At 38.3% G+C, this 576,716-nt stretch overlaps 12 protein-coding genes across 26 annotated transcripts; 7 read left to right on the top strand and 5 right to left on the bottom strand.

Moving 5' to 3' along the window:
- Nucleotides 1-49,958: 49,958 nt before the first annotated feature.
- On the bottom strand, nucleotides 49,959-122,694 carry MYOF (myoferlin). Of its 4 annotated transcripts, XM_049810363.1 has the most exons (54): nucleotides 122,505-122,689; nucleotides 116,407-116,462; nucleotides 115,429-115,520; nucleotides 104,422-104,530; nucleotides 103,112-103,196; nucleotides 100,762-100,922; nucleotides 100,116-100,244; nucleotides 98,587-98,649; nucleotides 98,424-98,474; nucleotides 96,810-96,840; nucleotides 96,232-96,347; nucleotides 94,873-94,999; nucleotides 93,480-93,583; nucleotides 92,493-92,561; nucleotides 92,328-92,371; nucleotides 91,792-91,874; nucleotides 89,557-89,595; nucleotides 86,915-87,039; nucleotides 86,315-86,431; nucleotides 85,739-85,916; nucleotides 84,779-84,903; nucleotides 84,189-84,295; nucleotides 81,747-81,939; nucleotides 80,549-80,704; nucleotides 79,449-79,580; nucleotides 77,897-78,060; nucleotides 75,996-76,110; nucleotides 75,772-75,877; nucleotides 73,607-73,749; nucleotides 73,132-73,305; nucleotides 71,931-72,042; nucleotides 70,417-70,494; nucleotides 68,452-68,633; nucleotides 68,200-68,358; nucleotides 67,940-68,038; nucleotides 67,481-67,642; nucleotides 66,756-66,921; nucleotides 66,104-66,180; nucleotides 62,346-62,357; nucleotides 60,893-60,991; nucleotides 60,108-60,233; nucleotides 59,193-59,348; nucleotides 58,988-59,079; nucleotides 57,459-57,629; nucleotides 56,773-56,921; nucleotides 56,407-56,546; nucleotides 55,367-55,455; nucleotides 55,186-55,281; nucleotides 54,421-54,562; nucleotides 54,005-54,104; nucleotides 52,947-53,140; nucleotides 51,809-51,918; nucleotides 51,318-51,465; nucleotides 49,959-50,847 (listed from the first exon to the last, which is right to left on the bottom strand). In XM_049810363.1, the coding sequence occupies exons 1-54, from the start codon at nucleotides 122,590-122,592 to the stop codon at nucleotides 50,812-50,814; spliced, it is 6,177 nt and encodes a 2,058-aa protein (XP_049666320.1). In that variant the 5' UTR covers nucleotides 122,593-122,689; the 3' UTR covers nucleotides 49,959-50,811. The 4 variants fall into 4 exon arrangements, 3 of the variants coding, with proteins under 3 accessions (XP_049666320.1, XP_049666322.1, XP_049666323.1); XM_049810365.1 differs by lacking the exon at nucleotides 62,346-62,357; XM_049810366.1 differs by lacking the exons at nucleotides 49,959-50,847; nucleotides 51,318-51,465; nucleotides 51,809-51,918; ... (1 more) ...; nucleotides 54,005-54,104; nucleotides 55,367-55,455 and having other exon boundaries at nucleotides 54,425-54,562; nucleotides 122,505-122,693.
- A 1,872-nt stretch (nucleotides 122,695-124,566) lies between these two features.
- CEP55 (centrosomal protein 55) lies at nucleotides 124,567-137,494 on the top strand. The gene is made up of 8 exons (XM_049810370.1): nucleotides 124,567-124,966; nucleotides 126,663-126,947; nucleotides 129,173-129,238; nucleotides 129,868-130,009; nucleotides 132,103-132,419; nucleotides 134,370-134,441; nucleotides 135,265-135,390; nucleotides 137,017-137,494. The coding sequence occupies exons 1-8, from the start codon at nucleotides 124,784-124,786 to the stop codon at nucleotides 137,221-137,223; spliced, it is 1,398 nt and encodes a 465-aa protein (XP_049666327.1). The 5' UTR covers nucleotides 124,567-124,783; the 3' UTR covers nucleotides 137,224-137,494.
- An 11,913-nt stretch (nucleotides 137,495-149,407) lies between these two features.
- FFAR4 (free fatty acid receptor 4) lies at nucleotides 149,408-155,925 on the top strand. Its single transcript, XM_049810811.1, has 3 exons — nucleotides 149,408-149,947; nucleotides 150,815-150,943; nucleotides 154,773-155,925. The coding sequence occupies exons 1-3, from the start codon at nucleotides 149,408-149,410 to the stop codon at nucleotides 155,178-155,180; spliced, it is 1,077 nt and encodes a 358-aa protein (XP_049666768.1). The 3' UTR covers nucleotides 155,181-155,925.
- Nucleotides 155,926-156,229: 304 nt separating this feature from the next.
- Nucleotides 156,230-163,509, bottom strand: RBP4 (retinol binding protein 4). The gene is made up of 6 exons (XM_049810809.1): nucleotides 163,449-163,509; nucleotides 163,147-163,279; nucleotides 162,364-162,500; nucleotides 162,102-162,208; nucleotides 160,225-160,437; nucleotides 156,230-156,432 (listed from the first exon to the last, which is right to left on the bottom strand). The coding sequence occupies exons 2-6, from the start codon at nucleotides 163,270-163,272 to the stop codon at nucleotides 156,419-156,421; spliced, it is 597 nt and encodes a 198-aa protein (XP_049666766.1). The 5' UTR covers nucleotides 163,273-163,279; nucleotides 163,449-163,509; the 3' UTR covers nucleotides 156,230-156,418.
- A 9,340-nt stretch (nucleotides 163,510-172,849) lies between these two features.
- On the top strand, nucleotides 172,850-202,816 carry PDE6C (phosphodiesterase 6C). Of its 2 annotated transcripts, XM_049809591.1 has the most exons (23): nucleotides 172,850-173,519; nucleotides 184,438-184,590; nucleotides 184,706-184,795; nucleotides 185,027-185,167; nucleotides 185,725-185,799; nucleotides 185,888-185,952; nucleotides 186,064-186,130; nucleotides 186,882-186,929; nucleotides 187,122-187,271; nucleotides 187,959-188,102; nucleotides 188,185-188,253; nucleotides 191,311-191,457; nucleotides 191,842-191,949; nucleotides 192,041-192,150; nucleotides 193,720-193,807; nucleotides 195,440-195,540; nucleotides 196,675-196,782; nucleotides 197,034-197,097; nucleotides 198,138-198,212; nucleotides 198,357-198,440; nucleotides 199,479-199,632; nucleotides 201,740-201,791; nucleotides 202,425-202,522. In XM_049809591.1, the coding sequence occupies exons 1-22, from the start codon at nucleotides 173,040-173,042 to the stop codon at nucleotides 201,757-201,759; spliced, it is 2,541 nt and encodes an 846-aa protein (XP_049665548.1). In that variant the 5' UTR covers nucleotides 172,850-173,039; the 3' UTR covers nucleotides 201,760-201,791; nucleotides 202,425-202,522. The 2 variants fall into 2 exon arrangements, with proteins under 2 accessions (XP_049665548.1, XP_049665547.1); XM_049809590.1 differs by lacking the exon at nucleotides 201,740-201,791 and having other exon boundaries at nucleotides 202,425-202,816.
- Nucleotides 202,817-202,931: 115 nt separating this feature from the next.
- On the bottom strand, nucleotides 202,932-232,789 carry LOC126042482 (protein FRA10AC1). The gene is made up of 14 exons (XM_049809619.1): nucleotides 232,653-232,789; nucleotides 226,982-227,058; nucleotides 224,867-224,959; nucleotides 224,738-224,783; nucleotides 222,728-222,804; nucleotides 221,957-222,040; nucleotides 221,383-221,467; nucleotides 215,453-215,498; nucleotides 210,833-210,946; nucleotides 209,796-209,838; nucleotides 208,175-208,299; nucleotides 207,568-207,606; nucleotides 206,107-206,191; nucleotides 202,932-205,655 (listed from the first exon to the last, which is right to left on the bottom strand). The coding sequence occupies exons 1-14, from the start codon at nucleotides 232,683-232,685 to the stop codon at nucleotides 205,613-205,615; spliced, it is 990 nt and encodes a 329-aa protein (XP_049665576.1). The 5' UTR covers nucleotides 232,686-232,789; the 3' UTR covers nucleotides 202,932-205,612.
- Nucleotides 232,790-232,884: 95 nt separating this feature from the next.
- Nucleotides 232,885-264,613, top strand: LGI1 (leucine rich glioma inactivated 1). Of its 4 annotated transcripts, none has more exons than XM_049809606.1 (9): nucleotides 232,892-233,074; nucleotides 252,179-252,628; nucleotides 253,012-253,083; nucleotides 256,858-256,929; nucleotides 257,033-257,104; nucleotides 261,324-261,395; nucleotides 262,645-262,814; nucleotides 263,241-263,405; nucleotides 263,490-264,613. In XM_049809606.1, exons 2-9 carry the CDS (start codon nucleotides 252,438-252,440, stop codon nucleotides 264,305-264,307), a joined length of 1,632 nt encoding a protein of 543 aa, XP_049665563.1. In that variant the 5' UTR covers nucleotides 232,892-233,074; nucleotides 252,179-252,437; the 3' UTR covers nucleotides 264,308-264,613. The 4 variants fall into 4 exon arrangements, with proteins under 4 accessions (XP_049665565.1, XP_049665563.1, XP_049665564.1 ...); XM_049809607.1 differs by lacking the exon at nucleotides 232,892-233,074 and adding an exon at nucleotides 233,279-233,496; XM_049809608.1 differs by lacking the exon at nucleotides 261,324-261,395 and having other exon boundaries at nucleotides 232,885-233,074.
- A 16,032-nt stretch (nucleotides 264,614-280,645) lies between these two features.
- On the top strand, nucleotides 280,646-289,480 carry SLC35G1 (solute carrier family 35 member G1). The gene is made up of 3 exons (XM_049809618.1): nucleotides 280,646-280,887; nucleotides 285,024-285,204; nucleotides 285,726-289,480. Exons 1-3 carry the CDS (start codon nucleotides 280,686-280,688, stop codon nucleotides 286,483-286,485), a joined length of 1,143 nt encoding a protein of 380 aa, XP_049665575.1. The 5' UTR covers nucleotides 280,646-280,685; the 3' UTR covers nucleotides 286,486-289,480.
- Nucleotides 289,481-308,775: 19,295 nt separating this feature from the next.
- PLCE1 (phospholipase C epsilon 1) lies at nucleotides 308,776-473,940 on the top strand. Of its 4 annotated transcripts, XM_049809583.1 has the most exons (35): nucleotides 308,776-308,908; nucleotides 334,288-335,871; nucleotides 378,526-378,814; nucleotides 412,209-412,525; nucleotides 427,695-427,840; nucleotides 429,675-429,933; nucleotides 430,629-430,837; nucleotides 433,386-433,427; nucleotides 435,117-435,783; nucleotides 436,281-436,463; nucleotides 437,345-437,462; nucleotides 437,840-437,999; nucleotides 443,302-443,424; nucleotides 443,510-443,646; nucleotides 444,631-444,869; nucleotides 445,880-445,941; nucleotides 446,064-446,229; nucleotides 448,068-448,175; nucleotides 448,604-448,720; nucleotides 448,804-448,962; nucleotides 449,983-450,106; nucleotides 452,677-452,718; nucleotides 453,474-453,598; nucleotides 454,316-454,433; nucleotides 458,668-458,799; nucleotides 459,970-460,260; nucleotides 461,059-461,222; nucleotides 462,149-462,410; nucleotides 463,306-463,424; nucleotides 464,565-464,693; nucleotides 465,411-465,620; nucleotides 467,442-467,603; nucleotides 467,735-467,953; nucleotides 468,687-468,896; nucleotides 469,932-473,940. In XM_049809583.1, exons 2-34 carry the CDS (start codon nucleotides 334,684-334,686, stop codon nucleotides 468,861-468,863), a joined length of 6,963 nt encoding a protein of 2,320 aa, XP_049665540.1. In that variant the 5' UTR covers nucleotides 308,776-308,908; nucleotides 334,288-334,683; the 3' UTR covers nucleotides 468,864-468,896; nucleotides 469,932-473,940. The 4 variants fall into 4 exon arrangements, with proteins under 4 accessions (XP_049665540.1, XP_049665542.1, XP_049665541.1 ...); XM_049809585.1 differs by lacking the exon at nucleotides 433,386-433,427; XM_049809584.1 differs by lacking the exon at nucleotides 452,677-452,718.
- Nucleotides 472,066-492,921, bottom strand: NOC3L (NOC3 like DNA replication regulator). Of its 3 annotated transcripts, none has more exons than XR_007507167.1 (22): nucleotides 492,842-492,921; nucleotides 491,309-491,516; nucleotides 490,767-490,893; nucleotides 487,738-487,895; nucleotides 487,570-487,626; nucleotides 486,385-486,515; nucleotides 485,594-485,755; nucleotides 484,736-484,829; nucleotides 484,351-484,526; nucleotides 484,005-484,133; nucleotides 483,410-483,541; nucleotides 483,003-483,083; nucleotides 482,320-482,420; nucleotides 481,788-481,860; nucleotides 481,647-481,710; nucleotides 481,488-481,559; nucleotides 480,342-480,523; nucleotides 479,984-480,112; nucleotides 479,243-479,340; nucleotides 477,316-477,400; nucleotides 475,350-475,574; nucleotides 472,066-472,086 (listed from the first exon to the last, which is right to left on the bottom strand). XR_007507167.1 is itself a non-coding variant. In XM_049809602.1 (21 exons), exons 1-21 carry the CDS (start codon nucleotides 492,848-492,850, stop codon nucleotides 475,443-475,445), a joined length of 2,400 nt encoding a protein of 799 aa, XP_049665559.1. In that variant the 5' UTR covers nucleotides 492,851-492,921; the 3' UTR covers nucleotides 475,339-475,442. The 3 variants fall into 3 exon arrangements, 1 of the variants encoding a protein (XP_049665559.1); XR_007507166.1 differs by lacking the exon at nucleotides 472,066-472,086 and adding an exon at nucleotides 474,039-474,935; XM_049809602.1 differs by lacking the exon at nucleotides 472,066-472,086 and having other exon boundaries at nucleotides 475,339-475,574.
- Nucleotides 492,922-493,355: 434 nt separating this feature from the next.
- Nucleotides 493,356-541,743, bottom strand: TBC1D12 (TBC1 domain family member 12). 3 transcript variants are annotated; one of them, XM_049809603.1, is made up of 14 exons: nucleotides 540,749-541,743; nucleotides 522,638-522,761; nucleotides 515,829-515,885; nucleotides 509,027-509,142; nucleotides 506,951-507,033; nucleotides 505,205-505,322; nucleotides 504,759-504,865; nucleotides 504,020-504,100; nucleotides 500,629-500,723; nucleotides 499,837-499,908; nucleotides 497,801-497,929; nucleotides 497,378-497,487; nucleotides 495,313-495,571; nucleotides 493,356-495,086 (listed from the first exon to the last, which is right to left on the bottom strand). In XM_049809603.1, exons 1-14 carry the CDS (start codon nucleotides 541,588-541,590, stop codon nucleotides 495,018-495,020), a joined length of 2,262 nt encoding a protein of 753 aa, XP_049665560.1. In that variant the 5' UTR covers nucleotides 541,591-541,743; the 3' UTR covers nucleotides 493,356-495,017. The 3 variants fall into 3 exon arrangements, with proteins under 3 accessions (XP_049665560.1, XP_049665562.1, XP_049665561.1); XM_049809605.1 differs by lacking the exon at nucleotides 540,749-541,743 and adding an exon at nucleotides 537,935-537,958; XM_049809604.1 differs by lacking the exon at nucleotides 515,829-515,885.
- Nucleotides 541,744-556,969: 15,226 nt separating this feature from the next.
- Nucleotides 556,970-558,750, top strand: LOC126042477 (D(1)-like dopamine receptor). Its single transcript, XM_049809611.1, has one exon. The coding sequence runs from the start codon at nucleotides 556,970-556,972 to the stop codon at nucleotides 558,344-558,346; it is 1,377 nt and encodes a 458-aa protein (XP_049665568.1). The 3' UTR covers nucleotides 558,347-558,750.
- Nucleotides 558,751-576,716: the final 17,966 nt, after the last annotated feature.

The raw sequence follows: 576,716 nt of genomic DNA, 5'->3' as shown, positions 1-576,716 counted from the left end.
ACATGCTGAAGCTTTCCACTGAATTTTACATTTGACAGTTGCCTGAAGCAATTGTGTCTGTGAAACACCTTCACCTCTTCCTTTGTTTACTTTTTGGGTAGACTAAAAATGTTAAAATACTAAACAGAAAATTTTAAAATTAAGCAGAAAATCCAGCAGCGAAATATATAGTCAATGATGGACGTTCATTGAAAAAATGTTACAATAGTCAGTCTTCTGTGAAGTCTACATACAGATCTGTTGAAAACATTCATTTGAGAATGAATTCTGCTTATGTTACTCAAGTGAGTAATCCCACTTACTTCACTGGAAGTTCGTAAGAGTGAAAGTAGTAGTCCCCAGATAATGCCATAGTGCACTCCTGTTATCTTTAAGCAACACTGCATAGGTTGTAAGGCAAGATGTTCATCCTACTGCGTAAAGTAATCTGTATGACAGGCACAAATTTCACAACGGAGTCCTGCTTCAGTTGTGCCAAGACAGTTTAGAGCCCATGGATCAAAGTGCATTCTGTTACACGAAAAGCAATGATACATATGCATGCTATAGCTTTCATAGGTCTCAGTTCACAGAAGGATTTGGAGACTTTTCTGTTTTGTTTTGCCTTTTTGTGAGATGTAGGATAAAGTTTGATTTTGTGACTCTAAGATCAACAGAGGTCTTTTGAAATAGACCTCTTTTGAAATAGAACTTATTTTTCCTCTGTGTAGAAAAAATGTTGAAAACTCTTTGTCATCAACTATTCTGCAAGGTACAATCTAACTTGATGCGGTTCAATACTAAAAGGTCCAATCCAGAGTTCAGTTACATTAGAAAGGGTCTTTTAATCAACTGAAGTAGGGTTTGGATGACACCTAATAGTAAAGCCAGGTGGATGATTATGCTAAACAGTAGCCCCTAAACTAATTTGACCCGAGGAGGTGTTGCTTTAGAAGAGACAAGGAAGTGCAAGGTTTGGTAGACTACAAACTGCACATTGAGCCAAGAGCGAAGAGAACTGGGAAAGGGTGCAAGTAGTGGAGCACCAATCATCCCATTAAAAGCAAAACTGCCAGCACACGGTAATCTGTGTTCAAAAGGTGAAGAAAACCCTTCTGCAAAAAACGTGCATCCCAAGAGAGAAACACAGAGGTCCCTAGAAGAGAATGAGCTGAGGTCACAGATGTGATGTTTATTGGGGCAATAGATCCAGAGGCAGGACAGCAAGCCTCATTGCAAAAGGAGGCAACAGTTAACAGTGATTGGTACTAGCTGGTTTTAATGGCACACAACTTCTAAAGACTGCACACAGATTTGAAAACAAACATGATCAGATGGAGAGATGTGAAACAGATAAAATGTATAAGGCAAAGGCCTTAAAGGAAAAGGTACTGTCACAAACAAGTTAGGGGAGGCAGTTGCACTAGTACAGATAAAAGTTGTAAGATCATCTTGTGGGAAATCTTTGCTGAATGATCAGGCAGAGGAACTATTGACACTACCTCATATACTCTTAAGAGTTTTATCTGGGAGCATGTCAGGGTAGTATGGTCACAGCAAGGGCAGCGCTGACACCACCTACAAATGGAGGGTTTGAAGGGACTGCAATGTTACCTTTTCCATTGAAAACTCATTTGGAGGGCAGATCTTGGTCAGCAGACTATGTCCTTAAGTGAGTAACCATACTCCTGAGAGAATCAAGAGAGCGGCAAACAGAACAAAATCAACAGAGACCACAAATTGGCTAAAGTCAATGGGCATCTCGCCAAAAACTTAGTGGCCTATGTAGATCCCTGATTTTTTGTTAAGACTGTAATACAAGAGCAGTATTAGGTACTGACAGAGGAAGGACAGTTGGTGACAAAACAAGCATGAACATTAAATAAAAAGGATGTTCTGCAAAAATCACGGTCTTACTATAGATGACAGAATGACCAAGAAAACATTTTGTAATACTTTAGCAACATCACCACATTAATTTCCAGAAACTTCAGAACAATGGATGGACAGAGACCCACATGTAATCTGACAGTACAGTGACCAGAGGCAGGATTTAAGAGTACCAAACGGTAAGAGCGTGTCTGTGGAAAGTGTTTTAGAGACGATGCCTCTATTGAGGATGAGGTCAGTGGAGAAAGCTGTCAATTATTTGAGCTGGAAATCTACATTGCTGGGAGCTGTATTAACAATACAGCTGGTACTGATTACATAAAAGCAGTACAGGAAATACCAAAAAGAGAAGATAAAAAATGTCCTTTGGTTTAAATGTATGAAAAATACAGCTTTGTAGTTATAATGATAACTGTGGAAGGTCTTAGTGCATTTCTTTTGTACATCTCTCTTAATGGACTTGGAGCACAATTCAGTTACATTGAACCTAACTAACTAAGAGGTATAATTGGTGATTAGAGAAGTGCAATGAGATCAATGGGAGAAACAAAATAATTAGTTTCCATATGATGTTTTTCAGACAATTCTGAGTACAGACCTAACATACATTCTTTCAAATCCTAGCTATAAAAAACATTGTTATGGTTATGAAACGTAATAGTCTTTGCCCTGGAGTTTATAGCCTAGAACTCTTTGAGTGCCAAGTCTATATTTCTACCTGTGTTAACACTTTAACCTCTAATATGGTTTGACATGGTTCAAAACCAGTAGAGAAAAAGCAAATTCCCAGAGCAACATCCAATCTGAAGAAGAAATCATTGCAATTAGCTGCCAAAGAGGAGATGGTCATAGCTAGAGTCAGTTTCAAGGAACTGGTCCACAAACCACGTGCACCAGCTGAGTCCTATGTATTAAAACCCCCACCCATTTGTCTGCATGACACCACATACTTGAGTTGGTATCAGTGTTGACCATGGTACTATATTTATCTTACAGATTTTCCTGATCCGTGACCTCCAGATACCTACACAGCTAAAACCTTTTTATGAAACTCTCACCCACTCATCTCTCAGTTTCTAACACATCTTTTTGCCTGGTTTTCATAAATTCAGTTCTTCTCCATTCATTTCTGTTCCAAAAGATGGCTAAAAAATTATTTTCCTAGACTGTTATTTCACTCACATCTCTCTCACAATCATTCTCTCCATAGTCTAAGTCAGCATAAGTGATTTGTCTTTTCTTTTGAGGAGTTTCATAGCTTATATGAGCTTCTCAGTCAGCATCTAAAGGTCAACTCCTATTTTTAATCTGTTAATGATGCCAGTGTCTATTTTCCACTTGTTACATTTTCAAAAGAGCACCAGACTGCTTTCATCCATATATTTGGCAGAAGCTCCATTAAGAACCTCTAAAGAAGTGCAACCTATTTATCTTCATTGCCCTTAGATACAATGCCTACAAAAAAATTGCCACCAACAGACTGCTGGGGTCCTGAGATGCCTGCTCCTCAAGCTGACAAGTATTGTTCTGGTGTTCTGTTGTAAAGCTCTGTTGTAATTTTGTCTCTTTTATCTAATAGTAGAGCTGTTTGGGGCACGGACTTAAGGACTTTTTCCTGCTTTGCATTTATGCAACATTGCTAGGACCTGCACTGATGCCAACATAAGAACAATTAATAACTCTGTGTACAAAATTATGTCTGCCAGAGGCCACAGTTATTTGCTGTTACCCTGTAGCTTATGAAATAGCTACACACAACAGCCCATAAATAGAAGACTTAAATTTTGCATGATCTACTGGCTGTCTTGAATTGCCTTGTAGACCTGACCTTCCTTCAGCACCAAGCTGGGAGATTCTGTGTGATTAAAGATGTCATATCAAAACACAGACTTTTAAAAAGCTTGTGGCATTTGCTGCATAGTTCCAAACACCGTACTCTGCATGTTCATGTGTATTTACTACTTTGCATCTGCTTACTGCAGAATTAATAAAACTGGCCTCACACAATTTCAGTGGCACTGCTTGCTTCTAAACTTTCTCCCTCCAAATCTCTTAAAAATGCATGCATCAATGCAGCAGTCTAACAAGCCATTTTAGGAGCTCATTTGATTGATGCTTCTGTAATAGGTTGCCAGTACAGGTCCTACAACAAATTAGAAAGAAATGGGAGAGCAGGGGCACACACAGGGTCTACAGAGCAAGGGTCAACTTCCTAAGCCTCACAGAGGATTCAGTGTTTCAGCTGGGGAATGGGCTTGATACACTGTTCTGAACTTCCCAGAAGAAAGACAAGGGGATCTGAAGGATTAAACATATTGGTCATCCACACCTGTCATTGTGAAGGTAACAGCAGCCTCAGGGGGGCTGGCAACAAAATCCTTCCTATCCATTACCATTCCAGATGCCAGAGGTCACCTTCTCCCTGGATCACGAAATGGGTGCCAACAGCCACTCCTTCTCCAATTCAGATGAATCCATGCCCACAGCCTTTTCACAGAGCAGCAAAATCACTCTCAGGTATTGGAAGTGAAAAGAAATTCTCTTCCTTGTGTTGCAGAAGTGTAGCAGGTTGACCCTGGCTGGAAGCCAGGTGCCCACCAAAGCCATTCTATCACTCCCCCTTCCGCAGCTGGACAAGGGAGAGAAAATATAACAAAGGGCTCATGGGTCGAGATAAGGACAGGAGAGATCACTCACCAATTACTGTCATGGGCAAAACAGACTCAACTTGGGGAAAATTAACTCAATTTATTACCAATCAACCAGAGTAGGGTAAGGAGAAATAAACCCAACTCTCAGAACCCCTTTCCTCCACCCCTCCCTTCTCCCTGGGCACAACTTCACTCCCGGATTCTCTATCTATCCTACTCCAGTGGCGCAGGGGGATGGGGAGTGGGGTTTACGGTCAGTTCATCACATGTTATTTCTGTCGCTTCCTCCTCCTCAGGGGCAGGACTCCTCACACTCTTCCCCTGCTTCAGCATGGAGTCCCTCCCACGGGAGACAGTCCTTCACGAACTTCTCCAACGTGGGTCTTTCCCATGGGCTGCAGTTCTTCACGAACTGCTCCAGCATGGGTCCATTCCACGGTGTGCAGTCCTTCAGGAGCACACTGCTCCAGCGTGGGTCCCCCACGGCATCACAAGTCCTGCCAGAAAACCTGCCCCATGGGCTCCTCTCTCCACAGATCCGCAGGTCCTGCCAGGAGCCTGCTCCAGCACGGGCTTCCCACGGGGTCACAGCCTCCTTCGGGAACCCATCTGGTCCGGCGTGAGGTCCTCCCCGGGCTGCAGGTGGAGATCTGCTCCACCGTGGACCTCCCTGGACTGCAGGGGGACAGCCTGCCTCACCAGGGTCTTCCCCACGGGCTGCAGGGGAATCTCTGCTCCGGTGCCTGGAGCATCTCCATCCCCTCCTTCTTCACTGACCTGAGGGTCTGCAGGGTTGTTTCTCTCACACGTTCTCACTCCTCTCTCCGGCTGCAGTTTCTGTGTCCCAGCAACTTTTTTTCCTTCTTAAATATGTTATCCCAGAGGTGTTACCACTATCACTGATGGGCTTAGCCTTGGCCGGCAGCGGGTCCGTCTTGGAGCCGGGTGGCATTGCCTCTGTTGGACACAGGGGAAGCTTCCAGCAGCTTCTTACAGAAGCCACCCCTGTAGCCCCCCACCCCGCTACCAAAACCTTGCCACACAAAGCCAATACAAGAAGGTTTGACTGGAAAGCAATGCCCAGCAAGGCTTACTTAGTACAGCAGCCGGTGGCTGCTCAGAAACCGCAGGGTAAATTTGTGATGGCACAGCTGCAGGGTGCATATTGCACTTTGGGTGCAGGCTTGGTTGGGTTGGTGGTTCTTGACAGGGAACGTCTCGGGGGTGTTCGACAACTGGGGAGGGGAATGGAGAAACTCAACTTCATTCCTTGAAGAGTTTGGAAGGTTGATTCATAGAGCATCCAGGGTGCGAATTTAGATACTTGATGGAGAGTATGTACAGCTAATCAAGCAATGATTGAGATTTTTCAGATCTCTGATAACAATACAGGTGTTGGAGTGTGCAAAATGTTACTGCTTTAGATCAGGTCCCTACCTGGGATTTCAGTAGGCTGTCGCCCTCCAAAAGGCGAGCCGGGGACTCACTGACAGCTACTTCACGTACTTCAGGACACTGCAGAGCACAGGTGGGGCCTGAAACAGAAAATAAGCACATTCCGAAAAAATCCTCACCCGTCACTGACGGGCCTCCCTCGTTGAATGCCAGGGCTGGATTCAAGCCGTGGCGGCCGGCTGCCCGCCTCACGGCCGGCCGTTGCCGAGAAGCCCCCGCATGGGGCTGCGGGCAGGGAGGCCGTTGGGCTGGGTGGGGGTGCGCAGGTGCGTGCAGGCCGCACACGTTCACGGAGCTCCCGGAGCCTCGGCCTGGGTGGCAGCCGGTCCCGGGGCCCCGGCTGGCACCATCCTGTCCTGACCTCTCCCCGCCGACGGGCTCGTTTCCGCCCTGCCGCCCCGTGAAAAACCTCTCCGGGCTCTGGCCGCCTCGGCAGCAGGCGTGTGGCTGTGTCCACCTGGGGTGGCTGTGTCCGTCCCCCCCGCCGGCAGAAGCCTCGCGGGCTCAGCGCGTTTTGCAAGTGATACGAGAAGATACCGGGACTGTTAATTGCAGGTACAAGGCGTCCCTTCGTCTAGCTGCTTGAAACTACGCGGGCATGCAGTTGGCTTTGGGTGCCAGCTAAAGTTCTTCCTTACGGCTGTTTGCATCTGCATAACCCGTTAACTGCATGATGAGGAGCGGAGTATGAGTCCGAGGGCGTGGCCCCGGAGGGCAAAGTTTACTTAATTTACTGTGAAGAAGGCTCTGGTCGGTCACGTGCTGAGGTCTGGTTTGCGCGCATCCGAGCGGCGGAGAGCGCCTCGCAACCTGCGGCCTCAACCAGCCGTGGAGCGAGCGGCTCCGAGGCCCACTGCCGCAGGGACGCCCTGGTGCAGCATCAGCCCCCTGCCGCCATCCCGGCTGGCTCCCGCCGCTGGGGCAGCCTGCAGCGGAGGGCTGCTCCGCTCCCGGGAGGGGCAGTCCCTGGGGGCACCAGCTCTTCCCGCTCCGGGTTTGGTGTGGGGGGTTTTTTTGATGCAGCAAGATAGACGTTTCCTCTTCTTGTCGCTTCGGAATGCTGTCCTCTTGGGTGAACAGAAGAAAAGAGCGGATGTCTTGGAAGTAAAACTTGCCAGCAAACAAAGTGGGAGGGCTAGAAACAGAGCTACATCAGTAGGCTTTGGCGTTAAATGGCAAATGGGGAAGGTTTAGTTGGGGAAGAAAGTTAGTAATATCAACCGTCTTTAAATTGCTTTAGGAATTTTCTAATTCTTGAATTTGTCTTCCTGTCCTACTTCAGCTCGATAAAAACGTGTATAACTTTATTAGTAAGCTGCATCTGAGGGGCAACATTAACTATAATGTTGTTGGTGATTGTTACAGCTGCCCTCTTTAGTCTCTGGGTTGCTTTTCTTCACTCTTTTGGATGGAAGGAAGTAATGACTTCAGCCCTAGAGGCTGGTGAAATACAGGCTCTTGTCCGGTATGGTTATTTTCACAGGGAATTTACAGGGGACTGAACGGTTGTAGGGTTTTGTCACTCATCTGTTGATACTGTAAGGCTCATTTGAACCCGATGTAGTATGCAGTCAGCACTTGTAATGTGCTTAGAAATCTGTCATTCATAGGCGCTAGTGAGTTATGAAACTGTGAACTTGAAGTACAGGACATCTTGCAGTGTCTTAAAAGTAATTTTAAAAGCTTCAAAATATTTTCCAAGTTTTGTTGGTTGATAGGTCTGAAATTGATAAAGCATGTATTGAGACTGCTGTAGAATTTTTAGTAACGTTAAGAAGGGATCATAGTAGTCATGTGCAAGCAGGCCGACATATAGGGTCTGTAAGAAACATCAGCATAAGAATATTAAATGCACTGTGTTTTCCCATTTTTTTTATGGACTTTTTCTGGTATATGTCAGGAATGCAGGTGACAAACTTTTTCCTTTTGGAAAAAAAGATTTAAACTTCTCCATAATAAAGAGAATCCAGCCTGAACATAAAAATGAAATAGCAGTGCAGGGAGCCAAGTGAATTCATGTGTGCAGAGTATTTTTTTTTTTTTTAACCTAACTTTATCTGTGAACTCCCAGCCCTGGAGCCTATTTGAAATAAGATAGGAAGCTTCAGTCTTGTCACAAATGCAGCTACAACTTGTCCTGGGGAAGCCTTCGTAATGGGGTCAGGTAAAGTTCAATGAACTACCAAACCAGCACTATTTCAGAAATGCTAAGGTGCTCTTTCCACTGATCTCTCCACTCTCTCTGCCTGTTATTAAACTGGTAGTTTTTACAACATCAATAAAGAACTTTCCTACCCAATTGCCCCAGACAAAGGCCTGAAAGCTAGGTTTAAACTATGAAAACTTTGTGTTAGGTTCATTTAGATTGTTTTGCTGTGTCAAATACTCACTTGAGTTCAAAAGTTCAGATGAACCATGAACTTTGTCATTTCACAGCAGGCAGTTCTACAAATATAATCCAAAAGTGAAAAAACATGCGATATTTAAGGTGCATTTGTTGCTCTGCATGGAATATACTTGGAGTTCCACATTTGCAAAGTTCCGCTTGACTTAAAGACACTTTTAACTATTTAAAAGACGGAAAAAACCTAAACACAATTAAGCCAAATAATTCCTTGATCCCTGACCTTTTAGGCTTTCAAACCAACACATATTCAGTGACTAATCATTACTGCACAAACTAAACCCAGCTAATCTTCTTAATAAATTGTGAAGTCTTGTATGTCTCATGGTTTCAGTGATGGCTTTTCTCCCCGTCTGGAACATCGCAGAATATCAAAACAAATGGGTCATGGCTTTATGTATTTGTTTAAAGTTTGAATCTATGTCATCTCATGATATAGTCTTGAGTTGAGGAGGTTTTACAAGCGTATGTGAAGTATAAGACTGTTAGGAATGAAAAATTAGTCAATGCAATTTTTACCTACTTATTAGATAATGAAAAAGTGTGGGCAAAAACATTTTTACCTACTTATTAGATAATAAAAAAGTGTGGGCAAAAACATTTTGTGCAAAACTATTTTTTAAATGTGGAAACTTACTAGAAACTGAAGAACCTGTAATAAATTCAGCTTCTTTTCCATGAAAAGGAATACCTTATACCTACTCTGTCCTTCCTCCTACTAGGTCTGGAGACTCGATCTATCAGGAAGAAGCAGCATTTCTTTTTCAGGCTTAAATTTGGAATCAGAAACAACAACTGATTTAAGGCTGTTGTCCCTGACTGTTCATAAATTGTAATTCAGGGCTTCCCAGGATTGCTACATCTGTTCTAAAAAAACCAAAACAACAACAAACCCAACATGGCATTATCTGAAATGTATTTTTTAGTATCACATATATTTTCTGATTTTTACATTAGAAGAAGTTTGAATATTTGAACTTTTCTTTATGCTGTGGAAGAGCTGGGACCTTGTTTTGGGGGCCTATCATATAACACCACCACTCTTGGAACTCTTCTTTTAAGGAAAACATATTTATAGATTTTTGTTAAAATTGCTGTATTTGGTCTCTGTGTGAGGCACGTGCACTTTGCAGAAGGAGTCATTTAATTGTTTGAAATAATTCGTTGCTATTCTTGCATTACTCGGCAAAGAACAGATGTAAGCATAGGGAAGAAATTAGCAATCATATTCTTTGTGAACAACAAAGAGAGGAGAATGAGGAAATGTCAAATTTGGTGGACATCTGCAACAGTCCAAAATCTGTGCTGCTAAGCCCATGGTTGTATTTGAGATTGTGATCAAGCTTGTGATTTGAGTTGTGATTGTTATTAGGATCACTACCCTCTCTCCTCCCTCTTTCTGAAGCCTTGCAGCTGCTAAATGGAAAAAATACACATTATAAGAAAGACTGCATTGCATGTCTTTTCTGATAGTGAGATGGGTTGACCCTGGCTGAACACCAGGTGCCCACCAAAGCCGTTCTATCACTCCCCCATCCTCAGCTGGACAGGGGAGAGAAAAATATAACAAAAAGCTTGCGGGTCGAGATAAGGACAGGAGAGATCATTCACTAATTATCATCACGGGCAAAACAGACTCAGTTAGGGAAAATTAACTCAATTTATTACCAATCAACCAGAGCAAGGTAATGAGAAATAAAACGAAATCTCAGAACACCTTCCCACCACCCCTCCCTTCTTCCCGGGCACAACTTCACTCCCGGATTTCACCACCAAGCCCCCTAAGCGGCACAGGGGGACAGGGATGGGGTTTATGGTCATCACACGTTATTTTCTGCCGCTTCACCTCCTCAGGGCGAGGGCTCATCACACTCTTCCCCTGCTCCAACGTGGGGTCCCACCCATGGGAGACAGTCCTCCATGAACTCCTCCAACGTGGGCCATTCCCACGGGCTGCAGCTCTTCACTAACTGCTCCAGCATGGGTCCATTCCACGGTGTGCAGTCCTTCAGGAGCACACTGCTCCAGCGTGGGTCCCCCACGGCATCACAAGTCCTGCCAGAAAACCTGCTCCGTGGGCTCCTCTCTCCACAGATCCGCAGGTCCTGCCAGGAGCCTGCTCCAGCACAGGCTTCCCACGGGGTCACAGCCTCCTTTGGGAACCCATCTGGTCCGGCGTGAGGTCCTCCCCGGGCTGCAGGTGGAGATCTGCTCCACCGTGGACCTCCCTGGGCTGCAGGGACACAGCCTGCCTCACCAGGGTCTTCCCCACGGGCTGCAGGGGAATCTCTGCTCTGGTGCCTGGAGCATCTCCTCCCCTCCTTCTTCACTGACCTTGGTGTCCACAGGCTTGTTTCTCTTAAATGTTCTCACTCCTCTCTCTGGCGGCTGTTTCTCCCAGTCCCAACGTTTTTTTTCCTTCTTAAAAATGTTATCCCAGAGGCGTTACCACTATCGCCGATTGGCTCGGCCTTGGCTGGCGGCGGGTCCGTCTTAGAGCCGGCTGGTTTGGGCTTTCTCTCGAACACAGGGGAAGCTTCCAGCAGCTTCTTACAGAAGCCACCCCTGTAGCCCCCTCCCTGCCCCCGCTACTAAAACCTTGCCACACAAAACCAATACAATTGCAAATGTTCATTATCTTGGGCAGTTCTGCTGCAGTATCTTAACCAAGTTCACCTATTCCAGGAGTTGGTCATAGTTAACTCATGGGGCTAGCTCTGCTGCAGCAAGCATGAGCTTTCTTCCTGCTTTCAGGCTGTTGTGGGAAGAAGCCAAGGAAGCCAAAGCAGAATTTCCAGAATACAAGCAGTATATTTCAGTGGCAGTAGCTTCCTACTAGTGCTGGCAGGAAGCTTTATATACCACAACAGTGATCTGCAGTGGGAGCTGCAGACCTTCTCTGAAGGTTTGGTTATAACCTAGTTTATACTGATGCATGTAAGTCTTTCCTTAGTCCCTTTATGCTCGGTAAAAGTCACAGAGCAGTACAGCAAGTTTTCAGAATTCTAGGTCTAGCTGAGGAAGGCTGTCTTCTGAGACCGCTCCTGCCCTCTCTTCCAGCACTTCTGGAGATGGGTTGGTGGTAGGAGAGTCAGTGGAGATGAAATCCATAGGCTGCATCATCACTTGAACTCTGGGCAGCCTTCCATAATGTTGTCAGCAAGTGACCTTAGAGACACTGTGATGCAGCCTAGCATCAGAGGAAGCACAGAGATGGCATTAAGGCCAATTAAGCATTCTGTCCCTCCTCCGAGAGCTCTGTGTGCATCCGTGTAGAGGTACAACATACGTACAATCTTCCTAAAGTGCTGTATAACCTGTGAGCTGAAGAGAATTTCAGGGGTGGTGGTTTTTGTTGTTTGGTTTGTTTGTTTGTTTTTGGAAGGTACAGTTTAGACCGGTGTAAATTTCTAACTGAAGATAGAGTTAACTAATGCTGAGGTGGCCCTTCATTGCTTCCAGTTGTTGAGGCTGGTATAGCAGATGAAGAGCTAGCAAGGGTAGGTTATTTTTCTCCTACTCTGAACATGGCCAGTGATTTTAAACATAATTTTCTTCTTCCATTTGGGAACATGAATTTACTAAAGAATATTCTACTGAAACCAGGCTACAGCAACTAATAATGTTCATGCAATACAGTACTTTTCATTTTGTTGTCTGTTTTAATCAACTTTAGTGAAACAATAAAAGAGCAGTGTTTTGCTTCTTACAGATATCTCTTGCATATATAGATATTCAGGGTCTAATTCATTGTGGCATGTCCTAACAGGTGAAAACTCCTAAATAGGTCTCCTGGTTTTATCATCAGTTCCCCTAAATGTATGGCAATTGCTATACAGTGCATTTAATGTATTTTAGAGTTATAATGAGAAAATCAAAATATTAATAAAAAACCAAGTGCGACTCACTTTTTTGTTAGATGCTTTCTTCCTATAGGTCATCTCAGTTCTGTGTAGGTACAAATAGCAAAAAATTATAGGCACTGAGATTCATTACTGAAGCTATGCAAAAAAGGACAAACTCATCTAGTACCAATTCATAAATTAGACTGTATTCATCTCTCATATTGTTTTGACTGAAATAGAATAATATTGGTGATAAATACAATCCATATTTCCAGTCAGACTGCTGTTAATTGGAGGGATCAGATTATTTAGTGAATGGAAATAACTCTAGGGTGGGAGAAAAACAGGCATAAGTATTGTATTGCTTGTGAAAGCTGGAATTACTAGGCTTTTCTAATTATTTATTATAATCTGTTGTTTGTTATATCAAATTAACAAATATGAAAAATTTGCTACATTTGTTATGTATTATAATTGTATAAATAATTTTATTTGTTACTTATGTTGATGTACTGACAGTGTGTCAACATAGAAAGCAAGCACATTGCCTGGTTCAACAATGCAGAAGTTCTAATTTTTGTTGATTTAAGCACCTAAAATGGTGTCAATTTTTTCCCAAGCTTCTTGAAACTTCAAATGTTGACTGAAAAACTTGAAACAAAAGTTTTTTTTCTGGTATTAACCTCTTACTGGTCCATTTGCACATATTTGGGGAAAAGAATTTTCGGTGGTATTTCGGCCTTTTGGCTCTGCTTGCAAGTTAAGTAAGATTGAAAAATCATTAAGGTGATTTCAGAAACATTCTATTTAGACTTGACAGAAAAACATTTAAAATATTTTTGGATGACAATGGTGGAAGATTTGTACATTTTTTCCAAAGTGGTTGAACCATTACTAATTCAGTGTTTCCTGATCTTATCCATACAAGGCAGTAGAGGCTTTGAAATCCTTTTCAAACAGTGTCCTTTAAGAGTGAATATTACAGTGTTACATTTTTACTTCATAAATATGTCATTACTTTGGTTAATTACTAGATTCACCAGTCTTCTGGGGACTGTCATGGAGTTTAAACCGAAGTCACTTAAAATAAGGACTGAACAACAGAAAAGCTGGGACTGGCACTAAGACCACAGAGAAAAGGCTTCTGCACTAGTGCATGCATTTATTGTGTTAACAGAAAGCACACCAAAAGGTGTAAGAACCTGATCCTCTGACTGCTCAGAAGTCTGAAGATAATTTAGTAGTATTGATATATTGCCAGAAGGGAACAGGGAAGTGGTAAATTGCAGACCCAACTCTTAAGTCAGTGTGATCAAGCTTTGCACTAGTTTGGGCAAAAAGACAGTAGCTGCAATAGTTCCAGTTTTGCCATTGGTCCACCGGAGCAGTGAGATGTTTCTTCTAGTGACTTGCCTAAGTGTTTGAGTCTTTAACTGCCATAGCAGGAGTGTTTAAATACATAGCAGCTTACTTGTGAATGGCAAAGAAACAGATGATGAAAACAATAGAAAGAGAAAAAATGAGAATGTTCAGCTGTAATAATTTCAACAAGAAGTTTATCTTTGTTTTTTGTCTGCATTGGGATTCTCAAGTGTTTTCTTTGACCTGTCAAGAGAGAGCTTTGCTTTGAGCTTACAGAACAATTCCCATTTTCCTGTCAAGGGACAGTGACTGATAGCAGGCTAACCATAAGTTAACATCATTTCATGTTTCATATCCTCCTCATCAGATCAGGTACCTGGCCAACTTGTGGTTAGCAGGTCTAATTTTTTGTATTGTTTGCTGACTGCAAGACTGTAGGTTACCTAGGCCTTCAGCGTTGCCTCCTTTAGCCTTCAGCCACTTGCTCAGCTGATGCCTTCTCTTTCCCTATTTAAATTGCTTTTACTATAACTGTTAAAAGTAGTTTTTTACTTCAATTTTCTCCTGGCTAGATGAAAGAGAGGAACTGTCAGTACTGGCTTCACAGCCCATAAAAGTCTCTGTGCTATTGATAGTTTTCACCGCAGTATTTTGGAAGTTGTGCTATTGTAGGAAGCTGCCAGGGTGCATTTCTGTACCCTGTGGACCTGCCTGAGGCCACACAATAAAGTCGCACTCCTCGCTGGTTTGTATGTCTCCACCTTGGTATGCCATAACTGCTGCTGGCTTGTCCTGTACTCTGGGAGGTTATCCCACCCCAGTAAAAACTCTAGAGGATTAGCTAATTCACTGTAATGACAATGCTGGTGCATTGTCAGGGCATCCACTGCTGCAGGTTTCTGATACGGCCAGTTCTTTAAACTCAAGTTCTGCATGTGTTTGCTTTTTAATATTTTGAACAAACTTTACCAATCTCCACAGGAGCTGCTTCTTTGGTCAGTTACAATAGTGGACTTCCTGATGGCATATTTCCAACTTGAACTGGATAGTGCTGTTCATACAACAGTTTCATAATTTGTTTTGGCTCTGTAAAGTCAGTCCAAGGAAATAAATTTCTTTCTTCAAACTGTACACTGTTCAGTCTGTAGATGGCTGCCTCTTAGATTCCAGCTCTTTCACTTGGTTCACAATTCCCTACTGTCACTGACTGTTCAGCCTATGTTTTACTTCAAGGACATCTGACCTTTTTATAGTTTTTGTTTTCTCTAAAATCATGAGGTCTCAGCTGGTGAATCTGAAGGTTTGTGGACATGCTGCAGATCAGTATCTATTCCAAGTTCAAATGATGCTGTACATGTTTCTTTTGCGGTTTGGCTTCTGTGTGCTTCTAGAAGGTATTAATTCTTTAAAACTCATCTGTTTTACTAGGAGTCTCATGTATTCACCATTGTATAAGCCTCATGTAAATACCAATAAGGAATGGCACTGCTACTTCAGCTGTTCTGTTAGTATAGGAAATACACTTTTTCTCAAAACCACTGTATTTTAATGGAATGGCTTTCTGTCCCAAAAATGTGCAGAAAGCACAGCTCAGGAGAGGCAGAACAGAGGAAATGTCACCTTTATTCTACCTTTACTTTGGGAGTTGGTTAGCTTCTCATACAGACGTGCTTGGATCAATCTTGCTTGAATGCTGGTGGGCTACTGTGTGGTCCAGAATAGGTGAAGTACCTGGGTTCCAGACTCAACTTCTATATGGAAAGAAAGCATAGAGCTCTCTATCTCAGGCTTCCATAATGATGCCTTTATGGCAGCAGAGTGGCAGGAGATCCATGGTCTTTTTTGGGTGAACAGCATTTGGATCTGCTGGAAAATGTGCAAGTCCAAGACCTGCCTGCACTGTTTCCTAGGGATATATCATCTCCTTGTACTGGTGCTTCTGTGATGTGAGGGTTTTAGCAGAGTCATAATAGAAGGTCACAATTCTTCAGATGGTCCAATATTTAGAGCAGTGCAGTATTACTGAAGTTAGGATTGGCCTATTGAAATTTAGTGAAAAGACTGGATTCCTGGGCAGGATGGAAACTCAGGGAAACAGGGATGACTGCTTAGAGAAGTGCAAGAAAAGAGAAGGAAGAGGTAAAATCAAGAGCTGATGAGAAATTGTTTGGCCTGAGAGGATGGATTCATCATATCTGTCAATGGCACTTTCAAATAACAGTCCACCTTTTAGATGTTCTTGCATCTGTGATCTCTGCTCTGAAAAATCTCCACTTGCATTCTTTCATCTTACAGCTGGAATATTGAATAAGTGGCCTTTTCTGACTCAGACACATTGTTGTCTCTGACCTCCTCAAATCACGGTTTCACCTTTGTTGCTGCCAGATGCCTGACTACCTTCCGTCTCTCATGTCTCTGCACCTCAAAAACTGTCTTTCATTCTTAGCTGAGTCTCCTGTTGGTCTGTCACAGGGCTGCTTTTCTCACCACTTGCCTCTCAGATCATTATAACTGACAGGCATTTACATTTTATTCCACTTTAGGAAAGAAGCTTCCATATGGAAAACACATTTTATTTGATGTTTGATTTATCCAGGAGCTGATCTTAGTCATAATAACTGTTTCTCATTCAGGGTTGCTGCTTTTCTTTCTGTATTTTCCAGCTGGACTGTTTGAGGCATAGGAGGTCAAGTGACTTGTCCCAGACTATGAGTCAGTGCTGTGAATTTGGACTAGGACCCAGTATCCTAAAGGCTCCCAGTCTTCTCCTCTGACCATCACTAGACCATGCAGCATCTCTGAAAGGCTTGGCTCTGTGGAAAAATACAAATGAAGAACACTGAGTTTGAATCTTTAATTCCCAGAATGTAGTTATTGAGCCTTGTTCAGATTACAATGAAAACATGTTTTTTTAAGTAAATAAACCATGTAACAGCTTTTTGGGTTTTGGCTTTGTCTCTTTCTCTGCCCAGCTAAGTAGTGGCAAAAAGTTTTTTATCAGCAACTAATACAGGAAGCAAAACATGAAAGGGAAGAAATCTAGAAATGTTTGGCCTAACTGCGGCCATGATATAACACTATTTTGGACAGACTGACTCCTTTTGTAGCTGCATGAAATTGCAGTTGGGTGCCTCTTCCATTTAATTTGAGCATAGTGCTGTTTATAATTTGAGGTTCAAAGCCTCTTTATCTGTGATATATACTGAGTTTTCTCAAGGGTGCCTTCTGGAACACTTAGGCTTCAGACATCTTAGTTAAAACATTTTGTTTTCAGAGCAGCTCCACAGCATGATGGGGGCACTCCCTAATTTTATAAAGTATGATAAAAGTTGGTGCAAGAGTTTCAGATTAATTGGTTGGAGAGCTGCAAAACTATAGGCAGTTGAAAAGAGACTTTTATAACACAAAATATTGGATAAGCTTAGCTTTTGCTGAATCAGCTATGAATAGAATGAAGCTGACAACGGCACGTTGGTTTGGCTAGAGCCACTGTTACATTATCAATACAGCCATCAGGCTGAGTTCTGAAGAAAATAAAACTTGACTCATAGACTGCACTAATTTTGCTAGGTACCTGTGTTCCAACTTTGTATTTCCTATTTTCTTTTGAATAACTTACAGGCCCCTAGCTGATGCTGCCTTCTTTCACACCTTGTATGTGATTAGGGCTAAATTCACTTTTAATCCTAGACTACTGATAAATCTCTCATCAGTGCTTTGACTTGCATATCTGTATTACTATAAACCAATAATAACAGCACTCCTGGCGATACATTATGTAGTCCTTTGCTGGATATTTAAAATAGAGAAGCCATATAATTTTGAAAGTACTCAAGTGTGATGATGTCACACTGCTTTTGGTCAGCTAAGCAGATTACGGGAGATGATTGGTTCCTATGTCAAATATTTTTGATGATCTTCAGAATTTATAACACAGTACTGATGTTCATTTCCCTTTAGATTCTCTCTCTCCTAGGTAAACATAGCTGTAGCAGACCTGAGACCTTTCCACCACAGTAGTAAATTAACCAGCTTGCTAGGTTTTAATTTAAATTTGAATTTAAAATTTGAATAGTTTTGTAAGCCTCTATAAAGGGGTTAATACAGGTGGCACTCTCACTGGTACTTCCCTAAAAATATTGAGTAAAGAGGTTTAGGCCCATTGTAATTTAAGGTTGCATTGAAAAAATGGGCACAGATGAAATGGCATCCACATGCCGTAAGATTCCAAGGGAAATATTTCAAGGTTAGCAATTCTTATAAGATGTCTGCTCTTTGAAATTCAGTCCTTATGGAAATTCATATTCTCATGAAAATTTCAACCAACTCCTAACGGATTAGAACTGGAGCAAATCTGTCTGGTTTTGATTTTAACTGGAGTCAAAGCTGTTGGTTCAGTATTGGACAAATTCAAGTTGACTGACTTGCATAGCTGAAGTTGATTTTTTTGCTGAAATGTTAGGTGAATCAGGGCATTGCAGTTGAGGTTCTGATTATAACTCCTCTCTGACAGACTTCACATAATCATTTGCACACATAACTTTTTAAACTTATTTTGGTTATCAGTTTATAGGGATATACACAGAGTGAGGAAGTGTCGCATGCTGTGGAGGTTGCAGGGTGGGGGTGAGGGTGTTGGTTCAGTTTTGTTTTGTTTTGTTTAAGCTTGAATTTGAACTCTGGAGGTAGGATTTTCCAAAGGATATCTGTCTTAGGTATTTTTGAGACATAGACACTTGTGAAATGGAGAACATCTGGTTCAACATTGTTAATCTCCATTTGGAGAATGCCAGTTAGTTAGTCTTTATGGTGAAAAGAAAGTATTTTGTTTTCCAACATTGACTGTTGTTTTTCTGCTTTTGAAACTTTTCTGATATAGCGGAACAGAAACAGTATGCATTTTGTAAATATAATGAATCTGTTATGTAAGCAATGGATTTTTTTTTTTTTTTTTTTTTTTTTTTAAGCTCTGCAACTGCAAAATGGTTAGTTTTAGTGCTAGTTCAGTCTGGAAAGATGAGCTACTCTAAATAGCAAATTACAGTTCTGCTTACTTCATTGTGGGGCTACAGTATGCAAACTTGCAGTGTAAACTGTTGCATTCAAATGAAAGAAAATGAGGGCTAGGGAGGCTTGCCTGGTTTTTCACCTGCTGCAGTGAACTTCTGACTTCACAGAATTTGTATAAAGTCTAGAAAAGCATTAAAGTTTAACAGCTACCGGTCTTTCACCAAATCATTTGTAACAACCAGTGCTTGGAATACCAGTTGCTCCCTTGGGTTTCATATGTGCAACACAAGAATGTAATTTTACTTTCACTCTTGCCCATTTTGCTTTCACTCCTATTTAATAAAAATTACCAAACACTTTGTAAGGTCTACTTTGCAATGTACTTTGCCAGCCTCCCATAACTGTAGCCAGTAAGGAGAACAGAAATGTTTACTTTTTTCGTTCATTTATTTTCCTGCTTGGAACAGCCCTTTATATTGCCAATAACACTTGACATTGACATTTCTTCTTTCTTCCACAGTACTCTACAAACTGGGAAAATGATCATTTTGCTCATGACACAGAAATTAAGGTAATGTAAAGTACATTTCAGCAAAAATCTCCATTAAATGCTGCTCTTACCTTTTGAATTTACTGTCCTATCTTGTTCAAGAAACTTTACTCTTGATGTTAGTTGCTGAACATAGGAACAGGTAGTTTGCATCAAAGGCTCTGTCTCATTATTGCAAGAGGTTAGTAGTGTGAAAAAGAAAGGAAAAGCCCTAACTCTCACTTCTTTATTATAGGTTTATTTTTTACTGCAGTCATCACTGAGCTTTTTTCTGTAAGGAAAATCCTCTGGAGGATTTAAGTAAAAGCAAACAGCTTCCACAAATTTTGCTACTTACAATAACTGGAAAGTTAAATTCAGCAAGTTCTGGTGGTGTTTTGCTTGGGGGAGGGGGAAGGTACCTATGTGTACGAGATCTCCTCTGAAGTGGGGGAAAAGTCTGTGGGAAATCTGTTTTATCTTTATTGAATTTTCTTTTTAATCAGTTATGACATGGTGCACCAAGAATGGCTATTTCCCTCTTTACCCAACCCCCCCAATGAATTCTTCAACAAGTAGCAAATTATTTAAGATAAATGCCTACTGCTGTAGACAGCTGCCAGAATAGAAGTGAAAATAAACTGGTGAAAGGAAACTGCCCAGTTCATGGAAAGGGCAGCAACGATATAGTGCAGCAAGTCCATGACACTTCTGGATACACATGCTGAAAGACTTACCCTGGCTGGCCTGCTACAAATCTCCCAGTAATTCATTAAGGGGAAACGCTCCTTGCAACATTTCACTCCTATTTTAACACCCTTTGTCTTTACCTTCCATACTCAGTGGGTTCATTCCTATGTCAAGTGAGGCTCCGTGAAACCAGTTTTTCATTCCTGATAGAGCATACTGTTTTGCTCGAGTAGAAAGATTAGATGGATTCTTTTACTGTAAGTATTTTAACAGTCTGTGGTATTTTTTCAAGGTTTGGGGTCAAAAGAAGGATATGATCATTGTGATCGAGTAAATAATGTAGAATAAAGTAGCGTGACTAGTGACTGAAACAGAGGTGACTGTTGTCATGTTTTGCTGTAACTTTGAGAAAGCGCCTTGAAGAAACAGTCGTCCTCTAAATATAATGCAATCACCCATATATTAAGATGGAAATATAAAAACGTATCCTGGTTGTTCTAATCTGCTTCAAGTCTTTGACATTACAGAATTAATTTATTTTCATTATCACAGGGGCCAATTTGCTATAATTGTCTAGGGAGGAATCCCATTAACTTCACTCTGAATTTTTCTGAATGCTGACCATGGGATTTGACCTGTTTAAACAAAGCAGCTTGCCATTTATTTCAGCTAGTATTTAGTTACATCAAGTGTCTCTATTCCTCCTCATGTAACTTGACAACCCTAAAGAAAGTTGTAGCTGAGTCCTGGTTTAGTAATTTTGTATTTCTAAAACAGATCAGAGGGGCAGGACAATACTTGAATTTACACAATAGTTACAGAAATATGTTGGCAGAAAGCTGGGTCTGGATAACCTGAGTGTATCCACAGAAGTAAAACTGTCATCTTTTGCTCATAGCTTACAGTTTTATGAGATTAGGCAGGTTGGGAGGGCAAGGTATGCTAGTACCAGTACTTCTGGCATACTTTTTTGTGGAGAATGGTTCTATCAAGAGAATGTTTCAGGACAGTTCTATCAGCTGTGCAATTCAAGAAGCGGTCTGTTTTACATTAGTGTGTTTCTGGCTACAGATTCCTTTTTTTTTTTTTTCTCCAAGTCTTGTTGTTATTTCCCAGTCTATAAAATGGCTCATCATTGATGGCATTCTGTGGGGCCTCTGGATTTCATTCATAAACCTTTACAGTCTGATGGGATTTCCATGATCAAGACACATTCCATTGTGCATATGCACACATACATACGTGTGCATGCTGCAGTCTTATCTGTGTAAAGGAAACTCCTCTTTGGTGGAGGCATGTAAGTGAAACATCACCTGGCTGAAAAATGTTTATACTGGGCCAAGAGTGGGCTGCATGTTCACATTGGACCAGCAAGGAAGCTAGCCTCTATAATATTTGGAAGTTTTGTTGCTTGTGTCGTATTTGTTTGTGTGTTTGTTTTTAAATTGGTTTTTAATAGTACTAATCTGTGACTGAATGTACCAGAATCTAGGCTGTTGTAACTCCTGTTAACTCTCCCGTGGATTTCAACTTGGGAAGTTCAGTGAGCTGCTGCTTCCTTGGTTTAACACAAATGGTAGGTGGATTTGCTTGTCGTAACCAGGATGGAAACATCCAATGTTACAAAGCAAAGAAGGCAAACCCTGTGCACAATAGTTATTTTTTTCAGTCATAGCATTAAGTTTGAGACTTTAGCACCTATTTCTTTAAGTCTCTGCCTTTGTAAGTGATTAGAACATTTTCATGTTTCTATGTGGGTGTATGTTTGCTGTTAATTTCTTAAAAATCCTGAGGAATCTGTATTTGGCATGATACAGAAATGCCATGCTTGACACTTCCTTATTGTGCACACAGAAAAACATTGCTAAAGTTTCCTTTTCACCCTTACATTTTAACATTGCTGGTTTTCCTTCGTGATTGTATTTGGTTTTTAAATATTGTTTGAAGTGCTACGGTTAGTTTAAAAAACTATGCCTGCTCTGTGAGATACGTGCATCTCCTGCTTGGTGTCTTACCGTGTGCTTTGTGCTTTGAGAGCAGAATACAGCAAAGCTGTCTGAATTCCAGCATCAGAGTTCACAGTATAGTGTCCCTTTGCACCATTTTGGAACATGAAATTTCTCTTGTGCATTTTATTCTAGTTACTTGTAATAGCCTTCTGTCACTTTATACTACTAAGCCACCAACAGTATTCCCCTTTTTTGGTCAGATTGCATTCTGTTTTCTTCAGGCTTACTTGCTTTGTCCCTTGCCTTATTCCTTATCCCCGATTGTAAGTTGCATCCTCAAAATAACAGATATCTACCTTGGCACTATCTTAGCAAAAACAAACCTTCAGAGGAATGCTGAACCAAAGTACTATTAATATGAAAAGCAAATGGTAATGAAAGTAGAACTAAAGACAGTTGTAAGCTTAGTAGCTAAAAGAGAAAAGAAGAATGAGTGATGAGTCTTAATACTGTTTTGGGTTAATGTGATGGATAGGGTTTTAGCTAATGACTTGCTATTACAAACATCTCAGTGAAACAAAGTGATGCCACCTGGTAAAGTGGTAGATTCACTGGTTTTTATAACTCTAAAAATTAATTCTGTTAAGTAGTGAACCATGATTAGTAATTACTTGCAGAGGTGTTTTTCTTTGTCAGATAAGCTTTATTAGCAGGAATCATTACAAGCACAGGAAGATTTAACCTAACTCAAAAATGCAGACCAAGTCAAGGTGGAAATAAAAACAAGGCACTACACTGTGCTTTGGATCACAAGGAGATTTTTTTTGCCTACTTGTAGTATGCTGTTTATAATTGACTTTGAGAAATAAACAGTCCTTTTATTAATTGAAACGTTACATGTACTTAATAGGTAGATCTCATCTAAGGTGTGTTTTCTGTATTTCTCCTTTTCAGAATATTATTAGAAGTTGACTGCTATATATGAACTGAACATCTTCGAGGGCATGGTTTTGCTGCCTAAAAACTATGATCTACTGAAGTACAGGGTAGCATGCTTATAAGGAAGCAGCAAAACATAAAATGTGATTAAGTTCTTTTCAGAATTCCTAGAGGGTCAGGACCTGTGACACCCAGTAGCTTCACCTTTTATCTTGAATTTATTTCTTGAGGGGAACACAGAGGTAGAAAGGTTTGTGTTACTGCAGGCGATGTGAGAGAGTGGTTTGTCAACCAAGTTGTGAGGGAGGCTTTCAAAGGCTTAAGAAGTACATGTGCCTAAATCTTAACAAGTCTTTCAAGGAGTCTGGCACCTAGTGTGCCTTTGCCAGAGGTGCGGTTTTCTCTTCTTTAATTTAGAAACCTTAAAGATGGAGGCTACTCTGTTTCACACTACAAGTAGGCCTGTTCCAATAACTTTAGTCAGTGCTTACTTTCCCCTTGTTTTGTTTATAATTGTTCATGAATGACTTCTGTAGGGGTTGACCAGCTTTGTAGAGCTTGCTAATGCAGAGTGGTTAATAACATCCATTAAATAAATACATGTTTGGCTGTCAGCAGCTTACTGCCTCTTTAGGTGTCTATTTCTTATCTGCTGTCTTTTTTTAGGTGTAAGCTTTTTGTTCCATACCTTGGCTGGTGCAATGCACTTCATTAGTGCTACCATATTTTTTTCCTTCACATTTTAAACTTAATTCATGTTCTGTTACTGCTTGTTGATTGTAAGTCTAACTTCCTAAAGAGAATTTAACCAGGGTTGATTGTTGTAGTTCTGCTGATCTGATAATTTGTGTGTAATGGTCTTCAGCTAACAGAAGCTGGAAAACATGGCATATGTGTTTGTATCCAGTTTGCTGTATAATCAAGGAAAAGCTTACTTTGGGAACCTCCTGTATAGGCTGCAAACTTTTAAATGCTTCATTCTAAATAATGACTCTATTCATTAAAACCCAGGAGTTAATTTGAAGCTTGGAGTAGATGGATGCACTTAGAGAGGCTCCCAAAACTTAAATCAGCAAAACGTTTCTGAGTTTGGTAATTTCCTGTTAATTTCTTACTGTTGGTTTTGTTTGAGACAAAAAGAAACAGTGTGAAACCAGAGTTGTGCTCAAGGAACTCTACTTGGCCAGAATCAGAAAGGACCAGCAGGCTCAGAGCAGTCTTCCTCTCCTCCACCTCTTTCTCTGTCTCCCTCACAAGGTTCTAGTCTGGAATTGTAGGCAAGTTATACATCAGTCTGTCTTCATGGAAAAAAAGGAACTCATTTTATGTATATGCTTAACTATAAGCTGGCATTTGGTTCTTATCCATGTTGTGTTACTAGAGAAGGAAGACAGACATCTAGGAAAAAAATTCAAGAGCTCTTTTAATCAAATCTGGGGAGCTCTGCATAGTATGGGACAAAATTTTATGGGGGATATTTCAGAAAAACACCATCGCCTGTAGCACAGCCTATATACTGATCTCAAGTGTACACAATTCTTATACAATTTTAAAGTTTCGTTTAAAATTATATTATCAGTTTTAATAGATTAATATCCATTTGGAAGATCTCTGTGTACAAATAAGATGATGTATTAAAATTAGCAGCATTAATACATTTCTATAATCCATAAGATTCCATTTTTATATAAATAGTCTCTTCATTGCTGTATGTGAGGTGTGAATGGGAATTATATATTCCACAGGCTTTAAGAAAAGGAGATGATTTGCTCTTAAAGGTATGGGGTTTTTTGTTTGGTTTTTTTTTTGCCAAAGCATTCCTTTTTTTTGAAACAATTAGTAACTTCAAATAACTAGAAAGCATTCTGAGAATGTTTCAGCTTTAGAAAAAGAATCTGTACCTTATTGAGACAATACTAAATACTTCTGTGTGTTCAAGACTGACAAAGTAAAATATCTCTAATTCTTAATCTCTTTTGATAGGTAAAGTAAAAGATTAAAAACTTATGTTACATAAGTCATTATTTGCACTTAAAGATTATTCGTTTACCTTGTAGTTTGAGCAGGGCAAATGAATGCAAGCCAATATTTCTCAAGTTCAAAACAAGAATCCCAAAGCTAAATTTTAAATAAAAGGACACATACAGACATGTGGGGTGGAGTGTATGCCTTACCAAGATATTTTAGTTTCGTATCGCAAGAAAGGAAAGAAAATTTGTAATGAATAGTACAATCATTAAGGGGCATTATAAACAGCATTGCTTTGCTGGTCATGCTTCTGCTTCAGGCAGAAATCCTTACTTTAGGAAGCATCAAAAACAGAAAAATGAGAGGTTAGGAAGAAGAAAAATGGAAACAAACCTAACTGGGCATGAAAAGAAGCAACGGTGCAAGTTAGAAATGTCAAGATTCCATAAGGCTTTTTCTCCATGAAAAATGAAGGAATAAAAAAGGTTTCAAATATGGAACTTGCATTAATCCAGCGGCCACAAGTGTGTGCTCTAAGATTTGGCAAAAATTGTTGCTAGGAGGCCCGGAGAGATTGCTTTCATCATGCTATTTATTCTTTGTAGTGTGTTGTGCCATTGAATATGGTAGGAAGTGTGTCCTGCCATTCTTCTGTGACATTTTAAAAATGGCCAATCCAACACGGAATCTGAGGTTAGTGTACCCTGACCAATCAGTTACTTTTTTATCTGGTAAAGAGGTGAATTACAGCAAGTGTTAGGGAGGAAGGAGGACATGTGGAGAGCAGCAGGTTTCAGAAATGTAAGTTTCCAAGTGTTCCAAAGCCTTAGAGATACATAGACATGAAGAAAATAACTTTGCAGAACAGTGTATGCTGTAGTGGAATAGCTGCATATTTTCTGAATTAGGTCACATAAAATGCTGAATTAGCTCATCCCTACCTCAGCCACTTCAGAAAGGTGCCAAGAGCCTGTTTGAGTTATCAGACAAGTAACAGCTCAACCATGGGAGAGAACTACAGCCCTAGCCTGATAGTCATGTACCCTTTTGTATGTTAAATGTTCTCATTCCTTTCCTCCTGGGATTCTCTCTCCATCAGCTAGTTCTCCTGTGAACAGCTGAGTATTTCCCAAGAGGTAAAGAAACCATTTACCTCTAGATTCAGGACATTGGCCCATTTAGAATTGGGTTTAGGTTTTAGAGTTCCTTGTGACAGTCTTCCTTCAGGTGAGTTGGAAGTTGCCATAGCTTTGTCTCCTAGGTAAAATAAAACTCTCAGACACTTGGATTTGGATTGGCCTTACTATGACCACACTAAATTACATTACAAAGAAACCAACCCCAACACCACTAAATTTTAGTGGACCTTTAGTAATCTGTGAAATCACTGCTAGCAGCATTTGTCCTTGATGATGGCTACTTGCTAAAGAAAGAAGTAAGCAGAAATTCAAGTGCATTGCAAAGCAATTGGATACATTTAAATGAATGCCTGTAGTGGGAGAGCCTGGTGTGAGTGGGTGTGCTGGTATTGACAAGTAAAATCTTGTTTGAAAGGACTGGTGGAAATCAAGACACTTGGCGTATCAGTAAAATAACACTGGGAGAATGTATGCATACGGCTGAGTAATGAAATGAATCAGGTAAAGTAAAAGCACCAGGTTCTCGTCACCTGTTCAGTTGCTATAAATAAGGAGCAGGTCCACTGAACAGAGTTGCACAGGTGTGGAATAGCTTGGAGAAGCCCAAGCTGAATTGAAGTCACAGTGCAGGAGCAGAGAGGGTAAAGTCTTCTGTAAAGGTTAGAAAGGAGAACTGGTAAAGTTGTCTTCAGGACAACTGTGAGTGGAGGCAGCAGCTTAATCCTGTGTCTGGCCGGCGATGTGTTTTCTGTGTTGCTATAGGGATGTCTCTGGTGTGCTTAAATATTACACAGTAATACTCAACATCTCAAATGCATTCCCAGTTCTGGACTTGTGAAGCATCAAGTGGTACTGGCTGACGGCCAGCAGCCTCATCCTGGTCATCAGTGACCTCTGGAGTGGATCTGAATGCCAGATACACTTCTGTTGTCAGTTATGTTTCTATTCCTTGCCCCTTGTTAATTGCCTTCCTATAATTAGTGTTTCCTATAATCAGTGCTGCACTTCCCTTTGGGACTTCATCCTAACAACACAAACACTACTGGGATGCAGAGGATCCCTGTGCATGATTTGGAGTGAGTAGACTGAAGGCAAGAAGTCAGTATTGACGGTACGTTATGAGAGTGGGGTTGACTTAGGCACTGTCAGAGCCCAGGGAACAGAAAAATCCTGCTTTAAAGTGAGAAGAAAACAGGCAGGTGTTGAGAGTCTCACAGCAATGACAGTGGGTATGTTTCCATGCCCAGTCTGTGTTGACCCTGAAGCAGTTTCAGCACAGCTCAGATTGCTTTGATCCAGTGAGTGGCACTGATTTGAGGTGAGATCTCTAAGTTTATGAGGGAATCTGATTACAAAATTCTCTTTGCTTTTGTGATACTTCTGGATTCATGTTTATTCCTGAATTGCATTATGCTCATGATCAAAGGTACTTTTTTTTTTTTTTTTTTTTTTCCTTTCTTGCAAACAGCTGGGTATTTGAAAGTATCAAAGAAGGAAAAAACAGATAAAGGCAGAGTTCAGAAATCTGTCTAAATTTTAGGCTTAAGATTTGAATTACTACTGTATTCCAGTTAATGAATCTCTGGAATACCATCTTGCTACCTTCAAGGAAGGATGTGCAGTGAGAAACAGAGATATTCCTTTATTCCTGGGGAAGAAAAGTGAAAACCTCCAGCCTCATGCTTAGCCCATGATCATGAGCAACAAATCGGTTTGTCTCCTGCTCAAGGGAGAAACCCTAATACATGCACCAAAGTGCATAAGATATTTATGGGAACATAAAGTGAAAAAATGGCAGTCTTATCTTAAAGGACTTTCTGAGATGGATATCTTCTCCATGTACAGATAGTGAAACTGAGCTCACAGAAGTTCTGGGACTGACTGCAGAGCCCTTAATATAGGACAGTCAGTGCTAAAATGTGAAAATATTTGAGAATGAGCTTCAATGAGCTGCCGTGGGGATTACTTGGATGATTAAGAATCACTGTGAGTAAATCTGGCCCACAGAGATTTACCTAGGATCATATGACAAGTTAATGGCTATGCCAGGTATACAGCATAGGTCTCTTGGCTTCCAGTCCAGTGACTTATGCACTGCCAAAGGCAAACAGGGTGATTAACGAAAGAGCATCAACATGGATTTTGGCAAAAATAGGAAGCCATAGTGTGTTTGAGATAACAAATGCCAGAAAGCTGTTAAATTCACCTCTTAAACCCATTCAATGTACAAGTACTTTCACAAGTCTTAGCTGGACAAATGAGCAAAAGAGAACAAATGTAAAGTTCCTTGTTAATCTTTTATTTATTTAGTTCTGTAATTCATAGAAATTACTCCAGCTCATCCAGAAGAACATTTGCAAATCAGATGGGGGAACCCAACCCCTTTTATTTCTGTTGAGGTCTTGGTTAATTGTAAGAAATTTTATGTCCTACTGACTTTAGTAATGTCTTGGTTTTTTGGATGTTTTCCCTCTTTGGTTTGTTGTCATTTCCATTTTGGTCCTGTTTTCAGAGAGCATACCTGATTTACTGTGTCCCTTCTAACTTGAGTTACAAAGTTTTAGAAGTTCAAGAATAGTTTTTCTTGCTATGAAAAATGAAGTTCTCAATGAAAAAGGCTTTTATATGATGATTGATAGGTCTACTGTATTTCTGGTTTTAAAATTCACTTTGTTCATTTTTTTTGTAAAGAAGAATAGTGTCAATATTACATTCTATTCAGACAAGTCCACTATAGGCACTCAGATGTCAAAATGTTTCAAAAACATATAAAAAAATAAAGAAATGAATAGAAGCTTCCTTGTTCCTTAAATTATTACTGTGTTACCCTGAACTGTAAGTGAACCCTTTTTGCTTATAAAAGAAGCAGCTGTTCATGCGATTGAAACCATGGTTCATTACAAGCTGACCTCAAATTCAGGAGTAAAACTTCCTCTATTTTACTACAACTATTCAGACGTGGACTAGAGATAAACAATAATCAAAATCAGGATGAAACTTGACTGGGAAACCCTCTATACTCTTTGGCAGAATTATAGCAGCTCTTGGATCACCAAGAGTGATATAATGTTAAATGACCCTAAAACATTCCCTTCTCAAATGCAGCAGGTCTGTGCTGCCAACTCTGTAGCAAACAAAGGCTGATTGTAATGACTCCTTAAGCATAAGAGTATAGAAACGTTAATTATCACATTTTTCACATTAAACATTTACAGAGAGTCAAGATGAAAATGGACCTGTTTATGTTGATTTTACACTTCTTTTTGGGTAAATCATGTGATTAAAACATATTTTCCTTGTGTATGTCCTATTTGAGTTGCATGTCTTTCCTAAATGGTTTTGCTTTTTAGCTAATTTTGGAATTATATTGGGTGTAAAACTGGCAAAAGTAAGCTAATGTGGCACTACTCTGTTTTGACTGAAGATGTATGTCTAGAATAATGTCATACCATTAAAAAACGTAAACTAAATTAATGCTCATTACTAGCCAACTCTTTTATAAATGAAGTAGGGCAGTGACATAGTGCCTTGGATGTATGTTTCTCTCTTTTGGTCCATTGTGTTTGTTATCCCTCTTCTGTAGCTCCCTTGTTTGTTGTCCAATTTTGAGACACAGCAATCCTTTCTAATATTATTCATGACCCATATAACGAGACTTAGAGATAAGATCTTTTACTATTTACTGAAGTGCTATACAGAGTCCCTGAGATTTCATGATCAAGTACAATTAGGATATTCTTTATGAATGTGTGTGTGTGTTTGCCATGATACATTTAATTACAAAGATTTGGGGCAAAAAACTTTGAGTCAGAGTGAAATACAATATGCATCAAGTAATATCAATATTAATGATACTTGTTCAGTAAACTGGAATTCTTCCTCATATTATAACTGTGTTCAGACAACTTTTTTCCCTTCTGACCTAACTTTCTTGTGGGGATGTTAAAAACTCGGTAATGGGCATGTATCTCTGGGCTTATTAAATGCATTATGGAAGTGTCTTAAGAAATTACTGAGGGAAAAACAAAAAAGAAAAAGCTGTTCTCCTGTGCTTAGAAATCTGCTGGCTGGAGATGTATAATACTGTTTTGAGATAAGCTGATACTATCTTCCATTGGTAGATAGTTTTCCTTATGCCTTATTCACCCATTGAAGCAGTTGTGGTGTTTGACTCTCATTATTAATCTGCATAAAATTTGTTGATTTCCTTTACCCACAGATTTTGAGAGGTGTTTTTACCAAAGATGAGGTTTGTTTAAGCTGTCTAATCTTTGAATGTTAGGAAAGCAAAAAGAACTTCTGTTGAAGTGTCATTTTGAGGGAAGGTAATTGAAAAGCTAAAACTTTAGATTTCTCAGAAATATTTTCTTGAATTTGTTGTATTTTCTTCACTCATAATGTGTGCACTGCATGCAGTGTCTTCTTCCTACTCAGTAGAATTCAGTGTCATCTTTGTCCAGGTTTATCCCCTGCCCTTCCGGTAAAGAAGGCAGGAGGAGACCACCTACCTTTCACATCACAGTTTTACTAATTCCATTGTTTGGTTTGATCCCATCACCCTGAGACCATTAGATTACTCATGCCTGCTTGCCAGAGGATCAAGGAGCCTTACCTGAAGTCACACATGGAAGACGTCAGAATGCTACTAAACTAGACATTTTTTTTAAAAAACTCTTTTTTTTCTTAAGCTGTTGCCCTACTGGTGCAAACTTAGCCACAGTCTAAGCAGAGAAGAAAGAGGAAAGGAGGGAGGGAGACTAGGCAGCTGCTTAGCTGTGACTGTACTGTATGACATAGAGTCATGCTTAACACAGACCACAGCTGTCTATTGCAAAACATGACTGCTCTTCTCTCTGTCTGGACTCTTAGGGATGAATCTCTTTCACACATTGCATGTATCCTGGTTTTAGTTCCTCTTTACTTGGCCTGTTTTCATTTAGCTGCTGGACTCTCACTCCTTACAGTTGTGTCCTCTCTTCTTTCTTGTGTTACAGGTCTTTATTCTTACAGGCCTTTCTTCTCTGCTTTTGAACTTCTGACTTCTCTGCTTTCAAGACAGACTTTCTGGTTTTGTTTCCTGTCTGGTCACAGTGCTGCTGATTATTCATTGCATATTTGTGTAAGAGTGATAATATTTTAGATTTCATCTTTTTAATTATTAGTAAGTGGTGTTATGGTCATTAGCTAAGTAGGTCTTACCCTGAGTGTAATACAGGATCCTATATATCATGTCTGATATATGGACCCAACAGTGTTCTTTTTGAAGTGATAGTCTCCAAGTACATTTACACTGCAAGTGTGCAGTGCTGTTGCTTTTGAGACTGACCAGTTTTTTGCTTTCACATGGAAAGTGTGTGTTCATGCTGTGCTGTCTCTCACATTCAGTGCAGGTGGAGTATGTCTAGCACAATTTCGCTTCCTCTCAGCTGCCTGGGGGAGAAAACATTCTGCTGAAAAACTCTCTCTCTTGTAGAAAAATGATGAAGATTTTGGTCCTACTATTGTTTGCTGGTGTTTTATCATCAGTCTTCAGTCCATGTAAATGCCTGTGGGGAAAAAAAAAACAAACCACAAAACCTGGGCCAAATTCTGTTAATAGCTTTGGTTGTCAGTCTTCTCTTGCATCAGTAATCTGTTCAAGTTGTCTTAGTTCATTTTTGGTGAAGGTAAGTCCAAATGCTCTGCTTTCAGGGTAGATGTGTTTCTGGTCTAGAATGGCACTTAGCTGCTTCTCAGGTATGCTGAGTTCTGTGGGTCCCGGCAGCAGCATTTAATGATTCTTCAGCCTGCTAGAGGGGACAGACACTGTTCAGTGCTGACCATACCTAGCAATGATCAAGCTCCTCTGGCCACCAGTGTAAAAAGAGCTATGGATACTCTCAATTTTAGCCCCATGCCTCCTTGTTCATCCCCACAGAAATGCATCCATTGGATCCACTGAAGCTGCTTAATGTCATCCATGTGTCTGTAATCTTCTTGACTCCTGGGTGAGGAACTCCTACAGAAGAAAAAGAGCAAAGGCAGATGAAGGCTTAGTGATTTGTCTTCCACTTAAGGAGAAAGCCGAGCTCACCCATAACCTTTTGGATATTTCTTCATGGTCCATTAACTGTTAGGGCAGCACTTCCACTTAATGAAGCTTTTACGGTTCAAGGCAATCTCTTGTGGTTTATTACATCCTCTTGTCACCTGACTATGAAATGAGTCAGCAAAGTGTATCAGCTTTCCATTTGGGTGACTGGTTTCTTTTTTTGGATATCTGCTCAGCTAGAAGTGTCTAAGTAATCTTACTGTTAAGATAGGGACCCAGATTGCTTAGATGCTTCTGATAAGTGAGCATCTCCCTTGATACTGGTGTGATCGGATAATTACCAGACCTTTTTGATATTCATTGAGCACAAGCTCATTGGTCGTCACTGCTTTCCAAATCTCTAGTTCACTGAATCCAAGGGCGACTTCGTGGTGTTTCAGAGAGCTCTAGCTAATTTCAGAATCTCTCTTAGGCTGTTCTAGACAGAGCAGGTCTTAGGTCTGCCAATCTTCTTGTATTTTCTATTTATTGTTTTTGCTTCTCTAAGAACAGCTGAATTTAGCAGTTTTTGGAGGTGCCTTGCAACAACATTGAAATACATCAGACTGAGAAATTACTGAAGAGATGGATTAGGACAATGTTTTTCACTTGGAAGAGATTTATAAATTCATTTGAAATCACTTCATCTGCTCCTAAAACGGAGCCATGCTATTTCCAAGAAAAGAAATGAAGGATGTGCGTTCTGTGGAGCTATAAGGAGAGTAGAAGAACAAATAGAATTGTCCAGTGGAATTTATATATTTACTGCTATAAATGCCCTGAAATGTTTAATGATTGAAGTGATCAGGAATATGGTTGTGCTTGTTGTAGCTGAGTGTAGGGTTCAGAATGCTCCAAAGCCAAAGGGATCACCTGCTGGGAGTAGTTCCACCTGCTGGACCCCTGTTTCCATTGCTTACAGCATCCTGGATTGTCCTGTGTGTTCTCCTGTCTGTTCAGGTTGACGGTAAACTATTTAGGTGACTATGTGATGGCACAACTTGCAGACAGTCTGCCACCTTCTGTCTCACTCTTCAGTCTCTCAGATGAATTTCATAGATGAATCTTTGTCATTTTAACCTTTTTTTCAGTGGTTAGAGTTAAAGATGAAGTGTCAGATGTAACTTTTAATTTTCTGCCTATTTTATTTTAGGCCGGGTCTTTTGGCATTATTTAATCAGCATGATATTATAATGCAGCTGTTGATTTGTGACTCTAGCTCTGGTATGTTTTAGAAACACACAAAATGTCTGCAGTTAAAAAGCAAATTATGCAAAACTGAAAAGTACAAGGAACAAACTAGACTTATTTTTCCCTTTATTCTTAAAAAGCAACCCAAACTGGTTATCTTAATGTAGCCTAGAATGGACTTCTAAAGGAATGACAAAGATCATCTGTGTTTGGAAGGTGCTATTTAGATATGGCTCATGCAGACAAGAAACTGGTTTAAAATGTGAGGGACAGTATTCTTCATATTTTGAGACTTTAAAAACTGGTAAATGCAAAAAGTTATCTGCAGCCATTTGTTAGTAGCAAAAAAGAAGAAAAAAAAAATCTGTACCAAAACCTAATATCAGGATAAAGCCTATACAGAATTTAAATACCTGCTTTCAAAGCTAACAGTGAAGTATACTGTTTGATGTCATTGATGGCCTTTCTTTTAGGGAACTTAGATTTCCCTGTGGTCATATTGGATTGACTCAGGAAAACATAGAGGGGTCTAAACATCTCAGAGGGAGGTCTTCTCTTGCCTGATGCAGATGCAGAGGCTGATCATGTAGTAATGTAGATTATATTCTTTTTCAAAGTCAGAACAAAATCACACCTCCATGACCAAAACCAAAATATAAGATACCTTAAACATATTAGCCTTTCAGTGCCTTCTTTGTTCTGATACTGCACCATCTGCTACGCTGTGATTCTCCTGAAGTATTTATTTATTTCTGTAGTGTCTGAAAGTTTGTGCTATAGGTGTTAGAAACACATAAGAAGGTAGCACTGTGCCTAAGGATCTTACAAGTTAAACATATGGGATACAAAGGGAGGAAGGACATTTTTATTTATTTCTGCTTGCCCTTTTTTTAATTTTGTTTTGCCCATTCTGCTGCTTTACGTAGCTACTCTATTTTCTAGCTGCTTTCTGTAGCTACTGGGTGTTTTCTTTAATTGCACACAGGTGCCTGGTTGTCTCTTGTGTAACCCCTTCTTAATCTATCATGCAACTTTTATGAGTTTTTCCATTTCCTTTCTTCTGTTTTCATACTTGTGTACAAACATTTCTTTCAGCTGTAAAACATAATTAGTTTGTATTCTGCTTCAAACTGGTTGTCCCAGGCCTTTGGGGGAATCGCTCTCCAGCACTTAGGTTCCTGTTAAAAATGCTGGTTAGTCTGCTAGTGATATTGCTATGCCAGAGCCACTGTGTATCTCTCTCGTGGTCATGAAAAATATGTCTAAAGCAAGAATGAAAACTGCTGTCCTTACTCCTGGTCCACTCCATGCTTGCTAGCCCCAGGATATTGCTAGCATCTTTCACTTGGTTGCAAGAACAGTAACAGTGTGACCTGCACATGTGTATTCCCAAACACAAATGTAGCCAGTTACTCCCAATATCAGGATGCTTTTGTCCCTAAGAATGAAAGTGCAGTGGACTTCTGTCTCCTCTGTGGTTACAGAGAAGCTAAAGAAGAACACAGATGCTAGTTTTTGCAATTCAAATAACAGGGCAGATTATTTGCAGAGGAGGAGAACATAAAATAAGTCACACTGTTCTTGTTATTTTAGCTGCCATTTGTCTCTATAGCTAATCTAATTTAAAAAAAATAATGCAGTACATCAAGAAATACTGATAGCTGGACTCAAAGCTAACAGCCACCGCAGTATTCTCCTCAAGGTTTATTTCACAATCTCACTGAATGGATTGTCAAAAAAAGAAACTTTTTTTTTTCATTGTCCCCACTTCATAAAAATCGCACTATTCTGTAAATTATCAAACTGTTAATGAAGTTAACATTAATACTTTCAGAACAATTACTAAATGAACCAAAGAGCTAGGCTGGGAAAGTTGTATCTCAGCTCTAAGTTCAAGATCTGTGAACTGGCTTAAATCCAAAAGCTTTGGCATAGTTTTCTGCTATTGCACTCATGCTGCCTTTTGATTTTATTTGGTTTGGTTTTTTTAAATTTTCATTTTAATCACTCATTTTCTGTATGAAAAAACAAGACTATGCAGTGGAGGGAGCAGTGTGAGTGGAAATTGCATGCAAAAGGGTTTGGAACTCAGAAGTCCTTAAAAAAAACCTTCTTAAGAAGATTTTAAATCAAAGAGATTTATCAGCTATTCTACTTTACCAGCAGTAGGACAAATTTGGTATGAATCAAGACTTCTGGCCCAAAGCTTGGAACTGCGGGTTTTCAACTACCTAAAGATGCAAGTTTTGCCTTGTTGTTGGTCCTTGACAGAAGTCATAGTGTAAGCCCCAGTCACTTTCCTGAGACATCAAGTGATGATGCTGGCTCTCCTCTAGCTAAGGCAATATCCCAGGGAAAGATAGAATAGCTAAGTCAGTCAGCTGTCTAAAAATGACTGTTAGGAAGGAAGAAAGAGTGAGAATAGAGAATGTCTTCTCACATAAAAATAAAATTTGTTATTTTACTACAGGTTTTTTTATAGGTTTATTCTGACTTCCCCCTAAAAATTGCCTCAACAGTTTTTCCATTGGATCCCAAGCTTATTGTGCCCTCCAACTGGAGGAGGTTTGTTTGAAGAAAACCTGGCTTTAAAAAAAAAAAAAAAAAAAAAAAATTAAAGTCCTCTTGTTAAACCCCCCCCCCCCAAAAGACCAAAAAACCCAACCCAACACAAAACAAAACCACCCATGCTAAAAATTAAGCCAAAAGATGTAATCAATGAGCATCATCAAAATTTTATTCAATCTGAAACACATCTCCTCCAAAGCTGAAATGGGAGAAAATGCCAACAGTTAGTTCACAAATTCCTTATTCAGAGACAATTGAAATTCAACATCATTTAGCAGCATCATCAGTAAGTCCAGGTTTCTTTAGTGCACTTCTGGAATTAAGAATACAATTGCATTATATCTTGCTGTAATGAAGGACCTCCAGAGAAATTGTATTCAGCTGCAGTTCTCTCAGCTTTGCTAAGGTTAATGAATTTTAGTGCTCAAAAGGCCAAGTCTATGTTCACCACAAGGAGGAAACCCACAGGTGGGTGCCTTTGGCGGACAGGGTGAGAGAGTCTGGTGAAAATATCTTTGATATGTGTGGTGACTGGGACAGATGTAGTATGTTATAGTAAAACTTGATTGGATAAGTGAGAACTGTAATGTGTGTGTATATATGGTTTGTTTTCCAGACACTCAGACATCTCTCGTTTATACAGAGGTGCACTACTGTAGTCGCACATGGACTACTCTCCCCCTCTCCCCACATCGTGTTAGGTTTTTTTGGGTCATGTGAGGCTGAATATGTGAAAAGACTTAGATGCTGCCTTGGTGGTGTTTGAGACCAATTTCTTTTTTTTTTTTAATATTTATTTTATTTTATTTTGTTTGGTTGTTTTTTGGCATTTCTCTTTGGATTTTTAATCCTGAAGTGACTTGAAAAAGGTCTAACCTCTGAAACATTTTGTTTCTCCTGGCAGATCCTAAAAATCATCAGCCTTTGGAAAAAAAAAATTCCAACCAGAACTGAAAGTTCCCCCATGAGCTGATGACAGAATCTGGAAATCTGTTGTTTGCATACCGTACGATAACAGTAGTGGTGAACAACTAATACTCTTGCAAATATAGTGCAGGCTTTAAATATAAAACAAAATACTTTGAAAAAAACACAAAAGAGAGCACCGCCTTTACACAGGATAATAATTGGATAAAATGAACAACAGTCCTTGAGGGCTAAAATTCCATGTCGAGTGGGCTAAGCATCAGTCTCGATGTCGTTCTCTACCCACAGGGGAGGCTTCAGGTCTATGAAGAAAGCTAAGCCCTGTAGAGGGTGAATTTCAGACACACCTGCCCTGAGTGCTTCTCTGTTGGTCCGGTGTAGGCTGCTCCATGTGCTGACTACTTTGGCTTTGATTTTGTGTCATTTACTTCGCTCTATATACTTCATAGGTAATAGAGGCACCTAATAATAACATCTGCCTGCTGTCCAACATGAAAGTGCTTACAACTTCTGTTGGATCCATCCTGGATTTTCTTATATGCTGCTGGTCATCTAGAAGCCTTGTGTGTGTGAGGTGGAGCCTGGCCAGCAGCTTCAACCCTTATTAGGAAAGACCTGATGAGAGGGGGATAGATGAACAATACAGTTTCTTAGGAAACCAAGCTAAAACCCAGAATTGGGCCAGTGTTTTAAGATCTGCTCAAACCTGTACCTTCGAAGGGATTTGAAAACATTATTACTTTCTGGGTTTGTTTTTTCTTGCTATATTTGTCTGGTTTTTATGCTGCCACATATTGGCTAGTACAGAAGTACTCAGATTTCGTGAGTTAAAGATATCTTGCAAGCCAGTCAACTCATCTTTTCAACCAGTGAGTGCAGAAAAATTAGAAAAGTCATGTCTAAGCATCAGAATCTTCAGTGCTTATGTCAGGTCCTTCTGGATTCTGTGAGTGCTTTTGTCCCGCTTAACCCTAATTCCAAGCTCACTCAGTGGGACAGAAGAAACAGTCCATGGGATGAGCCATCAACTTAAAAACGGCAGGAGCGCGTTACCTCTCCCTGCCTTTCCCATTGCTGGCTGAATGCTCCCTCTTCTACTCCCAGTTTATGTTTTAGTAGAGATTCCCACTCCTATTGCACTAAGGACGTCTGCCTTGTTTAGCATCAGCCAATGTTAGTATCACTGAAGTTGGTGCATCTGCATAGTTCAGCATAATTTAGCACAAAGATAAGGCTCTGGTCCCAAAAGCAGGGTGCTAGTGATACTCGTGTGGGACTGCGCTCTTTCTCAACAGAGTTTATTTGTTTGGGTACAGCACTGATTTGGCTGTAGCGGTAAGGAGTTTTTGCTTTTTAAAATGCTCTTTTCACACACTGGCTGTGTAATTTTTACATTGAAATCTCAGAGAATGTTTTTTCTAATAGATTAAACCTTGGACCAGAATTCAATAAATCTGGCTCCTCTGGCTCCTGACCTGTTTGATGATAGTGAGCAAATAATTTTATCACCCTGTGCTTGATGTTTACCTATTAAGCCTGTTCTTATGCACTGAAGCTAGATATTTTTACACACCAGAGCCAAGAGTAAGAGTGTTTCACTAGAATACGAGATGGCTTAGTCTGATGTGACATTTATCTTCACTCATCAGAAGTGCAATCAGTAGGGAGTTACCCAGATCTTTGTTCATGAAGATAAATGTCAAATGTTATCTATCTACATTCTCATATGGTGTCTATCACCATGGTATCTGAATGCCTTCCAAAGCAATAATGTACACAAATTAGACCTAAACCAGTCAGCAAATGATCATCATAAAGATGTCACTGATGATTTTCTGGCAGTGGCTCTTTGGATCAAATCTTCCCTGTTTCCTTCCATTCTGTAACAGACAGTGAGAGATAAGCTTGTTTAATTATTGAGAGGGGAGGGGGATTAAAAAAGATAGGCTTGGACAGTATGATGGAATACTGAATTAATAATAAATTCTTTCTTTCACCTTCCTTCTAGTTTCCCGTTCTGCCCAGGAGGCTAAAGACATGTTTTCTCTTCTAAAGTCAGCCTTGGAGTAAGCACTGCCAACAAGGCCAGGTGTAATTTAAAAATATTTATGCATCGTCAGTTCTGGAATTAATCTTTCTTAATTGAATTGACACGAATTCATGTCTGCAGGTAATGTAAACTGTCAAACACTCTGCCAGTGACAGCATGTTGGTCAGGGTGGTGAAGTTAATGAGAGATCTAAATTATGATGGAATATCTCAGTGTTGGCTTTGGAGCCTGGTGTTTATAAATGCATTAGTAAAATCACATTAACTACAGGCTACAGACTCTGGAGTTCAGCAGGGCTAATTATTTGTTTGCAGTTTCTGAAAGAACTGGGGATGATATATTTGTACCTCAGAAACAGTTTAGTAGTATATTTGCTGCAGCAAAATTTCTTTCCCTTCAAATGCATATAATGAATTTTTTAAGCATAATATATTTCATTTGATAAACAGTGCTTTTATAGTCCGGAGGTACGGTTCTAAAATACACCTATCAAAGCATTTATCGACACTGTCTAGGAGGGTCTTACCCATTTCCACTGACAGCTAGATCAAGCCTGCAGTTACCTGTTAGCAGAGCACTTAGCACAGTCTAATAATGATGCTTTCCTTTCCTTCCCCTTATGGCAAAATGGAATTACTGTTAAGTTTCTAAAATCCAGAGAGTGCAGGGAAGATACTGTGTGTGTAACAGAAATCACGGATAACGTTTTGTGTTGAAGGAACGAAATTAGCAGATGACCCTTTGCTTGCCATAGGTAACTGTTCATAAGGATTTCCCAGGATCTTCCAAGCTTAGTGAAGCATCATGGGCTCTGCATGACATGCTCAAGGGTGAGGCTTCAGCCAAGTTTTACTGAAGGGAGGTAGGAGCTGACGAATCCACAGTCTGAATAATCTGTCTTCTGAGAGGAGTACTTGCTTACATGCCATAATAAGTACTAGTATCAGGCTGCTTTCTGTGCTAATTAGAGTTCCGACCCCCATTACTGCATGCAGGCTGAGCTCAGTGGAGATATACTGTGCATAATGCAAACAGGATGCTGATTAGATTTTAAACAGCAAGGCTTTTATCTTGAGGTAGCTGGACCATAAGAGAAGACCTGACTGATAATAATGGGTAAAATGATCCAGTCTTCCAGACCTAAGCAGCTATGGTCCTAGGTGGAGCCCTGGGGACAAAAACCTAAAATGTTTGAATATCAGTTTGATATTGGGACAGTCTCCCTGTGGGTTTGAGTGCCGGACAAAAACCAAAGGATCACAAGAGTCCCTTCTGGTCTTTTCACAGGCAGAATTCTGAATTGATAAAAAGTCCCTTTCCAAACTCAACAGATGTCCACCGAGGAGAGCTGATGAACATAGTTTACCCCTTTTAGTTCTTTTGTTGCAAACTTCATTCAAGAGGTAAGATAATCTGTAGTAAAAGTAGGTCTCCTAAAATTTCACTGGCTTTGGTTTGGAGTAAATTATTTTCTGAATAATTTGAGATAAATTCACAATTCAGGTGTTTATAACTTTAGAGAGGTATTACACAAGAATGTTGGCTTAACATATGCTGTCTTTATTATGAAGGGGACCCTTCCAGCCATCATGTCAGAGTGCAGAGAAGTGAACAAAGAATTACTGTAGGTAAGTGAACTAGAACAGCTACACTTTGAAGTTACCTTGCTTGTTGTAACATGGGAAAAATGGAGGTAGTGTAGTAAAGGTAATATCTACTAATAACTTTGAAATACATTTTAAGAAATTCCTCACCTGCTGTGGCACTTCTTTCTGTAGACGGTTTACACAATGAAAGAATAGGATTGTTTGATGCATTTGGAGGAAATGCTGATTAAGTTTAGCCACGCAGCTTTTCCTATTCAGCAAGTATAGATCATGCTATCACCATTATTCTTTGCATTTTACGCACCAAAATTTTTGTTCAAAGACTGTGTTGACAAGTGGAGGCTCTGCAGATTGTCAGAGTAGTGTGTGGCTGAAGAGTTGCATGGGAGCTGAGGCTGCTGAGGTCATGAGGAAACCTCGTCAGGAGCCGTTCTTCCCCTGTCCTTTTTCAACACTGAGGTATGGGATCTTGTATTCTCCTGACTGTGCACTCTCTTAGCATCCTTAGGAATAATGATGTCCTTCTTAGACCTTTTTTGCCCTAGTTTTATGTATTGTTAGAAATTTTGTTTGGTGAAATAAACAGAAAAAAAAATTTGGAAATTAATAGTGCCTTTTATAAATGCTAACTTAAGTTTATTTTCTCAGGTATCATAAGGGCACCATTGTTTGTGAATGTTCTTCTGTAATATCACATGCTGATGCTTGTTGTTATGTAAACTCATCCTCTCCCTCAAATCCTCCCCAAACCCTACACCCTTCCTTGAGCTGCTTAGTGATTCTATGTCCTATGCCAAATAATTGATTTTAATGGGGTAATTCTGAGTTACGAGTTAAGACAAATGAGTTCAGAATTGAGTTTTCTTTGAGACATACCATTTTGCTCTGAAATTGGTTAAAAATACTCATCTTTGTCAGACATAAATCTTCAGAGGGATGTACTTAACCTGAATGAACTAAGAAACATAAGCAAAATTTTAGGTTTGGGGTGGTCAGGTATCGTTAATAGCAGATTATCCAATACCACAATGAAAGCGGTAGCTAAGAAGGTACATTGACACCTGTGCCAGCAGATCTGCTATGCAAGGAGGAATACATTGTACATGAAGAGGAGATAGGGTCCTTCTTGGTGTAACTCTGTCAAAGTAGTGTTACATTTATGAGAAACTTGGTGTGCTGTGATCTTTCTTGTTTAACAGTCGTGGATGAGTAATGTAGATTTTTGGAAAAAAAGATTTTTGAGAAAGAGTCTTTTGATGGATCTGTTGGAGCAGGTTCAGAGGAGGGCCAGAAAATGATCAGAGGGATGGAACCTCTCTCCTATGAGGAGAGGCTGAGAGAGTTGGGGTTGTTCAGCCCAGAGAAGAGAAGGCTCCAGGGAGACCTTATAAGAGAGACGGGGACAAACTTTTTAGTAGGGCCTGTAGCAATAGGACAAGGGGTAATGTTTTTAAACTGAAAGAGGGTAGATTTAGACTAGATATAAGGGAGAAATTTTTTTATGGTGAGGGTGGTGACACACTGGAACAGGTTGCCCAGTGCGGTGGTAGATGCCCCATCCCTGGAAACGTTCAAGGTGAGGCTGGACGGGGCTCTGAGCAGCCTGATGTAGCTGAATATGTCTCTGCTCATTGTAGAGGGGTTGGACTAGATGACTTTTAAAGGTCCCTTCCAGCCCAAACTATTCTATGATTCTATGATAGCAGTCCACAGAAGCAGTCATGTTCACTGAATAATGTTATTCTCACCAGATCACTGCTTTCCAGTGGTTGGTTTGTGGTGGTTTTTTTTCTCCAGGAACATAAATCATTGGTGTTTTTCCTAATGTATCTTCTTACTGGCATCACAAAGCATGAAAATTCTGTAAAGCCACATTATTACAAGGCAGTGGCTCATATGGTATAATTCAATATACTGCTAATTTTTGCCTCCTTTTGGTTCCTTACCTGTTACTCATTCTCTTGCAAGACGAAAGACATTTACAAATAGCTCATGAAAAATGCTGACTTGTTAAGACTACAGTTCACCAAGGTCTCTGGAGTTTGTGTCTTCATGTTAGCTCTTGGCTTTCACATCAGAGTTCATTCTATGGTGTTGCGTCTGCCAGCTATTTCCATATGGTTTTTCACTATTGTCTTATGACTGGAGTAGTACAGGATGTGTTAGAGTAGACCAGTTTGTGATATTCTTATTAGTGTTTCATCTCATTCTCATAAGGTCTAGGTGATTTTGTGGTTAAAATTACAGTAACTTGTTTCATCCTTGTAAGTGTTAATGTGAATCAGATCTTTTATATACATACCATTGATAATTGTAGTCCTGCTTTAATCCTGGGACATACTCATGAACAGTGAAAAAAATTTAATAATAAAAGAAAGGACTAGGACTTAAATTAGTAGCTAATTCACCTGGCCTTGCCTCTGTGAATAAATAGGAACAGTTTCTACCTTGTGCAAGTTTCGAGTAGCATATTTGGTTAGAGCCACCAGTAGAGAGACCACTTCTGATTCAGATAAGCAGGGTTAAATGTAAGTACTTCATTATGCCTAAGAAGAAAACATCAGCTCATTGAGCTTGAAACTTCAGTTGAGGTGTTGTGGGTTTGTTCATCTTATTCAGATACAGGGACAAGGGTCTATTACAGCCTGGCCTGTATTCCTGAGAGCTTGTAACAGCTCCAGCATTGCATTGGGCTTGTAGGTTCCTCTGCCCAGTTTAGATGTAGCTACTGCTACCACAGGCAATTCTGGTAGCTTTCTGCAGCTTTTCATTGAAACTGCTCTTCATGGTAAAACCAACAACCATGCTGTTTTCACAGATGGGCAATGGATTTTTTTCTTTACCCCTTTTTAATTGCTTTCACACCAAATTTTCACAGCAATTTTTTTTTTTCATTGCATTCAGATTAAAAAAAAAAAAAAATGGAGGTGAAATTTGGTATTTCCAGTTTCCAAACTGGAAACTCAGCTTTTGAACCAGTAGTGACATGCAGCAGTGGATGTGTATAATATAGGTGAAGTTTTATGGAGCAGGTGGCCACATGCTGAACAACTGCTGTGGGAAGGTGTTTCAGAGGTGCATCAGCATCTGTACTGCATGAGCTTTGCCAGGGTAAGACTGATCTGGAGGCTGGCTGATTTGAAGACGGTTCCCCATGTGCTCCAATGGGACAAAGGGACGGAGAGCAGATCAGCCGTTAGAACTGATGCTAACAGCAGAACTCTCCCATGATTTGGCAGGCTTGCCAGGCTTTTGCTGTGCAAGATGGATTTGTGGTTCCAGCCAATTTTCTTCCCTCTTTACTGCCCTGAGTGCACAAGTTTGTTTTCAGGGTCTTTTGCTAGTTTGGGAGCAGGGGAGGTACAGTTCTCTTTCATTGCTTTGGGGGATTTCCATTCACTTTTCTTTTAATTTGCTCCTCCCTGTTAATCGCATAAGAGAAGCTTAGAGTGTTAAGGGAACAGATAATTCTTGGTCCATATATATGAGCAAGAAGAATTCAGATTTGCATGAAAATAGCTATCCTCAGGTTAGACCTTTACATTTGGAAATAAGCTCTTTTCAGGTCTATTTTCCCTCCATTGTTATGTGTTTTATTTAATGTGAATGGTGGATGTTTGGGGAGGGATAGAGGTTTGTTTGACTATTCAGATTCATTGGCAGGGTTTAAGTTGGCACAGCATGGATCAGAGCAAGATGAGGGGAGACATCTGATTTCTAATTAAAAACACACGCACATACACTTGTGCAATTGAAGTAAAAGTAAATCCTTTCTCAGAGCTGATTGCTTCTACCTGTCTACTTTTTTAGTATGTTTAAACTCACAGTGGGACCATCCCATTTTGTTTCGGGAATTTTTAAAGCAAGAAACAGAGCCAAAAACTGGAATAGTTCCCCAATAACAGAGCCCCTCTATGGCAACACCAGATGAAGATCTCGCTAGGTGTTCGGTTCCTTTCTTTCTTGCATAAATAGTTGTCTCAGTCTTTTTTTTTCTTCTTTCTTAATATTCTCTCAGTAGCAGTTATATATAGTGCATATACAGTGCAGGCTTTTGCATGAGGGCAGAGGGGATTATGTGGTAGAATGTGTGTATTTTGGGCTAGACTGATCTGATGCGGGCAGCATCAGTTTTAAAAGTTTAACTGGCTGCCTCTGACTCCAAAATGGGAACTCTCTAGCTTTGAAAAAAGCCCACTGAAGCCGATCTGCTTTGCCAGGCCAGGGAGTGCCAGAGGTCCAGAGCAGGAGCTCGCCGCTGCAGTCCTGAAGGTGCCGAGGCCACAAGTAGCCCTTGGAGGCCAGTGTGTGTTTCTTGCACTGGATAAGTAAGGGCATAAGGCTGAAGTGAAGGTGTTAATTAACTGTGCTATCAGTTCTCAGCCAGATAGAGAACCGAACAAAACATTTGTTAACTATGTTAATTAAAACAAAGGCTTCATGTATCCGGGAGTAAAACCAGGGCAGATTAATATACAAAATACTTCTGTGAAGTTTCTCCCCTTGAAATCAGGGAAAGGAGTGTTAGGAAATCTGGAATTTTGCTGCAGAAGCCTGATGCTTTTCTCCAAGATAGTGATGTCTAACGTTTTACTACCAGCTGGAGCTTTCATTGTTTTGGCATGTGCTAATTTATGTCTCTTACATTTAGAGTAAGTGTTGGGCTTCTTAAAGAATCCTTTATCTCGACTGATAAGTTGTCATGTTTGCAATGTCCATCCTCATTTTTGGTACATATGCAGACTGGTGGCTGAGTACTTTTTTGTTACCTTTTTTTTTTTTAATTTAATTTTTTTTTATTTTCCCTATTATATTTGTCCTCCTGTGAGCAAATAAATTCTTCTGAAGGTCATTCCTGTGGAGTTGATGTGTTCTTGTCTCCCTGAGTCTGCCTGCAGTCCTGAAACAGTCTTCGGGGAAAGGAACTTGCTGACGACTCAGTTTGAGAATATTTTGTTTGATGACTATATCAACTTAAGATACTCTTCTTAAGGCCATAACCCATGATTTCTTTCAATACACCATAGTACTATGATTTGAAGCAAATAAGAGAATAGTCCCGTACTAAAAAAATTCAGAAAGGGTGTAGAAAGAATATGTTACAGTGTTGTATGGTGGTGGTTCCTTCTGTTCAAAGTCTGATGTTGTTTGTCGAGGGCATGGTAGTGAATAGGAATAAGTATCTGAAGTTAGTAATGCCACCAATGCCAATGTGTTACAAAGTCATGGCCCCATTGGAATGGCGACTCTGAAGCTGGTCTGTGATCTTTGGAGATCACTGCTTCCTGGTATTTTAGCTGATACTCTAAAGTAGGAAGGAGTATGCACTCCAGGCTGGAAGACTTTGGAATTCTGCAAGGAAGGGCATCTCTCACAGCTGTGAGTGTATAATCCTGCTCCCAGTTGCACAGTGCCGTCCGTGAGTGGAATACCATTCTGGGGATTCCTGCCAGTGAGCATGGGATGAGGTGAAGTATAACAACTAGTGTATTTTGTAATGGTGTCCTAATATGTAAATGCAGGGAGGTATTACAGCTTTTCTTTGTTCTTATTAAACCAAATAATATGGTCTGCCAGTGTGTTCCAACAGTTACCTAAAATCTGCACTAAAATGTCTTCTTTAGCCTTTTGTAAATTTTTTGCCTTTTAGTTTGAAGTTTTTGAGGGGGAAGAAGGAGACTTCATGTGCACGTGCATGGGTTTAATATAGTCCCTGAAGAAAGTTGTCCAATTATATGTTCTGTACCTCTCTAGCTTACTTTAGATATCTGTTATTTTCTTGTTACTCTGTCACTTTCCAGGCTAGTGCTGACCTCTTAAGCTTTTGTTGTACAGGGGGCCTTATCCTACCTGCTTGCTCTTGATTACTTTGATTATGAGTCCGCATTTGAACTCTTATTCATTTATAATGTGCCTTTTTTTGAGACCTGTAGCAAAATCAAATATGAAGTTTGAACATTACGAGGATTATGACCGATACAACACTGTACCATATTCTGGTTTATTCATTGTTCCCTCTTTGATGATGCCTCTAACTTTATTAGTTTTCCTAATTGCTATTTCATATTGCGCTGCTCTCAATGGCAGACCCAACAGAGGACAGAACTGTGTAAAGAGGTACTGATGGAGTTCAGGTGCTCAGGTGCAAATCTGTAACTGTTCCATTACTGCCTAACAGCAGTTGCACTTAAGGCTTATATAAAACTCTCCAGTCACTCCTAGTTCTGCATCTATTCCTTCCTGGAAGTATGGGTGTCTTCTTACAGCTGAGGAGCTTAGCACCTAACTTTCATTGTGACCAAAAGTTTCAATATCTCCAAAGGCCTGGGCTGGAGGCGGTGGGCAATCTGAGAGCGCAACTGGCTGCAGTACTGAACGCCCGCACTTTCTCTTAGAAGACAGTGGTCATCGTGTCTTCTGTTGTTTTACCATAATGCCTTAACAGTGATAGGAATTACACAGGAGGCTGGAAGTGCAGGTGCAGTTCACTTCTCTGCCTGAAAGGTTTAAACCAAAACCTGCTGCCTGGCTGAGCGTGCTGTTATAGGTGCAGTCAGCATTGGTGGGGATGCTCCAGCACTGCTGTTGTGGTAGCAGCACTGTTGCAGAAGGGAATGGAGGGGAGGTCTGCAGATCCCACGTGGATGCTGGCAACCTGCTGCAGCCCCGAGCAATGAGGTGTAAGGCATGCACTTAGGCTTTGGTAAGACAAGCTGTAGGCTCATTATCCCTCACTGACCATCTCTGGGTAGCTCCCCTAAAGGAATTCAGCGAGCGCCTCTCCCCTCTGTGCTGGCGCTCGTGGATCCCTTTGAGGTGGTTGGCTGTCCCAACTGCTCCATTCAGGGCGTCTGCGTACCTCTTGCTGCGTTCTGACTGCCCCAGTGCTTTTTGCTGCTGGTCCTGATGTCTGGGAGAGGAACAGAACTGCCCTGGAGTCTTTCATAAGCAGTTATAATGCATTCAGAGTTTTTTGGTGGCTTCAGGGAAGTATGTTTTTTCTCTGCTGTGTTCCTCATCTTGCATTTGTCAATGGATTTCAGCTCTTAGCCACAGCAAAGGTTACAAAGGAGACAAACTTTTTCACAGAGTAGGTTTGTGGTCAGAGCACGGTCAGACTCAACAGACATACTGTGTGTTCCCATTTCTTTTCTGCGTATGAACTTTTAAAGAGCTTTCTAGTTTTCCTTCTTTAGAGAATTGTTTTTCTAATTCAGGTTCCTGTCTGTATACATGACACACACAACTGAGCAGTGGACAGTACTGTGTAAAAAGCTGAGTGCTATTTACTAGCTGAGTTAGCATTGACACAAGATTCACCACCGAATGCTGCCATCTCACTCTTTGGCACCGCTTTCAAGTTGCTAAATAGATACTTCGGCATCTAGTGGCATGAAGTGGAAATCCTACGCAACAGCATTGAAGTCAGCGGGGACCGGGCTTGGAGTCACTTTCTATTTGAATGTAATAAGCAGGTGCCAAAGGCACTTACAGCTGTGCTTTCCAAATGCACTTAGAAGCAATGGACTTTGATGGGACTGTGTTAACTATTGAATATATCTTGTTGTTCATCTCCATATGCGAGATGTATTTAGGGTAGAAATAAAACAGAAGTATTGGAAGGACTTTGTGAACACATGAGACTTGGGATGTCATCTTGTGGCTGTTCAGAGAAATGCAAGAGCAGCTTGTAGGTCTTGATGAGTTTACTGCGTCTATTTTACAGTGAGCTGGTTTAGGTGCAAATATTTCTTCTTGAGCTGCACGATGAATCTTTCTTGTACGATCTGTCTAGTTGTAAACTATATGACAGTAGCTGTTAACCTCCTTACAGCCCATTCCAGGAGTCAGGGTTTGGGGTGACTACAGCAAGCAACCAATAGGAAGTCACATGCTGCTTGGATACCCAAGTGTCTCAAAGAGTGCAGCTGCTGTTGTTTGAAATTACATGATGTCAGAGGCAGAAGGACTCAGCCATACTGCTGGCAAGTCACACACTGCTGGTATTTAGCCATTTTTTGTTAAAAGCACTTTCTGTTTAGCTTTAGCCTTTCCCTGGCTGTTTCAGCCGGCTAGCATCTCATGTTTGAATGACGTGCCGGTGCGGAGGAGGTAGCTTCATCAAACATACTCTTTTCCCACAACAGAGAATTCATGTTAGACCCAGATAATCTTTTCTGTGAAGCCCAGAGTCTGTGTCCTGGGGACTTAGTGACAGGCATGCAGCTGAACTGGCCCCATCAGTGTGAGCCAAAATATTTGTCAGCTTATTAGTTTAGGCAAAGCAAACTCATAGGAGGAGGAATTCCTTGGGTTAAGTTATCACTCTTCGCTGTATCGGGCACATCTATATTCTGCCCTTTTTTCTCTGGCCTCAAAGGATGTTTACCTCAGTTGCTGGCAACTGGAGCAGTGCAGAGCTGTCCTGGCTGAAGTGAACTTCCCAGCAGTCGGTGCAGAACAAGAGCAGCATAAAGTTGTTCCCTCCACAGGGCTAACTGTTTGAACTAGGCAAAAAAAAAGCTATTGTGTGTTGGAGTCAGGCACAGCAGCTACACCAGGGATTGCAGATTTGACCAGTATTGTATGTAAATATTAACGATCACATTTGCTTTCTTGTGAACATGTATTTTCTTTTGTTTGTTGCTGAAGCAGGCTGGGAGGCAGAAGGGCTTCTCAGACTTTTCACTTCTGTTTTTATTAGCATTGCCTACTTGTAGTGAAACTATCAAACCTATGCATGCTTGGACAAAAAGGCATCTGGAAGAGGGTGAACTCGATGCAGAAAGGCAGTACCTGCCCCTCTTCAAATGCTAGGTGAACAGGCTTGCTCAGATCTCTACTCCATTTCATAACTGTTTTCTGGGGTATGTTCTTTCAAGTTAAATGCTTTCTAATTACAACCAACACACTTTCTTGTCTTACAATGAAAATAAGGCTGCTGTGATTTTTACCGTCTGTCAAATTTATGGCATTGATTGAGGCAGATTTTAATAGTGGATGATCAAACATTAGCTCACGCAAATTGACAGTTATTTCTGGAGTGCTATTTCATCATTAGTGAAGGGACAATCTATCTGGCTGGTGATTAGTTCCAGCTCTGAGCTCTTGTTCATAGGTCAAGATGCTTGAGAGTTTCTTAACAACCAAAAAATAGGTATTTTTATCTTTTTGATGGGATGACTGCTGTTTGCTCCACTCTAGCCAATGGGACTTCATATTCTGGAAATTATTTCATGTAGTACTTTTACCCTAGCTTGTTCAACAGAATTAAGTCAGTATAATTTACTTATTTTGCCTGACAAGTGCATGCTTATTTTACAGTGCTGTGTTATAAGAAAGCATTAAGTATGCTAGTAAATACAATGACAGAGATTTTTCAAGACTAATTCATTCTTGCAGTTCTTTTTGTCATCTTTTTAAAGACGGCTGAAGCCTTTATCCAGTCAAGAGTATGACAATCATAAAATGCTTATTTCAGGTTCTGCTGCAGATTTCCTACGTTTCAAGCACCACAGAATGTTCAGAGAGATGCTTCTGCTTTGGCCCTCTGTAAAAGTGCGGTGGAATCCCAGACTATAACCTGATTTTTAGTGCAGATTATATTTTACTGTGCCTAGGGACAGGAGACTGAGCATGTGCAGATCAGATTTCAAACAAGGGTTGAATCTGGGTTGTGTATCATCTTATGTTTTCATTCAAGATAATCTCTAAATGTAAGGAGTATAATGAAACTATTAGACAAATTTCATTTCTTTATTAATTTCCTGATTAACAAAGAAATTCATTACAACTTTATGCAGAAGTATTTCCTTATTCTTTACTGTAAAGATAACAGTAAAATACCTTAAAGTCCAGATTTGTGGCATTACCTCCAACAGACACTATACAATACCCTAATGCATTGTAGTTTTGCAATAGATGAAGAAAACTGGAAACTTGCATCTTACTTGTGGATAAGTTTATTTAAACATTTGTAAATTATACTAAGTAAACAGTATATTATTTATTTCTACGTGCATGCAGTTGTTGTCAAGATACATATATAGCATTATCAAGTCTACGGTGCAGTAACTAAGAATTTTAAGCAGCATGATGCTGACAACTTTTCTAGAACCAATGTCTGACCCTTCTTTGATTGCACTGTGAGGTTTCTTTCGTATACATAATCGTAAGTAGTGCTTGTTTTTCATTAAGTTAAAATGCAAAGTTTCAAAGTGTGCCCAATAGAAAGGAATTCTTAAAAGGAAGTATCCATTAAAAAACAGAGACAGCAATAGCAGGCAGCCTCCTGAGTGATTTTTATGAAAAATCTAGTTTAAAAGCAAGCAAGTCAGAACTTTACCATGTGTAGATACTACTGAAGTAAAAAAAGTACATGAAACATGAGGGAGTTCATCCTTTGTTTTTTTGAAAACACCTGTCATGACCTCTTGAACCTTGGCTAACCTTGGTTAACTTCTTATTTATCTATTTTACAGTTTCAAATACTAGCAGATAAAGAGGATGGAGAGCCTTGCTGAATTTGGTCCACAGTCTGAGGCGAAATCTCATTACTATTTGAAAAGATGAGGTAAAAAACTCTTCTTTAAATTGGTTTCACAATCTTCATTGACAAATAGTTCTGTTGGGGCAGGAAGGAAGAAACAATAGAGGTAAAAAGATGTACACAAAATACTTCAGTGTAGTTTTGTAAAAGACATTAAAGGTATTAAAATGGATCAGAATGTATTCAGGGTATGGTAATTTCAGTTAAAATACAGTAAAAATGAGTAAGATATTTCAGATTAAAGTAGACTGAAATCCAGACTCTAGACCATCTATTAACTATTTTTGTGTGCATTATTAACACTAAGGCACTCATTTGCTCCATTGTTACTTAATAGGTTAGTTTTAACATACATTTTAATTGTTTCTCAATAAAAATCAGTTGAAATTGTTTATGGCTATAAGGATATAATCCCTATCTCCCTGCTAAAACTGAGTTGATAGAATCTCTTTTCAGAGTAAGGAGTGATACACTCATCTTGATGACTTACATACAAGCTAGCTTCATACCACAGCTGAAGAACAGTAACAATTAAAAATTCTTACCGGCAATGAATAGAGGAGTACTGCTACAAATAAGAGTAAAATCAGCAAGATGATAAGGCCTATAAAGAGCCATTTAAACCTGCGCCACACAATAAATTTCATTGTCTTGCAGGGATTTGTAAACCAAAGGAAGGAAGTGTCTGGTCGGCTGCATTTTGAAAGAAACAAATATTACTCATACTATAAAAACAGGGAATACTTAAGCATGAGAGTATAACACATTAAAACACTCTGGTTTGGAGGTTGAAGAAAACACAGATAGTTTCGTAATATAAGATAGCAGTTTCAGTAAATGTGTGCCATTAATACTGAAACCACCTTGCCTTTTATCCTAATGCTTGCAGATGGAAACAAGACGGGCTTTTATGAATGAAGTTTTGCAAAGGATAATTGATGTCTAATAGATCCTTTAGCGCATGCGGATTTTGTCAATAACATCACAGTAGCAGATACTATATATTTCTGAAGCTAGTGAGAGAAAAATAACTTACTTTGGTAGATCTAGTTTGGGGTTCATGTTGGGTTCATCTCTTCCTTTACCAGCTGGCCTTTCCTCAGCTTCTTTTTCATTGACAACTTCCAACGTCATTTCAACTTTACCCTTCAGAAAACATGTGGCATGAGACAAGCATCTTATTGAAACAGCACTAATTGTACTTGCTTGGTACTTACACAGCAGAGTTTGGGATCAGCTCATTTTATGCATCTGTCTGTTTTCCATTTCCTTTTCAAAATACACTTATTTCTACACTATGACAGTGTCACAACACAGTATCAGAGAATGACAAATAGAAAAAAAAAATCATAGTACATAAAATGGTTCTGCTAATTAATTTGTAGTTCTAGGTTTAATCTATACATTGGTTTTTTTCTGATTTAGCAAAACAAAACCAGTTCTTCTTTCAGGAGCAAAATAAAAACAATTCTTTTCTTTCAAGAACAACCCAAGGACTGCATCTTTTCCAAATGACTAAGCATCTAATTTTTTATACTGCTGTGGCTGATGGATGTTTCTGAATATTTTTCTTCATTTATTAAATTCCAGTAATAAAGTTTAAAGGGAAAAATATTAGCAAGAAGACACAGACACACTTGAACGGCTTAATATTCTAGCAAATGATAAATATGCATTTATATTCTTCATAGTACAGGTTAAAATGCTTTAGGTCTTCTGATTGCCCTCATAATCACAAAACTAGTCTGGGTTCTCAGTATATAAATTATATTTGCTGTATACAAAAATGCTTTGGATTTAATGCTTTGTTTAGTCTTTAATGCATTTAGGATGTCTCGTATTTCTCCTCAGCAATAACGTGATAAATGTATTCACACTATAACTCTGTTGGCTGCTTTGGTGAGATAACATGACTCAACCTGGCACCAGAGTCCTTCAAGTTAAACAGAGTTAAAAACAAAATAAACAAATATAAGTATTAAACTCATATTTAAAACAAAAAAATTGTTGATGGAGCAAAATTCCTGAACTTGTGCATGGAATGTTCTATTTATTCCTCCTCTGTCTATCCACTGAAAGCTAAGTGGAGGACTCTTTATTTACAGTCTTTCTTTATAATGTGAAAAGCAAGATGAGCATGTTTTAAATACTTTTTAATGAGGTAATAATCATACCGCTAAAATACGGGAGCCATCCTTTTCAACATAACATGGCCACCATCCTTTCATGGACTTCTGTTCAAAGAGAGAGGCGGTCCTGGGAGCCTTCTGAGAACTGTCTGCCTTGTATTCTGGAATCATGTCTATATTGCACTTCTCTGGAACTTTTGCTGGAATGATTGTTTTATGTAAATCAAGTTCCACAAAGCCTAGGAGATGGGTAAAAAAAACCCACTGCATGACACAACCAACCATACAGCATAGTGGTTCAACATCAATCTTTCCTATCTCTAAACATGTTATACAGGAAAAAAAATCAACATACACATTACATTCTTGTTTGTCTAAGGATGTTGTGAGGCAGGGAAGTAGGACACATCAGGCTGTGTTTAAGCCCATCTTGCTGGTGTTCATAAACTGGACTTAGCAAGCTCTACTCCCCTTTTTTTAATGCAAGATCACTTGATTTTTAATAGAGGTTTTTTTCCCCACACACCTAAACAAAAGATAATCAAATACAGCAATGTAATACGAATGTAATTTCTGATAGTTAAATGCATGATTTAGCTAACTTTAATGATGGTTATAAATTATTTGCTAAAGACTTTGGAGCCGTCTTAATACAGAGCAGAGAATCTTCTGAAGAGCAATATCTCTACAAAAAGTAGGGATTAATAATGGTGTGAAGTGCAATTAATAATGGTGCTTAACCTAAATTAGAGCCTTGTGTAAATACTCTTACTTAAAATTGAAGTACTCTTGTTTTAAGTAATTTTACTTAAAGAAAGAAGCAAAGTAAGTTTTTTTCATGCACATTATCATTTCATGCACTTTGTGATAGGGCTTACCTGAATGAAAAGTATCTTGGTTTACCTGCAAGTAGGCCTTTACTGAGTGAATACTCACTCATTCACTCATGAGCACAAGTAACTCTGTACTGTGTGGGAAAGCAGGAGTGTATTTGCATGCTCAGTGGCTCACTTTGTAAACACAATTCTTATGCGATAATTTAAAATTGTTTATTTTTATCTCTTACTTTGAGATAACAATAATTCTTTTCTTAGAAGTCTTACCGAGATAGTCATCCAAGGAGAACTTGTCATTATCCCATATTTGAATGATGAGTTTGGGTGGTATTCTGAATTCTGTCTTGTCAAGACTCCAAAAATGTTCCTAAAATTTTAAAAAGCAAAACCCAAGCACCTTTTTAAAACTACTTATGAAAATTCAAAGCTCTGGTCTGTTAGTACTTGTGAATTCTGGGGTTGGTGGAAGTACTAAGGATCTAATCTTGCTCTTGCTAAGAGGAGATCCTGTAGGTGCCAGTCTGTTGTTCCTGGCTCAAAGGCAAAATTGAATCTGTCCACAGTAGCAGTTTGAGAAAAGTATGCAGAATGGAGCCACACTGTCTCCTTCAATATGTAGGTACAAAATGATCAGACTAATTAAAATATGTATTCTAGGTACTGAAATCTTTAGAAATACTTACCTTTTTGGAAACTGCACAGAGTTGCTCTGCTGGGAGATAGTCAAAAGGAAAAACAAATCTCCAATTAAAGTTCCCTTCACCATCCAATGATCGGTAGTGAACATCAGTTTTCTGCTTATTTTCTTCATTACCAGGCATCCATCTGAAAATAGAGAGAGATGTGTCTGGTGTTTTTAGTGGGACTACACTGGTGCTTGTTTGTACTGTAACCATGTCATTAAGTGGTTGCACACAAGCTGTAAGAGTTGCTCACAGAGGGCTGGAGAGTCTTTCACACCCTTTCTCAGTTTGGTTCCAATTTGGCACTGTAAATAGCAACATCTGAACCGAATTTCTGATTTGCTATGACCAGTACTGTATCAATCAGTGGTGAGTTGCTGGCAGGGCTTTTTTATTTCTTTTTTAGAAGAAATTGGATCAATAGCCTAGTAGTATATTTCTCTGATTTCTACTGAATTTTTTACATTAAGACTAGGAAATGTAAAAAGTAAGAATCCAGGTTACGCAGCACCAAAGCTAACTCACTGTCTTTTCAGTTGCTTCCCATCTCAAGAGATGAAGTTCTAGGATCTTTCACTGCACATTAACTGGTCATGCTTTGTCTCATAATACTTCTGTACTTCTCTGAGGTTAGCACTATTTCAGAGGCTGTAGCCTGCATTGACTTGGCTGAACCAAATCATCTTTGGAACCCATAATCTAGGCCTTCCCAGGACATTCTGAACATCATTCATTTTTAAGAGTTACATGACAAGATGCTCCTACCCCTTCACGTAAATGTCACTCATTTCTTCCCCTGTGATGCTCTTTTCATCCAGAAGGACATCTTTGGTGTTCCAGACAATCACACGCAAGATATACCTAAGAGAGAAGATGTTTGGGGAAAGAGAATTGAATTGCCTTTGTCAGGGTTGCCAGATAATGCATAGTATATATGGATACTCACTTCTTGGCTTTTCGGGGAGTGATGTTGAAGGGAGGGCCTGGTGGTCCTAGACTTTTGGGGAAAACATCAACCCACATCTGGAGCTTTCCCTGTAGCAGTGGAGATGGATGAGGGTTGTTTTTTGCATTACAGATTTGTCATGGTAATTCCATGGAACTGCTTATTGACATGCTTAGTACTAATTTTAGCCACAGAGCACAGCTCACGTTATCAATGTCAGAACTTCTACAGACTTCAGATAGGAGCAAGCCCAATTCCTATAAGCTTCAAATTAACAATGCCAAGAATTCAGAAGATGGTAGGGATGTTAATTCCTACTGAATTCAGTGCAAGTTAGGTGCCTAAATAGTTCTCATTCTGCAAGTCCAAGTTTCTGTACTCTCAGAGGTGGTATTAAGTACAGTGTCATACATGTGGCTGATAGTTTGCATCTGATGGCCTACCCAGTGCAGATGATCAGTCCCCTTAAGTAGACTCTGAAGTAAGGCAACCACTGCAGATTTTATATTCTATTTCAAATGCAAGCCCCTTTATTTTGCAGGTAAGTTTTCTGGTTGCTGCAGAAACTTTCTTTAAAAAACAATCACTGGTGAGTTAGTAAATGCTAGAGAACAAATGTTAGCCATTGTTCCTCTCTTAACAGAGAGGTCCAATGTAAGACTTTGTGTTTAAACTAGCACCTCTGGATCTTGTAGAGAAAAGACAAGTTTGGTCTCATTTATTGAATTTAGGCAGGAACCCCTTGAGCCAGGCTGTCTCCTTTATTGTTGGTGAGGTATTAAAAACATATTCCAGTTTATTTCAGTAACAAAGTAATAAATAATCTTTCCTGATTTCCACTGTCAGTGTTTAAGGTGTCATTTGGGGGCCTTAATGGCAAAACGTAACTGCATTTTGTTACTTTTCTAGACTAACCTGCTTTAGTTTCTCAGCCAAGTTTGTAGCCCTCTTGCCCCTGAGTGATACCACTCTGTCGATATAAATGCAGGAATGCTCCATTTCTGCATTCAAGAAACCAGAAGTAAACCAGTTCATAGTACCTGGGAGATGTTGGGCTGGAAGGTGCTGTATAAGGTCCTCGTCTCCACATGTTCGGGTACTAAACCCTGGGTTCTGAGGATATGAAGGGCTAGCCGTTCTTCACCTGGACCAAGATGCTGATGCAAAATTTTGTTAGCTTCTGAAATAAAAGAAATGGAAAAAAGTACAGGGGCTCATGAACTAGAATTTGCATTTGAACTTTAAAAAAATTTTTAAAACCAGGTATTTAAAATTTAGCGGAAAAGTGTGCTCAACATTAAAAAAATAAAAGATTTTTTCCTAATTTTCCATAAATAACTGAGAAGTTTTATACTTGTATCAGTATGAATTTAAGACAGAAATATAAAATGAATTAACAAGCTCACCAGCTTCCTCCAAAGTATAGTCTCGTCCCCCGTAGTTAATCTTTCTGCCATTCTCAGAGAGGACAGGAGGAGCATAGCCTTTAAACCTGGCTACATTTTGCAATAACTGAGTTGGTTTTAGTTGATCACGCCAGGTATTCACACCTGAACTTTTAGGAAAGCAACAGAAACACATCCTAAAATTATTCAGCATTCAGGGCATTTACATGTCATGTAACATATATTTATTAAACTAATTCAGAAAGGGCAGTGCTGTAACTGCCTAGATTGAGGCCACTTCAGTTTGATACAGTGACATAATTTTGTAGCAGCTGAATTACCTTCCAAGACAGAGTACTTTTTTCTTTACGTATCAAAATAATTTACGCTAACAGATGTTTTCATATTTATTTCCACGAGTAGGTCAGAAAATTCTATTAAGTGTGTGTTCTCTGAACAGAAATAACACACATTACCATATAAAGAGAATATTAAAATGTTTGACATCATGTTTTTCAGTCAAAGCTCTTTCGAGGACTTTGCAGCTTAACTTGGAATTCAGATGATAGAGTGAGCACAACAAACACCCATGAGAAGCCATAGCATTGTTGTTTAACCATATAATTAAGATGCAGGAAGCCCAGATTTTTTAGAGACTGGGTACTAGATCTTACAGATAAAATTTTTCAGTAGACAAAATGACTTACATGCAATACTGCTGTGGGATGCCACAGTGAGATCCATAACGAGAAAGGAATCTGTTCTCGAGATCAATTATAGTTTCACCCACTTTTTCATCACGAGTCAATGTGTCATAGTCATAGACTGAAATTTTCAGATCCTTTTCTTGAGGCAAGAAGCAGCTGAGTTCATACATTCTAAACATAAAAATGTCCAGTTAACACTATTGCTCTTTTGAGCAATACTTTTTATTTTTGAACTTAAAAAACCCCACTTTTTACTTTATTTTTGATCAATAACCTTTACAAGATACTAAAGGGATGCTTTCAATGCTGATAAATCTAGCAGTAGTTACTACTCATGCTCCAATTTCTATTTGTGCTTACTAATAATTCCGTTCGTACTCCTATGGATAGTATATCCTTCCTTTCTGCGCAGTGTATTACTTAGATGTGTTCTGTGCAGCAGCTTGAATTGGGACTGAGAAAGAAATCAGTGTGGCTCTGCGAGCCACTCTGTAAAAAGGATGGTTGTTCAATCCATAGTTTCTGTATGATTAGAAATTTTTGATTTTTTTTTACCACAATACAAACACAGTTGGAGCCTTAAAAGATATGGTCCAAATGTTTAGCTTCTGTGACTAGAAGGGATTATTCTGTCATCTAGTTGTCCTACACAAAATAGACTGTAGAGTTTTCTCAAATTAATTTTCTGAATTTACTTTCCAGATAAGCAGCCTCATGGTTTCTACGCTGCTGAATCCATTACCCTTGAGGTAAAATATTCCATGGTTAATTATTCTCTGCATCTTTTTTTTTGTTTTGTTTTATTTCTAGTCTAACTTTTAAACTTTCACTTCCAGAATCATTCTGGAAAAACTTGGTATTTTGAAGGTACTTTTACCTGTAATCAAGTCTCTTTGCTGTCTATTTCTTTGCATAATCTGAACAATTGAAATCCTGTAGCACATCACTGCAAAGAATGCTTTCCAAACTCTTTATGATCCTTCTAGTCCTCCTCTCCTAACTTTCTAATTTATCAAAATCCTTTTCTAACACTGGACACCAAACCAGACCCAGAATTTCATTAGTAATTATAAAGATGATGCAACCTCTCCATTCCTAATTAGTATTTTTCTATTCATATATTTCAAAGATATCCTTAGCCTTTGAAGGAAAGACCAGTGTACTGGGAATATATGTTAAGCTGATTACTCATTGTGTCATCCAAGTAGTTTTCAGAGTTAAAACTTTTTCGATATTCTATAAGCACATTGTTATTCTTGTATGCATAAGACAGGGCGGTTTTAAGGTACATGCATTGTTTGACTTTGTACAATTTACCCATGTGATACAGAAAATCTATAGACTAGCCGAACACCTGTGTTGCCCAATGATTTCAAAGGGAAATGCCTTATGTATGCAACTTTACTCACAGTTAACTGTCAGTATATAACAATGAATAGAGCGCTGAATATTTCAAATAATGGTTTATCTTATAAAACAGGAAAACATTCTAAAATATAATAAATAGAAAACACAAAAAAGTTTGTTACCTGCCAAAAATTGGGTTGAGAGTATTAGGCACATAATTATCTCTGTCTTCAATTACTTTTTTACTTAAGGATATTTTTATATAAGGATCACACTATTTAAAATAAGAAAAAAATATTGTTAAGAAATAGTTATCAAGACTAACTTTATGTAAAATATACTACGGCAGAGTTAGCTCACAGATATTCCAAAAGCAAAAAGTCTCACCAGCCCATTATTATCCTGGGGTTGAAGCTGCAAAGCTCGAACAATATAAATTCGCACAATACACTCCTGAGGCCCACTGTCTGGTAGCTCACGGAACTGGCGAGGAGGAGCTGGAATAGTAGGATCATCAGGTAATGCATAGATTTTAAAGGAACCCTAAAAAATAATATAAAGACTCAGTCGAGATAAATGTAGAAAAGTCACTCTGCTAGGTTTGTTTTTTCTTATTTATCCTACACATACACACTGTTTTATATAGGAATAGCAAAATTATAGCCTGATCCACAGTCACTTAGAAGTCTTTTGTTTAGTGGGTTTTGGATAAGACTTACTACAAAGGCAAGGTTATATCCTTAGCTGATTTAAATCAATACAGCTCTTTTGATTTCAACACAATTACTCAGTTTGTTCCAGCTGAGAATATGTAACACATACTTCATATTTGTTTCCCTCTCCAAAAGCATAATTTAATGTTTGGGTTTGTTTTTTTTTTAAATGTTAACATTATTTTAATTTTTAAAAGTCATAGAGTCACGGAAATAGTACAAAATACCTTTTCCAAATTCATTCTAAAAATGTACTTCACTCAAAACATCTGCAGGTGAAAGTTCAGCCCTATTCAAGAGGTTATCAGGGAAGGTTCTGTTCCACAGGTACCAGGGAAGATCCCATTAGCAGGGATGATATTTCTTTTAAATTAACATGCATCACATTTAGTGCGAGCAATGTGTAGCTGTACCTTCCTTGAAAAAGAAGGGCCTGTACCTAAGTAGTTATGACCATCTGTTGCCCCTATTAACGCATGCATCCATATTTAAGCTGAAAAGTTTGCCTGTAGACTTACTTAAATGATAGCCACTTACATAAAAAAGACTGCATCTAGCATTTGGTTGTTGCCCATTATTTGAAATTTACCTTGAATTCCCCAACCACTGATGGATCATCACTGTCCTCAGATTTGCCTCTGTATAGTTTAAATGTATCACAGAAGTCTGTTAAGCTATTAAATTCAGGTACTTTTTCCAATTCACAGTCGTACACCTTAAAACAAGGAAATAACAATGGAAAATGAAAAAAAAGTGCAGTTTAGAAATTATCATAACATATCAGCTCCACCATTGTGGCACTGCAAAGAGTATTGTATGTTTGATGAAATATCTTATGGAATCGAAGCATTTGGAACTATTTTTATTTTTACATCAAAGTGGAAGCAAATGCAATGTTTGCAGAACATGCTATCAAGCTTCATTTAAGCCTTGTTAAAACCAGCATAAATAGCATTTCACAAGCTTATCTTTACTTTGTTTGTTATGTGTATTAGATGAGAAATGAAAGTGGTCTGGCTTCAACTTCTAACCAACAGACAGTAAAAGTACTGATCCTCTGTTCATACTTTCTCAATGTGTATGTTTATTTAGGATCTGCCTGGTACCCAAAGAAGTCAAGGGTAAAATTCCATTTGACTGAAGATTAGATTAAACTCTTAATACATCTCTTAATAAATGTAGTTAAGTAGAAAAGAAGCAAAGATACCTTCTTAAAACCTTCATTTCACCACGTGAATTAGTAATGGCCCTTTACAGGCAAGCACGCACAGTTAAATTTTGAAGAGCATTTAAAAAAATAAAGGGCACAGCTCTGACCAGGTTTTGGGCCTATAAACGTTAAGCTATGTTAATTTATTTTATCCTGAGCATTACCTTTAAAGTGTCATATCCTTTTTTAATATACTGTCCACATTTTTCATGTTCTCCTACTGAAGCGTAAAATTTACTCCACCAATCAACAATTTCTTCCTCCTTAAAGAAAAGCAAATAAAAAAGTCTTTTATTGGGAGAGAATGCCTCTTTCGTATTGAGCAGAAACAATGAACAATTAAGCATACTAAAAGATAGTATACTCTAAAACTTATTATCAGTTTAATAATACTAAATGTTTATCTGAAGGAGAATTAGAATGTAAATATTAAGGCTAAAAAGATAGAATTTCTCTTACCCAGGTTTAGGTATCTAGTCTATAATCCAGCTGCATTGATAGTTAACAGCCAGCCATCTCTAAGCAAGCAATTAATTACTAGTATCTAGATACCTATGTCAAAGGACTGACTTCTGGAGGTGTGTATATTTCTCTCCTCCATCTTCTGGCAGTGCAGCACAGCCTAGCTGCCTAAGTTCTAGATTATTTAAGTCAGAGGAACTGAATGTACACTTAGCTGGTGCAGTCATTATTCCAGCTGTTAAGGAAAACCACCATCATACATGGTATTTTCATTACAGGAATTGCATGACTGTAAAAACCACAGCAAGCATGTAGAAAACTTTTTTCTGAGGGATAAATAGTTTGCTTTCACCATTCCCATTTATTTCAAAACTGCTGCCATATAACACTGGAACAGACCTATAAATGCTCTAACCATACATCATTCCATTAAAACCAGGGGAGATTGTCTGTCTCATGACAGAATCTTGCAGTTGGGAGTTCTACCTTAATGTTTACCAAATGCAGTTGAAAAGAAACAGCAGTGAGTCTTGCCCTCTTAAAAATAATACTTCAGTGAGCCTCATGAAACCCTAGATGCTAGCAATCTATACGTTCCACTAAGACAGTATTTCTGTGGGGTTTTTAATATTTTTATTTATTTAAGTCTGATAATCACTTTATTCAACAAAGTGCTATTTTCTGTATTTATCCATAGGGATTGCATAATATAATTATTTGCCCCTGAAAACACACTTCAGTTGGTAATGAATAGTAGTCATTCAGTGTGAATGAAAAGAATGAATAGTATTCATTCACTGTGTAAATTTGGAAAAATCTTTAAGATTGTTTGGATTTAAAGAGAGTCTTAAAATATTATACAGATCATTAAATGTCAGGCTGGGTTTTTTTGTTGGTTTTTGTTTTGTTTTGTTTTTTGTTTTGTTTTTGTTTTTTAATATCTAGGGGTTATTGTTTCAGTCTTGCATATTTTTCCTAAATTTACCATTTTACAAGTTGATTGTAGGTTTTATGTCAAACATTTTTAGAGATTACTGGTCTCATCCACGTGCTTAAAATGCTAATTTAGGAGGCATTATTGATATACTGATTTTCAATTGGAGAGCTCATTTACAAGAAAGCAATGTGTAGATTTTAAAAAGTAGTGTACATTACCTTTTCCGTAAGCTGCTCATGAGGATCAATTCATAAAAAAAGAGCAAAATAAAAATAATTATAAGGGTATGATTTGTAGAATTTTATACAGTTCAACAGGCTTCAAAAGTTTTGGGGTTTGTATATAGTATGTATGTAAAGTAAGTTACTAACACCAATAATTTATAAATACTTTTCAAGAATATTCAGATACCATGTGTGTAACTTTTTTTTCTTTTTGCTGCTGTTATCAGTATGTCCTAGATATTAAACTGGAGCATACATATAAAAGTTTTGAAAAGCAAGCTTTCAGGCCTGTAAGACATTATCACCCTGTGCTTTGTTCTTCACATAACAAAGCAAAACTGAGAGAAACTTGGGTTTTCTTATTGCAGTGTTACACTCTGGATTCTATTTATTGATTTCCACAGTAGCATCATTCCCTGCTTTCATCTCTGGTTGCAGAGAGGACTGGATCTGATTCATTTCAGAAGAAAGAGGTTTTTAAGAGCACTTACAAAACTGAATCTATTCTAGAGATTCTTTTCCAAACAAATTTCACATACAGAAAATTCAAGTGATTTTTTTCCCTTTTCAAATATTTACTCCTTTATAAAACAATTTGCTAATGCTCAACAGCCTTTTCCCTTTTCCTTCTACGATCATTTTTCAATTGTTTACAGGCTGTGGATTTTCAGGAGTCTGGAAAAAAATGTGAAGAATTATAAAGTTCAGTAGCAACCAGTATATGTGTCTATAGATTTATCTGTATAAGTGTAATAACAATCTGCACAATCCAAAATGCTTCACCTGTTAAATCACAAATACGTTAATTATGACCCAATAGTCCATTAGAGATAGTCCATCATGCATCCCATATGGAAGCCATGATTAGCATGTCTGATTTTTGCTAGTGTTTATAGATCATATCTTGTGTTCTAATTTAAAGGCATATTCCATAAATTTTTGTGCAAAGCGGAAGAAATATGCAGAACATTTTATGAATACGAGCCAAATGCATCAATAGGTCAGGACATCACTCTGGTATATCATACTCATTTACTCCCATTTCTATGCTGTAAGTAATTATCTTGCTTGGATGTTCAGGTCTACTGTATTTTAGTAGTCTTGTCTAACTTCAAATCAGAAATACAGCATAATTTTTTCAGATTTGCATGGGACTGTCAGATTTTCTAAAGGCAATTGGAGTGATTTATTCTCAGAAACCGTTATCATTAGTGATTTGCAAAACTTACAGGCAGAATTCATGAGGTAATTTTGAATACTTTGCCATACTTAAATTTGACTGTTTAAACAGTGGTTTGTAATGTTGACAACATGAAGAGGTAGCTTGCATAATTATGCAATAATAATTTTAACTCCCAATTTAAAGCTTTTTCACAAACTATACTGTGTAGAACTCTGAACCTTTCATCAAAGCATAATGTTGGAAGAGTTTAAATTGGGGTTTGTGAGTTTGGGGTTTTTTTTCCCCTTGATATACCTTCAAATGTCTCTTCAAATAATGCACTTGGTAGCTTTGGGAGGAAGAGTTTAAGGAAAAAAAAATAATCAAAACCTTAAGGCCTTCTTTAAAATTCCCAAACCAAATAATGTGTCTTCAATAATTGGATATTATTATTGCTAAAACTGGTAAGCGCCATATGATAAATTTGAGATTTTGGAGTGAAATATTCACATGGTAAACATCATGTAACAGTTATGGTCCTTTTTTAATGTACCCAGTGACTTCACTGTAGATTGTTATACATGAAGTTTTCAAGACACTAACACTGAACTATTAGCTTTTTTAACTTCTTGAAATCATGGAGAAAAACCCAAGAGATACAGTGGATCCCTAGAGTTAAGAGTTAGAATTTTATTTACTGTAGATTTATTATATTCTTCAGAAAGTAGACTTTTAAACAAAGTTTAAATATTAATAGTGTGGTTAAATAATTCCTGTTGATTTTGGTGCTTTTAATATATAGATTCCAAGTAAGCTGGTGCACAAAAAAAAGTTTTTAATAGTTCATACATATTTGTGCACACACAGTGAGACTTTGAAGAAGGATACCTTAATATTTGTAACTAATCATACTAGACTCATGAGTATCATCTCCTCCAAAATCTCTGTATGGAATAATTGCCAAGACAAGTACAGCCTCATGACCACATCACATTAACATTTTTCCCCATCCGACCCTGTTCTGGTCATCTCCATGCATTAGCTTGGTACATACATACATGCACTGTTGTTGGAGAAGCCATTTTGCTGAGTGCTGTTGACATACTGCTTAAACACTGGAAATTGGAACGTAATTGATGAAATTTTGGCATTTTGCGTCCTCAGGGTTTTGTCTGCATATCACTTACATTTTCCACAGTGGTACTTATCTCAATTTGAATTGTTTTGAATATTCTTTCCTGTCTCCTATAGATGCTATCACTGTATCTAGTGTTATATTTGGCTTGGGTGATGTCAAACTCTTAAAGAAATTGTGTTTCACCTTACGTAGCATGTAAAATTTTCCCTCTTATAGTTGAAACCAACTACACAAATTCAATCATTTTTGCCAGTGAGTTCAAAGTGCTAAGATTTATTTTTTAATTTCTTTTCTTAAAATTTTTAAAGGAAATAAAATTCTCTGTACCAGCTATAAAGCATTTATATTAGAATGGAAGGCCTAATTCAGAGAAAAGTTAGAGACAGTTCTAAATTAAAGACAATTTAGATGTATGATAAAAGTAAATACAAGAACATTGCCTATGAGATACTTAAATTAGAGTCTGAATATCATAACATTAAGATACAGAAGAAGAAGTGAAGGAGGAACAATACAATCAATAATATACTCAAATAGCAGTGAGAGTTTGAAAGTTTAAATTCAGTAGTATTTACTTTGGGACCTCTGTAACAAAGTAAAAAATTCTGCATTTTTGAAAAATCAAAGTTTTGGGTTAAGAGCCTGCAAAATTACTACATTAAAGGGCATAACTTTTGTGCTTCCTTTAAAATAACATGTCATCAGAAATTTATGAAAACACCTTCTAGGTAAGGGGAACATTTTACAGTCATAAAATAATTGCAAATTTTTCCTTGAAAATATACTGTTTGGAATCTGTCTTCATTCATGTTTCAACTCAAGAGTAAAATTCTGCAAGCTGAATTATTTTTTACCTGGAAAGTAAAATTGTATTGTAGCGGTCCTGAAAGAATCAGAGCAGTAGAGAGATTCACAAAGCACAACAGAAAAGGAGAGAAAAGAAGTGTTAGTGCAGAAAAAATTGTTTCAGTGTTATCAGTTTTGGATGACTTCACGGTAAGAGAGGCAAAGCCACAACTGTGATAAAACAAATGGCTGAAGGTCTGTGTTACCATGGCTTTGATTCTGTACCCACCAAAGCATGCACCTACTTCTAGCTCCTTTATTTAGAACCACTCAGTTTGTGCAAGATCAGGCTGCTGTAACGATCACCAGTGGACAACTGGGTAATGTTCTATCATATGCTTTCAGTAGCTATTGAACATATGAATTCATTCTTAAGCTGCTGGGTGAACTTTACGATGCACAAGAAGTCATAGTTTGATGTTTACTATAGGCAAACAGAGGTTAAAACAATTAATATAATTCCTTTGCTTTCCTGTCACAAAGTAACTTTATTCCATCTGGCATTCCAGAAGGTTGCATATGTTTCTGACAATTTTGCTGTCTTGATAGTTTCTCAGAAATCACAGATCTGAAGAAGAAAGTCAAGCATCAAATTTCAAAGATTACCTGAGCTGCTAGCAGTGGCTGTGTGTCTTCCATTTCAATTACCGTATCCTGGCGAGGCGCAGCAGATAGTAGACTAACTGTAAGCCAAAGATTTTATTAAGGCAGTATGATGTAGGAGAAATATCTTACTGAACATTTTAATCAGATTTGAAATCCAAACAGTTACAGAAGATGTAAAATAATTCATTGGCTGTATGTTTGATCATCTAAAGAAAGCAATTAGTTGCCATTTTTGCTAAAAATACACAACATTTTTGTGCAGGATACACAAACATTTCTGAAATATATAGAATTTAAAAAAAAGAGTAAAACTTGGAAAAAATACAGAGGAAAATGTCAGCATTGTATTCAGAGCATTCTTGCTGGAATACTGGATCATTACTTTAGTACTTAGTGCAGGGGTAATCTGCAGGTAGTTAAATTCCAAGCTGATACTAAAAAGGAACTTCAGGGAACCAGCTTACTAAGTCTGAGAGTGGACTTGCCTTTGCACTAATTAATACTGTGATTAGATTTTTCTTTCAGATCATGTTATCTCCAAATAAGTCCACAACACAAGATGACTATTCATCAGTACAGTATGTAAACACTGAAGATAGGTTATTCTAGCATCTCCTAAGAAAGTAGAACTTTTCACTTTCCAGCTGTCTACCTTTCAGTTGTGGTGCAATGTCTTCTTTAGTAGTGTAGGGGTCACAGCGAAAGCTTTCCAGTAAATCAATAGTACACTGTCCCACGATGGGCTTCCGTCCAAATGGTCTGTGGTCTATTACTTTAATAACAAGAGATGGACTGTATAACTCCTCTTTTGGCAAAAGCTAAAAATGAAAGGTTAGAGTTTGTTTATAATACAAACAGAAGGAAAATGAAGACTAAAGATTCCCCCCGCCCCCCCCCCCCCCCCGCTAAATTACAGCTGTTAATTTATTTAATATTGAACTACTATGTTCTATGGCTGTATGGTGAATGAAAATTTCTAACCTTTTATTATGATTCAATACAAGGCAGTAAGAATAATTTTAATTGCCTTGAATCTTGAATTTTCTTGACTCTTGCACAACTCCCATCCTGGCAGTAGGAAAGTAGTCACACATCTACATGTAAACTGATGCCTTTTCAAATAAATAAATAAATAAATATGTATATATATACTGCACTGGATTGTGCATATAAAATTGTATAATTTATCAATGACTGTACAAACATGTTTACATGATCTCTATTAGAATTTTCAGGCTCAGTAAATTCCTTATGTTAAGTCAAAAAAGGATGTGCAAGTTTTTCTGTTCATTCTTGCATAACAAATCCTTGACCTTTAAAAGTATGAGATACCAGCGATCTATAGCAAAATCAGTTATATAGTTTTTTGCAACGTACAACTTTCATGAAGAGGACAGAAGATGGAAAATTTGGTGTCTTTTTGAGGTTTCTGATCACCACAGATTCCACCATTTCACCCCCACATTCCACAATGAGACTTGGAGACATAACAGGTGCCAGCTGGTAGTTTTTCATATTCCGCAACCCCCAAGCCAGAATCTGAGAAATAAAATCCAGTATAAGAAAAAGTGGGAGAGGTATCAATATGGTTAATATGATACTCAAGAAGTAGGAAAGAAGAAATTAAGTCTTTTCAATAATAAAATGTGACTGGCAAAATATTTCAAGGTGGTTGTTCTAGAAAAGTTAATCGAAAAAATGAAACTCAAAACCACTTTAAAAATCCCCCGTATTTCTCACTATGAAATATTTTTTCTTGAAGCAAATACACAAACATACTATTTAGAGGATGAGATGACTCTACTTGTATTCAGTTAGCTTAAGAATAAGCCATACCTCAACAGCAGTGAGTTGAACTACTGGTCTGATCCCTTGAGGTACCATGTAAAGCTTTGGTGCTCTTTGTGATGGAAGAATTGGAAGGTTGGCACCACCCTATTAAGACACAAACATGAGTGTTAGTTTCTCTCATCTTCCTTAAATGAAATACCTTGCAAGTATTAAGACAATTCTTCACATTATGACTCACTGTTAAAAGGATATATAATAAGTTATATTATATATAAAACCAAAAATTATATAGAAAAAATATATACCTTGTCCCTCAGAATAAGTTCTGCAGCAAAAAGAATGTCTCCACTAGCTTTACCATTATTTGTTACAGGATACCAGAGCAGTTTTGGTGTGATGTCCTCTTCTGGGATTAACTTGACCATAGGGGAACAAACACTTCTTCCAAGAAATTCATCTTTACCCTGCAACCAAAAATAGCAATCATAGCCATTAATGTTATTCTCAATTAATACAAATAAATAATAAAACAATCAGGGTAAAAAGCATTCACCTACCACTTGGTCACTGTCAAAAAGTTCAATAACAACATTAGGTGGGTTTTGGGCTACTGTTTGTGGGTCCCCATAGATCTCAATTTCATTAAATATGAGAGTTTGGTCCCATGTAGGATTTAGAGTTGAATGAATGACCTCAGTTGTTTTGCTTTGATGGAGGAAAGAAACATGAGCATACGGATCTGAAATACCATACAAAGATTAAAAGCATAGAGTTACAGACAAACAACCCCATCAAGCCATAAGGCACACAAGCACAATGTTTATCAAATGTTATTTTTCTTCTCTCATTACCAGTTCTATAAGCCATTCTATGTAAAACAAAAGCCCACACATACACATATAAGGCAAATTCCATTTAATTACTAAATAGCTTCCTTTATACAAGTCTTGATTAACAGAGTAATAAATTAAAATGATAAAACATCTTGCAAATCAGAAAGAGAACCTGAAAACTAATGAAACACTGACTATGCTAATCTCCTTTTAAATATTGTCCTTAGAAACTTTTTTTGTTGTCTCCATTGATATACAACTGTACAGCCTCATAAATAATATAAAGAAATAATTCTAGTTCTGGCTAGTTGCTGAACAACAAATTCTCCCAGGCTGTATTGCCCAGACCAAGCTTTGGTTTCAAACATGCTTATTTATAGCAACCTCTTCTTGTGAAATAGCTGAATGATTAGAGTGGTCTAAGCCCAGTATTTGGCAGGTCTTTAAATCATCAAAAGCTCTGTAGAAGGTATCTGATGATGGTCATTAACATTTCCTGTACAAATTGCAATTACTAAGGACTAGAGGCTATTTTAAAGGTCATCTTTAGGTCAGTTTCAACAGCTTCTGGCTAGGTACATGATCAGAATTTTACAAAATTTGGATAACTCTTCAAACTAGTTTTAGAGGAAAATAAGATGTAGATGTGCTAGTTTATGTGTGACTGCATCTGAGGTACCTATCTTGAATTCTACATAGGCAAATTAGAGGCATTTACTCTTGTTTCTTTGTATTGTTTTTAAGTAAGTGCTGTGTATTGAAGTAAGACCAAATACACACAGGCAGCTGTACATTTCAGAAAACAGCACTAAAATATCCCTAGCTTTGTATCTTCTGTAACAAATTAACAAATGTATTGCACTTACTCATCAATTAAAACCGGGAGAAAAAGAAGGATGCAAATGGAGGTTGATGGGGAAGGAAAATTCTGAAGTGTCCGTTTCACCTTTGTCTTTGGCTGAACTTATTTAAAGGAAGTGTAAAGTCATATTCTTACAGAATCTAATTTCAATTTGCTCTCTGACTTCCCAGTGGAGTTTTAATTCTAATTAGTGAAAATTAAATACTTGATAACATGAGTATTGAATTAGCCTTACTACAAAGATGCCAAATGGATACAACACTGTGTGTAGGAATATCTAAGAGCTGGAAATAAAAGGGCAACAGGTACACTTGTGTAAACAAACAAAAGCCATGCTTATTAGTAAGACACAGTGTAGTTTTCTACAAGCTCATCTCAGTAATGAATTAACATAAAATACTGAACACTGAGAGGCAGCTGGTGACCATCCAGCTTTCTTCATCCTTGCTTTTGTGCAAGCTTCTTGCAGGACAGCTTAGGAACTGCATGTAGGCTTTGGTCAGAAGGAAAAGCTAAGGCACAGGGAAGGGATTGATCATGGGAAATTCAGACCTTATTTGAATTCCCATTCCCTCACTGAGACTTCATTGGCAGCAGCAGGTGCTGCACATTCAGGGCACTTCTGTTTTGGCAGCTTCTGGGACAGTACTAACCAAATCTGGATCACATGTAATGAAACTGAGAATTCCTTTATGGCGCGGTTTCAGTAGCTGGGACCTACGCACAGAGCTTAAGGATTTAAGACATTCTATAGCTAAATCAAGTTAGTAGTTCATTGCAGAAGTGGGTTGTGGGTTTTCTGCACCGTTAGCAGGATTTTTCCATACCTGAAAAACTGTCTTTGTCTAAAGCCATGAGATTTCTTGCCTGATAGACGTAACAGCGAAGGTGGTAAGTATATACTCCTGTATCAAAGAAACACAGAGTTCAACTGCATTGTATAGGCTTCTTTTCTGTAATGAAGATACTTTGAGTTTATAAAAATGCCTTACACATTTTAACTCAAGCACAAGCACTGTAGTAACATTTCTACTTTTCTTTTCTAGTGACAAGTGTACTAATACCAACAAGTTGGCACCTGAGAACATTTGTTCCAACACAACTTAAAGCAGAAATGAAAAAAACCCTAATGTTATTTGGGCTTTTTTCACCGTATGATCATCTAAAAATCCTCGTATTCAAAAATTCCTGTTTGAAACAGTGCGATAATGTATCTCATCCGAAGAGAATAAAGAAGTGGGCATTCCTGTGTGCTTAAGTATTAACTACAGTGGTGGGAGGGACCTGGGAGTTTCACATTTTTGGCTGTTAGCTCTAGAAAATTGTTCCAATTACAACTCTGCCTCTTTGGCTAAAAGATTTAAAAAAAAAAAAAAAAAATCACAGCAGGCAAAGTGGAATAGTTTAAAAGGAAGATGTGAGTGCATCCCAAACCCAGGACAGCATGTGACCAAGTTACTACAGCTTTTCTTTAGAAGATGTCAGCTCTAACCCTTTCAGTCCTTGGAAAAATCTGAGCCGCTCATAGCCTTAATGAGCTGAAATCTCTGAACTCTGGCAGGAAAAGGTGCCATTTTCCTCCTATTGTGGTCATTATTTAAAAGAAACCACAATAATCTTTTTCAGAAGGTGAGGGACAAGATTGAAGATTTAGGCACCTATTCCCAGCAGGGAGATCAAGTTCTGCAGAGTCCATATAAAGCCAAGTATTCTGGTCAGAGATCCTCAATAAGGATTTTAAGTCTTAGGAGTGGATGGGATTGGTCTCTATTCATATTAACTAACACTGGTGGCTCCTATCTCAGTGTCCCTGCTTTTGTGAATCCCATTACAGTGATTCCAAGGCATATAAAGCCAATCCAGGTTGGCAAAGTCAGTTTTGTTCACTTTGCCAACTCAACTACACGGTCTTACTGCTTCCTCTGAGTCAGGCATTTGTCTACCTTTGCATTGAGCTGCTTTAAGTGAGCTAAACCAGCAAAAAATTAACTGTACATACATCTTCTCTGCTGGCTTAGCTCCCTGCATTGTTATGGAGGGACCCTAATGCTAAAAATGCATCATTTAAGACAGCCTGACATTCAGGTGCTGCAATAGCTAGCTTTAGAATTCCTGTCCCATACAGGTTTTAAAAATGTCTGTGTGACAGTGGACTGAAATATCAAAATGACTAACTGTAATTTTTTTTTTAGTAGCCTAAATAGAGCCCGATCAAGGATCAGATAGTAATTATAACAGAAGGTATATAAACCTAGATGTAAACCACAAAGAATTACAATTCTGTTTGAGACCAGGGAGAAACAGACATGATTTATAAGAAAGGAATTGTTAAAGAACCTACTGTCAAAGTAGCAGGAAACAAGTGGTGTATTGGCACCGAACACCTTTGTAGCTGATTCCTTGGTTTTGTCTGAACTCTTCCCTTCTCCATCATCGACACTAGTGTCTGCTCCCTAAAGTTATATGTAGGAAAAAAAGTTACTATGTATTTACAGACATAGAAGGACTCCGTGTGTGAATATATGGGTTTTGGTCTCTTCTCCAGGACAAGGAGAAATTTACTTTCCTGAGTAAATGTACTTTAAAAAGATGTTTGCACATGTCTGAAGGTCATTTCTTATTGCCATTGAACCTGTGCAGAAATCGGATCCAGTCATTTCATCTTTCTTTCCAGAACATCATACTCCTGGAGATATACTAGCTACCTATCAGCTCTTACTGAAGTAGAGGTTGCAGGTCTTCTGCACTGCGCTATTGCAGAGAACTGCTCTAAGGCTTTATCCTAGCCATAGCCCAGGAAGTATAGTCAGAAGAGAAACTGAAACAGAAATTTTTAAACTCTATGGAACCAAATTAAGTTGAGAAAGAAAATGCTATCAATGAATCATAGGTCAACATTTGGTGCACAAAAAGAGAAACAAACCAAGAAAAAAGCACAAACTTTCATTAATGTTATGCAATCAGACTCGGAATCATTATTTTAGAAAAACAAAGTAGCCTTCTTGCAGTATTTGCTCCAATTTGTATTCTGGTAAATCGAGCTTATCTATGAAGCTGTGTTAACCTGAAAACTCGAGGAATAATTACATTCTGGTGATCTATTTGTGGCTGGCTTCTCCAACACTTTGCTATCCTTTCTTGTGTTTGGTTGTTTATACATGCAAATATTAATCAGGGGCAGCTATTTCAGTGCCTGTTGTTTCTTGTGCTGATGTTAATACTTCTAAATTACGTGCATGAAAAGCTTGAGCTATCTTTTCACTTTACTTACTGAAGGCTCATCTAGTAATTTGGCCTTTTGCTCTAAATCTCACATAATGTAATAATGATTTGAAAAATAAAGTAATAATAAGCACATTATGCAAAAGTCTCTAATCAACTTTAATGGTCCCTTTCAGACTTTAAACAATATAAACTGTATTAGTTCCTCAGTTATATGTCAATCTAACAATTCAGGGACTAAAATAGCTGATATAAGTGTTTATTTAGTGTAAATTAGCATATTGAACATTTAAAGATTTTTTTGATACTCTGTCCCTTACCAAAGCACCTTCAAGTTTAAAGATAGCTGCTGCACCATGTGTCTCTGAGGGAGCCATTTTTCGCCTCCATCGTCTTCGACGGAAAGTATCAGAACTGCGTTGTTTCCAGTGAAATTTCCAGCCAATCAAGGAAGCATATTCCCATCCTTCTTGATCCTCATATGATGATATTCCCTGGAAGACATACATCCTTGTTATCCACAGAGTTGTATAAATGTAATGAAAAAACTGGCACTTGCTCTGGCAGGCATCATAATCCCCTCATAAACCAAAGCTGGAAACATCTATTTACAAAAAGACAAAGAAAAGTAATATAATGAAAACACACAAGGTTGTTCTAGATTTTTCTCGGTTTGTATTAAATTTTTTCTTTATTCAGGGAATGAGTAAATTCATGCGGATTATTTTTTTTTTTTAAAAGAAACTCAAACTGTTACAATGTGCAAGTCTCTGACTGCATCTCTCTTCTGCTTACCCTTCCTGCTGTTACTGCTTGAGCTGGATCCCTCTTCCGTTTCCGCACCAGTCTTCGTCGTCGATGTGTATGGTACATTTTCTCTGCAGGAACCCATGACTTTGGTTTAGTGTCTGGAGGAATAGTAATTCCATATTCCCACCCTAAAACAGAATTGATTACTCGGTATATTTCCAGAAACACAAGCAAGATACAAAGAAGAAAAGCATGGGAAATAAGAGTTGTTGTACCTACACAGGATGAAGCTTTAGTCATACAAGACTATTTGATATTGCAAACCCTAAATGCCCAATAGCTAGGGGGCAACTGATGACATTTTATCATGATGCTATGTTATAAAATATATGACAATAAAAAAATCTCTACATTAAAACACATACAATACATTTTAAGTTGTTTTCTTTGCATTCTTCTTTTTTCAAATGTTAGGTGTATTGATACCACATTTTTATACTTTACCACAGGGAAAAATCATCCTTAAGTAAGAGTGGAATGTCCTGTGTACTCTTGCAACTCCAGCAGGTTGGCTTTTAAAGGAACACCACTATTTGAACTCTGATCAAAAAACTTTAAGAATTGGTAAACCTGTTACTGTATTTTGGCTCTACATAGTAAACGTCAGTTGTCAGGTATCTAGGACTCAGACTTTTATTTAGATTGATCTCTTATTAAAAAGTTACTGCAGACTCCTACAAGAGGTTCCAGTTCCAGACAGATATCAGTAGTCTTTTAAGATAAAATATTTTTTCTACTCAAATAGCTATTTATTTAATATAATAATATTTATTTTATAGTATAATATTTACATTATTTAAAAGCATTAAGTATTTGAGAGTTTTCAGCTGGTTTAGAACAAATTAAAATTAATGATAGTTTTGCAAAATTCTGGGCTTTCCAGGATCTTCTACAACCTTCCCTTTTGCTTTTATTATTAATTTTGTTTTCGAACCATTAACGTCCTGTAAATACTTTGCTATGAGAGATTTACTGCTTTTTTCTATTGCTGGAGAATCTGAATTATGGTCTTATGAGATTGTTTATATCACAAATTTCTAAGCTTGTAACAGTTTTAATTTACTCTAAATAACAAGCATATGAAAGTCAAAGCAACTCCAGGAAAAATGGTGGCTCTATGCACTTAGGATTTTCTAACCTGATCAGGTTAGTAGTACATCTAATCTGAAAAACTCTTGTCTAGCAGAGTCAGATTCTTCACAGAAAGGCTTTGAAGTCTTTTTCATTTCAGAATTGCATACTGTTAAGATTTCATCCTGATCAGTCTTGCATGGCTCCCTTCCCACACAAATTCAGTGCAGTTATTCTGCTCTCAACGATATAGGAATCCTTCAGACACTTGTGTGCTGTGCGACCAACACAAACTGGTTCCTAATGTCCTTTGGTCCCCAGACCTCCTGGTTCACCTCTTAACATTGCTTGGTGACTTGTTCCCTGGCTAAAGGCTCCCAGTTAAATTACCAGGTAGAACCAAACCTGGCTTTGCCACATATTCTTGGTGCAATAACAGAGGCTTCACATCTCAAGTTAAGCTTCTGACTTCTCTAAAAAAACCCAATTACTGCTACTAATTCACGTCTTACAGGCCCAATCCTAACCATTGGACTGCATTAACAGTGGACTTGGGGGAAAAAAGTTTTGGAAACTTATTTCAAACAAGGATGGGTTCTATTTCCAAGCACACTGTTCCAACTGGAACCTTTCATGTTAATAGACTGTTGTTTGCATTGGCCTTAATTTTTTTTAATTTGTCAAAGTTTTTGGCTCAAAATTGTCATCTGCTGCTGATGTTAAGACCAATGTACAGCTTCTTAGATTATGTGATTCTCTCTCTAGTAGGCACTTTTAAATGCATTTATTACATATACTGTTGAAAATACTGGTCCCTTTTGACCCAAGAAAAGCCTCAATGAGAACAGTGAGTTTGATGGAGTAGTGATTAAAATGGAAATAGAAACAGATGCAAACAGTGAATACTTTCTCAATGTCATTTTATCTGATTCCTTAAGCAACTGTTATCCAAATATTTGCTTGACATTTTTCCACACGGCAACCACCGTCATGCTCAGGACATTGCTACAGTCTTGACATCCATCCTCCTTCAGTATAGACTATGACACATTTATCAGCAGATAAACAGTAAATCTTACCATGCTCATCCACTGCTCGATTTAAATCAGCTTTCCAAGCCTCATCTTCCCACATCCATCCAAGAGGACACGTGAATTCACGTGGCGGTGGAGCTTTTTCTCCATTCTTTTATGTAGGGAAAACATAACAGTTCCGTGCATTAATAGATGAAATACACTGTGTAGCAGATCTTAGAACTCCTTCTCTTAAACCTTTACTTATCCAGTGAAAATGTAAGTCTCACCACATCTGTGTAACTATCTTCAGCTGCTTTCCATTCACCTCCAGGATAGCGACTCTCATTTTCATATACTTCATCAGTAAACTCAGTATGACCAGCATCAGCTTCAGTCAACAAACTGCAGGTCCAAAGCAAATATAATAAGAAACCAAACGTATTTTAGTTAGCTATGGAGAATATATAGAAACTATGTACAGAATGTACTGGAATTCTGGATTGTCCACTTTTGTGAAGTTCTGTTTATTAATAGAGTACAGCATAGCCCTCATCTATATGAAGGGCTACTTGTTTCCTTAGAATGTCTTCCTAAAGCCGAAGCAACTCCAGTAGTAGTAAGCAATAGGAGGAACATTACTCATGACTAGCAGGAGTGTTGTAACTGCTGTTTTTCGGGATCTGCTTTCAGCACTTCCTCTTGGAAAGTGTAGGAAAACCCAGACTGCACATAACAGTTACATTCATCTTTCATTTTTGTATATCTAGCTATGCACTAAAATTTGGCAATGATGTACTTTAATTTTGTTCCCCTTTATGCTGTTGACAAGGTAAGCAATCAGTTGGCTAATAGTTTTCTAAGTTTCAAGTAAAAGAAATGAGAACATTAAATGTAACAAAATAGCCTTGATTTCCACATTTCCACTTGTGATTAACTGTGATTCAGGAATCACTGAAGTATGTTCTAAAATGCCATCTGCTGGTCAAATAAAGCCATGCAGATTATGTTCCAATAAAAGCAGATGCAAGGCATAAACACTGTTATGGATTTTGACAGTAGGGGTCTTTTTCATTATGTGAGAAAGTATCTCCATGTCTGTTATTGCTTTTCTTCATGTCAGATTATTCACTGAAATAAAAACTATTCATTGAATATGAAAGTAAAACCATCCATTCATACCTATAAACTGATACAATTTTAAAATGGATCAAATAATAGCACATATTCTTCCCGGAGAGTTTTTCTGTAGCAACAGTCCTGTACTTTTTTGGCCATCAGAACACAAGAATTTAAAATGGGCTGCACCTTTTCTTTTAAGAAAAAAAGAAAAGAATCTCTTTCTCATGCTAGCTTTTGTTTATGAAACAAATAATTTACCCAGTCTGGTTTAAAGTGTGGCAACACAAACAGCTGAACTGGCACAACTCAGGAGTTGAAAACCTCTGACAGAGCAAGACTGAACCTACTAGAGCTGGGGGAGGATTGACACCTCATGAATTAGGTCCACCAGGGGAGGGATTGTCATACAGCACCACAACCTTAGGCTCTGAAAACAACCCCTGCCCTGAGTCAGTTTGAGATATAACCTGTGACAGTTGTTTAACAAGGGAAATGGAACATCTCAACATTTAGTGAAATAAACACAACACAAAAAAACATCCACTGTATGCGAACAACCATGCAAATGCTGTAATGGTGTTGATACAACATGAACTGCAGCTTCATACTGGATGTCAGGGTTAAGTTTACAGCTATAGAAGACCTAGCTATCTAAGGGTCTTGTCCAAAACGATCACAGCAGAATCTGAGAACCTTACACAGAAACAGGTGATCCTCACAGTAGATTTCTAGGAAAGGAAAACTATATTATTCCTTTTTTAAAGATGAGGCACCGAGACACAGAAAATATAAGCAATATGCCTGTCATCACATGGGGACTTCTAAACTGTAAGCTGGTTCCTAGGAAATGGATGCATTCTTTCTGTTGCATGCTTTATTTTACTTTTTAAAAACAGTAATGTTAATTTTAGTGGCATTAACTAGCTTTGACTATTGGCTGGCTTTTGCTGTCCTAGAAATTTCAGCTTAAAATCTCTTTCTTAGCCAAGAAAACAGGGAGGAGCTTTTACGCTACACTCTGAGATTAAACTCTTTTATTCCTGCCTGCATAAAATTAAAAAAATCTGACCTTCTTTCAGGATCAACCATCCATTCTCCTTCCCACTCCCAGCCCTTTGGGGGCAGAAAGTACTCTTTTTTCAGTTTGATTTTTCCTGTGACGTCAGAAAACTTGTGGCGACCAACAAGTCCTGAGGTACCCCATTTTCCAAAAAGAAGAGCTTGATTTTCATACTGTTTGAGAAGAAAGAAAAAATGAGTGCTTTAGGAATAAAAAAAAGTTTTAGGAGGAAAAAAAAAAAAAGATATTTATGTAACTGTTACAACTGAAACATTCTACTATACGATTCCTTTCTCTGAAGTTAAGTACTCCCTTCCCACATTACTCTGCAATGTCATCATTAATTTATTTCTTTTGTTTTCTTCTGTGCTGCCTGGTAAACAATGATTTTACTGCTAACCTAAACTATCTATCTTCTCAATTTAATGCCTCTCTACAAATACAGTCAAACTTCCTCAAAATTAAAGCTTTGTTAAATAAAATTCCATTACATTATTCAAACAAGTTTGTTCTGTTCCCTAGACGCATGATCCTTGCATTCTTTTCCATCTCAAATCTCCTCCTATTTATAATCTCTTATTTTGTATCATGTAAAACTGAGTTATAGTCTTATCATGGAAGCTACTAGGGCATGATTCCAATGTCAGTCCAGTTTATATAGTATATTTCCCTCTATGCTAATGGGATCGTTCGTAGTTTATGATGGTCTTGAGTTTTCTGCTCTTATTCCTGTAACATTGTTGTATTGTTGTATGAAGAACAAAAAATAAGATATTCAATAGCCTCTTAAACTCTATACTTAAAATAATGGCTTTGAACATCTATTGACTATTTTAAGTGACTTACTACAGCACTATTAAACATTTAAGTATAGGTGCAATGGTGACACAAGTCTCTGTAAAAGTGTCTGGTTTCATTAGCTATTATAGTGATATTGGATTATGTGCACCATTAGGTGATGGGGCATGTATAAGACACCTGCTGCTCACCATTATCATTCAAAATTTCTATTATATGCTGTGGGACTATTTCAAGCATTTTTATTCCAAATTTGTTAACTCTTACCATTGAAATGTTATCATATTATAGCCTTTTGGCAGAAAAATCTACTGGTTTTGACCAGTTCTTTCTGTAACAGTAAATTTTCTACTGCTACAAAAGAACCATTATTAAGCAAAACCACTTGTATCCAAGTATCATTTGTAGAAGTGAAGAAGCAATTAAAATAAAAGGGTTATTCACATGCCAAAACATAATGGTCTAGATCTCAATCTTAATTACACTGATAAAAATCTAAAATAAATGTCTTTGAAATCACTGGAGTTAACCAGATTTTTACTTGATTAACCAGTTTAGAATCTGGTCTGCTGAAGTTCATCTGGTAGGCACAATGGACTTGATCATTAATTGCCTTGAATGGGATCTACTTGTTTCAGTATAATAAATACTATTCTCCCTTTCTACCTGGCATGCAAAAAGTAAAATTCAAAAGAGCTCCACTTTCATTGAATTCCTAACACTCACGTGCAAGTTTAAAGTAGGAAAGCAATGATGGACATACCAGTTCTGCAAAAACACTGAACGTTCCCTCTGCAAAGCTATTAAACTTCTTTTCAACTGCACTGAGCCCAAGCCAAATGTTAATTCGCAACTCCACAGGCATTTTGACATCTTTCGTCTTGTCCTGTGGGTACTGGCACATGAACAAAAAAGTTATTCTTTCTTATGTTATGTAGGTATTGTGGCTTTCAGTAAAATATATACAATAGCATAGAGATATGAGTAATAATACATGATTTATTGACCTATTCCTGTACTGCATTTCCTCAAAAGCCAGTAATAAATAGTTCAGAAAGGAAACATTCTTTAGATGGTACCTGCCTAGGGCATGTAAAAAACAAACAGTAACAGAAGTATCATCCCTGTTCCTGTATGTTTTCTCCCAAGTTGCATCCAGCAATGGGGTTTTAATTATGAAAATAACTTAAAACTTCAATGTTGATGTTAGTGTTTCTTGTTAGGAGACTCTGGAAATGTAGAGGTTAGTCAAAATGGTTCACTAAATGTAGAAGCAATGCATCATAACATGCATAATAAGGGGGCTTGCATAAAAACATGAAGATATAGGCTCGTCTGCATTGAAGCATTAATCAACATAACTACTAGTACATTGACAAACTCTGTAAATGCTATTGTTATACAGTCAGATTGCCTTTTCTCTGGTTAAGTTTATTCCAATTAAAGACAATATAAACTTCAATGGAGGAAGACTCAATGCAGACAGACATACTAGGGAACTTCCAAAACTTTGAATAGGTATTTGAAACTTCCCTGACTTACACTAATTATTCCCTCTGAAAGTCTCCATTCTCATCCAACCCCAAAACACCAAACCCAGTAATACTTTAAAAGTCCTGTCACAATTTTGAGCGCTTTCAGAAAAGCCTCAGTTAGGTGTTGATGCTGGTTCTACCTGGCTTGTGATGAACTTTACTTTACAATTTCTGTGATATTTTGAAGAAACTATAGGCAGTTGGCTTTTAATCTGTCATGAGTTTTGACACCTCATTGTTCATAGTTTGTTTGCATGTTTCATGCTAATGTCAGAAGGCATCACAGTTTAGGGAGTTAATTATTTTTTAAGGGGAAAAAAATAAGTACCTTTAAGAAGATTGTTTGGGTCTTTCCACAATATTTACCAGATGATTTGGGGCTTGTTGTGGAATACAACACTTGGTGTGCAGGAACACGAGCATAAGCCAGTCTTTTCTCCCCTCGGATCATCCATATAATTACATCAGGCATGCTGTTTTGTGGCTGTGGATTATTTGTGGAGAAAAGATAGTTAAGAATGGTAACTAATATAATGTTAAACTAATTTAATGCTTAGATAACAGAAACATAAATTAGGGTTTATGTCAAATGATTTATTACTTAGAATGAATAATTAACATGAATTTATGATAAATAGAGGAAATTGTCTTACTTTGCAACTAATGCAATATATAGTTCTGAAACGATTAAAAATACCATTGAGACTACTGGAAAGCAAGTAAGTTTTATTTAAAAAAACAGTTCCTATATCTTTTGCAAGTTTTTCTAGAGACATTTTGTATCTCAATTCCTTTATGGCGACTATAGTGACTGATCCCAAATGCTAATGCTTTGGATTGACCTGCTACATATTTAAGTGTTTGTAATGCTTCCACGCTAAGGGTAGATCATCATAAGACTTTTAGCAGAAGACAGAAACAGCCTACTATCTTTTTGCAGCTTTGTGCACACCTTTGTATGCTAGCTGCAAGTCTGCCAAATTAACCACTCCTTTTTTTTTTAAAATCAGTAACTTTTCAAAGCAGAAGTGACAAAGAAAAAAATAAAACATTTCTACAATGTTGTGAAAACCAATTACGAGATAACCGAGATGAAAACTGAAGAAGCTGCTGAAAATTTAAAAAATACAGAAACAAACAGATTTAACTCTGTTAGAAGTTGATTACTATGGCTAACAAGCTGTGGAAATACAACATATATCCTGCAGTCCCTGAACCAGCAATGTGACTTGCGATTCTGGAAGAAAGGGAAGGACAAAATACTGTCACTTTAAACAGAATACAGTCTATTCTACAACTCACAGAGTGGTTATTTCCCAACAAATATTCTCAGTGAAGACAGCTAACACACTACAACATTATCTTTAAGTAAATCCTAATTACAGAGGGGAACATGATTACTTTCACAGCATCTAAAATTACTATTCTAAGGAGAGTGGATATTGCTTGATTAGCAGTGAACAGTACAACAGTTTGTGTTAGCTATTTCTAAACTAACTGAACCACTGGTATTGTGTAGTACTAACCTCTTCACTCAGTTGCAGTAATTTATCCAACCAATCCTCAATTTCTGTCAGAGTGGCTTTCACATCAGTAGCTTCATTTCTCATCCTTGCTGCTGCTTCTCCAATCTGTTTGAGAGACTTGAGGCGCAGTTTTTCTATTTGAGTGTCAAGGACTGTAATATTAGATTTGCCTTCTATAAGGGGAAATGGTTTACTGAAAAGAGAATATTTATTGTGGTTAATAATCTAAGTAGATTTTGTCTAGCCACACACTAAATGTGGACATGCATATGGTGGCAATAGATTGACTGCTATTATTTCCTGTGATTGAAAACCACCAGAATAGTGCTGTAGCATCTATTTCTGCAGAGATTTCCACCTGACAAAGTGTTTACAGTAAGCAAGGGAAATGCTGTCCTTACATAACAAGCACCAACATAGAATAGCTCGAGGTGTATGCTGTAATATAATTGCTGCTAACCAAACCAAGCAAAATCAATTTCCCTATATATTCAGATTAGAAAATTATTTTCTCAAAATGTACATCTCAAAGATGAAATCAGTGCCTTCAGACCAAGATTGGGTTCCTTTCCTTCACTGGAAACTGTAAATTCTCAGAAACATATACAAATATGCCTTGTGTCTATGACTAGAGTTACCTAACCTGGCATGAAAACATTGAAGAACTCTAAAAGAAATCCATGACGCAGAACTTCAGTCACCAGAGGGCAGCGTAACTATTCAATGGAACCAAGAAATCCTATAGCATCACAGTAGAGCCCAGGAAAAATGAGCTTTTTTAAGTTAGAGGAGGTTTGAGGAAAAGGCAGCTTTTCAAAGACCAATGATTATACACCTTCAACAGAGTTCATTAACAGGTCTTTAATATGATACTTAAAAAAAAATAAAAATTTCCAAAGACACTGCCAAGTTTGAAAAGACTGACTCGTCTCTGACCTATTTTTAATGACAAACCATGCACTTTTAGGGGCTTTGATTCTGCAAAACCTTGATAGTGACTATTGTGCCTTCCACTACAGTTAGTTCTACTAATCTGAATGCAAGTGCTGCCTGCCCTGGGTGCAAGTACTTACACACATGAATCAAATGTACCAGATCAGAACTTCCAGAAAGTCACCTCATTTTAGGTTTAAATAGTGCACTGAAAACTCTCTCAAACCCCTAACTCATTTAAACTTCAGCATGGCAAAAAAAATTGTTCCATGAATTCAACACAGGGAATTGTGTCTTTCACGCAGGTTTCATGAGTCTGCTGAAAAAAAAAAAGCCATAAAGAGCACTGTATCCTATGAACAACAGGAAGCTCATTTGGTTGATACATCTAGCTGCTATTGCTCCATAACTGCTGAGTGATAAGATACTTTACAAAATAATGGACTGAATTAGTAACAGTGCAGATGTGTGTCAGGAAGATGGGTTGACATAACTGATATAAAACCTGAAGTTCCTATATTCACTAGATGGCTCCATGTGGCAATAGTTCTCTCTTCATGTTTTGCTTTCCTGAAGTATGTCAGTTCTTTCTCTCTGCTTTTTTGCAGGTCATAGCAGGTACTCTATGAGGTTACTTGTTTATATTTTGACATAAGCTTTCTACCATATAATTCTTTGCTAGTATATACTGATCTCCACTGTTTGCTTTTTCCTCTGTTCACTTTTACATTGGCTCTAAAGCTTCATGAATTTGTTCTCTAGTTTCATGTTCTCTGTTATTTCCTCTAATGGATAATAACTGTTCTTTCATTTTCCCTTTCCTTTTCCTGTGCTGTTTCATCACCCACTTGTTCAATGTTTTTCAAGTGTCTCTCCCCACCTCAATATCTCCCTCTGTTAATGTCTATTTCTCATACAATTCCTTCCTCTCTGTTTAGAATTTATCCTCCTTCAAACCTCTAAGTGCTGACTCTTACTGCCTTCTCTGAACACTCCCATACATACAGACATGTTGACTAAAGGCTTATTCAAAAAAATAATCTTTATGGCCCTTAAGCTCTAAATAGCTTTTTAAATTTTTATTCTAGGCTCACCAGTAAATCACAGAATTTCCTCCCTCTTCAGTTTCAGAAATAACATTGAAACATGGGTAAAAAAAGGCACATGAGGAATTCTAAAGAAGGCAAGATGGTATAAAGGCAGCAGAGATCCACAATTTCACATTTTCAGAACACCCCTGCCTTAAATTTTTTTTCAAGAGATGCTGTTTTATTACTGTCAGCGATTAAGATAAAGAAGAATTGCAAAACTAGATGGATGACTTCAATGGCAACATTCATGCTGTTTACTACTTTCAAAGACTTTTGGAATTCCAGTTCTCAGGTCATTTCATAGGGGTAATCAGTTTTATAGTCCTTAGAATTTGTTTTGTGACTTAGTAAAGGCAATAGCAAAGATTCTGGGCAGGCCTAGAATGATAACAATAAGAGATAAAAAAGGTACTTTTACCTTATATCTTCTGTAAGTTCATCAATCAGCTTCAACCACATCTCAGCTAATAGGTTTTCAGAAATTTTAGCCTGCATTCCTGATTTTAAGGTGGCTAAGTTGGATTGCTGAGGAATTTAAAAGAAAAGGATTTGCATTTATAAACTTCCATTGTGGCTTATGGTCAATGAATTTCAAGACTTTAATCTTATTTATTTGTATGTATAAAGCCCAAATCAAAAAAGACTCAGATGTTCAAACTTGATTCATATTTAACTCCTATGTTCTTTCTCACTGTATTTAACAATACATGATATTGCACCTAATGTCCAAAACAAGTAACAGTTCTAGAGACTTAACATGCCCCTAACCAACACCGAGGACTCTTCCTTCCTGGAGTTCGTTGGGCCTTGCGAGAATACAGACCTATGATTAGCAGTGCCATTTGTTATACTGAGCTATGTTTAATTTTGAATAGGAAAAAAGGAGGGAAAAGTGTCAGAAAACTGTTCCATAATCTGCTCAAAATGTCACTTTTTGATTACATCTCTAAATGAAAAAAAGTAAAAATGAAAAGCACATCAGCAAAAGAAAGATCTTAAGTCTCTTACCAGTCTTTCAGCCATGTTTAGGATTACATTCACAGAGTCTAATCTATGGCTTATGTCCTCCCAAAAGGAAGTCAGCGTTACAACTGGCTTGGTGTTTGCCCATGGCAAGTAGTAATAATAATTACCTGATGTGAAACATTTGTATGTTAAAGTTAGAATTCATGGCAGGAATACATACTGTACACTGCACAAGCTGCTATACTTATTTCATTTATGTACTACAATTCATAAGAACATACAAGCTAGTCCAAACTTATCAAAGGATTTGTATTTTTCAGCCACTGTAGTATCTGTTGGATGGTAAACTTTTACTTCAAATTGTTTCAAAATCCAGTGGATTTTTTTCAATAAATTATCTGTTAACATGTTCATTATTATTTCCCATAACTTACTGATGTAGATAGCACATTAATATAACTCTGAAATAAAATATTCAAATAATTATTTTCCAGAGTAAACCTGATTATTTAATTTAATACACAGAAATAAAGAACTCCTACTGTTTGCAGTTAATGAAAAAAGTCATAGCCAAAATATATCTTCCTGTGATCTAGCTAGGTTGTTTTCTTCTAGGCTGCCAGACACCTGGTTTAAAAACAAGTTTTTATTTTATTCTAAATCAGAATGTTCAAGGGGTATTTTCCCTATTTAATCCCTCATTTTTACATACCTGTAAAATAATGTGATATTTTTCTTGCCAATTTTCCTCTGCACATCTAGTACCCAGTCAAAAGATTTCACTGAATTCTGTGAAAATTTCTTTAATAACCTCAGTAGGCTTTGCAGCATGTATTACGTAAACATAATTCAATCTTAAAAGCTGTGAAGAGCCACATGTTCCTTTCCGTCACATTTCAATAAGTTTTTAGTGCAGTTAGAGCTGTCATTCTAAAGCTATAAAATAGCACCTCAAAAAGAGCATTTTACATTATTTTATCTGCATACCAGCAGCATCCTTACCATCAAAAACAGCACGACTGTACTGAGTTGTTGATGCCAAAGGCTTACAGGTGGTATCAAACTTGTTGCCATAGTTACCAATGCTAACTTCAAACTGGATAGGCTCACCAGTGTCTTGCAGCATGGTAGCAGAATGAAAAACAGCAGCCAAGCAGAACTTGCGTCTGCGCTGGTATTTCTACAACAAGAACATTTTTAGTTGTATTTCAATATTTGTAAAACAGGATCCACAATTACAGAAAACAATAGCCATTTCTTAATAGAAATAATAATTTAAATACTTTTACTACTTTCTGAGAAGCAACCAAAAGATATAATAATAATAATAATAATAATAATAATACAACATATAATGTGTATAATAAATTACTGTATTTGAGATTATAAAAATGTTTCAAATTAACATTTCATGCTACAAGGGTATGACATTTTTGTAGCCACACCATCAATAACCACCTGTCAATTCTGAGATTCAACTCAATTGTTTCAGTTTTAGTAAGCTAGATCATTCTCCAAAAAAATAACCAGCCAAGGCATATCTCCATTACCAACACTGACAATAAAACAAGTATTTACCTCAACAACCAGTAAGTCATCATTAGGAATCGTCTCTAACTTTTTATTAACAGGTTTGCTTTCAAGTATTGTAGATAGTTCAACCAGAATTCTCCCTCTATAAGCAACTCCTTCTCCCTGTAACATAATCACACATTGAATCCAATTTTATATATTTCTCCTAAAGTAGCGTACTCTTTCTTTAGCTGTACATGCTTGTGGCTTTACTAAAGTGTTCTTAAAACTTCTGCAGAGGCATGGATGTACATGTTTGAACAAGTGAAATAAAGCAGTTTGCCTCAATTAATGCTAGAAGTAAAAAATATATATTTATGAAAACAAGGAAATAGGAAATACAAATGCATGCAGAGGTGTAGATAGTGAAAATCATCAAAACCACTGCTGCTCCTTCAAAAACACCTTTAAAACGAAAACAGATAAGAATGGAAAATACTATCATACTTCCTTATCAATCATAAATACAAAACATTATTCAAAAAGAAACACCAAAAGGAGTGTAATGTGAAATAAACAAAAAAAACCATTAAAATTAATTCATTCCTTGATTAAAAACAATTGGGGTTAATCCTTTTATTAAAAACAATGAATAAAGAAACTGACCTTTCCAAAGTTTAATTCATCATATGGGTCTGGAAATCCAGTGTATTCTCTTGGACTTCCGTAAAAGTTTAGATAACAAGGCCCAAATGTTGGTAAAAAGCCAACTTCAGTTTCTCCGGTGTTTACTAACAGAAAATATTACCATTATATCTTTGTTAATTATCATTCAGAGCCACAAAAACGATTAACATTACTATCAAACCCAGTAGAACAAATGTTAGATATTAGTTTGGTATTAGTTATTAGTAAAGTAAGAACACTTTATTCTCTGGTTATACTATATGAATTTAAAGTAATTATACCAGTGACTGTACTTGTACCTAACCTCCTTCTTCATTGTACAATACTTACTAGATACTACTTCATGCAGAAAAAAACCCCACAGAATAAACAGAACTTCTGTCCCACCCCAAATACCAGGTTTTCGTTTATGTGGAAGAATAATACACTCTTATGTTCACAGAAAACATTATTTTCTAGAAATAAATTAAACTGAGTAAAATAACATTTGCAATCATTTAAATGCGTAGGCCATTGTTCTGGCTAAACAGCTACAAAAATGTTGCACACTATAGCAGAAAAAAACCTACTGTTTACCATAGTTAATCCTACTGTTCTAATTTTTAGTATAATTTTTCTGTGATTATGCTTCAGGGTGAAACACAGACTACTGCAGACTCTAATCATAACTGTTACAGTGCATTGTTTCTCACAAACTCCCTTTTCAGTAACCTAAAATTCATACAAGTCTGAAAGTCTGCAAACTTCATTAATTCCAATGACAATAAACTCTAATTTGTATACTAGTCTTATTCCATGACTAACAAACTAAAATTTCCCAATGTCTTAATTTAGCTAAAAAAAAAATAAAAAAATTAATAAGGATTTAGATGCTTTTGTCGGTTTTAATAGCTAAGCTAGGAAACTGTACACCAAAGCTATTGTTTATTTTCAGATATTTGAGATATCTAAGAACTTGAAAAGGTATTTCCATTGCTAACGCTTACTGTCATAACTTTGTATTTTGAACAGTGTTCTGGTTTTTAGCAAAAAATATATGGAGAGAAGACTTAGTTGTATTACTACTGTTATCTTTTGGGTTTGCATTCATGCCTTGCAAATTAGATGAATGAGATTCTAAAAAGCTCTTTTTAGAGCCAAATAAAATCTATACTTAAGGGAGTTAATTGTTCTTTCAGTAGCAAACGCATGCTAAGGCTATTGACTGATAAATTTGATGAGTAGTGCAAAGAGAATTAGAACAAGATAAGCCACACACACACAGAAAAATACTGCATAGTTTTGAGTGAACAGGAAGATTGTATATTCTTTTTCTTCTTGTACCCTAGATTTTGTCTTTGAACAAATGATCCTGGTATAAAAAAGAGGAGAATCCAGTTCTAAACCTTGCAACAGATATCACTTAGAGTGATCTGCAGCACAAAGAAGGATGCATTTATCACAGGAAAGGATGGCTGAGATAAGAAAGTGCAAATAAAGGGTTATGCCTTGTATGACTTTGCCAGTGTGACTACTGAGTGACACAAATGAATAATAAAAATGAATGTTATGTCTTGATGTGATTTCCTGTCAACACAAAGTCACGTAAAATCTGCAAAATACAAAATAAAGATTTGAGGTTCTCTATTTTGCATTTGGATACTTTCACATCCTTACATCTGAATCAGAAACAGATCAAAATTTGAATGAAGAAGAATTCAGACTCTTGTTGGAATACCGTCCAATTTTTTAAAAATTTTAACACTGAACTGTTTACATCAGATCTCAATATGACTAAATTTAAGGTACAGATCTGTGTTGAATTAATACATTCACTACTTACTGATGCTAATAAATTAAACAGAATATAAATTTTACAACAACCAAACCAAACAAACACACACACACCCTCCCTCGCCTGGAATAAAAAGAATATTTTGTATTTGTTTACATTTAAAATACAATTGTTTACATTTAGAAGGCTGATATCATGTATTACAGAAAGTGATTCCAAAAAATTATTTCAGCCTTTGACTTAATATTACTTTATTAAGAAAGAAAGATAGTAAATGAAGTATTTGTGTGGATGAATGTTTGTTACCTTTCAACTGCACTTCAGTTGTATTTATTTCTCACTATATATTTACCACAAAATCTTTCAAAACTAGATGTCAACCTAGGCAGTTATGTTAAAAGCCACCTCTCCAGGTTTTAACAGAATCAGATTTCATTTTTCAGACTTTATTTATATAACTAGCTAAGCATAAGCAAAACAGCCACTAATTATTTTAGGCAGTTATTTACTTCTGCAGGGCTCTCCAGCCACAAATGTAGTTGTGATCTCATAACTACATTAAAAATTGCAAGCCACTGTTAGACTAAGCACTTTATAATTGAAGCAACTGCATGCTCAACTCTAAAACACAGCTTGAAGCACCAGCCAAACAGAAATAGTCAAACAAGTTCCAGTGCCAAAACTGGTTTATACAGTTAGTTATGTTTGATACTCTTTAATCATAATGGTGAAGTCTTTCAGACAAGTAATAATTAAAAAATATTTTTTAAGATGATGAATTTTCTTAGGCAATACTTCTCAGTTTGGGCAATGGAAAGCAAAATCGGTAACAGATGAAGATATAAACCTTCATATGATGAAGCCCCTGTTGCCGAAGATGAAAATTCTATATTATGAAAAGAGAAGAAGTTACATGACAAGAGACAACAGCATTTTAAAAACAAATACATCACAAAGTAATCTTCTATTAAAATAAAGTTGAAAGCTTGAGAAAAAACAAAGTTCATGTGGGCTAGAATTTTGCTTCCTGATTAAAATATGAAGGTATTACTCTTCCTGTATAAATTCCAAAGGAAAAAAAAAAGCATGACAAAATATATTGTTTTGATGCTTCTCTTTCAGCTTTGTATAGCTCTCCTCCCCACAAAATAAAATTTTATTTTTAATATTACTTACAAATCTTAAGAACATTTAAGAAAACCACTACATTTCAGGGCCCATTAAGATATCTTCATTTACTGAAGAGGGTAGACTAGTTCAGTTTCCCAATCCTTTAGAAACCAGAACAGGCTTCAGGCATGGCATTGACCTCAAGGGAAGATAATCTGTGATTTTACATGGAAATGGCCGTTCCAATGTCTACCTCAGTAGACAGAGAATACAAATAAGATTTTCTCAGTTACTAACTGCCTGGGTTTGAAGCATAAATGAGCTGTGAGTCAGCAGCAGTTCAAGTTAAACACTTAAGTGGATTGTACAAGTTGATCTCTCCAGAACCAAATTTTCCCCAACAGCCCAACCCTTCTGTCTTTGATTTCCCATTGCCTTTTTCTGTAACCCTTTCTTTTGCCTCTGGTTTTGTGTAGAATATATGAAAAGAATGTTTGCACAAAGTCTTACTTCAACAGCAGTACTTCTAAGAGGACTGGGTTATAAGCTTGAAGTTACTGGCTGAAAATACAGTTCCATCCAATAAGATAAATACTTGACTCAAGCACTACAGGATTGGAGCCACTGATTTTGTTTTTAAACTCCTGACATAGCTACCAACTTAAGGACAAACTGGTCTGTCTCTGACAAGTACATATCATATAGATTTCATAAACACAACAGAAAAAATAGTAATTTGGATTCTTATTGTAGCAAAAATGGTAGAAATGGTTTTGAGCCAGGTCCTTCAACTTAGTGTAGATAGTCAGATAAATAAACGTTAAGCCTGTTTAGCCAAGAACTTTACAATTCTGTATGGACAACTAATATACCACAGTATGTTTATTATATTAAAAGGATAAAACTTTTTTTCTGGCAAATTAACATAGAATCCCTGTCATGGAGCTGGCTCAAATGTATGAAAGATCTTGTTATAAAAAGGAGATTATAGATATAGATCACAAAGAAAAAACCAATAATCATAATATTATATTAGAACATAAATGTAACAGGTTTTTTTCTTAATATTTCCCAAAATCTTGGCACAAAAAATGTTTCTTATAATGTTGTAAAGAAGAGTTTTATTACAAAGGTATTGTCCAATGGGGACAACATGTTAGGAACTTCATATCCTGCCTAACTAGATTTGTTTTCTTGCAGTTAATCAGTTTTGGTTTCAGTTTTTATGAAATTACATATCCAGTCACCTATACTGATCGAAGCACGTAAGTTAATTGTCTGTGATCATAGCACTGCAGTTAAAATTTTCATTCACTGAAGCTACTAAAATACAGGTTACTAAGTAGTAATCTGGAGCACTCATGCAATGAGATGCAGTGCCCATTTCTAGTAAGCTACTGATCAGAGCAGAGACTGATCCAAGTTCCCCCAGCATCTGAAAGCAGCCTAGTACTGTACAGGAAATGAGCAAGTGGTTCTAGACAGCTCCTGTGGGCTAACTGCTCAGGAACATTCCCCAGCTTTTAGGTTCTCTTTCCAGAGAAAGAACAGACATGCTTATAAGGTGGCAAAAGAAGTCTTGTCTAGTAGTGCCCAGTGAAGTAGTGATTCTCAAACAGTGACTCTGGATTGTCTTCTCAATTAGTTCTCACATAGTTTTCTCAATTTGGGAAAGCACTCACAAATTTAATTAATTCAGTAACTTTATATATATAACAGAACACTGAATTTTGAATTAGTTATTGCTATTTCCATGATCATGTGGTTTAAACATTAAAATTTTAAAACTTCACTTTGAAAAGTCCCACAGTGTGTTTTCTAGGACCGTTGTTTTGAAAAACTCCAGGAACAGATAATCTTGTTGCCACAGAATTGAGGAACTATAGGAAAATGTGCTTTCTTAGAACACGTACTTTGCTATTCCTCACAATACAAGAGAAGATAGTAAGTTACATACTGCTCAATCAATTACCTTCAACTTCTCCTCCAGAAGAAGCAATTTTTGAGAGACTTAAATATGTTGTTCCTACTACATCATTTTTTGTAAGACGATCCCTACAAAAAGAAAAAAAGAAAGATTTTATTTAAATATAATGCTGGTCATCCTACACAGAAGCAAGCTACCAGTGACTAAATGCACTCCAAGATGGTGTACACACATTTTATATCACCTGGAATGCTTTAACATTACTAACACAGATGGTAATGGCTACTTACAAAAGTGGGCTGTATCATGAAGAAGTCACCTGACTTTTACAGTATCACCTAAATAGCAATAGTGCTCACTGCACAAAAATAACAATACTCCCATGTTACACTAATCGGGTCTCTTGTAAAGAAACCATAAAGGAAGATACTTAAACACTTGCCTAAATACTTTCATAAACTGTAAAAATACCTGATATCTATAGAACCTGACTTTTCTTCACTTAATATAATTTACCTTTTTACCTTTCTTCCCTTAATATAATTTACCTTGTCTAGTACTTTGATTAAGTCGTAACTCACCAGTCAACAACTGCAAGTTTTATTTTCTCACACATCGAGGGAAACTGAAAAAAAACCCACAATTAAAATAAAATAACCCATTACTTATTTCACCTTTGTAACATTAACGCCCTGAGTTCCAAAAAGAGGACTGTTTTCTACAGAAACAAGAAAAAAACAACTGACCTTGATTTGAAGATAAATAATTTGATTCCACTCTGGATTAGCATTTTTCTCAATTATATGTGTGCAAGCCTGCAAAAAATGAAATCAACTATACAGCACATCAAAAATACAACAAACAAAAAAGCATATACTAGCTATGATTTAGGATAAATCACATTTTGTTTGGTAAGACGAGGGGTAGTAGTTAATGATGAATCCCAAGTGCTTTATGCTGTGATGAGCCATTAGTTTTCAACTGGTAAATATTGCTAAACCAATCTGCATGTGCAACATTAATGACTATTGGAGGGAAAATAAAATTTTGAAACGGTGTTTAAACCTGAGACTGGATTTACTCTACAAGAAAGAAGCTTGTTATTTCCACTAGCTACAATTTAATGTGCTTTCACACTAGTACTGATGTCTTTTATCACAGCAGAGAAATGAGACTAAGGAATGACTCAATTCCAGCTTGCTTTATGCAGATTTTAGAGTAGATAAAGGGAGAGCCTATATGATTTGCTAGTCATGTCTACTGGAGAACCTGTACATTACTGGGTGTGGCAACCTGACTATATAACATAATAAATGACTGACGTTTTTCTTCTTAAAGAAAAAAAAAAAGATTGGCTAGCAATGAATATAGGTTGTACAATTGTACTTCAACTCAAATTTGGTATTCTAAGGAACACATTAGTAAAAAAATGTACAAATGCTGTTAACCTGTCCAGAAAAATCTGCACCATCAGTTACAAAAAGCAATCAGGAACAACCAGTAGTCAAGGAATCTGGCATCCATCAGTTCCTAGCAGTCATGCATTCCTTTTATTAGTCATCAGCATTACACCCACTCTACTCTACCTTGTAGTTTGTCTTCCTTTTATGAAGTGAACTTTAGGGCTTTTTTATTTCCATAATTTCAGTAAACATAAAAATTTATATTGGCATACAAAATCTGTTCTCAGGACTACGATCAGAATGCAAAGATTCAGATATTTACTAAATTACCTTTTTCCCAGCAAAAGAAACTTCTACAAATGGATCTACCAGGTTTTTCTTGTCTGCTTCTCCTCCAAATATTTCCTTGACAGTCTGTGCAAAAGCATCATCCACTGGAGAGGTGTCAAAGAAGAAATTAAGGTTTATGCTTTTTTATTATTGTTTTATTTCTTTTTTGAGCCTAAATAATAAATTATCCATAGCAATGCCACCAAAATCAACCAGCTTACAGATCTAGGTAGGGTGAAGTTTAATCTGATAAACAAAATTCTGAACAGTGTTGCTGGTAAAAATGGAGAATTTAGTCTTAGGAGCAATTTCAAGAATATAAATTCGTGAAATATCATAAGGAGTGTTGATGTGCTCCTGAATTTAGAGGCATAGTGGTATTTGAAAAACATTATGCATGTACCCATAGACACTGTCATTTGTTGTCACAATTATAGGTGAGAAATTATGCTAAGAAGGGATAAAAGCCACCTATGTTCTATCAGAAAACACGTATGGCATATAATGAGAGAAATAGCCTTTGTCTCAGCAATATAGGGTTGACACAAGTAAAATCTCACTAAAGAAATTAAGGTCAAACTGGTTACAAGCTCCCCTGCCCTCCAAGGCTGCTTATTTAAGCTTATGGTGTGCAATTTACAGCCCACAAACTACATGCAGCTTTCTGGGATACAGCCACTTCCTAGTTACTTATTTCCTAGGGCCACTCAGGAGCAGGCTGCTAGCAATACAGACTGCCTCGGCCATCACAGCAGCGGCTGACTGATTTCAAGCAGTCCTGTGGCCTTTCCCCCATTGCAAAATACCTGCAGCTATGAGCACCTATGAAGAAGAATTAACAGACTGCTGGAAAGAGGGAGGTGCAGCGGGCCATCAGCAGTATTACTTATCTTCTAGGATCTAAATGGCCTTGGAAAAGAGGGCTGCAGGGAACCAGCTTTCTGATAACCTCTTGAAAGTGGTCAGGGATTGGGATCCAACAGGAAGTTGACACACGCACTGTATACTTGAGCTAGACATGCACAGAACATCCAGTTTACCTGCAGATCAACTGTACTTGAATGTTATGTACTTGCATGTATACTGCAGAATGGCTAATGAAGATGACCCTTTCCCACTACCAGAAGCTGTGTGGCCCACTCAGCAACAGATGAGCATTACTAATCTAATGGGTAACGCATTAAATTATGCATTACAAGAATTAAGTAGACTTACTGAGCATTACCAAAGGACTTGAAATGGGCTACTTAAGCCATCACAGAATTATTGGCTCAAGTAACAATGTAGAACATTCAAGATGTTTTATGTTCAAGGAATGTTTCTGAACAGCTAACACAAATATTTCTGATAGTAATCAAATAGACTGATGGACAAGTAGTAAGAAGATATGTACTTTGAGGAATGTCCTCAGCTCTGTAGATTTTGAGAAGGAAAGTGACCCATCGAAGTGCAATTCCAGCAGGTAATAACAGATTGCTCTCCACATCATCGCTTTCATTATCTCTTTCCCTTTTTTCAACCTGTTGGGAGATACAGTGGTACATAGTATCTGGTACATAAGAAAGACAGAGTAATGAACAGAATTAAGGTGATTAGTTAAACTGGTGCCCACAATACTCTTCAGATAGAAGACTGTTGTCAGTTTAATTATAAAGAATGAGATTTTATCAAATTATCAAGCCACAAAAATTAATTCTACCTAAACTATTTTATTTACATTTTTATCTCTAAAGTACTCAATAGCAGGAGCCCATTATAATCACAGTTTTAACATCATCATCAGATGATGATTATGATTTTGGCACTTGTACAATGCCAACTTCATGCAATTTTCATACTCCTCTCAAGATTAATATTATTGTAAGGTATCTTGCTGCAATTAGAAAATGCATACAACTCTTGATATAATTTACCAGAACTTACCACTTCCTCCTTTAAAAACAAATACAAAATAACAAATTTCACCATAACTAGACATATCCTTGTGATTTCAAGAATCATGAGGATAGCAGAAAGGAAGAGTTAACATGGAAAAACAAGATCTTCCATGGTTCTGGGGACCATATTATGTTTAACTAAGGAGTAGCAGTATGCAAAAAATCTCAGGCAGGCAGAACAGCAGAACTTAATGGTCACAACACTTGACCAACAATGGTCAAAATGCCACACAGAAGAGAGAGCCTGTTTTTACCTTGACAGAACAGCAGACAGTTAAGGATTGGATTGTTAAAACTACCTACTGCTTTCATATGCATCAAATTACATATGCTTAACTTGTAATTATTGATAGGTCTGATTTTCACCTGCCAAATATTTGGAGCTTTCTGGTACTCAGGTTTCTCTATGGGCTTGTCTACATTACATAGTAGTGAAGACATTCCTGACTTAGTCCTGGAACTGGTATCAATATGTTGCTCAGCCTGATTAGCTATGCTAAGGAGAATTAGATATTAGCTTGCATGCAGCACCAGGCTAATACTTCTCCACTTTTTCTAGGATGTGAAGAAGTATCTACAAATGGTAGATCAAAACACCCAGAGCTGGTCCAGAGGTTGCTTAATTGAACAGGATAACAAAATAAGCTTTGAGTTACCCACCTACTACTGGATACCTTGAAACAACTTGTAAATCTTGTCTGACTTTTAAATACTGCTCACAGAGTGAATTATACAGTATTAAAAAAATTTGGGGGGGACATGAATAAATATCCATGGGGTGGAGAGGGGAAGAAAAACATTTAAATGAAACTTACTGGTGGCTCATCTCCAGTTCCCAGGACAAACATGCTGACTTTCATATAGCCTTTAGTTCCTGAATTTGTATCTTCAGGATCACTCAGCAAAAGCCATTTTCTCATGACTGCATGGCCTAAAATAAAACAAACACCACCACGCACCCCCAGTAATAACCATTACAAAATGGCAGAAATCATAAAATCAAAGTCAACTGTTCCAAAAGCATACTTTATCCTAAAGCTTATTATTTTAAAAATTTATTCTGTCCTAGACAGGTCTCAATAGTGCCATTCAAAACAAGAAATCTAGTGGTGTTCAAATGTTGTGGCATACTAATTCAGGGACATACTTATCAAATATTTTTGCATTATTTTTTACATTTTAGGTCTCTGATACCAAAACCAATATCCAAATTTTAGGTGCTTGTACTTCATCTTGAAACCACTAAAAAGAATTATATATTGTTGGATTTTTTTAAAGTTAAAGCAGAAATCTCAAATAACTTTCCATTAACTTTCTTCTTTTACTTTAGAAATTTAATGAAATGTTTCAAGTTTCAAGCTAGGAAAGAAGCTCGGAAGTAACTGTTACTTACCAGGCTCATCATAAACATAGCCAATGTCAATCTGAAATAAAGATCAAAGGCATTACCTCTGAAGAAATACCAAAACAGAAAAATGCTAGGGCAACTCCCCTCAATCTTCCATGAGTACTACTACATTGTTCTCTTTTCACAAACAAAAGAAAGTTTACATAGCATATTCTTGGGAGGATGAAGAGAAAATGCCTTACATTGAAAAATGAGGGATTTTGAATGGATACAGCAGCCAAAAAGAAAATGCAAGAAAAGATGTATTAGAACTAACAGCTGTAGTTACTTTCTTCTTTCCTCAGATTCCCAGATTTTTCATTTATCAGAGACAGAAGAGGAGGCTAGCTTAGTGCTTCTTGAATTCCTTAGGTTTCCCCATTATTTTATGTTCAGACAGGCTTTTCAGAACTCTTTTGTTTCTATTTCCTGCTCAACATCTCATCCTCCAGTTCCAGAAATGAAGTTTGTTTTTTCATTAATAATTTCCTTTTTCTTTTATTAAGATCACAGGCACTTTTTGCCCCCACTGTGTCAAATCTGGACAAGACTGCACATATACCATGATTGTATTCATTGTATCAGATTTCAGACATGTTCAGGAAGGTAAGTATGTTTGCTCATCGCAGTTGGGGCTGGTATTCCTTGCAGATAAAGTCTGAAAGGGTGATTTTCTAGAGAGAATTACCCTTGGGGTTTTCTGCTGGAATGTGTGCCTGCAGCAACATAAAGTACCTGAAAGACATGCTGTCACCTGCTTAGTGAATGATCAATCCTCCACAGAGCAATACACTGCTGTCTGAATCACTAGGAATTACACAGGTAATAAGCAGTGAGAAGCAAAAGCAACCAGCTTTGTGGCAGAAACTGCTTCATTTAGAAAAGAGCACTCTTCCACACTTGCATATTTTTTTGTGAAAAGCTGGTCTAGAGACCTAACGAATTTATGCAGTACAAAATAAGCAAACAGAAAATACAGTGAACACTGATACTGGAAATGTTATAATATGGGATCCCAGTAGCCATTACAATTGTCATGTGAATTCTTTGTATTGCTTTAGGAATACCTTCAACAGGCAGATGAATATTGACTATAACAAATACAAATAAAGACAATCTCACTAATATCATCAGAACCACAGAAATTACTTTAACTAAGAGACTTTTCCACAATCTCTGTTACTTAACAAACTTCTGATCAAAGGAATATCTTTGCACATCACTTGAGAATGTGTATCTTTATGCTGCCACACATATCACTATTCTGCCTATTATCTATCTAATCAAATTATCTCTTCAAACCCTACCTCATACCAAATAATCACCCTGATACGTTTTGAGGAAAAAACTTACCTTTTGGTAAATATTTTTTTCTCTTGGATGCAAGTTAGAGAACTTGGTATAAAACATACAATTTTCTGTAACAATAATATTCTACTCAAATAAGAAAAATGTTTACTAGTGCTTTGAGCAAATGGTCTCTAGCATGAGAAGACATCATCAGGTAATTCTTTGGCCCCATGCTGAAGTAGTATACATTTCAACATTTAAAACAAGTACTTAAAAATATTCTCATTTTAATTTAATTTAGTCAAGATATGGAAGTTGTTTCATACCCACCTTAAATTCTCCCATTAGAGAGTCTGCTCGTAGAGAATAAGAATCGTACACCTAAAAAGACAGACAAGCGTGAAACAGCAATGTTCCTAAACATCACAGTGAAATGGTCAGACAATACTATATGCATCCAGCAGCCTTTTGAACATGCATCATTTTTCCTTACCCGAATGCTAATTGTTTCATCAAGCAACTCTAAAGGAGTCATGTGGACATTGTAGAAAAATATCTGTTAAGGTAGAAACAAACAAAAAACCTGTCTCAGAATGACAAACACATAATTCTCTGAACAGAAAATGCAGAAACATTAATTTAAGAGGCTTGTGAAGCATGACTGCTACAGGACTTTTACTCTGCCTCTTTGCTGGACACATGATAATTTATGCAGAATAAAAACCTAAATTTAGTAAATAAACAGTACAAAATAGACAAAAGACAGTCACAACTTCAATTTGAATGAATGCAGTAGGCATAGCTGTGCTGCAGACTTTCAGCACTGCCCTTGCTCCTTGCTCTGCACTTCACATTTTCCTTAGGGGAACAACTTTGGGAATTACAAAGGTTGTTCATTTTCCAGGACATTCAATCCTGGTCTAGCAGTCTCTGTTGTAGCTGTCAAAAAAGCCTTTGCTTAGGGCTAGTGGTGATAGTGATTGTAATGATTTGCATCTTTGAAATTCAAGGCCACAGGAATAAATCTGATAGTTTGACAGTATGAAGGTACTTGTTTTATTAATAATACATGCCTCACTAAGTTTGGTTGTTGAGCCCAGCTATACTCCAGTCAGTACTTTATCCAACAAAAGGGAAAGGTACATAAACATGGTTCTTCCTATCGCATTTTTAGCCTAGTCTGGATACTGAGACTGCCTAGGAATTGATTCAATACAAGACGCAACTGGCTTTTTCCTTTCCCTGTTTTTTACCGCTGCTTTATAAATCTTGCCTGCTACTTACAGCTTAGTTCAAGTCTCTAAGTTTTATACCTTCCTTGGTTTTGTCTGTACGTGTTAAACATGCTTGCCACCCAGTTCCAAAATCTTCTGAATTTTCCACACACATCCAGGTAATGAGAGTTATCTGTCAGCATTCTCTCTATTAAGCTTAAGCTTTGCAACATTAGTCTTCCAGACATGGGATCATTCTTGTATCCCTTATATGGCTTTGAATTCTCTGCTGTATTTCAGTGTGTTTGTTGTACAGATCCCTTCTGGACAAAGAAATCTAGTTGTGCTTTTACAAATCATGGGTAGCAAGGCAATGACATTTCCAGATTCAGTGTGGCAGTCTTGCTGACCCAAAGCATTACATTGAAAGCTCATCTGCAGACACCATAGAGGTCTATAATGATTCCTAATTAATTTTTCTGTGATTTTATAACCTGCACACAACTATTCAAAGTCATTGTTATGTCACATGGCCAACTGTATCAAAGAACATGTTCTCCAAACATCTCAGCTGAAGTTTGACTTCCTTCTAGATAGCTTTATCTACTAAGACTGCCAGCAATAGAGATGTGCTTATTGATGTGAATACATAAAGAAAGGGACTGGGAACTCCAAAATGCGTATTAGCCATAATTACCCTTAAATATTAGCATATTCTTATTCACTGATGATAATGAAAGCTGTAATAACTATTTTTCTACATGTGATAGCATCCACATTTCAGCTACAGTGTTCTTATGCCACTTACTTCATCAAAATATGGGTTGTTCCCTCTTTTGATTCTTGTTCGGTGTGTCTGACCACAAACATGAACTTTGACTACTGGTTTTATGTTATTTCCAGGCAACTGCCGACCTTCAATGACTCTAACACGAATCTGAAAAAAAAATATAATTCAAATATTTGTATTAATACATTCCCTATATTATCTATCAACCTGGTGACAACAATTTCTTGCACCAAAAAGGTTAGCCAGTGCCTAAAGTTGCTGGCAGCTATGGACCGACAGACATTTCAAACTTAATTATGATAGCAACTATAATTTTACTTGAATTTTACAAGACAAGTTGGGGATAATTATTTCAGTACAAAATTTTTTACTTGCTTTTACTACTTATTTTTAAAGCTGCTATTGTAGTTTGAAATCTATACAACTATACAATAAATAAGGTTCATCTAAATTTCAGTCAGAACTTTGCAAAATTGGACATCACTGTAACAGGCAAATTTGAAGAATACTTTTGAAATACAGGCTTTCAAATGAAGACGGTAATTGTCTCTACAGTGCATTAGATTTGCACAATCTGACATTAAATTATGCTCAGGCTATGTGAAAAGAAAAATGTGATGCCAGGCAGAAAAAGAGAACATGCAACATTTAATAAATCTATTACCTGGAAATCTTGTGGTTTGTTAGAAAGGATTCTCCGTGTTTTTTTTCCTTTGGTGATGCGTTTAGCTAGCTGGGCTTCCTTTGTGCCACTTGGAACTGTTGGTGTGACACCACCAACTGGACCATCCAAGCCATCCTCATAACCTCCATCATCTTCTCCATCTCATACAGTAAAAAACCAGTGCAATTAATAAACAAATAGTACAGCTTGATGTTAAAGTTATAGGAGTAAGAGTCTGATATCCAAGAGTTCCACTGAAATTGTATTATTATCTCATTTCAACAATTTTTTTTTGCTAACCACATGCTTACAACTGCTTTTGAAAGCTAGTCATTTTAGCCTGCTTAAGAACAAATTTATATCCTAACCAAACTAAGTGTAGATCTGTCCCTTTTCAGGATGGAGAGTATCTAATACAATTCCCATACACTTTCTTGAACCAACTGATTGAAGTTTTAGCAAAAAACAGTTCAGCTGTAATTGTCACCAGACTAGTTCACAATACACCAGCAGTGATTAATTTTATTCCAGTTGAAGCTGTTTCCCAGCAGCAAGACTAGGCTATAGCATATCATTGGTTTTTACTTCAGAATCTTGAAAACTTGAAGACATTTAGGGTCTGCCATCCAAACTAAAACTCTGAATCCTGCTCCACAGCATTTAACTGTGGAATAAGTTAAAGTTTCTTAGTAAACCTCTTTGACAGTTCTGAAATCACAATACCTCTGTGGAAGACTGTTCTACAACCACATGACACTACAATACTGGATCATACAGTGAGATTCCAGTATTGCAAAACAGGATCCATAAATATCTGGTGTGTCACTCCCTTGTGTTTCCAGCTTCTTAACTAAAGGACAATGACTATGGTAAAATCTACAGGAAGAACAAGCCTTGTCTCTGATGGTTAGCATTAACAGAATGTTTGTTAACTTAATGAATTAGTTTGCCAACACAGGGTGATGATCACTTTGCATAATGAAGTCCTCAGTCCTCTCCTTCTAAGAGATGTATAAAACACAGAGATTGACATACCATGTTATTTTGTAACTGGAAGATCCCACCTCCCTAACATCTCTCAAAATCCATCTGCCTGGATGGATCCATGCAACTGATTGATTATACACTTAGAACTTAATTTTTAATTTCTGAAACTGAGCTGTAGCAATCTCAGCTGGGGAGGTGATTTCATTTCATGGGAAACAATAATTAACTAAGCTGTGTTTGATCACTTGCACTGAAATAATTTTCATGCAGTTGCTGGATACTAGCAAAAAAACCTGTCATGTTTTATTTTACCTGTATTACCTTATAGTCAAGTACATTTTAAAAAAGCTATCAAAATAATCTCATAGAAGTCAATTTGCATTTTTAGCCTTCAAGTCCACATTTCTATAAAATTATTTTGAAGTGTAGAAATTTAACACATGGCTTTTGTGTTTGCATTACCTATCCTTTCACTCCCTAAGAACACCTCTCAGTAAAGTCAGTGGAATCAAAATTTCCTCCCAGAAGACTCCTCATTTCAATTTTTTCCTTCTTATGTTATTATCTATCAGCAGATAATGGTCAAACCGATTTATTTCTCCTCAAACATATAACATTTGTAACATTTACTTCTTTCTGCACAAACACAGCCTGGATATTAGGGTAATTATTTGCCTGTCAACTGCAAAAACCTGTTGTTACTTCACAGTTCCTTTAAGAGTCTGGAAAAACAGAGGATCTCAAAAACACTCTCGGCAAAAGTCTGGTTAATATGATATATAGAGACCAAAGAATATTCCCTGCTGATCACAGTATTTCATAGGCTAGTCAAATATCAAGCCTAATATAAGATACAAGTGTCTTTCAAAACTTACTTATTCTACAGGAAAAAAAAAAGTTTAACAATTTAAGAAATCCTTCAACCGTGACTATGCTTTTCATAAAGCTCCCTGACATTCAAAGTAGTAGAATATATTTTTCTAAAAATATGGCTTCCCTGTTTTTTGGTTAGCCCTAGCATTACAGCAGGTAATTGCTGTTTCTTTGAGCACTCAAAAACCTTTCTTTCCTGAACAAAAGCCATTTTGAAAAGCTTTTAAGCAACATCATTCTTTTGTAACCTGATTCCACTGGAGAGAATGATGTTAAAAACCATTTTATGTCAGGAAATGCCCATTTTCTTCCTAGCTGTAGTTCTGAATCATCCTTAATTTCTTTAAAATCACTATCTGGCAGTCTTGACATGCTTGCTTCTGGTTACGTTTTTTTCTGATGAATAATGCTTGTTGAATCACTTTCTTGCCTTACCTTAAATATCTCCATGATCTTTTAACAATAATGTTCTGAGAAAAGACTGAAATACCTTCTTGTGTACTGGTCCCTCCTGGATCATTTGGATTTGCAGGTCCAGCTGGTGGCTCATATCCTACTACCAAATCAATTGTTGCCTGTAGAGAAATACACGTTTTTTTTATGTAGCATACAGTATTCACAACAATTGATTTAGAGCAGTAAGTTGTTCTAACACTGTACATGAACAGTGTTAGAACATGAACAATAAAGATGACACAATTTGCAGCTAATGGAATAGGCTCTAAACCAATATCTAACAAATAGAATCACTGTGTTTCTATTTAGAAAAATCTGTCACAATACAAGTATATAAGGTGTTCTACAAATGTTCTACAAATGTTAACTTATTTAGTTCCACAATATTCATGACAGACCGGGTGACACCCTAAATTTGCAGACAGAAAAACAAAGGCAGTGAGAAATAACACTATCTGATGAACAACGTAAGGAGTCTGAATCATAAGTAAAATTTCCTATCTGGCTCTTCTAATTGCTTGTTCATAGCTCCATCCTAGAAGAAACACTATGACATTTTTCATTCTAATTATAGAATTGCCTTTTTTGTGCTTCACTGTGGTTTTGGATTATTGAACAAGCCATTATTATTCCTAGTTGCCACAGTAACATGAGGAGTCAGCAAAAAAAGACCAACCCTGTGACCGACTAACCATGATATTAAACTAGAGATGATGAGATACTGAAATTACCCTTAAAGTCTCTTATTATTAAGTGTACTAGAATGCACTATGAAGTGCCTTAACAGCTAGACTGCACAAACTCAGTAAGGTCCCACTTCTAGAAACCACTTAATTAATAACTAATAAACTGTTAAATTTAAACACGTGCTAAACCAAGTTAAGCAAGTTCTTGTGTAACTTTCTGAACTGAGCTGGCAGTGAACACGTACATGCGCTTTCTAGAATGAGTGCTATGACCCATGTGGATATTAGAAAGAAGACAGTAAAAAAGTACATATGGGAACCCCATCTGGTACTTACGAAAAAGCTCTTTTTCAACATCAGGCTGATTTCCATGCATACTCTGTGGCCCATAATATTTATAACATATATAGAGAGAGACATAATACATACACAGAAAACAATTTATCTAACTTAAAGGATATTAAACAAACTCAAGATGGTATAGACATAATCATATCTTGTTATAAATTTCCTCTGTCTGGAGTTTTTGCTACAAAATTCCAAGCATTTAATTTATAAAGTAAAAATAACTTGAAAATATTTTTGTTTCACTATTAGCCCTGTTGCTGGAGCATTTTGATCAAGAATGCAGTAAAATAAGGAAATGTAAGCCACTCACTCCAGTTTCTTGTCCCCTTTCATTTAGCAGAGGTATGAGTTTGAAGGGAAAAGATCTGCTTTGGTTACCTACAAGATCCTTAAGTGCTACAGATGCACTGCCAATTAATCTGAAATGAAGTAAAAATCATTATTAGAATGCAAGTATACATCAAACAGAAGTTTCCTTTTCTTTTGCTAGTGTCTGTTAGTTGACCAAATAACTCCAGCCATGACTTGAAAACCCAAGACACAACAAAAGATCATTGCAAATGTTATCTGATGATTGTGTACTGCTAATTTGTATTTTCTGTTTCACTGCACTTAAATGTGCTGGTGTTCTTTACAGAAGACATAGCTTTAAGCTAAAAGAGGTTAAAAACCTAAATTCAAATAAATTTTATGTGTATTTTTGAAAATAATCTTCTGTATAACTTTCAACAACCATGTCACTTGTTTCAGCAACTGAATTCTCATTGCTAAACTAAAGGATGTAACACTTTTTTCCCCCTATATAGCTTTGCAAACTCTCAGATAAGAAGTAATGTATAAAAGCTAGATATGACACAGAGACAAAAAAAGACATACACAGATCTCTGTAATGAATACAATGAAACAGAACAAACGTAATCAATGTGCTTACTAGAGCCTTCAGAAAATTAATCTTCTTGCCTATACTCCACATTTTGGAACAGGTTCATATCCTTGCCTCTAAATTCTCAGAATGTTTTGATATGGCTCTAGAGAGGCCTACCAAAGGATACCCAGGGGATCTGACATGATGCAGTAGACTCTCCTGAGCTCCTTCTGCCTACTTTGGGACTGCATCTGTCATGCCCATCCTCTTCAAAAAAGTGAAAACTGCATGCACTTTTAACCTGAGAAACTTCTCCTAGGCAGAGTTTCTAACAGTGTGGCTGGCATTAGTCTCATGATATCTGGCACTGTATTTCCTTCCCATAGTATGTAGTAGCAGTTCACTCCCATACTGAAGTAGATTACTGGAATAACTGAGATTTTTGCTGGTGAAAAAACCCTAAAATAATTTCACCCTGTAAATATTACAAAGAACATGTCTTACAAACAAAATACCAGCTTTGCTGCCAAAGCAGAAAAAAGATCTGTACGCAGAGGACTTAACTGAGGTCCCTTTGAATACATTATATTGCTTTTTCATGGAGAAGCTAAGGATGCAAGGGCACTTTTTGACATGGAGCTACTCTCAGGTACTATGTCATGAGAACATAATTTACTTTTTGCAAACTACTTTAGGAAAGGTAAGTATAAAACATTAATTTCCTGCATATATAAATTCCAGGTATTACACATTACAACTTTTGTTTAGCTGTGCACAAAAAATAACTACACTTTCTGTTTGAATGACCTGTTAGAATTACTTTGGTGCTGTCACCTCCTCAGACAACTCTGCTTTCCCAGTTCATCTCACTCCTCCAATTCCAGTTGTCTTTTTGATAGTTTTGACTCACTACTCAAACCTTTCACTTCTGCCCCCCAAATTGCCAGAGGACAGTAATATTCCAGCTATGCCTCACATATTCATCACACAGAGGGAATGCGCTAGATGTGAAAAGCAGTTTAAGATCAGGCCATGCTGCAGAGGAAATGCATGAAGCTGTTCTAAACTTTAAGAGGACCATAACTGAAACTCTGATGCCATTTCTAACACCTGCCTCTCCTCCCTTTACTGAATGGACACCTGTATTCAGTATTGTAGTCTTGATCCAGTGTCCTTTAAAAAACTACTGAAATACATCTAGTTATTTCAGTGAGCATTAGATTAACCATAGGTACATTTTCACTTTTTACAAATTGTTGCAGAGCTGGGCGTTAGCTGAAACACTGACTCTACATATTTCTCAACTTTAGGGAGCTTAAGAAGCAATTTCTCCTGTTATGCAATCAAAATTGCATTCAACCCACATGACAAACCTAGATTTGGAACATTAGGTATACATGCAGTGGTCTTATTTATCCCTCTAACTGTAGTATTATTTGACATTGCTTATGATGTGATGTAGCAAAACTAGACACTAAAGAGTAAAGTCTACCTAGCTCAGGAAACAACAGCAGATGGTCTCTCTTAAACAGAAAGAGGGTTTATTTTTTCCCCTGTGGCTTCAACATTCCAAAAATTGGGGTTATATAGAAGTCAGGCAAGTCTGACATTACACACCAAAGAGAACATCTCCCTCTATATTTGACCAAACTTTTCTATGTAAAGAGCAGGTGCCATGCAGACAGACACTGATACTGTTCAACAGTCAAAGAAAAGCAGAAAAGGTTCATTCCATAACGACTGCAAATCCCAAAGCCATTAAGAGAGAAAAATATTGGGTAGCTTAATGCATTTTTCTCTTTATTACATAGCCTTCTAACATGGTAATAGCTTTGAAAGCAAGTATAATATAAGCAAATGGCAAACTATTCCTAAAACCTCATTTACACAACTGCATACTGAGAGAAACCAACTTCTCTTCACTTTTTCCTTCAATGCAAAATGAATCAATAAAAACTTTCAATTCCAAATATTCTTATTTTCCCCAAATCCTTCAACCGTGACTATGCTTTCCTTAACATCTGAGAATAACAGAGAGAAACATACATAGTTTCAGGTATCATAGAAGGGAAAAACCCAACAAGACTACCCAAAACCAGCTAGGCCAAATCTGATTCTGGAGAAAGGCAAAGAAAATCTTCTCCTCTGCACATTTGTAGAAAAATTTTGTAGACTTGTTCTTTTGATTTGATATGAGCTGGAGTGACTTACATTAACTGCAAAAAGAACTTCAGTTCAGAAGTCACGCAGTCTCAAATCCTCTGGATGACTTTTTCAGCAACCACACCCACCTATCCGGTGATATTAACTCAAGAACAGCTGTTCAACAGTAGTGCTTTTGAAATTTTCCAGCGTAAATTTCCATTTTTACATCTTCATCTGTCCTGTGCAAATGATAACTGTGTACACATTTGAATACATAGTATTCATTTTTAAAATTCTGACAACCTTCAGAAGACTGAAGAGGGAGTCGGTTACATAGACTACTTGTTTGTTACTAGTTGCCCCTTAAGTCCTTTGTTTCCCCCTCCTTTAACAGGCTGGGCAACAATAGTCTCCAGTATTTTTCCACTCTAGCAAGAGTAAGAAATCTAATATTCACCCTATACACTACCTTAGCCTACTTCTAAGCTTTAGGAATTTAGTCTTTTGCCTTCCCCAGAGTGGTCCTGTTTACTGGATTTGGGATGTTTCACCCCTCCCTTAGCAGAACCACAGAACTGATGAGTTTGGAAGGGACCACTCAAGATCATCTAGTCCATCCCCTCTGCTCAGTCAGAGTCAGCTAGAACAGGTTGCCCAGGACGATGTCCAGTTGGGTTTTGATCATACAGCTACTCAACAGCTGAAGTAATATTTTCAAATGTAACAAGGAATGCCTCAAGGTCATCACTAAGTCTCATCTTTGTCACTTATACAGGTCTTGGAGAAAGCCTTTCTCCTGAGATGCTTCTCTCATGTCTCTAATCTTTGGGCTAAGTCAGGTAAACCAAGTCAGCCAAGTCAGCAGCAGCTGTTGTGACAACACGTCCATTAACGGTTCATGGCTGTTTAATGCTTGGCTGCAAGGTCTGCTGCTATACTTGCTTCTGATATGTAACTAGACCCCCAGTTCTCTGCACGACTACTGTGAAGTTGCTGCATTCCTCTGAACTCTGAAGACTTTCTACCTTCAGGCAGGATTGCATGCAATCCCCCTCTGAAGTCATGACCTTCAAGGTGACAAGAAGTCCTTTCCTTCCAGCACAGCTGAAAAGACTTTGTCACCTATTCATCCTCAAAGGACACTGCTCTTTGCTGGAGCTCTTTCAGCTTTCTTCCTCTTCCCTAGGCAGACAACACTCGCCTGTTTAATTCCAGATCACACTGGTCTCTTGCCACCATCAAGTGGGATAGTTTCTGCTTTTGGAATACCTCAATACATCCTCTGACATTCATCAGCTCTTTTGGCAGTAGATAGCAAATGAGTATTGGCTTCTTAACTCTGCTTAAGTACCTTTTTTGCCATCCCCAAGACTTGTATGTGTATAGTGCCCAGTCAGCCAGCTCTCTTAAACTTTTCCAACTTTGCAGAAGTAAAGCAAAAAAACTGTCCTGCCACAAGCAGTTTAAACATTCTGGTCTACCACTGAATAAGATACCAAAGATAAATGCAAAGACCGTGGATTTTAAACCACTTCAAATCAGTACTAGGCCTATGATACTTTCCACCCCTGTAATCAAAGGGAAATACTTAGTTTATCAGCATTAAATCAATGAACTACTGATGACCAATTATTAAACACAGTGCTGCATTTGTGCCAAAGCTAATTAATCCGTTAGAGCTGTGGTTAGCACTTCCTGTTAGCTGCCCAAATAACCAAGAGAAGTGAAACTTCACACCCTTCTCTGGATCAGGAAATGCTAACTCACAGTACCAACCATTTTATTACTCCTCCTGTTTGAAGTTAGCAATTTATACTAAATTCTTTAGCATATCATGTCCTCCAGCTGCTTACATGCTACTTCTACTGGAAGCCCAGTGATTTTAATCTCCTGAGAGTCAAGTATTTAAATCCTTTTGACTTATTTTTAAGGGTTTATTTTGGCAGGGGTTTGTTTTCGCAGATGTTTATCTTGATTATTCTCATCAGCAAACTTGATCCCACACTGCAGTTACAATTGCTACACTCAACCTTTCTTTCTCAGTGTATATGTTCCATTACAGATTCTATGCTACAAGACCCAACACCCACCTTCTGTTATTTGTGCTGTGTTTTGAATTTTTATTAAGAGCAAACCAACTATTTTCATCTTCTTTAGTTATTTGATAATACTCTTTGCAAGAAAACACTCTAAAAAAGAAACAAAGCACGAGTACTATTTTGTGCGAGGCAGAAAACCCCAAAACTGAATCATAACCAGGCTGGACCTTGCAAACAACATATGCATGGAAAATATGCAACTATGCACAGCCACACTGATGCAGAAAAGAATCCACACAAAACGGTACAGCTGTAGGAGGATTCAAACAATCTAGAAGTTATTTAACTATGGAAAATACTTAAACATGATTAAATAATTTGCTGCACTGTTCATTTGTGGCTGCATTTTTCTGCTTGAGAAAAGGGTGCGCCCAATCTGGTTTTCCTCTGTGTCGCTAGGTTACTAACTATGCAAAGAACATGGGGAAACACATAATCTGAACTCTCTTTCAAAGAGAATGAAAATCACTTCATTCAGACACCACTAACTTCCTGTTAACATTTTTTTTCTTAACTTCACAGGGACAACTGAACTGGGGTTTTTTCTTTGTTTGTTTATTTTTTAACTGCATAAAGATTTGTGTTCTGAGAGTTTGAAGTCTTTCTACTAACAGTATTAGACATAATAGAAAACAGATGTGTTCTCTTTTCAAACATCTTCATGCTGGAAAATCTAGCTAAGCATGGATCATATGAGTCCTCTCCAGTTTATTCCTATGATGGTCTGTCTGCGTACATGTCAGTGTGGTTTGCTTTATTTATCTTTTCCACTGACTGTGTCTTTTTACCATGAAGAGCACTCATTTAATCTATCTACAAAAGTTTAGTGATCCTGTAAATGAAGCAGTAAATTCTATCTCCAGTAAAAAAGAAACAGAAAAATATTCAAATGTTCTTTCAGGGTTGGTTTGTAAATGCCAAAGCAATGAGTTAAGTGTTTTGGCACAGTGTAAAACCAGAGTAACATCCACTGTGCTCTTCCTCCTGCAGCAGTATAAGAATGGGCTAGATCAACAGCTATGTAAGTTTCTAGTTGTAAAAAATCATGGGTTATATTGCAATCTTCTGCTCTGTTGTTCTAGAGGGGAGTATGGGTTCTGTAGTTACCTCTTAGGTGCAGCAACAGACCAGGTGCCCAGAAGTAGTTAGGAGTAGCACTGCATGGAGCAGCAGAGTGTGTATTGGCTAGGAGCTTTGTGAGTGAGCAGCCAGAGAGAGAGCTGGGTTGAGAACACATTGTTCTGCTTCTAGCCTACACTGCAGCAAAGAACTGTGGCAGAATGTTTGAGCAAAAGTTGTATCTACCTTGAAGATAACAACAGCAATCCCCATTGCTTATTTTCCTCCAGAAGAGAGAAAATAAAGTCAAAGCCACAGTGTAGTTTCTTCTCAGTGCTCTTTCTCAGGCAACACAGTCCCATAGATGTACCCTTTACACTCAAAAACTAAATCCCAATTCAGTCTAGACTTTAAAGTAAAATATATAAAAACATGAACCTCTAAAGGAAAGATTATTGATTAATACTCAGATCCCACTTAGCTTAAACACCAGATACACCTCCCAGGTTAATGGGTCTACTCATGAATGATGTCAAAAGCACATGGCAAACCCTGGGTTTCTGAAATAATGGGCCTTTACCTCTGAAAGACTTCAGTTCAGTTAACCACATAAAATTTACAAGTAAAAATTATTACAATATTGTCCAGCCCTCTCTCCGTTCCCCCCCCTCCCCCCGCCTTTTTTTAAAAAAACTGTCATTATAATAGCTCTCAGTAGTAAGGACCTTAGGTAGGCCTTGTACTCCATCTTTGAGTGTCATTTGCACACTCTTCCACCAAGCATCTTTTTGGAATGCTGCAGCACTGCAGGCATGTATCTAATTATAGACTTCTTCTTAAGTATTAAAGAGGATACTGTGAAAGAATTGCAAAACTGGGATATGGCAGTCCTAAATCTCTCTCAAACTCAGTATTAGTCAATAGAATCAGTAACTCTATAGAAACACAGGTTATGCATACATGCATGTTAATATGTGAGAAACTTACTCCATGCTCTCTCTTTCATATGCTCCTTTGTCTAAATGTGAATGTTCGTTAATACCAAATCTCTTCTGCTGTTACAGTGCTTTGTGTCTTTAAACGAAATCCAAGATGACATTTCCTATTATCTTGTTACAGTCAGGAAGCCTACTCATGTGTCCCACTTCTCAGCCCCTTATCCTATTTCCCTGCCAACAGCCCTTCCAAACACATCACATGCTGCAAATATGTGGCAGTTATTGAGGATTTATTTTCAAAGAGCATTACTTGGAAGGTTTTGCTCTATCTTTGGTATGGACTACACATATTTTTGCACAGCTCCATACATGGAAGTTACTTTCCCAAAGAATTTTACTGGTTCATTTTTTTAAATTGTACGCAGAATAAGTAAGTGGTGCTGCATAAACCAGTGCATAAACCCAAGCAAAACAAACAGGCATTTGCACAAGCTGGGGGTTAAGCACTACATATATGAGTCCAGATGATATTTACAAATACAGTTTGAAAAAAACCCAACACATGCCTTCTTAGCTTTGAGCCCATGTACAGAGTGAAACATTTTAGGGGCTTCAGATAAGCACTTTCCTTTATTTTCTGATATGTTATAAAATCCATCACAACATTCTGATTACTGGCAAGCTTTCCTATATCAAGTTCTGGGATTTCTGGGATTTCCCTAAAGCCAGAGGCATGCAACATATTCCTGCTTTACTGACCTACAGAAATCTCAGGAATGAGAGATCTGAGGGCATCGGCTTGACTAACAGTGATTTTATGACAGAGCTGTTGGAGTATTGTAAAAACCTGAATTCACATATTGGGAGGAGGCAGAAAGTAGTAAAGAAAAGCTAACAATGGAAGTGGACTACTATCAATAAATATGAATGTATGCCTAGCTCAGTGTCACAAAACATCCAAACTTGCCACACAAAAAAAAAAAAGGGGGGGGGGGGGAAGAAGATGATATCATACTCCCTTTCAAAATAGCAACAGCCAACACTACTTGGCATTGACAGAAAAGAGGGAGCATGGGAGTGCAGCAAACAGAGAAATAGATCCTTGTTTAAAAGCTAGGACTTTATACAAAGAAGTAGGGAAATGGCATCTAATTTTTCATAAGCTGTTGTTTTTTCTGCACAGATTAAAAAAAATAATATCTGAATAATGCTTGTCCAAATGTATATATTTACCTTTTTAGACAAAAATCCTATGATTTAAGCAGGGATAGGCAGAAGATCTTAACCACTGTGGGACAGCTAAAGACTAAACACATTGATGAAGCTTTATCTTGTGTGTGTTAAGAAAGAACTGCTAGACTTTGCCAGAGCTTTTAGTACAAGCATGTTTCAACACAAAACAATACACTCTATCCCTGCTGCAGATTATCTAAAAGAAAAGCTTTCCAATTAGCTTGCCACCACCCAAGACCTTACCCTTTTCCTGCAGGTGATTTCAGGGACCAGGTTTATTTCTGTGTGATGAGTCATAAACAAATGGCATGCAGAACACAAAAGGTTGCTAACAATTTCAACCGGTAATTTATGTCTTCTTCGTTGAAATGATCTGCATGCATTGCTTTAAAGTATCCTGTACACCTCCAATTCTGATATTAAATTGAAGCTTAAATCGTACAAAATTCTAGATACTTTTTTTTTTAAAATCTCTATCATCTTATGTTCAGAACCACATAAAATTTGTTAGAGTCTGTGTTATGTATTTGTTTCATCACAAATACAGCAGGAACTTCAAAGTCCAGGTCAAAATGACAAAAAGCACCCTCCAGCTTTACTAAAGTTTATATAGTATACTTTTTAATAGAATGTGAATTAATTGAATTCTAGTGCTCCCACATATACCATTTTAATTTTTCATGGCAACAATTTTTAAATTTTTTTCAATGGCCACAGTCAAAAGATCCTATCAACTCAATTCACAGGAACAAATCTATTCTTATTAAAAAAAAAAAGTTTGAAAAATACAAAGATTACTCTTAAAAGTTAGTTGAACAAGACACCTTAATTACTTTTATGTTTGCTTATTACATGTTCCTGTTCTGTAGGAGTATAAACCTACAAAAAATGTTTAAATGCCAACATGGGACACCTGACAGCATTTCACTATTCTATAACTTTTTATAATGTCACCTCCTTTTATATAAGATAGAAGCCTCAATTCAAGGTGGCTCCTTTCTCAGTGTCTTCAACAGGACGACTAAACTAAAAAAAAAATTAAAAAAAAAATCATTTACAGAAAATCATACACTCTCTGCATCTTTTCTGCTGTAATTACTTCATGTGTAGAAAAATTAGACATGTTTGTCATTTTTTAGTTGAAGGAAATCTATTTGTTTTGTGTGATATCCTTCCAGGCACACATAGATATAGCTACTGTTTGTTATCTTCAGTTCTCTAAAATTAATACTAAAACCTGATTTTGTCAAAACTAAATCTAAGCATCTTACTACTACATGAAGAAATTTTTGGCTGAGCACTGAGGAATCAACAAAAAACTGTACAAATGAAACTGTCCTTTAACCTCTCACAAATGAAAAAAAAAGACCATACACAAAAAGATCTGCAGCCTTAGATCCCATGATACTTGATTTTTAGATATCTGAAAAATGAAGAACCCAATTTTAGGTATCTAGGTGCTGTACATACTGCAGTGGTAGAGTTTAGACTTTTACAGTAAGATTCAAGCCTATCCACATGCACTAACAGTACTAACCAACCAGAAATGGTGCAGGAGGGAAAGAGGCTTAAATTCCTGCATGTTAGGGACATCATGAAAATGGGTGTTTCAATCTACTGCAGACCTAAACTGTAAATCCTTTACTGATAGTAGGAGCCTCTGCCTTTCCTTTCCAAGAAATGAATGTCAGAAAAGGCAATTCTCAGTGGCCTCCCACCTCATTTTTATAAGTCTCAAGTCCTCTAAGGAATGGGAAACTAGATATCCATTTTCTTCTGCTGCTGAGGTTATTCAATTTACTTTCCACAGAAGACTCTCTTAATACCAAACTACATATTTTCTTTAAACAAACCCAACAAACCAAAACAAAACCACCAAACAAAGAAAAAACCCTCAATCCATTTTTAAACAATGTTTTTAAAATATAACCAGAAGAGGAGGTAGCAACAGCATTGGTAATCTTCCATATACGTAACAAGCCTGAGGTTTGTAACACCCAGCCAACAACTGCAGACAGATTCATTTCCCTACTCACTGTGAGAGAATTTACTCTCACACCTGACATTGAAAAAGAGTTCTGCAAGCTGATCTTGGGGAAGTTACTTTTGTTTTCAGGTTCAAGCTTTTTAATGACCATGCAGAGAACTCATGATTCATTGGGCCAGGAATAGTACAGTAGGAACATGACATTTCATAGACCCCCCTAGCAAGGACACTCAAGACAACAGAAACCCAGATTCCATTCCCAAGACAGTTTTTGTATTTTATTCAACATACTTATCCTGATGACTAAGTCAGTCTTCCAGGAGATGAGTCTAGGACTTCAATCCCTCCAGACAAGATAGAAAATTGAACTTAGGCTTCCCCTCTTCCTAGGCAAGCCTTAAAGAAGTGATGTAAAACATAGCCTCTCAGGGAGATTTTTAAAGATGGTTAAGGGCTTTAACTGCATTTTGTAATTTTTGATGGTTTGCGTTAGCTGTGCTCTGAGAATGCCAATTACGAGTTCTTCAGAACTACTTTCTGGACACTTATTATGTATAGTAGTCTTGGGTACTGCCCTGCACCATTCTGCAAGATGACAACCTGCACCATGTATCTGTAATGGCATAAATCTAGTTACACAAGGACCTTTATTACAAGTGAAATATGGCAGCTGTGGTTTTCAAATTACAGTAATAGGTGAAGGGATGTGTATTTTACCCAAATTCTGCTTTAAATGCCTAAAATATTCCTTGAATTTAGCTTCAGCACATCTAAAATTAAGCATAAAAAGAAAGCTGGCACTGTGCTTCAAAGTAACAATCCAACGGGTGAGGGATGGAAAGCCCACTGGCTTATAGGCTACAAGTAGGTATTACATCAGAAACCATCTAATTGCATTCATCGTTTCTCTACAGCAACTATCAGTTCCATTTTTTCCCTGCACTTCTGTATTGAAAGTTGTGCTTAATACTGGAAAAAAAAGACAACATACTTGTTTTGCCCAATTGTTTCAAAATCCTTCACAATAATTGTCAGGGAAGATGAATTATCCAAAGCAATTCCTTTCAAGTCAAATTCAAGAATCTGAACAAAAAAACAGAGTAAACCCAAATTATAATTACAAGTCATGTGTAAATTAACAGCAGAGTAGCATATACAACAAAATTGTTTAGAAATAAATTTTGCTTTTAGTGAGAGACAGACCAGACCAGCTTCCATTTGCAAAAGCAAAGTTAAAAATCTGGGAACATGCTCATAGCACATTCTTGATTTGCTAGTTACTAGTTAACAACAACAGAAAAAGAACTATATTGTTTAATACTGAGCCATAACCTCTTCTGGAGTTCTACATTCTCACACTAACGTAAGTATTTTCTTATCATTTATAAGATCTGATACTATTCCCCTGCAATACTGGTTAAAGTCAGCTGCTGTTGAATTTAGACAAATATTTGTAGGTTCCCTTTCTTTATACTCCTAATTACAAAATGTAAGAATAATCTTTTAACTTTCATTTCTGGTTGTGAAAAAACATTACCAAGAAAACATTTTCCCAAAGGAAAACATTACTGAAGATGCAAAATAGGACCAGTCCTACAAATAAACCATGAGGAAGTTCAGTACATGATTCATTCTAATTCTGTAGGGTTTTCTCCTAGTATGTAATAAAGGATCCAGTTATGTTCCCATACATGTGGCTAAGCAATGGCTGAATATCATTTGGTCCAAAGTAAGAGGGAACAAAACTAGGCCACAAACTCACCAGATATCCATCTACTTTTACCTAAAAACATTACTTAATGAATTGAAACATGGCGCAAGATGAATCCATTCACCTGCATTTACTAACACCTTGAAAGAACACCTATCACTAGTTCCTAACTGATATTCACTGATGTAGAAATTGACTTACCAATTTTACAAGCATTTTGTCTTAAAAAAGACCAAGAACTGATTTTAAAATAATTACCTCATTCCAAACAGGATTAAGTTCACTGTCAATTTTCTTTGTTTTCTTTTTTTCATCTGCAAATACAAACAAAGTGTGATTATCTGTTTTTGCTAAAGCACTACACAAATATCATAATTTTTCCTTTCACTTTTCAAAAGAACGTGTGAGCTTTAAACCAAATGTTCCAATTCTTTTTGCCTCTTCCAGTAGCTGCACATTTTACAATCCAAATATCTCCCAGGCAATTTTAGTAGTTGAGGCTTTCTATTCTGTTTTGTTTAAGCATAGCTAGATGTATTCCCAAAAAGCAAAATTAGTTCAGGTTTCTCAACCTTTTATAACCCTTGACTACAACTTCAGTAATGATGCAAGAAGACAGACTAAAAGACTTGAATACATCAAACCAAACAGTAACCTCAAAGTGATGAACTTCAGTAGTAAAGAAAATGTGTTACACATTTACCATATCTGAGTTACAAAATACTTGTGTTTAGCTCTGAAGTAAAATCACTTGAGGAAAAAAAAATCTTAAGAAGGTATGCTTACAGTGTCAGCACTTTCTGCTTTAAATGAGCAAATATGAGCAGAAATACATATGCAGGTAAGTGAAATTGCAGTCCTTCCTGAAAAAAAATGGTTTCCAGAGGTTATGCAGATCATTTCACTGACATTTACTGTAGCCTAAAAATTACAATTTTTCCATACTTCATGGTAAAATTTGCATTTGGTTAACCTACAAATCATGGGAGTGTGGGGTGTGGTGTAAATTATATCTAGTGTGGCATTTGAATTCAAGTTCCTTCTCCTGAGAGGAATAATACAACTCAAGTGTTGAAGAGGCCCTTTGCAGGCCCCCCTCACCTACTAAAAAAGGAAACAAAATTCTGTTCTTAAAACAGGTTCAAAGAAAGTAACATGCCACAGCTTTATTTTTACTTTTTAGTTGCACTATATGTATACAGCTCTGATGGAGAACAAGTCTTGACATGACACTCAGTAGCACAAAAGAACACTGGCAAACACGCAGCTGTCTAAAGAGAAATTATATAGTGATAACAAATGAGTATATTTAAGTACAGGCAGTAAACTAACTGCTGATCTCAACCATAAGAAAGCTAAGTTTCAGATGCTCTCCTTGTATTTAAGGACTACAGCACAGGTAATAGCATTTTTATTATTTGCAAGTCATGGCTATACTTTGCCAGGAAAACACTGCAAAGGCGTGGGAAGCAAGAGTAAAGATAGGCCACATGGGCTAGTTCATATATACACTATTCAAGCAGTAGACTGTGGTGGCTCTTTTTATTGTATGAGAGGGGGATGTACTGAAAGAAAAAAAAGTCAGCCCATACGGCAAATTGCGAGAACTGACTCACATTTATGTAACAGGAATTGTCTACAATTTATACAGGATATTGACTCACATCGTACCACAAAGGAAAGGGCATTCATAACATACCATGCTGTGGACTTGCATATTGCAGAACAAAGAACTAATTAACATGGTAGTAAGAGAAATTCAACTTCACGTTATCTAACAGGAGACAAAGCATTTTCAAAACTGAATATCCCAGAACATCTGGGGTTTGGCACTGGGACTCCAGGTCCCCCTACAAATAGGAGCTGAGAGTCAGGGAAAAATGTTCTCAGTGCTGGTGAAAAAAGGAACAGTTGCAGCTGTTTGTAAAGGAGATAATGAATCACAGACCTGATCCTGATGGAACTAATGGATAAAAGTCCTATGATCCCTGCCTAAGCTCAAATGTAACTCTGTAAGGTAAGGAAAGCCCTGGCTTGAACAACAGTCAAAACAGTTCTTGACAAGGAGTAAAATTTTCCACTCTGGACTATCTGTTTTCATAAAAACAAGAGCAAGATCTATGATTCCACTAACAATATCCATATTCTAGATTACACTAAGAAAAAATCTTCATGTGTTACGCATTTGTCTGAAAGTTGGATGAAAAACACTGGGAAACATTGGGTTTTAGTTGTAATTTTAATCAGTCTGAGTGTAGCATTCAAATTCCTCAAGCATTTATTTTGCATATATTTTCTTCAGTTCACTGACTTTCATTTTATTACAGCTTTTATCATTCTTTTAATGCACTGGGGTTTTTTTGTTTGTTTTTTAAACTGTTGGCAAAGAGCTTTCTTCTTCCCACCAAAAAAATCTTTACCAAGCAGGGTAAGATGGACTGTCCAGTTTATTCCAGGAGCTCACATAAGTTTCAGGTCTTCAGGCTGCTGTCCTCTACTGGTAATGAATCCAGCTACAGTAGCCAAGACTGTAAACCACATGAGGATAAACTGTAAGATAGGGCCAGCCATCATTTTTAGTTTGGCCCTACCAAGAAATAGGAGTAAGAAATGATAATGGATACTGGTAGGACACCCTATAGACTTGTTTCTTTAAAAACTAACTACAATAACCTTGGTACTGTAGAATAAATCATTATTTGCTTTATCTTGATAGAGGCATTATACTACAACATGTTGTTTAATAAACTCAACTGGAAATGAATGTAATAAGAACTTGGTGATAGTCAATGACATTACACTGTTCAAAAAAATGCATTCAAGATGAGCTTTTAAATAATAACTGTTCTATCATCAGAAAGACAATTATAGTGCTGCAAACCAACCAATTTTTACATCTTAATTTTTTTCTATTATAACTAGCATTTTGATCAGTTCCAGCAGGTGAGGAATAGCAGAAGCAAACATTATCTTTTAGAACAGTCTTAAGTCTAAGATTAAAGAGATAGTCACATTTCAGTTAAGTTTTCCATTAAACTTTTGTGAATGAAGAATTAAGATTGCACAGTGGCAGCAACTGCAGGATCAAACAGGCAGGCCTTCAAAAAACCAGGAAATTAAACTTAGGGTAATTTAATTCTCTGCAAAACAGAAAATATAAATTTAGTGAATAATTACCCTTTAATACTCTTTTCTTTCACACACTGAAATATAAACTAACATAGCTATGAACTACTGCAGGCCTGCTGGAAAGCTCTTAGATTAAGCACAAATAGAAAAAGAAATTTTATTCAAGTTGGCCCAATCTAACTGAATGCCATTTCACATCAGTTTTTAGTGTATAAAGATGAATGAGGCAGTCAAAAGGAATGATCAAAGCACTAAATGTCCTAGTATTGACTGCACATATAAGCAATTTTGTCAACTTTTACACCCAAAGACAAGAATCTGACACATTCCTCTCCAGTTTGGTATATCTGACAAAGCAAAAGAATTATACTGGTTTAATCATTACCACTTAGCACCGCTTCAGCAAATGGCAAAACTTTTTCATATTAATTTGACTAATAATCTGTCTCACGTAGAGTGACGATGAACTCAGAATTCTGCAGTAACAGCACCCTGTTCCAGACAGCAATACTCGTTTACTCTCAGGGTGTAGTTCTCTTTGAACAGTGAGCTGTTCCTAAAGTAAATAAAAGTTCTGTCCCACTGGACTGAACATAAATGTGCAAAAAAAGTCAAATGCCTGCACAAACCCCCTCTATTCTAAGTAAGATATCACAACAGAAACAGCTGCGTATTTCCTCTTATTATGTACCTAATACATGTCACTATTAATTGTACTGACTGTATAATCTATAACTAGCTTAGTTATACAAATTTGATGAAGTCTATTCTGTACATATATGAAACTATACTAACATATATGTGTTAACATATAGTGTTTGCAAAGTCACTTACATACTAACAGTTGTAGGATCATGGCCTTTTTCTTCACAGCATAGCTGTAAGGGTCTAATCCTGAGAGATACTGTGTGTTTTTACTTAAGTCTTAAATCTACTGAACCTGACATCAGCAAAGGCTATGTAAATTACAGTTTGAAAAAGCTAACGAACTGTTTAATGAAATGTCAACTTCCACAGCAATTTTCTGTCAAATGAGTGCTGTTCTCTAGGACTTCTCCAAGAATACTCCAGAGTCAAACAAGAACATGAAAATATACTGCAGGGCTATGGCCAAAGTCCTGGAAATGCCTGAGTTTTTCCCAGTCTGGAAAATAAACTCCCAATTGTGTTTTTTATGTCCCCCAGGAGCTACAGTGGGTATGGACTACTGTTAAAGACTGCTGCCCTTTGACATACACCTTCCCCAAAATAAGACTGATTTCCCACCTCTACACACTGTAACAGGGTGAGGAGAAACAGGCTGTATATAAAAAACATCTATAAACAGCCAGAAGTTCAACATATTTCAGGTATGATCCCTACGCCCTTGCCCCTGGCAACCAGGTACTCCACTTACAAATTAAATCAGAGCTGCTCAATATCTGGCAAAAGCCTGATATTTTCTGCCCCCCCCCCCCCCCCCCCGAATGACTGGACAGAAAGCAAAAAAATCAGACCGTGGGTATGTAGTAAAACCACATAAAAAGTAGTGGCAGGTATAATGAGAAATATCCAACTAAAAAACTGTCACAATTATGAAGTTGTCTTTAAGACAATGGTTAAGAATGTTTGTGAACGTTAAAAATCCCAGTTGTAGCACATAAAGGACAAAAATAATCTAATTCCTTTAGTGTCTGTTGCCCAATCCGTGTTTGGATAACTGAAGGACTGAGAAACAAATCCAGCAATGCAGAAGAAAAAATAAAAATCTGTAACTTATATTCATCAGGTAAAACTGAATTGCATTAGAGTACACAGAACAAAAGATTGCAATGAGGAATTAAACAGACACTTAAGGCATAAAGAAGTGAAGGCATAAACCAACCCTGGAGCATGAAAACTGCAGGAACAGAGGTAACACAGAAAGGCAAAACTGTGACAGGAAAGCAAAGGGAAAGACAGGGAACTGAAAAGAGAATATGAATGCTTAAGAAGCAGCAGAAACAAATGGAACAAACCAGAGAAATTATAGTACAACAGTTACAGCACTTTTTGCAGGCAAATAAAATAATTTTTTAAGGATTAGCAAATTCTGAAAGCTACTGAGACAGGCTCAGCCACTTGCCCTAACACACAGAGGGGTAAAAAAAACAAACTTGAAAAAGAGGAGGAAAAGAAAGGAAATGGAATGATATCACATCTTTCTGATGCTGAAATAAAATATCAGAAAACTTTATGAAGTTAAGATACTGGACGTGCACTACCTTGTCCTTTTCCAGCCTCCAGCAAAATATCATGATTTCATATTCGGTTTCTAAAAGTGACAAACTCCTGCAATGATTTTTCATATTTTAGGAAATAACCATTTCCATTTCAGTGCACGGTTAGGAAACCAGGTCACCAGGAATTAAGATGACTGTTTGTCACAGTTTGGTTTAACGTATTACATGATCCAAAATTGCTTGGAGGTTTCTGCACCTTAAAGATAAACCAATACTTGAAATCAAGTTCCTTTAGTCTAGCCAAATGAGGAAATGATGGCAACAGGTAAAATATGCTGTAAAATATAATTAGCTTTACATATAAATGTTAATTTTATCACACTGTTTTCTCCTTCTCCCATATGTATCTGATGAGCAATGAAAGTGTAAAATGGGGTTTCCTTCCTAAATCTTTATTTTAAATTAAATACACTCAACAGGCAAAATTTTAAAGTGCAATTCAGTTTGTAAAAAAAACCAACAAACCAACAACAAAAACCCAACAAAAAACCCACAAAACAAACCCAAACACCTTCAGTAATGTACTGATTTTCAAGATACTGGTAATAACAATAAACCAGTCACAATAAAAATTGACGTAACAGTGAGCAGCTCCTGTTGCAAAGTAATCAAGACAGAGGAATGATTTTTTCAGATGAAAACCAAGGTAATCTACAATACCAGAATTAAAAGTGGATTTATCTATGCAGTTAGATTTGGGTTTTTAAAGCAAAGGTCTAAATCTTTGCAAAAGCTTGTAAAACGCAGATCCTGAAACAGAAGCACCGCTGGCCAGAAAAGACAGATGCACTCCACTCAGTTCAAACTTCATTCAGGTAACTCCTGGCTAATTAAAAAGTCTTCCCTAAAGTTACATCAGACGTAACTTCAGCAAAACATGTTTTCACAGATTTTCAAATACTTAACATAGAGCACTATCCTTCAGAAAACCTCCTCCCTGAGTACATTTATGATAGTTTTCCTTACCTTTAAAAATAACAGAAACAATAGGATCTGGTTTCCCAAACTTGGTTTTAGGGATATTGGTAGCAGATTCCACAATCACCCGAAGCATTGTTTCCCGTCTTGACTAAACGTCGATTGTTACGAAAGAAATTCAAGGAAGTCTTAAATTTCAAACTCCTCAACTTCTGGACTGAAATGCTAGCAGGAAGAGGAGGCAGGGAATAGCTGGTTTACAGTAAAGAAGGTCTATGGGTGGATCTATGACAAGACTCACTACTGAAGGCTACGAAAAAAAAAAGAAGTACCTGTAAATTGACACCAAGTTCTGCGTTGCTGCACAAAAGAGCTCTCGTTAGTGAAATCCAGTTACAGAAAGGGCACAGTGTAAAAACGAGTGCAGGTTTGGGGTTTTTTTTTTATGCTTTTATTCTTAAGCTGTGTGATAAGCCTCTCGTAAATAACCGAGGCAAAAAATAAGCATAAGCAACATGAACATTAAACACAAGTCCAGTCCTCAAGATACATCACATCTGCCTCTTGGTATACCAAGGTATTACATTTCACGATAGTTTATATTTTTTTTCCTCTTAATTTTTAGAACTTCACTGTTTTTAGCTCGCCTCCGTGTCAGTGTATAATCACAAACATACGGTCTTCAAAAATGGTTTAAGTGCTCCCTCTTCAGTTTGTGCTCTGGAACAACTACGTTTTACAGAATACTACAGGGTCCGCATTTAACACTTAGTAGATCTCTTGAGAAATTATTAACATCTACACGCATAAAGAAAGAATAATTAAGGAAATACGTGCAAAACATGTGAGAAGATACTCTGTATTGTTTGGAAGCCTATAAATATTTTGTCTTAACATAAATACATGCAGTAGAATGCACTAAAACAAAACTAATTAAAACTTACATATTTAAGTAAAAAGAAGCCTTTGCTCTAAGCTACCCAGTGTTCAGCTTTACAGCGGTTTTTCTCAGCTGCAGACCAGATGTAAAAAACACAAGTGGTGCACAGTACCACTGCAAAATATGTTTTTAAGTAGAGATGAGGGGAAGCCAGGAAGGTGGAGCAAAATGAGTCACATGTGGACAAAGTTCAGCCTAGTCTTTTACATGCTCACAGAACTATCCTAGCTTATTACTTCTGAAACAAAGATGGACCTTGCTTCCTTTCTAAAATTATGAGATTTGGTGTAGCTGAAGAAGAGGATTTCTGAGGAAAGAAAAGGTAATCCACAGCCAACATGTTCAGGAGGGAACGAAGATAAAGACACGCAAGACGCAGCACTGAGAGGACCCAGAAGACTTGGCTGAAGCATCATGGCGGGTTGTTCCCTTCCCCCCCCAGTCCCGCACAAGTCCCCCAGCTGGCCCACGGCCAGAGGCACAGGACAGGCTTGCTGCCCCAGGCAGCTGGTAGCCACTGCCCCCCCCCCCCCCGAGCCTGAACAGCACGTCGACTAAAGCCTCGTGCAGGGTGGGCGAGACACCCGCCGGGAAGAAAGATGGGGTGCCCACTTGCCACGGCCCCTCCTTCTACAGCCGCCCTTCCACAACGCAGCGGAAATCCCCTCGGGGGGGAATTAATTACGGCCTCGCGAAGGGGAAACAACCGCCGCCCCAGCCCGCTCCGAAGGGCCCGGCCGCCCCAGGCCAGCCCTCGCCTCACGGCCACCGCTCGCGAGCACGTGCTCTGGGGCAGGGAAACGAGGCGGGGAGAAGAAAGGCCCCGTGGCATTGGCCAGACGAGTCACGCGGCCGCCCAACGCCAGCCAATGGGGAGCTTCCTCTCAGGCGTTCCGCGGAGAACTCGGCAGCGCCCCGCCGGCCGTTAGCGGCCACGCCCCGCCGGCCCAGCTCGTGCCCCTCCAGCCCCGCCCACGCCTGCTCGCGCAGCCCCCTCTAGCCAGTGTCTCCGCGGAAGAGTTCTTTAACCCCTCCCCCCCGCCTTCTCTGACCCCTCGGCGACGCCGTAGCCCTCGCTTCGACTGTGAGGCGGCCCGGGCGGAAGTGACGATGCTGGAGCCGCGGGATTCAAACTCCCGGAAGCGGGGCTGGGCCGGGGCCGGCCGGAGCAGCTGTCGCCGGCGGGCAGAGGGTCCCTACGGCGCCGTGTCCCAGGGCGCGCACGGGCCCGTTTGCTCCCCGCGGCCCGGTCCGAGAGCCGGCAGCGGGAGCCGGGAAGCCCTGCGCTGCCCGGGCTTGACTGAAGCCGCGTAAGAAGTCACGTCCGGCCCGGCAGCAGGGATTGCTCTTCCGTAACGCTACCTTTACTGTTTATAGGCGCTTAAAGATGAATTCCAAGACCGCCAAAGATATAATCATTAGCAAGTGGGGCTTAAAGTCGGGTAGCTCCAGACGCGAGAGTGATCTCGAGAAGTATAAGCAGGAGAACGCCGCCCTGAGAAAATCAATGGAGGAAGTCGTTAAAGGGAAAGGCAAAATGACCGACGCGGAAAGGAACGGGCTCCTAGAGGTGAGGTGGATGTGGGTACTCGGGCTGATGTTTGTGATGTCCTAATTGTGCACGGTTATCGTGAGTCTGAGTGTGTCCGGCTTTGGGAGCAGGATGCCGATCTCCTCTTAAAATTAGTTTACTTTGATGTCACTGTTGTTTTAGTTTGACATTTTTGTTCTCAAATATTTTTCAACGATGACTGAACTAATAAAATTACAGTCATCTGACAAGGCTGTTAAATACAAAGACTTGAGGCCAGAGTGCCAATTGCTCTATGAAGACCTGTCCTCACATGTCCAACTGTTTGGAACAGTCGGTCCCAGAGATTTATTTTGAATACTTCCTGCAAAGAACATGTTTGCAAACAGCTGCCTAAGAACACACTAAAAAGTGCTAAGTATTTGCTTGAACTACATTCTCAAGCTCCCACTCAGCTATAGGTAAGTAAAACTGTAATCAGTTCACCACATTATTCTTCAGTTACAACTAAGAGCAGAAACTAAGACACTGCAATTTGTGTGCCTTGTAGTCCATTCAAGGTAAACCTGTGGTTGTAGAGAAAGAAGTTCAAGTCACATACTGTCAGGCTTCCCAGGAAGACTAGGAAACTATAAATGGACTCTTTCAAAGGATACAACTAATGGAGGCTACGCACTCTAACATTTCTGGGCTACTTCTTTAACCATAAGGCTTTTCATATGTCTGTGCTACAATGTCAGTTGAGAAGTGCTAACCCAAGTACCAGCTATGGCTAGACAGCTCATGTACCGTTGTGGCTGAATTTGTGTATTTGCTGTGCCTGGTGGAGTTTCCTGCCTGCTCTGTGTTGGTTACTTAATATTGGGTTCCTGGTTTACAGGTGGAAGATCACAGGCATGCTTAGATATACTAGGCACTACTTGGTGTCAATATTTTAATTCTAGTGAGTGCTGTGTGGTTGTCAACCACACCCTAAATAAGGCTCTCTAAAATTCAATTTCTTTCAGTTTCTCTGTCATCTGCTCTTGACTTGATTTCAACATGTAGGATTTCAATGTCAATCTTTCTCAAGGAAAATTAAATGCTTTCATAACAGAAGTCTACATAGACCCCCAAGGTATCTCAAATGCAGTACTAATGCTATGTAATAATTCCCTGTGCTGGAGGCCTGCTGAAAAGAGAGTGCCTGTTGAAAATATCTAATAAAGCACACTTTTAAAGTAAAAGGCCAGACAATTTGGCAAACAGGATCCTTCTCCTGAATGCTTTATTCTAACTCTTTTGTAACTTCACTTACAGTCACTTAGTTTGCAAGAAGGCTCTGCTGCTTCTCCAAAGCTACTAAATATGCTAACCAACACTAAGAATTGTATCGCCAACTTCTTCACCGAAGTGGTTTAGAGTTCTTGTACTGTTTGGGTTTTAAGGGTCATATACTGTAGCGATCTGTATTCATATACAAAACTGAGTACCCACCAAGTCTGTGAAATTAGGTTCCCTGCATTCTTCCCTTGTTTTATCTACTTCAGGCTGTTTTGACTCTCACTTGAAATATTTCAGATGATCGCTGTAGTATTGTCTGCTCTGAGTAAAAAGTAATATTCTCAGTTAAATAAAGACTAAGGGGGAACCTTTCAAAGTGAGTATCTTCTCAAACAGTTGTAAACTTGCTACTGCATTTGTTGCATAGACTGACACTTATTCATTTGTGTCACTCTAATTCTGTTTCATTTAGAAAATACTTTCCCTTGAAAAAGAAAAAGAAAATCACAACCGCCTGCTTGGAGAAAAGGACAAAGAAATCCAAAATCTGAAAGATAAGCTTAGGTCAAAAAACAAGAATAGCGAAGTCTCCTTATTACAAAGTCAACTAGAGGAAAAAACAAAGGAAGCAGAAAGGAGAGAACAGTTACTTTGTTCTCTATCTGAAGAAATGAACCGGTTAAAATGTAATTTATCCAGCATTACTGCAAAATGTTCTGAGCTTGAAAACAGAGCCAGTACTTCTAACACATCCCAGGTAAGCACTGAGAAGTTTACATTTGCAAATTCGAAGTCTAACCTGTTTACAGGTTAAACTTGGAATCTGTGCCAACTAAGAACCAGTATGTGTTATAAAATAGGATGGATTTTTTAATCTTCCTACAAGTTGCATTGCATGCTGAAATATTCTTGTATGAAGAGAGATGGTATCCAGCTAGAATGCTAAATGAAGAACAGTCAGGGAACACAACTTCAGGCAATGCAGCTGGGGAGGGAATTCTCTAATGCTGTACAGTAAGGTTCCTTTCTCATGTTCACATGCAGGTGGTATGACTAGTGGCACTACATGTAATGATCCACTGGTGCTTAAGCAGGTATGCCCTTCTTGGGTTTGTATGCTCACTGATTAAACAGACTGACAAGGCAGCAGTAATAGACATGGCACATTTATAAAGCCAAACTAAGTTCCTCACCTAACTTGGCTTCAGTCATGAGAATATCTTTCCCCTCTCTGCTCTTATGAATCCTCATTTGCTCCTCAGTTGTTAAAACTAGTTGCCTGTACTTTACATGGCATCACACATGATAAATAATTTAACAGAAGACAGGACAAGAATAATGAGTTGCTTCTCTCATTTAAAGTGGTTAATAGGTATGGTGCCAGGTACTTGGCAGCTTTTACAAGTGCATTTAGTTTTCTACAGTTGTTTTTCCACGCCTGCCTGTTCTAATGTTCCATAGAAAATGCAGTAGTATCTCAATAAGGGGCACAGGGAAGTTGGTGTCTAGTAGGTGCTTGTAGGTCTTTTCCACCTTTTGACCTGCAGATGGTGCTGGTTCCCCATGCTCTACCTGGAAGTTGAGTGATTTCTAGAAATTCAGCTTTAGCCAAATACATAGCAAAATATCTAAATTTACTAATTTTCAATGATAATACATATATGTATCACTTCTAATAATGCAGTATCCTGGGAAATACCACTTTAAATGTAACGTGTTTATTTTCAGTTTCAAGAGACTTTGAACTTAATGTATGTTAATTCAGCAGATTTCCATGATATTTTTGTCAATGAACTACAAAAATATCTTTTAGTTTAAAACCAGCATTTTCTTTTAAATTTTTCACTGATTTATCAATAGAGGAAAACAAAATGTGACTGATGTTTTTGACTGGATGTCTTGGAAAACCTGAAAACAAGTCTAGCAATGCTGCTTGAAACTGCTAGGTGGCACATGAGCAGCAGGAACAACAGTTTTATGACACATTTTTGAGAAAATTTTCACTGAGGCAGAGTTCCAATGTTCACAGAAATAGGAATCTGAGCAACTGTAGTGTCTCTAAATCCTATTTTTATTAGGCAGTGCTGAAGTTTAATAATTGTATTCATGTTCTCCTGTATTTCTTCAGTTAAAAAGCTTGTTCTAAATCATGTTCCAAAAATCACAGGAAAACTTTGGAAAAATGTAGCTTGGATTTGGGTAGTAATCTACATTTTTTATCTCCTTAAAGTTCCCTCTTGTATCTATACAATTTCAAAAAAGCTTTCTATCATGCAGTGAATAAACGTATTGGATCATGAAAGAAGTATAACTGTTTAACTGCTCTCTAGTTCTAGATGGGTGTAAAAAACTCTGACTCATACTTTAAGCACTCTACTGTGGATCAGGTCTCAGAAAATTAGTCAGTATGTCCTTATCATTCCAGACAGGCTTGCATGGTTTCCCATATGTTTATAAATCCTCCTGTTATCCCAATGAAGTTGTCAAGGTCTCTAGCTTTCCCCAACAACTCCTATAGGTCTGGCTTATTGTCAAACTGGTATGAGGATATGAAAATAGAACAGTTACCTTTTTTGTTCATGTAAATAATACACTGAATATCTTCATTTTTCAGAAGCTCTCCTGTACTCTTCAGGTCTTCCAAGATAGCAGTTCAGCAGAATACACAAGATAGTAATCTTAGGAAATGTTTTAATATAACTATGAGTTGCAGAGTTATGGAAGAAATTAAATGTAAATCTTTGTCCTGTATCCTGCAGTAGACTGTTTTAAATCTATGAAATGGTTTTCTACATAACTTAGATCCTTTAAAAAAACCCAAACAAACAACTATAAAGATCTTTAAACACAAAAGGCATATGTATGCATCTTTTTTAAAATATTCTTGTGCTGATTATGTGAGATTAATAGTTATACAGGACTAGCTTTACTGTTTCAGCCATCTATTTTAAAGAACACTAACAGGTTTTTCTTTGCCTGCAGGAACTCATAACAAACAGCACTGGATCATCAACTAATCTTTATGAAGTTGAAAAACAACTGAAAGATGTAAGTTTCCTGTACAAAATTGCAAGTGCAAATCATCTGAATCAAGAATGTAAATTACCTTGCTTGGAACATCAGAACAAAGTGGTTGCTGACAAAATGGGAGCCCCAAGGAACCTGGGCTGACCTTGGAGCTGACACTGCCTGGGATAGCATGAGGTTGGATTAGAAACCTCCTGAGGTCCCTTCCAACTTGAATAATTCTATGATCCAATCAGATATAAAGTACATGTCCTTGTTCTTACAAACTTTAAGTTGCAATAATACAGTTTTAGTTTATTCTATTTTCAAGATCTGTTATATTTTATTTTATATTTGAGATTGAAAGGTTAATTCTTCATAATCTGGGCATGACTCGTGAAAGCCTTTGTTTCAAAGTCATTTTCCCATTCCAAGAAGTAAGCCAATCAGTATTTAATATTGCTGCAATTTTAACATGTTCAACAACCTGACTTATCTTTCCAAATGAAGATGGGTTTTATTTATTGTACAGAGAAGATTACTACAATTTCCAGCTTATCTTTAAACTGTATAATATATAACTCTTAACATTTTTAAGAAATAAGACTAATACTTTTAAAGTCTCGTAAATTACAAAGGCTTTTTTATTGTTCTTCTGTTCCTTTTCAAAGGCTCTTGAGAAAAACCAACAGTGGCTACTGTATGACCAGCAACGTGAAGCATATGTCAGGGGCCTGCTTGGAAGGATCTTTGAACTTGAACAGAAGTCAGAAACAGTTAGCCAACAAGAATCTAAAGAATTCTATTCAGAAGGTATTGACTTTATTGTTTCTCCACAAGTGATCCAAACCATAATTATCTATAGAATTAAGTTTTCTGAAAACAAATTATAGCACAATTAAACAAAATCAAGAATTTCTTCTCAACATTTTGGTTTCTTAATGGTAAAACTTGGGTAAGTAAAATTTCTTTGCTTCCTGTTATCTAGCTATGTTACTTGATCAACAGTATGTCACGTTCTTATCTACTTCAAGGATGGTTTTTAACAGCCTTGACACTCTATTAGCAACATCTCTGTTTGTGGAAAGTGTTGAGGCAAATATATATATATATCCCATCCTTCAAAGTAAACTTTCTACCTACATAATGGAAGCATTAAGGATTTATGAGCTAGGTGTGGATCAGGGTTTTTTAAATTTACTTTTTTCAAAATAAATATTATAAAAATGACTCAAGACTGCCATGTTCTTTACTTACCTGAACAGTTACAGGGCACGAAAACTGGTGATAGGTTTTGGCACCTATCCAAAACAGTGTTTTGCAACATGGATCTGGCCACCTCTAGCTCACTTCTGTGCTATACAGTTCCTCAATAATGAGCACCCCCTCGGCACCAAGCATTCAGACTGAGTGCTGCTTGACCAATGTGTGGAATAAAATTAAAATCACATTGAACAGAAGAACCCGAAGGAGTTGGCTTGCTTTTCTTATTATCAAATTATTAATTTCATATATGCTGCAACTGACCTGCAAGGTAAATTCACTAAATAGAACGAGCATTATCTGGAGTAAGAGTATGCCCACAGATAATTGCCACTTAGTAATTCATGTACAGTGGCTTGGTTTCTGTATTACTGCTTGAATCTTTGTGGAAAACAGTAAAACATCATCATAATCTTGTTTTGGTGGTGTTTAGAAATCTATAAGCAGTATTTTAGAGGGAGACAGACTGAAGTAGCTCACCAGGAAATGTAACTCTGAGTTACTGCTGTCAAAGCTTTGTCATCAGAGCAGCCGGGAGACTAGGAGTAAGGGTATAAGAAAGTTCCTCTCTTCAAGCAGCTAGACAGTAGCAGAAATCAAAGGTTCTAAAAACCTAGCTATACAAGCTGAAAGTAGATAGGACAACTTTTTCCAAGGAAAAAGTTGGTGTATGTCTGAGGATCTCACCATCCTATAAAGGTGTATTGCTAACGAGAAGGTAAGGCTTAGTTCATAGTTGAGGGGAGGGAGAACAGTCAAGCAAGAAACTCCCCCTAGTAAGTTACAGTTTGAAGAATGAGGGGAAGCCTTCAATAGGAAAAGTATCAAAGTTAAGAAACTTAAGAGTGCCAAAAATCAGCAAAGCCTGTGAAATTCTGCATTTTGTTCTGCTTCTAGGTATATTTTTTGTATTACTACTGAATTTCTACAAACTGCCTCTTTTTTCCCTACTTACTAAACTCTCCTTGGGTCAACAAGCAGAAATTTTTCAAACTCTGGTTTAAGGAACAGTCAGTAGCCAAGAAGCAGGCATTTTTTATCAAAAAACCTCTATCCTAGTCCCTTCTATTTGCAGTTTAGAAGTAAATGATGGCATACGATTTGAGGAAGATAGTCTGCAAAAGACAATGGAAGGTCTGGCTTTGGTCAACAATGGTGAAATAGAGCCCATCAGATCCCCAGGGTATCCATATACTCCCAAGGGGAGGGAGAAATGCCAGCACCTTGGCTAAGGGGCCTAAATCTGGAAGTGAGAATCTAGCACCACTGGGCCTTGCTTCCCATGTGTCAGTATAATGCCTGAGGCCACATAAGAACTATCTATGGGTCATGGAGCTTGTGTAGTCAGGGCAAAGGATATAATATTGCTATAAGGGTTAGTGAAAGAAGTAGTAGCACACAATACCACACACAAGCCAAGTTGCAGTTTTCTGGTAACTATATTAGAAAGGAGACTTCACTGCATTAGGAGTACTGAAAGCTGTTTTAACTAAAGTTTGGTGCCAGTCTCGCTGTGAAGAGCCTAGAATGTCGATTTCTATCAATATACCCTAAAATCCTGTCAAGGATTTGGTGTTCTGATTTTTAAGTGTGTTGGTCCCTCCCCCCCCCATTACTATCTCAGTTATTTCTCACTCATTAAGGTCATCTACATGAGGAAAAGCACAAATATTATGACCAGCTGTTACTAACTGCTAAGAGTGATCTTGAGACTGAAAGACGCACTATAACCCAGCTGAGATCTGAACTTAACGAATTCAAAAAGAAGTATGAAGAAACACGACAAGAAATAACAACTTTAAATGCCTTACTGCAGTCACAACAGGTTGCTGAAATGAAGATGCTAGAAAATGAAAATAAAATTAAAGGAGAGAAAGTACAGAGACTAAAACAAGAAAATGAAACTATTAAAGGACAGCTCAGAGAAGAAAAGAAAAAGTCTGAAGATCTTTTATGTCAGGTAAGCGCATGCATCTAGAGGTTTAACATCATTGCAAAGAATCAAGAGAGCTGAAAAGTCATACTTAATCAGAATGGACCATCAGTCACTTGCTCTGGTAGCTGTTCTTTATGTATATCTAGACTTATGTCCTTGAGGTTAAAACTGAATACTTTCTTTCATGTATTGGTTTGAATCAAAACCCAAACTTTTGTTAAGTTTCCTTGTTTAAATAAGGAACTTATTTGTTCACTTATTTCCTTGGTCTTATGGGACACAAGAGGGAGAAGTAAGAGAATACTTAATTGATTCTAATCTAGTTAATCCTCAAGGTTAATAGTAAATTAGAACAGGAAAGGTAAAAATTCAAGTCCATACAGGCTATTTTATCATGTGATCCTAACTATGGAATATCACTGGTATTGTCACCTGGCTGCTATAAAATACATGTGGGCTTGTAGTTTCATACTTAGTGGATAAGCAGCTGTGTCCCTGGATAATAACCCCAGCCAACTATTGTGGCCATGCAGTTGGGTTTTTTGTTTGGTTTTTTTTTTCCATTCAGATGAGTTCCTGCATTTGGTTCTCTCTATGATGCCATGGGTAAGAACTATGCAGGTATGCCCGAGTACTAGAAAGTGATCGTCAGGTAAGCAAGGGAAGGGACGGACCTTAAGTTGTCACTGTCTTGAAGATGGCTGTGGTAGAAACCACTGAGAAGAGTTCTGTAATTACCTATAAAGGCCTAAGATGTGCCTGTCAGGCAGGCTGTTCAATAGGCATGGTTTACACTGTTGCCAGATCTATTCTGTTGCTTTTGCATCAGATTCTAATTGTTTGCAGGGCTTGCCCATCTCCCAGAGAGTACTTTGATGACTTCAGTGAAATAATTCTGTTCATATGTGAAGTTCTTAATTCTTCCTTCCTTCTTGTTTTTTTTGAGCCCAATGACTTTAACCACTCTGGCTGATCAGAAGCAGGGGAAGACATTGTATGTGCTATATGTTTGTATTTAAAAATATTTAGTGCTTACCTCCTTTTGTTTGGAGTACTCATGAGGACTATGCTACTTCCCCTACATGGAGAGTTACAGTGGTGTCTCAGAATATTCCTAGCATGGTGATGCTAACAAAAAAAATAAATAAAAATAATAATAATAAAAAAAAAAATCTGTTGTTTCTTCTTCTGGACATGAAATCATGACCATGTATCTGCTGAAGAGAAACTGGAAAGTCCTCCTTAAAAGGACTGTCCTCAGGGCATCCAAATGAGATAGACTTGCTACTTGGAGAAGTTTAGGGTTGATAACAAAGCAATGTAGAACTGAAATTTGAGGTACAAGAATAATACTTACTAGGCACCAAAGCAGGCTAAAACCAGAACAACAGTTTACCTCCCTAAATACTGTCTGATTCTCCCTGGTTAATAACGATTAAAAGGTGCTGTTGGTTTCGGTTTTTTGTTTGTTCTGGTTTTTTCAGCTGAACAATAGCATTCACTACAAGAATTGATACATGCTGATAACATGATATTTTTATGTATGCATTTACTTAATCCATTATAGTATAGTACTTTCTGAGTTTTAAACTTGTTCTATTAAAAAAAAATATTGCATTGCTTGTTTTTTAACATTGTGGCATGTAAGTACAAACATAGGTTTTGTGTGTATATTTTTGTCTGCATCCTGGCAATCACCTAGGAAAGTTCAGTTTGATTTTTTTTGTTGTTTAAAACTATAACATCATTCTGCATTTCCCCTGCTCAATGCAATAACAATGCTTCCCTGAGGTTTTCTTCAGGGAACCAGAGATATTTTAATTTGTTTTGGCTGTTGCATAACAGGCATACATTTTCTGTTTGGTGTTGGAATATAAAAGTTTACTTCTATCCCTTTTTAGATTCATTATTTGTTAAACTTATTAACTGTTGTATATGGACGTTGTTTATTACAGATGTTTTTCTGTCTTGTAGGTGCAACTTCTCCGCAAATCATTGCTCAAACAGCAGGAGGAACACACTAGGATAGCTTTGTTGGAACAACAGGTAGCCACTTACATGCTAAGATGCTGATACTTAATCTGTATTATGCACACAGGTTCTAGACTAACTTCAAATTTAAGAATGAGTAGTATATAGACATGAATATTCAACTGCAAATAATCTCCTGATGCTTCTAAAAATTTTGACATGTCTGTCAAGGATAATCTGTAATCTTTTACAGATAAGAGGGTGTGATCAAACTTAATGCTATTTTCTCCACAATCACTTGTTCAACTGTACACCCTCTGGTTAGGCATGGGAAACATCTGAAAACCAATCAGCTCATTGAAGTTTTGTAATATACTCCTGATAAAGTTATACAAATAATTACATTGCCATCTTTTCCATCTTCTTTATTTTTTCCAATTATATTCTTACAGATCTAACTGATGTTATTGGGGGGAAAAAAAGTTACACTTATTTGTTAGGCTTGGGTGTACAGTGTTACCCATAGGTTCTGTCCAAATTATCTGGCTACAAGAAAGATCCTGGAGTAGAAACTGGCATTTTTAATGAGTACTTGCACTATATGCTTTTCTATAAAATGTTAAGATTGCAAGACAGCTTGAAATAGTCTCCAACCAAAATAGCTTCAAATTCCATCTCTACTAAGGGAGAAGATTTTCATAACTAGGCATGTATGAATTTCACTGTAGTGAAAGCAACAAGTGACTTTTTTTTAAAAATCCTATTTTAGGATATGATTGCAGAGTAAAATTTACTTTAAATATATAAAGGGAAAACATTTCTCTTTCTCTTCTCTACACCCCAATTCTTAATAATTCTGACTTGAATTCTTTAATTTTTCACTTTGGGGGGTTGCCAGATCCAGATATGCACCACAGATTTTGAAAATGAAAAGCTTGATCGCCAGAACTTGCAGCATCAGTTAAACAAAGTCCTTAAGGAATTGCGCAAGGCCAGGGAGCAAATAACCCGTCTGGAACCTCTGGTATGTAATGAATAACTTGCAGGTAAATTTAGTCAGGGATTTTGCATAAATGTACATCTTTTCATTTTGGGATTTTATTTCAACTGTAGTGAGTCTTTGGTTAATGTTATCAGATATTCATTGTAGGTCCTTACATCCTTTAGGTATGTGGCCCCAAGATGCAGAACCCTATGTCAGCTAGCTAGGCATTGTTTTTCTCTACAGCATGCATGGAGAACTAGTACTGCAGAAGGAGATCCAGAATAGTCAGGTTCCTGAGCAGGGAACATAACTGTATTTTGTATCACAGTGTGTTACCTAGTTTGGACTATTGCACAATGACAAAGTTGCAGTATGCTTCTACTCAGACTTGCTGCTAGTGAACAGGACACAATCCTTAAATATAGAATTCCTCCCCCACCTCCATCTGATACAGGATGGGTGGGTCATTAAAACCTGGTGTTTTCATTTCCAAAAAGACAAGCTCCTTACTACAATGAAAAAGGACGTTTGTTGTATTATGAGGACTGTGGTCTGTTTGCTGGTTATTATACAAGCCCAAAGAAAGCCACCTAGATTTAAGCCCTAGACTTAATGGAGAAATTTGTAAGGAAAGATTAAGTATTAAGCAAGCCATTGATCTGTTTTGCTCTGTTGTATCCAGGATTGCCCTGGTCTTGAGCAGAAATGCATTTTGACTGTTGGTGCTTCTGGAACTCTACTATAAGGTATCTTGTAAGATGAGGTGATAGCTGAATAGGATTGTCAAAACTGCAGTTCTGGACTTAAATGAGGTTCAAAATGGAAATCAGACATGTGTGTCCTTCATTAGATCAGGTCTGGGGCCACTGTGATTTTTAAGATGAGATAAATGCAAAAGCTCCTAACATGTTGCAGATAAGAATTCTTCTGTGACTCTGCCAGACTACTCTTCCAAGCTGCATACAACTAAGAGGGAGTATTTTCTCAAATGAGGAAGGGAATGGAATGAATCCTGAGATACTGATGTTCTTCATTCATGCGTTGCCCCTTGGGAGAGCCTCACTTGCTAGGATTGCAGTTGCTGCTGCCAGGGGAAGCCCCTGGAAAACCTTCTGTCTGCTAGAGTAGAGCAGAAGTTTGGGCAGAGCAGGGAAGCTATAGCTTTGAGTTTCTCTGTGCTAAGAAGCTGGAGAAGTAGCTGTCAAATGGACAACCAGGTGCGTTTTTCAGTTAGGGTCAGCCTTCATGCACAGAAACTTCATGCATGCGATCAGGAGAAGAGAAAATTACAGCAGAGTTTTTGGGAAGATAGCTAGGCAGCATCCTATGTAGAAGGGGCTGAGGCATTTTATTAAGGAAAGATAGTGTGTGAGTAGCTAGGAAGATAGTTGGGGAAGGATTCCCAGTCAGACATTGTGGGAAACCTGTCTTAAACAGTCTGCAGAAAAGCCACCTGCAATCTAATTTAAATGTGGTTCTAGAATTAGACAACAGGCCCTTTGTAATTAACACAAGCCGCACAACTGCCTTTAGCCATCTTTAAAATTCTACCGTTGGTGCTGTAACACACACAAGGCTTGTGTGCCATCAAACCATAATATTTTTTCCTACAGTATTTGATCAGCGCATGCATGCCCCAATCTTACACTAAAGCTGCTTTTCCAGAAACTCCAGGAATCTGGACGTATGGAACCACAAGAAGATTTGCAAGCTGTGTTTGAAGAGAAGCTGACCATGTACGACAGAAGTCCTTCCCTGAAACATTCAAACCTTCTTGATGAAAGTTTTCTCGAGTGTCCCAGATGTAAAGCACAGTATCCAACAAGCCAGCATAGAGAATTACTAGCACATATTGACTTCTGTACAGCTTGAGCTCCAAACGGACTTCCTGTATTTGCTTTATACGCACTGCCAACGTGCTTTTCTACAAAGGCAAAAGATCTTTTTAAAGCTTTTTTCTTAAGGTTATATAAGGGACTACTAGTTTTATATTCAGTTCCACAAAAACATAGTTATTTGGCCTCAAATATTTTACCCGATGTTTTTGCAAAAAGCAGCTACTGCATTTTTGGTTGCAAATGGAAATATTTTTAGAATTGGGAATATCTTCAAATAGTAAACTACTGATTTTTTTTTTTTGCACTATTAAAAATGAGAACAGTAAAAGCACACCTATTGTGTCAGACTTTATTTTCATGTTTGGCATATCCAGTTCTTGGTTGGTGAATCCTGATGATTGTGCTTGTAGCTTAACTGACAGCTGCAAAAGATTTTTGGCCCTCGTAGGTGTACTATATATATTTATATATACGTGGTATGTCTGTATATGTATAGTATGTACAGTGTATATATACATGTATTATATATATGTATCGTATACATAAGTAATGTATCACCATCTTGATACATTAAGACTCAGGAGACTCAAGTTAGATCTTTGCTGCTTAAGATTCATGTTGAAAACATTAATCATAAGTAGCTTATTTTCCTGAACCACAGTCAGGTGTGACTTAGCTCATACAAAAATGCTGACCAAGGTTTAAGCTCTTCACAAAAAAATTGTCATTGGGAAAACAAACTTCCTAGCAAATACAAACTTCCTTGGTACTGAAAAAAGCTTGTATTTCTGACAATGTCAGAGACCATTTTTGAAGTTTGGATATAGAATTATGCTGAAGTAAACTTGTTTGCACTTCTGTATTTTAGAGGCTAAAGTTAGGCAATGCCACTTATTCAATCTGTTACATTTGACAAATGCCCCAGTTTAAAAGTGCAGTTTTTAATAAATTGCTCTAGTGGATTTGAAGCGTCACTGTATTTTGGTATTAATACAGAAAACAAGTTAGCAATAAATTCTTGCAACAAATTAGAAACTGGCAAAAAATTCCCTTAGGGATTTGCAATCACAGTGTTATTTTCCTCTAGCACCTACTGTAAACCTGGATCTGTTGCTAGCATTTTGTTCCTTGCATCTGTAGTTAAGTCCAACAGGCAGTTCTTTCCACAAAAATTATTAAAGTGAGGAAATTTTACAAAAATACATAAGTAAAGATAAATTTGCTTCTTGTACAAGTTTATAGTTGCTGAGGACAGTGAAATACCCAAGGTCTATCTTTCTCTGGTATACTGATTCTCATTGCTAGCTAGTGTCAGCTCTTTCCATCATGCTTTGCTGCAAAACTGTATGCATTTACCCTATAATGTTCACCCTAATCTCTGACGGTTAAACCTTATTCTAAAATATGAGGGTGTTTTCCAAGTTGTTTTCAATAACTATTATAATATCAAGTGATGTTATTGATTAAATCTAGTGTTTGTGAGACAAAGAAAATGTTAAAAGCTATTTTCTTTATATCTGAAATATCTTTGCCACACCTATTTTATTAGCCACTATCTATCCACTTTTCAATTTCTCTGACTATGTCTCAGGCTAATCTTTGTGTTTGACAATTTGTTCAATTGTAGCAACAGGTTTTCTGACCAAAGATATGATGAACTACTGAGTAAAACAGAAATTATGCTTCAGAATCTCATGGTTTTGCCATGAGACAAATTGTCGTAATTTTATGTCTGTCTGTCTTTCTAAATATCTTTTAAATTCAGGATAATATCTATCTCTATTATCTAATAATGTCTAATTAAACTACTTTTGGAAGTTTAAGTTAGTTGTCTTTTAACAACACATTAATCAGCTAGTATTCTATTCCCAGTTGTATACTTGGCATAGTTTCTGCAAAAGGAAATTCTGATCTTTTATGTATTATAGATGAAATAAGATTGCCTGCTACAGGTCAGCACTCTTCAGTAGTTCTAAGGCTTTCTTACATTAGCATAAAACACTTCCTCATTAGAAGCTGGTACTGTAAAGGGAGGCTTATAAAGTTGATAAAGTGATAACCTTTAAAAAGTGTTGTTCATTCCAGCACCTCTTCTGAACTTTAAAAATGCATTTAGTCCTACTGCTAAATATTAGGCCCAAGTAAAAAAACCCCTTACTGATTAAATTTATATACATCATCAGTGTGGTACATGTTGAAAAATACCAAAATAACATTCTAGTGCATCAAAAGACCTATTCTGAAGGCAGAACCACAAATATTGTCATCATTTATATATGACTAACTATAAAACTCCAACTCCATGAAGCATGTGGATTGTATCATTGCTTTTTTTCACCCTTCAGAAGCTACAAAGGAGTCTAAGACTGAAAATTATTTTTTATCCTAAAATTAAATGAATAAGAAAAAGGTCTGCTGCTCCTCTCGTTATACGCAGGAAAGAGAGGTTTGTGCCTAATGAGCTCATCTTAATGCTGAGATTTAGCTGTAAGTTTACTGTTTTGTAAGGCAGGAAGTAATTAAAAACTTGCTGTTATTTCAAGCACTGTGCATTTACAATTTCAGTAGTTTTTGTTTGGTTTTTTTTGTAAGTTATGTCCATTTCAAGTAATTGAATTTCAACCTAGCAGTAATTCTATAAAGTCTGCATCATTTGAAGATGTTGGTCTAGGGAAGCTTCTGGATTAATACAAGGGTTCACTACTACTAGTATATTTATAAATCCTGGCTTACACATACAATGTTCTTTATAAACAGCAAGGGGATTAAGTGGGTTTGATGCATGTGGTGTGGTTGGAAAGACAACTAAACTCTGCATAACAACTGACTACTTTTACACAAGGACAGCTGCTTGTGCAATAATAACTAAAAGATGGCTCTGTTTTTCTTATGTCAAATAGATCAACTTCTAATCACTTGCTTGTGCAGCTTTCTCTCTTACTCCTGGTTTTGATAACCATTTTTCACAGTTATTTGCCATGTGCCAATAATTGTACTACAGGTGTTTAGGCAAACTATACAATAAAGCACTTAATGTTTAATTATGCAGATAAAAAGTGGCAGGGAGGTGTAGTGCTGCTTATGCTGTAAAAGAACCATGCTGAACAGCACAAATACTTAGAGACAACAGGATATCACTGTTTATCTAGCAAAGAACACTAATGTAAATGGTGCAGTGTCTTCAAGAAAACTAGGGGGAATGTTGTTCTTGTGGTATCTCTGTAACACAGCAGAGATACGTGGGAGTTTACAAGTGATGAAAATGTAGCAGTAGAGGAGCTCTAGGCATTTCCATTTTAATCTGGTAATCAACCTGTCTATTAGTTTCCGTATCCTGTAATCTGATTGAACTGTTAAGATTACAGTAACAGTTGTGCCTATGGTTTTACCTTAAAAATGATAAGCAATTATCTCTATCATACAAGAAAGATACAGTATAAATAGTAATACAAGCTACATTATGTACAGTGGGACTACACAACTCGGAATACTCCTTGCAGCATTTCTAAATCCCTTCCTTTCTCTAATTTGGAAAACGTGACAGAATTAGGTAGCAAAGTGGTACTTCCTGCAGTAAGGGATGGTCCTGCTGAAATTCTCTGGGTGTTAAAAGTATGGCCATATTGTCAGTATGGGGGTCTGTTTGGGTTATTTTCAAGACGGCCATCTGGAGTAAGGCAGCTGCTTATCTTCCCAGGGAAGGGCAGTGCAGGACCTCTCTGAAGTCACCTGCACAGCGAGCAATTGTGTTGGAGAATTCTGCAGTGTAGGTGGGATTTTAAAAGGTGGGGAAGGAAATAAAAGTGTGATACCTAACAAGGAAGAAGGGAAGCCAAAGAATTTTAGACCAAATCAACCTAACTTCAATTCCTGGAAAAAATCCACTGGCATAGAACCAGCAGTGGGAATCATGTCACATGTCCCCACATTTCTTAACTGAGCAAGCCCTGTGTACAGGGAAAAAGGAAAATATGTGCTAATATGGACCTTTTGTTTCAAATGCCAGTTTCATAACAATGTAGGGAAATACAATTATTTCCTCTAGTCTATACAATGGGTGGCACAACTGGCTGAAAAGCTGCATTACATAATTAAGTATCAATAATTTATAGCCCTAAGAACATAAGTGCAGTGAAAAATGTATCTTTGTTCTGACCCACATGGCCAGAACGTATAGTGTCTCTGACAAGCAGCCTAAAGTGGATGCTTAGGATATAGCCTAAGGATAGGTGATGCATATGTGGGACCTTCTAATAATCTCAAGCTTTAAGACCCAGGTATGGTTCCCATGTGTTAGTACCTCTCTAGAGGTACCAGAATGGTTAGAATGGATTTCTCTTCTAGCCTCCCCTTAAGCCCATTTTAAAACATGAAATGATTAACTAACAATAATGTATTAGACAATTCCATGGCAGTCTGTCTGATTCCAAAACTATTTCTATTTTCATAAGTGATGCAGATGCTACTAGAGTACACATAAAATCTGAGACACTCCAAGGTAGGAACTGAGAGGTCTTTAGAGGACAGCAGGAATTTTCAATTTATCAACACCAATGATCTGAAATAAATAGGATGAAGTACTACATGTAGGAATAATCAACTACCAAACTCCCAAATAAATAGTATGACAGTGTATCAGCTCTTCCAAAAAGCTTCTTGGGATTACAATAAACAGAAACTTGAACATGACTCGATATCCCACCTGCATGATTTTGCAACAGTTTTACAACATGATGAATAAACAGACTCTTACATGTTTTACATGTAAGCTTTCATTTCTAGTCAATACAGGTGAGACTTTTAGCTGGAATACTACATCCAATTTTGAGTATTGTACTTCAGGAACAATTTAGACTAATGTGAATGTAGGAGAAGTCTTTCAGATTTCTGATCAAATTCATGAAAGAATCAGGGTTATGCAGTCTAGAAAAGACCATGAAGAAAAATGACAAAATTTCAGAAAGAGGAAAGAAATAGTGTCTTCCTATGCTCAGTGAGTAGTGTAATAAGCTCAAAATCACAACAGGAGAAATTTTGACAAAAGGGAAATCTTTCTGGTGGTTGGAATAAATGTGCAGTGAAACACATCGCTTATGGAGGCTGCAAAATCTCTACCACTGGAGATTTACAGGGACACTTATGTAACTATATAAACCATTCTTGACAGGTGAGTCTGCCACGGGTCAGGGACATCAGCCAGATGATTGCTCACAGTCCCCCGAAGCCCTATTTTTAATGACATGTATAGACCTGCAAACAACACACTGTAAGATAATAATAATAATAATAATAATAAAAAAAAGGCAGGTAAAACAATGGTTGTTCTGCACTGACTCTTCATGTTATTTCACTCCATGCAAAATCAGTAGCTACTGCACCAGAAGTCCAACTTCACCTTGTTTCTCAACTGGAAAATTACTGGCATTCCTATGTCTGTATAAGCTTCTAGTCTGAGCAGACAAAGCCATTTAAAATCAGTATTTGCACTCATGCATCGCAACCCCACTGTAAAACAAGATAAACGACCCAAGTGCAACTTGATGTCACTTAATTCCCTAGTGTTGGGAACTGCCTTGTTCCCACATTGTTTTAACGAAGAGTGCTGTGGTGTCCAGTTCTTTGGCATTTGGGGAGTTTTGGCTCCCCGCCACAGGGTGACCAGGAACAGGATTCAGGAAGCCAGCATATTGAGTGGGAGCTACACAAGCCAGCCAGTGAGAAACATGACTCCTCAAGAAAGACTAGGTGCACAGAAAGGTGCTGTTGAGGATTCACAGATGTAAGTTCTCTTCTAGCATTAGCCGCTTATGACAAATGAGTCTCTTCTTGCAAAAAAAAGCAGACTTCAAACAGGACACATATCCATGAAGAGAGACCTCCCCTTACACCCAGTCCCCATTCAGACCTGGAACAGAGCTCCCCACCAGTAGTCAGGAGCATACATTCATTTTGCTGTCTGTCTGACCAACCAGAAGTTTAAGTATTTCATTCTAAATTAATAGTTTCAAAAAGAGAGAGCAAGGTAAGGTGCCCCAGAATATCCTGTAAGAAACAAGCCTAGGAGCTTTTCATAGTGATATCAAGCTGGCTTCTTGATGACAGAAGTGCAACCAGGTTTAATTTCCCTGATCAACTCAAAACTGGTGAATGAGCACATTGCGTCACACAGTGTATCACACTTGGTTTGCTTGGGCTCAGCACAGTTGTGCTAAAGGCATCTTCAACATTGCTCTGATCGTAGCTCACTGCATGGCTCATGGGAAGGTTTAGGTCCAACCTGCAATGTGTGTGGTCCAAAAGGGACCAGGAGAAATGCTGGTATTATGGCTCTTTATGTGTCAAGAAGCACTGTACAGGGCAAATCTCTGGCAATATCACCACAGAGCTGTCACATTAATTTTATCAATTTATCAAGTGTGATCTAGTCAATACTATCTCACTCAACTAGACAGAAAACTATACAGCCTAATTCAGGCATCCATGCTTTCTGGACATGGTTTATGAGAAGCTCTAAGTCACATCTCTTTAATAATCTCATATTAAATTACAATGCAACCAGACCCCAAACAGCCACTGATAATGAAAAACATGAACAGTGTGGGAAATAACATGATTTAGCATTACACTTGGGAAGTCAGAAGGGTTTACAGCAGAATTTAAAGCGTTATCTGTACTTTCTCCCATTGGTGTTGCAAGAATGATTTTTCTATTTCACCAGCCCTAGGTTAATGCTAGCTAAGCACAAGCCTTGTCTTCCAATATGGACAAATTTTCTTTGCAGCAGACAGGCACTCTGGAGACCTTATTTCAGAAATGCCTGACTTTTAAAAAAGTAAAGCTTTTATCCTGATTCTGACCTGAAGAACACTTGTTGCTCCCAACAAGCCTACTTTTCTGAGATGAGACATAAGGGAAAGCAAGCAAGCCAGTTCTCCTAAAGCCTCATGAACAAGAGCATTCTCTAATCGCTGGGTTCTTGAATACGAGGGAAAGCGATGGCATCTGTGATCTCTGCACTGTGTGCAACCCAGTCGACCAATATGTTCAGGGAAATGTCTGAGTACACCTCATGAGTAAGAAAGGTTGGTGACAAGTTTTGTTTGTAAATCCTTCAGAGGCACATCATAGTATTTGCTTTGATGGCTCTGCATCAAAGCTCATCAGCAAGAATGTAACTTTATGCACACCTGAAAGTTAGGAAAGATCCAGTGGCACTTAAATATCAGACTATAACTCTCCACGTGAATCTCACTCAGAGGCTCAGTTCTTTGGTGGGAGTGTTCCACCAGATCCTGCAATGCCCAGATGAACCATTCTGATACCCTATATTCACTGATAAACTCCTTAAATCCATGGGGTAGATGTGTCTAAGTGTAACACAGTATCTAAAACTAAGAAACAACCTCATTTAGTTAGAACAGTCTAGCTGGATCTGAGTCACCCTGCTGAAGCTTGGTTAGCAGGAGAGATCACGACCTTCCAGGGGAATTCTCTGTTACATGGATTATATACTTAAATTTGCACTTGGTTCAGAGAGAAATCCCTCCCTTACTGCAAGTCATAAGGAAATTGTTCAATATTGCTGTTGGCAAAACTTCTGGCGGTCTTGATGACAAAAAACTGATCCAGCTCTTATTAGAAATACATCTACTGAGAGTATTACCAGCAGCTCCGCTTTTGACTGAGGCTTTGGTCAGTAATGCTGCTGCTACAGTGTGAAACTACAGAGACACTGGCACATATCCCAGGAAGCATGCCAGCTTCTGTCAGATACTGACCACAGGAAAATGAGACTCCCCAGAAGAAACAGTGTCTTGCTCACTCCCCAGAAGAAACAGGGACTAGTTATTGACATGATCACACAGATCCACAGAAGCATCTGGTACTTTCAGTTGACACTTGAGTGGGTCAGCTTGCTACTATATGAAGACAAACAGATGCATTTATATTTGCACTACAAGTTTAAAATTGTCCCTTGGACACTGGTATAAATGCTTCAGCTCACTGATACAAAAGTATACAGTGGGTGAGCAGTCAGAAAACTTCCTAAAAAGCAAAATAAATCAAAACATTTGTATTTGAAACAAACCTTACAATGGCATAACTTCTAAGTACATGTCCTGGTTTTGGTTGGGATAGAGTTAATTTTCTTCCTGGTAGCTGGTATAATGTTATGTCTTGGATTCAGTATGAGAAGAATGTTGATAACACACTGATGTTTTCAGTTGTTGCTAAGTTGTGTTTAGACTAAGTCAAGGATTGTTCAGCTTCTCATGCCCAGCCAGCAAGAAGGCTGGAGGGGCACAAGAAGCTGGGAGGGGACACAGCTAGGACAGCTGACCCAAACTGGCCAAAGGGATATTCCATACCATGTGACGTCATGCCCAGTATATAAACTGGGGGGAGTTAGTCTGGGGGGGGATCTCTGCTCAGGAACTAACTGGGCATCAGTCGGCAAGTGGTGAGAAATTGCATTGTGCATCACTTGTTTTGTATATTCCAATCCTTTTATTATTATTGTAATTTTTTTATTGTTATAATTATTATTTTCTTCCTTTCTGTTCTATTAAACTGTTCTTAACTCAACCCATGAGTTTCACCTTTTTCCTTCCAATTCTCTCCCCCATCCCACTGAGGGGGGGGGGGGGGGGAGGGAGGGAGTGGCTGTGTGGTGCTTAGTTGCTGGCTGAGGTTAAACCACAACAGCACAGAATTAATAGTGCCTAGAAGCAGAACAGCTGCAGTATGGTATGTAAAGCAAAAATGAAAATAGAAAGCTAACCTTTGTTGCAACTTATGCTAAAACCCTTATTATATAGACACAGCTTGTGTCACCTACAAGCTTGGAACCTCTTTTGTGAAGACAAAGTCAATGTTTCTAATGCAACCAATTTAAATCACTTAGCAAACATTAAATATACAATACATCTGTTATAGAAGTCAGTACTATTTACACATTGTGATACAGGTGCATGAAAATAGACCCAAAGACTTAAACACCAATCTACATGCAAGAGGATGCATAAATGAGGCAAAAAACCTTTACTAGGTCATGTCCAAAAGGAACAAGAATCCCCATCTCCAAGAATCACCTAGCCCAAGAGGTCCCTCTCTCTGGGAATATTTCTTATGCTCAAGAAATAAATAAGCTGAACTATCCCCATCTGTTGTGACAGTTCATGGTTGTCAGGGGAACAATCTGAAAAGCAGAGCTTCACTTAAGGTATCAGTTAACACAGACCTTATCTGCCATAGAGAAGGCAAAGACTCAGGCTTTCATTCAGAATGAAAAAAAGAAAAACCACAAAAAAGGAAAGATTTTTCCCCACTAGGCTAGCTAACCAGCTCCACAGAGGTCCCTGCAACTTTCATTTAACCTAGAACAATGAAATCTGAGTTGATTTCATGTTTCACCACTTCTGAGCATAAAAGAGCACACAGGTTGAAAAAATGATAGGTTAAGCAATCGTAACAGGTTACCAAGCATTCTGTTAATCACTTCCTTGTCATAAGCATATGTGGAGCATATACTGCACACAGCATCCACCTATTACAGTAATGCCAGAGTAGCTCTGTTGAGGTTATGATTCCTCCCTTTCTCAGATTTCACGTTGTGATGGTTGCTATGATTGTAGCTACCCAACAGCAAACACAGCTTTTGTACTTCATGGGAGGGAAAATAAAACTATTTTTTTAGATAATGGATCCATTAGACCCATGATTAATCAGACTGGTTTTGTTCCTGCAAGGAGCTCCCATTCATTTGGTAAAACCCCATGGAAATGTGCATGTTTCTTCACACCTCTGCTGTCCCCAGGCAAGGATTTTGTACACAGGTCAGTGCGACGCTCACTCACTAATAGCATACTAAAAGCAGCATTTTGCTTTGGTTCTTCTGAGCAAACAACAGGCTTATGCCAAGTAAGTAAGGTTCTCATTCACACCTAAGGACCAAAGCTAAAGGTGATCCTTTCTAAAGAAGATCAAGGGTCTATCCAGATACTTCCACGCATCATCTCATTTTCAAACCTTCTGCTCCTCTATGGCATTCCTTTCCTCCCCGACTGAAAATATCTTCATTTCTTCAGTAATGCCACTTTGGGTGTTCTCTCCCTACTGTCCTTCCCCCATTCTACTTCAAACATGTTTCCATTACCCTGAATTGATAGGATCAGTTTCTAATTTCATTTTCCACTAATGCCAAAGGGGCTAAAGATTTCACACATAACACAATTTGTATTTATCTGTGCTACCACTTCCAGTTGCCCCCCACCCATCCTGTTAATGCCTTCCACACTTTCACATTTCACACAAGTACAACCAGACTTCTAACAATGGCTCTTTCCCAATCCAAGCTTCTATTCAGAGCTGACCATGTCACTGCTACCGCCAGCTGCCCAGAACTTCGGGGCTAGTTTGTCAGTTTGTATAAAGTCCCAGAACCTGTGAAGTTGTGGCAACTGGAAGGTATTTGCTGTATTTCAAGATTTGCTAATCATTTTATAGAATCAGTCCATAGCAGAGCCAACATAAATCGTGGCTAGATATTGTCAAGCTTTGATCATAAATATGAATAATCATCCTCAGTAGTAGGATCTTTTTACCTCAGTATTAAATTTGCTGAAACTTTTGCAATATGGGCGCAGTTTTTTCTCCCAGCAAATGATATAGAATAAAATATGTTTCAAGACACTTGCTAGTCAATTGTGTTGCTGGCTGCCAAAAAAATAATCTTTGCAAGTTTTCTTACTGCCTTCACTGGAGTTCATAGCAGCTACCCACTTAACAGGGAGTCTGCCCACATTTCACATGGTCAAAGAAATCAGCAGGAATTAGTAGGAGCATCTCATCCACCTGTTTAAGCTGCCCTGCAAACTCCCTATTTGATGAGACAGCATAGATAGTTAGAACCACTTACAGCTCAAGAGAAAACATGCTAATTAAAATCAAGGTAAAATTCTGCACTGGCAAAGATGTGGGAAGCAGTCCAGGAAAGATCTCACTGTTGTCATTCCTCATTAGGAGATCGTCCCTTAGAAGGACCGAGTTTCTGGAATCCCCACTAATCTGGAATCCCCACTAATGCCATTGTGTAAGCAGTTGATGGCAGGGTCACACCCAGGGTACCACAGAAGCACCGCCCCGGTCACCTGGTCCCATTGGCACATCGGTTTGGAGTAACTCTCACCTAATCAAAAGGTGTAGCTCCATACAGCCAAGCCTGTAACTGCACCCTTAAGTACCTACACTGTCACTGAGTCAAACAAATTCATCCAGAGCCATCCAAAGTCATACAGCTGTTTACATACTTTATGAAAACATTTTATCTTCTTTTATGAGGCATTATCTGCTCATCTGTGATGATTTATGCACTTCACTCCCAGTCCATTTCCAAATAATCTGTAATGAAGTGTGTGAGCGGAAAGCCCTACTTTCATTTACAATTTGAGCAACTGCTTTCAGGAATTGAAGTCCAGAGAACAGATGGTATTTTCTAGGTATGCCTTAATTCCAGGCTTCTTCAGCAAGAACTCATAACACAGGCAGGTAAGACTCTGGATCAACTTAGTAAACAGATCCCAGAAATCAAGACAGTGACACTTCCCCTCAAGACACGAGGCGATAGGTAAATTCCTCTTTTTTACCTTAGAGCAGCGCTGGTTATCCCGGGCTCCAGAGAAGAGCTCTCGGAGCGGTCTGATGGCCATCCCTCTGTTTTAAGCCAGGCACACACCCCCGGCGGAGGGCCGCAGCCTGTGCGGCCTCCCCAGGTCACCGGCGCCCCGAGGGCCTGCCTGTAGAGCAGAGCAGACCAGGCCCGGCGCTGAAGGAGGTGGCCAGGCCTGGGTCCCCCAGCATGGAGGTGCCAGTGCGCTGACCCACACCCTCCCCGGGGAGGCGTCAGGCAGCCCCGCTTGCCCCCGGCCCCTCGTTGCCGCCCCACACACAGCGGCCTCGCCTTTGTGCGAGCCGCACCGTGTTTACCCTCCCACTTCCTTGTTCCACTCCAGCGCGAGGGCCATAAACCACCCGGCTGGCACGGCCGAGCCCTTGGCGGCAGGGGCAGGAGGAAGAGGAGGGAGGGGGATGGCGGCCAGCCCCCTGCTCCGTGCCGGGAGGGCACCCCGGGTGCCGCCGTGGTGGTTGGGAGCCCAGCCCTTCCCCTAGGGCTGGCGCCGCTGCCCGCGGTGGCTCTCTCATGCCCACTGGCCACCCCCATGCCGGGGTCCGGGGGCGCACCGGGGGGGAACAGGACCTACTTCCCCTTCTTCTCAGACTTCAGGGGCCGCAACGTGACGGCCCTGCGCGTCGGGGAGTCGTCCGCCCTGGCCTCCATCTTCCTGCTGGCCTTGGCGGGAAACATCTGGGGCATCTGCCTGCTGGGGCGGCGGCGGCGCCGGCTGTGCGCAGCCAACTGCCTCGTCCTCAACCTCTTCTGCGCCGACCTGCTCTTCATCACCGCCATCCCCTTCATCGCCGCCGTGCGCTGGACCGAGTCCTGGGTGTTGGGCGACGTCGTCTGCCACATGCTCTTCTACGTGGTGAGCCTCAGCGGCACCGTCGTCATCCTCTCCCTCTCGGCCGTCAGCCTGGAGCGCGTCGTCAGCATCGCCCGGCTGCGCCACGCCGCCTTCCGCCGCCGCAAGGCGCTGGCTGCCGCCCTCCTCCTCATCTGGGGCTTCGCCGCCCTCGCCACCCTCCCGCTCTGCTGCTTCTTCACCGTGGTGCGGCTGCCCGCCGCCGCCGGCGCCGGCGAGGTGAGGGCGAGCGCCGGGGGAGGGCCGGCCCGCAGGGCGGCCGCTCCCGCAGGCGCAGGGGCGCTGGGCGGCCGCGGCCGGGCCGGGGCGGTGGGCGCCGGGGGAGAGCGGGCGCCGGGAGGCGGCAGGAGGCGGGCGCGGGGCCGGCCGGCGGGGAAGGCTCGTCCGCCTCCGTCCGCGAGGGGAGACTGCTGCTGGGGAGCGGACAGCGCTCCCTGCTGCGGGCAGGTGCCGAGGTTGTGGCCCGAGGAGCGGCCGGAGCTCCCCCCGGCAGGGCAGCCCGGGAGACCCGCGCTCGCTGCCGCCGTCGGCAGCGCCGCCCGTCCCCTCCCGTCCCGCTCCGCCAGCGGGCCCTCCCTTTAGGGATGAAATGGGCGTCCGCTGGGATTCTTTTGCGTTCCCCAGTGCGGGTCGGAAATCCCCTCTTCAGCACACTTCCACCTTACCGAGGGATCAGCGTCCTGGGACAGCTGCCCAGCGCACGCGGCAGCCTCTGCACGGAATGGCCGTGCACGGATTCTTCTGCCTAGTATTTTGAAATGAGTACAAAAGTACACCCAACATGGCACTCAAATGCATGATTAAGTTTAAGGTCTGTAAGTTTCAATTTTAAAGTTGTCGTTTAGCATTTGATGTGAAATTTATGGCAATATTTAGGTTGTGGGCAACACATCGATTTGTAATTGTATGGGCTTTTAAAACCATGCCGTAATACATTAATTGAACATCTGCTCTGTTTGGGTAGAAAGTTTTCACTGGCTCGGTTTAGTCTGCAGCCATATTCTCCGTAGGCATAGAGGGACATAAGGACAACTTTGTAGTAAAAATAACAGTACAATGTTAATTTTTTTCTTTATTTGTAAACAGGAGATTCAGATTTGCACCTTGGTTTGGCCCAGCATTGCAGGAGAAATAGTTTGGGATGTGACCTTTGCCACTGTTTTCTTTCTAATACCAGGATTAGTCATCGTCATCAGTTATTCCAAAATCTTACAGGTATGTTTTTCCTTTAAATTTTGTTGTAGAACAAAAAATAAAGTAAACAGTAACTCACTAGGCATCAACATATTGTCGCTGAATACAAATACATCTAAAGGGAATAGACATAATTTGCTCAGTAAATGGTAAGTATGGGATATAAAATGAGGCTCTTCAACCTGTACGTAACAGCCTATATGTTTCAACTAAGAACATGCTTGAACAGCACATTACCAGAAGTCCAACACAGTGTGTCTTCATTTACATGTAGTATTTAATACAATTCTCCATTTACATGCTGTTCATATTTAAAGACTGTCAATCTCCTAAAGGCTATAAGAGTCAAGCATTTGAAGTAACTAAAAACTAGATGTTGCTTTCCTTGAGCCTAAACTCCAGTTACAAGGGATTTGTAAGAAAGTAAAGACAGGCAGGACTAGAAAAAATCCATCCCCTTTTAGATCTACTGGTTTTCTGCATGCATTTTTAGTATACAGATCTCGTTAGATTACACTTACTCCTCCACAATTTCAAACTTTGGAAACAAAAACTGTAAATTAAACACTCTGCTCCCACTTTTTTTCTGAGTGGATGTTGTTTAACTGCTGAAATATAGGCCAGGAGACCAGCCACCACAGAGTTTTAGTCTATATTCTAGCAAGCATGATATTAGTTACCTAAATTCCTCTTAAAACATCTGATTTCTCACCCCTTTCTCTTTCAAAAACAGTGAGAAAGTGCTAGAAATCTTCAAACTAGGTAGGTACTGCAAGGCCCAGTTTTTAGCAACTGCACCCAAAAGATTCTTGATTCCTGTTTTAGGTAATTAAATTTCTCATACTATATGTAAGGAAGATGACAGGTTTTGTAAAGGAACCTCAAAATACACAGATTATTGAGCATGGAATTAACTGATGAAATGCTGAGCACCCACGTGCTGTGGGTACATGTACCAGAGCTGCACATAGATGTTTCAGTGAACCTAGGACCTAGAATCTGGGCTCTACATATACTTACCTATTGATCAGGCTTAATATCATAGTCAAAATTGTCAGCTCTTAGTTTCTGTACACTCTATAAGCTCATTATAACCTTGGGGTAAATGCATTAGGTAAAATTCTAGTGAAGTAAGGCACTTGCCATTTGCAACCTCATATTTGCTGTAGCCAAAGAACGTACAGTAACTCAGTGGGGAGTCTGAGCCCTTGGAAGGAACTGCAAAAAACTGCAGGCCAAGGAATGCCACAGTCCTTGGTCAGAGACCAGGACAGGAATGGCATTCCTCTTGTCCTTGCAGACTCCAGATTACAACAGGTGAATTTAGAAAACAAAATGGCACATAGGGAGCTAGAAGCCCAAAAAAATGTTTGGAATCCTGGATTATAAAACAGCCCCATGCTGCCATGCTCATGTTTCTTTTCCAACTTGATAACATGGATTCTAAGATGCATTACCATTTCTCCTGAACTGAAAAAGGAATGAGGCCCATGGCAGGATCCTGACTGTTATAATCGAATCTTCTCTCTCACACAGCTCTCCAGGAAGCAACCAGAACTCAGCTGGAGAATGTCTTAATCCCTGAGCCATTCCCAAGAGCAGATTCACTCTCACTTCGTGAGAGTGCTCCATGATGCCAGTGCATACAGAGTACAATGCTCAGTGTTGCTGGAAGCAGTTCAAAGGATTCATGTATTCAAATAACATAGCATCTATGATGATGATGATGATGATGATGATGATGATTCACTACAGATATAGAACCTCAAATTTTTTAAAAAACTATACTCTACAAATGTACACTTCACAATTTAATCTGAAACTCAGTATTATTTTTATGTAACACTTCCCAGAAGCCTGGCAAAAATGACAGATTAGAAGCCATGATTTGTAATTAAGTTACTTGGTTTTGCACTGTTCCCCCTCTCAGGCAAGACTTAGGTAAGACGCTGGAACTAGTAAAGACGTTCATGTTCTGAAAGTTACCTACTCATGTATGCACAACTTCTAAGTTCCTGGTTCTCAGCGTGTGGTCCAGATGCCCACGATAGGTATCTAGATTCCTTGTACTAGGCAGACCAAAATGGGATCCAAAATGTATCACTGCCACCCCATTTCAGTTGAGCACTTCCTTAAGATGCAGTTGCGTCTTATTTACCACAGTTCTGGTTATTCTTGCATTCTTAGTTCTAAGCTGTGCAGCTCCAGCAGGAAAAATGGAGGGTACTTCTATGGGACAGGTATGATGAGGACATTCTGTAGCTGTTTTAAACAGCGGAGGCTGAGGAGGGTACAGAACTTGGTTTTCCTACTTTTACATTAGTATTGGATATTAGTCCTTTTTCATTTTCTGAAACCTTCATTCTTACTAAGGCAGGTTAGGTGTTCTCTAAGGACAACTCTTGGATTGGATTGTTTGGAGAGTTAGCCTAGTTTCTGGATTCCAGTTGGGTACAGCAGAAGATCATCAGGCTGAAATAGTTTTACATGCCCAAAACATCAGAATTCTCTGTCCTTTTTAAATCAGGGAAGCAGCTACTGAGACTGTCCCCTTCTCAGGCTCAGCAGCTGCTGAGAAGCCCATGTTTGGATCATGAGTTTTGATTTATACACCTACATTCTGTTGAAATCTTTTGTAGATGTCTAAGTTCTTAATGAATATTTATTCTAGGCCATCTATCTCTGTGACAAATCCAGAAAACTGCAGAAAGAATGACAAATTACTCAGCATATACACAACCATTTTCATCCTAAGCTGACCCAGGAAGCTATTAAGTATTACTAGTATTAGTGTTATCCTTCCTTTGGTTATTGCTGAAGGGAAATGTCACACATAAAAGTGGCAGGAAGAGTCTTACACCTTTTGTCTTTCCTACTTAGACAGCAAATTGATCCAAACTTTTGAAAATACCTGTTCTTTACCCATGCAGGAGGTAAAATGGCATCTCAATTATTTAGCATAAATGTTTGTTTTCTAAATCTTTCAATTTTATTTTATTTGCATCAGATATGTGAAAGTAACAGACTTATTTGTGCTATGCCAACTTCAATGAAGACAGGGATGTAGAGCATGAGATTTAGAGTTTTCTGCAAGCCATTGGGATTCAATATTCTACCTAATGACAGATGATTCACACCCATGAATACTAGATTCCCAAACTACCCATAGTCTGGTTTATTACATCAGACAGTACTTTTACAAGACACAGATTTTCATAGTGACAAAAGGATCTGTAAGATTTCAGGTTAGTCCATAGAAAGCAATTCTGACTACTGACTGAAAAACTAGAAGTTTACACAAAACTTTACGTAAAATCCCATTCACTTTTAAAACATAACATGATTTAGTTACTGTAATAAATTTATGCTCCTTCTAATACCTACCTTGTAGTATCAGCATGGCTGTAAGAGAATTGGATTGTATTCCTTCTTGCACATCAACAGGATTGTTAACTATGTTCCAGTTTGCATTTGTGAAAAAAATCAATGGGTTTATTTAGATAGAACAAATGGGGTCATAATTTGAAGTTAATGGGATTTCATGAGTAATTAAGGCTCTGTTTTATGCTGAAAAGTATTTATGGCTGGTAGAGAGCCATGAGGAGAACAACCAGCTTGAATAATATTGAGGTGAGCTCACTGCTGAGAGGAAAAAAAATCGTTAGTAAAGTGAGAACGTTTGAAATGGAACCATTGACAAAAAGTAAAAATGGAATTCTTCAATGCCTTTCTTGTAGTCACTTTTCAAAACAGAAACATCATGTGCCAAGATTTACTTTTACACTTGTAAAAATGCATTAATAATTCTTCTAGTTTTCAGTGAAAGTTACTTTCTTCTCTTTTACTGCAGATTACAAAAGCATCAAGAAGGAGTTTAAATGCTGGTTTAGCCTACTCAGAAAATCATCAGATTCGTGTTTCCCAGCAAGACTACAAACTATTCCGAGCCCTCTTTGTGTTGATGATCTCTTTCTTCATCATGTGGAGCCCAATTATAATAATTATTCTTTTAATTTTAGTCCAGAACTACAAACAAGATTTAAATATTTTGCCATCAGTTTTCTTCTGGATAGTATTATTCACTTTCGCCAACTCTGCTGTCAATCCAATTTTGTATAATGTTGCCCATTTCAGACGTAAATGTCAGGATATTCTTCTCTGTTGTACAGGGAACCCTGTAAGGCATGGGGCTGGTACAGAAACCACTGCAAGAAGAAGTAACCATGAACAACCAAATTTGTCTTTCATTACCAGATAATTATTTAAAGTCTGAGCGGTGCCACACTTTGGATGTTAATGTCTACAGTATCCCAGGTTGAACAGGTCACTATGTTATAGTATTATATGCCAGAGAAGGAAAAAACCCGCTAAATCTGTATTTTTAATTCCTGCAGGTAAAATTCTCTTGACTTCACTGCTTTGCCTCAGTAAGATTTGGACAATTTAATCCAATGGATTGAATTTTCCACTTACACTGAAATAAATAGTAATATGGCAGTGAACTTGGTGAATGTAAAATAGTTGAAATAAGTACATACCAGATGAATTAATTTCTATGAGGGTACATTTTCAGTTGGCATAAATGTCATTAAATTTAATGAAGTTACAGTGAATCTATATCAAGAGGGCACCTGATCAATTTTTAGTCTTTATTTTCTACTGACTAAGAGATCAACTTTCTAGTGAAAGTGTACATCCTCAGAAAGTATCTGCTCTTTTTTTTAAATCCCATTTAAATAAGGCATTTGATTATACACTTAGATAACTGACTGCCTGAACATAGGTTTGAGGAGACTAACCAATTTTGTGCAGGGAACAAGATGATAAACATGTATTATCACCAAGTGAATGACCAGTTTGGTTCCATCTCAGATTAAAAATATGGACATGATGCCTGTTAATTTATAAATAAATAAGAAATAAATAAATGTTTACTTGTCCTGTGTAAAACAGTTCTTTTAAAAAGATGTGTATTTTTTATGTCTTAAGTAGTCATGTAATAAAGTTAAATCAATGATACATAGGATCACTGAAGTTCCTTCCTCCTTTCTAAAATGCTATTGGGAACAATTTCCAGTATTTCCTAGAAAAAAGATGATGTTGTGTTTGAAAGGAAATTAAAATACATATATGCTTTTTTTTTTAATTAAAACTCTTTTAGTCAGAAATTGAAACACTAAAAAAAAGAAAGATTAAATTCTAAGTTATTGCCATCTGTCACCAACTCAAAACAGTGCAATTAAGATAATGGTTTACTAATAAAACCAATGTCTACATATGTACAGATTTGCATACAAACAATTTGCATCCCCTGTAATCCAAGTTTATTGAATTGTTTCATTGGTTTATTAACAAGGTGAGCTACACAGCTCAGATAAATATATTCAAAATCTAAATGAAGCCATTTAAAAGGTTTTCAAGAGAACACCCAATCAATGTGTTAACTTTACATCCATGGTGCTGTTACATGGTTTCTTTCCATAGTTTTGGATCTCCTTAAGAGCAAAATCCTGAAACACACACACACACAAAAATTATTTTTCAACCACACTAGACAAAATTAAAATATACAAACTTTCACCAAATTTTAAATGCATACATCTCTAATTTCTTTAAAATGCTCTTGAGCCCAGCAGTCTGTTACTTGTAATGACCATACCAATACCTTGCTCTGCAGTTTATAATTCCAAAGAATTTTCAACTTGGAATAAAACAGGAATTCATCTACCTGTCCTGAGCATTTTAATACTTTAGCAAACAAGGTACTGGATAGATCAATGATAAAAGAGTTATTTATTTAACAAGCTTCAAATTACTTGCCTTTTAAAGATTATTAATTTAAGAGTGTCTTTCAACAAAATAAGAATCTCCTGACCTCCAAAACTTCTAATGGCAATAGTAAATTAGCTGAAGGAACATACCACTCTTTAATTCACAATTTTTGCCTCTAGCAAATACTAGCAGCAGATTCAGCTCTCAGCTCTACTAACATGACATCATATTGTATTTACAAGTAGTCCCACTGTGATATCCACACTCACATTGCATAACTTAAAGCAAAAGACTAAGTGTATCATAGCTTCATCCATATTTGGAAAGGAGCTACCCTCAGAAATGCAATGTAAGTTACAACCAAAAACCTCGTAATTTCCTAGGCTTCTCTTTTGCCTTAAAGAACCAGATATTTTAGATATTTTTTTTTCCATCAAGGTAAGTTTTGTACATCTATTAGTGTTTAGAGGGAACTTAACTTGAGTACAGTATTAATTTTAAAAGTTAATGAAAAATCTTTGGGAAAAAAAATTAGCTTCAAGGCATAGGCAGAGTATGCACAATTAGAAACAGATACAAGCCTGTTCTTGCAGCATCTATTGACGTCAGTCAGAATTTTACCACAATAACAATGGAATGCAGGTCAGTACAGATAACCGAAGTTGGCTTTTTTTGCTACTAATTCTGTAGCTCTTAATAGCAGAATTAAAACTAAAGTAGCAAGGCTTCCAATCCCCACATAAGGAATTAAGTGAATTTTGTAAGAGTTTCTGATATAAAGCTTTCAATAGATGGGTTTTTTTCAGTTTAGCTCACAATCATTCTCTCATTCCCAAATGTACTTGCTTTGCAGGAACTTTGGCTTAGTGATATTGGAGAATTCAGAATCAACTAACACTATGGTAATTACAGGTCCTGGTCACAGTAAGTGGAAAATGCAAATTGCTGGCTTTAAGTTTCATTTATGCTTTGGTGCTGGGCTCATAAAGATAAACTCTGGCATAATCCTCAATAAAAAACTGACAGTCTTAAGGACTCGGGCTACTATTTTTCATTTACAAACAGTATGGAACTCACACAGTCTTATCAGACACTGCACTCAGTGCCTAACATCTGAATATAAATTAGGATAGCAGACAAAGAATACAGCACTTGGTGCAACTTGGTAGATTTAATATGTCTGTAACAGACTAGAGGCAGCATGATCAACTTTTAAATTAAGGTTAGGAAGTCAAAGAATATTTAACTTTCAAAAGACATTCTGAGCTATTATTTTAAAATTACATTATTGGTTCTATACTCTGTGGAAAAACACAAGCATTCTATTATATAGAAGTTCTGAGATATTTGAAAAAGTTATATAACAAACTACGAATAAATTAATATATTCAATTTTTCTTTTTGGTTTATACTTTCTTGCAAAGATTGACAATACATTTATTGCCTTGCAAGCCTCATATAGTGTAGAAATAATAGAAACACAGATTCCACCATGCTGAATCAGACCAGTACTTGGACTAGCCCAATATCCTGATTTTACAGTGGGATAGTACTTTCTCTGGGTTTGACAGAAATGCAAGGAACCACCATAGCACACACCTCTCAAAGTCACAGCACAACAGCCGTATATCTACACTTTATCTTAGATTTAATACAAAAACATCCCTAATAATCTCTTTTTTTCCTTATCTTCAGAAATTTTTATTCTTGCTGTATTTCATTTGAAGAGCAGTGAATGCAGCATTCAAAACAAAGTATCATCAATTTATATAATGACAGCTTCTTTTCTATCCTACCCTTTATGCAATCATACACATCATTCACAAAAGCCAATTTCGTTTGCATTTATGATGTTTTTTAGTCTTGACTGCCTTAAATCTCAACTGTCTTTTATGTTGTCTCCAAATTCTCCTTCAAGACAAAATTTCTATTTTCATTGTTGTCAGGCACTTTTTCCAGGTCACTAATCAGTATTCTAAACACCACCTACCTTAGCAGATCTTTCAGGCACCCTGTTATCAGCATACCTACTTTACAACATGGCAATATATTACTCTCTGTTTATAGATCAGATGAATAAGTAATAGAGCCACAAGAGCTGACTGTGCTCATCTGTTCTGACTTTCTTTATAATACACAAAAGTTCCTTCAGTCAATCCCAGTTTATTCTAACATGTCATTTAGAAAAGCCTTTAATCTTGATTTACAGATTTCAGTGATGAAGAACATAGAACAGCTCTTGGTAAACTGTTCCAAAGGTTAATGACCTTTGGAGTTAAACAAATGGCTATTTATTTCTGCTCTGAATGTGTCCAGTTTAAAGTTCCATCCATTTTAATTTATTATTCTTATGTTTGCAAGTCCCTTATTATCCAATTCCAATTGCTTGTGTGGGCAAGCACAGACTTTGCTCAGGTCAGCCTTTAACCTCTTTCTGATGAGAAAAGACCAAGGTCTTTGAAGCACTCACCAGAGGACACATTTTACAAACTTTCAATTTTTTTCTCTGCTCTTCTTTGAAACTTCTAATTCATCTTTGGTACCCCTTCCAGTTATGATTATCATCAAATGTGACATAGCAAGCAGACCTATGCCAAGCACAACAGTCTCATATGAGTCTGTAAATTAATCTTTTGCATCCTTGGTTTATGCATCCAAGAATCACATTAACTCTTTTGGTCACAGCATTACATTCACCAGTCATGTCTTCTGTAGATACCATGTTTTCCAGAATGCAAGGTTGGGGATAGGGACAGGTACATCACTATTTTATTTGTCCTAAATATTCTAATCTGTTTTCTTCATTCTTTACTATTCCCAACTCTGGGTGTAATCTTTATTAGTAAGTATATTACATTTTCTTCTAGATCATTGATTAAAGTAGCATAAATTACCATTTGGTTTTTTCTAATATATTTGAGCACAAGTGAGCTAATTTTTATCCTTCCCTGTGTTGCAAGCTCAGCCTGACTATATGACTCAATATAGGGTCATACTTCCAGTGTGAGGGGTATGTCCCACAACCCTTTGTGAAACAGTTGGCATGAGGACCTGTGAGAAAGGGTCTGCTACAAGGTATCCTTCTAAGACTTCTGATATTCCTTAAAAGCCTTTTATGAAGAATTATTCAAAGACGTTTTTGAAAATACATTATATTCCCTTCAACAACTATTTTGTTGAGAAAGGCAAAGAGTTCTGGTTAAAGAGACACAATTTCTTTTTACAGCAACTATGAAGTTTCTTCTTACTATGTTTAGTCATACTACATTGATTTAATTGTTTTACAACTTCCTCTAATTATTGTTTCAGCTGATGTGATATGCTGCATAAAAAGCTATACACCTTAGGTCTCCTCCAGATAAGGGAAATAAAAGTTGGAAATAACTTACTACAAGCTCCAGTTTTCAAAAGACAGTATTACAGCCACTAAGTAAAAGACTTCCTGCATTTGCTATTTAATGAGCAAAAGACTCCTAGTGCTTTAGTCATTAAATCCTAGAATAAAATTCTTCAGAAAAAAATGTTCTTACCATTATGAACAATAACTCTGTATTTTCTGTCCAAGCAGAGGTCTATCTGCCTTTGTCTAACAATTTTCTGTGCCTCTGGAGGCAATCCCTTGGGGTCCCGGGAGAACACAAAGGAATAGCTATCAGCACAAGTGCCGTCTTCATTTAGTTGGCGGCAGGAGTAATGAAGAGCATACGTATCATAATCTGTGTCCACTACCCAGTGATCATCATCTGGAAGAAAGCATAGCAAAGAAGCAAAGCTGTTAGAGGCACAAGTAAAATCTAGTAAATCTAAAGAGATTGCTGCCATAACTCTGTGAAGAAAATAATACAATGAAGATTGGTATAAATGATAACAGATTAGCTCTTAGTTTATTCCTGTGTGTAGTATATAATTCCATGTTTTGGGGGGAGTTTGTTTGTGGGTTTTTTTTTAAAAATAAGCATATTTATCCAGGACAGTGATGGAGAGAAGAGGAAATGGTTGGCACTACTGCTTCTCCTCTAACACGGGCACAGAACAAGAGCAACATAAAGAAGTGCTAATAAATGCCTTGTAAATCCATGCCTGAACATCATTATAAAATGTGGCAACAAACACAAAAAAGAACCATGTATTACAGTAGCTACCATGAAGTACAAAGGAACTTTTCTTATTTTCACCAAAAAAAGGGGAACAGTCAGACAGAAAATAGTTACAAAAACAGAGAAGCCAAATGTGCTCTTGGTCGTTCTAGTCATGCTCCAGATTACTCAAGACCATAACTATTTTCCTACCAGGGATGTTACTTAAACTGTATTTTTAAGGAAAAAGATTATCATGAAGTTTCCACATGTGTTAGAAGTGTATTTGCTACAAACTCTAGCATAAACCCTCTTCTCAAAATGCAGTTAAAATTTCAGAGAATTCTTAACTATCTAGCTAGGTAATCTGATAAATACCTGGTCACACTGACACCCTGTGCTAACAGAAGTGAACCTAGGTGTTTGCAGGAAAAAGCGTCATCTCTGCAGCTTCCTCTTCTAGAGCAAAAGATCCTTCCTTGCACTATGTGTGCGCTGGTGAAGGCAACACTGTATGTTCTCTTCCCCATCTCTCCTGTGGGTGGGGACTAGTTTTTAGAAAGGTAGAATCTGGGGTCAGCCAGCAATCTGAAGTATCCCTGAAAACATGATTCAACAGCATGCTGTGAGGAGATTTGGCAACAATTAAAGAGCAATTGGCATCCAAAGCATTCTTTGTAACTGTATCTTTGGAGAGAGTGGAGCTCCAATCACTTCCAAATTCCACCTGCTTCTCTTGGAAACAATCCATGGAAATGTCTTGAGCTACAAGTGTCTGAATCTCTACTTGGCTCAATAAACTAATTTTGTGTAGGGTGTGACAGATGACAGAAAAATATGTATATATATATATATACTGGATCATATTTGTTTCTTAAAACAGATAAATCTCTACATTTTCAGACATAAGACCAAGCAAACTAACAGTTGCAAAATCCTCTTTCCTGCTCGGCCAAGTCTGATGTTAGGCTTTTCAGAGAGAACGGGAGCATCTGGTAACTGAGTTCTGAACTAAAACAAGACTTAAAATACTTCATCTGCCTTTCATTTCTTTCCAAACAGTGACCTTCAATTATACCGTTGGGTAACAAACAAAAGAAATACAAAGATATACAAAGGCCTGGTCTTCACTTGTTTCAAGAAAGCCAACCAGTTGTCCCATATAAAAAATTGTGATCACCTTGTTCACATTAAGGCTTTGCTGTATGATAGTTATTACGTATTTTAAGTGTGTTTCAGAAATCCAACACTACTTTTTCCTTCCCCAGCATGGTCACACAACTTAACTAGGCTCCCAAGTACTTCCGCATCTTCTGTAGGTAAGTACTCACTTCCTTTCTGCAGAAAAGAGGCAACACCCCAGTACTTCATCTTGAACTTGGCAGGATCCTCTGTGTCAGTGAAAGAGCCAATCATGTCAGCACAGACATCCCAGTTACTGTAGCCAGAGGGAAAAAAACCATCACATTCAAACCTAACAGCACAGATTCCGTGTGACTGACTAGTGCACAGATAGCAGGTAGGATTAGAGCACCAGTAAGTGCAGCAGAAACTTAGTGAAATGGAACAAGAGGAAGACTGCAAACAGCTTACTTGAAGAGTCTGACTCTGCCCTTTGCAGTGGCACTCATTTGTCCATTCTCATCTACGGTGAACTGGGCTACCACGTTGTCCTGCAGAAACAGCCCCTCAGGATCTTTTTTTGCCATGGCATACCAGGTGCCACTGTACTGCAAGGAAATAACAAAGGCTGCAGTTAGACCTAGAAGTATGGAAAACATTACAAAGAGACATTACAAATTAGGGGAGGTGACAGAGGGGAGGACATGCAGATCTTTGACACCATGCCTCAAAGTTGTACCTAAGAAACAAATCTAGCTGTTCCAACAGCATAAACCCACCAATATGTCATAGTGCAGCAAGGGTTTGTGAAAGAATTGACATTTTTTGGTATCTTATTTGTATCTGCAGTTGTCCAGTATTTAGAATACAAAATTTGGTGGGAAGAGGATAACAACTGGCAGATCTTGACAGACCTATGTATAAATGTTCTTTCCTTGCAATGATATGTGAAAACACCAGAGTATTAACTTTCACAGAAACAACCAAATCACTACACTCCTTTTGTTTAGACCATACAGTTTGAGACCAGTCTGCTAAACCTCAGTTTCTGCAGTATTCCTTCGTCAGATGCATCAGGAACCAGCATCTGTGGAGGTGTGGGCAACATCACACACTTCTGCTGTTTCTCAGTATTGCAGTCTGTGACTTCGAGTGAAAATGTGAACACACTGGCGTTACTGAATGCCAGATTTTGTAGCCTGGGAAGAGGAGCTAGGCAAGACACCACAGATCCAGGAGAGAAAGAAGATTTACCCTGGTCTTGTCGAAGTTCTCCATGACTTTGAAGCTGCTTACTCGGCAGTCCCGCTCCGCTGTGCTGCTGCCCAGCAAGGCCAGCGCCAGCAGCAGCCAGGGCAGAGCTCTCTCCGTGTGGGCCATCCCGTCCCTGCAGCAACAACAAACAGAGAATAGCATCAGAAACAGGATCTGTCACACAAGCCAGGAAGGGAGGAAGGCTGCCCTGACAGGTCCCCAGGGCATCCTGCAGCTTTCCCTGATGCATGCACAGGCAAGGCACCCGGTCATGCCCAGCCCACCACAGGACGGTCCCTTACAGGCAGTGCTGGTCCCTGTGGCCTCTTGAGAGCCCAAATGTTGATGGCAGTGGCAGGGTGCCCAGACAGGGAATGCTTTATGTAGTCCTGGGGCTTTCGCAACCCCCTGAGGTACAAAGCCAGCATTGGAGGGGGAGCAGGGAGGCGGGTTGATGCAAGCTGCAGGCTGGGGCCCCTTCATAACAGCCTCTTGCATAACACCCATGGGCTCACGTGGTCTTTGACCCTGACCTGCAGCCAAGCAGGCGCTAGGATGAATTGCCTCTTTTTGGTTTTCCTAACCCAAAGGCAGAGCTTACACCTGGGGGAAGGGGTGTGCACATGTGTGCGGAGAACAAAGGAAAAGAGAGGTACCCCATCTTTGCACGGGGGAGAATGAGCTGCCTTCACCTCCTCTGTGATTTTACACACTGCAGTCCAAAGTCCTTATTACCCAGTGTGCTCAACCCAGTTACAAGATGCAGACTTGTTTCCTCCACCTCCCCCCCAAATCCCTTTCCTCTCTTCCCCTGATAAACAGTGGCAAACATCATACTTGCAAGTTTCTGCTCAAGTTTCTGAAAGCCTGGTACTGCCAGAACCTCTTCAGGTCCTCATGACTGGTTCCCTCTTGCTTCCCAAAGGCTGGCTCGGGTGCTAAACCATCTCATGAGTGGCTCCCAGAGAGAGGAACTGGGGCCCTGCAAATCTTCAGGAAGGCAAAAGAGCACTTTTGTGTGGTACTGCAAACGTAGCAGGATCTATGTGTGGCCTCCAAATACCTGAGTGCATGTACATACCACATCTGGCTCTTTTGACATCAATTTTAACTCAGACCTTCCAGAATTTCCCTTCTGTTTTTGGCAAACCATTTTCAGTTATATAAAGCATTATTGTTTTCTGTCCAGGCAAGTTTTGCTGCCTCTCAGTCAATATTTGTTCTATAGTTTCAACATCTTTAGGAAGCATTAGAGAAAACCTGTTAATTATTTTCTAGACATGTAACCAGAGCAGGATAGGAATGATTGTTACCAAGAGAACTAACTCACCTACTTTTTTCACCTCACAATTTTGAAAGAATAAAGGCAGAAGCCTGTTTGTTGAAAGGTCTGTGTTTGTTACTTTAAGAATTAAGCAAAAATGTAATTTAAATATGGAGATACCAAGGTAGTATAAAAAAATGCTTCAGTAGTAGCTGATGCACAGAATTAAAACAATTTATTCAGCATGGCCTTTCCCAGAAATTTACTTTAGTGTTCTATTCCTTTCATATATTCATAAAAATATTAAACTTTTTACTGTTGCTGCCATTTAAAATCTTTTTATTCTGTAATGCAAACAGTGGCATAGTCTGTTTGATTTATCTTCCTTTTCTGCTTTGTGTTGGATTCTTTTTTGCATAGAGATTATATTTTTGTTCACTTTCTCAAACATCAAATGCTCAGCGCTGTTCCAAGTCTCTGCTGAAGCCTTTGATTCCCTGGGTTACTTCAGACACTAAAAATTCCATTATGTTTAATATTAAGCTTCTATTTGGAGTAAAGAACATATTTAACACAGGTAACCAGAAAGTTTGATGCATATTAATTGTCCTGGAACTTTCAACAGTAGTCTTTCAATAAGCCAACGTTTCCATTTTTAAACTGAGATTTTCAAGTTTGCTAATTCCCACAGAGACTGAAGAGAAACAGCAATCTATATCCCTCTGGTGGTTTTTAGAACCTTGTGCCAACCTCTGTCAATGGTGATACCAGGTATATATATGCATTTTTGCAAAACTTTTACAAAAAACTCACTAGTCTTAATATATGAATTCATCATATTTACAAGATCAAAATCAACATGGATTTTCTTTGTTCAGTGTCTCACATGACTGATAGTAAGAAGAGGGATTATAACTTAATTTATAAGCTTTAAATCTATTACTTTCTTTAATACCAAAGAAAAAAATATTTCTTTATTCTCTTCCAATTTGTGAAACACTATTATTTCTCCTAAGTTTGTCTTCTTCAAAAATCTGTATACTGTTTCATATTCCCAGAGAGGTTCTTCGAGGTTCAAAACTATTCCTAAAAAATTTTGTCGATAACATAATTATCCATAAAAATTCTATGGCAGAAGTTTTCAAAGGAGTCTACAGTCACTCATCCAAATGAATCAAAACCTGATGAGTTTTGACCACCTCTGAAAATCTAGTCAATAGTCCCATCATACTTACTGCATGTTGTCCTCAGTAGTTTACGGACAGGAGACCAATCCAGGCTTCACTGAAACAAAAATTTACTTCTGTTAATAATTTTTAATATGATCAGTTCTAAATATGTGCAAGAGCCATTACAATCTCTTAAATTAATCTGAGGTCATCAAGAAAAATAAATCAGAAACATATAATTTTGTATTAGCCACAGCACAACATTCCTTTGTGTGTCTCCACTGATTTCTGCAATGTTTGGCAACTTGTACCAGTGGAGGTGCCTGGCAGAGACTTAGTAATTCTGACTTGTAAATCATTCCGCTCCTCAAGTCTGGGATCTCTACAAACTCTATGCAATGCCTGAGAAAACTCTTATTTTTGAACTGTTATCATTGTGGATTTGTGGGAGCACATCTACAGTGAAGTCACACCAGTATTTCCCAGTCAGATTTCAACAACTGCAGAAGAGGACCTGGGCAAGTCAGTACAATTTGAAGGTGACATAAAGCTTGGCTATATGCCTCTTCTGGTTTAGCTATACATCCAACTCTGCCTACCTTAGACACAGTTTACATTAATGAAGTCCTTTCACAGTTACAGCTAAAGCACTTCTTTGGTTCAATGAGACAAGTTTTTTAGGCAAAAAGGCTCCTCTGTTGTCAGTTACATCTAGATTGGGAGTGTATTGGAGGAGAGATGGAAGGTTGCTGGCAGACTAGCATTGTTATGGCAATTCAAGGGTGAATTTTTTCTCAGTCCTAACAGATGTAGCTATGCCAGCACAACTATGTAAACTCATAAACAGTATAAACTTTGCCTCAGTTAATCATAATTTGGATTGACTTGGGCTATGGGTTTGGTTGAGAAATGATGCCAGCAAGTGATCCTCATTCAGATCCTTGGAACTTGGATATACCCCTTGCAGATTTGTACTTCTCAAGAAAAGAGAAAGGAACAGAATTTGGGCCAGGATTTCAATTGATTCTGAGAGCACTGTGCATAGATCAAGTCAATGGCATCAAATGATTGCTGGGTCCTGGGAAGGCTCAGACAATTAAACTTAAAAGAATTACTAAAATATTGATAACACATAAACATGCAAATAACCTGTAATGTAAAGCATACAGTTACAAAACTTGTGCTAAGTTCAACACCAAGCTTGATAAATTTCATATATGACTTTCCATTCCAATGTTTGAAGCTGGAAGCATATTTTGAGTATTATAGAAAGTTTTTTAAAAGTCAGTATGTATCTTTTGGAAGCATGTTTAATTTAAGTGGGAAAAAAGTCTTCTACATTTGAATTTTGCCAAGAGGCCAAAAAAGGGGCTAACTTCTGGCAGTGATTCTGTGATTGAAATATTGTTTACATTAATAGCCTGTAAAATTTTGCAATATTTTCCATTAGGAATAGCAACAGAAAATACACAGAAAAGGTCAATTTTCAAAGGAAATGGCAGAAAAAAGCTTTCATTGTAGGAGCTATTTTAGTTTCATTTATGTCTTTATAATAAAAAGGAAGAAACAACAGTCAAATTACTATTTACAATTTTTTTAACACTGCAACATTGAAGGTTTAAGTATTAAAAGAACCAGAATTTTATTTGTGGTCACAAGAATAAGCCTAGCTCTTAGCAGAAAGCTGGCTCAAAGAACTGGTAATAGGAAATGGAGCATCCATTTCCAGCCAGACTGCACATAGATTGAAAGGCTTTTTGCTGTCTTATGGTTATTTATTTATAGAGTGCCATTCACAAACATGGGTATCCATCAAACTCTTAGAGGCAGATTTTGCAGGGGAATGAATGACTGCTGTGTGCGCAGAGCAGTAGATCCAAGCATAGCCACTGCCCTGTGAAACCAGACTCCTGTTAACAAGCGACAAGAAGTGGCATGAGCGGAGCCAAGGAGCTCCATGTACTTTGTAAGGGACAACTGTGTACACTGTCACCACCACAACTGTTCCCCTTGGTGGCAGTCTGAGTACAGAGGTCAAGGACAGAATGGAGTTGAAAAGATTGGCCTTTGCACCATGCCAGCCTGTGCGCTACCTGTTTTTGTAATTTATTGACGTGACATTCTGCTTAAGGAGTAAAATTATATTGAACTCTTTTATAAACAATATTTAAACAAATCTAGTTTAAAATGGTACCCTTATTCTCTTTAGCAAACCTTTCTGAGGACTGATTTTGAATATAACTGAAATGGAAACAACTTGAAACAAAGAAGTAAAATTTGCCAACAGGCTAGACAGCCCAGTGAGGAAGGCTTTAAACTATGAATGATGAAAGACATGCACATACTGGAGTGAGTCCAGCAAAAAGCCATGCAGTAAGAGAATCTGACAAAAGGAGAGGCTGAGAGAGCTGGGCCTGTTCAGCCTGAAAAGGAGGCTCAGGGGGATCTTATCAAGTATATAAATATCTGGCAGGAGGGTATGAAGAAGACTGTCAGACCTCTCTCAGTGGTGCTGAGTAATATTCTCAGTAATTAAAAATGGTCAGGTAACCTAAGATCACATTGGAGTAAATGTGAGAGTGCATGAGATTAAAAGGCTGCTATCCTTTGCTCAGTCTGTATGCTAAAATTCATACCAAACTACCAAGAAACCCATGCTCATGGTCAAAGCTACAGAGCATCTGGCAACCCAGGTTAACCCCTTTATGCTAGACTGGCCATTTACTTCAGGAAATCTCCCCTAGAATCTAAAATCTCTGTTGACTACTTATTTCATTAACCCCCAGAGCTAATCATTGGCAGTTTTAAGGGACCATTAAAATTTGCAGCCATATGGAAAAAGTAGCTAATTTACTATCATCTTCAGTGTTTACATTTTTAAGATTACTTTTGTAAGACAAGGGACAGAAAATTATTTTGAAAGAAACATAAAAGTTGAAGTTGTTTATAAAGGTCCCCAAAACATACCAGATCAGTGACACTAAAACATTTCAGTGCCAAAACCTGGCTGTGTTAGGGGCACACAGTACCTGTTGTAGATACCTACAGAATCCATCTCACAACCTAACCATTTAGGAAAAAAAAAATAATATTTCTCAATATTAATTTCTTGCATTATACATATGAATCTACAATATCTAGACAGTGGCCATAAAATTATCCACCTCAAAAGCCATGCAATTGAAATAAACACATTTAATCTGTGCTTCTTCAGAAAATCTTAACTGAATGAACCACATTAACTGCTATCTAAATGGACAGAGGTGCTCAGATACAAACACTGAGCTGAACTGGGAAACCTTATAAATACCTTTGACATTTACGTGCTGCTTGAATCTATTTAAATAACCACGTCTGTCAGTTATCCTTCTTAGGAGTTTCCATGTATCACAAGGGCTCAGCAATGGTCTACTACTAAGAAGTACTCCATAAATAGTTTGATTTCTGGTAGTAACTATGAACGTCAAAGGCAAATGACATCATATGTATTAAATCAGAAAGCACACATATTTCTGATGTTCTCTGAAATTAAAAACAATTTGAAAAATATAGCACCCTGCTCAACTGGTTTTTTAAATCAAACAACCTCAGAATGGAAAAGAATCAAAGCCAAACGCATATTATTTTTGCCTTTATAAGTGCAGTGAAAATGACTGTGCGAGGTTAGTTTCCAGTGTTAAACCTCCATATATGTAATGGATCCTACATTAAAATGTATTTTCTTAACAGGTGATCTTATTAAAAAATTGCTAGGAAAGATGATAGCAAAATCATGTTTGAAAGTGCCAGAAATGTGAAATAAATTTTTGGTATAGTTTCTTATAATAAACTTACATACAAATGTGAATTAGGATTACTAAAGATAAAATATTCAATAGTGTGGAAAATAAGGAGAGTAAAGGAGATAGAACAGAAAATAAATGTCTTATTCCAGCGCAGAAACAAGATTCATTACAACACTAGTGCTCCAAAATGTTTAAATCGTCTAATTTAAAAAATTCATTAAAATACTAATATGAGAGAAACAAAAATGCATAAATACAAATACACGGTATTTACCTAACTCTAAAATGCAGACTTCCATAAATGTAAGACACATTTATGTACCAAACTACATTTAAATTTCTATCAAATCACTTCAACTTCTTGGCTTGTCTTCATTATTCATGATTAATCAATGTGTACATAGACTTCATGATGAAACGTGACATGACAATATACAGCAGTTGTTGAAAAAAAGCCAACTTAACTGTCTTCCAAACATAAACTTCATAGAATCATAGAACCATTCAATGGTTTGGGTTGGAAGGGACCTTAAAGATCATCTAGTTCCAACCCCCCTGCCATGGGCAGGGACACCTCCCACTAGACCAGGTTGCTCAAAGCCCCATCCAGCCTGGCCTTGAACACTTCCAGGAAGGGGCCATCCACAGAGCCTCTCTGGGCAACCTGTTCCAGTGCCTCACCACCCTCACAGTGAAGAATTCCTTCCTAATATCTAACCTACATCTACCCTCTTTCAGTTTAAAGCCACTACCCCTTGTCCTATCACTACACTCCCTGATAAAGAGTCCCTCCCCATCTTTCCTGTAGGACCCTTTAAGTACTGGAAGGCAGCTACAAGGTCTCCCCGCAGCCTTCCCTTCTCCAGGCTAAACAACCTCAACTCTCTCTGCCAGTCCTCATAAGCTGGATAGGCTCATAAAGAACCTTTTACCCTCATAAAGAGCTTCTGTTGGTTTCTGATACTTCTTTCCATGTCATTTCACAAACACTTTACAAAGCAAGAATGCAATTGTAAAAGTGAATCTAAATTAAGAAGAAAAAAAAAGGAATTATTTGATGATTTAAGAATCATTATAGGACAACCCACCTACATCTGAAATATTTTTTTACAAAGAAAGATTTATCACCTTACAGTAGTGCCTAATTAAAATATGATCTTTATTTGTTACCTCAAAGTACAAATAGTGTAATTTATAATTGTAAAAACAGCTGGGCATGAGGGATATTTGGTGGAACCATAATAAGCATTTTAGGTGATCTTGCATATTGAAAAAAAGGGGCATTCATGATAATAAAATTGCTAGCTTACAAAAACGTTAACCCACCAACTCCCCTGCCGCCAAAGAAAACAGTGTAACTTGGTCAGGTTGCCTATCTTTACTTACTCTCCCTCCAGAGAGTGACAGGCTGCTCTATTTCATTGAATTAATGCAATCACAATATAAAGAACAACTAATGTTTGTAAAGCTGGTTTCTCACATGTGATAAAGTTGAATGTGTAAATCTTATATAGAAGATAATTTTCTACAGTGTTTTAGTTGGGCATGAGACAGATCCTCTGTAGACCCTTCCTACTTTGGAGAAACTACTATATAGAACATTTCAAAGGCAGTATGACTGAAAAAATAATGCAAAAAAATGATACTATTCCTTCACACAATTTCATTGGAGCTCTTCAACATCCTCTTTTTTAAAGAGCAGTATGAAAAGTTTTGAGCTAGAAATTAGAAAGATGACAGATAAAGAGAAATAATTTAACTCTCTGTGTAAATACATATAAAATTATTTTCAAGTCTCTATTGCTTTTAAATGTAGTGATCAGATCATGAAACTATTCAAAGACTAAGATATATGTGCATTTCTTCTGCTGTTTTCTTGTGAACTGTACATGCGTACAATGGTAAGGACATCTTGCTGTGCTGCAGTTGCACAGTCCTGCCACAAAGTTAGTTCATACCTGTAAAGAAGGTGCTGCAACCTCATAGGCCCACCAGTGAGGGTCCGATGCTGTCCCCCAGGTTGCTAGGGGTAAGTGACCCTGCCAGAGAAAAGGAACCAGCCCAGAATTTGTCCATACTGTGCTGATTTTCGTATGCATTTTTAAATCTTTATGGCAACTGCAGTCTGGCAAAAATTAGTGTCTTATAGAGCATTTCTTATCACAGTCAGAGGAAAAACTAATGTAGCTGCCATTACACACCAATCACTGACCTGTTCTTCGTGCATGAGAGGATCAGTGTCAGTTGCCCATGTTGATTCTTTTAGATCTGTTGATAAAAATGAATGTTGACACACTGTGGCCTCTGCCAGACAAAGTTGTACTCTGACAATTACTCTTTTCAAATTAAGAATTGTCAAAGGGTATATGGTCTATTTTTCTTATAGCAAGAATCTCTTTCTGCTTCTTATCAATGTGGGTGCCACAAATAGAAATAAGATTAATTGTGTTGCAGCCTTCCTACTGTGCTGAAATTCAGATCTGTTTCAATGAACACAGATCGTTTGCTGTCATACTTGGCACTCAACTTAAACTCAGCCTTCTCACTCACGTAGCCCTGGGGTGTTTTCTCCTAAAATTCAACACAGTTTTCAGAATTCTTTTTCTATTCATGTGAGTAATGCTGAACTTCCGATGGTGGGAAACTTCAAACATGTTAAAAAGCTACAACCAGACTCAAGATTCCCTCTGTGCCTGCTATCTGTCAGTTATTACCATTTTTCTGCTATTTAAGAGAGCAGAGATCTCTCACTGTTTCTGAAGAAGGCATAGAAGAAACTGCATTACTTGCAGGAACCTGTCTGTTTATTTATGCTTATAGAGTAAAAATTTTACTGTCTCCTGAACTCAATTTAAATTCAAGCCATTTTCTAATTTTACTTTTTCCTTCAGGCTATCTATTTTTGGGAGAAAAAATCATATCTGGCTGTGCTGATTCAAATTCTAATTCTTTTACTTCATCTTCACCTGGGTAAATCACATGAGCAAGCTCAGACTTGTACAAGGTCTTTAGGATTTCACCTATTTTATGCATGTATAGCTTCATAATTATTTACTTTTAGTAATCCAATTTCAATCATCTCATGACTATTTTGAGAAAAAGTAATTTTTGCAATTTAAAAATTTTCTCTGGAACATTCTGTTTTCCTCTGCTTAAGTACCTCTTATAAATACACGTGTGTACATCTGTGCACGTATATAATGTGGGCTAAGTATCTAAGTGGAATTCCTCATATTAAGTTTCAATGGAAACTTTTGTCTGTATAGTAAAGTACATATACTGTGAATGAAGGAGAGAACATACAGGTATAGATGTCTATACAACAGACAATTTTATAAGGTCTAAGAATTAATTGGTTAGTTGAAAATGCTAAAATGATTCCATTAGGATTTATGAGCTAAGAATGCTCAGGGGTTTAGTGTCCTGACATCTCTTTAATTAGCAGTCTCCAAGATCTCACACTAAGAAGATGCTAAGCCAGTGCCTTCTGTCATATCTCAAGAGTTTCAGAAGGCTTGGATGCCACAGAAGAAGGTGAATGTACTATGCCTGTGAGCTATACAATATGTATAAAGTACTGGTTTTTTACTAGTATCAAGTTAGGACTTCTTGCTACCACTCCTGCTTTGATGGTGATGCAGTTCTAAAAGAAATCCTAAGAACAATCCAGCAAAAATGGGTGAGGTGAATAAAGATGCCGTTGAAAAATACTTGGAGAACAACCCCCAGTTTGCCAAGGAGTATTTTGACCGAAAAATGAGGGCAGAAGTGCTGGGAAGTATCTTTAAAGTGAGCCCTGGAGATGTGAAGGAAGGAGTCAGCTTCAAAGACATGTCCCGTCTGGAGGAGTGTAACATACTTTTTGAGCTGCTAACAGAAATCCAGGATGAAGGAGGCACTATGGAAAAGATAGTGCACAAGGCCCTGCAGAGGCTGGCACAGCTGCTGGCGGCTGATCGGTGTAGTATGTTTATTTGTCGTTCCCGAAATGGTATTCCAGAGGTAGCCACCAGGCTTCTCAATGTCACTCCAACTTCCAGCTTTGAGGAAAATTTGGTGAAGCCAGACAATGAGACTGTTTTTCCTCTGGACATCGGGATAGCGGGATGGGTTGCTCATACCAAGAAGTTTTTTAATATACCTGATGTGAAAAAGGTAAGTGACTTCTATTGGGGAATGGGTTTCTGTGCATTTGCTTACTCAGTTTCCTGCACAGGGCTTGTGGCACAGAGTCATTCTTCAAAAACACCCCAGAGAAAGAAATCCAGGCCAAAAGCATGAGAAAAGCAGCAGCAGAGTTTGCTTAAAATCCAGTAGAACCACACCATGTAGCCTAGTGGGGTACTTCCAGTATCATTGCACAATAGTTGTAATGTAATTTACTATAATAAGGGAGGATAATATTCGATTAATAGAGACCAATAACTACTTGTGTTTCTGTTGAACAACGCAGGCTCCTATTCTGTTCTCCAGTATGGGCTTGCAAGTGCTGTCCCTTATCATTCCATGCTGCCATACATGCACCTCTGAATACAATTAATTTGCAGCTTTTTTAATGAGGATGCTTCTTTATAGGTAGGTGAATGAATCCAGATGAAGATGATGTGAACCTATATGTTCAGCTTCAAGTCTGTATTTGAATTTAAGATGGCTCCAAATTTTGATAATGTCTAGATCCAGGGCTTTTGTTCAGAACCATCTATAGAAGAAGATTAATGAGTCAGAGCTGCTCTAACATTTTCAAAGTTCCTGTTGAATTTCCACAGAATCACCTTCTTTAGTTATGGTGCTGATAAGGGTTATTACAAATGTTGATTAAAATTATGAGTGACCTAACAAATTAAACATGCATGAGTGGGAACTGCTTTAGAAACTGCTCTGAGATACATAGGGAAACATAAATGTTCTTTGGTTGTTGTAGATTTCTTTAGAAATAGCTAACCTTGTATTATCAAATGGTGACATCTTCATCTTTTTTTAGCCTTATGTGGAAAAGCTCAGCATAATCAAATGGAGCTAAGATAATTATACAAGATGACAGTATGGCTTCTCAGTATTATCTATACAGTCAATTTAAAATTCCAGGCCATTTTAGAGATGGAAACCACCTCAGTGTCCTAAGCTTAATGTAAATAATAAAAATCTTTATACACTGCAATTATCTATGTTTTCCAGGAGGTAAACAAAAAGTAATGTATTTTATCATGTTAAAAGTTGGGAGGCATAAAGGAATAAAGCATTACTTTTAAAGCTCAGAAACAAATGAAAATGCATATATATATGTAAAAAGAACATTCCAATATATAGTAAACTACCTCAGATGTAAGTAGGAATCATGGGAGAAAACAGAAGAAGGACTGATTTGAGAAAACAAATCAGTTGATTTTTAACTGACCACTAAGATGCTTTCTTCAATGGCTGCTGTTCTGACAAGAAGCATCTGACTCACTGCCTCTTACCACCACATGGGGAGATTGGAGGATAATCCTTCTAAATTCATAAGGCTGATTACATGAGAAAAGATCAGGAGGATCAAGAAAGATGTGCCTTCTATCAGACACTGCACTGCTCCTTAATATCATTATGTGAGAGGTGTCCAGAGCAGGGCTGCCCAAATAGTTCTGCAATGGGATTTGTTCAAAATTTTGTGACAAAGGTAATTTGAATATGTTTAAATAAGAGAACCTTTCTGTCCATCTAATCCTCCTAGGTATAGCTTTTGCACTCATAAATTAGTTAATGTCAGCTGAATATCTGTCCAGCTATTATTCAATCATTCTAAGGTAATCTTTACTTAGGCATCCATTTACTCTCTTAGGATTACTGAGGTCTATGCCATTAGGCCCACACTTAAAATTCAGTTAAACCACAGTGCCATTAATCCACATTTGGTAACTATATGTCATCAAAACATTGACATTTTATAAGTTAATTGCAATGCTCCCAGAGACTTCTCTGGGATCAACATTTGTTATTTAAAGGTCTCAAAATTGTCATTATTTCCATTCTATTTGTACAAAAAGTGAAGTGTCCAAATCCACACTCCTCACACAGGCAAAGCTCCCACTAATGTCACCAGAATCTTTATCTCTTAAGGAACCCAGAACTGCAGCTTTAGTCAGTAACACTTAAGGAATATAGTTAGTCCATGGCAGCAGAAATAGGCAGCCACTGAAGCCTTTATCATGTTTTTGAAAGGATAATTATTTTTCAGGTCACTTTGTATGCACTTCAAACTAGGTTGTCTGCTACCCAAATCCTAAGCAAAAAATGACAAGCAGAGTTAAGCCAGAGAGGAATTTTGCCCCTACTGCCTTGTCAGAATACAAAATGCACAGTCAATAATTCTCAATGGGTATAGTACCTTAAAGATGTCATGTCTAACCACTTTCTATTGTTGACACAATCCATATCCAAACAGCATAGTGTTTAAGTCTTAAGTACATGACAACATTGACCAACCCAGTGAGACATTTTCATGCTTCAGTCACCACCCTTTTAAAACAAGAGTGAATGTAATGAAAGATCACAACAGCAATAAATCACTGAAAAACCCATAATACTCCACTTTCAGTGCCTGGTAGACAGTTCTTTAGGGATTATCTCCTTCTTCAACCTGGAAAGGTACCAATAAACCTGAGGAAGCTCCTCATCCTGACTAATGCTGCAGAAAAGAAAAGCAGAGGAAAAGATACAGACCTTCCATAATTAACTTAGTAGCCAGAACAGTCTCCACACAAGATTATGGACCTGTTGACTGTGAGAGCTAATAGTGTTTAATCCAGGATTTAATAGTAGTGAGAAACAGGAGGCCAGGCAGGACCACTACCCTAATAATTTGCCTCACATTATTCCCAGGGTCTGGCAGAGTATGTGACTCAAATATTGCAAACTAAAATATAGACTGCATAAAATTTGATATGTTCATTAGTATGCTTTAAATATTAACTGATAACACAGACAACATAATAAAGAAGAGCACAATTACCTTACAGCTTCTGCTAAGGCATTATTCCAAATAAAACTAAGAACTAAGAAATAGTTAAACAAGGAGCATGTCTTCTGGGGAATCTAAGTCTCACGTTCTCAGCCTGTTAGAACCAATAATGAAGACTATATATATTTGCTTTAATCCATCATGTATTTAAATTATTGCATTATTCCTTTTAATTCAGAGATATTTGAAGACAAAGATTTAACTGAGGATTGGAAACTCAAGAAATAATATTCCTGGTTATACTAGAGTATAAAATTATATAAATGGTGAAAAAATGCTTCAAAAGAAGTGAAGCCTTTTGGATTAGATCCATAAAGGGACTGAACAGTTCTGACACTGAAATAACAAGCCCTCATTTTTAGAGGTCCTGCACTGGAATCCACAACCCACAGTGAAGTGAACTGAAGAAACAACAGACTGTGGAGAGATTCTGGTGCTTCTAACTCAGATTAAGGAGCCAGAGCAGTGATTGTTGTGGCATTTAATTTAACCACTGGAAACCTATGATAGAAAACAACTTAAATACATCTGCAAGTTGCAAACACTTGTATCATCCCTTTGTAAACTGATCCAGCTTCAGTTTGCATGAGTCTTTTTTTTGTGGGAGCTCTACTTCTCTTTAATGCAAGGATGGAAGGGACTTTAATTCCAGGCTTATCTGAAGTGACAGGAGTTTCAGATTCATGGGAATGTGCCAGAAGAAGAAACACTCCATCCCTTTTCTTGAATCTACACCAAGTTGTAAAATAAAATAAATATTATTTGAAGAAGGAAGAGAAGAGAGACATGGGAAAGCATAGTTTCGCAGCTCAGTGGTTCAAACTCTCATGTGGCAGCGATGAGACCTGGACACCGAACTGTTGTCCAGCTGCTGTGTGTAAACAGTTGCTCTGGTAACACACAGCAGTGGTCCTGGGACCAGGAGGTAGTCTTAGACTCCCTCCTAGGGCAAGAAGACATTGCTGGAATCAGATGCATCCATGTCAAAAACACGAAGCAGTGGGAAAGCACAGGAGAGAGCAAGATGGTCAATGACACAACTGGTTGCCCTGAAAATGGAAAGAATGGAGTCACTTTGTGGTGGAGCGGGTAGCAGGACAGCCACTCACTAATAAGATGTCTCAGTACTTAACTCATGTTCTGCTAGTCCCCTCACAATGTGATCTTGGAGAAGAACCCCGAATATCCAACATATTGACAAGGCAGAGTATGTTAAAAAAAAGCTTCAAAGGCCAGGGGAAGATTGTTAAAATAATTTTAGAGGGAAGTTCTTGAGAAACAAACTCAGAGGTGTTAAGATGAGAAGAAATGAGAGCAAGGATACACAACGCTACAGAAGTACTGCCTTCCTGAATGTCTGGAAAGTAATGAGAATTGAAAGAAACAATCCCAAGATAAACTAAAAATACGGAAAAAATGGAGAGGTAGCCTTTTACCTGGGAAGAACTTGTGTTGTAAATGTTAATGTCTGCTCCTCCATTTTATCTTATCATCCTGATAATAAAAACAGATTGTCATAAACTCACACTCAATATAGTAAATATTAACTGAAAAAATGGAAATGCATTACAATCTGTTATAAAGACAAAGATTCAGTCAACTCACAAGAAATTTTAACAGAGGAACAAATTTCTATTAGTTGTGCCTTCCAGAAGAAAAACCCAAACCTTTAATTCTTTCCTTCAATTAATTTGTGTTAAAAGAATAAAGCTCCAAAAATTGAGGAAAAAATGAACATTAAAAATTAAAATGAAAAGCTCCCTTTTAGCCTAATTTTGGTTTATGTGAAAAAAATACTTAAAGCAATATAATACAGATTCAATTTCAAAAGGTTGCAAAATAGCCACTACATACAGCAAATAACAAACACACATTTCAGTGACATGACTGAAAAGTTCAACCCCCCAATGCTGTTAAATATATATTAATATTTACTTGATTCAGTTTCAGAACTCTAGTGATCTTGAAGACACCAAAGTCAATTTGTTCCGTAATGCTAGTAAGTTACATGTCAAAATGCAGGTTTTTTACATCCCTGACAATACATGATTTTTGTGTATGGCCTAATGAATAGCCAATTCATTTAGCTAATTGGTTTTGGTTTTGAATCAGACTGATGACATTTTCATAGCTGATGGTATGTGCTTTTTGTTTTCCATTCACACTCAATCATATCATTATGAAACAAAAACATTTGTCAGTTGAAATTAGGATAAGCACAAATAAGAAATGAAGCAATACAGCATGCCAATACTACCTACTCAGTGGTAAAAACTTTATTTGAGAAATCTGAGCCAAGACAAGACAGTCAGTGGGAGAACAAAATAGGAAAAGGAGAAAATACTGCAGGGCTACCAGGAAGAAAAACAGAAACATGTAAAGATCATGCAAAGAAATGTGTGATAATGATGAAAGTATGACACCAGCTCCTGATGTCAGAGGTTCCTGTGGTTCCTGTTCCAATAGTGCTCCAGACCCACTCCTGGTCATCACACATCCAAAGGATGATGTATTTTGACCACTCTGAGCTCATCTATCCAACCCAGAACCTCCAGCCCAACAGGAGCAAAGTAGTCAATACTGCAAGGGGTCCCAAAAAGCCATTCTTCCTCTATGCTTTATAAGGGGAAAGAGGTGGAGGAAAATAGGCATCTGCTCTCTTGCCACTACCACCTCAGCTGCAGGATTAAGTCTTATCACACTTCTCCTTAACTGTGATATTTGAGGCACTTTGCCAAACTCAAAATGGAGAGGTAAGCTGCACAGCAGGTACTGACAGGTCACTTGGAGTCGATGCAACAAGGAAGGAACAGGAAGAGTTTTTTGAATGGGAGTAATGATGATGGTGATATGAAAACCAAGGTGTAAATGTCATCTGTGGGACGTGAACAAAACAACATCATGCTGCTTGCTAGTAAGGCCCCCAGTCAAGGAAGCAAAGGTTTATGGGGAGGTCTCATTTCCTAACATTTCAAACCACATGTGTAATGAAAATGCTGATGGTGTGCCAAATTAAAAGCAATTGGGAATAAGCAAGTATACTGGAGATGTGAGAAGCCTCGGTACTAACAACTTTGAGCTGCTGTTCCTATTACCTCAAATCAACCAGAGGAGTGAATCGTCACCCTGACTAGCTGAACAGGGAAGAAGGATCCTTGTTCCCTTATACTTTCATTTTGAGTTGCTTTTCACACTTCTCCGTTTCTCTGTCTTTCCTGCATTTGTACAAATTACATACTTTTACATGTGCAATGGAACCCAAATTAACAAGGGTTACACTGTCTCATTACTGACAGTAGTTTTTGCATTTTCTGATCAAATTTACACTCAAGAAATAATTTACACCGCAGACTTTGACCTGGAGTTTCCAATAGTGTCAAACTCACTTGCCTCAGGCTGCATTTTGCTGTTAATCCCATCAGAAATGCTCAAGGTTTAGCTTGGTGTTCTGGACGACAGTGTAGCAAATCCCAAGATAACATTATGAATTGGAAGATGTACTTCCTTTATTAAATACTGTAGGATGGTTCAATGAACATTAAAATGTTGGTCTTCATTGTTTTTTAAGCTTGGCATAGAATAAAGCCTGTGAAAAGTTAGAAATTTTTACAGAGCTCTTTTTCATAGTTTCCTTAAAGAATTGTGGGATATCTAAAACTAGCCAATGAAGGAGAATTCATCATGAAGGAAACAAGGTCTTTAAAAACTGGTAGAAGGAGACATAGAAGAACATATTACTCCCAAGGAAGGAACAGAGATCTGCAGGGAGAGCCATGAAATAAGAGAGACACAAGATGGTTCCTTCTTATGGGCAGTCCATCAACAAGAAACTTTTCAGAAACTATAAAGTAACATTGATATTTTTAAAAAACAAATTACATAATCATAAAGTATTATCTGCTTAAGTAGTCTTTTAAAATTAACTTTCTTCTTGAAATGCCTGTGGTTCCCAGGGGACCGAGTTTCTCCTTTATATTCATTTTACCTTACTACGGACGTGAACTTACAGTTATGTAGCTACAATTCAGAATCAAATATGGTATAGTCTCAGTAAGCAAGTTTATCTGTAGCTGCTGTATGAGGAAAATAAAAATTATTTTTAGAAAGAATGGCCTTATTTTTCCCTTTCACAGTGGTGTAACCACACTGTTTTCACAACAGTGACTTCTAATTTAGTAAATTCCACTGGTAGTTATGAGGTGGAAATTAGGCTTATAAAACTTAAAGGAATTGAAAACTTGAGGCCAAATAATCTAAACATAGAACATTATATTAATATTACATTAGTAAGAGATTTATAATAATAATGTGTAGTAGTGTTGGTAAGTTACAGTGAGATAAAACTGGTGTCATGGTTTAGAGAATCAAGAAACATGAATTAGCTACTAATTTCAAGTGTGTAGGCTAGATCCATAGTAGCCTGCCAAACCCTCTCCAGTTATCTTCTATCACCTGTCTCAGAAAGATGAACACAAAGAGGCATCCTGATTTTCCACTTCTGTATGCTGGTGCTAGCTTAGTGCAAATCCAGGACAAGTTGCACATCTTAGGATATATCTACAGCACCCATCATTGTACAATAAATAGCTAAGTATCTTAGCTTTAAATGGAGCTAGCAGAAAAATGCTTCCAAATGTACTACAGTTAGGGAGTTATCAACAGATTGCCTTTCGCTCATTATTTTTTTTAAAAAGCCTATTATATGATTTAACTGAGAGCTGAAAGTTCACAACGTTGCTCTAAAAGATAGTTGGATTCATAAGATCAGGTTCAAATAGACTAAGTGTCCACACATATATTTATGGGAGCACCAAGATGCTCTTTTGGCTCTGGTACTGCAGAGCACATTTCTGGCTTATATGTCTATGAATGTGATTTTCCAGACATTGTGAAAAGTGATTTTCTTTGAAAACAAAAGGAGCTTATGTTCTGAAGAGAAAATATTTTAAAACCTTGATTGGAAATAAAAGCTTCAAAACTGCTACCCATTATGTGCAAAATATTCAATAATGAAAAGCCTAAATTTAAGCATAAATTCTTGATTGTATATGCAAATCATGTGTGATAGGAGTCTTCGTATATGCTGTGGGAATGCTGTCAATGATGTGTTATGAGGTATTTATATCTTTCTGCATTGCACTATCTAGGCAGAACTCAGGATAGCTTGTGGTTACTGAACTTTTTGTATATTAACACAAACTTGCATTACAATTTTCCTATCCTTGGCAAAAATTGTATCACCAAAGTGCTTCTTCTGAACACTTCTGAACACCACTGCTTGTACCTTCAGTCTGGAGTTATTAAATTAAGACTCAGTAGCTGTGTCCTGCTGGTTCAGCTCACTTGGTGTGTACAGGTCCCTTTTACATATTCAGAAATCCAGGAGTGTCTCAAATCTTTATTTATTCTCTCATAGCAGCATACAGTGCTCTAAAACCAGGAACTTGGGCCTCACCATCATGCTAGGTGCTCTTGGTGAGGCTACAAAATGGGATCAAAGTATCTGATTTACTTTATTTTTATGGCTAAAACAGTCAGAGATTCAGAAATTGCTACTGAAGCCCCAAACCACACCCAAAACCAGAATGGTTGTGTCAATAGGTGATACATCTCAGAGAAAATGAAATATTTCCATGTAATAACATACTTTTTTAGCAGACTGCAGGACAGTATTTGATTCTTAGAACAGACAGAATGACTGGCATTTCCCCTGGATGTCTGTTAAATGAGATACCCCTATACCTTTCTCTGAGAAAAACAGAAAAGAGCTACTCAGGGAAAGTTTGACAAAAACAGAGGAAGCATCCCCTCTTCACCTGGATGATATGTTTGGAACTGGCTACACTTTCCAGGGACCCAAATACAGCCTGATACATTGAACTACAGAGAAAACATACTGGTTACTTTTATTCTTCTCAATGTGACTTATGGGGGTGACACAGACTGTCCTTAAGAAAATCAATTCTCCATAAGACAGCCCAGTCTGTAAATATAGAAAAGACATTTCAGAGTTACTTCCACACGTTTAATTCCTTGCACAGAAATGCAGTCCTAGAAGGAAATCTAAAATGCAAATGTAAAAGATGGGCTGTCTAAAAGCTATGAAGAACTGAAGGAACCCCCCCCCCCCCAACCTAATATTTTGAAGACATAATAAAATCCAGTCTACCTTCTCAGGATTGTATAGGCATAAATTCAACATATAGCAAAAACAATTGCTAGAGGGAAGAGGGGAAAAAAGAAATTAAGAGGAAAGATCCAAATAGTAGACAAACAATTTCAGTTCTGGCATTTCCTAGCCTTTTCATGCTTGATTTTAACAACCTATAAAATGTTTGGGTTTTTTTTTGTTTAAGTAGCTTTGTGTATAATTTATGAAAGCAGAAATTCCATTATGTGCCATCCTGCAATGTTTTTTTTTTTGTTTAAGTAGCTTTGTGTATAATTTATGAAAGCAGAAATTCCATTATGTGCCATCCTGCAACATGCTCCAGCCCATCAGCAAGGAAGACACCTTGAGATCCACGATGCAGATTTTGGCTGCCTAAGCTAACGCAGTAATTAACAGCAGTAATATGTATCAGCTCTGTGGGTAGACATGCAGTAACAGGTCAGTCACTTTATGAGTGGGTTTACAAACATTTGCTAACAGCAGGGGATTGCTAAGGTTTGGGAATCTTGGTTCTGAGTGGATGTCCTTAAAACAGGACTCCTTTGGTGTCCCTCTGGCCGGTTGCCATTCCTATCCATGGTGTTCCAATGTAGTCCGACCTTCCTTGGTTACCAGGACACTCGCCACTTCTTGATATTCTCATTTAGCACCAGCCACTCATCACCTTGAGAAAGTAGAAGCAGACCTGTTAAAGGAAATTCAGGGAGAATCTGCCATTGACTGTAGACCAGGACTTGAGCGCCCATCTCCGAAGAACTTTGAGCACTGACTTGTTAGCAGAGGCAGATGCGAAGGGATGGAAAAGCCTCAGTGAAGACAGAGTTTGGCTCTTTTAGCTGCTTAGTAGAACCATGTCACTTCTCAGTATGCACATATTGACAGATTTCAATCCCCCAAGTCATAACTCAGTTCATTTAGATGTAATGTCATAAGAACAACACAAAACACAACCACCTTTGACAAACAGACTTCCCTGACAAATTTCAAATCCCTTTTTTTAAATTAAAGAGAACACTGAAGCATTTCAAAGAAACCACCAAGAATTTCTTTGACATGAGGAAACGAAACAGTTTTAATGAAACATGAACTAGCTTCCCAGTATTTTTTACGTCAAAGAATTGAAAGAATAGCTTTTACTAAACCTTCCTCAGCATTTGGTTTCAAGGATGAAATTGCTGGGGTAGTTAATTGTGGCTTATTCAACAATCACATGGTCTCCTTCCCACAGGATCACACACCCAACAAAAGCAGCTCTGCGTCCTGGTCCCCCTGGTCCTACACCCTCCCATTCACCAGAAGACCATGTTGGGCTGGGAGCAGCAGGAATGGGAGTCTGTCAGACAGGAAGGAGTAAGGAACAGCTCAGCCAGATGCATACCTGCTGGGGATGCCTCTCTGCCTGAAGCATTTTTAGCCATATACGTTCAGGACAGACGGTAGTTTTAAACATTGTGTGATGGGGCAGTATCATGAATTTTATCTCCAGATATAATTAAATAATAACAATAAATATTAACATAGCTATGAAGTAATTCTCTTACATGGAAGCCATATGTATTAGAATCTCAGGTAGCCACAAAGTCATATTACTCTCTCCTTTATTCTAGATTTTCTCATATTTTTAATTCCTCAAATTCCTCATCATTCTAATAAAAACTGCACAGAACTTGGTTTCAGAAGCTATATTCATAAGCAATGCCTAAGTTAAGCTTGTACATATAACTCTGCAAGATTGAGTTAAATAATGATAATGGTTTTTGTGAGTATAAACCTACCACACTGTGAAACTGTGCTAATAGCATTGTAAACATAAATTATCAAATGAAATTATAATTTCCTCTTGGCGTGTAACTAATTGTTATGTGTTTCATTTGTGGTTTGGTGTTTTTTTTCTTTTCTTTCAGAACAACCATTTTTCTGACTTTATGGACAAAAAAACTGGTTATACAACAATCAGTATGTTGGCAACCCCAATTATGCAGGGTAAAGAGGTGCTTGCTGTTGTGATGGCACTCAACAAATTAAATGCCACTGAGTTCTCAAAAGAGGATGAAGAGGTAATAACCTCAAATGTCACACAACAGTACAGCTGTTAGTTCAACAAGTAGTTTGAGTGAATCTACCTCTTGATTTGATACCTTTGTCTTATTTTTGCTCTTTGTCATTTTTTAGGTATTTAAAAAATACCTCAATTTTATATCTTTGGTCCTAAGAAATCATCATACGACATATCTCTACAATATTGAATCCCGAAGAAGTCAGGTATAGAAGAATTTGTTAATGATAATACTTTGTTTTTGTGTGAAACCATTACTATTCCACTATTTTATATTCTTGCAAGCTTATTGAACTAAGAATAGCATCTATTTAATTTTTTTTTATTTGAAAATGGTAATGCACCTCATAATTTTATTCTGGAATGCCTAGGATTCCTATGTTTATGTTTTCTTACTGTTGTGAACATTTACCATCTTTCTCTTTTGTTGTAAATAGATGCTTTTGTGGTCTGCCAACAAAGTATTTGAAGAGCTAACAGATATAGAACGGCAGTTTCACAAAGCACTGTATACTATTCGAATGTATTTGAATTGTGAAAGATACTCTGTTGGTCTGCTCGACATGACTAAAGAGAAGGTAACAATCATTTTGCCTACTTGCTAGAAATTTGCTAGTCCTAACTTTAAGTTATAAAATCCATCCTTCTGATTCACTTGTTCTGCATATTTCTAGTGCATGTCTATCCAAGACACAAAGTACTATGCTTTCTAAGCCTCTGGGATAATTTATATAAAATCTAACCAAATTACAAAATATAAGCATGGCAAAGGATACAACCATGATAAACATAAAGGCTAATTCTGTAATTTTTCATATTAATAATTCCATGTAAGAAAGGGTAGAAGACAGAAGTGCAGGTCTGATTATTGTTTTATTCATACCTGCCTTCTAAAACAACAATGAAGCTGTACAACCATCCACCGGTAAGCTTCAGATTAACCTGCAATTTACTGGCAAACCTTTCTTGCCTGCAATATATTTAACAATGTTTTCTTAATATTGTCTGAAGTGTGACCATAGTACAGCTATGGAGAAGGAAAAACGCAGCTGCTATCCACAGATGTCATGTTATCTCTGAACACAGAACTGATTTTTTTTTTCCTTTTGCTAAACCTTGTGTATCTTTTTCTCAGGAGTTCTATGATGAGTGGCCAATCCGGCTGGGGGAGGCAGAGCCTTACAAAGGCCCCAAGACACCTGATGGACGAGTGAGGATATTAATTTTTCTTTTTATGAATCTTAATTTTGACATTGAGGTTGTACATGTCACCAACATGTTTTTCTCTTTTTATTTAGGAAGTCAACTTTTATAAGATTATTGACTATATTTTACATGGAAAAGAAGAAATCAAAGTAATTCCGTGAGTATTCATTGGCAGCCTGTGAATGTGTGGTAATTAGATATATTGCTGGGATAGAATAATAACATGTCTGTATTGTAGAAATAATTTAATCTCATTTGCTTTCTAAAGGTCACCTCCAGCAGATCACTGGTGTCTTGTCAGTGGATTGCCAACATATGTTGCTGAAAATGGATTTGTAAGTTTATAGGAAATGTAAAACCAAAAAGTTTTAGTTCATGCAGTTCTTCTGATTGAACAAAAAAATCCCAAACCTCCCCACAACCAAAAACCTCTACAAAAATACTGTGCTGCTTCCAGCGTCATTGGTTCCCAGTGAAATCATGTGAATCAGTAGTCTGGATGGAGACAAGCCCTCAGCAGAAACAGCCAAAATATCAGGAAAATTGTCCTCTGATTGTGGTGACATTGGAGGAATAATGTGTGCATCTGATGTCACTTTCCAGGTGTGCTGACTAAGCCTCACAACAAAATGTCAAAGTCAAAAACCATCATAGACGCAGTTTTAAAATTTTCTTTTTTCTTATCTCTTCTTGCATAGACAATATACTTAATTCAAAGTTGTGATGTATGACAGTTATTAGTAATCCTATGGCATTTTTAATAGCAGTAAGGACAGAGCCCTTAGTACTCAGTTATTTCTTTCTATAAACCCCCATGCCATTTTAAACTGCAAGTGATTTTCTTAACCATTATGCTTATGTACTGTGAGAGATCATACATGAGGGACTTTGCTACAAGCACTCCAGAATGATGTCTGTTAGAATAACCACATTTAATTTAATAGGAACAGTTTTAATTTCTGTAGCTAACTAGGGTGCTCACTGTTGTCAGCTTAGAAAATAAATATGCCTTTTTAAAGTATTAGGCCAAGTCTTGGTGCACATTATACTCCATTTAAACAATCTCTCCTTTTCTTTATGCTGCAGATTTGTAACATGATGAATGCACCAGCCGATGAATATTTTACATTTCAGGTAATTCCAGTAATGTTAATAGATATTGCAGAAAAATATGCTTTCCACCAATTAGTTATACAGTTGATTACATAAATAAATTCTCTTTTGTTTGTGATGCACGGGTCTTAGTGTTACATTGCCTGTATCAATATCTGTATTACTACTTTCAAAGAAATACACAACATTTCCTGTTCTTTGACTTTACTACAGAAAGGACCAGTGGATGAGACCGGATGGGTTATCAAAAATGTCCTGTCATTGCCTATTGTCAACAAAAAAGAAGAAATTGTGGGAGTTGCAACATTTTACAATAGGAAAGATGGAAAACCGTTTGATGAGTATGATGAACAGATCATTGAAGTAAGCTTAACAGGATTAGAGGCTTTAAGGACCCATATGATGTTAATAAAAATATTATCCTAAAAAGTAATTTTAAAATGTTTAAAAATTTTCAAATAGGCTATATTAACATCTGGCCAAATGTCTATCTTCTTTACAGTTTCTTAAGAATCAGAAATTTTATTTCCTGCCATAAACCTGAAAATTTATGAGAGATCATTTACATTCCAATAATAAACAAAAGTCAAATAAAATTTTATTTTTAATCATTTGACTTTTTAGTGATAGTCAGCATCTCCTAATTAGCAGTGGGTAAGCAAGTATGGCATGCTGCTTGCCAATGGATATCATGCCTGTGATCATGGGAGTTCCCAGAGCATTCATGGTCACAAGTACTTAGGCAAGATAAGATGCTACACAGTGTACCCAAGTCCACTCAGCTATCTTAAGCTTCATAAGCTTCGTGGTTCTGTATACAAAGTGGGAATATGGGCCCCTAATTACTAGGTTGAGACAAACAATGTCATTAAAAGCTGTGAGGTGCTAACAGAACCTGTTGATGGAAGGTAAAAGCCTCTAACAAGTAGGGTTACACATTGCTTTTCAAAGGGCACTACCAGAAACTGGAGTTTAAGAAAAGTAAGTTCAAATTGTCAGTTTAATTTTATTGTCATGGTGTCATCTCTGCTTTGCTTGTCTTTGTTCCAGACTCTTACACAGTTCCTGGGGTGGTCTGTTTTAAATACTGATACTTATGACAAAATGAACAAGCTTGAAAACAGAAAAGACATTGCTCAGGAAATGCTTATGTACCAGACAAAGGCCACCCCTTCTGAAGTTGAATCTATACTGGTAAGTTTTGCCCATAGTCATAAAATTAAAGTAGGAAATGTGCTACACAAAAACTGAATTTCTTACTCATTTTTTGTTTTAGAAATACAAGGAGAAATTAAATGTCAATAGTATAGAAGAATGTGATCAAAAGGATCTTATCAGGATTTTGGTAAGTCATTAAACTGAAAATTCTGGTGGCATGTTTATATCAGATTGTAATGTGTTCTCATTATAGAAAAAGTTGTGTATAACCAAATCCTGATTAATACATATCAGTTCCACAAGGTAGGTGGAGTTGATCTAATCATACATCTTCAACTTCTTCAGTTCTTCTATGTACAGAGCCCACTGTCACCTAGAAGGAAATATTCTGTCCCAAATATGTGTCAACAGACTTGGATAGTCAGAGTTATATAGAAAAGTTTATATGAATTAACATTTAAAGTGTTTAACTTCTTTAAATATCCATGGCGACAGTGCTATGTATATAATTGAATTTATTTAATTTTGAAAATAAAAGAAGGGACATTGATGTAAGTTCACTTTCATTCTGAGTAAGAGAACACACGTAGGAGTGTGCAGTGGAACTAAACTACTTTCAGATTAATTTTCTTGCATTTCCTTAGACAGAGACGTCCAAAGACAGTGATCAGTGACTTCACAGTGATGAAACAGATTTGACCTAATCAGAGTTTTAAACTCTGCTACTACTGAACCAAAAATGAGTCACTTTCTTTTCCAGACTGTGCAGTCCTCTGGCTGCCTTAGTATTTCAATCTAGAAAGGGAGTGCCTTTTTTGGAGGAAAACTCCTGTTTGTGCCCACTTAGTGCACTTCATTTTTTCTTGTGGAGCAGTCCTGGAGCACATGCACTGGCTTACTTGATCTGAAACAAAACTCAAAGACGCGCTCCAGGAAAACACTAAATGAACTGCCACTGTTAATGGATCAAAACAGAGCTAGGCTGAAGAAAAAAAGGTCAAATACACACAAATTGGTTGACTTCCAGTGCCAACCACTTCACATATTTCCTCCCATTACACCACATTTCCTAATGTAGACATAGTCACAGGGAAAAGATCTCATTGAACTATTTTTAGTTATGTGCATGTACATGCTGGAATGAAATGGTGTTAAGGTTTTACTGGCTCCCACAAAACAGATGCTCACACAGCTTACAAGTGCTGAAACCACAGAACATTAACAGACCTTGTGTAGCTTCACATACCTTTTAAAGTAAATTTAATTTAGCTGCATGAAGAATTGCAAAAATTAATAGATAAACATTATAAAATCTCTCTACTAGTAGAGCAACAAGTGATTATTATGGAACAGGCTCCAAACGTAACAACATAATACTGGTATGAATTTTTAAATCTCCAAAAAGCAATTTAAGTGAGTTCTCTCAACATTGTGGAGTGACAAATTCAAAGGTTTAATACATTTTGCACTTCCAAGGCTACATGCAAATGCTTTATCCTATTATAAGACCTGGAATCCCAGATAGCTAATGGGATAAAGCAGGTGTTTCTAGATCTGATGATTCACAAAGTAATGGGTCTTAAAACACCACTGCTTCAGGTTTCCTTGTCCTTGACCTCAGATCAGAGTAGATATAAAGGAAAATGCCAGGCAGAAGGAAATACCTTCGCATGGAAGTTCAGCCTTATTTGTTCAAATAGATGCATACATTCAGTCATTTTTTTTCCTTATCCGTAAAATGGAGATCATTTATAGGCTACTATGGAGGAAGGGAGTCATTGTCATAATATAATCTATTTTTTATGTTGCATCAGACGTCCCTGAATTAATTCTTATTTGGAATGAGGCTAATTGCTTAAAATACAATACTGCTCTCCCTAGGCTTTGGGATATACAGATGAAAAGTGTTACAGAACAGTTCACTCATATCGCTATTACCAGTTAGGCTATTCAATGTGAATCCATATAATGTATACAAAATAGGCAATTTAAAATTAATGCAGGCTTCTTAACTTTTGTATCCTCTGCATTTTAGAAATTAGTATACGCTCTGTACCTGCCCTTCAGAGAGAGAAAAATCCCTGAGTGGCATCCTGACAGCTTCTCATGAAATTTAGTATGTGAGGAAAAGATTATGCACTTATACAGCTCACTGCTTCTGGAATGATCCCTCATTTTAATCAGTAGTCAGGATAGTTCAGAAATTACTGTTCTAAACTATAGAAAGGCAATTACTAGGACAAAATCACCACCAACTACAGCACTAAAAAGTAAACAGCTCTAAGGGATTTTAAATAAGCCATAATAACCGTGAATACTAAATGCTTTGTACATTTAAGCATTGTAACAATTTTTACTTTATGCATATACTGAGATCATTCAAAAGCCAAGTCAGGATCTACTGCAAGCAGACAAAAAAGAACACAAGTAAGATTTGTGAATTTTTATATCTGACCTTGTAGGATTTTCCAGTCCATTCTCTGTGTGCCATATCAACCTTACAGGTTTGTCTATTAAGTGTATATAGACTATCACAGACAGACTGTCACAGGAGACAAGGTAGGACAGACTAATTTTAAGAGTTGGTTGTAGAGCAGAAACAAACCAGCAGCACTCCAGAGGTTAAAAAATGTACAGGAATCTTTGCTTGCCTATAGTCTCTCCAAGAGAAGTCAAAGCTACGGGTAGGTAGGGAGGCATGCAAGCAAGACTTCTGTTATTAAAAAAAATGTTGTTGTTATACTTTACTGTAAAAAATGTTTTGTTCTAGACAGGTTGGTTTTGGTCATTATATTCATCACTGTTCATAAGATCCAAAACAGAAGAACAACACTTAACAAGAATAATTTTGTTTGTGAAAAAGATGAACTGCAGCCTTGAGACCAGGCTAAAAGTGGGAGAATCATAGGATTTTATGCCAAGAAGGAGAAATTCCAAGGCCTGAGATTTCTGAACTAAGGGACTGAGATGGTCACAACAGATTGTGTTGGAATTCAGAGTAGGAAGAAACACTGCCTGGCTAAGACTTTTACCTATCCTCTTTGAGAAGAAAGCCAGCAGCATCATGGTTTTGTTTCATAACTTAATACACATTAGTTTGCACTGAAACCTGAGGCCTTTGAAGATATAGCAAGCATACTGTCCATAGGCAACGTTTCTACTGAAGTCAGAAAAGAAAATAAAAAAGTTTTTCCAACTTCGTTCTTGCCAGAAAAACCCTTGTGTTTTTTACTTTTCCTAACAGAAGGAAGAATTACCTGATCCCAAAGATTTAGAACTGTATGAATTCCGCTTCAGTGACTTTCCCGTTACAGAGCACGGCCTGATAACATGTGGAATACGACTGTTCTTTGAGATAAATGTTGTTGAAAAATTCAAAGTCCCAGCTGAGGTCTGATTTATTTTGTCTTGTTTATATTTATTTTAAGATAGAAGAAAATTAGCTGACTGTAGGTACTTTAATATAGAAGTAGGCAACACTAAAATATTAGTGGTACGGATAACAATCTTCCATTCTTAATTAAACATTTGCATATTTGTCATAAAGGCTTAAAACTAATTCTGAAATTGTGTGAGCTATGGAAGGAATTAAATCAACATGCATTTACATAAGAACAATTTTCTGGTTCCATGTTTAATTCAACAAAAAGCAATTATTTTCATAGAACTTGCACATTATTACAGGAATTTCATAGTATATTCCAGTAATTTTATAGGAATTCTATCATTTAGTTTCAATTAACAGCACAGCCTTAATCACTCTTGTGAATAATAGGTCCTTACAAGATGGATGTACACAGTCAGAAAGGGATATCGAGATATCACTTACCATAACTGGCGACATGGATTCAATGTGGGACAAACAATGTTTACTCTGCTGATGGTAATGTTACTAATATTAACCTTATGTTCATTATTTAGTTTTCCTTTCAATTCCAACTGGAAAATTCAGAATTGTCTGTTTTCTTTTACAGACAGGCAAAATAAAGAAATACTATACTGATCTAGAAGCCTTTGCCATGGTTGCTGCTGCTTTCTGCCATGACATTGATCACAGAGGGACCAATAACTTGTATCAGATGAAGTAAGTACAAATGCTCAAATATATGGAAATATAGTATTTTTAGTGGCAAATGAAAAAAACATACCAAAACTTGCAAAAATGTAAGGTATATATTCCATATTCCTCTGGCATGAATAAACATTTATCCTACAGAAAACTTCTGCCTCAGAGCATTTGTCGTGACAGCTGAAACACAAAGACAAAATGCAAAAGCAGAATCTTAGAAGAATCTTTTAAGAGAGACTAAGCTCTACCAATGCTTGGATTGTAGCAGAGCCTCATGCACATGAGGCCACAAAGAAATGAGAAAAGTAAATTAAAATCCCTAACTGGATTACTTTTTTCAAGACAGGGCATAAGCACTTTTCTGGAGAGGGATTCAGGTTTCTCAGAATGTCACGTGTACGCGAAGATTATAACCATAATTTTCTGAGTACAATTTCTCACCAACTGTATCTCCAGAATGATTCATCCTCCTACTCTGACCCTGGATACACTCCTCCCAGGAGAGGCGTTTCAGCCTGTATCCTAGAGCAGTGACACAAGGGGATTTTCTGATTATTCTCAGGGATTCTCCAGGTGACGTAGGAGAGAGAATGACAGGCACTGATTCTTATTCAGCGGACTGTCTCTCATCCAAATAAGTTTAAGGGGGGGTTTAAATCTTCCTACTGTGGTCTTCCCTAGCTGAAAGCCCTCTACGTGAGGTCATACGCAGTAAAGCTATTTATAAAAGTTATCAGGCTTTACCACGACAGTCCTAATCACAAGTCAGAAAATACAGGTAGCATGTAGCAATCCGCCTTGGGTTATCTCAGGAACGTAGTTATTAGCCAGGGGAAGAAAAGAGGAAAATACATTTCCAAACATGCAGAACCACCTGGAGCCTATGTAGATAGGACGCTTCTCCCTTCCTCCCACTACCATAGTCTGATGCAGAATTTCCTCTGCTTGAAGCTTTGCCCAATGTCAGGGCAAATGCTTTGAGCTCTGTGATAAGACTGAACACACCTGGGCTGTCAGGACTTACATAGTCCATAAAATGGTGATTTCGGGGGAGGGAAGGAGCCCGAGGGCATTAGAGGAATTAAACTGCATTATACTGTTACTTTAGATTTAACTTACAGTAAGTTAGAATCACAGGGGACATGGCCTACAGTCATTACAGACAGACATGAGTTCAAAAGTTGTGCCACAGAATAAATATTAAATGATGAATAAAGGCTACTTTTAAGGTACACAGAAGATGCATAGATTAAACAAACAGCAAAACTGAATGTGAAAGACAAAATAGAGGCAAGTTTTACAAAACACAGGTTTTTGAGTTTTGAGGCATCTAACCACGCCTTTGACTTTAGTGGACACTGAACACACAGTGCTCTCCAATTTCCATCATTATGCAGTCACAAGAGTGAAGGCAAGCAAGTTTTTTGGGTGGTTTTTTTTTTCTCTGCATCATACCAATGGTTAAGATACATAGATTAAACTATTGAACATGCAGATCAGAAGCATTTTAATCCTAAAAATCTGAACCCTGAATCAAAACTATTGCCTCCAAAATAGTATAAAGAATTGCTTCTTCTTTAACAGGTCAGCTGCTCCGCTGGCAAAACTTCATGGCTCTTCCATTTTAGAAAGGCATCACCTAGAGTACAGTAAAACTCTACTGCAAGATGAGGTATGTGTGCTCACACTAATGACACAAAAGATCCAAATAAGTTACGATGTTCCAGATTTCACAGCATTTCATTCATTCCTCTAGGTCCAGATTAAGAAATTATGCTAAAATCTCAAAGTTTAAGCCAAATTCTTATGCATTGTCCACTTTTAGAGAAACATCAGTCATTTCACCATAAATAGGCTCACTTAAGATAGAAAAGCTTTTCCTCTGGGCCTCACTCACACTGCTCAGGTCTTTTCTACTTTCAAAAAACAGCTGATCTTGTTCTAGTTAAACTGCTGCCCATGGTTTGTGAGGTCTGAGTTCAGCTGCTGGCTCTAGCAGCTGAGGAGCAAAGGAATGGGCATGTTCATGGCCTCACACCCAGGCCAGACCCCACAGACACCTTACCTTGCTAAGACAGAGAAGGCAGTATCACGAGTCTCTGCTGCAGCTCCGGTTACTGATCTTCCTTGAATTAGGCAGACACCCTCAGCTGCCCTTCCCCAGCAGGTGCGGAGGTGAGGTTCCCCACCACAGTGTCCTCAGGCTCAACAAAATGGCAGCAGTGTGGCCCGCGGGGCCCTGCTCCTCCAGTGGGGGTCAGCCCTCCTTCCCTCAGCAGCGCCTTGCTCTGTCCTGGCTACAAGGGAAGGGACTATTTACAACTATCTACTACATATTTTGCAGGGAAATAAGAAATTTAACAGGCAAGGCTTGGACACATGTGCCCCTTCCATCCCACTTGTTCACAGCAACATGGCAGGCACTCATTTTCACCCTCATTTTTCATTTTCTAATCCCTGTGGTGGTGCTGTTTCCTCTCCTCATGAGGCCACAGAATAAATCCTTACACTAACCAGTAGCACAATGATCATAAAATACCCAGATTTATGATTTAAAAAAAAAACAAACCAAACACCTTTACCTTTATTGATGGCAATATACTTTTTCAAATGTGAGATGCTGGGGATTAACCCCTGCTCTTTGCTGGAGCAGTTGTCAGGACCTCTGGAGGTTTTTCAACAGCAGCATTGCTGTGCCCTGTGCTCTCACAGGTATTGTCCCCTCAGTTAAAGAAGGAAGGAAAACCAGGACACTTAGAAAAATGCTGAGTGTGATGCTCTCATTCCCTTTGCCTGAGGAAAAGGACATTGCATTTACTATGGTACGTCCCGAATAGCACTGCAGGCAATTGTGCCAACCCAGGTTAACAGGAGGAAAAGGTCTCTACTGTGAAGCTTTAAAAAGTCTAGGAAAATTAGCTTTATGGAATATGAACAGTAAAGACATTATGAAGACCTGCCATTTCTTTACTAATTATATGGCATTCAGGTGGTTTTCTTTAATTTATATATGGCAATAGCAGGATTTACAACTGTTTTGAGTCCCTGTAGATTTAGTTATTTGTGCAGCCTCTGGGGGCAGCATCTTAGATCCACCTACCGTTCACACAGTTATTTAGCCATTTATTAGCCATGTATGAGGGCCATCTTTACCAATCAAATAATTTTTCATTTGTAGCATTATTTTAATTTAGGGGCTGTAGTTGGCCAATTTTGTTATGCTATTCTGTGAGACAACCTGTATAGTACAAAACAAAGACAATGTTATAAAAGGAATTGAATTCATAAACTTTCCATCTTGCAGAGTTTAAACATCTTCCAGAACCTAAATAAGCGCCAGTTTGAAACTGTTCTACACTTATTTGAAGTTGCAATAATAGCAACTGACTTGGCCTTGTATTTCAAGTAAGTACTAAATTCTGCATAACTTCCTACTGAAAAAAAATGTCAATCCTATATAATTTATAACCGTAGTTTTTGGTTGTTTACATGCAGAGTACAGAGCTGTATTTAAACCTGTTATTAAGTCTAATTCTTGTAAAAAACCCAAGACATTCTTAGATCCATTATAAGCTTTCAAATTAGAGAGCACAGAAACATACATAATACTTCATATACATTTAGTAGGTCATTCAAATATGCTTTTAGTTACAGCAAACATTGTATTTCAGAAGTGTGGATTCTGTAGCCTAATCCTAAGGTTGCATGCATGTGTTATTTAGTGTACCATACTACAAATACTCATGCTAAACAGGAGTATGCTTATGACATGGAAATTAAGATGCTGGTTTAAAAACAAAACTACGGACATCAACTGATCCCAGTGCTAAACATGCCAAAGGCTCTGAATATCAAATCATCCATCCTGTTCCTAAGTTACTGACTTCATGTGCTTTTATAATGGGTATTTTCCTTAAAGATATATGGAGCCTTTTGTTTTGGTACAGATGTCTTATGACTAGGACAATTTAAAGTCAGGAGACAGGAAACAATTCAGTAAGTTGTTCAACAGCGGTTATTACATTTTAGTGAACAATAATTCCATTATTTCATTCACTCTAAATGCAAATTAGAAGATTTATTAAGCAATAGCAAGACACGGTTATGTTTCTGAAAGTTCTTCTCAGTCAGGTCTTAGTGCTTCTCTGGATTTTTGATGGGAGGGAGTAGAAGAACATTTATTAGTATTTGCTTCAATTTTCCCAATTCATTATGTTACAGGAAGTAACAAACATTTAACACTAAAGAAATAAGAACATCACCCTAAACAGTTTGATATGAAGAGTCAGGAAACTGCTTATTTGTTTCTTTGGCAGGAATTCTGACATAATACTTTATATGTCAGTGGTATATGGCAAAATCTCAATGTGCTAGATTACCTGAAAAGTTTGAGTTCAATGGGAAGAAGGTGTCACTTTGATACTACAAGTAGGATGCTAGTTTGGAAAAGCATAAATATCAGAAATATGGCTTTCTATTTAATTTTTAATGCAGGAATTTTTGTTCACTAATATATGGTTTATTGGTATGTTTTAACAGGAAAAGAACTATGTTTCAAAAGATTGTGGATGCAATTGAAAAAATGGAAACAGAAGAGGAGGCAATTAAATATATATCTATTGACCCAACCAAAAAAGAAGTCATCATGTAGGTGGTTAATATTTTATTATTTATTCAATCCATTATCTAGGACCAGATTTTAAAATAATTTGGGCACCTAAATGTGTAAATTAAGACTTGGTGTTATTGTCCAATGATGAGCACAACCATGATTTTAAATATGCAAAATGTGCATCCATCTGCATCTTAGGTACCTAAATCCTTAAAAAAATCCAGACCTTTTTTTTTTTCCTATCATCATCCTAACTATATTCCTGTTTTGTTTTGTGTTTTCAAAGGGCTATGATGATGACTGGATGTGACCTGTCTGCAATAACCAAGCCTTGGGAAGTACAAAGTAAGGTAGGTACTTTTCAAATAGATAATACTGCATTTGCTATTAGTTTTACTGTCTATTTGGTGCATGATCATTTTAAAAAAAATATTACTTATTATCAGTTGATAGATACTTAAGTACCTACACCCAACTGTGTTTCCAGTAAATAACCTCTGTTTTTCTGTCGCTGCGAGTGTAAGCGTTCCAGGACGCCTCTTCCCCATGCACTCTACAGTTGTTCTACCTTTCTCTACTTGTCCTTCAGCTAAAACTGGCATCCCCGATTCTGTCAGCTGTTCTAGGTACCCTTAAATATCCCTCAGTTATTTTTGTGCTCACCAACTTTTGCTATTTTTCAGCTATTTTTAAGGTACTGATTTAACAACAGTATGATTTGAATTGTATCTATTCTGTAGATCTTGGTGCCATTGCAAAGTAGCTTAAACATACTAAAAATAAATTTTGTAATATAGTGTGACACTGCTTTGTACATAAGTACTTCAAATACTCCAGTACTTACTGACCATCACACTGAAGCTCTTAGCCTTACAGGAATAGGCTTTAACAATGCATAATCAAAATACAACTGCAAGATGCTTGTGGAGCCTTCTAAGTAATACACATTACAGGTACTAGAAGATTGTTATGTTGCTAATACTGTCTTGTTCCTGTTGACAATAACTTATCATTTACTCAGCATGCACCAGAATGTTGGTAGAGATAATTTGCTGGAAAAAGCCTGAAGTACACCAGAGAGTGTCTGTAATTTTTGAAAGAAGCACCTGACTATCTCTACAGGGATTAAAAAGTGGAATTGTATTGTGTTTGACCAAAACTCCCTATTTCTGGAGAACGTTTTAAACTACTCAGAGATAACTCATCTAGCAAGAAATAAGTCCTCTCTTTGTGGAAGGGAAGTTAGTAATAATAGTTAAGTAGTAAACAGTAATATGCCAGTTCTTGGTTAATCAACATTTTCACATTTTCTGGAAAGCCTTGTTCTTTTATTTATTTATTTAAATTTGCTGCTTTCTGCTGACACTTCCACTGAATTGTGATTATTCAGGTTGCCCTCATGGTTGCAAATGAATTCTGGGAGCAAGGTGACCTGGAAAGAACTGTGCTACAGCAACAACCAATTGTAAGTCCTAAATAATTTAACTTTGTTAAGCAATATTAACTGTTATTAAAACATTGACTAGATAATGGTCCATGGTGCTTACTAGATCATTATACCAAAAAGCACAATATCTACACAATCTAAATTACTGCTATTCTGTTCTAGCCTATGATGGACAGAAACAAAGGAGATGAACTACCTAAGCTCCAAGTTGGTTTCATAGATTTTGTGTGTACATTTGTGTACAAGGTAAGAATTTTTTTGTTTTGTTTTTCCGCTGCAGCAGTTCTGATGGCACAGTTAGTGACACTGTTGCAGTTAAAATTTCTAGACAGCAGCAGGACTCTCAGTCACAGGGTAAATCACTATCACAACCACCACAATTTTTCAGTCTTCTGTTACATAGAAGAATTGCTCCCACAAACCAAATTCAAGAGCAAATTCATAAAAAAGTGAAGATCCCAGTGAAACTTGAGGGTGCTGAGGTTTTGTTACTAGCTTGAAAGACTGAGTTAGAAAGCCTAGTCTGATTATTCACAGTCCCATTTAATCTAAGTATGCAACACATAGATGGTTACAGAAGGCAGTTAATGGCACAGCAAAGGGAATAGGAAACTTGCAATATTCTGGAAATACAGATATTCTGTATCTTCTGTAAGGCACTGAAATGTGCCTAATCCCTGTCTAACTTTTACTATTACCCCAAAATGTCATGCAGAAAAGTGACATGTAATATTTTAACATCTTCAGATACATCCTCATCTGCTTGGAATATACTATAGGATACTAGACTTTTTTGTTATATCCTCATATTGATAATCATATTATAAAATATCATGTATCACAATTATAATTGTATTCTATGAATCAGACTATCAAATGTGGGATTAAGGAAGATGCTAAAATGTGCAGTATATAATTCAGTTCTTTTCTAACAGACTGTGTGCACAATAGGGGATTATTAACCCAACATGGTATTTCCAATAATATGCCACCACTGCATAGCCAAGAACATGCTTTCAAATGTGCACCAGTAGGTACTCACACTATTTCTTTTAAAATTTTTTCTCTTCTACAAAAAACCCACTACCAGAGATGGAACAAGTAGTTGAAAAAAAATGTGAAATCAAATAAAATTAATTAATCTAGCATATATACTGAATTAGATTTAAAAGAAAAATGAAAGCTAATGTTTTCTGCAAAGCAGCATTATTACCACAAATTCAAACTTTACAAATCATAAATGCTTACAAATTTCTAATTTGCCAATTTAAATTGTTTCTATAGGAATTCTCAAGGTTTCACAAGGAAATTACACCTATGTTTGATGGCCTTCAAAACAACAGAGTTGAATGGAAAACACGAGCTGATGAGTATGAAGAAAAGATGAAAGTTATTGAGGAACAAAAGAAACAGGAAGAAGAAGCAGCTGCCAAAAAAGGTTAAGTAACTTCTAAGGCTTTCATTTATATATATTTGTAAGGCAGTCAACATATTCTCTCTCTCTTAAATTCACACGTGCAGTGCAATATTCTATTAAACTTTATACTAATGGTATGCGAGTTCTGAATTAGCCAAATTAGCTTTATTTCCACTTGGAAGAGGAGTAACCTTTAAAGATTACACAAATTCAGTACACCAACCTCATTTTCTAAACTGCAGAATTGTAGAAAATATGACCATCACAAAAGTGAAGGGAGTGTAAAATTTCTTTTATCTTAAGACTTAAAACTGAATGTAATTAAACATTTATCTGTGAATGCTGCTATCACCTGAAATACTAGAGATGTATCAAAATTCTGTGTGGCATCAGCCCCAAATGTGTTCAGGTGCTTTGTTTAAGTTGAAAATGAAAAGCATAAGGAAAAGATAGGGGAATGGATAGTGTGCTTCTGGAACATAAAAAAGCAGTACAAAACCCTACTTCTCTTCCAAGTTTAAGATAAACTTTTGGTTCTAGTTCCTTACCATCAGTTTCTTGGCTGAAATACACTCATATTACAAATTTAACACTAATCTTCCTAAGACAGCCCAAGTCCTAGATAACCTAGAAGAGAACCTGATTTTATAGAAACTGAGAACCTATCACTCAAGTGTAAGAGTGAAGTGAGTCAGTTATTTTTATTCTGTATTGCATGTGGAACAACAGGTCAACAGACCTGCCATTCAGCTGAGATGACTGAAAAGGTTCATAGATTAAAACAAAACCATGTGTGACTACTACAGAATGATTGATTATCAGCTAGTTTGAAGAAGTTAGTTACTCCAAGTGTGTGTTTCACATCTTTAGAACATAAAACAGCACTGCATAATTTATTTGTTAATCAGTCTCTGTGGGAAATAGGTGAGTATCTTCACATTTCACACAAAAGAGGCTACTCAAGGCCACTCATCAAGTTACTGTCAGAGGGTGAAGTGGAACTAGAGAGTTATTGGCTCCTAAAATAAATGATACTAGGCTAAAAAAAAAAAAAAAAAAAAGTTGTTGCAAAGTGGTTAAAAAAGTACTGTAAGTTACATGATTTAATCAAAGCATATTTCTGAAACAGAAGTTTAATAAAATGAGTCAAATATTATTATTGTAATAAAATCACAAGAAATATTTTGGCCTGCTCACCCTGTGATACCACTTACACACACTTTCACAGAAATTATGCTCACCCCATTGTCTCCCAAATTTGTTTTTAAAGACACTTTTTTGCAATTAATCATATAATCTTATTTATTTAATACTAATTTGTTGCTGAGAACTAGCTGGTTGTGAGCATGAACAAAGTACTCTTTCCTTACATTGGAATGTAAGCATCTGAACTTCACAGAAATACCAGCAAAACAAACCAAAACAACCTGGGACCTACACACAAACCTCCACAAACAATTTGCTTTCTTGGCAAAAAGTACAGTTACTAAAGTCTGATCCTATACCCTTAAGGATAAGATTCTTAAACAAAAATTAAATTATACGTTTAGGAAGATTCAGGTATTTCTACTCCCACTTGAAGTTAGGACATCTTACATAATTGGTATTTTGGAATCACTTAGTCACTGACTTAAGGAAAGAAGTATTTTCCCACAAGGAACCTTACACAGGCAAGCATGGACAGACTGATTTGCAGGAGCTAAGGATCTGACCTTTGCATATCATAACTGGTATCACAAAATGTAAGTGAATTATTTTGCATCTTTTTAAATGTGCACTGGAATGAGGCCATGCACATTTGTGAAGAAAAAAATCTGACACTGTAAAATCAAGGCCATGTAAATATGTGGGTTTGTTAAGTCAGTTCATACAAACAATAATTTGATACATGCTGAACCATGGTGGTTTCTCTAGATCACACTGACCTGGCTATTCTTAGCCATTCAGTAGACAGAAAACAAAATAAACATATTTGCTGAACCACTACAGTGGAAAGTTCAGAACAGAAACTAAAACAGAACACAGAATTAAACTAAGAAAATAAAATACATAGTTAGTAACATAGTGTTGATTATATCCACAAATTACAGAGGGTAGGACACTGATTATGTGACATGTTTCAATGCAGGTGGAAAGGGTCGAAAATGACCTAGTAACATGGTGATCCACAGCTTTCAAATGTAAGTTTTAATTCTAATATTGGTATCTTACCTTAAATGAACCTGGAAACGCAATTTATTACATTGAAAGAATCTTAATTAGGACCAATGAACATCTGTGGAATCATTTGAGAGAGACAGTAACAGAATCAGTAGCTATAGATAACAAACATAAAAAGTGTGTCTCTCTCTTAATTGGTAATTACAAAGGGATTCATGCAGGGTTGGATAAAGGCTTATACAATTAGGTCAAATTAAAGTTTTTGTATCATCTGCTTCAACAATAGATCCACAGTTTATATTGATCTAAGAGTTTATTTCTTTTGCATGGCTTGCATACCTCAGTTTTGTATGTGTGGGGCAGAGTTATATATTTAACTACTGAAACTTTCCAGTAAGAGTGGTTCAGTGTGTGTTTGGTCCTTTGAGAAACGTTGGTATCAACTGCTGCACTATATAGAAATACGTATTTATAGCATATGTTACTGTTTCTTATTCCATTTTCCCAGACAAGTAGTGAAAGCACGTTCAATTTTCAGAAGGTCAAACACACATAATACGCATATCACAAAAGTGACATCTTTTTAACAAGAAATTAGAGCAGCTAAAAGTAACAGAAAATACTCATTTTACTTTCCTTCTCTGTTTTTTTAGCTGAAAATGCAGCTGGAGGTGGTGGCGGAAGTGGAGAGGATGGAAAATCCAAAACATGTATAATTTTGTAATTCTTTGTCTCAGACACTGTTTCTGCTACAGAAAAGACACCTAGAAAGAACTTTAATGAGTCCCAGTGGATTTCTGCTTCGCATAGAATAGTATAGATCGATCTCTTAATAATTCTCTTAAACATTTGCCATTTGTTGGAAACAATTTTTAATGGAGTAAACAGTTACAATTAAAAACTGGAAAATTAAAAGAAAAAATAATGGTGCAAAATGAGTTAACTGTGCGCTCTAGATATTTTTTCATGTCACTCAATTTATACACAGTATTTTTATTAAAATATGTAACTTCTGCACACTGTCCAGAAAAAATATAAATAATTTTGACAGGTCTTATATGAAATTACTGAATGAAATCTAACATGTACAATTCAAACAAAAAATTGCAATTTTTGTAACTTGTATATTTAGATTTTTATATTATGTGTATTTCCTTAATCTGGAATTGTCCTTCTTCATTCTCATTACTATATAAAGTTCTAGAGTAAACATCTCTGTCACTTTAGGAATGCCCAACACAATTCCCTGGCTCATATCTATTAAAAGCAGGTCCATGGTACACAGTATTTTTTCAAAACTATGAAGGATAAATCTGTAAATTGTAGCCACAGCTCAGAGAAACCACTCTTTTGCCCATGTGCAAATGGCTCTGCCCACAGTTCCTGAACTGTCCGCCTTTTATTGTAAAAATCTAAAAAAGCAGACTGTAAACATCATACTTGGCATACAAGAGTTCAGTAAGATACCTATATCACTATATCTACAGCAGGATCTACATTCAAAGGCATTTTAAAAGGCTCATGTAGTCCCAATGCACTTTTTTTTAAAATGCGGTAACTTTAAGTATTTGAAAACCAATGACTGGCACTGATTTAATCTTGGGAGGTAGAGGACAGCAGAAGTAGAGCACATCAGAATTCACATTATCTCCCTTTCTACAACCAAGACGACAGACTGCACACAAATTAGCTCTTCATAAACAACAATCTCCCTACCAAACCTTTCTGTCCATGAAGAATGACAGAGTCCACTCCATACCTTCTACTCAGGTCTCACAAAGCCAGCTCCTCCTGCAGATGAAGGAAGGAAAATGGCTAGTATATTATGCACGGATTTGAGTATTTACTGGAACTAGTTCCAAATCTAAGAGGAGATGGATGTCAAATGCAATTCCTGCAACAAACAAGTCTGACATGCAGACTCAATCCTGCCATCCTGCCACTTCTCCCTTTAAAGAAAGCAGACCCATACTTTTTTTTTTTCACTGAAGGGCCCTCAGCAACCACAGAGAAGGGAAAATGACTGAACGATTTGGCATATTATATACCTTTCTATATGAATATAGATACTGAGTACAACTATCACCCAAAATTAAAGGAATCCACAAAAAAATTCCCACTTACTACATCCTTATCTATAAATGGGCCAAATATTTTATGCAAACTTAGTTATGACATAAAACTGGGTATCATATTATTTTCTGTATTAAATGCAGATGGTAAAGCAAGCTATTTCAAGGGTGTTTGATCATATCATTTTATTCAAACTGTGTGAAATGATGTATTTAATATGTACACTGTACCTTTTTATAACTGTATTGTAAAGACCCAAAGAGTAGTTAGTTACCCAGAACACATACTTAATATACAATACCTGAAGGAACAAATATAGCAACACGTTTGACAAAAGCCCCTTTGGGCAAGTTGCATACATGTAAGCAGATTGCTGCAGATTGGATTTGACTCTCAACCAAGCTTGCAAGATGACAGAGAATTAACCTTTAAATCCACCTTCTTACCTAAAGAAGCCTTCATGCAAGGCTACATTTATTTCTTACTCAAGGACACCCTAAATATGCCCTTGTACTGTCATCTATTATGTAAGTACAAACTGTTTAAAATGTAATTATGTTAAGCAATACTTGTAAATAGAGTTCTCAACTTATTCATATGAGTGCATGTAAAATGTTCATAAATACACTGCAACCATCTCTGCTGTTACATTTTCCACATCAAATACTTATTATAAATACTGTCTATGAATATATCTACTTATCAAAAATATATTTTATACAACATTAACTTTCCATAGATTACCATGAACTTTTAATGCAAAAAAAGTTTGTCCTTTATATCCAAAGTAATTTTTCATCCAACAAAGAAAATAGCCACCATAACTATTCATGTGCAGACTGTTTCTTTGGAAACATAAACTAAAGAATGTTTAAAGTTGTGTTGCAACTTGAAGAGGAAGATGAATCTAGTAAGTTTCTCAAGCAATATACATTCTTTACTTGTATATTTAGGATTACATTTTAAAGAAGGATTAACATTCAATCAATGTTAAGGAGATCAGAAACCATAGATAACAGAAAAGTCACATGTACATCTCCAGTAGAAAGCCACACACACTTTATTTTTTACAACAAAAATTTCACCAACCAACTAGATTTTTGTAAGTGGAATTATCAGTCACATCATATTATAACTAAAATTTTAAAAAAGTTACAACAAACTAAACTTTTTGATAGAGTAGGGAAGACATTTCAGATATAATTTGCCTAATTCAAGCAAAATACATATTTGATAAAAATTGAACTTCTCCAATAGCATTTGAAAATACTTGCAGAGACCAATACCTGAATATTAAAGTCTACATGAATAATAAGTTTAAGGCTATTCAACTCTTGTTTAATAAATTAGAAAAATTAATATATTAAAGTATATGGCTTTAAATTAGTAACAGAATCTTCCAAAATGCACCTTTACAAAAATCTGGCAATAACTGAAGTTTGGGATAACTTCTGTGATGTAATGTCAATAAACTATATTCTTGTTTGTTTACATCTTTCCTGCTTTTAAGTTTGGGTGCCATATACCTTTTGCACTGAACTGAAAAAATTATTTCTCTTATTTCATGAGTAAACAGGCTACCACAAGAAAAAGAAAGTTTTTAGACCTGAGGCCTTCTACAAAGATAATCTACCCGAATGGTCCATATGAGTGACCGTAGAAAAGGTATGCTGGCAGAAGAAGGTCTCTGGTCCCTAATTATGAGTGGATTTCCAGACTTTCATCTTGACAATTCATGACGAAAATCAGCCTACATGAATTTCAAGTTTCAGAGAAACAAGTCTTGAAAATACTCATCAAACTCCTCCTCCCTGTGAAGAAAAAAAAAAAAAAGTCAAAGAAAGTTCTGCTTTGGATCTGTACCTAGAAGATAACGTTTGTATGAGAAAGATTTAGCAGACTTTTGATTAGAATTTGTAGCCGGTATAGATAATTTCGACTTACTCACTACAATATCCTTCACATTTCCTATCTGTGCAACAGCAGTGAGTTGACTGTTAGGATTTATTTCTAAGACAATTAACGGCATAATAGGGGGTAAAACAGCAGTAGTATGGTAGTGGTTTGACAAAGGTTCTCCTACAGTGTTGTGTATGTCTCCTCTTTAAAAACACATTCTTAGATTCACTACATGGAAGGAGATTTGACATAATTTTAAATGTCAGAATATTCATTGAAACACATAGGAAAAATTTCTGCCTTTGCAGTTCTGAATGGACACTGTATGTTTTACTAACTACAAGTTCACTAGATCAAACTAACCGTGATTTTTCATCTGCTTCTTGTAGAGGACCCTTCCAAAAGTCAGCATCTGAAGGACCATCTTGTGCATCGCTGTTATCTGAATCTATTAAAAAATTTAAAGTGCTTATGAAATAAATTTTAAAAGAATTTATCATTTTTTTTATTTAGATGGTATATTGCCAGGACCAACGTTTAATTGAAACCATGAGAATAAAAAGAACACTTTACTTTGCATAAAGTGAAAATGAAAACATTTTCCAATGTTATTGAACACAGCATCAAAAAGGCTCTTAGATATCATGAACTAATACTTTGGCCAAACATAACAACAATCATATCAAAACACTAGTCTTGACACAACAGCAGCATAGCACTTTGTTCCTAAAATTAAGGGCTTATAATCACAAACCCAGAATTACAATACAGCTTCAACTCATGATATTAAATGAATCAATTACTTTACTTCTACTTGGATGACAACTTTTATCAATTGTGACTTATCAGTGAAAGTGTCAGAAAACATGGATTACTGCATAACTGTTTCATGTAAGTATACAGAAGGAGTGAAAACAAACAAAAAAATCTCACTATCAGAAATATGCCCTGACCTAAAAAACTCCCAGCCTTCCAATAGAGCTTTCCTGACAAAACAGAGACTCTGGGCATGGTCGAGTCATAAGTAAACCACTTCAGGTCTTCCTGTACCTAGCTGGGAAAATGTAGGTGCTGAGGACATTCCTAGAAACGTATAGCACAGCAGAGCAATCAGCAGAAACACTCAATCCCTTCTAGACAGTCTGCAGCAAGAATTGGCATGACCAGGAGATGGGGCTTGTTGCACCAAAAAAGAAACTGGGGACTGGAATTACTGAGATACAGAGACAACTACTGCCTAAAGAGTCACTGGGACTCTAAGTGCATCCACCCCGCAACAAGTAGGTCTCTAAGGTAGTACAGGTGGTAGCTGGAAAAGACTTTAATTAAAGCCTAGGATTTATTTAAAATCTATTAATTTTTTGAGTAGTGTACATATTAGTATCATTCCCCGAAGGGAAATGTAGTAGTTATTCTATCAGAAAAGTACTTTCTTTACACAGCACACATTACACAGCATATATTTGCATACCTGGACCCATGCAATTATTCACAATGTACCCATTTTTGCACCATTTACTCTTTTTCTGGAACAACCTGACCTCTCATTTCCTGATTATTTCCATTCTGTTATCTGTCCACATTTTTATTCCTTACTTAAACTTAAAAGATTTCCTTCTTAAAATTCCTTACAGTTTTTCTCTAAGAATTTGTAAGTAATTATTTTAACCTTCCATATCTCTGCTTGTTTTCACACAGCATTCTTATAATCTTATAAAATATTAAAACTACCAGCAAATAAAACTAAGACCAATGACAAATTACCATGAAATAATATGACTTATTACAAAAACATACAATGCAGAAGATATGCAAATACTTTACCTTTATCAGAATTTTCTGAATCTTCTGAAGAAACCTGATCTGGAAAGAAACATTGTTTAAAAAATAGTAAGCTTATCTTGGTTTTATCCATTATCTTAAATTGTTTACAAGGGTATTTCTATCACAGTATATTACCCATAAACATGTGCACATGCACGCACACACCATATATTCAAAGAAAGCAAGCAAACACCGAAGAAAAAGGATTTCTTTTGCATGAGTGCAAAGGTCATCAGCTTGAGCTCAAATACGTTATCCTGAGATCTGTGGTGTAAAAAGGTTATCTAACATTTCCAAAAGGCTTTCATCCCCATAGCCTCAAGGAATTAAATACTTCACAACCCTTTCTGGTATGCAATGTCCAATTCTTGGACAAATTTTCCTTGCAATGTATATTTTTCAAAAGGCTCTCCCTCTCTGTAAAATATAAGAAATTTCTCTTTTTTTTTTTCCCCTCCAAATTTATCTTTTTTGTGCACCTAGGAAATTTTACCAAAGAAATTTATCTTTTTTATCTATATGTATACATATGTAGCTATAGCAAAACTAAGATTCAACTAACATATTTCAATATTTTAAAAACTGAAGATCTAAAATTTAAATTTACCTTTATGGGTCTTCTTTTTTGACTTCTTTTTTGCTGAACAAGATAATTTTGTCTTCTTAATTTTTGGCTCTTTAGAGTTCGGTACAGCTGTGCCTCTTTTCTTGTGTGCTTTGACTTCTTTCCTCCTTTAAAAAAAATGAATGTACACCTTCTCTATTATATGTATTCCTCAAGCAACAGTAAATCTTAAGTATTTAATTCAATCAAACAGTTGTCATTTTTTCTGAAACCTATCACTAGTTAAACTGAAAAAAATTAGTTTAGTTAAAATGAAAAGTGCTATAGAAACACTAGAGCTCTATAGCTAAAGACAAATGACAGGAAAAGCTAAAGCTGCTAAAATAACACTGATGCGGGGAACAAAACCAGTGAATTGACAATCAAAGATTAAATACAGAAAATAATTTTGTAACATGTCAAATTCTTATTTATATTGAAATCTCGTTTTTTCTTTTAGCAAACAATTCTGTATACATGTATTGAGAAAAACACAGTTAATACAGGTTTTCAAATATATTTTCGTATTTGATAGCAGCAAAACCTGAGGTAGAAGAATCTCAAGCCTAAGAACCTGCTGCAGACCAACAACCCATGTATTTTATTTTGAGTGTTACTTATACAGGCTTATTGTAAGAACATAGGCTGACTTTTTCCTGCTTCTTTGCGCAAAGAAGTCACTAAAATTGTTTCAAAGGAAGTATTACTCTGCAGGTGACAAAGAGAAAATGTTTGACCATACTTATTCCAAGTTCAAGTGGTTTTACAATTTTAGTTCCACAAAGAAGCAAGACAAATCAAACTAATCTCAGTTAGTTAATTCTCCTTCTTAATATGTGCTTACATAGTGCTTTAATGAAACTGAATATGAATTAACTTTTAAAATTAATTATTTATCTTGGATATGTCCATCTAGACACACCTTTGATTGGTGTTACTTTAAAAAAGAAAACATCATTTCCTAGCTCAAAGGTTTCCCTTTCATATGCTTTTCAGATAATTGTCCAGCTTAATTATTGCTTTGTGCAACTAAGTTCATGCCATATCGAGATTCAGCAAATTATAAAAACTCAGTGTGAGTAGTTGTGGAATTCACTAAGATTATAGATAATAATAAAAAAACATATCAAATCTTAATGCATACATTTTATAGGTTCAAAATTCAATATTTTTCTCTCATATTAATAAGTGATTCTCAAAGAACAAATACTCATTCAAAATTTCAAAGCACAGTCACTTGATTAACACATAAACCCACTATTTTTAAGAAAAGGAAAAGCATTCCAGCTCTTGCTCAAACACAGCAAGATGGAAAATAAAAAAGACAGTGTTTTGCATAAACTTTCAGAAAAGAAAAATAATCACTGGGCTGAAATAAAGCAAAGGAAGCTTTTGTGGGGGTGGGACTTTTCCAGTTTGAGGGTTTTTGTACTTTCATTAGCACCACAATACCCAACTCTCAACAGTGTCAAGCCACTGACTTTACAAGAATTCCAGAACAGAATCTATTTCAGCATAAATGAAGTTCCTAATCATCTAGATGAAGTTCTCCCTCTATTTGTTGTTCATCGTAACTGTAATCTATCAACAATTCAGTCCCCGTATTTTAAAAATATTTCATTACCGGTGATGAAAGTTTAGTTTGTAGGAACATTCTGGACATAGTCCTGAAAAAGAGAGAATAGTAACATTATACCCATGTATTTAATAATCATAATTACAAAACTCATTAATACATATATAAAACTAGGTAGAACACTATCTTCCAATTTCAGCAGCTTTTCCTTTAAACAGAAGTGCCAGTGTAATTGCAGCCAGGGTTGAGAAAAATGCCATGATAAAAGTCTTCAGTACAAACCCAAATTTTACTAAACCTAGAGAAAAATCAGAGGTTTAGCACTGGCGACTCTTCATAAAGAAGTATCAGTGCTTATCACATACAGACATCTCATTTTATGGATCTTTGTGGACAGATCAAATTGTTCTACAATTATACTGAAGACCCTCTTAGAGCTTTGCCAGAGACCATGTGCTGCCACAGGTAGTGTCTTGTGCACAAAAGAAAAAAAACACCATTAGCTTGTTTTACACAAAGTAACTGTGTAAACTGTGGTAAGTTTAATTATCTGATGAACATATTGAATAAGAAAATCCCACTTAAGAGACAAGACTGGAAAACGAAGTGATTTAATTAAAGTTAGAATTTTTGGAAGAAAACCTAAGCATTAAAAGTAAATCTAGTAGAGCTGAAGGTGTGCAAGAAGTTGTCTGGTCCAAAGCCCTAAGTACTCCTAAGCCACATAATTGATTAAGCAACAACAATGATGAAACCTTCCTTGCAATGCAGTGTTGTCCATTAAAACCTGACATGCTTGCATACCAAACAGATTATAATGAGTTATTATAATTTTATGACACCACCAATTATAGAGCATGAAGTGCTCAACCTGTAACAACTTCGTCACATGTAATGGTAATAGCCGTTTCTCTAAATCAAGACCGTCATACTACCTGTAATTAATTTAACAAAATTATCTCCTATTCAGCATTTTCCATTTTGTATGAACTAATATCATTATCACTGGGTCTCACTCGATAGCTTTTAAAGCACAAGATATTTGTCTTCTTTTAAGTTTACATATCCTTGAATGGCTGACTTACTCAATTTCACAAGCGCATTCCTCTTTTCACCATGTTCAACGTAACCAAAATTCACCTCCCAGCTCTTCAGGCCTTCTTTCTCATCACAGTGCTTATTTCCACAGGAAAACTGACCTTTAAAGAGGTCAAAAACAGCAAACCATGGTTCAATGATTATCAAGCATAGGTTTGGGGTTGTTATGTCCAGTTTTGCTCAGTTTTTGCTTTTTGTTTTCCATTTCTTTCAAATAAAAAAGCCCAAATCTGTAAGTAACATCTAGATTAAGGAAACAATAACAGATAATGACACAGCAATCAATCATAATTGCCTAATATTGCATATATGCAAAGAAAGACTATAATGTGAACTGTGCTTTACAATATATAAATGAAGGCATATGTTAAGAAAAAATAAGCCTAATACTGAACTCTAAAGAAATGAATGTCACTAGGATACATTCTGTATCTTAAATGATTACTTAGCAGAGGCTGATGGATCAGGAGGTGCGATTCAGACATTAATCTTTAATGACATCAAACTATTCAAAGTATCATGTATGTACAAAATTAAGATGTCCATGTTCTTACTACCTTACTAGTTCACCTGATATACTGGACATACAATTTGTACTCTTATGACTTCCCATAAACACTTTTCTTTAAAAAAAAGGAAATCCATTTCTATGATAAACTATATGATATGGCAGCTTTAAAAGCTTTCTTAGGTTAATGATGTTAAATACAACACTGATTTTAAAACAATTTGACATAGTCAATGTTGTTTACACCACTGGCTTCCCAATATTGCAGTAATAAAGATACATATATTCTCTTTGCAGAAGACTGATTTGTATGCAGAGCTGGCAGTAAGGATGTGTATTAATAGGCTCACAAGCAGGACTGTTGGTGAACGATTAACCTTAGAGCATTCTGCTTAAGCTGCTAACTAATGGATTGGCAGTGTCCTCAGATACTTCAGTTCTGCAATGTAAAACTACTTGCAATGCTAACACTTGAACAAAAAAAAACCCCAGGACTCCCATTAAAAATAAGTTTCAAATTAATATACATTAAATATGTTCAACCCTATGCAAGGAAGGTATGGCTATCAGTACCCTTTGTCATCAAGAATAATTTATATCCATTATAAAGAAATAAAAATCTACAAAGAAAAATTTATACTATATAAAACTTTGTGGAACTTAAGCAGACTCTGTTTATTTCACATCTTCTGAAAAAAATCCCAAAACAAACCAGAAGAACAGGCAGAGAGAAAAGACAGATAATCAGTTTTATTTATGATTAGCTGCTCTTTACAGTATGTAAAATCCATTTTGGATATGAAACTGGATATATTCACAAGAACATAGTTGGAACAATATCTTCAGATTGCTAAGGCAAGCAATGAATTCTTATGTAAATCAGAACTTGACTGTGTACAACACCATAATTCTGTGCCCTTACACATTTACTTGCATTTATGATCATCTAAATATTTGAAAACATGGTGGTTTGGGTTTTTTTAGTAGAACCCTGCTCCATGCCATACATGTGTATAAACAGCCAGGCATCTCTTACCCTCCTTTCATGCTACAATCCCTACAACATGTATTCAAACCTTGACTTGAATACAGAATCCACTCTTTCTGAAGGCTTTTTCAGTAGTATTTATCACTCTGGTATATCTGAATGTCATAAAAGCATTAAACAACATATTTTTGCAAAGTAAGAGATCATTAGAATCTCCATTGTATATATGGAGAACCCAAATCAAAGGGAACTATGGACCACATTATTCAGTACTTGAAACATGACTTTTCCTACAGTTAGATGTCCAAGAAAGGAAGACAAAGAAACCAGCATGCTGAGTGGACATATATCTAATTTAATCAGCAAGAAAAATGTATGTGCAAAATTCCACTGCCATCTGAAGTACTGTCACCTTGCTATGAACTGCAGGGAAGTTACTGCCTTCATGTTCAGAATTATAACTCCTATAATCTGGCTGTTAAATATGTGCTTTCAAAAACTATTAGCATCTTCTGCTTCTTGCAGAAGAACAGAAGAGGTGAAAAATAAAAGTACTACGAATTAAATGAATTACTGAAAATCAAATACACTAAGGAAATCTAAAGAGCCAAAAGACTGATTTTAATGCATTTTGATCAGAACTCAGAGCTACTAGATTGGTACATGGATACACGGTGCACTATCCAGGTATTGATACTCTGCCTATTTTCCATGGAGGAAATTACTGAGAAAAAATAAAGGGAAACAGGTTTGGAAGAATATTTGTTTAAATAAGGTAAAGCATATTATATGTATATTTATACATATATAAAGGCTAAGAAAGACACTAGTATGCTAAAAGTTAAATGTTAGTTCAATGAAATAGTGAAAAAATGGAGAGTAGGTCAATTTGCAGGTATTAAACCCTATTTTGCCAAATAACATGTCTGGTTTGAGTATTTTACTACTTAATCTACAAATACAAGTAAGTAGAAAACAGCATAGACCCACATGTTCAGCTTTGGTCTTTCTGCATATTGCTGAAAAACTCCTATTTCACCTCTACCCAATAAACTTGTTACCTATATTCCTACAGAAAACTTTTGCCACTATTGCCTTTTGCCTAAAATAACTTTAATTTTAAAATTTTATGCCATACCTTACAATTCATGCTTTGAAAGTAGAGCAAAAAGTACTTGGGAAGGCATGTCAAGTATGATTTTAAAATAACTTAAAAGCTTTTAATTTTAAGGATTTATTTTCAGACCAACTAACTCATATGTCTACTATTCACTGATTTATAAAATTTAAAGTAGGGTTTCTACCTTAACTTAAGATTTTAATTAAGAAAATGCCCATTTTGTGGAACCATTTATTGAAACTGGCAACTGGTAACTGGCCATTAAGGTAACATTTTAAATTTAACAAGACACAACAGCAAAACACAAAACACTTACAGCAAAAGATTGGAGTGGGAAAGAAAAGAGAAAGAAGTAATCTGGCATTTACAATTAGTCATACAAGTGACACCTCTCCTTTCACTCATCCTAACCCTTCTTCTTCCCCATAAGCTTACAAAGACAGACATCAAAAAGCAACCAAATATAACCCATTCCTATGTTCCCTTCTTAAAATACCCCAAACCACAGTACTGTCCACCAGCAGTGGTTCTCATCACCACTATTGTTGTCAGAGCAAAAATAAGAACATGCTCTCCCTTTTTTAACGTGAATTATCAGACAGGTAGGTATTAATGCTTTATTACATTTAATAAAGCAATTTGGACTACTGATTTATACTTAAAAATAGAAAAAAAAAGGCATTAAAGATTCATGCCTTTTTTTAAGTGATCATTTGAAACTGCACTTGAAAAGAGCTCCTAATACACAGGGTTGAATTCTTGCGCCCCTTAGTGGTGAAAGATACTATTTCTCAATTCGTATGTTCCAATTGTATGCTTTCAATTAGGATTTCATTAAAAAGTTTAAAACATGTAATTCTGCAGTTTCTCCCACATTTTTAAATATGGAGATATTAAAAGTACAATGCAGCTTTAAATTCTTTTTCCTCACTCATGAAGACATAATTGTTCATAAATTACTCATTTCTCATTTAATTATCTTTTTAAAGCATTCAATAAAGCATATAACTATATCAAATGTAACTATCTATTAATATAATCTGTAGTGATGAATGCAACATAGGACTACAACTACCTTTAGGAGCTTTAATCTTTATAGCTTAAAAAATCCCAGCATTAACGTTCATACTTCCTCCTCTGAAGTACGATATAAATTCTTTTAAAAACAAGTGTATTTCTAACTTCTTGTAATATATTATAATAAATAGAGTTGTTTACAGAATTGTTCTGATCAACAGTATCACTCCATGCAATTTTCTTGCGTGTGCATGCATGACTTCTGAAAACTGTACATGTGTATAAAGATCTACCCACAGGAACAGCAATACATTCACTTCATTTTCTTACTTGTTCAGCTACCTGAAGAAGTCCATGCAGCTAGGCCACGGGGACCACCGTGCAAAGTCCCAATAACACATTGGTAAGAACTCACACACAGAAGCAGCCAGAATAAAATAGTGATTTAGAAACAGGACTAGGAGACATGACAACCATTCCCACTGATTCCCACTGAAGCTTTCAAAACCAATTTAGCCTAAAACAGACATCACACATGGAACTTTAATTAAAAAGTTAACATTTTGCAAAACAGCATTGGAGAAACTGTTAAGAAAATTATTTCCTGAGGAAAAGTATTGAGAGACTTCAATTAAAGGTATCAAAGACTAATGAGGTAACAGAACTACTGGAGAAAAGCAGTTAAAAAACATATCCATGAAATTCAACATTATCAAATGCATTATGTTGGTGTTCATTACAAATCTGACCTTGTGAAAATAAACCATATATTCTCTTAATTTTAATATATGCAGATCAGTGTGCACTCTAGAGCTATGTGGCATAAAACAGCCAAGTTAGAAGTTAGGTCAATTTATTGTCAATTATCTGATAAACTTACCAGTATTGGCAAATACTGTCTAACAAAGTTATGCCAAAACACAGCAAGAAAAGCATCAAGGAGAAATGTAATATAAAATGAAAGGCAGCATTACCTTTTCCTGAAATTACTTCTTTCTCATGTCGCCATCTAAATCCAAACTGTTAAGATAAGAACCAAAATTAAGTTGTGAATAGTCAACGTATTCAGTAATGTAAAGACTAATTTCAGTTGACTGATGTCCTGCGTGTGGTTCATCCATTCAATTCTGGTTAGTAAAATTTAATTTCTTTCTCTTTTAATTAAAAATATCTCTCTGCCTCTGCTCGCCAGAAGGATTCCAATTTACACATGCAATTTTAATTCCAGTAGATGCTGTTCAGTACTGAACAGCAACTTTCTAAAAGGCTTCATAGCAGGCAGAAGAACAAATAGGAAATTAGGATAGACTGACTTTACTAGATACTTCATTGCAATTTTGTCCATACAAAAAACTGAGCAGACAAATGGAATACTGAAAAGTCATATTAGCACGTGTCAATGGATCACCTCTTACACCCTAAAGACTAAGACAAAAAAACCCCACCAATAACTAAGTGGTATTTCTCTTCACATTGCCTAGAAACTTCATATGTAGATAACCCATCTACTATTTTTGTTTTCCAGTAAAATCTGCTTCATCCTCTCAAAATGGCAAGTAGCCTAGTGAAAAGATTGAAGACTGAAGGGAGTGAGAACAGCCTGGGAAAACCAATTTTCACTAACAAGTAGAAAGAGGGGATAAAACTCAGAGCCATACAACTTCTCCAAAAAGGGCTATCTTGTATTTTCTTTAAAATTCATGAACACGGGATGACAGCAAGATAAAATTGCTGCTCTGTAAGCAAAGCACAGAAGACATTGAACTTCCATGTTAAAAGATGGGGAGGGAAGAAGGGGAAGAAGGGTTACAAAATCAGAGATGTAAAAAAACGGCTGCAACGCCTATCTTTGGCACCTGAGTTCCAAAGCATCCTTTGGAATACGGACCTTCTCTTGGTGCACTCATAGACTGAACCCACACAAATGTGCATTTTGCAGATGCAGTGGCATAAATTCTGTAATATACTGGATTGATTTTTTTATGTCTTTAATTTTAAACACTGTACAGAAGTACAGGTATCTATTGCTGTGTGTGGTCTTTAATGTTGTTGATTTTTTTAATAAACCACAATAATTGTTTATCTGAAGGGCAACAGCATGGAGTTCTCATACATGAAATGGTATGTGGTTCAAAGAACATCAGAAAAAACAGGGAAGCAAAAGTTTTGGCTTTTTAAGAACGTGCCATACTCTCATATAAATGCTCTGTACCTTAATAACAAAGCTGAAAAAACTGAGCAGAAAGACATCAGTAGCTAAAGGTTTTATCGCCACTGATTTTCCTCAATTCAATATATTACATAGAAGATGTCTAAGAAAATTAAAAATTTGTACACCAAAAAAATATTTGCCTCTTTAAATCAGTCCACTAATTTTCAAATTGGTATTATAACATAAACAATGTCTTCACACCTACTGTTTTCACTGGTAAAGAAATCACAGGAGAAGATCAGGTTCTGCTCTCATACTATGCATGATGACAGTTTGCTAAGGCTGGATCAGGTTGTGCTTGGCCTACTCTACAAATCTGCAGTGTGGTCTAAAGTACCATTATACCACTCACGCTTCAGTCAAACAAAAATTAATCAATTGTAAAAACCAAGAACTGTCCTGAACAGTTCAGTGAAAACAGAATGTAAAATACATCCCTAAATGCAGAAATCATGATGGAAACCAGGTGATCCAAAGAGTGATGGTAATTGGTTTTGCTCTTTTAAAGGATATTTACTGTTTTACAGGGTATTCTAATTCTGAAAAGCTTGTGATGAAATTGAAAAATACTGCAAGTTTACAATTAAACATCAACAGTATTTTGGCACCAATTTTGTACGTGCGTTGCTGGCAATAAAAAGTGAAAAACAATTTGACGTTATCTGCATGTTTGCTTTTTCATAGTCTTTCTGCTACTTCACCAACCACCAAGTTATCCACGTTCATTTTTGCTAATGCAGTAGACTTTTATACCAATTTTCCCTCACAGTCCAAACATGACTCAATAAGATATAAATCAGATTATATGCTTACAGAGTATTTCTGTAATGATATCAAGAAAAATAAGCAAAATAAAAGAAAGGAGGGAGCCAGAGCCACCTGTAGTACATCTAGGACAAAAGCTGTCCTCATCTGCATTCATTTTTGCCAATCGTTCTTCCACCAACTAGTGGAAAATCACAGAGTGACCAAGGCTAAGAAGAAACAATAAAATAAAAAGTGAATACAATTTAAGTCCTCTAACTAAGCTAAAATATCAGGAACAGATTAAACTACACAGGAAAAGTTAAAAATGAGGGCAGGTTCTTGAACAGTCAGCCTGCAATATTAAGGAATGCAAAAGGATCATCAGCAGACAGCATTTATTCTGCCTTCTTTGTTAAATTAATTCAACAAGATTCTAAATGAGCTATTTCTACAAGGTAGACCAAGACCAAGTAGAACTCCAAAACAGATGCTTTACAAGAGTATCAAATGGCTAACTTAATAAGAAATGATAGTTTTAAAAATGTGAAAGACTATTTAATATCCACAAACAATAAAATTCCCAAATTAAATATGGATTGCTTGTATAATATGCATTGGCTGCAGCAACAACTAACATGTCCACAGTTACCTCTTTCAGAAAAAAAGTAATGTATGAATTTAGACAACACTGTGGAAAAATACCATAGATATTTTAAATATTTTTATTTTCACAGGAAAGCCTCCATGCTGAAAAACAATGACAAAAGCGAACATCTTAACATTACCAAGTGGAAGACAAGTTGGCCTAGAAATCTGAAAACAATCTGGAAATAAAAACAAAAGAATAAAATGTATTCTGTTTAATGACCAGGTGTCAGACAGATTTCATTTCTTAGCAAATAGGAGACGTTTCCAATCTGTTAAGCTACAAAACAAAGCACAGAGACAGCAAATAAGAACCCTTCTAGGAAAATGAGACAACGAAGAGAAGAGAATGTTTCTAGTCCAATGCGTATCAAAGTAAAACTTACATGCAGAGCACTCTCCCCTAGTGCATTGCAAAACTGACAATAGAACTGAACCATCTGACAATACAGACCGTCATTTATCAGCCTCAAAGCTTGCAGACAAGATGCACTGAAGGTTCAAAGACAACCTTAACCTAAAAAACTCTGATCTAAGGAAAACGTAAGGAGTAACAGACCCATCACAAGCAAGAGCTGTCAGTGCACACTCTTCCAGTGTCTCCAAGAAGCCTCACACTACAGGGTCACCTTGGCATTTCTCATTAAAAGAGAAGGAAGAGATTGTTATGTCCTAACTACACAATGAAAAGTGGGATTGCAGGTCACAGGGTTCTATTTGCCTGCAGTGCCAGCAACTGAGGTGAGTGCAGGTGTGCCAAGTGACTGTGTGAGCACCAGTGAAGACCAAGCCAGACTAGCCATCAGCTAGATGAAGTGACCTGGGAGCAAGGAGGGTGAGTGGGTGTCCACCGGCCAGCTCTGGGTGTGAGAGCACCTGTGTATCTCTAGGGACAAGAGCACAGGGGGGGTCTGCTACGGGACCAGGGACTAGGGGAGTGCCAGCCATCTCTGTGTGCATATGTGTATATGCATGCGTGTATGCGAGTGAAACACTCTGAACCAGCAACTGGAGTGCAGCTGTGGCCTTGGAGGTTCATACATCTTGGGGCTTCTTACCGTTTTCTTTTGAGCTTCAGTCTTTGACAAGGTACTCTGTTTTTCAGACCTCAAGAGAGCCCCTCCCATGAAACTGGTCCTTATTATTATCCAGTACTTAGGAAAACAGTGTTTTTTCTCAGAAGAATTCTAAATGAGATCTGAGCTACAACCTCTATGCAGAGGTCTCTAGAAGAATTAACTGGCTAAAAGATTTTGGCTAGTAGCAAAACAATTACAGCTGTGAAAAGACAGATGAGTATGTATGTGCAAGTCTCAATCTATGCAATATATTTATATATTAAAAACAACACAGAAAACTCATCTCCAGCATTACTTTGACACCACCTAGCAGGATACAGAATCATGGAATCACAGAACAACACAGGTTGGAAGGGACCTCGAAAGATCATCTCATCCAACCTTTCACGGGAAAGGGAGCCTAGATGAGATTATCTAGCACCGTGTGTAATCGCATCTTGAAAACCTCCAGTGATGGGGACTCTACCATGACACTGGGTAGGTTGTTCCAGTGAATGAAATGTTCTCACTGTAAAAAATTTCTTTCTTATATCAAGATGAAGCATCATCATGTAAAGCATCAACAACTATCACACCAAAGGTTGGCCAGCTGAGAAACTTGTTACCCACCATGCACCTCTCAGCACCAGTACTGCAAAACAGAAGGTAAGAGGGCCTAAAGAGATCCAACTTCGTTTCCGGAAATGCAGAAAAAGAATCAAGGCAGGAAAAATCTGAAAGCACAGACTGCATTCCATTGGTGTGAATGGATCAGCAGCCTATTTCTGAATTCCATGAAAAAAACCTGCTCTGACATCCTTCCGTACCAAATATGGGCATGGATAAATCAATAACTGAGAAAAATCTCATTTTTAATATTTTTCTAAGAATTTCTAAGAAAGGCCTCTCACATGGTCAGAACGTATTTGAGAACAGAAAGCATAACCTAATATAAGAGAACAAATTACATGATACAGCAGAGTTATGCTGACATGGCAATTCCAAAAATATAGGTAATGACTTATGAGCATAAATAGGAATTCAGCGTGACCTCAAAGTTAGGACAGCCACATTTGAAGTCTGACAGGGAAACACTGTTCATACAACACACGCGCACACACACACACACAAAAAAAAAAAAAAAAAAAAGAAAACTGGGGCAGAACAGTTTCCCACAAAAGATAGCAAACATATGGAAACTTGGCACAGGAGTGAAAGAAACAAAATCTGTAAGCATGCTCAAGGGAAAATCAGTTGGGGGGTAGGACAGAGACTGAGGGATATGACACAGCTACAGGAAAATAAAATCAAATTTACTCCAAAAAAAAAAGGAGGGAAGACATCTTCAGCATTTTACTTTTTGTTAAGTTTCATTTAATTTTTGCATTTTTCTGTTCCAGTTTTCTTTAGAAGGCTATCATCTTTTCTGCCTAATATTAGAGTTTAGGCCCAGTCCTTGCAAACATTCACCAGTGAATGTAATTTTCAATACTACAAATAGTCTCAAAGAACTTTATATAGACCCTGTTTGCAGGGCTGTGTTGTTACTATGTGCTAACAACACTAAGACGCATCTCAGCTCACCAACACTCTTTGCAAAATCACAATAGAAAATTCACATATTCTTTCTGACCAAGAGATCAGTCAGTTAAAAACTTGGAAACAACAAAGGCTGTTCTGGTTAAGAAGAAAAACTGGTGCTGGAATTGGGCTGGCTCTCTTAAGAAATTCTATTTACTTACAAGGAACATACAAATCCTGCTTCCATAAACAGAAAAGAACAACCAGCAAAAGACACTGCTTTAGAACAGACCTTTCCAAAATTGTTGCTGCCAGCACTCAAGTACAAAACTCTCTCTTTTTAGACTCTTTGTTTTTTTGTAACAGTAACATTCCCAGGGTTTTTTTAGGCTTCATCTAGTGCTTCTCCCCAGGCAAACCTCTCTAGCCTTCTCTGCTTAACCTCTCCGCTTTTTCTGCCTTTCTTACACACAATGTACCTCTTCATAAAACACCATCTGACAGAAATACTCCTGTTCCCACAGAAGCACATTTTTGGGGCAGTGACAATGCTTGGATTCAAACTGCTGCTGCTTATTAAACAACTTGACAAATCCTCACAACTCTCTTTCTAGGGAAGGGGTACTAACATTCTGGTTTCACAACATATCCACGATCATAAGGCAATTTTTAAAAAAGGACATACTTTAAAACCAAGATGATTTACAATAATGAAGCGTACCTTATTCTCTTTGTATCTACTGAGATCTGCTATACAGTATTCTTTGAACAATTTATCATAATACTTCTTTGCAAGCCTCTTCTCCCTGTAATAAAAGGTATTACTTTTTATTAAATATAGAACATGATACAATTCATTTTACTTTGTAATGACATTAGCAAGACAAAGACATGTTGTTTCATCCAAAGAACACAAGTAGCAGAGCTAGAAGCGTTAACAGAAATACTCAGTGAGCTAAGGGGTAATTTCCATAAAACTGGAAAAATACATCTAAAATATATCTACAGCACAAATTAAACTACATTTTTTCAAACTAGGCTTCCTTCAGAGTTTTCAGAACAGTCGTTTGGATCCCAGAGAATGCACAAATATTTCTTAGTTCTTTCTGTCATCAATTCATTTTGCCACTGAGCGATATTACAATATGAAAGACCTCCTAAAGGTCTTTCATTTTTAAATGCATTGAATATCAAAGAATGATCACCAAGTATGCACAGTAATTCTTAATTAGTAGGGGACACCACAAATTTAGTACAAGTGATCTAAAAACATTTTCTATAATAGTTCCAGGTACCAATTCATGTCTGCTTCATCATCTTCGTTCCAGAGGAATCTATGGTTTTCTCTAATAACATCAAGATCCGTCTTGTCATTTGCTCTATAAAAGGACACATTTTTTTTAGTAAAATGTAACATTAAAATGAAAAGTCAGTCAAATAATAATATGGTAAACATCAGTATTTCACAGTTGTGATCTCTACCTCACCACATAAAGGAATATATTGGTGTGGAATGAAACTATTAAAAAATGTATGCCCTGGCATACCTTTTCCCAAATGAAAAATTCACAGTGGAAAACAGCCACTGAAACTGTGATGACTTGATCCTGTCTGAAAATACTTTTTATACTTTTTATTGAAGACAGTAATGTTAGAAGGCAGTTATAGACAGCTCTAAAGAAGGTTATCATTATTCTGGACAATGGATAGTAATTCTGCACATTTCAAAAGTATTTCAGATTGTTATTTTGAAGGTACTGCCAGATATTTCTCAATGTACCCTCAATTAATGCTCACCTGTCATCCTTCCTTTTACATAACAAAACAAGAATAATTCAGCTCATGGTAAGTTTTTATATAAAAATAATGGTGCAAAATGAAACAAGGCAATTCTGTGGTTTGGATATTTACAACAACTGTAGTTACTATCTGTGACGAAAAGAATTAGTAATTTGATACATAGCCACATCCCCTTCTCCCCCCAAAGCTATAATATATATTTTAACAGCTCTCTATAACAGTGGAGCTTTGGGGGCATGAGGGGAAAGATTGCTAATGATTCTTACCCAGAACGTTGGAAATCCTCTATTTTGCCACCGTAGTATAAAATGTAGTCATTCACAAACTTTTTATGTCTTTCATACTGAATAAATCAATTAAGAATTGTTTCAGGACTTATCTTCTTTTATTTTACCAGAGTTTAAAGCTAAAAAAATAATAAAACTTTTTTATACACTTAACAGAAAGAAGTGGCTTTTTTCTCAAAAACATTCCAGTAATTTCCAGAAAGAAAGAAATTAATTAGCAATTTTTACTTAATAACCTCTCATGAAAGTTATTTTCCAAATACAGGAATTCAAGGCAATTTCATCTTTAAAACCTCATTCAGTTGCCAGACCTTTATAAAATTGTCTTCGTTTATCAAAGATGCTCTGTACGCATATACATAGAAACTGGGTTCATTATTTAAGCTGTAATTTAGACAACAGCTTCTTAGTACTGCAGTTTTGGTTTAAAACAGGCTTGTATTTCTGTATCATAAAAATAGTCTGGCTGCTAAAATGGAACAATTTATTACAGTTTACCACCAACATACAAATAAAAGTTACCTGTTTTAGTTTGGAGATGAAAATCATGGGAAAATATGTAATGTGTTTTTTTGAACACCTCAGCCTCAGAGACATCATTTGAAACACCTTTTGTACCATAATTTGAGCAAAAATATGTAATTACTTATTCAGAAAATAAGCATCTTCACAAATAAAAACATTTTATATGGCTACTTAAAAATATTTTCAATTAACTAGTATGGTGTTTCTGAAGCAGGATCTCCTGCTACATATCCTGGCAACTACTGTATCAGTGTGAATAATTTGTATGAACCTACTATTTTGACATGCATTAGAATTTCACTGAGAAAACATTTTATTTTCCAAAGGCCTCCAAAAACTTAATTTAACCTCAGTTTGAGTCTTTTTTTTTTTTTTTTCCTTTCTACCACAAACAGAAGGAAGAGGGAAGCAAGTCCAGAAGGTTTAACTGGTACAATTAAACACATTTAACACAACATACTATTTTGTGCTGCCATTTCAGTTACTACGTGTTAAAATTGTGTAACAGTAAATGTTTTAAATCAGAATCGCTCAAAAACATTAGCAGAAACTCATAAAAGTCTCTACACAATGAATTTTGTAGTCATTCCAGAATACACAAGATTTTCTGTGGCTAATGACAGTCTACAATGTCAGTGGGACTGATTAAGATACACCTCCTTTACAGGCATACGATGGTTTATGTAGTGCCTGGCCAAATTCTAAGCAGGTTAGGAGAAGTTACTTTCTGTTTACTGGCGTCTCCAGATTTAAGTAAGCCTTTCCATATTTAATTAGTCTTTACTTTCCTATTTATTAACTGTTACTGCTGAAGAATAGCTATTTAAACAAACAGGGAACTGATGATACTTCAGATATGCTCAGCCAAAATATATAAGGACTGCCCTAGGTGAAAACTAAATAAAAGGAGAAAGGTTGTAATCTAAATAAGGTGGTAGTTATAAAAATAGTTACAAATTATGCATGAAATATGATTAAGAGATTAAAAAAAATAAAATAAACCTGCACATGATATTAAACAGGCTTACATTAGAGCATCTGTAGAAGATATTTTTGGAGATAAGGCTGTTTTGAATAGACTTTTGAATTAACTAATGCATTCTTAATTTCCAGAAGAAATGTATTTGTCCACAGATAATAGCAGCCTTATACAGAATTATGTTCTGTATAAACTCAACTGAAAGAGCAAAGTGTCTTCATGCAAGTCTAAATGAAATTCACTTCGTAATAATTTCATCCCAAACAGGACAAATGAGAATATAGGAAAAATCTGGAAATGCCTTGACTGAGTAGAGACATTCTCAGAGACATCTCATCAGCTAGAAGGAGCTAATCTGAAGAACGACTCAGTATCTGGTGCTGCACTGTCAACTGCTGTGACAACTGAGAAATCCCAGTATTTCACCATAATGGATAACCTGTGCACTATCTTCAAACTTGAAGAAAAATTAAATAGAAGGATACGGCATCCATCGCTATCAAGTGAAATCTTCTTTTTCTTGCTTCTTCCCTGTTAATAACAAATATGTTTGAGTGAAAGCTATCCTTACATTATGGGAAAAATGCCTCACAAAAGCAATACATAAAAGATACCTATCCCATTCTTCAGCTGCGAATTGTCTGTGAACCACACTGCCTTGTTTTGCTTTTTGGAATGGCTTTATCAGAAGGACATCTTCCTTTTTACTAAAGGTAGAGGGGAAAAAGGAAGAAAAGTTAGTTGAGAACTTTACATAAACAACAAAATTTCCATATGCCAAATTTTGCACTAGCTTGAATAAAAAAACCTGTTATATTGCTAGTTTCTACATGAATAAAACCAAACTTCACAACGAACACCAGCTTAGACATTATACTTCATTTGCAGAATGAAGCTGGAAAGGCATTTGCTTACAGTCAGCATTTAAAGAAAATTGCTTAAAACAGTAATCTGTAATATTTATTTTTATCAATATTATCACCATAGAACGACAATGAAAAAACCCTGAAGATTCCCCAGTTTCAGTCTAGATTTAAAGCCCTCTATAAATCTCAGCTACACAGCCAAGTAGGAACAGGAAGGACAGTATGTCCACTGAATACGAGTGACTGCTAGTAACCTTGTCTCATCCTTTCATGCTAATGTCTCAACACCTCATTAAACGGCTCTGCCTCTCGTAGCATAATCACAAGAATCACTAATTTAAAACTTAAGTACTGTGTTGTGAACCATACATATCAGTGGGCAGCTAAAAAAACTTTCAGAATTCAATAAAGTAATAGAAAATTAAATATAAAGACACACTTTAGCTAGTAAAAGGTATATTTAGTTAGTTTCATTCCTCAATAGAGGTGAAAAAAAGACTTTTCCATAATTATCAGCTGGCAGAAAGAATGGGAGTCAGAAACCTGTAGAAAGCAAGCCAGGGAATTTATATTTCAAGCTGTGGAACACAAGACTCCAGAAACTAAGGGTATCATTTGCTCAAAAGGATCTGTAGGCACCAAATTCCCATAAGGAGACTCCATAAAACAGCAATATGGAGAAAACTTAAGACTACTGCTTTCCTTAGAGTGAAAATAAATATCATCACAGAGCAAGAGAAGGAACTAACTATACATATACAGTAAACCCATATAAAAGCCCTACTGGGAATCAGCAGTAGTGTGCCAGAACAAGGGTAATGATGATATTTTTGAAAGGGTCCTGACGGTTAGTTAATATACCACCTAGAAAGTGGAATGGTATAACGTGTAATGGCCTTTTAAAGAAAATGAAAACTGAACAAAACCAGTCACTGTTTTAATGGAAAACAGCTATATTTATAAAATAAATGGAACAGCACAATGCCTGCTATTATTCCAATGATTAAAACACGAAATTTTTTCCCCAGAATGCAGTCAGACACTACAAAACCCATTCTTTCAATTTTATTACAAAGGAAAATATGCAAGTCCTGGGAATGTTTCCAGAAAGCCTTCTTAAATAAAGTCCAATAACAGAGCAAGGGAGAGACAGGAAAATGTAAGAAAAATATATGCATTATGTAGGTAAAATGTTCAGTACAGTGCAAAAAGTGTCAAAGGACTATGGTGCCAAAGCAAAATAAATATATAAATAAATAAAAATCTTAGTAATATAATGAGATCAGACTACAAAATTCAAGGTCACTAATTGTGCGAACCACTGAAAGAACTGGCAAAGGTGATCTCAAATAAAAGATGTGTAGTCACATTTCAAGGATTCAGTACAACACAATTCACCAATTCCCAGGTCACTTCACAAATTAAATAATAAACAACTAGCATCAGTTCTTCACTTCCTCCAAGCAGGTGTTTTATATCTACAAAGCCTATAGCCACCTGGCCTTTTTCCCCTTGCTCTCTTAGCAGTTCCATGTGTCCTGATGCATCACAGTGAAGTGAACAGCACAGCCAAACCCCAGCAGTTGATACTAATGCCTGGAAAAATGAAACACTCTGCTCCAAGAACTGAGGGGCATATAGACACCAGATGGACATGGCAGAATGGATCTTAATCAGTTGCCCCTGGGAGACAACATGCTTTGGCAAGCTTGACATGAGGAGATGCAGGAACCAAAGAGACTGATTTTTCAAAAAAACATTTCAACACCACACTTTACATACCATAGCATAATCTTCTACACACAGCAATAGGCCATTTGCACTAAATACATAATGCAAAGTGTTAATTCTGTACTACGTTACCTTTTAGTCTTTTGCACAGAATTCTCTCCACTCTCCTCATCACTAAAATCAGAATCATAGCCTCCATGGCCACGTGCCTGAAAATAATAGACAACACAGTCAATATAGCCGCTAATGTAATATGGACACAGCATAACTAGAAATCAGTACTGTCCATCATGTCTAAATAAAAGAGAGAAAGACAGAGAGCAAGCCAGCAAGTACAAATTCTCACATATGTCTAAACCAAACCAAACTGAACAGACAATGTAGAGTATATTCCAAGTAACACCAGGCAAAGACAGACATTGTCAGTCTGTCAAAAGACCACTTTATAAATAATTTAGATGCAGGTGTCCCTATATTTAATCTTCGTATAGATGCAGATAACCAAAAGTATGACTACATCTTTGGTCTTAACTTTCAAACAAACTTCCTTATATAAGAAAAAGGTGAGTATCTTCCCCAGGAGCTACTCTTTCAGTGGGCTGGAGGACAGCAACTGATGTGCCCACATTATAAACAAAGATGAGAACAAAAGTTTCTTTGGACGTGATACAGCATTTTAGATCATTAGATCTTACATTGGTAGCTGGAAAGCTGATTGAAATGATAACTAAAATACAAAATAACAATATGCCTGCAAAAATGTACCGTCTAATCAGCACAACATTCCTACCATGAAATAAAATCTCTTTTTCTACACACTTTGGGACTACAATGTCAAATTAATGCATATAAGAAAACCAAAATATCCCCTATCTTAATACCATCAAACAATCAAGCACTGACTGATGCCCAGATCTATCACCTCCATTTTTCAAGGCACAGTTTACATGTCCAATTCTTTCAGCAGACTAATGGCTTAAGTAGATCCCATCTCCTCTCCCTCACTCCTACTCTGGGACCTTCCTTCCAGTTGCTCAGTTACAGTTGTGAAACTACACATGAACCACCAGATCATACAACTCACCCAAGTTCCAAAGGATCCTATCCAAAAAAGATAATTTTAACTCAGATAAGCTTCCTGACAGTTCATGCAGAGCCCCCCAAAGAGCTACACCAGCCAGCTGGAAGGGTAGCACAGGAAGAAAACAGCCAGAGCTGGGAACTGCATAAACTGGCACTGACACCAAAAAAAGCATTTACACAACTGGAACATTTATACAACCAAGCTAAAAACAAAAGAGGTGGTTATTACACATCTGCACAGGGTAAGGTTCAAGACACACTTCCTAAGTATCTTGATAATTCAGACAGTGGATGAGAAAGGAAACTGGGTTAGAAAACCAGTGTATTTGATTCAGCGTTGCTGATTCCTACATTACCTACAATCATATTCCTCCTCAGACAAAAACCTGAGAAAAACAAAATCTGCAAAAAAGATGCATCTCTTCAGGATGATTTTGATGAGATGCCTTCTCTTTATACAAATGCCTCCCAGAAATTCCATGCTGCAGAGTCAACTGTATCCTCTACTGACATCAACAACTGGTCTGTGTCATGCAGAGTATGTAAAACACAGTTCTCACACTGATGGTGAAGGACTGATTTTTAGGGGTTTTTTTTAATTATTTTTATTAATAATAATAAACTGTACCTTTTTTCCTTGCTTAATACTGTAATGTTCCTTCCACTCTTGAACTCTTCTGAAGAAGACATAGCTCTCATATATGTATATATTTGAACAAAACCAAATCAGAACTTTCTGATTTGCTTTTAAGTTTTCTATTTCCCAGGAGACACAAAAATTATCAGTTATCAAAAAAAAGCACAGCAGATATCTGCAGTGTCTGGTGTGAGTGGGCCTCATGCACTGGCAAAAGAGCAGCAATGGTGCAAAGTCCTCCCAGCACCGTCCCATGATAATCCACAGCTCAGATGCAGGTCTCCTAGCTGAGGTGGTTCTAATAGCAAGCCTGTCACTACTTTTATTAATAAAGCCTATGTGGTCTTTAAAGAAGGTTGAGTACATGATGAGTGTGCAGCAAATATATTTATACTTGGCCTCTAAATTTTAAAAATATCATGGTAATCCAGGAGCGTTTTAAATCGCAAAATTAATGCTTCCCAGATGAATACTGAGAGCTTCCTTCACACTCGAAAGGTTAGAAAGTCCAAGCCAACACAATGTGTATGAAGTCAACATGAGACAGATGAAGTATAAAAACAGGCAAGAAAAGCTTGAATAAAAGGAGATTTTCCCAGAGTGGTAGCCTTTGGATGATGGGCCCCAGGAAAAAAGTAGACATACTCAGTAATCAGCTCCCAAATGATTCTGGGAATGACTCAGTTGAAAAAAAAAAAAGATGCAAGAAAAGCTGCTCCAACAGAGTCATACAGTTGGACTCTCAGAAGCTGATGACTGCCTTTTGGAAAGCTGTGACTATGAATATAACGGCAGGCATGGCTAAGGCCTAGGTCCTGAGAGGCTGCTCTTCTGACTCTGACAGGAGGACTCTTCACAGCTTCAGTCATTCCTGTGAATCACTACAATCACTCAAAGACAAATTCAGAGTGAAAAAGAGCACAACCCATGACTGATGCCCTGACATTTTTAGGTCACTCCTTCTTTGAAAGCAACAGCAGGACAGGCAGGTACTGTACCAAAGTTGGGTTTGTGTATCGGGTTTGCGTGGCAAGGTTTTGGTAGTGGGGGGCTACAGGGGTGGCTTCTGTGAGAAGCTGCTAGAAGCTTCCCCCATGTTGGACAGAGCCAATGCCAGCCGGTTCCAAGACGGACTCACCGCTGGCCAAGGCTGAGCTCATCAGCAAAGGTGGTAGTGCCTCTGGGATAACATATTTAAGATGGGAAAAAAGTTGCTGGGTCACAGAAACTGCAGCTGGAGAGAGGAGTGACAACATGTAAGAGAAACAACCCTGCGGACACCAAGGTCAGTGAAGAAGGAGGGGGAGGAGGTGCTCCAGGCACTGGAGCAGAGATTCCCCTGCAGCCTGTAGGAAAGACCATGGTGAGGCAGGCTGTCCCCCGGCAGCCCATGGAGGCCCACAGTGGAGCAGATCTCCACCTGCAGCCCATGGAGGACCCATGCCAGAGCAGGTGGATGCCCAAAGGAAACTGTGACCCTGTGGCAAGCCCACACTGGAGCAGGCTCCTGGCAGGACCTGCAGATCCATGCAGAGGATCCCACACTGGAGCAGGTTTGCTGGCAGGACTTGTGTCCCTGCAGGGGACCCGCGCTGGAGCAGCGTGCTCCTGAAGGACTGCACACCGTGGAAAGGACCCATGCTGGAGCAGTTTGTGAAGAACTGCAGCCCGTGGGAGGACCCACGTTGGAGAAGTTTGTGAAGGACTGTCTCCCGTGGGAGGGACTCCATGCTGGAGCAGGGAAAGAGTATGAGGAGTCCTGCTCCTGAGGAGGATGAAGCAACAGAGACAACATGTGATGAATTGACTGTAACCCCCATTCCCTGTCCCCCTGCTCTGCTCGGGGCAGGTAGGTAGAGAGTTTGGGAGTGAGGCTGTGCCTGGGAAGTAGGAAGGGGTGGGGGGAAGGTGTTTTAAGATTTGGTTTTATTTCTCATTACCCTATTCTGGTTCGATTGGCAATAAATTAAGTTAATTTCCCCTAAGTCGAGTCTATTTTGCCCGTCACAGTAATTGGTTAAGTGATCTCTCCCTGCCCTTATCTTGACCCACGAGCCCTTTGTTACATTTTCTCTCCCCTGTCCAGCTGAGGAGGGGAGTGACAGAGCAGCTTTGGTGGGCACCTGGCCTCCAGCCAGGGTCAACCCACCACAGTTTGACATGAGCAGCTCCAGCAGTGCTGGACAGCTCTATTGGAGACTGGGACTGAAAATTACTGACCTCATGCCTTAGGAGGATACCAAAATCACCTGACTTTTAGGTAAAACATAAAAATGAACTCTATCAAAGAATCTCATCCATAAATGAATCTTTATGTTTTAGAAGGACAGTGTAAACAGACAGTGGCTTAATGTTGTGAAATTTCAAGGCTAATTTCTCCCCTTCTCCACGAAAACAGCCAAACAACGATCCCAGATAAGGAAAATGTATTTCATATCTAACTGTAGTAAAAGAGGGGCAGATACCAAAGCTTTATGCCCAAGCTAGTAGATTTTAAGAGGCATATGTAGACATTGACATGCAAAATTGTCAAGAAAATTTAAAATAACTAGTTTCACTATTTGATAAGCCCATCAATATAATCTTCACTTTGATGGAATTTGTCAAAAACTCAGAATACTCTTAGTAAATTAGTAACATAAATACCAAATATTTTATCAAAACATGAACCTGAAAGCTACATAACTTAAATGGTAGTGTGTTTTGTCTGTTAGACCAACTTTGAACTTTTTTTTCCCAAACAACAAAACAAACTGAAAGCACAAAACTAAAACAAGTACCAATATGCTTTGGGATACATTTAAATCACATTTAAGTAATCCCAACATCTTGGATTAATGAATAGCAAAGCAACTGGAGACAGAACCAAGCCCGCTAACTCAGGGCTCCTAAAAACAGGCAACTTAAACACAGTGAATGTACGAACACTGTATGCAACTGACAGCAAATAGAGGAGACATCAACTGTTGATGTCAATAAGGCCACTGCGGGCTCCCCAGCACTGCATTTACAGGAGGTATCCGCATCCAGAAAAGGCACCTCCTTTAACTCTCTCAACAGGGGTAAATGGACACTAGGGACATGGACACATCATAGTTCATGTTGACTCCTGATCACAACATGCAGCTGAACAGAAAAAGACAGTTAAAAAAAAAAAAAAGGGCAAAACAGTCCTACACACAAAATCCCAACTCGTAGCTCCTGACCTCAGCCCTAATCTTGCTACTCCCCTCCCAAGCATCACCCCTGTCCTTCCCTTTATCTGCCCAGCACACAGGCCTGCGCTCATTTCTGCTTGCAGCCTGGATGTGGTCCAAACAGACCCGAGTGCTCATTTTGGTACAAACGAACTACTCTGGGAGGGTCTGAAGGGACCACGGGATCTAGAATGGGGCTTGAGAAGCCGTCCTGGCTGGGTAAAGGGTGCCATGCAGCGGGTCAGCATGCTTCACTGCAAAAGGCTCTTCCCATCTTGATGTTGCCTTTGAGGCTTTGCAACCCCCACTTGGAGGAAAAAACCTGAGACTAAGTGCAATTATCTTCAAACCTACTCTTCCTTGTAGAACCAATTACGAGGAGTATTTGCTTATACTGTATGGTGAACACCCCTTGCAAAGAGAAAAGACACCCACGAGATACTGCTCCTTTATTAAAGCTCTAAAACTATGAAAGGGGAAGCCGGAGTAAAAGGTAACAGCAGACTAAGTGAGAATTAGAGCTTTGTGGGGCTCCACGGAGAAAAATTACACCGAAAACCGGCCCGTGCGGGTCCGACACGGCTTCCAAAGCCGCCCAGCCCTGCCCCGGCGTGCCGCGCGACCCGCCAGACCCGTCCCGCCGCCGTCGCCGTCGCCGCCACCACCACCACCACCGGAGCGGCCCTCGGGCGGCCGCGGGGCACAGGCCGCGGCCCCTCGGCTGCCCGCCCGCCGCACGGGGAGGGCGGCTCGGCCCTCTCCCCGCACGGCCACGGCCGGGCCCCTCCGCCGGCCCCACCCCCGCCGCGACGGAGGCCGCGGCCTCCGCCGAGGCCTGGCCGCCGCCCGCCCCCGACGGGCTCCCTCCCTCCCGGGCCCCACTCACGGCCGCGGAGAGGCGCAGCTGGTTGGGCACCATGGCGGCGGCGCGGGCCGGCCGGCCGGCCGGCGGGGCAGACTGGCTGGGGACGCCGGCGAGAGCCGCCTCCGCCACCCGGCCCTGCTCGCCGGCTGCGGCGCTGCTCCGCGGGCTGCTCCCGCGGGCCCCTCCCGGAAGCCGGGGGCAGAGGCGGAGCAGGGCCGCGCGGGGGCTGCCTCCCTCCGCCGCTGGCGGGCGGCGCGGCGCAGGGCAGCGAGGCGAGGGGAGCCGGCGGAGCGCGGCGGGGCGGCGGCGGGCGGGGGAGGGCGAGCCGCGCCGGCAGGGGAGGGGAGGGGAAAGCCGCTCATCATGTTGAGGGGCGAGGGGAGTCTCCCTGCCCGGGAACCCGGTGCGCGGCCCCGGCTGCGGCGGTCTCCGCCTCTGGGAAGGTAGGACTCGGCCGTAGCGGCTCCCAGCGAGGCCTTAGCGAACCCCTCTCCTCCCCGTCCCGCTTCGCCCCCGCACCACCCCCGGCGCTTTCTGGCAGGGGAGTCCCCGTTGGAGGAGAGGAGAGAAGGAGAGGAGCTGAGCCGGGCAGGGGCGGGGGGGGGGGGGGGGGTGCGTAACGGCTCAGACCCGGCTGCGGGTACCGGGGGTGGCGGCACCCGGCGGAAAGGGTCCCTCGGGGAGGCGGGGGTCGCTCTGGAGGAGGCCGCTGAGGGAGGAAGGGCCCCGGGAGGGTGCTCCTCGGCGGGCAGCAGCTGCCAGACGTCCCCGGGGCCGGGGCTTCATGCAGTAGGTATGTGCGCTGCCCTCACCGCGGCACAGACCTCGTTCACGGCCGTATTAACGCCCTGGCAGCCTCGGCAAGGTAACATGTAACATTGATTTCCACATGTTTTAGCGGTTTCTCTTCTTTTCAATTGCATCTTGCAGTTAGAAGAAGGAAGAGCAATATATGACCCACTTTCTCTGTGAGGACCAACAGCAACCGGGTGATAGAGTTTGGGAGCCTGTGGGTTGCATCAGAGAAAGGAGCCCTTTTAAACTGAAACTGTTTTCTCATAAGCTAGCAGGGAAATACAAGTCTTCAGCGTGATAGTCATCAGGTACAGCAAGTAGCTGCCAAGGACTTGATATCATTTCCCATCAAACATTAGGACGCACAATACCTGAACCAGCATTTTGACTGCCGAAGTCTGAAATGCTTTAATCCATCACGGGTATTTTCGTCTGGACTGCCGTGTTATTGATTTCTGGGGTCTTAAACCATAGACAATACAGGGAAATTTTCAAAATTGAAATACAGCTACTGTCATTGTAATATCTAAGTTGTAAAATATAAGTTGTAGCTAGTCGCTATTACACAGTAAGGCAATCATACGCCATACTTGACAGTGTACCTCCTTACCTTGGCTGCTGAATCTCAGTTTTAAAAGCAAAAGTATTTTTTCTCCTGACCTACTATTTGTGTCACTTGTTAAGTTATTATCACTCTGAAGGTGTCCCATGGAAAGGAACTGAGTGGCAATAGGCTTATTGGAGTGTATGCAGTATTCTGCTGAAGTCCTACTGAATGTGGCCCGTTTCCCCTAAAGGGCAGAGACTCTGTTGCAAAAATGGAATTATCCTAATTAATAATTTAAATATCTTAAAATAAATAATGTATACCTACGAAGCTGTAACAGCAGGCATCTTTTTGTTGTTCTTCTCTTACGGAAATGACAGACTGCTTTAGTGTGAATGAATCCCGACATGATTCTGGAAACTGGGCCAACATATCATTGATTATGCACTTTGAAGAAAAGTGGGAAAGGTAGAGGAAAGATTTACAATTCTTGAATCTCTTGGCATTGTGCTGTGGCCACAAAAGCTTGCATACAGAAAAAATAAAGTTTCTGGGACAGAGAAAAATTTTGCAGTGAGCAGCTGTTGTAGATGCTGAAGTTATTTTATAAGCAGTTTTTCTGAGAATAGCAGCTAGGTAATTTCATCTTACTGTGTTATGCTTTTCTGATATCTGACTGTGTTGCTTTCAAACGTCACCTGACTGCATTTTATATGTGGGCTACAGTAAGCTACAGCTGGGGAAGTGGATCGGAAATGGCCTCGTAAATAAATTGGAAGTTGAAACTGGACCTGTCCTTAGCCCTTGGTAGATGTATTATAGTTTGATCCTGTGGGATTATCTCCGTAGTTTAAATCTAGCATCAATATGCTTTGACACCATAAAGGACAATTCTCTCCTACGAGTCCCACAGGACTGAAAGATATGGGGAAAAATAAGGGAAGAGATGGGCATAACTCTTTGCAGAGTGAGAGGTGCTACAGTTTTAAGTTGGATTTCAATGATTGTACAACCAAACCTTAGGATCACAGCTTTCCATTACAGGTAAATCAATCTATGGGTTAGCTGCTGCTGAAGAGAGCATTCCTCCTCTTGAGCTGGCACTAGTGCTTATCTGACCACTTCTGCTGAACTGCAATATTTAATTTTCTGCCAGTCTAGCTCCTCTGACTATCCTGCTGTGGTGTCTGATGAGTAACAGTGGTGGTGCAAAAAAAAGGTTAGGGATGGGACAGGAGAGAGGGAGGAGGTGAGAAACAAGGGTGGCCCTTTCAGCAGCAGCTCTCTATTAGATCAGTTTAGCAGTAATGTGAAACTGTACTCTTAAATTACAGTAGCCCTGAACTTCATGGCCCACAAAGGAGACATCACTGTAGTTCTTAATTTACTCCTGCCCTAAATCTAGAAATGGGCCAAGTATGAGACCTAGTGTATCCAGAAAGCTTAAGTCTGACATGATTTTAAAACCTTCAAGAAATAAATGTTTTCTCTCCCAAGTTTTCAAATCATTGACATATTCTTACTCAACTTCAATCACTCAGTTTTCTGATGACTCAGTGTAACAATTCCATAGAAAGTTTTGGGAAGAAGAAATGGAAATTTCTTCCCCCCCAAAAGTCTTCCCAGGGATATTCTTAACAATACAAGGTAATGTCCATGATTCTGAAATAATCCTAGGAGTTCATCAGCTTCTCTGTATTTGCATTCATATTGTCTTTCTTCCAGTCACCTATGTAATCTTGGATCGTATTATGTACACCATGGAGATAGCCTCAGTATGCAAAAAAAAAACTAGACAAAAATTATTTCACTTAATTTGCCACTTTTCAGTCATCCAAATTCATTAAATGGGTGGTAAAACTGTTGCTGACATCAAGAGATTTATGAATACATATTGACTCATGTCATTTGTACTGGAGAGTAAAAGGTGCATTTTAACATCTGTAATATGTGTTCAGGACAGACCTCTGACCTTCTTGTCGTTTGGTGGTAGCATTATGTTTACTTAAGTAACCTGTTCATTTATTTTTTTAATTCCCCCATATTTGTATGGGAGGTACTTTTATCAATACGTATGTACCAGAAGAAGGTATTGAATCATGGAGATGCAGAATTCAAGGAATTCTACTTACTGAGCTGTTCCTAAAAGCTTCCAGTATAAGAGATTTCACAGCATAAATAGCTTAATCTGTTAACCCCTTAGGTATACAGTTTTTTCCTAATATCTAAGATAAATCTCCTTTGTTGCTACTTGAGATAATTTATTAATGCCTTGCGCTAGTTGGTACAGAAAGCGAGAATTGATCATCATTTGAATAACAAATCTTTAAATACTGGAAGACATATATGACCACAGTCTTCCCTTTTTGAAGCTAAAGAAATGAAAAGTACTTCAACCTTTCCATATAGTTTTTGGGAACTCTTATATGTTTTATTGCTCTTTTTCAGACTTGAATTTCTCTCTTTCTAAGAAACACTAAGCATAACTGTTTAGTCCTTATCAGTAGTTAGCTAGGAAGAAATACCTCAACCTTCCTGCAGGAGATTGTTGCCTCCTAAGATCTTCTGGTAAAGTTGCTTAAACTCAACAGCCTCTGATTTGTTTGATCAAAATTAGTTTGGTTAGCCAATTAAGAAATTAGTCCAATTTTTAATGAAGCAAATCAGGCAGCTTTGCCAGCAGGCCCGAAGAGGCAGCTACCACTGGTACGGAGGGCGTGGGCAAGGTGGTCACTGACAGCCATATCCATTATAAGAGCTGTTTGCAGAGGACATGTATGACTACATTTGAGTTTGATTATGAGAAAGTAATGTGGAACCATCAAGAATGCTAGTAAAATTGAGATTTATCCTGTCTAATCTTTCCTCTTTCTCCGTTAAGCCAGTTATTTTGTTGAAAAATGGGTAAATTAGACTTTCTAACATTATTTGATATTGGCACCTTCCTATATTCTACATGTCTATGAAGTAAGTTGCCAAATAATTTATTTTTATGTCTTCATAGCATGAACAGTCTCATGGCATCTGTCATGTTCCTGATTTTCATCTCCCTCTATCTGAAGCCCCCTACTAATTTGTACAAAAGCAAGTAGAACTAAAAATGGACATTTACGTATGCCCGTAATACCACGTTCAGTAAGTGTAGTTGTGCTTCCCTTAGGTGTACCTGTGCACAACTTTGGGGATGCACTGTGCCTCCCAACAAGCCCCAAGCAAGGTAGATACTTGAGTCAGGCAGCTGACTCCCAAGCCTAAGACTTTCTGACAATCAGGGAAAACCAGTGGGGCTGTGCTGAGGGGCAATGGCTCACGCTCACCAGTTCCCATCACTGGGACTGGTCACTCCAGACTAGTCATTAAAGACTACCATCATTCTGTAATCACCTAGAGGTTATGTAAAGAGAGCAGGCTGTTGCAATGCATAGTTATTTTGTCAAATTCAGTAAATGGTATGTTCCGTGGTTTTGGTCATACAAAGGATATCAAACATGGAGTGTAATTAGCCACTAGATGTCGATGTTGCTGTGCTAAAAGGCAAATGCAGTTTTATTTGTTTGGCTGATAAAGTAATTCATTCAATAAAAGCACTTCCGGATTTAAAATTTTTTCCAGTATAGAGTCACTTACAAAAGATATCATAGACAAGCCCGTGCTATATCCATTATTTCGAGAGCAGCTGTGCTGTTTTATGCTATTTTGAAGTTGCAATTACCATTTCAGTGTGTAATCATTGTTAGAAAAGTGCCTTTGAAAAAATAGCATCTGATTGTTCATCAGTTTCCTCCCTTGTTCCAAAATCCCAGACCTTTGTATAAGTAACCGCAATCATTGTATTGCATTGTATTTGTTAATAAGATAAAATAGAGATAATAATATGATATCTAATCCTATTATAAGAGTATAGAATTTCCTAAATTCCAATTATCAGTGGAAATTTTCCTCTTAATTATTCCCGTTTAACACCATTGGAGATCAATGTCAGATACATCGTGTGGGGGCAGAATTTCTAGAACACTAAGGCTTCCAATATGATAAACAATTTGGAAAAAAACTTGGTTCCTTTGAAAATCTGTCCCCAGTTCTGTATAACTAAAGGCAGAGCCAACAGATGGTGGAATTTTAGAATGCCGTATAAAGTAGCATTTGACCCATGGACCTTTCTTATTCCAGGCTCCTGTACTTCAAGAGTGAACAAATCACTGCAAACCTCCACAACTACTTATTGCCTAATGCACTGTCAGACTTCACCTGAAGGTGGTGGTTCTGTTGGCCGTCTACATAGTACTTACTTTGAGACCGAAGTTTGGGAATAAGTTTTATAAACACTAATGCAAAGCTGAAGAAGAGGACAGTGTACATCTTAAATTCCAGATTACGTTTGTTCTGCTGATAGGATTAAAAAAAAAAAATAAAAATCAAAGGCTTTTATTAAAAATGGAGTTGAAACTTTCAGTTGATGTGAAAATCTCCTAAGCAGCAAAATATGAGGAAGTTGCACCCTTATTCTTAGTTGATCAATTTGGTAAATAGAATCCTAGTTCAGGCCACAATGTTAGAAAATACAGCCTAACCTGATTTATTCCATTAGCTCTACCTCCTCTGGTGCAGATAAGGCCTCTCAACTTTAAGCACAATTCACAAAATTTTTTTGTTGCTGTTGGCAGAGGAGCAGCCTCTTCATTATCATGGACTGAAGTAGTTTAAGTCATGCTCAACACTTTATTTGATGGTAGCATCACTTATACTCTTAACACACTAATGAATCACAGATACATGAAGAACTGTAACTGTTTTAATTGCTAACATCTATTTTAGTTCTCTTGACTGTGACTACAGAATCTTACCATAATATCTTGAAAACCAGGTTGTTCATTCATTCTGTTGCAATTAAGGGAACACTCATAGCAACAACCTTGGTCCTAAAATTTCTGTGAACTTCAAAAAATATCATTAAAATAAACTACATCACAAGCCCTTGTTAAGATGGGTGTTGTAAATAATGCCAGTATGACCCTATGAAGACTAACTGATCCAGTTATGGAAATAATAAAGCAGACTTTCATCAAAAAATAATTATTGGAAGAAACCTCCCATATTATCTCTAAAGTTTGGAGGGTTTTTTTTGCAAAAAGTAAATAATCTTACTTAACAAATCCCCTGGAGATATAGACTCCTGTCTAGTGTCCTTTAATTGTCACGGCTAGTGCTACATTTGTTGTGTGCAGGTAATTTCAGTCTCCAGAGCTTACAGTCTGGCAGCTCTGCTGAGAACAAAGCTCACTAAAAGGTTACCCATGCATGTAGGCATGCATAAACAAGTATAGTGACTTCAGCCTATCAAGAATTTAATTAAAAAGTAATTACCAATATGCACAAAATACTACTTTTAGTTTTATCAGCCTGCATTGAAATAAGTGGAATACAGAAACTAACTCCTCGAACGTGTTCCAGTTTTCATTTGAGGAGATTTTAGAAGTGCATGATGCTTAAATTCCCCAAAGTATGAACATTCTCCTAAGAGAGCAAAGAATGCTTAATCCTACTTTTATGTCTAGATCTGCTATGGTGGAAAGCGACTGATGGCATTCAAATACATAAATCCAAGAAAAAGGGAGATCTGTTTTTTCTAGTTTGATATCAGAATTATATAAGATGAAAAAATGAAAGAAATTAATAAGCAAGAGAAGGAAAATATAGTAAACTGGAAATAAAAAACCCCAACCAACTGACAAACAAGCAATGTACTTGTTTTCTTTAAATTATATTGTTTCCCACTGGAATTATTTTGTGAAAATAAAAAGAATATGTGAGCAACATTACAGTCCATTGCACTTTGAAACCATAGTGAAAAAGATACATATTCCCTTTTTTCCTGATATGCATTTTTGTGCATAATGTCTACCACGTATCTATATTCATAATATTCACTTAGGATGAGAATTGAGGGAAGGTACAAATCATTTACAGTTGAATGTATGGAATCAAAAGTCTTCTATATAAAAACATGAGTGACGAGTCACTATCTTCTGAGTCATAGAAGCAGTTAAGCACTGTTTCTGTACCTAGTATTCTAGAAAACCTGGAAAAGAAAGGTGCCTCAGAGTCTGAGTCTAAGATATAATGTAGTAGAGAAATAAGTTCTCATTCCTACATACGTATTCCAGCAACCACCTGTTTTTTTAGAGATGTGTTGCATCTTAACCAAAAGCTGAGATCTTAATCCAGGAATCAAGGTCAGTCCTGCAAACTGCACTATGCAGCTGGTCAGGGATGTTCATCACAGTGTTTTCCACTGGTTGTCCTAAAGCTAAGGAAATATTTCATAGCAGAGGTTATTTGCAGTATACAGTGGCTTAGTCAACTGTTTGGAATCTCACAAATAGATTTTAAAAAATAAGGTATAAGAGGCATAATGATGACAGAATCAACCCTCATTTCGCCTTGTGATTTCAGTGGGATTAGTTATGTAGTAAAGTAGTACAGTAACTGCATGTAGAGGCTGATAGTATCTGGGCTGAGGTGATCAATAGCTGATCATTCAGTGGAAACTGGAGGATACAGATATATAAAGAGGCTGCTCTGAGCAGTGACGTAGGATGAATCTGTAAAAATTCCTCAGTTTTTTTTTATGAACATGCTCATAGAGTACTACTGAGAGACCTCATTTTTCTGCTAGAACTGACCTTTCATTAGTAAAAGTATACTACTGATTGCCAGATTTTGGAAATAATAGGGGTTATATTTCAAATTAAATACAATTTTGTGTTATTTAATCACCAATATCATTCAGACATAAAGTACTGAAATACTATCTACCTTTCTATTGAAAGTATTGCCAGGATACTATTCAATCCATGGCACTTAAGTGGAACGGGAAAGATAACTGTCCTAAATGGGAACAATTAGTCTAACTTAGTTTCAAATATCAAGTTATGTTACTTATAGCCAGCAACACTGAGCTTTGCAATATCCACAACTCTAGAAGTGAAAATGGCAGACTCAAAAAACTGCTGAGGAAAGCATCTATAGCAAGTAAAAAGAAATATTCCGGCTTGTACCTTGGGGGAGATCCTGCTACTTGCTGAAACCACATTCAATTTGGAAGCGATATATTAAAATGTTAAGAGTTATGTATGTACATGACTGCCTTTCTTGAATCGAAATAAAACATAACCACATGAAAGATAAGGGTCAGGATATGAAATGAGATTTGAGTGAAAAAATATTTCCTTTAGCATATCATGGAATCTTCTCTCAAGTTTGCATTACACTGTCCTCAAATACACAGTTCTTAAAAGATGGACGGTATTATTTAAAGTTATGTTAGGATCCATTTTAATGTATTTTAATAATCTTGCTTTAGTCAGTCCATGCCACTCTTTCCCTGTACAACTAACTTTTATTTGAACCTCAGCCTTAACAGAGTCAGTATTTGGCAGGTTTCTATAATCGGAGTCTGTTAAGGAAAGAGAAATATATTTCTGACTACCTCATTTATCTTTGATATGGTCATAATCATCCACAAGTTTTAAGAACTAGGAAAATTGATATTTGGAGATGAAACATTAAGTTCAGTTACTAATACAGAACTCCTGAAGCATAATCTTTGTCATTCTGTTGAGCTTCAACTCTTCATAGTAATTGTCTAAAATCACCTAATTTTTTAGAAAGTTAACATAGCTGAGTAAGTTTAAGGTATTCTGTATACAGAAATGAACTTGTTTTATTACATGTTTGGCAGCTAACCTATACTGTGGAATAACACTCCCATGTTTCTAGGTAGGAGTTACTTTAATGACCAATATTTTGCCATTGCAACTTTCTTGCAACTTGCCCTTTAGCTCATGTACCTTGCCTTCAGATTCAAGATCAGATTGTTACCACTTGGAAGGATTTTACTACATTATGAAGGAAAAGTAAGTCTTATTCAGATGCTTGCTTATCTCCATTAATCTGATCTTCATCATCCTGTAAGGATGCAATCAGTGATATTCTCCTAATGTAGAAAAGTGATTTCTAAAAGCTGGAAAAGATTTTAAGATACTTTTAATTGCAGAGTATAGAGATAACTATGTTCTAGAGACAGTCCTCAAAACTTCCACGTCTTCAAGCTTGACAAAATCTTTGCTATGATTCCAAAATTTTTCTCGGACAAATTTTGAAAACATAGGTTTCATAACCCTAACAATCAAACGACACTTATCTATAGCACACTTCACTGTTTGATGCAGTATATGAGTTGGGAAGTTATGTATAAGCAGTTTTTCACTTGCACTATCCATTAGATTGTAGACAGGAAGGTAACTTCCAAAATTAACATTAGCTTTGTCAGCATTGTCAGAGGACACACTGCCAGAAGTTCAAAACAACAGTATGTAGTACAATTTTTTTATGTGGGTTCATTGCTGTCTTGAAAGTAATCAAATAGATGATGAATTGTCATCCTTTCAACTCTGTAGTAAGAACAACTAGCAAAGCATTTTGATATTTTCTTACTTGGAGACATCAGTGCCTGCAGAAAAATATGCCCATACAACAGAATATTAAATTGGTTTTCCAGTTTAAAAGAAGCTAATGTGCTATTTATATATGAAGGTACTGTTGTGCTGTGATCTAACACTACAGTATGAAAAACAAAGCCTTGAATTTATGGTGACATGATGATTTGTACTGATTTGCAGTTCAGTGCAGTCTTAGAACAACACAAATACCCCAACCTTGGAGCCTGAGAGTCTTTATGAAAGGGCACCGCAGCCCAGGTCACAGATAATAATACAGCTGCTTGTCAGCCACATCCATGCGCATCCTCCATGTCCTCAGCAAAGAGGGATTTAGCTGTCTTCTTAACATCACCCATTCTGAATCTATAGCAACCCTCCTCTAATATGCAAAGCTATTTTTAGCATCAGGGCAGCCTTGAAAACAGCAGGTAAAGCATGAAAAGCATGAATAAGCGGTTGTGGTACTCGCCTGTGAATAGAAGCTATATATAGCTCTTGAGAGAGAGATCTTAATGTATATAAAGTGTATATGAAGGGAGATCTGCCTCTCTGAGGGGAGGCAAAGGTGTCAGAAACATGGCATAGAGCATTATTGCTACTTCTGACCTGAGCAGTTATCTAAAAAGTCAGTATTTCAGATTGTTCTGATTAGGAAAATAAATTGTTAATAGAATCAGGTATCTTTGATTCAGTCTTTATTTTCAAAGAATGTATGGCATTCATTTCCCTGAATGAAGAGCAAACTGAACAGCTCCAAGGTCTTTTCAGCCAATACCTGCTCCAAGAAGTTCTCTAGGGACGTTTCTCAGGTCCCCCTTTCCAATGCCAGGGTCCAAGAGACCAGTTTCTGTGATGCCTCTACTGCTCTCTGAGTTCCCACTCCTAGTTTTGTTTTGGGTTTTTTTTTTTGTCCTTCTCTTTTTCTATTATATATTCATCCATTTGCTTAAAAAAATGCTTAGGAAGAAAAGCCACGTGTGCCTTTGTTTAATCAGTAGTGTGTGCCATTTATTTAGCTGGGGAGCAATATTGCTTCATGAAGCAGCTTATTACTTCTTACTGATGTATTATATTGAGGCTGGGAATGAGGCCCTCCAGTTTTAATGACTCTGCCTAAATCACAAGGGCAGCAACAGTGGAAACTTGCAGATGCCTAAAAGCAATTGGTGTCTAAAGGAAAGTCAGCTGTATGGAATTTGGATTGTTGTCTTAAGAGAAGGGATATATAGGAAGCATTGTAAGGTCAAAATGTGACTGTTATCATATTCAAGGTAGGGAAAATCCTTTAGCTTCTGAGCAGTCATAACTAAAACATGTGTCTCTCTGTTGCTATGAAAATTACATTTAAAACTACAGCCAGTTCTTAGATAACGATGTTGTGTTGGTTTTGCTCTCCTACTGCAGAGGGAGAGAGCCAGCAGCCAAAAGAGCAAATCTTTCTTAAAGCTGTACTGAGTAAATAGCATGTTGGCATATGAGCAAACAGATGTGATGGACTGCGAAAAGGGACTGGGGAGTTCAGCTTGGTGTAGTATCTTATTTGATGGAGAATGTGTGCTGGGCTTGTGCAGTGGTGGTGTGCCCACCATAGGGTGGGGTGTTAGGCAGATCTACTTGCTTGAGGTAAAAGGGATTAACTCTTACCGAAATAAGGTATTTTTCCAAATATTCATGAATTGTTAAGAACAATAAAAACATCAGTAAAATACACTTGTGGAGCTATCACCAACGACCCCTTAAAATATTTCAGCACTGATACAAATCCCTGCTTTGTAAAGCATTTTGATTAGCAATGATGAGACAATAATACATGTTTGATGAGGCATGTCCTTCTCATTGTGCAATTCATTATGTCAGTGGCATGCCAGCAAGGCTTTTACTTGAACTATTTCAGTGACTTCAGTGGTGCTAAGTTTTCTTTCATTGTGAATTATTCAGGATGTAGAAACCTTCTGTTTTTAACAAGTTAAGATTCTCTCCTCAAAAGCCTGTTATGTCTGCCATGTAACAAATAAATTTCCTATGAACATTAAAATAAATAACATTTAGTTACTTTTTTTCTGTCTGCAAAATGAAATGGAAAATTAAATACAAGTTTATAAAGATTAGAATAATTCCGCAGGGAACCAGTGCCATGAAAAAAGTACAGAAGGGCAATGTAAGATAGCACAGGTCAAGGAAAGGATTTTATAACATGCCGTCTGTTTTTAATTAGCATCTTGGCAAACTGGAAGAGCTCAAACATTTTTCCATGAAGAAATGTATTATAGACTTTTCTAGCTGCCAATTAAATGGCATTTAGCTACAGTGACAGTGGTATGTTGTTTTGGGTCTGTAGAAAGCACTTGCTCATGATAGAAAATCTGGGACATTCTGTTTCGGATACAGGCTTCTTACTGGACTGGATTTTCTATCCCTCTGTATTCTTACTGTAGGCATGAAGGATACCTCCTATGAACAACTACTAAATGAATAAATAGTGCAAGGGTCTGGCAGAGTGGAGATCATAATTATCAAGTGTCAGTTTGTATACACCTGTTGAGGGTCTGTCTCCAGTTCGGTGGTAACTTCTAAACAATGCTAGCTAAATACTAGGGCATTTTATGAGGTTCATATTTTTGTCCTGTTTGGTCCAGACTGAGGTATTTTGTCACCAGTTCTGTCCTATGGTTCATTTAAATGTTTGTGAGCATTTGTAATATGAAACCACTCCTCAAATGTGTGGCTCCCTGTACATTTTCTCTAACAGCGAAACCAGTGCTCCCTTTCTGCTTGTGTCCTCAGCTGCTTGTTCTGGCTCTAGCAATTCTTGTTTTGTTTTGGAAGGATTTGGGCTTGTTCAGGGTTTTATTTGGTTTTTGTTCTTTTACCAGATAATTTATTTAATCCACTTTAGAGAATAGCATTAGAGCCAGAAATACCAGTAGCGAGCTGTGGAAGAGGGCAGAACCAAGAACCCATGGAAGAGTGGTGAAGAGAGAAACCATCCCATTGAGGAAGGCATTGCACAGAACTACGTTCTCAGTATCACCGCGTCAACTTCTTCAGAAGTCATGAGACCATTTCCAATTACAAATTAAGCATAGATTCTCTCAGTAGTATCATGCTTTTAATGTTTGATCGGGCTATGTAGGGAAAATAAAAGGCAAAAAAAATAACTTGCATATTTGACCACAACTTTTCCTCCCTGAGAGGTTCCTATAGAGGGCACTTGAATCTTGTGGTAGGATGCACGCCAGGTGGTGAGTCTGATGTCAGTTCCACTGAAGTGGAGGGGCATGTTTGGCTGAAAAGCGTCCCCATTTCCAACCTTGCACATGTGAGATGTTGATATTCCCAGAGTATAAATTAACTACGGGCAAATTTTCTTGAAAGTTTTCTTGAAAGATTGAGGAAGTGCAGGCTTCTGCAGCAACTGAAAACCTGGTGTTCTTTTTTATTGTTTCCTTTCTTAATACTTCTCTCTATATTAGGTGTGGTCTCAGTTCCTGCTGTGAACCATGAAGTAGCACAGCTTCAGGTATCTTTGAATTGGGCTTTTGTTCACTTTTGAGCTTGTATGTTTGCTCTTTTCATGTCCCTTCCAACTCTAAATATCCATTGTCACCATTTTCAAAGCAAAACACAGACAATAGAAACAAAGCCAGAACTATTTGTTTAGGACTGGAGAAAAGTGGCTAGTGTTCAGGAAAGCAGTTAACTTCATGCTACTGAATTGTGTGCTGCAAAGTATACTGCTTTGTAACAGAGCTTATGCGCCTTTTAAAAACTTGAGGAAGCAACTGGTCCCACTCTGCTGGAAAACAGAATACGGGAGCTAGGGAAGAGCTGAGGAATCCCAGCTCTGGGATTTATACAAGCATCCAGTCTCATTTGGAGGAGGAGGAATAGACAAACCCAGAGGAAACTGAGCGACAGTACATAACAAGGTCGATAGGCTTTGTGGGGTCTTTCTCATAGTGAAGGGCCAATCCAGTAGTTGAGGTTATGTCCATGTCTGACCTGAAGGACGATTAATGGATTTTTCTGTTTGATAGTTTGTCCTGTTCTTTTTCTCTAACTTACAGAAGGTAAAGCTACCAAGGTGCAGCACTTATTTGCCTGCCTTGGAAGAGAGTCAGACCAGGATGAACGAGCATGCCACAGAACATGTAAGCACACTTAACATTAGCAGTATTGTCAAAATCAGCTGCTCAGAGATGATGGATTAAGTCCTTAAAAATTTGTGATACTGGTTTAGAAGTCATATGACTCTGAAGTCATCAGAACATTGTACATTTTGGATACTTAATATCTAGCTTCTTAGCCTTTATCCCTCTTAGTTACCTAGGAGGTTGGATGAGGTATCCTCCCTAGGTCCCTCCTAGACTGAGAGTGCCTTTCAAAAATCACAAGGGGTAGAAATCCTATAGCTTTAAAGTGTCTTTTGAGGTATTTTCTAATATTCTGTACTATTTAAAAACCCGTAATTGAAAATAAAGCATCAAGAATCATAAAGATGTCAGAAGTCCTTGGTTGTAACAAGATAAAACCTAAACATAGATTAATTTTTCCTAGCTTCTCTTTGGCTAAAATACATTGTGCATCTGTTTTTCTTAAAGAATGACAGTTCAGGTAACAGTACACCTCTCCTTACATACTATTTGTCATTGGTCAAATCCTGGTGTACCTAAGCGAGCAGTCCTAGAGCCACCGGCACACTCACCAGGATATCCCTAGTGGAGTAGGTGTTCTGCATCACCACGGAATTTTGTCCATGAGAGCTAAAACCTGACTCTTCAGAGATGATCACTTCTAACTCCACGGTGAACTGGGAACGGGCTACTTTATGCAAGGGAAAGGAGACCACCCTCTGAGTTTTTCTTTCCGCTGAAGTTGGCAGCAATTAAGTAGCCATTTCCTCAGCTTTTTGACACAGGGACTGGCCTGGTTGGTCTGCTTTTAATGAAACTCTTGTGGTGTGATCAGGAAGGATATCCGTAATACAGACCTGTATAGACAGGACAGGGCAAAGTCAGAAGAACTTTCCAAATGAAAAGTTCTGGGCAGCCCCGTGATCATTCCCAAGCGAGTCTGTGCTATGAGCTGTTGTAAAGGCATCTCGAGTTTTATTATGCCTAACCTGCAGAAGGCCTCTTCCTGGCAATGGCTTTTGGTGCCAGATCCACCAGGAAGCATAGTCTTTTCAGAACTGTTTAGAATTCACAAGACTTAGTTTTGTTTATTGAAAGTACAGCCTTGGTCTCAGCTGCTTTAAATTTACCATTTGCTGCAGAATTTGTTAAAAGGGTGGCACTGAGAGAGCGAAAACTCAGACTCATGTTTGTAGGAGTCTTTGATCTCAAAATCCTTCTGCTCCAAACACAGTGGTAACACAGCAATGACAATGTTGTGTTCTTTAGGAGACTCATGAATATTGGGGTGTGAATTGGACTATCGTGCACCCGTGTGGTATATTATGGGCTTAACACCAAGCACAGTAAAGGTCACTGAAGTCTCTCCATCACCATCAGTGGATTTTGGATTAGGCCATATATGTCCAGGCAGCTCATCCCAAGCATAGAAAAGGCAACACAATTTTCTAAAAGCAGGATGATATAAAGGATAACTGTGACAGTATATGTGTCTGCAAAGGGAAATGTAGTGAGCATGAAACCACAGGAAGCTTATTAAAATTTTGTCGTATGTTGGTAATGAAAACATATTGGGTGAATGCAAATATAGTCAGTGGAGCAGAGTTAATCCCTCAAAAAAGTATTAAATCTTTTTAAAAATGATTTTTGGCTCTATGTTCTGACTATTTGTGTTTGCTTTCCTCAAATATTTTAGCAGAGAGGTTTACTCATAGAGTTATTCACGTTTCAACCAGGTATTCGAGAATTCTTGCTAAAAATGTGGTTTTAGTAAGTATTAATAATAATAGTAAATGCATGTGTTTGCTCTAGAAACCAAGCCACAACAGTTGTGCCAAGTCTGACCAAAGCACACGAGGAATGGTGGGTGGTGAATACCTCTACTGGCAACTAGCGAAAGCATCTTAATTTTGACTGTCACGTACCTGCACCAAGCTGGTTATTAGATGGTTGGCTGTGATCAAAAACTGTGGTTACCAAACAGTTTGGGTGCATTGGAAGAAACAAGCTATTCGATCCTCGCCGTTTAGAGTGACTAAGCGGGAAGTAGTCAGCCAGTAAGGCTGACTTAGCTCTGGTCAAAATTGAACGGGCGGAACAGCAGAGCACATCCACGAAGTGCGGGAGACGCTAACGCCTGCCCTGCTCAGGGCGGCGACGGGTGACTCCCCGCCGTGACAAAGCGGGCTCGGGTCTCAGGAGGGCGCCGGCGGAGCGTGGGGAGGGCGAAGGGGGCAGCCAGCGCGCCCGCCGCCCTCGGGGGCTTCTCCTCACGCCGCCCCTGGCTAAACCGGAGCGGCGGGGCCAGCGCGCCGGCCGGGGCCGGGCCGGGCCGGGGCGGGCAGCGGCGCGGCGCGGCGGGTTGCCGGGAGACCGGGCCGCCCGCCCGGGCCCCCGCGGCGCGGGCGAGGGCAGCCCCGGCCGGCCCCCGCAGCCCCGGCCGGCCCCCGCAGCCCCGGCCGGGGGGGTTGGTGGGTGGTGGTGGTGGTGGTGGTGTCTCGCCGAGGTCCGTGCGGGGCGCCGCTGGCCTGCGGGGTACCGAAACCGGGGCGGCGGCGTGTCCCTGCCCGCAGGGGAACATGTCTGCCGGCGAGCACCTCCGCTGCGCGGCAAGGTGAAGATGTTTCAGCGAAAACGTTGTCCAATGACGGGGAGCAGACCGAGTAACGCAAGCCACGGCTCCCTCATCCGCCCAGCCGCAACCTTGCCGAAAGAAAAATAAATAAATTTTGAACCACACTGGGCCTAATCAGTACCCGAAACACCAGCGAGAGCGAGCCGGCGAGGACCGAGAGGCAGGCGCTGGGCTGTGGGCGCAGCAGGCCGTTGCCTGCTCCGTTAGCCAGAAAACAAAACAGCCCTGGCATAGGTAGAGGGTGAGCCAAGTGTTGCAATGGCTGGAGAGCAGCTACGCCACTGGAAATCCACACACCAGTTTGTTTTTAAACTACTACATGGCAAGAAATGAGGCGCTGAGCTTGGCACAAAAGGACCCTGGAAAATGTGATTTACCCCTCTCTTTCGACGGGAGCTGGTATAAATATTCATGATCTTTGCGATTTTGGAAAAAGTGGTTGCTTTGGCATGTAGTTTGGAATAGAAAGCTAACTTCCAGGCCGTTCTCTGCGTGGACAAAACTGGAGTCAGGTTACTGCTCTAGCTGCAGAACGTGCTTTTGTTACCAAAAAACCGCTACACTGCAAAGTTTTCAGGAGGTTCACAATGTGGCTGGAGTATTAACTAAAAAGAAATGCCTAAGTAATTGATGGCGGATTTCAGTGAATGAGCCGAAGGAAATGAAACACGGGGTTTTACCATCAATGGCAAAATATTGCCATGGCAATGGGTAGCTTTGCCAGGAATAAATAAACAAACAACAACAGGCCTCTTCTCTTTCAGAAAAAAGTTAGAGAATTTTCTGTTCTCACCTCACTGAAGTCTGTGCCTTTGGACATCTCGGAGGGGAGAAGGTGGTGTACCCTACTTACGCAAGTCCCACAAATCCAGCTCCCTTCTCAGTTGTACAGTTAGACCATTTCCAGAGCAAGGAGTAACCTTTATGCCCAGGGGAAGGCACTGACACTTGCTTTATAGTGATTTCAGTGCTTTGATTACTGTATTTCTGTACCATTTTCCTACAGAAGGTGGTAGGGCTCAGAAATAACACAGCTCTGTGTCATTCCTAGTTGAAGTCAACCCTGCTTCAGGAGAGACTGCTGACAGGGAAGATTTTCTTAAGAGCAAAAACATGGGCCCGCACTTAAATTAATAAAGAGCTTTAAAAAAACACACCACAGAGGGTGAGGGAGCTGAGAAAGCACGAGCTGCCCTTTCTTCCGCAGGCACAGGTGCCTGGCGGGGAGCGTGCTGGTGCACAGGCACCAGAGTCGTCTCCTGGCAGGGCCTTCGGAGGTGGTCCTCCGCCTCTGAAAGTTTTCTGGACATTTCTGGCCTTCCCCAGTCCCTCAGAGGATGCAGTCCCACCACCAGGTGTGAGCTCTGTGGGTCTCCTCTCATCCCAGGGAGGCAGATCTCAGCCACCGCCCAGGCAAGGATTCAGCAGCGTCGGGGTCCTGCCTAGTATCTGCCCATACACTGAGTTTCTGACAGTTTTGCAGGCTGTTGTTCCCCTTTTCCATCTTTCACCTATAGCATATGAAATTCCTGGTAGGCACCCATATCTGGGTATGAGCTCGGGCCTTGCTGGTGTTGTTCCTGAGGAAGGCAGCCATGGCCCGGTGTTGGTTTTGAGATTTCATGGCTTGTAGGGTGGGAGCAATGGGCCAGAGCCAGGTGGACATGTGGAATCAAAGGAGGAGCAACCAGAAGTCAAGAGACATCTCCTCTTCAGGAGGTCAAGTATCTCCCGGTGAGGAGTTGGCACCTACGTGAAGGAGCTAATAGTGAGCATGACTGTATTAAACTTCTGTACCATCGGGTAGACCCTAGTAAGCTTTGTAAACAGTGCTGCCAGTCTGGTGGGGAAAGTGTCAAGACCTATTAAAGTCTGCAAAACTCTTCTAATAGCAATCCTAGATTGGAAAAAAAAATCATCCCACATGGCTTTCCGGCTACTTGGCATTCATTAGTTTTGTCTTACCATTCTTTATGTAATAACACTTAGGTGCTGCTTAAGTTCCCTATAAAATATTTAATGTAGTTTACTGTAAAGTCTTCTGGCTGAGGACGGTATCTTACAGAGTGTTCATACTGCACCTAGCACTAATTTCAACTGCAGCCTCCAGGCAGTGTTGTAAAGATTCATTATTACCATCAAGATCTGTCCCTATCCTGTCACTTTTCAAAGAAGGTCCATTCTGAACTACAGGTTTAACATAGCTGGCCTTTAAAAAACAATTTTCTTTTTTCCATCTAAAATGATCAAACCAGTCTCCCAGCAAAGAAATTTTTAAACTTGAACTTTTAATTAATGTTGTCCATTTTGAACGGTGCTTGATCGACTTTATTTAACCAGCTCAGAAAACATGTAACAAATAAGAGTGTTTCTTTTTCTAAAAAAAAAAAAAAAAAAAAAAAAAAAAGGCAGTTGGAGTCTATTTTGCATGAGAAAATATTTTCTTTAGGAATGACAGTTGTAGGCATTCTCTCATACATTGTAATATTTTCCATGTGTGGCAGCTTGTTTTTCAGTGGTACAAATATGTGCAATAAGGGCTAAGGATAAAAATTAATCTAACAGCTTTTGCAGCAATGCTTTTGATGGTTTCACTCGATTTCATTTTCCTGTGGATACTGCTGTTAGTTCTGCTGCTTGCAGTATGTGAAGCATAATTCTCAAAGGTTCACGAGGTTGTAGGGATCCAGTAAGAGATGACTGATTTCTCCCCCCACACACATACACTCCACCCCACACCCACTCACCCACCCACCAGCAAAACATAATGCTGTACTATTTTTGGTAACAGGGAAAGGGCCTCCCTGTGAAAACAGAAAGCAGTGTATTTCTCAGTTACATCACTTTGCAATCTAATGCTGTGTTGTGCTCAGTGTTTTTGTGGTGATGCAAGTCTTTTTTTTTTTTTTTTTTTTCCTTTTTTTTTTTCCCTTCAGCCGGTTGGATTTTCCCCATCTTACAGCACCTCGCAGGTCTCTTCTCTGAGCAGTACGTTGCCTGAGTGAGTGGAAACATACAGATCAGCTGCAGGTTTCTGTCTACAAAAACAGAGTGAAAGACAACGAAAAGGGTTGGGAAAGCAGAGACAAATATTGACCTGGACTTATAGAAAGACATCCAATGGCTGAATAAAGAACCCCTGTTCATGTTTTGGGATATTCTTTCAACTGGCTGGAACGAGAGCGGATCAAAAGAATGGGAAATGCCAGCAGACCCTTTAGAAGAATTGCTTATTTCTTATGCCTTTTATCTGTGCTTTTGCTGACTGAAGGGAAGAAACCAGTGAAGCCAAAATGTCCTGCCTGGTGTACTTGTACCAAAGATAATGCTTTATGTGAAAATGCCAGATCTATTCCTCGCAGCGTTCCGCCTGATGTTATCTCACTGTAAGGGCTGTAAGCATTTGGTTATTTAATTTATGATTTAAAATTAACTAGGATGTGTGGTGTTTTCAGTGCATACGGAAGGATGCTTGCTGCAGGGAGTACCTCCAGCATTCAGAATCATCAGCTAATGTGTTAAAATTGTGCTGCATCCTTGAATCCTGATTTTTACATCTCTTTCATCTGTCTGTCTGTCTGTGTATGTGCACACATCCCATTTTAAACCTTCTTCTATACTACATGAAACCTGTAACATTCATTTTTTGGGGTTGGTTTTTTTTTCCACTTATATAAATAAATTTCTCTGTGATGACCATATCAGTATTATAACCACAGATATATGAGAAGACTACATTAATATAAGGTTGTTTTTTTCTTCTTTCCAGATCCTTTGTGAGATCTGCTTTTACTAAAATCCCAGAAGGGAGTTTTTTGCTCACACCATCTCTGCAGCTTCTGTGAGAAATATTTATATGATACAATTTTTGTTATGAAATGTATATGTATCCATAAATATTTTAGAAAAGGTGTCAGTATTAATTTTCTAAGAAACAGCAAGAGAAGATTCATTAGATGACAAAATACAAGACTTCTTAGCAATCTGAAAGATAGTGCATGTTTAATTTTTTCAAAGTGTATCTACTTAGTATTTTACAAGGCTATCTGTTGTCAGTGCTCCTTTGAATGATTACATGCTGAAGCTTTCAGTGGCAGAACGTATGTTATCTTCATTATACTTTAATTAACATTACAGTAGGGACTTGAGCATTGCAACAACTATTGATGTTTCTTTTCTGCAGTCCTGGGGTCTGACCCCACTATAAAGCTGCCCATTTGCAACTGCCGGCGACTGTGAGCTCAGAACCCCTCAGATCAGGCCCTTCATTGTAGTGGGACAGGTCCTGAAGTCCTTTTCCATGTAAAATTGCCATTGACTTCTGTGGAAGTTTAGTCACTTCAGTGGGAGTTTTGCCTTCATAGCACCTGGATTTGACCCTATTTGTTATTTCACGTTCTTTGAAAAAAACCACAAAAGTAATGAAGATTTTCTTTCAATTAAAAAAAAATAAGCAGTTATTTCAAAATGAAATACTGCCATGAGGTATACACAGGAAGAGAATATTTTGGGATGTTTAATTATTAGATGCATTTCTATATTGGATTTTCACAGGCTCACAGGCTTTCCTAGAAATGTGGGCATACGATTATATAATTGCGAGCTATACAGAGGTAGAGGGGGTGTAACCTAAACTGTTTATAGTGGATGTGCTGCCGGCCTGACACACACCCAGATTTGTCTCAGAAATCCGGCAAGACAGACTCCCTGCTGTGATCAAAATCAAAATCGGACGTCTGTCCCAGACTGGCTTCCCGTGCACTCTAGATGTGGTCAGAGGTGTAACGTTGATGTATTGGAGCCCTACAGCTGTTAGATTAAACTGCTGGTGCACCGGTAGCTGAAGCCCTGACCCTAGCTGTACTCTGCTACCTCAAGTGGAGCTGATAAGGAGGTGCAGACGTACTGTACAATTTTGGATACAGGGTAAATAGGTAAATGCAGTTACTATGGAAACCTAAATGCTTTTCCATGGTGCTTTATTCCGGAGAAGCTTTTCCCAGGTGGTCACAGATCACGAAAGGGACACATTTCGCATAATTCCTGCAATGGGCCTTTCAAAGGAAAGAAAAAAGAAATAGCAGCATTGGTGGAGCTTGTATCTGAAGAGAGTGAGTAGGACATCATCTCTTTTGGGTACGATACACCACCTACACTTAGCGATCCTGCTGCCAGGGAGGCAGAATTGGGTAGGGTGGAGTAGGACAGACACAGTCATCTTATTTCGAGTTATTATAGCGCCCGGCACAGTGGTGTCTGGCAACGGCTTATGGCGTTTTGGTAATGGTAATAATTTGCATGGTCTGCCATACACCGAAATGCATGTTCTAAGCTGCTGTTAATAAATGCTGCAACAAAAGCTCTAACCCCAGAAAAGCTGCTGATCTAAGGCAAATGACTCCTTAAACACGGACCATAGGAGCAGGATTGTGTCTGTGGGGCCAATGCTCCAGACTGTATGTGGGAAAGAAAAATTTCCACCTTTGGCAGAAGGCAGTAAGGGAAATAAGAATATGGAAAACTCAGGTTAATTAAAAATTACAGTAAGTTTTAGCTTTGCATGATTATAGCTATATCGGTAGGTTTAATTTAGCCAATAGCAAGATTTAGGAGACTGTATTTCTATGTAATAGTCTCCAGCATTACATTTTTAAAGTCCTTGGTATCTCCAGTATGCCAGCCACACATTTCTGAGTGTGGAACATATCTGCCACTATTATTATTTACTACTAATTTTTCTGTAGCAGCGGCAGTGGCCTCTGGAAAAATCATGGTCTCATGCTAAACGCTACTTGTAAGTCCCAGGCCAGGAGAGCTTTTCTTCTCGAATAGTACGGATGGTATGCTCTGTGCTCTTCATGTGACAACAAAAATAGGAAGAACCTACACAGTTACAGTAAAGTGCCAGCGGGAGTGTTCCCTAAATGTAGAGAAAAACTCCCTGCTCTCATCTCCAGCACTCATAATTCTGCTTATCAGCAACGTGCTGAGGGTGCCCTTACAAACTGATGACATGAAAGTCCATAGAAAGAAGGGGGGTAATCGTGGCACCAGGATCTGTACGTGCTAGCAGCGTACAGTTCCTACTAAGCAATATAGTCCCTAGCTACAGTGCAGTATCTTCAGCCTCTGTCCCCAGAAGTAGCTAGCCGGTGGGTCACAGATCAAGCAAATCTGGTGTTTGAGGTCAGAGAGTGGGAGAAAAGCCACTTTGTGCATCAAATACATGTGATACAGCCACTGGGGAGAGGTACGAGATGGGAGGCAAACGAGCTCACCAAGTGCAAGACCTGTGCTATAAGCCTGGCAATCTCTAAAATAGCTATCCTGTTTAAAGAGATACCACTCTGTTCTTTAAATTACAAGGAGGGTAGAGTGCAGAAAAGGAAAAAAATTATCCAGTGAAATCACATCAGAAAAGTAAAATTAGTTGCAGGCAGCAGATTTACTAAATTGGTCTTCTGGTTCAGAGATTTTACAAAAATACTTATTTTCTCTAAGTAAGAGAAGTATTTATTGTTTCTAACAAAAAGGAAGAATTTCCTGCTTGTATTTTTCATACATATAAAGGAACATATTTAAAGTGGAAAAAGCACAGTCTGCAACAACCAAGCGAGAAAATAAATTAACTGCAATTTATTCTTAATGCAAACTTCAAAATAAGAGATTAACTCATTAAGTGTATTAATTCATACTTGGAAATCTTGCATTCCTGAATGCCTAAGGATGTCACAGGGTAAATCTATTTATCCATCAGGTCCAACTGAATAAAATATAGATGTGCATCTAGTATTCCACTGGGGTAAAGTTCATTGTACTTGACAACGCTTCACCATATTAAGGGTGTGGCAGTACAGAGCTGAATTAAAATGGAAAAATGCAAACATGGCTGATAAGTGTACACAAAGCTGAAAAAAATCAATGCTAGTCCCTTTTAATGCTTACAAAATTACATAAAATTAAATGTGTTGCTGGTATTTTTACTGCTAGATGGATGAAAAATACATGCACACACTAAGACCTATGTCCAGCAGGTATAATGTGGTCTTAAAACTAATTCTGATTTGAACACTGACTAAATTAAGAGATTTTTCCATTTTTTTCTCAGTAACTTCTCAATACTCTCAGGTCAAATATGCTCACAAGTTTAACTTGTAAATTCAGGGATTTTCCTGGCTGTCAGTGGTGCAAATTCAACCTGATGTCTAACCAGCTAACCAGCTGGATACTTTCCCTATGTTGTCATCAAAAGTAAGTGTTCTTCAAGACAATTTAGGCCTCTGTAGTACTTGAACATTTCATTGTCGTTCAAGTATGTCTCCAGTGGCACTTGTACAATCCCATTGTTTTACTGGCATGATAAACCCACGTTTGCATCCCACAGAAGTCAATGGAATTTTATCAGACAGCCCCAGTAGGCAAAGCAACGAGTTGTTGAGTCCTGCCCTTTGCACCAGACTATGGGGCAATGTTATCAGCCTTACAATACTGTAGTGCTTGCACAGACAAAACCATGAAACCAGGCAGTGGAAATTTGGCCTGCCATGGCTTGCTGAACCATTTTCTAAAGATGCTAATAATCTAATGGTCTTTTGTTTTGCATCTCTCTATGCAGGTTGTTTACATCCAACACTTTTGATGTTATTAGTGACGATGCTTTCATGGGCCTTCCTCATCTAGAATATTTGTGAGTGGACAAAAGTATATTTCCTGGCATTATTGAATAGAGTGGGTGGGCTTCCAAGTTCCAGGCATTGCTTTGACCAGAATGACTTTACGACCCGTTACAGGTTCATAGAGAACAACAGCATTAAGTCAATTTCAAGAAATACTTTCAGAGGACTGAAATCTTTAATTCACCTGTAAGTAAAGTGGTTGAATATATTACTTGGTATATTTAATACAGTAACTGAACCACTGTGTTGTTGAATTTCGCATTTTGATATATAGCAGTTCACGTTTGTTTAAGCAGTATTAATAGTCATTTAATTAGAATGTTAATCTTTGTGTTTCCACCAAAGACTTCTGAACTGTGGCGTGTGTAGAAGGCCAGGACCAAAACAGTTTCCAAGCAGTACACATTTGGCAGTAGCTCCCTGACTTTCTCTGCTCAGAGCACTGGGGATTTCCAGCTGAGCACATAGGAGCAGGGGGAAAGCGGGATGGGTCGGGAAGCTTGGCACTGATGAGGTGAGTCCCATTTTGGGACTTGGAGAGGAGGAAGGTGGGAGCTGTGGTCAGCACTGAGGTGCCGTGGTGGAGAGAGGCTGAGGGGCGGACACACACCTCTTCCCAGGTGCCCCAGCCTGGCGTGGATCCCGGAGAATATTACAGCCGTTCCTGGGACAGGCCACCACTGTCTGTACCCGTGTCCACTTCAGCCACTGACCATATCCAGCAGAATTTGACCAAATAAAATTTGAAAATTCCCACCCAGAACAATTTTAAATGGAAGACTTGCAACAAGACACATCTATTATGACTTGCTGATCCACTTCTTCCACTTAACTGTAGGGCATAGCAGCCTTTAGACTCCACAGGATTGGCTTCAAAGCCCTGCGCTGCACCCTGTCCTCTCCTGGACACCAGCAAGAGCATCCCACGGTGGGGATCTGTCATGCGCCGACACCAGGGTCTGCTTAACATTCCTCGTGTTGCTGCTCAGCCCTTCGGCTATCCTGAAAACACGGCCAACCCTTGCCCTCCAACATGCTGCAGCCCCCTTGCTGAATTAGCCGAGAAGGGAAATCAGTCAAAGGCCCTCTGGATGCTAATGCGGCTGTTAGGAGCAAGGCTTCCCGTGCTCACACCAGCCGAGGCATTTCTCACGCGATGCTCAGCAGGTGAAACGCACACTGGCAACAAACACCTGTAACATTTCACTGCAAACAGAAGAGTAGCATCCTCAGGCTCTGAGCTAGCAAGACAGTTCTTAGGCAGGCTTTTGTCTCTTATCTTACATCAAGTTAATATTTTAGCAAGAATTCTATTTTAGCAAGTGATAAATGTATTGAAAATACAACACGTACTGTAAGAAAACATAAAAAATACAAAAATACTGTAAGAAAAGGAGGCTAAAATATCCGGCATGTGCCCAACATGGGTTTATACCCAGCACCAAGCATTTGCATTCTGAAGCATATATCTTGTGGTGTGTGTCGTAGGCAGGGGAGTGGATTCTGACCTTTTGGCCTTAACACAATAACCTCCAAGAGGGTTTTAAAACAGGGTCATTTAACTTTTTCTTTCATATATTTTGACACAGGAGAGAAAGCAAAGGTTCCATTGTAAACAGTTAATGCATAAATATAATAGTTGAATTGCAATTCACCATATCCTTCACCACATAGTAAATGTACCATAAAACATTTTACTCTTCCCTTTTTGGTCAGAACAGACAAGACTAACAGCTGGCTGAAACCAAGCCTACTGTGACTACTTGTGTAGATAAAGTTACTTATAGAATGGCTTTAGGTCTGAGGAAGAGGAAGGAGAGAGGAGAGGGAAAAAGGTATATAAACAGGATGTGCACATCCCATAAAAATCCATATTAGGGGTATAGACATAATTACAGTGTTGTTAAAAAAGGCAGATAATTGGATAAGGCTGGTAACTGGGACCCCATCTTCAAAATATTTATGCACATGAATAGCTTTATATTCACAAATGGGTCCAGTACATTATTTATCGTATTCATTTACTTATTTAGTAGCTGTTGCTGCCAGTGAGCAAATTGCTTTTTTAACACAGAGGAAGGCACAGTTTCTTCTCCACAGAGCATACAGTCCAAGAGTAACATCTTGTCTTGCCTGTTATGCTGGCTTCTGGGGATGTTTCAGCAGTTTCATAAGAGAAAACATATGCAAAAGATAGAACCACATTTGAGGAGCGACTGCGGTTTGCATGTGGTTGCATGCACATTTTTGGGACATAGATTTGCGCACCATGCTGCTATTGCACACGGAGTGCTTGCTATTCATGAAGACAATGAAAAATTTGCAAAAATAACTGCAAATGCAGGTCCATTAACCACAGAATGTGACTAGTTTAATCTGCTTGCAGAACCACTCCCCACCCTCTGGGGAAAATTGCGCATACATGTTAAGAAAAATCATTTGGCACCCTGAGGCATTTCTCATTTAAGAAACAAGAGAGTACTTGTGTACATAAAATATATTAAAAAGAATCATAGTAAATAAGCATACAAATGAATCCACTAAATTAGAGAAGATGAACTTTGTTCTATTTATTCTGTTCACTTCCTGTTCACAACATAACTTTTGGAATGCAGTAAACTATCCAAAATTTGTATTTTTATAATGCAATTAACTTTGGTAATTAAAGTGTGTCCTTATTGTCAAACAAAGCCACCTAGTATTTATTGTTATGCAGCACAATTTATTTTCTGCTCAGAGTAGATTTAAGAACAGAAAAATTAAGGAAAAATAGCATTATTTTACTAATTTACTAACTTAATGTCAAAATCTTACATTTAGGATTGGACAATAATTTCTATGCACAATATATAATTTTGATTGGATTTCTTTGAGAACTGCAACCATAAGTTTAACTGTATGTTTGATTTAACCTTTACTCTCTTATTATAAACAAATACCACGTACAGGACCATCTAGGAAAGCCAGTAATATATAAGTATGCTTTTTAACAGTGGAATAAAAAATGCATAATTTTCATCCAAAAATTGGCAATTGCATAAAGCTTGTGTAAATTTTTCTGTCAGTCATACTCTCATGGCAGTGGTGAACCACTCCTACTCCCAAGTACATTATCCCTTTCAGTTTTCTATATAATAATATAGAAAGAATATATACGGTATTAAACTTGCCTCAGCTTGCAAGTCTGGTTAACTTTCTCTATAGGACTTACCTGACTTCTAAAGAACCGCTCTTGAGCGTAAAATTCAGCATAAGTGAAGCACATGATACATACACCAAACAGTATTACAATCAGATGTACTTTGAAAGCGGAGAAGTCAGAATGGACTAATGGCATCATCCCATATTTACAATTCCTGATAAGGCAAACACTTACTTTTAAATGAGGCCGCAGACCTAGTATGTCTGGGTTTGTTCTTGAATTCAAGTATGCACCTAAGTGGCTTTGCTTGGCTACAGAAATTGTAGTTAATAACTAACTTTTATGTTTACAAGCGAAAACAGAAGCGGTTCTAAGTCTTACTAGCTACAGATTCTAACTGGGATCTTAAACTAGAAGGATTTCTTTCCCTTTTCATTTCTTCTCATAAGTAATAAATAATTTTCTTAATCAAGAGAGGCATAGGCTATCCCCTACAACATTATTCTTTTGCTGTCATGCCCTCAATGACATCTCAGATGAACCCAGACCGTTGGTGGACTCACATAGACGCGTCTGACTGAAATGTAATATATTGCTTGTTCAAAGCCTGCTCATATTTCCTCATCACTTTTACTAGCTAGAATACTCACTGAGTTTAAACAAGTTTTCCCAACATTAAAAATTGGGAATTAACAGCAGTTTTTTGCTGGTCTCATACACACATAATCACACACACAGAGGCACATTCCAGGAAACAAATTCATGCCAATCAGCAATTTCTTGTCTATTACTGCATATTTCCAAAAACTATGACCTAAACCGAAGTCCAACAAAATGAAACCTAGTATTAAGATTTTCCTTCCAGAAGAGATACAAGAAAGTGGGGAAACCGCAGTAATATGAACACTATGTATTGGTATCTCATAAGGAAAACATCAGTAGATCCAATCATGAGTAATTGTTTTAAAATAATGGTGCTGGCAAAACACCAGAGGTGATTGCACTTTTTACCCTGCTAAGTCAAGTATTGTAGATGCTGCAAGACTGCTGAAGAGCGGGAAAGCAGGAGGAGGCATGGCATTTTAGTGGAAGAAAAAGTCACAAAATAAACGAGCTATTCTTAAAAGCAATCTTTTAGAACTGAGTGCTGGAGAATACCAGGGTTCTTTACCTTAAGAAAAAAAACACACCTTGCATTTTACACCTTGCAAAAATGTGTAATTTCATGAACTAGAACTGATACTGAAGTGTCTTCTTTTACAGGAGTCTCGCAAATAATAATCTCCAATCGCTTCCAAAAGACATATTCAAAGGCTTGGATTCTTTAACAAATGTGTAAGAAAGCAATTAATTAATCTATTAATTATACTAAAAATATAAAGAGATGATTTTAGAGGACATTCTGAGTAACTCTGCAAACTGATAGCCAGTAATGGGATCTTATTACTGGGTAGAGACTACCCAATACGGGTAGGCTTGGGTTTTGTCTACTGTTGTTGATAATTTCCTTTAGTTTTGAATATTCCACCAGTTATGAAGATAAGTAATATAGTTAGTAATTATATAAGAGACCTGCGTGTTCATGAAGGCTGAGTGAATAAGAAGGAAGTATCCTTAAGGATGCATGAGAGAGCATGGCATGAGGGGAAGATGGAAGGTACTTAATGGAGTAACATTTCTATGTGCAAATAATTTCTGGTAAGGCTATCTTTTATCACAAAAGCATGTGTCTTAGTAAGTACCATACTAAACCTAATTGCAACCAAACCAAAACATGAACTTGTTTAAATATGTAACTTCAATACCAGTAAAAATACAAAATATAGATAAACAGATAAATCCTATAGTTGCTTCACTGAAATATGTCCTGTTTACAACCCACCAAATTCTGGTTCACCTGATTTGGGACAATGAGCGCAGAACATTCTTTGCCTGCTCCCTGTATTAACAAGGTACGCTGAATTCATAGGGTAGAGCTGCAGAGTAAGATGTGGAGATGGTCAGTATATCTGGTTGCATTACTTGGCATGACTGATAGTGGCCAGGTGGTTACTCAGTCTGGTCCTGGCACTTGTCCGTTCCTGTACATACGATCAGAAATCTGACTGAAGACAGCTGTAAAAGACTTGAACAGAACTCCTTTGCTTGTGTCTGCTAAAGCCCTAAATGAGTACATCTAAAGGAGATAGCAAATACTGACTGGCTGACCATCAGGTTACATTAGTTCCAGTTTTGTTATCTAGAATCTTCTCATTCAGAAAGGGTAATTCAAAAGAAACAACCTCCTGAAATATGGGGCCAACAGTTTGGTAGGCTTTTCTGTACCTCTAAACTTGGGGAAATCAACAAAAATTTTCTACTGATCATCAAGTTAAGTTCTTCTTGATTACCTTAATATAATTAAATCTGTGTCGGTTCTGGTATGTAGATTTAACTATGGGTCAGAACAAATTCAGCCAGAAAGGCATCAACTGAGAATAAGCAAGAGGGCACATATTTAACAAGAGCTCAGTTTGTTGTTGTCCTGGAAAGAGGAATACATGAGCTGACTACTTATTTTCAATGCATGATTTATTTGTTGTAGAGATCTTAGAGGCAATGCATTTAATTGTGACTGCAAACTGAAGTGGTTAGTGGAATGGCTGGGCAGCACAAATGCAACAGTTGAAGACATCTACTGTGAAAGCCCACCAGAATATAAGAAGCGCAAAATCAATAGCCTCTCTCCGAAAGAATTTGATTGCATTATTACAGGTAATGTGCTTCAAATTATTTAATCTTGTTGAAGTCAAAGCTATATATTTTTTTATTCTAGGGTCCATTTTTGCAGGAAGTCCGCATACTGGATAGAACTTCCACTAAAATCAGTATGAATTCCGTGCAGGTGTAAGTCTGACGTGCAGATCACTTGGGAGTGGGGTCTTATATTGCAGCTTCTACTCAGACTTTAATATGCTATATAAGGATTTGGAGAACTGGGACATAAAGCAGCACCTCTTTTAATTGAGAAAGACTGAAAACCAAGTTGCAGTGCTCCTTTATCAACAGGAACATTGGACTAGTGATGAAATACTGTAATTTGTAGTAAGTTGGTTAAAAACATCTCTTAAGCAGATGTTTTTTTCAGTACAGTATGGAAAGTATCTCCGTAATTATTGTATGTTGTGTGCACTTTTGCAGAATTTGAAGTTTATCAGTCCCTGCCATACCAGTCTCTATCAGTAGATACTTTCTCATACATGAATGACGAACACGTGGTTATTGCTCAGCCTTTTAGCGGAAAATGCATCTTTCTTGAATGGGACCATGTAGAAGTGATGTTCAGGAATTATGACAACATTACAGGTATGGACACTGCTCAACAAATAACATTACAACAGCTGATCCAAAAAGTGGTGCTAACCCTGTCTTTTACTTTTCTTTTTATAGGTACTTCAACTGTTGTGTGTAAACCTATAGTTATTGAGAGTCAGCTGTATGTCATTGTCGCACAGCTGTTTGGAGGCTCCCACATATATAAAAGAGATATTTTTGCTAATAAGTTTATAAAAATTCAAGATATTGAAATCCTTAAAATCCGAAAACCCAATGACATTGAAACTTTCAGGATTGCTGAAGACTGGTATTTTGTTGTTGCAGACAGTTCAAAGGCTGGTTTCACCACAGTTTACAAATGGAATGGGAATGGATTCTATTCCCATCAGTCTCTGCACGCCTGGTACAGAGATACTGATGTGGAGTATCTTGAAATATCTGGCAAACCACATTTAATTCTGTCAAGTAGTTCCCAAAGACCTGTAATATATCAATGGAACAAAGGAACAAATGAATTTGTTAAGCGTTTTGATATCCAAGATATGGAAGATGCATATGCAGTGAAACATTTCAAAGTGAAAGAGGATGTATACATTTGCTTAACAAGATTTATTGGGGACTCTAAAGTAATGAAATGGGGTGGTTCAGCATTTCTGGATTTACAAAGGATGCCATCCCGAGGGTCAATGGTATTCCAACCGCTTCAGATAAGTAATTATCAATATGCCATTCTTGGAAGTGATTATTCTTTCACTCAAGTCTATTATTGGGATGCTGAAAAGGCAAAATTTGTGAAGTTTCAAGAATTAAACGTACAGGCACCAAGATCTTTCATACATGTCTCCATCGATAAACGAGATTTTCTCTTTGCTTCAAGTTTTAAGGGAACTACATTGATTTATAAACATGTCATAGTTGACTTAAGCGCATGACACTCATAATTCTGAGATTACACCAGACTTTCTACCATAAGTGGACAAAATGAACTAAATGCATGATGACTCTCTTATCTTACTTCCAAATGAATGCCTTTAAAAGTTGAGATTGCTAGAACAAAGTATTACTAGTATCTTCATCTTTAATTGTCAAGTCTAGTGGTGTTGGAAGTTGCATTTTTTAACAAAAAGAAATTAACTGTTCTTTGCATCCACGATATGTAAATATGTGTGCAACTGCATCTGTTGCTATAAAGAATATTAAGATGTACTTTTCCATTTATTTATTCACCTGTTTGAAACAACTGCCAAATAAAATGTTTACATTTTGTGTCTTTCACATTCCAAATATTATTTGCAGGTGATACTTTCTATTTGTGTATATATTATACACATATAAAATAAACCCGAGAAGGCATATTGCCCAGTGCAGTGTTGTACTGCACGGAAGATGCACAATACCGAAAATCAGGTGGGTTTTACATATAACAAGGAGTTCTTGGTAAAAATACAGCATTGAACCCCAATCCTATAAATTATTGCCTGGACATATCCTTGCATTGATGTGAAGCTTTGCGGATTTAAACAGGACTCCACCCAGAAAAAAGCATTCAATTATATAGATCCGGTTGTAGGATGGAGGGTTCAGTTACATAGATCCAGTTGTAGGATGGGGCTTTGTACTGTGTATAGCTGGAAGTACCTGATTTTCTAAAAATTTACAAAGAAATCAACAGAATAAAAGACAATGTAAAGGTCTGTCTTTCTCCACCTCATGCTGAAGCAGCACAAAACAAATCTCTGGTATAACTCTGGGGTTGTTACTGTGCTGAAAGCTAGAAGCACAGCTTATTTTTCAGCTAGCATCATTTCTGTATCTGAACTGTCACACATCACTTGCATAAATTCTGGGTGTCCCTGTCAAGTCTTTCCACTGTAATTGCAATTATTTAATCTTCAATGAATTTATTCATTATTCTGAATGAAGCTAATGAATGTGAAGTCATTTTTTTCCACTATCCTGTAATGAAGTATAGTAACAGATACTTCTGAAATTAGGGAACTTTGAATGCAGCAGGACAAATTCAGTTGGTGTAACATATGCAACTCCAGGAAAGCTACCTATATCTGTTAAATTATGCCAAGTCTGGATTTGGCATGAAAATCTATTAAATCAAAGTTAAAATAGTCTTTTGTTTATGTACATCTAGTGCATCACTTGTGAGAAACCTACACTGCTGCTGAAGATACTTTGGTGCAGCGCAGGAAGAGAGCTCAAGTTGATTTTAGACACCTATGCACTTCACTTGAAGTTGTCAAGCCTTGTGCTCCAGTGCCATCTTTAAAATATACACATGAATACTGTGTATGTTTATACACATTTCTAACTTTCACAGACGTTGATTGGCAAATAAGACTTATCATACTAAGGTAATCACACAAGCTGATTCTGCAAGCTGGCTGGTCCATGTACTCACAGAGACCCCCAAAATGGCAGAGCATTATGGTGCTGCTGAGAGCACCTGCAGCAGAAAAATAATCATTAAGAAAAAAAGACATATAATGTATATTTTAAGAAGCCAGTCCTAAACAGTATGCTTCTGTAATAAAGAATAGAGTGTTTTTTGTATTAAATGTTATTTGAAAAGAAAAAATCCCATGTGAACAATGCTACTCTAATAAGTTAATTTTTCCGATGCCTTTTTATCCATAGCTGCCTATACTCTGGTCAGTATTTGGCTTAATAACTACCTATTCCATAAGTATTTACACTGTGACTAGAAAGATTTTAAACTATGTTTCACAGTTGAAACCTCCAAATTTGTTCTTAAAAAATACATTTCCAAAAATCCTCTTGATAATTCATCACTTGCCTGAGAGGTTTCCTTTATACATTTTTAGCTTTTGTATGATTTCAAACCCCAGATGAACCCAAATAATCTCTTTTATTATTTCTCAATGTTGGCTTCACATCTGTGATTGCCAGGTCAGTTTGTCCATCTCTTCTTCGATCCACCTTGCATGGCAAAGGAATGAAATGGAAAGTCATGACCCAATCTCCAATCTACCAGCAAATCATAAAGTGTTTTCTACTTCATCTTGTCTTTTGTTTCAGTCTTTTAATTAAGGTCCTATTGAATTATGTGCACTGATTTTGATCTGATTTCTCCCCTTCTACTTGCCTACGTGCACTCTCTATCAAATTATATAGATAATGGCTATGTATCCTTCTCATTATGGACATACTATGGACATCTGGCTGAGTTTAACTGGAGTTGGATAACCTTGCTAATCTGCTACCAACATTTATTTACAAACACTATACCCCAACACATTGCCTTACAATTGTACCTTGAGAAGGTTATGTTTCATGGAACTGTATTTCAGAGCCAGCCAGCTACATGTCCTATGCTATAGCAGTGCTATGACTATTTTCTGAGTTAATTTATTCTGAAATAATATGAGGGACTTAGGGGAATTCACTGTTACTCCTGGGTTTAAAGGAAGAGTTTAAAAGCCTGCAAGGGCGTGAGTCACTAGAATTTTACATTCCCAATACCTTTAAAATGAGCCACAGTACAGCGGAGGGTGGTAAGGGATTAATCTGCTGGGTTAATCTGCTGAAGTACCCAACTGTGTTATCAGTTTGCTTATTCCTTCAGGAAATTTTACCTGTAGTCAAGCACCAATGATTTGGGAAGTTCTTAATGCCTATCTCATTTCTGGAAGGTCAACAAATCACTATAAAATGCTGAATTTAAATCTGTACTCTTTTGAAAATCCCTTTCTCAAGTCAATTTATGTCAGGTGGAGGTTCACAGGGACTACAGCCGGTTTCTTATTGTGCAAGTATAGCATTTCATTGCACCACATAAGGAATGGGGTTATTTTTAGAACAGAACTCATAATCCTTAACGCAGAAGAGTGTAAGGGCTCATTAGGTGGCTCCCTATGCGGTTCCTAATTTCAGAGACTGGACATTTTAACAGCTCCTCTGAGCATAAGGCTATATTCCGTCCAGGTTCTCTGCTCAGTATTCCTTCTAGTATCAGTGGAAGTCCCAAACAAAAACTAAAATAGAACCTTTTCTCATATATACATTGATACTTTTAAAATATGTTTTTTAAAAAAATCCCTTTCTTTCAGCAAAGTCTATGTTACTTGCAGCTAAGTGGTTGTCTTCTGTGGTTGAAATGGATTTTCTAAACTCCCTAATCGTTTTGTTTATGACTGACAGAGTATGTAAAGTACTAAAAGTATTATAGAAGATAGTATTGAAGGTTATTAATGGATACTGCTGATCCTTGATGGTGCTTAGCCATGTTAATGTCTAAGACAGAAAAAACTGTTAATTGAATTGTATTGTATTCCTACAACTACTTCATTATATTTTTAATGGAGCACAAATACAAAAGAATATACACTTCTCTACTCTGGAAGGGAGATATAAAATACATTCAGAATACCTGATATTACACCATTTGTAGCTTTTTTTTCCCTTGTCTGTTGTAATGTCTAGAACTTGCAGGGGTTTTGTTTCTACTTATTTTCCATTGAAAAAATATTCCAAAATGTACACTTCCTACTAAGAAGAAAATTCAATAAGGAAAAATCTCATTCTGTAAGGTAACAAAACAAACAGAAATAGGGACAAATTGTATTATGGGTTTGGAGTTGCATTTTAATTATAACTCTTCTTAATTACATATATATATATATTTTAAAACTTTATTTGAAGGCGTGATAACAGCCATCCAAAGTACACTTGAGGATGGGAAACAATTATTAGCCTCGTTAATAATGTGTGATACGCTTTGATATGTTCTAGTGGGAAGCTAAATGTCTAACAGCTGTATTTATGTATATGCGCATTACAATATATTGTGTTAGTATTCCATGGAAAATAAAGACTATTTAAACCATAGAAGTAACAAACAGTCCTCAGACTGTTGATGAACACTACTGATAATAGCACCAAGAGAAAACAGAGAAGTCAGCATGCCCAAAATGTTACAACTAGGGGCAGAACATAAGCCCACAGCAAGTCTCAAGTGTCTGGGAGTCTTCCCTTTCAAGGAAAAATTTTCCTTACCATGAAACACATAATGTGTTCCTGCCCAGCGGGGACCCCTGAAAATCCAGACGATCACCCAGGTCTTGCAAAACATAGCAAGCGGCTTACAAACTTAATGCGCTACAGCCATGATCTCAATTTGTGGCAATTTTTCCTTTTGACATCCCTCCATTACATCAGTCTCAACAGCGGTGAAACAAATGGAGCGGTACGTAGGCTACCGCCCACCGAAAGGGCCAGGGCCCTGCCAGGGTGGGACACAAGTTAAGCCAGGTTCAGCAGATAGAAAATGCAAACTCAAACACTCAATTCACTCAGCTGTTAATGCCTCCCCCGCTGCCTACCAGGTTTTCTCTCCGATTTGCAATATGTATTGCAAACACTTGCAGCTACCCGTCATATGCCTGCAAGCCTTCTCCTCTCATACTTGCTGATCTGGACACCTGAGTGTGGTAGTAAAGCTGTGATTTAGACTCCTATTGATTAGAATGGCTAAACATGTTTTTGTGGTTGGGAACTAACCAATAAATGTTGAGGTCTTGGAGAGTTCGATGTTTTTGTGGTTGGGAACTAACCAATAAATGTTGAGGTCTTGGAGAGTTCGATTCCTCAAGACCGAGCTGCAGTACACTGCCTGACTTACTGCTAATGGCAACTTTTCTTCATTACTGATGACTCTGAATTCTAATGGCTGGTGTTACAGGCATGTCTCTGTTTATAGTTCACTTAAACAAAGTGCTCAGAGGCCAACCTAACCCTATTCCCATTCAGGAATTTTTCTGAAATGAACTATAGCTACAAAGACCTCCAGTGTGCTATACAGAAGCGGTGTTGTATTTGTGCTTTGGGACTTCGAATTTCTCCAATTAGTTATGCTAGTGTAATACTTCTGTCTTCAAATTTGTTACAATAGAAAGCAATTTGCCCCCAAATATGCATATTTATATTCATATAATTGTTTATTTATTCTCCAAATAAACTGAAGTGGATGATGGCAATAATTATGTTACTGTTCCCAATCTCCCATTCATCAAATCAATTTCTGAATTCTTAAAAGTTGTTTTCAACTCAGCCTTACTTTATGCTTCCTACTGAATTATTTCAATTGAAAAAGGACTTTCTGACCCATTCTCACTTCCTGTTTGAAGGCCTGGATAGCGACAGCAGTATGTTAGCAAGTTGTCAACCTGCCCAGATGGTGAATATCCAAGAATGCTGAAAGAGCTTCAGAATAAACAGGCTGATCTGCTAAGAATACACAGTCCTTCATTAAAAACCATTTATGTGCAAAAGAACTGGAAGCAACAAATATTGTGTCTATTTTTATAAAAAGTTCATGGGATAATCAGTGGAGTTTCAGACCAGTAAGATCCACATTTATATCTGGTCGAAATCTGAAATGATAGTCGAAAATGGAAGTGTAAAATTTCAGGAGAAAGTAGGTAACTGAACAAGCAGGACAGGCTGACTAGTGAAGTTCAGGGTCCAGAAATGCAAAATATTATACATAGGAAAGAAATGCTTGCAAGGTTTAAAATTAGCGGTAATGAAGGGCAACTTACTGTTGTGAACAACTCAGCAAGACACTAATCTCAATATACAGCTACAGGAATAAAAAAATAAGGTTACAACACGTGCAGGGTAGTAGGGAGAATACAACGCTACAGGTTATGGCAAATCAATGCTGTTGCCTTATCTGAAATACTGCATGCAGGACGAATGTAGCCATCTCTGAAACCACACTGCAGAATGATTAAAGGCTCAGGGAAATGTTGAAAAACTCATTGAAGGTGTGGAACAAGATGACATTCGACTTTAGCAAACACCAAGCCATAAACAAAAATACTCCCCACCCCCTCCCCCCCAATTAAACCGTGGCATTCATTGCAACAGGCAGTTGTTGAGAACAAGAACATGGCATTCAGAAAAGTCAAACATGGACAAATTACTTAAAAAATGTATTTCTCTTTTTTTAGTACTTAAAATAATTTCTAACCATTAGGGAAGAGGAGGTTCTTTGGACTTTTGTCAGAAGCATCTGGCTGTAGCCATTTTGGACAAGAGGACAGCCAAGCAGCTGGATAATGAATGCGCTCCAGTGTGGCATTTCCTATTTTCAGTCCTGGAGACACACTGCTCAGAAATTAGCTCAACTTTGTTGCTGAGATTCACAAAATAAAATATATAAGATGAACATATGAATTAGCTGTTCAGAAGCATTTACAATACTGAGAACATGAACACTGAAAAAATCTGGAAGATACGGGCAACATATATTTTGAGGATGTCAACAATAAGAAAATTTTGGCAAGCTATTTGCAAGTGCTTGAAAATGTAACTGCACAACTTTGGCTGGCTTCAGCTATCTAAGTCCTGACAGACATAGACTCCCCTGGGAAGAAGAGAACTCAGTCTTTTTATAAGCTTATTATTGAGAGTTGAATATTAGAGCTGTAGAAATACTAGTTGCAAAGTACCTTATCATTAACCAGGTAATGGTACTGTCCTATGAGGGAGTAATTTCTAAAACACAAGAACACACCGCCAGTTTTGGAAAAAAAGCCAAAGAAAGAAAGAAACAACCCCAGATTTCACAATTTCCAAATAACTGTGAAATTTGAAAACTCTGTCCTGCTCCCTTTTGTCCTCCATGTACAATAACATAATGATGCTGCCCATTCAGGAAAAACACCAGTAAGTATGTTGCTCCAGAGTGCAAACCAAAGGAAGAAAAAGGACAAAGCTGGAACAGAAACAATAGTTTGTGGTCAGGAAATCTCTTTAGTTTTGGAAAGTTTAATTGCACCTGTGAATGTCTAAATTTTCTGATATATAGAACATTACTGAAAAGAGAACATCCTCTAAATGTTTACTTTTGAAGGCATTAGCTACCTGGATTATAAACTGCAAACATCAATAAAAATCCACTGCTTTCAAACAATCCGTATGTGCTGGCATTAGTCCAGTCTTAAACCCTATCTCTAATTTCTCCTTAGCCCAATTTAAGATAACAATAAGTCCTTCAAACTAAACTCACTTCAAGGCTGAGACCTAGAAAAAATATCTGGTACAGCAGCTGCTAGAAAAGCTCTGCCTTTCTACGCAGGGTTCTGGAGTACATCAAACAGCAACAGCAGTATAATAATCATATTTTATTAGCTTGAACCAAATAGGAAATGAATGCTTGTTCCAGAAGTACAACTCGTTTCAGAATTTCTGTAAAGTTATTTTGAGAGCAGTGACACTATCAAAGGATCTAAGAATTAGAAAAAAGGAAGCTAATTTCAACTGCTTCTCAAAAAATCCTACTACTGGGGTGGTTGTGACTGTTGTCTAAAAGTATGCATAAATGTAACTAGGTAAAACTGCAAAATAATCAGTTAATTCAGTGACATGGTCTGTAAAGTGTACCTGGCAAGACTATTACAAATAAACGATGCTACACTGGTATCACTGTATACAACCAGAGCTCTCTTCAGACAGTAAATTGCAAGGTTCCGTTTCCCTGTCTGAGAGTACCTCGTAGCCCTCCTTGTGCCTGCGCAAGGTGCCGGCAGCCCAGAAGCTGCACTTGGAAGAAGGGAAGAAGCCCACGTGTGCCGCAACAGTGGCAATTTCCTTGATGTACAGCCACGGACCGGAGGCACTCCTCCCAGAGACAAGGACAACTCAGCAGGGTCTTGAGGACGCCAGCTCTTGCGTTTCGGAACATTCCCGGTTTTGCTGGTATTTCAGAGGGAGTAATCAGCTTGCATGTGTCATCAAGCCCAAGCTCACTTAGCGTCCACTTGCCGGGGAGTCAGGAACAGATTGCAGAGAGATCAGCACGCTCTGCAAAAGCTTGGTCAGCCCATTCCTGAGGGGCTGCCACACTGGCACTGCTAGCAGGATCCGAGCTAGCTGAGGTTACAGGGACATTAAAAATAACCTTTCGGAGTTAGACCAGGGTTCATGTGCTCCAACATCCCGCCTACTCGGCCAGAAGCGATGCTTATTTTTAAAAAAAAAAAAAAAAAAAAAAAAGTAGTATGAGAAATATAGCATGATGATTTCCCAGGATACCCTCTCAGTCTCCAGCAAGGAAGGAAAAGAAACCATGCTTCCCGCCTTAAGGAAGTGTTCTTGTGGACACCAAAATGCCTAGAATTGGTACATTCTGCATGCTTGGCAGCAGCAGGGTTTTCTGCTATAATGAGGAATGCAGTTCTGCATTGCAGCTCTGGGAGGTAATGAAGGAGCACTGACTTCCCTTAAAAAATAATGAAAACTAAAAAGACCCCACCTGTATCTGTGACTTGGACAAATGGAAAGGGTTTTAAAACCTGTGTTGCAAGGTTTTCCTCCCGTGACACCAAGTTAGGGTTGTATTTCAGATCATTCCCCTTTGAACATACTAGCACAAGCAAATTGAGAGGAGCAGACATTGTGCTAGCGTGTCAGAACAAGATGAGAGGTGCACAGGCTGAATCATGTTAGTGTTTTATAGATATCATATGTTTATATAAATACAGAAAATAAATATGTTTTCTATAAACAATGTATCATTCATATATATAAATTTATGTATGTATGATAGAGTCCCAATACACTAATACTGATCCATCACGGTTATGTACATTGTATGTCATGTTTGTTCTGGGGAAAAGTAGAAGCCAAGGAAGAATAATCTCCTTCAAGTAAGGCATGTAAACGAATGCTTCATAATTACAGGAGCTGCAAGTAAGGAAGTTTCCCCCTTCCTGCCCTGCAGAGCAGCCCCAGGCAGATAGCTTACAGAATAGGAAACGTACTGTGTAAGTGCCAAGAAATGCAGCTGATTGAAATAGTTCCTGCCCCCTCCATGAAGATAAACTATACATTCAGTCATTCTTATTGCTGTAAACATCAGTTAAGATGACAGTGAAAAAATATAATTGAACATTATCTTCTTTTAACAGCCACAAATGCCATTATAGAACAAAACAAAACAAAACAAGCAAAAATGATCAGTGGTAACTGTAAGCAATTTCCACTTTCCTCCACTCCTCCTTTGGAGCTCTAACGCTCCATGGCACTCAAGTGGTACTTCTACTATCTGATTTTTGTGCTGTACTGCCTGCCAGAAAAGAAAGCTCTGGAAAACCACCATGAACTTTAAAGTTATATAATTTTTTATTTCTCCTTCTCTTCTCTCCACAGTGCTGACTGCTATGAAGGAAGAAAATACTTCCCCTTGTCTACTACTAATTCTCTACCCAAGTAATTTAGAAAGACCCTGTATTTCATGATTACATTATTTCTATTCAAGCATGTTGCAGAATGGTAACTGATACCTGCTGCCTACTCCTCTTTTCTCTATCTATATTTCAGAGAATATCTGCCCTTCCCTCTCCCAAGCCCTTTGGCTTTGGTAGCTGTGTTGAACAAGCTTATACAGCAATCTCTGCTATACGTAAGTGGGAATTTGCACTAAATGACAGGACAAGTTCCTAGGTGATTTCCAAGAACTCCTCCAAGGTAAAGGTGGAAAAAACCGAGTCAAGTTATTAAAATTGCCAAACATGATTCTTTGAAAGATCCAGAAACTGGGATGGATTTGGGAAATAATTTTAAATGAAAAAGATGTTGGGGGCTGAAAATGTCAAAACATTAAATTTAGATATTTCCAAAATAAAGCATTTTATTTTGGAAATATCTAAATTTAAGCAGCTACCAGGAGGAGCACCTACCCAGGGCAATCCATATATAAATGCTAGCATGCCCATTTCTTCTCTTCTACACATCAAATGCCATCAATGTTTGGTGGTTTTTTTCTGGGTTCCTTGTTCATTTTCTCTTATTTTATTTTTGTTCACTGTGCATTTCTGTATGCACTGGATGATATTACTCTTTATGAGTAAAAAGTTATCCAAAGGGAACAGAGCTTTAGTTAGTTTTACAGATAATCTGATGATGTTCTGCATTCCTAGCAATAGTACTGACACATCAGATCAGAAGGTACAGTAAGGGAAAGGTAACAAGCCAAGGCTGCAAGCTCTTCACTGCCTAAATGGCCCCAATAAAGAACTGAAAAGGGAATTATGACAGTTACTGTGTTACAGCAAATCCATGTTCCTCTAGTATATATAAAAAAAAAAAAAAAAAAAAAAAAAAAGTATATGCACTTTCCTGGAAAATTTTTAGATATAGTGAGGACTCAGATACCCTCAACCAAACAAATGAAACAATATGTCTGAATAAAACACCACCCACACTTCTTTTGCCAGAAAGGAGATTTTTCCAAATTCAGGCTTTCATGTTGGTTACTTTGCCAAGTTTATATTCGAAATATAGATTCTCCTAAAGAAGTAGAAGTAATACCCTTGACAATGTTATATTTTATCAAGCACTGCTAGTTTGAAACATGTAGGAATTATGTTCATTACCTTCACTGTATCACAGTATAGACTAAATACATACACATGTATGTGTATGCACCTAAGATACACCTGAGATAGAGGCACATGGGGTCTATATACATATATATAAAAATATACAATTACCATTAAAAACTCTGTTCATTGAGATTAACTGATTAACTCAGTTAAGTTTTGCCTTTTTTAGCATGGTATACTTGTTGCATGATAACAATACGTAAAACTTCACTGCAGCAAGGCAGCAAGTGCTGCTGTTTTCTCTGAGTAGCAGGGCAAATACCCGAATGCCACCAGCCACCATGCTTTACAAAACTTACAGTGGTTTGGCCTGTGGCAAATACATTTATGATCAACAAAATCAGTACTCCCGTTCATTTCGTTGCCTACCAGCGAGCTACTAGTGGTTTGCTTAGGTGTTTATGTTCTTCAGTGGACACAAAGTGATAGAGAAAGAAAGAGAAAGAATCAGATAGCTTTTTTATTAAGACTTTAAAATAAAAGATTTTTTTGTCCAAGCTGTATTGGAATAACAGCCTTTTCCATGTGCTTAAAGAGAACCGAAAATGATATAATATTTTTAATTTAAGGATCACCACCTAGATTTGCATACATTCTTCAGAATTTTATGTGAAATACAAGAAAGAAAACACTAAGCCTACAGTGTTCAGTGCACATGGAAAATTATTAATTTATCCTTCCATGAATACTAGCTACAGAGACTTGAGTGCTTAGCAAGCAGTGTAGTTAAGGATCTGAGGAGAGAAGCAATGTTGCGTGACCCTTATGTGACCAAAATCAGCTAAGCAGCACACCTTTAATACTGGATTGAAAGCACATAAACAAGTATAGAAGCAGAATTTGAATATTGTCCTGTTTATCCATTATTTTTCAATTCTTCAGAAGTAGTAAAAAAAATTATCTTTCATTCTGAAAACCACAGAAGTTTTTTGCTACATACTTCTACCTGAATGTACTTGTCTCAATACTTTCAGTTTCCTGAACAGCAACTGCTAATACTGCAATATGAAAAACACCATTAAAAAGAGCCCCAGGATCTCGCCATTATATTGACTGTAATAGCAGGATTCCCTGTTATGACAATGTTCTAGCCTATCTCCTATTACTGTAGTACTATTCAGTACAACCACCAACTCAGGAGGAGGAAAACTGTGATACTCTGAACATGCTCTTTGACACAAGATTAAATGTTTGTACAACAGTCGTATATATAGGTGTGGAAGCAATTTGTGGTGAAAGCAAAACTGAGTATCACGCACCGTCCACCTTAACAGGGAAGCTGAAAAATACAGGTCTCTTCTAGCACATAAGACGGATATAAAAACCACTAAGACATGCACTGGAATTTTGATGGAGCGGCAGCAGCTCATCTGGACCACATCTTCACTGGGCTGCGAAACTGCAAGGGCTCATTCATTTTAATTTTTTTTTTTTTTTACTGTGAGGGTGATTGAACACTGGAGCATGTTGCCCAGGGAGGTGGCACAGTCTCCATCCTCGGAGATATTCAAAACCCCAAGGGACACAGCCCTGAACTCCAGCTGACCCTGCTTTGAGCAGGGGAGTTTGGACTAGACAACCTTTCAAGGCACCAGATGTGCCCATCTACCTCAGCTGTTCTATGATTCCCAAACAACAACTCCGGGTTGACCAGAAGTTTGAATGAATGACCGGGACAATGAAACTCCTTGGTGCTCCAATAATCATCTGTTTTATGGCATTCGGGTGCAGAGGTAAATGGTTATTGCAATGCACTTAAGAGCTGGATCCATTTCAGAAGCTGATAAAGTAATTCTTATCTATTTTTTTGTTAAACCTTTTCAGAAGGAAAGGAACAAATGCAAGTTTATTATTTATTGTGTTACTTCCTTTGCACTAGCCTATGTTAGTTTTAATAAATTTATTGCTAAGCAACTTAAATCCCAAATGAAGATCTTAAAAATGGTTTTACAGAATTAGCATTTTTACAGAATAAAAGCCATCAGTACGGACTGCTGTTTTGATTTAAATCTGCTACTATTTTTATAGCTTAAGCAGTACGTAACTGTGCTGGCACAGCTATGTTAAGATCAAACTGGGATAGAAGTCACCAGGGTGTTCCACGTGCAGTACCCAGGAACCCAGCCTGCTGTCTTTTCTGCCGGTGCTCTGCGGAGCCCTTAGCATTGCCCTTAGGTGGGGCGAGGAAGGGCTGGTTCAGTTCTAGGGCTCCCTGGGTTGGGATTATTTAGTTCTCACTAAACCTCCACGAGGCAGCAGTGTTTCAAAAAGCTTATTAGGATGGCTCAGCGGTGGATAAAAGAAATTATGTGATAGTGGATAAAGTTCTTATAATCTCATAGAAAACTCCCACGGTTCTCCACAAAACTCACATAATTGCTTTGTCATTTGTGCCTGTTAAGAGTTTCTGAAAAGCCACTCTGAGGAGTCGGAGACAGCACTTGCAGGCAAGGAGGTGGAAACCGAACACTAAAGGATCCCTCACCAGGCACACAAACCCAGACCAGTGATGCATTACAGTACTTCACTAAGTACCTGTCAGGTCTATATCTCAACCTGCGATGAAGCACTGACTTGTTCCTGGCATTTATTATGACAAAAACGGTCCGCCTAAATTCTGGATGAGGATGAGAATATTCCTCCTTTGAAGAGAGTAACCCAAGAAAGCTCTCTGTGGAGAGTGGTGACTACGCAGGAGAAGGTGGCTCCCTCTCTGGGCTTATGGTATTATGGAAACCAGATAAATGCCATTCTAGCTGGTGCTGCAGTTTAATTTTCAAGGGTCAAATTGACCAGGCTCACTAAAGCTTTTCTTATGGGCTTTGCACTCAGGAAAGGTACTATAGGAGGTCCTTACTGCTCTCCTGTTGGTTGCAAGCTAGCAATGTGCTGGAGAAAGGAACAGCTAGTTCTGAGCACCGTATTACACGGACGAGGCTTAATCTGTACTTGAAAGGGCTGCATAAAACATTGACCTGTCACATTTATGCAGCTACTTAATTTTCCAATCTAGGGCAGCGTGACTGCAAATTACTTTTGCCTACTGGTTAGTTTGGGCAGCTGCAACTGCTCTGTCATTTTGGAAGTACACTCCTTACTCAGAGAAGAGGGTTGTACTTGACTAGTAGAACTTGGAAGCTCTCAAGCTGAGACAAGCCTGGCAGTTTGACCAGGAGCAAACAGAACACTTTGTGTATCTTGGCATAAACAAACACTGCCCTTAGATGTTCCCTTTTGAAGCCAGACATGGGGGGGTGCAGAGGGGGTTGTTGCAGAGTCTCTTCAAAACTCTCTACAGCACAGTATTCAGCACCGTGTCACTTAAAAATTTTACTTTGGGTTTCACAGTGGCAGTATTATAAAATGAATACATAATCTGCATATTTTAACAAAGTATATAAACAAATAGCCAGAAATCGTAAGAACTCACTAAATTTTGTTCTGTGTCTGTACTATGGATTAAATGTTTTGGCTCTGGTTTTCTTCACTGAAGACTCAAGCTAGCCAACTGTTTTTGCTGTTGATGACTACAGAGGTAAGTCACCTAGTGACCGTGAAGATAGGCTTTCTTGTGGGTGCATGTGCTCTGCAAGCCTTCTCCACGCTGGCCGGCCGGGAGATGTGCCAGGTCTTCCTCCTAGAGACCTGCGGGGTTGCCACCCCAGGACGGCTGGCGAGAGGCAGAATCTCCACTGCTGTCTTTTACCGAAACTTCTCTGGGGAAAGACAGCTCTAACTTTGTGTTGGCGATTCATGGAACAGCGACCTGTAAAAGCGGCCTTGGAGTAGAGAGAAGTCTAAGTTTCCTGGGGAAGCAGCAGGCTGCCAGGTTTATTTGCACCTCCCTCTCTAAATTAAAACAAACTCTGAGGGATAGGGAAGTGCATCAGGCCAAAGCAACTTCTTAATTAAGGGCATCTCTTTGGGAAACTTGGCTGGCCTGATTCTCCCTTTTGTGGGGCATATAGCTGCCACTGCATCTCCACAGAGGAAAGACTTAGTAAAGCTTTCAATACAGACTTTGTAGAGGACTACGCTGACAGGAGCTTTAATAGAAGTAGTTTATGTCTAGTGCAGCGGACATTTACTTATTTTCTTAGTTTATAGCAAGAGGAGTTCAGATAATGCATATCTTTAGAAAGAATTAATCCTGATTTCAACACAAACTTTTTAATTGATGTATTTTCTCTCTTTTAATAATTGATATAACACATCTCATTTTTAGTTAAGAATAATTTGGGAAAGAATTCTGGTCATATTAATCAAATGCTAGCTCCGAGATAATGAAATACTTATTGCCTCTGATGGGTTAGCATGGACTATAAAACGTACTAAATCAGAGACAAGGAAAGCTTGAAATAGCTTTTATGAGGTAGCTTGAGGGAAAGCTTGAAATAGCTTTTGTGAAATAGCTTGGATTTACCATTTAGTACTCATTTCGTTAAAGCTATAGGTTACATTTCCCCTTGTTAAGAATCAAGAAATAAACACAGATTAATTTATGCAGCTAAAGGATGAGTGTGAGCTGCTTTGAATAGAAATTCCTCCCTATTTTAATTATCGGTAACAGCTCAGCTTGCTCAAAAGGGAAGAACTTTGAGACTAAATTTGAAATTTAGTCTAGTTCTTTTTCTCTGCACTTTTCGGTGGGTAAGGAAAAGGTGCTACTCCCTATTTCTTTGCGCCACCTCCCCTTTCTGATGCCCCTGCCCAAAGACATAGGTGGCATTGGTTCTTTTTAAGGAAAACATACTGTGAGAAGGCGGTTAAATGATTTTTGTACCCTACTAACAATCCCGTAAGGCTTTTCATAAGCACACAGGATGACTAAGTCGCCCACCAGGTTCCCGTCTCCATTTTGACCTCTGCGAGTGCGGCTGGTGCAGGCAGCAGCTCTTCCGCGGAGAGATGCTGCCGCCGCCGCTGCTCGCTGACACGGCAATTAAATGTTCATGGGCCCACTGAAGGAAAGCCGAGCTATTTAAACCGGTGCGGAGCTCGGAGCAGTAGGGTTTGAAACCGTGACACTCGGACTACGGAGAAGCTGTAATAAAAGCTCTATCATCGCGGGGCAGATCCTGCCCGTGAGCAGGCTGGTGAGCCGATCCCCTGAGGTATCCGTCCCTCGGACGGCAACAGCGGCACGCTTTTATTTCAGGCGCTCAGATGACGCAACAACGCCCCTGAAGTAACTTGGCGTCATCCTTTCCCACAGCCCTACTGCCTCGCCAGCGCACCGCCGCACGAAGCTGCCCAGCGGCAGCCGCGGCCTGTGCCGCCCCGCACCTCGCGGGCCGCCGAGCACCCCCACTCCACTCGTGTGTCCACCCCACCCCACCCCACCGGCCGCCCGGCGGGGGCCAGCTCCGCTCCTCTCTCCGCCGAGACGAGAGCTCCCCCTCCCGAGGCACCGGAGCCTCGCTCCTCCCCGCCGAGCCCCGGCCCCTCGCCCGGGCCAGGGCCCTCCGCCGCCCGCCCCGCGCCGAGCCCTTCTCGGGGGGGGGGGGGGGGGGGTCACCGCGGGGGCTGAGGGACGCCGGGCAGGAACCGGCCGGCCGCTGCCTCCTGGCCCGGCAAGGGGCCTGTGGCGCCCGCCGGGCTTTCGGGCAGGTGCCTGCCGCGGGAGGGGGGCTGGCAACCCCGCTGCTTCCGGGCGGGGCCCTGACTGCGGGGGGTGGTTAAGTCGCGACCTGGAACAGTCGTGTGTGTGTGTGTGTGTGTGCCGTGTGTCCGTCGTCCCCCCCCCCGCCGCCGCTCCGCGGGTGCCCGGCGCTGCGGGGCGGGGGAGGGAGCCGGCCGGCGCTGGGCGGCGGCACCGCATGCGCAGGAGGCCAGGTGGCTGCCGGCTGCGAGGAGCCGGTAGCATCGCGGGCAGCCCGGCGTCCGCATGGTGCTGTGTCAGGGCGGCGAGGCCGCCGCTGTTCCGGCCGCGGGCGGGAAGGAGCCGGAGGTGCCGCTGAGCCGGGAGGACGGCGCGGGGCTGCCGTGCCTGTGCCCGGCGCCCGACATGGAGGCGGCGGGCGCCGAAGAGCGCCGCGTTCGTGGCTGCTGCTCGGGCTTGTCCTGGCCGCGCTGCTGCAAGGCACCTGGTGAGGAGGGGGGAGTCTGGCAAGCGGGGCGGGGGGCGGGGGCAGCGCCCCCCCCTCGGCTGGGCTGCCCGCTCTCGGGGTGACATTGCCGGCGGGGCGGAAGAAGACGAAGGGGCCCCGCGGGCACCGGGGCGCGGCGGCGCCGCCGCCGGGGCGCCGAGCGAGGTCGGGCGGCCGCGGAGCGGGGCCCGGCACCTGTGTCGGCCCCGCCGCCGGCTGCCCGCGGGGGGGGCAGGCTGGAGCCCCGCCGCCTCCGAGCCGTCCCCGGCCGCGGCGGCTCGCACCTGCTGCCCGGCGGGGGACGCCGGGCTCCTTGCGAGCGCGTTCGGCCTCGCCCTCTTCCCCCCCCGCTCTTTACCGGGCTGGCCGGACCCTGGTGAAGAAGTAGGTGAAGCGGCAGGCACGACCCCCTCCGTGGCGCTGGCCCTTGTGCTTGTACGCCGGGCTCGGCTCGGGCCCGGCGCCCGGTGCGGGCCCCCCCGGCCCCGGGGGCCGGCAGAGCGCTCGGGGCCGCTGCGGCCGCGCACCGCTCACTGCCGTCCCCAGGGGCGGGCTGCTGCTCGGTCGCTTCGACACGTAGGGCTGCGAGAGCTGCCGTGGGGATTATCCCTCGGGAAAAGAGTACTTCCTGTAGCCAAAGTTCTAAAGTAAGGCTTGCCTGGTTTGGGTAAATCGAGGTGCCGTCTAGCAGCGTGAACTTCTGGCACCGTAAATGTGTGGATTCGAAGGGGCATGAGCGCTGTTCAGCAAGTCCCTGTACTTGCAGCTATGACTTCCCTGGTAATTCTTCCCTCGCTTTAACGTGAGCGTCCTCCTCGTTTTGTCTCAATCCGTGCTTCGCTCCTTGGTCACTTTGAATCGTTAAAGCCACAAACTTACAGTGGAATACGCAACATGTTTTTGTAAGTTTAATGTGGCTTCCTTTTAAAACATAAATGCCATCTTAAAATAATTTTTGAAGTTGTTACCTGAAGTACTTCAGCATGTGTAACTTTTAAACAACTTCACTGGAAGTGTGTTTCTCATTAAATATGGACTATAGTTGACCTTCCAGCAGAAAATGGATAAAATGGCAATCTTTGTGAGCTAGTGAGCTGTGGAGAGGCCGGAAGAGATAGCATAACTAAGGTGAAATTCACATTAGTATCACTTCTGAGGCAAAGCTTGGGGAAAAAAACCCCAATATTTGAAATGCTGAGAAACTTGCATTTATTCACCAAAAAATACATTTTAGGTTGGGTTTTTGTTTGGGGTTTTTTTTTGGTAGTCTCTCTAGCAAAATGTTAATTGAGTCAACAGCTGAACTTTATGAATCATGCCTAGACCTTGTCTGCATGACCGTGATTAGTTCATATGCAGGCTGTTGTGCTCCTGTCGCTTTCCTGAAGTCTGTGAAAGAGCTGTTCTGCTTCTTACGGTGTGAAGAACAGATCACCCTCTTCTGGCTCTCCTGAAGGTCTGGGAGAATCATCTTCTCGCTGACCACCTTCCCTACAGCCAGTACCCTTCTGCCTCTGCTACTGTTCTCAAGATGCATGTATGTGAGAAGCCTGATTTTTTTCACTGTATACGTTTTGCAAGTATAAAAACTGTTTGCAAGAAAGCATGGCATTAAAACGCAAACAAAAAGAATTTACCCAGAAAATGGCATGCAATGGAAGGCATTTGACTAGGACTTAGAACAGGAGTGGACGATTGTTTGAAAGCCTTACGTGTGGAGATGGCCAGGGAATAACATTGGAAAACCAAATCTCAAATCTGTAGCCACTCATAAAAGAGGACTTGGGTACTACTTGAAACTTTTTTATTTTCAGACTGCTACACTTTTTTAAAAAAGCATGAGGGCTTGAGAATTTTGATGGTGTTGGGCTAGTGTTTGGAGGCTTAATATTTTGTGGGGTGGGAATGTTATCTTAACCTAACTTCTCCTTACAACTTATTTTGGAATAAGTACTCTTCAGAACTGCAGTTCTTGTTTCTGGTGGAAGAACTTGTACCATTTTATTTTTAAAAGGAAATAAACCACTTTCTCATTGCACTGAGTACATACTTTGGCAATATGAAATGTTGATAGTTTAAATTCTAATATTACAGGATACTGTTTCTGATAGACTTGGCATGTTGGGTAGCTTACAAAAATGAGTTTCTTCTGGTTTTTCTTTGTTCCTTCAAATCCAAAGCTTAGTTCTGGGTATAAGAGCATTTCAGCTTACTTTGCTTTAATTTGATGGGGTTTTCCATTTCAACACTTCCATTGTTTAGACTGGCTTCGTTCTGTAGTAATCAGACAAGCTGTCGTCCCTGAAATAAAAGTTAATAGTTCTGTTTGTGCTGCATTCATCCGTAAGCCAGTGTGGGTTTGGATTTCCCATTTCAGTTATAGGCCAGTCTGATTCCTTTTGCTATAATATTAGAGATGTCGTTGATTTTGTAGTTCTGTTGTGTGACTGTGGATTAGGATGTTTTGCAATTCATGAGCGTTCTTTAAATCCACTCTGTTTCATAGTTGGTAGATGTCCTGGTCCAGTGTTGGTTGTTGGTAGTTTTTATAGTCACTTTTATGTAATTGGCTGTTGCTAAATAGAAGTATTTCTAGTAGAAACTGTCATCCGTTTTCAGCTGTAGTGTGGCTGGACTCCTTGAAAAGCAGGCCTTCTGCCTACTTTAAATTCTGGTTGCAGGTGTAAAGCCTGGGCCCCTAGAACTGTTAAAGCCAGAACCAATACTCTATACACACTACATCAGCCCACAGCCTCAGCTGTCAGGTAGTAAGATGCAGTTTCTCAGTCTGATCTCAAGGAGGATCAAAATGGTTGTGACAAGTTTTGTTAACTAAAAAAGAAAAAAACAAACAAAAAAAAACCCCAACCAAAAAACCACACCCGAAGCAAAACAAAAAAACCCCCGTCAAAACCATACTTCATTGCTAAGTGACTTAGAGCAGTGCCCTGCTGATAGTGTTTTAGAGGATCCGGGAGACTCAGGGCTCCACGAGGCACCGTTTTTTCAAAACACTGCCTCAGGGATATGGAGTTCTTGCTCTTATCTTTAGAGGGTGTTGTAGAAGAAAGGGTAACTCCCAATGTTTTATGCAGACAGAAAGAAAAGAGGTAGTGAAGTAACATCGCACTCAAATTTTTAGATGGGTTCGCTCTTCCATGGTGTTCACCTCTAGGTTCAGTGGAAAGACTGTTCCTCTTAGGCAGCAAAGCAATAACAAAAAAGGCTGGTTTCTTTGGAGACGGTGTTGAGGTCAGCAGCAGTTCACGCTCTCTGTTTGCTTGGTTTTTTTTTTTTTTTTTTTAATAGAAACCATTAGACTTGGGAAGCTACTTCAGGAAGAGAAGGTCTGATAAATAAGCATAAACTAAGGTGAAATGAAGGTCTTCGTGGAACTGTGATAGATACCAGTACCTTAAGCAGGCCTATGATGTTTTAAAACTAGTCACCTAAATTTCTCCTGCTTAAAAATGTGTATTTGATGTTTATTTGAGGAAAATAGTTGGATTCTTGGAGCAAGATAAAAATGTTATATATAACTTCTGTAGGTCTGGGTCAAATTTGGAGTGATTTAGCTGCAAAATGAACATGAGGTATAACAAAAGTGAGGTTCTGCACACAGTTTTTACATATGTGTATTTGCGAGAAAGGAAATTGAATTGTTGCTTATGAACCTTAGTTAACTGACTCAATAATCAGATGATTCCCAGGGTAATGAGTTTCAGTGTTTCAGAATCTGACCATGGACCATTTTGCAGTCATGGGTATTCATTGGTCCTTGAGCGGTGGTCATAATCATGCGACTAGTTCTATAGTGAATCACTCAAACTAGTCTGATGCCTCCAAGAAGTAAAGCCTACTAACTCATGTAGAACTCTGAGAAGTTCTGTATCCGAAGTGTTAAGAGTTCATCTCTTATCTCCTGTTTTAAGAAAAAAAGGAGACCCGTGGTGGTCAGTGAAACATATTTTCAAGGTAGGTCTGGTAAATACATGTAGTATTTGCATTTGTTTCTTTTGCTTCTGTCCTCTACCACAAGAGTAGCTACAAATGTGTGGAGCACTGCAGTATGTACAGCCGCCTGACCTAAGAAATCTTCCAATAGATTATTATTAACTGGAGTTTATCTGTTGCAGGAACAAAGAAAAAAGCTGCGTGTCCAGGACTTGGTCTGTTTTATACCATACTGTCTGCCTTCCTTTTCTCAGTGGCCTCTTTATTTCTTAAAAAAATAGAAGATGTACATTCAGTGGAAGTGAGTGCCTTTCGATGTGTTTTCCAAATGGCATTTGTTCTTCCTGGTTTAATATATTACAAGTAAGTGTAGCAAATGTTTAAATTTAAAGTTATTTCTTAAAAATAGATCTAGAATTATCACTCACTTAAATCAGATTGTAATATTACTTTAATTCAGACTTCAGTTGTGTAACTGCATTGTTTTGGATTAGTTGATAGTTTCTTAATACAATTCAGAAAACCGAAAATCTTTGACTCCCTGAATTGTAGAGGTTTCTGCAGGGATTATATCAAATGTATTGATGTTCCATGAAGTGGGTGTTCTTAAAAAAAATAGAAGGTAATTTGTAGATACTCTTGGGTTGTTTTGCAAGCAAAAAAGTAATAGCTAGAAGAACAGGTTCCTCACTCTGAATGTGACTGCATGTGGTGATGGGAGTAAATTGGTCTGTGATCAGTTAAAAATATTTTGATATTCGAGATAAATCCCTCATCTAGAGAAGTGTGTACAATCTAGAAGGGTGTGTACATTTAAATGTGATTGGATGTTGGTCATGAAATAAGCAAGCCAGTGACATTAACGTGACATTTCTGTTTTTCAGAACAGGGTTTTTGGGACCAAAAGGTAAAAGAATTTTTCTTTTCTTCCGAGGATTCCTTGGCTCTAGCGCAATGATTCTTCTCTACTATGCTTTCCAAGTCATGCCACTAGCTGATGCCACTGTTATAACTTTTAGCAGTCCTGTTTTTACATCATTGCTGGCATGGATCTTTCTCAAAGAGAAATACAGTATTTGGGATCTTCTGTTTACCCTCTTCGCAATCACTGGAGTAGTTGTTATTGCCAGACCACCATTTCTGTTTGGGTCAAACGTTACGGGGATTGAAGGAAGTTATACAGATCACCTTAAAGGAACTATAGCAGCGATCACAAGCACAGTATCTGCAGCTTTGACTTTTGTTATACTAAGGAAGGTGGGAAAATCTGTGCATTATTTTTTGTCAATTTGGTATTATGCAGTCATTGGTTTAATTGGATGTGTTATAGCATTGTTTGTTATGAATGAATGGCGTTTACCATACTGTGGTAAAGATAGGGTTCTTCTAATTTTAATAGGCTTGTTAGGGTTAGGGGGTCAGATATTTCTCACAAAAGCATTACAGATAGAGAAAGCTGGACCTGTAGCCATAATGAAAACAATGGATGTGGTATTTGCTTTTATTTTACAAATTCTTTTTCTCAATCATCTGCCAACTTGGTGGACTGTGGGAGGTGCCCTTTGCGTAGTAGCTAGTAGTTGTGGAACTGCCATTCGTAAGTGGCGACAAAGCTTGAAAAAAGCTAAAGAAAATGAAATATAACAATACAGACACTAACTCATTACAGAAACAAGCAATCTTAAAATATATATACAATATTTATTTTTATTTATTTTAAATATCTCAATTACCAAGTTATATCCAATAAAATATGTTGATTTAAAAAAAAAAAAAGCCAAATTGAAGATGTTTTTACAACTGATTAGATACATGCTTTTCTTATATTTAGTCATGCAAATATGAGAAGTAGAAAGATACTTAAAAGTTGTTTGCTTCCTGTCAAAAGTGGACAATAGTTTTTTGGTTATTATTTTCTTACAATACCTGATTCTCCACTTCTTAGACCCTTTCTCTGTTCTTCTGAGCAGTGCAAATCAGTCTCCCAGGCTTACTTAATACTATTCTGTGCTTGATTACCAGAGGGATTCCAGTACAAAAGTTAGAAGGGAACAAAGAGTTATAATCCTATAAACATCCAACTTTTATAGAACAGATAAAGCTTGCATATTTACAAGCTTTCTAATTTTTTTTTCTCCACAAAACAGATGCCAAATGGGGATTTATTTTTAATTTGGATTCTAAAAGAACAAAGGCTATTTCATCTTTCCAAGCAATATCAAGGGAAAATTAACTTGTGAAAATTATCTATCAGCTTTGCTTTCTTTTAAAACAAATTTTAAATGTTTGCACTTGCTTTGCAGGCATAATGAAACAACCTAATCCCCTTTTTTTTAATGTGATTTTCCCAATAAACGTGTCTTTAGTTGCTGCAGTCTTGGTGAGGCAAGACAACAGTTGATTGTATACCACTTGTAAATTAGCTATTTCTTGTGGTATGGAATGTTAAGCTGTAGCTGCACTTTTCTTTATTCTATGCAAAAAATTGTAATTTTTAGATATTTAATATAGGTTATTTTAAATGCTGCTTATGACCCTTTTGTTTAGATTCTTTTGTACAAAAGTTCTTTATGAGACCAAGTTTAAGTCTTCATGGCCTTCATAAAGTTAGGAGGATTTACAATAAAGCATTTGCCTATATCCTAAGAATTTACAAGGGTGCAGAGTAATTACAGTTTCAGAGAAAATGCAGGTTGGCCAAGATCATAGCAGAGATTCTACAGAACAGGTTTGAGGAGAGCTTGATGGGAGGGTGGAGCTGTGTGTACACATCTCGTGCCACGGAGGCATCCACACTACATCAGGCAGTGCTAGTGGGCAGCTACAGCCCCATTTCTCCAGCTGGCCCTCTTGAATCTGCACTTAGTCACTTCTCTTACACATCTTCTCACTTTTGTAGGCTTTATCTTGATAGCGACAAATACTAAGAAAACAGGCTTGTGTTATTGATCTTCGTGTCCTTCATGTTTGAGGAGGAATATATGTTTAGTATCAGGTAGAAGGATTTTCCCAAATGGAATCTTAGGTACTTCTGGGTCTTGTCTCAGTAATGCTTAAAGAAAATATTAGCTTGGGTCTTTATTTGGTCCTTCGCATCATCAGATGGTTTTCAGTTATTTACTCACTCCTGTGTTTTTTTCTGAAGGAGAATGCTGTGTGCTGTAGACTTGATACATGTGTTTTTTCAAAATCACTAAAGGTGGCAGGTGTTCGTTATTTTGATTTGCTCCAGTCACATATCTTTTCTTTTGCCAATAAGCATTGCATCCCGGCAGGGCAGATCTAGGGACCTGAGTCCCGAAGGACTGGAATGTGTGTAGTACTTTGGGACGTATCTGGGTGTGAGGAGCCATCTTTGTGCAAGATTCTGTACGTAAACCAGCACACTGAATCCGTATATGTTTATGGACATGAGCAGACTCCACTTGAGTGATAGAATCAGTTCCTGCTTATAGCTGTCCATTCTCTGCTTCTTCTGAAGGCTAAAGTTCAGCTACTGCTGACAAGGTCAGGAGTAAGTATGAGCTGCTTTTGCATCTCTTTAAAGCCCGATGTAATAACAAAATTCCAGTTTGGCACCCATTTCACTTAGTACTTTGAAATTGTAAACTAGGATTGTTTCTTCTGCTGCTCAGCCATCACTGCCATTGAGCAACAGCTTTCAGGGGAGGGCAGGAAAACAGACTGCATTTTTTATGGCTTCACTTCATGTTTAATATGCATGTGTTTGAATTGACAGTTATAAAGGTGTGGTTCCAAAGCAGTTCATACTGATGTCAACTTGGGTTGTCAGCTGGTCCTCCTCCCTCCCGTTGGCTCAGTGCTCAGGCTTATGTGGTTGTGTGAGCTGATCCAGCTACATAACTTTTTAGTAAGGTTGCTGGAGAGGGCAAAACCAGAGTAGCCTGAACTTGATGACAGTGTGAAAACATTAGGAAGGGGAATTAGATAATAGTTTAAATTACAGAGTATGAATGCTGCTTTGTCAGTACAGAATAAAAATGATGTGGAAGTTTATATCAAAAAAATCTTTAGGTGGTATGATTTCAATGAAACTTGTTTACACTTAATAGAGAAGAGCAGACTACTGAAGAAAGGACTGTTTTCTTGCCCTTAACAAAGCTGACCTGAAATCAACAACCTGATAGAGAGATTGGTAATTTTTCTCTCAAGTTCTTGCAGAAACTCTTTTGATATATTTCCATACCTGTAGTGCCAAAAACCCCAGATGATTATTTTTTTTCTTTGTCCAAACCTATAGGGTTTCCTTATGGCTCAATCTACTTATTTCCTTTTGATGTTCCTAAAACTTCCTAAATACTTAAGTTGTTAAAATAATAATTTAAACAAGATCCTATGTTGGAGAACATTGTGGGTTTTTTGGAACATTATTTTGATTTTGATCCATCTTTTAGAGAATTGTTTAACTGGTATGAGAATGAAGGACTTGACTAGGGCTTCTCTAGTCATAAAGCATGACACGCTAGCTTCTGTAGCTAGCTTTTCTAGATGATTTTGGGGATGGAAGACATTTAAGCTTTAAGTTTTTTCAAGCACCTCAATTTTAAATTTTTTCTTCCTCTCAAATGTAGGTTGAAAGCCTAAATTTTAGTTGGAAGCCTTGAAAAGAATGAAATTATACAAAAATATGGATACCTGAAAATGTTGGGGTTTTTTTAAATTGAAAATATTTCTTACAATTCCTGTGAAGATGGTCAAACTTTTTTTTTTTTTTTTTCTTCTGGAGCTTAACAGTTTGAGGATCAGAATGAAACTGGCTGAGCCTTGATTCTTTCAGATTCTGATTTTTTCCTTTTTTTTTTTTTTCCTCTTTTCTTGGATAGATTTTTACTTTCAAAATCTTTTTTAGCTTTTTAAGTTTTAATACAGCAAGTTTCTCAGGGTCAAATGTTAGTTTTCTGAGCTTTGAGTCAGAAATATATTATTAATGTTAATCACCTGTATTTTTAAGTTTGATAAATGTACTTTTCTAATAGGAAGTCCTTCCTTTGTAATATGATGGAATGTTGTTGGATTGCAATTGCTATGCTATAGAGTGAAGTTTCTCTTGAATTTCAACATATTAATTCAATGTACTGGTTTCACTGGATCCTGAATAGAAAGAGTAATAATTAATTATCAGTTATTTTGCACATAAACACCGGGTAAAAAGATTTGGTTGTTACTGATGCATCACAAGCATGTTTCTTATGTTCTTTACTATGCAAAACACTGTAATCATCCGTTGTCTTCAGTGTGACTTTATAGCCTTAAAGCCTTATGTACCTGACTCTTCTAGAGAAAGCTGGTGGCTGAAAAAGCTACGTACTGTCACTGTGCAGCAGGCAATTTCTTTCAGGTTAAGTTGGTTGTCAGAGTATGCTCCAAAAGCTCTCTAAATACATCTACACTAAGAATTTGACAAGCTCGTTGTGTAGGCAAGGGCAGTCTACATAATTAAAATATATTTCCCGCATTTGTCTAACACCAGGCATGAAGTAACTTCAGCATAACAGCATTGGTGAAATAACTAGTTCAATGTGCCATTTTTCTTCTGAAACTAGGTTCTTTCCCAATTCCGAAAACTGTTCTAAGATGGCTCTTCCTGTAATTGATAATGACAAGATGGATAGTACTACCCTTGATCATCATTTAGTATAAACACTTCCCCCCCTGCAGTAGCATCTCTTCCTTGAGCTGTTGTTCAAGAGCTGTCTGTTGGAAGAAAGCTTATTTCTAGAGAGGCAGCCTCTTAAAAAAGTTATTTCCTTGCTAACTAGCAGTAGTTAACCAGGAGGAGTCTGTTTTCCAGTTCTCTAACCATGGTAACCATGGTAGGCTCATCTGTGGCATCAGTCCCACAAGGGTAGTAGAACCACGATCTCTGTCCCTGCATGGATTCAGGGTTGGTAATGCTGACAGCAGATGTGCAACACTGACTTCAGCAGGATGTTGCAGTTACCAGCAGAATGTTTTTGTGGTCATTAACTGCCTGTCCATCCAAAGAAAAGTTGTGGCTTTATGTTCCTGCAGATGCAGGTAACTTCAGGGTGGAACATACATAGACTTCTATGGTGATAACACTTCTGTGTATCAGAATGAGTAATTTCTGATGTTATATGAGTTATTGCTTGACAAAAAGGGGGTAAAAACACCCTCAGCATTTATTAAAGGATTTTTACTATGTCCTATATATTGTTAAATATATGTTGAATGATACGTTTTGTAGAAGTTACTGGCTTTGTTATGTAGTAGTATATTTTTATAGACAATTCTTGTATATTGAAATGTTAAGAATATTTTCCTAAGAGTTTTATATTCCTCATTGCTAATAAAATGAACCTGAAGAATTAATCTCTGGTTTTGCGTTGATTACTAGAACATATTTGAATGTAGTGATTGTAAAAGCTTTATGAAATAACTGTTAATCAGTCACTGTTAAATATGAACATATGCCTCAAATTCTGCTACTATTAGCATGCTGCATCCTTTTTCATGCCCTGCAACAAGCTAGAGACGAAAAGAAGCTCCATCATCTTCCATACAGCAGTTTCTTAACTGGAAACACTGTGGCATTGACAGGTCAGTAAAGTTAAATTTTCCTGTGTCCAAGTGGCAATTTGTTTTTGTGGGGTTTTAGTTTTATTTATTTACATCATGATTTGAATTCAAGTCTTGTCACTTCTGTCACAAGGTGATACTTAATTCTTCCCAGTGCTTCCCATTATCTAGTATTTCAATAATTAAATTAACTTCTCACCAAAGTGAAAAAAGCAGAAAAAAAGATTAACCTCATTTGCAAAACCACCACCATTGCTAAATATTACCAAAAGCTTGTAGTAATTTTTTAATTACCCTTAAAACAGTGCTTCCTCCTGCAGTGCTGTCTGGTTTTGTAAGAGCAGAAGGTAACAACTGGACAGGGGTATTAGCCTACTTGAGAGCTTTGTGCATGTAATGAATCTTTATTTCTGGGCGTGACTTGACTTAGCATTATAGAAAGATAAATAGATGAGGGAAGCCGAGTTAACATAGTGGGGAATTACTAGCAGTGTTAGCTTGTCTATCCAGCACCCTCATCTTCACCTTATATGCTCAAAAATTAACTCATTGTAGGCTGACTTGACACCATCTGTTTCTGAGGCTCTAAAGTAAAGGAAAAGCAAAGTACTTCTAAGAGAGCTTACTGTGCCAGGCATAGGCAGGAGAAGAATAATTGTGAAATAATTTTGTGGAGAAAATTTCCTACTTTCTCTTGGCAGTTCTGTAGGTTCTTTGGAACAACTATAAATATGTAATATATAATATACAGAAATTTAAGCTTTAAGGGAAGGGGGTGAAAAGAGCTTTTTGGATAGACAACATTAAAATCTTCCTTGTTTACAAATGGATAGTGACATAGCACACGAAGAGATGACAGCTATTACTAAATAATAAGACTCTTGAAAAAAATTTCCAGAATTATGTCGATCCACTCAAAAAAAAGCAAAGGGAAAAGGCATCAAAGGATTTAGAAGGAAAAAGCATTCCCATTATTACTTGGAAAACAAACTTCACTAAAGTTGCAAAATAGTTATGAACAGTGCTAGTTATCCCCTTATTGACTTGATGAAGCATTCTTACAATCCTGAGCACGGGAAGCAGTACATGAGATACAATATGCAGATGAACCGTTCAAATAAGTTTCAGTTGATTCTTTTGATTCTTCACTTAGCTTTCTATTGAACTTTATATTCTGACACTACTGAATGAAGTTCCTACATTATCCTGTCAAGTAACAGTAGGATCTGGAAAGGATAATGAGAAACTACTTTGTCATCTGAGCTTATGTACTGAGCAAAAGGAAAATGAGAGATCTGAGTTCTTGCCCTGCTGGTATAAAGTGATTCTGGGGTCTGTGAAAGAGGTGGAAAGAAAACGCATGATTTCTGGTCAGCGAGTATGAAGTTCATTTTTCACTCTGTATTGTGATTGTTCTGTCAGTAGGTGGGGCTAGCTCTCTTAATTTATTCCTTAATGTGTAGGATTAGACCCTGTTAAAAATCCAGATCCACAGTTTTGGACAATAGAAGTTTCAGTACAGTGTGATGTACACAATGTAAATACCTAAATTTAAATAGGAGTCCAAATGCTATTGAAGCACTTAAATGACTATACAGAATACTGCTCAGCAGACCTCTGAATAATCTCTTAAACTCTTTTTGCTGATGTTTTAAACTGCATCCTGCACCCCCTCTGAAAGCAAAACATTCTAGAGGGTACAGGAGGACTTTGGCAATGCTCTCTGAAATTCTGGGGAACAAGGGGAGTGCGGGCCTGCCACCTTCCTGTGAACGTCAGTGAATTTGGAGGGAATGTTGTAATGAAATTAGACATCTCGTCAGTGATGATGTTACTGGATAAGATACAGTCTGTATATCTAATATATGTCCTAAGCATTCTTTAAAAAAGCAAACACCCAAACCCAAAGCACCCCCCCACCCCCCAAAAAAATGGGAATGACAAGTATATTCTTGCTATTAAATTCTTTAGGGTAATTTGTGATGAGTTAAGATTAATTTAGGCTACTAATTCTACTTTTGCACAGAAATAAAGCATATACGCTGTCCGAGTAGTTGCAGCAGGTTGTAGCTATTGCCCCAGTTTTCTCCTGTTTGACAGGGGACTTTAAAAAAAAAAAAAATTTTTCTGTTCCACTCTGATTTTTACCTTGGGGCTGGGATGTCACCCCTACATAGTTATTGAGCAGGTTCCTGGTGCAGGTGCTGAGGTAGTGAGGCCCTGTACATCTTCTAGCACCTCATGCCCCGGGCCCTACTGCCAAATATTTCCAATGCCAGGGTTTCCCAGTAGCTGTGTTGCTCTGGTGTCGTGGTTTAACCCCAGCCGGCAGCTCAGCCCCACACAGCTGCTCGCTCACTCCTGCCCAGTGGAATGGGGGAGAGAATCACGAGAGTGAGAAGGCTCCTGGGTTGAGATAAAGACAGTTTAATAGGCAAAGCAAAGGCCACACACGCAAGCAAAGCAAACCCAGGAATTCATTCACCCCTTCCCATGGGCAGGCAGGTGTTCAGCCATCTCCAGGACAGCAGGGCTCCATCGTGCGTAACGGTTACTTGGGGAGACAAATGCCATCGCTCTCAACATCCCCCATTCCTTCTTCCCCCAGCTTTATATTGCTGAGCATGGTGTCATATGGTCTGGAATATCCCTCTGGTCAGTTGGGGTCAGCTGTCCCCGCTGTGTCCCCTCCCAACTCCTTGTGCCCCCCAGCCTCCTCGCTGGTGGGGTGGGGTGAGGAGCAGAAAAGCCCTTGGCTCTGGGTAAGCACTGCTCAGCAGTAACTGAAACATCCCTGTGTTACCAACACCGTTTCCAGCACAGATCCAAAACATAGCCCCATACCAGCTACTATGAAGCAAATTAACTCTACCCCAGCCAAAACCAGCAGGTCTAGTCAGCACAACAGAGGGGTGTGGACAGGACCGAGTGGGCTGGAAGAGCCTCTTCAGTCAGAGCAGCTGATCAAGTGGGAAGTCATGCAAGCTTTTGAGCACAGGGGCACCACACTTGAAGCCTGGTAGAGTTGGGAATGGTTGTTCCAACTCCAACTTCATTTAAGAGATGGAAATATTAGAAAGGGAGGAGGTGGTACGTTTAACTACTGCAGCAAGCGAGAAAAAAAATACTTGTCAACTTGTTTTCCATTGCAAGGTTGGCTGGAGGATTTTTTTGCTGGTGTTAGCTGGCACTGGTAGGGGTTGTTCTATTTAATAGGAAGTACTGTACAGTTTTTGGGAAGCTAATCAACATTAAAGGAGAGGAAAACCTTTTAAATATTACTTGGAAAGGCTATGTGACAAATACATTTTATTTCATATAAAGTGCACTGTAAATCAGCTATTAATATTTAGTTTCTGCTTTCCCATTTGTAATTTATTTCTTAAAACAAATATTCCTTTATATTACCGTAAAAACTGTGCAGTCACTATTGAGTTTGACCAGGAAGTGAAGGAAAAAGCTGTATGCTTTTAAAAAGTAATCCTGATTGTGTAATTTTTTTTCATATTACCAGAAATACTTCATGCCAACCAACACCTTGTAATAGATGTGTGTTCAATTTCTTCATTAACATCATCTTTATATAATGTGAATAAGGCCCTATGTTCCACTATTTGTAGTAATGTATGTAGGAAGCCCATACGAAAACACTTAGACGACATTTCTTTACTCTTGCCATATGGCAAAACATTTTCTTCATTATTAAAAATGGAGAGTGATAAAGAAATACTACAATCTGAAATCTCCTATGGGAGGACTATAAATAGCAAGGTATCCTTTTCTACCCCAAAAGCCTGGTTTGCTCATGTGATTCATCTCACTATTTTGCTTTATTTGCCAGAACCACATAGCTGTATTTCCCTTGCAGTTCATTAGTTCTTTATCTGTAATAAAGGTGGCTAATTTCAGTTTATGATGTTATCAGCAACAGTTAGGCTGTGTTGTATTTTCAGGGAAGGAAGGAAGGTGTGAAATATATATATATATATACTTTTTTTTCTTTTTAAGCTCTGCAAACTCTAAGATTTATGGTTCCTGCATCAGCAGAACTTGTAAATTTTAATGTAAATGTCTATCATAAATAATCTTGACCCAACTTTAGAGAACAGCCTCCTGTATCTTGCATTCACTTGAAGGGGGTGGGGGGGAGAAAAGGCAAAGGAAAAGTGTGAAGGAAAATCTTTGTTCTCTCACTGGCAAGTACTCTGTAGCAAAACTGTCCCAAAGAACCCTGTCTGTGTGATTGGGTGCAGATTTAAGGAAGAGAAGGGACAGTTTGTTCTCTGCTAATTATATAAGAATACCCTTGACAGTGTGTTGCTTGCTTCAGATTATAGCTCGTATCCCAGGGTTAGCATGGACGAAAATAGGAAAACTGGTGTTAAACCCACAGTTTTTTTTCCTTAGTATGTCTTTATTGAAATGTGGAAGCCTTGGTTTTGAGGTAGTGGATGCTACTTTATGTTAGCCTGTAGCTCTAGAGATGTCAGAGTTTTGATCAACGAAGTTATATACTGTTTTCCTCGAGAGGAATATACTTGCCAATTTGATTCAGCTCTTTTAAATTTTCTAGAGGACTCTTTGGTCTTTCCAAGTTTTGTGATGTCCACAGATATTTTGTAGCACATTTTTAAAATTTGCCTTTTTTTTCTCCTTTTATTGGATATTTAGAGCTGCTTTTCAGGATTGAAAAAAATTTATTTGCAGTCTTTACTGATCAGTTTTTGTGAGAACACATATTTCCTTTTTCATATGCACACTTACAAATATGTTCCAGGTAAGTAATTGATGAAAAAGCGTTATTCACATTTCATTTCTTCCACTGAAATGTTTTTAGTGCATTAGGAACTTCTAGACAGAAGCATGAAAGATTACACTGCACTTCTTAAAATTACAGCCTAGTTCTCTTTCTGTTGAGATTAATGGATATTTTTAGGCCCCTTAATTTGTATATAGATCATACCATGTTTACGTACAATTTGCTGTAAAGAACAGCAGCTGCCTTCAGTTTCTCACTCGTGCTTAGGCTGTCATCTGTTAGACGTGGAAGTGAGGGTGGCTACCATGCTTGTACCCTCAAGGAGACAGGAATATTGGGTGTGCAGTGACAGCACACAAAAAAGGGAATACAGCACTACAGATTGGTCAGGACAATCCAAACGTCTCCTAATCCTGCATATAGTAAAGATTAATGTGGTTTGGAGATCATCAATCTTATGCTCACTGTCCCCTCAAATGCTCCCATTGATGGACTCTTCACTGGAAAGCCGATGACATTTACAACACACTAGCAACTTGGAAACTTGAAATTGGGAGGAGATACCAACACTGTACAATCTTCAGAAATCCTAGAAATTTATATCTTGGACAAATGGTTTATCAAGCCCTTCCCATACCAGCCCTTTTCCTAAAAAATTTGGTTCTTTAGCAACAGTTTTACTATCATAATCTGGATGGCAACTTTTCTGCATGTGATCCTAGGTCATTAGTTTAGAATCTGGTGGTATCTGTGTTTAGTTTTGTTATTTACTTTTTTTTTCTTTACCTCTCAATTTTATTTTTACAACTTTTGTGATAATTTCAGGTGTACTTATATTAGTATGTTATCACACTTTGAGGAATTTTTGGCTACGTTGTTCGGGATTTTCAGGATTAGATGCCTCATAACCACATGTATTTATTTTCTTAGCCTCAGCATATGATTCCAAGTTGTAATTAGTGCCTCAGTGTTAAAGTGTACCTCAGTGTTAAAGCGTGTCTATAAAACACAGCATATGGATATTTTGATGAAAGGAAATTGGGAGATACTGCTTTTATAAACCTGAAAGCTGCAGAGCAGATGTGGAAGGAATTACTGCAAAGAATCTCAACTGGCATATAAAACAGAAGCTGAAGTTTATTTTGTTTTTATTGTAAAAGAAAGAACATTTTACTAAGGTTCTGTTGTATTTAAGGTTACACAAAATTGAGTTGTTCAGGACTAGCTGTGAAACTATGTGCACTGATGTGACACTTAATCGAACAAGGGAAAATTTTTCCTTTAAATATTTAGTACTAGAAATGTGTATTTTTAGAATTTACAGTAAATTTAATAATGTTGCCTTTGGGGGGAGAAGACTATAATAGATATTGCAAAATTCATGTCTTATTTTAATTTCATGAGCAAAGAGCAAAATAGTGATTACCCTTTTTTTGCAGTCTGATTGTCTGGCTTCTTTCATGGAAAGTCCTGGTCATATATACTCACTTCTGAATAACTATTAAGGTTAACCACAAGTGTTCCCATACTCTCACATTTTCAACACCTAATCAGCCAGCCTGACTTTGTAGAAAACAGTAGATTATTATTTACTTACCTTTTATAGATTTCAGTGAAGCATTGAAGTGCCTACCAGACTAAAACATGGGTGCTATTAGAGTGCTAAAAGATTTTTCTCACTTTAATTTCAATTAATTTGTTAGTGTAATGCTACATTAGAACTGCAGTGAATTACTATTCAGCGTGAAATACTATTAATGACCTCTCAGAATAATTTAGGCAGATAACAAACTTATTTCCTTTTCATAAACCTACTGTTTAGAGCAATATGCTCATTATTTTTGATTCTGTTGTTAGCACTTCTAAAAAGAAAGATGATGTGGCAAAACCGCATGCATCTTTTATGTCCCTAAGTATCAGAGAAATTATGTTGAATTTATGTATCGATCAAATGCTGCTAGTAGTATAACTATATGTTGCTATGAGAAACAGCATGTACACAAGCACAGTGACAGCAAAACCAATATATTAACAGAACTACAATGGAATTTAATCTAAAAAGTTGATTGCTTTTAAATGTAAAATTACAGGATGTGGTCTTCCATCATTGATGGAGAAGATGGATCCTTCAACATATTAACTGTCAGATACTTATTCTTGAGCTTTTTTTTTTTTTTTTTTTTGCTAGTATCAAATGTCAAAATAGTGGGCAAAGCAAGACCTTTTCTTACATGTCCAGAATTCATGTGTGCTAGCAAATGCTAATCAAAGCTGGCAAAAAAAAAAAAAAAAAAGTAATTGGTTACACATTGGAATATCTGAATAGTCCATTCATATGTTTTCTTTATAAAATTGATTCAGTTTTATTTTTGCCAGATTCAATAAAATAACAGTTTAAATACATGTTGGAATCTATTTCAGTTCAATAGCTTTTAATGAGAAAAACATCACTGAAGAACTAAATTTGAAAAAGACACATTACGCAGCAGGCTCTTTTAAACACTGGGTTGTATAACCAAAACCGCCTCGGTTTCCTGAACATTGTCTGAATTATGCTTTCTATTTGGAAGCCATCCATCTGCAATAGAAATGAGGGATCCCAGAATGCAAGAGTGATAAGGACAAAATTGCCTCTGTGTTATGTGACATGGGAGCGAGGCTTCTAGCCCAAGTTAACTCCTTGTAAGATGTGGTTCACAAATTCCCCAGCAAAGACTGAAGATTGATCTAGCCCTATGAATGTGTCCTGCTTTTGGCTGGGATGGAGTTAATTTTCTTCCTAGTAGCTGGTATAGTGTTATGTTTTGGGTTCAGTATGAGAAGAATGTTGATAACACACTGATGTTTTCAGTTGTTGCTAAGTAGTATTTAGTCTAAAGTCAAGGATCAGTCAGCTTCTCATGCCCAGCCAGCAAGAAGGCTGGAGGGGCAGAAGAAGTTGGGAGGGGACACAGCCAGGACAGCTGACCCAAACTGGCCAAAGGGGTATTCCATACCATGTGACGTCATGCCCAGTATATAAACTGGGGGGAGTTGGCCAGCGGGGGGATCGCTGCTCGGGAACTAACTGGGCATCGGTCAGTGAGTGGTGAGCAATTGCATTGTGCATCACTTGTTTTGTATATTCCAATCCTTTTATTATTATTATTGTCATTTTATTATCATTATTATTATTGTAATTTTATTATCATTATTATTATCATTATTAGTTTCTTCCTTTCTGTTGTATTAAAGTGTTCTTAGCCCACGAGTTTTACTTTTTTTCCCAATTCTCTCCCCCATCGCACTGGGTGGAGGGGAAGTGAGCGAGTGCCTGTGTGGTACTTAGTTGCTGGCTGGGGTTAAACCATGACAGAATGACACTCTCACTTTCAACTCTCCTTTAAATTCAGTCACCTACTACTCACCTTGTCAATGTATTTCCTTTTCCCTGTCTAAACACTGTTTTGTTAACAATCATACAAATGTCTGTGTATGTATTACCTCTTTTTCTAGGATATTACCTCCCAAAACCAGTTACTAAAGTTTTGTGTCCTGATTTTTGAGTGCCCTTATTCCCGAACACATCCCTTTCCCAAAAGCAAATGCATTTTTAGGACTTCTTCAGCCAGCTAGTGGTATTAGTAGCAGATCAAAGTGCATTACATGTAAGGTCATTCCTCAACATTTGTAAGATGTCTGCTTGCAAGTATTTGCATAAGATAGGAAAATACAATAAATATGAAACAAACACATGATGAAGACATTCAGAGTATGTGAATTCTGAAATATGTTTTTACTAGATTAAACAGCAAAAGTTGTCAGTTGTTTTTTTTTTTTAAACTCTACCCTAATTCATAAGAATGATATAGAAGCTTATATAACTCATTTATGTTTAGACTTTATCACATAGAATTTTATGTCCCAGCATTAGACTGTAAAAAGCACTACCTAAATATCTACTTTCAGAATGAGGCAAACCCTCAGTTGAATTGTGTATGCCAACATTATACAAAACTTTGGTCTGTTTTGCAGCCTTTATACATTAGTAATTCCAGCAACTTGAGGTTTTTTTTTTGAAAGCTGGAAGTAACTTAGATATGCTTGGGTTTTTTTACAAGGTTTATAATGTTTCTTCTCAAGTAGTCTTGGAAGAATCAGGTAATACCCAGGTTTGTACTTTGAAACAGATGTCAGTTTCTGCAAAATGTATTTTTATCATGATATTACTAATTTCAAGAAGGTTTTGTATTATACACATGTAAAAATCTCATAATTTGATGCTAAGAGTGTATAGCATTAGGAAGTAAGAATTGCTTATTTCAAGCATTAAAATTTTAATTAAAGATTAATCTTAGTCTTAAACTGATAACCTTTCATCTAGAGGTATATCCTTTAAGAATATCTAGAGAAGCAACAGAAAATAAAATGGCTGTGGACATTAAACTTTGTGTGTATGTGCAATAAATAGTTTACACATAAAATGGCCTTATTTGGCTATAGTGAGAATACATGTTTTCTGTAGCACAAAAGACAAATTATACTAGTATCAAATAGCAGAATTAAGTCCTAAAAGAAGAGCAGCCTATTGGAAAAAGGCAACAAATTTCTTGGCAGCTTTATGCAATTCCCTCGCCATATCCTCCATGTTTTTAATAATTAAGTCTCTCAATGTGCACATGTATTATATATCTGTGCAAAGGAACAGTTTTTGCCAAGCTTCACTGGAAAACACTACAAGATTTTGAGTTAAACTTTTCACGTAGAGGGTACTTTGAATCTTCCAACATGAAATGGGGTATCTTAACATTAAGAAAAGCAAAAGTACTAACATACTTTGTAACTACATGTTTTCTAATATTATTGCCCACTGTGTTGGCACCCAAATTTTTCAGCTATTAATAAATGAATGTTTAAAATATGTTATGGCTTTAACAGTTCTAGTCGGTTACCTAAACGAGTTCTTGTGTTGGTTCTTGGATTTGGTCAAATGTATACTATGGCAGGTTGCCAGTAAAGGAACAGAATTGACCCTGTAGACTGGTTGTTGTTTAGACATGGGCATTAAGGACAATACAGGTTTTATAATTTATTACATGAATAAATCATTGTCCTGGCTGCTTGTTTCAAGTGATGACAGAGCACGGGTAAGTCGGCTTATTTGTTGGTTTGTGGAGGAAGTGAATCCCTGGGTACAAAAATAATTTGTTATTCAAACTAAAGGCACAATTTTGAGGTGATAGAAGAACTGCCTTTTGGTAAAGCTTCCTTGAAAATGTCAATCAGGAGAAACAAGCCTAGAAATAAAATACTGTTCAAGAGGATTAAACAGGTGAACCTGGACAATTAATGGGATTATACAAAGATAGACACATCTAATAAGCTTAGATAAATCAGGCTTTATTGTTTAGATGCTCAGGAAAATATTCCATCCTGGTGGGACCATTTGAATGTAATTTCACTCAAGAAACAACACATTTTATCATTATAAATGTATTAAAGACTTACTCTACATTTGAGGAAATTTTAAATCTGAGACTATATGAGGAAAGTAATAAAGCAGGATTCTCAATACATTTTCATTGTGGCTTTATAATTTGATTTTGAATGTCCCTGTTTATTACTTGCCACTTCAATATTGCTAATATTTATGTTCTAATGTTGACCCCCAAATTCTCATAGATTAATCTATTAATAGATATGTATTGTCCATCTTCTGTTTTTAGGGAGAATTAACAGGAAATTATGGTGTAGTATTCAATTCTATTAAATTTATTAGCTGACATCATCTACCCGGACTTGTGCAAAGCATTTGACGCTGTCCCGCACAACATCCTTGTCTCTAAATTGGAGAAACATGGCTTTGACGGAGGGACCACTTGGTGGATAGGAATTGGCTGGATGGTCGCACTCAAAGAGTTGCAGTCAAGGGCTCGATGTCCAAGTGGAGACCAGTGATGAGTGGCATTCCTGAGGGACCAGCACTGTTTAACATCTTTATCAGTGACATGGACATTGGGATTGAGTGCACCCGCAGCAAGTTTATTGGTGACACCAAGCTGTGTGATGTGGTTGACACGCTGAGGGAAAGGATGCCATCCGGAGGGACCTTGACAGGCTTGAGAGGTGGGCCTGTGCGAACTTCATGACATTCAACAAGGCCAAGTGCAAGGTCCTGCACATGGGTTGGGGCAATCCCAAGCACAAATACAGGCTGGGCAATGAGTGGATTGAGAGCAGCCCTGCGGAGAAGGGCTTGGGGGTGTTGGTTGACAAGAAGCTTAACGTAACCCGGCAATGTGTGTTTGCAGCCCAGAAAGCCAACCATATCCAGGGCTGCATCAAGAGAAGCATGACCAGCAGGTTGAGGGAGGTGATTCTCCTCCTCTACTCTGCTCTGGTGAGACCCCACCTGAAGTACTTCATCCAGCGCTGGGGCCCCCAGCATAAGAAGGCCATGGGCCTGTTGGAGCGAGTCCAGAGGAGGGCCGTGAAGATGATCAGAGGACTGAAGCCCCTCTCCTATGAAGACAGGCTGAGACAGTTGGGGTTGTTCAGCTTGGAGAAGAGAAGGCTCCAGGGAGACCTTATAGTGGCCTTCCAGTACTTAAAGGGTCCTACAGGAAAGATGGGGAGGGACTCTTTATCAGGGAGTGTAGTGATAGGACAAGGGGTAGTGGCTTTAAACTGAAAGAGGGTAGATGTAGGTTAGATATTAGGAAGGAATTCTTCACTGTGAGGGTGGTGAGGCACTGGAAGAGGTTGCCCAGAGAGGCTCTGTGGATGCCCCCTCCCTGGAAGTGTTCAAGGCCAGGCTGGATGGGGCTTTGAGCAACCTGGTCTAGTGGAAGGTGTCCCTGCCCATGGCAGGGGGGTTAGAACTAGATGATCTTTAAGGTCCCTTCCAACCCAAACCATTCTATGATTCAATTACGAGTATTAATACTTTGACTTCCATTATGCCTGAACTGTAACATGATGTAAACAAGAGTTATTCTTCCAGTGTTTTGAACACCGGTATTCTAATATAGTCTCTAACTTTTAAAAAACTGTCATGAAATAATCGTGTAGCAAAAATCGATACTAAAAATATAGCTAAGTTATATGATGGGAATACAGTTGAGGCATAAAAGGCTTCCTTTAATTTGATCTATATCAGGAGTTACTCCACTGAAATATGAAATTTGTCAGACTAAAACTTGTATAGCCAAAAAAGCGATAATGCAATTATTCCATATTTATAATTAATTAACTTTATCAGAAATGTTTTATCTTGGAGATATTTGAAAATAATGCATGGGGTTTTTTTTAAGTTTACTCCAAAACCTTTTGTATCTCTTCCAAAGACTAATTGGAAGATGACTTTACTAATGATTTGAAAGAAGGCAGCTGATGTCAATTCCAAAACTCTAAATTAAGTGTTTCAGCTTATTAGTCTTTTTAGACAGTTATTTATTTTATCTAGTTTACTTTTTTATTCCTAACTGAAATGTCAGAAAGTCTTTGAGCATGTTCATTAGGCTTTCAGAATTGCCTGTGTTACTGCTGGTGTTTATAATAGTCAGATGGGCAAAATAGTTTTCACATCACATAAAGTGACATTATATCTTTAATACAGTTACAAAGCCCCTGCAACACTCATAGAATAGCAGGCCTGATAAGAAACCCCCAGTCCAGAGATAATAATATAAAAACAATTTCTAAAATTCAAGTAGTTTGTCTTCCATATATTTATATTTTTTAAACAGTATAGAAATTTTACTGGTTTTGATTATTTATCTAGCAATCACAAGAAAATAGTCTCAAAATTGGGCTTTTACTAAAATAATAGTTGTCTTAACTGAAACTGTCTCTCTGTAAAAATTCTTCTCATAGGGAAGAATCATCTTACGATGGAAATAAACTTGTGCTTTATAGAGAGAGCTGAGCTGCCCTGAGAGAGCAGTCCACCATGGGCTACCCTGCGTCCATGGGCTGCACTTGTGTAGAATGATAATTGGTCTAATGGAATGAGGAATTAATTGCAGATAAGGCCTATGCGTTCCTTCACAAGAAATATTCTATCTATTAGTAAATTAATGAAAATTTTGCTGTACTGAAACCGGAGAGCAGTTAAGAAAACAGTCTTGGCCCTTATTTTCATGTGTTTCTAATATTCTTTTAGAATTTCTGTCTGCTTGTGCGCAAGAGTGCATGCTTTTCTTTAGTCCTAGCTGAAGGGTGAATTTTGGAGTAAAGCCCAAGGAAAAACCTTTTGGCTATTTTTAAATTAAAAGCATATTTTAAGTGTTTTATGTAATTTGTTAAATAAATTGTTTGAAAATATTGCTACAGAATACCATGATTAAAGACAAAATATTCCTTTATATATTATATTGCAGGGTTTAGGCAAATGATGTATAGTTCAGACTGAGCGTGGAAAAAAAAGCCAGGTATTCCTGAGTCCTGATCCTACCACTGTAGCTACTTTTTCTTCCCGACGCTGGGAAAATTGCCCAAATAAACTCACATTGCTTTAGTTTCCCCATCTGTATAATGTGAATAATACTTACCATCTTGCAGGAATTTGTGGAATTTAATATTTATGCATCACTTTGAAGTTCATCTCTAAATCAATTTTGTAACCCACACTCCAAAATACACGGTCAGGAGATGACTGTTAGGTGGTAAGAGCTACAAGACACATCAACGTTTTCTGAAAGTCCAGTTTTTTTCCCTACCTATAAATACTATATGTAGAATCCTAGATTAGTGAAACTTCATATTTGAATCTCCACCTAGAGCTTAAATGTTCACTTTGTGTTGCTAGTGAATCTAGCAATATGGTAAATTTGAGCTGGATGTTTGGTCTTTCTATATGGTCAAGCCTGATGGCGTAGGGTACAGTATGATGACCAACAGCTAGTTCTCATGAAAACATGTGGATACTGACGTACAATGAGAGAAAAAAGAAAATTGAAGCATTCTCAAAGCACTTTCTGCTTGGCCAAGAATGTTAAAAAGAAACCGTGAGTCAAGTCCAGTGCAGCAAAAAATATCTTCTTCATCTGTATAGTGCTGAGGTCATCTAGCAGCTCAAAATTCACCTCCGCAAAACTCAGGCATAGGAGTTACCCGCAGAGGAAGCGGAGTCCTGGATGCTAATGAGTGCCTGCAGGCTTCTCCCACCTCGGGAATAAATTAGTTTTGAAAGAAGGTCAGTGACTTTTGTTGAGGGGGAGTTACCCGGTTGTGCGTACAACCAGGAAGAGAGGTCCAAATCTGATGAATCTCACAGTAACGGAGACAAACAGATTTCCTGGGTAACTGTTCTAACAGGCAGCTTTCCAACATGTCCCCAAGGAAACGAGGTTCTTCCCAAGTAAATCTGCTTGCAGCACCTCAGATGACCATGTACTTCTGCTGGCATGGAAAGATGGCTTGTCTCAACTGTAGATGTGTAACTGGGATGCAATTTCATCTTTCTCATGATCTGCCTATGACTTCTGACTTGTTTTTAAAGAAGGAAGTCACATTAAAAATATTAAGTAGCAACTTGTTTTGTTAGATATATCTAGGCACATTATTCCTTCATATTTAAACTTTTCTCTGTCTGCAATACTTTTCAGGGATGCAATTTCTGAACTATCAATTGCATAAATATATTTTAGGAAGAGAGCTGCTACGTCAGCAGTCCTACAGCTTTGTAACCTTGGTAATTTCTTCTTTCCTACAGTATACAGAGAAGTGAATTTCATCCCAGGGGAAATGAGCATCAGAGCACCTGTTGTACCCGACATAACTTTCACATTGTTTCACATAATTTTTTTATATCTTCCACCATCATGGTGTTCGAAAATCTTACTGTTATTAAGTAATCTTCCAGTGTCCTGGTGAAATGTGGAAGTCTTCAATTTACAGGTTAGGATCTGGATCTCGGGAAGAAATCCTTAATGCAACAAATGGATTGAGCGTGTTATTGATTGCTGGTATGCTAAGTTGTCCCATTGACGTGTGCCTGAAGTTAGACAGATGCCTTAGTCTTTTGTTGAGTCAAGGATATGGTGATTTCTCCAAATTTTGCATTCTGTAAAATGTATCACTTTCTTTTCAGTACAGGATATCTTTTATTGTTGGAGTTTTGCAAGCTGAAAAAAATAAAGTGTGAACATGTTGTGAAGGAAAATTTATATATATTTTCCAGTGGAATAATGTGATAATAACTTTCCTGCACTCTTTAAAACAACTGGAAAAGCAGAGAGAAACTGGAAAAAGCTTCCATGGAAAGGTTCCTGTTGCCTGTGTGTTTAGAGGATAATTCATTGTCACTACTGCCCTGCTGAAAACCTATTGCATGATTCGTTACAAAGTAGTAACTGCCTCTGACACTAACAAAATGTAAAGTATACTAAAGTATTATTAATTTAATGTATTTTGGGTCAGTATTCAGTGTATGAATATACGGAAGTATGGAAAAATATACAGATCAGACAAAACGTGAATTGGAAAAGAAAAAGATTGACTACTCAAATTTTACTTTTTTGCAAAGTATTGTATTATGGCATTTTTGGGGGTACTATATGCAGTGAATGAAATCTGGGCCACGCTGGAGGCAAAGGGGATATTACATTTTCTGTAGGACCTGGATTTTATCCAATATGTACTGTATTCCAGTACAGAATGATCAATATTATGAGTTAACTGTTTTAGTTCAGACTGGCTATGTCTCATGTCTCCTAAGCAAGAAATGATTTTGATGTTACACTGCTAAAAAGATCAAGGTGCTTTACTATAGTGGATGTATTTTCTCTCACTATTCTAATAATAAGAGCCTGTAAGTCACTGAAAGAGTCGGAATAGACAATAAATGTAAAGCCAGGAAGTTGTAAGTGACTAAATCTATGTAACACTATATCTGACCTAATCTGTTAAACCCCCGCCCCCCAACTTGTTGAAAATACATAATTTCTGTAGTAATTTCAGTGGGTAACTTCATTGACTCTTTTGATATATATGTTGAACCGCTAATAGACTTTCTCCGCTGTGATTACTACCTACAGGGCATCAACAGCGTCGTATTATCCTCAGAAGAAAATTATCGCAAGGAGGTGCAGAGTGTTTGCTGAGGTAACAGAGTAGAGTATATAGTAATAAATCCGACTTTCAAGCGTTCGGCTTTGTTCTGCCCTTTGAAAATAGAACCATGAGTTCCTTACATTGGAAGAGAACGACGTAAATTGACTGTAAGTTTTACAGCCCTGTGCACGGGGACACAATCTCCACATACCTTAGTTATGAGAATCGGTCCCCTTCACATAAAAATGTCCTAAACACCACCGCGTTATCTGTGGCCAACTTTCGCCTGTTTAAAAGCGAGAATGCTTCCTTTGAGGTGAAACTTTATGAGGCTGGTTTTCTTTCTCGTTGCACTCCGCGTGGAAAAAGATCGCACGCAAAGATGCTCAAGCCGCGTTCGCCGAAACCCTGTCTTCCCGCAGCGCCGACGGAACCAGGGCGGTGCTTCCCCCTCCTCTCCCTTCGCGGCGAGAACGGCTGGCAGCGGGGCACAGGGCAAAGGCGGTGCGCGGCGTCGAGCGGCGGTTCCCGCTGCCGCAGCCCGCGGCGGCGAAAGCGGCACCTCGCGCACCGCGGGGCGCGGGGCGGCGCGGCGCGGCGCGCGGAGGCGCGCGCCGGCATTCCGATGCGGTGAGGCAGCCGCGGGCCGGCCCGCCCCGCCCCGCCCCGCCCCGGCCCTCGCTCGCGGGGCGCGCGCGGCCATGGCGCTGGGCCGGCGCCGTTACTCAGCGGCGCGGAGGCGCGGGGCTTGGGGCGCTTGGGCGCGCCGCCCGGTTTGCGGGAGGTAGGAGGAAGGTCTTCCGCGGGCGACTGCGGCTGGCGGCGGCCCGGCGAGGTGCGGGGGGGGGGGGAGCCGGGGGACACGGGACGTGCGACCCGCGGCCGGACGGGTGCCGGGGCGCGCTCTCCGGCTTCGGGGATCCCCTCCGCGGGCGCCGCCTGGTCTCTTATGGCCGGTCACGCAACACGCGGAGCGGGGGAGAGCAGTCGAATTCGTAGCCTGGGGGCGCTGCTGCTGCCGGCAGGGTCACCCGCCAAGCCCGTAGGACGTGGAGCGGTTCAAGCGCCGCGCGGAGCGAGCGGAACGGCGGCGGGCAGCCGCCGCGGACCGCGCGTCCCTCTCCCCGAGGCGCCGGCGGGCGCGGCGCTGCTGCGGGCCGCGCACCCACTGCGGCCTGCGGAGGGGCCGCGCAGCCGGCGTGCGCCTCGCTCCCCGCGCCCGCCTCGCCGCGCTGCCTGGGCGAGCGCGGGGCTGCCGGGCGGGCGGGACCAGGAGGAGCTGCCCGCGGCGAGCTACGTCCGCGTCCCGCCGGTCTCGTCTGCCTAGCGAGCGGGGGATGTGCCTAGCGAGCCGGCCCGGGGGAGGCCGCCCGGCGGGGGGCATCCCCCCGCCCCGCCGCCGAGGAGGGGCGGTCCCGGGGGAACCCTCCCCGGCGGCCCCTCGGCTGAGTCAGCCGGCGGCGCTGCCCCGCGGCACCTCCCTCCTTCGGCCGGGCGGGGCGGTGCGCGCCCGCAGCCCCCGCCCCCGGCCCGTCGGGGTAGGCGCCTCGCTCGCTCCGCCGCCCCGGGCAGCGGCGGCCGCGGAGCGCTGGCGAGGCGGGGGCGGCCCCGTCCCGCAGACCTGCTCCGCCGCTGAGGCCCCGCCGCTGCTAGAGTCACCGGCCGGCCCGCCCGAGGAGGAAAAGGAGGAAGATGCCGGGGGGACGCTGAAAGGTGCGTCCCCTGCTCACCCCCGCCCGCTTTCACGGGCTCCTTCCCCGGCTCCCGTACGAGGCTGGCGCTTCCCCCGGGGGCTCCCCAGGGCAGGGCCTCGGCAGCCCCGGCCCCAGCCGGGAGGGGAGGGGAGGGAAGGGGGGGGGGGGGGCGCGGAGAGCTGCCCGCTGCGGCCGTGCCCGGGGGCGGGCGGGGGCTCCGCTTTCGGCCATGTTCCGCAGTCCCGGGCCGCCGGCGGGAGGACCCGGTGCCCCCCGGTGCCCGCGCCCTCCCCGACTGACCTTCGGCTTCAGGGCTCCCCCTCTTCCTCCCGGAGGCTCCATGAAAATCCCAAACGCAAAAGCAAGTTGGGGTGGGCTGCTCTTATCCCACGTGCTACAAATTGTTATACATTCATCCCTCGCTTCCCCGTTCTCTTTTTTTTACCCGTTGTGATTGTACGAACAGTTGTTTTTTTTACGTTAAAGCCTGGCTGATTGTAATCCGACAAGAGCGGTGTAGCTCGTGGGAGATCTGGCGTTGGAAGGAGCCTCTGGTTGCCAGCGCCAGGGGTGGTGATGTCTCAGTCCCCCCACTTGGCGGGTCTCGGTGAGCCCCTCTTGCGGGTGCTGCGGGCCCTGGCGCCCAGGCAGAAGGGCAAATGCATTCCTTCCAGCTCCAGACTTCTCTTTGGCCTGCTCCGTGAAGGGCGGTTGAGTTGAGACTCTAAGTCTGCAAACACTTACAGAAGTAGTTTCACTGAAGTGTTTGTGAGATCAGGACCAGGGTGGCTGGGTGCAATGCTTATCAGTTCTGCTGCACACTCTTGGGATGCCACCAGCACAGGTGATACAGAGAAGAGCCTATACAGGTGGCTGCGAACTAGGCTTCTGATAAAGGAGGTGTAACAGCTGGGTGGAGTGGTAGAGAAATGCCTAAAAGATCAGCTGTACTTCAAGGGAACCATCAAACGTTTCCTGTTCTGTAGTAGGACGCTTCCGTGAGGAACAGAATTGGGCTTGCTGTTGTATTTGTATGACACAAGTTTGCTAAATATTTCAGTCCTTTACGTTTTGTGTATTTGTATATTTGAAAGGGGATCAAAGAACCTTCCAATTATGAAAAAGCTGTTTAGCAATTACTGCAAAGCGGTGACCATTATGTAGTTTAAGAAGTCATGGTTTCCAACTGAAGATAATCATCTTTGATCCGTGGTATGTCATACTGTGAAAAGTCAATGGCAAACAACCTATGTTTGTGATCGTTACAAAAACAAAATGAAAAACACCTAAGTGAATCTGGGATCGATGAAACACATGAGGTAAAACCAGAAAGAGACAGAACGTTTTGTGTATTAGGAAGTGCTTCAGAGAGAAATGCCCAAGTCTTAAAAGGGCATGTCCAGTCTGTGCGTAAATTTGCAAAGGATTGCTAAAGTCTTTTTTAGTCATCTAAACAGAATTTATTCGTGTTCTGCCATATTGAGGTATTCATCTAGTATACTGTAATGAGTTCATTCCTATTTTCGCACATGGCAAGAAGTTTTGTTATTAAGACTTTGTGACTGCAGACCAGATAGTGCAATTCCTGTCCTCTCAGTTCACATTAATTTAATGTGATGCATCTTAACCAATAAAAGTGTAGTGTTCAAGTCAGAGTTCCAACAATATAATAAGGAAAAAAACCCCAAAACAACAGAGTAAAACTTCAAGAAACATGAAAGCCCTACTGCAGAATAAAAAATTTCTGAAAACTATATCTACTGGAAATCATAGAACAAGTTCATGAAAGAGATGATAAGATAATTTGAGGTTTGGGAGATTTGTAAAATGAGAAAAAGAAATTTGCTGTATATAGGTTATCCAAAAGAATGTTGTGAAACAATTTGAGCTATTTGTGAGTACCCATAGGAGAAGTATTTCTTGTATCAAAGGGCTGTTCTATTTAAGAGAAATATTAATATTAAGATCCAGTGAGTAGAACCTGCACTGAAATCCAGTATAGAAGCAAGGCACCTATTCAGAAGTGACAGTTGTAACTGTTCATGAAGGATTGTGGTACACTTACAATGGTTGGAAACATTTAGCTCAAGTTAGCAGCTCTTCTTTCTTGAATAAGAGCAGCTGTAATTTAGCAATACTTCTTGGATTTGAAACAAGAATTGGTTAAAGGAAGACTTGATTTATAAAGGAGACAAAAACCAATTATCTATTATTTCGTTAGAAGTCCATGATTTGCACAGAGATTCTTCATTAAACATTAAGTTTTTTTTAGTGATCAGCTTTATTTACCTGCATATTCACAAAAGTATTTCTTTAACATTTTCTTCTTTTAAAACACTAAAGACCACGCTTTGGAACAAGGGTGGTTGTTTTGTTTTCTGTTTGTACAGTGTCTACTGCAAAATGGATGCTGGGTCATGACTATGAGCCCTAAACTTTATGAATTACAATGATAGTGTTATTAGCAATAATTCACATCTTTTTTGTTTTATATATACTTTTCAAAAATACCAGTAACTGAAACATTGGAACGAATCACGCAGCTCCAGCATGGACAGACTTATTCTCATGCCTGTTGACAATGCAGCCATTGATGGTTTCATTTGAGTAATGGCTATCATTTGATTACGCAGACAGCAGGTTAATGGCTGTCTGTACCTTTATTATGCAGTCTGATTAATTTTTAAATAATACTTTTCAAAATGGCTCTGTTTTAGAAAGCTATTCCCATGCTAGCCTGAAATCTGTGTTTTTCCTTAGGTTAATTCTGTCCCTTCTTGAGCCTTCTTAATCTCATTTAGAAGAGAGTTGTTGCACGTGTACTTGAGGGCCTACATGACTGAGTACATATTATATGAGAGCAGTCCAGCTTACTCTGCATACTGCTTTATTTGTCTTGGCAAACCGATACGTATATCTTCTTGTGGGTGGGGTTTCCATAGTCATGGTTCTGCCAGGTATTGGTCATATTTCACTCTTTGATTTATTTATATTTTTTTTTTTTTTTAGCAAAACGTCCATCTACTGAAATGAGACTTGTGTTTAAGAGCTGAGGATAAAGTGATGACAATTTTTCTTTGCATTTCCTATATTGGGAGCTCTCTAATCTTTCTTTTCTGTTTTTGAGGCCCAGAATTTTGGTGTTACTTGAAACAGTGGAGTTAATTTGTAAATATGTCACTGTGGGATCAAAGTCTAGTCCTTGGTGGTTTCATATACTCTCTCATGCTGACATCTCTATGCAAGACTTAATTAATGTCACTGATTTTAAACTAGGCCATCCACAATACTCTCTTCTTAACTGCCTAGTCATTCATAAATAATCCAACATGTTCAAACAAAAGCTAGATGTGCCATCAGTTACCAAAACCTGGTAAACTACAAGAGCTAGAAGGAATGAGCTCAACTCTCCACCAGAATTATGGTTCTTCCAGAGCCTGCTATACTTCTCCAGCTTATCAAGTGTCAGTGATGGTGCTGCGGGTAATACCAGCTCTTTCAGTGAAAGATTTAAAGTAGCAGGGACACACACCTTGTGGAGTATGTGACATGCCTCAGGGAGCTGCCTTCTGCCTTCTTTACTTCCGAAACTTAGGTACTCCAGCATAATTTTCGAGTATGGAGGCGGTGCAGGCTTGAGTCTTGTCCAAGGAAGTGTATTCTGTAGGCCAGTATATTTACTGTAATATTTTACTCACAGTAGTGTGAGACATATCGTAATAGTTTGAATAGGCTGTCAACTCTGAGATACATTTTATTCTGTGTTGTTATCAGTAAGTAATATTCAATAATTTGTTATGACATTTTCAGTGGAGCCACCTCATTAAAAAAAATACATTATTGTATTTTTCAGTTGTAACATTTAATAGGTAATTAAAAATGAAATACTTGGGTATTTTCAATATTCTTTATGTTACTCATCTGAATGTTTTAAATGAGATGCAAAAAGTGGAATCAGAGTGCAAAGTTGAAGCTACCATTTGAAAACATTTATTTTTGGGGTAATGGTTTTATTCTATTAGTATGCACAAGTGCTGCATAACTTGCATCTAATAATAGTGTGTTTTCTGAAACAGATGACTCTCAGTTGCATTGACCTTGCCTTGTGTAGTAGGACCTCGCTGTCTGCTGTTTCAGACAATGCTCTGATGCGAGACCTCTCCTCCCACAGTATTTTTCTCTGTCTGTGCTACAGCATACAGCAAGAATGCTGCTGCAGGGATCGCTGGTATTTGAGGTTTTTGTTACACTGCATCTTCTTTCTAACATTTTCATAATGCATTCCTTTACTCCAAGTACAAAACTCTGTTGCTTGGATTAGGTTAATTTCTTTCTGTCGCAGTGCAAATATCTTTCAGCAGTATTGGGGAAACCCAACTTGGTTTCTCTTTGGAATTTAGCAAGCTAAAAACGGGTCATGTAGCAGAGTAGCTACTGCTTTGTGCACTAGCAACAGTTCACATTAAAGAACAACCTGTAGACTTCCTCTTGAGGAACTTTCTTGACGTGAATGCCTCCTTTTTAATTCCTTTAGAGTTGCTATGATTGTTTTGGATTACAGCTATGTACCAAATTGCAGAGGAAAAAGAAAACCCAGTGTTTTAATATCCAGGCTGAATTGCCTTCTGAAGACAGTACTCTGCCTCTGGTCTTATTTTAGGTAATTTTCATGCTCTGACATTTTTCAAATATGTATTTTCAACCAGTTAGTTTTTGTTCAGTTCAGACAAGTATGTTAGAATGCATTTATAATCAGATTGTTACATTGATGGGCAGAGATTTCTAAGAATTGGTTAGTATTTTTCTAACTTTTACTGGAAAAATTGACACTTCCGATGACTTTCAAATATATCAGATGTTCTGTGAGCATATTCCTTGTTTCTACTGTGGGAAAATAATCTGATTGCAGGTATTTCTTGTGAAAGCTTTGAGTTTCTGCTTACTCTGCACCCATTTTAGTTCAACAGGCTTATGGGAAGCAGTAAAAGTAGAGGAATATCTGTCTAAGGCTGCAACCCCCTAGATTTCTGGCTGCAGGAGAGGCTGACAAACAGGCTGCCTCCCTGTTTGGTTCTGCAATTCACATTCACTCTTCAGCTACGCTGTGGGCTGCTTTTCTGTAAAAGCTTGAGTGGCAAAGATGTCAAAGAGTACCAGATAGGTAATGCTTCTTGAAGTCTTTTGTATTGTGGTACTTCTGCATTATTGTGGTACTTCAGCATTTTTTAGATTAACAATATTTCTTAATGTGGCTCCTCTAGAGCCCTTGAAATTTTTCAGTGCAGCTGTTACTTTTGTGAATAGTCTGTTGTTTGTATTTTTCCCCCAAAGTGGACATACAAAAAGGGGAGTATCTTGCATAATTACCTTTGTTGTGATTGCACCTTTTTTGTTTGTTTTTGCTTTTCCTTATAGTGAATTTATAGAAGAGACAACAAAAATAGAGACAATAAAATCAAGCAGTTGGACAGCTGCTTATGTTGGAAATACTTTAATCTTAATAACCACTCAAAATGTTGCTGTTATTGATTTGAATATACATCTGCTCTTATTCTGTGGTTTAATTCAGCAAAGTATAAACAAGAAATTCCACTTCGGTGGTGTTCACTCAGTAGACATAGAAATGAAATATGGGGAAACTTTTTATAAAAATGGATGGTTTCATATGTGTCATTAACTAAAACCTCCATGGCAATCCTATTTAGAGGCATTTCTAATATCATTAGCCTGGGTAATTTAAATATATAAGTCCAACTATGGGGCTTTTTATTTTTTACTTTCATAGGACAAATTCAGAAAGTAGCTATCACTTATTTCATCACCTGTCACTGTATAACAATTTCAACAAGTTATACCATCCAAATGAAATATACTGTTCCTTTGAATAGTCTTGATATGTCCACCAATATGTAATAAGTACACTTAATGGTTCAGTTCTGTGTGTTTGGTTTTGGTTTGCTTGTTTTCAAAAAGATCTGTTCTTCTTGTAAGATAGGGCTGTTGGAGGGCACTGTTGGAAAGTGGTAATTGCTGCTCTATGTTCCCTGCCCACCGGTAGTAATTAATTCCGTTTCGAATTTTGCTCTTGCTCTAGGTGTGTTCCAGTTTCCCTTCCCTTCTCCATAGTGTTGAGTCTTGTGTCCTGTTACCCAGAGTTAGGTTGCAAGAGGGAGTGGTTAATACTTGGGGAGGGTGGTACCATTACATTCTTATATGTCTTTGGTACTTTTGGTTTGACGTAACCGCGGTATGGTATTAGCATATTGCCAGTTGTTACCTGATACTGTGGTATGTGGAGTTACAGATTGCTTTCCACAAGAGAATATTCAATGGTTGCGTTCTTTCAGTTCCCTGCAGTGCGAGTTTATGTGCATGGAAGCAAGGAGTATCTCTATTTTCAGGGTGTGTTCCTATCGGAGATACTTGTCTCAGTGAGAATACCCTTGTATTGCTGCAGACTGGACACCTGCAAAAGCTGTCAGCTGAAAGAGTCAAATCAAATAAAAGGTTGACGGTGTGTTTACACACATCAGAGTCTACTCATCTACTGTGCAACTAATTAAGCAGAGATTTAAAAATGCCAGCTGCGTGTATAGCATTACCTCATATTTGAAAGGTTGAGAGGTTTCCTAACATTGGAAAAGTCATGATGTTGACTTTATATAATTCTTTTCTTTTAAGGAACAGTAAACCTTGAATCTGAACCTGTATATCTGTCAGGGTATTTCTGGATAGTTTCTTCTTACCCCGTTGAAAATTATATTAGCTTAGGCCAAATCCATGTAACATTGGATGCTGTTGTTTTTATTGCGTTACTTATTCCATGTTGGCAGAAATATGTTGTGTGTAAAAAATACAGGTTTTGCTATCCAGTTGCCTTTTGGTCCCCTATTAAAACAGATGTCAGAGACTGTATTACAAGGTTCTACTATATGGTTGAACTAGCTTGCAGTATGAAACAGAAATGTGGTTTGGTTTTTTGTTTGTTTGTTTTTGGGTTTTTTTAGATGCGGGAAATTGAAGAAGTTTGTTGTTGTTCTGTTGTGTGTTGTTTTTCTTTTTTTTTTTTTTTTTTTTTTTAGCTAAGCCAAACTAGCCTTCTTGGTACTTAACCAGAAAACATTTGTAGATGAAGATCTAGAGTTTAAACTTGTTTGGGAATACAGTTGAATCCCAAAATGCACTATTCAATTGTTTCCATTCTCATCTAGCTTTCCTGAAATAAAGTTAAGTATATACATAGTACCTTGGTATCAGAATGTTGTGGTCATTAAAAATCTAGCTTTAGTGGCCAACTTTTCTATAGTGAAAGAGTATAATGTTAATACTGTTCTTTCTTGTTTGTATTAACCAGATATTGTCAACTACCAATCTAGTTGCACAGATTAAATTTGTTTATGTTATGGAAACACATTGGATTTGCTATAAAGAAATAATATGCTTTTAAAACATTAGTTTAGGGCCATAAGTAAGAAGGGTTTGTAAGTCTCTTAAATTATTAAATGGATTTTATTTTTTTAGCGGTCAGCTGAAATTTTCTTGTTCCAACAAATTCTGAGCTATGGCAAATGTTCTATTTTTAACTGAATTTCTGTGTCACTCAATTATGAACATTTTTTGCAAGAATGTTTTGCTTGTGATTACGTTTGTGCAGCAAATTCTGGAACTCTGTCTTAAATCTTCTTATTTCTGTGTAATAGGAGATATAATGACTTGAAATGAGGGAAAATAGGAACTCTTCATTAAATTTTTGTAGTTTCATTTGTATAAAGGAATAGGAATTTCTTGGAAATCAGCAACATTTTGGAGTGTAAATGGTCCTTCCTACTTTTCCAAAGTAAGGAAATACTAAAATTTTAGATATCTTTGGTAGAATCAGAAAAAAGAATGGGTAATTTTTGATATTAATAAATGGATAATATCTACAATTGAAATCTATTTTCACAGGTTTTTCTAGTCACTCAAATCAAATCCATTCTGGGGGCATGCCAACAAACTGATTTTATTATGAAAACTGTGTTGTCAGCACCAACTGTTCAGTGCATCAAGCTCCAAATCCTCATTATCCTTCCCTTTCTATGATTAATTTGGCTTAAAAGTAATAAATATGGAACCTTCTTTTTTGTCTTTATCTTAAGCCTTTATTGTTTCCATATTCCTCTTGTTTTTATAACTAAATGGTCTGTTTTTAAAACTGAGATTATGAGTAATTATATAATGGTATGACTAGGGGCTTCTAGAAAAACAGTGCATTCTCTGAGTACATGACTATAAGAATTAGCAATACTGTGAAGTGTGTTTGGAAATTAATTCTCCATACTATTTGAAATGCGATTCTAGATTTGCAAGCCAGGTTCAGTAGTGGTTTGTAGAAATAAACAGTTCCCTAGACAGCAGGCTATAAAACAGGTCAGTGTTAAAATATGCAGTAACATCTTTCAAATGTCTGTATAGTATTAGACTACTATGCCTGCCTGTATTCTCTTTCAAGATTCAGATCATAACATCTGTTTGGAGTTTTGTTACCCGATAGACATAGGAATGGTAGAGATGCATAGTCAGCAAAGCATTGTCAGGAGGTCTTCACATCCACCCCTCCAGAAGAGGCAAGTTTGCGGGTTCTCTTAAAATTTGCAAATGTTGTTCTGCTTTGCCAAAAGCTTACCTCCATGTTCGTGTCATCCCCTCATTTTGTTCCATATACTCTATTCTATTATGCAAGTTGATAATGAAAATGTTTGTCCTTAACAGTCAGTTGTCCTCTTGGCTAGGTACATAAAGCTGTTATTGAGGCTAAAATTTCTGAGGACAAAAGATAACGTACCACAGTTATAACGGCACAGTATCATCCTGTATAACAGCTTCTATGCACCCCTGAGCTTCATCTCAACTGTATGCTTTGTAGAAAGCTGCATGGACTTGACTTACAAGTTAGTGGGAGAGCTGTAAAAATATTTGAGGAAGGTGTGTGCGCAAATTCAAAGCAAGGGAAAATTGTTTTGCATAACAGCATTGGAACTATGATGGCCAGTTAAGTATCTAATCTGTACGTGAGTCACTCTAAACTCATGTGCTTTCCTCTGACTTGACATGGTGCTCTGATTATTTTCTTTTGCTATGTAATGCCATTCTCAGTCTTTTATCAGCTTTTCTCTGTTCCCTTGAGCTCGGAGGATGCTATTGAGAAGATCAAAAAGGCCCAAACAAAAAAACCCCCAAACCTCTTCACTTGCTGTTCTTGCTTGAATTTACACTTACCAAAACTCTCCCAAATATTTCAGGTGCATTTAACTCAGTGAAATCAATGGATAATTTTAAAAAAACAACCAATAGCCTCTCTCCTGGTTTTCCCACCTTACCCATCTTGCTTACAGTAAAGCTCTGTTTTGTTAGCAACCATATGCATCCCAATAAAGGTTTTAAAGTTTGAATTGAGGCAGAGACTGTCTCAGAACTTGGCCGGTGAATGCAAAGAAAGTTGGCCATGTTCCCTCTACTTGCCAGAAAAGCATGAAAGCTGAGGCCTTTCCTCTGTCAAAGAGAAAGGGAAGCTCTGATCTCTCTGCGTACAGATTTTTGCAACTATTGAGTTCCTGACCTATTCTTGGTAGGACTTGTCTGTCTCTTGCTTGCTAGATGTGGCCCGAAGCACCCTGGAAAAGACCTCTAATCTACAGTGAACTTGTATAGATCAACCTAGACTTTTTCCTCCGATTATCAGTTTGAGTTTCTTCTCTCTCATTACAGTCTTAAACATCAACAAAAAATCCCTTCTCTACAGTAATACAGTTTTTATGCATGTGGCTTGTCTCTGTTATTCTTTTTACTAAATCTAAAGACCTGCTTGCTTCATTTTTTTTAATATTTGATGTACATTTGAGTGTATAATTAAAAGAGCATAGATGATGTTGTCATCTAGGATCATACTATTTATTGTGTGTTTGGCTGTAGACAGTTCCACTGTGTGGTCCTCTCCCATACAGGGCTTTAAAGCTTTCAGTGTTCAGATAATCTGACAATTTGTTGAATGATGTGCGACTATATAAAATAAAGTAAGAATATTAAATTATAAAGGAAATTATCCCTAAAATTTAGGCTTGTTTTCAATATGTACTGGTATGGTTTTTAAATATTTAATTCATTCTTGTCAAATATTTGAATTTAAAGCATTGAAAATCAGAATCTTGAGTTTAATAGTAGTACAGTAATAATACCTCTTCCACATTCTTCTTACCATAACTGTACCTAAGACTATATAGAGGATGCTATGTAATTTTTTCTGGTGAGTGAATCATGAAAACCAAGCAAGTGTTTTGGTTTTTATGGATATTATAGGTGATAATTATGCACACCTGAATTATGTACAACTATTATACAGTTATATAAATAATGTACACCTGACCATTGGCTTTTTCTCTATAGTTTTGGCATATTTTCTGTAGTGGGTGTAGTCTTTATTTTTCAGAGAGGTCACATGTAAAATAAGAAGTGATGAAATGCATGCATTGTATTTTCAAAAATATGTTGAAACGTTATAGTACTATTAGCGTTATTACTTCCATAGTTGTTTCTGCTTTTATGACAGCAATAGAATGCTTAAATAAAACCAGCCAGCATAAATGAACAGTTAATAAAGCCGGAAAACTATACAGAATCCATGAAGACCTTAGTGTGAGGAGTGCGCGCTCTGTTTCTAATTTAACCTGTTCTCAGATTACTCTCAGAAACTGTTCTAAGTTTGTCAAATACTTTTGAGAGATCTACAGTAGATTTTGGTTTTGAAGGTAGAGTTTGCCTTTCCTAAACTAAATTTCATTGTACTGATGTTATTTTTCTTGAAGGTAGGTAAAAAGGGAAAGCAATATTCAATAAATAATTTCTGATAGCTTTGGAAGTCAATAAAAAGATGTCTTGAATATATAGGGGGTCTGAGTGTGATGCAGTCCCTGCTAAATTAACAGGAGCAGGTCTAAGAAGGCACTTAACAGTTTGCAAGATAAGTTCATAATAAAATAAGAGGACTACTGATTAAAAAAAAAAGAAGAAGACCTAGAACTTAAGGATGCCAATTGATTTGGAAAGGATGGAAATGAAAAAGATCTGCAGGAGCAGGTAACTGCTTTGAGGTGTGGCAGTAGTGTGCCTAAGATGACAGATGAACAATATTTAATTTGAAATCTTAAGGGACAGGTTAGTCTGCTTTCATTTACGCATGCTAGTTTTATATGTTGTTTCTTCATAGGTCATCCACTGTTAGCCATGAACTTTATTCTAGATGTATAGGTACTATTTTTTTTTTCCTCCTCACCTCAGTTCTCACACATGATCTGCTTCTTCCTTGTTGGCTTCCTAACAACCAGAAAGTGACATACGGGAAAGTAATAACATCCACATTAGAAATTAGATGTTATAATTTAAACAAAGACCTCCATATAGTATGCAAGATATCCGTTGGGAAAATGGAGAGCTTCAGACTGCCTGTTGTATCTTGTGAGTGCTGGTACAGGTGATGATATCCTCACTGAGTTACCATTTAAAAACACTTTCTCTATGTGTTGTCAATGAGCTTGATGAGTTGTGGCAAACCACTGATATGCATGGCCTTACAAACTGTCTTGAAACAGTTTTCTGTTTTTGCGCTGTTTTGAAATATTGCATAGGTTTTGTTGCACGCAGAGCACTGTTGCTAGCATCAGCCATGGTTTTGTTCAAAACTGTGGAGATTGCAAAGACCATTTTTCATTGCTGCTTTGCCTCCCCTCAGGGATCTTTTCTTATGCCAGTTATTACTTCGTAACGCACCCAGCTGCCTGCTAAGGTCATCGTTGAACAGTCAGTCCTGCAGGTGAGCCCTCTGCATCTGGTTTACAGGTTTTTCCCCTCAGCGGGATGAAGTCAGTGTTGTCATCTTGCCCAAGAGAAGCCTGATTACAAGGCCTTGGGCTGCTCCTTATCTTGTAGTTTGCTGCCTCAGTACCAGCCTGATAGTGTTTGATTCAGTGTTTCAGAGTAACCTCCTCATCCCTGCTCTTGGCCTTGCTGGCGACACACAGAAGTCCGTATTCATTGTGCTGTTCGGGTGTTCCCGTGATCATTAAATTTCCTCAACTTCTTTTTATCGTTTGGGGTGAGAACGTGGTCGTGGCTGATGGTGAGGCCAACGATCTCCCTCATCAGGGAGCGCAGGAGGCGGCAGTGGGAGGTTGAGCTGGGGGCTGAGGCTCTGCTGTGGGCCGCTCATCCTGAGACCAGCACCAGCAGATGAATGAGGTCCGACATCAATCTGACGGGTCTGGTCGAAAGGTCAGGAGCAGCGGAGGACAGGCCTGGGCCCAGAGCGGCCAACGACATAGCTCAGCCCAGGACTGGGGGGACAATCCTGAGCTGAAATGGCTCCTGGGCCCGTTGGTGGGGGTCACAGGTGGGGCCGGTTATGGCATTTAAGGACTTGGTGTGCTCGGGGCCCTGACACTCCCTCTGACAGGGATCTGTGGCGATCCCCTCCTGGGTTACCATCACATATCATGTGCTAGTTGCAACATTGGCTTGTGCTTATCATGCCCAAGTACATTACAGAAAACAGTAGTTTCATCCTCTTTAACTGTTAGAGCAGAAATAACCTTGAGTGTTTCAGCATGTGTTTTCTGGTTCATTATCTTTTACAGTCCTTTTGTGGTTGTGTTCTTTGGCTTGTTTAACTGTGGCACTGGCAGTTTCCTCTCTGATGCTTTCCCTTCTCTGCTCGACCTTAGGGTATACATCAGGCATATGTATATGCCTCCTCCCTTCTAGGAACTTTTTGAGCTAAACACAAGGATATTAAACAACGTAATAGCAGCAGGGATGCGCAATCAAATGCATGCAAGCTAATCTTTCTGCTTGACTGAGAAAGCGTAGCCTAAATATGTAGCACTCATTTTTACATAATATGTTATTGCTGAGGCATATCAATATTGGAACATACGTGTATCTAGTTTAGGGTAAAAAAACCCAACAAGATTCCCTAGCAGCATTTTCAGATTTTAGTGAAGCAGTATTGTTTGGATACTAGCAGAGTCTCTGGCACATATTGCTGCTTATGTCAAAATAAAAAAGGGTGTTCCAGAGAAGGAAGTGTCCTTTTCCAAATCATGACTGCATTTTTTAGCCTTGTTTCTTAGGGAAACAACTTTGCAAAGTCACACTGTGTGTCTGTGTCTTTTCTGCCAACTTTTAACTTGGCCTGTAGCAATCAGCAATCAGGTTTATTACAAAAGTGCAGATCTCAAAAGATGCTAAAGACTCAACAAATTTTGTGCAGATGTTACTTGGGTACAGAAGAGAAGTTGTGTAAATCATTCTGGCTGTGAAGAAGTTGCTCTGAGAGCTCACACATTAGTGGAGGGTCCATATAGGAGAAAGTCCTTAGTAATACCCCAACTGTAAGAAAAGTTTCAGCTGAAACTGGCATCTCCTTAGACATCAGGATTACTCAGAACTCATTATTTCTAGAAGTAACTAAGGTATATAATGCTTGTTTATCATGTGTTCTGTTGTTTTTCAGTGTACCTTTAGCTACTGAATGCTCTGCATCGACATTAAATATCCTCTGAAATACTTGTCCATTAATGTTACTGACAACTTAATTGTGTTAAAATTGCATTTCATCTATTCAGCTGAAAGTACAAGAACTTTTAAGAAATGTAATAAACTTTGAACAAGTGATTGTTTGCATTAGGTAAGTATAGAATTAGCTTTTGCCACACATTCTTATCCCAATTAACTATACTGTGAAGACTGAAGTAGACTAAAAATCTGGGATAAAGTCCTATCTTACCAAGGGAGCAGATTTTCATGTTTAGAATTCCAAATTCTTAGTATTCTTGAAGCAAGGAGCTCGACTGTACTACCCAAGAATGAGTTGGTTTATGATGACTGCACTTATGTTGAACACTTGCTGAAGGTTTCATCCTAAAAAAAAAAGGGTGAAGTCCAAATGCACAGTTATAAGCCACGGGTTCTAAACAGGAATCTCACAAGTAGTCAGAAATGCTTAATGGACTACTTTCATAGAGGCTCTGAAAGATAACCAAGAAAAGCAAATACACATTTGCTCAGCAAGGATATAGACATTCATTGCAATAATTTTAAAGATCCTCAAATAGAGGATTGCCTAAATGTGTTGTAATCATATATGAAGACATGCTATGTTGATCTTCAGGCGTGTTTCTCCTTCAGATGAATCAAGTTGTTAAAGAAATGCAAGTGGAGCTTAAGGAACATGGAAGTTGCTGTGAATGTACAGTTTTCTCTGTATCTGGTTCCATTTAGAAGACATGATGGTATATTATAAAAGAAACCTAATTTTGACCCTGGGTGTGTTTCCATCCTATTTATTTATTGAATAAGATTGAATTCCTGGTATTTATAATGTGAATTACAATGATGCCTACAAGAGTTTTAAAACACTAAAACATTTAATTTAAAATGATTGCTTAAAATTGTTTATGTTGGTAATGACCTCTCATGTTAATGTAGTAAATACCTTGCAACATTGCGAAAAAATAATTTGCAGTTGTGTGGTGACTTGCTTCTTGCATGTTTAATTCTGGCAAGAGCCGACATCGTAGAGATTACTTCATGGCTTCAATGAGTCAGATGTCTCCCAGAGTTCGATGAGGTTGGTAAAGCCATTGTAGGCAAAAAAATGAATGTAGTGTTGATTTGCTGAACAAATATTGTTTGCTAATTAGAGTAGTGCTGTTTTCAGTGTCGCAGTGCTTAATATCTAGAAAAGTTAGAACAATAGTAGTATAGAAATTGTTTAATGTTTTTTCAGGGATGCTTGATCAATAGTCTTCTGAAAATGACATCTTTCTCAAGCAGATAATTAATTACCCTCTGAGCAAAAAGCCTTGTTTAATTCTCTTGCATTCTCTATTAGGCATGGTAATAATATGCAGATGAAATAGCAGATGTTAGAAAGTAAAAATAATAACAGAATAAATATTATGATTCCTGAGTGAATGGTATGAATAAGTCAGGAATGGTATACAAAGAAAATGTATTTTGAGAAAGTGCAAGAGTGGTGCAGTTATTTAATAATGTTAGTCTTCAGCATTTGAAATGTTTTTCTTTGCTTTTCTAAAACTAAAGTGTAAATGCATAGATTGACAGATGTCTGAACTCTTGTTCACATACAGATTAGCTTTTCATTTTTATTTGAAACATTACTAGGGTTTCAGACTTACTGTTGTTGCAGTTATGACAGCTGAGCAATAATATGTAAGTTATTACTCAAGTAATGTTTTTAATAGGACTACTGTGGCTGAGCATAATGTGAATAAAAGTGTTAGCTTGGGTTTACAGAAGATAAACTGTAGTGATGTATGCGCCTCTAACATACCATCAGACATTTTAGTAGTCAGAAATATTTTTATTACAGGTTTGTTCTGTTCTCACCAGTGTGGCTAGAATTACAGCTGATGCAGGACAGTGAGAGAGAGGGAGATGAGAGAAGACTTGGGTGCTCACACAAGCAAAAATGCTGTGAGGAAGAATGAACAAGACAAGGAGCCTGAGGGGTTCTTGTTGCTTATTATGTGACTTGGTTCAGATCAATTTTAAAACTGTGGCCAGGTGACAGTTTTTTATGGCAAGCTGTAATTGGAATTTATTGAAATGTATGTCAGTGTGCCACTTTAAGTCCCTTACAGGTATGGTTTCACATTGGGCAGAAATGCTAGATGAGCTCAGATGGGAAGGCACTTTGTTATTAAGTGGAACTAGATAAGAAAGAGGCTAGCCAGTGCTGGAGTATTCCTGCTGGTGAGGCATGGATTTTTTGCCTTGTGATGCTAACCTCTCTGGTATTACTTTACGAAAAAGGTGGGTGAGGGGTAATGGTGCTAGGATATTTGGGAAACAGTTCTTTACCTTGAGGCTGAACTGTCACTCAGTTACAAGCTGCTGAGCTAAGGCTTGTAGATCCTCCAAATTAGTACTTGTTATTGAAGTGTCCAGGTAAATAAACCTACTTCTGTAGAAACTGATGTGCTGGTTTCTATCACTGCTGAAGCTTGGATCCCAGTGCAGGGAGAGAAACCTTACTGGGAGGCATAGGTGGTGCTCCAGGCAGGGTGTGGAGTGTGACTGGCATGCTGTGATGTCTGAACCCTGTCCTCCAGTCTGAAAGGGTCAGCCTGCTGTAGGGCTGGCCTGGTGGCTGGCTGACCAAGGCATTAACTTCTACAGGCTTGAAGCAACTTAGACAAACAGTATCCTTTGGTGAAGGCAACATCTCTGAAAGCATCTTTCACAGGTGTAGTACGAAGAGAATGGGATCAGAGCATGAAACACCCAGTTCTGTCACTGATGGGCCATTGTGAATCTGTGGTGGGATGGCTTGCAAGTGAAGGCCAGCAATCAATTTCCTACTTGCTCTCCCTTCGCATTTAGAAACTCATCTGGCTTTCAAATAATGTAATTTTTCCTGCTTACATACTGAGTTTATTTGTGATGGTGATTCTTTGAAGAGAGTTTTTGCTAGAAACTAGAATGGAGGGAGTATACCATGTTTACAAATGGCATTAGTATGTAGTCCCAGGTTACTGTTGACCATTTGCAATATTTTAAAATTTATTTGTAATTGAGATTCATTGTGCACAAAACCCCTCTGCTTCTGCTTCTTTTCTTCAGTTTGCAGGGCTTTACTAAGAGTTCCGATCAGTAGAAGATCCTCCTGTTATTTTCCAACATATTTAACACTGTGTGGCCTTAGTGAATGAACGTACTGTGCTTTATCGACTGAGGAGAAATGGCATAAACTGACTAAGGAGAAACCACGTGAATGAAGATGTGTGTGCGTAGAACTTGAGAACTTTGTTAAAGGATAAAATGAAGATATGAACGATGGCATTGAGTCCAGGGGAACCACAAAATCTTCCAAGGTGGACAAAGCCTTGAAAGGGGATGATGGCTCAAGTATTTCCCAGTTTGAAGCTGTAGGTGTTTCGAAGGACCTGAATGACTGATTGTTGGTATTCAAATACGCACAGAACATGCGGGCAGTGCTGTGAACATGCTACTTGCTGTTCACTGAAGATCTGTACAAGATCCTCAGTGGGCCTGAGTGAGGCAGTTCTGATCTTGTGGCAAGAGTGATGTATTATTAGGTTCAGTTAATCCCCATATTAAATACTGAGCTAACTAGCCAGGTATGTGCTCAGGGTTGAAAGAGGCAAACCTGTTACTTGCCCTTGTCTTTTCATGTTGTGTCTGGTGCATATGTTCCTTCATAGCAGTTTGGTTCAGGGCTAAACTGAAATTAGAAAAGAGTAGTTTGTACAAAAGCTGGAAAGGAGTATTGGGGTTTCCAGTGTTTTCATATTGAAGATGATGTTCCCCTTTTCTTAGGCTGGTAATCATGCAAAGAAGGAGGGCAATGAGGACCGTCTCATTGGTGTAGGGATCAGCTGTGAAGAACTGATGGCAAACCTTCCCCACGTGGAACTGATGAAGGACAAATCACCATCTGCATAGTGCAAGTTATTGCCAGTCACTGCCAGGTGAAAAGGTTAATAAACTTGCTGCCCAATTAAACCATGTCCCTTGCATCCATGTCCCTTGCATCTTGTTTTTTGTTTCTACATGTCTGAGACAGGTTTCAGCTGCTGTTCAGTTGCTTGATCTCACATTTGTCTTCAAGGTGAAAAATTTCCAGGAGACTATATGGATGGAAAAAAATACATGTTTTGAATACAGTGATCTTTAATCCTGATGGATATAGTGAACATAAGATATTGAGAATGGTGTAGAGGGATTGACCAAAGCTTTTCTGAACAAGTCTTGCAAGTTGATTAAATGAAAATGTGTTTGTGAAACTATAGGAAAGTGGTCCTGCTCAGCTGATACTGCTTAAGCTGTTAAAGAAGTCAGCTCTCTCATCTAGGATTCCTTTCTGGCTTTTTTATCCTTTGTTTTTACAAGACACTTTAATTTGATCATAATAATTGTCACTGTTGATCAAGAAGGTTACCTTGTTTATTTTGCTTTACTGAATGGCATTTCCTGTTTTTATTTGTTTGTTGCAGGTGTTTACAGTCTTTGTTTCATTTCTTCTAACGGGAATTCTGTACATTTTAAAGTTTTGCCTGGCTTATGATGCATCTTCCCTGTTATGTCTTTGGCTGAGTTTCCTGTAGTGAAAATGTAAGAAAGTTAGAATTACAGTCTTCCTTTTGAGGACATATTGTCTTTGTTTAGATCACCAGGTACTCTTAAATCTGTGCAGCAGTGGAACTAGAGAAATTTTGGTGATTAAAAATTGAGAGAGTGTGGTTAAGATGTATAATTCTTTGTATTAGCTTTAAACAGATTTATGTCTTAATTTGATGATGGTCTAGTAAGGGGCAGAGAAAGAATTGATTCATTTAGTAACTACAGTTATTAACTCTGATGAATATAACTCTGGAGAATTGAGTTGATGCTTCTGGTTTTCAAGATCACAGTGGTACATATTTGTTTTATATAATATCTTTTATTAATTGTCAGTTATTTTGTGTTCCTTTATAGTTTATCTAATCTTTCCAAGAGATTCTACTTACCAGTGTCAAGTTTGTTGAATTCTGCACTTTGAAGAATTTTGTTTTAAATTCTGCTGCACTCCCTTTTCCTATGAGTGTGAGACTCAGTGCTCCAAAGTATTTTTCACCCGTTTGAGATTGTTTTCACAGTTCTTCAAAAAGTTAAGGAAATTATTCCAGAAGTACTTGTTCAAAGATGGAGAAGGATAATACCACCTTTAATGGTTAGAGTTGTCATGCATCTCAGATAGAAGGACTTGTTCATTTAAGTGTTGATAATTAAATTACAGTTTTTGGATAAGGCCACTTAGGACATTCAAGTAACCACTGAACAAAAGGTTTATTTAAACAGCATATTGCAGGTCAGATCTAGAAAGAAATAAAGAATTGACCCTGACAGTAAGATAAATTCAGTCTTGGGTTTTCTCAGTGCATCTCCTCATACAGAAAAGGAATTTCTGTAAAGAAATGAAGAGTGGAGCTGGTATCTGGCAATAGCTTCAGATTCTGCCTGATGCAGTGATGAATGATGAGGCAATTGAGAGGGTTCACCATCTGGCAGCCATTTGCATAGTTTGAGACAAGTAATACTTGATCATGTTTAGATAGGTATTCTGGAAATTAAAAAAAAGACACTCTAACTTGACAGGATATATAAATACTGTAGTTTTTTGAGATTTTTGTTTTGTTTTGTTTTGTTTTTGAAACACAGACACTGGTGGTAAATCTGAGGTTCCATATGATGCTCTGTGCCAAATACAATGTTGTTATAACTTGCTTCCAACTGTTCAAATAGAGTTTGTGCACATCTTGAGTGATTCTTAAAGAGTCTGGCTATTTCCTCCTTATTGTTTGCCCTTGGTTCCCTGGGCAGAAGAAAGGTTTAGAAAACTGATGACGACACATCGGTGCCCTGTTCTTGTCCTGGTATTTTCTGCTTGTTTCTGAGATAAGGCACTGTCATGAGAAACTAACAGTGTGGATGATACTGGATAAATTAAAGAGGAGTTAATAAATGTGGGTTTCTTATCCTCTTCAAGGAATTGCTCTGGAAGAAACTGTAGCTTATTTACTAAAAGAAAAAATGCTCTTTTTTTTTTTTTTTTTTTTTTTTTTACTTGTAAATGGATAGTTGTAGTATACAAACAACTTTTCTCATGAATCAGTTGTTTTCTTAAGATCTTGAATTGGGATTATATTGTTTAAACACAGTTGTTGGGGTGATCCGAGCAAGATGATCAATAGTTTTGTATCCACTTACTGTGCCAAATTATTTCTCTACTGTTTCCCAAGAATCTCTTACGCATTGATTGCTTGTGCCTTAGATGCTGTATAAATATTTATTAATTTGAATTAATATAATTATTTTGTTGCTGCTTTTTTGTGGTGTGTGCTGAAACGTCTCTTGTTTAGGATACATAGTTACCATATATATGTAGCACGTAAAATGAAAGTTGGAGAAATAGCTATGGGTGTCCCAGTGCAGTCAGGGAAGAAGGGGGGATTGTCAGGCCGCCTCCATTTGCCCTTTAGCTGTCTTGAATTACCTTCTGTACCAGTCCAATAGCAGTTTGCCCACAGAAAGGATGAGTACGGGTTTTGTAATGCCCCATGTCTGTTTGTCAGTCCCCCTCATTCTCTGCACCCATAAGCTTGGCCCTTACTGGGCATTCACCGAGTTCCCTGTGAAGCTCCCACTGCATCCTACATACTGAATTGCATTTGGTATCTCTGGCAGCGTGCAACTTCTTTAAATAATCCCCATCTTTACCATGACATGTATCCCTTACTACCCCCTCATACAGTTGCTGTTTTTTCCCACAGTCCAACCAGCATCCTCAGATATTTATCTAATAATCTTTTCCTTGACAGCCTGGAGTTGAAAGGCTTTCTGACTTACCACATCGTGTGATGGTTCTGAGCCTTCGTACGCCTTTCCTTAGACTGAATAATAGTGTAAATCTTAAAATATTCTGTTTTTTTTTAGTTTGAAGCAGAATTCCTGCTGACTTCAAAAGGAAATTAGCTTGAATAATGAATTGTAGGTTACACTGATACTAAATTAATACAGTTTTATAGTCTGTGATTATGTTGGATGTTTTACCTAGACTGTTGTAGACTTTAATCCCAGATGGCTGGGGAATAAGGAATTATTAAATGTTATTATTAATTATTATTAATACTAAGTAGAACCAGCTTGCACTTTAAGTCATGAAGTGTATGCAGCAGTGTAAGAAAAAAAAAAAGTAGACAAATTAGTTTTGTGTCACATTTTGTGAATGCGTGTGCTGAAAGGTTGCCAGATTGTTTATTTTCATTATTCGTTTGTCTTAGTTGGCTGACCTCTGCATCCAAGATGATTCACTAGTGCTGGATCTAGTTTCTTATATTTGTACTTTCTTTTACTGATAGAAGGAGCACATTACATTTCTGACATAACTTTAAGCCTTGTAAAATGAACCAGTGTAGTTATTAATGGATTTCATCAGCTAATCTACTGGCTTTAGAAAATGTCAGCGTGTGTTGAATGCAGTGCAACTGTAGCTGTCTACTTCATGTGCTTTTATATTCAGATTTAACTGTGAATCTGTGTGTTTTGAGTTGGATGTGCAACAAGAAGAATATGATTTTGAATAATTTCATGTATATGTTTGTATGAGGATTTTATAGGAGGATGTAGGCTTTGGCCACCCATATGCAGATAGGCAAGTAAGGGAAGCCCCAGGCACTGGTAATTCTGCAATTTTACAGTAAGTTACAAAATACCGTTTTATTGGTTGAGCTTGTGAGTTTTACACTTGATAGCATTTATAGCACTGTGTTAACACATTTCATAACATATCTAATGAATCCCAACAGTTCAAGGAATTTGCTGGGCACAGTGAATTGAAATCTGTTGATTACAGTGGAAAGCAGAGACTGAGAAGAGTGTAATGGGGGACACATGAAACCCTTGTCATCTGTTCAGCAGAGCTGCAGCTTCAGATATTTTTGCAGTTGTCCATAGATCAGAGGCTCTTCCATCATGGTTTTTACTTGCTGTTCCATGAGATTTTAGCATTCTCATACAATAGATAAATTTTCTCTTTATCTGGTGTGTTCAGGATGCAGTTAGACATCATAGCAAACATGATCTAAACTGAAGCTACTACTGAGACGTGTAGTCCTTACCAGGCATTCCTGATATTTCCTTTTCGTGGAATGTAGTGATCATGTGGCCACAAGGTGAGTCAATTCGTTTGGATGAAAAGAATATTTTCCTGACAAATCAGCCAGCTGAATCAACTTAACTCTGTGGACTCATGATCTCTAGCTGCATGAGATGGGGGAAATGGGGACCGAAGCTCAAGAGTGAGGAGAGGAGAGAGTCTGCCAGCTTTAGTGGCAGCTACCTGTTAGATTGACATAGCTGACATAAAATTACATTTGCAGATTGCAGAACTGTGTAAACCAATTTAAGCAGCATTTTCTTCCCTTCCCTATGCTGCTCATTTTCTCCCTTCTCCTGTTATGGCACACATGTTAGTACAACCATGTATGAACTGGATTGGGAAAATGATCTAGCTGTCAAGTAACTTGAGCAAAAAATTCTTGAGATGGATCAGTTCCCTATCATGTTGCAATGGTCATGAGAGGATGGGAACAGCTGGACATAGACAGGGAGCTTCTTAAGCAGATATTATTCTCGATGAGATGGATTTCAAACATGGGCACAGATAGATAGGGTGATGCTGGTAGACAGAAATGGGCAGGCATGTAGCCTCTGGAGTTGAGGAGAGAGGTGACAAACAAAACCACTGTTGGGGAAGATTTGAGATAAAGTTTCTAGAGAAAAGAAGAAGATCTGAGAGAAGCAGTATGGGGAGGACACCTGTGGAGACATTTTGGCATGAGAGACGTAGGAGAATGATGCTGAAGGAAGGAGGACTGTGGAAGACCAGTCCTGGCCTCTGAATGAGCTTTGTGGACAGAGTCTGGGATATAAACGGACCTCTGGTTTTAGCAGGTTTCTGTTTACAGAAGCAAATCAGCAATATGATTTTTTTTTTTTTTTTTTTAAGTTTCTCTATAAAGAATGATGTAAAAAATTTCAAGTTAACATGCATGGTCAGTTTTGTGATCTCAAATTCATTGTGTGATGTTAAAGTTGCATAATGATGTTGTCTTTTTTGCCTCATAGAGTGATGTTGTTTTGTAAGAATTTCATTTGGCAGCCAGCCTAATAAGAGGTATATTATTTGCAGTGACAATCCATTCCATTAATTTTTATTCCTGGCTTAGCAATATTACAGGGAGTACACTTATGAATGTATTTTGGTGGCTTGTATTTTCATTCGATTGCCTGGAATTTTTCTGATGCAAACAGGAAAGATGAATCAGTAGACTAGAGATGTTTTGATAGATGAAAGAAATCCTTAAAAAACCTGAAGACTATTATAATGCATATATATGTTTTATACCTTTTACAAAGTATTATTGTTACTTGATATAGCAAGAAAGAAACTTAAGAGATCAAGAAAAAACCAAGCTGCTTCTCCTTCTAGCACCTTCTAGATCTTTCTCCTTTGATCAGCATTGTTGTATGTAGATTTGGACTCGAAGGCATGGAATGGTTGCCAGAAGAAATAAAATGGGAACATTTGTAGATGGATTGCTTGCAGGTTTTTTTTCAAGCATATAGTGGCAAAAAGTTATATAAGCTGTTACTTGGGGATTTGAAGAGGAAGGAGGGCAGGAAAGATTGAAGAAAGTGAACTAAAAATGAATTTCAGGATACAATTTAATGATACAGGGACTATCAAGGAATATAGATTAAAGAATTGTTTGTGTGTTGGCTTCTCAGTATATCTCCTCTACAGTTGTGCTGTTGCAGTATTTTATAGGGTGTTCTGTAAACAGTGTTGGTAACATGACCCCACTTTAAGTCCTGTCCCCACTACTCTTATCCAACTACTGCTGTCTCCTTCAACACAACTCTTCTATGAACTGTAGCTTTTATTTTACTTTCTGGTGCTAAATATCTCTCTTGTACAGGATCTGAGTTTCCCATCTTGACTCTCCTCTGGCTGCTCTGGCATGCACATGCATTTTGTAATGCATGGAGAATGTAATTGTGGCTCTTTGTTCTGTCTCTGTCACTTTCCTTTGTGACCCTTCTTGATCTCTCTTGTGTTGTTAAACCAATAAAATTGAAATCTTGATTGAAATATTAAACTGCATTTTTTTCCCCCATGGTTTTATGGTAGCTACTGTCTGAAGAGAGACAGTTTGCTAGCTGTTGACAGGCTAGCAAAATTTTAAGGGTGGCTTTGTAGCGAACTGTAACTTTTCTTAAATTTGTTTTTCCTTTTTGATGAGCCCCTCCCCCCCCCCGATACATTTAGTTACACTTTTGCATTTCATTGTGTGAGAAAATAGCATATCAAATGTCCTGTTAACTAAAAACTATGTTGTATGTTTTACCTTTTGATTTGTGCCAAACTGCTTTTGGATGAAGAGTAGTAGTAATCAATAAAAATGGAAGCTGGCACTCTAAAATGGTTTAAAATAAAATTGTTAATCATAGTTACTCGAGAAGAGTATCAAAATAGATTTTTACACTTCAAATTACTTTTATTATTAAGCTTTCCTGATTTTATTCCTCCCATCATTCCTAGTTGTTTGATCAGCTACAGATGATTTAATTATTATGCTTAGCTGAACTGCATGAACTGAATTGAAGAAGGTAGTCGCTTATGCTTATGTAGATAGTGCCTGGGTCAACATTTGATTGATCAGTTCAGTAGTCAAGTTGTTACACCTAGCCATTGATTTGCCTCAGTTTTGTGATACGTTTTGCTACTGAAGTTTCAAAGTTGGTTTTTTTTTTTTTGCTTGTTTCTATTGAATTTAGACTGTTTTAGTAAACTTAGGCCTTAATGTAACTTTCTGCATTTTCCACATTTTTAATAACACACTTAATGTTTTTAAACATTAAATACGATAAATTGAAATATAAGAGTATATTTGTTTAATTCACCATGATTTCTCTGGGTGTGTCTCTTTTATTATTCTGTTTCCTTTGTTGAACTATCTGTAACCTCTTATTTTCTGATTCCAAGATTTATTTCTATCATGCTGTTTGCAGGAAAGAAGCTGAGAATTGATGGCAACATTGAAGGGCAGGTTAACTTTTCAGCTCAAGGCATATAAGTAAAGGGGTCAAAAAGATTATTACTAATATTTCAGTCTTTTACCCTACTCTGCCTTCATGCTTTTCAGTCATAAACTTCTGGCAAAAATACTGTGTTTTCTTCATTATTTCATGGGAATAACATAAAGTTTAATGAAAACAAAACCCATGTAATACAAAACCAATTGTAGTAGTGATAGGGTTCAGTTCTGAACAGGAAATTGATTAGTTTTAAATGACAGTGTAGGTTTAAAAATGATTTTGTTCTTCAACATGTTTTAACTTACCCTGGCTATGAGTCAGAAAAATTATAGAAAAGACATTTCCTTTTTTTTTTTCTTTGTATATATCTTGTGTATTCAATTTCAGTGTTACAGCTTCAGTAAAATTAGTTTTCTGCAGTCATGTAGCTTTCCATAGTGAAGTGAAGACAGCTATTTAAATAGGTAAAACATGACTGTGATTTCCCCACATTGTAAAGTGAGACTTTAAGACAGATTTAAATGTGTGTTTTGGAATTCTCTAGGTTTCAGTATAATTAACTTCTGTTGTTTTGTGTTCCTTCTCTTTACTTAAAAAGATTTCTTTCTGTTGTAGTTGTGATGGTGGATTTTGTGCCATGGATTCTGTTCAATATATATATTTTTCTTATTTTCTTTACAGAAAACCAACTTTTTGGATGCCCTATGGGGAGGTGCACCTTTGACATGGATTATTTGTTTGGTCATCTTCTACAACCTGAGGCGACAGTGTGTGTGCTACATAAGATAGAATAATTAATTATGGGAAGAGACAAGTCAAATGGTTACATCACAGTAAGAAGCTGATTTAAAAATGTTTGTATTTCATGCCAGTAATCCAAGGCTGGGAAAGCCTACTAGCCCAACTGTCAAAAAAATTAATTTTTTTTAAACCCAGTTCAAAAAGAACATATTTTACTATGTGTTCCGTGATTAATTCACACTGAATCTTTTATTATACTGAAATCATGGAGTGAGGATTGATAGACAACACGCCCCCATCCCCAACACAAATCTAGCAACTAAAGACTGTGTCAAGATGACCTCTGAGGAGATGACAGCGTCTGTTCTCGTCTCTGTGGCACAGGGTAAAGTGATACCTGCTCAGTCAGCTGAAGATGAAAATACTGAAAATGCTTTGGACACCAATGTTATAAAAAGACATACAGCCAGTCCGGGAAGGCAAACCACACACGCTCTCTCATACTTACACAGACTTGAAGAAGAAAGTCTTCAGGGCTCAGTGCCCAAAATACTCTCTCTGGCGAAAGAACAACTGACTAATGACAATAGCAATGAAAACTTCTGGGAGAGGAACAGCTCCATCCCTGATTCAGTGGAATTTCCGAACATTAACTGTAACATTGTACAGAAAAAGTACACGAGCAATATCTCGTGCAGCCAGTTGTATAAATCTTGTGATCCTTTAGCAGGGGGAGAGGCGTGCCTGGAAACTGGAATTCCTGTTTCACTGGAAAGAGCCATGCTTGCTGAAATTCAGTTGAAAATGAATGGACCTCCGTTAAGAAGCCAGACAGCAGTAAATAAGAATGACAGCAATGATACTGATAAAGTGGCCTTTTTTCACTTTCATTGTGCTAGTGAAAGGAATATATCAACGGCTTTGTGCAGTTTACACAACAGCTTCATTTTGGATGACTGCTTGCAGCCAGTAAGTGTTGGTGATGGTAACACCACTGGTTCCCCAGCCTGCACTTGCAGATTAATGGAATTGACAAATAATTGTGAGAATGAAAATGGGCAGCAGTTGTACGAAGACACTTTAAGGGATAAGTATTTATGTCTGGAAAGAGCCCCACGAAAGGTTAAAGTGGCGTGCTCAGGTCACAACTTCTGTGGAAATAACTTTACTGGAAGAATGCCCTCAAAGCCCTTTCTGAGCCATTTTGAAGACTGTAATGATAACTGTGAAGAAGAGATGGAAGAGGATTTTTTTAGAAACAAAAAGGAACGTTCTACTTTATTAATAAGACGTTTCTGTAAAAATGATAAAGAGGTTAAAAAATCAGTTTATACTGGAACGAGAGCAATTGTTAGGACTTTACCTTCAGGGCACATAGGAACCGTTGCTTGGAATTATGTTGAGCAAAGGAGAAACAACAGTGGCTTGAAGCTTTCTAGGATTACAACAGAACAGCTAACTATAATTCAGTCCTTAATAAAATGGGAATTTAATTCCTTTCTTGAGAAGTCTTTATGGTACGAGGTAAGCTTTTCATAGTGTTGGTTTTGTTGTGGTTTTTTTTTTTTTCTTTTCATAAAAGTTTTGATAAAATGATGACCTTTTCATTAAAAAAAAAACAACAAACTAGTAAACACTTAGTAACACCGAACAGGATATTTCACTTAACCATGCTAAACCTTAAGTTGAATACTGCTTTTTAGAAGAATATATTCTCATCCTTTAAAAATCATTGTGGTTTAAAATAGGCATGGGGTAAAATGTATAATTTTATATCTGTATAAAATTTATACATACCTACATATGTATGTATGTACATATATATCTATATAAAATGTATATAGGTACATATACATAGATAGATGTATAAATTTTGTATCTTTATATATTATTTATATATAAGAATGTAATTATACACAGATACAAAAATATATACACATTTTATAGATATTTATATTCTAAATAGATAATGTATATAATATTTATATTTATACGTATATGTAAAAGATGTATTAGTATATATTATAGATATACACAGTTGAATATATATGGCATATTTGTGTATATAAACATTTGATGGATATATTAATGATATAATAATGACATGGAATAAATTGTATAAAATGATAACTGGCAGTATTAGATCCCAGTGAAAAATTTTGTTGCTCTAAAAAAGAAAGCATAGTATTTTCCCTAAGTTACAAATATTTATAATGCTTCTATGCTTGCAAATAATTTTTAAAAATTATGTAATGTTTGAATAACATATATTAATGTGCTGATATTGCCCTGATTTGTATTCTCTTAAATTAGATAATACAAAAAATTCTAAGTTTAGAATGAAATAATGAATGCATAAATTATTACTGTAGAAATGAAACAGCACTTCCTTAATAAATTATTTGAAGCAGTAAAAGATTTTCTGTGATGGTAGAATTTAAATAGTTGTTGATGGAATCTATAAAAGATTTTGACCACTGATTCTCAGGGATTCATCTGAAATGTGACTACTGAGAAAGAATGGACCAGCAGGATGATCACAGCAAGAGAAATTCTTTCAAGAAGATTAAGAGAAGAGAGGTTTACTGAGTTTAGCAAAAAAAAGGAGGTGTGATTTTTCTCTGTTAAAATGTGTGAATAAGCTCTAGGGAGGGGAAAATAACCAAGGTAAAGGAGAGTGTGGTCAGACTAGCTATGCTTATAAACTGGTCTGGAACAAATGTAGGTTGAAAACTGGAAGAAATTTCTAGCAGTTAGTGCTCAGAATCTGCAACGGCTTTCAGTAGGACTGAAATGGAGGAAAACTTAATCTACTTGTGTAGAATCATAGAATCATTTGGGTTGGAAAAGACCTTTAAGATCATTGAGTCCAACTGTAAAACTGATAGAATGGATTATATGAAATTTTGTCAGTGATAACAGAAGAGTGGACTTGGTGTCTCAGGGGCTCCATGACAATTGTGCCCTCCAGTAATATCCTCATGTCTTTCTAGAAACTAGTATTTTTTCCATTTAAATAGTTGATTGAAGAGTTCTACGAACATGCGTATCTCAGGTTTTTGTATTAGGTTGCAAAGCTTTGTGGTGCTGTTCATTATTGTGATATTCACTATCCTAATCAGTGGAAGTACAAACTTGCTGGTACAGCACATGCACTGCATGGTGCATGGTCCTGGTCCCATGAAGGGATGAATATGAGCCATGTCTTCACCTAACATGATATCTGCTTGGTATGTTTGTATCATTATAAGCTTTTTGGGGGGAGAGGAGGGAGAATGTTTTGTAGCTGAGATCTAGTGCAATTTTCACTTATATAGGTATGAAAAGGGAAGATTGTGTTTAGGTTTCTTCACTGGGCATTTCCAACTTGGCTTGAGTTCCTTAACTTTCAACATACATGCCTGTTTCACCACTTGCCACCACTGCTGCGTAATACTGAATGTATAGCATTTTGGGGTGTGAGGGCTTTGATTTGAAGATTTTTTTGTAGTACATACAGAAACTCAGATATAAATGTAATAAGTACTCACTGAATAATTATTTAAATAGGAAAAGTTCTGTCTACAAATGAACAAAAGATTAACAGACACAGTAAAGCACTCTACATAATTACCATGCACAGAATATTTTCTCATGGTTAGAAAAAGCTTAAAACCACATGATTCTTCTTCTAAATGGCGAATACAAATATTTTTCTTCTAACCTCTGTATTTTATGTCTTTATGTATAATATGCATCAAGAATTCTTAGCTTTATCTTTCTGTTAATTTAGTGTGAAATATAATTTCTGCAGTAATATTTCTATGTGTTTATGGCTTATATTATTAGCATTATATATGTTTTTTACACAAACATAGAAATTAACTCAGTGGATGTGACAAATATATGGACCTGTTGAACATATGCAGTGGGTTAAAATAATTTAATGAATTATAAGCATTTGTAGGAAGCTTTCATGCTAATAATCAAAGGAAGAAGGAGAAAGTAGTAAATGAATGTGGCAATTTGTTCTTTCTTTCCCCTTATCTCACCCTTTGAGCATGCATTCTGTTTGGAACAGCTAAGTGAACAGTAGTTCTGTTCTTCAAGGGGAAAAAAAAGTTGGAGAAAATAAGTTTTCATACCAGTACTGGTGTAACATGGAACAATAGAGACCTTTATGTTTTAAGTAGGAAAATGTGGGTCTCATTTGTGCATATCCCTTACATAAAAATTCTAGTGTTAATAAAGGAAAGGCACTGAACCGTTGTCTTGCTGAACAATTTTTTCTTTTTTCTTTCTCTACATAGGAAGGTGGGACTGAGGCTTTGCATTACATAGAAAATAGGTGAAATGATGTATTTTTTTTAATGTAGCATATGATTACTGTTTATAGATATTTTATATGCAGATTTAGACTCCTCTGCTCTGGTTTTAATGTATGTATTGTATGAAGAGAGAAGATTTTAATGTTGAATATTTTTCTAATTTTGCAGGTAGTTTTTGTGGCTATATACAGTGCAGTACCCTTATCAGATGGATGTGTGTAACATGGCTGTTGTATCTATTAATGAGAAATTTGCTTGTCTGTGTTGGAACAGTGCAAGCCCCTCATGTTAGTACATATTAAAGATGTTGCAAATGCGAAGAGTTTGCTATAGAAACAAATAATGAGAGTACAGTCTTTGGTGTTGGCTTTGCTTGGCGTGGCACAATGTATCTACTACTTGGGTTCTGCTCAGCTGCATCATATTAGCAATCTGACTAATTACAACAGTCAGAGTTTCTGGAATCATTGAACCATCTGTGTCTGTGATATGTTAGGTTCATAGTGCTGAAGTATGCTGCTTTTTTTTCCCCTGATATGATGGTGTTTCTGCGGTGGTGGTAATGTAAAATGGCAAAAGTAGCCAGGTCCACCGTTGACTAAGATAGAGCAGCTCACTAGACTACCACGGGGTGGTTCTCTCAAACCAGGTAAGTGACCTCAAGGTCTCCAGATGACAGCTGCAACAACACAGTTGCAGTGCATAATAGCTGAATTCTTTAGTGAAGCTTATTCTGTAGGCGTCAGTACCATCTTTGCTGTGTCATTACATTCCTCATGCCAGTAGTTTGAGCTTTAAGAAGCAAGAATTCTGCTGGCTTGCTTAACTCTGCTCAGATAGAAGTTGGTGTGCTAATATATCTTCTGCTCTTCATAGCTGCTAAGGAGCTACTGAAATGCCAAATACTCATAAGGCAACAATTAAAAAAACCCACCGCAATTGCCCCTACATCTGTTTCCAGATAGAATAATGATTTTATTATAGATTTACCTTGTATGAGTGTTTCACAGTTAATTTAATGATTTGGTGTAGTAGTTCAGTATTTGTTAGCATCATGTATTTTTTTCCATGTAGTGTCCATAGTGTTTTTATGATTCATCTGTTAAATCAATGTAATGCAAGGATTTTTTGATTATGCATGGCTAATGTAAGGAGTCTTGTAGTAAGATTATTTTATTTCCATAATGTTGAGCTATAGTCAGTTGCTGGCATCTGTTAACAAAGAGTCAAGGAGAGAAAAAAGATTTGGAGGTAAAAATTTTTTACTATCCTGTTTTATTAATGTGATATCTAAACTAGTCATCTTGGATAATATTTTTAAAGAAAGAAAGCAAGCCAGGCACAAGTAATTTCTGTTTAAAAGATAGTATTTGTCTGAATCTTTTTTTGGTTTAGAATTTATTATTAAATTCTGAACACATTCAGAATTAAAATGAGTATTTTGTAATTAATATAAATGTTAATTTTAATTCTGAACCTACAGAAAGCTTGATTTCCTCCCTCTGTAGCTTTCCCTGCTGCCGAGGTGTATCAGCAGCTCTAGTCAGTATATCTTCATGTTGCATGCTTTTGTGGCATTTCCGAAAATACAGATAGAGTATTTCACTATCAGTCATGAAAATAATGTCTGCTTTGACTGTTTTGACAACCAGTTGCACTAGCTAAATACAGGAGCACTTTACATCAAATGCTAACATATGTTTATGAACAAAGGGAGGGTTAGTTATGCCGTATGTTCAGAAGAACGTTTTTTTGGTTGTTTTTCTCAGCTGTTGGGTTAATTGTAACCTTTTATTGTCAATATTTTGTCAGAATGACTAGTATAACACTCTTTTTTATCTAGTAGTATCTTGGAAGATACAGTTTTCCATAGTATTCAAAACATAATTTATATAATGAAGAGGCCTATATTGATTCTTAAGAAGTGAAACGAAAACTTGAAAGCATCTGCCTTACCCTCTGTGCTAATGATAATAATACAAAGCATAAGAGTCCTTGTGTAGTGCTGTGTTTCACTCAGATAACTGGTCTGATTTAGTAGAACAGACACAAAGCTTGTTGGAGTGGCCACATGAAATCACCTGGCAATAGGAGTCTTATTAGTGAAGTTATTCTGCCAAAGTCTGTGAGATTCATAACCCACAAAGCAGCATAAAAATTTGAATTCTTACAGGCTTTCACTTCTTGGTTCTTTTTACTTGTTTCTGTAGGAATTTCAGGTCTAGATTTGCTGTGATATCATCCTTCTGTTAGGATTATGTGGTTTTCTCACAGGTTTTTCCTTCTTCTTGCTCCATATTTAAAAAGATGGAATTCTTTAAATGGACTTATACTCTCTTCCCTCCCAGTTTTGCAAGCATACCTAAAATGTAACACTGCTCTTTATGCTAAAGTTTGTGCTATACTTGTACTTTTATTTTAAAAAAAAGAAGATAGTTTGTGATCCTACATTATGGATTACAGACCAGTTTGGGGGTTGAGATTTTTTGTTTTTCCATTTTGAAATAAAATTTCTAGTCCCAACGTGCTGGAAGGAATTTACAGGAAAAAAAGACATAAAACAAGTATCTGCAAGTGGTTGGGGTTCTCCTCAACTCTAACAATAATTTTTTTTATCTGACTCTGCATGAGTATTTGGCCTATTACTAATGTAATCATGTTCTTAGACAAAAAGGTTTATATTCATATTTTAAGTATTTAGTAGGTATGGATGAGCTGGTTTTTGTTCTTCCTGGACCATGTGTTTCTTGCTTTTTTTGCATAGGAGTTGCAGTCTTTTATTTAAAGAAAAAAGTTCATGAGCAAAATTGACTATTTGGAAAAAAATCAGGGAAGCAAAAGAGAAGCCAAATAGGCATGAAATTATGTTTTCCCTTCAGTAAGTGCTGTAAAAATAAATTGAACTTTGTTAAATGAAGGTCTATACTTATATTTGCTTTGGGTTGAGTTACTCCAGTTTTAAAGGCTAGCTTTAAAAACAGAAAATTTACCCTCTGTCTGTAGAAGTAGTCAGTTTTAGTATCATAATGTGTGACAGAATTAGAGATAAATCTCTTAATGCTTTGTATTATTTTGTAGTTGTCTTATAGCTTTAACAATTTTGGGCCAAATTACGAACAATAAGTTTTAGCTGTGAGCACACTTAGGTATTGAGAGCCAATAGTGTGGGAGTCTTGGCAAGAGCAATGTATTATGCCTTCAGTTTTTCCACATTTTCTGACTTTCCTTCTAGTGACTGTTCATTAACTGTAAAGAAGCATGAAGATCTGTTTTAGAAAATCTCCAGCAGCACATTAAAGAGTTCATTTTACAGTGTTAGAGTTGGACACTCTTCTAAATTCTTTCTCAGTTGAAACTAAGTTGTCTCTATTACCTATATGAACTGTTGAAAAGTTTGGGTTGTTTACTCTGGTATAAGTGAATAAAAACTGTGCTGTATAAAGATCACTCTGCTGGTGAGTGAATAGTTAAAATGTGAATTTATAAGAGTTCATATACATTTTAATTTATCTTGCTTTTCTACAGTCTTTCAGGATCTTTTAAAAAGAAAGTTTTCTAAAATGGTAGAAGCTTGGGTTGACAGTAATTGGTAGGCATATATCTTATTGGTATGAAATTTCATAAAGGACTTACAGGAAGATTTTCTACTGTAAAATTATACTTGTCACAGATTCTAAGGCATCTTCCAAGAGATATGAGGCTATTTAGTTTCTCTGTTTGTGAAAAGTGATTTGATATAGTATGGTTATGAGCCTCTGGTCACGAAGAATTTTGCTTGAAAATACAGACTGGTGACAGCTTAAAGAAAAAAAAAGGAATAACAATTGAACATAATACAGCTGTTAGGTACTGTCCAAGTACATATGAGCTGGAGTATCAAGGGACAGGATTGCTCTGAGGGTGCTCCCACACCAACCAAAGCTAATTACATCAGTGCAGCAGTTGGAACCAGCGTGGCTCAGGGCAGTGTGAGAGCATTCAGCTTTCATCAGGAATGTCGGAAGTGGGGCAGCACTGGAAACATAAACATGCAGCCCTGGCATTTGTAACCACTTTCTTCTTCTTTCTTTTTTTTTTCAATTCTCCTAATAATTTCTCTAGAAAATTACATAGAAGCTGTTCCTTCCCTGCAAAACACGTATATGAGAAAGTGCTCATATTGCCCTGCAAATTGTGTGAAAGTATCAATTTTTTAAATATTTTGAACTGTAACCAGATACAATAATTTTTGAACTGAGATTGGAGACTCACTTTTGAGATGCACTCATCAATCCCGTAGCTGAGTATGAGAGAGAAAAATATGTTGGATTGGCTTGTGATCATTCTTACTTACAGATAATATTCTTGTCTTCCCATTTGTATGAAGTTCAGAAGAGTCTTTTCATCTCTGGATTTATAACACTTGCTGTAAAACCCTTAAGATTTCCTTAGTATATCAAATACTCAAAGATAGATAACTACAGATAAATTTGCTGTCATAGTATGGAAATATGCAACTGTAATGAAAAAGTTTGTTTTTATCTTGAAATCAGCATATGCACTTGTTGAGTCTGAATAATCTCATTAACTCTTGTGAAAATAGGAGATTTTTCTTTTTTTTTTTTTCTTAGCTTTTTCAGTAACCATAATGCCTGTTGGCTGTTGCCACCATTTGGACTTTGAATCCACATAAAATAATGTGAGCTTCTTTTAAGGTGATTAAAAGTGATTCTTATGTACTCTTCGTGATTATTTTTACTTTATTCTCCTGACACCATAAAAATTGTTTTCAAGAAACCACAACAGATACATACCTTCATTAGTGAAGTGTGGGCAAAACAAAGGATGTATTATTAGCTGCTCTAGTTTTGTGTTACAGCAGTCTTAGTTCTTGAAGTGTTTAGGCATTCCCTTCAAGTATTAGAGAATGGGTGAACTCCTGGTCATATTGTAATCTATTTAAAATTTCCTGTTGGGATGATATTACTCAGCGGTAGAAAAGGATGATGTGCACAATGGAGCTATTGGCTTCATGGGAACTGTAATTTTACATTTTAATAGACAGACGTATGCCAAACTTATATTAAGCAGTTTTAATACTATAGTTTTAAACTAAAAATATTGTATATATAAATATGTATAATGCATTGTAAAATAATTTGGGTGGGATCACTAACTTGATGTATAAAACTTGCTTCAGTACCCCTCAGGTGCATATGCTGTTATTTACTGTTCATGTTACCACACTGCTTGGAAGCCCTACTTCTGGACTTGAATCTGTTGTCCTAGCTGTTTTACTAACAAGTGATGATCTCATCTGTTCTGTAGACTTAAGAGGCAGGCAGTTGTTAGTGAGCTTACTCAGGTTTTGGAGAAGATAAACTCCCAAACACTCTCCATATGCTGTGGCTAAATTTTCTTTTACCTCAGCAGGCTTAGTAGCTGTGTGCTGCACTGTAGTCTGCAGAAGGGACATAACCTAAGTTTCCAGGGAGGGGAGGAGGGGGGGCAGAAAAAAATTTTCCCGCCAGTTCCAACTGTTAATATTTGGTAATTTTAGAGTTATGCATAAAAGCAAAGAAAAAACAAGGGTTTTTTTTGTTTGGTTGTTTTTTTTAATGTATGTAGCCAATCAACACTGAAATACTTCTAGGCTGAATAAAGGTGTGAATGATAATTCTGAATAGTTTATCTTTCAGCAAAAATATAAGGCTGTATCTGAGCCGTGGAAAATTGTTTTAAATGTGATTGTGAGTTGGATCAAGAAAAAGATCTCTGAGAGAAAACTGTCATCAATCGTCTCTGTTTTAAATTAAGAATTTATCTTGAGTAACTTTGCAGACTTAGAGCATGATGCTGCAGACTTAGAGCATCATGCTACAAACTTGAGGTCGGTGTAGTTCTGACGTTGTGCATATGTAAGATATTTTACTTTATATAAGCACATTATGGTTGCAATAGGAACCATAATGTTGAACCTCCTGTCTGTTGTTTACAACCTTGGGACTGCACTAGGTGGCTTGTGTATGTAAATGTATATATTTTAAAGGGAAAAAGTATTATTTCACAAACATTCAGAATATTTCCCTTCTATGAAATTAACTTGCATTCTGGCTCACCTATGTGTCCATTTGAAACTTACCTTACTTAAAATACAGTCAGGGAGAACTACTAGGAGTGCAAAATCTCTTGCTACATGAACATTTCATTATCATCTAGTGATTTGCCATCAGCATAAAGGAGGGTTTTGTCTGTTAACACCAAGTCACTCAACAGGTTGAGGCTGTAGAAAAGATAGGTAGAGGTTATCAACAAGCATGAAATATATCATGGATCATGTTTACAACAGCAGTGTATTAATTCTCTTATTCTCTGGCAGTCCAGAAATAGAGGGGGTTTTTTGTTGGTGGTTTTTTTTTTTTTCTTTTCTTGAACCAACAGATTGGAGATGGACTTTTATAATAATTTGAATGCTGCTTTTGAGCAACAGAGTTCTTCAGGCTTTCATCTGTAGAAGGCATTTGTGAATCATTGCATATTTTGTTTAGCTTGCACAGTGTTTCTTTGCCATTGGTTTGGAAAAACTGCAAATCTAGCCTTTGTAAATGATGATCAGTTTTGAGTGGGTTTTTTTGTGTGTGGTGTGGTGTGGTGTTTTTTTTGTTTTTTTTTTAGTTTTGAACACACTTCTCATCACACTTTAACTTTGACCAGCTGTTTCCTGTTTTTCCTCCCAGTGGTTCAGCTGCTGAGGAGATAAACACATCAATGATTTGTTTCAGAATTAAAATTACCTTTATAAAATGATGGAAGAGTAAAACTTGTCAGTTGGACACCATTACAACTAAAGGTATGGTGAAATTCAGAAGATTGCTGTACCTAGTTCTTTCATAGGTTGTAAAGCTTTTGCTACACAGGGAGCTCATTTGATACAGAAAAATTAATCCAGCTTTGGAAACACCAGGGTGAAGCTTTGTGTGGGGGATTTGTGTGTGTGTGATGGAATTTTTCAAGCAGTTCCTATTTTTTTGTGTTCATATGAGAATATTTTGATTTATCTGACCTAGAATCTACATAATGACCTGACCATTCATCATATTTCTCCGGTTCCATCTTGAACCCCCCCCGCCCCCCCTCCCCTGGTTTTTGGACTGATTCGGATAGAGGAAATGTTCATTTTTTGAACATACAAACTATTTTGGAATTTCAGAACTGAGTTTGTATATGTATTTTTGCAGAATAAAGCAGGGCGGTTTACCAGGAAAGACAGGGAGGAGTGGGTACATTACATGTTTATTAGGACTGGCTTGTGCAGTACACGTCACTTCTTTTTGTTCATGGTGAAATCCACATCCACAGTAGTTGTGTTTTGTCCTGGCTTCAGACATCTTTCTTCAGGACCTATAAATGAGTTATTTACTAACCCAAAAGGTGTTTACATAGATAGTAATGGAAGTATTGCCCTCTGTGTTTGGAATTGAGGTTGTCACTGTGTAGGATTGCAGAAGGATCACTTATTGCTCCTTCTTTTTTTGTCCTAGTGTAGCAGGCTGTTCTGTGGCATCTGGCATCACCTGTCCCTTGCTCTGCTTTTGTCCACTGTGACATAAATGGTCAGATCTTATTTAGTCTGCACCCTCTGGCATGATAGAAAAGCCATACAGAGACTGTTGATAGCATGTCAACTCCCATGGCCAGTGATCCTCCCGCTATTGAGGGCTTTAAGTATTCCTTACCTGCTAGGTCACCGAGTTTCTTATCACCGAGCAGCAGAGGAAAAGCTGGGGCTTTGTGGTGAAGGTCCCAGCCCTAGAACCTTAGAGCATGAGTTTGCTCCCCTGGACAAGGTGCTCTATCCCTCGATTTTTTTTTTATCTTTACCCATTTATAGGCCTTATTCCATACCATTTTTAAGGCCCTACAAACTTCTACAAATGCCAGCCTTAATAGCATTTACCTCAGGGTGTGGTCCAGCTGTTGCCATTTGAAAAAGACTCACCCCTGCAGCTTGCACTGTCTTTATTTCCCTATGGCTTTTCCAGGCTCCTTCTCCCCAGGTTCCTTTTTGTGGATGACTCAAGACCTGCTCTCTCTTTTTAGGCTTCCTGACCTTGGAAGACTCCATGGGGTTTCTCATTAAATTCTGTGAGGGGAAGGGGGGAGCATTCTCCCCCCCCCCCCACCCCCCCGAAAACTGTTTTTTTATAACTCCTCTTAACTAGTTTTGCTCTTTTTACTTCAAGCCTATCAGTAGTTGTCTGTTCTTGTTCCCTAGTGCCATTCTTGAACTTACCTGCAGCTTCCTTATTATCCCCTAGTCTGGTGGTCTTTATGGAGCCTCCTTTATCCTTTAGTCTTTTATATAGAGAAAAGACTTCCTAATATATTTCCCTTTAGTTCTCTAGTACTAGGTAGTATTTCTTCATAGTATTCACAATCTGCTCCAGCCGAGTCTTAATAGTTAAGGCTGAAGTTCCTTCTTCATGCAGTTGTGTGGTATTAATGGACACTCTTGCTTCTTAATAGAAGCCTTACGTCCAAAGCCTTACGTCTGGCTGCTTTGAGCTCATACAAATTTATATGTGGTGTCTGTACCATTTATAGGTATTATATTTAGGTCTTAGCTTTTTTTTGGTCCTCTTCCTTTCCATGTTCTTTATAGGGATTTTTAAAAATTTTTTTTCAGTGAATGTTACTAAATAGCATTTAAACTTCACATTGGTTGATTGATATGCACATGGTTGTAGTATTACACTTTTAGACTGAAATTGGCTTTTCAAAAGAGCTGGTAATTTTGGCTGAAGTTAAATGTCCATTTCATTAAACTGTCATAGAGAATAGTACATTTGTAACTTTTTTCCTGTGGTAGTCATCAGAAAAAAAGAAGTATTTGCTAATTAGTATTTATATTAGGCATTAATGACCAGATTCCTCTGATACTTGCTTAATTTAAATTTCTCCAGTCTGCAAAGAAACACAAGGAAAACAACAGCCAAGATGAAAGCAGATTCACAGGACATACCCATGTGGTTGTGACTCAGTGGATCCAAGAGAAAACCTTTTTCATTAAGTAAAAGAAGTGGAAATTGATTTAACAGTACTGGGCAGAATTTGCTAATGAGATATGAGAGGTAGTTAACTGAAAGAACTAATGAAAATGAGCCAGTGTTCTATGAAAAACTTGGAAGGAAAATAAAAGAGATAGTTGACAAAGAGTCCTTTGAGTTTTGAGACTTTAAAAATGTAAATTGCAAAAAACAACAACAAAGTCTTATTTCCAAACCTAACCAGAACGAAAGGTTTTGCTGTTTTTCTGTGGAACTAGGACATATGTAAATTAGTGCTAGTGCTATCATGATGGTTATGTACAAAGGTTGCATTTTCAAGTAGAAATACAAGCAAAATTAATAGAATTTGGAGAGAGATTGTTAGTCATCATTTGATTTGTAAACCATTATGAACTGAGACACTCTGGCAGGGCTTGGTGTGACAAGGCCAAGCATGTGTGGCAAGGCTCAGTAGTTGGGCTATTTTGCTAGCTTCTTGGGTTTTTAATTAGATGGTGTTTTATAGTTTTTTGTTGTTTTTTTTTTTTTCCAGGAATATTTTCTGCTATGGAAAGTATCTGATGAAAATAACATGCTTTTTTAAAATGTTGGTTAGTTTAAAAAATTCAAATCTGCAAGCAGAGTTACTGAATCTCAGGTTTGATAAAAATAAATTTCAAATTCTTACCTGGGTAATAAATGAAATTAAATAATGAAATGAAATAAAATGAAACCTAACTTTGGAAAGCTTAGAATAACAAAGTTTCTTAGAAGACTAAGATGAGGCATATTAGAAAATTCAACACTGCTACTGATATCTTGAGTCTCCCTGCTTTCCAGAGGCTTAAAGACTTCCACCTCTCTCCCAGAGAGTAGGGACAGAGCTCCCAAATTTGTCTTGCTCATGTTACCGTTATCATGATAGCAGCAGTACTTGGCATGTGCACATGCAAGAAGGGTTGTTTGTTGCTTAGGTGACATTTGTCTATCATTAACAGTAGGTGCACCACAGCTTGGAAACCCATGACTGAGTCCATGATTTGGCTGGATCAAATTTTGTAGTTTTTCACCGAGATGAGATTATTTGCTTCATGTTCTTGATAAATACTATGTTAGCTCATATCTAAGACAATCTAGACCATAAGTTGGTTTTGTTTTTTGGAGAACAGAAGAAAAGTTGACATTAAATGTAATTTTTAAAAAGAAATTAAAGTGGAAAAGCCCATAAGCGTTGTATCATCATCCTGTAGTCTAACTTATGCCTCTGGCCCAGCCACGTCCATATTGTCCTCCCTCTCCTCTGCCTTACAACCTGCAGTGTAGATAACTTTCAACTTCAGATTTTAAACTGTTGCCTTCTATGCTATGGTCCTCTTGTCAGGCATGCTGATTTCTTTCAACACTGTGAGTGCCCTGAGGATATTGAAGCCCAGGGTCCAACCCCACTAAAATTATGGTTTGCTGAAACCTTGCTGACCCGGGCAAAGTTATTGCAGGGGCTCACACACCCTCCACATCCACCATTTTATGTCCAGATTTAAAGGGAGGGAAAAGGAAACTCTGTTCCTCCTATTAGCATACCTGAGCTGCTTATCTCTTAGGCTTGTCCTGGATGACATCCTAGAATTTCTGTCTGTGCTGTTTGTGTGTGTGTCAGCTCCAGCTGTTTGGGAGGCAATCCTACAGCTGTACCAAGGATCTGGGGCAGCTGCAGCTTCTAGGTGGGCACAGGCTGGATGGCACAGCATGCCTGCAAGATGGTAAAACAAGTTCAAGTTTTCCAGGTATTTATTTTTGAAAAAACCCTTACCATGTTTTCAGGCCAAAATGTTAAGATGTTAAAGTCTTCGAGACCCCTTAACACTGGGAAACAACTTTGTAATAAATTATCAGGGTTACCATTGTGGGAAAATAAGTAGTTTGGGGTGTATTTGTCTGGAATAGATTAATAATTATTGTGTAACATTGAAAACCATATTCTTTTTTCTTCTAGATATTTGCCTCATTATGATTCCCCCCCGCCCCCCCAAGAAAAAAGGTCCATAAAATAAAAAATAGATTAAGCACTGACAATTTATTAGCTGGAAATTTGAAACACCACACTGTTTTTGTAAGACTGCAGAGTGTTGTTGCTGCTGAGCATTCTGCAGTTTTAATTTTTCTATTTTTCTTATTTTTAACTTGTGTAAGCAAGCAAGCACTGTTAACAAGTCACTGATACCAGTTTTTCTCTAGCACAAAACATCTGCTTATTGAAGAACGTTACCTGATTTTCTTTTTCATCTGATCTTCTGTAGTTAGAGGTTCTCCTTACTATAGTATGTCTGTTATTGCACATGGTCCAGCTGTTGATCCTCTGCATTTATTAACACAAGACCTAAGTACGAATGAAGGGAATAAAAGAAATTCTATTTTGTGTTTCCTGCCTGAGTCAAGTTTGATCGTAGGACTTGCTTGGATCAAATGGCTCTAGGACCATGAGACTTTGTAGATCCCTGGTTCAAAGGCTGGTGTATATGCTAAGTGTTGCAAGTTGCTACTGTACAACCAGCTGTTGACATGGTGTCTATCTAACATGGTGCCTTTGTCTTAGCCGAATACCATGGACAGATGCAAATGATCTGACTGACATCGGTCAAATAAAGCATGGAGGTTTGAACTAGTCTTTATCAGAGCTGATCCCCCAAAACAGGAGGGAGACAATGTGAGAAAGTTTTGTTTATACAGTAATTCTCATTATACTTTTTCGAAGGTAGAATTCACACTTTATTACTACTCAAAAAAAGTTATAGCCAACATTTTTAAATACAGGCATTTAAATTAGACATAAAAAATTCATTATTAGTCAACTGGATAAAACTATCATGATTTTAGAGATGCTGAATGCCTTGTATTTTTCATAATCAGACCAGCAACCTTTAGAAATCTTAGGGATTTACAGGTTTGATTTTAGGAGTCCAGTTTGAAAATTTGGGCCTAAATTCCACTAAAACTCTCTGAAAGTGTTGACAGCATTTCTTTCTTTTTGACTACAGTATCTGCATAACTGTCATCACTTATTTCCGCTTAGACCTGGTTTTCATACATATGTACATGCACATACACACATATACATACATATTCAGATCATAAGTAACTGTGAATATCTGATATGATACCCATAATGATAAAATCTTTGTCTTGCTGCAGTCCTCTTGACAACACAACTACATTAAAGAACCTGGACAAACTATAGTGGTAGAAGAATCCTTATACTATATTTATGCTGACCCAAATCTCTGCAAGGATAGTTTTACAGGTATAACTTTCCTAGTAGAACTGTGTTAGCATCTCCTTCCTAGGAGAGAAAAGGCTAAAGTTTCAAAGCAGCTCATACATGACTGTGTATTGTAGATGTGGAAATTAATTCATTTCTCTGTACCTGGATTACAGCACATATCTGTTCATTTTTTGAAACTATCAATTCTAAACTATTATTGAAATTTGTACATTAGAAGAAAAAGAAACAGAAGTCTGATCTTCACCCATGTCACTGAAGTTTGACTATATTTGAAGCAAAATGTGAGGCATGTGCCATCTGGTGGATAGAATTATTCATACAGGTTTTTTTGGTAATCTTGATATATTTAACAAGCAGCTTCTATTAACATTTTAAACCCATTTCTGTTCTATGCTGCATTATCTCTTTTAATTGGCATTGGTGTATATTTCTTTAGTCTGAAGTAAAGGGGAAAAAAAAGTCTGAAAACTGAATTCAAGACAAAATGGAATTCCAAACTTGGCTTTGGTGTATGATTAGTGAAATGGATGCTTGGAAGAAAAACCCCAAAACCCAAATGGAAAAGTAACCATTTTCCCCCACTTCGAATATTAATTCTACAGGTTTAAAAATGAGTGGCAATGAGTCAAAGATCTTCTCTGATACACCTTTCTCAAGCCCCTGCCTTGTTGTAAATTATGATCTGTTTGACATGGTCTTTGCAGAAAGACTGGATATTGCTCTTTGTCTGCACTGACATGGCAGGTGAGGCTGGAGTAGTCTTGCAGAGCCCGTAGGCTCATGTCATACAGTAACTTTCAGGTTCCTTTGCCTGCAGGTCAGAATTGCTTTTTGCCAGCTATGTGGGGCACAGTTTCATCAAGTACCATATTGTACAGAAAGCCGTTCTTTTAAAAATGTTAGGCTACTAGTAGATGTGAATGTAGATGTGACTGGGTATTTTAAAAACCTAGATTAGGCAGATAAAGTGAAGAGTGTGGCCAGTATTAAATATTTTTCTTTTCACACAATGGTGCATGGGTGCATGACTTCAGGATAGTTTACAGAGTGGATACAGGGTGGGATAACAAGTGCATCAGTCAATGTGTATTGATTCTGATAGAGAATTTCTGTTACGTTGGTAGATAGTTTTTATTCTTTGCTCTTTCAGTGGACATGGAGGAGCCTAACATTCTGTTATCTACTGGAAGACTGATATTGCAGCTCCCTTTTTTTTTTTTTTAGACTGATTGAACCTAATAGATTAAATTTATTTTTTCTAAACTTATTCTTAGCATATTAGAAAATAATTGAAAAAGTACTTCACAATGTCTTTCGTACTGTGATTTACTACAGATCAGATCAAATAAAAGCAAGTTTGTGCTTGTAGTCTGAAAAGGAATTAATTATTCAAATACGTTGTAATCAATGCATGTGTGAAATGGAATTGTCATCACCATGTTACGTCATTGTTCCATTAGCTAATGTAATGGCAAGGAGAGAGCTGAAATACAACACAATGGAAAAAACAGGTAATGCTATTGCTTCCACATGCTCCTGATTTCACAGGGCTAGTTCAGGTGTCTGCACTGTGCTGCACCACATTCCCAGCTCTGAAGGTTTATTAGTTCAGTCATGGTGCACAAACAAGATGGAGATTTAATTGCACATGGAAACATTCATGGTTTATTTTATTACTGGAACTAAATGGCTACTTTAGAAGTATTTTAAAAGATTCTTCTTGACAGTAAATTTACTTACAGTAGACTCAACAGACTTATTATATGTGACTCCAAATTTCATGGCTCTGTTACTCTTGTAACTAATTTATTTCTCAACATTCAAAGATAAGTAATGTTTAAAAAGCTAGAAGAACAAGTGTTCACATTATTTGCAAAAATTACAGTTGAAATGTTTTTGCACCTTAGTGTAACAGAGCTTCTTTCTGAACTAAGCTGGTTTGGCACTTTTCTGTGTTGAATTATTTCATGAAGGAGCAGCATGTACAAGCTCACCTCCTTTTAACTGTTTCACTGGTTGGGAAGCACATGTTCAGTAAAGCATTGCTAAAATGGCTACAGTTTCATACTTCTTCAGGGGTCCTGTATTTTTTCAGAAACATATGTATGCTACCCTGGGAGTAAATTGTCTGGTTTGTGCTATGAATCTTACTGCGTTCAAAGTGTTTTATATGATCATTTACCCTCAAAAAGCCCACAACACTTCAAAAGGTTCAACAAACACTGGTGTCTAAAGTTGTTTTGAAAAGATCTTTTCCTGACAGTTTAAGCATTTTCCACGTGCTGCTGTTGTCTTCCCATGGAATGGTGAATGACTCCCACCATGTTATATTAAAAAAAAAAAAAAAAAAGTATTTTTCCCAATCTGATTGAATGGTGGTTAGCCAAAGGAGAAATCTAAGTGAATGCTGGCCCCAAACAGGCCAAGAGATTAAAAAAAAAAAAAAAAAAAAAAAAAAAAAAAGGGGGTGTGTGTGGGGGGGTGTGTGTTAAATAGGTTTTCCTAATATTTGGTCGGGGAGGGAAATATTTTTATGGTATTTAAAAGGTATTCAAGGATTCCTTCAGGCAATTTGTGCTGAAACCCGCCTCCACTTTCATTGAAAAGCTGGGCAGAAATTTTCTTGTTTTCATTTCCAACTTAAGAGCACAGTTAGGGAGGCAGGTCTTTTTCCACCCTGTGGGACCAAGCAGAAGAGTTAGGTCTTTTCACAGGCTTTATGATGTCATGTAGGTCAATTAGTCTAGATCCCACTTCTTATTTAGAAGAATAAGGTCCATGATGTATATGTCAAACCTTACTTTTCTGAGATTCCCCCCCCCCCCCCTTTATAAATTTGGGAATCCTCACAAAATGGTTTAAAGTTGGGGTTTGGTGTTTTGTTGACTTTCTTCTACAAACCAGACAAAATAATCTTTCCCTGAGGTGAATTTACCCATCATGTAGCCAACCTCCCTGGCTTTTTGTGCTTATATGGCTTGAAACTGAGATGATACTTTCTCTTGGATAGTCTTGTGTCATGACAGTTATGTTTATATGAATATAAACAAAAAGAAGATTTATTCTGAGCAAATTATCTGAATATGAAAGATCTATTCAATTTGCTTTGTTGCTTAAAATGTTCTCTGTTCACGTATATATTTGAAAAACATTTAAAAATCTGTATTTATGAAAATGTTGCACTTTGGCAAAATGATGAAAAGAAACATTTTTTCATGTAGAGAACAATGCAAACGCTAAATAAGATTATAGAAAAGAAAAATTTTAATTTTTTTTGCAATCTTCACTGCTATGCATTTCAAACAAGTTTAGGCTTTAAAGTTGAAATGTTTACAAAAAGTTAGTCAAGCCTCAATACAGCCTGTGAATTTCAAAAAACATTGGAATATCACTCCTTTAAGTCTTCACTAGCAGATTGCCCATTTTAGTTTCTACTAATTGAATAAGATTGTGGGCAAAGCTTTTTTTTGGCTTCTTTGTACCATTGTTATGGCTATAGAAAACAATTTTCCTGCCAGTAGGTGGAATCAGATGAAAATCTTAACTATTAAACACAGTGTGTAGCTGTGTTTTCTGATCTGGCCAAAAGAAATCGTGTGAGTAGCTACAGTTTTGAAGTTTGCTTAATAATAGCAGCCTTCTGAAAACTATTTAGCTCAGAAGAATATGAATTAGGTTGAGAGGAAGTTAGCATTTATATTTAAGAATTTTATGGCTTTGATACTGGTTCCCTGTGTGCATTTTTGGAGACTACTCCTGGATGGGTTAAAAATGTTCTATTATTATATGTTGTTTATCACTGTCAGACTGTAAAACTTTCTCCTGGATGTCTTCTTATAGTCATGTTCTCATATTTTTGCATTGTCTGAGTGAAAGTAAATCCTGTTATTTGTTAATATTCATAGCTGTTCAGGAAGCAGTTTCTTATGGGCAACTTTTTCTTTCACAGAAATTTAGAATTAAAATCTTCAAGCTACAAATAGTGACCTATGCGATGCAAAAAAATAAGGTGCCAAAAACCTAGAAACATGTGAACTTTGTAGACACTATTGTAGAAAATTATTCGGATAATCTTTCTAACTGTTTAGAACTAGATTTGTTTCAGACCTCTTATGAAGAAAGTTGGCACTATAATTATGTCTCAGAAGCATTCATAAGGAAAAAAAAAAAGGAAAAGGGAATGAAGGTTTCCCAGTTATATTGTGTGTATAAAGTTTTGGCAGTGTTGATTCTTTGTTAATTTTATGTATAATTATTAAGATAACAAGATTGTTGTATATTTGTATCTCCTCTGAAACATCTGAGTTTGTGCACAAAACTCAGTCTAAGTGACTGATTCGTACACCAATTTATCTTTACCCAACTCATCGAAAGAGGTCAGGGAGTGGACAAAGGTTTGTCTAGCCGTTTAATCGTGGCAGTTGAAGGAGAGTTGTTCAGTGAAGAGTGAGATACAGGAAGTTAGAAGTTACAGATTTTCTTTCAGACTCTTCCTTGGAATAGTTCTTATTTTGGAGATGTTCCTTACATACTTATTTTCTCCACCTTTGCTGTGTTTGTCAAACTGTAATAGTATTCCATCCTGATTTTGGCGTATAGTTTTCCCTCCTCCTGGGCATTGTGGAAATTAAGAGAAAAATTCACCTACCTAATACTACTAAAACTTTTCAATAAACTTTATAAATTAGGAAATGTACAGGAAAGAAAAATGTTAAGGTCTTTAGTGATGGACATTTCTGGCAAGGCTATAACGCAGACTTTCCAGTTGGTTTTTGTCAGGTATACGAAGTGCAAGCTAGGCTTCAGCCTGTTTTCTGAATTCCTCTGAAATGGTCTCCTGAATTTTTGTCATCTTTCCTTCTTACCAGTAATTTTATGAGCTGGAGGGTTCCCACTTATGTTCTTGGAGGAAATAATTTTTCATGGGAATGTTTTTCTCCTTCCACTGAGGAGAAGCTTTCCAGGTATGGTTTGGATCAAATCATACAGAATATTTTTGATGAAAAGCATAAGTTACTGGAGCTCAAAATACAGCTCACACTTCCTTAGTGAAAGGACTGGAGTACTTAATGTATCACAAATGCAGGTCTTGGTACAGATGCAGGTTCCAAAATGTCTAAGAAGCTAAAGCCCTTTGGAGAAACTTAGACAAATTTCATGAAAGGTATATGGGAGAACTTGTACCACCAGAGTTCTGCATTTGGGGTTTTCTGCTTTGGGACAGACTTGGCAAGCAGACCAAAGAGGATGTTGTCTTCATTTTCTCCCCCCCACCCCCCCGCTGTGTACTGTAATATGATTTCTTGCAGATATGTGCTCTCTCCAGTTCCATTCATATAGAGAAGTAGAAAGCTAATAAGATACATATTTAATGATTTGTAGGAAATAACGGAGTTTGCTTCTACGCTATAGCACAAATTTTCTCCTCTCTGCAGTGTCAAAGAAGGTCGCTGTGAAATTAAAACTATTTTAGAATTGACAGGCTCTTAATTAAGAGGTCATATAGTCAGTCTTCTGCAGAGATGGTTTGTTCTCTTTGGAAGAACAAAGCTGAGTAATAGTGCACCTTCACCTTTTTGTCAAGAAAATCCTGCAGCTGAGGAGAATGTCATCTTCTGCTAAAGCCGGTTGCACCATTTATGCCTCGTGTGCTGGCACAGTAAACGCTGAACTGTCATCCCTCAGGCATTTTGCAGTGGTTTGTTTACCTAAAATTCCTTGACATTATTGAGAAAACATAGCTTTTCTTCCGTGGACTGGAAGAACAACAAATAACAAATAAAATGTTGATGTGGGATGGAGGGAACAACATTGTTCATCTGTTGGATTCTGCAGAAGAGTGGAATCTCTTGTAAATATTCTCATGCTGTTAGGTCCATATGTTGTGGCACTGAAAGATACATAAAAAGTGTATCTGACAGGAAAAGCCTTTGGTTTTCTTGCTAACCCTGTGCTAAGATGAAGAGAGCAAGGATGTCTTACTGGTGCCTGACTGCCGACTGGTTTAGGCATGTCAACACTTACCTCGTGTCCTGCATGTGAGTTCCTGATCAGATCCTAGAAACAGCTCAGGCCTGAAAAGGTAAATGAATGCAGACTTGTCAGCCGCCTCCTCCTAGTCTTTCTTTTTTTTGGGTAGGGAGGCACTTCAAGGTGCTGTGAATTTAGTTAGTTCAACAAACCTGTTTGTGTAGAAAAGAATAGGTTCAGGACCATGGGGACATGATGATCTTAAATTCAACTGATAGCATTACCAAACTATACAAGGAATTTAGTTAGTGTTTTGTTCTTCTGCACAAACTCTAAGACCCCAAAGAGGAAAGAGAATTTCATTGTTTATCTGCCAGAAGTGCACTTAAATTGTATTTGAACAAATCTGTTAGATTTTTGTTTTGTTGTGACTGCCAAGAACAGATTGGCTGTCTTGAAGTATTTCTTTGCATAGTGGATCATGCTGCACATTAAAGAAGCTTAAAAGAGTAAAGCAGTTTCTGTACTAGATGGTATCAGGGTTCACGCTACTTGGATAATGACGTGGTCATAGGCACTTAGAGTGAAGATTTTATTATGGACTCCAGGAGTTAGGAATTTTCAGTTCAAGTTATATCTTTTGTTCAGGTGCTTTGTTCTAAATTCTCAAAGAACACTTTTGCAGCAATTGTAGAGTAGTAGTTTTGAAAGAACGTGAACCTGAGCAGCACATAATGTATAGGTAAACTACAGATTCTAGAGTTGCTTAGCTAAATCCATTGCATATTTTTAAGCCGTTATTTTTTACTTTAGTTGTGTTTCTTATCAACTACTTTTTTTCAAAACCATTTTGCTCACAAATCATTAATGTGTCCTTTAAAATGTCCATAGACTTGAAAATGCCAATATGTTATGAACTAAATGCCCATAGATGTTTGCCAACAAACTTCAAATTTATCTTGGAATAAATTCTCTTGTAGTTAAGAAAAGCAATTAAAACTACTTATCTGAACTTTATTATATTCCCTCGTTTGCTTAATTCAGAATGATTGTTGTTCCCCTACTTTACAGTGGAAATAGAAGCTGCTGCCTGGGACTGGAATGATTATAGTAAAGATGGGCAGCTTTTCATTAATATCTCCCATGTAAAAGTGGGGCTACCCATTATGAAGAAAGTGGCTTCAGTGAAATGAAGGAACAAGTTTGTCATGTAAGATTTCCGTTTTCCAAATATTAGCGGCTAGAACATCTGTAGATGTTTCTCTCAGTTTCCAGTAAAACATTTGGCAGGCCAGCTAAGGAAGAATAGCTGGTTTTGTAACTTGTAGTTGCGAGACACGTATAGTGATAGGGGATTTCTTCGAGGAGCTAATCTGTGCTGCACACCTCGGTGTGGTTAGAAGTGTATCCAACATGTTTTCTGTGGGAGAGCTATCTTTAAATGTTTATGTGATATGTCTCTATCAAAGATTTTCTATTTTGACAGATGCTTTTCAACAAAGTTAATCAGTAGCTAGAAAACAGCAGAGTGTATGTACCTACTATATTGTCATTCTACATAGAAACACTCGTTATTGGGCATCAAGTAGGCAAAGAGAGTACAGCTATCTCTGCCACTGATCACCTACACATGCTCTCCTTCCAGCATACTTTTTCTGTTGCCCTTTTGCTCAAATGTCATTGATTGATCCCTATTTCCAAATAATGTAATGAAATTGGTGTATGTGGAAGAGGTGTTTACCCTGTCTTTTCATACTTGGGAATTCCATGTAAAGACTTCTGTCAGTATTGATACCATGAAAAGGGGTTGTCTTCTAGACACAGATCTGTACAGGAAAAAAAGAGCCAAATTTTAGAATATCCGGTAGTCATGCCTTGTCAAGCAAAAGTACATTTTCCCTGACAGTAACAGGTAAGAAATTTTTTCAGGCTTCCAGCACTTGAAGAAATAAATCACAAATTGGTATTAGGGAATTTTGGGTACCAAAGCAGGTGTTGTAATGTCAAGGCAATACCAGAAAATCATTGATTAGAGATAAACAAATTATTTTCTCTAAAGAACAGTTCTCCACAGGTGGCAGTTGTATTACATTTCATTATTTTTAGTAAAAGTAAATGTTCTGTAGAAAAATAGATACAATCTATTCCAGTAGGTCTTACTCAAAAAATACATGCATGTGAAATTGTCTTTGCTTCATTTCTGGAACAGTGAGAAAACTGTATTGTAAAGCCAGAGCCTACATTACTTAAAATGTCTGAAATGTACTGATCTTTGGAGTGTTTAATGACAAGATTTTGTGAATTTTTGTAAATTTTTTTTATAGAACTGAGTTATTTCCTGCTATTTTTACATTAGTTGCTAGATGATGGTATATTTGATAATGATAGTCCTGATAAGTAATATTAATGCAATAATATTAAAACATTTATTACAGTTTTTTCAGAAATCATTGTATCTTTTTCTGTACATAGAAGTCATGAACAACAGTCTCTGCCATATATCCTTTTCCTGTATTTGTTGCTGTTAATTATTGTAAGAGGACACTGAAGGAGGCTATCAGCTTTTACTGATAGTTGGATGTTTTGCATGTTGTTTACTTTCCTGACACTCTAGCATGCAACTACAGCATATCTTTCCATAGTTTTTTTCTTCTGTGTTAGTTTTTCCATAACTGTAAGGGAAGGTATTTTAAAGACAGTAAGGGGTGAGTCATGTTATTTAAAGTATGTTTTCAGAAGTTATGGAACTGTCACCTTTACAGAAGTTTCTGCTACTCAGTGGCTTTTCTACTTTTACCTTTGTCATCACTACCTTTATCACATAATTATTTTTTTTTCTTCCATGACTTGTAATTCTTGCCTATCATTGCTTTTCAATCAGTGTCTGTCCACAGATGAAGTTATTCAAGAGCAGTATTTGAGGGTAAACTAAATAGTAATAAGGCCCACTTCTGAGATAAAGTTACCCAGGTTACCAGATACGGATTTATGCAAGTTTATTTGAAGTATGACCCTCTTTAAGGAGTCTTCCTGAGGAGTGTAAGGCCATGCAGGCACAAAATACCCAGCGTGTTGTAGTACTTCCATGTTGGCTCCTTCATCTATACTTTATTTAAAAGAAAATGGATTTGTAAGGCTGCTTATTTCAGTTCCTGCAGTAGGAAAAATTCTCTTCCATCCACTTCGTGTTCCTCTGCGACCCTCTTCAAGTAGCATACAGTCACCCTTGGAATTTTTAGGTTTGCAAAAATTACTTGTGAAACAGGCCTTTCTTTTATAAATTGTGCCCCCTTGTGAAGAAATATGGTGGTTTGATAGAAAAGGACATCTCCAGCATTACAGCAGAGCAGTGTGCAGCAACCTCAGCAGTATGCTTGGGCGCTGTTTCAAGAGGACACTAATTAGAAATAATCTTGTGTTTGTATAATTTGGCTCACAGTTTTTATTCCTATTAATCTGTATATTTTCTGCAATAATATGATTGTATTTGTAGCTTAGAGATGAGAAATCTAATGTGGGAAGAATTATTTTACTTACACTTACAATGAGTTTACATCATGCCAGTGACATTATTTTCTGTATTTATAAATACATTTTAGAAATTAGTTAATTGCTAACATTGTAAAATTTTTTTTTCTATAAATTCATACAACACCAGGAGACTAAGGCAGTGCTTTCAGATAAATTTAGCATTGCATCATTTCATTTGCAGTAATGTAAACACAGACTCCAGTATGTCAGCAAAATTAAATATTAAATATTTCAGATTTTATTATCTGTGTGTTTGTGGTGAAACTAAAATGCTTATGGAGTTTTTACAATGAACAGATTTCCACTGACTGTTGGAAGAGTAGACTTGTAGCAGCTGCAGAGGTGATGCAGCACCATGTGAAATGCAGCGATGGGATTAAGATTTGGCAATGTACTACTTTTCTCTCCAGGCTCTTAGGCAGTCCCTGTAGACGAGGACAGACTGTCATCTTGTATTGCTGAAAGCTAACTTGCAGTTTTTGCTTGTGTCTGCTTGTTTCAATTTCTATACAATTTTGACATTTTTCCTACCAGTTGATATGATACGGATATGGATATGGTGAAACACAAGGGGAAAAGGTATGGTTCATATACTATGAAATATAAAAAAAGTTTTTCTTGCTGCAGGAATAACAGGAAGGCTTTCCTTCTTCAGAAAGAAGAATGTAGTGCTGCAGAAAAAGATATTCTTGGTATATTAAGCAGGATATTTCTTACTGGAACATGCTGCTTTTTCAGTCAGTACTTACCCTGCGGATGTAAACAATTAGTAATTTCTAAAAGTCTGTATTGTTTCATTTTTATTTAAATTGGGCTTACTGCATGTGAATGTTTACTAGCTCATTGTGTTTAATTGATTGTAAAGCCACTTACAGGATTTTAGTGCTTAAAGTTATAAAACTTGGATGAACTTCTTTCTACTTGTTTGCTTAATATTGGGTTCTAACTTTATAAATAAAGTAATATAATTACAGGCTTTTATTTTTCTTACCCTGTTGTTTTGATAAAATACTTAGACACAGTTAATGAAGTCGGCATTAAAGCCCCCAATGAATACCTCACTGTTACTGTAAACTGATGAAGAAACATTGCATGTGCAGCAAGAATTTATAGAAAATGCTTGCTTGCTGTTTTTTAGTAAAGTATATTGAAATCATAAAGTGAGTATATAAGATTTGGTTTTTCGAATATTCATTATGAATGAAAGCAAATTCTGTACCTATCACTTCACCCAGTGTAATCACAGAAAAATGTTCAGTAGAAATATAATCAGGATGATATTTGATGATTATGTATGTTTTGTAAATACTAAAAGTACTGTGTTGTCTTACTCTCCCATCATATGCACATGAAACGAAAATTACAAGCAGCTCACTACACACTAGTTGACGATAGTGAGAGAATTGTTTCCTTTTCTCGAACATATGTTGTACTTTTAAATAGTAAAAAAAAAAATTGAAAATTATGTAATGTTCAAGTGTACTGGAATAGTCTTCCAGTAAAGTACTGTGTTTCAGGAATTTAAGCTATGAACTGTGCTTTTGACTTGGCCCAAGCACTTTATTGTGTAGGTTGGTTAATGAGGAATCCAAGTACCTACTTGTAAAAATAACATAATAATGTTCTTTTTTTGTTTGTGAGCTCTGATTATTAGTAAGAGTAAGTTGTGATGGTTATTCTTAATGAAAAAAAACTCTGTATCAACTTATTTTCACTTACGTAGCGGGAGGAGATTTACCTCTCTGATGCTTTCATAGTTTAGTGTTGTAGCTTTACTATATTAAAAGCAAATAGGCTGGGAATATGACAAAACTTTGAGGCAGTAAAGGGCCCACATATCTACTTTTTTCTTTGTGCTGCTATGAAGTGATAAAACGAAGGGTAACTGAAGGTTGATACATTATGAATAGTGTTAAAAGTCACGTATGCTGTGATAATGTCTGGCAGCATTAGGCTGTGGGACTGACTTTCCAAGGAGCCGAAAAAATGCATAGGAAGATAAAATTCCTGTTTTAAAGTGTGCACACAGTGATAAAAAAGGTGAGCTGTGGGATATACAGATATAACATATTGATAAGTAGCATGTATGTGCCTATGGGCTTTCGTTGATGTATTAGTAAGTCCAGAGGAGTAATGCCCTGTGAAGGAAGTAAATACACAGGTAGCCAGTCAGGAGAATAAAAAAAAGAATGACTAGACTAAGATGTTAAATTACAGTCACATGTTTATCAAGTACATATTGAGGGTGCAGAGTTATCAAAACCATCTTAACTTAGTTTATGGAAAAGTATTTGTTGCCATCTTACTCCTTCTTATTTCTCTATTAATTTTGAGACAGGCTGTGACTCTTAGGTGTCATTTTTGTATCAGTTATTTTAATAATACTAAACTAGTGCCCAAACTTTTAATCTTAAATTTTGATAAGCAGCTAAACTTCATTGCTTCACTTTCTGTTTTCATACAGTCTTTGATAGACGAATCTTCATAGGCATGTTTCATTGTAGAAGAATGTATTAGTACAGCTCTGTAGAGTAACTTTGGAATATAAAGACTCAGTTTTAAAATAGATTTTAGAAGTACATGTCTCAGATGGAAGTTACTTTTTTTTTACCATAGTATTGCCCTTTTCTATGCTTGTATTATAACAGGTTTATATATTTTATGTAGCTTTGGGGTTTGATGAGACCTCTGTTAATAAAGGCATACGAAAACTTTACCTTTCATGGGAATAGATTGTCCTTGATATGCTACTGAGAAAATAAGGGGCTGGAAATTATCTCTGCTTGTTTATTCTGTACTACAGCAAGGATCCATTAGATCGATATAATCTTTATAATGGACTTTTTTTCTGGTTTTTGTCCCTGATGCCGCCTCAAGTTCTTATCATAGCACTATTTGAACAAAAAAGGTTTCCTGCTTATTCTCACAATGATGCTATTGTGACAAAAATGATCTCTAAAGATCTTAACAGTGTACTTGTCAAGTTTAGAGTATTTGAGACTTCAGTAAAATGTTATGCTACTACTAGAGTTTCATGGAAACATACAGCACTTTCAAGGTTTTTCTGTCCTTCTAGGATAATCATTTAAAATGAGAGAGCAAACAACTATTTTTGCTTGGGGGTTAACCGAAACATCAACTACAAATTTTCCTTCCTGAAGTACATGAATACTTTATTGTGTACATGCAAACTTGGTGCAGTTAATTCAAAACAAATCTGTACTCAGCTCTTCCAAAGCTATTGAGGGGCACTATTTCTTACTAAGATAAAGCTTTTGAAAAAGTTTGAAAAATCCTAAATTGGGCATGTGTAATTATAGATAAATGAGTCAAAGTTTTTTCAAAATTGGTGTGATGGTATGAAAGAGAAGCTTATAATAGGAATCTAAGTTTTATCCTTCATTTTGAGAGGTTAAGCATATACATAGGTCATTTATGCAGGTAATTCAGTGTAATATAATTGCCAATTTTTAAAAATCATTGTACTGAGCAGAGTGGCCATGAATTTTGGTAAGTAAGCTGTTGTATATACAAAGTTTAGTTGAAGCTAACGCTAAAGCAAAATAAATCTCATGGATGACTAAGCTGTAGTCCCCGGGTCTGTAACAATCCCCAGAGAATAAGGAAAGTTAATTTAAAATATTTTTGTTCTTCTGGTCTGAAGCCAGATGCCTTAAATTCTGAAAATCAAACCTCAAGTGACATTCCACTCCAGTGGGAAAAGAAAGGAGAACAAATACTCTGGTCCTGAAGAATCATCTTTGCTTCATTAACAATTAAAAAGTGCAATTTAAATACTGAACTAATGCTGTCTCATTCCCACTCCCTTGTTTGGTCACTCTCTTTCTCATTCACTCTCATTCTCTCTCTTAAAACTAGCGTATTTACTTTAAAAAACATCTTTTAACTGTGATGAAGGAATTGGAACCTTTGAATACTGCAGAACATTAGATTCCATTTTGTGCATTTCAGACAAGTAGAACTGAACTGGAAATAAAATTAATGAGTCATTGTCCCATGTTTAGATCTTGGAATTGGCTTCCAAAACTCTATTTGGAGACAGCAAAATAAACCCATGGATTTTAATGTAATCATAGTGTTAAGATCATTTAATCTTTTTAGTAGATTTGAATGAAACTCAAACTCTTCCAGTAACAATTACTTCAGTAAATACAGTTTTATTCTAGTATACAGTTGTCTTAATATGGCTATTAGTGTGTATTAGGTATCCATCATCAAAGTTGTGTCATAACATAAAAATATGATGTGAAAATTGAATGTACTGTGTTCTGCAGGACAGTTATTCAGTTTAAAGCAGCATTTGAACACACCAGCTGAAAAAAAGGAAAAGAAGAAATTATTTCTTTAGGTCACTGCATTGTGTATTACCTGTTCACGCTGTTGTCTTATCTTAAACTTTCCTAAACTTTAGCTACTTCCTATAGATACACCATGGTCTTCCTTAGCAGCTAATGGCTAGGGAAGATGAATAGTGTTGAAGGTCCTAGGTTAGTGATTCGAGATAACAACATCAGTAAAATCGCTTCATTGTACCGTGCTGGATTATTGTGATTGCTTAGTTTTAGCCAAAAATTGTCTTCTAAGAATTTACAGTATAGCCCAAGAGAGCCCCTTTTTTGAGCCCTTTTTTCTTTTTTTTTAAGGATTGTTTTTAAATGTTCATTGTGAGCAGTGATGAATGAAGACTTGCTTTTTATCAGTAAATTAATATTAAATGTGTCATTTAAAAATTAGGTTCAGAGTATCAATATATTGTTGTTACTTTGGGCAAGGAATAGTGCCTTTTCTATTTCTAGGTAACCAAAAAACCCCTTAAAGTGGAAAGTGCCTCTTTATAGAACAAATGTATTTTGTTCCATGAAATCATGTTCTGTAGCCTGACCTAAAAGTCTATTAAACAATTCAGTCATGAAAACTCTGAGAATTTCCTGGCCCCTAAGTACTATCCAAAATAATCTTATAATTATTCATGTGACCCTATGAACCCAACAGCTGAAGTACAAGCAAACAAATAGGCATGGATTCAGTGTCTACAAAATTAGAAAATGAGAACTAGATTTCCTGTGCTAAGGAAAATGCTCCAAGTTGGTCTTTTATTAGCTGTATGCCATGGTTATATGCATACATTTTACAGCTGTAGTAATATGCCTACTGATCTTTTACAACAATATCAATTACAATTGGTTATAAATGAAAATATTTAGAGATACAGCAAGGTTCTGTTGCACTTTACATTTATGTAATACTTATGTTTCTGACTGTAGTTCTAAACTGTAGGCTGTTTCTGATAGATTTGGAAGGATCCACCTTTCAATATAAACCCACAATGTATAGTACAATAATATCCCAATATGAGTCTTTCTTTGATACAAATAATAATAGTGATTGTATAAATATGAAGACAGTTTTATTACATGAACTTCATCTTTGAGCTTTGGCACGTTTACTCTAAGCTTGAGACCTTCATAAGCAATTCTAAGCAGTTTCTTTAGTCTCAGGCATGCAATATCGCACTGTGTAAAAACTGAATTAGCCAAAGCTGTGAACTTTAACCCCTACCGTTGATTATCTTTTGACTTTTAATATCAGACACACACAAATGGAATAGACTGTGTGCTTTCTGAATTATTTATGTAAGTATACGTATTAAAATAATATTTTAAAAGAACAGGTAAAGCCAGAGTTTTACAGAAGTACTTATGGCTAGCTTTGGCGGATAGATAAGATTGTAGAAAGAGGACAACAAACAAAACGTTTAAGGACTGGTGAGACATGGTCTTCAACAGCCATAATTTTTAGATTTTCTGTTTGGTTCTTTCTTTTTAAGATGGTCTTGTTGACAGGAGATTTCTTAAGGTTTTTTCTGTACTGTGGGTTACCCCTCAAACTTGCTGTCAATTTGCAGTTCAGAAATATGCAACTAAGCTCATCTTTGAGAGTTGTTTAAATAATCAGTTCACATGTGTGGGGATGCAGTTCTTTTTAAATCTATGAGTTCTGTGGAAGCCTTTCCTCCAACGGGAAGATTATGGTTGTTAGAGAGGTACAAAACCATACAGATTTCTGCCTGTATCTGGTGTGTGTGTGGGTTTTTGTTTGTTTGTTTCTTAGAGAAAATCTAGACTTGCTATCGCTCCACATACAGAATAATAGTTGAAAAGAGAGACGTGGGAAAGGGGCTGTTGGGCTCCTCTGCATTGAATGCTCAGCATTCACCTGTCTGCAATGTGCCTGTCACACTGTCAGTGTTTCAGAAATGGAAAAGATGAACATAATGCCTGTTTGAAACCTTTAATGACCTAATTAAAGTAATTAATTTGTGTCTACCTTTGAAGAACGTAAGCCTTTAAGGATGTATTAAATAGAGTTTTCAGTGGCTTCTGTTAGTATTTCTTACTATCTTTTACTTGCATTTGGAAAGCTTAGAGTTCCATTTTAATAGTAGCATACCATTGCAGTTTGATGATCTAAAGATGTACAACAAAAGGTGGAATTTACAATGAAAATGTGCATTTCTCAAGTTGAACTTATTCAGTCATGGCACACTCAATATTCTAACATCTAAGCTGTTTGAATTATTTAAGTTTGCTTTCTGACATGGAGTTTGAATCCCAATTACTGTCTATTTTAGATAATGTACTTGGCTACAGTAAAACTTCTCTATTGAAAAGTTAACCTGCTAGTCTTTTTCTTGGTTTAAATACTTTTTATAGCACACCTGAGAAGTTTTATATGAATGGAATATCTTTGTTTTTCATCAGAGGTATCAAAAGTCATTATGAAAATGTATTTTTAAAAAGTAATATGATTTTAGAACAGCAGTAGGTGTGGTACCTATACTTTTATGTTAAAAACTCAGTAGACAATTTTGAAAGCTGCTGACTCAAGAAACTCCAATCCATGTGATCAGGTGTTCAAAGACATGACCCACATCAGACTAGTAAAACTATCATCTTCTCAGTAAATAAATAAAGGTATGCACTAGCTTAGTAGTTATGTTTAGAATAGGTAGTTATTTTTAGAATAAAGTTGAAATAACACAGATGTTTGAATAGAGTATATTTAATTTATTTAGTTACTAAGCATATTGATTGTAAGTGAATTTGTTGATAAAAGTTTGGAGGAAGTAAATAAGCACTCATTTAGAAAATAAAAAGAGAATACTGGCTGCATGAGGAATTGACAAGAGCAGAACAGTCAACAGAAATTTAACTCAGAATACCAAGTTGAGAAGTTCTAGAACAATATGAAAATTATGATTTAAACTGAAGAATTTTACAAGAGAACTTAGTAATCAAATAATTAATAACTATTAAGAAAAATATTTTTTCACATATACTTTTGTGCCAAGAGAAATATATATAGCTGATCTGGCTGACCAGAAAGTGATATTTTTGGCCCTTTCTGGGTAAGATTACAGAAGTGTCTCTCACTGGTAAGGGCATTGTTTCACATTGCTGAAGAGCACGTGAAACACATGAGCACGATGTGAAGAGCTCCTTTGTTGTGTTTGATGTCATCCTTTCATTTTCTCCTTAATCAAATTGAAATTTCAAGTACTTATGAACAATCTTTCAAATGACAGTTAATTGATGTCTTTTGTCAGCCTCTGTTTTATATCTTAAGATGATTCTTCTTAGTAATTCGGATCTAAAGTGTATTACCTGCCATGAGAAGTAACAAGGACTATTTTACTATTCCTTCTCCACTGGACTGATGATTCTTTTAAGCAGGCTTTTCTGGGGTTGGAGATGCTGTGGTAAATCTGTGCCCCATTTATATCGCACTGCTCGCTCTGTCTTCCAAATCTGTGAAGTCCATCTTTCCTTTGGTAATGGCTTTAAAAATAATTAGTACTGTTACCTTACAGAAATGGAAAATTAGTAATAGCAACCAAGTTTTATCAAAAGTGAAGATGATGACTTGTCAGAAGTTTGGGCCTGCTGTTACAATTTCTGGTTGTAAGTAAATCCAACTCTCAAATGTATTTGGTTTTTTAAAACTGTTTCATTATTTTCTCATGATCATGAATGAAAAGATTTCCCTACTCAAGACATTGGTCATATACCAGAACTGAATGGGGATGGCTGATATTATTTCTGAAGAATGTTGAGTTACATTTAGGGATTGCCTCTGCAAGATGGTTTCACCCTCATTAAATTCAGTTTCTGTTCCTTGAAATGATCTCATCCTTAACAGGATGCAATTCATAAGAAATATTGGCTGGTGAGGTAATGCACATTCTGTAACTGCAATTGAAGCTGTAGAAAGTTCACAGAACATCAGTTAATTAATATTAATATTTGGGCACATCTGCGCTTGTTCACTCTTTTGGCAACCTTCCAGCTGCCATCAATACCACTCCCCATATTACCAGGGTGAACTCATCTGTTTTCCTGTGTGTCCTCTGCGACTCTGTGCCATGTTGCCCAGTTACAACTTACTGTGTGAAATTTGATACACAGCAAAAATTGCTGTTGAGTAAGTGAGTGTTATTGCTCTCTAGCATGGTAGTCTGTCTTGTGCTCTGTCCTGGCCCTGCAAAGATCCACATCTTCCTTAATCATTGAAGAGAGAGCGAAAGTTTGAAAAGCCTTTGGGAACAGACATTGCAACAAGAATATTGACAAAACAATTGCTGGAAGGGTGACCAAAGGGGACAGGTCACTGCAGTGTTTTATCTAAATTGTTAGAACCTGAAGCTTATGTACATAAAAGCAAAGGAAAACATCTGGGCCTCCCACAGTGACTGTAACACTAGACACTTGTAAAAGCCGTGAGTGAATTAGTTTGTCGTGAGTATGCTGGAACAAGCTTTGACTTCTATGATGAAGAGGTACTTGAAGACCATTACTCCTTTCCTGTGATGTGTTCTTTCCTTCAGATGTGTAAGGGGACTGGACAGACTCTGCTGCACGCACCCCATCTGCCAGTCATACACACCATGCCCTGGGGAGGGCAGCTTCATTTTGACTCGGTAGATTTACTCCTGTTGTACGGAGAAAGTGATAGTATATACTAGACTTTATCTTGGCATTGCATCCCCCCCTCCCCCCCCGGTTTCTGCACAGCAAGGGCATAACACACAGTGTTTGCCTTGACTCGCTGTCTGCAGTTGCAAATTATGCAAGCAGAGATTTTTTTAAAATCACAATCTTGTTAAATGCATTGAAAAATGCACCCAATGCAGAACCCCCCCCCACCTTACTTCATTTTACTGTATTTCCTTTCTTTCCTCTTTTAACTACTCCTTCTGTTGACTGCATTCAGAGCATCCTCAATGCAGTGACAGTTAAATTCTTTATACCTCGACTATTTACTCAGAAGTCTTCCCTTCTGTCTCTCCTGATGCTTCCATGCTGGTCTGCTGCTGCAGTAAACAAACCTTTCTATTTCCTTTGTTTTTAAAGTAGTTCGTGGTTTTCTTCTTTATAGTGTGCCAGGCAAAAGACGAACAACACCTGTGAACCACACTGCCCTGAATCTGCCTGAACCACCCTAGAGTAAATAATGCATTTGTCAAGTACTGGGCAGAATTGTAGCAGTATTGATGACTCTGTGCACGTATTTTGAGCAAGGTTTTCTCCCTGCCCCCACCCCCTCAAGACAACAGTATTCCTGGTACGTTATGAGGTATGCTTCAGATTGCACCATGGCATTGTATTCTCTTATTTTCTAGGCATTTTTTCAAATACAAAACAGCTTTTCAGCAGTCTAGGAATATTTTAAGGAATTTTTCCATCATGAAATTAGCGTCTCAGCAGTCAAGATACTCTGTTTAAGCACCATGTGAAAATACATAGAGCCAAGATATGAGAAAATTAAGACGTAAAGAACACTGCTAACCCGTGATGTTCTGAACAGTCTTTGCACAGTTGCATATGTTTCACTGCAAATGTGGTTTTGTAGCTCCAGCTTTCTTGCTGATGAGTTGCTACTGCAGCTCTGAGATTACCTGCATACGGATCTCTGAGGCTATTCTTTGTCACCCTGACATGCTGTGGTGGATGGTGACCATCACACCGTGCCAAAACAGTCCTTTACTGCTATTTCTTGAACACAAATGCAAACCTGCACCAGATGGCTGTGTTTCAGCAAAAGTTCTTCAGGTGATGACAGTTCTTTTTCTCCTGTTGATAAAGCTGCAGGCAGGCTAGATGGCAAGTGCCATTGCTGAAGCTGCTATCAGTTCTGCTTTGCAAGGCAGTCGTTGGCTTGCAGAGCCAGCTGGAGGCTGACTTCAAATATATCTCCAAAACCTGTTGAGTATGAAGAAGGGCGTCATAATATATAACTATTTTATTTATTTTATTTTATTTTATTTTAATCTGGGATCGTTGTTAATACTTGAAGAATGTTGCCTGTTAGCCAAAAAAGATTGATCATGAGATGCTGGGAAAGGATTTGTGGGAATTTTTGAGTTTGACCCCAGCTTGCAAAACTGCATTGTTTCCAGGTAGCTGTTTCCATATTTGCCACCTAGGGAGAAACTCTGCAGTAGAGTGTCATGACAAACAAGAAATCAGAGAGTATCTTGGGATACGTAGTGGATCTCACACAAATTTGAGTGGCAGTACAATTTACTAAAGCTTGTGGATGACTATGTGTCATCATCCACTTCATCTTGAATGGTGTGCGCTTATGTGGTCACAGGCTTCCGAGTCCACCAAGAAGATAATGTTCTAACAGTCTGAATGTCTAGCTTTTGTACTCCAAACACTGAAAAATACTTACAAAAAAGCTCCAATTTCTCGAAAGAGTTTCTGAAGGCCTCACCTATTTCATTGCTAAGATGAACAAGACATGTCAGTGAACAGAGCTAAGAAATAGTCCTGACAGAGCAGACCTTTCTGCTGTTCAAAAGCATCATCTCTAACAAACACAGTAACAACATCCTTGAGCTTTGAACAACCTGCATAACTGTTTGAGAATGAGGCTTTGGCTTGTCTTCTTGAGACTCTTAAGTACATGATAGAAAGACAGGTATATACACTATTCTAGACATAACAGAAAATGCCTTCAGTGTTCAATGTATTTCAGTTCTCATCATTGACATGTAACCAGAAGTTGTTACAAGAGATTAATGTTTTAGAAAGTTCATGAATTAAAGATTTCCTCCTTCTTGAAAATCAGAGAAGTATACGTACTAAACGTATTTCTTTTTCATCTGTGAGTGTCATGTAGGGATGGTCAATCTTTGATCTTTTTGAGTGCAGAACATTTGCAGTGATATACATTTGAACCCAACACTTGGTCACTTCCAGTCTCTCCTGCTGTTATTTTCTTTGATTTTTTTAAATGTAATTTTGTAGCTGGAACACATGAATCCATACTTAATGCATAATAACGTGAAGCTTCTATCCTGTAACAGATTAACTGTCCTGTAACAGACCAATGGTGTAAAATTGTCAAAAAAAATATGGTAAATTTATCAATTTGTTAAGGAAAAAAAAAAAGAGTGTTTGTATAAGTTTGTAGTTTTGCCAAAGATTTGACTTTTTGCAGGGGAAGTTTGAGTTGTAATGAAGTTGAATACAGATGTTTGTTAACTTGCTGTTCAATATTAAATATTTTTTCTTTCAAGTATGCCTTTCATCTACATTTTCTTGCAATTTAAGTAAAATATTTTTCAAAATTTTAATGGGTGACTTTAGCAATAGTGATAGAAAATACGGTACAACCATTTTTTGCTGTAGCTTTTAAAGTTTTCTTTTAATAAAAGCATTTTTTTCTCTTGACATTGCAAACAGCCATCCATTCAGAATCTGATTTCTTGCTGTCATCTTAATCAAATTTTGTAGTGAATTTCTCTGCAGAGATGCCTGAGCTTTATGAGAGCGCAGAGAGGAAGTTGATGAAGGAAGCACTGTAACTAGATTCTGTAGAGCTGTAAGCAATAAGCATGCACAAGCAAGTGAGCCTTCTCAGAAATGGGATATCTGGCAAACACAGTGCTGAGACACTGGTAATTTGTTTGGAGCTAGCTTAGGTCGGAAAGCTGCAGTGCTTTTCCGGACCTGGCCTTCAGAGCGTTGTCCAAGTGTCTTTGTACCTGTAATGTTTACTCAGACTAGATAATTGTAAATTATGTGGAGAACTGACTGTACAAAATAGTGTGATTCATTTCTATTTTTGCACAGCAGGAATTATTTTCAAAATATGAGCTAGATTAAAAACAAGGTCTGTAATTATTCTGTATTGGCTTAGAAAACTGTATGAGTTCACATGACCTGACTTTAAATCCCAGATCAGTGGCAGACCTTTTTTCATAGATTGGTCTGATTTTCAGCATTTCTGCAGATCCCAGTTGACAGTTGTTTGTTCCAGGATCTTTGAAAATCAAATGATTAGCAAGTTAGCATTGTTCGGAGACTAATTAAATGACTGTTTCTCTCACAGTGAACTAGATCAAGGGCTAAATGTTAAAAATAATTATGTCCAAAATGGCTTTTGTGTTTGTAGCTAAAAGAAATGTCCCTCAGGCTATGGCCTCACTCTTGTTTAAACAGAATAATATTGGGTGGTATTTTGAGATTAATAAGATGAACAGTTTTTCAGTAAGAATGTTGGGAAAAGTAATTTATTAATAGAAATCTCATTAGGAAATTTGTTTATTTCCACTTTTACAATAATACCGTTTTTCCAAAAGGTTATAATAGTAAGGAGTAATAGGAGAATATTCTTTCATTTTTATTTAATGCCACCCCTGCCCTGACCCCACGACATCCTTGGAAGAAAATGACCAGTGACAAGTGCTGGCTGTAGGTAGGCAACATCTTTACAAAAAAGCATTTCTTAATCTATTCTGCATTTGTACTTTGGCAGTGATCTTGAGATGTCACAGGCTAATCAGTGCATGTGTGGTCATAACCTGAATGAGATAAATATGAGAAACCCCAAGATCCTTCAGAAAATTATGTGACTATCAGCATCACCTCTTCTTTGAATTTTATTAAATAAATGCTCCGAAGTGTGATGCTGGAGTGCCATTTTGGAAGACATAAAACTGAAGTATTGTCTAACTGTGCATTAATGCCTGATTCTTTTGTTCTGAGCAAATTCTCATTCTGATAAGTGTGTTTCCTCTTTCAGCCCCCCTCTCCTCTACCTAAGTTCACTTTACATATTCCTTTCTTTCTGTCCAAGGTGCTTTTTTCATAGTAGACTGCTGTCATATTCCATGGTATAGATGCTTGAGTTACACTGATGTAAAAGCAATTGGAACGGTCCTTGGTCATGACTTCCAAGAGATTGCGGTTACCTTCGCTTGGTCCATATTAATGAGGGTTTTCTTTGGAAAAACCTGCAGTGCCAAAATGAAAAATCACCATCAGAATTTACTCATTTTAATGAAATTTTTCTGGGAACAGAACAAATTTGGAAAGAGCAGCATTTCCTGTGATGTTATTAATTGCTTTTAGGCTTGTATGTTCTGTAAAACCTTCGTGTTTTCAAAGGAGATATTTAAGTGATTTTCAAGACATACTGTCCTGAGAGTTATTACTTGTTAATATACCATTCTGGTTTACAGACATTTAAAATTGCTTTAAAAATGTGCAACTAAACAACCTTGTGTCACAGGGCATGGGCTGTCGGCAGCCCTCTATAACAGAAAAACACTCTGTAGGTAAACAGCCAAGAAATCAGAGTGGAATGCATAGTAGCAACCGAGCATGTGTGTGTGTGTGTGTATATAATACCTCCTACATTTCAGTGTTTCATTTTGATCATTCAGGATATATAGATGGAGGTTTTTAGAGTTTTGGACAGGTGCTGGTCAGAAGCAATGCAGTGAATTATTAAAGCCCCATTAGGGCCTGTTTTCTGTTATTTTTATAGTGTAGTAGCAATAAGCATAATTTTTCATGGCTGTTCTTTACAATGAACTTTTGGGGTACACATATTCTTTATTATTATAATAATAACTTAGAGAAATTAAGCCGACTTCTTAATAACAGGAATCTTTGGTCTGTTCTTAATTCCAATTTCTGGGTTTCATATGCGCCAAGCAGCTGCTAGATGTTTGGCAAAATGATAATATGCACCCAAGTTCTAAGCTAAATACCTGAGGCAGAAAAAATATGAAAAGAGAAACAAATAAAAGATGACAGTGAAAAGGAAGAGATACATGTAAGTTTACATAACAAATCAGAATGATTATTTTTGCGAACTGCTATATCCAGTATTTCCAGTACAGCAGCACCCATGAACTTCAGCTTCGTTTTGGGGGAGTATCTGTCATAAACTGTAGGACTAAGAATGGCTATGGTGTTTAGGTTTCTGCCACTTTTATGTAGTAAACCTACAGTAGTGTGCGTGGACAAAAAGACATAATGCACTTTGCAATTGTAGTGCTGATTAAACAGAAGAAAAGATTATAAAAGAAAAATACGGAATAGTTTCAAGGCCAGCATGACTTACTTGTTCTTATAGTTATTTTTAAAGAATATCTTAAGAAAATATGTCTGTTGTCACTGTAAGAAAGTTTTATTGCCTGAAGGTTATCAACAAGTTAACTTGCAGATACCATTTTAAGTTACTAGAAGCAAAACTGAGTTTGTTTTTTTTAAAGTAAAGTTTTGATGATTTATTGCATATGTTATTAAGAGTTGAAAAATCTATTTGTTTCCATTTATTTTCCAAATACGGACTTGGCTATAAAACTGCAAGGATGGAAATCTGCCTGAATTTAATATTTATTTTAATGCTAATTTTCATTTTTGAGTTGGAGGACATGTTTTTCTTCTGTAGTATTCTGGAAAATTTTATGTTGCAAGTAATATTTATTTTCATTTTTCTTACTATTAAAATCTCTTTAAAAAATAGAAGAAAGTAAAAAATCTATCAACACCATAGTATACGTTCATTGGAATACCGGTGTATTAGTATATGGAGTTACCTGTTTCAGCTCATTTCTTATTTTAAAAGTATTGTGGGGGAAAAAAAATAATAAAAATTAGAATTTGTGCTTTTATTGTCTAAAGTAAATCTTGAGGTACTATAACTGCATATAAATTTTACCATTTACATGTGTGCTCGTTACAGTGGTATAGATAAGAAAGTTCACCCTAAACTCCTTGTAAGTGTCAGTACTTTGCACTACTTAAAAAGAAATTTGGAGTACATTTAATATTGCAATGCTTTTAGATCCAGATACTGTCCTCAGTTTCTTGTGAATTACTGCTCGATATGTAGTATGTGAGATACTGCAGCATCAGACTGCAGGTGACTGAAATCTTTGATCTGATGTGGAAGGCAAAAGTGAATCAGGAGCGATACGCCCTTGTGAATCATTGTTTTTTGACAGGTAGATGTCAGTTTAGTGCTGCATTTTACTCTTTTTGGTTCACATTCATTGTTAATTACAGTAATCATTCTTTGGTAGTGATATAGGTCAATATAACTACATCTGCCAGGATGAACTGTAAGCCCTGGCTTGGAATCAACTTTTTTGTCTCCCAGGCAAGGTTAAGTTCCCCCAATTGTCTGGTGCAATCTCACTGAAAGGTGTTTTTCCCTATCAGTTACCTGAGGGATATGTTCCTATTCTGATTGTTTCAGTTCTTTTCAGTGGCTTGTAAGTATACACATTGTAAGTCTGTATTTTTTCGTAAATGCATCTGTGTGCAGCAGAAGTAACACATTCAGAGCTTTAACATCAAAACAAACAGTATTTGAAAATGTTATGTGAAGCGCAGAGTCTTTGGAGACAGCTAGTGCCCTGAAGTCTACTTTATACAAAAGAGATTAACACAATTATTCTATGTATAATCTCTCCAGCAAAACACTGTCGCCTGTTTCTGTCAACAAATGGTTTCTTTGCTTTGGCAGCTGAAAGAAATTTTAGTTGTGTAGGCCTTTGTATGTTGCAGAACACAATTTAAAAAACTATTTTGGAAGGTAACTGCAGTTTTGGGAAGTTAAATTATTTTCATTAACTAAATATTTTTTTAAACAAGGTAAAAAGACTAATTATGTCTGCTACATGTGACACACTCATAATCCATGCATAAGGCAGCTTCACTATTTTACAGTATACCTTTTGGAAGGGTTTGTCATAAGCACATCCCCACTGTTCCTTGCAGACACTTACCTGATTAAAAAGTATGCATATATCCTATTCGGATAACGCACAGTTGAAGAGTGCATTTTCTTTCTGAATAAAGGTGGAGATGAGCAGTGTTCTTACTGAGAGTCTGAGAGTCCATAAAACTGTTGTATACCAAAGAAAAGAAGATAGAGAGGCTTAAGTAAAGGCTTAATATTTCTAAAAGCCTGAGACCAAATAAATTTTGGAAAATTTGCAGGGAGAGGAAACAAGAAGATACCGCAGCATTTTACTGTGTAATGAATCACAGAAGCCATATTTCTAATGGAATTGAGTTATAAAAGTCCTTGTCAACATGTGAAAGACTTTTTTTTTTTTTTAATATTAATAAGTGTCAGTGCTCTTTTTCAAATCATTGAATTACATTACTAGTTAATAAATTGTTACATTTTGAGTAAAATGTTACTGTTTTCCCCAAGAAATTGTTAATACAAAAACTAAAGCTAAGAGAAGAAATATGTGCTTTAATAAATATTGCATTGTATTTGATTTTCTGGTTTATGGCAAAAAATAAATTAGAGGTAAAAATTTGCCAAATTTTGAATTTAGTAGCTGAATCAAAGCTTCTGCTATTCTCAGTTTCTTTACCTGGCTGAAAGAATTACATCATTGTTCACAACTTCTGTTCGTAGAGGGTCAGACACCTCGTGGGAGCAGGGCATTTGAACCCTCCTCACTTACATGGCAGGGTAAATGGAGGTCTTAGGGCAGAAGTGGATGTGTGTGCAGATCCCCGTGCAGGGAGCCACTTCTCTCCTTGGTTACGTGGCAGGCACGTATGTGTCCTGTGGTGAGGGTGCCGGTGCCTCTGACATGCGGCACGCACAGACTGTGCAAACAAGTTTCTTATCATTTGACTGAGCACATGTGTGCTTGCGTCATAGGACTGGATGCGATCTCTGCCATGTTGATGGATAGCCGCATTTTGTTTATATGTGGGGAAGGATGGCAACAAGAAACAAGCCATTACTCACAAAAACAGTCATTAAGACATCAGCTTATTTCTTGTGCACATCTAAGGACTGGTGGGGAACAACCCCATGAAAATTGTCTCAGCACCTGTTCTGGTAACAGTTATAATGACCTTTCCCTATGTTAACTTTTAGTTTGGTAGTTTATACTTTGTAATTACAAAGCACAGATCATTGAGACAAATTATTAACGTTAATCAGTGAGTCAGCATACAAGAATGCAAAGAACCAAGTCTCTCCTTGTATACTAAATGAAAAGATTTCTTCCAGATTCTTGCTTTGATAATTAGACTCTTTTACATAAGCAAACATTACCTAGTTGCTATGCTGCAGCCTGAAGTTCATTAGTGTGTTAGCACAAATATTGGAAAAAGAGTGCTAAACCAATATTAGGTAGAAGACCTATGTGTAGGCTGGAAGTAATGCAATGAATGTGACACCAGAACATTTTGAAAGATTGCTCACAGTGATTAAAACCATTTCTGTTTGCAAAGACCCGCCCCAGTCAGCAAGGAAAAGTGCAAACCCTGAGTAGACCTGTTTTTCTGCTACTGATATCTCTAAGATTTTACTGAAAGTACAGAACATTCAATAGTCTTATAAATAGTTTTGTGTATATTCTTTCTTTTAAATGTTGACCAGATGTATTGATGTGGCATTTTTTTTGTCTAATGGTGATCCTTAACACTGGTTTTCATTAGAATGTTTTTAACCGTAGGTTGAAAGCCAGAATGCGATCTTATTTAAACAGCCTGTTTGGAAACCCAACTCAAAATCTTTACAAATCAGTTTTGGATTCATAGATATTTCAGGTTTAATGCATAAATGCAGTATTTTAATTTAGTGCCTTTTTGCAGAGGCTGTTGAACTTGACAAGAAGTCATGCTAGTTTGGAATTTTTTGATGTTCAGTTTATTATCTTAAGCAAAGGAACTAACAGTTCATGCTTTTGCATTCTCCACAGATCTTCAATACAGTGAGAGAAGAAGCAGCAGCAGAAGATATTTTTGAATATTTTCCTTACCTTCTGAGAAAGCTCCCAACGTTTGATACAGACTGTATATGCAAAGGTGATGGTTTTTGTGTAAAACCATGTGTAACAGGTGCTCACTGTCAATATCGTGCTACTTTACAGAGGACTGCACTCTCTAACTATATAACTGGTGCTTTACTAGAAGCAACTACGTCATTAGGAGCAAGAAGTGGTCTTTTAAATATCTTCGGAGGCTCAACTGGAAGAACAATGCTTAAAGGTAATGAAGATTTAATTTTTTAAACCCTGTCCACTTCAAGTATAGAGTATATTGCAGAATATAGGGTGTATTGCAAAATATATAATACTAGATAATATTGTGTAGTTTATATACTCGTATATGAAGTTAACAGATAAATATTTTCATGTTTTCAAAGATTTTCCTTTGCAATTATGTGTCACAATGATTAGCTATGTAAAGTAAAAATGCATGCAAAACTGAAAACATTCTTATTACAAAACAGACAGCTTTTCAGTTTTTTTTTTGTTTGTTTGTTTTGTTTTTTTCTTTTTAGAAACATTCTTGTCTGCATCCAAATTAATACCTAAGCCGCTGTTGTTAGGGTGTTCCTTTGTGTAGTATTTCTCATTTACCAAGTGTTCCTGCTCATAGGCTGACTTGGTTCAGGACTTGAGAAAGGAGTATATACTCTACTCCGTTATTATTGTTGTCATTATACAACTAGCTGTCAGCATAGCACTGTGTGGTAAGTACGTTCAATTTGTTACTGATTTATTGTTGGTCTTCTCCTGGATCTGTCATCTTTTCTCGTATTGGATCATTTCAAATAACGTGGGTATTGCCTTTGTGGAAAATGCCTATTGGAGAATGGATGTTACATACTAACTTTCCATGCTGATCATCTTCCTCTGCAATAAGAATACCATTATGTGATTTAGTTTGGTCAGTTTTGGAAGTTAAACAGGACAAAGACATTCTTGGTACAAATTCATTGCATTAAAACAGGGGTTTGTACAGAATAGTAAATGTATTTTAAATTAATTTTTAATTAATGCCTAGAATATTTCCTAAGGTACTCAAGCATTTGGGGATTTATCATCATCTGATACACTGTAACAAAAGGATGTAGTATTTCAGTTGTACATTGTAGAATTGAAGCATGTGGATAATACAGCTTGCCCAGGAATATGACAAAATCAGTACAGAATTCTCAGTGCAGTTCCTTAACTAGTACAGATACTGACCTCAATTTTACAGGTAAATAGTTATATAGTTCGTGCTCAGATCAGGTTGTCTTATTTTTATCCCAAAGTGGTCCTTTCTAGTTTTAATTAGTCTCTCTTTAGATGAGTCAAATGGCAGAGAGAGGCACTAAAATGGCATGAGAACAACAGGTACAGACGGCCACTGCAGCATCTGAGTGAATTTCAGTAGTACGCTGAGCAACATTACTAAGCTTCACATACTCTTATCATCTGTGAGAGACAGAGATATGTGCAGTACAGTGTCCTATTTTGGTAGGGTTTTTCCTTTCTATTTTGTTTAGATTTTATTTGTTCTGGGGAGATGAGTGCTTTAGAAAGATAAACACGTACATTCCTGCGACAGCTCTGGAAAGCAAGGTTAAAAGAACTGAGTCATGTACTTGGTGGTGTGATGTGGTGGACCCTCCTCCTACAGAGTGGGAGAAGAGAGTACAGGGTTTTGATGCCCCAGACCTGACTGAGACTCTAAGGATGCTCTGTCCCCTGAGTACAAATGTCAGTCTCCCATGGGGCATGTTGCTGCAGTGCCCAAAAAGCCCAGCTGGCGACTGTCATTGTAGAGCTGCAGGCTCCGACTGAGTTCTGAACCTGGAAGCAGCAGCAGTAATTAGCTCAGGCTCACTGACATGCTAATATGGCTGTATCTTTTTACAGAGACTGAGCTAGTGACTGAACATGTATGCTCTGTGTACCAGCACACTTTGCATGCACTAGTTTGGGGATCTCTGTGGTGCCTGTATTACGTGGTGTATGTTTCTGTTGTTGTATTCTAAGCCCGAGGATGTGCGACCTTGAAGAAAAGGCCAAGATCTTGAACTTGATTTGCAATTCCACAGACGACCTGTGTAGATAGTAGAGATTTGATTTACTGTAGCGGCCTAGGTATGATTTACTGTATTGGTCTCTGTTGAGGAAGAGATGTGCTGCAGCTTTAGAATACTGAAGTTTTCTGCAGGTGGAAGGTTCATGTTCAGGTATATCACGGTGATTTAATATATCTGAGAAATGAGAAAGGTATCAGTAACAGAGTCCTCTCTAAAAACATTTACAGAGTATTATTTGGTGATGTTATTAACTGAGACATTAGCATTAGCAAGGAAGCCAACAGTATTTTAAATTCAGAGCTGCAGTTATTAATGGGTGTGTACCTTTTAAGAAGGAAAGTTGTCCTGTCCCTGCAGATTGATAAAAAGGTTATTTTGATCTGTCTGACATCCTCCCTTACTGCTGGATTTAACTTCAATGTTAAGCTAAACTCTTCTAAACCTGAGAACTTTTAATTGACACTGATAACAACTCTTGTAAAACACAATGGAGTATTTATAACAGGATGCAGCATGTCATTGGAGCACTTCACTTAGTAGTTGTTTGGAGGTGTTGAAAAGGGAATATATTGATCCTGGTGTGGTTTAATAGTTGTTGTGGTTTAACCCTGGTAAGCAGCTAAGCACCGCGCTGCTGCTCACTTACTCGCCTCCAGTGGGATGGGGGAGAAGAATCAGAAGGGTAGAAATGAGAAAATTCATGGGTTGAGATGAAGACAGTTTAATAAGTAAAGCAAAAGCTGTGTGCACAACCAAAGCAAAATAAATAATTCATTCACTACTTCCCATAGGCAGGCAGATGTTTAGCCCTTTCCAGGAAAGCAGGGCTTCATCACGCATAACGGTTGCTTGGGAAGACAAACACCATCACTCCGACTGTACACCCTTCCTCCTCTTTATCCCAGCATTTATTGCTGAACATGATGTGATATGGTCTGGAATATCCCTCTGGTCAGTTGGGGTCAGCTGTCCCCGCTGTGTCCCCTCCCAACTCCTTGTGCCCCCCAGCCTCCTCGCTGGTGGGGTGGGGTGAGGAGCAGAAAAGCCCTTGGCTCTGGGTAAGCGCTGCTCAGCAGTAACTGAAACATCCCTCTGTGTTATCAACACTGCTTCCAGCACAAATCCAAAACATAGCCCTATACCAGCTACTATGAAGCAAATTAACTCTGACTCAGCCCAAACTGTTACAATACTGAAGGTGATATTTCCATCAGCACTTGTGGTTTGTAGCCCTCCAGAAACAGCTCAAACTGTTGTGCATTTCATCAGGGCCCTACCAACCTTTCGCAGACAAGATAGCAGTATATCTAAGTTAAGAGTGTCATGTGTTGCAGAGAGACCAGGGAGATGAAAATAAATATTTGCTTTGACAGTCAGAGGTTTTGAGTGCCCATGTAGTAATTTCAGTGCTGTGCACTGCCCTGAATTAGTATCAGCAGCAGGAAATTAGCATTATGTCTTTTTAGGTTGGGTTTCTTCATGTTGCTCAGCCTGCTGAAGAATGGAGGGAAGACCCCTTCTCTGATTTTGTTTTTACTTTTTTGATCAAGAATAGCAAATGTTTCTCGTTATTGTGTTTCACAAGCTGCGATTTCCAAGTGTTGGCTTGCTTCCATAAAATCTTCAAGTATAGGCTCTCAGCTCTTTGTATTTAATTTATTTATTTTTCAACTTTTGTATTAGAACATGTCTAACAGTTCTTCCTTTAAAATTGTACTTGAAAGAGGATTTGCAGTGTAGGAAGATGTCGCAGTACAATCGAAGGTCTAAGCATAAAGGTCCCGATGGAAGTGCAGGAGAGCACTGATGAGATGTTCGTTTCTTTCAGACAGAAAGAAATTACAGATGTCTGGTTTATGTGGGGTAGTGCAGTGTAGAGACACTCAACTCGTTGCTGACTCATTCAGACCCTAACTGGAGTGTTTTCATGATGCAGCAAAATCTCCTATAGTAGTTGGTTTGAAAACAATATAGGCACTCCCAGTTAATAACCCTTCAAAATATGACCCTTTCTGGTGATGGCACTAGCTGAGATGGTGGTAGTTAGAGTATCATTGCACCATACTTCACTATACAGAAGTAGGCATGCCCAAAGGCAGCAATTACATTGATTACTTGAAATAAGTAAAAGGAATCACTAGCAAATGAAAATGTGAACACCAATAGCACTGACATAGCTGGAACTAGAATGCATGATGAAAACAAAAGGTTATATAAATTTATTTTAAAATGTCTTCAGAAGTAATTTGCAATGTTATATAAGCATAAATAAAAGAATTGTTGAACTATCTACTGTTCTGCCACTCAGAAATTTGGACTCAAACTTCCTTTGTGTCCTATAAATGTTGTAATACCTAAAAACATTGTAAATAAAAACTGAAAGAAGCGGTGAATAATTATGATGTAATTATAGCAAAACATTTTTGCAGTGGATCCAGTTCAATAGATCTTTACCTTGTAAAGATGTGCTACATAAAGATGCTATTGAAGACTTATGCTGTATTCCATGTTACTACTTACAGTGTTAGACAATGACAAATACTCTTGCGTATTAGAGTAAAAGTTTACACATCTGAGGCCCTGAACTGATGGTAAGTGGCAATGCCAGCATCAGCTTTAATCAACTCTCTCTCCTTTCTGGGTTCTTGTTCCTAGAAACTGATTTCACTTCAGAAAATCCTGTAAAAAAGGGGAAATAATAAGGGGCAAAGTCACCTTGGCCTAGTATTGCCACCGAGTGCTTCATTTTGTCAAATCATATCCTGAATTAGAGATCTCTAAATTGCCTTAGATATTTGTATATGTATTATACATTTCAGTTCAATTAGTTAATAGGCCTTCATCAAAATGGTTACCTGTAATATAGGCAAAATACAATTGTGTTTAAAACATGCCGTGATTAATACTTCAGTTTTTAATGCCTGCATACATTGTCATGTATTTTATGTAAACATACAATTACCTTTGTGCAGGCATTATGCAAATATATTCTTGAGTATAAGAGGATTCTATTTTTATTTGATTGATTTAAAAATATGGATTATGTGGGTAATTCTAGTTTTAATTTGCAAAACATTTGGGAGTCCTACTCCTAACCTTGGGTTGTATATGCATCTTACTCTAAAATCACCAGTGTGATTTCAATGATTTACAAATTATTTCAAGAAAAAGGTCTTTATTAATGTATATGAAACAAGATTTAGTTTAAATGAGTTATCTTGCAAGTAAATATAGTAGGATTCAGTTTACTGGCTTTTAAAACTTTTTTGTTTTTTAAAGTATAGTTCTTTCAGTTCCAAATTAGGAAACAGCTTGGTCAAATCTTTTTTTCAGATTTGGGGAATATTTCTATTGACCATGTTCTTTTGGAAGTTCTTTTCTTGTGCTGTCACAGAAACATGACATGGTGGAGGAAGTAGAAACTAACAAATGTGTGACTGTACTGAAAAGAAAAGTTGAGTAATCCACCTATGCAATTTTTTCAGTGAGGGTGATAGCTCTCTTGAGAAAAAGTTTCCAGCTGAACCTGAAAGGTAGGGGGTTTATTCTACTTGTAAAAATAATTATCATAAACAAGTTAGTTAATCTTTAGTGTTTTTTATGGAGTTCATTTATAGGCTCAATGTAGCCATGTCATTAAACGTATGTCTGTAAACTGTAGAATATCACTTAATGGGCATGTGGCTAGGCAGCAGGTATACAGCCTGGTTGCTTCTCCTCATGTCTTTCGGCTTTGTGGGAACTGCATTTTTAGTGGCGCTTTTTTTTTTTTTTTTAACTCAATGGTACTTGGAATTGCACCAAAGTGCTTCACTCACAGAAGCTTTTTACTTATTTTTTTCTGAAATTGTGAAAATACACCGAAGTGTCTCTATTTTTTGTCTAGACCATAGTGACTTACTGTCGTATCTTATCCAAAACAGTTGAAACAGCCAGCAGAGCACAAAGCTCTTCTACCCTCTCATCTAGTCACTGAAGCCCTCACAGTAGCACATGGAACAGTGTATATGGACCTTTACTATTCAGACTGGCAATAGATGCCAGTGCTCAGAGGCTTTCAGGGAAAGTGCTCGAAATGCTTCCTTTTCTTTTACCAATAAAAAAAAAATCTAGTTTGTGCACCTGTGTTGATCACTAGTACACCAGTATGAGGGAGAATGAATGAAGTTTTTCTGTTAAGACAGTCACAAGCCATTTAGAAAGTTACAGCTCAGACCAATAACTTAAGTTCAGTTTGAAAGCAGTAGAAAGCTGATGCACAGGGGACATAGAGTGAGTGGACTACTGAATTCCACACTTAATGATTTCTGAATTGCTCTAAGGGGCAGCCCACGTACAGATTGTGTTGCAGTATATCCAGTCTTTTGCCAACAACAGGTGACATGGTAGCAAGGTCCATATCAAGTAGATGTTTATCTTCCACCAAGTAAAACCATTCCTCAGCTATGCTAGAAGTTAAGCTTCAGTACAGATGTGAACCTGTGGACACAATTTAGATAGTTGTCAACTCTAGAATGATTATTACTGCACTTGGAATGATTTTCAAGACAATTCTTAAAAAGCTTCAAAAGTGGAAGTGAATTTGTTTATTAAAACCAGTCTGTATCGGTCAGTCTTGAAAAGATCTCAAGGGCTGTCAGATTTGTGTTTGGAGGACCTCTTCTGGACCAGACAACATTCCACTACTTTTCCTGCAAAATGTTTGTAATTTGTGGAGAAAAAGTTCAGCACACTCTTGCACAGTCTGTTTAAAGAGGAGTCCATTACTTTAATGGGGAGTGTCCTTCATGATTTAAAAGGAAGACTTCTCAAAACCTTTGCGTGCTCTGTAGTTAGGGATTTTATGTAATATCTGCCCCGGAAATAGGGATCCTGCAAACAGAGAGTCCCTAATGGTGGCATAGCCTCCTGGTTTTATGTCTCCCTATCACTAAGCACATTCCAAGTTCTTTGTGTTCAGTCCTTCAGGAGTTATTTAATGACCTGAGCAATGAACCTTACCGTCACAAGTAGTCCAACTCCAGGAAATACTGCTCTAAGGTTTTGTTTGCTAGCCAAGAACCCGAAATGCTCCAAGTCCCCAAGGCTAGGATGGTCTTGCAGGCAGATCAGCTGCCAGTGGTGTTAGTTCCAGAGAAGGCTTTCAAACATACCAGACCTCCAAAGCCAGAATTCCCGGTCACGTGGATCTGGGACTGAGAGTCTTTGAAAACTCATGTAGGGCCTGCTCTGTAGGAGACTCGTCTCTTGGGTCTGGAGCAGGGAGCCTGCAAGCCCTGCTCTCATGGCTCACAGAGCTGTCAGGCTCCCGATGGAGGAGCTGCGACTCTGGTCCCGGTAGCACAGGGACAGTCTAAGAGTAGACTCCCGGGAACCGCAGATGCCTGGAGTTCCCACAGCGGGTCAGTGACAGTCACATCTTTGTTACTACAGAGAACATAATTTTCATGTATGAACACTGAAGACGTTTCAGCTGCACTGTTTTAGCACCTCTGTATGTAACTCAGAATTTCTGGTTAGTAAGAAGTTTTGAGAATGTCTTTCAATGCGATTTGGATTGAAACCAGATTTCTTCCCATAGAAAGGAAATCCTGCTTCACAGCCTGTTCTGTTTCTTAGAAATTGATTGTTACAGAAGTTTGTTCATAGTTGTGAACGGGCCAGGACTTTCACTGGAATGATATTTGAAGACTCAGTCATTGTCACAGTTCATGTGGTGTTGACATTTTTATGCAGAAAGTGAAAAAAAGTTCTGGGTCTTTTTTCAGTCTTAAAGAAAGACTGTGAAAGAGTATATGAAAATGTTTGTGCTTTGTATTTGATACCTGTATCTAGAATCATTGTTGGAAAAAAACTTGCACCCTTCCTTCTCCCCCCTGCTCCCCTTACAAGGATAATTTCTGTAGTTTTGTAATCTAAGGAAAACAAAAGGGAAGTAAAAAGAGGTGTCTGAGGATAGAGCAGACTGTAAACACTTTATATCAGGATTCTTTTCACTTCTTTAGCATCTTCCAAAGCTGTTCAAGTCTGATGCCAATTTCTTTAATGATATAAATCAGACTGCAGCCTTGATCACTGTTATTCGTCTTCCGGAGAAAGCTCACTCAGAACTGGTTGAATAGACAACAGCAATTTTTGATGAAGAACAGAAGGAAACTGATTTGTCGTGAACGTAGAGGCAGACTCTATTGATCTTAAGAAAACCTACTTCATTCATCCCTCAGTATTCAGAGATTACACTTTTTCTGTAATCAGACTTTGCCATCAGCAAAGATTGGGCAGCCAACAGGACCCAAGCCTCTGTGGCTTTTCCCACTGCTGTTTCTTGTACCCTTCACACAAGGCTTATTGTTACAATATTGGGGAAATTCCAGGATCCCTGGGGCTGGGGCAGTTGTCTGACAGCTCTGTGTCAGAGTCATGGCTGATAACAAGCTTTATGTTCACAGATTTAGGAAGGCCAGCGTGATTTAGCTGGTCTGTGTGTGTTTGGGCCCAAAGGCTAAGACCATCTAGAGTGAGGGATAAAGCCAAACGAGCTGAGATTAAGACCTGAAAAGGCAAAACGTGTCTCAGGCTTAGAATCTGACGTAAGAAGACGAGTCAAGCAACGCACTGTAGGAGAGGAAATGAAATCCAGGAGATACGTCAGACAGTAAGTAGATAATGTGGCCTGAGGCAAGAGTGTGAGTCAGGAAACCAAGGATTTCATGCTGCTCTGTTGGCTCCAGGACGCAGGTCAGGAAGACCAGGAGCAAGTGCAGGTCGCCTGGTTAGGGGCAGAATTAAGAGTGACATGGCGGGAAGCACAGTTCAAGGCTGAGATGGCAGAAAGCAGGAGAAGGATTTGGGAGGACAGCCATAGCCAAGGGGCAGCTGGGACTGTCAGGAGCTGGCTACAATGATTGTCCCTGTAATAAACTGGCAGCCGGGAAAGATCACTGCAGTCAGTCTCCCAGACCTGCCACCGTCTGGTCAGCCCTGGTTGCAGGCAGGTTGGTGACAGCAAGAGAAGTAGGAGAAGGACTGGAGGAGGATCCTTGCCAATGTTAATTTAACAAAAACTTCCTTTACCCCAACATGTTTAATACATTGTAGGCACAAAGAATTAAGCTCTGCCAGCATAGCTTGTCTCGTCCTTATAGTGCTCTTTCTGGGTTCAGTAAGGTACATTACTGCAAGATGAAAAGATACATGACTGATCCAGGCAGTAGATTGAAGTTGACTAGTGTAAGACATCCAAGTAAAAAATTAAAAAAAAGTATTCATCTGTAAAATTGCTCCTTTGGACAGAGCAGGTATCATACTCATGGTACAGGAAGGCACATGTTTGTATGGATCGGGATATCCTAACCAGTGTATAGAGCTAAACAGTTAAGAAACAACTGAGTTTTGGATGGGTTTGTATAGATTTTAGTTCCAATAATATTATGTGACCGTTTGGTATACTGATGATCTTTTAACTTGTATAGCTGAGTCTCTGCGTACAGCAGTATTTTTGTTGGTAGTCTGTAGCTGTTGTTTCCACCAGCAGAAAAAAGAGTTTAAATTCATAGAATGAGTCTGACTGTGCTCTTAGGGCTTTGTTGTGAGGGAAGGAATGAAGAATATACTAATGTCTGTGGATGAAGGCTGAGAGAGCAGAAGTTTGTGCAAAGTGATGGTAGTTTTAAAATCAAACTACTTATTTTTATTATGAAGAGTGATTAGTCTCCAGAAAAAAATGAGATGGGATTCTAAGTGCAGATAGTTAATCCCTGAACTGCTTATTATTGTTTATTATTTTAAAGGTCTGAACATTTGTTTGAAAGGGCCTTGTAAAAGTAGCGTCCATGGGAACTCTTAGCGTAGAATGGAACTTTTTGGTATGTTTATGTTAGCATGTCAATCATAAGCAAAAAACCCCAAGGACCTCAAGCCCCAAGATGACTTCAAGAGTCATCTCTAAAGTTTCCCTTGAAGTTTTGTTTCTAGGAAACGAATTAGAAGAAAAATCAACTTTTGTAGGATAACGCTGTTTTATTTATATCCAGACACAATTTCGTTTGTTGTTAAATTCTAAGATCTACTATACAGTTTCCTTTGTAGAATCAAGAACATTCTGATTTTTTTCCCTTAGGTTTTCAGAGATTTGCTTTTATAACTAGTGGAAAATTCTTTAGTATTGACCCTATAATGATGAGAGATGTTTAATCTGATGGTTTATTTTGGGTTTTGTAGGCAAATAGCATTAATAAAATTGATATTTATAAATCAAATGAATTTAAAAATTCTATACTGTATCCCCATAAGGGTCCTTATATTATCATATTTAACACGAATTCTTCAGAAATCTAAGCATACTGGTTTTCAGCTGGAAGTTGGACACAACAATAAATTGTCATTCTTCCAGTTAAGAAAGAATATGCTCATATTGTCAATGAAAAATCATGGTGCATTGGCCGAGTTCCACAATTGTTCCTCCAGTAGAGGTTTTTCAGACAAGACGTATGTTCACGTTATAAACAAAGTGACTCTGAGTGTACTGCTCGCATTCCAGTTCTGCATGGATCGCTCTCTCAGACTTCCGGGGGAAATGGAGAAAGGTTTCTTGTGGCAGTGTATTGTTTTTCAGTCTTGCGTAGTCTAGCAAACTTCATAACCAACTGTTCACTGATGTAGTCCTGCTGCTTGTAAAGGTGATGTAAACTGTGTGTAGACAAGGCTAAGCTTAGAATGAAGAAAAGAAGTGATTAAAATGCCAGAGGCTGATATTAACGGCTGGTGGGATCAAGGCAGAGTTTTCGTGTCTACTCAGTTTATGAACATAGATGCAGTCTGAAAGGCTATGCTGTCTTTTTAAGTCCCTCTATTTGTAATTTCTTTACGGTTGATCACACTTCTGGGAGCCTCATGGAGGTTTTCTTCTTCTTTGCCTCTCAAGGAAACTTTTTTGGATTGTTGCCTAAGTCACAGCCCTTTGTCCCGTTAAAGCTAATGCTACTGCCTTTTATTAGAGACTCCAGTGCAGAGTGCATAATAGCTGTAAAGGTAGGGCATTTGCTAATAAAGAAACCCATGTCGCGGTTTTTGTAATGCTTCAGCTGAAGTTTCCTAAAACAAAACTAACTCCGTTTATTATTTTTGGCCTGTTTAAACAACACTGATATAAATATAACTTGTACGAAAGCTTGGGTGTAGGCTAACTTATTTCTTAATATATTTAAAGACAAAAATCCAGCAGAATTTAAATCGCTCTTGTTTACAAGTCTGCTGTCAAAATCAAATGCTTTTAGTCTTAGCAGGATGTATGCTCGTCCTTAATTTCTAAACTTCCTTCCATTTGAATCCCAGTGTTTCAACTTTTATCTGGGGAGGTAGGTAACCTGACCTTTCAGTGAGCCAGCCAAATGCGTCTTCTTCATGGCTTACACAAGGCATGTCAGTTATGCATTTTGCCACAGTTTGTAGCTTTAAACTGAGCAGCTGTTGCCTGACTGTTAGTTTGGACAAGTGCAGCGTGCAGACTTTTTGTGCTATTGGAAGTACCTGCTCTTCTGGCATTTTAGGAGGAATCTAAGATTCAATGGAAGACACGTTTGCTGGTAAGATTTGTGTTTCTATGGCTCCTAGTACACAATTCTGGTTATATGTAGGTAGTGAAAACAAAGCAATAGTTTTAATTCCAGAGTTAGAAGTAGATTGGGTGAGGGGCTTCTAATCTAATGTTGGATCTATAACGTCTGCATTTAATAACAATGCTTTAAGGACACAAAACTGTTGCTAGGTGGAAAATGAAGTAAGGATTTAATATAAACAATATGAAATACAAGGTCGTCTCTCACTCTTAAGTGCGTATTTTGTATTTCAACTTGTTTGAAATGGAATGTAATGTAAATCTAAGTAATTTAGGTATACTTTGCATCAGTTGACATTGCAACTATTTTGATAACAAATTATGTTGTGGTACATTCCTTTGTTTCTTATTCTACAAAAATCAGTGACTGTTATAAAAAATGCTAGACAAAATATGAATGTCAGATATAATAAAAGTTTTTGAAAGTAATAGAACCTGGTAATTATTTTTTTCCATTAAGTTTATAAATTACTTAAATGTTACAAGTTAGTAACATATTTTTGCATGTAAATCCACTGCTGCTTTTTTCTTTAGCAAGCTTTTGTTCTTGGATCTTCAGTATACAGGTCCATAACTTCCAATTTGTGTTTTGTGGATGCTGAAGGCAATTGATTTTTTTTCACTTTCTGAGTGACATGAGTGCATAGCAAGATGTAAAAGCAATGTTTCGCTACTAATTGGTCCTAAAGAAACACCTATACTTACATTTTTTTAAACTGGCATATGTAACTTAAATTAATGTTCATAATATTTTACTCTGTGAAAGGAATGTCTTTTATGTGCTAACCCTCCCATTTCCCTAATCTGGCTGTTAGCTAAAGGCTATGACAAATATTCACCATTCAAAGAGATAGTATCCCATTGCAATAGAAAGATTTTTATTGGTTGTCAACACCTTTATTTTCACCTCAGTGATTGAGACAGCACAGAAAAAAAAAAGCCCTGATATCAAGTGTATCTGTATTAATTGCAAAATAATAGTGGTTTTTTTCCTTTTATTCAGTGAGTGATAACTAATCTGAGATACCTAGTAGGATTACAAGAAATGGGGGGAAAATTATTTTAGTTAATTTCAGAAATGCTAAAATTATAAACTCAGACCCTGCCTTTGACAGGCTGATTTGTGGTGGTTTTAGCTTTGATTTGAGGTAGAACAATGCAAGCATTTTCTAGAAAATAAGCAGATATGAGAATCCTTGTTAGTGCATGATTTGTTTAGTTTTTATTTAAGGGGCTTCCTATTGACAGTTTTCTAATGTTTAAGTATTCGCTTTGGAAATTGTTGTTATAGCACAAATTGAAAATATTTTGCCTACAAAATACCAAAACAACAATACAAGAACTAGAAATACTATTTCATGCTAAAAGTACCTTTAATTGCTTCTTATGATTAATTTTAAGGGCCTTGCACAATTGTACAGCAATTAAATATTTTTATCCTTCATTTCACATGGACTTGGTACAATAGATTTCATGCACATTTTCAGCTTTCTTTTCATAAAGTGTTCAGATCTTTTAGAAATGGGATAGATCTAAGGCTGTTGCTTTAGGTCTGCCCCCTGCCTCCAATCACCTTTTCAATTTCTCTTTCCTCTGATATTTTGGAGTAAAGCACAGCTTTACCTTTTGACTTAACCGTATTGCCACAGGCAGAAGTAGTGTCTTCTGAGAGCATTTTTCTTTGGGGGGAAAAAAAGAAATCTTAATCTGGAAAAACTATAGTTTTGAGTGCCTTTTTATATGTTACTGTTACATTTGCAGATGATTTGATCTGAAGTTGTTTGCCTGTATTTGCTTGTTCAGAATTAAATTGCTAAGCTCTTCAGAGAAATGGAACAAAGATTTCTTTAACATGGATATTTCCTTATAAAAGTGCAGTAGTTACTGAAATATCATAAATATGTATGACCTTTTCTAAAAATTCTTATTAATTTTTTTCAAATAAATTGCTCTTCTGAGTTTCTAGAAGTTTCAGGCAGGAAATCAGAAGAATTAAAATTGGAAACATTGTTAGTCTTTGGGACCTGATCCTGAAACTAGCTATACCTAAAGCCATTAAACTACATGGGCTTTTTTTCTACACACTCTGTTTTGTAGAATATTTCTAGGTAATACTACCATTTCTTACTACCTCCAGCTATAGAACTGCAGCCACTGGCACTGTATTGAGACTTCTGCAAATCTCAGAAGGGCATAATATGCCAAACATCCAAGTTTATTTTCATGTACCCAACCATCCTGAGCTGCACAAGGTCATGATAGAATTTAAGGTTAAAGACTTGATAGATCTTTTTAGAGATCTTTAAAATGTAATTTTTATCAGTGAATAAATTAAGCAAAAATAGTGTTAACAAAAACCACAATAAACCATTATCACATTAATAATTCAAGCTAAGAAACCAGTACAATAACTAATTTGAACTTTTAAAGATTAAAAAATGGTTAGTGTGGTCAGAAAAGAATGCTTTTGCCATATTTGCTGAAAAGAGTTACATCATATTAATTAGTTCTGGTTTTGTCAGTGTAGGCATTTTCTTGACTGAGAAAATGTAATTAATATTTTATGGACTTGTGGTGTCATACATTAAGGCACCATGAAATAGTTTTGCTATTATTTGTTTAATAGTGTCTTCAATTTAAGTGAGAAAATGAACCTTAAAAGTAGAATTTTCTTCTAGGTTTCAGATCTTCATAATATGCTGTTCTGTAATTGCCATGAAGTAGAAGGGATCAATTTAAATTGCATAGTTCTTGTCTACCTTATAGGTAAAGGATTTGTAAATGTAAAACCTCCTGAAAGCTGTCAACACACCCACCATTCATGTGTTTGGAACACAAAAGAGAAAGAGGTGTTAGCTTCAGGTACTGATTGTCTTGAAGATGGTGGTAGGACTTTGCATACAAGCTTAGTGTTCAGGAGGAAAAAGCTTCAGGAATTTTCTATAACCATATATAGAGTGAATTGTTTTTAAAAAGACAACAAGGAAAAACTAAAATATATTTTAAATTCCTGTATGCAGAGATACAGCTAGAACTGTGTCTGTAACTAGAATTTCTATTTGCTACCACAACCAAAAAATACTGGATTTTTTTTTGTGGAAAAGAAACAGCCGACCCCCCCGACCCCCCCAAACTTCTTTTGAACATCAAGAGGAGAAAATAGTCTTGATTTTTCTATGTGGAATTATATGATTTAAAAAGAACAAAGATAGATCTGCTTCAGAATGGAAGTTGATACTTTTTATTTTGAGAATATAATTTTTGCAAAACCTATCAAATAATTAGCCAAAACATTTGGATAAAATGAATATAAATTCATAAACATTTTAGTCACACAAATATGAAATCATTTTATCCAAAGTTTTGTGCAGAGATTTGGTGTTTAACATGCTCACTTTTGCAAAAATATGTTCTTTTAAAAAAACCTTTTTATGTATAAAATGTTGCATCTTTTAAAAAACATAATTGCTTTCTTCACGTTTTCAAAAGCCATGTAAAAAGCATTAATATGGTAGTTTTACATTTACATTTTATTTGACTTACAGCAAATTCTTGCGGACTACGTTCCTGCATATTTGATCTCTTTCTCATATGATTGAAAGTTAAAGAACTGCAAGCAGGTTGGGTGTCAGAAACAAAACAAAACCCCAATATTTTCATAGTTTGGAAATGCACTACATTTTTCAAAAAGGGAAACAAAATTGCATTTGTTCCATTACTTTTGGCCACCACAATGAATGGAAGTTACAGCTGCTTGTTTGATGGTAGAATAAGGTTAGTAGTGTAATATTTTATTTCTTGATAATAGCTACAATAACAAAATTGATGGAGTCATGAAAGTAACAGTTTTCTGATTCTACTAGGCAGAAACTTACATCACTTTTTATGTCAGCGTGGGAGGACTGGTGAAAGCCTGCAAAAAAGCACTTGTTGATTACAGTGCATCACAAGCTGTCTGTTGATTAAGTATGCTATGTTGTGCTAATATGTTTGCTGTTTTACTGGGAGGCAAGAATAAATAAGTCATATGTAAAAGCTGTGCAGTAGTGCTCTCAGTCTCATCATTGCTGACTGTCCAGCTTTGAGCACTTTCTGTAGAGAAAAGTTCAGGAGGTATGTGATAACTTTCAGATAGATAATAATTACTGTAAGGAGGAAGTAAGCAGTTGTCCTTTATGTCTTCTGGGAGTGGGACAAAAACTGCATCTGAACAGCAAACACCTCACCATAGGTATTTTTATAGGAGGGGGATTTGACAGAGGAGGGATCCAGTCAAATTGAAGGACTTCTTTTAAATGTCGCTTGAAGAAAAGGGACACAGGTGGTGTTGGCTGGCATAACCAGCAGGACAAAAGCAGCAAGGCTGGGGAGGAAAGAGGTGCGTGTGGCTGAATACAGAGGGACTAATTTCAGAAAGTTGTTACAGGAAAGGGAAAGCTTGAGAGGAAAAAAAAAAAAAAGTTTAGTGATTACGTGGATGATGACACATCAGATTTTAAGATGGGAGGGCTATAAGAGCATGTTGTTTGGGAAAGTAAGAGCTCATAGAATTGCAAACCCTAATGTCAATGGAGACCACTAGCTATAGTCTGACATCCTTTTAAGATGTCATTCACTTAAACCCAGTTGTCTCTGTTTTAAGCTCAGTAGATGAAAGGCAGCAGTGCTAATGTACAGCCCTCAGAGGATGCCTTGGAACTATTATCCCTGTGCACAGCTTTTTCCAGTGGTCAGTGACACAGTCAAAGGGGGGTGACTTATTTCTAGTTTGAGTTTGTCTCTCATCAAGGATCAACTGCTTGTTCTTGTTACACCTTTTTTCTGCTGGATTAAAGTCTTTAAAAACTGACGTATTTCCGCTGTTGGAGTTGCTTACCTATCTACTGCAGTCAAGTCACGTCTCAATTCTCACTTTATTTAACTGAAGTTACGCATTTCTGATCTAAATCTCTTCCTCCAGGTCTCAATATTCAAGCCTGGAATAATTTTATAGCTCTCTTCTGCACACTTTGTAGTTTGTCTGTGTCTTTAAAAACATTGCGTTATTGGTGTCATTGGTGATTTATGTGGGACGACCTGGTTTTGCCACCTCTCCCTCTTAAAAACTCATAGAAAACATTTGGGTTTAGTGTCCCTTCTTATTTTTTCAGAGCCGTTGCCTTTAGGAAAGCAGAACTCCATTCCATACACAGGATCTACATTTATTGTGTCTAGAATACTAACTATTTCCAATAGATATAAAGTGTGTACACTAACGTGACTACTTTTTGCTTCACTATTAAGGTGATACTTAATGGTTTGTAAGGTAAAATGCTAAACTGCCATCTAACAATCCTGGAATCATTTGGGTTAGAAGGGACTGTGCCGGTCATTTAGTCTGACTCTGCTCAAAGCAAGGCTGATGTATTTTATTTTCCTAGTTGTTTTGTTTTCTTACTATGTGAACAATATTGTTGACAAAGTTAGCTCTAATTCCATTTTAAACCTTAACCACAGTACAGGTAGCAGTGGCGCCACAAGGAAGGGAAAGAAAGAGAACTGTGAATTTTTACTATGTACTTTCAGAGAAAGAATTAATTGCATTTGAAGTCTTCAGATTAAGGGAGATATCTTAATATCTGAGGATCTCAGAAGGTACTAATTTTGAGTTTGGTTTTGGATAGCAAAATCATTAATTTTGAAAGTTTTCATGTTAGAAAAGGACTGCAAACACCTTTTGTAGTACAATCTGCTAAAGCTAATGACAAAGACACAATTCATTAAAAAGTCTTGTGACTGTTTAGAAGAGCTTTTATGTAGTGAGTGTATTAATCCTTTCATTTTTACAAGATAACTAGTTACACGTGTAATACATATCGCTGTACTCTGTTTGCTTGAACACAATCTTGTATAACCATATCTTTGTTAATTTAGCTTACACTAATTCCCAAATCACATGAAGTAAACAAAAACAGTTACATAAAATAATTTATTATAGCAGGATTTAGTCTAGCAGAACTATAGCAGTTCACCAGGGAGACCATAAAAAAGCTTGCATGGATAAATAAGTATTTAAAGCATTTATATTTGAGGTAAGAAGTAGTAAGTGATAGTGAGGCAAGTTATAGATGTTGAAATCTCTATTATGAAGTTAGGGTTGATTTAATAGTTTGTGTAGTCTATTGTTTTATTTCTTTCGGCTTCCAGGGAGATGCCTGCCCTGTTCTCTGCAGTCTGTTGTATTCCTCTAACCCCTCTATGTCTTAAGCTCCTGAGTCATTGAATGGATTTCAGTTCTAAGGCTGAATCACACAGGCTCCTCCACTCTGTAATTTAAATACATTTGAAGGAAAGAAACAAAATCTTTTCGGCTTTGACTTCTCAGCAGTTCTTGTTATTGTGTGGAGTGCTTTTCATTAAGCTATGTAGTATTTTTTCTGTCTCAGGACTATAGATCCTTTCTTGGACTTCACAGTCTTATTAAGCATACCAGCATTTCCACTGAGATAGACGCATGCTTTAGAACAGCTTTTGAGGGCATCAGTGAATTGCAGCAGGCAACTTAATAGTTTATTTGTTTTGTGTCTGTTAGCCCAGTTAAATCATTACTATTGGAACAAACTGAACTGAGAGCGCTAGTAGAAACAGAATGGAAATTTTGTGAGCCAAATAGGCTATTAAGAAGTGGTAAAAAAAATGACGATGTGTTTAACTGCTACATCATATTAAGAAACTGTTATCAATATTATTTTAAAAAATGAAGAAATAACAAATTGAGAGATAAAGACATTTGCTGTAGTTTGTCAGGAAATCTGCCATGTTCTTTAAGACCATGCCCATGCCATTTACTGTAAGACTCTACTGTTCAACAAGTAATTCAGTTTGAAATATGTTTTTGCTGATTCTCCTAGCGAATTTGCAGATCAATTTTTCCATACTGATGTATAGCTCTAGAAATAATTTAGCCAAAGAAATTAAATTTACTGGATCTGAATGTTAAGTAATCAAAGAAGCAATATCCGAAAGAGTTACTTGGTCACTCATTTTCTGCTCTCCATTATTAGTGCTTTATATAAGTGAATGCATGTACTTAAGTTCATTTGGAGCAGCTGAGAAATGCATATTTTGTTGATTGCTATAATCTACATGAATTTGAGGATTTCCTTAAATGGAAATTTTATAAATTCATATACAGTCATATGTTAATTCTGTCAGTAAGTTCTTTGCTTTCTGGTTCATTTTTAAAAGTTCTAGTTTGTTCATACAGCCGTGTTTTTTACTTAGTGAGGTTTACCTTTTTGTACAGGAGTAGCAAAAGATTGAAGAATTTCTAGTAAGCTTAATTTTGGGTTACACCACCCTATTTCATGGAGGTTAAAAAAGGCTCTAGCATTTGCTGACTTACATATACAGGTGAATTTTCTTTTTGAGTGTGGTAATTTCATATGTGAATTTATGAAGATTGACCTGCACATGAACAGTGCATGTTTGCTGAATTTTCTTCTGAGAATATAGCAGAGAAAGCTGTTTTACTAGCTCATTAAGAAAGATGTATGGAAGGATTTAAAGAGTGAAAGACATTGCATTATATATGACATGTGGATGTTCAAACCTAATGGTGTTATGAAGTAAAATACTAGAATTTTATAGAAACTAATTTTTTACTAATTTTTAGACTTCTTGGCTGTACTGTCAAAAAAAGTATTTGGTTTGATGACTACTCTTTCTGTCATAGTTGGACACGTTGAACATGAGAATCTGTTGCTAAGACATGTATGCAAATTTTGCCTTTGACCCCACAAGTAACTAGCTCAGTGAGTTACATGTTATCCCAGCTAAACTGCTCCTTATATATAACTTTACCATTTACACTAAATTCTGGGTTGCCCTCATTAAATTTCATGGATTCCTGGTAGCTCACCTGGCTATGTCTGTACTGCACGGCAGTTGTGGCTCTCACTGGAGTGCTGAGGTAGCCCAGGATGGCTAGGTCCTTCAGTTGTTGGTATAGTCACTGAAATTAAGTGACCTTGCTTTTGATGTGTTCTGTATGTCAGTGGAAGGACTTTGATCATATTGACCTGGGTTTTGCTAAATTTTATTTCTCTTTTTCCTCTTAAAATGCCTCTCAGCATCCTTTAAACTGGGCTTCTGGCACAGGCTTTGTGATTCCAGAAACCTTGCTAAGAATAGCTGGCTAGTAGCAATACTTTCTTCAAAGAAATACTGGCATGATATAACACTTCTATAACATCACAAACATGACTTAACTATGATGGGAAGTTGTAAAATCATGTTAATCCTTTATAAAAATAGTATATAAATTTCCTTTAGCTTCTCATCATCCTCCTCATGGGAGAAATGAGCTTGGTAAGGATGACTGCTGTTATAACCCTTTCAAAAGTTTTCTGGTAATTGGTGTAATTAGATGTTTTCATTAGAAGATACCTTTTAAAGTTACCTTTTAAGGTTACCTTTTAAAATTCAGAAATTGCATTCTAAAATGAGGAATAGCTTCTTTCATTTAATTTTATAAACCAGTTATGCAGTCCTTTTCTTTACTCTGTAAATTTAGCTATGGTAATTGGTCTTTACCAAATAGGTATTGTACTACACTGGAAACTTGCATTCAAATTGCAACTTGGGAAAAAATGTGAGATGGGGTAACTAAGAGGATTGCTACTATTCTAGGCAGAGAGATTGGTTTTAATTCTCCCAAGTTAGAGAGGGAAGTAGTCTACACAGGAAAACAGCTGAATTACTTCCCTTCTGAAACAGCGCTATCGCAAAAATTTCATCTTATTCCTTTGCAGTTACAGGCTTTCCTTTTCTCAGGCTGGGTTCCTGGCTTATAGTTTAATCCTACATGAAAAATACGAACTTGACGTTTTTTGTACATTTACAGTAATCTAGTTTTAATAGATACTACGTATTCACCAATGAGCTTGGAGAAAAGACTATGTCTGGGGGAAGAAAAAAAGAACATACATTAATTCACCCCCAAAATAAACAATAAACATGTATTAGGAAAGCTGCCTGTGCTTTTCCTGCACCGATCCCTTTCCATGTTGTGTACTGTAGTTTTATACATGCGATACTCTCCAGGTGTCCGTAGCTGCCTGCATTGGCAGACACTCTTAGAGGTTCCCATAGCTTTCAGCTAGTGTGCAACTCCACCTGCTTGTTTCTTTGATACTGCAAAATGTATGTGGAAGAAGCATGTTACGTTACCGTGATTATTTTTAAATTTTTTCCTTTAAAGTATTTGTTAAATAACAAACTTGACCTGAGAGCACTTGTACAACTTAGCCCGTGATACCATATTTTTCAGAGAAAGAGTAAAACCCATTTCTAGTTAATTGTCTTCACTTTATATCCTTTTTTATTGTTTTCATTATGCCTCTCCATCACAACCAATAAATGTTGACAACATTTATTGTTGTTAAAATAATTTTTAAGCCAAAGTACCTTTTATACTGCCTCCAGGTATAGTCCTTTAAAACATACATGCTTAACTTGATGAGGCTATGCCTGTATAGTCCGACATTGCTTTTATGGTAGTTCATAAATGTGACTGTATTAATACTAGCTTTGAAGATAGTCCACATTTAACTCCAACTACAAGAAAAAAATGTAAATGATATATAGAATAAAAAATTAACTCCAACTACAAGAAGAAAATGTAAATAATATGTAGAATAGAAGAGTTCAAAATAGTTCACTTGGAAGGGACCCACAACAGTCATCTAGTCCAACTGCCTTAATTTCTTTCAATCCCACTGTAAGAGCTTGAACCTTTGTTTATGTAGGACTATACGTAAGTATTACAGCAAGGACATGGGCTCTGATTTTACCTCTGTATTTTTGCACACTCTAAATAGGACACAGGCAAAATAATATTTTGAATGCAGAAACCAAACGTGGGGCAGCACAGCTCTGTATGTGTGGGGGTAGAGGTAGCTGACCACTGTGACAGTGCACTGTAGGACACGTTGGAGCCATGCATCTGCTGCATGGCATTCCCAGTGGGTGTTGTGGCTGCAGCCAGGTTACTGACGCGGTCATTGTCATTTAATCATGTATTCATTTTCACATCCTAAATGTCCCCCTCTCTTTTTGACCAGTTCCAGTGAATACTCTTTTAGTATGTCTTAAAATACTCGTATGCCATTTCTTTAATAATGAAGTGCAAGTGCTAAATGGTTGTGATTTAAGAGTATTATTGTCCTTGCCTTTCACACTGTTGTGAAACCCATCGATTTATTTCCAGTTCATCATTCTTCTCCATTTTTGGCATCTTTTTAAACATATGTGTCCTTGGTTCATTCATTTATTCTTGTATGAGAGAGTCTTTTCATATTTTCCTCTACATAGTGAATTTTGAACTTGGAGGTAGAATTACTGCACTGTAATAACTATTTCTTTATTGCAGTATAGAATTCACTATTTTTATTAACTCTTTGTTAAGTATCTTTCTAAATTCTGGTACTTTCTATAACAGCACTTTGAAAGGCCATATTGTTCTTGGTTGGTTCCTCCTGCTGTACACTGCTGACATGAATAATATAAAAATATTATCACAATACTTACGTGATGTTGCAATACAGATTTTTGACTGATGCCTTCATACATCATGCTGCCTTCTCTTTTGTGTCCTAAGGCATTTCTTTGTGTATTCTTTGTTTAAATACAGATATCTTTCCTGGATTTAATTTTTGTTTGAAATCTAGAATATGTTTGAATATCAAATTAAATGATAGCTGATACAATAATTCTCCCATTCACAAAATGTTCTCATCATCAGGGAACATTGAGAGCATGCAGTAGAGTGAGCAACAGAAACCTCACCAAAGCTAAGTGGCGAAGGTGTAGATTGAAGGGTTTCCGCCACAGTTATGCAGATAAGAAGCTGAATTTGTATTATTCAAAACGTAATATAAAAAAAGTGAACAAGATTCCTTAGCAGATCACACAAAGATATTTTGAACACGAGTGCACGATCAACAGTATTTGCTGTTAATGGTTCTATTCTGTGTCCTTTTTCTGTGAAATAATTATGTAAAGGACAGATCTCAAACAAACCAGTGTTGTGATCGGATTCTGTTCAGGTGCTGAAAGCAGGCCAGAACGATGGAACCTCTGAACTGGTCAAAGATTTTTGAAGTGTATTGCGTTCCTTTAAAATTCCTTCACTGCTAAGCTTCAGGGCTTAAACTGGGAACATTTAATCAAGTGTTGTTGTTTTTACTGGATGTGACTTGGATTAATTTTATTCCAATAATCAGTAAGAATAATAACCAAAATACCTTATGCAGCAGATTTGCCTTGTTTGGTTTATGTGGAAAATCTGGTAGCATCTTTCATGCACCAGATTGTCCGTTATATGAAGATTCAAAGGGTAAGACTCATTAATCATAAAGACTGTACACTTATCAGATCTTTCTTAATTCTCATATTATTCCTTGGCATAATTATACTTAAAATTAATTTCTCAGATTGGCATCTGGTCTTCACTTTGTCATGCTTTGCTTCACTTGGTATGACACTGAAGCCATAGTGAACATTCGTATCATTTTTACCTTAAAGGACTATATTTAATGATTGTTTTCAATGTGAAACAATTTTTATTGAAATATTCTTTGACTTTATGCATTCCTATTGTCTGCAGTATTTGCATAACTGGGCAAGACAGGAACCGACATTTCTCTTCCCCCCCCTATCTTTGAAGGATCACTTGTCACATGTAATGTGGCCTTCAGGGTGAGACCAAAGTAAAGAAGATAATGTTTGTTACAAATGTATTTCTGAGGTTCTTGAAGCCAACAATGAAATTTGGGTTTGTGTTTGTGGTAATTGTTAGAAGTTGTGCAGCCAAGGAGCAAACTGCGGCAGATCCCAGCATTAACTAAACGCAGGGACTGCTGATTTGGAAGACCTGTGCCCTCAGGCTAGAGAGGAATGCTTCAAGGCTGAGGCTCTGAAACATTGAAAATGTGTTGTTGCAGTTTTGCAGTTATTTACATTATGAATTCTATATTTTCCTGCAACTACAGTTTGTATACTCTTTCAAATTTAAAAAGTGCCTAACCAAAAAAGAAAATATGAAAAATTGAGATCACGAGCCCCTGCTTTAATATGGGTACCTAACTTTATATACATGCTATTTTTAACATCCTTGTTTTCCACAGGTATATATGTATTCTCAAATTACATTTTTGTTTAGCTTTTTTCCTATTCTCAACTGATCTATAACAGAGTTGTGTTATTCTTAAAACTGAAAAATTACTTAATTTCTACTTTATGTAAATGGAAAAAAAATAATTTAATTTTGATCCATCTTGATCAAAATACTCAAATATTGGAACCTGATCTGAGATTCTTGCACTCTGTTTAATCACTGCATATTTCTCCATTACAGAGTTAAGACAGAGTTGTATGCGTTTTAATTTTTTCTGTCAGTGCACAGAAACTCCTGCTTTGATTTTGGACATGCTTTGTATCAATTTTTGTGGGTGAGGTTAAAGATTGGGTTCTGCTTTAACTCAGGCTGTACCTTGTTCATTTTGCAGTGAGAATTGTACAGTTCTTTTTCTAGAACACTCTTTTCTTCCAAAGTCCAAATCATAAATCTTCCCTTTTGACCATTTATTTCTTATGTGCTGGAATTTATCTGGTAATTTATAGATACGCTTATTTAGCATTTGAACTTAACATTCCATATGCTATGCTGTTTTTATATCCAGTATATTAAAAGGTCTCGAGTGCAGATGCTGTATAGAGAATCCTCCTGCTGGTGTGTTGCTGAAGCCAAGATTCTGGTAGACTACCACCATGACATCCTTTAGGAGAAAGATTTGTGAAATGTATGTGAAAGTGGAATGTTTCTGAAAACATCTCCAGGAGATTGGCAGAGGAGGGGATTCATGAGATGGGATTTCATTGCAGGAAAATAATGAAAAACCTGAGAACAGTTCAACAGCAAGTGTGGCGGTATCATATTAATGTCTTCACAGCCTTTCTGCGTATGTTACGCTGTGATGTAAAGGTGTAGATTTACAAGTCAGACGTTATTTCCCTTAATTCCTTCACCCAGCCTTCATGATGATAGTTTCCTCTGAAGCAATAAAATATTGTGTCTGCTCTTGCACAGCGCAGGCTGCAGCATGCCACAGAAAGACAGGTGGCTTGTTGGTATGGAACAGCTTTTGAGATCTAATTTTCAACCAGCTGATTGGACACTCACTGTCTATCTAGCAAATTTGTAATTAAACCTTCTTTTGGCAGGTGTTCTGAAATCGGGATATAGTTTCATGAACTATAGCAATAGGTGAAGGTCCCCTAAAATAGCAGGGCCCAGGTGGCCGGTTGCCAAACACGTAGACTGGAAGCAATAAGGCTGCTTTCTGACTAAAGATGTAGGTGGTGGATCTCTTCAGACTTTTGGCAATACGCTCTGGTGATTCTTCTCTCCTTAGTATCTATGAACCTGTCTCTGTTCAGCCAAACCTTGCGTAACATTAGGTGCCCTTGGTACCTGAAGTATCCATTTGCTACCCTGGTAGCCTCAGGGTCATTTGTTAGGGCACTGCCTTCAAAGCCTGTTATTTCAGGTGCAGAAGAAATGTTTGTTGGCTGGGGTTAACCTGCAGAATCACACCGATTGTTACGCAGATATTCTGGAGGCATCGCTAGTCATCCTGTGTCTGCGTGAGGATGCAGTCCCAGCTCTTTGCTAGTTGCCCTGAAAGGGAAAGGAATCGGGAAATCGGCATCAAATGGCATAAATTTTGTTCTGAGATCTGCTACTGTTTTTGCAGAGTCAAAATTCACTGTTACAATGCCACTGTCTGCATCTTCTTTTCTGGTGAGTGTACAGCCAGAAGCAAAAACAATGGATCCGTTTGTTATGGACAGGTCTGTGATTGTTTCTATCAGCTGTAGCCAGTACCAGCCAAACTGCATACAGAGCAGGAAATGGTTGGTTAAATGTGTTGACAGTATATGGTAATGCAGAGACAAGCAGCCAAGTTCTTCTTTTGTACGCTGCAAAATATTTCTGTGAATGACTCAGGCTAGCGGAGTGGTAAAAGCCCTGGGATACACTGCCAGAAATCTGAGCAGCAGTGTAGATGTAATTACACAGGGCAGTGTGTAGCTGTTTCCTGGGGATGATGGGAGGCAGACATGGCAGTCTCAGGTGTGGTGAAATCATGGTGATACTTTAAATTCCTTCCATATTTTATGTCAGTGCTCATACGTATAGTTTACAACCAAGGTCTTCTGAATCCAACCACAGACAGGGTTTAAATGGGTTTTCAAGTTCATACTTATGGGTAGGAACTTCTGAAAAATGTAAGGATTGCTATGCAATTGTTAATTTAAATTTAATATTTTACTAAATCCTTCATGTTGGTGGTCTTTAAAACTCAGCTTTGAAAATCTGAATGAATGTTTGTCTGTGCATACGTTTTACCCTTTGAGAGTGTTTATCCACAACTTTTGAGGTTAAAAAAAAAAAAAAAAAAGAAAAAAGTAATTCTTTCCCATGCCTATACATCTCAACTGTCCTGATAAGTATGTAATTTGTTTGGTCAAATTTGTTTCAAGTCAGAAATTATATAGGCAGGTTGTATCTCAAACTGTACAGTACTTTCCATTTTTTTTTCTGGAATTTCACTTGACTGGTGTTATAATTGCAAAAGAAAAAAAAGAGCACACAGTTCAGAGTCTGATTTTCAGAACTGACCCCTTTGCTATTCCTAAAGCAAGAAGTGATTTTAGGAATAAGTGGTTGTTATTACAAGTGCTCCATATCTTTCATTTGCTGAATTCCAATGTGCTGGTCAGTTTGTGAGTCAGGATTTTGTGGTATATAATTGTAATTTAATTCAATTATACCTCAACATGATTGCTGCCTTTTTTTTAAATCCTCTCCAGAGGTTTAATAAATCTATTCGACAATAAAATCTCAGCCTCGATAGAAATATCTGTGAGTTATAGTTTCATAGTGATCTGTTTCCAGCAAAATTCTGTTCTACAGCTGATTTCTACCTTTTTCTTTTTTTTCCTCTGCACTGTAGAAACTATTGTTCTTTTCATTGTGATGACTTGCTTCTGCTCCACCAGAGAGCTCCAATGTCTTGCTATTACCATGATCAAATTAAACTCAAAGCAGGTATCCTCACACTAGCTGTGAAGTTTGCTGTTTCTATTCCAAACCTGAAAAAGATCTGGTGCCCTCAGAGTGTGTCTGTAATATTGCTTGGTCTAATAAAAGTTTATTTTCCATACAGACCTTGGCTAAGTTAATCTTCTTTTCTTCAACTCATCATCTGGGAATCTTTCTTTGCTCAGAGTATTATTTTCTGTTTACTGGTACTCAGGTCATACTGAACTCCAACTTTATTTTGTCCAAGTACCCTGTAGCTCCAGAGCTCCCCTGCTAATAATTTGCAATGCATGCTGATACGTAGTTTTAAGAGGTAGCTCATATTGCTAAATTTAGGGATATGGAGAGAGAGCATGTGTGTCTTCTGATTCTTTGATACTTGACTCACAAGTAAATTGGAAGAAGAAATGGGATCTATTAATTTCACTGGTTTCTACAGTGAAATTGAACTTGAACTTGATCCTGTTCTGTGGCAAGCTTCCCACTGAGTTTAATATTAGGCCCTTTGATACTGGAGTGAGTTGTCCACATTCAAACTTGATAACAGTGAATTCATGTTCATTAAAAGAGAGAGAGATATGTTTTTAATTATACAGAAGAGGAACAGGAAATTAACAAAAGCTTGTTGGTTTGGTTATTATGGTACTGAGATATGTTGCATCCAAGGGACAGCAAAACAATCTTGTCCCAGTTATGCTGATCAGTATCTGAAGCTGGTGGTCAATTCAACTGTCATATATTACATATGAAGGTGTCTTCTGTTTGGGGGAGGTTTTTATTGTATTTTTCCTCTTTTTGAACAGAATACTTCAGTATTACATATATTGGCAGTTGTTCACCTGTGGCTCTCGATTTTTTTCCACAGTCTGCTTTTATTTTCTCACTGTAAACATAATCCGTATGTACTCTTAAAGCTTATGAACAGCTTGGATGATGTCTGTAGCATGGCTTGTTAAAAAGGCTTCTATTAGAATCCATTTATTGCATTACCTTTCAATAACAACTGAGAAAAATAATCCTCCAAGACTTTTGTGTAATTTTAGTCACAGTAGTATAATTTCATGGAAGCAAAGTCTGTTCTCAAAAAAGCAACTGAGTTATAAGATGTTATAATAGGTTGAATAATTACTTTTATTTTTACAGCTATTGAAATCTGTTTTCTGCTTTAGAACACACAGTTTGTCATAGTCACAGGATTTTCCCCCAGTAGCCTTCTAGAGAGTGAGCACTTTTTTAATGATTGTGATTTTCACTTTACTGCTTGCAACTGCTGGTTTTTGAATGTATAGAGAGAATACTTCTTTTTCCTCAAAGTAAATGTTGAAAGAAAAGCAACCTAGAAATAAAATGAAGACACAAATCCAGTTATCTCATTTGTCAATTCATCAAACTTTGTTGAAAGTCTATTTTAATCTTTTTGGCAGGTTTACACTTTTGAGATTGTGCTCATTTAAAAAGTACAGTGGCTTTTCCCTGGGTGTACTTCCATATGCATAGCACATCCCTACAAGTATCAAAAGTAAGAGTTGTGTTTGAACTGGGATGAAAGTAATTCTGTACCACTGGCCTTACTTGGTCACAATTCACATTGGAAGCGATGTGATTTTATCAAAGTACAGATTGCATGGTTGGCAACTGTAATTTTATGCAGGATTAGCACTTTTAACAGTGGTGTGATTACAGTCAGGGCTGTATTTATTTTCATTCTGTCTTTGTATGAATTCCACTTACTTTGCTCAAACCCAATCCTGAATTTCTGCCTGGAGAAAATTGATGGCAGCAGCCCAATATTTATATCATATAGTGTATTAATAAACTACCGGTGTGCATGGTGAAATAAAATTTAATAAATAAGCACCTTTTAATTTTAACTTTACAAGAAATATGGTAAAAGTACAGGTAATTTTGCTTTTATTGTTAGGATGTCTCACATGTCATGTAACTACTGTGTGTAGTAGAACATACCAGTGTGGAAAAATTCTATGAATGATTACAGATAATTAACAGTAGCCTTCTAGCAGTATTTTTCATGGTTTTATTTATAAAAGTTTCTTTGCATTTTTCTTTAAAGTGAACTCCCTGTTTTTCATACTAAAAAAATACTGAATCAACTTCTTGCTAATATAGCTAACACAAACATAATATGGTTCAATAAACACCAGAAAAAAACAGTTTTTCAAGACTGTCTCAACTTTTTTGTATACACACACAAAAATGCACACACAGTTCTTACATACTTACATGCTTGAAATTTATTTTTTCAGTATAGCTTTTATAGAGCCTATACATATAAAATATGTATGGAAATTCTAAGTTTTATAGCAATAAAGACTGAGTTAATTTGAAGTAGATCTGTTGACAGAAGAGCTCCTTACTAAACCTTGTAGAAAGTTAAAAAAAAAAAAAAAAAAAAAAAGGAGTAATTCTTGAGAGAGTATTTTTTTAGAGTTAGGCTGAGTAATATCCTGAAGCAGGCATTCTGTATTTTCCTCCCATTTTTTAGTAGATAATTCTTTTGTTGGAGAAGACAAGGCCTTTTTGTTCCCATGTGTATCAGCAATGATTAAGTCAACCCATGAGTCCTTTTTTGAAAGCTAGGCAGAGGTTATCTTGTTTTGATTAATAAAAGCAGTCCTTGCTATTTAAAAGATTATCTGCTTCAGCTGTGTATCAGAAGGATAAGCAAAGCTATCAGTTCTAGCTTTAGACAACTTGCAAATGAATAGCCAGGGTCTTCATTTTCTTCTCCTAGCTTTAGCATTAACTTGATGTGGTAGAGCCCAAAGAATAACACCATTTACTGCAGCAGCAGCTAATTTTAGTGAGAATCGTATCCTGTCTTAACTCTAACAAAATCTACCCTAATTTTGGCCTGACAGCAGGTCCATTCTGCAAGTTAATCTAAGGACCTGGTTGGTCTTTGAAGCACAGAAAGATATGATCTATTTCCTGAAGAATATAAAAGGACAACACAAAGCTAGAGGACTTGTGGATGAGGCTGGTTAGGGAGTTTTATAGCAGAAACAGAGAAGTGCAGCTCAGTTCCTGGCATAAAAAATAACAAAAGTCTTAGACATGAAAAAGAGACAAAAAAATACTCCAGAAAAAGGTCTAGTTTAGTACAGGCAAATAAAAAGAGAGAAAGAAAAAGGAGTAGACTTTTGTGCAAAGTGTAAATCATGGAGGGTGGTGAAGCTGAGAATGAGGATCCTGGATTTTCTGTGATAAAGCATGTAAGACTGGAATGAAGAAAGATAAAAAATCAGAATCTGGAGAGGTGAAATATGTCAACAACCAAGACTTGCAAAGATGTGAATTATGGATGATAGAAATATTTATAGGTGTAGAAATAGTCAACAGAAATAAGTTATACTTCTACTTTCTCAGTATTTGTATTCATACTTCAGCCATGAGCTGCAAGCCTTTATAATTCTGTTTGGCCTGAGTGCCTTTCCTTGGATATCAGCTGCACTCTTGCTGCAGCAGCTTGTTCCATGCACTTTTACATTAAAGACATGGCACTTGTTTAGTTCTTCCAGTTTAATGGAGAATTGAGAAATGCTAGTTTGAAATTCAGTTTTTTGAATCGGGAAGAGTTTTATTTATTTTCTATCTCCCTCCAAATCCAGCAATACCAGTGGCTGATCTTGTTTAGCCTGTGGCTGGAATCATCTTGGCTTAGCTTCCATGAAAAGATTTTTCTTTTTGACAGTTTCATTTTTCTGGTAGAATGAAGCTGGCTTATGAAGGTTTTGTTACGGAAGATCACGGTTTCATTAAAGGTAGTTTCATTAACGGCTTTCAAAATCCCTGCATTAGCTTTCTGCTGGACTTGATCAATGGGCAGTCAGTCTAGTGAAACAAAATTCAAATGAGATATATCTAGTAGTTTCTGTCAGTCCGGAGATACACTGTGGAGCCACCTTCTTACCGCTGGTCACATCAGTGTGTTGATCCTTGTTCTTAGATGTGAGAGGTTATAATAAGTGGAGCCTGAAGGGTGATTATGCTTAGGCAAGGCAGCGTGTGATAGGATCATGAACCGTGCTCTAGCCTGTTGCAAATTCAGTGTCAACCTTTGCCAGTTTCTGAGGTCTTTGAGCAAAGCTGGAGTTCTGAGACAATGTGGATCTGTTGAAAGTGTGAATGTGGGCGGGTTTTGTAATGTCCCGTGGGTACTGTAATGGAGAAGGTGAATTATTGAGAACGCTGACCTAAATCTTGTCAGCAAGCAGTGCATCGGGGAACAGCTCATCTTGACTCGCGTGTTATCTCTTTTCCATCAGTCACTACTTGACTGGACACTCCTTGTAGAGTTAGGCCTTCCTTTCCTGCTATATCGATAGATATAAGGTGTTCATAACTGTGGATACCAAATAATGTTGAATTCGCAAAGCACCAGTATTTCTGTGGCATTGCATTGCCCATGGTACTTGCTGGTCTTGTCTCCTGCGTTACGTGATCACCTGCAGCCGAGTCATGATGTGAGCTGTCTGGCCCAGCTGTCCTTTCCTGACCTCAAGTGTCCTCTCCAGAGCTCGGATGCTGCCAACAGCTATGGCTTGTTAGCAACTGGGATGTGTAAGTTGCCTTCTGGGAGCATGTCTTCTGGTGCAGCTTCGTCTGAAAAGGATCCACTTCGTGTGCTCCAAGACTGTAAACTAAAGCACAGTAAGTGAGGATGTTTCGGAGATGCGCTTCAAAAGTGTATTTGCGAGCTGAAAGAAACTGACAACGTAGACACAGCCTGTACACCCTCGGTTTCAGCAGCGAGGCACAGGAGAGGCTGGTACAGGCTGTACATTCTCTGCCTTCTCCTGGCTGACAGGGCGCCTCGTAATTCCCAGGAAAGTCCATGAGTGAGAAGAGCTGTCACACATGGGGCAGCAAGGCACTGTGACTTCTAGGGAGCAAATGGGTGGTAGCAGATGTTTGCGTCATGCCTTCCACATCCTCCTCTTTCTGAGAGAACGCTGGTTGTGACAGTGACAGTTTGGTCTGTATATGCAAAGCGCTGTGCAAATGTACAATCCCTGTAATATAAAATGAAGATTATATTTTGCATTGTTTTTATTTTGGCATAAGCTTATGTTCTGTTGCAAAGTCGGGAACAGTGCAAATGAGCTTTAAGAGCTTTTTCGTATGGAACTTCTCAGAATTGTTCTGCACAGATTGAAGTAGAAAATGGAATTGGAGTCCCATGTAGACTCAAAGCAAACAAGACTGAAGGGAAGCCCAGAAGCTCACTGCGCTTCACCTGCTGCCCAAAACAGGATTGACGTGTCAACATGGTGTTCTTAACTGTCTTTTTGTCCCTTGATCTTTCTTGTCAGAATTTCAGTGACAGAGATTTCTTGATACCGGCAGATACCGTACAGCACTACTTCGCTATGCTTGAAGTTATACCTGTTCCCCACTATGTAACCAGGATATTGCTTGTTGCAAATTGAAGTCTGTTGCCTTTTTCCTCCCCAGTCTAGCTACAGAAACAATTACTCTTTGGCTCTTTCTGAAGCCTTTTATGTATTTGAAAATTTCTCAACAGGTTCTGTTAGCCCAAAGGCTTTAATTAGGGCTGCTATAATTTATCTTTTGACCTTTAGTAGAATATATAAAGAAAAGGTAATTTTCTGTCTTTTTAATTTCCCACTGATTGAATAGAGTTTGCATAAAATGAATGTAACAAGGGAAACCTCATGTAGTATATTTTATGTTTATTATAAGAGAATGAATTGTAATCAGTCATTATGAGCTTGGGGGTTTTTTTAGAGAACAGAAAGTATGTTTTCTTCCTCTACAAATGAGAGTTTATTGATATAAAAAAAAATTGAAGCAAAAGACAGATCTGGAGTGTACCTCCATTACGTGTGCAAAAAATCTCTAAAGATATTTTGTGAAGCAATGCAAAAAAACCCCCTCCTTTTCCTGGGAAGGAAGAAGAATACAGAATATAATACTATGACTGTTTATACATTTAAGTAATGCTGAAAAAATTATTGTTCAGAGAACCCATTCTAAACTTATCTATTCAGAATACTCATACTCACTGTTTTGGAATCATTGTGTTGATGTTTCAGGCTTCCCACATGGTCTTACAAAGCTTGGCTTCTTCCTTCTTAGGAGAAGTCTTATTTTTCAAGGGACATCGCTGCTAGGATATTATAAAGCTACCATGAATGTTTTGTAATAATGGATAAAAAGTGTATACTCCCAAATATACGCATTTTCCCAGAGGAATGAAAAATGTTTTGTAACTTCGTACATTTAGTTTCAGGATACAGTGAGCTCAGATACAAGTTTATCTTGTAGCAAGAGGAATATGAAGAAAAACGCTGACCCACATAGGTTTTATGTGATCATTATACATTATTTCTTGTGGCAGTAGAGTCCTGATGCCCCAGTCAAGGCCTCAAACCCCTTTGTACCGCGGACTCTAATATGGAGGGAAACCGGAGCCGCACCCTGCCCAGATGATCCTTTTATTTGAAGTTTTGACAAAACTGCAGGTGACTGGAGCAGGCGTTTGGCTAAGTCAGGAAGCAAGCACGTTTTGGCAGGTAGCTTAGCAATCTCAGAAGCCCCAGTTGCCAGCTATCTAGCTAATACCAGATATAGACAGATGCAGAAAGACCCCAACTGAAAGAACGTATTAGGTTGTTTAAATATAAAGTAGTTAGCATATAGTGTACTGCTGAATAAATGAATGAAAATGCAAAAGAACAAGTTTTCTTGCTTTTGCACAGCCCAGTCCAAGAGTTAAAGGTGAAACCTAATAAATTTTTTATTTGTTTTGTTTTAGAACGTCAAGCGTGTACATCTATGGCTGGCTCCAGCGTCCTTCCCTACAACGTGGCTGGTATCAGCAAAGAGCTGATCGAACTGCAGCACCTCATCCAGTTCCCAGAGGAGGTTGCCAGCATTCTGACAGAGCAGGAGCAGGAGCTCTACCGGAAAGTCTTACCCATTGACTACCTCTGCTTTTTAACCAGGGATTTGGGTAATGCAGAATGTCAAAGCAAGCTGCCATCTATTAAAGCTTCCATATCCGCTAGTATTCTATCTTCTGCCAATGGTGAACGTAATGCTGTAGAAGATCTTGTGACAAGGTTTAATGAGGTAAGACAAAACTTCTAACTTACTTTTCATAAGGGTTATTACCTGATTTGCGGGTTAGTTATTTCCTTTATCTCTCAGAGCTGAATTTAGCTGTAATGACAGATTTTTAAAATGTAAGTTAAGATGACCAGGGGATTTAGCTAAATTCCACTGAATTTAATATTAACTATGTGACCAATTTGCTTAGTGAGTTTGGAAAACTGCAACCTAGGTTTGTCTTGCAAGCTGTAAAGTAAACAGGAAGAAGGAAATTACAGACCTGTATTTCTTTGTATTTATAATGACAGTACAGGGTATACTTTCAGTCAGTTTATTATTTTGTTCAGGAATTGGAGTTTTATTTATTTGGTTTGCATTTTTGTAGACTAAGCATGATCTTAGGACTCAGCACAGAAGTATTGTAAATTAGAAGTTTCTGTATTCTGTATAACTACACTAATCTGCACTATTTATTTATTTATTTAATCACTGCGTGCGTCTTGAATGTTGTTGTACAAAGGAGTGTCATTTGGCATGACACAGTTCCATAAGCCGAATCGTGTGTTCTTTACTAAGATTTTACTATATTTTTAGTAAGGTGATCTTCTGCTGAGTTTAATAGAAAATTGAGCAAGGATTGAGAAAACTGTAAACAAAATTCACACCCAAAACCCAGCCCAAAACACCACCCATCCCCCCACCCCGTGCGCTAAATAAACCCTCAGGTTTTAGCTGCAGAAAAAATGAATAATTTCTTTCTTCCTTTTTTGTGTGAACCATGTATAGTGTTAGCAGTTTCTAGATTCGTAAGTGGAATAAAATGGAGATAGTTTTGACTTACGCTCTTTTAGTTTGTTATCCACTGCATTCTTATGCTTTAATAAGAGATGAAAATTGTGCAGGTATCAAAAAGACAGCACAAAATTAAGTAGATAGAGCAGAGTATATATTAACCCCCAGTGAAGTTCCTGCTTCCTGGGCGAATAAGAATCAGTGATTGAATATTTAGCGTGTTTTGAACTGTTCCTGTTTCTTGCATGTTACTGAGATTTAGGAACTAAAATAGTGTAAATATGTTGGTTTCTCTCACCTAATTCTATTACGGCAACATTAATAAAAAGGAGCAACTACTATATTTAGTCTTTAGACAGAGCTGAAAAATTGTTAAAATTAGCTCTAGTTACTGTATTTAGGAAAACACTGTGGCTGGTGTATAGCTGGAGAGGAATCTAGCTGCTGACCCAGTGAGGGTCCTCCTTCCTGGGGTGTTTCTCTTACGGTGATCACCATAGTGAGGGCAGTGGGAAAGATGTGAAGTGGTCAAGCTCTAGGATGACCTGGTGAGGCGCAGTGCCAGAGAAGTTTGTTAGGAAATTTTGCCATTGGCTGTACAGATTGGATTGACCATCATCATGTGTTCTGACACTGAACAGTCACAGGATTGAAGAGCAAGTAGGTGGTGAAGAAGTCTTGTCAGAAATGACTAAGACTATTCCGTATCAATGAGAATTTTAACATTAAAGTTGCCTTTTGGTAAAATAGTCAACGTTATCTTTTAGTGTTACAGGTTTGTGACTTTGCAATTTTTGTAGTCTAGCATTACTTGTTTGGTAATGCTACAGGATGATTTTTCATATAATTTGAATTAATTCCTGAATATCCGATGCTTAGATTATATAATATTTAGTGCAATGGATTATTTTAAGTATAATCTGGCATAACTTTTTTTAAACATAGATCCTATATGTTTAAATGGAGTTATTGTACAATAGTTACCACTTGTAATAAATCACTGTTTTGCTCTCTGCTTTGTCTTATGGTGGAGTATATCAGTTGCCATAGCAAATCACAAGCGTGAACTTTCAAAATGGCTTTGTTTATAAATGGCGAGAAAATTCTTGTGCAAAGAGTCATGCTTTTTTTGGCAAAAGTCATTGAGCACTTGCTGATTTTTTTTGGCATTGCCTATAGAAATACTGAAGTGTATTTGTAACGTGGGAGCCAGAATGACTTTTAGGATGACAGGCTTGTGATACATAATGGGAAAAAAATCATCTCATGTTGTTATTCTGTTAAATGAGCAATTACAGTATACAGAGGATTTTTCATAAAGCAATATGATTTTAGTAATTTTTCTGACACTACATATTAATGAGCAAGTTATAACACTTGTTTAAAATGACAGTCAATAATTGCTGTTTTGTGACACAAAGGAACTTTATTTAATAGAAAAAAATACTGACATTTTCATGGAAGCTTAGATTGAATGAGGGCTGCAAGAATTATAAAATAATTATTATATAATATTATAAAATTATATTAATATAAAATAAATTAATAAAAATAATGAAGATTAAAATATTTTCAAATTATTAAAATATCTTTTTAAAAGTGAGTTTAAGTGAAAAGTAGGGAAAAAATTTGGTCTTACTGAAATAAATTTTACTAGTATTATTTACTATTTAAATTTCAGTAGCTTGCAGAAACCCCTGTTCATGACTGAAGTTGCAAACTCCCATTGACTGCAGAATGCAAGGTCAAGCATAGATAGTGGGAAGAAATCACATGGTTCCCTTATAATTTAAATATGTTTGCTGTTACAAAACTGTTGTTTTCTAGACGTGAATGATTTAAATACTGTTACTGGTGAGATACATAGAGTATGAATATCTTGTAATCATTTGTTTAAACCTTTCTATTAAACCATTGGTTAGTGTTGCTTAATACAAATTACGTTATTTAGACTTCAGTGGGGTCTAAAAGGTATAGGAAAGACTTACACAGGAGAAAGCACTTATGGTGAGGTCAGCCTTAAGCGTTTGGCATGGAAATAGTCTACAAAGAATTGCAGACTGAATCAGAAATCAGTTGCCCTCTGCAGTAGGTAAAATTGGTACTTGAAGACAATTACCACAGCTGAATGTGCAATAAATAACCTCTGTTATTTTTCCAACTCAGTTCTCATTTGTGGAAAAGCGTAATAGTGGGCATACTGTCTAACACTGGATGAAGCCCATAATGTGCATTTTCTTTTGCTGTATTACCTGGGTAAGGTGTTTTGACTTAAAGTACTGGAAGTGATTCAGTGATGACATTAATGCTGATGAACCATCAGGAATGCTTCCTAAAAATTTTTTTTCTGTAGAAAGGCAGGATGACAGTAGCTGGAGCTTTTGCCAACTTCAGTGTTTCGTTATTATCTGTAGTTTGTTTTAACATCTTGAGAGTCTTGCAAGATTTCTGAAAATTATTGGGTCTCTTAATATGACAATGCAAATACATTTTTGTCAGATACTCTTGTTCTGGGATCACAGCTTTGTGAGCCTGGTGAGAGGAGCTGAAGAGTGTGAAAAGGATTAAAAAATATTCAGAAATCAAGCTGAGAAGCATATGGTGAGAAATCTGCATCACAAGTAACTCAAGGAGAAAAGTTGTGGTTGTGCCTCAGGCGAGAAGGACTTGGCATTGAAGTGGGATGCGTGAGTCCGTTCCTTGATGAAGGTTGAATAGTCTTATGGCCAGCCAGACATTAACTGGTATCTTAGTGTTACCAAGTGACAATGCAAAAAATAAGTTGTGATAGGTGGTATAAATTTAATTTGTGGGCCTTGCCCGATTTTTTTTTTTTTTTTTTTTTTTTTTTTTTTTTTTAATAGGAGCTCTATTCCTGCTTTAAAGGCAAGGTAACCAGCTTAAATGTTTAGGAGAGCTCCTTTGTTACTGTCTTTGTCACAAGGTTTCCGCAGCCTCCTTACACCTTGCCTGAAGAACCACACAATTTGGTTTTAACCTGCAACAATCTAACAATAGTTGTCATAATGTCAGTGTCTGCTCAGAGTGTCAGTGGACTCAGTCCTCTATATTGCATAAGAGGCACACCTCATTTACCTCTGGCAGCTGTGATAACCGCTCACCTTGCCCCAGTTTTTGTGGCTTTAGTGAGTGCTTTGACCTTAAATTCAGGCATATGGCAAGGAACTCTACTGCAGCTGGAGAGCCCTTTATTTGTCACAGAAACTGTATGAAACTAATAACTGGGTGGCTTTTGTTTCTGATATATGAAGATCTTCAAAAAATAAACAACAAAGATTTGAGAAATAGATAATGTTGAATTAATATTCACAAAAGATGGCAAGTGTAGCACTCTAGATCCTCTTCATGTATACATTTTTTCTTTTCACTGTCAAGAATGACAGGGAGAAAAATTGTAGTAGTGCAAGGAGTGTAGAGACATGAAAGATGGATAGCACAGGTTAAAGCTACTGTCAAGTGTTCCATGAAGAGTAGCAGAAATATGCAACTGGCAAATCCTGTGCTGCTGAGGCTGGGAAACAGAAACTGCCTTTGTTTAAGAGAGCGTGGTTATGGCTTAGACCTGACATACAGTTACTAGAGGGGATTCAGACATTATGTATTTCCCTGTATCTTTTCTCGTCATGGGTTTCCAAGTATCAGTTTATTACTTACTGTGGTAATCAAGGTGGGTGCCATGACAAGGAGCTTGAACACCCAATGGCTTGTTTCAGAAATATGTTGTGAGAAAGGTCAGTGATGAATGATCTGCTTGAATCCAACCAAATGGGTTGGAATACATTCTTGGATTGTATTTCATTTGTATTTTAAAAGTTTTGGGTCATTCCAGCTCTCAAGTCTGTACAGAAATTCACAGGGAAATAAAATATTCACAGGAAAATAAGAATCTTATAATCTGCTAATGTTGCAGTTTGTCTGCAGGATTTACTCTCTCTGATGGAGTTTTCAGACAGACGGAAGTTCATATGACATATAGCCCAGTCACTTAAGACTGGTAATGTTTACATATATAGACATGTTTTTTTGGGTTTTGCTTCCCTAGAGGTACTATAGAAAGATGATAGTCATGGTGGAGATTGCTACCGCAGTTTAAATAACTTCTGTAATGCTGCTGTAGAAAGCCTGGTCACTGCAGTTTAAGAAATGGTAAAAGGAAAAAGTTTAACTGCTGTGCTTTTAGACCCCAGATATGTTCCTAAACTTTCGTTGATCCAGTGCTTATCCTAGTTTTCTAGGATGGCAGTTTGTTATCTCAGCTGTTATAAAGTTTCTGTGTTTTGACCTCTTGTCTCTGTACTGTATAGAAAACTTAAAAAAAAATTCTTTGTAATATTTCAGAAGACATTTAAAGGAGAAACTGAAAATGTGGAAAGTAATTTTGTTTTTTACTTAAAGCATTGTAGAAAAATTGGGCACCAGAATGAATGTATCCTGTTTTTACTCTCACTTTCTTCTTGCAACAGCCTGAGGTTTCAAATGATCTCAGAGAAAGGGAACGACATTTCTGTCTCTTTAACCTATTTGACCTGAAATTCTGTTTGTGTTATACATCTTGTTCCTATGGGTTGTTTGTTTCCTTACTTGTTAGTATCAGTAGTTCTCTTACTTCTTTATAATGTTTTGAAGACAACATTCAGATACTCTGAATGCATTTTATTCTAAGTTTTTTTCCAGTTCTGGTTTTATTTCCAGAAGACAGTAAGGAAAGCCTTCTTTAAAAGATGGACTTCTGTATTTTTAGACAGTGTATAGCTCCAGACTTGGAAGTGTTGCAATATAGGAATTAACATCTCTTTAAATCTTTTTCAAGTAGAGAAGAATCTTTCTGTATGTTTAAGGATGCATAGCATCCCTATATAAATAAGAATAAATGTATTTCTAAGGTAGATGTATTTGAGAGAAAAAACTGTGCGTCTGTTACATGTGCCAGTTTATAGCATGTAACTTTGATTCAGTAATTAATTCAGATTTACAGGAGTCAAAGAAGCAAATCCACCTGTAGATATTTCAAATATTCTTAAATGTTTTAGCTTCTTAGCTTTTTTTTTTTTTTTACTATGCTAGAAGAATTTAAAGCTATATTTTAGCCTGTGATACATCTATACAGGTAATTAGAAGGTATTTTGCTTTTCGGTTTTTATTTATCATGAAGATTTTAGGCTACACACATTCAGTATCGCCAACTATAAGTAAAGCCCATAGTCTTTAAAAGTTTAATTAAAACTGTAGTTATATGATAGTGGAGGCTTAGGCACAACATGTACTCATCAGCAAGACACAGCTGATATTTCATTTGCTTCTAATAATATCAAATTGATCATAGAGTCTGGTCAGAGCAAGGCAGTGGATCAAGCTAAAGACAGATATTCTTTCCTGTTACTAAATGTAATTAAAAGCTGATTCTGAACTAGTGGCTAGCGTGGGAAGAGGAGAGTGAAATACAGTAACATCTAGCTTTGCAAAACTATCGGCTTTTGGATTCTCTAAGACTGTGCATGTAATAATAGTAGTAATATATTTTTCTGCTCTGATAGAGCACTGATTACCAGAGGTTTAGTTTTCATGGATATATAAAAACTGTGGGAGGAAACTATTAAGGAGATTCTGCAGAGTTAGCAGAGCCCTGGTAACTGGGAAGAGATTAGGAAAATGGTACCTAAATGTGTTTTAGGATGCTGAGAACTGTAACAACATATTTTTTTCCATCTCTTTTTGTTGTCTACTGTGCCTTTCTCTTCTTCATTTAGTTATTTTCTCTGATTCTTCTATGGTATTATGAGTTCTCCCTGCTTCTTTCCCTCGAGTGCCATGTGGTCCTTAATCGGTATCATACCTTTATGGTGTGCCACAGTCTTCTTGGGCACCTGTTTCTTTTTCTGTATCTTTACCCTTCCAGTCTCTTGCACGTTTATGGTTTTTAGTCCCAGCCACTCTTCTGCCTCTTGCCAGCAAAGCAACCACAGAAACACAAGTTCAATGTACATGTTGAAAACATTTATGTTTATGTAAACATTTTAAATAATTCCAAGCATCGCTTTATATAAACATGAAAGGAGTCTCTCGTAACTTGATCTTTCTGGCCACAGCTTCAAGTAAAAGAAAAGGCATAAAAACTTAAAACAAAATGAAGCATTTAATTTTCCATGCTGAGGTATGTGTGCAAAGCAACTGTGATGTCTTAGATTAAAAGTTGCACCAGATCGAAACATCATTCAAACAGATGTCTGAATGTAGTCCCACTGTGGAACTGAAAATGCAAAATAAGAAGTTCAATACATAAGGTGATTTTTTTGGAAAGATTGAATTGCCAAAAAATAAGCTAAGAAGGTAAAAATGTTTGAACTGCTCCAGTATAGCACTGCTACTGGGGTGGTTTCATCATGCACTAAGTCATTCTTACATTCAGTAAAGTTAGTTAAAAATATGGCTATTTAGGTCACTAATTGATGATAGTTTTATTTTTGATGGTTTAAGTTTGTGAGTTTTCTTCATTGTTCATTTAAATCCTCACTAGTAAAACAGAGACTTACCATTTTACTGAAATAATGGAATGTAAATAAATATTGCGCTCTGTCTCTTAGTTCAGCATTTTTTTGCAATGCCTAAATGGGTTTGCATAATACTTTAAAAAAGATTATGTTTGTACAAATATCAAACTGTTTCCAGTCCTTGTTTGGAATAGTGTTTAATCAGATTTAAAATGGTAAATGTTCTTTGTAAGGTTATATAATTTCAGTCAAGCATGTACAGTGAACCATCTGTTCATAAGATATGCAATTTAAAATACTCAGATTTTAAAAATGCATCTGAAAATTATGTTGCATATTATACCAAAAGCCCAAAACTTTTAATAATGAAACTTTAGTGAAACCCATGTAAAATAAAGCAATTCTCTGTTATATACTTTGATTCTTATATTCATCAGTATGCACTGATAGGTTTGTGCAGTTAGCAATACAAAGGAATTCATTGTAGTAGTTATGAGTGCTAATGCTGCATACTGCTAGTGTTTTAAAAAGCCTTGTAAATATGAATCTGCTCCCTATAGTTTTATAAGAATAATATACCCTTGTGGAAAGACTTTGTAATGTTGTGAAAGGTGGATTTAATTTTTTTTTTTTTTAAGAGGGAGGAATCGGGGTACACTGATATACTAAGAATTCTGCTTTTAAACAAGATAATGTAGGTTTTTCCCTCTTGCCATAAATACTGCGTGATACCTGATGAAGGTTATTTTATCTGATGAGGGTTACTTTTTTAATATGGATTTTTCATGTTCTTCAGATTTTACTTAAATTTATTGGTTTTATAAAACAAAACTGTTAAAACCAGAATGGCTTGGTTAAATGGGTTACAGACTGTCATGCTTATCTGTTGGATACCTGAAAAATCAACTTCTTGTTTTGTATTCAGAGACTTCTCATACACTTACTTTATTTCGTCAGTATTAAAATTGCTTGCTTTCTTGCTCCAGTGTAGGCAGTAGTTAAATCAGCTACAGTTTATTATGGAAAGATATCCGTGGCTAGTTTTTATATGTTAGGTGTTAAGAGAAGGTATGTACTGTCATCTTACTTTATGGTAAGCCAAAAGATTTTATTTTACTTGCTAGCAATGGTAAGTGTTAAACTTCAGGTAGACAGCTGTGTTTGCTAATTTCACCTCTGAAAGCTGCATCTCTCAAGTATTATGAAGTTCCTAAAAAATGTAATACAAAAATAGAAGACATCATTTCTTCCATGTAGCATCACCCACTGAAGTATGTAGCTTGGGAATTGCTGTAAAAGCCTTATAAACTTAAGAGCTGGGGATATGAGTGTAAAGCAGTACAAATGACAAAACAGCGGGCTTTGCTGGTGGGGATTCTTAATAGTTTCCTCCCTTAATACCATCCCTGCATTTACATTCTGATCAAAGTTAAACAATAAATTAAAAAAATAATTGCAGAATATGTTCACTAGCAGCTCCATAAAGGATAGTAAATAATTTTTATATATATATATATGAATTATAATAATCTCTAGTATTAGAAGTAAAAGAAGAAAAGGAGTCAAGTAAATCCATGGTAAATTTAGGGATACAGTTAATAATTCAACATGCATTAAGCTCTGCTCCATCCTGTGTACTACATGGAGCAGGATTCCCATAGAGTAAATGGCAAACCGTCCTGTAGTTCACACTTGTGAGGACTTTGTAAGGTCATGTGCCATGCCTTGAGGATCAAATTCCATCATGGGTGTCTCTTTTAAGGCCTTCATATTTTATTAGTAAAAGGAGCTGAGCATCAGTAACAAGCTATATCCTGGCCCTGACAAATTGGGAGATTTTTGCCTGCATATAGACTTTAAATTAGTGGTAGTTCAGTGATTAGGTAATTAAAAACATAGGCTTATATTATTTTTTGAATGATTGATATGGATTTCCCATGTTAAAAAGTTCAGGGTGGGCTTGTTTATTTTTTGTTAATAAAACGCTGTAAGTTTTTAAAAAAAAGATTCCTGCTATTAATTCTGACAGTTGAGTTATAGGAACTTTTCTGTCTAATTGCCTTTTTAAAAAAAATACAAATGAAAAGGGAAATCTAAAAATCAGAACAGAAATATCTGGAGCCTTCTTGGGAATGTGATGGCCTGAAAAAGAAAGGTTTGTCTATCCTAAATAAAGGTCTGTCATTGCTACATCTGTGAAAAATTTCAAGTTGAAACATTGAAGGAGACTCAGTTACTGACTTAAAAATATTCACAGTATGTTTAAAGATTAATGCTGAGTTATAATATGCCTTTCCCAAATGCATTAGCAATATCTAACTTAAATTTATTTTGAAACTTTGGTCAAAGTAAGATAAGCCTAAAAACCTAAAAAAGAAAAGTTTATTGAAAAGAATAGATTTTAGTGCAGTTAAAATAGTAAGGGGTGATATAAAAAGATAATTTCAAAAGTCCTAAAATTGTACAGATCTTTTTGTACTTCTGTGCTTGAGATCATTGCTTAGCTACCGTTTGCGTTGCCCGGACATGTGATACAGATCCTGTGTGTTCAGACTCAGATTTGAAGGAGGCTTCTGTACCTCTGAAGGTTTCCAAAAGAGGCTATTTTACAATGTATCCAAAATTACTTTGGCGCAATGTTGTCAGTGCTTCTCTGTATTAGGGCACCAGAAAATATTTAAGTCTTAACTAAGTATCTGTTTGATTTGATTTTGCTTGTTTAGTACTTTATACTAGTATGCAGTAATCCTGAAGGTTACTCATTTTTATCCATCTGAATGAAAAGACAGTGTTGTTATCAACTTAAGTGGATCGTGTTTTAATTTATGACTTTTCTTGTGTCTCACAATCGTGTGGATTCTAGTAATGAAGCCAGGATACATTTTCTCATACTTTTCAGACTCAGCAGCAGTGCAGCGGAAATCTAATTATAGGTTTGCTGTGATGATTTCTGTTCTGAAGGGAGTTTAAAATGAGTTACTCAAACAGAACTATGTAAGTTGAGTGTGAAAAAAAAGTAAACTAAGGAAATAATGACAATATGTCAATATGTAGATTGTGATCTGACGTTAAAGCGATATCTAACACAAAACCCAGGTCCAAAAAGTGTTACTGCTCATTCTGAGGAATAGTGGCAGTGCATTTTGATCTTCTTGGCAAGGCTACTGCTGCGCACTCTTTTGGCTGGGCTGTGCTGCCTGTGGTCCCGCAGCTAGCTAGTTCAGGCATTGCCTGAGCTGCGAAGCCCCCGTGTTTCTGTCGCGGCAGCCTAATGACTAGGGAGCTTGCTACCTGATGGTACTTCGTCTTCAGGTTAGATGCTTCTCGGGTGTGATGCAGCCGGGGAGGTAGGTCTGCAAGCCAACCAAGAATGAACTTCTGGAAGAGGAGGTGCCGTTCTGTACCCAGCTGGCTGAAGTGTCCAGAAGTCGGAGCCTGCCAGGACGGAGCTTCCCTTTGCTCTCTTCCCCCTGCTAGGAACCCCCTTTTGAATGTAGAGATCATACCCCTTTTTAGTGACAGAGAAGCTGTGCTGCTCCAAAATACTGTGTGTATTACTTGCTTGTCAAAGTGGAAAAAACAGGGTTTTGAGTTGAACTTCCAGGTGAATTCCATAGCCACCAAGAATTAAGTACATATACAGAGCTGTTCTCTGCTTTTCTTTTGTGTGAGGTGCACCTAGCTCACGTGTACACAGACAGCATCTGAGGAACCCTACTTCTGAACTTTCATTTGAATGAAGATCTTGAAATTTTGTTATTTCTTGAATATCGTCCGTGCAGAGGAAGCTTATGCATCCTAGGCAGCAGAAGTGTAGTATATGCATTACCAGGTATTTTCAGGATCCAGTGGCAGCTATACAGTCATTTGAGAATGTCAGCGATTCCTATGGAGGCACACCTTTGAGGATATACTCTGGACTGCTCACACATTTATCAATGTCAGAAAATTCAATAGTATGTTTACGAAGTATTGTTTAATGAGTGTATGTTTTACTTAATATACTTAAGTTTCCTCGAAGTTGTCATATGTGATTTTTTTCCTAAAGATCTCAGTCCTTTCAACCTACCTGCATTTCAGTGTTGTTTGTACGTCATTCATTTTATCTGTGGCCATTATGACTAATCATCTCAAATTAATGTCATACTCAAGCTATTCCAGTATGCGTTTACTGTAGAGCTTTAGAATATTGTTCTTCATGATAAAGTTCTTGGATCTATCAGTTCAATCTGCCTGGGTAGAATAAAATCTTCAGGGAGTTCAGAGCTGGGAAGTGACCTCAGTCAGCTGAGGTTCAGCTTCAATTTTCTGCTCCTTTAAAGGCTATTGATTCAACGAGGTCTCCCACCTTCAAAACTTCTATAAGAAAAATCCCCCATGGCATTTTAAGTGGATAACTGCTAGTTCTGCTTATGAATTCTGTGTTTGTTTCCTAGCTGGGCTCCAGGACCACATTTAATTTTCGGGAAATGCCCCCTCAGCTCTGTTACCTGACTGAATTCTCTTCCCTTTCCAGCTGTCTTCACTAAAAAAGCTAGGAGTAGAAAAGCTGTTGCAGATGTTAGGCATAGCACTCAGCAAAAACCTCACTGAATGAAAGGAGACGACCTTTGTTCACAGCTCCTTTCCTCTGCTCCCTCCTTTCTGACAGCACTGTTGCATTTAATTATCTCTGTTCTAGTCTCAGACTGATGAAACCTTCCAAGAAATCAGTTTTGGGGTACCAGGCTATTATGCTTTTTGAGAAGCCCATAATCCCACTTTTTGGGGGCTGTATAATGCATTCTGATCAATCAACCAACAGTCTCTGAATAATTCAAAGACAAACTTTGTGGAGACCTGATGCTATTCAGAACCATCAGAAAGGTCAATTTATACTCTGGCTACTGCTAGATGTGGCATAAAGGAACTGTAAGTCGAAACAGTCTGTAGCATATGTAGAGGAACAATTCTGTTTCCTAAGTTCATCAACACATAAAAAGATACGAATGAAATTTGTCATTATCTGCATCTGACTGAAGTATCCCATCCTACTCCTCACACTTTTCCTGATCTCAAGGGAATATGAAAATACTGACGTTTCTAAAGCAGGCACTTTCATTATTTTTCAGGAGTGGGTTGTATCTTTAGATGCTCAGTTCTGTCTCCTGATTCTGCCCAAGCCCTTATATCTGCCTTTGCCCATTCTGTTTTAAAATTTAGAGATTCAGGCACTTTATTTTTCCTTCTTGTTTAGTGCAAGATTTTTAAAATGTTTTCTACTCTTCCTGTAATTCTATTCTTGTCCTGCAAGAGGAGTGATCATAAACTTCATGGGAGACTACTGCCTTTTGCACCCTTATTTTGCTCTTACATATACATATGCCATCTCGAGGCTGCAAAGGCTTGTTCATGCTGACCTTTATAATTTTTGTTTGCTTTTACAGAGTGTTTGTAAGAGTTCATCATAACTGTTTATAGCAGTCCTAAACTCTCTATTAAATAAAATTTCAACAAGTGACTGTCCTAGTTTCAAGGTTTCTTCTTCGTGGGGAATCTGAATTCAATTGTCTTTTTAGACATTTTTTCAGTTTTGATACTGTTTTCTCCTGCCCATTACATCTTTAGTACCTTAGATTAAAACAGATCTGTTTATATTAGCCTTTAAAATGTTTAAACACATACTAATCAAACTGTCATTACCACACTTGGTATTTCATACCAAACAAATAATAATTTTTTTGTGAGATTGGACGTTTAGCGTTTGCATTCCCTAACAGAGCCATTTCTGGAAAATGGGAATAATACCCAAAACCGATATGTAATTTGATTCCAGCATATACAAACAAATCTATGCCAACCTTGAATCACGGATTTAACTGTTTTGTTTCACAATTTCTGATTTTTTTTAATGCATTTATTTTATTACCTTTTAGTCTGTTTTGCCCTTGTTTGACCCCTGTGTCATGCAGCACTCTGGGTTTTTTTGTATTTTTCCATACGTTCATGTTCTTCAGGTATGCACTTCTTTGTTGATTCAGTTTTTACATTTAGAAATAACCAATTGAGAACTTCAAATAAAATTTCAGCTAAATTAAAATTCTCATTCAGAGCTGGTGCAGCGATTAGATGTATCTTGTATAGGGCAGCCAATATTAATAGTTTTTATTTATTTATTGTTGTATTGTGGCCTCTGCAGTGGCAGTGCATTAAGGCTGTGTTTGGGAAAACTTCTTGAGCATGTTTACATGTACAACATCAGACTCTGGTACTTGTTCTACTTGTAACCTCCGTACCTGTTTTCTGCTCCTAATCTTTTCTATTGTTACATGTTAGTTATAAAAATGTACAGTAATTACTGAAACAGTAGTTAACCTGTTTTCTTTGATTCTCACTAGACTTGAAGCAAGTTTCTTCCAGCTCTTGCCTATCATACCCAAGTTGTTCGATGAGGGCTAGAGCAGGTGGAACACTGTTTCTTAACGGGTCTGTTGTCCCCTGTTTCACATCCCATTAGAGCATCTCCATCCCCGTAGTACGCACTCCCAAGTATGTCCTCACTGCATGAAAGACAGAATTATTTTATCACCTTATTTCTTCAGGAATTCAGTCTTAAAAATCTGAATTTTTTGTACACACATATGCATTGCATATATTGGAGCTATGGCTTGTCTTCTTATCTGCGCATTTCTCATTTATTATTCTTGATTGATTTGGGCATCAGGAAGATTAAATAGTAACTTAGATTTTTCATATTCTTTGGCTGTTGTCCCTCAGGAGTGAGAGGCTCTGAACACTGTGTCTGTATAGACTTGCATAAATGGAAGCCCTATATATTTTTAGTGGGGTTTTTTTCCCTGTTAGTACTAATGCCCTTACATTTTATTTCGCATGCTTGGTTTTTTTAAATAAAAGTCTATGCCCCCTGAGGGGTTAACTAACATCTTCTAATTTTTATAAGCCTCTCCTCACACTGGTATTGTCTGTAAACACTCGAATCCTTCAGGACCAAAGACTGGAACTTGGTGTCAGTAAACAAATCATGTTTATTGCTTCCTAAGTGTTTACACAATGACAAAAATCAAGCCCCCAGGGAATCATATTGTAAAAAAGAGCAGTTGGTTTAAATTAGGTTTCCATGTGAAATATAGCTACTTTTTATGGATGTTGTGGGAACACAAACTGGAAAGAAAATCTGCACACTGATGAAATGAAGGTTTGATTTTTTTATTTGTTTAAATGCAAACAGAATCATGTACTAAGTTAATTTCTGCTTCTTGCATTAATTAATCAATGAACAGAAGTTGGTAGTATGGTCACACTTAGGAAGGCAGGGGTTTTTTTGTTTACTTCATTTGTGATCTTGCAGACAGATAATGTGAATTATTTTAAATGTTCAGTGCATATAGGAATTAGCAAATTTGTACATTAAATACAACTACCAGTTTTGTGAAATTAAGTGAAAATAAAAATTCCATTTTATCAACTTTCACTGTCCATGTTGTAAGAACAAGGGTTATTCAGCATGAGGCTCAGATTTGTAAGCTATGTTAATGAGAATTTACACTGCAGATCTCTGGCAGCTTTAGAAATCAGCGCTACCTTAAGCTTTTTCTTATGTGGCCTGAAAGCATATTCAGAATATCTTATATTAGGATACCATAGGGTTTTTGTTTGCTAAAAGTATTTCTAGAGTAGTTCATGATTTTACTGTTGTAATGTGAGTATGTTTGTGAGTAAGGTGTGTTTGCACTGCATACATGATTTGGCAATAGGTGTATAAGTAGAATTTTGACTGGTACCCTCCTGACAGAAGGAAACCAAAAAAACCCATGTTATCCATCAAGTATACATGAATGCTCCAAATGACATTGCTTTGGCTGACTGTACTGTCCGTTTTATTTTACAAGGTGAGCTCGTGGGTTACCTGGCTGATCTTGACTGCAGGTTCTATGGAGGAGAAACGAGAAGTCTTCTCATATTTAGTACATGTGGCAAAATGCTGCTGGAATATGGGCAACTACAATGCTGTAATGGAATTTCTGGCAGGGCTAAGGTACTGGCAACTTTTTTTTGTAAATGGCTTTGCAGTGATAGATTACGCTGCAGCTTCTGTTAAGCAGATGTCTCTGGAGAACAATGGACTAAACAGAAATCTGTGGCTAAATCACATCATCTCACCCTGTGACTTTCTAGTAATCCCTTTTTGGAAAAATGAAGCATGCTAAAAGCTGTTTTTTCCAAAATGCTCTAGAAAAGTCATCGGTTTTCCTGGTACATGCTAAGTATGTTACATTAGAAAACATAATTTATTTATTTATTAAACAGAAATTTTAAAAATGTGAAAAGAAGATGGGAAAACACTTGTGGTTTATCTAATCAACCAAAACTAATGTAACTTGGGGTTGGAGTTTCTAGAACACAAGTGAAACATAATCGTTCTAAAAGGGTCATTCTTACATTGTAAAAAAAACCTGAAACCAACCCAAAACAACAACAAAAAATCCAACAAAACCAAACAAACAGCTAAACCTCTTTTCTGAACCCCTTCAGTTTACTTTGATGTTGAGACCTCATGCTGCTGTGGTGTTTACATAGCCAGACCTGTAGTGTCTCCAGGAGAAAGACAGAGTATGAGGTTAAAGACGGTTTGTTGCTAGCTTTCCTACAGAATTGCAGCTTTGGGGGGGGCCGGGTGAGCAGGAAAGCAGTGCCTTTGCACTGGCAGTTCAGATGGCAGCAAATTGGACTGAACAGGGGAGAGTTAAGATCAGATTTCCCAGCTCTTAGCTCTGAGCCTCTTGGTATATCGTGTTGGTGTAACAAAGCTTTAAAGTGTATTGTTGCTCTTTTTGCTTTAGTAAGGATTCTCATTGAGCTATTTGTTTACATTTTTTATATATAAACCACATTTGAAATACTCATAGGTGTGGGGAGTCTTTTTGAGCAGAATGCATCCACAGTCTCCAAGCCATGGAAGTTGTGAGGAAAAATGCAAAGCCAATTAAGAGCTTAATTTTCTCTCTAATGCATCTGCACAGTGCGAGGGAAAGAGAGGAGAGGAAGGCTAGTGCTGGTTAGCAATGTTTCCAGGACAGGTACAGAAAGTGGGGTTGGGGATGTTCTACTGTTAGTGTTTCTACAGACCTTTTGGTATGTCTGGGGCCAGGGGTGTGTAGAAAGGCCATATCATTGCATAGACATACAGCTCAGAAGGTGAGAGAACTCCCAGCGGTACTTGCAGTCCTCGGGGAGCATGAGGAGCTAATTCTGTTTGAAATCAAAGATTCTTTTCATGTGCAGCACTGCACTGGTGCCTGAGAGCTGGAACATGGTCCTGACTTACTTGTTTTCATCAAAATAAATAATTTATTTTGTGAGTTAAATGGGAAAAAAATCAATGTAAATTATTTTAAATCAATTTAATTAAAAAAACCCAAACAACCCAACAACTTCTGCTAACTTCATGGATTATTTGTAATACAACTAAAGGAATTTGTAATAAACCATCTGGTTTATCTTTATGCCATTTCCTTAATCTTTACTTATTTCTTCCCAGGCCCTTATAAATTTAAGGCAATGACACAACGAAAATATTAGAAAGCCTGCTTGTATGTCTTATGCAGCTGGGCTTTTATTACAATGTCAAATGTTATTCCAGTAGATCAGACTGCTTGTTCCTCCTTTTCAGTTTTGTTCTCTAATAATGTAAAGGGGGGAAAATGGTCCACTACCCAGAATTTTCATAAAAATAATAAGCTTGATTTCATTCATTCATTTCTCAGTAATGATGATAATTCCCTCTATTACATATATGCTGCGGGTGTTGAACTTGAATGTAAATTGTTTTTAATTTTTTTAATAAATATCGTGATCTCTTCTTGCAATAGGTCAAGAAAAGTTTTAAAAATGTGGCAATTTATGGACCAGTCCGATATTGAAACTATGCGAAGTCTGAAAGATGCTATGGCACAGCATGAGTCATCATCTGAATACAGGAAAGTGGTCAGCCGGGCACTCAATATTCCAGGCTGTAAAGTCGTTCCTTTCTGTGGTGTATTTTTAAAAGAGCTTTGTGAAGTTTTGGATGGAGCATCAAGCCTCATCAGACTCTGTCCACGATATAACTCCCAGGATGAAACATTAGAGGTAAATGAGATTGATATTCTAAGAGGTTATGTTCATAGCTATCCAGTGCTTTATTTTATATTATCTACTCTTTTATATGAAGGCATCCTCTAAGTAAACTTTTCTAAACCACTGTTACCAGACTGTTCAGTTACGTGGACCTCAATTTAATGCCCATAGTTACTGTAGCAATTTAGATTTGGTTGTTTATACCTCGTTCAGTATTGGAGTACTGAGAAAGTAACACTAGTACCAGAGGAGCATGTTTATATTTCTGGTAAAGTAAGCATGTAAATCCTTAAAGATGTAACTATTTCCTGTTAAATGCTCTGACCTTCCACTTAACTCATTGGGAATTGGAAGGTTTTCAGTTCCTTAAAAATGGAATTCAGAAGCTCAGTGGATCAAGCTTCTCCTCTGTGAAAAGAAGCAATTCCTTTGAGTTTTATCATTTTGGTTTTAAAAGAAAAATGGCTGTTACACAAGAAGATGAAGACTGAGGCTTTTAAGAAGCTTTCAGGAGTTATTGTAACTTATGTTACTTGATTTATGCAGTGATTTAGTCCGTTTAGGATTGGAAGTAGGTACAAAATCCCATTAGGAGCTAATCAGAAATATATATTAAATATTCTTAATTCTTATAAAAATTTCTCCAGTGAGAAGTAGGTGACACAGTATCCTATCTATTACTATGCTAATCTTTTAGATATCTCTAGTTTGTTTCAGATTACAGCGGACAAGATAATTTCTTGCAACGAGTAGGCCAAGATGGTTTAAATAATCCAGAAAAAGAATCAACAGCAAACAACATCTTTCAAACTATTCGGAGCTGCAATCGCAGTTTGGAATCTGAAGAGGTTGAAGATAATTTTAGTGAAGGGAGCAGTTCAAGAAAAAACTCTCTAAAGGACAAATCCCGGTACCAGTAGGTCTCACTTTATTTTCTGTCATCACCTTTATGTTTCATTTTTTTAATATTTAATTTTCTTTACCACGGCTTACTTTTAGAAATAAGGGTGACTTTAACATCTTCCCTTGTATTTATCCTCTTCCAATTCAGAACTTTTCTCCCCTGCACTTATGCTAAGTATCTGATACTCGGATGCTTGGAAACTCTTTGTATAGTTATATTTTCCCTCATGATGTAATTACTTCCTCTCACGATAAGGGTAAATCCTTTTTGTCTTACACATAGAGCTTTAAAAATCCACAGTTACGATTACAATTTTGATCTGTGGTGACAGGAATAGCACCAGGACATATCTGTTATCAGAGCTCAGAACATTATCTTCTGCATGCTCGGGCAGTGTTCTGCCCCCTTGAAAATAAAGGTTATTTATTATCCTTCCAAAGACCTCTTCTTTTAAGGACACGTTCCTTTGAGGCTTTTAAATTATGTCCAGAAAACATTTGTAAGTCAGTACACATTTTGAATTTTCAGATTGCTATAGTTCTGTTATTTTGCATAGACGTTTACTTAAATTGTGCCCCATGTAAAAAAGCCCAGTGTTCAGTAATCTCAGATTTTCACTTCAAAGACCTGGTATGGCAAAGTTTAAGACATCAGTTGATCTTCTAGAATGTTGCTTTGCAGTGAAGTTGCAGCCCATATAGACATAGGTGGGTCAGCTTTAAACTAAGTAATCATGTTAGAGTAACTTCAAATTAAGTAACAGAACTATACTGTTCAGAGGTGAAGCCATGTAAAATTACATGAGGGCTTGTATACAAGAGCATGCTTAGGTCACTGTTTGAGTTATTTTGTTGATGATGTGTATCAGAAATATCCATATGTTCAGAAGTATCCAATGTATTTCAGCTACTTACACATAAAAATCTAATAAGTGACTGCTTGAGAAGGAACTACCATCTTCCTGTTTTAAATGCATTTATTTCATTAACATGCAATTCTAAATTTCATTTCAAATAAGTAGTCATTATTTCCTGAGAGAATGGTTTCTAATAGAATTATTCACATCTGGCTTTAGTTGCTTCTGGAAAGTGGAATGGTAGATTAAGCCAAGAAAGACAGACCCACTTCTCTATGCATTTATGTTGTCTATTGACTTACTTCAGTTCAAATACTTTCTTCCAGGAATTATTTTTGTTAATTAATATGCTTTAAAATCAGCTAGCAACTCACAGTTCAAATGGAGAATAAGCTAGGGAAATCAACATTTCTCTTGGATGAACAAAGTAGAATTTAAATATAAAAGAACAGTACGAAGAAAATGAAGTTCTCTTTGTTATCTGTTTATGAAATCAGTTCTTGGTAAATTAGTTAGTTATGCTTTATATTTAAATATAATCTAGTAAGTTCTACTCTGAAGTAGGAATTAAATGCAAAAAAAAAAAAGAACCTAATATGACACTGAAATGAAAGTTTAAAATTTAAATGAACAAAACTGCAGATAGGTAATTAAAGTTATGTTTCCTGATTCAGGCTACTAACTGCTAAGTTATTAGTATCTGTAGTTCTGGTGCAGTAAGTACTGATTTTAACAGTATAATGACTTGTAGAAAAATACTTCTGAAAGTATTAATTTAGCTCAAGTACCTCATAGACTTTGGAAGTTCCTTATTCACCTGCCATCTCTTTCCTGGGCATTCAGGGACCTGAGTAGAGGCACAGGAGCAAATTGCTGCAGAGGCAGAAGGGCCATATTCTGTTGTCCCTGTTGTATGGAGGCTGCAATGTTTGGTTTATTTTTAATGTTATGAACAACTAAAGAGTTCCAAGGAAGAAACTTAGGTCTCTTTCTTGTGAGACCTAAGTCATACTGCATACAGTATTATAAAATCTAAATTATATAATAATTATGTATTACCTGATATTCATAGTATTGTGGTCATAAAGTCAGAAGAATACACTGTATAACATGTTTCTCATTACTTTAAAATTGCAAGGAAGATTTTCAATTAGTTTGCCTTTTGCTGATTTGCATTAGTATTGTGGAACATGAATCCTCCAAAGCTGGTAGGTTAGTTTGATTTGGAGAAAAAATGAAAGGCATCTAATAGAATCAGTGCATAGTGGGTATAATTACTTTCCCAGTTGTGTTAGCAAATAAAGTCTATCACTCTGTAATCAGTGACCTGTCTAATCACCTTGAATTTCTGTACATGCCAGATAAATATCAAACTTTAATCTTTATTAGAACTCCATCTTGACAGTTCTCAAATAAACAAAGTTAGGTAGGGAAAAGACAAAAAAATTCAAATCTGAAATACAGTTTCTATAGAATTGTTAACCAAATGATCTCTTAAGATACTCTAAACTTTGATGCATCACTTTATTAGCCTGATCTCGTCTTCACTTTTTAAGCTTTCCTAATTACAGTAAGTACCTTTTAAAATAATAGGGGAAAACCTCAAGTTTTTTTCTTTTTGTATCCCATGCATTTTTTCCCTCTAAAACTGAAATCTGTTTTAATGTTTCCTTTATCTTTTCTTTTCATTTCCTTGCATCTCAGTGCAGCACATATAAAGAAAGCTTCTGATTCAAACCGAGTTCTGTAAGTGTGTTCTCAAGAATTGATAACTGTGTTGCTTTTGGCAGCTCATGTCAGAGGTTATGTTTCTGGATATGATTACGTGTGTGTGCTTGGCTTACCTGCTTCTTGTACATTTTAATCTCCAGCATGCCAGTGCTATCAAATGTGAAATAAGGCATAAACAAAGCTCTGCCATTTCTGTCTCCACTGTACGAGACTCCTCCAGCCATCTAGTCTCAGAATACGTTTTCTAGAATTTTTGCAGAGACTTATTTGATTGTTTTGAGGGCATGGGGGAGAAAGAGCTGCTTTAGTTGTTTAATTTGAAAATCTTAATCTTGTATGATAAAGGTAAATATTTTAATGTACATGTGTCTGGTAAGACTCTGGTAAGACGGTTTATACCAGCTCAGTTATAATGCATGATCTTTATTTTTAGGAAGATTTCTTAAGGAAATAGAGCTACACTTAAGGCTGATACAGCTATTCTGCCTGTGTAAGCCCCTCATCATAAGCAGTAAATCCTCAGCCTGTTGGCCACTTTTGGCTAGATTTGGTGGAGAGGTAGAGGTCTCACTGATTAATAAATTCATAGAGGAATCATTAGAATTGATGTATGGAATAAGGGAAGAATTAAAATTAATTAGTGCTCTGGGTAGAGAAGAGTTTGAGGAAGAGCTCATGGTTATCCATGCTGTTTAGGTTAAGGAGATAGTATGTGTGACTTGGAACGAGGCACAACATGAATCGGTTTTTGCTCAGCTGGTAGGACGTGAGCAGGAGCTGAGAGTACTGTGGCAATATGAAGGGGAAGTACTGAGGGTATTAGGACAAGATGCCTTGAAGAATATGCAGAGGAAGCTGGTTTGGATTTATTGGCTGGATATCCTTAGAAGAATGTGCTTCATTAGTTCTGCTGTACACAGAACAGTTTGCTCTTTTTTATGTTCATTAAAGCAGTATCAAAATATTGAACATTCGTGCATTCATACACGTTAGAAGCTTCTGCAGGGAAGAAATTCTATTTAAACTACCTCATTTATTAGTTCAGCATTGTTGCTCTGTATCTGCTGTTTCTAATTATGGTAAAATATTTCAAAAATTTTGGTTGCTGCATACAAGTTTCATGTTAATATTTTGCTTAAGTAAAATTAAATTTTCTAATGGAAAGTATCTGATCAAATTCTTGCTGCATTCTTATGAGGAAGGTATGTATTTTAACCACTGTTTTACAAGTGTTAATCAGAGAATTTATATAATGTGAAAGCTCTGCACATTAAGTCAATAGTAGAACAGAGGTTAGAAGTCCTGTCTTCAATCCAGTAGATCCTGCTAACAGTTTCCACATATGGTACTTGATATTTCAACTGCAGCTATCTTATGCTGTGGATTTAGAAACTGGAATCAATTGGCTTTAAGATCCAAACAGATGTTTTTTATTGGTAATCTAATGTTTGGTAAGTTCTAAGAAAATATAATTATATTGTTGCAAGAGTAATAATTAATTGTAGCAGCATCTATTAATTAATTAAAAATTGCAATAACATAAATTGTAATAATGTAAAAACTACAGATGCTCCTGTAAGTCCAAATTATATAGTGATGATAGTATTGTTTTTAGTTAAACTACAGCAGAAAAAAATTCATCAGTCATAGCATAAATCAGCACATGTATCACTAAATATGTGTCTCATATTTGTTCACATGCAGATTTATTATCGGAGATCTTTCAGATTCTGAAAGTGATATATTTGAGCAGTTGAAGGAATGGGACACAAATTCAACAGAAGAGCAACAGAAGGCTTTCTGCCATGGAATAGAACTCATACCCTGGTACGTGTTATCCATCAGAGCTGATGTCCATCAGTTCATGCAACAAGGGGCAACCGTCATTCACTATGACCAGGAGACGCATCTCTCAGCACGTTGCTTTCTTCAGCTTCAACCTGATAATAGTACCTTGACTTGGACAAAACCCACAACGGTTTGCCCTGCAAATGCTAAGGCAAAACTGAGTGTGCTGGGTAATACTGCTGAGCTTGGCAAATACCAGTTTCTTGGTAATACTGGACTGGTGGAAGGTTTTTTGGACTTGTTTTCAGCCAAGGCTGTATATATGGGACACTCCGGCATTGATATGCACACTGTGTGTGTTCAGAACAAACTTTGTAACATGTCCCTTGAAGAAAATGGTATAACAATACTTTATGGACTCCAGACTACTGATAATAAGTTGCTGCACTTTGTTGCTCCAAAATACACTGCCAGAATGCTGTATGATGGATTGCTGGAATTGACTAAAGCTGTAAGAAAAATGAGGAGATTCCCTGATCAAAGACTACAGTGGCTACGGAAACAGTATGTCAGCCTTTACCAGGTAAAAGATGCTGTGATTTTGTATAAGAAAAGTTCAGAGATGTCAACAATTTAATTTAAAGCAATCAATTTCTATTATAAGTAAGCTAAGATTAAAGATGAGCACCAAATCTCCAACTTTGTAACATGGCTTAAGTCAGGAAGATCTGATCCTCCACATAATGTTCTGTCAAACCTTGCATGTTTTCAGTACTCTGAAATCCTTTTTTATTTTGAAGCTCTTCATATGTTTGGAGTTTTGGAATAAGTATTTTTTTAAAGAAAAAGCAATGACTGTACTTGAAAAGGGTGCTGAAATACTGAGTGATGAGAGCTAAGGCCAAAAAAACCCTCCAAATAGCAAACAAAATAGCCCTTTGGTATTCATGCAGTAATTAAAAATTGCCTCCTCTTGGTGTTTTGTCTTTCATTGGTTCCTTAGAGATGTCTATATTATTGCTTAAAAAAATGTGTCGGTTCTTATTCTCCTTGTTTTGTTAACGCTGAGAATTTTTGTAGGAGGATGGAAGGTTTGAAGGCCCAACCTTGGCTCAGGCTGTTGAACTGTTCGGAGGCAGACGATGGAGTGCAAGAAACACAAGCACAGGAACTCTCACCAAAAGCACTGAGAAACCTAGTGTACAGAGAAACAACACTCTGGGAATAAGCGCAGCTAAGAAAAAGAAGAAAGTACTCATGAGGGTAGACTGTTCTGTTATTCATGTATTTTGTTGCTTATCTGGCTGACTTGTTTCCTTTCTACAGTTACTGTGTAGGTAACTGTATTCTGAACCAGAGAAAAGAAATTAGATGATAATTTTAAAACTGTTTATTGCAGTATCAGGTTTTGGGTTTATTGTTTTCCAATAGTTTGGGGTTTTTCTCTCATGCTTGAACCATTCTCAGGACATATGGGCACTGGGGCTAACAGAAGGGGACAGAATCTTGTTGAGATCTTTAGGTGCTACCTCAGGATAAAGGTGAAATATTGGTGGTAATAAAAATATTAATGTGCAAAGTGACATTTGGAAACTGGTGTCAGTTTCTTTCTCCTTTTTGTTTTCATGTTCCCAAAAACATCACCACAGTTATTCCGCCTCAGGTTAGCACGCAGTTTTATCTGATGTGAGTGACAGGAACACAGGACTTCGTCTGGCACTCTCCGCTCTTTTCCTGGACTCAACCACTTTCACCAATAGCCAGGAGAGAGGAAAATGCAGGGGCTAGCAGCTCTATGCTATCCATGTGTTCTAGCGGGCAGGTGGGGGAGATCCTCAAGTGACAAGATCCATCCTCTTTAGGGCTCCTATGCACCAGTGGAATAGTGTAAAACCAGCTGTACCACTTTAGAGAGGCACAATCATTGTCATCTTCTGTGTGATGTCAAACTGAGGTAACACCTAATGGTCCCACACTTCACTACATATCCTGTTTAAGTTGTCTCTTCTGCTGATATCAGCCTTACAGGAGCCTGTTTCATAAAGAATAGCTGATTTATCTCATGGTTTCTTACAGATTGCACTGGTAAAGGATGGGAATAGTAGTGGTTTGGGGATATTTATTATGGTGCTCATTATTTCTAGGGTGAAAGTGGAGAGGCCACTGATGACGAAATGGCAACTCGGAAGGCCAAAAGCTGTAAAGAATATCGTAATAGAAGTGGTTCGGATCCTCAAGATATTGATGAACAAGAAGAACCAGGTAGATGTATCGCTTCAGTACTTAAAAGTTCCTCAGGGTTTTGCTCAAAGCCTTTTTATATGGACATTTTTTTATGGTGTTAAAAATACATTTATGATATAAAACTACTTTTGCAGTTGAAACTCCAAACGCCATAAATTTTTAAATTCATTTATGTTCATGATTGCTCTTTCATTTAGTTTCAGTAGAACTTCCTTTCCATTCAGATTATATAAGTGTTGTTCAGAATGTATCTTTTTGACTGTCTTGGGACAAACCTAGAATCTCTTTAGTGTCTTACTATGTGTTAATGAATTGTGATATAAATCTCCTGGACAAAAGCATTTTTATTGGGCCAGATGTTGTAATCATGCTGCAAACTTCTGTTTTCTCCATAGATCACAATATTATTATTAATGCTTCTCCATCTAACAACCTGCCATCACGAAGAGCTCACTCTCTGACAGCATCTGGATCTCCTAATTTGGGAGCTACAACATCTTCACCAGCAAGACCCGTCTCCTCTCCCGTAATGTCTTCAAGCAAGAGTCAGTCTAGGTAAGGACAAAATTAATGCTTTGATTTTAAAAAGAAAAAAGTTACTGTTACTTAATTATCATCAAATGTGGTTTTCATGCCAAACTGATGAAAACTGACAAAAACAATGCTAGAAATGTCATTAGGCTTTTGATAGACATCTAAAACATTGTAGAACAACTTAGGACATTTAAGCTGAAATACCATGAATCTGAGGATGGCTTTGTACCAAGTCCCTGAGCAGCGTGCTTCAGTTTGTGTGTTACAGAAGCAGATTGGAATGCTGTTCCAAAACTACACAAATATGGAGTTTAACTCTTTCTCCAGATCTTCATCAAAACATAGACATCTTCTGTATAATGAAAATCAACAGAAATGTTACAGATGTGTGAACTGAAGTTCTGAGGTTTCTCAGCACAAGTCATTTCTACCTGGGGGAGTATTAACTTTTGCTGACATTCCTGGTGATGATTGTAGTACTGTCTTGGGGAATTGGAGGAAAAGATTTGAAATCTTTCTCTCACAGGCCTCTCCTCCTTGAACATTCATCCTTTTTGTGTCACTTAGGCAGTGCAAAAAGTTATGCTGTGGTTGTGCAGTGACATAGGGCACTATTGTATTAATTCTATAAACAGTGATGGTAGTGGTGTTAGTAGTTGTAGTAATAATAATAAAACAGTGCTAATATGTTGGGGTTGTGGATGGTACTTTATGACATACAAGAAGACAGTCTCAACAGAGGCCTTCCAATGCCTTTTAGCAGAATGAATACTGAGGTATAGTTATGAGTATGAATCTTAGGGTTTCCAGGAGAGCGATGGTAAACAATGGAAGAGATAACTGCTGCTGGTAGAACATTATTTTTGAAGAGACATGTCTTATGTAATGGTTTATGTTGTGTATTTCATAGGGGTATTTTTACACTTAAACCGAATGGGTTTGGAAATAGGTGTGAGTAGTAGGGCCACCTGTGGACATCTGTGCTTGGCTGCTTCTCCTTTTAATACTGCTGTCTGAGACTCTTACTATGTTCTTTAATTTTTGTTCTTCACTGTCATTCACAGCCATGGGATGAACATGCCAGACTAGGATTTACCTCTGTAAGACATTTCTCATTTTTTTTTAAAGATTGGAACAGCTTTCTCTTACATTACACTGAAGAAATACTGCTTTACTACCCCTGGAAAATGCTCTCTGTTTTGCAAATCTGCTTTTTGTTTTTATGCCAAAATAATTATTGTTCTCTAAATGAGATTAAAAGGCTCAACAGAGAATTCACATTCCTGGGGGAAGGACAGCTAATGTTCCTTTAAATCCTCTCAGTCCTGGGTTTCTGTACAGATCCCTGTGTAGCTTAGCACTGTGGGCCTCCCTGAGTTATGACAGGTTTTCCCTGGCAAAGTTGTCTGGAAACCCCACAGCATCGCTTGGTAGAGCTCTCCCCAACTTGATACGACCCTTCTTGCTAGAATTTGCTCAGGATACAGCTGTATGGCTGTTTCATCTGTCCCAAGGAAATCTTCATCAGAACAGAATTACATGTTTTATCCATTACCTTGACCCAGTTGTCATGAGCCATTAAGAGACTTGGAGCAGTGGAGAGAGTTTTATTCTTGGTATTTATCCTTCAGACCCTTGATAGGTCTGAATTATGCTTGCCAGTTTTCGTGTGTGTGGACACTTCACATGTGCTAAAAGAAAGAAATATCTATAGTGCCTCAACTGTGATCAGTAAGTCTTAGCTATCAAATAGTTGGCTCTCTACTTTGCTGCAAAGTCCTGTGATCATCCACCCTATATGTGTATTAATTCATTCTTGGGATCTCTTCTAGAGTAAACCAGCTGGTTGCCTCCAAGATGGAATGTAGGTACAATTCTGGGAATATTTGCTCCAGAGAGATCTAGTAATTAGATAGTATGGATGGAGAGCTTACTCAGTCTCAAACCATCTACAATATACTGTCTTGTAGGACACGCTCCCTGCAAGGATTGTACCTTCAGGCAATCCACCCACAGTCCTAGGTAGGTCCTATTGCTTTGCGTTACATTAACTAAATGGCGGTCTGTCAGGCAATAACATATGCCACAGCTTATTTCAGCCACTTCAGATACAACCTGTATTAAAAATGAAAATGATGTCTTGGAGACAGGCAGGCACCAAGGGGGACCAAACCAGACCTGAGCCAATTGCTGGGCAGTGCAGGAGCCTCAGAAAAAGTGGCAGGATGGATGCCTTTAGCAGTATAGGTATAACTGATGGAGGAGCAGGCTGGGGCAGTGGTCTGTGAGCAGCGTGATATTCTTCCTGGAAGCTGCCGCTCTTAACAGCGGTGATACACAAGCAAAGTAAGTTTGGGAAGCCACACAGGCTGAACACAGACATCTTTTGTTTCCTTCTGCTCCATTTTTATTGTTAATTCTGCAGTCTTATAAAAATCAAATTATATCCTTAGTTATATCCAACCAGTTTTGTCAGTAGCATCATAAACTAAGATAAAGTCAAGTATCCATTTTCCAAAATAACAGAAAGTTGGAATGACCTAGATAATGAAATAACCTAGGAAATACAGGATCCACTGGGAGTGCTTGTACACATTTGTATGGCTCTGCACAGATTACAGCCAAGAGTTTATTAATTCAGATTAGCGTCTGGATTTAGACTGAAACACTGACGAGGCTTCATAGTTGGAGGCAGTGTTGGACACACTGGTTGTGCACATTCAGTGAGTGCATGATCCTTCACAGAACCCAGAGCTTAGGAGAGCAGGGAGCAGAGGGTCCCAACCAGCTGTGCAGAAGCCTTTGCAGAACAGAAAGCTGAGCTGGTGACAAATGATTGTTAGCTGCAGTGTAGCAGCTAGGAGCAGGAGAGCAAGAGAGATTTCTAATTCTTCTTCTCCTGCCATATAATTTGTGCATTAACTTTATTTGACCAGTAAATTAGATCAACATCTCAATCAAGAGAGAAGCGCTAAATGAAATAAGATTTCTTAAAATGAAAAAAAAAAATCTAAATATAATGATAGCAATTTTAAAAGAGGAGGACCTGGCTATCTTTGTTGTACATTTTAAATAATAGTAATTCTTATAAGTAGAGAATGAAAAATGGTATTTTTCACATATATAACTCACAACCTTGATATTCCTGACCTCCTTATAAATAATTTACGTTGAGAATAAATCCTTATACAATACAGATGTCCAGATGATTTCCAAACACAGGTAGCCTGCAGCTGTCTTCTGTCATTCTTTCAAAGCAGATGTGCATCCAGCAAATTCCCAAGTTCTTTGCAAATCTAGTGCTGCCTGTAAGGTGGAGGAAGCAGGGGAATGGGTGGTAACGCCACTGGGAAACAGATAACAGCATATAGAAAATTGGAGATGGGGGCTTTTTTGCAGAGAGAGAGTAAAAGTAGCTGTATAGAGGTATAATCTAGACTGCTACTAATCACAGGTTTGGTTGTTGGTGGTAGGGGGGGTTTCTTGGGGTTTGTAGCTTTTTTTTTTTTTAACAACCTGTATTTATTACCTGTGGAATGATTGTGGATGATACTCTTTAGTGATCAGATCTAGTGAAATGCTGAGCATTATCATCTGCTGTTGGTCTTCCGTTTGGTGCTCTACAGGTCAGTCTGTTTTCTGGAGTCAAGAGACTTTCCTCATCATTGTTTATTTTTCTTGTCTGATAAAAATGTTAAGAATTATTTTAGCCAAAAAGTGATATGCAGTATGTCAGTACTTGCCATAGTGATGTCAAACAAGTTGAACGTAATCAACTAAAGTAGATGGTATTTTTTAATACTTTTAAATCACTTTCTGTTTTCAATTGCGTGCATCCATCCCAGGCCAGGAGAGATTTGAGGAATCTGATCTAGCATATCTACGTAAAAAAGTTGCCTGCTTGCAGCAGGTGACTGGAAATGTCTTTAGGAACAGTAGACAACAAGCTGGTCCTGTTTTTCCATCACAGCTGTTGGAGCTACTTGTACTGAACCTGATGGCAGAATTCATAGATTAATGGATTTGTAGATTTGAACGTTACAGAGCAATGAAGTCTGGCACACAGTCACCTAGTCTGATATTTTGAAACAAATATTGTAACTTCTGGAGTTAGTTATGGTTTAAACTAGAGAGTCCTTGGTATTTGTGCTGGCTGCTTAGGTCCCTCTGTTTTCAGGATGCTGGTGCTGGTGGATCCCATTCCTGCAGTGTGTGTTCATTGGTGTTTAGGCCCAGGAAGGGGCTCAAGAGCTCAGCCCATCATTGCAAATTAGTACATAAAATTCACGAAGGACTTGTTCATAGTGCTCAAGGGATAGTTCAAGTAGGTGCCTAACTACCCTTACTAGTGTAAATCCTGTAGTAGCCTAAAGATTTTGGGATGTGGCTTTTGGAAATTTACTGGTTCTGCTTCAAAAACTTTCTTCAGCTGCACAACTTAGGTTAACAATTGCAGTTATAATGAAATTGGCTGGACTTGGTATTGCTCAAGTCAACTAAAATAATTAGCACCAAACAGCTAGTTGTTTCAGTGATCATTTTCTGCCTTTGCTCTCAAGAAATTCCAGTCTACTTTACTTCCTTCAGCCCACAATGCTGAAAGAAGGAAATCATTAGAACCTCGTTTCTAGAAGGAAATGGCCTCCAAGCCTAAAAGAAGAGGACTGTAGCTTGACCTGTCTTTGAGGTATCTGATGATAATCCCAACTGTTCTTGGGAAGTATCTGGGAAACCCATAGGCTGGGAAACAATGAGGGTTGAGTGCCAGGAAAGCAGAAGGGTTATACTTCTTAAAATCTGCACCTTGAATGCTCCCAGATATAAGAACCCCCAGGTTCATAAGGAAAATTATTTGTTTTTCTTGCATATCCAGTCACAGTATTACTATTTTATTTTGACAGTGCAGAGCTTTAAGGAATTCTACATCCATTTCCCTTAGCAAATCTTCAACGAACCTCATAAACAACCTGTGCTTACAAGAATGCTAGCATTGTTTTCTTTAAAAGGAAAATGAGTATGCTTTCATCTGTGTCATTTGCGTCAGGCCCTTTTGCACATGGAAGAGTTTTAAATAGCATGCATATACATTATGAATTCTGGCAAAGTCTGTAGTTGTCTTGAGGGAAAAGAATAGCTGCTATAAAACAAGAAGGTACAAACTGTTGTTATGCATCTTATAAGATACTGCTTTATTTGCTTCTTCCAGATATTGGTAATAAATGCATTAAGGAGAGCACAAATAAAGTGTTAATGCAGTAATGCGTAATATTTCACTAAGTAGAAATTTAACGTAACCAAACTGAGCAGTCCCTTTCTGGTTTAGCACATGGAGCAGCAGTAGCTGGCATGGCCGTGTTAAAGGAGGAATGAAGGGGTTTCAGAACTTCATGGTGTCTGATAGTAACATGACTTTTGTGGAATTTGTAGAGCTCTTCAAATCTTTCAGGTAAAATATATTTTTATTCTGTACTGATCTCATTCATCCAAGTTTATAAAAGAGCAAAAATTGAACTTCTAAACTCTTTTTGCAGTGTCCGTAGCCGCAAGGATCTGAAAGACCTTTTTGATGTCTATGCTGTGCCTTGCAATCGATCTGGTTTAGAGCCTGCTCCACTTTACACTAATTTGAAGATTGATGAAAATAGCAGTGGATTCCAGCCTGATTTAGGTTTGTTAAAGAGGAAAATACAGCTGTTAGCCTGCTGAACAGCTTCAGTTATTGGCCTTAAGAAAAAGTGCCTCAGACAGTCTCGTAAAGAGCTATCAATTATAAATTTAAGTAGAGGATTGCTGCTGTACCTCCACTAATACCTAGTTAGCAGGATGTAAGACAGGTTCTTTGCTTGGAAATGACGGGGAGGAAAAGTATTGCTGCTTTACATTAGCCAGATATATTTGTAACCAATATAGCGGAGGCATAAAACTTGTTGCCGAATGGCTGGGCCCAACATAGGGATCTGTATCTGGTTGCAGGAGCTCTGGAAGGGCTAAAACACTGAGCAAAGAAATATAGGAAGGAGAAATGGGGAGGCTGTGCCCTGTGTCTCATTTGGTTGGGGTTTTCCTATCTGGTTTCCAGGTAGATCTGCTTTGTGTGGGACAAGGAGGAAGGAAACCTCTGTCCCCCTTTACATTCCCCAGTTACCATAATCTAAGCCTGGAGCTTTGTCCACATTTAAAGAAAACAGTCTTTCTGCCAAGAAGCCTGTGGGGAGGGTACAGTACAATTGGCATATGGGGCTGGGAGAAGATAAATGGTGATCACACAGGAAGGGTATGGGGTTGTACACAGCGAAGGAAGGGCTTTGAGGCTGTACGTGGTGGTGAGAGGAAGCAGGAGGGTTCTGGGTGACAGTGTGTGAGAGGGTGTGAATCCATGTCAAAGGTTCCAGGATTTTGTTTATAGTAATTGAACACGTACAGTCTACTCTCACTGTTTTCATACTTAATATATACATACTTTCATACTTCACGCTTAATACTCTTTCTTCTATTAGTGAATATAAACAAGATGGTTTTGTTCTAATTTACTATGTCAGTGCTAAAATATTCAGTCAGATATTCATGTGTATTATATATTACATTATATTATATACAGTATATATAATACACATAATTATATAGCTTATATTTCCTTATTTTTTCTTTTAAGATTTGTTGACTAGGAATGTTTCAGACCTTGGTTTGTTCATCAAGAGCAGGCAGCAACTATCAGACAACCAGAGGCAAATATCTGATGCTATTGCTGCTGCCAGTATTGTAACCAATGGTACTGGAGTTGAAAGCACATCGCTGGGAATATTTGGAGTGGGAATCCAGCAGCTAAACGACTTCCTAGTGAATTGCCAAGGAGAACACTGCACATATGATGAAATCCTCAGTATTATCCAGGTCTGTAATACAAACATCTTGCAATTCCTTTTACTTGAGCTCTTGTTTCTTCTGTTTTCCTCACTAGCATTGTCTGCCTTGTAGTTAGAATAGCATATCTATGTGGATATCTGCTGTCACACTGATGTTATCACTACGGTATACTTGAATTTAAAATGCAATACTATCTTTATTCTGGGCTATAATATTGTGGAGATGTCCATTAAAAAAAAAATATCATGCAGATAAACAGGTTTATTGGCTGCGTGTGCTTTATCTGGACAGGGATGTCACCACTTGGGAAAGCACTCATGACAGTGCATTGTTTTCTTCTTGCCTGTGACCACCACCTTTGATAGAGCTTAACCCTAATTTGGAACATAAAAACCACCATTTCCACATATTTTTATTTTATTACCAATAAATATTATGCAAACATGGGTATTTTATTCCTTATGTACAATGACTGAAGTGATTAGGAAGTATGTAGAAAATTTGGAATTCTTCCAAACATGCATAATATACTCCAAAATTAAGCCCCCACTTGGTAGTTAACAAAGGCTAAAAACTGTATGTTTCAACTATCAACATGTAATATAAAATTGCAAAGTTTAAAAGACAGAAATTCTAAAGAAACATCAAGTTAGCATACCACAAGTCTCTTTAATTCGAAATGGTGGTGTGTTGTGTTTAAGCACAATAGATAGGAGGATGCCTGATTATAGATCCTTTTTAATTTCATCTTAAGTGCTGGCTCTGCTTTGAACAGGAGGTTGGATTAGATGACCTCCCAACATCCGTTCCAACCCAAATGATTCTATGATTTACAATTATGAATTTAGTATGCTTGTTTAGTGATTTGTAAAACAAGCATGAGCATACTGCGGGCACCTCATTACTTTATCCACAGACAGACTGGTTTTACATACTAACTGGTTAGTTCAATGAGCAGGCTACTCTTTGAAAGTATGAAAAAGCTGTAATTCTAAGAATTAGTATTTCATATCTCTTAAATTTCTCCATCTTTATAGAAATTTGAACCCAGTGTGAACATGTGCCAGCAGGGGCTGCTATCTTTTGAAGGATTTGCAAGGTAATTATTTATGTGTTAATTTTTATTTTTTTTAATATATATATATAGTGTATTGATGTTTGTATGACAGTCACAAAATCCTCAGCACAGCATAAAATTTCCTCACATCTTCTCACCTTTAGATTTTTGATGGATAAAGACAATTTTGCCTCCAAAAACGATGAGTCACAAGAGAATGCTGAGGACTTGCACTTTCCACTGTCATATTACTACATAGAATCTTCACACAATACTTACCTTACTGGCCATCAGCTTAAAGGGGAGTCGTCGGTAGAGCTCTACAGCCAGGTATGGAGGATTGGACTGTTGTGTAGTTTTCAGCATGAACTTCTTTGTTTAACTGGCAAGTCTCAGAAACGTGACCTTTTTGCTTTGAAAAATCTAAATGTCCTAAACCTCTGCTTCCAAAATGTTGGAAAACATGATGTGTGGGAAAGCTGCCTGTAAGCACAGTTGTGCTCAAGATGCCTTTTCTAAGGCAAAAAAAATGGGTTTAGTTTGAGATTCATAGCATTTAGACATCAGTCGGTCTGACCCAAACTACTAAAATTAGACTTTCCCACAGGAAAGACTGATCTAATATTTTAGTTCATTCAGATGTCAAAAAACACTACTCAAATACTGTACGTTGCATTGCAAGGACAAATTTCAAATGGAACTCTAACTTCTAAAAACATTACTTCTAGGAAGATTCTACAGTTTTTTAGACTTTATGCCTGATTGGTAGTGGACAGGAAAAGAACGATTTCTCCCTAGGGCTTTTGGTTCTCTGTGTGTTTGTGTGTGTATATATATTTGTGTGTCTGTGTATTTACCAAATGCTAGAGAAAGCAGCAAACTTCCTGTGAGTAGTGTTTTCATTACTCTAAATGTTAATGACTCACCATTGAGAAGGGCTTATCTGGCATCCCATGTGCTGCTTTGCTTGGAGTTATAAGACAGAGGGTGAGGCTGTCTTAGGAAAGCCCAAATAACAAGATTGCATTGAAGAATGCAATTGCAAAGGAGGTTCCTGTGGTAGCACTGCAGAGGTATGCGAGTATTGTGTTGGTAATAGATGGGAAGTGAGAGAGAGCTTAGCTGGCTCCAAAATTTGCGTGATGCAGAAAAGTTTCTTCCTGTCCCTCAAGTAGTTGTTGCCAAAGAGAAGGGGCACTTCGTTCTGGCTCAGTATGTCTGCCTCTCACAGAAGTGGTGGTGTGCCAGCTATGGACACAACTGCCTGAAATCTAATTATTCAGGTTTTGAATAGAAGAGGTAATTTTTAGTTTCTTCATGAATGTTTTTGCTGGAAATGGTTTTGATTGTCAAGATCTTTGTTTTCAGTAAAATACTAAATTGTAATACAGATAACTCTTTCAATGATAGGCATGCTGAATATTGATAGCAATAATAAGTTGGGCTGCCAACAGATGAGTTAGCTTATCTTTCCCTCCATCCTTCCTCTTTGCTTTCTTCAGTAGTTTTCTAGCAAGCAGGGTTTTCTGAAATAAATAAATGAATAAATAAATGAATAAATAAAAAGTGGATGAGTGGGTGGATGGATGGATGGCTGGCTGTAAATTAGCTTAATATCATTAAATAAGATGGCCTGGCACATTTCCATTCTAACTATCCTAATGAAAGTTGTTCCTAAGACCATTGTCTTCAGACCACCTTCTATTTAAAAAACTAACAACATCAACAAAAAGAACCAGCAAACAAACTGCAGATGCTGTGCCCATAAGCTGTCGTGGTAGCAACCTGGAATAAATTGTTATGTTGCTTTATAACTGCTTTTGCAGATAAATATATGGAAATGTTTCTCTCCCTCAGAACATTAAGCTATACATCAAGAACCACTTTCTGCAAATGTGTCCTGTAAGATACCATGAATTTCAAAGCTTTATGGTACTTCTCCTAAGAACATAAATGCTTTCTTAATTTTCCCACTCTTTCTCAACTTCGGGAATGCAGTTAGTGGGGGACTGTAGCTTCTGAGGGCTACGTTTACTCCACAGAGATTGCTCTTTCCAGCACTGTTGCTGAATTACTGGGCTTTCATATAGCTCTGCAATGTCTGTCTTCTGCTTTGATGGCATGAAACTATGGCTTATACGTGCTTACACTGTTGAATTGCATTGTAGGTTCTTTTACAAGGCTGCAGAAGTGTAGAATTAGACTGCTGGGATGGCGATGATGGGATGCCTATCATTTATCATGGGCACACTCTTACTACTAAGATCTCTTTTAAGGTATGTTGCTAATTGCACAGAGAAACAAAAAATGAGAAGAAAATAAGTAACTTTTAATGAAGGAAAAGAATTTGCCTACTAGAAAAGTACAAATCCTAATGGGCTAAATCCTAATAGAATATGGACTACGTCAGACATGAACTCCTCAATTGTAAACATTATGCTTTTCAAATTAGTTTTTGTAGCATATGTACTGTAATTTTCTGTCTTTTTATTGTCAACGTAACTAACATAAGTAGCTGTTACCGGTTCTGTTGTAACAAGATGCTAGGTTGATCTGTAGGAGCTTGTTTTGAAAGCAAATTCTGGATTCTTTCTTCTTAGAGGGGAAAACAGATGCCTGCCTTTATCCCCTTTCACCTAACAGTAAGTTAACTGAATGCTGCAAAATAATCACATGTTCTTTCAATGACTTTTCTTTCTCACAGGAGGTAGTTGAAGCTATTGATCGAAATGCATTTATCACCTCTGACATGCCAATTATCATATCAATAGAAAACCACTGTTCATTGCCTCAGCAACGCAAGATGGCTGAAATTTTCAAGGTAGGCCATAAATAGTGGTAAATTATTCTAAGCACACGCCTTGGGATTTTTCTGTATCGTATCACATGTTCTTGATATTGCAGAATGTATTTGGAGATAAGCTGGTAACGAAGTTTTTATTTGAGAGTGACTTTTCTGATGATCCCATGCTTCCTTCACCTGGCCAACTGAAAAGAAAAATCCTGCTTAAAAACAAGAAGCTTAAAGCCCATCAAACACCAGTGGATATACTGAAACAAAAGGTAAAGTCCTTCCCTAATAGCAAGCAGTGAGACATAACTTTTGTCAGAAATAATTCATTTACGTTTGAAGTTTTTGCCATTCCAATATGTACAGCAGAATAATCTAATGCATATTCATGCTTGGAAGACTCACAGTGGATTGCAACACTTTCAAATAAGTAGACAAGACATATAGTAAAGTATAGGTACAGTGTAACAAAATTTTAGTGTATTTTGGTTTTATAATACTTTGTAATATTATGATTAGCACCACATGCCCTATGTGATAAACATAAATGAAGTTACACTCAGAGGCTATGACATTTGCTAATCATGTTTGTTGAGAAATAGTGATATGCATTGAGTATGTGTGTATATATATAGTATGTAGTAATTTCTAGCAGAATTCTGCTCTATTTCTTTTTTTCGTATTCAAGCCAGGCAAATATTCTCTTTCCTACTCCCTTTTTGGGGGGACTGTGCTATTCAAGTAGTGCTTATACCTATATGGGGATTTTTTTTGTTTCTAAAAATTAGGGCTACATCTCTGGTAGCCTCAATTTAACAGCATCTGTGGTTAGTCAGCAATTAGATTGAATCCTTGAAAACTAATTGCTTTTACCCAAAATGTAAACACAATTGAATTAGAATTGAAATCTTGTATCAGAGTAAGTAAATCACACTAATTGTACCACTATATGGACATTCTCCGTCTTTAAAAAAAGTTTTAAACTGCTTTCCAAACAGCATACCTCAGACTGAAAAAAGGCAGTCTTGCTCTGAATAATGTGCAAAGTGGACAGTTTTCCATAATCAATTAGGCTTCATATCTAATTGGGTGTTTTTCTATCAATACATGTTTTCTTTATATTCAAACCCTTAAAATGGTATTTTAGGTTGATCTTAACAATCTTACTTATTTCTCATTATATATATTCAGTGCTTTCATATAAATAAAAACAAGATGCAAACAGTCATGAAAACTCTTTTGCTTTTTAAAAGTACTTACCAATAATGTAATAAGTGGTTCTGTTGCTGTAGGCTCACCAGCTGGCACATATGCAAGCACAGGCTAGCAATGGTGCTAGCAACCCCACACCTACCAATGAAGAGGAAGATGATGAAGAGGATGAATATGACTATGACTATGAATCTCTCTCTGATGGTAACAATATATGTTTATTTATTTATTACAGTGCTGTTGTTAAAACTGTAGCAATAAGGCGTGTAAATATTCTAGTTCAGGAATGATGTAGGTAAGATGATCTTACCTTGTGAGACGAAGATGTACTAAATGTCCTTGGTGGCCCTTTGGTGCAGTAGTCTATAATACTGTGAAAATAAGTTGACTGTGTAGAGTACTTGAGTGTGAATTTAACTCCAACCATTAGATGTTTTAACTGTGCAGCGTATGCTAAATTGTAGTCTTTATAAATTGTGTTTTATATTAGTTATATTATGCAAAAATGATTGTGTTCATAGTGTACTCTGTCTACATTCACCTGTATTGTCTTTCATAAGAAGCTTAAACACCTGAAAGCTCAAGGTTCACAACAGGCTTAGCCCTTACATCTGTATGACTGCCATTAAATTGATCTAAGAAGCAGATTCTCCAAAGTCCTCCGTGGTTACTCTCTCATCCCAGAGACCCCTGAAGTAGTTGTTTTAGTTACACTTTCAGCATCAACTGTTCACTTCATGCATAAAGGTAGAGAAGCACCTGAGTCCTTGGCTTGTTCAATAAAGATGGCTTTATTAAAGCTTCAGCTGATGAGTGAAAAAATGGCAAGGCATGCCTTACTGACTTGCCTTCTGAGTTCATGTGCTGTCTACGCTTCAGCTGTCCTAGCCTTCAGGAACTGGCAGGTTAGCATAAATCCACCTTTAGGAGCAGTTTATAGATCGGATATAATGATTGGCATGCCAGAAGTGATAAAAAATACTGCAGTTAGTAACTTCCACTACTTCCTTAGCTCTCCGGTTCGGTCAGACACGCTTGATTCAACTACAGATGAAGAACAGAATGTGCCACACTGAGGCAGCTGAGCTGAAGTCATGCATCTTTTTTTTGCTTCTCTTGCTGCGGGGCTGGCAGATTCTGGTAGACTAAACAGCTGAAGTCAGAAATATTTAATCCTCTAAAGTTTTGTGAAAGGACATTTGTCAAAACTCCCATGCACAGATTGGACAAGCTGGATGCATCTACATGGGTTACTTGTTATTTTTAGTCAGTAATTTTCAGAGAATATATCAAAGTAGATCACAGTGCACTTACCCAAGGAGACAGCAGTGATGGTACAAGTGATACCAAGCGCTTTGGGTAGTTAAATGCTGCACCATTGTTAAACTCCATAAATGGGTCACAAAACTGACCAAAGGGACAAAAAAGTTACAGATTTGCTTCAGTGTAGATAAACATAAGGTAATGCATTTGGGGAAAAAAACTTAAACCTTGCTTGTATGATTCTAAGCTCAACAATGACAGTATCAATTTGGGAGATCACGGAATTATTGAAAGTTCTCTGAAATCCTCAGCTTTGTTTGCAGTGACAGCCAAAAGATGGGGATCATCAGGAACAGTACTGAAAACAAAACATCTTTTTGCTTCTGTAGAAAACCTTGATGTGCCACAACTTGAGTTCTGTGTCCAGTTCTTGCCTCCAGATCTCAAGAAGGATATGGTTGAGTTAAGGAAGTTAGAAGGGCAACCAAAAAAGTAAAGGGAATGTGGTGGTGGCCTTGCACGAGTCTGAAAAAGCTGGAATTCTCCAGCTGGGAGCGAAGAGGACCGAGGGGTGAATTTGAAGCATGTTTACTAAATCATGAAGTGGTGGATAAGGGGAGTACAGAACTGTTACTCATTAGATCTAGGAGGTGCTTAGTAAAACAAGTGGAAGATCAGTCTAAAACAGGTAAAATAAAGTATTTCTTTGTGCAGCTGGTAGTAAACATCTGGAATTCACTGCCATGGAACCGCTCATTGAACCTTCAAGTCTAATGGGTACCTGTTTAAGTTCTAGGTACCATGTTCAGAGAAGATGTAAGGCTTGAGCATGCCCTGCAGCACAGGATTTCTTTCCAGTTGGTCTCTTATTTAAGTTACTTGCTTCTGTGTTTAATGACTTAAAAAATAGTCACAAAATTAATGAATGCAGTTCAGGACCTGACACTGCTTGTAGGATAGCAGTATTATTTATGCTAATATGAAAATTCATGAGTTTGGTGCCGGTGTTGTCTTCAGTTGCATTTTGCTAGAAAGTTGGCCTAACTGGCTACTTGGGAATACTCCTTGTGTGCGACAGGGTGGAGATAGTGTAGATGTAAATTGCTGTGAAAAACTTAGATCTTAGTTAACAGATTTGCCAGGAAAATATTGCAAGCTAACTGCAGTAAGTGATGTTTCAGCAACGTTCTAGTTAAGAGAAGGTTTGAGAAATCTGAAGCTAGCAAGAAACATTCACGTCTTCCAATATATGAAGGAATCTGCAGCATGGTTTACTGCTTTATTACAATTATTATTCTTTGGGATCTTTAATTACATTAATATTTTGGCAAAACTAATCTAAATAATGGTCTGAAAACTTTCTAAAAGATTTTCAGTTTTATTTTCCTTACTGATACATTAGGTTTGCGTAAGGCTAATAGTTTTACAACTGACACTTAATTTTCATTTCTCTGGCTGTAAATCTTAATTTCCTTTACTCTTATTCCCTCTCTGACTCCATTTCCCTGTAGCTGATGTCCTTAATGCTTCTCCTGCTCCTAACAGCCAGGAAGGTAAAGGCCATTTGGTTGAGCATTTTAACTGCATGAAATCAGCACTGCATCTCCAACCTGTTAAATGTGACAGTGTGAATATATGGTTTCTACTTCATATTAAAAATGCAATCAGGTATTTTTATATGGCATTGTTAACTGGTCAGGAACTGTTAGAAGGCTGCATGTGTGGCACTGGTTATGCATAAAAAGAATATGGTCAAAGCATTGGGAATATCAGGAATGAAACAAAACCATTCCTTTTGTGACAGTTACAGTATTTTGGTCCAGAAAGACCAAATTAGTAGGTGTATTATTCTCTGATAAATATGCAGCTTTGAAGAGGAATTTCTGTAGATGTAAAAAATATTTGTTCATGGTGAATGTAAGGAGGGGAAAGCCAAAACTCACTGTACAAAGACGTGTACGTGTTTGGTATGGTTAATTGTGTTTGGACTTGAGCAATTCTTTGTTGTTCAGGAATATCAGTTGTTTTCAGATTGCAAGATTAATTCATTAGCTGATTTTGTTTTAAGCATCTTCTGAGCACAAAAGGATGGGCTTTAAAAGAAGTGCAACATATTAACCAAAGCCGAGCGTTAAATTTTTGAAGTAGAAAGTTAGTACTAAAAAAGAATGCTTTGACCAGTAAATGCATTACTTTGGCATCTGGTTATTCAGATTCACAGCATTGTCCACAAATATTGTTAATTCAAATTAATTTTCCAGTTGAAATTGTTTGGCTTTATGTTTATTAAAATCCCATTAATTTTTAGATAACATTCTTGAAGACCGACCTGAGAATAAATTATCAAGTGATAAACTGCAGTTTGAATATAATGAAGAGACTGCCAAACGAATAAAGAAGGCTGATTGTGCTACTTACAATAATAAAGGAAAGGTAGTTCTGCTTTTTCCCCCTTTCTTCTCAGCCACACTTTGATGTATAACTAGCTTCAAAAGAATTTGAGCAGTTTAGGTAACTGAGACATCAGATGGCAAATGTGCTTTAATGAAGACAAATAGTAGAAAGCATGGAAACACACCAGAGAAAATAGATTAAATAGAACAAATGCGCAAAATACTGTTCAAGAAAAGTCCTCAGAGGCTATTGTATATACAGGCTGTTTGGCTGAAAATTTTAACTGTTGTTGCTCTCAGTGAAAGACTTCATTGAGGCTAGATCCCAAAGTTTATTTAGATAACTGTTTTCCATTAAAATCAATGGAACTGAAGATTTCATCTGAATCTTCAGCATCTTTGTGTATCTAAATAACTTTAAAATACTGCACTATGATAGCAGATGGCCACATTACCTTATATTAAATCATCTGACAACTGAACCAGTGCATTGCTGTTTAGCAAATTGTAGTTTCTCCTGAACACAGATGTTTTTTGTCTAAATGTTTGTAGAACTGACTCTGAGGCCTTTGTGCACTACCGCAGCATCAGTAACAGGTACTGATGCATAAGCCTGCACATGGAGATGTGTTAGGTGAAGACATTAAACCACATAGGAAGAACGAGATAAAGTATTTTAAGGACATAAGTAAGAAATGCAAGAGTACTTTCACATTCAGTGATTTTATTATTGCGTGTTCTTGGAATTGTCACTTAGGTTTACGACATGGAGCTGGGTGAAGAATTCTATCTTCCGCAAAATAAGAAGGAAAGCAGACAGATAGCCCCAGAGCTATCAGATCTTGTCATTTACTGTCAAGCTGTAAAGTTCCCTGGTAAGTACATTGTCCTGTTTTACTGCTTTAAGCTTTCTAATTCTTGGAGACATTATGCTTATGTTTTGAATTGGTATGAGCATTTTCAAACTGAAGTAGTCGAGGAGCTTTTTTCTTGATTTGGTAGTCTACATAATAATAGCTCCTGGCTGAGAAGCAGTATTCATAAATAATGTGAAGACATATTGTTTGTCATATTAAAATGTTTACAAAAGTGAAATTTGCCAGTCTTCACAACTTAGACAACTGCTTCATTGCCAAATTACAGACAACAGAAAGCTTTTGTCGTAAGAGTTCCGAGATTCCACGTAAGAGTTCCGAGATTCCATGTAAGGACCTACTGAATTAGGAAGGAAAATATTCTTAAAACCTTACAGGAAGAGCTTGTCGTGTTTTTTTTAAGTGACCTCACTTTAGTGCGTTTCACCTTTGTCTACAGCTGCATCTTCTTGTTCTTTCCTAAGTGGATAGGAGGGGAGCCATTTGTGGGGGTAAAGCAGCCTTTTCATGGGGCGGGTGAGGACAGCTGATGGCATGCTCACATACACTCTTTATGGAAGGGGTTAAGGAATAGGAGAGTCTCTTGTTACAGTAGGAAGAATAATGTTTGCAGAGGAAAAGGAGAGGGAGTAACTGAAGAGGAAATCACTGGTAGTTACTCGCTCAGTACTGAAACACAAGGTTGAGTATGTTTTGGCTCATACCGTGTACATAAATACTTTTAAATTGAGAATTTATTGTTTGTTGATGTGTTTAATGTTTTGAATGAAAAAAATCTGCTTTTTAATGGAGTGGTTCTCTGTGGAAAAGTGAACAATTGTGCCAAATCATGATCTTATACCAATAGAACTATAATCAGATTAGAGAAGCTATCCAAACATAAAATAGTGTCAAATAGGCAAGATAAACATGCTGAAAAATGGAGAGACATTCTTTTATAATCTTCTGTAACTTTAAGAATTGTAGGTGTCACTTGTAAAAATAATAACTTATAAAAATTCAAATCTGATACTCCTCTTAATGAAATCTGCAATGAGATATCTTTCAAATAAAATATTTTCTTTTAAAGAATGATATCCAAGATTAAACAGAGATAGTTTAAGTTGTTCCAAGCATTTTGACACACAAAGAAGTTCTGATGTTCTAAGGAAACTTTAAAATATTTCAGTTTTTAAATATAATTTTAGATAGAAAAGAAATACCAGCTTTCCTTGTTGGATTTCTTCCTCTTGATTTAAAGGGCACATAAATAGAACAATTAGGAAAAATGGTTCCTTTCACAGGTGAACACATGAAGCTGTAAAATTAGTTTTCCAACAGACTTTGTCTCCTTAGAGACAAACACTGCCTTCTCTGCAAGATATGTAGACTTCCATGGCCACCATGTTACTGATTTGATTCCTCTGCTCAGCTGGAGGGCACAGACATGGTGCACTGCCATACCCCAATATTGTCCATTAATAGTGAGTACAAGGCTGGTAGATCCATGACTATGTAGCTCTATTGACTGGGTTCCTAACCAACTCAGAAAATGCAAGGGTTTGGGAAGTAGGGAGGGCAGAATTCATGTCAGTGGCTGATCAGCGGTGTAAATATTTTAGTTCTCCTGTCTTCACATATTTCTATTCTGTGTTTACAGTTGCCTATGTCCCTGAATGTTAATCAGTGATTTGTGACTATAAAAAAGGACAAGGACCATTACTTGTACTGAGTAACACAGACTTCCCTAAGTGCTTCCTGGTCAAAACAGAATTTATCATGTCAAGAAAATAACATTTCTTGTTTATAAAATCTCTGGTAACAAGGAACCCACCACAGCTCTTGTTTCAGTGGTTTGTGACCCTTACAGTTCTTGCTTAACTTCAGTTTCAGTCTGTTGGATATCATCATACCGTTGTAAGAGGGTGAAGGTCTGTTCTTTTGGGTCACCCGAGATGAGGGCAGTGAAGTATACTTGAGCACAGTACTACTATAACCCACTGGCACATGGCTCGTCGCCTTGGTGCTGAGGATCCTTACACAATAAGTAGAGAAAGTCGAGTAGATAAGAAGAAGATCTGCACAATCAAGCGCAGAGAGCAGGGAGTCACCTGAGCTAACCAGCATGAAAATCAGTCACCATCTCCATTGTATCAGACTATCTGCCCCTATGGTATCACTTTTTAAGAAATTAAAGTGAACATAAACAAGGGCACCCTACATACAAAAGTTCTGTAAATTCTTTTTCAAGGTCTGCAAACCCGCAGACTAACTGGCTGTTGGTCTGGAGCACGTGGTGAGAAGGTGACAATTACAGTTTAACCTGTTACTTTAGCATGGTTAGTATAAGAAGGGCAGAGAAGTTTGCCATCCTCTGGATTAAAAAATCTAAAAGCAGTGAAGCAGTGTGGTTATATCTAACACGAGACACAGGCACTAAATTCTGTAACTTGAAGGATATAGCAGAGGGGTTGGAGGGATATACAAACCGTTTACTCTGTCATTATGGTAGAATGATAGGATTTACGTGCAGTATGGTAGGATCTAAGCTGGTCTTGCTTTGACCAGAGCGTTAGGCCAGATGACTTCCAGATGCTTGCCAACCTCCATGATTTTACGAATTTATGATGCTGTGAATAGGTGATGCTGTATCTTGGAGTCAAGTTTAAATTGGAGTGAAAAATGGAGCTTGCCTCTGGGAGGAGGCGTGTCACATGCAAAGCGTGGCCATGGGAAAGCCTGAAAGAAAACTCCCAGCTGCAGCTTACCCTGTGGCCATCACACTGGGCTCCGTTAACCCTGGTGTTTTGTATTGCACTCCCTGGTGATTTAGGAGGTTACTCTGTTTCCTCAGTGACTGTCTCCACAACAGGATTTTGAAACCTGGATCTTGCTTGCCAAATCCATTTGATCCACTGAAAACTGGAATTAAATAGTGCTGGAATTCATATTCCTTTATCTCAGCTTCTACCATCTTCTGTGGTTTATGTGTATGCTTTGGCCCAAAGAGACAGTACGCCTCCAATGCTGAAAACATTTATGTATATCCTGAATTTTACTAACCCAAGCAGTTCCATTGAAACTATGAGCATAATTTTACTAAGTACATGTAGACATGCCGTAAAGATTAAGAGCTGAAAATTTACAGCTGTGGACAGACTTCAGTAGAAGAGCGTCCAATGTGTCCTCCTTGTGATTTACATTTTTAGTTGAAATATTAGTATTAAATCCAGAACTGTCTTTAGGCAGGTGTGAATTGATGTGAGCTCGTGAGGGTGGTTTTATGAGTCACAGTTAGGCAAATAACAGGGTACTTGCTTTGTTATATTTTATATCACAAATGCATCTTGGGTCTCTCGGAGCATCCCACACCTCACCGCTGTGGGTGTCAGAATAACTATCGTGCGTTTTGACTTCCATTAATTTTGGTCTGCCATGTGCTCTCTCCAGGTCAACAGAAAGAAACTGACCTTAAGGGAGATTAAGTCTGTTTACTTCACTGGGATTTAGATCATGATTTTAATGATTATTTTGCTAGAATGCATATGTTTAAATAATAGCTATCCTAGAGCTTTCCAGTTCCACTTCTAGTACATACTGGCCATTAAATGCTGAATGGATTTTGCACACCTACCTATCATTGAAATACAAATTCTAAACAGAAGAAGATAACTCTGAAAACATCTTGAGGTTAAACTGTTTAACCAACAGCATTTGGGCTTGTTCCTTTACATTGTATCTTTAAATCATATTCTTGCATTTATTTAATTATGTAGGTATCCTATCCTAGATGAATTCCATGATATTCACTACTGTACAGATTTATTGCTTTTGTAAAAAGGATATTTATTTTAAATTATTCTAAGGATGAATACATAGGGACTGTTACTGCAGATTTTTTTTTACTATTAATTGGGACCATTTGGTTATTTGAGACAGAGCCACTACCTTCCTCAAGTCAAAAAAAGTAAAATGGAGAAAAGTTATATCACAGAGAGATAACTGTATATTGTATTGCTTCATAAAAGTTTTTATATACATTTTCTATATAAACATACATAATATATACATATATAAAGACATGTATGTATGTAAAGATGTTAAAATTAAATTTTGGAGAAAAATACACTGCTTGCCCTGTGTACTATATAACAGGAGTATTCATGCCTTCAAAAATAATGTAAAATATGATGGAAAATGTCATGCCCTCTTGGTCATGTTTTTTGGCTCATTTATTTTGCATTTATGGGAACAGGCTTGTCAACTCTAAACCCATCTGGCTCTAGCAGAGGAAAAGAAAGAAAAAGCAGGAAGTCCATTTTTGGCAACAATCCTGGCAGGCTGAGCCCTGGGGAGTCAGCTACTCTTGCCAAAGCATCTGGAAAAGGTAAAGTTAGCATCTTCTTTTACCAGTCACGTGGAATGACCCTCTAATCCAACACATGTACCAGACCAAGTTGTTAAAGATCAAATACTTGACAATGTGTAAGATGTTGAACTTCGGAATGTTTTTTCTTTAGCACAGCAGCTATTACAGTAACACTATTATAACCAAAGTGTTGAGTGTGGAATGTTAAAATAGGATTACTTGGTCAGGAGTATGAAGACCCTAATTCATAAATGATTCAAAACTAACATACATTTTAAGTGATGTATCTTAAAGTTTGTATTTTAAAAGGTGTGAATGAGTATTTTCAAAGTACAAATGGAAGGCAGAACTGTTGGGCTGGATCCAGAGAAGGATTTTTAGTGTCTGAAGTAGGACTTAGTTGCCTAAAATTCAGCCAAGTTCAAACGTGTAATTGTGCAAACTCCCACATTCCACCTTGGAGGTATTTAGACTCCACAGGTGATTCAGTTTGTGAATTTGGAAATTGTACTTCTGCATATGAAAAGATATAAAGAAATACAAAGGAAGTACAGAAAAGGTTCTGGAGCAGGGATGAGACCCAGACCCCTGCCTTTCAGGTGACTGCCATAGGCAGAAAGTTACAGAGTTGGACCCTTTCTTGTACTCATTTTCTGGCTCAAGGAACATTGCATTTCTTTCAGCCCAAGGGCATGGCTGCAGCAGACAGATTCAGTTCCCTTCTAGAGGCCAGTGTCCTAAAAATGAAGAAGTCTAGTGCCTAATTGTAAAGGATATAAGTATTTTGCTGGCTTTGTCCCCTAACTCTGATGGCTTCTGTAGACTGCCTGTTTGGAGACTTACCAGATGAGTTTCAGTCTTGCCTCCCTTCATCATGTGAATTGTATAAATGGGAAGAATAGAATTTCATTCCTTTATTTTATTCAGACAAATGCCAATTAAGTATTTATTTATGAAAATGGTTGTTAGCACATCTAATCACCGTACCATTTCAATACTTGAACATTATGTTTCCCTTCATGGATTGTTCTTACTGTATAAGAAGGAATGTGACGCTTTAGTGTCATGTTCCAGGATCACCTTTTTCTATGATAACCAAAGTATGCACACATACTTCACTAGAAAACATTGAATTTTTGAAGTCTCTGGATCTGCAGGTGTAACTTGAGGGTACTGTTTATTTTCCAGGTCCTTTTGACGTGATGCGGCAGACCTGGGAAGATCCTTGCTCTTCTTACAACTCTCCAGCTTCTCTCAGTGCTATCATAAGGACGCCCAAGTGCTATCATATCTCCTCCCTGAATGAGAACGCTGCCAAGCGGCTGTGCAGGCGGTACTCTCAGAAGCTGATCCAGCACACCACCTGTCAGCTCCTGAGGACCTACCCCGCTGCCACGCGCATTGACTCCTCAAATCCCCATCCACTGATCTTCTGGCTCCATGGCATACAGCTTGTGGCTCTTAACTACCAAACAGATGGTATGGGTACACGAACACACATTCTGATACATTTTAAACGTGAAATAAGTCCTTAAACTGTGAATTTGTATTTAATGTTTGCTTTTACCCCTATCACGAGGGTATGTACCTGTCTGTGCGCCCCACCACAAGCAGGTTCATACCATCACGATCTGGTCCTTGAGACTAGCAATCCCAGAGTTCAGGAGCTTTATGCCAATACAGCAGATCTCCTGATAGCACGGAAGCGCCTGGGCAGCAACACCTTCCATTTTTATTTTTATTTTATTGCTGAAGGTTGGTTTTTTCCCCCAGTTCAAGTAGCTGTTATCCCTTTCTGATAATTTCAAGTATATAAAGGTACTGAACTATTTTTTACTTAGAAGTGCCACCTTGGATGCTGGTTTAATGTTGATCAAAACATTTTTGGGCCATTTTCTATCCTATCTTGTGTCCCTTCACCTTTTTGATGGGGAATCCATTAAGTCATCTACAAAGCTACACAGTTAATGCTTTTTTCATTCTGCAGTTCAGGGAAAATACCTAGAAACTTCTCAGAGAGTAAGTGTAGGTAAGCCCTACAGTTGGATAAAGACAACAGAAAGGGATAGAAAAGAATAAACTGTTCTTATAGTTTTGTATAAATATTGGATAGATTGGATACATAAATTACAGCTGTCTCTGAAAACCAAGAATGAATTGATAGTACGCAACTAAAAAAAAATAATAAAATACTTAAAACATGTCTTTGTCTTCACTGTTACAGTTTTTCCATTGTACCATTGCTCTTTGTCAGTTTTGGCTGCCTTACTTTCACAGATCTTCCTCTGCAACTTAATGCAGCAATGTTTGAGGCTAACGGTGGATGTGGATATGTTTTGAAACCTCCCGTTCTGTGGGATAAAAATTGTTCAATGTACCAGCAGTTTTGTCCATTAGAAAGAGATCTTGATAATAAGGAGCCAGCTATATATTCTTTAACAGTAAGTACATTAAAAGGGAATTTCATACAGCCAAACAGATAGAAGTAGACAACGTTTAACTACAGTTTAACCCATCATGCTTGTGTATGAAAAGATTGAACCTTTAGTTGTTGCTTGTACTTTTGAAGGTCAGCATAACTAACAGAAATTGGAAGGGGAAGGAGCAAATAATTGTCTTTATTTTATTTTATTGGCTGGTTTGTATCCATAGTTACTTTCATTGTTTCCTTCACAATTTTGTTGAAACCCAGTCCTGAAAGCACTTTCCCTGTGACTACACAACTGTGTAAAATTATATGTGCGCCTGGATTTTTCACGTTTGTGAACACTTGAGAAGCTACACAAAAAGCCATTATGAAAAGCTGTACTGAATCTTAAAAAAATTTTTTTTTTTTTTAAGTTATATAGTAAGATATATAATTCATGGATTTATGGCCAAAAAAAATGTATTCTAAGAAGCTAGTCCCTTCCAGGAAATGTTTCAGAAAAGTAAGATTCATAAGAATCAAAATTCTCCCAGCTGCGGTCATTGCACACCTAATTCTTCTGGTTTGTATGCCAAAGCAAGCCAGGGGTCAGTGCCATCACCCCAGAGTAACGGAGAAGAAAATTTGATCCTTTTTGACTACGTTACTGGTACATTCTTTCTGGATTAACTTTCAGATGCTTTGAATGGTTACACTTGTGATGTGTAGTGTATTTTTTTCAGAGGAAAGATACCATAGCAATGACATGGCGGGGGGGTTGAAGCAGCTCTGCTTCTGAAGTTACTGCCCTGGCAATTCCCAAAGTAGTTGAGTGTTGTAATTAAATCAGCATGTTAACAAACTGTGCTTAGCAGTGTGCTAAACAATATTTAGCTCAGAATCATGACAGTAAAAGAATTACTCCGCTAATTGGTTTCTCTGTGTACTCCTCGGCTTCAGATCGTGTCCGGACAGAACGTCTGCCCTAGCAATAGCACGGGCAGTCCGTGCATTGAGATCGATGTGCTGGGGATGCCTCTGGATAGCTGCCATTTCCGGACAAAGCCCATTCATCGCAACACTCTCAACCCCATGTGGAATGAACAGTTCCTTTTCCGGGTTCACTTCGAAGATTTGGTCTTTCTTCGGTTTGCAGTTGTTGAAAATAACAGCTCAGCTGTAACAGCTCAGAGAATCATTCCCCTAAAAGCTCTAAAAAGAGGTACAGTATAGTCTGTAGTGACACCCTATCCCAAAATGGTGCAGCAGACGCCTGGACTGAGTCCTGCCGGAGGGATATTTTTAATCGACTGGTTGCATTTTTCTAGAGGAGACGGGGAGCAAATATCAGACAACATACTTTGCCCTGGCAGTATGATGCTGATCTAATAGACTCCCTGGGAGCTGGAGGCTGCCCCAGTGACTTGTAAAGTCAGACCCTGTGCTCTTGCAGAGACAGGGGCATCTTGTAGGCAGTTGCGCCAATCCTGAGCTGTGGTCGTGAGGTTGTGTTCACCTTGAGACTCGGTGCTCCCTTAGGAAGTGTGGAGCGGTTTCACTCCCTGCCTTGTCCTTTGCCCAAGAAACTGTTGTAACTGGTGATCACTGGGCAGGGGGGATTTGCACTTCTTGCAGCCATAGCTGGAGGAGAGGTGAAGGAAGGGTGAAAAAAGGTGAGAGAGAGATGAGGAAGCATCATGAATTCTGTGGCACCTGAGGGAGGGAGTTTCCATATTGCCAGCGGCTCTTTAGCAGAACAGTAAAAATACTTTCACGTTCGCTTTGTGCCCCTGTAACACCACAGAGAGGTCTCAGTGTATGAGGAGATATGGCCACAGACGTGCATTTTCCCAGTGAGAATTTGTCCTTGTTTCATTCATATTCTAATCTTTAGCTATATCATTTATGAATATATTGAATAATATGGCAAAACAAAGGTAGGCAGCTATACGAGCCACTCAGCACTTCATAGCATTTGGGTTACGCTGTTGTACAGACAAACTGTTAATGCAGTGTTGTTACAGTGCTTTAATTCCTATAGGTGTGGGAAATTCCATTTATGAGACTTGTGTCCTAGGATGTGGCAAAGTACTTACAGAAGGATTTTTTCTCTTCAGGCTATAGACACGTCCAGCTTCACAACCTGCACAATGAAGCATTGGAAATTTCTAGTTTGTTCATAAACAGTCGGAGAATGGAAGAAAGTCCCTCGGGAAACACTCTGCCTGCATCGATGGTAATTTAATTGCGTTTTTTGTGAATGCCATGTATTCTTGTCTTAATGACTACTATGGTCTGAAGATTTCTAGAACCAGAATGTTCAAAGATGTTTACCTCTAAACCTGCCCATTTTTCGGAAGTACCTTGATGCCTAATTCTTTTGGGCTTTGGTGGAAGTAAGGTTATCCCACCTGGCTGAAACTATGGGAGGGTAAATATTTTCAAAGTCCGGCTTCTTGGTGTACTTAGGTATTAGCACAAGAAGTCCTGTGCTGGAGGAGAGTGTTTGAGCAGTAGGTTCAAAGCTGCCTCATGTATTCCTTTATGCATGAATCATAGGCAATGCGTTTGGGACAAAAAAAAGATGCAAATTGAATTCTGTTACAGGAAAAGATGGAGTCTGTATTTCCATAAATACATGCGTATTTATGTATGTGTGTGTACATCTTTATGTTTATATGTACAAATATGTATACATACACATACAGATGTGTGTATAATATATAAAAATATGTATGTATGTATGTATCCATTTATGGATGTGATGTATTTTTTTTTAAATAGCTCGTAATGTTAGGTTACCTGAGTTACTTGTGTTTTAGTAACTCTAAGCATGTATATTATCATTTTGCTGATTCCTAAAGTGTTAGATAAAACCTCCTGAGCTACTGTGTGTGCAGCAGATGTGTTGCAGATGTTATCCTGCTGTGAATACATGCTGAACACGTATCTTGGTGAATTACTGGGGCAGAAAGCAAGAACATCAATGGTTTGGAGGGTAAAACGAAGCTATAGATTTTCATCCAGCTAATTCATAGGCTGAATCCAAATAGTCTGAGCTCAGCTAGAATGGATAATGAGCGATGGAGGTCTACCCTTTGTCCTGTGGCAGTTATGTACTCTCACTGTAAAACCTCCTTTTTCTTCTTTCTCTTCAGCTTCAAGGTAGGGTGGGGTGGGGTCTTTTGGGGGGGTTGGCTTGGGGGGGGGGGGGGTGTTAATGCCTTGATCTGTAGTGTAAGAGCCATGTATTAGCTCAATAACTTTGCTCTGTCGAGGTCATTACAACTTCTGTGTACAGTTTCTTTTAAGCAACCTAAAAATAACAGGCCTGTGTAAAAACAATTCAGTAACCTGTTGAATGTTGTCCGAACAGTTGTTTAGCATGGCGGAAAGGAAACCTGCTGTGACTTACAAAGTGACAATTCATGGAATTCCAGGCCCGGAGCCTTTCACCGTTTTTAATATAAGTGGGGGGACCACAGCTGCACAGCTTCTCCATCAGGTACGTTACCCGCTGAATTGCAGACTCTAATTGCAAGAATCAACACTAACATCGTTCTGGACATTTGTCTCCCTGCATTTCCCACATGCAGGGTCGATGTAGTCCATTCATCACAGCAAGGAGGTGCTTTAGAAATGTATTGCAGTAGAATTAATTACATTGCAAACACAGAGTATCATCAGTGAACTTTTCCTAATCTTAGAACAGATTCCCTGTTAGTATTTTAATATTTGGGCATAAGCATATGAGAAAAACAATCTTTCTGACAGAGGCTGTCCTTACAACAAGGGCAAACATTTCTGTGCGATTCTTTGAACTTGAGCACCAAAGGAATACAGAGGAAAAGTTAGAGGGCTAAGTTCATGAGTAGAAAAACCAGTTAACTCAACAGGGATTGTTATTCTAGCAGTGGGAAAAGACTGTACTGTCCTGGGATTATGAATAAATTGTCTGGCCAGCCACACAGGACAGAAATAAGCTTAAATAGTACTGCCTTGTCTGGAATAGTTGAACTGCTTGGCAAGGCTAAAGAGAACAGTACATTACCCTGGAGTAAAATATCTGAATAATAAATAGGACATCAGAAATCTTCCCTGCACTATCAGAATAGATATTGATTCTTAAAGCTTCCTTATTCATTCTCATTTATAATTACTAATTATGCAGTGTTTATATTTAGCATTCTCATTGCTGTGTGTTTATTGTGGTCTGTCTTAGCTCTTGGCTACCACAAAAGGCACCGAGTCATGTGCTGCAGACTATTTTCTGATGGAAGAGAAAAGCTTTATATCTAAAGAAAAGAGTGAATGCAGAAAACCACCATTCCAGAGAGTGATTGGTCCTGAAGAAGGGCTAGTGCAGCTTTTGAACAGTTGGTTCCCAGAAGAAGGATATGTTGGAAGGATTATCTTTAAAACCCGAGAGGAAGTAAGTCTGTTTTAGATAAATTGTTATTTACAAAGGTAGCTAAAAATACCTGTTAGGACCAGGAAACAAAAGGGTGCAGTATTTGTTTCACTACTTGGTGAGTAATGTCAATGCTGTGTACGTCATTTAAAACCAAACATAACTCTTGGGTGAGCACAACTAGACTCTATGTACCTGTGTGACACTAACTCGACTTCACTCAGCTCTAGTGTGAGCAATGTGGTGTTTAATCATTATCACTTGGTCAACAGTTCAATGCCACTAGCTTACTGTTTTGACTGACAGTTCTAATTTAAAGCAAATCTAAATTTTGATGTGATAGAAAGTTAATATAAAGAAAGATAATAGTTAATACCAAAGAATCATAGATAACAGAACTCCAGACTACAATTATCAGTCAGTTTAGATGTCGGCAACTTCTTCCCTGTTCAGAAAAATCAGAAAGGATTTTAATATTAAAGAAGTCTAAAAAACCTCAAAGGATGATTAAATTATCAATGATAGCCTAAAATAATGAAATAGGTGGTTTATTTTAATTTAAGAGGAAGATGGAGCAATTACTTTAGTTTAAACTATGAGCAAAACATGCACAGCCTGAAAACATGCTAGTGCCCAGGCTTGTGAGAGAGATATAAGAAAGCAGAAAGACACTTAACTGATCTCATTTTCAGAGGTACTGTTGTGGTCAGTTCAGCATATAATAATGCTTCCTTAGTCTGAACACAGTAATATATGTACACGTATGTTTATATACACAGATTTTACGTACATAAATGACAGAGATACTCTGGGATCCTTTAAAGTGAAAAAATATATTTTTAACTGATTGATACAACTTTTGATAAAGCTTCAATTTGACAAATTACCATTATATTACACAAATCTGTAGTTTTCCTCTATTTCTAATCTTTGGAGCAAAAAATTACTAGGTATAATTTGTTTGTGGAAATAGCCTACTGAATTCAGCTGACTGCAACACTTACTTCTCAAGTGCATGCGACCACAAACGTGTCACTGCCAAACCCCATTCTTTCAGAAAACATGGGTTAAAATCTGTCTTAGCATTATGTGAAAATTATGCTGTAGTTCTGTCCTGTGGTGCTAGTACCCCAAAGCAGTATCTGTAATTTTGAGCCTTTCTGCAGATAGCAGCCTCAGAACTTGGGCTAGAAATGAAGCTGCAAATTTGCATGGAAAAACAAGGAATGGGTCCACTTGTAGGGTGTGATAACACAGCCTGTATTTACAGCTTATGAATTCAAGCTGTGTTACAAAGGGTTGGAGAGAAATGCATTATCTGAGAGAAGATGCAGGTGGGAATTCTGTCTAAAAACTGCAGTAATCATAGAGCTTGAAAAAAGACGGAGAAGCAGCCTTCCTCTTGCTCCACAGGATAATGTTCACTCAGACTTCTTGCTCTCTAAATTCTTTTGGCTTTCATGCAGGGACAAGGAGAGAAGAGGACACTTTCCCCCATCTCCCATCATAATGCCACCATTACATGACAAAGCATGATTTTGCATACATAAGGAAATAAAGGATTTAAGTGTTCATTTTTGCATAATGTGGTACTATGCATATGTCTCCAATTCCTTGCCTACTCAGAAAGGTATTTCAGACACTGATTTTTAGAAACACAGGTATTTATTATTAGCAGTAGTGACTTGTCAAAACTCTTACGTAGAAGACTTGCATTTAATGAAATGGAGCTGGGGCAGCAGCACAGTCTCCAGTTTTCATGTGTTAAAAACCTTTTGTGACCACCAACTATGAAGTTACCATTCTGAAGTAAATTAATTTGGCTCTCCTTTTTTTCTGTAGAATTTAAATGAGAGAAACATCTTTCAAGAAGCAAAGGAAGATGCAGCCATCAGCTCTGAGGATGACAGTTTCTTTGTTCAGGTACATGATGTCTCCCCAGAGCAGCCACGCACCGTCATCAAAGCTCCCCGCTTCAGCACAGCTCAGGACGTCATACAGCAGGTAAGCAACACGTTTCCATTTAGTAGGTCTGTAACATGTAGGGTGGAGTTTGGTTCTCAGCACTAGCTGAGGAATTGGTTTAGTAACCTGAATCTCAGGGAGTACCTTCTTTTTTTCCTGCTTTTAAACAGACTCTTTGTAAAGCCAAATACTCCTACAGCATTTTGAGCAATCCAAATCCAAGCGATTACGTGCTCTTGGAAGAGGTGACGAAAGAGCCAGCAAACAAAAAGTCCTCGACATCTAAACCATCTCAGAGGATTCTCTCTGATCAAGAGTGTGTGTTTCAGGCCCAAAGCAAGTGGAAGGGAGCAGGAAAATTTATCCTTAAACTCAAAGAACAGGTTCAGGTAAAAGATTAAATACTTTGCAGCAGGTTTTATAGATGGTGCATGATCAGCTTAATGGGAACCTACTTTCAATGGGAGGGTGGCACAACTGGCAAGAGGCTGAGTGGGGAGAAGAGACTACAACAAAAAGCAGATTCCTCTCTTCTCTGCACTTCCCTTACTTTTTTTGCAAACCTCCATCAGTTAATCCAGCAACATGATTCCCTCACAGCCTGCAAATCCCAGGACTACTTTTATCTTTTGCTACCAGCTTTCTGTTTTCAAAATCTTCTGGCTGTGCATAGCATGCTCCCCCTCATAGTAAAGCAGGACTATTCAAATGGGCAGAACTTAACTTAAAAACTACTGGAATAAAGTCCTCTTTATTCCTGCCCAGTGAAAAAGTTGTTCTGTTGCTTTATCTCAGGCTTCGGAAAATGGCAGGAACAAAGTATGTGCCTGCTGGGAGGAGCTGTGTTCTCCCTTCCAGCAGATGCCACCAATCCACAGCAGTTGCTTTAAAGTAACTAACTGTGTTGGTTTTGTTTATACCAAATTTGCTAAACATATCTTTGACAACGTGTAATTTTCAATTAATTTTTCCAGAATAATCAGAAGAATGTGCTTGGCTATAAAAGCACAGCAACGCTGAATTTCAAAAGGGAGGCCTGCTTAGAAATACATGAAGTGTTTTCATATTAACTCTGTATTTCACACCTAACAAACAGCCTGATCCAAATTATTTTTTTTACAGGCAGCACGAGATGACAAAAGAAAAGGCATTTCCTTTACCAGTGAACTCAAGAAGTTAACCAAGTCAAGTAAACAGTATCGGGGATTCATATCGCCACCTCTGCAGGTCTTGCCAGACAGTCCACAGAGCAAGGATGAAAGGTCTGCGTGCAGTTTGACTTTTAGTGACATGGAATAATAACCACCACTGCCTACAGTACGGTCTATTCAGGTATGAGATATTGATTCTAACTCTAAGCAATCATTTAATACAGGGTTTACAGAATATTTTTCAAAGTTGTGGTTGGTTAAACCATAGCAAGGTACAAGGGACTGACAGAAAGATCCATTAAAAGCCTTTTACATTGGTATGCATCGGCATGGTAAGATCAGCAAGGGCTCTAGTTATTTATTATGGCATTTGCTACAGTGAATCAGAATGGTGTGAAGACTGGAGTTTCACCCACTTTCTCTGCTCATTTGAAAAACAAACCCAAAAAATTGCATCCTGGTTGATTTTATAATGTGCATTTTAATCAACTAACTGTGCTTAATTAACAATGTCCTGTTACTCTTTTGCTCTGGCCCAAAGTAACTGGAAGTATCCAATAGAGCTTTTGTTAATTTTTATTACATGCTTATATCATCAGGATTGACGATGATCTTTTTGGTTAAAACAAGTTCATAGTATTAATTTCTCTCTGTGGAAATTCTGCCAGAAATGTTTAAACATTTTTACTATCCTTTCTGTGTCTCTTCAATTTCTTCCATCTTGCTTGACTGACTTAAAACAACAAATGGAATACACAACATAGACTGTCCTGTTTACAGGAAGATAGTACATGTAACTTGTCCACTGATGTACACTAACCAGATATTTGCATAGTGCTGTTACAGGTCATTGTAAATGAAGAAATCTTTTTCAGTGTTGATAATCCCATCTCACATATGGCCAATTTAAGATTACATTTTTCTTTCCACATACACCTAATTATTAAAGCATTATTTGACATGCACTGGCATACTATTGCTAAATCATTACGTTAACAGAATTGAAGTAATACTTTAATTTGCAAAATATTTCAAATATGAAGGCACAAATTTGATACCTTATTTCTAGGCTACTATTAAAATCCTAAATGTTCAAAACAATCTGAATTCAAGAAAAGTAAATTATGGAGAGATCCCCATCACATTCCCTGTTCTTCTACATTTGTTCTTTCATTTTTTTGAAAACTGGAATTTACATCACTGAATCTTTCTGCAGTGCCTTTGAAGGAACCTGCTGCGGACTGAACTGGTCAGCAATTGTGTGCCCTGTCCTAAATCCAGGCAATGCTGCTGGATTAACATCCAGAATCTGGGAATCCTAAGTGGGATGCCATAGATTCGAAAGATGCCTGTCAGCTATTGGAAGATTCTCCTCTTCCTGTATCTTCACATCTGCAGATTCTCAATAGGAGGATGAAGAAGTTTTCTTGGACTGTATGTTGTAAACAAACATGTATCGTCACCCTCCCCTTTTTAAACAAAAGATAATTTTAGCTAGTTGTCTCTAGGGAAACTGAAGGCAGAGAACCAGTGTGTTCTTTTATGTGTATTATATTAAAATAATGCACTTTTACCTGGAGATTTCTGTTAAACACTGTGTTAAGTGATTGTAAAGAGATTTAAATATACTGTAACTTCCTTCGCATATCTGTTTAACTTTGGTGAATATACACAAAAAGCTCAAATTATTTATGGTTTATCTACTTTAACAAAATAATGTACAATAGCTAAATACACCTAACTGGTAGTGATACTCTGACAAGGAACAACATTTTCTTCTTATGAATTCTAGTTTTCCAGGCTTGTGTTTAAAGAAAGAATATTTATTATCATGTTCCAAAGTACATGCCATTGTATAATATATTTATCATATACTACTTTTTAGAAAACGCATAATTTTTACCTCTCTCTGGATTTAGAGGAAAAAATGTTTGAACTTTTCTGGTTTAATACCCCAAACTGACCAAACTCAAAACAATGCATTGATAAATGTAATATTTCAAAATTTTGAATTCAAAATACATTTTTCCATACAGTCAGGAAATGTCTTTTTACCTGTCTGTTAAACCCAGAGAGTATAAAGAGCTCTTATACTATAACTCTTGACGTTTTTGTTTACATAGAAACACTGTTGTAAAGTTTTATGTTTGCTGAATTCATCTTTTGATATCTAAGTTAGTTGTGGTTGTCTCTTTTTCCCCTCCATGGGCGTTACTAACATATTTAGTTAACTAAAAGAATCCATACCAACTTAAAGGGGCACAAACAAAACAATTGCTCCATTTTGTCTCCCTAGAGCAATCCCTAAACAAAGCATTTCAGTTACCTGGTGTGACTACATCAAGAAATCCATGAATTACAGGAGTGATTCATGTACTCCATTATTCCACATCAACTTCAGCACTTGAGTACAAAACACTGCTGCTGCTACGCAGCTGTATCAGGCAATGGATAAAACAGCAGTGTAACTAAAATGAGGTTTATGTTTGATAGTGCAAGGATGAAAGGGAAATAAGTTACAGGCAGTACTCCTGTGACAGCTAGCACCCCCACCCGCCAGTAATTAGAAAATGAAATAAAAGAAAGCAAAGTCATTAACTGGCACACAAGCAAGCAGAGAGAACCTGCATTCTGTCACCAGAAGCTATGAAGTCTTTCACTATACACTACAGAAAATTCCTACAACATAGCCATTACCAAAGCAAAAAAGTGCCCTCTTGAGGTCATTTCCAGCTTGCAGGAAAAATAACCAAAATAACCAGAGACACACAAAAAAGTCAAATTTCCCCATGGTGTATCTATCTTCCCAGAGGCCATGCATTTCCCACTGCTTATCTTCAGTACTGATGTAGCAAAACAGCATTTCGCAATTCAGCACTATGATACAATTAAAATCCTAACCACCTCCTGGCTCAGCCTCTTCACTTGTGTGTTATGAATTCTAACTAGAGAGCCAGCCTCTCTTAAGTATGAGGTATGCTCTCTCCCTGCCCCACCCTCATGGCACATGCATAATGCAAGACTGATAGCGAGTAAAATGTTAAAAGTGACAACTTATCCATAGTTTTATATGCAGTTTGCTTTGGAATACTTTGGAATTACTGGGAAATAGTTACATCAACCTACTGCACAATTCAACTAATGCAACTGGTTTTTTTTAAATGTTAGTTTCATTCTCTCTTATTTTAACACTAGCAATTTCACATCACTAAGAATTTTTTTCTTTTGGTGTTTTTATGGCATTTTAGAAACAATACTTACTTTCCTATGGAGTTTACCCTTACCTGTTTGGCTTTTTTTTTTTTTTTTTTTTTTTTCTTATATTGAGTAAAACTGAAAATTCTTAACATCACCTGTAGTATCACAGTAGCCTGGAAGACATGGTTGCTAATTCATTAGATTCAACAGAGGAAGTTCTTACACCCATGTCATCATCCACTAATGGTTTTGTCACATAGATTTAAAAAGGAAAAAAAGCCCTTAGGAAAATGTCACATTGTGTAACACAGGTCTAAGACTAGCCTCAAGTCTAGTGGCAATTTAAAAACAGTAGTTTTGTACTATTTATGCTAATACAATAATTTTCTAGCTGTGGGAATAGTTTATTAATATAAGTATCTTCCTCATCAAAGACAAAAGCTGCTTTTGCTGCTGTTTATCACAGTGAAAGAGAACAACAAAATATTTGGCTATTAAACCCCCCCCAACTTTATAGGCATGTAGACATCTGGAATTGTGTAAGGCTACACTGTTCCAGAATTTTCATTAATGTACATATTTCAATTTCAAGTTTAGGTATTGGTAAACATCTGAGTAAACTTTTGTTGGTGAAATGTATATATTTTGGGGTTGGAAAGGAATACAGTATCCTTCCCTTTGTGCTGGTTCCAAGTGTCATAATAATGAAATAATGAAAATACACCACCAGTTGAAGCATTAAAGGGCTGGGGGGTGCGGGGCGGGATGTTAACTTTTGTGAAAGCCCAGTTAAACCAATTTCATGTGCTGAGTTGTTATTCTAATAGGAAAGTTTATTCTGCTTAGCCACAGATTTTATTTCTGCAGGAATACCTGTCCACACATTCCTATGACAAGAAAGACAGACTGGTAGAATAACTTTGTCCCTTTCTGTGCTTTTGGCTGGGCACGGACATCAATTAGGAAAATACATTCATTTTTTACATTACAAACTATTTACAGGAAGCTGCTTCCAGGATAAAGTTTGAAAGAAAGGAATGTAAATAATCAACACCTTCCAGAAACATGCAGTCTGTGTTCAGTTTCATGCTGAACAGTTTACAGGTGGAAATCTCATGCTCTATTGCCTATTGGCAAAAATACAGAAGTATTTTATTCTGTACTATTCTAAAACCACTGTTACTTTTCTATCAATTTCTCATATTTTCCTTGTGTAGCATGTGCTGCTTGCAGTGGTGTGACACTATGGGACAAAAGCTGGGCAGCCACAGATCCTGGCCTCATTGCAGTACTGCTCAGTTTACAGGAACTGGGGCACACCAGAAGGTACTTCCTATCGCCTGGAGGGTTTCCTGTATCTATCTTACTGATCCCAAGTTTAGTAGTTATAAGGATAAAAAATATTATGTCAGTTTTAATTTTTAAAACCTGGTCATATTATTTTTATTGCTACAAATCTTACTAGATGATATATCTCAATAGCCATCTTCAGAAAGCCGTCTGCTTCTAGAAATCACGTGCTTTCAAGAATTAAAGACTTTAACATGGAAATATCTAAGTATTTCAAGAACACATTCTCTTACATAGTTTGTCTTTAAAAAAGAACTTGCTGGTAGCTTTACATTTCAGTGAAAGGTTGAGTCTGCAGCTTCTGAAACTGAACTGTCTGTTCTGCTCTAGCTCTCTGAATGCTTCAATTAACATTTGGTTTTTAATCACTGGCTGTTACTAGTCCACTATAAAACTCAGTTTACTTTTAGGGTAGCCCACTAAATGTAACAAACAATGGTGGCATTTTTCCTGTCTGTGATAAATATTTTGTAACTTCAATAGTGATAGACATTTGGCAGAGTTAGCAAATTAAACACAAAAATAAACAACAGTAAACAGATTTCGCTCCAATACATGTATAGGATATTTCAGAATGACTTAGTTGTACAGTTGTCTTCATCTGCCTCTTAAAGCATGTCAAAGTATTCTGACAATGCAACGTCACTACGTGCCAGTCTTTATATTGTTTGGAAACTATGTAAAATGAACAATTTTAAAAGTTACTTTTCCACCTGGACTATTTTCTCTCTGCTGACTTGAAGAATAAACTTGTATTTGTATATGTTGTAAAAAAAAAAAAAAAAAAATGGTTTAAGATGTTGACTCTTTGCTTTTTGCCTTCCTGAACTGACGAAGTACTGCAAAATGGCCCCCTTGGAATTTTTCAGAATTTAAATCACATCCATAGTTGCAAACACTCAACAACTAAAAAGAATTACTCAAAAGCTATGGGAATGGCACCCTAAACAGATAGAAACACATGTATTACCATCAGTATTATGTAGGCAGTTTTGTAATCTACATAGTAAAATATCTATTTTCTAATCCATTATTAGATAGATGTCTTCCAAAAATGTTTGTGAATTCATGTTTAACTACTTGAAATTTGGTGAACTAGTCTGATTAATACTAAAAAAGTGTATTAAAATAAATTACTTATAAAACTATCTAAGAACCATAAATCAGGATAAATGACTAAATACCTAGAGAAAAAGAAGTATTTTCTGATTATTGTAAGGAGGTTAAGCGACTTGAACAGAAGCTTTGCAAAACTTACAACACGTATCATTATCACGTCATAGACTAAACACTACAAAATGTATTAGCTGCCAGCCAGGGACAGCCCACCACACTCCCCTGTAGAATGGAATTCACATAAAGCCAATACTCACTTTTAAGTTATTTCATATATTTTACTTACTGTTTGCAAAGCCAACATGCAGCTGAAAATGGATTCTAAAACAACCAAGCAGTAACTAATATTTGGAGAATGGGGAGAAAATTACTTCCAAGATAAAAAAAAATAATAATAAATTAAATTCTTACCTTTAATTTTTCCAGTATTCTTGACAGCAATGGTTTATTGAAGACATTGTAGTAGAGCATTCAATCAAGATGATAGCTCAGAACTGGAATTCAGTAGTCTCAATTTGCCAATACCAAGATTCATCGGAGGGAAAAAACCCCACCACTTGCAAAATCATTTCAAGATGAGATAAATGGTTAGAAAAACAGAAAAAATGCAATATATATTCCAACTTTCTAGGTATCTTAAACATCAAAACCATCAATATTATGTTAAAATTTCCAATATATTTATTAATTTATCAACAGAACCCAGTGATTTTTCAGAAACACATATGTCTATATTCTGTTATAAAAATTAGAAAATATATAAACAAAAATACTATAATGCATGGTTAAAACAATTCTAAAACGACTTGGTTTTGTGTCTTTTTAAATTACTGATGTGAATGTTTATTGTGGTTCCCAAGCCTGAGCACATGGGCTTGGTGGTTAAGTGGAGAGGCCTTGTAACTCCGTGTGAGGAAAAGCATTTCCTCAAACATTTTTTGTGTGTTTCTATATTCAAACAAAAGCCTACTTGAATTCCTTTAATGATGAGTGGATATCTCTTTCAGCCAATCTTCCTCCATAATTAAGAAGCCAATTGAACATGACTGATTGATAGATACATTTACGAAAAGGATGATTCCTTCAAGTGTTTAGCAAAATCCAAGGGTTTGTGAACAACAGTCTCACTGATGTGGTGTTGCAGCTGTTTGTTTAGCTCTTCATCTATAAATGAATCCATTTGTGAGAATGTATCCTGAAAATTACAAAATATTAGTTGCATTACTAAACAAGGCCAGTACGTGTTTTCCATGCATAGCTTAAATTAGCAGTCCTGTTTCCCTCCCATGCCCCAGGTCATCTAGACTAGACCTATGGAACTGGCAGCTCATGTATATCTAGTATGCCAGTAAGTTTCACTTGGCTAGCAACAAAGCCATGTGTCAGGCAGTCCTTCATAAGCTCATGGTTTTCGTGAGGATTTTTTGTTTTGTTGTAAGCTGGGCTTTGGAAGAATACCTACTACAAATAGCCACAGCTTCCAGCTCTGAAGGTGCTTACACGCTGCTTCCTGTTCAACACACCTTATAAAAATAAATCGAGCATCTCTTATCAAAAGGCCAGTGAAAGCAATAATGCTAACAGTAGAGGTTGTGAGTCAGAAAGGAATGCCTTGACCCTGCCTCAAGAGACCCCTTCTGCCTGCAGCCAGATTGGGAGCCCTCCATTCTTTCCTGGTGCTCAGATGGGGACAGTCATGCACATGATTTATACCTCCCTGTTAAAGTCCTAACACTCACAGAGTTGAGTACTTTGTGCACTCGGGGACAAATATCCTCTCTCTAGTGGTACACAGGGAAAGGAAACTCCAATTCAGAGCTTCTGTCAGCGGGGGTGGGGGGGAAGGTGCTGACAGACAATGGCAGCATGGCACACAGAGACAAACATGCAGGACAGATAAGGTAAAACTTAGATACTGCCAAAATTTGATAAATGAGCCAAACAGCCAGAAAGCAGGCAAGACCCCAAGGTAATTTTCCCAGTTATGTCCATTATAACCACCTATGGACAGTCTGTTCTGTTACCTTCCTCTTTCTTTGTTTCTGCTGCCTTAAAGAGCTTGTGCATTTCCTTATTCAAGCCCTATACGAATCTCCTATCTGCTGTTCCCAGCCTTGTTCTGTCAGGGCTGCTAATCTAACACCCTAGTAGGACAGACACGTCAAGAAGTCATTGTGAAAAGACAGAATAATTAAGTACAAATACATTTTTGGAAGTTGCTTCTCTAAAATGGAAAAAAAATTGTGCTCTCAAGGCTTTAACTGACATTAGAGTTACAAATTGGAGGCACTAACAAGGTTAATAGGTTACAATGTTTTCATTAGGAAGAAAGAAAATTAATTACCACTTTTTAAAAGGACACACCACTCACTGGACATTTAATGGAGGTTGGCATCTGGAACACATCCAGTGCTGAGGATTTAAAGTGTTCACCCATTTCTCCTCTATATATTAGCTCTTTGTTCCCTTTGAATTTACACTTTAAAGCTATAAAGTGACACTAATGGGCATCAGTATCCTTCTACATACTGAATGAAAGGCTCTGGAAATCCAGCTACCCACACTGGGGAAAGAGAGCTAGCTTTTTATTACTGCTTTTTGAACAAACATTAGTTCATCATTACAGAAAAGGGACAAGAAATCTGCACTGAACCACTGCAAAATGCAAAAGAAGGTAAGTAAAATAATAGCTACCACATTCATCTTGCTACATTAACTGATGCTATGGGAGATGAAACTATTCATAGAGCTTGTCTTCCTTCTTTATAGTCAGTGCTATCTTATGCCAGTTAAAAAAAATACTTGACACAGAAAGTACAGAAACCAGAAAGCCAAACTAGGTGCGCTAATGCCTGGGCACTGCACAGTGAGCCAGCAGATAGAGGTTATATTGGTATATCATGGTTAAAAAAGGACACAGAGCGATGAGATGGTACCTTTCTTCTGGGTGTTACTGATGCAACAGGGGGATTAAAAGTCATTCCTCTCATACTGTATGCCTCAAAAAGTTCTGTAGCAGGCCTATAGCAAAAAACACAGTGAAAGAAAAATGCCTTTAGATACATTTTCAAATAATACATCACCAAACCAAGAGCAGCTTGTCCCACACATGCCATTCACACCCTCCACCATGCTTTAAGGAACTCCTCAGAGTGATGAGCATCACCTGGAAAAGATCAGAAGCTAAGAGCTGGGAAACAATGCAAGTAAAATGTGTCTAAATTCTCAGCTGGGGGACAGAGGAAGAAATGGGAGACAAGAAAACCCTTCTGTTGGCTTGGCAGAGCTCCAAGCAATTGCTGCTTGCCTTGTACATATTTGAAAAAGTAAAAAAAAAAGTTGATAAAGGTTATCTAGCTGATACAATCTACTGGAATTTCCAACAGTTCCTTACCAACGGGTTTTATGAAAGCTAAGCAGCCACGGAAGAACCAGGAAGACCATCACATGGGAGAAGAACTGGTTAAAAGACAAGAAACAGAGGTCAGGAGTCTATGATCAGTTTTTGCAATGGCAGGAAGAAACTATGAGGTCTGTGCCAGGACCTACGCTTTTCAATACACTCAAAGATAAGCTGGAGAGTACCAAGTTATTTGTGGCAGTAAGAATGAGCTGCCAGTGAAGAACTGCAGATAGACTGTGTGAGATGGTTGGTAAAATGGCAAATGAAATTTAGTGTGGAGAAAAACAGAGAGAAAAGCAATCTCAGCTTCACATAAAAATGATATGCTCTGAGCTGACCACTATCACTTAAGGAAAAAATCTTGTTATGACAGGTACTTTCATGGGATTATGACCTTAATGCTGTTTGCAGTTGAAAAGAAACAGAGAACAAATAGAAAATAGCTACATCAGTGTATAAATCCACAATCACCCACATCTCAAATATTGCATCTGAGTCTCCAATTTCCTCATCTTGAAATACTTGAATTGGTTAAAGTTCAGGAACAGACAACAAAGATGATGAAAAGTATGGAACAGCTCCTGTCTGGGCCGGATCCCTTCAGCCAGAAGAGATGGTAGACTGACAATATGATAGAGGTCCACCAAGTCATGTGAGGCACAGAAAGAGTGTATTAGAGCAGACTGTTATTTCACCTCCCAGAGCAAGAACCAGGGACTGTTAAATGATGCATGCTGGCACTAGGTTCAAAACAAAAGAAGGTAGGTCTTAACATAATGAGCTGTGGACTCATGGAACCCTTACCAAACAATGCTGTATTTGCAAGATGTGTGCTTTGGTTCAAAGGACAATGAAGAGTTTTGAAAAGAATTCCATGAAGAGGTACTAAACAGAAAATGGTATCAGGTTCAGGAAATCTACCAGGCTGAAACCAGTCGGAGGCTAGGACACTGCTCAGAGCATCTGTCTTATATGCTTGCCCTGTTTTTACTCTTCCTGAGGCACCTGCTTCCAGCCACTGCCAAAGACAGGATGCTGAATTAGATCCTTAGTCTGAACCAGAATGGCTGTTCTTATGTTTTACCATACTATGGACATTACGCTGCAACGTGGTTTCCGGTTTACACTGGACAGTCATGGTTCAGTGATCCTGATTCATATTCAGATCAGGGCTGCTACTGAGGAAATGCAGATATTTTGCTCCCGTGGGAAGAAAGCACACTGCACTTTGAGATTTTTTTACCCTTGTCACAGCCTGGCAACAAGCCTCAAAAGAAAAGAAAAAAAGAGGAAAAAGCAGCCAACATGTTGTACTGGCAGAAGAACAAACAAAGTGAGTTTGAAGAACAGAATCTTTTAATTTTACAGATAATTATTTTTAGGGATTCCTTTAATAAAGTATGAGCAACAGCATCTTTTCAGGGCACTACTTCTAAAAACACAACTCTTTGATAACTGACCTTTGGCTCAAATCAAGTGAAAGAGCTCCTGAGCCTTCAGTTGGAGCTCCAACAATAAGGTGAGCTGCAAATTTCTGCACTGTTGGATGATAGTGTCTCTGAAAGAAAGGAAGAAAGAAGGCAATTGACCGAGGGATAAGGGATAATGTATTTATCATGGATTCTCACATTTATTTCCATTACAATAAGATGGAAGGTTCTGCTTTTTTTTAGACAGAGAAACTAAGCACCCCAAAATCAGTCAGTTTCTGGAGTTAAGTGAATGAGAACACCCAGTCATACATTTATTCACTAGTATGTCATGCTGTGAGCATAACTCTCCACAGTTAATCTAACTCTTACTCCCAGAAGGCAGGAGAAAGAGCAGAGGAAGCCATCCCCAGGCCCCAAACTCTAAGCCCTGGCTGGAATGACAGAGCAAGGTGTCAATTGCTCCCTGGAGAAGGGCTGGACTGCAAGGGAACTTAACAGATTGAAAAAGCCTCTAAAGGAGTCTTATTAGGCAACCTACAGTAAGATCCAGTGTGGTACTATCATAGGGGCTGTGTAATATCCCCTTTTGAGCTCACTCTTTCCCTATACCACTGTGCTGCTCTTCCTCTTTGTATGGAATAGGCTCACATGGGACAGATTTGATTGATAAGCCTGAAGACCTCTTGTCTGTTTGTGTAAAGCATATAAACATTTAGCAGCTATTTACTGCTGACTTTTGCTTCCCAAATCACTCAGCTACTCACTAACCTGCAGTAAATGCAGCTCCCACAGAGCTGTGTTCTGAGCATTGCAATGCTCTGGTTCATCTAGTTCTGGAAGATAAACTCCACTGCCTTGAGATTCGTTGTCTAGTAAGAGGTCCATCTTTGGGAATGTCTACAACACACACACACACAAAAAAAAAGACTGAGTAGCTTACATTACACGTCCAATTATAACATGGTTAAGTTCACTCCATGTTATTCAGTCTCAGCAGCATTTAAGGATACTCTGTTTTCATCACTCCTGTTTAAGATGCTTCAAAATATTTTGCATAAAATTGATTTGTTCAAAAATCCAATAAACTTTAACCAGTAAGCTAAAAATTCCAACAAGTAAAACTTACTTGCATTAACACCCTGTTTGTTGCCAAGATGCCAACACTGGAGTTTGGAAGTACATGAAGAGCAAGTGTGGAAAGTCGCTTTAGGAAAGCAAGAGCTCGTTGCTGGGAAACTTGCTTTCTCCGCTTGGCAAACATGACATCCAGGCACTGGAGCACAATCTCTGTATCACCATTGGTACCACCTCAAAAGCAGAATTTCATAAAAAGAGTAAATAACCATTTCGAGGAACATCGAGCTAAATACTCTGGTATTGACTGGAACCTGAGAAATAGCATGAAAGCTAGGAGGTTCAAACACAGCACTAATGCGATACAGACATAAGCATCCATCCTTTTTTGGTAAAAATAGTCCAGCTTTGAACAGAAAAAATGTATCACTGTTTCTGTACTCCTTTGTAAGAAAACATTTGTTCCATCAAAAATGTCTAAACATTAGAAGCAGTTAGTGTTTTAACCCTAAGTGCATTCATTATATCATCTTTTATGAATTGTTAAATGGTGCAAAGATTTAGTCTTTTACCCATCCAGAACTGTACATGTTTTTTCTCAATCTTTCCTCTCTAGTGAATATACATTTATGAATTTAATTAAAATTGTTAATTTCAAACTTTATAAATATCTTTTTTCATAAACGATTCAGCTTCTGGGAATTATTAGAAAATTTAGATTAGAAAATTAGAACGTCAGAATTATAAAAATGAGAAATACAAACCAGAAGATTTTAGAAAACAGAATTTAAATTGTAATTATTTTTTAAATTATATTACAAAAAATTAGAGATTTTTCTCTATTAGAGAAAAAAATAGATAATTTTTAAAATGCCACTAAAAGAAACAACTATAAGTCAAAAAACATAAACCGAGGACAGGATAAATGCTTATCCAAGATCACATACTTAGAATTCCCTAATGAAATGACATGATTAGAACCTGTTGCCATGTATTGCGGTAATAATTCTGGCGTTTGTATTGCAGTAGTGCAATGTGCAACTTGAGAAAAAAGTACATTAAAATAGACAGTAATCTCATCAGAACTCATGTATCTTAAAACAACTGTAGTTTAGTAACACTATATTAAGGCTATGATACCAAACAAGCAGAATAAATATTATCTAGGTAAAAAATGAAAATAAGAATCTGCAGTTACCTGCATGTAGGCTGAACAGTGTCTTGTAAAGATGTGTGTAGAATTTCATCGGATCAATGTTAAGAACATCACCTATTAACATAATCCCAAATAAATACATTTACTCCATTAATTTATCAGAGAATATTAGACAAAAGTTTGTTTTTAAAGATCTCTTACCTTGACCAGAGAGTATATGAAAAGCACTGAGAATGCAATGAAGACTCTCACGATAGCTTAAACCCTAAGAATACAAAACTGATTAAGTACCCAAAAGAACATAATTTTAAGGTAACTGTAATAGAAGCTCGCTCAACTTACCCCAGATGCAATAAGAGAATGAAGGACAATCAGCAGGTCATCAAAAAATTCCACATTTATCAGATGAGCAAACCTTGAATCAAAGAGATTTTTGTTTTTAAACTATGACATTATCTGCAAACTCCATTCAAAGTATTTTGAACTGCCAAAATCCACACCTTAAAAGCAGAGCAAAATCAAATGCTGAACATCTATTATCTTCACATAGATGGATGATTTAGCCCCCCAGCTGCTCATCACGGCCTCCCTATAGCTCTAGAGACATGCTCATGTTCTTCAGGAAGTAATCAAACAAAAAAAATGGAATCACATCACTCCCTGCTGGGTTTGCATTACATCATGGGAAATTTCACATCACACTGAAATATGTTTAGAAGTAGGTGAAGACTTCAGCTGAGATATAAAAGAATTTCAACCAATTTGTCAGGGACCATCTTCTCCCACTGCTTATAAATCCCTTTCAAAGTCAAAAATCCCTTCAGTGCTTTATGTCTTTTCTAACACACACAAAAGAAGGTGGACCAGTTCTTACTTTGCAAGACCTTCTAGCACAGCTGGCAAAAGTGGAGACTTCTGAGCTTTCTTCAAGATTCTAAAGTAAGTTACAAACACAATATTCAAGGTCTCTGTGTGCTGAAGAAAAGAAAAGAAAATACTTAAGCATGGAAAACAGACATTTCTACTTCACTTAAACTCAACTGAAAATGCTCCTCTGTCCAAGCCTGCATTCAGGCCTTCCAAACCAGTCCTGGCACTGCCATCTCTGCTCTTTTTATGCTGAAAAGCTCAAGTCCTCCTCTCCTGCTCCCTACTCTGTCCCCTCACGCTCGCCTAGCTAAACAGCCTCTCTTACCCCTCAGTCCATGCTAGCCACACTCTTCCTTTGTCTAAAGGCCACTCTGAGAGGCTGGTAACAGTCATTACATAGTGTCATATGGAACAGGGCACCTGGAGGACATATGTCAATGGATTCAAATACCTGTTTGTGCAAATAACAGAAGGAAATAGGAATGGCTAAGTTGGCTTTCCTGGGTAAACTGAGAGGGCCTGGTTTACTAAAACCTAGACCTCTGGCACAGGCAAAATGTTTGTAAGCTGCCAACATTATCCAGAGGTGTGGAACGCTGACAGGTTGGAATGGAGAGGAGACACTTGGTTACAAAAGGGTTAGGAGCTGCTATTTTGCAAAAATAGGAAAATCTCTAAATTACTTACCAGCTTCAGTTTTTTTTCTTTACTTTCTGACGCTTCTGCTTCCAAGAGCTCTCGTTCCAGTTTCTCTTCTGCTTTCTTCCACTGAAAACATACAGTTGATTTGAAGATAACAGATTAAATGTTTCCAACCAGCCTGGATATCCAGGTTCCAAAGATACCCAGAGAACAAATCTTCCATGCCTGGCGAGTCGCTTAAGTTACCCTGTGATGCTACAGGGTAACCAGCTTAGATATATTCCTTCCTATCAGAAACAACCAGTTCCCTGTAGAACCTCATAAATGTTCAATGCAAACACTAATCACTGGTGCTGAGAGTTAACAATGGCAACAGGACAAGTGCAATCATTGCTAGAACAAATTGCTAGATAAATTCACTGAAGTAGAGCATGAGAAAGCACAGGTCATACCTTTCTTTGCATTCTTGAAAGATTTTTTCTTTTCTCTTTGTAAGTCATGAACTTTTTCTTTGGTGCAATGTCTTCAGAATCTTTTTGCAATTCTACTTCCTTAATTCTTAAATGAAGAAATACTTTTAACACCTATTGTAAAATAAAATAAATACAATGCAAGGTGATCCACAACAGAGGAATGGAGGGTAAGAAATCCTGAATTCCATTCCAGCTAGTGGGCTTTGCTGGTCAAAGTTTCTTCTGTTTACTCCTCTCCTGTTCCTTCCTACCTTTATCTCTCATCTCTGATCCCAGTTCCTTCCCCAGCACTGTCCATTTCTACCCACTCCTCCATTTGCCTCTCTCAATTCAATCCCTGCCCAACAACCCACGTCTCTGTCAGGATCTGATCTCCTCCTCCCAGTCTCCTTCCCTTGCCCCATATCTCTCTTCCTAACCCTCTGGCTCAGTCTGCTCCCTAAGCTGCCTGTGTTCTGACAGAGTGAGAAAATTCTGCTTGTGTATAGCCAACAGCTGCACTAACTTGAACATTCAGATTTTTTTTAAACCATTGACAGAAGAAAATTGTGTAGTACAACAGAAAGACTCTTACCTCAGGTCTGACATCGTAATTTCTACCCCTCACAAGGCCAGAAATGACCTTAACTACACCAAGTGAAGCATAGCCCAACTTGTCTTGTTTAAAGAGCTTCTTAACTGCCTCAAAGCACAGTTCAGAAATCTGAAAAGTGAATTCAAACATATTTTTCTGTAAAGCCAAGTCCACCACAACAGCTAGTTGGTAATACTGATGGTATTTACTAATTAGAAAGTGGACACAGCCAGTGAAACAGCAAAAAGATATGGCCAGAAGGTCTGGATATTGTGGAATAAAGCTCAGAAACAGACTATTTTTCATGCAAAACAAAAACTCTTTCCCTAATCAGAAAATCACTTACCATTTTTGATGAATCATTCATGAGCGGAACAATGAGAACGATAATGTTATTGTGGAAGTTGAAGTGGGGTAGGGCCACAAGCAGCTCACACAGACACTTCACTGCTATCTCTGCTAGACCTTTATATGCTTTTAATGAGATGACATTGCTTTTCTTCAACTTCCTTTGTTTCCAATCTGCACAAAATATTATTTTTAGTGACTACTGTTCAGAATGTAGGGGAGCTTCTAAATATTTACATATTTAGTCATTGCAGGCATTCTCCTGCATATTTTATGCAAGTACTATTTCAAAGACAGCAGGTAGCATTCAATCAGAGGAGGTAAATTGTGATGCTGCAAACAATTTTGCATTTACTACAAAAAATGGGAAGTGTTGACTGTACCTTTAATTGTTTGTTCCAGATTTTCCAAGTAAAACTTATACTGGCTTACAAGGCCTTCTTCAAATTCTCTCAGTTTCTGAGTTTCTTTTTTAACCTGTAAACATAACACAAATAAAATTTTATTTGGAGAGCTAAATCCTGAAATTAGCCAATGGTGAAAACACCCGAAGTTTTAAAACAAATATCAGATACCTAAGTAGTTTTTTCATCTAGACAGACATTCCTAGAAACATATTAAAAACAAAACATTTCTACGTATTTCTATACATGTTCTTGCGCTCAGAGGGCTTTTTCCAACTAGGCCTATTTCATTTATAGAGATTGAAGTGAAATTTTCAACTAGATGTTATTTTAAAGCCATGACTCTAAACTGCACTACCTTTATTCAAGAAACTTTCTCAAGAATTGGTTAAAAACAAACTCCAGAAAACAAGCTACTCTGCATTTGTTCAGCACATCATTAAATACATTTCAAAGAAATCTGTGCCAGTTAGGTGACAATGTTGCATAATTTGCTTTCTTTCTAGTTCCCTTCAGTGTGACACAAAACACCATCTTATTCCAAGGTTTATAATGAAAGTCACCCAGGTCTGGTATACTACTTTCATATTTTTTCCCTCCGTTACCACCAGCATGTCACCTACTTATTGAAGGAAGTACATAAGAATTAAAGGTTCACAATGAAGACCTCTGCCCTTGAAAGTGTCACAGTTTCAGAATTTCCACAAGTATTTGTGTATTTGTCACCCTTCACTCAAAACTATGAATTCATATTAAACAAATCAGTATTAGTATCTGGCATAACTTAAAAAAATCTGAACTACTCACAATACTCTACAAAGAAATTTGATATTTCACCTTGGTAGCTTTTTCTGCTTCAGTTAGAGGCCGAATTTTGTAAGAAGGCACAATATCTTTGAAAACCTCCATTAAAGAAACCATGACCAGCTTCCGAACAATCACAGCCACATTAGGATCCTGTTCCATCAGCATGGCACGCAGCTCCTTCAACTTTTTAATCTGATTAAGAAAAGAGGCACACAAAGTCAGCTGATGATCAGCCACAAACCAATCTACAAGCACAACATACATTTCAGCAAAAGTTTGCCATAAGAAACATGCCTCGTTTTTAAATACTAGAAAGAGAAAGCCATTACCTCAGCAGTTACTCAGACACTACTTAGTACTGCATAAAGGGCCAAGAAATGCTAGGTATCCCAACAAAATTTTTATCTTGGGAATGTTCAAACTATCCTGCTATTACAAACTTTCACCGAATTACAGAAAATTATTAGCATATCCTGAAACACTGAGAACTGTCAGAAACAACCACTAAATAAGAGCTTAAATAAGGGTCATGCTTAAGGAACAAGGTAATTTGGATAGGAAATACCACAGACAGTATTATTCCTAAACCCACAAATATTCAGAGGGACAAATTACTCCCAAACAGCAAAGAGTCACCTGGATCTTCAATTGATTCAAATCCTTTGTAACAACCTATGGCAGCAGTGACAAATGACACAACACTGACCTTTTTCTTTGTTCTACCCAGGTATTTTTCTGCTTTTGCTATTGTTTGGTCACTTCAGATCTTTATTTATTGACTTACTGCACAACACAGGCACACATGCATGCATGCTACCTACATTGCTGTCTGGCTCAGAGAGAATGGCAGATGCTAAGGCAGCTATGTGCATCTTCCTTTCCTGCAGCTTTTGTCTCCTTTGAGCAGCCATTTCCTCAGGAGTGAGAACAGGCAGGGGTTCTTCATTAAAGTCTAGCACAAGGTGCAAGAGTTAGAAAAGAGGGTCACTAGGGAAGCCGCTTTACAAATACCGCATTGGAAACTACAGTTCTAGATACTGCATTTCAGATGGGTAACACGATAACCCCCCACATAAGAGTAACACATGCAGTTCCACAGTAAAAGAAGCTTTAAGAATGACCTTGCTAGGGCTTATATTAACCCAGAGATTAATTTTGCTCCAAAATCTTATGCTTTCAAGAAGAAATGCACCAAATGTTTCTGAATCTGCAAATGGTATTCCCCAAGTACAGTGGGAACAGATAAACTCAACATACGGCCCCAACTATGCCAAGAAACTGCAGTGCTCTGCAATTTGCAGCAAATTATTCACTATTCACTTTTTCTTTTAAAATACAATTGTTTTATTTGTGTTTTCTGAGTATTATTTTGCTACAAGTATGTCCTTCCTCAACTTCAGATTATATTTAGAGAATAATGACCCAGAAATGGCAGAGTTACAACTGCAATTGTCATTTGAATATGACTCTTAACTGGATAGCAAACTGCAAATTGAAATCTGAAATTCCTGGTATTCTGATATTTTAAGTAAAAAATTTCAAAGACAAAGACAGATGCTTTTAAGCACAAGTCTGTGCCCTGAACTGCATTTCAAAATGATCGCAGAGTAATCAAACTAGAACCACTGCATATATTCTTTATGTAAGACCAAGATTTCCCTTCTCACTAGCAAAGATGACACAATTGATATAAGGAACTTCATGCAAACATCAGTTCCAGGTGAAAATAAAAATAACTTTTAAGGAAGAGATTATGAAGCCAGCTGTTCCTCAGGTCCTGGGATCCTAACAGGTAAGAAAGCAAGCTCCGAATCACTGTTACGCTTTGGGGGCAACATAGTAATAAACATATTCAAAAACACCCTAAACAAAATACACTTAAATTAAAAACTTCCTTAGGGAATAGCAAAGTACTCTTCAGATATGTCAGTGATTTGAAAAAAAAACCCAAACCAAACCACCACAAACCAAAAAAACAACAAAAAGCAAACATGATGTTCTATTACCCTCTTCTTCCTCCATTTCTTCTGTATCCTCTTCTTCATCCTGTGCAATATTGAGAACTGCAAAAATAGAGCGTTTAGTGTCAAGTATGTAATAAACACTGTGGAATTTTAAAAGAATACATTATACACATCTTGGCTACTGTACCAATTCCAGAATCTGCGTCTTACCTGGTTTTTCCATAGTTTGGGGAATAATGCCACCCTTGTCTTTGATGGGGAGCAGATGGATGACTTCTTTTTCTGGCTCAGTCTGCATGTGTCTTGGCACCTTCTCATATTTGTCAATCACACTTTCACGTTTCCGTTTTTTGACATGAACAGGTTCACTAAAAAAATACAAGGCAAACTAAATGAATTACCCATCTAATTAGACAACAACCATGTATGACAGTATACTAGCTGGATTAAAAGTCCACACTTAGAAAAATAAATAATGGCTGATCTTATTAAGTGGAATGTTTGAGCATGTTCACCATTGACAGCACCAGTCACCACTCAGTCGAACAATGTTAATGTGTATCCATACAGAATCTTTGAATTCAGGACAATGCAGTGCTTCCCATCTCCTTTTTATAGGAAACTAAATGTGAATGGAGCAAAGACAAAATGAGATTTAGTTGATCTGGCAGGGCAGCCAACTCCATGAATTTTTAAATGTTGGCATATGAGTGTAAACACAGACATGCATGCAAAATCCTTGCATTGATTTTGAATTTACAAAAAAAAAATAATTAAATGGTGTAACTGCTTATAGTACAGGCACATGAAGTGTGTTATCTGTTATATGCCACATGGTCTGTCTTGTAACAGGAACACTGCTTTTGTTCTTGTAAGGGGCAGAGTTTCAACTACGGACATCTGAAGGGCTCTGAAAGCTCTGGGCTCAGAGACTGCTAGGCTTCAGAAAGTAAAAATCACTTGCACGAGAAGTAGTTTTACATCCCAGAGTCTACCCAGATTCCCTGCACACATGACACAGTCACCCTACGCATGCATTGTAAGGACAGTGCACCAGCCTCAGCCTTGCTGTCCCTGTGCAGACCAAACCTTTCCTGTGTACCCAAATCCTACTCAATGAGCACAGGAATTCTATACATCTGTGATTGATCTGTTGAGCATGAAGAAAATACAGCTGCTGTGAAAACAAGGGAAATTCTGCGTCAGACCACACATCTGGGAACCCTAGTACTAGCTGACAGGTTTTAAGATGGCACTGCTCCCATTCATGTAGCAGTAAGGGACTTGGGGACCCTTCAAAGTAAGGCAACAGTGAACAAATCAGCTGAACCTTGTAAAGGCAAACATCCTCTGGAAACATGATTTCAGCTCTAAAATATTAAAAATTTTGGAAAAGAGTAAGGAAAATACAAAGATGCAAAACAGAAACTATTAAGATATCAGCACAGCCTGTCTCTCACCTAGGCCAGAGTGCTGTTTTACCTGCCTCCCTCCCCACTGTGCTCCCCCACTGCATGAGCAGGTGCCCTGGCAGGGCTGAGGCTCACTGAAAACCTAACCCTGCGCAGTCCTGCCATGAAGGACTCCACCAGCAAGCAAGCAGGACTAGGACCCTCTCACTGGACAAACAGTCCAGTGTCTTCCTTAAGATATCCCACAGCCTCACTCTCCCCTACCGTGCCTTGATGCCCTGACCTCCCAATCCACACTTAACCAGGATGTAATAATGAGTGGGTCAGTGCACATTTTTATTTAACCCTAGTCCATGTTAACTTTTACCACTACTACTATTGCTTTTTTACTCTGCTCACTGGAAAGCCTGTGTCACACCCCACTCTCCACGGATAACAGAAATAATGCAGTGTGGTGTACCACCCTTTCACAGGCTATATTTCTAAACTGCAAGTAAGTATATAAGAACACAAGTATTAGTGTCTGTGCTAACATGAATACATAATTTGTAAGTGAGGTAATATTTAGCAAGATGTTATGAATGATTACAGTTGATCAAACAGATTAAAAAGACAAATTTTCCAGTTTAAGGGAACACTATGAAAGGAGCTAAAAGCTAATAACAGTAAAACAGGTAAAAGAGCTATTACTTCCATTGTGGTTTTCCACCATTCTAAAAATGCCTTGTCATAATGAATGCAAGACACATAGAACTGCATCTTGCAAAATGTCACTAAATAAAAACACACAATAAATTTTGAGTTTTGCAAGACTTGAAGCTAATGTGACACCCAGTTAGTTTGGGGGGAGGGGAAGGTTTAAAGTAAAATTCTTTTAATTCAAGAACTTGCAATGCGGCTACAAGAGACCATACAATAGAGTACAACACAACTGCAATTTTGGAAATAAAAAGCCATTTACCACTTTCCTTAGAAACTAGACTAAATTATTAATTAGTAATTAACAATTTGTACTGGAACTAGCAAAAAAAAAAAAAAGCTAGAAGAAATGCTCTCTATTATTGAAAACAATAAAAAAACACTTTTTGCTCACTTCAACATTTAGTCTGAAACAACCGCTTCCAGAACTAAAGAAAACTGAAGTTTACATGGAAAATTAAAACCACTCTACAGCAGCTAGGCATACAGAGTCTTTTCACATTCACCAAAAAAGGCAAGTTAAGATTTTCAAACAATCATGTAACCAGTCTACTCCGCAGAAGCATTATTTGTAAAGACTTACAATTCTACAACTAGAAGCATTATCCTTCTATGTATTTCATTGCGAACTTGACCTAACACCCTGCTCCAGAAAATTGGTAACAAATTTTTTGTATGAAAGTTTTGGTGTCACATGTGTTTACAGACATGGCTTCCAGAACCTTTGGGGTTTTTTAATAGCAATTAGCAATGCAACCTGGAAAGTACAGTGGCCCAAAGTCCAGGGAACGTCCCAAGTACTCTACACAGAATAAAAGACTCTGCATACAGATTAAAGCATTTCTTTCAGTTTGAGGAATGCTACTCATTTCACAGCCAGGGATCTCATGGGAAGGAACAGTGTGCAGAAACAGTACCCTGAAGGTCAGGCAGAGCAGGTGAATGTACTGATACACATCAATACATTAATACTGAATGTACTGACAGACTAAGGAAACACTAAACCAGAACAGCAATGAAACACCAGACTGAAAGCAAGATCCTGATATTCGTATATTACATATTAATTACATAGTAACCACACAAAGTTGAACTAGTACAAAAAGTAGACATCACAACACCACTCACTTAGAAGAAAGATCTCTGGTTAGAAAGGATGCTTTTTGAGCCAAATCCTCCATTAATTTTAAGTCATCTTCATCCATCATGTCCAGTGGAAGAGCACCTTCTTCCTCATCTTCTTCCTGTTTTCCAACTATTTTAGAAGATGATGTGTACAGATTAAGATTCCATATGTATATTCAAACTTGGAAACCTAACCCTGCCTACACTTGTGAGACCATTTTACACTTTACTTCAACCTGGAGCTCATCAACCTTCATGCACGTGTTTTGCGTTATCCCTGAAAACTGCCCCATTATTGTAACATCCAATAACGATCAGAGCAAATGCACTTCTGCCATCCCCAACCGTCAGATCTTGTTGCCAGCATGGCTACGTTTTATATTTTTCTTAACTCTCCCTTTCCTTTAAACAAGAACAGCAATTATTTGCACACAGAAAGTGAAATGTTGCTTTCTTGATACACAATTTTACAACATGAAGCAGCACGATATTTAGTAACCCTCATACCTTTTTGCTTACAAAAATAACTCTGAGCAAACACTTACCAACTTGTTTCTTCTTGCACTCTTCCAATGGAAAAGGTTTTCTAGAGATAGCATCTCTGACAGCCTCCCTTAACTTCTTTTGTTCTTTTCGATACTTCTTAGCAGCACTCTGCTGCTTGTATTGTTTATTCTTTAATTTGTTGTCAAGTTTTATTTTACTAGTTCTCAGTAACTTGCGAAAGCTTGGAACTCGTTTTGTGTTTTTTCTCTAGGAAACAAACAGAAAACTACAAGTAACTGACACGTTCATAGCCTTTGTGAAATTTATTTCACTGTTTCAGATCTCATTAAGTCGATATTTCTAACAGGGCTGAACAATGTGTTTCTTCCAAACAATGTCATCAGTTAGCTCCAAATTTATCCAACTGTGTTACATTTTTAAGAGAGACCTACAAAGAATGTTTTACAGAAACATTCTTTGACAACTATTTATTAAACCTGCTGTCTATCACTTTTGGACACACGAACACTCAAAGTATGGTAAACAGATTGTTAGGGCACGGTTCTTTGCCCTGTGCGCTCCCAAGCACTCTGTCTCCTCTCTTCAGGATGCTGTTCTTCCCCAACACACAAGGTACAAGGTACCTTAGAGCACCTTAAGCTACTGGTACAAGGCCACAGCCTCAGGCAAACGTCCTCCAGATGAGGACTCTCCATGAGCAGTAGCTGCATGGACGAGACAAGGCTGCCCACCGCAAGGCTCAGAACAGCACGATGCAGAAGCTGTGTACGTGCCGAAACTGCAAAGCGCTCCCAAGAGCGTTCGGGGTGGAAACGGACGCAGCACACCTTACCTACTGAGGGGCGTGGGAAGGCAAGGGCTGTGGAGAGAAAACGGGCCATCGTATTTGAGTCTTGGTGGGGGGAGATGCGTCCCTTTAGTAAGGGTACGAGTGGCTGGACCAGCGTGTGGCTCCTCGATTGCGGAATTTTTGTCAGTTCACCTTTAGCTTCCTGCTCTAGTTTTGACTACTGGGAAGGTGCTGAAGAGACAGAAGCAATGCCGACGCTTGCCCCTGCACCACAGACGCAACGCTGAGCTACAACAGCTACAGACAGCCCTGCCCCTGCCCACAGGTCAGCTCGGACTCGGCTTTTCCTCTCCCGATGCCACCTCACCGCCCGAGTGCCTGCGAGCAGGACACGATGCAGACCACCCCGCTCCCCGCTACAGCTCCCACGCCTCGCTCCTCGGTATAACGAACAGCAGCGATTCATTGCCGCTTCTTCCGCGCCTCAGCCTTGGCAAAATCACCTTCGCGAGGGGGGAGAAGCGAACCTGCCTTCTGCCGGGAACCCTCCGGTGAGGGGAAGAGCTGCTGCCCGCCCTCGCCACGCCGCATTTTACCACCCGCCCCCCCCGACGCTGGGAGCGTTGTCGTTTCCTACAGCCCCGCGGGCCGCGGCAGCGCCGGCCCGAGGGCAGGCGGAGCCAGCACAGGCCGGCAGCCCCCTCCCGCGGAGCCCGCGGCGGAGGCCCGAGGACCGCCGCCCCCCCGTACCGGCCCGCCGCCCCCCACCGCAGCGCCCTACCGGCTTCATGGCGGCGGCCCCAAGCGCGTGCCGTGCCGGAGTCGTGCAGCGGAAGTGGCGGCAGGGGGCGGAGCCGAGCCCTCCCCCCGCCCCGCCGCCACAGCGCCCCCTGGCGGCGGAGGCCGAGCCGGCTCCAGCGGGCGGGGCGGCAGCCGTTGCTGGGGGGGGGGGGGGGGGGGGGGGGGAGGGGAAAGGGCTGCTCCCACTTCAAAAATAAATAAATCTTTCCTTTAGAGGCTCCACCCTCTGCCCCGCACCTAAACGCTCCCTCGGGGAGCACAGTTGTCCGCCTCCGAGCTCAACCCCCGAGCCACAGAAAGAGCCCACCTACCCGCGAAGCGTACTGGCCCGCCCTTCACCTCAGCTCCTCAGGGAGGCAAGAAATCGAGGTACCGAAGCCGTGGTTGCTCAGTGCAGTAACCAGCTCCGTTTGCATCAGTACACCACTACCCTCGAGGCACTCTCCTGCCCTACTTCGCAGCAAGTTATGGAGGAATCGAAAAGAACCACAGCACACATCTGCTACAAGTTTTATTTACACTGGAATTGTTACTAGTGGTCTTAAAGGAAGGTTTGATCCTTCTATTTACAGTTATATACAGATTTATAGTTGAAAAGTAAGAAAACTGTACAAGATAACACAAAAATATAAGACAAATTGGATCCAATTAAAGTAGTGAATACATTAAGTTAAGAAAAATCTGACATTTACATTTCAAATTGTAATGTTAGGAGGAGCATATATGTAGTTTTTAAACCAGATAGCAATGTAAGTTACACCACACTAAATCTTTACCCCAATTATGTAGCTTTTAAACACCAGACAACTGGAAGATTCCTGCATTTAAAAACACATAATGGTAATTTTGACTTGATTTCCACAGAGGGACCAGTTACAAAAACCCACATGTAAGGAATTTATTTACATTAAATATTAGCAAAAATGGACCAAGAGAGCACAAGTGTTCCTCACCTGCAGTGCTATCCATTTTAAATTTCCATCCTCTACAATCACAAGTTGTTGTACAACATCTTTGAAAACAGGAAATGTTTGAAAATATCTGCTGTGACACATAAAATATGACCTTATGTCTCACAGTTAAAAGATGTTAAAGAATTAAGTATCACTAAACCACACGCTTTTTGGATTTCAGTATTGCACACTAATAAAAGATAGTTTCAAAACCAATTCTGTGTCTGCATTATTCCTAAGTGTTAAAAGTGGCTGCTCCTTTGACAACACAAAGTCTGCAGATAACTTTCAGTTATCTGAAACTATAGAAACTGTCAGTTTCTAGTGTTCACCATTGCATACAAGTATTTGTCAGCTGGAAATGGCTCAACAAAATAAAACTTGTGGTGGCAAAACCCTTTCACAGAATACCCACTCCATTTTTAATAAGCTACACAACCAATACACCAAAACAAATGCTTAACACCACTCACTTTGAAAGCTGTACACTCTGAAAAATAATAGCCCTGATCCTACTGCTGTTTTAAAATTCAGATGATTTTTTTGCTCTAACAGGTTTGGGCACAATACTTCCACAGTTCCTGAGTTAATTACATTTGCCCAGACTGAAGAATGAAGCTGCAACTTAAAAGAAAAAAACACAACAAAAAACACAAGTAAATAAGACAATACCCCTTCTCAAATTTTAACTGTCTTGCACATAAACATACCAAACAACCTTATTTGGTCCTCAATACTTTCAAATGGTTAATTTTGGAGGTAATATTTGTACCAAAGCATTTGGTTTGGATAGCAGTTTTGGGGCCTTAAGATTTAGCATTTCCCTCATCCCCCCAAAAAAGTGCCTTTGTGGTGTTTGTAAAAAAAGTTATGCCTCAAAATTTTTTTTAAAGTACCAACAGAAGTTATTACAAATGCTTATTGCATTGAGCTGATTCTTTTAAAGTATTAAATATTAACTCCTCCCCCTTCTCAGTTTCATAGGTTTTAGTATTCTGTGTGAAAACAAATCTTCCCACAACAAAAGCTAATACTGGCAAAAGGGTGAAGATTTCATCAGTTCATTACTCCACTGAGAGCTGTGTCATTTTCCCATCTCATTTTCACATATTCTACAGCGCTTTTCCACATAGAAGTGATGTGAAAACTCCTTTGTCATCAAGTGGTTTTCCACATTTTCAACTGACCTCAACATTACAACGATTAGCTTTTCAGTGCTGGGCTATGGTTCTTGTCCCCTTCTTTGTTGTCCTTCATCAGTGAGGCAAACACCTGGAAGACAAAATTATTTAATGAGTATTAACAAAAGCTAGTCTTCTAAAAAAGATCAATATTAACCAGCACAATATTAGCATGGAGATTAATTTCTAGAATGAGTCCCTAGAAAGGAAGTGCCCATTGCTCAGAAAGCAGACATGCAACATAAAGTAGTCATTAAGTGCCCCATATACTCAAGTGCTGACATGTCTGTTTTGACACGTATATCCAAGAAACTCACCTGTGCCCATTTTTTGTTACTATTCTGCATCTGAATAGCTGCAATACAACTAAAAAGCTTTTCTGATGTAATGTCTTCTGGAAGTTTTGTTAGAAACTGTGCTATATGAATAAAGTCCATCTGCAGGAGAATATCTTCATATAACCGAAGGATTCCTAATCCTGTCCTAAACAAAAATTCTTCTCCATCTCTACAGAAAACATCCCAGACACGACAGGCCAGATCAAGTGGTAATGACTTGCTGTAGAGTGTAAAAATCCTACAATTGAGAAAAAAAAAGCCACAATTATAACTTTAACCTATATCAGAAAGAAGAAAATACAACCTCCTTTAAATGAGTTACATTAGCTGAGAGCGAGCAGGTAACAAGTTATTTCGTATGTTCTTATTTTTTCCATATTTCAAAGATCCCCAAGTCTCCAGTTTTTTATGTCAGAACTCCTACACTGAAAAGCATCTCTTTTTACGCTACAGGAAATCCTCTGTTTGAAAGCCACCTCCTTTAGGAAGCTCTGGCTAGAGAAGTTACAAACATCTTTACACTTAAACAGGGTATAATATACTACTAAGAATTGTAGCAACAAAGATCATAACTGTGTAACTTAACACTTCCCATTATTTAATCCATACAGTTTAACAGCTCTGTTCATTGTTTGTTTTCTAAACTGAATCTAAAACCACAAATAATCTCAATAGAAGGCTACATCCCACTAACTTACTAATGAGAATTCAATAACTACATTTTTGTGATACATTTTGAATTTCTAGTCATGTTAAAAATTGCAAAAATCTGAAGACAGTCATTCTTCTATTCTTACTAGGAAGAGTCCAATTGCATGTCTTTTTGCAAAGTTTATTTTTAAAAAACATTCATTATACACAGGCAGAGAGTTCAGTCTGCTGTTATGTACCATATTGTAGAACCTCTTCCATAAACTTGTAGTGGTTCCTTTGATACAAAGCACAGTGTTCTCCGTTTCCCCATTATTCCGATGGGGAAGTGGTTCAGGAGCCTCAGAACACTCCTTACCACACACTACCATAACCTCTTCTACTGTCTCTTTAAAAAAGAAGCTCGCTCTATCTCAAGGCCATCTTTGGAACATGTGCAGGAATAACAATCTTCATTTCTCACAGGTAACTGGAAGCAGAATATTCTAGTACTTTGTACAGCAGCACTATTTCTGCAACATATATATATACACCTCTTGATCTGCCTAAAGTCTCAGGACTGCAACACACTCCTGACTCAATGCTGCTACTGTATAACCTGCACCTGCTGAGACTTACTAATAAGCTATGTTAACTGATAAGCTGCACGTTATAGCCAAAGTTCAGATGATGTGACATTTTTATATTACTTAATTCTACCCAATTCAATTTACTCTATTATAAAGTTCTAACCCCTGTAATAATCCTGTATAAAGCACATCCTTATCCACACACACACTTATAAATAGACATTCCGTATTTGGCAGCACTACACACACCTCGAGGATGCTTGCATTACTGCCTTCCGTTACAGGCACATAATGTAGTTTGGTACTCTCTGCTTTAGAACATTCATTACTTCAAAATGTTCACTGTATTTCCAAGTTTATCCCTTCCCAAACCAGGTCCTAAATTTCACCCTCCTTCTGCTTTAAAGTCTATATTCCTATAGTCATACTTTCTTCAGTTGCTGATTATGCTCATTTCATCAAGTCACTTACAGTCATAAGACAATTATGGTGTAGTAGCCTCCTCTCCCCTACTTATGTTACACACAGCTGACTCTTACCTGCAGCAACTAGAAAATGAGACGCACAGGACTCCTATGTATCTCACTTGCTATCTGAATAGATGTCACTCCTAATCCCAGTTCATAAAGTTTGAATCCTGCCAGAGGAACTGTGGTTGCACAAAACAGTTCACCACAATTTCACAATACCTAGAAAGCCGAGGTACACAAACGCCTACTAAATGCTTTTTTTAATGTTGTATTTCTATGGCTGAAAAACCTATAGCAAAATGAAAAGCGTTACAACAGTTCTGAAGTTAGGTTTGCTATGTTCTCTGAACTCACCAGTCTATCAAATATATGTCTGGAGTAAGACTGTATGATTTGAAATGAAGAAACAATTTGGGAAGATTTTCTTCAAAGAATACTTCAAAGGCTGCAAAGTATTTCAGCATCTGTAGAGACAGTAAAGCACCTCATAAGCAGTCACCAAAATAAAGTTTAGTTGTAAAATAACACAAACCCCAAGAATTGAGGATGTCAACATAGCATGATGTGACTTCTTAGGATAAGTACGACGACGAAGTGTTTCTAGAGTAAAAATCAAAACTGTAGAATGTGTTCTATGGATTAGTATCTGATATTCTCAATTTTGTAACCACAGGTTAGAGTTTTCCATTATTCAATAGGACAAAAGGAAGTCATCAATAAATCAAATGCTTCAAGTCAAAATAATATTATGGTTCAAAACCAGAAAACTCTGCGTACCATGCTGTGATCCACACGGAAAAAGGCCAGCTGGCATGGCTTGTTTAGAAGGTTAGCAAAGGCAATGAAAGCATCTGCCTCTTCCAGATTGAGAATGAGCACAGCAGCAATGAAGGACATCCCTTGTACCTTCAAGTGGGAAAAGCATCGGGCAAATATAGGTGAGTAGGTTCAGTACATCTTATCTTTGGAAATGCAAATATTTACAGTCTGCAACATACCAAATACCATTGCGTAACATTTCCAGATGAACAGAAACAACACTGACAAATAATTTTTATGCATGCAGTCAATTTGATTTCAGCAAGAAATAGAGAGTTTCTTCAGATGCCGGTTTTAGGTGCTTGATGGAAGTTCTGGGAGGTCTCGCGATCACAAGTCCTCGGGACTTGGAATGCAAGAAAGTTAAAACCACACAGGCTGGACGCAGAGCTCAAGAGACAAAACTTGGCCTTAAGCTCATTGTTAAGCTATGGAAAAAGCAGACATGAAGAAAAACCTCACATATGGGACAGTTTAGACCCAGACAGATATGTTGGAATTGAGACAAAATTCTGTTTCAGAACAGTCAATACATATCTTACCACTTGCCAAACAGTATTTGTTCACATACATAAAATTACTTTTAAGTGGTTAGCTACAATGCAAGTTTACATTTTTCCATGATTACTCTCTCAAAAACACTTTAGCCTGCAATAAAAGTGAAGAGCATTATTCTTGTAGTTGATAACTGATGATCTGAATACTCATTATACTAAAAATAATTTTACCAATTTCAGCTGCAATGATGATTACTCGGCTGTCTCTAGGCATTTATGCTCCCTGTTCCTTATTTTAAAAAAAGTGCACTCAGTATTTTAACCAACTAAGGAAAAGAGTATGGATATGCATCAGAAACAGTCCAGCAGCTTTCCATTTCTGTGGGATAGATGGGTGTGGAAATAAGACTACATTAAATTTACTGCCATATTAACATTAAAATAAAATAAAAAAAAAAAATCTGTGATCAGAAATATCCAGGCTAGCTGTGCTGCTAAATGAAAAAAAACCAGAAAACCTATCCATGAAAAATTACTTATTTGCCTTTTAAAACTCCACCCTGGGAACAAGCAGTCTCAGAACCTGCAGAGTTTGTAATCTCACTTAAAGAGTATGGGAGAGTCTCCAAAAATGAGGTCACAGATGACAGAATTCAGGGCTAAGAACATTTGAACATGAAAAACCCAACTAGATATCGTTGCAATCCCAAGCATATCTGATTTAAAGAGGAAAACACACCCTGTGCTAAATAATGCTTTGGTGCATGGATCAGGCTCAAAACTCTTCAAGTTCTTTTTAGCCCAGAAGCAATTAGAGCTTGTGAAAGGTGTTCCCAGCTACCCCCAGGAACAAAGAAAAAAAAGAAGGGAAAAAAAGCATCTGTTTGTTATTCAACTGCTTCTGTAAGCCAACACCATTCAGAGAGATGTTAGGGTTAGTTGGTTGGTTTGTGTCTTTTGGGCAGTTTTTTATGGTTTTTGTTTTGCTTTAAACAGAGTAATGTTTGCTGCAAACAATCTTATCTTCACTGAACTCTGAAGGAGCGATTAATCTCTGACAATAAGAACCAATGAGTTTCTGGATTTTAGGATGTGCAGTAGTGAAGCTGAAAGTATCACTATGGAAATAGCAGCAGCGGGAGCAACACTAGGACAGAACAGGCTAAATCCTCACTGGAAGTCTGGTAGCTTTTTTTTGTTTTGTAGATATTCTGGGACTGTCATAACTATAACGCCTTGTGAACACATCTGTTTAAAAATTTCCTTGCAAGCCAGATAGTATATTCATCCTTGACATTCAGTACATTTTCAGCTATTTAATTATCTCTAAGAATTACCATCATTGTAACTGCTATGAAATGAGTAAGTGCCAAAGTCAAATTACTTTTTAAGTGCTAGTAGCATAAAGTTTAGATAACCTACTTATTAAATACTCTTTAATACATGACATCTTAAGCTTATTTGCCATGTTATAAACATTTTACAGCAAATACTTACATATCCCACATCCGGTCTGTAACATGTGTATGCTCCTAAAACACTATGCAGGAGATCATGATAAGGACCACCCTAATATAAGGTGAGAGAGGGGAAAAAGAAAACAAAAGCTTTTTTCAGATCACTTTATAAATACACGAAGGTAACAAGCCAGTATTTTAAGATGCAAGCACACCAGTGAATTATTGCTTTATTCACCTCTAGAATAATACCAGTTCTTACTCTAAGCATTACGATGTATGCTTTTAAGATGTTAAAGGAAAGCAAACAGACCAACAATCCTATGAAATAATTAAGTGGAAATCAGTACATAATGGAAAATGAGGATATCTGGTACACATCCTGGGTTGGTTTTTCCTTTTCAGAGACAGTGAATGTTTTAATTCTTAGTAACACAAGTTACTGTATTACAATAGTGCATGCTATTTTATATACATGTGTGTGCATACATTATATCTATATAAAAATCATAAAGCCTGAAAAGGTGTACTAAAACACATCAAGATTTCTGTAGAAGCAGCAAGAATAATCTCATTTTTGTATGTAATTTCATAAACATTAATAGGAACCACATGCAATTATAGTCCATCATTAAGAGTCCCTACTTCATTCTCACAAAAAATAAAATAAAATGAGATGACCATTTGCTGTTCTATGTAGAAAAGAACTAGTTTTGTTGTTTTATACAAACAACTTCTAAAAACCATTCCGTACTTAGCCAGCAAAGTTTCTTTTCTTGTTTAACCATTCAAAAGTTTAAAATTGTCATAACTAAAGTTACAGAAATCTCACCTTCTGGAAAATATACAGAGATGGAAATGTGCGTGATATATCCAACTTAATTAGCTCCAGACTGGCCTCACGATCAGCAACAGATGCACCTGCATCTGCAAGCAAAACCAACACTTATTAAAACTGATAAATTCTACAGACTTCAGAATAAAACTGCCATAGGCACATAGAGACTTTTAGGATTTAAGGAAAAAAAAGTTACGTAGTTCTAATTCTTGGACTGCGCTTCTGCAGTGCTATACTTCAAGAGCTAAAACTGTCCACAGGTACCTGGTTGTCATGGTTTAAGCCCAGCCAGCAACTAAGCACCACACAGCTGCTCACTCACTTGCTCCCACCCAGTGGGATGGGGGAGAAAAGTCAGGAGAAGTAAAACTCGTGGGTTGAGATAAGAACAGTTTAATAGAACAGAAAAGAAGAAACTAATGATGATCATAATAATGATAATAAAATGACAATAATAATAATAAAAGGATTGGAATATACAAGTGATGCACAATGCAATTGCTCACCACACACCGATCGATGTCCAGTTAATCCCCGAGCGGCGATCCCCCGCCCCCACTCCCCCCAGTTCCTATACTTGATGTGACGTCCCATGGTATGGAATACCCCGTTGGCCAGTTTGGGTCAGCTGTCCTGGCTGTGTCCTGTGCCAACTTCTTGTGCCCCTCCAGCTTTCTCGCTGGCTGGGCAGGAGAAGCTGAAAAATCCTTGACTATAGTCTAAACACTACTTAGCAACAACTGAAAACATCAGTGTTATCAACATTCTTCACATACTGAACTCAAAACACAGCACTGCACCAGCTACTAGGAAGACAATTAACTCTATCCCAGATGAAACCAGGGCACTAGTATATGCCAGCAACTCCAAAAAGTGAGGGAAACTATCAGCAATTACTACCTGTCTACACATTCTTTTTCTAGTCATACACCTTTACAATATTCAGACTTAAAACCAACAGGTTACCTTTCACTTCTGTATAATACTCTATCCAGGCCCAGACTGGCCCTGCATTCACTAGAATTTGAACTCTGCGCAGCCCAGTCCTCAGAATCCTGGTTTTTTTCTTATATTCTACTGTGACTTCAGTTACTGAATCTGTTTTGAGAGCACAGAATGAGTACTGCTCTTGATTTAAATGTGATCCAGTGAGATCTCACTTTTCAAATTTTTCATTCCTTATCAGCTCATTTGGTGGCTCATTTCAACCAGCAGCATTAAAATATACTATGTACACTAGAGGGAAAAAAAAAAGATTAATTACATCATTATAACTTCCCTGAAGTTTCCAGAATTGACCACAGGGTTATGATCTGCAGAAGTTACATTACTCCTGAGCTCTCATTAGCTCTTATTTGACTTTTTTTTTTTCCCCATCCTTAGGACTGGCATTCTTCAAACAGCAGGAAAGAAGGCACCATTCACTCAAGAACCTCTAGAAATTAGCTGGCCCTTGAGTGATCTATGTCCTATCCTCTACACAGGGACATGATGCAAATACTAGCGATAGCGAGGAGAAAAATACATGTGGCACTTGGGGAAAAGGCTCTTTCAGAGCCAACCAAGAGCCCTCTGGAAAGTAAAAGAGCACAGAATTTGATGAATAGGGTAAACAGAACCTGCTCTGCTGAAGCCTGGAAAGCAGCATTTCCTTCCAGTCCTCCTACAACTATGATAGTTGCGTTCAGGAGTGAGTGGGACTGCTGCAGGCTGTGTTAGATGGTATTTGGGAGAAAGAAGGCAATTATTATTACAGAGAAAGAACATACACAATCTAAAATAAAAAGTTCAAGAACTGCTGCTTAATCCTTCCTTTCTCTTTCAAAAGACACAGGCATTATATGGCATCATTTGGGATCATTTCATTTCAGACAGTATCCACTTAAAGTGATTCTCAAGGAAGATGAGAATCTATGATGTAGAGCACAAGAAATTCAGTCCTGTGAACTCCGAAAGAGTGGCTAGCAGCATATTGAACAGATCTGACAGATAACATCCTTTGATGAATGTCTTGTCTTCAAGACACAAGAAGATACTTTTCATGCTTTAATCTTTATCTGCCAAAATAAAGTGTTAAAGATATTTGAACAGGAAAAACCCTCAGAACTACTTCAATACGTTAAATGAGGCTAAAATAATTGATCTTCCAGACTTTGTTACCAAAAATTAGTAATAAACACAGTGGGTTGGCTTGCTTTTCGACCAGAGATGAAAATCCTATTACTCTAAGTTTTCTCTTATTACTACATTTCCCAGAACATGACAATCAAAACAGACCCTTCCCCCTTTCATTCCCATCCAGAACTACTAACTTTCCAAAATAATCAAGTTACCTAAGCTTTCCCCCATGCTCAGCCCACACCCCCACAACAGAAGAACAAACAAACCACCACCCTACAAACCAAGGGGCATTGCAAATGACTGTAAATATGCTTTTCCTTGGAAAAAGGAAAAGTACACACAGAATTTTTTACAAACAGTTCGTCTCAAGACAAGCTTCAGATGAGTCACAGAGGTAGCCTAAGGAAGACCCAAATAATTTCCAGTCAAAGTAGCCTGTTATTCAGGACTAGTTATAGCAAGTGCAAACAAAAAAATTACTTGCATTACAATGCCATTTTCTTTGCCCAAAAAGAGACCAACTCAAAAAAAATAGTTATTTCACAACAGCTGGTACTCACAGTATCACATAAGACAGCATTCAAAAAAGTAACTGTTAACAGCACAAGGAGTTAACTTTTATAATGAGGATATACCCACTATTAAAAACATCATTGATTTTTAACAGAAGGAATACCCACAGGAGACAGCAACACGCCAGTGATAAAACTCTATTATACATCCAAGTGTGCTAACATAACTTATAGATTTGGGAGGAAAGGGCACCTGGGCAGCCAAGGAAACCCAAATGGGACCTGAAATGTGTAATGTTACACATTCTTCACCTCTTAGTTCCACAATCAAAAAATACAGAATAATTTTTTTCTTTCCCAAAAGTGTGGAAGGGATACCAACGTAAGAACCATCTAAGCAGAGCTAAGCAATAGCATATACTGTAATTTAGTTTCCCCATTTCTTTTTTTCATGTTTCATGTAAAATTTTCATGTGAGCTTACTCCTGGTATTTCAGGAATTCAAAAGGAAAATACATTAATTTGAAAGTGAACTAGCACATGCAATATTTCAATGCATCTTTTATTGATATAGTAAATACTGTTAAGCCTCTCGCTCACCGACTTGTTATAAGAAAGCAAACATTTAAGTAGGGAATGACTTGGAGCACTTTCAACAAGTATTCATAATGCTGCAATTGCAGCTGAACATGTGAGACTTCCTGGGTTTGTAAAAGTGAATAGGAGGCTGTCTAGCTTTCAGGAGATCTCACCTTCTACGTCATTCTCAGAACTTGTCTCACTGAAGCTTTTCCATCGTTCCTTAGCTCTCGACAAAAAGATTTCATAAAGTTCTGCAGGAAAGAAAACCAAAACCAACAACAAAAAAGGAAGAGATAAGTAAGAAAAGCACCCATCAAAAACAAAAGCACATCAAGTATTCTTGGCTTTGGTTTTGTTGCTTGGTTTCGTCTTAGCCACTGGGGGCAGGGGGAGAAGCAATTAGATGGTTACCACTAACCACTGGAGTACTACTGTGCACAGTTTTATAGCGTGCACTGTATTATGCTGTCTTCTGTGGTGAACATACAAATTACAAGAGGGAAATCATGTCTTAAATAATTCAGATTTTTATTTTTGTGAATAGGTTATAACATTTCCAGTTCATCAAAATCATTAGTTATGAAATAAAGCAATCCCCCTTTACACCCCCTTAAGAAAGCAAAGCTACAAATTCTCAATTTTAAACATAAAAATTGGTTTTTTGGGGGGAGTGCCACCTTAACTCTTATAAGACTAAAATGTTTTTGTAAGGAGGTTTTGAACCTTGTTTCCATAATTTACCAGGCTATGTCATCTAATTGTAAAAAACAGCTGTTCCTAAGGTTGCAAAATACAGTTCTTCAAAAAATAAATATACCCTGATTTATATCTTTTAAAAAAAAATTTTAAATTTTTCTTTGAAAATAACCAACTTAATTTTGCATTAAAATGTGATCTGCTAAGGCATACCAGGAGTGATATTTAATTCGTTTCCCACAGCTAGACTCCAAACCTTCCCACGTACACTTGGCGGTAATCCCTGCCACCACAGCTCTCGAACTCTTCGGGTAGCACGCCTAAGATAAGAAAGCAGGGGAGGGGAAAAAATAAAAAAAGCATATTGCACATCTTGTTTTCTACAGTCATTGGGCAACTTACAAGCAAAATAACATACTACTTCCCAAATCAATATTCAAGGATCTCCGCTTATGCTAGAGCTCCATTAAAAAACCCAAACCATTAAGCTCCCAGAAAGCACATTTCATGTTGCTTTGTAACAACCTCTCACTGTATCACTGCAACAAAACTGACTTCTTGACAAAACAGAAAGGAAAATAAGGTATGTGGGTCCCTTGTTTCCAGACGAGAAACAAGGCAGCAGCCTTGCCTCATTTACACAACAGAACTTTACTTACATGCCTTCCCAGTTAGGTAGTATTTCATTGACCCAAATCACCATAGCACTGGCAATACTCTCTTCTTGCTTGAAACGCTCTCTCATTATTTTTTTCCTTTTATGTGCTTCTTTAATTTCTGTTAGGCATAACATGTTAATATTTCTGTATTAGTGTCTATAAATTATTAGGTAAATAATTCCACTATAATTTAATTATTTAGATGTCTGAAAGAGATCAAGGGTAAATTACAGTTGCGCGTGAGCCAGCTGGTATTATTTCTGTTGATTGTAGGCGTATTTATCAGGAATTTTTTTAATTTATGCTGTCTAAGTTATTCAAATACACAGCAATTTAGACAAGCAAAAATCTGGCTAGAAAACTCATAGCACTCTTTCTGCAGCACACAGAATGACAAAAAGCAAATATATCATCAGCGCTGTTTTTCCTGCAATGAATTTCATACCATGTTCTACCTAAACCTTACTTACTACTTAGACTAATCAGCAATAACTATAGATAAAACTATTATTCAAAAGTGCAATTCTACATCCATTTTAAAACTATTCAAATTGTACTGAAACTGCCACCTAGAAGGATTATGTATTTTCTTTTCTGGAAAGAGGACCTAAAGATCTGAGACAAAGCTACAATGCTGAACAAGAGACGAGTATTATGCCTTCTGTTAAAAAAGGATTGTTTGTGGATCCCTCTTATTAAAAAAGTTAAAAGAAGCACAGAGCAATGCTATCTTGACATCGCTAAGCACCACTGTGAAACTGCAGGACATTTTCTATTTATGCATGCATTAGATACATCAATGGAGTAAACATGCCATCCCTGGTAAACTGATACGGCTTATCAGCTTCATTAAGTTTTTACCGAAGCTTTGTGTGTGTAGCAATAGTTAATTTAATGAATACTAGGACACACGTACCAAAACACTACACATGCATGACTCTCCAAAGATGCAGTCAGAGAACATGGACCACAGATCACACCTTACAAGATGCACACCGCAAGAGGAGAGAGAAATGAGTGGTCAGATGCCTTGGATTTCTTATTACATCTTTCAGAGTAAGCTGCCACAGATCCATAGAGGCTCAACCAGTTCAGAAGCTTGTATCTCTTGACAACAGCCCAAGTAAAACATGCAGCACAGACTCTTAAAATAGCTTATTCCGTGAATACTAGGCATGAGACTACAGAAGTCCTTTCAACAACTGATCATTGATTGACACAGTAGCAGATGCTACAGATATGTTTAATTTAAAAAAAAAACAGATCTAGTGGGAGTAGGAAGGTTCACACAGGTACAGCTGGTTAGAAAAAAAAAACACCCAAAGTTTTCATCTGTCTTCATATTGAAATTGATCTCAAATTTCTGAAAAAACAGATCTTTAAGCAGTCAGCTTTTTTTATACTTTGGATCTCAGTGGCAACTGCAGCAACACAGCTTGAAAGAGTCCAAGTACCCAGAAAGTTTCTAGCTGATCACATTACACAAGTAATCATCAAGTTTCTACTTAGAAGTTAAAGAAAACATTAAACTGAATTCTGAACCTAGTTGCGTTCACTATGGTGGAGTAAGAAAACAATTTGATCATTGAGTTTTGTTTTAAACTGCATGCACATACGTACCAGAGGATAACCTAGATATTAAACAAGGTTGTTCTTTACTGTATCTACTAGCCTACAAGCCAGAAATTACTTTATTATTGCTGCACAGTTAAAAAGAATTATAGTGATTATTGGCAGTTAACATACCTCGTTTTTTTGCCTCTGCCACCATCTCATCATATTCTTGTCGGTGACGTAAAGCCTCCTCCACTGATTTGGCAGGAAGATTTCTGAAAACAAGTTGTTCCTGAATTCAATACACACAAATGACACTCCAAACCATTTCAAAACAGGTTTGAATTTGGCTTCTAAGGTGAGCTTTGGGGTTGTCACACTACCAGTGTTTCAGTAACAGCAGTAGAGACTAAGCAGATGTTTACTGCTTCTGCTTATTAGTTCTCCTATAGCTTCCCCCTAAAGCAGGGTTATTAGATTTGTTGAACATCCAGAACGATGCTCAAATGAAGTTTGCATGAAGTGACAAAAGGGAAATACTGATATTCCATATAGTTATTTATTCCAATGCATTTCTGCACATGTGTATTTTAATCATTAAATATACTTGCATATTGATATTCTATCTGTTCATCTGAAATCTATGATGAACCATTTTCAATAAAATGTAAAGGTTTTTATTCATTATAGTTAGCATTTTAAAACTCTCACAAAAGAAGACAGGTTTACCAATGGAAGAAAGGATAGATCCCCATTTATGTCAGAGGTAAAGCTAAGGAAGCTTGCTGCAGTGCTACAAGTTCACCAGCTTAAGATGTGTTTTCGGCTGCACAGTGATCTCCTAATTGCCAAACACACTTCCTTTTGACGAAGCAGACTCATTCCAAGACAAGTCACACAATGTTTGGTCTCAGTCTCTTACCCAATCTCTAGTCTACTTTGGTTCAAAATAAATGGACGACACTTTTGTCTTTTTAATATGGGGGGATGGGGGGGAGGGGGAGGAAGCTTTCCATCTCCTCTTATGCAAGCAGAAAAGATGACTTTACTATATTTCCAGTGAAAGCAAGAGCAGAATATATGTTCAAGGATGAGACTGTGGCAACCCATTACACACGTGGGATGGCACTCCAATTTGAAACAAGTGGAAGTGTCATTTGTAAAAACATACTTATGCTAGTTTGTGAATTGTGATATTCTGAAAGTACAGAAAAGCATCAGCAAACCAGTTACTGCATATCTCACTCTCTACCGTACAGTAAAAGAAATAATGCACTTACAAAAAAAATAACCATACCAATCCATACATTCATTCAGGATATTTCTGTCTTAGCACTGAATGAGCTTATATACCACTAGAGAAAATATTGAAGGAATCCTAATTGGAACTGATTAGAGCAAACATTTAACAGTGTCATCACAAGCTTTCTCAAGGTGCAATTTGAAAGCTTTGCTCCATTTGCTTTCCTCCAGCATGTGTTCCTAGTCAGCAGGTCCTCCTCTTTCCTTCAAATTGCTGAAGAGCATATAGCTGAAAATACTGACCAATTTATTACCCTTTTTTAATTACTATTCTTATTTGTACTTAAAGTAGTTTTTGTTGCATCTTCATCTGCTGTCTCCTTGCCTTCAGCTGTAGTTTTAAGGAGCCATGAAAACATAACTGGAAGAGGGGCAAGGAACAGTTTCAGTGAACACTATCATCTTGGTACCAACAAAGCATTTAACTGTAGTTGCCAGATACAAAATGAGCATTCAGCATTTGTGACAGGAAGGCATTTCTTGTGTTTCAAAGGCAATTCCTCCCACTCCTGCTGTTACCTACCTAATACTTTTTCTTTTTTAAAAAACTCTTCTGGTAAGCCAAGTCCAGGTTTGCTGAAGTGACAACTGCCACTGTTAAGTCTTCCCAACTGGTCTAGGAAATTAAGTTTCCAGAATGGAGGAAGGAGAAGGGAGTGCGCACTGAGATGGCAGTGAAGAAATCCATAAAAGTCTTCAGGAATTTTCCTGATTAAGGATGCCCACAACACTGTCACAGGCAGCTGTGATATACAGTAGATAACAGACCGGTGGCCCCATTACAGCGAGAAATTCCTCATATAGACTATAATATACTTAAAGGTTCTTCTGGAGGTATTTGTTAGGCTATCATCTGGGATGGAATAATCCAAAGATACTTTCCTATAAGACTTGTGAAGTTTAGCTCATCAGAAGCAGATCTAATAAATTCAGTCATCATCAGTTCCACAGCAGAACCATACTTACGCTGGTCGATCCTCCAGAATCAAAGCAGTAGTTGAAAGGGGTTCAAATTCAATATTTTTACGTCTTGCTGATGGGGGCGGAGGTTTATACATTCTTCCTGTCCGTGCTTCATATTCCTAAACAACATCATTGATAAAAATTAAATTTCAACTTTCAGCCTCACTTCTAAGTAGTGAGCATAATATTACTTGTTTAACACTATCTAATAATGTTAAAATATATATTAAATAATTTAAGACAGCAAGGGGCTAACATTACAAGCTGAAATTGTTTATAACAAGACAGGGCGGCTTTCCAGGACTGCTAAGTAAAGATGAATGAGAAAGCACTTTCTTGTATCAACTTCATCTTTGATCTATTCTAGTTCAATATTACTAGCGAGTGTCCAAGGATCGGTTCATTAGGAAATCTGCATAATCTTCCCAAACTAATTAGTGCACAAGTATATTTAAAGTAATATGTCAAGTTGACAAAAAAAAAAAAAAAAAAAACAACCAAAAAACCTACCCCAACCACCACCAGAAACCACCAAACAGGAACGTGTGTCTCTCTCTTCCCATTTCCTCCCCTTTGATTCTAGCCACCCTTAAGATCCAGTACTCCTCATGTTTCGGAAGCCTTTAGCAAGACCACCAAACCCATGTTATCCAGAACTACCTACACTGTACTTAATGGCAATATAACAGTATTTATCATTGCAAATCTGTTTCACATCATTTCTTTCTCAGAGGTTAAAACTTAACTACTAAAACTTGATACTTAGAAAGAAATACAGAAAAGCAGCCTTTAATATACAGAAGATTGAGGAAGAAAGAATCCCACTCCTTTTTCTACAATAGCGACTCCACAAAACAGAAACACGAGACAGTCTTTAGGAAAAAGGTTAGACATAGCCAGATGAAAACCTCAAATCTCACATTCCCTCTTATTTAGCCTCTGTAAATAAAAATATACTGCCAAGTTACTGGGAAACCCATTCTTACGATCCAGCAAATCTCAACAGGTTATCTGTGAGAAGACTTTCAACTTAATCCCAAACCAAGTTAGCTTGTGGGTTCACACTCTCCTTAGGCGTGAAGGCTAAATACTAGTTTCTCTGCAAGTCTTCCACATGCTGAAATTCAAACATAGAATACTAAGAACTTTTGAAAAAATCACATTTTTAAGAGAACAAATTCAATGTACTTTAGTAATGTACTTTCACAGATCACACAGCTCTAGTCTTAAGCACAGCCAAGTAAGCGCTAACTTGTACAAGCTTTTTTTACTCTAAACACAGTTTATTCTTGCATATCTGTTGCTTTAATAATTGTGTCAGTAAATTCAGTCTCGGATTAACCAAAATATCTTACATTTAAGCCACCAAAATTAAAAACTTGATCAGTTACTGCTTAGGTCATGTATCTTCCCAATCAAACATTAGTCGTCTGTAGAAATGGCTTCCAAATGAATCTCACACTTAATACACAGCTTCCTGTACACATTAGTTCTCCCAAGGAGAAACAGAGGGCTTTATACATTCAGTGTTCATTGACAGCATTATAGAAACAGACCTGACAACTTTAAAGCTACTACATAGCTTAAAAGTTCAATACACAGTTGAAGTCCATACGGTTAAATGGGAAAAGACCTCTTACAAACGCAACAATGCGGCCTCAGATTTCTGGAGAAGGCACAGTGTTTGCCCAACACGAAGGTGGCTTAAAGCTTTCCGCTCAACAGCGTCATTACCCTACCCATCTTATTTAACTCTAACAAAGGTTCGGTTCTTCCACATGGGGCATAATACATTAAATGATCTGAAAAGTATAACCTCAATGATGTCATGTTAATCTCATCTCAAGAGGAAGTTACCACAGAATCACTGAAGTTGGAAGGGACCTCTGAAGATCATCTAGCCCAGCCTCCCTGAGCAAAGCAAGGTCAAATACAGCAGGTTACACAGTGCCTTGTTCAGCCAGATTTTTAATACCATCAAGCACAGAGACTCTACTCTTGCTAGTCAGAGGCTACAGCACCCAGTATTCCCAAGAGGTTTCCCATCCAAGTACTAACCAGGCCCAACCTGTAAGCTTCAGAGATCAGAGGTTGGGTGTGTTCACAGCAGTAAGGCCATATGCATTATATGCCACTATACCTTTCAGATCCTGAGGATTTACCTGGACTTCCTGCCCTTTTCTTTTTCTAGCCTGTGGGAGTTGGAACAATAGTTTAACTGACGAGAAAAGGTGATTGCACCTCCACAAAACAAGCCAGAGAATGGTTTTGAAACATTCTCAGTATCTTTTTAAGTGGTTTCAGCTCCCTGCTCCCCGGCCCAAAGTCTTCAGCTATCCTTCCAACTATCCACACTTTCACCACTGTACCATACTCTGCCCCATGGCAGCATACCAAATAACTCCATGTTAGCACCCTGGAAAGACAGGCACAGATCTGTAGCAATCAGCCTACTATTTCAACTAGAGAAGAAGCTCTGTTGCTTTTCTGTCTTCAAAAAAAGAGCCCAAACATGCACCTTGTTAAAAAGAGGAGGGGAAAAAAAAAAGAGCAGGCAACTGTTTGCTATCATTTATACATACATTCACACTAAAAACCTAATTCTTTGTAAACACAATGACTTAAAAGTTACTAGCCAACTGTTCTTAAATACAACTTAGTTCTAAATATTTCTAAGTCTCTGGCCAAGAACAGTGGTTATACAAATTTCCTAGAACATATTTCTCCCAAGACAACTTTTGATTGGAAGTAATATGCATCCAACATCATTCGGCACAATCAAACAAGCACCTTGAACAACTGAACGTATAGGATTGGTAGAGTTCTGTTGTCATTCACACAAGCACCAGAAATATCAGAAAACCAACATTCACTGTATAAATGAATACACGTATTCTTAAGGCTAAAATTATTTCATTCCACATAAAACCAGAGACGTTATAGGCACTCCTGCCATACTTTATACCTCAGGATACCCCAGTACATTCTTAATCAGGAAAGTATCCTGTGATAGCACCTGGAGGTCAGCACCCAGGCTGCAGTACAGTAGCAACACCACCCCTCACATTCTTGGTAGAAGTTCTGATTTACTTTCAACATTTTTCAGTACTTTGTAACAGAAGCCACAAAATCAAGTTCATTTAGTGGTCAGAGATGAGGAAGCTCAAACAGTAACAACCTTTTCAACATTCCTACATACCTATTTTGTATGCAAGTTACATAAAAATAAAAAAAGCACTGCAAGATGGACATTAGAAATGAAGCCACTCTCACCTTTTTATTACAAGCAACATATCTGAATGGTGCTAGTGCTTCTGGCTATCATACATGCTAAGAACTGAAATACTATTTCCAAAGCAACAGAGAAAGAAGAAAAACATCTTCAACAGGGATTCCCACAAAAGACAGAACTCATCACCCAGCTGTGTTTCTGGAAGCAAGTACACTTTATGAACAGTTTGTTTTTGCAAGAAAAGAACACATGGAAGGAAAACTGTAAGCGTGACTAGAAAGAGTCAAAGCAGAGACCAAAACAGCTTCAGGCTCAAACTGTCATGAATGCACGTTCCCCAAGATGAAATATATTCCAAAGTATCAGAACTTCCCAATGGAAGATACTTCTTCCTCAAGAAGCCTGTGCTCTAGGAAACTTATTTGAAGATTAGATCCCAGAACCACCAGACACGCATGGAACTCTCTAGCTTGTGCAACTACAATATCCACTTTCTTCTGGAATATTTTGCATGACTAGATGTAAAAAAAAAAAAATCCAATAGCCTTATCCATGCATTTGATGCAGAATCTGAAATTCTTGGCATGAGATAAGCAGCTTGAGGTGACATAGAATTTCACTTGAAAAGATGTGAGCTAATACTCTTCCATAACAAGGTAAAAATACAATTTAAAGTCAAATGTCTTGTCAAATACTTAACACGCAGAGCATATGCCAGAGGCTAGAACAGTTGACAGCTAAGATTGAAGACTATGTAAGATGTGTTTATGTAAAAAAAAAAAATTTTGGATGTGTCACATGCATGGTTTCACTAGCTTAGGGAATGTTGTTAAAAAAATTCTTTATTGCAACATATCTGGTATTTATTGAAAGTTACAGAACATTTCACAATCCCAAAATAAAGGAAAACAAGTCTCAGCTTTAATAGAAAGTAAGAAAAGTTATCTCCTTAAGGCTGGAACTGCATCCTCTCATCTACTGCCAATAATTAACCTGTTAACAGGCTGAAAGCATGTTTTTCCTGAAAAACACTGCGACAATATATTTATAAGAGCACTTCCATATGTGGAGGGACCTGTATTTCTGGTATTTTTTTTTTCTACAGAAATACTGATAAGCTTATTAACCTTTGGACAGGTAACAGGTAAATGGGGCTGGGAAAAAAGTCTTTTGCTTATAAAGTGCCTTTGTGCTCAAGAAGGTAAAGATATCCCACATTGTATCTTCTTTTTTAAAAAAACAACCAAACAAAAAAACCCACAAACCAAAAAAAATTTCCTGGTCTTTTCAACAAAAGAAAAATAATAAACCTGCAGAGGTCTTTATTACCTGTACCTTTTTTATATCTATATGGAAAAACATACAAAACTGAAGTTTCTTTCATCCTTCCTTAGAAGGACCATATAGAACAGCTAGACCATTCAGAGCTATTTTAGATTATCTCTAAACACTACTGGACTGCACTGTGTAACATAGGCATAACTGCCCATAGGTGCTTCTTCCAGCACCTAAGCAAACTAGCTTACAGAAAGGAAAACCAGCTGCATTCCAAAAGCATTAGTTGACCTTGAGTAGGATATGCTTGTGGGGATAAAGCATTTCACTAAGTCTGCATGTAATGATTCCATTTTAGAAGACAAACTTGCATCTATAGTGCCAAAACTATAGAGCTTTAAAGGAATAAACATTGACCATAAAATTCAACATGCATCTTGGTGGGATAAATTCTGATCTATCTAGGATCCAACAACAAAAGCTGAACTCCTGGAAATGAGTGATAAAAGCCTTGGATTACAAGGATTGTGAAAGTCCTCACAGTCCTGAAAGTACCAATAATATAGATTAAGTACCACAGATCCAATTATGTTTTAGGGATGCTGGAGGAGAAAGTGACCTGATAGGCAACACTGAATTAACTTTCACTACCTTAAGGATTACCTCTAAAGTAAATGTCAAGGCATACCAATACTCCAATTAAATAAAGCATGCACCCTATGCATGACAGTTTCTTTTAACATGCTTTACTCCCCCAAAATTCTAAGCCTGAAACTGAAACAGGTTTTATTCAATCAGTCATAACTTCTCCTGAGGAAACAATGGGGATTGCCATATATTCTGCAGGTGGTTTTAAACCTCTCTCCCCTCTACACACATGTGACTCTGTGGCACAGAATGGCCTCTAAAAACATGTCTATGATTATTTTCACAATGTTGTACAGCTAACTAGAAATATCATCAGAAATATAATTTCCCTTCATTCAAGCAGGGTTGATCATCCAAGAATGGAAGCATTAATAGAATTGCTTAGGAGGGCACCCATCTACATCACCTTGATAAAACTAGCAGAAAATTTATGTAAGCAGAATTTCTGCTAATGCATAAGGATTCCCTCCTATGTCATCATGTGTGTGTGTGTGTCCCAGGTTAAATGTTAAAATTGCTGAGCTAGCACTGGTTACAAGGTGATTATAAACAAAGTGCTTATAGCAAGAGTAGATGTCACTAAAAAATTCTGTGAGTCATAAACTAGACATTTTTCCATACTAAGAATGCCAGAGGCTATCAGGACAGACAGAACAGTACATTATTTCCTAACTCACAGGTGATATAGAAAGGACCTAAGGAGGGAAAAATACTAATCTTCACATAGTACAAGAGAACAACCAGACACTGAAGAGTTTCCAGGTCAACCTTCCAAATTAATGCCACCCATCTTCAATTGTTCATTCACCTTATTTTTTCCTCAACTGGCTATTTAACAAGTTGCAACAAGTTTCATCTTCTGTTGTTTACAAAAGAGCATGAGGCCATGGGCTTTGGGCCCAGTAAAGGAGAGCTAAGAGTGGCTGGACTACCTAACATGAACCATAGGCATCAGGTATCAACTAGCAGTTACATTACTGCTCTATTTCACATAGCCAGAGTAACAGATCCACAGAACTAAAAAGCCAACTTGTACTATTCCTGTTTAACATAGAGTGTGGGATTACATAAAAAGTTTTCAAAGTAACAGGCATGTGCATTGGACCAATTTCAGAAGGATACCAGTCACAGCAAATAGAAGACACAACATATAACAGAAGTTTCAATAGCTACACTTTTCTAGGTTTCCAATTTCATACTGGAAATTGTGATTAAAAGCATCTGGAGTTCTGAAGTGCCGCTGTTAAAAGCATGTGAGACGGGAAAAAAATTCTAGGATATCAATTTTCAAAGCTAATACAAGTTGTTCAAAAATATTACAAATGAAGCCTTTTAACAACTTTTACCATTGAGCAAGGAGGCACAGCAAACATAGAAAGTAAATTATTGTCAAGCTCTAGCATTACCTATCTCCCACAATTCAAGAACATGCAATATAAACAATAATACTCTATCACTAAGTTGTTAGTGAGATTCATGTGTGAAGTCTGTTTGTTTATTTTATTAATGATATCTAAATGAGTTGATGGTTAGTGCCATAAAATATTCATGCTACCGTGAAAATGTGATGTTTGCTCTATTTCAATGAGTGCTACGTAGTCCCATGCATGGCATTGAATACAACTAAAAAAAATATATTAAATTCCATACCCCCGTGTTTAATAGACTGAGAGCAGATATTGACGCAAGACTGCCAGAACTGTCATCCTAATGAGAAAAACAGAAGCAAAGCCTTAGTGAATAAATGAAGGAAAAGACCATTGAAATATAGCAAAACACAAGCCAAAATTTAAATTCACATGTAGAGTATTTATACTCTGTTTGAAGAAACATAAATGTGTCTGTTCCTCCTTTTTCTCCAGACCTCAAAATATACAAACACACATACAAAGACTTCCCACTTGTGCATGACGTGTATAGACATCTATTGGATTAATGTTTTAATTGACGTATATTTTCTACAATCAGCAGCTTTGCCCAAAGGGAGGTCTTTTTCCATCACATTTCTCAGGTGCATGACAAAAGGTGTTCCTTGATATGCCATCTCTCTGTAGTCCACATCAGCATAAAAGTTACACTTATTTAAACACTAGTCTTGGAAGATACACTGTTAAAAAGGAAAGAACATTGTCTATAGGCTGACCCAAGAAAACAAACTGCTCTGAAAATGAATCTTGAAGACCTTGCTTTCATTCAGCACATCTTAGATTGCATCTCACACCCAACTAGATCTTTACATGTAAGCTCGTTAGCTTTAAAGCTTAAACTGAATACTCAAGAATAGTACTTGGACTGTGGAGAAAGGGAAAAGAAACATAACTGGACTTGGATAAGCATTTGGCAGGAAACAAAATATTAGGGTAGCTTTCAAACAGACCTTTCACATTCAGTGTTTGGGTTTTTCTATTTAACGTGAGAGGGTAGAAAATGTCATTAAATAGCACAGTGACTTAGAGTGGGCCTTTAAGTCCCCCACCTTTCCCCCTGCCATGTTATAATTAGTATTTCTAAATTGAAAGCTCAAAAGTGGACTACACCTCAACCTCACTGGTGAGCTGATGAGAAGAAAGATACATTTCTAAGGTTTTGAGCAACAATCACTTAAATTAGGGGTACGATTCTAAGCAGCAGTCTGAAACCCCTCATACCACATTGCAGCAAGGCAATCAGGCAAAAGTATGCCTAACTACAGGAGACCCTGTACAACCACAGCTCTGGAGGTTTCCATTCAAAAGTCAGAGCTGGTTTTCTAATGGAAAAGCCAAGCTTAAAGGTGGAGGGCAGGAAGGGAAGCAGGAAGACACAGCCATTGCTTTTAAGCATTGGATTACACCACCTGAAAGAAGGAAAAATAAGGTTTTTATCATGCCTTCAACATTACTTCTGAACATACCTGCAATGTTCTTGTACCATACATACCCCAGACTAACAAAAAGCATTTTAAAGGCTTCCTTCTCCCTTGCGATACTATTTTCTCCTCTTCAGTACTGAAGTACCATGGCGGTGGTACAGCAATCAGAAGGATTTTCATCAGCAGAGTCAACACTTCTGCAGTATTTCCAAAACATCAATTGCATGCTCACTGTAGAGTACTCCCCTGAAGATGCATTTGTGCCACCAACATAGCACTGACATCATGAGAAATTCTCCTTGACAAGTTTTCCTTGTCAAAGCAGCTGGGTAAGTCCTGGTACTAAGAGCTGAACTGTATTTTATTCCCTTTATGCAAACAAAAGGAAGCATTTGTCTCACTGAGGTCCTACCAGTTTCATTATCATTTTACTGACAAGATAATCATTGCAAAAGTCTAAAACCTTGGGGAATGCCTTTGTTTCACCTCTAGCATAGCATTTTACTGACTACATGTGTGACTCTGAAAAGATGAGGGACATTTCTTGAGAATCTGACTGCTACAGTGTCTGCCAAGAAAACCACCACAGCCTTCTCACCGCTGCTAGTAGACAAATTGTTATTCAGGTGTTACATGTTCCTTGCAAGAACCAATACCCCCATTTATTGTCTGTCCTGGCTTCAGGGCAGTTCGCTACCAATCTATTTCTACCCTACATGTGTTAAAGAGGTAGAAGTCTCACCTTTCTCTTTTCTCCAGTAGTACTGCAAGACCAGCCAATGTGACGCCTACCTAGGTAACAATCTGCTTAAGAACACTCCTATGAACAAAAGCATCTAGCACTGTATTTACCTACTTCTTTCAGATATTAAGTCCTTAGATTTGTTGACAAACATGCCGTATACACTTTTTAAGCATTAAGAGCTTCATGCACTATTAAACTAAAACAACAAAGGTTGGAGGGAAGAGTTAATATTGCAAGTTAGGAGGTCTGAGTCATATGAAAACTGATTCAAAATGCATCTGTTCCTCTGAATAGAAACCTCCGACAACTCTTGTCCCTGGGAGACCACGGGAGTTCTGCCGATTCAGTGAATGCAATTTCTCAGTTAGATTTCAGACTGGAGATAACAACACTGGAAAAATATGCAAGTGAAGACACTGAGTTTTTTAACCATCAAGTACCTTTTTTTTTTTTTTTAAAGATTTCAAAGCCACCCAAAAATATTTTCAGAGGTTAGTTGTAGGACAGTGACCCAGTCACTCAAAATCAGCATTAGTATTTAACAGACTAACATTAATACCTTTCATTTTGTACACAAGGTGACAGCTTTTGGAAAAGATGGCTTCTCTTCCAAATAAGTGATCATTTCTAAATCACTGCAAGCTTTTCATGGTGTGTCAGATATTTAAATAGAAAAGAAGCCTCCCCCACCCCCACCCCCATTTAAGCCTGCCACTGACAGTACTTTGTTAAAACTGCTGATAAAGTGAATTTGGTGTATGTTTTACTTTTTTAATCTTGCAATGTGTATTTCCATATTTTTACTTTAATTGGGGCATATTAGGAAAAAATCACCATAATTCTTTAAACAAATTAATAAAAGTATTCAAGATTACTTTAATATAAAACGAGAGCTAAACTTAATGGCTTGACATTCAGAATCATTTTGATCATAGATTAAAAGCTCTTTTCTTTAACCATAAGCACGAAAAGTAAAATTGAGCTTGCATTTTTAAACAGAACTTGGACTTCAGTCAATACACACCAAAATGTTACACATCAGCCCAGAAGTCGGTTTCTGCTTTAAATGCTTCTGTATTAAAATATTTCAGCAGTCTAACCTAAAGCAGATTTCTGTACAGACTGAAAAGAATTTACCACACTGATTATTAATGAGCACATACTTCTTATAATAGCCAGTTTTATTAGCTGCAGTCCATGAAAAAAGGCACACTTCCTAAAACCATCAAACGCATTTGACATTTGCAGTCCTAAGGAGTTGCAATTTTCCCTTTTTAAAAAACAGTGAAGGAAGGAAGCCCAGAGAAGGGAGATGTCCAGCAAAAGAGTTGGCCTCAATCACATCCTGCTTGGGCAGCTCTAAATCCAAGGAGAGCCGAGCATGCCAGCAGCTGCGAGCAGGGAGATGCAGCTGCCAAGAACTTTCAACCTCTGACCCAGTTTGAGCCAGAGCATCTCGCCCAAAGCATGCTGATGGCAGCACAGCTGCAGGGGACTCTGCTGTCTCCCCAGCCAGCCAAACCCTGCAGGCTGCTTTTCGACAAAAATATCTATCATCTTCTACACATGCTAAGAAACTTGCAAAGAAGTAATTTACAGTAATAATCATTAGACAGTCTCTGAAGGCAGAGCTGGCTAGTGTCATTGTCCGAAAAATGTCTGAAACAGTATCCCAAATTAAGTTTCCAGACTTTCTTGGAAGTTATTCAAGATATTAGAATCACTACCTGACTTCTCTGCAGAGGCATATACAGCAATGTCTACTTGATAGACAGTGACTGGGAGCCACAAGCATTCATTTAAATGTAATTATCAATTTAGTACATCATCCTCACCAAAACAAAGATAACAAAGGAGGCTTCCATCAGCCAGGATGGAAACAGGGCATGTGAGCTCCACCACCCTTTTGAATATAAATTTACCATGTTGCAATTTTTTTGCTTGTTTTACTGATAGGAAAGTCCTATAAGCTTGGCACTATTGCCATAAAGCTTTGATATAAGTATTACCCTTACCCAAGAGGCTTCCTCCTTCTATTAATTACAAAGTTTTTCCTCCCATGAGTTAATTTTTCCTGCAAAAGGGCTTCTTAAGATCTCATTTTTCATCTGAAGGATGCTGACTCATTACTGAGTTTCCTTAACCAAGGGTTTATTTGCACCCTCCCACAGCTGGCCACTGGCATCAGTACAGTCAGAGGACTTTGTGTTCAACATAGAGAATGCCATAGCTGTTCAGGAATGGCGAGACTTTTTGCTAATAATAAACAACCATTAAACTCTCTCACAGGCAGCTTGCCTACAGCTTAAGCCCATTCTACCTGTATAGCCTTACATCTAGAAGCTCATTTTACAAAAGCTGGTAAACAGAGAGTAGCCATTGTTCTGACCACATATGGCTAAAAAAATTGGGGGAAAATGCAGATTTTGTGTTTCAGATCACACTTGATCCCTTGACTTCAGCTTAGAAGAAAGTCAAAGTGGAGGTTTGTAGAGACACTCCTTGTAGGATATGAAGTATTCTGCCAGGTTCACAGAATTACTTGTGAACAGAACATACGAAGTTTTCATCATATTTCTATCAACTTCTTAAAGGCCTCATAGCTGCATTCTTACCTATATTCTTTTCACTCAAATCTCCTGCATAGTGAGGAATTTAGTCTAGGGACTTCAGTCAGCCATTCAAAAGTGAAGATACTGTTTTCCACTCATTGTCAATAACTTCAACAACCAAGTGCACCTATACTCATTCTAACCCATCACCGGCTTAGCAAATTTGAATGTTTTTCAGAAAAGAAACCATTGCCTTTTCTTAAAAGGCATATGCACAAGGAGCTATATTGTAAATTTTAAACACGCATGCAAGACATTTGATACATGTTATATGGAGACATTAGGGTCACCTCTCAATTTAAGAATCAAATTTTCTGAGGTATTGCCGATCTAACTATGCAGAGTATACTGTCAATCTGGATACCCCTTTGATAAAGCATCATGAGCTAAGGTAGACAGTTATCTAAAAGACCATGCTTGCTTTAGCTAAAAATTAAAAGCTAAAAACATTAGCTATTACTGACACATTACTCAAGATTATATAAATCCAACAGTGACCCTAATCTGGTAACCATTATAACACAAACCACATGATTAGTGGCTAGGACCAACTCAGTCACATTTAAAGACAATGCATTGCTTTAATTATTTGCTTTTCTGCCACTTCGGAAAAGTTAAAAAAATGAGAACACTACAGTTCAAAAGAAAAACAGTCACTGGGAGACAACACGGTAAGAAAATAAGACTATTTTTGCAGATGATTACTTGGTCTCCAGAACAAACATCTTCATTACTAGAAAACGGGAAGCAGATGACTGGTAGCATTGTGCACACTCTCCATTTCTCAGAATGGAAGAGACATCTGGATTTTTACCACAGTATTTTCATAGCACAAGGCCAACAGCATTCATCTGCAAGTAAACTAAGAACACTTGCCTTCTCCCACCCAAAAAGGGAAACAACTTAAATAAGGAAAATTGTATTTGAAAATGTTGAAAAAGCACTCAGTTTACTTCAGAGTAAATCACAGAATCATAGAATGGTTTGGGCTGGAAGGGACCTTTAAAGGTCATCTCGTCCAACCTCCAAGATTGCACTTTCTATAATCTCATCATTTTCCTACAACATTTTACTGTATGACAAATCCCATTATATTGAAGTCCTTCAAAAAGAACCTCTTGTTTTTCACTTTAGTTGCTCCCAAAAGGCCCTCTTCACCATGAAGCTCTTTCTAGAAGATGGCTGAACACTGCTTCATTCACAGCCATTTGCACCTGCCAAACACATCAGCTTATATAGAATTTAAGAAAGGAGACAGAGAAAGCAGCTCTCAAGAGATTCAAGTTACTGTTTTCACCAACACAAGGGACATTCACTTTCTTATGTCAACAAATCTTTCAACTTCAGGATCACATGTTAACATTAACTGTTACAATACATTACCAATTGCACATCTTTAAAAACTATGCCATTTTATTATTTTAGCAAATTAAAGACAGACTCCGCAGGAATGAATGTATGGAAGTGCAACTTTGTATCAGGGGAAGAAAATCAGAATTACCTTTCTGTAGTACCCCAGTAACTCCAAAACAAGTTCAACTTACAGTACTATTTTGAAACAAAAATACATTGAGTGAGATTAAAAGTTTAAATGAAACAAGATTACATGTTTCAGAATTCTAAGCAATTTCTTACAAGTTATCCAGATAGTAAGTCTTCCAGGCAAGGACAACTATAGAAAGATGAGTTAGATAAAAAAAAAAAAAAAAAAAAAAAAAAAAAAAAAAAAAAAAAAAAAAAAAACCAACATTTTCATAACACTAGAATATCTGAGAATGCTTTAAGAGGATAAGTTTTACTAGATTAATATCTAGTTTGAAGAAAAACTGAATACACAAAGTATGACTATGGTTTTGTTGCACAACACAGGCAAAAGTAACTCAGAACTGAGCTTCATAAAGGAAGCCTAGAGTATTTTACAATCACTTTACCATTAAAAAAATTGTAGCATATCATGTTAAATAAGGCAGAGTTTTACAGGAAATTATTACACGTTCTTATGTTTTGACCAAAACAGCTTAAACACTTTTTGAACATGTATCACCTCTTTATAAGCACTGAGATGTACTGAAGAATGTACTAGATAATCATAAAACTCAAACTTCTCAGTAACTACTATTCTTTAGATAGAGTCTTCCCAGAGCACTCTATGGTTGTACAGTAACAACGTGGAGATAACAGTAGAGAACTGCAATAAATATACATTAATTTTTACAAGTTTTGTACCTAGAGTTGTGTGATGTTTACTCACCTGCTGAATAATTTTAGAATCTTTCGGAAGGTTTTCCCTGGGTGGGACTTTTCCAAACAATTTCCAACCAGGAGCACTTTGGACAGCAGGTTTGAGTTCCTTTGTCCTTTTAGTGAAAAAGTTTCTGGAAAGAGAGGAGGGGGTTTCTCTTTGTTTATTATAAGCATGTAAACAAATGATATTTGTACCCATTTACGGTTCTTTAAACCAAGTTCACCACTGTAGAGATTTACTGCTCAGCAAATGCATAGCTACCTTAGCTTTCTCTTACACTTTAAAATAATGAACTTGAAGTGCAGCAGCTTTCACTACAGGTGCTTCGATGTTAATATTTGTGCTTAACACTCAGTTTTACCTCTGAATTTTATGCTACTTTATGCAATATCAGAGCTCTTTTAGTAATATTGGACACTTTCTTAACTGTAATTTAGCAGCATGCAACAGCTCTCGGACTTTTATTTGGGGTTTGTTTTAGCATATCTTATGGAACTATTTGGAGACTGAAAAGAAAACAGCTGGAAATCACTGTGTAACTTCGATTTAAAAAAGAAATTGTGAACTATTACTTCTACTAACATTTTCAGCAACCTTCACACTTCCACAACGTGGACTAGAAAACCAGGGAACATGCACACAGTTTCAGTTTAGCAGACAAAATTTGAGTGTAATTGCTTTAGGCACTGGCAAACAGGCAGATGACTGCATTGCTCTATTACTTCTTAGAAAGCCAACCATCACAAGATCATACTAGCAACCATTTGTTCAGATACTCAGCTGTACTATTGGACTTCAATCACAAGTTCCCACAGAGCATGCTATGTACGAGTGCTTTGAAAAAGAAAGTGCATTTATTCTAAATATTGGAAAGTTACTTTCCAGAAACTTATGAAAAACACAAAGAGATTAAAGTTAAGTAGTCTGTAAGGTTACTTCTCTAGGATGCTTACAAGTTGACCTCTGAGCGAACAAGATATAGAGCACTTTTATTGGAAGATGTTTTTGTGCGATGTTAACTAGCTAACTTTGTACTTTCACACTCTTCCTCTGGAAAGAGATCTCCAGATTTATTCTTCACTTACAGCATTTGCTGTATTTTAAAATACATTTCCTTCTCAAAATGCATTCACATTTGTACACAGAAAACAGTCTCTTGGCTTTGCCCAGATAAAAGTTGCATGCTTCAACAACTGCATCTGTCCAAAAAGCGCACAGTCACTCTTAAATTCCAGCGTTGTCAAGGTCTCTGACCATGCAGCATAGTTTTACAATTAGGAACTGTTAGTGTTTGTAAGACATTGCATAGCTTTCACATACAAACTCTCTTTTCAGTTCCAGAATGTTTTTTTTTTTTTTTTTATTTGGGAAACAAGCAAACGCCTGTCACAAAAATCCTTTCTGTGCAAGTCTGTGTGAATGGACTCTATAGATGCTTGTGTGTAGCTGAAGATCTAACCACCGGAAAACAGCAAGCTGGAGAGTAGAAGTAGATATGGATAAAGCGTGAAAGTCTCCCAAGAACCAATAAGCTCAAGACCAGCGGTCTTGTGGAATCCAGGAGAATATAGAAACTCAGAACACCAAGACTCTGCTCGTCTGTCCAAGGCCACCAGCACACACTACCATCAACAACAGCTTGTTAAATAAAAGGAAAAAGACTGCATTCAAGAAAGCAGCAGCTGCTATAGGCAGGCAAGGAGTATGGGATTACACACACACCTGATGAAAGAGGGAGGGCCTTGAGAGATTTTTTTGAACACCCACATAGAAGCTGTTGGTGAATTAGTACACCCTGCCACTTCTGTGGAGGCCTCCCAGCTGTTGTTCCAACCCAGTAATTGAGTAAACATGTTTGAGAATAATTGCTTGCACTGCATGAATAGTTACCTGCCATTAATGGAATCGAGCTGTTGCTATTAATATTAGCTTCATTAATACAAGGTGTTCTAGTAGCATTGGTTGTGATCCACGCATCCCACATCTCTGTCCCCATCACGGAACCTTACAGTATCTTAGTCCATCCCTGTGGACACAAAGTAAGCACCCAGAACACAAAACTAGCTGTTTCTGACACATGACAGGGAAGGAAGGGCTGATGAAAAAGCCAAGCCATGGTACAAACATCTTTAAAAGAGACTGTCCTCAGTCAATCCCAGGACTGCATACCATTAGTGAAATGAACAGGTCCATCCATAAAAGAAAAAAAAAGATGCAAAAAGTGTGCTCACATTAATAACAAAGGCTCATTTCACAAGTACAGGAGACCTTTCACAGTGGTTTATGTTGTCTTCAGGAGGGAAGGAGGAGCGTTCAAAGAATCATTAAGAAAACAAGACAAAGCATTCTAAAGACAACAGGCAACTAAATACTACACTACAGCCTGCCCTTAAATCTGCAACTACTGCAGATACACCTGTATCTGAAACTTAATTGGAGGAGATTGTTTTCCCAAGAGCAGGTACACAGGAAGATACATTCTGGAGCACCATTCTTAAAATAAGAAATAGCTCATGCATCCTGACTTCATGGATAGCAATGACCATCCAGTCTCTGCACATACTACAGAATACCACCAGGATTACCTGGCAGTTCAAGTTCAGCTCCATTGCTACTAGCACTTGTGGAAGCTGAACGATGTATGCCTTTAACATTGATGGCAATCTGTCACTGTATCAAAGCTGGTTTATGATTAACCAGGAAGCTGGCAGATTTAAAAAGGCAAAGCGTGTAAACACACAGAAGGTTTTAATTAATATTTCTGTACAAAAGATTTAGGCACACTCGTGGCTCTTACAAGAGTTTTGTTGGGTTTTGTTTTTTTTAAAAAACAAATCTAACATTAAAACAAACCTTCCAGAACATAGTCCCTGCCATAATGAATCTTGGGGTGTTTTTTTTTAAATATTCTTTGGTGTACTGAATTAAGCAAAGGTTTGTTTCACTTTTTATGAATGCACGAGTGAAAATATACAATTTCACTTTTATTGAGTACATATTCATTGAAGTCTGTTTCTTGCAAAGGCAAAAAGCTGGTCAAACTTGATATCATGTCAGATTAAACCTCACACAGGAATTCTAATCCATTAGAAGTTACTGGGATGTTTACAAATAAGCTTTTCTGAAGATGGAAGGACACTTATAATACATTGTTTTGGCAGCTAACAGTATCACATCTGATGTGTTGTTAACAACAGTAAAGCCTTACAAAAGCCCTGTGAAGGAACAGCATCTGTGAATGCTTACAAATTGCATTCACTGAATTACAGGAAGTGTACTAGATTTGATGTATTTGTCGCTGCTTAGAATATTCATGAGTTTCACTGATCCCAGGAAAAGTCATCCATTGAGATGGACTGAAAAGTCAGTAGCATTTTGGTACAGGATCTCAAAATCCATTTGAAAACTTCAAAATTCCTTAAAAAGAAGCCTACACTTTAGAACTGAATAATGCTTTCTGTTGAAAGGACCTGTGAGATACAAGTATTAAATCAGTTCACTGAATTAAGCTCTAGTTTACAAAAGCGCAGTGGAACAATTACAAGCTTTTTTCCTGGCTAGTTTTATATAACCACACTGGAATGCATATTAACACTCTCAAATGACACTCAAAAATGTTTCAGTAGGCACACTGAAGAGCTTGAAAAGTAACTGAAGTGCCACTGAATAAGATGACATTACTGGCACATACTCAGACACCTATTCCTAACATTGTTTGGATTACACTATACAAAAACCTATGGGCTCTGATCACACAACTACAACAGCTGTTGTAACAGCTACAAGTGGCAGTTTTCTTCCTTATTTAACAACATTTCTTCAACTATTCCTGCCTGTGCCCGCAGCACTCTGTGCAAGTTTCACCATACTGATGGTACAGTAATTCAAAGATGTTAACCATTTCCACAGGTGGCATCTGATGTTTTAGTAACGTAATTGCTTGCTTCCACTCTGCTTTTGCTTTTCAAATCACTTTTTTGTTGCTGTTTAAGGTGAATTGGTGAAGTCTAAATGCAGTTAGAATTAAGTCTCAGAAGACGATAGGTGGAACTTGATATTTTAATGGGATTTTTTTTGTTGTTTATTTGGGGGTTTGGGCTTCTCTTCCCCCCCCCCTTAAAATCTGAAACCAAAAATTTTTTTCCACTTTTTGAGCTAGCTATATGCTAGCCCAAGAGGATGACAGACTTCCAAGTTTTAGAGGAAGTTACTGAAAAATATCAGAGACAATTACTTCAAGCTTAATTTTAAATTTCATCCAACACCAGACTAGAAACTGAATTGCCATATTTGCACAACAGCCACTCAAAGAAAGCTGAAGTGCTCTGAACAGCAACAACCACAAACATCAGCAGGCAGGAAAGGCACCAGGCTAGACACAACTCCAGTACTGTGCCTCTATGTACAATTGATTCACCTCTCCATAAGGCCAAGTAGTCTTGTGATAGTCTTCTGTTTGACCAAAAATGTCAAACTCAAATCTAGTTTCAAGCTAGATGTCATTTTGCTACAGTTCTTTCAACAAAAATCACACATCTGGATCTTCCCTTTCTACAACTCCACTGTGTGTCAGTAACAACAGGCTGTGAGTATTTTGCTGCTTTGTACATCCCAACAAAACCTGAAGTTGCTTTCCTTCCCACTCCAAATGCACATCCTTGGGTTTCCAATCTTAACTTTGAGCCTCCAAGGAGCCTGCAAGAAGAATAATCTCTGAGGATTCAGAGCTCTGATATTGTTGAGACATAGTACAGCATTATTGGAATCAATTAACTTTATTTACTTCCCATTTTTCCCTAAAACTCCCATTTGAGTCCAGCATTCTTAACAGTAACACTTGGAAACAGCATTCATAAGCCTGTATCTGCCCTTAGTCCTCTAGCTTTAAAACAAGATATAGATCCTGACTCATCTCTCCACTCCCTCCATGAAACTATAACCTGTAGCCTTTAAACCCATACATTCAACAGCACTTGTTAAGCTCCAGCCCCTGCTTTCAATGAGGACTAAAGGAAGCCATTTGGTAGCACTGCTATTCTAACCTGGTGGAGCAACAGGAGCATGAATTGTGCTAGAACCACAAAGGAAAGAAAACAGTAGTTTAGAAATCTGTGAAACGCAACTAAGCTGTGAGATGGCAAGCTAAAATGCAGTCCTGGTCTGTATAGCTTACTCTGCATTGTTAAAGTAATTTTAAGGTGATTGCCTAGAAAGCCATCCTAACTGTTTAGCCAGTGATTCTAGTAAAGCAGTTTCGATCAGATTTCTAGAAGGCATAGCAAACTCAAAGATAATTAGTCAGCCAAAGCAGACAGGTGTCCTAATACGGATTTGCCTCCTCCGTATCAAAGGAAAGCTTGCAGCATCATTCTACTTCTTAAGTGTTAGAGAATCAAATCATTAGAACTCCACCTTCAGGCTCAAGCTTCACCTGGTCTACTATTTTTAGTTCTCTAGATACAAATTGCAAGTGCAGGGGAAGGTTGGGTCTTACACCTGAACCATTTAAGATGAGTATCAGTATGAAGCATATTAAGATGACCCTACCTTTCTCCAATTTGTTAATCCTGCACTACGAAAACCAGCAGAAATCAAGTGGTATTCAACTACTGAGACAAGGATACAGTCTCAGAAGAGAGCATAAAACACATGATCATCATTACTGTTACACCAGAGCAACCAACCATGCTTCCTTACGGTTCATTTTAATATACAGATAAATCTAATTCAAAACACTACACCATATTAGACAACAAAAAAACTGTGGGCATCCCTGGAAAGCAATCCTTGCAAAACTTGAAGCATGGCACCAAAGAAACAATTTTTTCCAAACACAATACTCAGAATTCAGAGTTATCTTAAAAATAAATAAACATTGTGTTTAAATCTTGATGCTGAAAGCTAGACTACTATTCTCTAATTTATTTCCCTTGCAAGGTAACTTTGACCTTGCTCAAAATGTTTACTTACTAATCTACAAATAAAGTAGTTCCAACAAGTGACCTTTTAAGTTAGAGTACTAAAAATTACCTTTTTTTTTTAAATGCCCTTAAATACCCTTACTGTTAAAACATTTTTCTGACTTTTACTTTACACACATAATCTGGTTTACTGTCATTTTCAATCAACAATAATTGCTTCTCATTGCATCCACCTTTCAAGATTTATGATAACAGGGAAGCACTGAGAAAACAAGCTTTGAAAGCCACAAAAACTGACAAAGGAAGTGAGGGTTGATTATATTTTCCTTTTTATTAAGCATCTAGACACTGCATAAGACAACTGTCTCATGTTAAATCCAGGGAAGCAAGACACCAACAGGAAGGAATCACCATCACACCAAGAACATCCTCACTCTATCCTATATAACTTTTCCTCCCAGAATCACAAAGGCTTAGAGGGGGAATCCAGCATAGAATTAACGCTACAAACGAGCACCAAGTTGGACAAAAAACAGTTTAGGTTTTCTGCTTGTTTTAAATATAATTACAAAAATGCAGCTAAAAACCCTGGAAGTTGCATTTCTCTGCAGTAACTAAAGTACATTAAAAGTCCACTGCTTCCAGTAAAGCCTCAGATTTTGTAAAAGGAATATGAAGTACAAAACTCATTAAAAGCTGTGTATGTATTATGATACAATTGACTTTGCATCTCCAGAAAGAACAGAGTTCTGCTTCTGCACACAGTCTGTTCTTGCTCAACCCCTATGCTATTTTTCAAACAAGCTTCCTAGGCATACAAAATAGGTCCATGTTTAAAATTTGTTGAAATTTCAATTAGCCCAAAGACAAACTGATAAGGAAACTACTTATGTACCTAATAATCTTTATCCAGAGAGCTCTATCAGTAAGGAGTTAGAAGAGGTGTGTCCCAGGAATTGTTACAGATGCATTTTTACTGGTATAATATTAAAATGAATCATTTTTACTTAAACCCATACTTTCAGAATAGTCTGCACAAATTCTGAAGGCCCCTGCAAGCCTGCAATTCCATATGCCTTCATGACTATAAGTGAGTACATAACAAGAATTATTACATTCACATTGGCATGTTTTTACCATGTGTAAAATGCATAAGCTGCTTAAGAACACAACAGAATTTTTCTTCATACTCAAGTCTTGTCCATTCTTAGGTCTTAAGTGCAACAATTTGGAAATAATAGCAGAAAAACATTGCTTGATTATACACAATTAGCTCCTCTGCTTTAAACAAGACTTTTCAATAATTTACATACAGAAACAAACGTAACTCAACTCTAAGCATAAATAATGAATCATTAAAAGGAAATAAAACCTTTTTGGTTGGCCACTTACAAAGCCTGCAAAGCAACAAAAGTAGGATTCTATTTCTACATTTTAAATTGTTTATATACAGTACACCATTTGTAGGAATTGATAAAAAAGCATCCAAAAAGTTGCAATGTATGTTCAGAGTGCACACAGTAATTATTTCTTAAGAACAACGGCTAGGGTGTCCCCATTATTTTAGATTTTAATTATATGACATTGTCCAGGAGCTATTTGCTCACTTCCACATGCTCAGAAGTGTTTTCTCACATTATTAGTTATGGCTGAAGAAGTGACATGAACATAAAAATATTAAGAGCAAGTATCCCCTACTTTACAAATATACTTATCAACTCATCCTTTACTCTCACATTTTAACCTTAATTTGTAAGTTAACATGCAACTGGTTTTAGGTTTAGTTTAGAATTCTTAACATTGACATTTAGAACAAAACACTGATAAATTTAGAACTTATTACACATTCTACATTTTTAGTTTCAATAATTTAGAATAACGTCAGCCCATTTTGATTCAATACATTTATACAGTTGCTTTGAGCACAAGTTTCCAAGTTCTGCCCTATATGGGAGGAGAGGTGACCCAGCTGATTTTACAGTTCACATCTTCCACCACCTTGCTACAAGGAGAAGCTGGACACCAGCTTCTCTTAAAACTGTTACCCCCAAACACAGACCTATTACAGGATGTTTCTAGTTTTAGCACCTTTAAGCAGAACAAAGATCTCTTCTTTCTCTCCACACCAAGACAACTGTCATGGTTTAAGCCCAGCCAGCAACTAAGCACCACACAGCCACTTGCTCACTCCCCACACACACACACACTGGAATGGGGGAGGGAATCGGGGAAAAAAGTAAATCCAAACCACAACAATATACCAGCTACTAGAAAGAAAGTTAACTCCATCCCAGCCAAAACCAGGACAACAACCCAAAGAGTATACCAAACTACCCTCTCCAACAGAACTTCAATGTTTGCACCTGTAACAGTCTAAAACTACAGTCTTAAGTGCTATACAAGGAAGTTTTTGGTTTCCTCCTCCTCCTCCCCCAAAAGAATTAAAATAAGGAAACCAAAAAATCCTATCCAGGAGAACATGCATCTTCAGCAAGACCAAGCTTGCAGTATTATTTTTTCTTTAATGAAACTATGACATTTCCATTGATATCACTGATCAACTAAAGCCTCAGCTACAATTAGGTATACCTAAAATCTAATGAACTGTCAAAGAGTAGCTGCTAAGGATTGAGGGGTAGGGGAGGAGGAGGTTTCTGGCCTCCTAGAAAGGCCACAGACATTAACAGAAGTACTGCTGCCAGTCCCAAAGTGGCTTTACAAACTGCTGGCAAAACAGGTTTACTACAGGTACACAAACACCTGGGAAGTTTTAAGAGTTGAAAGCATTTAGCAATATTACAGAACACTCTGTACAGAACACTTACTGGTGAACAGTATTTTAACAGCCTACATTATACTCTTAAAGAGCTGTTGCATAGGTCAGCTTTACAAACAGGCTCAAGCATCCAAAAACATAGGTAAACAAGCAGACACATACAGAAGGTAACAGACATGGTTAAATTTCAGAATGCTCAAGTACAAAAAGAGTAAAGGAAAATAATCAGTGTAGTCTCACCTTTACTTTTCAGAGTGAACTAGCAAAACAGAACTCTATGCCAAACTATTCTATCATCTTCATATTTTACCAGGCAGTTCAGCAGCTATTTTTACACTACACCAAACACTGTGGTCAATCTTCTGTAATAATAATCAAACATCACTTTCCCACAGAATCGAAACCAAAATCCTAGATCACAGCTGCAAGAAGTGAAGAATTTCTACCAGTTGACTACAGATGTTCTGCTATTTCTTGTATGGCCAGGAATATCCATTCCAACAAAGCCACAGCTAGTTAACCAGCAACATACTCCAAGCAAAACAGTGCTAGAGGAATATGACCTATTCCTCACACATACACAATGGCCAAGCTGCTTCAGCTCCACTAAGGGGAAGCCCATTTCTCTTCCTTGCACCAGTAATGTACTGCACTCCCTTTGCTGCATCGATTCTGAGACTCTCCATACCTTGCAAGTCAATGCAACTCACTAATCCCACAGAAAACCATCCACATTTTTTCATTCCCCAGCTTAATGAGCTACAGCAGATCACAGAGGATCAGATAAATACCAGAAGCAGGGAAGAGACATTCCCTTTGTCTCCTGATAACAGCAAATTCTTCAATCAGCTCACCAAGATATCTCAAGAAAGTACAACCCAATGAAGCAAACTACCTAAAACTCTTCCAGTAATGACTCACTCTCAGTTAAGGCAAAAGTCACCAGCTTTATCAGGGCAGTCACTATACCCCTAGTCCAAATGTTCCTATACAAGATACATTGTCAAGACAAAGGTGAGAAACATTTCCAGCCTTTGACACAGCCTGCAAGTCTGTGAACTGCAAGTTCAAACACTGAGCAGAGTTTTATTTTGAAGAGTGTCCCAAGAGTTGGTGATGCTTACTACTCCAACCAGCCTGGTTAAGCCTCAGTTAGTATTTTTCCCTTCTGGTGCCAGACAGAGTGCCTGTCAACTACTCGACTGTGTAATGTAGTAGTACTACTGTACTACTTTTGTAGCCACTCAGCATATCAGGTTTCTGCTGTGGTTAGCAATTCACAATACATTTTATGTCACTGCTGCAGTGATAAATTGCAGAAATACTACAAAATGCAAGAATCCATTTTTAATCTGTTACAGAGCTGATATTAATATGTAGAGCCTGATTCCCTTCAGTTTTGCCTGGTGGCTTTTTACAAAGCAAGGACAAAGTTTCCCAATCTACCACTCGGCTGCCTACAGGATTTGAGGAACAGCAAGCAACCTGCAAAACACCTAAGTTTACAACAACAAAAAGCTAGAATCATAGAACCATTTACATCAGAAAAGACCCTTAAGATCATCAAGTCCAAACATTAACCTAACACTGCCAAGGTCACCACTAAACCATGTCCCCAAGTGCCACATGTACAGATCTTTTAAATACCTCCAGGGATGGTGACACCACCACTTCCCTGGGCAGCCCGTTCCAATGCTTGACAACCATTTCAGCGAAAAAATTTTCTGAACATCCAATCTAAACCTCCCATGGAGCAACTTGAGGTTGTTTTATCCTATTGCTTGTGACTTGGGAAAAGAGACCAGCACCCACCTCACTACAACCCCCTTTCAGGTAGTTGTAGAGAGCAATAAGGTCTCCCCCCTCAGCCTCTTTTCCTCCAGGCTAAACAACCCCAGTTCCCTCAGCCACCCAAAGCAGAGATATTTTGTGCTCTGGAATCTCCACTGCTTCCCATTTCACAGCTACCAACTGCCCAAATACCTTTCGTAGTTCATGGTCTGTTTGGGTTTTTTAAAGCATTCTGGCATCCAGCATACAAACAGCTTCATTATTGCCCAGCAGCAAGACAGACCAGATCCTACATTAATGGATGCATTAGGCAACTGAAGCAATTCAGACAGGACTGAGCTTTGTGGGGTCTGAGACACAGCCAGGGCCAAGCTTCCCCTGCTACAGAAAGCAGAGGAGCTGGCATCAACAACTCTGCTGTTCTTGGAGAGCAAGTAAGACGTATGAAGTACACCCTTCTCCCATAGCATCTTCCTCAGCGCATCAGACCAGACCTCAGCAACAGAGGCAGCAGCAGCAAGCCTGGGTGTCTGTGGCTCCAGCAGAGGCAGAAGGGCTATAGATGTTTTGTTGTTCTCTGTATCTCTGGTGTCTTTTCTCCTTCACTTCTAGACAATCACTTAGTTTGCCTATTCCTATAGCTGGCCTTCAGGAAGTTTTAGATCAACAGAACTCCCCTAGGTGAGGGAAGCCAACAAGGCAGCTCTTATTATACTACATTATCAAGAGAGACTCTTTCACTTACCCGAGAGCACATTAAATAAAAGTACCCAATATAACAATGGAAATTGAACATGACTTCTTCTTAATAAAGGAGTAACTTGGAGAAGGATGGAGAAAAACAGAAAAGAACTTCCTCCTTTAGGCTACAGGTATTATTTTCAGTCAGGAGTTAAGAAAGCATGAAAAGAATTTACAGGAACACCAGTCTGAGTGTTTGGCTCTCAGAAGTTCTGGAAGAATAAACTCATCTATGACCACCAAAACTAGTTTTCCACTAATCAATGTCATAAGTTCACCCACACAACATCCATCCACCTCTCACACTGCTATTCCAGTGACAGGCTAGAAGCAACATGCTCTGCAGGGGGTTTGCACAACAGACTGTTTCCTCCAAATAGAGCCAAATTAACAGAGTCTCTTTTGCAGGCTCTCCTTATGCTCAGCCTTCATTCAAAAACCTGTAGGATTTTTATATTCGAGTCCTCTCAGTCTTAGAGAAGTTTGACTGAACCTAGCTAAGAGGCTGCATTATTAGAGAGACCAGGCAGTAACTGCCTAAGCTTCACTTCCCTAGAAAGCAATAATAAAAAGGTTGAGAAGCACAGCACAGTCTGAAGCTGAGACACTGAAAGCAATGCCTGCCACCCAGTCTAACAAACCTAGTCCCTTCCCAGCTGAACAACAAACAAGACCAGTAAGGGATAAAAAAAGGACAGGCTTTATATCATAAACATCTCAGCAGTTCCCAGAAACTGAAGAGAACAACAATTTTTGCATCCATGTGAATTAAATGTGATCAAAACCCTTAAACTCCTTTTTTATTCTTAAACAATCAAAACAAAATAGCCTAATGAATAATTGAACAGCCAGGAGAGCAAAAGCATAAAACTATCATTTTCTTAGAGGCCAGCTGTGATTAAAGCGACCTCCTTCGGTTGTCGTTTTCCATGTAAAATATTCTCCTTTTAGTCAGAGGCTATTCAGAAGAAATGTCCCATTCACTTTGTCACACTACTCTCAATATATTGAGTCTGTAAGAAATTCTGTGACACAAAATAAGCAGAAGAGACCAAGGAATGAAAAAGGCCTTCTGCAAAATGGAGGGGGGGAGATACAGAGGCCTTTAAACTCAACTTGAAAGCAAAAACTCCTTAGCAAAACAAGCTATGACTCCAGCAGTTTGTTGCACACTAAACACCAGTTTCAGCTGTTTGACTTGAAAAAACCTACATACAACCTCACACCCCCAAAAAACCCTACAGCATTAGTTTAAGGAGACCTTACTTCAGGGAAAATCCTGTCAGGATTATAAGACTCCTAGTGCAAATATCTGTACCAACATAGAATATTACACTGTCTAGCAAGGAGAGCAGAGAAATTGCTAATAATACTTCAGGTAGTTTAAATTGATAAAGATTATACATATGGCTCTAAGGTCTTATAAGTGACATCTATTTATTCAGCAGGGGGGCGGAGATGGGCTGCAGACAGAAGTTGGAGCAATATAGCAATTGGATACCTATCCAGAGTTAGATTAGCACATGATTCTTCCACTTGTGCACCTGAAATTTAACTTTGGTTTGCTACTCAACAGACATCCTAGCCAAAATGACAACACAGGTGCACAGCATGTTACATACTTACGGTGAAACACCCATTGCCAATGTTTTTTGGAAACACAAGACCCTTTAAAACCACTGCATCATGAAGTCTGGGAGTGAAACTTTCTCAAACAGGTATTTTCAACTCCTAGACCTTGAGGACTTGCTCATTTTCATGAACTGCTTGGAAGTGGTTCACTAAAAAAACAAGGTTGCTGTCATATAGATTTAATTTGCTACAGTGGCATCCAAACTTGTGAGAAAAACTTTAGATGTGCAGAGATATTTCTTTGACCTTTTTATGAATAAAAAGTTTGTATAATTTGGGTAAAATTTTGTATGTACACAGTTACTAAAAAAGTCAGGAGCCAAAAAAGGTAAGTACTGAGCATTCATCTTCAAAGTTTGCTACAGTTTGTTTTACTTCGGAGATTACATTTACTCAAGTTGTCATTATATTTGTTACTCATATGACTGAAAGCCAGAAACTGGACATGTCAACACAACTTCATAAAATAAATCATTCTTGCAAACAGTGAATGAAGAATCTACAGAAAAACTTCTCGTTTTGATATAATGTTTTTTCATGAACGTTTTTTTCCTATTTGTATCAAGTTAACTATGTCTCTAACTCAGGAAAAGAGAATACTGTTTGAAGTTAGTCACAGATTTGGGTCCAGGTGCTCTTGCCTACTTTCCCCAGTCAGCTTTAATTCAAATCAAATACAAGTATCCGCTTGTTCACTTAAATTACAAGATTGTTTAGACAAAGCAAAAAGCTAGGTCTGACAAAGACAGAAGGGTGCCCTCATGATTTTTGGGTGAAGCTTTGTTCTATTCCCTTAGCTCTTCTCTCCAATTATCTTCCCAATATATTGTCAGTATATTTCCTTGACCTGTTAGGGGCACTCTATTGTGGGTTTGGGGGTTTTTTTTGTTTGTTGGTTTATTTGAACAGGGTAAAAACAAGTCTTTCAGGACATCAGCAAGAGCTGACCAAGATATATGACAGGCAATACAGGAATATAAATTAAGCATCATGAAGTGCCCCCATCAATTTGTTCTTTGATCTTTACACAAACAGAAGGTTTAGAAGATCTGTCATAACTAAGATAGCTCATTCCCCATTTGACTCATTTTTGACCAAAACCCCACAAAACAGATTTCTTTCCCATAGATGCACAGTACATTCCCTGAAGTTTCATGCTGATTTATGAAACAAAAAAGCTCTGTATACAAAAAGAAACATTGATTCTGGTATTCAACATTCACAAGACGCAACTGTAGACTAGGTATATGCCTATATAGCTCAAAGAGCTGCAGGTACTACTTGGTAATAAATTGAAATACAAACTACAGATCTAGAGACATTACTATATACACAAGTAACAATACCCAGGGAAGTGAGCCTCTTTGCAACCTTCCATGGTCTCTGTCAAGGACGTCTGTAGGAACGAGAAGATTAGGAGCTTTTGAAGAACTACCTACTTACTAAACCACAGAACTGTGTTTACAAAAGGGAGAAAAAGACATGGGCTTCAGTGATTTCTCAGTTTGGTCGTACATATACTCCCTTCAACTTTCCATCATCTCCCAAAGTAAAGATTTTTCAAAACTTCTGGACAATAAGCACAACCGTTCTGGGTGAGGAAGTAAGGCTATATGAAACTAAAGACAGTTTTTATAAGGATATATATGCCAACCACCATAAACACTTACAGCCCCTTACACCTATTGCTCACAGCACATTCTAAAGACCTTATGAGAAGTGGCAGTTATGAATTAAGCTCTTTGCAATTTTAACAGGAAAACTTAAGAGGAATTCTGGAAAACAAGTATTTGGGAAAACAGTGCTTTACTACAACAAAGTTCACTGCTGTTGTCAACAAAAAGCTTTGAATCCAAGAATAAGAAACTTTGCCAACTACCAGGTACCTAAATTTACCTAGTAAGTACACAATTCAGAAACGAACAATATCTACACAAGCTAAGATGATGCCTGGTACACACATATAGAACTGTGAAGTACAATGCATCTTTAAAACAGGTTCAGAATCACCATGGCTTTACCTCAGCCCTGAATACTCACTGCTGCTTGCCCTTTTTGATTTACTGTTCTGCTCTGTATGTGCTGCTTCAGGGGATAAAATATACTGCAATCAAGGTAATCATCATGGCTTTAATTCAACTGTCCACACAACACTCCTGCTTGCTGAACCATTCTGTACTCAACAGCAATCCACTGGGGCTACCCAAAAGAGATCCAGTAACCCAAGAACGGAGCGTTGCACTTCTAAGCTCCTATGTAAGACCACAAACCATAAGAACAGTGTCTACATGTGACTGCATTATGAATCATACACAGGAGTATGAAGCAGTGACAGGTGACTTTCAAGAAGCCACTTAATGTTCTGACCATAACAGTAGCACAGTGGAGACAAGTGACCATAGTCATGCAATTTTCCTTGCCACGGCACTCTGCTCCACATACCTCTGATTTACTTGAGGCATCCCACTTCACATGCTGAGAGAAACAAAGAGGTAGAACAAGACGACAGCAAAAAAAAATATTTTTCAGTTAAAAGCTGTTAGTGTTGATTTGACAGGCTTAATAATTTGGCACAAACACAACTTAAGATCCCAGGGCCAAATATTACACGTAATACTTACCTGGAAAAAAAAAGTTTTAATCATTGATGTAAACCTTCCCATGATCTTAGATTAATTGTTACTGACAATCTCAAGGGCACAGCCACTCTTTCTGTCACAGAGCTCAGGTAAGATACTGCTGTTGACAGCTGCTCACTTTTTCCCCCCTAACTCACCTCATCAGTTTCTCCTCTGGTTCAGTGACATGAAGACAGACAATTAACATGGATGATTTCAAAGAACTGCAAAGCAGGCCAGTCTGATAACTGAAGAGCTGAGAACAAGCAGCTGGAAACAGCAGCCTCCTAACCCAGATCTGCCATGACCAAACAGTTTGTCTGACCAGGCAATTACAACAATGAAGCTTTCACACTGAAGGCAGTAGGACTTCCCCCTTGCCTTCTCTCAGTTTTTAACTAACAGCAAGACACATCCACCTTTTCAAAGGATTTCCATGTAATTAGGACTATTAGAAAAAAAACAATGGGAGCTACCAAATTTTAGACAGTTTGTAAAATAGACAAAGAGCATTACAAGTGAAATATCCTATATAAGATGCTCCAGGTGGCTGAACTACCCGTGTTTAGCACATCCAGTACCTTTTCTCATACACTGTGGGAGCAGGTACGCATTCTGACAACACATGAATGAGTTGTTCCCTCTCAGCAAGTACTTCTGATAGCATACAGCCACCCGGTACAACTTAAACTTTGGGGAGCAACATCATTTATGGCTCTGTGCTCATTCAAAAATACAAGCAACCATCTGCCAAGAAGCTTTACAAGCAAGAATACTTGCTACCAACATTCAATCACAGGACAATTTTTACACAATTTGAGCCCTCATTACTGAGAGCCAAGGTATTTCTCTAAGAACTAGAGAAAAAATCCACTTACAATGGCAACTGTCAGTTTTGAATGAATCTGAGCAGTTTTAAAAAAAAAAGTGGGAAGTCTAAGCTTTTAAAGCTTCAGGAATAGTTTAGAAGACAAGAACTACTCAAAAAAATGAGGAAAAGAAAGTTTTATTACCACTTTTCTAAGCAATGGAGACTACAAACTCTAGTGTTACTGTATCTAGAGAGAAATCTATCAAGGAAGCAAAGTCTGGGTTTGTTTTTAAAAATCAGTAAAAGTGGTTTTTATTAGCAGATCTCATTTCAGCTGCTCAGATGAAACCAACTGTAACTAAGGCATTTTTATTAACATATAGGCAGAGCAGAAGGTAAAGTCTCTGAGGCCAATGTTGCTCACCAGGCCAAATGTACAAGAGGCACAGACAGCTGGGCCAGTCAGGCTATGAAATTGGCTCCCTGGAAAACCCTTTCTTTCACTGAGGTGTCAGCACTATAGCTTTTGCCAGGATAGAAGCAATTAAATTTTTCCATGTATTACCCAAGCCTTCACTGAAAACAGCAAACGTCAGTGTATATTGACAACAACTTCTATTGCACATCAAGTTCAGCCTTTTCTATGAGGAAAATTCTCCAGAATGTCATTAAGATATTGCTCTGGGGCAAAAAGCAACAAGTACCAATGTTACCGGTCAAAGTGTTCAAGTAATGAGGCAAAGGGAAGGTAATGTACTGCAGTCCATGTACAACAGGGAGAAAAAAAAAGCGCAGGAGGAAAGAACACTAATAGGAAATAGTGGGAGTAGAGGGACATCTCTCAACCCATCCTTTAAACAAAGTGGAAGCATCAAACTTGCCCTGCAACTGCCACCATCCTTATCCTCAGGCAAGAATCCATCTCTCCCTTTCCTGAGGGTTGGCAGAAGGAGCCTATTTCTCAAGTTGGGATCCTGCCTTGAGATCAAACCTCTCCTATGTCAGTTCTTCAGCTAATGGATTTAACTGGTCTTCTCAAAACACTTAAGAGACCCACTGTGCTATCAGAGTAACTGTCACATAACTACTATAACCCTGGGGCTTTGGAGAATAAAACCTGTTAGAAATTAGGAAATTAAACTCCCCTCTTCAAACATAATAAAAGTAACATAGAGTATGCCATAAACTGTTACAGTCAAGATGCACCTCCTGTGTCGTATGTTACAAAGCGAGTGATGCTACAGAGTCCCCAGGGTAACAAAGCTGGATGTCCTAAAAGTTTCTGGGTTTGTGCTACAAACTTAACAGAAGCCCAATTAATTTGCGGGCATGCAGCTTTCCACGCCCCGCTTCAGAAAAAATAAGTAAACGGTACCTACAGCATCAACAGGTAGCAAGAGCTTTACGGCCCTTTACAGCTTTGGCGACGATTCTCAGAATCGCCCGAAAGTAGCTGATGGGTTCGTTCAGACAGTAAAACGCTCTGGCACGGGAAGCAAATTCCAGCGAGAAGCCCACACCGTTTGCAGCGGCAAGAGTACCTCCGTCCAGCGCGAAGCCTCTCTCTCGCTGCAGCAGTGTTGACTTGGGGGCAAGAGAGCCCGTCGGGGCTGGAATCGCCCACCACCTGACCGGCAGCCTTTTGACCGCTGACCCGAGACACGGTCCTCCACACAGCCCCACCACCCGCCGTGAGCGGAAAGCCCCGGCAGCCCTTAGCCCCCGCCTCCCGCGCCCCCGCGGGGCATCCCTTCCCCCGCCCGCCCCGGGCCCAAGGCCGGGCGCTGCCGGGAGCGCCGGCCCCGGCCCCGCCGCCCGCTCCTTTACCTGGTGAAGAACTCGGCGAAGCTGCTGCCGGCGCCGGCGATGCCCGCCCGCCGGGCCCTCTCCGCCGGCTCCTGCGGCGGCGGCGCCGGGGCCGCGGGCGCCGGCCCTCCGTGGGGCAGGTGCTCCGGGGCGCTGCGGCGGCGGCTCACCTCGTACGTGTTGCGGGAGTTCAGGTTCACGTCCGTGAAGCCGAGGGGCGCCGGGGGCAGCGCAGCGGGCTCCGGCCGGCACCGGGCGGTCCGCACGCCGGGGGCGGCCTGCGCCCGGCTGCCGGCGTCGTCCCCCGGGCCGCGGGGCGGCGGGGGGCTGCCGGCCGCCGCCCCCCCGCGCCGCTCCGCCTCGCTCCGCAGCCGGCAGCTCCTCAGCGGCTCTTCCAAGGCGGTTCCCGCGGGGACGCCGCCGCCGCCCCCCGGGCCGGGCGGGCAGGGGAGGAAGCCCCCGTTCTGCAGTTTCGCTTCCTCCTCCCCCGGCCCCGGCTCAGCCCGCCCCGGCTCGGCCCGTCCAGCCCGAGGGGGCGGCGGCTCCTCCGGCGGCGGCAGCAGCAGGAAGCCGACGTCCCCGTTGGTCATCCTCCCGCGGGGGCCCACGGCGTAGGCGGCCCCGTTGGCGGGCTTCTCCGGGCAGCGCTTCCCACCCGCCGCCGCCGCCGCCGCCAGGTACCGCTGCAGCAGCCGCTCCTGCCCCGGCCCGCCGCTCCTCCGGCTCAAGCCCCGGCTCCCATCCCGCTCCCCGTCCTCCTCCTCCTCCTCCTCCGCCGCCTCCTCCGCCGCCGCCGCCTCCTGCCGGCCCGCGGGAAGCACGGCTGCGCTGCCCGGAGCTCCGGCATCGTCCGGCCCCACCATTTGCCGCCGCGCAGCCCCGGGGATGCCAGCGGCGCAGCGGGGCGGGGGCGCGGCCCCCCCGGCGCGGCGGGGGCCGAGGGGGGGGGGCGGGGCGCGCGCCTTCCTCCGCACCGGCGGCGCCGCGAGCGCTGGCAGCCGCCGCCGCTCACCGCCTCGGACAGCGGCCTCGGCGGGGGGGCAGCGGGCCCGGCTCACGCAGGCGCGCGGCGGCGCCGGCGGCCCTTCCCCCCGGAAAGTCACCATAGAGAGGCAGGGCAGGAAGAGCGAGCGGGCGAGCGCGCCCGCCCTCCCCGGCGCAACCACATCCGGGACCATAGAGATGCCAACGAGACAGGATCTTCCCCGCCAGAGAGGTGCCTCGGAGGCCGCTCCCTTCCCCCCCGCCCCCGGCTTCGCCGCTACCGTATTCCAGCTAAAGGCTCGCCGCGCGCGCAGCATCTACCGCATTCCGCCGGCCTGCCGCGCCCCTCCGCCACGGCAAAGCCCGGCCCGGCGGCCGGCAGCCGCCTCCCTCTCCCAGAGCCGGGCCGGCCCTCGCCGCCTGCCCGCTGGCGCTGGGATTAAGAAGCCCCGCGGGCCCCTCCGCCTGCCCCGGCAGCCCCGCGGGTGTCGGGCGCGCCGCTTCCACCCGCGCCCAGGGCCGGCGGACGCGCCCCGCGGTCGCCTTGCCCTGCCACCGCCTGGCCAACGGGCGGTGCCGGCGGCCGCGGGGACGGGTCGGGCGGGGCTGCGCCCGGGCCTGCCTGGGGCTGCTTCTGGAGGAGTTAGGGCGTCCCTCGGCTTTTGGGGGGACGGGAGAGCGAGAAGAGGGAAACGGGGGGGCGCTTGGAAATCGCGGGGTGGACCCTCTCCGGAGCAGCGACGGGATCGCCAGACGCTGACGCTGGGGGGGGTGGAGGGAGGGAGGACACGCAGGAAGGCAGGTCCCAGCACCTGCGTGTTTCCTACCACATCTCTCAGAGGAAAAACCAACTTATTTCAGCACCCTCTGCCCAGTGAGGAAGCAAGGCCAAAAGCCACAGGCAAAAGAAAAGGCAGCGGGGAGAAGCAGTAACAACATAGGTCTAGCAGGCTACCACTCGTCCCGGGCGAGCACCTCAACCCAACGGATTACTTTTCTATTCCTACAGTAAATACTCACAGCTGGTGACAAGGGAAGCGCCATTCTCTTGGAAATCCTTGGCCAGAAAAGTCCTCCATTTGGTAACCCCACCTTCAAAAGTCCTGTGGTGTGGTGGAGGTCCTCGCTTTTAAAGGCAGGCAAGTGGGGCATGCCCAGAGAGAGAGAGAGGCCTTACCCGCCACATGGAAATGGTTGGGGGTTTTTTCTTGACAGTTGTGGGCATTTTAGAAAGGTTTAAACTGGGAATCTTCACCAAAATAAAAAGTTGATGCATTTCATTGTGTCATGACTTCTTGTTAGGACTTTGCAATATAAAGCCTTCTGGGCTTTGCTCTATTAAAGAAATAAACAAAGGAAGTTTGTGATTCCCCCCCCATCTTGTAACTGTACTTCTGAGGTCAGGCGTGCAACACTGGGTGTTGTACATGTAACACATCTGATCTTTCCCCTTTTGACTTGAGTAGCTGGCAGATACTTGGGATCCCACATGTTGGAGAAGAATCAAATGTGATTTTGTTTTGTTTTGTCTTGCCTATCTTGATAGCAGGCATGCAGCCTCATCCAGCTACAGCTGTGCCAGGTAAAGGACCATTGGTCTCAGCTGCTTGCAAACATGCCTGGTTAAGGTTGCCAGGATTACCTATCCTTTGGATATGCCAGCTGAACTGCTTGTGGGAGCACTTTGTAGGCCATTTTGGTCAAAACAAACCATTAGCAAAGATGAACTAATTAAGCTTTTTGGTTAACTAAAGCTTTTTAATTAAGTTTTGTGCTGTAACTAAGATGGGAGGTTTTCTGTTCTCACCTGCGATGCGGGTCATCTCAGATACGTGGGGTCTGATCACCACGCCTGCTGAGTGAACATCCTCTGTAGCACACGCTGGGTGCTATAGAGGCTCTCCCTGCCTTTGCTAGTGAGGATTTTAGGTTTAAGGAAGGAAGCATTTTGTGGTTTTATATGTTTGTGCTCATTTTCAAGAGTGTTCACTGTTTACCTGCGATGCTGTATGGCAGTGTCACTCTTGAATACACTCCTGTGATTTAATTAATGCAGAAACTGCAAAACAGTACCGGATGTTAAACAAGCTAAGCGAAATGAAGACTGGCACTGAGATTGTAACACAGGATTGGCTTATGGTGAACTTATTTCAGTCAGTGCAGCTGAGATAGTTGGTAATTATGCCAGGGATTCCAAAGGACAGCAGGTTGTTTTGCACAAAATGAAACCACTTGGTTCACCGCACTTGCATTGATTTCTACCTCTAGGACTTGTTAGACAGGCAGACTAATCTTACATATATATATTTTTTAAAAAAAACAGATCTCCTGATAATATTTTGGATTTTAAATCACTCCTGTGGGATTCAGTTTAGAGCTGAATGAGGATTTTGAAGCTCTGTATTGTATTTTCCAGAAATGCCCAATCCTGGGGAATACCTCAATGAAATAAAGAATTAAAGATGTGATTAGCAGGGATATGCATTATACAGTTCGCACATAGCTGATAATGAAACAGCTTTGAGCCAAGTATCTGAAAGTCAAGGTGATAATTCACAGAAAATTGCATGCTCCCCCTGGCAACTAGTTTCACGTTGAAAGCTCATTCTGATTTGTATAAGCAAGGATGAGCAGGTAATCTGGAGTCTGTAGAGGGTTGTCGGCAATCCACAGGGAAGAAGTGGGGGCTAAACAGCAGATAGGTGGTTATAAAATCCAGGAATTTTAAGAGCAGGGCTGCTGAAAGAACTAGGAGTGGAGAAACACATTTTGAGCCTTGCAAGAGTGCAGTTCCATGTTACAATTATTACAGAAGATCCTGTGAAATCATCTGGTTCAGAAAATCAAAATCCCACATCATTTCACTGATACATTTTGAGTTACACTCTGGCTGGAGGTTGGGAATGACTGGCCAGAGTGGGAACTTCCTACCTTCACCTTGACATTGAAGAAATTACAACACGGGATTCTCCCCTAATCACACCATACAGTAACTGTGCCGGTGCCTGATACTGTTAAAAATGACAGTATTTATACTATAGTTCTGATCTGGGAGTGAGATCCCTAGTATCCAATGTTTTAGACATACTCACATGAGAAATGGCATAATTTATTAGTGAAGAGAAAACAGCTGCTTAGTTGAATATTGTGAATAAATTAGTAGGCCGTGATTTTGTATTGTTCTCAAACTGATGATTAGGGCAATTTGCATATAATAACATACATCCTTTGTGCTCCTGGCTCTCTAAGGTGACCCTTATGAAGGAGGCAACTTTACCAAATAAGATTCTGTGAAGAAAGAGTGAGTCACATTACATAAACATGAAGCTGAGTTCTTTTTCTTTCGCCAAAAACTCTTCTGCAGTAACAAAGCCCCTAGCTCAATTTATAAAATATCTCAGCTATGGAGAAGATACTCCAGGCATTTTGGATGTCAGAAAGAAGAGAGCAGTATCTTTTCTACCTTAAAAGGCTGTCAGCTCTGAATGCTGTGCCAGTTTTGGGGTGGTAGCAAGAGAACACATATGAAACAGGAGCTAAGTGAGAGGAATCTGGCTAGTTTGTTCTCACTGTTAGTCATTGAAAGAGAAAGGAAGCAATCTTCACTGGATTCATTATTTTATATTACAAGCAGCGTGTACAATTTTCAGCTAAACAAGTCCTCACTGAGACAGCATACAAATAAATAACACATGTAGACTTTGTTCTGAAGAGTTTACAATTAAAATATCATGTAAGGAACAAGTCAGGCTTTTCAGTATTCCTTACTTAAGGTTTGCATGAATTGCAACCCTGCCCCCTTGTTCCAGAGATTTATAGCATGCTACAGTGACCAAGACTTGATGCCTGAGAGAGGCAGCCTTCTTGGTTAAATGTATCAGCAACAGAGAACTAGACCTGTCTGCATCCTTGACTGTTTTTGATGGCTGACCTTTCAATACCATCCCTCATTAGGAATAGCCCCTGTCTATAACTGCACCCTTTCAGAGGTCTGAAGACTTAGGAAATGTCACACATCTCTCATAATTAGCACAATTCTAGGTCACTAGTTTCAGCTCTGGTTTCCATTTTGATCTGTATTGCCCCATCCAGCTATGGATTCTAGCAATACGGACCATTTTTTATTCCCAAGTTTAAAGCATAAGGAATATTCTGCAATAACACGTAAGTCAGGCAATAGTTTTCAAGGAGGCTGTGAACGCAGGCAAAGGGTGTAATCTTGCAAACATTTACGACAAGGTATACTGTAAGCAGCGCTAAAAACACATGGCTGTGAACTCTGTGTCCTTTGGTGTGTGGTCCTTGCAGAACTAGAGGCTCACACAATGCTACTGGCAGTATGGAGAAAATTGTAAGGCATTCATTCAGAAGCAAGAACCTGTTGCTGAAATGCAGAATGGAGTGATCTGATTTCCCCATCAAACTGACATCTCCATGAGGGCTCAGGTCTAGTGTGAAATTTTAAAAACCTCAGATATTTAACACCTTGAGCAAAAGTATCTAGTAGTTAAGTTCAAAGGTCTGTCAGGACTGGTCTCTACCACAAAAAAAAACAACAAAAAAAAAAACCAAAAAAAGGGCTGTGGCTACAATTCTCTTGACCATCATTTTAGCACAGTGAATTTAGATCGAAAACCCTGCAACCTAATATTAACCATAAACATTCTTACTTTGCGATAACACTGTATGTTTACCTAGACTGCTCGTCAAATGCTGGTAGACTCTCTTCAAGAGCAAGCCTTTGCCATAAACCAGGATCCATCTTTCCTCTTCGGGGCCAGATAGCTGAGATTTCTTGGACTAGCCCTAGCATTAATATATCCCAATGCAATTGCCAGCCAGCTGTGATATTGAATGAAACTTGAGAAAACTGATCTAAGAAAAGTAAACTCCTAAGTCTTTTCTTATGACTAGCACTTCGCCATCAAGAAGATGATGCAGCTTTGTATTTTGAATGCCTGCACACAAAACCTAATAAACCAGTAAATGTTAACATCAAAATGGCTACTGAAAGTGCTAAGCCTGAAATTGTTAAAAATAATTTTATTTATGTAACAGAGAAGGAAAGAGAATGTCCCTATTGTCTCCAAAATGATGACAACTGTTTTGGCCAGGGCTATCTACCGCAGTAGATTAGTAGCCTAAGCTCCAGCCAGTCTTACTCTCTCCTGTATTTGTGTTTCTTCAAGGGAAAGAATAGGAAATGATTTGAGGAGACAGGTGATCTGCTTCTGTGTCATTAACGTAATTTCCTACAGAGGGGTGAGATATACTTACTTTTCCTTATGGCTGCTGTGCAGGGACTTCAGGGAACCCCAGTACTGAGGCCAAAAGATGGAGAGTCCAAGGACCAGACTCATCCTCCCTATTTTTAAGCATTTTTACAGGTCCCCTCTATAGGCAACAGAGAGATAACATCTCTAAAGGGCAAGTTAGCTTGTTTGAAATCAATCTCACAAGCCCATCTGCACTGTCTACAGGAGAGCACAGGCAACACACAAGCAAGGGACATTCTCCCAGGAAAGAGTGAGAGGGGAAGTTTTGGGAGCTAGGTGCTATGGATGCAAAACATTTGCAGGGATTCAAGGGGAAACTGGGCAAGTGCTTGGCTGAGACTTCCAGCAATGTACAGTCAGTCAGAGCACACCACTGCTCTGGCAGAGGTTTCAGGGGCTCTCTTCCATTGTTTCAAAGTTTAGGCCACTGACATGGAGCTGCTTGTGCTCCCAGGGACACTCAGGCATTTTCCTAGCAATGAGAGGAAAGAGAGCCCCAGCTTCTGGTTTGGAAGCAGGATACTGGGCTAAACAGCCCCTTAGTCTGATGGGAATGACTTTTCTTACATAAGTCCTCATCTCCAATTCCCGTCTGCAGCTCACAAATCAGACACTCTCTGCAGTTCTGGAAATTATGAACAAGGAAACTGTCAATTTGTAATTTGTTCCCAAGTGCTGAGAAACAACACTACTCCGTAAAGAAAAAAAAAAACCCGAACCGACAAACAGTGCAAAAAATAAGCCAATGCCCATCACTAGGCTCTCCTTTTCAAAAGAACAACACAGCAAGGACTTAGATTTTAGTTTACCTCTTGTGCCAACCAATGCTGATAACTGAAGTACACATTTAATAGTTACACACATAAGCAATATGTAGCTGGTGGTTTCCCAGTGCTGTTTCATTACTTCTGTAATTAAAATATGGAATGGCTTCCTCAAATCGATATAGAGGAAGAACTGTACCCAGAGGGCTTCCAAAACCTCAGATGTTCTTCCATTTGCAATATAGTTGTGCTCTTTGGCAGTTCACTCCAGAGGCTCCCGTTTCTTTGGAAATGCTACTTTGGCAAGAACATCTTTGCACCCCACTAATAACAGTTTGCACTTTTAATACAAAGCCTTCTGGACAAGATTTCATCGCAGAGTATAACTAACAATTAATTAAGATGTTCAGAGACACGATGTTTGGCAGACTACTGCACGCTGCAAGCTTCTCCTTAGCGTGCTCCCAGTCGTGCCGCAGTCCTACAACTAAATTACACTGCTTGTGGATCAAACATGCTGTGTACTTGTATTAAGATAATTCAGCCAGTGTTGCTTTGCTTGTGTATGCTTATGCTTGCTGTGGTTCAAACAATGCCAAAACCTCCTGGAGCACTGCAGTGGGGTAAGCTATTTTTGCCATTGCTCTGCTAGGGGCTAGCAGGCTTTCCAGGTTATTGACAATCACTGGAAGACTCTCCTTCCACGTAACCTCCATGTTGCCCACTGCCAGACTGGTCTATGTAGATGACATACCCATGTAGAGACTTCTGTTACCCTCTGGATATCACCATCAAGATACTGAAAAGATAAAGACTGCTTACATATCCCCAAATTCCTGGTTTAAATGTCACTAAACTCATAGGGACAGAGAGTCACCTAGAAATTACCCTTATCTGAAACCAGGTTAAGAGAGAAACAGACAGAAGTATTTATTACCACATCCAAAACAGAAATGTAATTACATTGGTTCTTAATAGAACAGAAGAGAGAAATTGAAAAAAAAAAAAAAAGAAAAAATCTGCTTCCGCTACGATCCAAAAGGCTTCTACTTTCCTCTTTCTTTCCAGCTAATTAATTAGACACTTAACTGATCCACAGGCTCTGTCACTCTGCCTGCCAGAAACCTCAGGCTGTGTTCACAGACACTGCAAGTTTTCTCTTTCCTTTTTTTCAAATCCACCCTTTGAGACCCACCGGAGGAGTAGGTGCAAGCTGGCTGAGAACAGACACAGATGAAGCAGAAGAAAAGGAACAGATGAGGGTAAACAAGCAATGCAGGAGCTCACATTCCTCAGTCTCATAGGCAGTAACTGTGGTGTTAGTGGAGGCATATTTCTGGGATGAAGTGAAAGGGGACTCACTGTAATGAAGCAGAGATCTGAGCCCTTTTTTCCTTTCCCTGAGAATACTTCGGCCAGTTATTCTCCACCTAACCCTTTTGGGTTTGTTTGGGGTATTTATAGGACCAGCAACAGTTCTTCCTTTACTTATTTCATCCACTAATTAGACCCATTTTGAATCACATATTCAGCCTCAACCCTTTCCTGTTTTCAGGCAGGGCATCAGCACAGTCCTTAGTCTACAGCAGTAAATATTTTTGTGGGAGCTCATTCAACTGCATGAACTCTACTTTGCACTTTTCCTACCAACATTTATTGTCACATGCAATGGAAGTGTTTTATAAGTTTTTTGTTTACTTTTCTAAAGTTAATATGTAGTTGATAAAGATTTGTTAGTCCTCCCCTATGGTGACTACAACTTTAGCACAAATTCCTGTCTCAGTCTTGTGCTCTGTTTGCTCACTGTGTCACCAATAAAATCACTTCTATGGCTGATAAAGCAAAAGCAGCAAAAAATAGTGGATTCTTGGGATTCTTTTTTTTTTTTTTTTTTTTGCCAAGTGATATTGGATTTGTATTCTTAAATTAAAATAAAAAAAAACCCCAACGTTGTAATGCACATTGGAGGCTATGAGAACAGGAGTCTGCCTTTGTATTCTCCAAATACATTCTCTTTGCTTCATAAGATAAGCTTGTATTAAATATTTAGGTATAATCTAATTGATCTGACTTTATGCTGCCCTGAACCTACAGGTGCTATGTAGATATATACAGCACGACTGTAAAATGTTGCCGACACTGAGCATCACATCCTGGGCGCTCTGGAATTCTGTCCACTAAATTTAGTGGCAAGAGAAGTCCACTAAGAAAAAGAGATGAAACTTGAAAGAGTCAAAATGACCAGCATAGAAGCTTTCAAACCTTTCACAGAAAGTTGAGGAAATTGTTACAAGGTGTTTAAGATCAAATGAGTGAACAATTTTTCAGTGGTAATGTTGGTGTGAACAGACCTTACTCTGTTTCAGCTTCTGGTCAGGCATTCACCTTCCTACTCCTGCCTGCTGTTATGCCATCTCAGTTGTTTGTGTGGCAACGCAATGAATCAGACTGAGAAAGTGATATGGATGAAAAAACCTTAATTTTTTTGCCATGCTACTTTACAGTCCTAGCAGTTCTGTTGGTTTCACAGCGGGTGAAGCTGGGTGATGCAGACACATGAATAAATAGCTGGAAGGAAGAGTTGCCTACCTCAATTTACAAAGTGCTACTTGTGAATGCTGAACCAGGTCCTAAGTAGTAGTAAACAAGAGTTTATCCTTAAAGAATAGGTCTCCCTTATCTTGGGCAAACAGAATAACAGGGAGTGGTTGGAAAGGGTAGGGTTCAATTTACTGCTCTGTGTTTAAGCTGCACTAAACTGGCAGACAGTCCCTTAGGAAATGCTGCAGCCAGGCACAGCCAGTGTGACTGGGGCTAATCACAGGCAGTGCAAAATGGAAGAAACTTCTTAAGTGTATTATTTGTTAAGGCCATTTGTTAAGTATTTACTAAGAAAAGTTTGTCTATTTATAAAAAACCAACATGCAGCATTTGGTACCATGGATGGGTAGGAATAAGGAATGAGGAAAATGAGGAAAAAAAAAAATGAGGCGTATATTTACTATGCAGAAATATCACCTTCTAGTTATGCAGTGTTGCATCCTACACATATCCTGAGCAATTTTCCAGACAGCACTGAAAGCTTGTGTTGCCGAGTTATTCTACACAGTTTTTTGTGCTATGCTCATCGCTGCAGTGTCCCAGTACAGTACTTAATTAAGTAATGGCTATAAGCACGGCCATTAGATAATGGCTATGTCTGAATTGTGGGACAGTGGAACACTTCTGATTTCTGAGTTACAGGGGTATAACTCATTTCATCCTGACTCAATGTTAAGAGCTAATCGTACATCATGCCTCCACTTCTCCATGCAATGGTTTCCATAGATGGAAAGCCAAGGAAAGACTGAAAGGGACCTGTCCCCAGTCTAAATGGTTGGGGTGTCTCATGAGAAGTACCTATCATGCACTCAAGATATAGCCAGTGCAACTAGTATTTGTCATGCTCTACCACAGGGAGAAGCGCGTATTTGAACACAAATTTGCTCAGCTTTTGTTAGAGAAGAAACATGGAACACTAGGAGGCAAGGTGTGTGAGGTGCTGGAGCTTCTGGGGTAAAGATTACAATCAAGCGACTCTTGCAGGATGGATTTTTTTTTCTGACCAGAGACAGTTCCCCAGTAGCTGTTAACCATGATCTTTACTGTGAACATTTTATGTGGCCTTTACCAGCATGAAGACTGGGAAAGTCTTGAAGAGAAAGAACAAGAACTTGAATCTGTATCAATTTCCAAAGTAGCCAATGTAGGCGGTGTAGACCTTACCTGTTGTGCTCACGTCTGTTAAGTGTCCTTGAACATCAATGCCCAGTTACTTTGAATGCTGTAGTCCAGCCATGAGCTTGCAGTAAGTGGGTAAATTAGGCTTGCCATTGCTTGCCGGTATGGGCTAATAACCTAGCTTAGATAATAGAAAGTTTGTGCTGTCAAATGTGTTTGAGAGGAATCCAAAGATTGTTCTAAAATACATGGTGGATAGATTGTAGGGATGTGGGACCTTCAAAGAAAGAAGAGTGAATACAGGGTTGTGAAGCCTTCAGAAGGCTTTTATCTGCCTCCTGGCATCACTTCTGCCTTTGCTTACATTCTGCGTACCAACTTGTTATTCCTCAAACACAGGTTATCCAAGCACCAAGCCTTACTGGTGGCAGTGGCGTGGTCATCTCTTCAGGACAGAAACAATTGTGCGTCATTCCTGTGTTCTCTGACCACATCGTCCAACCAGTTCCGACAGTGGCTGCCTGCAGACTTTTAACAAGATGAGAGATTGAAATGGTCCTTGTGAAACACTAAAATTCAGTGGCTATCATGTATCACATCTGCTGGGTGCTAGAAAGCTTTCCAGATTGCTGACAGGCTCTGTTTCACTAAATCTCGAAAATAAGCGAACGCAAAACAAAACACAAAGCAATGCTGTGGCTGTCTGAAACTCTTTAAAGTAAAAACATTTTGAGTAGAGATTAAATTGCACTTCTTAATTCTGAGTGCTGAGCAATGTCCCATATAGACAGAAAATCCATTTGCAGTCTACCCTTTGAAAATATCACACATCATTTTTCAAAAAACTATTTACACATTGTGGGGACATGGACAAAAAAGTAAGGAAAACTCACATTGATTTTCTGAATAATTAAAATGTGCATATTCTGAAGCAAACCATACATTCCCACCTTAGCAGATAACTTTATTTTGGAAGTGTAGCACAAATTATTAATTCCTATAGGAATCTGAATATGATTTGGCAATAGTTCTGCCACATCAGTTAGTAAGAGCGGATTTCAAAAATTTTTCATTCTGCAAAGTATTGTGTGTGCACTCTGTTGGAAATATATGATGGACTGCATTTTTTAATTTTAAATTTAAATCTTGTTTTATAAATGCAATGACAGTCAGCGAAGCCTTCGTATCCTAAAGTATACAGAGGTAGCATTTTGAAATAGTCAACATTTCATTATAGACTTGTTTTCACATTATTGTTATTATCTTGATTAATCTAGATTAAGCACTGGTTAAAACAACATAGGTACTGATTACTACAGCAATGTAATGTATTTTGCATTTCTGTTTAAAAAGTAAAATCAAAACGCTCTTTACTGTGCTCTGCCTCTCTGGAAAAAGGCAGCCACTGTCAGAGCAGCTGGACACGTTGCTTTGTTCAACAGAGAAAGTGCCGGCTTTTGTGCTGCGCAATTCAAAAATACATTTCACTTGCAAGAGGGCAAAGATTGCATTAAAACCATCTTTCTGCCTCCTAAATTATGGGCTGTGTCAGGAGCCAACTCAGTCCCACCATTACTGCAGTCATCTTGTATACTGCTTTGCCTTACAGGCGTGTTTCATGGCTGCCAGTGAACGGTGCCAGTCCCCAGAAGTAGCTGTAAAGGTAATCACAAGCCCCAGTTTAGTCTGGTTCATGTACTGTATCATTCAGCTGCAAGGAAGACAACTTATTCAGAGCATCATTTTCCCACTACCTCAATACATCTTTTCACAGTGTGATCACATTCCATTAAATTATACCACTTCATGAAGTTGGTTATAACAATGGTCCCCCATTTGGACAAGATCTCAAAATTAAATGAACTATTTAATTAACCACTGTTGGTATTACATTCGTTTGACAAAGCAGTAACGATTGGCACTGGATAAATGTGGCTGAAATCCACAGTCGCTGTCTTTATGAGACCATGTAACATCAGTGAGACTTGGCGTTAGCCTGCACGCAGCTTGCAAGCACAGCGCGGACCCTGTCATTAAGCGGCTGGAGGCTCATTCTCCCCAGCCGACTGCAGCACGACAGCACAGGATGTGAGAACTGTGGTGCTCTTCTAGGAGGCACCTTGAGGCTTGGGTTGAAATATCATGTCCCGTTGAGAACCGACTTTTAACCTGCTTCAGTTGTCCAGCCAGCTAGCACATCAGAGACCTAGACAGAGGCAGGAGCTCCGAATGCAATCATAGTAAACCATCAAAGGCTTAAAATTAAGTTTCTGAATCAGATCTCCTCTTGATCATAATATGTGCTATGAACGCATGAGCACTGAGTCTAGGATGAGGTAGTTTTACAAGGGAAAAGTAAGACAAGGAGAAGGAAAGGGGAGGGAGAAGGAAACTGATTCTGGTTTGTTCCATAGGTCTCTCTGTCCGGGCTTCCTTCTTTCTCTTCTTGGAGGGAGAGAGATTTTGAATACAGCAACTGGATTTAGAAAGCGTACAATATAGAGACATTCTATATATTGCAATATGTTTTATGTATATTCTCTGGGTAAGTTTATTTTTTCACAGATGGAATGAGCTTTCAAATTTTCTGCAGTCACAAGAGACCATTTTATCCAGTCCATCAGTATTTTTTGCATTATTTTGCTCAGACCCTTCCTATTCTATCCCGAGTAAGATTAACTCAAGAAATAGCTCCAGGTCTTAAAATCAAAGTTTACAGCATTTCCAACTCACTGCACACACAGCTTTTCATACAGCATTGTGTTTTCCCCCATGTCTCTCTTTCTTCCCTCTCCAATAAGCTTATACTTCACTCCACTGTGCCCAATATAGGAATAAGAGCAGGGCAATGTTTCTATTCCTGTCTTTGCCACTGACTCACTGTATAGTGTCTTAAGCATTTGCATCTTGCATTTGGATCTGCTGGTATCGAAGAAGATGAATGTGTCTGTTGATGTTTTCTTTAGGATAAGAGCATTCATAATGTCTCCCTCTGTGTGGATTCCCTGGTGTTTAATGAGGTTTGAGTCTGCACTGCAACCTTTCTATTGGTGAGGATATTAGTAGGGGTTCTGACTTCTGCCCAGGTGCCTACTTTAATTACAACTGTAGGAAATTAATTTTTTGAGACAACTACCTCTCAGCCAGATTTGACTTCAGCCAACAGCCTCAAAATTTTGAGGTAGGGCACTCGCATCAAAACCTGCACACAAACCAGCATGATCACGTACACTTCCCTTTATAATGCATGCTAAAAAGGAGCTAGAGATATTTGTAGGGCATAATGAGATCATGGGAACTGGAGATACACAGAGACACTGAAAACAGTTGTTTTTATAAGGATAATGCTAGGTACCTTCCGCTACAGAGCCCTGTAGCACTACTATCTGCTGAATATGCAAAAGCATTGCTCTTTCCTTTTCAGTGTTATTTTGCCTTATTTCCATCTACTGTCCCATTTACAATTCTTCACAAATATATTTTCTGTTCTTCAGGGTCATTTTATTGATTGTTAAATAAAAGTAAACGTATTGAGTCAAATTAGCAAGTGTGTAGATAATTCTTACAAACTAAGATTTAGTCCTTAGTATTGGAATGAAAATCGGAGACCTACTGTGGTTTGCAGATGTTTGGCAAAATCCACATTCGTGGAATACAGATGGTTCCAAATAAGACAAGGTGTGGAGCTGGCTCTCATCTTACAGTCTATGTTATTTTGACAGCTACTACTGTTTTAACAAAGTACATATTTTATCAGAGAAGATTCTAGGTAAATCGTTTGAATTATGAGTTAGTCTTATAGACAAGCACGTTAACAAGAAACGTGTTCCAATTTTCAGTGTCACAGCAGGAATAACACAGTGGGCTGCTTTATGAAGACTGTGGTCTCCAAGGCACAAAGCAACTAGGATCTTAAAAAACATGACCAAATGTTAACAATCTGTTATGAACTGGTACAGCTAGTTTGCCTTAAAGATGTTGATTTTTTACAGGCTAAGCTGCCAGCTTTGCTGTTCAAAATTTGTTTAAAAAATTTCCAGTCTCTGTTCTAATTACCAAGAATATCATAACAGTACAATGGAAATCGGATACTTACTGGCTTGAAAATTATTTGTATTGGCACTAGTGGATGAAGTCTTTTTAATTAGGAGGCAGAAAGCAAATATAAAGTACCTGATCTAAAAATAAATACCTGTTTGCCATGTTAGTCAATTACATGAGTCGGTATTTTCTGTTCACGCCCCAATCTCTTTTTTCTCATGACAGGATTACCGTATAAATTCTTCCAAAATAAAGGATTATACCCTATTTGCATTAGGATACTTCATTGAAAGTAGGCTGCAAATATATGTGGGACAGTTATACGACAACATCTACGACAACATTATAACAGCGAAGGGAAGACTGCTGAAATATACCGGAAAACACCTTTGGCTGAAAAATAAAGAGGCAGGTTTTGGATGCTTGTGCCTGAGGAAACGCATGAACAACCTTCTGCCAAGAGGCAACAAATCCAAACTAGGGATGTCCTAGGTTTCTACACTTGTGGTTTCTTTCCATAGGATTTCAATTCAAACCGAAAAATGAAGAGCAAAATACTGCTTTGGTGAAAACACAGCTTCTAATACCCAGCTTCGATAGCATTCTCGGTGTAAACAGGCGCGAAGCGCTGCGCTGCGCTGCGCTGCGCTGCGCTGCCCCGCCCTGCCCTGCCCTGCCCTGCCCTTTAAGCAGCCTGAAACGCGGCCGTGGTCTCCGAAAGGAGGAGAGACTTGGAAAGCGCCAGATCCTCGTCCCCGACGCTTAGGCAAGTAGCAGCCCAAGACCGAAAAAGGACTCTCCGCAGGGCCATGCTGGGGCGCGGGGGAAGTCTGCCTCCGTGCCGTGAGGAAGGTCGCTCGATCCCGAGGACTTTCCACGCCGTTCCCCGCCCGCCAGCGAGCTCCGTCTGACCGGGGGCTCGCCCCTCTGCTCCCTCCAGCCGCCCGGGGAGCTGCCGGCCCCCGCCGCGCGGCGCACCACGGCCACCGAGAGTTGCCGCTCGCCCGTCCCGGCGCTGCGGCCAGAAAGGCGCGGGTCTGCCCCAGCGCGACGACGCGGGGCCGCCGCCGAGGGGCTCGGCCGCCGCCGAGGGGCCGCCCGCTCCCCGCTGGCGCCGCGGCGGGACGGTCCCTTCCTCGGAAGGAGCCGCGGCGAGGCGGGAGGCGGGCGGCCCCGAGCAGCCGGCGCGGTGAGTAGCCCCGAGCCGGCCCGCCGAGTAGCCCCGAGCCGGCCCGCCCCGCCGCCCGCCGCCGCGGGGGAAACTGAGGCAGGCGGCGGCGGGCAGAGATGCCCCCGCCGGCGGCCGCCCTCCCGGCCGCGGACGCCGCCGGCTGCCGGCGGGCCCGGCGCCCCCTCGGCGCGGGGGGCCCGGGGGAGCGGGGCCGGCCCTTCCTCCGGGGCAGCAGGGCCGGCGCTGCCCCGCGGGCGGAGCCGCGGCGGCCGGGGGAGCGGCCCTGATGGGGAACGCGGCGGCGGCGGGGGGCGGCCCGCGGGCGCTGCGGGCCCTCACCGGGTGCCTGCTGGGCGCCCTGGTGCTGGGCACGCTGGTGGGCAACGCGCTGGTCTGCCTGGCCGTCCTGCGGTTCCGCCACCTGCGCGCCAAGGTCACCAACTGGTTCGTGCTGTCGCTGGCCGTCTCGGACCTCTGCGTGGCCCTCCTGGTGATGCCCTGGAAGGCGGTCACCGAGGTGGCCGGCGGCTCCTGGCTCTTCGGCAGCCGCTTTTGCGACACCTGGGTGGCCTTCGACATCATGTGCTCCACCGCCTCCATCCTCCACCTCTGCATCATCAGCCTGGACCGGTACTGGGCCATCGCCAGCCCCTTCCGCTACGAGCGCAGGATGACGCAGCGCCTTGCCTGCGCCATGATAGCCGTGGCCTGGGCCCTCTCCATCCTCATCTCCTTCGTCCCAGTGCAGCTACGCTGGCATAAAGCCGAGGACAGGAGCTACCCGGGCTCCCGGCAGCCTGGGACGCCCCGCTGCGATGTCAGCCTGAACCGCACTTACGCCATCGCCTCCTCCCTTATCAGCTTCTACATTCCCGTGGCCATCATGATCATCACCTATACCAGGATCTACCGAATTGCCCAGGCCCAGATCCGCCGCATCTCCACCCTCGAGCGAGCGGGGGGGCAGTGGCCGTCTCACGGCAAGGAGCCCACCTCCTCTTTGCGGAGTTCCCTGCGCAAGGAGACCAAGGTGCTGCAGACCCTCTCTATCATAATGGGAGTCTTCGTCTGCTGCTGGCTGCCCTTCTTCCTGCTCAACTGCCTGCTGCCTTTCTGCCAGCCCGAGCTCGAGAGAGACCGCGAAGGACAGTCGCCCTGTGTCGGCCAAACCACCTTCAACATCTTTGTGTGGTTTGGCTGGGCCAACTCCTCAGTGAATCCAGTGATCTATGCTTTCAACGCAGACTTCAGGCGGGCTTTCAGCAACCTCCTGGGCTGCCAGTGCTGCTGCTGTGGCACACCCAGATCCACTGTGGAGAGGGTCAACTTCAGCAATGAGCTGGTTTCCTATCACCATGACACCACCTGCCAGAAGGAAGGAGCTGCCTCGTCGTCAGTACCCCCTACTGCCGTCGCTGCCTGGGTGCAGCCCATACCCCATGCCGTAAGCCTTCAGGGAGAGGACAGCAGTGAGGAGATGTCTGTGGAGAAGAGGCCTGTGGCTTCTCAGACACAGGCTGCCCCTGGCAGCAGCCCCAAGAGTCGTCAGGTGCCAGCTATTCTGCAATTGGCTTGTAAGGCAGAGCTAACCCTGGAAACTATTACGCCCCATGCAGGGCTTGGTCAGTGTGAGGGACCTCATCACCCTGTTCCGGAGGGATAAGTGATTGCGTGTTTCTCACGCACACAGCCGTCCCACAGGGAGAGATCACCCTGCCTCCACGTAAGCTACGCCCGTCCCCCAGCTAACAAAGTCCCATCCCAGAAAGATGGGAACCTGCTGCTCTTACCGCAGAGGAGTGACAGGCTTATGAAGTCCATTCCAAAAGCATATAGCAGCCACACGTTAACCTCTTCCCATGGCCACCTTCACCCCTTACTCTCTTTCACAGTCAGTAGACATTTCCCATGCACTTGTTCACCCCCCTTCTTCAAACTTGTGATATTTATTAAGAATAGTGAGATAATTAGATCAAAATAAAAACAACTCATAGTTTGAGACTCTGTAATATAATCTTATGTAGATAACTTATTATTAGATTTAGCTTCATTGCTAAAACCCATATTCAACCCCCCCCACCCCCCCCACCCCCCCCCCCATGGTTTCACATCATACATGTGCATAGTTCTGGTCTTAGAGGTTTGCGTATGGTTTTAACTCCGTGTTTATTTCAAAGCCGCATGGGTGGATTTACATGTCTGAATCTGTGTTTGGGCTCTTAAATAAAAATTGCTCTATTGAAACATCACTATCTTATGTTGAGTCAAAAGACTTCTCGAAACCCTGGAAAATTAAGTTGCTTTTCTGTAGGATCCCAAACACAGTTTCAGGTGCCTAACTTTGGTATCCAGGCTTAATGATAGTTGAGCTAGGATCTTCCTCATTCTTGAGTGACAGAAAATGTATTCTTGTATGAGGCTGAAGTTACAGCAGGACAGTGTTTGAGAACTAACACTACAACTCCGGAGTGATTTAAGCTGCTATTAGCTGAGGCAGCTGTAATCCTTCCTTTCTCCTACTAGTTCAGGCAGCTAATCCTTCCAGAAAGCAAGCTGGTCCACAAAATAAAAAGTGACCAGGTTATCTCTCTGAACCCATTTCACTACCTGTAGACATGAACAGCAACAAAAGGCAGAGCAAATGGGTGTTGGGTGGCTTGCAGGAGAGAAAATACTGGGCGAACTTGGCGATCATTTCTGTATGTGTAAAAGGGTTCAGCAGATACTAAGGGAATACAGTGGCACCTCACTGTCCTCCACTTACCTGTCCACCACTTCGGAGTTTTGTTGCTGGCCGTTTAATAGTGTGCTCCACTAACCACCATCATTACCCTGTTTTTCTGTCCTTCGCCTATGATTGAGTTGATTGACCTTGATTCATCTAAGGAAGATGATGAAGATGTAACTGCCCAGAAAGAAACATCAAGAATGCTTACACTGCAAGAGTTTTCTTGGACGTTTTCTCAGAGATGGCACAGCTGATATCTTTCTGAACAGTGATCCATGCTGAAAAGCCAGACTTTCCTCCCAGTGATCCTGCTCCCTGTGAATTTAAACCATCTGTAGTTCTTCAGTCCCTGTACACATTTCACCCCATCACATTAATTCTTAAGGGAAAAATTGCTTTTGCTATTGTGCTCTTTTCAGGAATGTGTCCCTGATGGTTAGTTGGGTGTGACTGTAATGTGTTCTTCAGGGCCAAGACTGGCAGGATAAGAAGTAAGGGGCTTAACTGTAAGAAAGACCAAGGCAAGACTTGGGAAAAAACTTCGCAAGAATAAGGATAATTAAACACTGGAGTAGATTGCCTAGGGAGGTTATGACATCTCTCTCAGTAAAAGTCTTTAAGACGATATTGCTAAACATGTCAGAAATGACACTGGCATTGTTAATCCTGTCTTGGGGCAGAGGCATAGCGTAATGGTTTCTGGAGATCTTTTGTAGTCCTGCTTCACTATGACAACACAACTCCTTAAGCATTGAGCTTAAGATGTTTGATTTTTTTTTTTTTTCTTTTTTGCATACAATGATCCTTAGCGACTTCCTTTAAGGCAAAGAAGCATACAGATAAGAACTTTGAGACCCTATTGGTACATTTCCCTTCTTCTCTTAGTGAGTACCCATTTTTCTTAGCATTTAACAACTATCATTCAGCATGCCTAGTGCCTCGTCCAGAGAATAACCCTGAAATAAACCTAGTATTTCCTTAAAAGAGACACGAGGTCTGTGGTTTTTGTTTTGATTCCCTTTGATTATTTTCCACGTGATCATACGTGAACTGTACATGGATTCAGATGCTAAAGGGTCAGTCAATTTGTGAGAGGATTTTCCTTGCCGCATTTCTTCCTTCTTACACAAACCAGAAACACATAGAGTGTCAGGATCTTTTATCTCCTCCAAAACCCCAAAATTGCATCTTAGCACTGTAGAAGACTTCTTGTCTCACCCCCTCCACACTAAAACCCATCCTGGGGATATACGGACACACCTGATAAGACACTGTCCTGAAGTGTGACTCCCTTGCTGCCTGCTACACTTCTGTTTCTGTTGCAAGAGCTTCAGCTGGCTCCATCTCTCAGAGAGTTAACTCTCCCTGCCCACACACGTCTTCCTTCTTGTGGGCAGGCAGTCTTCTGGCAGTCAAGGCTATGCATGAAATCATTATGCACAGGAGCTTTTTTTTTGGGGGGGGGGGGAGGGTGTACAGTCCTATTATTAGTGATAAAAGCTGCTAATTAGTGGAAAGGAAATATTTACCTTCTCACAAGGTTTGCCCTGCCTATGGGAGCTGTCTCACCCAGGAAGTAGTCTGGACTTACTACATGGAGTGATGAAAGCTTAGTGTATGAGAGAGTGGGTGGCAGAAGTTAAGCAATGAATATATTTGAATAATATTTTCTCTGAAGAATAATCAGAAATGCATGGTAGCTTTGATTTATGAAACTATATTTGTGTTAAGAATAGAGAAAGCTATTTGTATCAGTGCTTGTGGCTATAGTTTAAATAAGGTTCATTAATAGGTTACATTGTACCTGAAAATAAATGGATATTTACCTGAAGAAAAAAACCTGGTTTTTACTGAAACTTTTTAAAGGGACAATTTAAATTGCTCTTTGTAAGTGATACTGCAAATAATTGTTTGGACCTAATTGATAATGGTCATTACTGATGTGCAGATGATATACTTTACTTTTACAGTATTTTACAGCTGTAAGGTCCATTGTAGTAAGTGCAGTGTAATGTTCAAGGCTGCAATAAATTTCAGAAATTGCATATTATAAACTGTTTATATGCATTTTAAGTGGCATATTACTGAAGGTACTTCATATGAAAGCTATACTGCATAGCCCTTCAGACTACATCTTCTGCTGTTGCTGGTTTAATAAGACATAAATATTGATACTGTATGTATTTTTATTCGCCTAGACTGGGAAGGCTCCTGAATGTTAAGCATACTACAGACCACACAGTTCTGTGAACAGTAAATAAGCAAGACTTATTTTCCCAGTAATTTTTTTCTGATGTCTAACTGTGATTTCTAATTGACATTTTTCTCATGACAGGGTAAGCTGCTGTGTTAGATTACACAAGATTCAATTAGCATTGTTACATTCAAGTCTGATGACATATATTAAAGTTATTACAAAAAGCCAAAGGTTTACTTAAGCAGAAATTAAGAGGCAAAATTATTTCCTATTTACACCATTGCAGCCACTCAAAAGAAACACGTTCCGAAGAAAAACTTGGCAGCACTTTGGTATGCATTTCTGAGTCACAACTTTCTTGGCTTGGCAGGACAAAATCAATCACAACTGGTGAAGGTATTATTTTAGGGAAATCTATGGCTGTTCCTCAGACTCACTTTTTATAACTCAGATTATCGAACCTACATACTTCTTTATGTAAGGTATCCACTGACTAAAAGCAGTTCACTGTAATGGTATTGTAAATGTGGAACTACTAATGTCACAATGAGCTAAAAAATAGTTTTTAAATAGCCTTGGTGTCAAAACAGTCCAACCTCACAGATACCTTAACTAAAAACTCTTACTAGCCAGCCTCTAAACAACCAAATCAAAACGTGTTCCAGTTCAGTGAAGTACAAGTGGTAGGGCTTTACGATGTATACCAAATGCCTTCCTCTTCAAATAATTCCCACTTCCTTTCCTTCTGTCAGCCTACAAAGTTGTCAACCAGCTACAGGTCCTATTTCTTTGTTACACAACTGAAATGAGTACAAACTTCTTGCGGTCAATTAAAAGCTTATGTAGCTGAACTGCCACGGCAGCCCTTCTCCCTATTATATCACACATGAGAAATAGGGATGATGTCTCCATAGCCTCCTTGGGTGACTGTAGAGAAGCTTATCCAGCCGAGAGCTTTTCCCTGCTGTCACATTTCTCTGAAATTGTTCATTGGGTTTAAAAGTTAAGCATGGGGGTGAACGGAGACAGATACGTGCATGCATGTGTTCACGCCTTCTTAGACAACCAGGCTAGAAAGTAAACAACGTTCTTCAAGGAAAAGGAAACTTAAACCTCAAGGCAGGGCTGTCTGGAGCTGGAGATACAGCAGAGCAAGGACAAGAACTCCTTCCTGGTGAAAGACAAAAAAGGCTGGTCCCACACCCCTGTGTGGCTGAGGTGCCAGGTGACATTTTAGTAACCAGCCATCAGGGTGTTGTTTCTAAAAACAAATGTAGCGCCACCGGTCACATGCAGCACCTCTGTAGCAGGAGGCAACAGCAGGACAGCAAAGATGTACTTGAACACCACACTGATGTAAAGTTTCATTTTGTTTCCTAAGCAATATTTTTAAAAGATTAACTACAAAACACATGCATCTTTGACATTATGCTTACATTTTCGTGTTCTGTTGTTTATTGCTTATCTGTTTGCCTGTCATCTGATTTATGTAGGGCTTTATTTTGCATTACACACAAACTCAGAGATCGCCATTGACTTCAAGAAGCTTGTTACAGCTATGACACTGCCTCTACACATATCAGTTACAGGAATGAGAAAGGACTGAAAAGGCATGTGTCACTTGGCATGAGAAAACATAAAGCCTTGGGACAATTCTGCAGTTCAAACGATAGTAACAGAAAAATACGTTCTCAAAGAAATTCCCTGTTAGCAAAATCCTAATAAGCAAAACCTAAAAAGACTGGATTTCTTCCCAGTCTCCTCCTCCCCTTGGACTGGGAGCCTACCCATGTATCCAACCTCCAGGAAAAATCTTTCACCTTCCCCATCTTACTTCTCCTTTGCAAATGCATACAAACATGCAGATATTGCAGAGAGATATTAGCCCTTAGATATTGCAAAATATATTTCTAAGGCATCAGAGGAAACAATCTTTTTCCAAAATTAGTCTTCCCTCCTCCCTTTATTTCTTGCTAAATTGTTGTAATTTGTTTTGCTGAGTTGAATGCAGACTAAATAACATTGTGTCCTTAGAAACTCCATCCAAATATATGTACAAATGGAAAATTAATTAAATAGTTCTGGTTTAACAACTATTACACATAGTTGCTACCATAAACGTTAAAAAAAACCCCAATCATCTCATCCACAAGTTTATAGTTAGGTGTAACTTTAACAAATGCTGAATTCAGTGGAAATACCAATGTAAAGGAAAACAAGGTCATACCTCAACTGTATGTATTTTTTTCTTATCCCTCTGATAATAAGCTGATGCCTTAACATTTCAGTTAAACTTTAATTTCAGTGAGAAACAGCTGACCTAGGTAGCAAAAAGAGAAATCCCTTATACAACTTGGTTGTCAGAAGCATCTGTTGTTTTGCTTTTACCAAAATCATGCCTCTTGTGTTGGATTTCAGATGATGCACCTACGCACACCATATTAAGTATATTTCAATCAGTTGAGTACTTCTCAGTAAAAATCCTTTGTGAAAAATTCTGTATTCTTCATAAACTGGTTGGGGTTTTTTTCCTCATCTGGGAGGCTGAAGTGGCTTTCTGGATATTAAGCACTATCAGTCCAGTCCCCCTGGACTGACGTACTTAACTGGTTGCATTACCATGGTTACAGACTCCCACCACATAACTCTTAACTTTATTTATCTCATTGTTATAATTTAACTCAGTGTCCCGAATCCTTCCACCTTTCCTACTCCAAACAAATGTACAGCAGAATGCACCCTCTGGGCACAGGCTACTTCTCAGATTTCCAGTTTCTCTTAAGAACCGATTTGCATTTACACCCAAGAAAGGCACAAAGATATTAAACAAAGTAATTAATTTTTCTAGCATATGTGGCTTGAAAAAAAATTATGGTGATCTTGATCTGGGCTTGTTATCCCTCCCCAGTCCCTACCTGTGTCTAATCATTCAAGACATTTTAGAAAACCCAGGGCTTATGCCTGCATTTCACGTTTTTCTAAGTTAACTAGCTACATGAACAGGAAAACTGCCTATCAGTGGAACTACTGACAGCAATAAATGAAGTGTGGACATGTATGCAGGATCTTCACATGTGCATAGCATAAAATGAATGAAGATGCTTTGGAAAACGTAGGTTTATCTTCATCAATCAGAGGAGCAGAATTTCATCTTGAGCCAGTTTTATTTTAGTTTAGGTAGTGAGAAGACATTTCCATTTGTAAAATTTGCAGAAACCGTTGCTAGGTTCCCCCTTTTCTTTAAAGATCATTTTCTGCAATTTGACATTTTAATATATTTTTAACTAATTAAATTCATCTTTGTACCCACCCTCAGTGAGAACACATCACTTCATTTTACTTTTCATATTTAAATTGGAACTGGTTGAATGGAGTTTATATACGCTATTTCATGGACTCAAATCTTGTGATGACTTTCACATGAAAGGTAACTAACTACATGTGAGCAACCTCTCTGAGCTTCTATTACAATCAGCGGAGATCTAGGCCAAACAGTCAAACGTGACTAGAGTCATTTATTGGACCAGGTGAAGATACCTACTTTAGGATGAGAGGAAAAACTCCCTTGACTCTGACTAGCTGAAGGGGAAAAAAGCCAGTGATGTGGGATAGTAACAGACAGGAGAATAACATGGTCAAGTGTACAAACCAGCTACAATTTTTTTTGCTGTTGGTAACAAAGCTGAATCAGTTAGAGATCATACTCAAAACCTGACAAGAGGTAATGATCTTTACAATGTACGCAGAGCTGGATTTGCTCTTTTGTTTGATGCAGTCTGGAAAGTTTCTCTAACCTTACCATTTAGATTTCGGAAAATAAAAAGATATAAGCCATCAAAGAGGTAAGAACTATCAGTTTTCCAAAGTAGTTTAAATAAATGAATGCATAAAATAACACAGAGCATAGAGTGTTTACTAATGCCTAAATCAGTAATATAGTCATCAGAGGCAACATCACAGCAAACATTCTTGATGGGCATTTGTTAACAGAGGGAGGGAAATACATAAGAGAGTTGAGTTTCAAGAAGGCAGACTGGTAATTAGACGTTTTGTCTCTTATGTTTTGGACTATAGTAGAATACTAGTGCTGCCAGACTACATTGTGACAATAAATTCATTGATAGTGGTGATTAATAACCATAATATCCACTCTAAGCGTGCTTATCCTATAATACCAGTGCTTCCAAGCCATGAATTACAGTAGCACCGGACCAATACCTCCTCCATGTGCTGCCAGCCTTCAGTCTAAAGCTCTTCAAGAGCTTAAAAGAAAACATCTGCACCGTTGTAACCCAGAAAGCTACAGTCACTCCTGCTGTTAAGCCTTTCACACCCACAGCAACGGTCAAAAGAAATCCTCTGCTCTGCCAGGTGGACCTCCAAAAAAAAAGGAAAGACTGCCCATATTCTCAAAAGCCTGCCCCCTTTCCCAGGGCGCTGGCACCTGGGGACAGCGGCTGTTCCACCTTCACAGCGTCCATGAAGAAGCCTGGAAGAGGAGAATCCTTTAGCAACCAAACCGTTAGAAAAATGGCATCACCAACAAAAGCCACATTTGCTGTTACATTTATGCAGATGTTCCTCCGGTGTGACGTTCTCCTTTCAAACACTTTTTAAAAAGTAACAGCGACTACTTCTGTTTTTTGTTTCCTTTCCCACTTTTCATTTCCAGCTCCGTATTGTTAGGCCCCCCGTTTTGTCTTAACGCTTTAGCACTGACCACAGGTATTCACCAGGGCCAGTCTGGCCACCTACGTGACTTTTTAACCCAGCCTAACAGCATTTTACTCATAGGAAGGCTCTTCTTGAAAAAAAGGGCAATTTTTACTGATGGAACTGCAATAGAAGTTCTGCACCAATAGAAGTTCATCACCATTTCAAGAACCTTTTAAGGCTAGATTTTAATAGGTATTAAGATAGATAGCTCTCAAGGTTGCTGCCTAAATGACTTCATACAATGTGTGTATACAAGGCACAAGAAAGCACAACATCAGAGCAACTATTACTGAGAACAATGGGGCATTTTGGGGACACAACAGCTTACTGCAGGCTTCTTTCAAAAAGGGGCTAGATTTTCACTCTACTGCTGACAACTTATGCTACTGAAGAAGCATAAAGTAGCTTTAAAGATGTTTGTAGTGGAGGCCATTTCCTCGAGGTAGGGTAAAAAGTTGTTATCATGATCCTCAGAGGCACCATCTTAGCACATCTGGGGCTAGTCCAGGGACAAGGGAATAAAGATAAAGCATAATGCCTGTTGTGTTGCGCTGATATCTGACAATTCAAATAAACTGATTTTATTTGAAGCACAAGTCACTGTGCTCACTACTACCATCACTTTCGCTTCCTGAAAATGCACGATAGCTGCTTATCTAAATATGCATTACCTTTATTTTTTTTTATAGAAACAACATTTTATTTTGCTTCTGAATAATCCCCTTTTTGAATTTAAGACTAACTTTCAGAGACACGCAAGCTGGACAGGCAAAAAATTTGAATTGTAAGTGTCTTGTTGAGCTTCAGTTCTTTAGTATGTCTTACCTTATAAAGATGAAATGTGTGATTTTGGGGAGGCACAAGCTGGGTTCAAACAATGCCTCAAGTCATATGCTTTCAAATATATTTTTTTCTCCCTAGGTATTGCTACAACATGCCTGCTCCCCTGCAGTCCAGTCGAAAGAGTCATTCCTGGGAAGCACACTGACAGAAGATGAAGGAAATCTATATACAATAAAAAACCAAATAACCTTGAAGGCAGAACAGCAGTACAGAGGAAAATTTTCATGTAGTCTAATACCACTGAGTATTGACACTAATATTTGTGTATTACTTAGAGAAGTCATACCTTTCCACTCAGGAAATGCTTATCACTGTCTCTCAGCCTCAGCTATAGTGTGTTTTCAATGAAGCAGACAGTTTTCCTCATTAACATTACATTCTGACTTAGGACTTTAGAAGCAGAAGACCCCTCACTCTTGGGAAGGGTATCGTGTGTGGTAAAAAAGGAAAAAAAGCTCTTCATGGCATATTGTTCCAGGAACAAAGACTTCTATAACTTCAGTCTACTGACACATGTCACGATGGAAAATACAAAGAATTTCAGCACCCCCAAGGGGTTAACCTGGAAGAACTGGATGTACCAAGCAGGAGTCACTATGATTTTGATAGCCTTTAGGCTGAGCATCTGACATCATGTAATCTTGTATCCATAAAATAGATTTTCCTAAATGTCAGTCTGCCTGCATACAATCCCACTGCTTTATATTGCCTACTAACACACATCTTCCACACACTACAAGCGGTTCCTTCCCTGCCTGATACCGTGGTATTTGCTGTGATTCTGTTACCACCTGACCTGGTAATTATAAAGGTCTCGTCACTGTGCTCTCCTAATAAACCAGGCCGTGGAAAAGATATTTTCCATTTCTAATGGAGCCTTTTAGGCTCAGAGAGACCAGGATGCAGAAAGGGGGAAGCAACTATAATCTGCTAACAGAAGAAAAGACACATACCTGACCATGTTGGACGTAAAGAGATTGCACAAAAGGGCTAAGTGCAGGCACGAGGTGCTTTGTCTGGCGATGGAACTAATGCTCTGCACACCTCTTGTCTCCTGTCTCCAACAAGCAGCTTTCTTCTGGATGCACTCAGTCCACAGTGGGAAGACTTCTTTCAGAAACACCAGGTCTTTAGAAAAATTAAAATGTAGGTCCCAAAGAATGATCCTTTCCAGACTTAACAAGTCCCAGGTCCTGTTTGGAGGCTCAGTGGTCACCCAGTGATGCAGTCCACTGCATCCCTGAGGGGACGGTGGGCTGTAGCACAGGGACAGCAGCGGAGTGTCAGGGCAGGACTTCATGTGATTTTCTCCTTTGGACCTCACCAAAATACAGCCAGAGCCAGCCCGCATCTCCAGTGGGATAGGCTTATCTGGCCGTCTGTCAGGATGCCTAGATTTTTGACATTCCTGATTTAGGGATGGGAACACATTCTACCTGCATTTCAGTTTTGTTGTATGTACCACAAAAATAATACTCGTTTTGTTTCTTGCAGAGCAAAGGGGATGACTTAACTAGTTTCTCCACAACTCTGGAGCACTACCATATGTGTAAAAAAGGTTTCTAGGCTTTGTGATTAATTTTTATTTCTAAATTGAGGGAAAAACCCTCTTAAGTGATTTTTATCTTACTTAAGAAATAAGAGAAGGAACTTCATTTATCAGTTGCCCAATTCTGTCCTACTTTGCTAATCCTTTGGTATATACTGAGAGTAGCAAGGCAACAAGGGAAGTAATTTTGTTCTTTGGGAAGAGCAGCAGCTATGATATGTGAAGGGAAAATCATGATTTGGATATAAATTCTGTTATCACTTCCAAACTTTCCACAACTGCCACGTGTACCAGAAACGTTTCATAGATGTGTTAGGACTACAAGTGCAGGCAGAGTCTGGCAGCAGAACTTGCAGAAGCTACAGTGCTCCTGGGGCTTTTAGGGATCCAGACCAAAGAACTAGTAATAGCAAATTAAACAAGAAAACGGATCGGTAAAAATGTACAAGTGCAGTCTTTACTATTACTCACTTCTATGGGCAGATTATTCCATATCTTCTACCACAAGAATAAAATACTGTATTTTCTACCACAGAAAAGAAAATGCCTGAACTGATTGAAAAACTGTGCCTGCAGCATACACTTGGTAACAGGATGCACATTCGTATCAAACCAGAAGATACCCTTTTGGAAACTTGGTGGCCTGTGTAGTGTCAAGGCAAACACACACAAGCAAGAATGTGCCGCTCAGCTGCTTTTATTAATACTAGGTTCTTAGTTCTCCTTTTAATTAGGTGTCTTTCCTTGATGTTTCTTTGTTATGGTGTGGTTTTTTTATTTGTTACTTATGCATAATGTAGTTCTACTTAAAAAAACACAATATCAAACTGGTTTTAATTTTGTAATATAAGAGCCATGAACCATGTGTTGTCAGACTATACATGGGCTTATATAGCCTGTGTATTTCTGCCCCATAAAAATCACTTAAATTTATAGAGCAGGGCCAATTTCATTGTTTGCTAGTGTCTAACACACCAGCATTCTCCCCACTACCTCAGATCTTTAGATAAAAACACAACATAAACCCAAACATAACCAATAAAAAATGGTGGGATTTTTTTTAGAAAAACATCCACCTTTTAGGTACCTGACATCTTTCATAATTACCTCTTTTGCCTACTTTGACTACTACCTTGTAGTAGTCTACATATCAGCTCACACCACGGAAAACCAGTCTCCAGCCTTCAGTTTGGCAGCAGTTAGTAAGAGAATTAAGCTCTGAATAAACTGAATGTCTGGACAAGTTAAATGTCTGAACTTGCTCCAGTTTCAGGTAAGGTACTTTACTGTGCTGATATACAGAAAGCATTATCCTTGTTACATTTTTCTTCAGAAAAAAATAGTCTATTTCTATTATTTTTTATGAAATAAAGTTAAACATACTAGGTCAATTTATTGTATGTTTCATAAAATTGCTGTTTAGGTTTTCTGGAATTTTAACTGGAACCTGGTAGGTAAGATCTTTCATCCCAGAATTATTTATTTTTTTTTTTTTAAATTTGTATTCCAATGTGTAGGCTTTAAAGTTTTTTTATTCAAACCACAAGACATTTAATCTATTTTAAAGAACTCAGTCTTCTGTTTACAACTTGGTTGTCAAATAATTATCATTTGTTTCCTTTCTGAAAAGCTCTGCAACTACATCTTGTTAATGAAACCCTCACAACTTACATTTTCAGAATGTGAAATTTCCTCACATTTCACAAAAAGAAGAAAAATAAGAAGCAATCCTACCCCTCTGAGTTTTCTCAGCGATCTGTACAACATGTTTCCTCCCACACATGGCAAATGGGGAGTTCATGCTGCAGTACCAGGTTTTACATTACCAGGCGTCTGGTATCCTCACGCTATGCCTGCTGCTTCTTGAATAAAAGTGCTCTCTCACACCATATGATACAAGCATTCTCTGGTAACATTTTCATAGCTGATCTCCTGCATCATTTTAGCCTGCCCCCCCCCCCCCCCCCCTACTCTTTAGCTACTCTTCTCACTTAAATGCTGAAACAAGCCTTTCATAGCATGTTGGTCATCTCCACCACATTATGAAAGACAGCAAAGAAATAGTCTCAAGATGTGTTTGTTAATTTTAACACTTCACATTTCTAGAAATGTTCAGATTAAATGAGTTCCCCCTATCCCTTCTGTCCGTGTCTAAAATAAGTGGCCAAGATCAATTTAAAAGGCAACTCATTTTCATTCTACAATACTTGCATGTTTTTTTAATTACATATAGGTCTGTATGTGTGTTACTACAACAATAAGGAATATATTTTCTGCTTCTTTAAATCAACTGTAGGATGACCAGACATAAGTTCTATGAAAGGAAATGGTCTTTTTTGGTATCCTGATGAAGCCCTCTGTTTAGTAGTAGCTGAAATCAATTCTTTCTGTGATTTCCTTCACTATTAGAAGCCAGAGCCTGATTTATTTTGAACGAGCTTAAAGAACGGCAAAGGCAAAGCTGAAGTTCAGCCTTTCACAAGACTTAAAGTTTTGATCAGCTGATAGAAAAGCCTAGAGCGGTAGTGGTGTTTTAGCAGCTCCCATACCAAGCTCAACAAGGGGCATTGTCAATGCTGAGGTCAGTCCATTAATTATACAGTGAAGAATGAAGGTAGGAAGTAGTGGTCATGTGGGTTCTCTGCAAAAGGAGACAACAATGACTCTTTGACAAACATTTGAGAAACAACTGAAAAAACTTCAGAAGTTTCCTTATGAAGGTAAAGAATAAGCATGGTAACCTTAACATGACTGAAAAAGAAACATCCTCACAGTGGAAGGTAGATCATAGAAGAAACATTTAATAGGCGGCATTTTAAATATGAAAAATTACATGCTTAGGAAAATTAGCATGTAGTTATGTATCTCTAATCAGAAGTAGAACAATCTGAGTTGAGAATATACGAGTCAAAGCACGGAAGGAACATGCACATGGGGCAAGGAACAAAGTGGTTCCTATGGAGCGAAGGAACCACTACTAAAAACTCAAATCACTAAGATTTCCTGAACTCCAGTGTGAGAAACACAGCACTGCAGAACACAAGGTGAATAACTCAGACCAGCTTGTGAAAAAAACTGCAGGGACTGCAAGATGGAAAAGATGGTGGAAACATATATGGAACATTTTTTGCTAAAGCAAATGAATTGAGGAGAACCCATATTCTGGGATGATTCTGAAGTACCCTGCAATGGCCTGGCTTCCACGACAGCATTCAGCAGCAGTATGATCTGTTGACTGAAGGATGGGTACATGGATGACTTCAAACAGATTCCACAGCATAAGAAATTGACTTACGAATCTGCTAATCTCTGAGCAATACTATGTAGTTTCTTTAATTTTTCTATCATTTTGCAAAAAGCCGTCTTTTGAGTGAAAGGTTGGGTTGAACTTCATTGGAACTTTATTAGCAGGGAAGGAAAGAACCAACACACAAACGTGCCAAAAAGCCGACAAAGGAGTCAGTCTGACCCTAGAGAACTGTTTAAATAGGATCTAGAAGAGACTTGAAAAGAAGGGAAAATTTGAGCAAGAAAATCCTTGTTTCACTTTGTTCCTTCTATACTACTGGAAACAGGCCACAAACCCCAGAATTTCAGCTATCTGCAGGTCAAAGGTGCTAATAATATATTAACCTCTAAATAATCTTACAAAACTTTTCAGTAGTCATGCTTATTTGCCAGCTTGTGATGGAAGGAAGAAAGATGATGAAAAATGCTTCACAACTTTGCCTTGCAGTGCGCTAGTTCAGAGTGAAGGACCTTATAACTGCCTGCATTCAGAAGATCCTCCAGCAGAACTGGACATGAAGCATTAGACACCTCTACCAGTAAATACATAATACCCTTCAGGGATTGAACTTCTGAGGTTCCCAACAGAGATGAATGGAACTGTCAGGCACCTTCCCGGTGTAAGGTAGTATTTTATTCTGCTTCATGACCAAATTGAGAAATCTGTCTCTGCATGGCTCTTCAGCCACCAGTTTTGTCTTTTACACCACGCAAAGCTTGGTTTGCCTTGAACAAAAACAGGTAATTGAGAAGGTCAGTCTATCTCCCTGTACATGATACTTATTACCACATTAAATATGATTTTATTCTCTTGAGTCATTAACAAGAAATCAGAAAACTGATAGCTCAAACAAGGAGGTTAAACACAGCTATGCTCATGCTGTATATTTAAAACAATTTAGGTTTATGAATCATCAACGTTCTTCACCCATTTCTCTGAAAAGGAGCTTATAATGACAGGGGTGGAGGCTGTGGCTACTTTCCACTTGTAAAGCAAAACTGTTCTTGCAGTCATTAACAATTGTTGCTGCAATCTTTGGGGCTAGAATAAGAGAAATAAGTATTACTCTTCACAGCGACTGGAGCTTTCGTAAAAAACAAATGGTTAACTCAACTGAATTTTCAAAGCTCAAACCCCTGAAGTCAAAGCCCTAACCCGGTTTCCTGTACAATATCTTCAGTGTGGGTGAAGTGGCATATAAACAGAATATAGGTTTTTCAAAGTTTAACAGGATAATTTATTCATTGGCCAATGAGAAGTGTGATTAAAGCTGTGGTCTGAACCTCTGAAGTGGAAAGACACTTAAGAAGGGGACAGCTTTAGGCAGTGACTGCATTTTTACTATGGCCATATTTGCCTTAGTTCTTTTCTTCTTTAGGCTAACAAGCCCATTGCTTAAATTGTTGCATCATAAATTAAGTTCTCCAGGTCTGTGATATTCTCATTGCTCTTCTGCAGACTCAGTCCCGTTGATCTTTCTCTTCTTTGAAGAGTAATGCTTAAAAACAGCTACAATGCCCCAGTCAAAGCCTGGCTTTAGCCCATGCCTTACTTCTTGTGTCTCATAAGCGATATCCTTATTTATGTGTCTGCCTTTTTTGCAGTTGCATGACAACTGTTGTTTCACATTCAGCTTGTGATTCACTGTAGCCCTACATACATTTCCGCAGACACATTATTTAGTCAGCATCCATCGTCTTGGATTTGTGCAGGTGTTTCAGACCTGCACCTTACACTTCTCTCCATTGAGCTGAATCCCATGGTTTAGACTGTTCCTGTGCGTGTTCATGTTAACTTTGAATTTTGGTTAGAATCTGGATTGGAGTCCAAATCACAGTCTAACATGGTGCATCTGTAATTCCTTCCAGTTTAATATCCTTGCAGAAGTCACATAGTAAGCACACTCTTTATTTCATCTGCTTAGATGGACAGGCCCATTAACCCCTCGGAGATTTGTTTCAGGCTCTCTGCAGATACAAAGCAAGTATCTCTGCCACAGTGCACACCGATCATGTTCTCGAAGATAACTCCATAACCAGCTGACTTCTAGAACTATAAAAGTTATAGTCTAAGGCAAGGGGGGCAGTAGGGAAAGAGAAGTCAAAACCCAGCTACAGCAACAACACAGACTAACCAGATTATTTTAACTGCAAATACAGTAATTTTAGTAATGTAAGAATGATCTTCTGCCCCCATATCCCCATCAAAACCAAGAGATAAAATTGTAACCTGTGGAGGAAAATTAACACGGAAGCAATAAACATCAAAGACTAACACCTGCTTTAGTGCAAAAGATGAGTCACAATCATGGAGGAAAATGTGTGCGTAAATACAGGTACCAGGAGAACACGGTGAGGAAGATTAAGGAGAAGAAAATTACTAGATGGGGAGGCTAGGCAAGCTTTCATTCTGTTTCATTTTCTTTCCTTAGATCTTGAACAGTAATAACTTGTATGAGATTTAAAGTAAACTGTCCAAAAAGTGTAACAGCAAAACGTTCATTAAAACACACAGTAGTATCTCCCTCCAAACCTGATACACTTAGGATAACCTGCTACAAAAAGTGATCTCAAAGATATTAGGCAACTCCATTTCACATTGTATAAATGACAGCAAGAATGTGGAAAATGGACAAGAATCTCAGTGTGATAATATATAGCAATTACAGGTGGTCAGAACTTAATCTGAAAGCAACTCCAAGGTTTGGTGGACTAATAAGCTAAGGCACATGATGTGCATTATGCTCACTGGAGCCACAGAGGGGTTTAGAAGTCACAATGCAGTTCTTTATGGTGCCTCATGGTACCCACAGCCCTAAGTTAGATGCCAAGGTTCCTCCTACAGCCCATGGGAAGTCCTCAGCACCCATGAAAGGGATTTACACAATCCAGCATGCTGAGCAAGGGGCCATGCACAGCTAACAGTCAGCTAAGGCTTGTCCTTCAGAGATAGTTATGTATGTAACTCCAGGACAGAAGGAGATAGCAGCTTCCACTTTGAGATTCTTGGTTGTAAACCCTCTTCTGTGATTTGTTGCCTAAGCCATTTTATTTCCTTCTAATGACCCTCTCTCCCTTGCTGTTTCCACCCCACCCCAAACAACCAGCTAGGGAGAGCTCTAAGTCTGAAATGCAGCTAGGAAATGGGAGATCTATCTGGAAATGCTCCCCCTCTCCCCCAAACTGGAGAAAGAACTCTGCATCCCACCTCTTCTCCAGCAGTCATTCTCTCAGTCTCTGCAGAAGTCTTTCCTTTTTAGGACTCACTGCACAAAAAGACGAATGAGTCAGTACCAGCCCCTCTCTCCCCTGCATTGAGTCCCACTGAATATTATTTGTCCAAAATAGAACAGCCCCATGAGGAAAGATGAGAGGGGTACCAGTACCTGCAAATACCCAGGGGTAGCTAAGGCACTTTTATAGGACTCTTTGCCAGAGCCACTGCTCCAAATCATGTCCTTGCTCTGACCCATCAGGGAAGCTGCCCAGGTAGCCAGCCTTGGAGGCAGATTGAAGTGTTCTTGGATCCAGCTCATGCTGCAGCTAGTCAAGAGCCAGTGCTCCGCAAAGACACGGGCAGCAATGGGTGGCCTAGGGAAGACAGGGAGGGAGTCACACTTAGACTAGCCTAAGATGGTGATCAAACCACATCCTCACCCACATGAGGATTTAGAACGTAAATGCATCGGAAAGCCAATGTCTAAATGTCTGGGTGCAGATGATTCCAAAGGCACCTAGGCACGCTTCTTCCTCTGTGCCCGTAGTTGCAAATGCCTTTCCCATGGATACCCTACTGCAGGGACGGGGGATCTTTGCAGAAGTCACCGTAAAGGAGGGATGACACAAGAAGAAAGCCTAGAGCACGTGCCACTGTCCCAGTCAGTCTTCATTACAGCAACATTCATCTTGTGCAAAGGCAGCTGCATTTTGGCTTTGCTCTACCAACAGCTTTGCAGCTACGCTCCTCCCGGGTGGTGGCTGTCGCTGGGTGTCCTCGCGTACCGGGGAGGGTGCTGCCCCGCCAGCCGCCGAGGGGTGAGGGCCGGGGCTGTCTCTGCCCACGTTGCACCTGCAGCCCTGTCTGCTTTAGGATAGCTGCAGTTCCACCATTGCATTACACCGGCAGTACGATGGTCTGGATAGTAGTACCTCCACATCAGTGTAACTATACATGGGGGTATGAGCATATCTATATACAGAGCTCAGTAATAATCTTTCCAAAAGCCTGTGACAGCTCAGGGGACAGCCTGGACCTCCCCTGCAAGCGCCTTGGGCAAGGAGCGTCTCTGCTGTGCGGTGCTGGGCTCAGCGAGCCGAGCTGGGGCACGCTCTTCTGCTGGCCCGTGGCGGAGACAGCGGGGAGCTGCCGCTAACTCGAGGGTTTGTCGTCTTCGATCTTCGCAAGAGTGCCAAGCAGTTTGGAACAGATGTGCAAAGTACAGCATCACCCGCGAAACTGAAGCCATGTGGATTCTGAGAGCCTAATTCCGACCGGAGATTTCTGAACCTGCAGTAACATAAAGATCACGTCTACATTCTCTTGAAACTTTTGGCATTTTTTTAAACGCATCCTGCCTATATAGAAGCCTGTCTCCACATCAACGAAAACCAACCATCCTAGAATAACCCACACCGGTATTTTACTTCCGAAATGAGAATCCCTTTTTGTGATCCAACCATAAATCGATTCTCGTCCGCGAGAGTCCCCCGCC

Source organism: Accipiter gentilis, chromosome 9, assembly GCF_929443795.1.
Source record: "Accipiter gentilis chromosome 9, bAccGen1.1, whole genome shotgun sequence".
NCBI lineage: Eukaryota > Metazoa > Chordata > Aves > Accipitriformes > Accipitridae > Astur > Astur gentilis.
Note: the sequence above shows the minus strand (reverse complement) of the source record. Positions and strands in the feature narration are given on the sequence as shown.

Excerpts from the sequence above, each read along its gene's own strand:
- TBC1D12 (XM_049809603.1), bottom strand. The coding sequence starts at position 541,590 with ATGGTGGGGCCGGACGATGCCGGAGCTCCGGGCAGCGCAGCCGTGCTT. Across the intron at positions 522,762-540,748 it reads TTCGCCGAGTTCTTCACCAG|AAACTTTTTCACTAAAAGGA; the intron begins GTAAAGGAGCGG and ends CTCTCTTTCCAG. Across the intron at positions 505,323-506,950 it reads GGCAGAGGCAAAAAAACGAG|AAATTAAAGAAGCACATAAA; the intron begins GTATGTTAACTG and ends TATGCCTAACAG.
- LOC126042477 (XM_049809611.1), top strand. The coding sequence starts at position 556,970 with ATGGGGAACGCGGCGGCGGCGGGGGGCGGCCCGCGGGCGCTGCGGGCC.
- FFAR4 (XM_049810811.1), top strand. The coding sequence starts at position 149,408 with ATGCCGGGGTCCGGGGGCGCACCGGGGGGGAACAGGACCTACTTCCCC. Across the intron at positions 149,948-150,814 it reads CCGCCGCCGGCGCCGGCGAG|GAGATTCAGATTTGCACCTT; the intron begins GTGAGGGCGAGC and ends ATTTGTAAACAG. Across the intron at positions 150,944-154,772 it reads GTTATTCCAAAATCTTACAG|ATTACAAAAGCATCAAGAAG; the intron begins GTATGTTTTTCC and ends CTTTTACTGCAG.
- MYOF (XM_049810363.1), bottom strand. The coding sequence starts at position 122,592 with ATGCTTCGGGTGATTGTGGAATCTGCTACCAATATCCCTAAAACCAAG. Across the intron at positions 96,841-98,423 it reads CTCTAATGGGAGAATTTAAG|ATTGACATTGGCTATGTTTA; the intron begins GTGGGTATGAAA and ends TCTTTATTTCAG. Across the intron at positions 86,432-86,914 it reads ATGAATTAAACTTTGGAAAG|GGAGAAGGAGTTGCTTATAG; the intron begins GTCAGTTTCTTT and ends ATTATGTTACAG.
- SLC35G1 (XM_049809618.1), top strand. The coding sequence starts at position 280,686 with ATGGTGCTGTGTCAGGGCGGCGAGGCCGCCGCTGTTCCGGCCGCGGGC. Across the intron at positions 280,888-285,023 it reads GCGCTGCTGCAAGGCACCTG|GAACAAAGAAAAAAGCTGCG; the intron begins GTGAGGAGGGGG and ends TATCTGTTGCAG. Across the intron at positions 285,205-285,725 it reads CCTGGTTTAATATATTACAA|AACAGGGTTTTTGGGACCAA; the intron begins GTAAGTGTAGCA and ends TCTGTTTTTCAG.
- CEP55 (XM_049810370.1), top strand. The coding sequence starts at position 124,784 with ATGAATTCCAAGACCGCCAAAGATATAATCATTAGCAAGTGGGGCTTA. Across the intron at positions 130,010-132,102 it reads TAAAGAATTCTATTCAGAAG|GTCATCTACATGAGGAAAAG; the intron begins GTATTGACTTTA and ends TCACTCATTAAG. Across the intron at positions 132,420-134,369 it reads CTGAAGATCTTTTATGTCAG|GTGCAACTTCTCCGCAAATC; the intron begins GTAAGCGCATGC and ends TCTGTCTTGTAG.
- PLCE1 (XM_049809583.1), top strand. The coding sequence starts at position 334,684 with ATGACCTCTGAGGAGATGACAGCGTCTGTTCTCGTCTCTGTGGCACAG. Across the intron at positions 463,425-464,564 it reads ACACTCTGCCTGCATCGATG|TTGTTTAGCATGGCGGAAAG; the intron begins GTAATTTAATTG and ends TTGTCCGAACAG. Across the intron at positions 464,694-465,410 it reads CTGCACAGCTTCTCCATCAG|CTCTTGGCTACCACAAAAGG; the intron begins GTACGTTACCCG and ends GGTCTGTCTTAG.
- LOC126042482 (XM_049809619.1), bottom strand. The coding sequence starts at position 232,685 with ATGGTGCCCAACCAGCTGCGCCTCTCCGCGGCC. Across the intron at positions 222,805-224,737 it reads ACTTGATAGCGATGGATGCC|TATGAAAGACATAAAAAGTT; the intron begins GTATCCTTCTAT and ends TGATTTATTCAG. Across the intron at positions 208,300-209,795 it reads AAACTAAACTTTCATCACCG|GAGGAAAGAAGTCAAAGCAC; the intron begins GTAATGAAATAT and ends TTTTTTTTAAAG.
- PDE6C (XM_049809590.1), top strand. The coding sequence starts at position 173,040 with ATGGGTGAGGTGAATAAAGATGCCGTTGAAAAATACTTGGAGAACAAC. Across the intron at positions 196,783-197,033 it reads ACCAAAAAAGAAGTCATCAT|GGCTATGATGATGACTGGAT; the intron begins GTAGGTGGTTAA and ends GTGTTTTCAAAG. Across the intron at positions 199,633-202,424 it reads AGAAGCAGCTGCCAAAAAAG|CTGAAAATGCAGCTGGAGGT; the intron begins GTTAAGTAACTT and ends CTGTTTTTTTAG.
- NOC3L (XM_049809602.1), bottom strand. Across the intron at positions 487,896-490,766 it reads ACCAGAGATCTTTCTTCTAA|TGAACCTGTTCATGTCAAAA; the intron begins GTGAGTGGTGTT and ends GTATTTTTTTAG. Across the intron at positions 481,861-482,319 it reads GTGCTAGAAGGTCTTGCAAA|GTTTGCTCATCTGATAAATG; the intron begins GTAAGAACTGGT and ends CTTTGATTCAAG.
- RBP4 (XM_049810809.1), bottom strand. The coding sequence starts at position 163,272 with ATGGCCCACACGGAGAGAGCTCTGCCCTGGCTGCTGCTGGCGCTGGCC. Across the intron at positions 162,501-163,146 it reads AGAACTTCGACAAGACCAGG|TACAGTGGCACCTGGTATGC; the intron begins GTAAATCTTCTT and ends ATTTCCTTGCAG. Across the intron at positions 160,438-162,101 it reads CTCTTTTCTGCAGAAAGGAA|ATGATGATCACTGGGTAGTG; the intron begins GTGAGTACTTAC and ends GCTTTCTTCCAG.
- LGI1 (XM_049809606.1), top strand. The coding sequence starts at position 252,438 with ATGGGAAATGCCAGCAGACCCTTTAGAAGAATTGCTTATTTCTTATGC. Across the intron at positions 257,105-261,323 it reads CTGAAATCTTTAATTCACCT|GAGTCTCGCAAATAATAATC; the intron begins GTAAGTAAAGTG and ends CTTCTTTTACAG. Across the intron at positions 262,815-263,240 it reads ATTTGATTGCATTATTACAG|AATTTGAAGTTTATCAGTCC; the intron begins GTAATGTGCTTC and ends GCACTTTTGCAG.